The sequence below is a fragment of the Mauremys reevesii genome, linkage group 2 (assembly GCF_016161935.1).
Source record: "Mauremys reevesii isolate NIE-2019 linkage group 2, ASM1616193v1, whole genome shotgun sequence".
Classification (NCBI taxonomy): Eukaryota; Metazoa; Chordata; order Testudines; family Geoemydidae; genus Mauremys; species Mauremys reevesii.
The window spans coordinates 146,436,389-146,979,806 of record NC_052624.1 but is presented as its reverse complement, the minus strand read 5'-3'; the positions used below and the strand labels follow the sequence as shown (position 1 = coordinate 146,979,806).

The following is a 543,418-nucleotide window of genomic DNA, read 5'->3' as shown; positions in this document are numbered from 1 at the left end:
CGTCCGTGTCTCCTCTACTCAGGTCAGGTTTTGGCGCGGCAATGTCTGAGCAGCGCCCCTGTAATGTTTGCTCCTCGGGAGGTCCCTTGATTTGTAAGAAGCAAGATGTAGGTTCTGTTCAGGTTTGCCAGACGTGAGCTGTGGGCCAGGAAAATGTTATTTGCGCTTGATGGTTTCTCGTTGTTTGGGGCAGTATTGGTTCTGGTTAGCCCAGATGACTCTGTAGCCTGAAAAAATAACTCTGAAGGCAGCTCAGGAAAAGGGAGCGTGGGGCATTCTTTTTCTCCCTGTCCTAAACAAGGGGTGTATAAACCTGAGTCGAATTAACTCACACGTTGAAGCAGACACAGCCTGAAGACTGCTGCAAGAACAGCTTCCCCCTTGGAGCTGATTTCTCTATGGGCAATCAAACCCATCGAGCAAAGTCATCTGCTGTCTTATCAATGCAAGAGCTGACCCAATTGGCTTTCAACCCCCCAGCACTGCAACTGGCTCCCCCATCCAGCAGCCCCTCCTATGACCCAGCAGGCCCTGCGCTGCGATATTATCCCAACCTCGGTTCCGGGGCTAATGCATTAAAGGCCAGCGAGGTCTCTGATCCCGCCAGCCCCAGTCGAGACTCCAGCTGCGAGCAAATGTGTTCCCGGCTCCACATCCAGTCCCCGCTCGTGTCCAGGCCTGGGGGAGGGTTTGGATGACGGATATTAACCATTAGCTAGAGGGCTCATTATCCCATGGTTATGCTAATGGGGAAGTCTGGCCCTGCAGTCAGGACTCAGGGTCAGATCCAGCGCTGAGGAGCCCCAGTTCAGACGTGGGGGGAGCAGAGCTGAATTCTGGGCTCTGGCTCCCAGCATGACATCAGAGCAGCCCCAGGGACCCCTCTAACATATGGGGGCCACCTAAGGGCCACGCCACGGCCCAGAAGAGCTGGGGTGCAGAGTGCTCCAGCCGCACCCCCTCCTATGCCAGCGCAGCCCCCCGGGGGGCTCTGTGCAGCACAGTGTCTACTGCAGCTCCCCACGCTGGGGGGTCCCCAGGGGCCAGCTCCAGTGAAGCGGAGCAGGATACAGGCCTGTCGTTTGCTCTCAGAGACTAGAGACGGCTCCACACTGGCCACGCAGGATTCCTGGCCAGCTTTTCCCTGGGGAGCTGCTGCTGCGGGGAAATTTATCCCTTGTGCACACGGGGCTGGGGATGTTCGGCCTGAGACCCTACCTGGGATTAGCCTCAACTCTCTCTGTCAAGCCTCACGGCATCTTCACTCCCCCCCTAGAACCTCAACTCTCTCTGTCAAGCCTCACGGCATCTTCACTCCCCCCCTAGAAAAGCCACCCAAGGCCGAGCTAACATCATGTCTGAAGTACATCCCCCCACCCGGTATCCACCACCCACCCTGACTCCCCTGGGCCAGAACCCCTTTGGGCACGCAGCTCTGAAGTGACCGAGCCACTGCTGGCTGGCGATACTACAGCTGGATGAAGAAAGGGGTCGTCCCCTCTCCTTACAACTGAGGAACCAGCATCTCCCTTCCCTGGCCCATGTGCTGAGTTGATGGGTCAGAACCAGGCACCGGCCCCTGGCTCAGTTGCACCGAACTCCAGTTTGGCTTCCGAGCCCTGCTGGTCAAAGGGGAATGCTCTAACTGACCATACCTGCACCGGGCAGCAGCAGGAGGGGCAAGAGGCCCTGGGGCAACTGGAAAGCAGCTGAGAAGGGCCGGTAGGGGAGTCGGCTGGGATTTTACCCACTTCCCCCATCCCAGCGCATGCAGGCAGTGGGGAGACAGGAGCCCTCCACATCTCATGCCAAGAGCTGAGCGACTAAGATCTACACAAAGGTCATCCCAGAAAGGCCCACAACCTCCCGGTCCCTGTCCGTGACATCCATCCCCAAGCACTGGGAAGCTGGAGGAGCGAGGTGGGCAGGATGCCTGGCCGCTTCTCCAAAGGGTTGAAAGCTTTCCCTGTTCAACTCCATTTCCCAAAGCTGCGGCTCCCAGATTCTGACAGACCCCTCGACCCTCCCCACTATCACTTTTTTCAGCCCACCGGAGACTTCTCCAAAGTTGGAGAAGTACTGAAACGTTGGCGAGTGGGAAACACCAAACAAAACACTCCACACTAAAATTCCAGTCATGACAGCTTTTTTTGGATGCAATTACAAGTTTGGTTGATAAAAGTACTAATGTTGAGGTAACATACTTAGACTACCACGGTAACGTATCTGACTGGGTACCGCACGACATTTTGATTACAAAACTAGAACAATGTAAAATTAACGTGGCACACATGACACGGATAAAAAGCCAGCTAACTGAGAGGTCTCGAAACATAATTGTAAATGGGGAATCAGCATCAAACGGGTGTGTTTCTAGTGGGATCGGTTCTTGGCCCTATGCTATTGAACATTTTTATTAATGGCCTGGAAGAAAACAAAATCATCGCTGACGAAGTTTTCAGCGGACACGAAAATTGGGAACATGGTAAATAACGAAGAGGACAAGTCACTGATACAGAGCGATCTGGATCACGTGGAAAGCTGGGCGCAAGCAAACAATATGCATTGTCATATGGCTAAAGGTAAATGTGTGCATCTAGGAACAAAGACCGTAGGCCATATTTACAGGATAGGTGACTGTATCCTGGGAAGCAGAGACCCTGAAAAAGATTTGGGGAGCATGGTGGATAATCAGCAGAACATGAGCGCCCCATGCGATGCTGTGGCCAAAAGAGCTAATACAATCCTGGGCTGCATAAACGGGAATCTCGGGTTGGAGCAGAGCAGTTATTTCAACTCTGTGTTTGGCACTGGTGCGACCACTGCTGGAATCCGGTGCCCAGTTCTGGTGCCCACAACTCAAAAAAGAGGTTGATAAATTGGAGAGGGGCCAGAAAAGAGCCACAAGAATGATTCAAGGATTAGAAAACCTGCCTTATAGCAAGAGACTCAAGGAGCTCCATCTATTTAGCTTAACAAAGGGACGGTGAAGGGGGGACTTGATCACAGTCTGTCAGTACCGACGTGGGGGACAAATATTTAATACTGGGCTCTTCAGTCTAGCAGAGGAAGGTCTAACACGATCCAAATGGCTAAAAGTCGAAGCTAGACAAATTCAGACTGGAAATAAGGTGTAAACTTTTGACACTGAGGGTAATTCACCACTGGAACAATTTACCAAGGGTTGCGGTAGATTCTCCGTAATTAAATTTTCAAACGAAGATGCTAGATTTCTAACAGATCTGCTCTAGGAATGACTGCGGGGCAGGTCTTTGGCCTGTGCTCTACAGGAGGTCAGATCAGAGGATCACAATGGTCCCTTCTGGCCTTCAACACTAAAAGGAACAACAGACATCTAGATGTCTGAAAACATCATGCTTTGTGAAAACCAAACGGCAAGAAAAATATCCTGATTCAGAGTCAGATTTCCTTGCAAACTTTTTCTGCCAACAATTCCAAAGGAAACATTGTTCGTTCGAAATTTTTTGCAGGAAAATTTGGAAATGAAAGCTGGATTCGAATCAGGATTTGGGGGCTTTTTTGACCCTCTCTAATGGGGAGGATAAAGGACGCTCCCGTTCCCCGATCCCAAAATATCATCCTCTTGTTGCTGCCAGGAACAACCAGGCTGCGTAGGAAATACTGATGGCCAGGCAGCTCTGACAGCTTGGGGATGTGACGCAGACAGTGCCAGCAGTACACTGACACAGGGGGAAAGCAAGGGGCTGGGACCTGTCAGGACAGTCCTCTCTAGGGCCAGGAGCTTCAGAAGAGCAAAAGCTCAGAGGGCAACTGCTGGCCTCTTCCAGACCTGGCTTGTGTCCTACAGCTGGCTCCTACATGACCAGTTCTGGCATTAGGAAGCATAGCTCCATGCATATTACCTACCACAGACGGCACTTCCAATACGATGCCCCTCGGAGCCCCGCAGAGGGGTAGATCGTGCTATTCACAAAGGCTGTCTGGACGCTACATGCATCTTCTCTGTTCTTACATTGTGTTTTGATTGAGTGAGGGGGACTTTAGCTCAAGGATACGTGCCCCCCCTCCACACCTCCATGTCTGATGTGGGCAGGGTGCCATCATTAGGGGTGGGTGGGGAATTATTTTAACATCAAATACAGGCTAAAGTCTAATATGCTGTTAGGGTGAATTTCATCGCTACTAAACAGTCACGCCCAGAGCATCAGAATGATTTTATTCTTATGTACAGAAAAAAAAAATGAGTGGAAGCCCTGTATGTCCAGCTGAGGCGTCCTGCAGATGGATTGGGTATACAAGGACGGTACATGCACCCGTGTGGGGTGGGGGATCAGAGATGCGTGAGTCTGTATGGCCTGGCGCGCACATGCATGATGCTTATCTGACGAGGCGCAGTGCGACGCACGTCCCGTGGGACGGTGAGTGGGTGAAAGCATGCACCCGGTGGGCTTTGTGCACAGGGGTGTGCACGCTGCACGGGCACACACAGGCTGTATGTGTGGGGGAGTGGGAATGGCAATGTATCTGGCTCACGAACAGCAGCACTGGTCCCGCTCAGGAGAGGTACAGCCTAATCAACATTAGCCTGAGAGGGCGGGAGGGGTACCTGAAGATTTCAAACGCTTGGCAACAAAGAGACGTACACCGGACCTCAGACCAACACAGACTGTGCAGCCATGGCTGGCTGCTGTGTGTGTGTGTGGGGGGGAGGGGTTCCAGCAGAAAGCCCTCCAGCCTTCCCCTAGCCTCCCCCCAAGAGGAAGTCTGGGCCATGTGGTACAGGGATCACAGATGGCCAACTCACAGCAGGCCATTTGGTCACATATGACTGAGAGAAGGTATCTGCCCCCCATCTGTATCTACTCCCGACAGAAAGGTTCCCCAGAGAGAGCAGTTCTTGCGCTGGGGTTTGCCCTGGTTTCCTGAATTTCTGTTGCCTCTGTGAAACCAGCCTGAGGCCAGCCAAGCAGCACAGGGCAGGATTTACTCCGCGGCAGCCTCCTCCTTGTGAGCAGGAGGTGCACCCCGGGGAGGCCAAGGATTAGGTGTGCTTGGGAGGAGGACGGCAAGCCCCGGAGCTGGACTTCCAGATGGAAAGGGGTGGGCTGGGGAGCGTTCCCGGTTGGGGGCTCTGTCCCAGAGCATCAGGGGCAGGGATACCAGGAGGTCAGTCCGCCGCAAGGAACATCTCTTCATTGGTGTTCGTACCACAGCTGGTGCTATGGGGCCGCCGGCCTTTGGGCACAACCAGAAGAGAGAGGATCTATTGCTATTCCTAAAGGAACCCGGGCTGCACCACGGAGGGGCCGGCCAGAGACGGGGGAAGACCAGAGGCAAAGCTTTTGGCTATGTTCGGCAGCTAGATCTGGAGGGACAGGAAAGGGCGGGAGGGGAAGTGAAACCCCCCCAAGCTGCTCTCCTGCCTGAGATTCCCGCCAGCTCCATCCCAGCCTGGCCTCAGCAGGCCCAGCCACACCAGGGCCGCCGGTTAGCGGAGAGGCCAGTCTCTATCCTGCCTCCGCCTCCTGCCTGGGCTGTAGTCCTATCACCTGCCCTCCCCACAAGCACACGCCAGCCTGCCACCGGTCGCGGGCTCCTGACACGCCCCAGCATCCACACACCTGATTGGCTGAGAGAAACGCAACCCTCGACCGCCGTTTGTGCGGATTGGAAGCCGTTTTGATGTGCCCGTCTCGTTTTAATTCCTGAGCCAATCAGAAGAGAAGGGTCAGAGGACTCCCATTCCACTCCCCCCACCCCAAACCAATCCTAAGAGACCTCCTCGGGAACCTATTTATTGCGTGGGCGAAGAGCCCGGCCTGGCAGCAGCAAAGAGGGCTGAGGAACAGCAAGGGGACACAGTGCAGCTGGCATGGCTAGCGCAGTGGCTAGGACAGGTTGGAGGCAGGTTGGCGGGGTCAGAGACAGCCCCACCCCTTCAATTGTTGTTTCCGCTCCTGGGCGCACGCGCTCTAAAGAACTCTGCATGGAGCCACATCCCAGCCGCGGCTGCTCCTTCCGTGGTCCTTTGGCCAGTGGCCCCGCTCACCGGCCAATCAGGCGGGCCATTTTGCACGCTACCGCCGAGATCAGGGCGGCCCCCCTGCCGCTGCCCTCCTCTGACTGGAGGAAGGTGATGTCGCAGCCGGGTGTCAGCTGTCTGACGGTCACATGGAACTGGTCTTTGAAGCTGGGGAGAGAGGAGGCGGCAGCGGTTAGGCTGAACAGCTCCCACATCTCCCTGCTCTGCCCAACTTCCTGTGGGAGCACCCTCAAGTTACTGAGCCTCCCTGTGCCTCAGTGCGTCCATCTGTACAATGGGCATACACTGCCCAGGAGGGAAGTGAGCAAAAATATGGTGATGGGGGTCATTTAAACAATAGATTCAGGCTCTGATGGTGCCCACAGGGGTGAGGTGCCATTGTGTGGGGTGCTGCCCCATGGAGCGTTCGATCTAAGGCGGTTTAGACCTCCGGGCTGTATCCTGGCGCAGCTCTGCAGTTAGCTACCTAGCCCCCAGAGAAGTGCTGGCTGTGATCGCTTTTCAATTCTAATAACGAGCTCGGAAAGTGCAATGGGAAGTCTTAGTGCAGGTCAGGCCTGAGGGCCAAATTTCTCCCAGAAAGGCAACGAAGAAAAGACAGCTGGTTCTCAGGCTGACCCCTGCCCGGCCTGACCCACTGGCTTGCTGAGGAGTGTCTGACAGCTGATGGAACCCCCCGGCCATGCCCTTTCCAGTCTGTTCCTTTTTCAGATGCTGCTCTTTTAAGATTCTCAGTTTTCCTCCCTTCTCCCCCCCACCCCCCAGGCATCTAGAGGTCCGAGATCTCGTTGGCCCCTCTATTGCCCAGGAAGCTGAGGTACAACCCCACCCCCCACTTGGAGCCCACCAGCACCTGTAAAGCTGGCCAGAGAGCGCCTCATCAGCACGTGATCACTGCCGGGCTGGAAGCCATGGCAGCCCCAGGGCCAGCCCTCAGCACTGCCTCTCACAGCCGTTCATTGCTAAGGCACTAACTAGGCTGCCATTGCCCAGGATAAGGGTGAGCGCTCTCTAGTGGCCCTGCAGAGACAGGCCACCCACATGCTCCTGTCTCATGCAGCTTTCCGTGGAGGTGTGACGGGGCTGGAATAAGGCTGAGAGGCAGCGCTGGGGCTGGGGAGGCAGCTGCTAGTGCCATTTCACCTCCCTGGTCACTTTCAATCGGAACGCTCGCCCCTGCATGCGACCTCACCTGGGGTGGAGCTTGTAGACCGAGCCATCGATGCCCACGGTGATCTTCAGCCTCTCCTCGCCCCTGCTTTCCCGCATGCGGTTGATCACGCCGGCCAGCCCCGCCGAGCACATCTGTGCTGCCCGCGTGGAGACGCTCTCGCACGCCATCCGCACGATGTCACAGTCTGTGAGTGAGGGCAGCAGCTCGAAGGATGTCAGGATGTTGTAGGTCTGTTTCTGGTCATTGGCGTCGCTGGGACAGAGAGCGAAAGCATGTCAGGCTCCATACGCTAGGGAGTGCCGAACACGGGGGGCAGGCCCGGCGCTGCTGGGGCAGCTGGACAGGAGGCTGCTGGGTCAAGCCAGCGGAAGGGTTCAGGCAGCTAGCAGGCTCCTAAGGCCTGGTCGGTAGCTGTATGGAAGTTGGCTTTGGCGACTCAGGAGAGGACACCCGTTTACCCCTCCGGAAAGCATTCTGCTGGTTTGCAGTGCAGTTCCTCACCAGAAGTGGCTGCATTTCAGACTGCTCATACTCCTGGGAAGAGAGCAGCAGGACAGCTCCTTGTAACAGCAACACGTGCAGTTACGTGAGATAGGGTGGAACAAAGAAATGGGATCAGGGCTTGGGCTACACCAGAATTGCCCTTTGGGGGGTTTCTTGTTCCACCCAGCCCCTGAAGCAGATGGTGCTGGCCAACGCCAGGTACAGGAGACTGGGCGAGAGGGCCCTTAGGCTGAGCCAGCCTGGCAGTGCCTATGTTCTTACATGTCTAAAACCTCACTCAGTTCTACTGAGCCTCCTGTAAACCCACTTTACCAATGCCCATGAAACTCCAGCCTCCTTCCCAATCTCCTCCAGGTGCATCCAGCCCTTCCCACCAGATGATGTCTGGTGTGGAAGGTCTGTGAGCAGGAGTCTCTCCCCACCCCTACAAACACAGCCCATGCTTCCGGGAGCCCGCATGGCTCCATGTTGGTAAGACCCACAGGAATTATTTGAGGTCTGGAAAACCTGCCTCACAGTGCGAGACTTATGACGCTTCCGCTGTTAGGTTTAGCCCAGAGAAGGCTAAGAGGTGACTTGGTCACCACCTGCTAGAAGATCTCTGATTGTAGATGGCTCTTTAATCTTGCTGTAAACAGCAGAAGGAGATCCAACGGTGGGAAGCGGAAGCTAGGCAAATTCAGATTAAAACTAAGGTGCATTTGTTTAGGGTAATTAACCACTGGAAGAATTTACCGCGGGGCGTGGTGGGTTCTCCATTGCTTGGAGTCTTTCAATCTTTCTCAGAGACCCGCTGTAGCTCAGCCAGGAGTTCTGGGATAGATTCAGGAATCTCTGGTTGAGGTTCTCTGGCCTGGGTTACGCCGGAGATCAGACTAGATGATCAGAAATCCCTTGGGCCGTAGACTACCAGGCCTAACTTGGTGCATTTTAGAGGCTTAGCCTTAAAGTTGCTCTAAGTCCCGTGATCTTAGAGCTGCAAAGGGAGGATAGTTGGGTCAGGCCCGAGAAGCTGGGCTCAAGAAGCCAGGTGCAGAGCAAACCAGCCACTAATAGTGTGCAATGAAAAGTGAGCTAGGCCCTGTTTGAAGTGACACTGCCACAGCTGTGTGGGGGTTGTGGGCACCCTTATTAAAGAGCATTCACTGACTGGAGCCCTTCCTCTGGCTCCTGCAATATGGGGTGGATTCCTCATTCCAAGTACTAACAATCCCCAGCAAGATTTTCAGCCAAAGAAGGGCAGTGTCGTTATAGATGGTGAAACTGAGGCACAGAGCAGGCAAGTGACTTGCCCAAAGGCGCCCAGCAGAGCCGGGGATAGAACTCAAGTCTCCTGAGCCCCAGTGTAATGCTCTAGCCAGTGCACTGCAAGGGTGCCTGCCGTGGGTGTGTGTGAGTCCCTGTCGGGGGAGGCTGATGTACACCCCTTCCACATGAGCTCGGAGCCCAGTGGGAAACGGTTGTTGTTCTCTCTAGTTATACATATTGCAGATCGGTGGCCGCTGGGGATCCCGGAGTCCAGCTGTGCTCTGGGGCTGTAGGATGGGATTACAGCCGGCAGGAGAGCTCCCTCGTAGGGTTGTATTGGGAGCCCCTGAGTTGCAGTGGGTGGGGCTGGCTGCGCATTGGGGAGGCCACAACGTACCTTTCGATCTGCGAGATGAAGCGGGTTTCGAAGCTGCCTCTGGTTTTCAGTTTCTCGGACGCTTCCCCGTGGAAGAGCAGATTTTCATTGACCAGTTTTAGCAGCACCAGCCGTACGATCTCTCCCATGTACTTGCCTCCGATCATCTTCTCGTAGCTGGGCGAGGACAGAAGAGCACCACCGGTCAGGGCCGCGAGGACACAGACCCTCTGCCCGCTCGCGGTCGGACCCTGCTCTCCTGCAACGAGGGGCATCCAAGGCCTAGAGACCTGTCTCGACACAACCCCGGCTGAGTAACGCTGGCGCTGGCTTGCCCCTTCCTCCTGAGACAGCTGCAGGCTCAGGGACGCTACCACAGTGCCAGCCCAAGGGGGGCAGAGGTCCTGCCCGGCTTCTCCTCCCCTTGCGTTCTGCCAAAGGGACGTCTCCCTACTCCCAGCCTCCATGGGGACAGGCCTTGTGCAGACGTTCAGGCAGGAGGGGAACGCCTTGGCTTGCAGTGAGCAGAGCCAAAGCCACGTAGCCTTCAAAAATACCCCTAGGCTCCAATGCAAGACTGCAGAGTTCCTGGCGTGGCCGATTGGCTCAGGGAACCCTGCCAGAGCCAGTGCAGGAGGGCGATTCAAACCTGGAGGCCAGGGGCTTGCTCCCCTAACTGCTGCCCCGCAGGCAGGGCCGTCCCAGGCGTGTGCAGCCGGCCTCGGCAGGATGCAGCTCTCGCTCCGGCAGTGCAGACATGAGCAATTCCTGCTGCCTGCAGCACCCAGCGAATGCAACGGCCGGTTCTGGGGCCTGCAGGAGGGGGCAGTTATGGGCAGACCGTGCAGAGGGAACTGGAACCAGATGTCAACCACCTGGGCCCAGCGGAGAACCTGGGCCAGGGTTTCCATCACCCCACTCAGTAGTGCGATAGGTGAAGGAGAACAGGACAGTTACGTACCAAATACACTGACTGGCCCAAATCCTCCGCTGGGCTAGAGCCTCACCCAATGCCCTGGAGCAGGGAGAAGATGGCTTTGCGCCCCCATGATCCGTGGCTCTGCTGGGGGCCCAGCTCACCCCCCATCTCAACTCAGAGCCACCTCGGGACTGCTCTAAATTGTGCCAGCTTGTAACGGGCCCTGAGACACCATTACACCGCAGGGGAGCCCTGGAGTGTAGCATCCTCCAGTCACACCCTCCTCCCTCCATCGCACTGCTACAGACTAGGGACCGAATGGCTAGGCAGCAGTTCTGCAGAAAAGGACCTAGAGGTTACAGTGAAGCTGGATATGAGTCGACAGTGTGCCCTTGTTGCCAAGAAGGCTAACGGCATTTTGGGCTGTATAAGTAGGAGCACTGCCAGCAGATCGAGGGACGTGATCGTTCCCCTCTATTTGACATCGGTGAGGCCTTATCTGGAGTACTGTGTCCAGTTTTGGGCCCCACACTACAAGAAGGATGTGGAGAAATTGGAAAGAGTCCAGCGGAGGGCAACAAAAATGATTAGGGGACTGGAGCACATGACTTACAAGGAGAGGCTGAGGGAAGTGGGATTGTTTAGTCTGGAGAAGAGAAGAATGAGGGGGGATTTGATAGCTGCTTTCAGCTACCTGAAGGGGGGTTCCAAAGAGGATGGATCTAGACTGTTCTCAGTGGAGCCAGATGACAGAACAAGGAGCAATGGTCTCAAGTTGCAATGGGGAAGGTTTAGGTTGGATATTAGGAAAAACTTTTTCACTAGGAAGGTGGTGAAGCACTGGAATGTGTTCCCTAGGGAGGTGGTGGAATCTCCTTCCTTAGAGGTTTTTAAGGTCAGGCTTGACAAAGTCCTGGCTGGGATGGTTTTGTTGGGGATTAGTCCTGCTTTGAGCAGGAGTTTGGACTAGATACCTCCTGAGGTCCCTTCCAACCCTGATATTCCATGATTCTACGATTCTACCCGCTGAGCTCAGGGGACCAAACGAGGGGGCACAGAGCCAGCGATTCATCCTCCGCAAATGTTTTTATGACCCCTTTGCCTCATAGCATGGACCAGGATCGGGCCCACTCTGATCCTGCAGCTAAGGAGGTGCTTAACTCAAATGGCTATGCCATTGATCGCTTATTCGGATGGCCACGCCCCTCGGGCAACAGCTGTCGGCTACTTCCCCAGCCCTGGTTCTGCCCTGGTACTTTTATTTCAGGCCTTGGTAGGTTTTGTGTTCTTCATCCCTTAACGCCAAGTGGCGGATGCCCTCTCCCACCACAGGCAAGGCACTGTAGAGCCGAAGGGAGGGAAGAGAAAGGAAGAGCCCTTGGGGGTCTCCTCTGTCTGTTCAAGGTTAGTGGGACGCTGGGCTGGGGACAGCGTGAGAGAGCGAAGGGGAAAGGAAAGGAGAGAAGTGAGGAAAAGCACAAAGGAGAAACGTGTATTTGTCAGGGTGTCGGGGTGTGTGTCGATTGCTCTGTGTATTGGTGTGTGGATGCGGGAGTGTGTTTGTGGGCATCCAGGAGTGTGAGCGTAGATTGCTCTGGGTGTGTTTGTGTATTGGTGTGTGGATGCGGGAGTGTGTTTGTGGGCATCCGGGGGTGTGAGCGTAGATTGCTCTGGGTGTGTTTGTGTATTGGTGTGTGGCAGCACCCGTACTGGGACCTCTGAGAGAGAGCCATTCGGGGAGAGCCCCGCAGAGCCACTTCCCGGCCCCCAGGCTCACACTGTCGCGAAGGGCCGACTTGCCTGCCAGGGAATGTAAAGCTGCACTCTCAGAACCAGAGCTGCGCAAATCCCGTTGGAGATGAACTGCCCCCACCCTCAGCTGAATTAGGAGCCGCGGCCGGCAGAGTCCGGCTCTGCGGCCTGGGCGACAGCAGGGAGGAAGTGAGGCCCAGGGAAAGCAATTGTTTTATCTGTCGTGTCCCTTACAGCTGGTGCCCGGGGTTAAGTGAGGTCTCGTCCACCACCCGATCGTACTCCAGGAGGAACTCGTCCAGCTCCCCCGAGGCCCCGAAGGCTCCCCACTCGGTGTTCACGCACATCCGGCCCTCGTCCCCCTCCACCAGCTCCACGTTCTCCATCTCCTCCATGTAGCAGGCGTTGCAGCCGGTACCTGGCAGGGGACACCAAGCTGGGGATGAGTCTTGACGGCGAGTCCCAGGCAAAGTGCCCTGTGACAGCTGGGGACGTGGGCCCTGCGCTTGACCCACTGCACGAGCAGCCAGCTGACTTTGAGTCTGCGCGGGCATCTAGTTTACAAGGAGCAGACGCACGGGCTTAACCCAGGCAGTAGCCTACGTGTGCCCACGATACAACCTCATGCCCCGTCCTCATAGCCTGTTTCCTAGCGTTTAAAGCCAGAAGGGACCATTAGTCTGAGCTCTTGCATGGCACAGGATTTCACCCAATACCCATAGCTGAGCCCGATGACGCCAGTTAGGCTAAAGGGTTTCAGGAGGCCAAAGTATTGCAGCCACAGGCGGAGAGCAGGAGAGACCGAGGCCCCACCGATGGCCGGGGCAGGGAATGGATTAGGGGGGACATGCCCAGATGATGCCAGCAGCCCAGCCACGCCCCACGCTGCGGAAGAAGGTGAAAGCCCTCCAAGGTCCATACTCCTCCTTTTACCCATTGTCAGCGACCCAGCTCTGCAAAAGTCTGACCGATGCAGAGCTCTCGAAGGCCTGGGTCAGATACACAGCCGGGGGCGATCAGTCGATCTCTGCCAGCTGAGGATCTGCACCACTGGTCAGTTAGCTATTGCTCCTTGAGGGATCACGTTGCCACCTTTTTCTCCTGGAGCAACCGGGATCTGGGGCGTCTCTGGTATTATTACTCGTGTGACCATAGCGCCTACGAGCCCCCGGCAAGGACCAGGCTTCCCTGGTGCGAGGTGCTGTGCACAAACACAACAGAAGACTGTCCCTGCCCTGAGAGAGAACAACTGGGTACAGGCAGACGGGGGAGCACAAGGAGACAACGGGACAGAATTGAACAGCAGGGTTCTCAGCACAGCCACTGCCTGGCCGGTACGTTTTTTGCAGGTGTCCCGGCAAAGGAGAGTTTTAAGGAGCGGTTTGAAGGGGGATCATGAGGTAGCTTTGGAGATGTTTATGGGAGGAGGGGAGCGTGAGGGACAGCAGGGGAGGAAACACGCAGAGGCTTGTTTGCAAATTTAACAAGCGGGTGAGAGAGGCTGGGACCATGGAAGTCAATAGCTCAGTGGTGACCCAGAGAAGCAGGGTGGGAAGGGCCTTGAAAGTGAATGTCAAGGGATCATGGTGATTTTCTTTTCCTCTGTCTCTGCTCTCTGTAATGGTGGCCCTGCAGGGCTGAGCGGTTATTGGTGTGTCCCCTGGAAGCCAGGCCCTCGAGCTGAGCAGTCTGTTCGTCCTTGTGCACTTCTTCTGGTTGCATTGGTAAGTGATGAACATGGAGCTGCCCTGTCATAATTTAATATTCCCTGTAGCTGTTGCCACCCTCATCTCAAAACTTAGGAGCCAGGCCTAAAAAAATCATGAGATTGGCTTAGAAATCACGAGATCTTTAAAAATAGTATGTTTGGGTTCATTTTCTTTGTCTTCTTGTTTATGAGCCTTTAGAGTTCACTTGTGTCGCGCTTTTATGCTTTTCTCTGCAACCATGAAAGCTAAAAACGTACTTAAAAAAAAAACAAAAAAAGCACAGATTCTCATACTAATCACGTGACTCCAAGAGCTGGGGCCTTAAGAAAAAAACATCAAGGACCACAAGACATGCGATACAATAACGAGAGCTGGCCACTCTGCTCCTTGGGATAATGATTTCTGTCAGAATATTTTGGATTTAAGTGCTTCTTAATTAAATTAGGGATCTGTCAGGCAGAAGAAAGAAGACGCCTCAAGTTGGTCACCTGTCAGTTGACTTAAGAGTTATTAAGGGACAGTGACAGAATTCTGAGCTGCTGAGTCAACCAAACTGGTTTGACCAACAATCGAAAAAGCCTACCAGTGCTTGAGAGAGACAAGGTGGGTGAGACAGTATCTTTCATTGGACCAACTTCTGTTGGTCCTGACCTTTTCACCTTGCAGGGAGACTTGTTTGAAAGGGGACATTATTACAGGCTTCTTGCCCTTCTTCTCCATGTCTCATGTGGGGCAGGGGGGGCAGTGGCTACCGCAGGCTCCTGCAGCCCCAGCCCCCCTGGGGCATCCTCAGGGTCAGCCAGGCGCCCCAGGCCTGCAGTGGGAGGGCTCCCCGCACTGAGCTGCTATGGCTGGGCAATGCCCCCGCCAGCTGTACTCCCTCCAACGGGCACCGCAGCAGATTCAAGCCTCCTGCAGTACAAAGAACGCTGGCAGCAGGGAACCCGCCAGTCTCACACAGGCACTGGGTGGGTCTGGAGGATGGCAGATGAGCTAGCCACGCATATAGATTTTTTTCTCTGCGGCTTTCTTCCCTTAGCCAACAAACAGCCTTTGCTTTGAGGAGGCTGTTGGTCCTGGTATCACAGGTCACAGGCTCCTGTAGGGAAGAAATGCAGATGTCCAGTTGGACCTGCAGGGTCAATCAGGATGCAATTATTTGCAGGTCTAATCTGATTAGTTAACATTGTCATCCCTACACTACCCACTGGGGTCTTCCCGAAGCACAGGCCCCCTAGCGCTAAGGGAGAATCTCTTCACTAGGACTCAGGGCAAGAGGTGGGCAAACGGCACACACAGAAAGCACATCTGGCTCGGGTTTATGATGGCACCTTTTTCACCCTTTAGTGTTCACATCCCACAAACTTTCAAGTAACTGAGTTTCGTTGGCACAAATGTTTGAGCTCAGCGTGGCCCTGGCCTCTCCGTGCTCAGCTCCTCGTCTGCACGATGGGGATTACAGTACCTCCTAGTGGCAGGGGGCTGCCGTGAGGAGATATACATTAAAGATTGCGAGGTGCTCACATACCACAGGCCAGATGCATAGCTGCGGGCCAGATAAGCACGTTAGACAGAAAGCTGCTCGCATGAATATTCTTGGAAACCAAGTGTTAAACTCAAGCACACAAATCATCATCTTCAAAGTGCCTGCGCCCTCCTCTAACCAAGGAGTGGAAACCATCCTGCGTACGTTACCTGATCTATCACAACTAAGCAACACCGCTTGAATTTAAATATCTCGGATGAGGGTGAACTCATTGACTAAATGATCACAAAAAGATCCGTACCCAACACATTCTGCTGGCAAATGAACTCGGAAAGCTGCAGTCAGTTGGCAAGATCTCCAGCAGAAAGAGGCGACGTTTGTCAAATAAGTTCTTGGGTACAGATGATTCACTCGGTTCTACTTGTGAGACATATTTGAGCTAGTCTGACAAGCCAGCCACTAGAGGGCGTAGCTACCACTTACCGCTACTCCAGATTACCATACCAGTGCTGACCACTGAGGAAAAGAAACGATAGAAACCGAATCCTTGTCCACATGAGAAAATACTGCCTACAGGTCTATAAGCAAGTCCCCCACTAGTCACAGGTAAGAATGCAGGAAATCCCACCTGGAGGCAATGACCTGGCAGCACCGGCCAATCCATATTGATCCCTGTATCTGGCACTGGTGCGACCGCTACTGGAATACAGTGTACAATTTTGGTGCACACAATTCAAGGAGGATGTTGCTAAATTGGAGAGGGGTCAAAGAAGAATCAAGAGAATGATTAAAGGATTGGAAAACCTGCCTTCCAGTGAGAGATGCAAAAAGCTCCATCTATTTAGCTTAACAAAGAGAGGGTCAAGGGGTGACTTGATCCCAGTCCGTCAGTGCCTACACGGGGAACAAGTATTTAATACTGGGCTCTTCAATCTAGCAGAGGAAGGTCTAACACCACCCAATGGCTGAGAGTGGAAGCTAATCAAATTCAGACTGGAAATAAGGTTCAAATCAGCGAGGGTCGTTAACCGTCAGAACAGTTTCCCAAGGGTTGTGGTGGATTCTCCATTGCTTGGATGTTTCTGTAAAAGATCCGTCCTAGTTCAAACAGGAATTATTCTGGGAAGTCCCATGGCCTGTGGTCTACAGGAGGTCAGACTAGCTGATCACAGGGGTCCATTCTGGCTTTGGAATCTATAAATCCACGGCCCACTCTGGTGAAGCCAGCAGTGATAATACCCTGTTGGGGGAGCCCTCGGCCCTCACCTACTGGGGAGATCTGCGACTGTTTGGAAGGAGCACTGTGTGTTAAATTCACCCGGCTGGCAGCTCCCACTCAGAGATGAGCTCATCGCTATTCTTAGCGTGATTAAAAAACAGGCCAGTGCCGAGTGAGTGTTGTTTACCCAGGGTGAGCGGAAGAGCCAGCCATGCGAAAGGCCCAGATGGAGCTGTTGCTGACCACACTGAGCGGCTCCTGCGCCCCATGGGGGAGGCGGCCTTGCTTCTCCACCTGCCCCAGCTGAGGGTGCCATGTCAGAGCTCCCTCCCCAGCAGCTGCAGGAGGGGCCCCGGGCTGCTACCATTCCAGGAGGCTGCAGCCTGCCCATGCACAGGGTATCCCAGCGTTTCTAACAGCGTCCTGCTGTCACTGTGCTCGGCTCAGCTTCGGCGTCTCTCTGACGCCAGGCGCGCTGCGGCGTCCCCGGGCGGGCAGGTGGCCCGGTGTCACTGCCTGCTCTCCAGGAGTAGGAATCAGCCCTGCTGTGCTGCCAGCTGGGTCCGCTCAGCGAGGATCTCATGGTGAACGCAATGGGCCTGACTCTCTAATCGCTTGCACCAATGGTGCTCCATGGGACCACTCCTGATGAACGTGGGGTGAGCGAGAGCTGAATCGGGCTCCTGGGTCCCTCAAGGTGTCAGCCAGCTGCCTGCTGGGGTCAGGACAGGATTCCCCCCCAGTGCATTACAGGATGGCCATGGCTGGAGATGGGACACGAATAGTCTCTCCCCTGGTGTCGCTGGCTGGTTGTTGTTCCCATGCCCAGGGGCTCTGGGGTTGGGAAGGAATTTTCCCCCTGGTCAGATTGGCAGTATTCTCGGGGTGTGGGAGGGGGTTGCCTTCCTCCGCAGCATGGGGTGCGGGTCCCTCGCCAGAATCATCTGGGGGCATCTCTCAGCCATTTCCATTGCAGGGCACGGGTGCACCCTGGTAACTCCTAATCTCAGCCTGTGGCACACCACAGTCTAGTGTCCTCTGGGCTGTGACACCTGGGTTGTTGGGTTAGTGTGCAGGTGCTGGCTGGCTTGGGTGGCCTGTGATATACAGCCGGTCGGACTGGTGGTCCCTTCTGGCCTAAAACTCTATAACAGCGAGTCCACCCATATGCTTTGGGCCCCGCCCAGAACTTTGGGCCCACCTCCAAGCCTTTCTCCTGTCAGATCCCTTATGTCCTCTCATTCCTGAGTCCTTCCAAGGGAGCTCTGCCTCCTGCTTCATCTGGCGGCTCTCCACTCATAGAGCCCACCTCGCACAGAGGGCCTGGGCTGTGAGTGACTCCCTCAGCTCTGCTCTGTCCTCCTCATGGGAACCAGCAGCCGGCGGTGACTCTCAAGGGGATGCTAACTGCTCTTGGTAGGTCAGGTTATCAGCTCACGGGAGATGGAAGAGGTTATGTCCACACACGGTATCGAGTCTCAGTGTCCCAGACGTGCCCCTAGATAACTGATTACTAAATGAACAGCGATCTCAAATCGAACAGGCACAGTCAGTAGAACGGTCGTTCCCCATCCTAGATCACAATTTGCAACCCCTTGGGCTCCCATCACTGATTCCAGATGCGGAAGTGCAGGAGCTCACTGCGATCTCCCTGTTTGAGCACAGCGCTTTCTTGCCACGGTATCCCCAGAGCAGTGGGGCGGCGAGGAGCAAAGACTGTCTCCAAGGAAGCTAAGCATGATGACGGAGATCTTTATTTAGCCAGTCCTCTAGGGACTTTGCTGTCGCTATCGATTTTACGGGAAAGATATTATGGTGATGGGTGGAAGTATTCAACCCTAAGATAGATAAATAGATCTAAACCTACTGGAGAATAGACAAGTGCCAGTAGGGGAGCAGCTTCCGCAGAACACATGAGCAGGGACTTTATTTCCCACACGATCTCCGTTACACAAACCTACGTCAATTCCAGGCTTAGCAATTCAGCTGGAAGAAATGCAAATGGAGCAGTAACGTGACTCTGGTTGATGCACAAACCCACGGTTCAGCCCAACAATCAGTAACAACTGGAAGTCAGCAAGAGCGCTCACTCCTCCCCCTGACAGAGCCACCATCACAGAGAGCGGAAACAGACGGTCAGAGAAATCAGCAGGGTTACTTGAAATACCAGAGACACCCCAGGTACCAGCTGATCCCGGAGAAAAAGACAACTGGATCCCGCGAGGAACAAATCACGGGAGGAGGGAACGTGCATCGGCATCAGCAGAATCATTGCGGACCCCAGGGTTACTGAGACCACCATAGAACCGTTACATCACCCCAGCTGCAGCATCTAGAGGGAGCCTGACGCCTGACTGACATGGTAACACCGTTAGCCTCCAGGGAGGCTCAACAGTAGTTGTGTCCAGAGAAATCCAGCTGGAGAGCCATGCCTTTGAGGATGCCCCCTGCCACACAGATGACATCAGAGCAGCTCAGTGGTGGGGCTCTCCTCCAACCCACCTGCCTCCTGAGTGTTGCTAAAGATGACACACGGCACGGCCTAACCCCAAATCAACTGAATAGGTCTGGGGCCTCCCGCCCACTCCCACAGTATGAGCTGGACCGAGGACTACTCTGCTTCCTCGTGCTGCCAACAGGACTGGAATGAGCCCTGAGAACGGACCGGCAGGAATTCCACCGGGACAATCCATGTCAGCGAGCCCGGGGTGTCTGTGGGCAGGTGGGGAATGCCCGTGTTGGCAGGAGCTGTGCCCAGCAGGGCCGGCTTTAAGCCGATTCCCCTGATTCCCCGGAATCGGGCCCCACGCCCGCGCTTAAGAAGGCCCCGCGTCTTATGAGTCTTTTTAATTATTTTTTTTTTACTCACCCGGCAGCAGGAGGGTTCGCTCCAGAGCTTCGGCGGCATTTCAGCGGCGGGGGCTCCTTTGGTGTCACAGAAGACCCGGAGTGGACACCCCGCTGCTGAAGTGCCGCCGAAGCCCCGGTCCGCCACCAGGTATTCAAATTGGGCCCCGCCCTTCATAAAGCCAGCTCTGGTGCTCAGTGCACTCTGGGATGAGGGGAAACACCCAGGTGGGCAGGTAACTTACCCACTATCATGCCAACCTCGCACCGGTGATCTTCATAGTAACAGGAAATCATTGTAGCCACCGTGTCATTGACCATGGCGACCACGTCCATCTCGAAATCCTGCGGAGGAGCATACAAAAGAGAGGTCACGATCCCCCAGGCGTCCCAGAGAAGAGCCCATGCAAACGGAAGCATGCACCTGGGTACAGAACATTTCCAGGGCAGGGCCCTGATGCTAGTAAGAGGCATGTGGCGTGCCCAGTCCACTAATCCGGACTGGGCAAGCCAAGAACGTTCCTGCAGAGCGAGGATCTCTCCAGCCCACCTTCCCGCTGAGGATGTCCTTGAGGCTGAAGGAGCCGGAGGATTGCAACGCGCCCCCAGTGGAGCTGGTGAGTCCGGAGAGGCCCCAGTCTTGCCCCACGAGGGCGCATCTGTGAGGAGACGCTGGGGAACTAGCCAGCGTGAACAGCACAAACCATGTTTTCAGCTCACCCCTCGGCGCTTGATAGCATCCCGCAAAAGCCCCACGATGTTGTTCCCTTCAGCGCCTGATGCTTTGAAACCCTTCGTCCAGTTCAGAAGGATCCCCTGCGGGACAAGGGGACAAAGGGCTTAGATCAAAGTGCTACAAAGAGAGAAAGCAGAGAGCTAAGCAATCAGTTCTCTGATCCCAATGGATGTGGGTGGTGCATTACTGCTAATGCATGTCCAGCTGGGCAGTCCCAGCTCCAGGGCTGGCTCCAGACCCCAGCGTGCCAAGCACGCGCTTGGGGTGGCGTCCTGCAGGAGGGTGGCAGACGGCTGCGGTGGACCTCCCGCAGGCATGCCTGTGGAGGGTCCGCTGGTCCCGCGGCTCCGGTGGAGAATCCGCAGGCGTGCCTGCGGGAGGTCCACCGCAGCCGCGGGACTGGCAACCACCAGAGCGACCCCTGCGGCGTGCCGCCCTCTTTGGGGCGGCGGAAATCCTAGAGCCGCCCCTGCCCAGCTCCCACAATCAGAGAATCCTAGGACTGGAAGGGACCTCGAGAGGTCGTCTAGTCCAGTCCCCTGCACTCATGGCAGGACTAAGTATTATCTAGACCATCCCTGACAGGTGTTTGTCTAACCTGCCCTTAAAAATCCCCAATGATGGAGATTCCACAACCTCCCTAGGCAATTTATTCCAGTGTTTAACCACCCTGACAGTTAGGAAGTTTTTCCTAATGTCCAACCTAAACCTCCCTTGCTGCAATTTAAGGCCATTGCTTCTTGTTCTGCCCTCAGAGATTAAAGAGAACAATTTTTCTCCCTTCTCTTTGTGACAACCTTTTATGTACTTGAAAACTGTTGTCATGTCCCCTCTCCGTCTTCTCTTCTCCAGACTAGACAAACTCAATTTTTTCAATCTTTCCCTTGGAGGTCACGTTTTCTAGACCTTTAATCATTTTTGTTGCTCTTCTCTGGACTTTCTCTAATTTGTCCACATCTTTCCTGAAATGTGGCGCCCAGAACTGGACACAGTACTCCAGCTGAGGCCTTATCAGCATGGACTGAGCTTTGGAGCCTGACGTGTGAGATCTAGTGTAAATGTGCAAGGGAGCACGCGGGTGTAGAGAGGAAGCAGCGAGCGTGAACGTGACGGGGGATCAGTCATTGCTCACCTTCAAATAAAGATGCCAGCCTTATGAAGAAAGGCCAAAGGTATTTAGGCACCTAACTCCCATTGAAATCAATGGGACTTAAATACCTTTGAGGATCTGGGCCTGAGCATTTAAGGGATCTGCTGTGTACAGATGGGGGCTCACGCTCATCCTGTGAACCCGGGGCCGCGGGATGCAGCGTATGAAGGGGCAGTGAAGATCAGGCATGGCTCCTCCACTTTGCTCACTGTCACGCTCCCTCACTATTTTTTGCAGCCTCTCTCACCCTTCACCTCTGATTTGCCTGTGGGAGTCACCCCGCCTTGGGCTCACCTTGTCAATATCCTCATGCCTCACGGGGAAGGAGAATGTGAAGCCCAGAGGCAGTTTTTTGTGTTTCATCTGGTGTTTATCCAGGAAGTCGGAGATGCATTCGGAGATGTAATCGAACAGCTGGAAAAGAGAGGCCCCAAGTCACTCCAAAATCACAACAACAGCATTGCTGGGCATTTCTCATCAGCCCTGCAACCACCAACCTCCTCCTGCCTCTGCCAGCTTCCTCTATGGGACGCCCGGCTCCACACTCCACACCACTCCATGCTGCCAGTTCTCTAGCCTCTACACAGGTCCATTCATTGACTTTCTATTGGATGTTGCCTCAGGAATAATGACTGTCAGTGATTATTACCCAGAAAACCACACGCACTGCATAACGATTTCTATGGCACACACGATAGACATGCAGATGTCTGCAGTTGAAGCATTGCCCACCAGATGGCACCCGACCCTCTGGTATAATGTAGCAGCCCATGCAGTGGCAGTTCCTAATTCCAGTTTTGGAGATCTGCAAAATCTGTGCTCACGGGTAGCTCTTGCCTGTCTCAGAGCTGCCAACAGCATGCGGGCTAGCACCGCCGGCCATGGCTTCCACCCACGCCTCTTCGGCTGAGTTGATGTGTGCAGCTGCCCAGTCCTAGCTGCAGGTACAGAGGAAATGAATATTGGTAGAGGTGGCTGGGACTGGGCAGACCCTGGTGTGCGTGGGGATGAATTTGTGTATGCGAGAGCAGATGACTTTATCTCTGCCCCAAATCTGGATGTCTGTACCCTACTGGCCTTCCTCTGACATGTTTGTTGAAGGAATTACTCTTGGATAGAGCTGGGCAAAATTTTCCTAGTCAAAACTTTTTTGGGGGGCGGGTGGGGGGGGGGGAATTCTGACATGACTTTGGTGTGTCAGTGCCAGGCAAGTGCTTAGATGACGTAGCTGCCATGTCGTGGGTGGAATATATTGCTACATAGAGAAGCTGAAGTCTTCGGGAACAATACCGAGATCTGTGACTGGTGAGTGCGGGAATTAGAGTAGAGGGATGGTATAATTCTGTGTTTTCATTTGAAGATTCTATTAGTTCAGTTCTCCCCTTCACACATGTAAGTATTTTGTGTCTCTAGTAATGGCTATTTTAACGCAGCCAGTAAAATTAATTATTCACACAATTATTGTGTCTCTCTGATCATGAAATATTAATTGGCCGGATGGGAGGGGGGAAGTAAAAGGGTTAAACTGGGCCTCCAAAATAAAAGATTCCTAATTTCCAGATGAGGCAGCAGCTTTTGCTCCTAAAGATCCACAGGTGAGAACTTGGCTTTAGTACTTCAGTTTTATTCTTATCACAAAGACGCTTTAGCAAAAATCGAAACAAAAAACAATCTGTTTTATGGCTTGGATGAAGCTAAAACTTATTTGATCCAGGTGTCTAGTCAAGCTGCCATTGAAGTTACACCTAAAAATGGGCTATCAAACACACTGGTACCCCAATCTGAGGACTTTAGAATGTATTGCCTGCCATATCTGCTATTTGAATAATTACATATTAATAGAGCTGCTCAGATAATGAGAAATTTCAAGTTTTTTGGCAAAAAATCTAAAGCCCAAATCCTTTCAATTTGGTAACGGCTGCCACAGTGCCTCATGGAAGTTGTAGTTCAGGTCCCTAATATTCCCATTCTCCTCCACAGGCCGGGCTCCCCAGTCATACTACATCTCTCATGATGCACCACAGCCTCCCTTCTTAGTGCAGGGAGGTGGTTCACTGTGGCAGTGGCATGCTCTTGGTGCATCATGGGAGATGAAGTCCTGCTATTGAAGAAAATGAGATAATTAGACATGCAAACTACAACTCCCATGAGGCATGCCAGCAGTATTTCACAACTGAAATGTTTCCATTTTTGAACATTCTTGTTTTGACCCCAAACTCCCCCCCACAAACCCACACACCAATATTTTATGTGGGAAGCAAGAAACTTTTATTTGTTTTGCCTAAAACCCAATTTCCCATCGAAAAACAGTTTCAGCAGAATTTTTTTGTCCAGCCCTACAAATTATACCAGAAAAAAGCAATATGAATCTGCTAGGCTATCCATGTTCTGTCTAGTCTTAAATCCTAAAGTCACTGAGGTCTTTTGATCTCTTCAAGATCCTACTTCATTTTTTGCATGTCTAATGTTAGCTAAACCTGGTCTGTCCTCAGAGTCTTGTCTCTTTAGTTTTCATGAAGGATAAACAATTAAAAATCAGCTAGGACAGGTTCGCTAAACTTTGTGGCACAAAGAGAACATGTGCTGAGGTGTGGGAGTATAAAGGTTTTATTGGCTTTCCTTTAGTGTGGGCTGTATAATGACTCATGGCTTCATACAGGCTCCCTAAAGGATTGCCAATTACCATGTACCTTGGACTTACCACTGCACCTGGGCAATATTTTCAGAGGAACAGTTGATTACCAAAAAATGCAGTTTTAGGTCAACTGAAACTATTCACAAATTCAGGTCAAATTTGGCAAAGAGTTTTGGCACGAAAATGAAAGAAAAATAACATTCAGTAAAGTCAAACCATTTTGTTTTGACATTTTGGAAATGAAACATTTCCACTTTTGCTTTCTAAACGAAGTTTCTTTAAAAACTTAAGTTAGATTTTTAAAAAGGGTCAGAAGGCTTGAAAATGAAATGACACAAAAAAATTAAATAATAAAAAAATGTGGTTTGGAGTGAATGAAATATTTTGCTGAATGTAAAATTAAATTTTTGGAGCTTTTCAGTGAGGAAAAACTGAAAAATTTCTGTTTCAGGTCAATTTCCCCCCCAGATTTTTCGGTTCGGCTACCGAACCAAAAAAATCAATCATTTGTTCAGCTTTATTTACCGCACTAAACAAGGAATATCAGAAGCCCTGCTACAGAGACTTCCCGCATGGTTCCTTTCTGGTAAAGTAAGGATATATCCATGTTTTACTCTGTAAATTCCTCCTAATATCCCATAGAAAGTGGACCCTCCCCCATCCCTTCTGCCTCTCTGAAGACCTTCCACGGCCTGTTGGAGTTGGATAGAGCTAGAAAATCAATCAGACAACTTATTTTATTCTTCAGCACCTTTAATATTGCTCCATTCCAGCTGCCTTTTCATTTCCCACCCCAGCTGTCACCCGCTCACCTTCAGGTTGGAGAGTTTGTCTAGGGGACACCTGCCGGCGCCTTGTTTTCACGGCCCTTTCGGCCAAGCACTCACTCACCATTTCGGCAGTTCCCGTCATGGCGTCCTCTGGGATGGAATACATCTGGTGCTTTGTCGTCACACTCCACTGCCGTTCTTCCCCTTCGCCCACTTTCACCAGCATCACGCGGAAGTTGGTGCCGCCGAGATCCAACGACAGGAAGTCCCCGACCTCTGCAATATCAGGATGAAGCTTAACTGTTCAAGAGTTACTTAGGTGTTGTCTTGTGTTAGTACTATGTCTAGTGCAATGGGCCCAGGCCCACGACTGGGCTCCTAGACGCTACGAAAATTAACAGTAGACTTCAGGGTTGAAAAATTCCCCCCAAACCTTTTTTTTTCTGATGGAAAATTGGGAGTTTGATTCAATGGACATTTTCATGGAAAATATCTGGTGGGAGGGCGGGGGTGGTGGTTATTTTTTCCATCAAAAGGACAGAAAATGTTCAGTCCAAACCCCAAACTGTTCCCTCCCCTTCCTGTGGAAAATTTCAACTTTTTGTCAAAAACTAAAACCTGAAAAACCATGGCCAAAAATCAAAAATATTTCTGTCAAAAACTGTTTGGTTTTTGACTGAAATTTTGGGGGATTTTGACCAAACATGTTCTGGGTTTTGGACACAACGGTTTGTTTTTTCAACAACAGGTCAATATTTTCCATGGAGAAAAACATCCCATTTTCTGCTCTATTCCTGACTTGTGACGTTCACTGCATGGACCCCTGCAGAGGAAGATTTTGTCAAGCTGGGCCTTAAAAGCCTCTAAGGAAGGAGATTCCACCACCTCCCTAGGTAACCCATTCCAGTGCTTCACCACCCTCCTAGTGAAATAGTGTTTCCTAATATCTAACCAAGATCTCCCCCACTGCAACTTGAGATCATTGCTTCTTGTTCTGTCATCTACCACCACTGATTGCTCCCTCCCCCAAGCTGCGAGTGGCACGCCCTTGGTGGAGAGGAGTGGAGGGATAGTGACCAAATTCTTACCCCAGGCTGGGTGGGTCCCTGTCTCTACGGGGGGCCTCTGTGTACCCATGGGACCACTGGAAGGTGTAGGGGTGGGAAATTCTTCGCTCTCATTTCCCCCTGGATGTTCACGCCCTGTAGGATAATGTGTTACCTGAGCCTTCGGGCGTGGAGCGTACATAAGTGGGCAGCATTTTCACAGAGGCTTCCTCGTGCGTCTCCAGCTTCAGCCCCCGATCCATTTCCTTCTGCATCCGATGCATCACCTTCTTCAGATCCTCCTCCTGCAGCTGGAACTCCGACAGGATCTGCTCCACCTACGGCAGCAGAGATGCAGGTAAGCGGGGAGGGACCCAGGCGAGTTTGTGCCCGGGAAGGAAAAGGAGCAGGGGATCTAACGCCCAAGACCAGAGGAGGATGCAGGTGAATGCACACCTGGAATGAGGAGCAGGTGCTCACCCCTTAGGTGTTTGCTTTGACACAAACTCCAAGAGACTGAACAACTTTTTTATTTCATTCACTTACACCGAACCTGCCCAGTCTTTTCCTGTGCAGAAAGGACAGGCTCGGTGGATCAGGGTCCTGTGTGCAGTGAGCTCGTCAGAGGCAGTGAAGAATTCAAGAGGTCTTCTGGCCGCACAGAAGAAAGGGAAAGCCTAGAACGCAGCATGGGCACCTGAAGTGGTCAGAGTGGAGATCAAGAAACTAACCAGAAAACTATGATAACAGCTCAACCCAGCCACTCCTGACAGGGTGAGATTTAGGTAGTGGAAAAGAGCAGCCGCGGGAGAAGGAGGTGGGTAGTTATGGGTTTCACACTGTCCAAGCTTTAGGTTTTGGTGTGTGTTGTATCCTTGGGGCAGCCGGTGTAGGAAGCAATCACTTGAGGCCAGAGAGCAGACAGCTAACCAAAACCTCCATTTTATTTACAGAGACAGAGAGCTCACTCAGCTGGTTGAAACCGGCTGAGCTATCCCTTAATAGTCTAACTCAGTTGCCATAGTAACAAAACCCATGACAACCAAATACACAACATATTCCTCCCCCCCAATAAGAACATCCCCTAAATAAAACACACACTAAACTAGAGAAGGAGGGTAGACTGCCTCCATTCCCGGCTAAACCCTGGGGATTATTTTGCCCCATAACCGTGGGTTCGCCCTAACTAAAGATCCAGCCGATGAGGAGGCCTTCTGTCTCTAGGTGGATTACGGCAAACTTCTGGTGTTGTTGCACCCGAAAGTACTAGGGGCTCAGGGTCCGCAGCACGAATAGGTGAGGAGGTGGTATCAGCTCGTGCTGGGCAAAGGGGTATCTCAGCTGCCGGCAGTAATGGAGGAGAACAGTCAGGAACAGGTGACTCATGATTCGGTGTCTCACCAGGAGGGGTGAAGTCAGACCCCTCAACTGCAGATGGGTCCTGAAGACTGGCATGACCTGGCAGCAGCTGATCTACATGTCGCCACCAGGTAAGATTCTCTGCAGTCCGGACTGTATAGGAAACAGGTCCTGTTTGAGTGATGACTGTGGCCGGGACCCATTTAGCTCTGGAAGTATAATTCCGAGCCAAAACTGGCTGCCCTGGGCTAAAGGTTCGGTCTTTTGCTCTGGGTGCCCATCTGATGACTTGATATTGCTGCTGATGTTGCACAGTTTGTCTGGGTTCAGAAGGTTTCAGCAGATCAAAGCAAGTGCGCAGCTGTCGTCCCATCATTAGAAAGGCTGGGGAAGCCTGGGTCGTAGCATGAGGTGTGTTTCTATAGGAAAGTAAAAAGGTATCCAGACGCTTTTGAATGGAGTGTTGTCCCTTTGCTGATTTCAAAGCGTTTTTCATTGTCTGCACAAATCTTTCAGCTAATCCGTTGGTGGACAGATGATATGGTGCTGACGTGATGTGGTGTATCCCATTTGCCTTCATAAAATTTTGAAACTCCTGAGAGATGAACTGCGGTCCGTTGTCGCTCACAAGTTGTTCTGGCAGACCAAAACGACTAAAGAGTCCTCGTAGTTTTTGGATAGTACTCTCTGCAGTAGTGGACTGCATTATAGAGACTTCTGGCCATTTAGAATGGGCATCTACTGCCACCAAGAACATGCTTCCTTCAAGGGGGCCAGCAAAGTCAACGTGAATACGTTGCCACGTTTTCAGGCCAGTCCCATGGGTGTAGGGGTGCCCACTGGGGTGCATTTCTTACACCCTGACATGACATACAAGCTTTTGCCTTCTCTTCAATAGCACTGTCCAATCTAGGCCACCAAAAATAGCTTCGTGCAATTTCCTTCATGCGCACTATTCCACAGTGACCGGAATGTAGCTGTTCTAACATCTGTGATCTCAGGGGTGGTGGAATAATGACACGCCTCCCCCACAACAAACAACCAGATTGGACTGATAACTCCGTCCGCCTGGACATGTAGGGAACAAGGTCGGGTGAGACCGGAGAGGTTTGTCGAGATTTTCCATGCATCACCAGGTCCATAACTTGGGATAATACTGGGTCAACGCGGGTTGCCTTCTTTATCTGAGCAGCAGTGATGGGTGTATTCTCTACCTGTTCAAAGTAGAAGATTTCCTTTTGGGCACTATCTTGATGTTTGACCGGTAAAGGCAACCTTGAGAGGCCATCTGCATTGCCGTGCAGAGTGGATTTCCGATATTTGATTTCATATGTGTGTGCAGAAAGTATCAATGCCCAACGTTGCATACGACTAGCAGCTAATGGGGGAATGCCTGTGTAGGGTCCAAAAATTGATGTCAGAGGTCGATGGTCTGTAAGAAGAGTAAACTTTCGCCCAGTTACTGATGAAACTTCCTAATTCCAAAAACAATTCCTAATGCCTCACGTTCGATTTGGGCGTAGTTAGTTTCTGCTTTGCTTAGAGTGCGTGAAGCAAAAGCAATAGGTCTTTCTTCTCCCAAAGGCATAATGTGTGACACGACCGCTCCCACTCCATAAGGGGAAGCATCGCAGGCCAATTGCAGGGGTAAGGATGGATCAAAGTGCGTTAGAACTTCAGAATTTAACAATGCATCCTTAGCTTTGTTAAATGCAACATCACAGGCTTCAGTCCACTTCCAGGCCTTGTTCTGCCCAAGGAGCTCATGAAGTGGTTTTAGCAGTGTGGCTAACTGTGAGATGAACTTTCCATAATAGTTCAGTAGTCCTAGAAATGAGCGTAGCTGGCTTACATTTCGAGGTGGGGGAGCCTCCACAATAGCTTTAACTTTTGCAGGGGCCTTATGAAGACCTGCAGAATCGATGATGTGTCCCAAATATTCAACAGAGGGCTTGAAGAATTCACACTTGTCTTTGCGAACTCGTAGGCCATACTCTTCCAGTCTTTGTAGGGTAGCCTCTAAATTCTTTAAGTGATCCTCTTCATTTCTTCCAGTGACCAGGATATCATCCAGATAGCACTGAACTCCTGACAAGCCACACAAGATCTGGTCCATAGCCCTCTGGAACAGGGCGGAGCCGATGTGATTCGAAGGGTAGGCGACAGTATCGATAAAGCCCCTTATGAGTCACAATAGTCAACAGCTCTTGGGACTTTTCATCGACGTGCATCTGTAAATATGCTTGACTCAGATCAATCTTACTGAACTTTTGTCCCCCAGCCAGGCCTGCGAAGAGGTCATCGATGCGGTGAAGCGAGTATTGCTCTGCACACAACACTGGGTTGACAGTGACTTTAAAATCACCGCAAATCCGGAGAGAGCCATCTTTCTTCACTATTGGAACGATAGGAGTGGCCCATGAGCTATGGGTAACTGGTATTAGGACTCCATTGGTGACCAGGCGCTCCAGGTCTGCTTCAACTTTTGGCCTGATGGCATATGGCACAGTTCGGGCTTTCAGATATTTTGGTGGACTGCCAGGTTTAATGTTCAATGTCACAGTGATTCCCTTCATACTTCCCAAATCATCTCCAAAAACAGCAGCATGTTTCCTTAGTATAGGGGTTAGACTGGTTTCTTCTTTAGTCATCCGGTGCACTTCTGCCCAGTTCAGCTGAATCTTCCCAAGCCAAGACTTACCCATTAAGGCTGGGTAGTCACCTCTCACCACAAACAGTGGCAATTTAGCTGCCTGTCCATTGAGCTCCACCTTAACATCAATAGTGCCCAACATGGGCACAGCTTCACCTGTATACGTCTTCAGAACAGTTTTTGTTGCCTTAAGCGGAAGATGCTGTAGCTTTTCCTTATACACAGTCTCCGGAACCAGCGAGACAGCTGCACCGGTGTCTAGTTCCATGCGTATAGGTTTGCCCTCCAATAAGGGGGTTACCCAGTATTCATGTGAGCCCGCTGCCAAAGACAAAACATGCAGTGGCACTTCCTCTTGTGAGGAGGTGTCACCTTGATCATCCTGGGTCTGCTCTAGGGTATGCAAGGTTCCTCTTTTTGTCGGCCAGACCACAGGCCTCTTTTTCTTTTGTTTACAGGCATACTCAATGTGTCCCTTTTTGCCACAGTGTCGACACACCAGGTCCTTACACCAGCATTCTGATGCCTGGTGACCCAGCTACCACAGCGGTAACATTCTTGACTCTGCACCGTTTTGTGCGTCAGTTCTTGTGACACTTTTTGCACCCTAGGCACCGATGTATTGTGCCTCCCTTGTAGCCAGTTCCATGGAGACAGCAATATCAACAGCCTTCTGTAATGTAAGCTGAGCCTCTGTCAGTAGGCGCTTCTGTATAGCTTCACTGCAGAGGCCACACACTAACCTGTCACGCAGGGCATCATTTAACATCTCTTTAAATTCACAGTGTTCTGCCTAGCTTTTTTAAAATGGCTACAAATTGTACAACTGTTTCATCTTCCTTTTGGTCTCTTTTGTGGAACCTATATCTTTCAGCAATTACCAGTGGTTTTGGGGAGAAATGAGACCCCAGGATTTCCACAATGTCACTGTAAGATTTAGTCTCAGGCTTAACAGGGTGTAGTAAGCTGCGTAGCAGAGAGTAGGTTTTAGCCCCTACAACAGTTAAGAATATTGGCACCTTCTTCGCTTCTGTAATGTCATTTGCAATACCAAAAAGCTCAAAACGCTCAGTATACACATGCCACTGCTCTGTATTCTCATCAAAAGGCTCCAGGGGCCTGGTCAGAGTAGCCGTGATTTTTAGTTTCACTTTCACAGTCAGTGCAACAAGCAGCTTTTTTTCTTTGTTTGGTCTTTACCTTGACTTCTACTTCTTTCTGTTACTGGAGCAGCACCAGGATCCCATCCTCATCGCCAGTGTTGTATCCTTGGGGCAGCCAGTGTAGGAAGCAATCACTTGAGGCCAGAGAGCAGACAGCTAACCAAAACCTCCATTTTATTTACAGAGACAGAGAGCTCACTCAGCCGGTTGAAACCGGCTGAGCTATCCCTTAATAGTCTAACTCAGTTGCCATAGTAACAAAACCCATGACAACCAAATACATAACAGTGTGCTGTGAACTGGAGTAATATAATAAGGTTTCCAGGGCCTCAGTTAAATGATCTGTTAATGTTTAATTAAAATCCTCTTAACTAAGGTTCTTTTGACCTCACAGCTTTTTTATTAGAGAAAATCAGCTCAATGTGGTTTTTTGGCTTTTATTTAAGAGTCTAAATGACTATAAGGCTAATTGGTTAATTATACTTCCCTAAAGTGCTAAACAATATGAGAATCAGACTGAGGTTAGAACGTAAATCAGAGTAATCAATCAAGGAGTTAACAATAGTACAAATTAAAATGGGTTAACTAACAATATAAACGAGTGGAGATCAACAATAGATTCAAATCATTGCAGGAGCAAAATTAATCATTACATTACAAAACTATATAATCCCAGTAATTGAATGGGTGACTTTTTCAATCTGTGGCCTTTCCCTTGTGGAAAGAATGGGCTAAAGCTGGAATTTTTACAAACCCAGGATGGTCTTCAGTGATCTGTGGTAAGAGTTGCATTAACCTAGGTTAATTTCGTACTGTGGGCTCACACACACACACAGAGGACACACACACAAGCCAGCTCTCTCCTCGCAGGCGTTCCTGCACAGGTATCAGGTATTCTATGAAGGAAACAAAAAGAGGAAAAGTCACTGGGGAAAAGAAAAAGGATCTGTGCTTTGTCTTGCTTGATCTGTTGAGCTTCAGAGAGTCAAAGAGGAAATGCGGTGTAGGGAAGCAGGCAATGTCTTCTGGCTCAGGTACCATCATGTTAGCGGGTATCATCCTCTGGTCAACTGGCTGGTCTGTGGTGTCTTGGGCTCCACTTTCCATGGGACCAACCCAGGGAAAGCAGGAGTGTCAGCTGTTTGGTTGTCGTTATGGGGACCTGGAGAGGGGCGCACTTCTTCCTCGCTTACCTGGTCTTTTAAGGTTGAGATTCAAGCTGGTCACATCCGATAGGACCTCCCTGGAGATCTTCTGGGCAAATCAGGTGCTCACAGGTTTTGCACCTCAACTGCATTGTCCAGTCCTGATCAAGCGATGTCAGGCTGACGTTTCATCCATTCTTGGGGGCCCTCCTTCCTAGGGGACTGCTTCTGTGTCCCGTCCACAAGTCCACGTGTTTATCCCAAGCAAACGATAAGGAAATAACAGGAACTGACGCCTCCACCAAAACTGTTTCAAGCCCCCTTGGGTCAACAATCTGGGCTCTTCAACGGCTTCTTGACCATTAGGGTCTGGCCACTTTCCTGGTCATAAATCATGATCCATTATTCTTCACTTGGTCACACATCTCATGCTTATGCTTTGTCAAGGTCCGGGAGACTTCACGACCACAATAAACAATTACTAAACTGTCACCTGTCTGGACAACTGCTTCAAAGGTTATTTCCCTCTATCGAAGCCAAGCTGCTTCAAAAGTGACTTTTAAACCCCATTACCGTAAACTTATTACAAATACATCCCATTAAAGTTTATGCTTAATGTCCGCTTCGCTATAGCCCGCCAGGCTGGGCGTTGTAATTCCACAGCCTCAGAACACCCTGACTGTTTACTTCCCAGCATGTGATGTCGCACATGTTAACGTCCACCCTTGCCAACAGCTCAGAACTGTGGCCACCAGTCTGACCTGTCTTTTGTAATGTTGGAATTGGCACCAGTCTCCCCTGCTGAAATGTATTTCCCGGAGGTCCTGTCCAAAAGTAAGATAACAGTGACCTTCTACAAAGAGGACCCCACATCTTCTGGCTTGTCCTCAGAGCAGGGTCACTGAGCTGTAGGGACCATCACTGCTGACCTTGCCTCGCTGTTTGCACAGAAAACAATGATGTGTCAGAGTTCAGCCAGCAATCTGCTGCCAGTCACTCCACACAGGCTTCAACCAACTGTGTATCTGTTCCATGCACCCACGCCTTGGTCAGCTGTGGGGCAGCAGCCAGAGCAGAGGTCACCTCTCCAGGAAGTCATGCCCCCACTCAGAGCATGGCTCTCTGCTGCTCAATCTCTCTTTCCCTTTCAGAGTGCCCTATTCTCCTTGGGAATAAAATCCCCCAAGTGATGGAATGAGTCCCTCTCCTCCCCGAGTGACAGCTTCATGGGTTCTGCAAGGAGACTCATGATGCGGTGGAGGTTTTAAGATGACCTAGACAGACAGTGCAGGGGAGGCATGACCTACAGGAAGGAGAGGGAGGATCCAGCGTAGGGCAGGGGGTGAGGGATGTAGTAAGATGAGGCATCTTACTACAAGGGATGTCAGAGCTCCCAGTCAACAACTGCTACAGACCATCAGTATTTTGTGTGGGACAATCTGGTAAGTGTAGCATCACTGTTAAAAATTCAGGGCCTGATTTTGAACTCACAACAGCTTTATGCCAGGGTCACTCCGCTGCTTTCAGTGAAGTTACTCCTGATTTGCACCCGCTAGTGAGAGACAAATCAGGTCCATTTGATGTTGTAGAGTCATCTCATGATTTGGAGTAGGGATGGGAGGGGATTTTAAACTCATCTGCAGTTTCCTTAACCCTACATGTCCCACTTTCTCTTCGTTTGATGTCACTTTGAATTTCCTGGTGTCTGGGTTATTAAATAACAAATTCCTCTTAATGGTTTCCTTTCCGTCTGCAATGATGGCTACGTATTTCCAATCTCAATTCCATCGCAACCATTTTGTTTGTCCCTGGACACACGTACAAACAATGGCACATCCTGCTATATTTTCCATAGACCCAATATGCTTCGGTGTGAAATGAAAATGGACCGTAAAGCAAATCAATCAGACTGATCAATCACTCAGTCCAGTGGGTTTTGAGGCTATTTTAAGGGGTAGAACACAGCCATAAAGACTACGAAGGAACCACATACGCCCAGTGAGGGCCAGATAGCCGTATTCACCGAAGATACACACCGTGGAATAAAGAACACCAGGCACACCCTTCTAGAGCTCAGAGGACAGTTCCTGGGTGCGCTGCACTATGAAAACGTCACCACAGCAGGACGAACACCATCGCTCCTCAAAGGGAAACGGCTGGAGCAAAACACTTGGGGCATTTAAACCAAGACTGGAGATAACATTACACAAGTCCACTAGGGGAGGACTTTGCCTGGTCCCCCAGGGAGGGACTGGATGGGACCTTGGGCGCTCTTCCACATCTAATCTAAATGGAGCAGTTCTTTTGTAACTTGAGGGACTGCCAGCGGTCTGCGGGGAGGCCAGCGACCCATATTTCATGCTATATTTAGGACAGGCTCATGCCAGCTCCTAAATATAGAAGCCTTGCATCACCCTGGTGTTTGCAATGCCCTGCCGTTTGGTAGCCTCCCTACCTTGCACGCTCCCAAGAGTTCATGCAAAGAGCCCCTCCTCCCCGCTTTCTACTGTGCATAGCGAATGGCTCGCCAACTCCTGGGCCTTGCGTTTGCACTGAGCGGGCCCCACCAAGGACACTCCAGAACCTCAAGAGGGGTGAGAACTGGGGAACATAATCCCAGTGGCCAGGCAGGGCCCTCACCCCTCGCTGCACCCTCTGCAGGAAGGAGAAGACACAGGATGAGATTAGGATCCCATTTCAGGAAGGAGCGTGCCGCAGCATCCCAGTGCTGTGATTTGTCAGCCAGAACCCCACAATTATCCCCCAGATCCCTCATTACACACTACCCCCAACCCTCTGTCTGTGGCAGGCCCTGGGGTAATTCCCATTTCCCTGAGCCAGCGGCTCCCCCGTGGGTTTATCTGTGTTTATAGGGCATGACCCCCTCTTTTCTCCCTCTCCCCAACTTTCTCCTCTTAGGTGGGTCCATGACACCATCCTCTTCTCCCCGTCCCACCTGCCCCTTCCCCTTTGGGCCTCGACCACCAGCCACTCTCCCCACTCCTCCCTATTCTAGTGTTTCACTGCTTCTTTCAAGTCACTTCGATCTAACCTGGCTTTTCAGCTCAAGCTGTAGAGATCATCACGCTCTGAGCTCTGGAGGCTCCCGGTGTTGGCCGACATGGTGGTCTGCAAACTATGTCTGGCTCAGACTAATAATCACCAGGACCCCAAACTGCTGCTGAAGACCACCTTCGGCTCCAAGTGCCAGGCGGACTCCTCCCCGCTGCCCTCTCTGACAGAGTTGGGGATGAGGGCAGGAGGAGAAGCTGGATAGGACAGAAGAGGTTTGGCATTTATTTCCCCTGTGGGTTAATTTTGGCTTTTTAATTTCATATATCTATTATGATGATAGATCGGCGCCCCAGTCACAGACCAGGTCCCCGGTGTGCCAGGCGCTGTACAAACGCAGAGCAAAAAGATGGTCCCCGCCCCAGAGAACACACAATCTAAGGGTAAGACAAGAGACAACAGATAGATGCAGACAGACCAATGGGGGAGTACAGGAAAAAATGAGACGCTGGCCAGCCTGACAGGAGTGGTCTCAGCACCCCAGCGGCCAAATCGTTGCCAAGTCTTTGCAGGCATCGTGACAAAGGAGAATGTTAAGGAGAGATTTGGAGGGTGTTTACAGGCAGCTCCTCCCAAACACAAGGGGCAGCATGAGAGAGAGCATGAACATGCTTGCTTTGCCATCATTGCTCCGAGCCTCAGTTTCCCCATCACTAGATGACAAGTTACAGTGAGCGCATGTGAGCTCACTGCAACTTACAAGCCTTTAAACCTTTCCAAAATACCAAGCCGGTTCTCTTCAGGACCTCTTTGAGGACTATAATGTGGAGCAGATTTGAAGCTCCAAGCTCCAGTCACTTGAGAATTGAGTACAAAACCTCAACTGGAACACGGGGGAAACGGTCTTTTTTTCCCCCCACCCCCTGTTCACATCACTCAAAAGTGTCTGATCTGATTTTGCTCAAACTTTCCAAGAGCCTTCCTTCCTCTTTGGACTGAGTCTGGGAGGTATTATCTCCAAAGCAAATTGTTGGGGTGAATTAGGAGCCACTGAAAACGGGAGTGCAGGACAGACATCACAGCTTCACTTGAGCAACCACGATTTATATGTCAAGCAGTTTATGTGTGAGAGAAACTTCCTGCTGTATTGCCTGCGAAGGCCAACATTCAATTCATGGCAATAGCTGTTGTATCTGGGCTGATTTGGGGAGAAAAAAAAGCTTTTCTTGATAAACTAATATTATATCTTTCCCTACCTGGGAAACAGATGGAAGCAGAGCAAGACAGCGGCTATCCAGGAAAGATGCATTCAATGAGTTTTCTTGTTGATGATCAAAAAAATTAGCCCGAAATATTTTTCCCATTATTCAGCCAGCTGTGACCAGCTGTGTCCCTGCTCTGCCATAGACTTCCCGTGTGACCTTGGGCAAGTCACTTAGTCACTCTGCCTCTCAGTTCCCATCTGTGAAATGGGGATTACAGCCTCGCCCTACCTCTCAGGGATGGGTGACAATAAACGTGCTAAAGACTGTGTGCTGCTGAAATGCTCCAGTGATGGGGCCCAGGTAAGTCTCTTCCTAATGAGCCTTGCTCCGAGTTGGGGAGGTGCACAACCATTTAGGCTTTCATTTATTTCTAGGCTTTCCTCTGGCCCTGTAATATTGTATTGGTACACCACCTGCATTAACAAATTTATCCTTGCAACCCCCTCCACAGGGTAGGGAAGGGTTAACGATCTGCATTCTAGAGATGGGGAAACTGAGGCACAGAGCACTGAAGGTCAAATTGACGTCTCCGGGAGCTGGAAGTGCTTAGCAACAACCAGACCCCTGTAAATGACAGAGCCGCCGGTCTGAGAGGGCAGGAAAAGCACCTGCATCTCCTGGGCTCCAGACTAATGCCTTTGCTAAAACGCCGTCCGTGCTCTTGCTGCTGTGGTGTGGAATTGACATGCATGTTGCCTCGTTATTTAATGAGATACATAAAACAGCAATAAGCTGTATCCGATGCCCTGGGCTCATTTCCATAATGTCCGTCTCACAGTATCATAAGATACACAAGACACAAGGGGGCGCCCTACAGTTACAAGGGTATTTCCAACATAGGACTGACATCACTGACCCCCACCCCCAACCCTGACCTGCTCCTCCCCTCAACCCCCAACACTGACCAATCCCCATACCCCGACCAACCCAAAAGAGGTGCCAGAGGCGCCACGGGACTTCACTACTGCCACTGATTTCATGTGGAGAGTGCCCAGGTACCACGGTGACCGGCAGAAGGAGAAAGCCATCAAATAAAATAATCTTTCCTTTCCATCTGAAAATACCTACCCCAGCAGATCATTGTAAAATCCCATCCACACAGGGCATCTCACTTCCACCTCAGCTCAATCCCCTGCAAATGCCCAGGGAAGAGACGGGCTTGGCCTTCTCGGGCCACACTTGGATTCCCATTTTACATGCAGCATTGCAACTGGCTGTGAGCCCAAATGGCCCAGCGTTCAGCATGACCCGCCCCAGGCAGACGCACTGGTTGCCGGATTAGAGGCCCGTTTGAAAACGTGGCACTCGAGAGCAGAAGAATCGAGTTTCTGGTGTGTGTTCAGAGCTAGAGGCCACATCCTGGCTGTGACCTCCAGGACTGCGAAACGGGACTGATTTAAAGGGTGAGAAAAGCCCTCAAACAAGAGCAAAGGGGGCGCAAATCCTGCCCTTCTGGTTGGGTTTTACCCCCGCTTTGCACCAGGGTGAGCTAATCCGAGCCCCTTGCCCTGTCTATGTTCCCATCCTCGTGCTGCCCCAGGTGGAATTCTCTGGCCTGGGATGATCTATAGGAGCTACCGATCCCTTCTGCCCTTAAATTCTGTGCCTCTGTGACTCTATGAACGTCCCCATCCTTTGGACCCCTCGCAAACAACCTAGGGCTGGTGCAATGCTGCCTGAGGAGTTCTCTCGGGTACTCACAACTCATTGGTGTTGAGTGCAAGGATACAAAACTCGGACATGTTTTTTTTCTCCTGTCACGCCAAAGGTATTGCCGGCAAGACCTTTTCCTGTGAGCACAGGATAATAGATCGGTGCAGCCTGCAGCGGGAGAGTGGTGCAAGACCAACAACCAGGGGAGCTAATGGACAGGCTGCTTTCTGTTTTGCTGTTGGTGCAGACAAGCAAGCCCATTCCCAGTGTCTAGACAGAGCTCTGCAGTAACCACAGCGACAGGCTGTTTGGCTGTGTCTTTCCCATTCAGTTAGGAGCGCATGCGCTTTTGGCATGTTGTGAACGACATGAAAGTGTGCTGCCAAGCTGGGACGCGGAGACCCCAAGCCCCTGAGCGGCGGTAGCTAGAATGTGGAGCCATGGATGGAGAATCCGCCACCACCCTGGGTAATTGTTCCAATGCTGATACTTACAAATGGGGAAACTGAGGCACAGAGTGAGCAATGACTTGCCCAGTGTCACGCAGAAGCAGAGGGGGGATTTGAACCTAGGGCTCCTATGTCCCAGTCTGGTACCCCAGCCACCAAGCCATGCTGGGCTGTTCCCTGGCAAAGCTGGCCAGGCACATGGACGGGCACAGGAAAACCCCCACCCACATTGCGTGCACTCTGAGTTTGAGGGGGGTCAGCCCAGCCCCTCAGGCGGAGAAGCACACAGGCCCCAGAAAGCAGCACATTGCCCCTCAGGGATTCTCCATCTCCCCTGCCCACCTTGGGCCTTCTGCACAGCTGACCCCACTGCTAGGGAGGCAGCTGTCCATTTCAGACCCTGCCAACCATGGGCAGGGCTGAGCCTGCCCTCGGCTGATGCCAGTCTTGAACTCTCAGCCGCCCTTGGCTGCAGTGCACACGGCAAGCACTTGCCCCACAGAACTCATGCCTGCTCATCTCAAGCACTGAGCCCAGGTCTTCAACAACCACCATCCAAGCTATCCCTGCCCACCACAGGGACTACGCCAGGCCCCCAGGGTCCTCCACCTCGGGGCCTAACCCAGGCACCACCCCTCAGCACTGCCGGCTCGAGCGCACTGGTCTCCCTTCGGCTCAGTGCGAGGCCAGCTGGGCTCTTTGGCTCCTGAGGCGTTCCCAAGAGCACCCTGCACTGCTCTGCTGCAGACAGCATGTTGGGGAAGGTGGGAGAATGATGATCTCCAGTGCTCACAGCACAGTCCCTGAGACCCTTTCCCAGAGCTTGCTGGGATTCCCCAGGGCTCAGAGGGGCACTGAAAGGGACCAAGCAGGGCTGTGTGCCGGAGATGAGGGGAGCGAGGAGGGGTCTTTCATCAGAGGACCACCGAGGCCTTTCCAGACATCACTCAGCACAGCAGCCCTGTAACTGAGGGAGGATTAATACACCCCCATTTAACAGCGGAGGGGTAACTAAAGCACAGACAAGTTAAACTCACTTGCCCAGGGCCAGCAGCAAAGTCAGGAGGAGAGGCTGGGAGTCCTGAGTCCCAGGCTGGTGGTAGGACCCACTCCCTGGCTCTGCTGCTGCCTGTTTGGGCATGTCCCGCCCCTCTCCATGCCTCAGTTTCCCCATCTGTAAAATGGGGGTGATGCGCCCAACCTCCTCTGTAAAGCGCTTTGCGATCTGCTGCTGCAAAGCAGCGTGACCGGAGCTAGGCGTGACTCCCACCCAGCACTGTCTGACAGGCAGGGAACAGCCCACCACTACCTCGAACAGAAAATCACGCTGAGTAAGGGAGATGGTGGAGGTTCCTGTGGGCCGATACAGAGCTTACCAGGTGCAAGGTGTCACGCTGGCTTGGTTTCATGTTTGACACCGCTCCGGTCCTTCTGCTCTGAAAAGATCGGCTGGGTCTGCTTTGCTCTGAGGACAGACAGGAATCCTCTTGCTCTCCGCAAGCACCAAAGGTGTCTTTTGGATGCCTGCTTTGAAGCTGAACAGACTGGCTGAGCCTGTGTCTCTTGGCGCTGCGCCACTGCTGAAGTTCAAGGCTGAGGGCTGCAGATAGCGCTGGCAGCTTCTTCCAATACAAAGAGACTAAAGATTCAGGAACTGTTGAAATACACTCAGCTCAGTGCCCTGTCACCCGATCGCTGACATCCATTCTGCTGCCAGGACTCTTGGCAGCATTTCTGTAGCGCTGAGGCTCTTGCAGGCCCTGTCTCTGACTCTGGCACTGTCAGGATACAAATCAGGCTGTGGAGACCTGGCCAAGTGCCACTCCAAAGTAAACCGATTTAAGGAAAGTCTGGGATGAAGCACCCCAAATGTGGGCTTGTGGGGCGATTTGGGAAGCAATGATGCCTAGTGGGCAGAGCAATGGACTGGGACCCAGGAGACCTGGTTCTAGTCCCAGCTCTGCTACTGGCCTGCTGGGTGACCTTAACCAAGTCACAGCACCCCTCTCTGTGCCTCGGTTTCCCCATCTGTAAAGCGGGGATGATGACCTTGACCTGCTTTGTAAAGGGCTTTGACATCTACTGATGTAAAGTGATTGATAAGAGCGAGGTGGGATAGTCATTGGCAGCTGGTCAGCCTGCTCCCCGGACTGCCACCTCTCCTAGCATCGCCCACTTTGCTGAGTACGTGAAACTCAGAAAGGGAAAATTTACTGGAGGGCACAGCCCCGCCCTGTTCCCCCAGGGCAGTAGCTTTTCCGTCTCCACTTGCTGTGATGGAACATGTGTTCAGCTCAGCAGCGAGCCAAGCCCTGGGACACTGGCTCGCCTGAGCTAACGGATACGCCATCCTGTCCTGATTTCTGAGCACTCACCCCTGTAACTTCAGCTCTCCTTTAATGGAGCTTTCCAGATGGAACCTCCTGGAGGAAAGCGTAAGGAACTGGGATGGAGACAGTCTGGCTTAGCAGTCACAGCCAGGCTGGTGGTGTCCACACATTGAGGGTAGCCTCAGGACTGTACTACATGGGCTAGAGTCAGAGGACTCGCTAGGCCAGGTTCAATAAGCAAGAGTCAGGGTCAGAGGCCAGAAGAGACAGTGTGCTTGGGAGTCACAGCTGGCCGGACATCAGTGGAGCTGACTAGACAACTTCAGGCACTAGGCACTACAGACCCAGGTTCCAGCCCCATGGATCCTGAAGAGAGGGGGTCCAAAGGAAAAGGACAAAACGAGGATGCTCCACCATGGCCAAGCAGTTGCTAGACAGCTGCCAGCTGATCTCTCTGCTGCATCATTGTAAGGTCCCTCATCTCCTTCCACATGTAGCTTGGAAGGCTTTAGGGTACCAATAAAGCTCTGAGGCACAGAAAGGCATCACGGAGTTTAAGGCCAGATGGGAGCACTAGGTCATCTGGTCTGACCTCCTGGATATTACAGGCCACCACCAGCAGAAAGGAGATAGACTATTCCGTGCCATGGGCAGAGAATGGGTGAGACTGAGGTGCACCAGTGCTCGAGGCCCCCGCAGTAGCAGGGAAGTGATTAAATGAGATACACCTTGGCAAGTGACCCGCACCCAAATGCTACAGAGGCAGGCACAAAACCCACAAGCTCACCCGAGGGCGGATTCCTTCTTGACCCCACACATGGCAATCAGGGAGACCCTGGGTATGTGAACGAGAGCCAGGCAGCCGAGAGAGAAGGCTGGGTACCACCTCTGAGCCCTGGCCCACCCTGTCTGGTGTCCCATCTCCAGCTGGGGCCATCCCTGAGTTCAGTCTCAGCTGTCGCTGGCAGCCCTGTAATTCTCCTTCAGGCATGTATCACGCTCCCTTTTAACACATGGTAGCTCCCAATGCGCTGCTTTTCTTTTTTTTTTCATTGTTGCCTAGAGTTTAAGGCCAGAAAGGACCATGAGATGATGTAGGCTGCCTCCCTGCCTAGCATAGGCATTACTGGTCACCCAAATACCCCTGTGCTGGGCTCAATTCCTTTGCTTCGACCAAAGCATTTCAGTCCTCAGGAGATCAAACTGGTGTGTGCTACAGGCAGGGAACAGGAGAGACCAAGGTGCCACCAATCTATGCCCCGGCCAGCAGGGGACACTGCACGAGTGGCATGAACCACTCGTTTCTCAGCCAGCCGGGGGCGCTGTAGGGGATGGAAATTTGGGAGAGCCCAGCTCCCTGCACGGGCCAGCACACACGGTGAATGCAGACTATGAGCCATGCCGCGAATCCCCCTGTCTTTGGGCCCTGTGTAGCTGGGATCTCTCTGCGCTAGGCACCTGCTGCCGCAGAGTTAATATTTCACAGCTCACATGACGGGCGATTGCTGGGGCTCCATGGGCCCTGCCCACTCCACGCACTGCCATTGGCTCCCCGGACCGCAGGGAGCTGGGATGTTGCAATCCCTGAGATGGGCAGACTGCTTCCCTAAACAACATCGCAGCTTGGGGGCGAGGGGACACCCCTTCCTTCCTGCTCCCCCATCCAGGGAGATCCCAGCGCACACTGACTGCTCCCTCTGGCTCACTCCCTTGCTGAGATCGACTGTGATCTCTGAGCACACAACGGGGATGCACATGGTGTGTGCGGGGGGGTGTAGTTATTTGCTCTAGTTCTCAGGCTCTAACTAGGTCACATGGTGGCAGGACGCTGCATATGGTCCCTCAGCAGATGTCAATGGCATGAGGTCAGTGGGCCAAGGACGCCATGAGCCCCATGAGACACTTCTCCTTCCTGCTGTCAGAGAGGTTAGACTCTATGGCAGCCCCGGATTGGGTTGGAAATCCAAGCTGCTGGGGTACGACACTGAGAAACATCCCCGCAAATTGCGGACAGGCTGGTTATAACGGGCCCCAGAGGGCAGGCAGGGTGGGAGACAAGCCATCACTGGGGCTTGGAACAAGGCTGGATGGTAGACAGCCAAGCCGAAAAGCAAACAGCCCAATCGGCGATCCGAACCATAAGCCTTCCCGACAGAGCTGTGCATCACTTCCCTGGGAGTAAACATCCTGGGCACAGAACCCCCCACCTGCAGAACCCCCAAGTCCACTCTTACATAGGACACACCTTGGAGGAGCTGTGATCTTGACAGATCTTGTAGATTAAAAGGATCCGGGATTGTTTGCACAAGACCTGAGCCTACAGTGGCTGTGGTGCGGGTGGACCCGTAGGGGGTGCTCTCTCTTCTGAGCTCCAATCAGGTGCTAGGGGGCACTGTAATACTGGGTGCAGCGTGGGGAGGTTCAGTAGGGAGCGCTCTCCCTCTGAGTCAGCATTACTCCCAAGGTGCCAGTGCAGTGCTAGGGGGCGCTGTGCTGCAGGTTGGGGGGGGTAATAGGGGGCACCCTCCCCTCTGTGTCAGTGCTGGCCCCAATACAGTGCCATCCTTTGGATAATGAGGTACAACTGAGATGTGGGTTATTAACCCCTAAATCCCAGTACACCACTTCAGTCACACACCAACAATCCAGCTGCTGGAGCCCTTCTCCTGTCCCCAAATGTCTAGACCCCTCCCTCTGCCTATCCTCTCCACGTACTTTCTCTTCCCCCAGCACGAAATAACCATTTCGGCAGCGTTAGCAAATCCACATTCTGAGACGAGCCTAGAACACAGTTCCCCCACATTGCCTACCATTTGCCACACGCGTCCCCCTTCTGCGCTCTTGGCACGGGGATGGCACCGAATGCTCCAGCAGAACGCTGACGGCCAAGCTACACAACCCTGGGTACAATCTCATCACAACATAGCAGCACGCGCAGCTAAGACCCGCCGTCTCTCCGGACACCCCACAAAGAGTTGCTTCACTAGCGAACCTGGAAATTAAAGCCCAAACGTTCAAAGGCGCCTTCTGAGTTTGGATGCCTCAGATTTTTGGTGTCCAGAATTGACCTGGGCACTAACTGGGTCTCCAGAAATTGAGACATCCTTGAAAAATTGGGTGTCAACTTCCATGTCAGCAGGATCTGGAGTCTAGTGGAACAAGGGGTGATGGATGGGCACTAAATGAAGCTGGGGGTTCCCAGAAAGGTCTGCCTTTTGCAGAGGTGCACTGAAGGAGTCCACCACTGGCTTAGGATGGGGCCTATTGATTAATCCGCTATCCACCCAGGCAGCACCTTCATTGCCCCACAAAGCTAAGGGAGAGCCAGAACTAGAAACATTACCTTCTCCTTCTTGGAGCTGTCCATCCTGGTTCTGCGATCCAGCATTGGGGCAGCTGTCCGCAAGGGGCAGGCTGCTGGCAAATCTGTCACGCACCGAGTCAAAACACACACCACCACTTGTTTCCTTGCCCCGGAAATATTCCACCTCTTGCTCCCGAAGCAGCTGGTCCTGGGCTGAGAAGACAGCTCCGCCTGCTGCGCTTTGAATCCTCCGCTTTCCCCGCTGGTTTATTTCAGTCGTAGGCTGGTTGGTTGGTTTCCTCTTTTCTAGCATGCAAAATCAAAACCAAAGCAAGTCTGCTCCTGCTTCTCCTTCTTTCCCTGGACGTTGCCTTGCCCCAGCCCCCGGGATCTCAGCCTCCTTCTGGTCTGGGGGTTCACTTGGTGGGATGGGGTGAAGGGATGTCCATCACGTTGGGATCCATTTAGTCACCCTGCATCTTGTCGGAAGAGAAGCAACGAGTCCCTTCCTGGTGACTGAAGGTCTCCTCCTCTCCTCAGGGTAATGGAGCATGGGTGCTCAGCTTCACTCACCCACCTGCCTGCTTCCTCCAGTCACTTTTCCCAACTTACCAGTAAGTTTATTTACTTTTTTTGCTGGTGACACCTTCCCATTTTTGCCCTCGATGGGGTCACAAGTAGCATCCTGGGATCTTGAGATTAACTTTGTATTACTGTGGTAACCAGGGAAATCCTGTTGCTGTCCTGCTTCACCGGGCCCCCTCCCCACCTGGCCATTAGTGCTCTCATGCAGAAGGCCACTGCCATGGTGATCAGTCTTCCTTCAAATTGTCATAACAACCACTTTATCTCCTTGTTACTGCGGTAACCACTCCACTGCAAGACTTAGCAACCTGTTCTGCTCCCATGGTGACCGTGTTGGGTCAGAGAAACCCACTTCCAAGTGACAAAGGTTAACAAAGAGCAGGAAGGTGCTTAGATGAGATGTCTGAGCAAAGGTGAGAGTAAACGGGAAGCATCTGCCGTGGTGGGAATGAAACCAAGGTCCAGCTCTGGATTGCTCCGCTTTCAGAGACCTTATAACCCAACGAGATATGGAATAGGCAAGGAGCAGCTTGGCCCAGCAATGCTGCCAAGGCACAGTCCTGGGATCACAAATGAAGCGCAGACGGTTATTTCTTTCTTGAAGCGAGCACAGCCAGTGCGACGAGGAAGACAAGGCGGTTGCCCCCAGAAGCTTCCAGTTTAATTCAGACAGAGCCACTGATGTAGCACACCAGGTTACAGAGCACACCTGTAGGGCAGCAGATCTCTTAGGAGGCTTTGCAGAAGATGTGGTGGCTCCTCCATCACTTGAAGTCTTTAAATTAAGATCAGATGTTGATATAATGTAGCTCTTATAGAAGCTCGGGGCTTGGTGGAGAAATATTTGGGTGAGGTTCTCTGTTCTGTGGAGGAGGGTAAACAGCAAAGAAGCCTCACCCTTGAGTATGGTGGTGCTATCACTCGGCTGTAATATTGACTTGAAACCAAGATGGTTAGATCTGTATCGCTCCATGTGGATGCACTTATCCCAACACATCTGTGCTTACCCTGGTATCAAGGTGATGACCCTGGTATAAAGGGCCTTACTCACATATAGTGGGGCTCATACTGGAAAAGGGTGTCTACCCTAGTATAGTGGGGCCCAATCCAAGTATATTGGGGCTCACTTCAGTATAGTGAGGCCTACTCCGATATATTGAGGCAGACTCTGGTATATCAGTGCTCACCCAGTATTAGGGTCGCCAGGTATCCGGGACCCTGGCAGCTCCGGTCAGCACAGCTGACTAGGCCGCTAAAAGTCCAGTTTGCTGCAGCAGCCGGCTCTGCGTGGCTCATGCAAGTGGCCAGCATGTTCTACCAGTTCCTAGGCACAGCGGCGGCCAGGGGTCTCCATGCGCTGCCCCCATGTGCAGGCACTGCCCCCACAGCTCAGGGAAGTGCCTGTGCTGCAGGCAGGGGTAGTGCGCAGAGCCCCCTTGGCCACCCCTGTGCCTAGGAGCCGGCAGGACATGCTGGCCACTTCCGCGAGCTGCCTGGGGTAAGCGCCGCCCAGAACTGCACCCACTCCCACACCCCAATCCCATGCCCCAGCCCTGACTCCCCTCCCACACCTAAACTCCCTCGCAGAGCCTGCACCCCTCCCGCACTCCAACCCCCTACACCAGCCCTGAGCTCTCCTGCACCCAAACTCCCTCCCAGAGCCCGCACTCCTCCTGCACCCCAAACCCCCACACCAATGCCTGGAGCCCCCTCCCACACTCCAAACCCCTTGGCCCCACCCCCCAGCCCGGAGCCCCCTCCTGCACCCCAAACCCCTCATCCCTGGCCTCACCCCAGAGCCTGCATCCCCAGCCAGAGCCCTCACCCCCTCCTGCATCCCAACACTCTGCCCCAGACCAGTGAAAATTAGTGAATGAGCGAGGGTGGAGGAGAGCGAGCAACAGAGGGAGGGGAGAATGGAGTGAGCAGGGGCGGGGCGTCAGGGAAGAGGCAGGGCCTCGGGGCAAGGGTGTTCCGCTTTCTGCAATCAGAAAGTCGGCAGCCCTACCCAGTATGTTGAGGTTGATCCCTGTCTGGTGCACTCACCCCAGTATATTAGAGCTGACCCCGATATGTTGGGGCCAATCCTTGCATAGCATTAGTGCTCACCATAGGCGCCGACTCCATGGGTGCTCTGGGGCTGGAGCACCCATGGGGAAAAATTGGTGGGTGTTCAGCACCAAGGGCCGGCTCCGGGCACCAGCAAAGGAAGCAGGTGTTTGGGGCGGCCAACGGTAAGGGGCGACACGTCCGGGTCTTTGGCGGCGGGTCCCTCAGTCCCTCGTGGAAGGAAGGACCCGCCGCTGAATTGCCACTGAAGAATGAAGGGGCGCGGTAGAGCTGCCGCCGAAGTGCTGCCAATTGCAGCTTTATCTTTTTTTTTTTGGCTTCACCGCTTGGGGCGGCAAAAAAGCTGGACCCAGCCCTGCCAGCACCCACCGACAGACAAGCTCCCCACCCCCACCCCCACCCCGCTCCCCGCCTCACCTCACCTCCTCCTCCACCTCCTCCCCTGAGCTCGCCGCATGCCCGCTTTTCCCCTAGCTCCCAGTGCTTGGGCTGCAAAACGGCGGTTTAGCGTGGGAGGGAGGGAGGGGGAACATGGTGTGCTCAGGGAAGAGGTGGGGCTGGGGCAGGGATTTGGGGAAGGGGTCCAATAGGGGCAGGGAGGAGGTGGAATTGGGGCAAGGACTTTGGGGAAGAGGTTGGAATGGGGGGTGGGGCAGGGCTGGGGAAAGGGTGGAGTTGGGGTGGGGCTGGGGACATGGGGGCATGAGCACCCACCGGCGCCGGGGAAAGTTGGCACCTATGGTGCTCGCCCCTGTCTAGTGAGGCTCACCCTGATATATTAATGCTGATCCCAGTATAGCAGGGCCCATTCTGATCTATTGGTCCTGATCCTGGTATAGTGGGGCCCATAGGATCCTAGGACTGGAAGGGACCTTGAGAGGTAATCTATTCCAGTCCCCTACACTCACGGCAGGACTAGGTATGATCTAAACCATTCCTGACAGGTGTTTATCCAACCTGCTCTTAAAAATCCCCAATGATGGAGATTCCACAACCTCCCTAGGCAATTTATTCCAGTGCTTAACCACCCTGACAGTTAGGAAGTTTTTCCTAATGTCTAGGGTGACTGGATAGCAACTGTGAAAAAATGTGACGGGGGTGGGGGGTAATAGGCACCTATATAAGAAAAGTCCCCCAAAACGGGACCGTCCCTATAAAAACAGGACATCTGGTCACCCTACTAATGTCCAATCTAAACCCACCTCCTTGCTGCAATTTAAGCCCATTGCTTCTTGTCCTGTTCTCAGAGGTTAACGAGAACAATTTTTCTCCCTTCTCCTTGTAACAACCTTTTTATGTACTTGAAAACCGTTATCATGTCCCCTCTCAGTCTTGTCTTCTCCAGGGTAAACAAACCCATTTTTTCAGTCTTCCTTCATAGGTCATATTTTCTAGACCTTTAATAATTTTTGTTGCTCTTCTCTGGACTTTCTCCAATTTGTCCACATCTTTCCTGGAATGTGGCACCCAGAACTGGACACAATACTCCAGCTGAGGCCTAATTAGGATAGAGTACAGAGGAAGAAGTACTTCTTGTGCCTTGCTTGCAACACTCCTGCTAATACATCCCAGAATGATGTTTGCTTTTTTTGCAACAGTGTTACACTGTTGACTCATATTTAGCTTGTGATCCACTGTACTCCCCAGATCCCTTTCCGCAGGACTCCTTCCTAGGCAGTCATTTCCCATTTTGCATGTGTGCAACTGATTGTTCCTTCCTAAGTGGAGTACTTTGCATTTCTCCTTATTGAATGTCATCCTGTTTACTTCAGACCATTTCTCCAACTTGTCCAGATCATTTTGAATATTAATCCTATCCTCTAAAGCACTTGAACCCCTCCCATATAAGTGTACTCTCTATGCCAGCATTTCCAAAACTGGGGGCGCGGACCCTTGGGGGTCTGTGAGAGTACTCCAGGGGGGTCCGCCGGCTCCGCTGATAAACACCTGCCCCTCCCTCCCTCAACTCCTCCCCATTCCTCTCCATGCTGCCTGCACGTGGCAGAACAGCTGTTCAGCGGCGTGCAGGAGGCACTGGTAGGGAGGGGGAGAAGTGGGGACGTGACGCGCTCTGGGGAGGCGATGGAAAGAGGCAGGGGAGAGAAGGGGCAGAGAGTGAAGCGGGGGTGGGAAGAGGTGGGGCAGTGTGAGGCCGTGGGGGAAGAGGTGGAGTGGGAGCAAAGCCTGGGGCTGAGCGAGGGGCTTGGGGGTGCTCGGGTTGCTAAAGTTTGAGGACTGCTGCTCTATGCGGCAGTGGGGACTCCGGGAGGGGGCGGGGAAGGGGCAGGGCCTCTGGGAAGGCGCAGGGCTGGGGTGTTCAGTTCTGTACAATTGGAAAGTTGGCAAAACTAGTTCGTGGAGGGGCGCTGGTTTGGGCTGCTGTGGCTGGGTCTAGGCCAGGCTGTTCAGGCTGGGCCACGCTGGCCGGGTTCAGGCTGGGGTGGGGTGCCCTGGCTGTGGTAGGTCCGGGCCGTGGCATAGTTGGGGCTGGGGGAAGGTTGGGACAGAGCCGCCCAGAGGAGGGGGCAATTTGCCCCATGCCCCGCAGGGTCCCCCACGGGAGTTTTCAGGGCCCCTGGAGCGGGGTCCTTCACTTGCTCCAGGGGCCCTGGAAAACTGTTGCGGGGCCCGGGCTCCCGGAGCTTCTTCCGCTCCGGGTCTTCGGCGGCGGGGGGTCCTTCCGCCCCACTGCCGAATTACCGCCGAAGCGGGACCCGCCGACGAAGTGCCTGGTCTTCGGCGGTAATTCAGTGTCGGTGGTCCCCTGCTGCGGGTCTTCGGGGCACTTCGGCAGCGGGTCCTGGAGCGGAAGGACCCCCCGCCGCTGAATTACCACTGAAGCCGGGGCCCCCCACTGCCGAAGACCCCAGGCCCCCTGAATCCAATGGGCGGCCCTGGGTTGGGGGCGGGGATAGATTGGGGCTGGGGGAGGGGTGCCCCTCCCCAGGCCAGTCCTCGGGCAGGTTCCCTGAATGCCTGCGAGGCACTAAACAGGGTGCTGCACGGCCACGCAGCTTACAGGGAACTTAGCCCGTAATAATGTCTCTGAAAAACCACCCACTCTCTTGAACTGTTTTTCCCCTTAGACTTGCTGCCCAGGGGACCCCGGTATATTGGGAGCTGCATTGCCCCGCCCCCTTGGAACTTGCCCCGCCCCCTTGGGAGCGTCCCCACCCCCTTGGGCCCTGCCTCTGCCCCGCCCCCTTGGGAGCTGCCCGTCCCGCCCCACACCCCGGAGGAGGGGTGTGTGTGTGTGTGTGTGTATATATGTTTCACTAGCCCCGCCCTCTCTGGGGGGGACTTATGTCAGGGCGATGCTGATTGGCTGTCCAGTATGAGCCCGCCTGGGGGCGAAAGTCTCTCTCAGGCGGATATTCATTGGCTGATTCCCTCAGCGGCCGAGCGCATGCGCAATACGAGAGCGCTCCGTGGCACTGACTCACCGCCGGCACTTCCGGCAGCACCATTTTGTTTCCGGGTCAGCGGGGCGCGGCGGCTCCTTCCTCCGCCCACTGCCCAGTCAGTCGCAGCAACCGCCGGAGCCGCAGGAGGGAGGCGGGACCTGCCCGGTACCGACCCCCGGGTCCGAGCGAGCCCCTGAGTTCGGGGCGGTGGGGAGCCGGGCGGGCCCCGCCCCGCCGTTGGGGAAGGCGGGGGGCAGTGAGGGGGCCGCGCGGGGGGGCCTGTCTCCGGTGGGGGGGGGCAGTGAGGGGTCAGAGTGTGTCGGGAGCGGGGGGTCCTCGGGCACCCGGCACGGGCTGGCGGGGGGGGGGTCGGGGCTTGTCTCCTGGGCCTCTCCCCTCCCCCAGCCCTGACTCCTTCCTTCTCGCTCAGGCGGCTGCTGGGGAGGCGCCAGGATGAAGCTTTACAGCCTAAGTGTCCTTTACAAAGGCGACCCCAAAGTGCACTTGCTGAAAGCCGCCTACGACTTGTCCTCGTTCAGCTTCTTCCAGAAAACCAGGTGGGTCCCCGAGGCGCCGGCCCTGGCTGGGGAAGTCTCTCCCCTGTGCTGGGTGGCCACCTCCCCGGCTGGACCAAATAGCTCCATAAGGGCGATCAGTGGTTGGTGCGCAGGCTTGTGAGACTGGCTTTCCAGCCCCTGCTCTGCCACAGACTCCCTGTGTGACCCTGGGCAAGTCACGTAGGTCGATCCACAAAGGTAGGGAGGTGCATAAATCTCAGTTTTGGTTTCACAGACTGGGAACAAACACTTACGATGAGTGCAGGAGCCAGTCCAGTAAGCAAACTCAGAAGCTGCCTACTGGATTAGGTCCCATTCAAAATCTGGCCAAAAAAGGGGGTGGTCTTCATACCACCCTCCTTATAACATTTAGCCCAGTGGGTAGAGCACTCACCTGGGATCTGGGAGGCCTCAGTTCAATTCCTCCTCTGCCCGATGGGGAGAAGGGATTGGAACAGAGGTGTCTCATCTCTTTGGGAGGTGCTCTAACCCCTGAGCTATGGGGTATTCTACTGTGAGGCTTCCGCAGTTTTCCAGTTGAAGCTATTTTTCTGTAGATAAAGAGTGACACACTGGTTGGAGCAAGGGGTCTGCCTGCCAGGTGTCTTGCCTCCCAAGTGGGTGCTCTACGCCTCAGGCTGTGGAGTCATTCTCTCTTTCACACCCAGTGGCTAGTTAAGTATTTATCCCCAGTGGAACAGTCTGTCCCTCTGGGGCATAGTGAGGGTTACTGCATTAAAGGTTGTGTGTCGTTCAAATATACAGTAATGGGGCCCATAGAAGTACCTCAGATGGGCAGAATGAACATCCAATATGAGTGAGCTTTTAAACCGGTGAATAAGATGGGTTTTTGATTATCACAGCAAAAGGCCTGTGAATAGATCAGTGCCTAAGCTGGTGTGTGTTTGCAGGTTTTACAAGGCTGATGCAGTGGGGTATACAAAATAAGAGAGCACGTATTGATGTGAATTGTAATCCATATCATCGATAATGTGTCAAAAGATCTGTTAAGTCTCACAAGCGTCTCAGCTCATGAAGAGACTTGAAAAACAAATGGGAGATAACTTGTGGGTTTCGCTTTATCAATTCAACTGGGCTTCTGTGACAGCTGGAGCGATTAGTGTATTTGTATTTAGCAATTGTTAGTATCTTCCCACTTGTGATAACATACCATATAGGCCTGGCATGTCCCCTTTGCTTAAGGTGTTTAGTTGTGCAGAGAATACTGCTGATGGCTCAGGTCAGAGTGCTCAAAGCTAAATGCTAATCCCAGCTCCTTGTCATTCTGGTGATTCACAGTGCTCTCAGCTTTAGGGTGTAATCTGTATTTGCAGAAGAGTTTACCAGTATTGCCCTTACATCAATTAACCTGCACTAGAAGTACAGCCCACAACCATTAAGATGGGGTAATACCCCTAAACCTTTTAGAAAGAAGTATTTGTATTAGCAAGTGCTTGACTGCAAAACAACTTCCCTTCTAACTTCCTGGTTTCAGATGCTCATAATTTTAAGAAACATTTGCCTTCTGCACTGAAATTTTCCGTGCTTGGTGTGTATCCAAAGGTGACGTTTCAAGCATACGCAAACTCTCTCTTCTATGGTTCTGATGGGGGGGAGGGCAGAGTGAGTTTGGAGGAGAAATACCATTGTTAGAATTTTTTTTATAAATTTTTACTTCCTTTGCCAAGGTTACAACAAAAATAGCTGTGATTTGGAGCTTGGACGTTGCTTGACACTTAGGCCTGATGGGGCTTTTGCTTCATGGTGGATTACGTTAGGGGGATTTTGTTAAAAGATAAGCATTAAACAAGTGCACTTCTGTGCTCCTGCTGCGCTTGTTACCTGTGCCTAAGGAAGCTGTACCCCTCTGACATAATTACATATTTTCCCTGTTTGTCATGACCACAGGTGCAGGAGAAAGTCACAGATCCTACAATTTGTCTGTCCAGAATCATTGCTGCATTCTACAACAGGCTGCTGATCGGAATTTAGGATTTTTTTAAAAAGAAAATCAGTTTTTTTTAATTTTCAAAATATACAGTCACTTCAATGTAAATCGATCAACACTAGTAGAATCCCAGGCAGGAAGTCATGCCAGTATCTTCCCTAACTCAAGCCCACTCAGATGCAAAGATGTCACAAACTACAGGCAGTTTTCTCTTACTCATTTAAAAAAACCTTAATTGTGGGGGAAAATTTCCCCGCCTCACTAATTTGATTGCTTTGCATATGCATAATCTTATACTAGCAAGAACCCCAATCCTGCAAACTGACACATGTGTCAAGTAGCCCCTTATGTGCACAAGTAGCCCCTTTGAATTCAGTGTGTAAATACTTGCAAGCAGTATTAAGGATTAACAAATTTGGCCTAAAATTTGAATTTTGTCTTAAGTTTTTAGTGTCTCCTGATCCTGGAAAGGTACTGGGATTTTAAATGTTGAATGTTTTAAATGCTTTTTTTATTTCATGGCAATCTGGTCCAATGATGTCGTTCATGAGACTTACTAAAATGTCATAATTAAACATGGAGGGGCGGTAGGTGAGGGAGAGAGAAACTGTGATCAGGTACCTCACAGAGCATCTGATTTAACGCCCCACATGCGCCTTTTTATCAGAATTATCACCAGGAATTAGGTTTGTTTTGTGTTGTATTATAATCAGACCTTGGATTTATTCCTTAAAAAAAAAAACCCCACACCTGGAATTTCAAATTCATACATGAGCTGGCAGCCTGTATTACAAAACCTGAGATCAATAGGAATGATTCTACAATCTTTCTTCATTTCAAGTGCTGATGGAACACGTTCTTGAACAAATCTTCCCCTGCAGGTTTTGGAAGCTTTATGTTGCAGTACTGAAAATCTGAAAGTGAAACTGACTTTTTAGTCCCCAACCGGGGAGAGGGATAGCTCACTGATTTGAGCATTAGCCTGCTAAACCCAGGGTTGTGAGTTCAGTCCTTGAGGGGGCCATTTAGGGAACTGGGGTAAAAATCTGGGGATTGGTCCTGCTTTGAGCAGGGGGTTGGACTAGATACCTCCTGAGGTCCCTTCCAACCCTAATAGTCTGATTCTATGATTGTCCCAGACTGGGAGTCATGCAAAACATAAATAGCAACAAATGAATTGACTACTTAAAACTTTCACTTTCAATAACTGAAGATGGGTAAAACAAACTGGCTTACAACACATTAATATTGTCGCTTTATATCAGTATTAATACAATACTATAATATGCATTAATCCATATATTTCATCTGGTTGTATCCCGTAGAGGTGGGAGTGTAGAAACTGTCTGAGTGTGGAATGCATTGCAGCAGCTTGGATTTAAACAAAACTTGTGGTCTGAACCGCCCAGAATGGTTTGTTATAAAGGCAGCTTTCTGGGTACTGGAGCTTGAAAGAGGGGAGGAGAGCTATAGTGAGATGGGGGAAGATGGGTGAATAAGACAGCAGTATGGGGGGGGGTGGTGTAAATTATCCTTTCCAGAAGCTCTTGTTGACTTGACTTACTCAAAAAGGCCAGGTAGCATACCTGAAAATACAGTATGGCACTCAGGGCTTCTGGTGAGAAGAGAGCATTGCATAAATGCCACACTTGCTATCTTTGATCAATTAGTCTGTTCTAATCTGTGTCTTACTCCTGGAGAATAGTCCCACTAAAACCAGTTGTGGGGCTTGAAGTTGCCAGATTCTTAGCTAGACTGTAGCCTTGCTAGTGGGATTCGGGACTGTGCTCTGACTAGAACCTGCTGATCCTTGCACCTGAAACCCCTAGGAAGAGGGAGGTAGCTGGGATTTTGGCCTGGTGGACTCTGCTTAGAAGCACCATCTTTCATATGTCTGACTAGTGGGTGTCTGCTAAATGTGAAGGTCCACATCCTGCCCCTTCCCCCATGCAAACCAGTAGCTGAAAGGGAGGAGAATTTCTCTCTTCTCAGCCCTCCAAAGCTGCCTGACAACTGGTTGGAGTGTAGGCTTCTGCTAACTGAAGCATGGTGCTTCCTTGTGACTAACTCCAGTGCCTGCCTGTGCTCCTAGTCTTCCCCAGGAACAGTGTGAAATTGACAGAAGCATTTGCAGTTTCACAGCTGCTTGCAGGGTTCTAAATGGAGGGGTGGGTTTACACCTCTGACTGCAATTGTTTCAGACTGCAGACTCAAGACAGGGCTATTGGTTTATTCCTGGTTCATGTTTTCAAGGCTATTTTTATAACTGAGAGGTCTAGAAATAATGTACTTATTAAATGAAAGCCTAGATTTTTGCAGAGTCAGAATATACTGTGCAGGCCCCCAAAATGCATAAGAATGGCCCTATTGGACAGACCAAAGGTCCATCTAGCCCAGTATCCTGTCTTCTGACAGTGGCCAGTGCCAGGTGCCCCAGAGGGAATGAACAGAACAGGGAATCATCAAATGATCCATCTCCTGTCGCTCATTCCCAGCTTCTGGCAAACAGAGGCTGGGAACACCATCCCTGACCATCCTGGCTAATAGCCATTGATGGACCTGTCCTCCATGAACTTATCTAGTTCTTTTTTGAAGCCTGTTATTGGTTGGCCTTCACAACATCCTCTGGCAAAGAGTTCCACAGGTTGACTATGTCTTGTATGAAGAAATACTTCCTTTGTTTGTTTTAAACCTGTGCCTATTAATTTCATTTGGTGACCCCTAGTTCTTGTGTTATGAGAAGGAGTAAATAACACGTCCTTATTGACTGTCTCTACACCAGTCATGATTTTATAGACCTCAATCATATCTCCCCTTAGCTGTCTCTTTTCCAAGCTGAAAAGTCCCAGGCTTGTTAATCTCTTCTCATATGGAAGCCGTTCCATACCCCTAATCATTTTTGTTGCCCTTTTGAACCATTTCCAATTCCAATATCTTTTTTTGAGATGGGGCGACCACATCTGCACACAGTATTCAAGATGTGGGCGTACAATTGGTTTATATAGAGGCAACATATTTTCTGTCCTATTATCAATCCCTTTTTAATTATTCCCAGCATTCTGTTAGCTTTTTTAACTGCTGCTGCACATTGAGTGGATGTATCCACAATGACTCCCAAGTTCTTTCTTGAGTGGTGACAGCTAATTTAGACCCCATACTTGTATATGTATTGTTGGGATTATGCTTTCCAGTGTGCATTACTTTGCATTTATCAAATTAAATTTCATCTGCCATTTTGTCATCCAGTTTGGAGAGAGCCTTTTGTAGCTCTTCCCAGTCTGCTTGGGTCTTGACTATCTTTCTTTATTTTGTATCATCAACCTCAACCAGGGTGAATGTGTGACATGCCTATTTTAGTGCTACTTCATGCTGTATTAGCGAGACTGCTCTGGCAGTGCACTTTTAAAGCCAGAACAAGAGGAAATACAATTTGGAGACAGCTTTGTGGAAAATAATTTGAGACTAAGGGAAAGATTAAAGGCACTTGTACGTTTTTAAACTGAAATGGTGGTGAACTTTCACATTTTTTCCTTCCCCCTCCCTTTAAAGGCAAGTAAGTATTTTCCTTCCCTCCTTTTACTTGGGGTAAAAACCAGGAGACATAGCTTTTGAAGCTCTTCCATGTTCATAATGAAGACTTCTGCAGCAGGTGTTCAATTACCACTAAAATTGCTCTTCTGCACTCCACCCCTGCAAAGTTGCTCTGAGATGGGCATTAAGTCGGTGTCTTTCTCATGCATCATCCCCAGTAATAAAGATTCTGCAGGCCAGACAGGCTCTCTGCTACCTTTACAGCACCTTACGCTTCTGGAAAGCCAAGGAAGGTCAAGTGATTAGACCTTGGTAAATTCCAGTGATGCACAAGAAGGGATTGAATTCCATTCACTCTCCCTGAGATATCTTGGCACTTTAGGGCTCTCAGGAGTAAAGACAAGCAATTAATTTTTAGTCACTAAAATCAGCAGGTCTCTTTAGATATGCATGGGGGCAGATCTTAAATTTGATGGTGTCAATTTACTTAGTTCCTAAATTAATGAAGGACAGATTCAACTTGGATATTAGAAAATGCTGATAAAGCTGTGAGATGGGAATGGTCTAATGAGATTTGCATGCCAAAGTCAGGTGTCATGGTAAGACACTTGTGGACAGGATATTTTAGAGTCCTTCCTGCTGGACTGGTTGGCCAAATGGGCCTCTCCCTGCCACTTCACCTGTAGTTCGCCTACTCTAAAGTAATCCTGATTACCGCCCATGTTCCCAATATCTGAGCCACTACACAAGCGTAGGAGTTAATAGAGAACCATTGTAAGTACTGGGACTTGATGGAAAAATAAACTTGTGTAAGGTAGATAAGAAAGCACAATGCCTAGCGCTGCGTGAAAAAGCCCCTTTTCATGGAGACCACCAGTTGTGTCCCACATGCTGCTCAGTGGCATGCCTAAGAGAGTAGGCTAGGATGAGCACTGAGGCGTCATGCACACCTTTTAATGCTAGGCAGTGAAGGTGCATTACCTTCAGTGTAGCCCTGTCTATGGGAAACGCTGCAGGCAGAGCCCCTGCCCTTCAGTTCCCTATAGTACACATACTAGAGTGAGTATGGTAGGGCTGGGTGGTAACAATGACCTGTGAGTTAATATGTGTTAATCAGCAAAGCTGACACTGGCGTTCTGGGTCTGTAGTTAGCTCCTGCTAGTTGGCCCGGTTCTCAAAGTGGTCAAGGCAGTATCTTAAGTGCTACCTTGAATGCAAGATTTAAAGGAAACCTTTTTATTGGTTGCATCACTATTTTTCCACAAGCACATGCTCTGTAGTGAGTTAATACAGCAACTGCTGGCAAAATTACTTTGTTCTTGGCATCATTGTGGCAATAGGTCTGTTTGGGGGTGGGGGAGATGCTATTGTAAGAGAATTTTAAGTAATGAAATGCTGTGTGTTTGCAGTGTTCAGGAATTCATGACCTTCACGAGCCAGCTGATTGTAGAGCGGTCGGTGCTGGGCAGCCGAGCGTCAGTGAAGGAACAAGGTAAGCGGACACAAGGGCCTTGATCACGCAGGGTTACGGTGGATAATGTACCGGAACGTAGATTTTCTGCATCTTGTGAGATACAGAGCAGCTGTATGCCTTGGAGAGTTTAATTCTTTTCCCTGGGCGTCTGCTTTTCCAGAGAATCTGTTGCTGGCTACTGTCTCCCTCCCTTTCATTGCGATTGGCAGGAGCTGTTTCTCTGGCTATGCTAGTCATTCAGGATTAGTCAAACATCTGGCCTAAATTGCTTGATTAAATTGCAAAGCACCTAATGCCCAATGAAAAATGGATGTCTGGAGCCCTGGCTGGATGAGGCACGGCCGGCTCTTAACATCCACCCTGAGGTGTGGCATGACTTGTAGTAATTTCCCCAGTGACAGCCACACATACTACTACTGTAGTACTGAGCATTCCTGGTTGCTGATGTCATGTCCTCTCCTCTGCCCACGTAGCTCTAACATCCCCTAATGGCATTGTGGCACATGCATGAGAAATCTGCACCAAAGGGTTAACCATGCCTGTCTTTTGTGTGTGTATCTGGGAACTTCCTCCATTTATAGACTAAACTCAGGGTTCCCTGAGTAACCATATTGGTCTCTGATTGGCAGTATTGATTCCATCAGGCCAGGAGATGCGCAAAAGATTGTGAGGTGGGAGGGAGTCTTGATTTCAATCCATACTGGATTGCAGCCAAGTCACATGCTGACTGGCGCTTCTGCTGTCCCAGCTGGAAAATCAAGTAAGCTCAGGAACCTGCCTGACAACCAGATGCTGCTTTTGAGCTTCATGCCTCACCTTACCCTAACTCCATGCAAGCCCTGCCGCTGGACTGAGCCTCACATGTGCACTGACTGAACTCCCCTCTCCAGCCCACAGAGCTGCTCAGATCTTCCTGCCATTACTTTCACCCCACCCCAATGGAATCCCTCTGCTGGCTTCTCCTGCATAGAGTTCAAACTCCAGGTCTCTGTGCTCCAGGCTGTGGACTGCAATGCTCCACCTGATACAGCCCTTGCCTTCCTGTCCCATCATTTGTACACTTTTCTCTGCCATCACCTCTGTCTGCCCAAACTCCTGACTCCCAGCCTTGTTCCATACACCTCCATAGTCCTGGAACACCCTGTATGTCACATCTTCTTGCTCAAAAGGTTCTTAAATCTGTCTTCTCATGCCCCCTTACCTACACTAATAGTATGTAATAGTGAGTCATTAAATATTAATCCCCGAGAACCAATAGAATGTGTAACCCAAACAACTTGAATGTCCTAGTTGTATGTTACCTCCCTTCCTCACCTTTGTTTAACTTAGATTGTACACTCTCTGCCTTGGTTACATTTGTCTGCACCATGTGTGCCAAGGGGGAACAGAAATGATCTAACTCACTCAGCACTCTTGTGTGCTGCCTCTGGTCTTCCCTGGGGAGAAATACATTGCATCCCCTTCTGCTGCCTTCCTAGTGAAACCCCCATGCTGCCTCTGTGCTAAGTGTTGCCAAAATGTGAACCCCGGATCTTCGTCTGGACAGCGGAGTGCTAGTCCATGACAGTTGGCTGATTTTTACATGTGGGTTGCTCTGAATGCTGCTTGATGACCCCATGTTGTGAAACCTTTGCACTTGGTCTTTGGTTCAGAATACCTCTGCCATGTGTACGTGCGAAATGACAGACTGGCTGGAGTGGTGATCGCAGACAACGAGTATCCACCGCGTGTGTGTTTCACCTTGCTGGAGAAGGTAAACTCCGTTTAGGGTTCTCTTTATTTCTGGACATGAGCCGTGTGGCTGGGACGATGCACGGCAGGAGGAGACTTTGACTGTCTCTTCAGAGTCCTGAATTTGCTTCCCTTTTAGCTGAAAAGCGACTTGCTGCTTGGGCATTTGAGACTCTACAAATATTTTCTCGTCTGCTGACATTACTGTCACAAATTAGCTACAGGGTGATGGTAGGATCTGTTCAGGCCTAAGACTTCTTCATGGGCTGGGTGATGCAGTGGGTTAATGCATTTTACCTTGGCCGACCTGAGATCAGTCCTGGTTAGACCCCCCAGAAAGAAGGGTCTGATGCTCTTAGCTTGATATTTAGTATTTGTCCTCACAGAAACATTCTGCAGTCTGGCCCAGGCATTTGAGTGGTCAGAACTGGTGCCTGGGTGTTACAAGTCGGACAGAGCTGTATCACAACTTGCATGGCCTCTGTCCGCGTTCTCCACTATGGTCGCTGCTGTTAGTCATGCGTCTGGACGCCAGGGTGTCCTGCAGGTCAGCAAAGACCATGGAGTTCTTGGGAGAGGGGAAGTCCTTGGTATGTTATCTGAATTCCAGTGACTGTCTCCTCATGGGCCACTTAATGTACTCCCAGCTTGCATTCCTCTGTAGGTTGCGAGACAGGAGTTGGGTCCCCACCCTCTTCCCTATGTTGACAGAGTAGGATGCCAAGGAATGACTCGTTAACGATTCTGAGATCTCAAGCCCCGTTGTGGGTGTCTGAGTGGGGAAGACAGCTGGGTGCTCAGCCTTGGGTTTGCTTTGCATTGCAGGTGCTGGATGAGTTCTCCACGCAGGTCAGTCGGACAGACTGGCCCTCAGGATCTCCAGCTACGATTAACTATGCAGCCTTGGATGGTTACCTTAGTAAATATCAGGTATGACCTGTATTTACTGACTGGATGTCAGAAGCCAGAGAAGCAGTAGGAAAAAGGTGGTCTTAGTGGGTAGGCTGCTGGCCTAGAACTTGTGAGTGCTGGATTCAGCTCCCTGCCTCTCCAGGCTTCCAGCGTGAGCTTGAGCAAATCGCTTAGTGTGCTGGGCTTCAGTTTCCCATTTGTAAAATGGGGCGTGTAGCTCTGTCCTGCCTCTCGGGGTGCAGAGGATCAGTACGCCAGCTGTAGCGAGGGGCTGGCTGAGTGCCTGCAGTGAATGAATAGGTCTGTTTCCTCTCACTGTTCAGACCAGCTCTGCAGTCTGCTCCTGTCCTCTAGGCCTTACTAGGAGTGTGACGAAGGCCTTTAGCTGGGAACCCCCAGCAATCCCTCTGACAAACGTCAGCTCCATTTGCAGTCTCCACGGAGGCATGTATCTTTGGCAGCGTAAAAGACGGTCTCCCTGTCCCCACGCAGCGCTTGGAGTGCTTTGAGGGGGAAGTCCAGCTTCCGGCTTGGATATGTCTGGGCTCACGGGCCTGCAGACGCTGAGCTCCCTGTCCTTGGAATAGTGTGTCCTACGTAACGTGCTGTGTTCTTGCTCTCCAAGAATCCCCGGGAGGCGGACGCTATGACGAAAGTGCAGGCAGAGCTGGACGAGACCAAAATCATTCTGGTAAGGGCTACGTGCGCAGCAAGAGGAAGCGAGGAGAGCTTCCTGGGAGCAGCAAAGGGCCAGGGCATCCCCTGTCTCCAGTCATGAAGTCAGCTGAACCCAACTCCAGACTGGCCTGAACTCCTGGGGTGCCTTCACTGTCATGAGTTGTGTGGGTTCCCAGCCATTACTTGGAAATAAGCAAATGTGTTAGTCTGAAGTTAGCTTGATATCAGTCCATAGACTGCATAGGGCAGGCTGGGTCACGTAGTACCAGCCTGGGGGGCTGCATTTGAGTCCCAGGTATCGGGCTGCCAGGGCACCAAGGGAAAAGAGCCAAAGGCATTGGATCCCCTGTTCTCTAACGGGGACAGACTGGGAAGTCAGGATCCCCTGGAAACCATTGGCTTGAAGGACCCAAGAAGTCACAAGCCCATGCGAGGCCTCTTTGTGCTCTTTATCGTGACATCCCCACCTCCCAGGGCGGGCGAGGTGACATCACCATTCACACATGCAATGCGGTGTCCTGAGTGGAAGCTAACTGCGTGGTGATTGGACAGTGCCTGCTTCTCACTCTCCCCTCGCACACAGACTGGCGAGAGCTGCCCTGAGGGCTCTGGGGATGGAGGGCCAATAGCCAAGCTGGGGACAAACTGAAAATATTCGGCTCTGGTGCTGTAACTGCAGCTGGGTGAGGCGTGGGTTTTCAGCACTGGTGTCACTTCTTGCCCTCTGCAGCACAACACCATGGAGTCTCTGCTGGAACGCGGGGAGAAGCTGGATGACCTGGTGGCCAAGTCGGAGGTGCTTGGGCTACATTCCAAACACTTCTACAAAACTGTAAGTGCCTCGGCTCGGTGGCCCCGCTGCCTGACAAGCGTGAGGCGGCTGGGAGGGGTAGCGAGGGCAGAGGGCAGCTGTGTGCTGGGCTGGGCCAGCACTTACTCACCCAGGGCAAAACCTGCAGATGTGTAAATCCTGTTAAGTAGGCACTCAGATGTTACCCCAGTGTCTGATACGGGGCTGTCTGGCTAGGGCTGAATCTAGCTTAGATCTGAGTGGATGCTTAAGTGTGGAGGAAATGGCGGAGGAGAGGTCTGAACCGTGACGAGAGATGGTGACGTCCTTAGGGCTGCTCTCTGGTTCCAGGTGCCAGGAGCGCACTTCTCCTTGGCGAGAAGGTGGCAGCTTTGCTCTGGGCTGTAGGGGTTTCCACTTCTGTCACTGCAGTGAGCTCCTAAACCACTCAGAGTGCAGCGTCCCCTTGTGCCAGGGCTCTGTGAACTACCTAGGCTTCCAGACGTTTTATTGTTTGCATGCAGCAGTGCCTGGGAGACCTCCTCATGGAGCCGGCGGCCCCCATTGTGCCGGGTGCTGGGCAAAGCTGGTCCCTGCTCCGAAGAGCACAGTGACTTCTAGGTGGAGTTAACATGCTCAGTTTGTGTGCAAGCTCCCTTAGTGAGTCTGTGGATGACACTCGAGGTGGGTGTTGGTGGGAGGGGCAGAGGTGGAGGGTTCTCAGGAATACCCTTCCCTCTGCCTCGCTCCAACAAGCCTGGAGCTGGTGACACGGCACAGGTTACCCCGCTGGGGTTTGGAAGCATCTAACTGAGCTGCTGACTCAGGAGCTGACAGGGCAGTGGTGTCCCAAGGCAGGTGGGCCAGGAATTACAGAAGTGCTGTGGGAGGGGGTTTTCCCAATAGAAGAGAGGATAATGTGTGTGGGAGGAGGGTGGAACATGGAGTGGAGGGCACTGAACTAGCTAATGCCAGTGGCCCCCTGTAAAGCCATGGCCTTGCAGCTGGGCTCACTTCTGCTAGTGAGCCTCAAACCCCTTGGATGGGTCACAAGCCCCGGATGGGTCACTCCCTCCCAGATCCAAACCCCGCCTGTCCCACCGCTGCTTTGACTCGCTGGCTCTGTAGCACAGGGGCAGTGGGCAGGGTTAGGCATCGTTGTATCTTGCTGACTCTCCGGCACATGAACTGCAGGGTGCTCGCCTGGGAGGAGCCGGCTGTGAGCCCAGTACCAGGGCTCTCAGCCTGTCCCCAGAGGGGAACTCCGACGAGACGCCTCTCAGCTCTTCTTTGCTTTTCAGGCCCGAAAGCAGAACTCGTGCTGTGAGATCATGTGACCCAGCCAGCTGAGACCGCTGCTCCCGACCGCCTGGCCTTCACTCACTTTCAGACCTTTAAAGTACGTGGGACGAAAACAGACGGCCCATGGGTGGGGATCCCCGGTTCCAGGCTGCACCTCTGCGGGCAGTGGAGCTGGGACAGGGCTTTCTTGGCACCCCGGGGCCGTCTAGTTAAACAGCTCTTCCTCGGAAAGGCCGGCAAGGTCAGCCCTGAAGAGACAGTGTGACCATTCTCCTGCCAGCCCTTTCTGGCCTGAAGGGCTTGTTGCTTTGACATCTGGCTTGTAATTGCAGTGCTGGATTGGCCAGCGGCTTTCACTCCTCATCTCCAGAGATCAGACGCAGACTGTATTCTGGTCACGTTGTTGTTTACAGTCGTAACACTAGAGAGGGACTCCAGTAACTGAGACCAGCCAGCACCACTGCCCAACGTTGAGGGCTCATCAGCTCAGCCTCCGACTCCTTCCCACCCAGCGACTGACTCCTTGGGCGCGGGGCCCGGTTGATGTGGGCCTCTGAGGAGCGTTGGGAACAGGTGTCAGTGTTGTGGGATGTAGCCTTGCTGCTCCCAGGGCAGCAGGGGTGCTCCGACTGGAGTCTCGGCCAGCCCGAGGGAGCCAGGCCTGGAATCTCCAGTTGTTCCCCTGGTTCAGCTGGGGAGTCGGCACTCATGGCGGCACTTTCCCACTAGGTGCCACCAAGCCAAGGTCATCGAGCTTTGCTGCAGGGACTCTGCCTCCCCACCCCGGCAGTGAGCAGAGAGAGCCCCTGGGGGACGCCGTTCGGTGCGGAGCGGGGGAGAGGCTGGCATTTTGCCTTGCTTTCACTCTGTTCCTCGCCAAGGGGCTGGTAGGTCTCTCCCCTCCATGGGTGTCTGGGCTGTGTCAGTTACTGTCCGTCCTCACCAGGCCGCTTGTCAGCCAGCATCCCCATCGCTTCGTCCTAACCTGCGGCTCTGGCCCCCGGGGCTGTGCCGTCTCCCACTCTGCGCTGGGAGCTGTGCCAAGTGTGCGCTGTGCCACGTGTGTGATGTAACGTGAGCTGTGGCGGGGGAGGGTCTCGCTGATCCGCCAGGCCCTGAGCTCCCTGCTGGAAAGACTAGAACATGATGTTCACGTCCCTTCTCCGTATGGAGATGGAGGCTGAGCGGAGTCCATCCTGTCCGTGGAGCTGCACTTTCCTCCCCCTTGGACCTGACTCTTGCTTATCCTTGCCTGTGCCCAGCACTGATGTACCGGGATCAGGTGGAGGGGAACCAGCGTCCTTGGGTGGGGCCCTGAATAGGGAGCAATCACCTGGGGAGGGGCACCAGAGAGAGGAGGCAGCTGCCAGGAACAGGGCATTCCAGGCACCAGCTCACTGGGCAGAGGATGTGCCAGTGCTACCTCTAGTGGGCAGGTTGAGCACCTGGCTTGCTCTGCACATGGGAGAACAGCAGCGAGTGCCCATCCTCTGAGCAGTTCTTGCTGTGCAGTGAGAGGTGACGTGAGTGTTCGTGACATGGGACACTGCTAGCAGGGTGTGATGCCATCCCTCACTCCCCTCTGCAGACCTGGCTTAAAATCTCTGCTGCGGTTACCTCTGGTCTGTCCCCTGGGGGGCCCTCACTGCACAATGGGCTGGCTCTGTGGGGATTGGGGGAGTGGGCAGAGGGGCATCAGCAGAGCTGTGTGTGTGGCTGCTTGCCCACCTGATGCCACAAGAAGCACATCCAGCCTGGGCTTCAAGGCCACTAGAGCGGGTGCTAAAGCCATGGCTTGGTAATGCTCTGGGGGTGGGTGCTGCTGGGAGTAGACCCTGCCTGGCAGAATCCTCAGCTGCACCCTGCTCCTGGCGCTGCCCTCTGTGCAGCCAGGCAGTGAGCCAGCCGCAGGGATAGCAGAGCCACCTTCCATGAGGATGAGGTTCTACCTGGCTTCCTCTCCCCACTGGAACCGTGGAGCTGGGCCGTACCTCCTGGCTGTCAGAGCTCCCTTCTGCCCCTCGCGTTCCCAGGCCCGTGGCATTGGCCTCTTACCCTTTGAGCCCAGCAACCAGGCATGCGAGGGGTGAGATTGGAAGGTGGGCGTGGGCATGAGCCTGGGCTGGAGTGAGCCTAGCCCTGTGGGAAGGAAGAAGCCGCAGCTCCCAGCCCTGCCCCTGGACGCTGTGAGGTTTGGTGGCCACATTGGCTCTGTGCTCCATCCTCCCACTCGTACCGTTTCCAATGGAAAAGCTTCATCTAGCGGATGTGAAGACTGTGTTTTAGTAACCGTTGCCTGACTTCTCTGTACGTGCTGTTGGCTGGCCTGTACCGGTCTGGATAAAGTTGTCTTCTCACCGTTCTCAGCTGGCTTGGGCTCTCATTAGTATGCCGGTTCTCTGGCGGGCTGACCCAGGCCTGTGGCCTGCCAGATCTCCCAATCTGCGGTAGTAGCCTTGGCCGGTGCTACATGGGCGGGAGCTCCATTTGCAGGGCTGGGGGAGTGTGCTCCCCTCCTGGCTTGGTGCTGGCTGTGAAGCCACGTGCCCTGGCCACTTGTGTGTGTGGCGGGGGACTGTGCCACCAGGCTTACTGCTCTCTGAGCCCATAAGTCCCCTTGTGCCCTACAGTTTGGGTGGCATTAGCCCAGGTCCTGTTTAGCTCAGCTCCCGCCCAAGGGTGGGAGCATCCATCTAACCTCCCAGTTCTCTGTTCTGCGGGGGGTGGGCAGGCAGCAGACTCCTGTGGTGACCCTATAGCAATTTCTTTGGCAGCAGCCCCCCCCCAGGCAGGGCTGAGCCGTTGGTGGGCAGAGTGAAGAGGGGGTGGCGGGATGCTTCTCACAGCTGGGGCCCCTTTCAGTCCCATTAAGCCTCGGAGCTGGAGGCTGCTGCCTCACCCTCCATGGGGCCAGAGTCCCAGGTGAGGGGCAAGCTCTGGCCCAGCTGCCCCTTGGCCTTCACCATTCTGAGTGCTGAACCAGCTGTGCAGCAGGGCTCTTTGGTGCTGGAGTCCAGCCTGCTGCCAGGGCTTGGCTCACTCCCGGGCCCTGGCCGAGTGCTGGCTGCTGCGCCCTGTTCAGCGAGGCCCATCCTCGGGGGTACCAGCGGCTGCCCTTGTTCTGTGTCAGGATCTCAGGCAGGGGGGTTGAATGTGGACCAGCAGTGGGTTTTCATTCTTCCCTCTCCACCCCCGTCTCTTGTTCTAGCTGCATTCCCTCAGAGCTGCCGCCTTGGCCTGGGCCTTCAGGGAGCTCACCCAGCCACAGACACGAAACCTCCTGCTTACTCTTCATACAGACACCTGCCTGCTCCCGTGAGCATGCACCAGGCCTGCTCCCGCTGCTGCCTCAAGGGCTCCAGGCCCAGGGGCTACCTGCCCCAAGCAGGCTTTGGCCCCCAACGTCCCAAGGCTCAGCTTCTACCATTGACAGTTTAATGGGATGTGCTGCAGGGAGGGGCTGGGTTTGCTGGGAGTGGTGCTTGGCCCTGGGGTAATTGCCCTGGCTGGTGAGCTGGGAGGGGGTGGGGCTCTTATAGCTGAGTCAATGGTGCCCAATCACAACATGCTAAAGGGGGGGACGGGAGGGCTGGGCCCTGACAGCCCTATGTAGGTCCTCTCTGGGTTACGCCCTTGAGCCGGTTTGTAACTGATTCCCTCGGTGCTGACTGCTCACAGGCAGCTACCAGAGCCTCCAGAAAGGTCACTCCTGCCTCTGCTCGTGAGTTATGTGGCAGAGATCAGAGGCTGCGGTGAGGGGCTGAAGCATCAAACCGGCAGGCAGGCAGCCGAGGTAACTAACCAGCATCGTCCAGATGGACTGGGGGGACTCTGGTCTGCCCCAGCTAATGTCAGCATGGGCTGTTTCCAGGGGCAGAGAGCACAGGGACTGGGCTCCCCTTCCCCAAGGCCAGCACAGCCCAGGGGCGTGAGGGTACGGCTGGCCCAGTGCAACCATTTAGGTGACCTAGGCGGTCGCCTAGGGCGCTAGGATTTGAGGGGCGCCATTTTCTTCGGCAGTGACCGCGGCGGCTGGATCTTTGGCCGCCCCAGTCACCGCCAGCATTTAGGTGGAGGGAGCTGGGGCAGGGGAGGGTCGCCACAGCAAGTAAGGCAAGAGGGTGGCACACAGGGGAACTCCCCGCCCCAGCTCACCCCTGCTCCGCCTCTTTCCCCAAGCACACCGTGGCTGCTTCACTTCTCCCACCTCCCAGGCTTGCGGCACCTAAGGTGATTGGCCTAGGGCGCGAAACATCCTTGCACCGGCCCTGGGGCACGGGGATCTCGCTCACAAAAGGAGTCGCAGTCATTTCACTTCCCTTTTTTTTTTGTTTTTTAAATTTATTTGCAGTTTCCCAAGACAAACCCTCCCCTCCCCCCAAAAAATCGGACTCACCGTTTACACTTACAAGGCAAAGAAAGAAAAGACAGAGAGAAGCCCAGACAAAATGAAAGAGAAAGTAAGAGGGAAATTCAGCAAGGATCCACTGGCATTCAGGGGATCGGCCTACAGCTGTGTAGTGAGAGGCTCGCTCTTGAAAGGGCATGCAGAAGAGAGATCCTCTCAGTCCCTGGCTGTGCACAGAGCTCCAGCTAAATGCAACAGAGGGTAGCAAGGGCACAAATGAAACACCTTCCCCGTGCAGCTGCGGAGGGCGCCCCCCCCTGTGGGTTTGGTGCACAAGCAGCTGAAGGAAACACCCAGCCTCAGAATTCCCCCCTCCCCGTGTTCTAGTCCCCTGCACTGGCCCCTGCCTTGCATGGGGAATGACCCGCTGGGATGTACCCCTTGAGCCTTGGCTAGACCAGAGGACAGCCTGTCCGGACAGTGCCCCACTGCTCTTTTTCAATGTGGTGTCCATGCTGGCTGGATGCCCGCCCCTGCCTTGGTCCAATACCCCTGGTGTTTCACTGCAGCCCCGGAGAGCCCTTCCCCTCCCATGGACCCAGCTTGGTGCCAGGGGCCATCAGATGTGCCCTTCCCTCCTCCCACCCCCCGCAAGAGCCCGACTCACTCACTGCACATCCCAGGAAAATGCCCATCTCTCTGCTCCCAGCACCCTGCAAACCTGTCCCTCACAGGAACTGCTCCCTGCAGTTTGGGCGGGGTGGGGGGGCTGGCACCAGCTGGGAGAGCAAAGGGGGCCAGGGAGGCCGTGCTGTGGGGCAGAATGCGGAGGCCTGCCCTCCCCCTGAGCCATGCTGCCGGCCGCAGTGACTCCCCGCCCAGCACAGGGCCCTGGGCTATAACCCCACCACCACGGTGCAGGCACCAAGCCAAGTTGGCCACAGGCTGGCTCCCAGCAGCCTTCTATGCAGCCCCGTTTGTCCCTGGCATGGGCGCCAGCCGGGTAGCCTTCCTTGCTCCTAGCCGGGCCAGGATTGTGTAAACAGCCCTGACCCAAACCTAACAGAGCCTGCGGGGGCTGGACTCAGGGCGGCCCCCTGCAACCACCACCCTGTGCGGGCCGAGGTGCGGCTGCCGTCCCACATGCAGATGGCTGGCTCCTCTCCGAGCTGGGGCAGGGTGGCCCTACAGAGCTGTGACACTGGTCCCTGCTCGCTCTCACCCCCTGCTCTGGCACTGCACCCACAACTCCCTGCCAGCCACCTGCCTGCTCTGCAATTCCACCCGCTGTCTTGGGGGGCAGCCAGCACACACAGCCCATCGCACACCACCCGCTGTGACCAAGGAGCCTCAGCCCATGCCCAGCTCAATGCCCACCGTGAGTATAATGCCCAGTTTCTTAGCGCTGGCTGCGGGGAGAGGGTGGGAGATCAGCTCCTGCTCTGCATTTCACCCTCCCCCAGCGCGATCGTGCAGGGCCACCCCAGGCTGAGTCTCACCCGTGCGAGCCCCTTGGGTGGCATCTCGGGGGTGGGAAGACGTGAGTATCATGGGGCAACGGGGCACGTGAACGCAGCGGGGGAGGGAGGGCAGCATGGAGCCGTGTGAAAAACACCAGGGATCCAGTTACTGCAATTCCTCATGCTCCTCTCACTTGCGCCTGCTGCTCCCGCCCTGCCACCTCCTGCCCGCCTGTGCCCTGCCACCATCCGCCCAGCCACCAGCTCAGCTGCTGTTGTCATGGCCCCCCCTCCCCCACACTGTTCCCCCTGCCATGGGCTGGGGTCCTGTCCTGGCAGCATTTAGCACTGGGCCCCTCCACTGGGGTGTGTGTGCACCAGACAGGGGGAGCAGGCTGCTTGCTGAAACCCTCGCCCCTGTGTCTGACCCTAGGGCACAGGCTGGCAGTTGGTGCCCGGAGCGTACAGACCAGGCATCGGCGAGCTGCCTAGCGGAGGGATGCACAAAGGAGTCCCAGGAACGGGCAGGTCTGGCCTTCCCATGAGGCAAACTGAGGCATGGGGAGGAGGAGGGATAGCTCAGTGGTTTGAGCATTGGCCTGCTTAACCCAGGGTTGTGAGTTCAATCCTTGAGGGGGCCACTTAGGGATCTGGGGCAAAATCAGTACTTGGTCCTGGCAGGGAGCTGGACTGTGATGACCTTTCAGGGTTCCTTCCAGCTCTATGAGATAGGTGTATGTCCATATATTAGCCTCCTCAGGTGCCAGACTTGGGGTGGCACCACTAGGCCCCAGAGTGTAGAAAATTGTGTCTGCTGCTGGTGCATATGTATTCTCTCTGCTCTAGATGCACAGATGGTGGAGTGCTGTGCTGGAGGAAGGAGGGCACAAGAGATGTAACAGGCAGGTAGGAGAAAAGGTGAGCAGGAGCTGCAGGGAGAGAGAGGAGCCTCTTATGTGCCTTTCTAGCACCCCCAGGAGCCTGCACTGATTAACACCAGCTTCTCAGGGAGTTTCCTGCTGCTTCCCTGAACCCACTTGAGGAGAACAGGCAGTCAACTAAAGTAGTAGGAGCCAGTTAGGCCCTTAAGATGCTGATATCTTCCCTCAGTCAGGCCCTGCTACCAGCCTGCTTATTTGTCCCTTTCAACTGAGTGTTGAGAGCCACTATAGCTGTCACAGAACAGCAGTCATGAGTGGAAGAAGAAAACGCTCCTCTGGGGCAGCATTCAGAAAAAGAAAGAAAGCAAAGGAAGCTTTTCTATCTAAGCAGGAAGGAGCTCTCCTGAGATACACAGACACAAATGTTCACGGTGAGCCTTCCAGCCCCAGTGAGGATGTGAGTGGTGAGGAAATGCCTGATCTTCCAGTTAGTCAGAGTGCAGGTGACCTGGCAGCTACTGCAGCATCCATATCTCTATCTCAAATGGATGTAACCATGCACATTCCTGAAGAAAAGTGTAGATCAGAGAAGAGTGTCATGGAGGCACAAGAAACAGCTGCTGCTGAGTTCAGTTCCTTAAGTCTAGATGACCCAGGACTGTGGACCCACTTGAGCAGTAGCCTGAGGGACTTCCTTCTACTGCATGGGCCACAGCAAGTGAAAAACTTCCTGTTCCCCAAAGACAATGAAAATAGAAGTTTCCATCCAACACATTACTGGCGTGAAATCCGCAATAGTGACAAAGTGGAGATGCCGTGGCTTACATACTCAAAAACCCAGAATGCTGCATACTGTTTTTGTTGCAAACTCTTCCAGTCTAATGTTCCGGCCACATTGGGTTCTACAGGAACAAAGGACTGGAAAAATCTGGCTAGAAATCTGGCATGTCATGAGAAGGCAGCAAATCACCAGAGAGCATTCCACAGGTGGAAAGAGCTTGAGATGAGACTAAGGTTAAAGGCCACCATAGATGATCAGCATCAAGAGAAGATTGCATCAGAGTCTCTTTACTGGCAAAATGTTCTGAAAAGGCTCATTGCCATTGTGAGAATGCTTGCTACCCAAAATCTAGCACTGCATGACACTTCAGACCAGCTATATGCGCCAAACAATGGAAACTTCCTTAAAATTGTGGAGCTGATGGCTGAGTTTGATGCTGTACTCCTTGAGCATCTAAGAAGGGTCACCGCTCAAGAAATGTACACACACCACTACCTTGGAAAAACAATACAAAATGAGATCATACAGTTACTGGCAACAAAAGTCAAACAGAAGATTGTGGCAAATCTGAAGTCAGCAAGATATTACTCTGTTATTCTGGACTGCACGCCTGACATCAGCCATACAGAACAAATCACTTTAATGGTGTGTTTTGTAACAACAGCAGAACCTAGTGAAAATGTCCCTGCAATGGTGACTGTCAGAGAGCATTTTCTAGAATTTATTGACATTGATGATACTACAGGAGCTGGTATGACAAATGTACTTCTTAAAAAGCTGGCAGATACGGGAATTGCGATAGCTGACATGAGAGGTCAGGGCTACGATAATGGTGCCAACATGAGAGGAAAGAACAGAGGAGTGCAGACACTGATCCGAGAGTTAAACCCTCGAGCTTTTTTTGTCCCATGCAGTTCTCATTCATTGAACTTGGTGGTCAGTGATGCAGCATCAGCTTCTAGTGAGGCTGCTGAATTTTAAATGTAATTTAAAGCATCTATGTATTTTTCTCTGCATCAACTCATTGATGGCAAATTTTGAAGCAACATCTGGGAACATCCTCTCTGACACTGAAACCGCTGAGGTGCCACACAATGGGAAAGTCGAGTGGAGGTGATAAAGCCTATCAAACACCACATTGGGAAGATAGATGATGCCAGAGTTGCCATTATGGAGGATAATGCTATGACAGGAACTGTTCGCGGGAGAACAGTGGCTTAGTGTTGTGGCATGACCTACTGTTTGAAATAAATGTTGTAGGCAAAAGACTCCAAAGTGTTTAGCTTGTTATATCTGGAGCAATGGAACAACTGGACTGGACTGGTCAGATGAGGGATTTCAAAATGTTCTGAAGAGTGCACAGAAGTTGGCAGAGGAACTTCACGCTGAAGCTATTTTCCCATCCATTCAAGAATACAAGAGTCACCGAAGAAGAAGACATTTTGATTATGAGGCACGGAATAATCCCATAAGAGATCCCAAACAACAATTCCAAGTTGAATTCTTTAACCAAGTGCTAGATTGTGCAATACAGTCAGCTGAAGAACGTTTCATGCAGCTCAAGGAACACAGCAGTATATTTGGGATGTTGTGTGATATTCCAAAACTCCTCACTATACCTGAAGAAGACCTACGCCAGCAATGCAGGGCACTAGAGACAGTGTTGACACATGATGACGTGCGCAATATTGATGCGAGTGATTTAGGTGATGAACTGTTCTGGAATATATGTGCACAAATAAGATGACCACCCTCTTTCCAAATGCTTTTGTTGCTCTGCACATACTTCTAACACTTCCTGTAACAGTTGCCAGTGGAGAATGCAGCTTCTCCCAGCTGAAGTTAATAAAAACACATCTATGCTCCACAATGACACAGGAGAGGCTGGTCGGCCTTGCAACCATCTCAGTAGAGCAGCAGCTGGCCCAGACTGTGGACCTTCAGGAAGCAGTTCAAATCTTGGCAGCCAAGAAGGCATGGAAAGCACCACGTTGATTATTCAAACAGCTAAACATACCAGTGTTTACTATGCAGACAAGAAAAGTTACATTTGCTGTTCAGGCGTTTGAAAGTTAAGTGTTACTTAAAATTTTTGAACAAGGCATTTTACGTTGTTCTCCTTTATTGGGGTAGGTAGCAGAGCAGTACCATGAGAGGGGTAGAACAGGAAGAAGGCAGAATTGAGACCTTCCAAAGTTTTGGCTCAAGTGTGAAGGGGCATGGAGGGGGGGGGGGGCGTCATTTGAGCTTCCCGCCTCAGGTGCCAAAATGTTGTGGGCCGGCCCTGGGAACAAGTTTCAAATGTAGGAATTTTTTTTTTTTTTTTGCGCAAAACCTGGGCCAGGCCCAAGCTCTGGGTTTTGTGTCGCGCACCATGTTACCATAATACTCCTAATAATGGGCAGCACCTGGCACCATGGCATTCTGGACCATGCTGGAGAGGCCTTCCTAGCACTACCATAATACACCTAATAATGGACCATTCATAAAACCATGGGTCCTGGGCCATGCCAGGGGCTCCTAGGCACTGCTGTAATGCACCTAATAACAGTGCCTAGAACCATGATATCATAATGCACCTAATAATGGACAGTACCTGGTACCATGATACCATTATACACCTAATAATAGTCCATACACAACACCATGGGGTCCTGGGTCATGCCAGAGGGGCCCCACACCCCTTCCTACCACTACCGTAATACACCTAATAATGGACCATACATAATACTATAGGGTCCTGGACCATGCCAGGGGCTCCTAATCACAACCGTAATACATTTAATAATGTACAGCACCTGGCACCATGCAGTCCTGGGCCATGCCAGGGGTCCCTAGGGACTACTATAAAACACCTAATAATGTACAGCGCACAACACCATGGGGTTCTGGGCTGTGCCAGGAGCTCTTAGGCACTACCATAATGCACCTACTAATGGACAGTGCCTGGTACCATGATATCGTAATACACCTAATAATGGACCATGCATAACACCATGGGGTCCTGGGCCATGCCAGAGGGGCCTCTCTCCCCTTCCTACCACTACCATAATATATCTAATAGTGGAGCGTGCATAACACCATGAGGTCCTGGGCCACACCAGGGGCTCCTAGGCATTACCGTAATACACACAATAATGAACAGCACCTGGCACCAGGCAGTCCTGGGCCATGCCAGGGGGCCCTAGGTAGTACCATAAAACACCTAATAATGTACAGTGCACAACACCACGGGGGGCTGGTTCCAGGAGCGGTGCCAGAGTTTCTGGCGCCCTAGGCAGAATTCGGGGGCCGGCATTTTGTGCGCTCCCCACGGGGCATGTGGGAGCTTCCAGTTCCACTCCTATTGTGCCGCCGAAGAAGGACCCTCCGCCGAAATGCCGCAGGCGACAGCAGCAGTCATTGAGCTGCTCAATTGCCTGCCACTGTTTTCCGCGGCACGTCGGCGGAAGGTCCTTCTTTGGTGGCACGATGGGAGCAGAACCGGAAGCTCCTGCGCGCCCCGTGGGGCGCGCACAAAATGCCGCCCCCCGAATCCTGGCGCCTTAGGCAACCACCTAGGGTCGCCTAATGGAAGCGCTGGCCTGGCTGGTTCATATCCCCCACTCTATGCCCGTTCCATGGAGAGCTGAGGCTGTGTCTGAGGCAGCTTCCACTTTTGGTGCCAGCACGCAGACCCCTGCTGTGTCAGCCAAGCTGGCAGCAGGTTCACCCACCCAGCATCTTCCACAGCCTGAAAACCCAACCTTGTGGGGATGGCTTTCCAGGCTGCTGAGCCGCTGTGGCATCAGCCGGCCCTGCAGCCGGAGCTGCCCGGGGCCAGCGGTGAGGTTAGCCCTGTGGGCCTGACCAGTCCTCAGGGTCGGTCCTTCCATAGCCGTGGGCTCGGCCAGTGATGAGGGGGCCTGTCCAGTGAGTGCAGCTGGGACCCCAGGAGAATCTTTGCTCCTGCCTGTGGAGCCCAGCACAGTGCCAGAGCTGGGACTTGAGGGGGCGGCTCCACCCAGGGCTGTTGCTTATGGATGGAGCCAGGCAGGCCCATGACCCAAACCCCATGGTCCTCACGAGGGGCTCATGCTGCATTCGAGTCCCTCCCCAAGCAGGTGACGGCTCAGTCACTGGCAGGGCTCACTGCTATGTGGCTCCTGCCTTCCTCCAGTGGCCTCACACCAGTGGCTGGCCCTTCAGCTTGGCGGGGAGAGGAGACGTCACGCCCGGAGGTCCAGCTGACAGCTCCGCTCTAGCCCAATGGAATCACGGGCACCATGCAGTTCTCTGCTCTGTGCCGTGCAGGCCGGCCGACTGGTGGAGCAGACTGGCCCCGTCTGCCCATCCTAAGAGGGGAAGAGAAGGTGCTGCCTGACGAGCTCCTCACCGGGACAGGTGTACAACACGCCCGGGAGCCCATAGAGAGTCTCTGAGCAGCTGGTGCCTCCTGTCACGCCTGCTCAGCGCCAGCGACCAACAGCCTGGGGAATATCTACTCGCCTTTGTCCTTTGCCAGTCAGACCCCAGAACCTGGCTGACGTCCAGCAGGTACCGGCTCCTCCTCACATTGGCAGTGTGCGGTGTGGGGAAAGGACAAGCGGAGCGGCCAGGGAGGTTGCTGTGAAACTCAGCCATTCCTCTAGGGACGAGTTTAGGGGAAGGGACTTCTCTTCATGGCGTTGGGCGGGTCAGCCAGGCGCAGACCCAGTTCGCTCACCCCGCCAGCCACTGGGACGGCATCGAACCAGGCGACCGTCTTGGAGTGGGTCAAACGGTGGCCAGGTACGTGCTGCTCGTCGAAGGCACAGGGCCCAACGTGGGGCAAGTTTCCCCACTGATGGGAAGGGTCGAACCAGCCCCTTCAGGATCTACATGTGGTCGGGTTGTCCAGAAGGTGGGTTCTCGGCCGGCGGCCCTGTGCCTTGTGGGTTCTCGCCCAGACAAGGGGCAGTCTTGGTGCTTGGAGATGCTGTTCTTAAACCCAGGCCTGGACAGTCTTTGTCGGTGGGGAGAGACCGCCCCAGGCAAGGAGAACCCAGGTCATGGTAATGAAACTGAGACTAACAACTCTGCTCACACCGAAACATGACAAACTGCAGCATGGAGGTCACCGGGGGTCCAGAGCACGTGACCCCAGCTGCGCGGCAGTGAGACGGGAGTGACTCCCCACCAGACCCTTTCTTCAGCACAGGAGAGCAACTGTGCCAGCCCCTCCCACTGGCCCCTGCTCGCACGAGAGCAATCGCCAAGCTTGGATGCAGGGTGCACCGCGCAGGGCCCAGCCCGCGAAGAGGAAAGGGCAGCTGTGGCCGCTGGCTGGGGGGGGGCGATGGAAAGAGAGGTTTGGGGGGGGGTTAGTTGGGGATGTGGGGCAGTTAGTTTCTCTAGCTGTTTCTCAGCCACCAGAACCCCCTCCCAATAACAAAGGGAGGCCGAGCGTTACCGTTCTTGGTCAGCGCGGGCCCTCCCGGCCAGCCCCACACCCGCCCCACATTAACACAGCGCCCGGCCCATCCCCCATGCTTTGCCCCCCCAATATAAATGAGAACGCCCGGATTGGATTGCCACAATACGCAGACCATCCCCATGGGTCATGTGCCATCTTATACTCCACCCCTGGGAGGCCCACGCCCCAGCCCCACAGGGCAGATCCCCATCCTGTGCCGCATTCTCCCACCTGCTTCTTGCCTGGTTACTTTCACGCCAAGTGGGCTTTGCCCCTTCCCAGGGCAGTTCTCCTCTGCACTCTGCACGTCATGGCCAGTCACCCGGCCCCACTGTGCCCCTCACCTTCCACCGGGCAGAATCCCACATGCTGGTGTCCAGCCAGGGCCACGCCTGGGGCCCTTGGCTAGAGAGAGACGGCCATGGGCAAAGCCGGCGGTGCTGGCACCATGGAGCTGGGGTGTCGTCACTCCCATTTGCTCCTCTAGCGCCTCCAGCTGCCTTGTGAACAAACCAGCCAAGTCTCCTGCCTCTGACTGCCCATCACCCCCCCCCCACCTGCCCTGTGCCCCCTACGGCCTCCTGCCCCACCATCAGTCGCACCCCATCTGCCATGGCCCCTGCCTCACCTGCACCTACTCCTGCCCGACCTGCTCACCCCATTGGACCCCCCCACTGCCTCCTGCCCCACCCTTACTGCCCCCACCTTGCCCCCCACCTACCCCAGCCCCGCCCCCCACAACCCCTTCACCTCCACAAGCCCCGCCCACATGCCCGGACCCATCTCTGTGCTCAAACACTCTGCCCCCTGCCATGCCATGGGACACGGGGATCCCTGAGCCAGCCCATGTGCGCCAAGCCTCCCACCCCACACCTGGGCTTGCCTTGGGGCTCCCAGCCCCCCCCCCCCCCAATGTGCTGCGGGGGCTGGGAAGCCTGGCTGACACCAGGCCAGATAGCTCTGAGGACACCACTGAGCGAGCCCGGCTGAGTGCCCTGCCAGGGCACACGCCCAGCCCCGTCCCACACAGCCAGCGGCCCAGCTGGGAGCAAGGCTGCAGGGCTCCAGGAACGAGCTCCCTGCCCAAGACCTCGGCAGTGCCAGGGTCTTCCCCAACCGCCACTGTAACTGGGGTCTGTGGAGCGCGCCCCACACGGGTACACCCCACAGGCACAGTCGGCCATGGCAGCAAATGGGACAAGGCCGGGCTCACCAACACGCCAAGGGGCTGTAAGCCCGGCTGGCTCCACAGAGCAGAGCTCAGGCGCTGACAAGGGGGCGAGCCCACCACTGGCCCCTTGAATACCCCAGCCCAAGCCTGCCCTCTTCCCCTCTACATGTGACGCAGCCTGGACTGTCCAGCCAACCCCTCTCTGGGAAGGGGGGCCAGTCGAACACCCTGGGGGCCAGCAGTGGCAAGGTGCTGAGCTGGGATGGAGGGCACCTGCTCATTGAACATGGATGGGGCAAGGAGGAGGAGGGGACCCTACCCAGCCAGAAGCCCACACCCCTGGCAGATGCAGCAGGCACTTGGAAGGGCGGCTTGGCCCCTCGCTCTTGAGGGAATCCAGCCCTGCGGTGGTACTGCCATCCCTCAGAGCCCGGTGGCTGCAGCTCTGCTCACACCTTCGAGCTGGAGACAGGAGCAGAGACACCCTGGTTCGCTTTCCTCGCCCCTACAGGGAATCCGACGGAGTGCTGGGCGGTGTCAGTGGGCTTAGCTGGAGACCACACTCCTCTGGGACTGGGACGCTGGAGATCCCCTGGGGCCGCTGGGGGAGCGAGATTGACCCTACCACACTCAGCTCTCCACTTCGAGCTTCCCTGCCCGTCCCTGCCCATCCCTCTAGAAATTCAGTGTCTGGCACTAGCCAAGAGAGAGGCCCTGGTGTGTCACCCCATGCCAGGCCTCCAAGCGCCGCCACCCGGGGACCGTCCTGAGCAGATCCAGGCACAGCCGCACCACCACCAGCAGCCCTTAGGGGTCTGGGGTGTGGGTGCATCTCACAAGCTCTAGGCCTTGGCAAGAATTCGGCACATCTCCACTTCACGACACTCCCTTCTCCCCCAACCCCCCTCCCCGGGTCGGCGGTGTGTGGGGAAAGCCAGCCGTTGGCTAGCGGGGGACGGGGTGAGGATCCAGGCCCAGCAAAGCCACGGCTCCAGCGACCAAACCCACCAAAGAAGAAACGAACGAGGCGTCCGAAGAATAGTAATGTCATCGTCATCAGAACAATCCACAAGCACAACTAGAAGGGGAAGATCCGGGGAAGCCCGAGCGCTCGGGAGCAGAGTCCGCTGTCGAGGAACGGTTCGAAAAACAGGTCACAGATGTCCAAGCGCAAACACGACCACGGGACACGACCACGGGGAAGGTCCATGCTTCGACAGAGAATGCAAGTCGTCTCGGCGGAGCGCCGCTCAGTGCAGGGGCGGGCAGCGCGGGGGGCGGGCGGCGCGGGGCTTTGGAAGGAAGGTTTGTATCAGAGTCGGAACAGTTTCATCGCAACACCTGCTCACCTGGCTGGACGGACACGGGGGGCAGGGACGGGGGTGGCTGGGTCTGGAGAAGTCACGGCTGGGCTGGGCTTGGGGTGGGGTCGGGTTGGTTTTTTTTTGTTGTTGTTTTGTTTTTTTTTGTTGGTATTTTTCTGCAAACACAGGCACTGGAAACGGGCAGGGGAAGGGGGACACGTGCATGCGGGCGCGTGCTTGGCACCGCTGCTCCCGGCTAGCGGCTCAGCTCAAATCACCATCTCCTTCGGGATGAAACCAAAACAGCCAGCGGTAGCTCTGCAAGACACAAACACACACATGCCGTGGGCCAGGCCTGCGCCAGGACAGCCACCGGTGGAGACGCGGCGAGAGGCCACAGGAGTTCAGCCACACCGGCTCTTCTGGCTGCAGAGCTGCGTCTACACCAGGGTTTTGCTGGCATAGCAGGAGGGGCGTTTTGTCACTGTCCTAGCCAGGAGAGCTTCTTAGTGTAGACTGGGCCTGTGACCGGCTGCTCCTGCTGGGGGCTTCCACCAGAACCAGACCTGCTGACCCACCCCGTCGAGAGTCCCTCCTCGTGGGCACAGCCCTGTACGCAGAGGGATCCCTGCCAGCCCAAAGCAGGGCTAGGTCAGCAGGGGCTGGTTCCGGTCTCACTTTCCCTGGCAGCACTGTCAGTGGGGTGTGTGTGGTAGGTTGGGGGGGCTCTGGTTCTGATCCCACCTTCTCCAGAGCAGCACCGTGGAGAGGGGAGACCAGGGAGGTTCTGGTTCTGGTCTCACCAGCACCGGAGGGGGTGGGAGTGGGGGTGGGGGCCACTCAGGCTCTGCTCTCACCTTCACTGCAGCGGTGCCACGGGCGCCCCCGAGCAGTGGAAGTGGACGTTCTGCCACTTGCCGTCACGGCGGTGCCAGACGCGGGTCTCCTCGGACTGGCTGGTGCGGGGGCGGCCCTGCCCGTCGATGTACTGCGTCAGGCGGATGTAGGCGATGCAGGCGGCGTCCTCCCCGATCACGTGCACGTGGGGGTTCAGGATGGTCGTGTGGATGGGCTTGTTGTTTTTGGATAACACTGGGGAGGCAGAGAGCCGCTGTGAGCCGGGGGTGGCCTGCAGCCCAGAGCCAGCGGGATGGGCCCAAGGGACCAGCGGTGAGTCCGGGGCACGCGGCGACAGCCTGGGAGATGGTCTTGCGGGGTGGGGGGGCAGGTCATGGGGGGCCCTAGGGTGGAGGCAGCATTTGGAGGATCATGGGGATGGGGCAGGTCTTGGGGGCAGGGCTGTGGTGAGGCCCATTGGGTCAGAGCCAGGGGGTGAGGGGGTCTTGGCTATATCTTGCTCTGAGCATCAAATCCAGGGCCAGGGCCCAGCTAGAAGGACCCTGAGTGCTGAGCTGGGCTGGGCCGACAGGACCCCTGGGTGCCAAGCCAGGCCAGCCAGCAGGACCTCCGAGCGCCAAGCTGGGCCAGATGGCAGGCCCCCAAGTCCTGTGCTGTGCTGGCCAATACAACCATTGGGCTGGCTGCCAGGAACCCCAGGCACTGAGCCACGTTCGGCCAGCAGGATCGCCAGCCTCCCAGCCGGGTTGGCCAGCAGGACCTCGGAGCCCTGCGCTGGGCTGGCCAATGCGACCCCCGGGCACCGAGCAGGGTCAGTGGGAGCCTGGAGGCCGAGCTGGGCCGGCTGGCAGGACCCCTGGGTGCCAAGCCCCGCCCTGGCAGTAGGAGCCCTCACTCACAGTTTTCGAAGTAGAATCTGTGGAAGTCCATCCCCTCGACCAGGTTGCCCAGGGCTTCGGGTTCGAATGACGTCAGGCCTGGGTCGCAGATCTTCCTAGAAGGGAAGAGCGGGGCAATGAGTGACAGGGCAGGGCACCTGGCAGCACCCCAGCCCCACCCAGAGAGAACCCACTGCCCTATGGCCTGCACCGCCAGCCGCCTCCGCCGAGACCCCCATGCCGGCCTGGCAGGAGGCTGCCTCGGTGCCCGTCTTCCCACCCAGCGCGCAGGGCCCCTCCGCCCCCACCTGGGCTTGGGTTCCCCAAGGGCCTGCCTTGGCTCACAGCATGGCACGGGGGGAGGACCCAAGCCCAGGCCGCCCGCAGAGCCCCGCGCCCAGCACCGCTCTGCCCCGGGGACTCACGCGTAGGCCTCGAAGTCCCCGTTGTTCACGGCCTCAATCAGCTGCTCGGTGATCTTGATGATTTCCTGCTTGCGGGCTGCAGGACGGAGAGCGGGGGGTGTCAGCAGGGGGTGGGCACTGGGGGGAGCCCCTGGCCCCCTGGGCCAGACCTGGCAGTTACCCATGGGTGGCCAGGCTCACCACGACCCACAGGCTGCTGGTTCAGGGCCACGCCCAGCCCACGAGCAGCCCCCTTCTGCCCCGGCTGAGGCACTGTGTGTGTGGGCACATACGGGGGGAGCCCGTTCTGGCACTGCCTAGTGGGCACCCCCAGGGCTTCTGCCTCCAGGGCCGACAACCACGCACCGCCTACCAGAGCAGCAAGCCCTGAAAAACCAGTCAGCTCTAGCCCCTTCCTCACACCCTCCAGGCCCAGCCCCCTAACTCTACCCTGCCCCATGCCCACAGCCCCCCTGTGCCCCAGTTCCAGCCCAGGTCCAGAAACCTCCCATGCCCCATTCCCAGCCCGGTAACCCTCTGGTGCCCCTTGCCCAGCCACGCCCCATAACCCTCCTGCAGCCTGTGCTCCAGGCCTCCCCCCGTTGCTGTGAAGCAGGCCTGGGGGGGAGGAAAGGGGCCTGGGAGATGCCCAGGTGACCCATTTAGCTCAGTGCCCATGCATTATGCAGTGGAGCCGTGGCTCAGTATCCTGCCACGGCTGGCTCCTCGGAGCAGCGCTCGGAAACTTCTGGCCTGCCCTGTGGCATCCATTTCCTGCCCCCTGCCCCCGCTGGGATCCCCCCTCCTTCCCCACGGGCCAGCCAGCCCCGCCCTGCCGTGCTGGCGCAGAGCGGAGCTGAGCCTCTCCCGGGGGCACGGGTTGGGGTCAGGGCATCACAGTGGGGTGAGCGAGGGGCGATGCAGGCCCCGAGACACTTCAATCCAGTGCGGCGGGGGGGTGGGGTGTCTAACCCCTCTCTAGCTGGCACCCCCAGCCTCGAAGCTGCTGGGGGCCTGGAGCCTGCCCCAGAGGGGCTCTTCTCGCCAGGCACCCCAGCTCCCCTTTCTCTCGCTGTCTGGCCACGGTCCCTGCTCGCCCACAGAACAGCCCCTGCAAAGAGGGCCACGCGGGGACCCCCGTCCCTGCCCAGCACAGCGGGGGGAAGGGCTCCAAGGGAGGCACCAATGCCGATGGGAGCAAGCGCTCACTCAGTGCCAAGGCAGAGAGTGCCCCACCTGCAGCGCGCAAGGCCTGGGGGCCAGCCGGCCTGCACGGAGGGGTTACAGGGTCATGGCCCGTCTCGTCCGGGCTCCTGACTGCATCAGTGGCCAGCATCAGACGGTTCAGCAGAAGCCAACAGGGGCAGATGGGGGCTAATCCGCCTCCCACATAAATCTCCCTCCTGAGGCTGGTTTTAGCTCCGAAGCACGAGGTTTGCTATCCCTTCCCAAATCTGCTGCCATTAACTGTGCCAGCTTTGGAGGTTCTTGTTATCCACACAACCGGCCAATCCCTTTGGCCTCAACTGCTTCCAGTGGCAGGGGGTTCCACCGGCTAACTGTGTGGACAAGCATCTCCCTTTATTGGTTTTTAATGTCTGTGTTCCTGAATGGCGCCTTGTTCTTGTGTTTGGAGACGGGAGACCAGATGCTTCCCCTGCTCTACCACAGCCATTGTTTTCTATGCTTTTATCCTGGCCTCTCTTATTTGTCGCCTCACGAAGGGAAACAAGTCCAGTCTTTTCAATCGCTCGTCCCAGGAGCATTAGGCCAGGCCTTGTTCCTTCCCATTGTGCACTGAGACAGGGGGGGCCTGGTCCTGCCCACCGGAGCCAGATGGGGCCGCCCCACTGATTTCTAGTCTTTTTCGGCAGAGTTTAAGAAAGCCCCTAGACGCCATATGGCCCGGTGGAGCCAGGCTGCGTGTGAATAGCATCCAGGGGCTGGGTGGCTGCCCAGCGTCTCTGGGCGGGGCTGCGTGGGGCACTGACGGCTCGGTTATTAGTTACTAGTCATGTTACTGGAGCCCCAGCCCAGGTACCCAGCTCAGGCTGATAACACCGCTGTGGTTAGAGCAGGAGAGCTCCCCACAGGGGGACACTGACCCCAGGGCTGGACCCTCAGGACAGCCGATGGCTGTGGGCTTCTCCTGGCTCCCTTGGCCGGAGGAATGGGGATGCTGGCTCCACTGGAGAGGGACAGGATGAACGAGGCCTGGCCCAGCCCGACAGGAACATCCAGCAGGGACTTTTACACACACACACACACACACACACACACACACACACACACACACACACACACACACACACACACACACACACCCCAGAGGGACCTTCCCGGGGGCAAGCCCCTCCCCCGTCCTTTGCCCAACAGACTCCCAACCCCAGAGCCTGCACCTTGCACCCATCCTTCTCGCCTGGGTTGGTCGGGCCCCTCCATGCGACTGCCCCACTGCTGAAATCCCCAGCCTATGGGGCTTCCCCCACAGGCCCCGGACTCTGGGGCTCACTCTCTCCCCCAGACCCAGGTGCTACACGCTGTGCTCTCCTGGCCAGCCCCCAGACCCGCTCACTCTCCATCCCTGCCCCTGCTCTGGCACCGACCCCCTCCACAGCGTGGGCACAAGAGCCTTCTCCCCTGCAGCCTCCCTGCATCGCTGCCCTCATTTCCAACGGCACCTTTGTTCCTCCCGCACCCAGCCCCTCCCGCTCAGCACCACGCGGCTCATGCCACCTCTGGGCCCGACTGGACACCAGGGTCCCAGCCCAGGGCCTTGATGCTTCCGAGGGGTTGAGCCCCTGCGGTGTTCACACCACGCAGACGGGAGCCAAACTAGGCCCCCCCGAACGGCGCCAGGCTGTGGCCATATCAGAACATCAGCCCTGCCCTGCGGGAGGGACCTTGCGCCCTGGGCCCCAGGGTGAACAGCTCACACCCTCTTGGGCTCAGCCAGCCAGCACTAGTCCTCCTGGCCCCCCTCTGTGCCCCGCTCTCCTGCCCCGGGTCTGCCCCCCACCCTGAGTTAGTTCAAATTCCTGCCCCTCCGCAATAGCTCCGGCTAATTGTCCTCGGCACCCAGCACAGCCTTCAGGAGAAGGGTCTGTCCCCACCCCAGCCAGCTCCAGAGACTCCCCAAATCCTTCCCCGGCCCCAGCCCTTACCTGTGAGCCTGCCGGTCATGGCTGTGCCACGCAGCTCTCCTCCCTGCTCAGCTCCCCACCCCTGGCTTGGCAGCTCCCATTCCCCGTGCCTGCCCCTGGCTGCGAGCTGTCAGCCAGCCCTGTAAATGATCCACGCCGGGACTCCCAGCGCCCGAGACACCTGACTCTCCGGTGGCTGGGCAGGAGCCTGGAGCCCAGCGCTCACGGGACGCTGGAGACAACCATGAACTGTCGGCACCCGAACAGCAAAATGCCCCTCCCGCCAGCATACGTCTGTGCCAACACCCCTCAGTCCTGACTTGCAGCCCCCTGCTAGCCCAGCCCTGGGCTCCCCGTCTCAGCTCTGCCGATGCCCCTCACTCCTGACCCAGCAGCCCTATCTGATAGCCTCGCTCTGCCCCCCGCAAGTCTGCCAATGGCCCTCCATGCTGCTGTGCCAACCCGCTGGTTCCCACATGGGCATTGCGGACGGGTTTGGGCTCCGTGCCAGGAGAGCACATGCGGAGACCCAGCCCCGAGGTGGCTGCCAGGGCAGATTTCAGGGCTGGAGGCAGATCCCCCTCCCCGAGCCCTGTTACTTACGCAGGGGAGGCAGAGGGTTCATGATGGCTGGAGATGGGCAGGGCTGGCTGACGGCAGTGTCCGGGGGCCCGGAGCCCCTCCTCACTGTGTTCAAAAGGTCAGAGAACCTGGTGGCTGGGCCGGGACGGCCAAGAGACGGGTGAGACGATACATGGAATGGAAAAGTGACACGGGGAGGTGCACAGGGAAGGGTGGGATTCAACTGGCCTGGGACACATGCCTTCCCCGCTGGACCCGAGGCCAGGCAGAGCCCCTCGGGCGGAGGTGTCTCCCCAGCACCTTCCTGCCGAGCAGAGGAGCCGAAAAGGAGAGAGCGCTGGTTGTTTTTACATTCAAAATCCAGCTCTACGGAGCCTGGGAGCGAGGTGCCAGGGAAAGGTTCGGGAAGCGGGGGGCTGGTGAAATCCCCCCCGCTGTTGTTTATTGCCCTAGTAATGCACTGGGGAGCGCATGTTCCTGGCCCCCCCTCGGTGCCCGACCCGCCGGGATGAGTTTGTTCCAGCCCCAGCTCGTGTTTTAGCTCTGGAGGGCCCCTGTGCTGGACACAAATGGCCCTTCCTTGGTGGGAGATGCAGACCCGAGAGCCCCACGTCCCCCTGCAAAGAGATCCCCACTGAGTCAGGGACCAGCCTGCTTCTAAAGGCAAAAACCAGCGGGAGAAACCTTGACAAGCAAAACCCACCTGCCCTACTTGCTGTTGGCACCATGCGGGAAAGGAGCGAGGGGCACCAGCCGTGCCCCCCTCTGGGGAGCGCAGCAGCCTGCATGCAGCTGTGCTCCATGTGCAGGGCTCATGGCGCAGCATTGCCAGGCGGGCGCCGTGGAGCTCAGCTCTGCAGTGGGCATGGGGTGGGCCCAGTGTTCCCTTTTATCCGAGCGAAGGGTGGCCGGAGTCCAGCTCTTGGTCTGGGCACCATTGGGCAGCAGTGAAATGGGGGTGGCAGATGCCTACGTTGGGCCCTATCCAGCCCTACCTTGGCGAGGGGCTGCGGTGGGCATAACTGCCCTGAAAGGGGCCGCTCAAGCCAAAGGAGACAGAGCATGTCTAGAGGCCTCTGCTTTGGCCAGGAAGAGGGCCAGTGATTGGGTCCCATTGGTAGCCCAATCCTGGTGGGCAGGCATGACTAGAACCTGGGGCCGTTGGATGAGGGGGGGGTGCCCAGGCTGAGAGCGGTGGCAAGGCCTGGGGGGGGGCAGGCCCCTGCTGGCTGCCCTGGAACAGCAGGCTCAAGGCTGAGGCGAAGGGGGTCTGTACAAGGAGGGGAGACCCCACAAGCCGTGTCCAGCTCGGCCTCCACACACAGAGCACAGAGCAAATGCCCAGCCCTCAGACTAGGAGCCCCGAGGGAAACTAGCGAAGGGGCAGGTGAGCCGTAGCCCCCACCGAACGCAGCCAGGAGGCACCCGATGCACGACTGCCCCGGTCTGCCCAGAGCCTCCAGTGCCAAGCCACAGGCCCCACCCCGCCCCGAGCCCTGCTACTTACACTGGGGAACAAGAGGGGTCGCCACGGCTGGGCAGGGCTGGCTCCCGGCAGGCCGTGGCCCCTCAGCGTCTGGGGGCCCGGAGCCCTTCCTCACCGTGCTCAAAATGTCAGAGAACTTGGTGGCTGGTATGGGACAGACGAGAGAAGGATGAGGAGAGAGGTGGAATGGAAGCGTGACGGAGAGGAGGAGTGCAGGGAAGAGCCAAGAACGCCTGGCTTCGAACCCCAGCCCTGCAACTGACTCGCTGCGTGGCTTGGGCAGCCCCTTGCCATTCTGGGGATGGTCATGATTAGCCGACCTGCTCCTTTGATCTGTGTCTGTACAGCACCTGGCACGGTGGGGTCCTGGGCCATGCCTGGCGCATGTAGACGTGCCAGTAATATAAATAGTAATAGTGACCTCTCGTGCACACTGGAACGCTCTGTGTAAGTCTGGAGACTGGTATTGGGCCGATCAATAGGAGGGAGCGATCCTGGCAAATCCAGCTTATAACACTGCTGTTTGGAGGGGCGCAAGGCCCTGGAGGGAGGTGGCAGCTCTGCTCCCCTGGGGTTTAGGGGAGAGTTCACGCAGCATCCCAGGGAAAATGCCGGTTGAGTTCAGTCAAGTGCTGCAGGAATGGACCAAGGGCAGAGACGACAGGGAAGAGGGCACGCTGGGGAATTGGGGAAGCATGGCCAGGGCTTTAGCGCGAGTCTCGCGATGGTTGCTCTCTCTCTTGAAGCCCCAGCTCCTGGAGGCAGGTGATTACCAAGCAGAGGCTCAGCTTTTCTGCCACAAGCAGCACCTTCCTCGCAGTGGTGGTTGCGGAGAAAAGCTTGGCAAGTAACCCAAGCCAGGTAACCTAAAGGCTCAGAAACTAGGCAGCAAAGAAATGGAACCCAACCTTCACTGGTCCTTTTTAAAAAAAAATCTCAGTCAGATGTGACGAGGCCGAGCTCCGGATTCTGAGGGCCTGGTTCATTCTGTTTGATTGTCTCACGCCGGCATCACTGTAACGTGAGCGTCTCCGGGAGCCGGGCCTTCCAGGAAAACTGCATCCATTGCAAGGCTGGCTCTCAAACTGTGAGAGGTGGCAGATCCTTCTCTCTAGCTTGGCTCCTGGACACTAGGACCTCCTGCCCAGGGCCCAAGGGACAGGCATCTGCATGGCTGATTATTCTGCCACAGAGGCACCAGTCACACCCGCTACTTACGCTGGGGAGGCGGAGGGTTTGTGACAGCTGGAGATGGGCAGGGCTGGCTGGTGGCAGGTTGCAGCCCTTCGGCGTCCAGGGGCCCCGAGCCCCTCCTCACTGTGAATAAAATGTCAGAGAACCTGGCAGCTGGGATAGGACAGACAAAAGAATGGAGAGAAGGATGAGAAAACAAATAGAATGGAAAAGCAGCAAGACAGGAGGAAAGCAGGGGAGAAGCAGGTGTGGGAGGAGCAGGTGTGGGAGGAGGTCTGTATTGATTTCCAATAGCAGGGCTTCCATGGAGCTGTCAGGGGCAGGGAGCGAGGCCATGGACTTCGCGGTGCTAATTTCACTCTAAGGGCCCTTGTTATTAATAACACAACCAACGTGCCGTGGCAAAGCCCCTCGGTGCCACAAGGGGGTGACAGGCTCTGTGGTGCTAGCCCAGGTCGTCTCCTTGTGGCAGGAGGCAGAAGATGGATTCGTCCTCCAGAACTCACCCCTGCATCCCAGTGTGGGTTAGGGGTCGGGGGCAGGTGATGGTCGGAAAGGAAAGGAACGCTGAACACGCTAAATGCAGACCATGCTCCAGTGCTGCCCAGCTGAGCTGGCACAAAGGGAAACCCTGCCCTGGTGCAGGCAGCCCCCATGACCAGGCATAGGGCTCGGTACCAGCTGCGGGCAGAGTGGAGACCGGAAGGGACGTGGCAGGAGCAGACGAACGGTGCAGCGATTTTGCACCATTTGCAAAGGCCCAGAGGCCAGGGTGGGATTTAGGGCAGCCGTAGCTTGCTCCAGGGTGAAGTGGAGGGGACGTATCTGCCCCTGCAGCTGCTGAACAGAGGGGAGATGTGGGGCAGAGAGGCTGGGTTACTCCCTGCCCTCTAAGTGCCATGTCCTCGGCACGGCTAGCCATTATAATCCCCTCCCTAACCTGGATCCCGAGCGAGGCCTGCCCTGTGTCCGCCCACATGACAGCGCTCCTGCCTGAGCCTTGGCAATATTCTGCTTCCCAGCTGCGTCCCTAGGGGGCACTGGATGTGGGCACCTGCCGGATGCCCTACACAAGATGGTAAAGCCCCACAAGTTCCCCCCGGGGCCAAGGCAGGGTGGTTCCCCACAGGACATTTTCTAGCGCTCCAGTCACGAGAACACATGGGATGGGAGAGTGGCTGGATGGGCTCTGTGGGACCTGGCCCTGCACGGCGACACACCCTGGACGAGCAGCCCAGGTAGCTTCCACAGGGCTCTTGGCTGGGGGGGGTGGGGTGGGTGAGGGAGCGGATACAGCAGGAGAGGATGAGCTCCCAGGGAAAGGAGGAACACTGGCTTTAAAACCGAAGGCTGGGGAGAGATGACATAGTGGAGCTCCGAGGGGGCGTGAATACAGAGAGAGACCGGATGGCACATGGAGGCCCCAGGCGGGAGCCAGGACTCCTGGGTTCTATGCCCGGCTCTGAGCCTGACCCCCTAGGTGCCCCGTGGCACCGCCCGTAACAACTGATGGTGGTAACGCCCGCTCTCTGATGTGGGGCTGGTGCCCGGAGCCCTGCCAGAGGCTGCAGGGACGCTGGCCAGGACCCCGCAGCCCAGGTACCAAGGGCGCAGGTGCTGTGGAATGGCAGAGAAAATCAGGTTGAAAACCAAGTCCCAAAACCCTGCAGGAAAAGGGGATGTCGGCCTGGATACCTGGGGAAAGTCTCAGCTTGGACCAGCTCATCGCTGGCCAGGCACAGGAGAAGAGCCCAACTGCACCCACACCGGCCTGCAGCGAGAGCTAGCCCAGGGCATGCAGAGGGACTCTGGCCCGGCCCGCCCCCGGGCCACACAAATAGCACACCCTGTCCTACCTCCTACCCCTGGCACACGCACAGCAAGCCCCATCCCAGACCTCCGCCCCGGCACACGCAGAGCGACCCTGTCCCAGACTCACCCCCACAGCATACGCAGAGCGACCCCGTCCCAGGACCGCCCCCCTGGCACACACAGAGCGACCCTGTCCCAGAACTGCCCCCCGGCACACGCAGCGTGACCCTGTCCCAGACCCCCCTGCGGCACACACAGAGTGAGCCCCCTCCCAGAACTCCCCCCCCGGCACACACAGAGTGACCCTTCCCAGACACCCCCCCCCAGCACATGCAGAACGAGCCCCGTCCCAGAACCGCGCCCCCAGCATAAGCAGAGCGAGCCCCGTCTCAGACTCCCCACAGGTTCCACAGACTGACTGTGCGTTGTGCGGAGAAATACTTCATTTTGTGTGTTTTAAACCTGCAGCCTCTTAATTTCATTGGGTGACCCCTAGTTCTTGTGTTATGAGATGGAGTAAATAACACGTCCTTATCTACTTTCTCCACACCAGTCATGATTTTATAGACCCCCCTTAGTTGTCTCTTTTCCAAGATGAAAAGTCCCAGTCTTCTTAATCTCTCCTCATACAGAAGCTGTTCCATGCCCCTAATCATTTTATTGCCCTTTTCTGAACCTTTTCCAAGTGCAATATATCTTTTTTGATCAGGGTGACCACATCTGCACACAGTATTCAAGGTGTGGGTGTACCATGGATTTATACAGAGGCAGTATGATATTTTCTGTCTTATTATCTATCCCTTTCTTAATGATGCCCAACATTCTGGTCGCTTTTTTGACTGCCACTGCACATGGAGTGGATGTTTTCAGAGAACTATCCACAGTGACTCCAAGATCTTTCCTGAGTGGTAACAGCTCATTGAGACCCCATCATTGTATAGATATAGTTGGGACTCACCCATGGAATTCAACTCCTGGTCCTCTCCACTGACTCCTGCCAGTTCCGAGCAGCGGCACTGCCCAGGCTGGGGGAACCCCTCCAAGCTGGCCCTAGATCCCACTGAATTGAAGTGTCTCTGGTTCAATGTCCCCTCTCCTGTCCCAGTCCCATCTTCCCCAGCCCCCCATTCTGCCCCCTCACTGGGCAGCTCCCAGCCGACCCCACAGCCGCCCTTCTGGCTGATCACTCAAGGCTGCTAACGCAGAGACGCCAGCTGCCAGGCACTGCCCACCACACCTTGATGCCCGGCAGGGCTGTTACCTTTCGTGTCCTCGTCCTCTATGGTGGTGTTGGTGCTGTCAGACGATTCCTGGGAAGACAGGTGGGAGGGAGAGAGACCAGAGACAGCGTTAGCCAGGGCTGGGCCAGGGTGACCCGGCGTCCGGGCCAGAGCCCCAGCACAACCCATGAGCCTCGTCCTGCGTCTGCCCCACACGTGGCCCCTCTGGAGTGGCCTATCAGGGCCCCACTCCTGTCCAAGGCTCTGGAGCTGGGAGTGACGCTCAGCAGCACTGTGACGTGGCAAAGGCAGGACAGCTTTGCAAGGCAACCCCCTCCAGTACTCTCCCCCCCAGGCCTCCAATCCACGTCTGGGGACTTTAGGAAGATATATCTGCCCCCTTCCCCCAGGAATGGCCTGGAACAGCTGTGCCCACGATGGCAGCCAGGCACAATCTAGTCGGCTGAAGATCTGGCCGCATGCCCCTCACTGTGGTATTGGGGAGGGGAGCTCTGCTTGCCCTGAAGCTCCCAAGCGAGGCTAGCCCGGGGGGACTCAGGCATGGCTCACGGTAGCCAGGTCTCTCTTGAGGCTCCCACTCATGCCTCCTGCCTGCAGCCCTGCCCCTCCAGCGCTGGTGCAGCAGGAAAGGACGGGGAACGGTGCCAGGGACCCCTCGCAGCGCCAGGCAGGACTACTGGGGGAAATGCTGCCCTTTGACTCTGGGCCAACAGCCCTCCCCACGTATCACACCAGCCCTGAACAGAGACAGCGACCGGCCCGTCTCGCTGCCATCACGGGGTTGGGGGAAACCAGGTTTCCGGGGCACCTCCGGAGCAGCATGTGCCGTCAGCGCCGGGCTCTGAGCCGTGCCAACGAAAACGGGCAGGAAGCGCCCAGGCGGGGCCAAGGCTTTGGCTTCGTGTCTAAAGGAAAGGGTCATCCAGGGGTGGGTCATCTGGCCACCAACGTACATCACCAAGCAGCGAAGGAGCCTGAACTCAAGCCAGTGCCCAAGGCTCCACCGCCATTACCAACGCTGAGAGCTAGCCAGTCCCTTCAGCAAACCCGTGCGCCAGCCCCATGCCCTGGCCTTCAGGAGGTGGTCAAGACCCATTAGATCGCCCGGTCTCCCCCGGGAGCCTTTGTAACCATGCTGCACACTATCGCTCCGCGGCCTTGCTATTCATACCACGTCTTTCACGCTCGATTGTTAGGCAATCGCCAGCCCTCGGGCCACAAGGTGGTGTGGGACACTGGAGAACCAGACCCAAGTCCCGTCTATGCCCTGACACCAGTTGCCTTCCCTTAGCGTGACTGAGATGTAGCTAATTATGGAGCATGGTGGGAACAAAGCCTTTTTCCCACCCGTTAGAGTAAAATTTTAAAATCCTCAAGCCACAGCCTGGCCAGGGAAAAGGCCCTTAAACCTCCCATCCTCTTCAACTGGAATAGAGACGCCGCCTTCCCTCTGAGCGAGACCAGTTGCCAAGTTTTCTATCCAGGGAAGAACCACCTGCATGGCAAGGCCTTCTGGTGCCACCTGGACAATTAGACAAAAAGGTCTCTGGAGAAAATAGGGCAGGTCCTGCTTGTTCCACCTTCCCTTGTTCGTCCACTTATGCGGTGAGTAAAGCGGCTAAGAGGTTGCCTGCCTGCTCATTTTTCTCAGAATAATTTCTGCAATGCACAAAGGGGAACAAAACCGAGTGTGTGCTCCCTGTTGTTTCCATGTGATGTAGAAAGCAAGCCCGTCTGCCCTGGAGTCTCTGCGGCGCCTGGCGCCCTGGCCGGATTGCGACAGCACAAATCAGAGCAGAGTGACGCTCAGTGAACTAAGGGGGGTTTCGCGCTGTTCAGCCTCTTTACGTCAGGTTTGTTAGTGTCTGTTTAACTCAAGCCATCCAGAAGCACCTGAGAGAAAGCAGGACTCTGTTGCAAATTCAAACAGATCCTACAGTTCCATCCTGCATCGGCTCATAAAAGACGGTTACTCACCTGTAGTAACTGGTGTTCTTCGAGATGTGTTGCTCCTATCCATTCCATGTAGGTAGGGCGCGCGTGGTGCTCTCAGGAACATTTTACTCCTTTTTCCTCTAGGGCAGCGCTGCGCCTGGTAAGCGCGCGGCGCGCGCGATATATACCCCACCCCGGCCCCCTCCTCCCCCCTCTTCTTCTCCGCTCAGCCGACAGTGGGAGAGAGGAAGGGAAGGAGGAGTGAGAGCAACATCTCAGGCACAACAGCACACACTACCACAGAGTAACCTTTTTGAGTTTCTTGCTCTGATTGCTCCTATCCATTCCTTCAAGCCATTCCATGTAGGTGATTCCCGAATGTTGGCGAATGGCGGAGGTAATAGTAAAGAGCGTGTGTAGTGCTCGTCTGCTCTGCACTGCTGCACTCTAGACTGCTGCACCAGCGTAGTGGGAGGGCGAAGTATGTGGCGAAGACATGGACTGGATGACAGATGTCCTGGGATGGGAGCGTGGGCGCGGCCGCTGGCTGGCGGGCGGGCGGCATGAGTCGGTGTGCGGCAAGGACGCGCACGCTCGCGCCAGCAGCAATGCAGTAGGGAAGAAATCTCGTGAAGAAATCCGAAGAGAAGAAACAATGCGCTCCATAATGCGCTCAAAAAAAGAGGGAGCGCGGAAGGACTTAGGAAGGACTTAGTAAGGCGAATGTAAAGGACGACGAGGGTGTGGAGTTGCTGGTGTGGGAGCTGCGCGTGAGGAAAGCGTCTGAGAAGAGGGAGAGAAGAGGCGAAGAGAGAGATGAAAACCTTGAAGCCAGGCCAGATGTGGAAGAGCCGAGGCTGCCGCTGCACGAAGGCCGGATGGGGACGGGAAGACGGTGTGGTGGGTTGCGCGGGCGTCGCGCGGATTGGGGCCGAGGGGGTCCACGCGAGGAGGGAGGCAGGAGATGGAGGCGAGGCGGAGAGGCCAGAGCAGCAGGGCGGGCGGGGGGCTGGGGTGAGAGGGACGGAGGGCGTGGCGCCGCGGGCGCAAAGGGCCGGGAGCCAGAGCAGAGGAAAGCGAGACAGTGCGGGGCCGAGGCGACCATGAGGCAGATGGAGGAGGCAAGCGCGCCGGCCAGGCCCAGGCGCGGAGGGCGAGACGCGCCATCGAGATTCCCTCCTTACGAGTACAGACCTTGGTCTGGATCGGAGGGAGGGACCAGAGACGACCGGGAGACGGGGGGGAGAAGGAGAAGGGTTTTGCAGATAGAGAGAGCAGGGTGGCAAGGGCTGCTTTCTTCAGGAGAACTTAGGCGTGGACGGTTTGTTTCCTTCCAGCGTTCAGGAAACTTGCTGCTGGAAGGGGAAACCTCCCAGGGACTGCAGGTCACCAGGCTGACCGCAGGCTGCTGCCTGGGCTGCAGCTGGGGGATGGTGCGAGAGCCGGGTCGGGGAGATGGGATCCGGATGGTATACGAGTGGGAATGGGACAGGGATCTCGGGGGGAATGGAGCAGGGTATACCCTGCCGTCTCCGGCCAGGCAACCAGGGCGGCCTGCGCCGGAGCTGTCCTCGGGAAGTAGGGGAGGAGTGGCAGACTGGCAGGGAAGGCGGGAAGGGAGAGAGGGAGTCGCGAGACCGGAACAGAACCGAGGAACGATGACAGAGATCGGAGAGAGAGCACTGTCCTGATGGAAACAGGAATCCTGAAAGTTGGTCCTGGGCAAAAACAGGTCTATTTGGAGAAATCCCACCTTGGAAGATGGTGTGGGGCCAGCGGGGTCTGGGACCACTGCAGAAGCGGGAAGCCGCGCTGACGCCGGGTACGCGTTCTGCACGAGGGCCTGCAGACACACTGAAGCGGGCGACGAGGCCAGCCCACACAGCAGAGAGAGAATATCGAGCCTCCACGTCGACAGGACAGGGCGGGCTCGGTCCCGCCCCTGTTTGTTCAGATAGAACATGGCTGCCGGCAGTACACCAGTTCCCGAACGTTGATGTGCGGGGGCGGCAAGCAAGACAGGCGAGAGTCTGTGTGGGAGGCTGCCTGCTGGTCGCGGGAGGATGTGCAGGAGCCGAGCATGCTGACTGTGCATCCAGCGCGGTCTCCCATGTGCCCCCCAGAAGGCGGCAGCCATGTGGTCAGCGCAGGTGGTCAGGGCGGAGGGGACAGGTGGCGACCGCAGATCCACCCTGCGCGGTGCACCCAGGGATGCGGGGTGGAGTGGGGTCTGGCGTGAAGTGACCAGCCACTCAGCGTCGCGGGGGGCCGTACCTCGCGGGTCAGCCACCCAGCAGGACGCGCAGGACCGGGGCGGAGCCTCAGCGGTCACAACAAGGGTCAGGCAGGTGTGGAGCAGCCGGCGAAGGGCGCAGAGGCCGGCCGTCGAGAAAGGAGGCAGGGTGGCTTGCGACGGGCCAGAGCCGCGAGGCGTCGGTGTCGCGGAGGCGCATGCGCCAGGAGGAGCGAGTCGAGGACGGTCGAGACCCTGGGCATGCGTGCTGGAGTGTGTGCAGTCGGGACTTCTGCATTGAGACAGCTGAGCTGGAGACCGCAGGGTGGAGGAGGTAGTTCTGACACCCTGTCCTGAGAGCGTGAGGCGGAGCGCCAGCGGAGCTCGAGACACCGCCGAGAGGAGGGCGACGATGATGGCGCGGCCACGGAGAGCATGCGGGCACCGCAGCACACTTGGTGAACAGGCCGGAGGGTAGGTGGGGGCGGTAGTCCATAAAACTGGCTGGTGTCTCGGGGGCCGTGGAAAGGCAGGGATAATGTGGGGTAAAATCATCATGAAGAGTAAGAAACTTTCATCTATTAAGCGGCAAAACAATCTCTTGTCGGGAAGGAGAAGGGGATCCTCCCTGTTGAGGGCAGGATCACTTGAGCTTCGGATATCTGTTGTTCAGCTGAGGAGGCCCCTCCTTTCACGCCACGCTTTTATCTTCTCGAGAGGGGATGACCCTGCTGATAGAGCACCTCCCCTGAGGCAGGGAGGGAGGCACTCCACGGGGCAAAGATGAGAAACGGAGGCCGCCTAGGAGGGCTGGGAGGACCCAGGGGGAGGAGGGGGTGCTGATGAGAGGCGGAGGTAGGGGTGGGGAAAAGGCGAGGGAAAAACTTGTCGGGATGAAAGATGGAGGACGGAGAAGTGCTGGGATCCTGATTGGGAACGAAAAAGCGGGGGGAGGGGCGAAGCGAAGAGGGGGCGAGCCCCGGGGAGAGGTGGCAGCGCCGAAAGGAGCCGGCGGGCGCAGCCGCGAGACTGACGCAAAGTGGGCGCGGCTGGCCTGCTGCCCGGGGGGTCCGCGCTGCGTGTTGCCGGCCCGGGCTTGTGGCACGGGCGGGCGGTAGGCGGCTGTTGGGCGCGCCTTTGCGGCCGGCCTCTGGTAATGGCGGCATCGCGGCGGCTCTCAACCCATCCTGGCCATTGGGGCCTCTCCCCTGAGAGCCCTTCGGGAGGTCCCCTGGCCTGGTGCAAGAGGAGGTCCTGGAGGGTGCCCTGGACTGTAGGGTGCCCTCAGGTGGTGCCGGGTTCAAGATTGTAGCCACGCAATGCGAGGGCTGCGCCCCGCGGCATCTCACCTCGGAGCTGGAGGCCCCTGAGCCTTTCTGCTCGCTCTGATTGATCTTCTGCAGGACGCTGGATAACTCCAAGTTGTATGAGCTACTGATTCCTGGCACCCCTGATGGTTAGCAGCCCAAGAGGATAAGGCCAAGCCCCCTAAAAGCGAGGGCCTCCTGGGATGCGTACAGACTCGGCCTGCCTGCCGAATAGGGCCACCGCCTGGCGCCCCGCCTCAGCGCGCCTGCCCGGGCCGCGCCGCCCGCGCAAGTGACCGTGTCGGTATCCGCCTCGCACCGGTGGGGGGACCAGTCTGATTGTGGGGTGGCGGGGGGGGGCGGGGTGGGCGGACGCCTTCGCGGGGCACGGGGCTTCCGCCGCGCCCGGGGCGTGGGGGCAACGGAGGAAGGATGCGACGAGACTGAGAGATACCGGTCTCGGTAGTGAGACGTTCTCCCTGGCGGGGCCGGAGGGGCGCCGGCGCTGCCCCTGTTCCTGGAGGGCACTCTGATTCGCCCTGTGGGCTCCTGACTTCTTGCACCTCGGCCCTGGGTGAGGCGATACTGAGGGTGATGCCTGGAGCCCACCTCCTCCTGCCCTGATGGCAGGCGGCCTGGCAGCGATCGGGGCCTCCTGGGGGCCCTGCAGGGCGGGCGGGGCTGGCTCAGCGCGGCGCTCACGCCACCTGGCACCCCTGGCGGGCGGCCGGGCAGCGGGGCTGAAGGGGCGGGGGCCCCGCCCGCGGGCCCACGGGGGGGAGGCAGCTCGACTGGCCTGTGCGGGGCGTGCCGTGAGCGGCTGGTGCCCGGGCCTGGCGCCCGGGGCACCCAATCCTGCCCCAGTCCACCCGGTGAGGCCGGGGGGGGTCCTGGCGGGTCCACAGGCCGGCGTGGAAATCCACTACGCCGCCTTGGGGTGAGGGCCGGGGTCGGGAGTCCAGGGTTCCAAGGGGGGCGGGCGGTGCGGGCGGTGCGCCGGGGTGAGGCGGTCGGCGCCGGCGTGGCGGGGTGGCTCGACCGCGCCGGCTGCGGGAGCGGTGCTGGCGGGAGTGCGGGCGGGAGGTGCGGGGGGCGGGAGCGGGTGCGGGGATCCGGGCGGGCGCGCCGAGGCGCCTCGAGGGAGGCGGGGCGAGCCGCGGGACGAGGCGGGGGCGCGGGCGGCTGGAGGGGGCGGCGGCGCCTGACTCGAGGGTGCGCTGCGCGGGGGAACGGGCGGCGCGTCGCGGGTCGCTGGACCGGCCCGCCTGCGGTGGCGGGCAGCGCTGCTGCGCGGCGAGCGGGAGGCGCGGCCGGGACGCGACGGTGCCCGGCCGCCCGCGGCTGCGACGGCGTCGATGGCTGGCGGGATGGGGCGAGATGGGGAGCGGAGGGGTGCGGAGCGCGCGCGCACGGCCGGCCGCCGACCGGGCACGGCGCGCGGTGTGCCCACGGTCGCCCGTCGCCGCACCGCGAGCCCGCAGGTCGCGGCGCCTCGCGCGGCACCGCGGCTGATCACGGGGATCGGTGCGAATCCCTGGGCACCGGCAGGGCGCTCTCCGCCGGCACCGGGGCCGCGCGCTGTCAGCTCTCGAGGCGAACGGTACAGCCATCCCACCGCGCGCACTGCCACGGGAGGCGCGCTCAGCTCTCGGCTCGCGCGTGCTGGCCGGGCTCGACGCTTCCTCCGGGCGGCGCCGGAGTCAGCGGTGCGGTGCGGCGCGGGCAGGAGCCCGGCCTCAGCCTGGCGCGCTCGCGCCGGCGGCTTCGGTGGTACGGAGCGCGTTTCTGGCCGGGTGTGCTTTGCGCGCTCGCGGTCGGGGTGAGCGAGAGAGGTTCCGGGCTGGGGCTTTCGGGGCCGCTCAGCGCGCCGGAGGCGCCTGGAGTCGCGCTCGCTCTCGCAAAGGCGCGCGGCGCATCGGGCTCGTCGCTGCGGAGGTCCATCGCCTGCTGGGCGCTTTGAAGCCCTAAGCCGGCAGAGTCTCTCTTGCAGGCTTTGCGGGCAAAGAGGCTATACGCGCAGAGCAAGGTGCGAGCGGCGCAGCGCCAAAGCAGACACAAAGGAACTAAGGTAACTAAACTCTAATCACACTAAAATACATGGCAACTGTAGGGGTGCTCGGGCAAGCCTAACACTATTAACACTAACTTGCAAAAGATGAAACCAGAAACAAAAGGAAGAAGCAAGCACTAAAGCTAACACACCGCCATGTGCCCACTAGAGGGACTACTAAACTGAGAGGACCTACTTACTAAAAGAACTGGCACACAACGGGGAAGACACTACTGGCTGCCCGCCGGAGCTGACGGGGTAAAAAGAATCCCCCTGGCTAGGACCTCCAGTGCGGCTTCCGCCAACCCCAGCACAGCTTAGTTCTAAGATGGAAAAAAGCAGCTTTTGGGACACAAGAATCCTGCCCCCGCCCTCCTCCCCCCGCAGCCTTTTTTATCCATCCCAGAGAACCAAACTGAGGGCACAGACCCAGCCATTGCAGGGCCCCTTTAAGAGACAAGCTCCTTAAAACCCAACTCCTTTCGGCCGCTGGGTGACTGGTGTGTGTGTGTGTAGCCCGGACGCTGGGGCCAGGCCCTGCTCTTTTTGTATTCCCCAGGTGGGGCAAAGGGAGCAGAGGTCCAGCAGGTACTGCTCGGGATGTACCAGTCCCTGGTGGGCACACAGCTGCCAGGGCCTTGATATACCGCCTGCCCTGGGGACACGCCAGCAGCTATGGCAGCATCCTGCTCTCCCGGTGTCGACACTGATTAGGAGTCGCTTCCCCGAAGTCAATGGGGCTGCGGTGGGGGCAGGACGATGGCGGAGGAAGCAGGCTATGGTCCACGGGGGTTCCCTGGAGCAGGCTACACAGCGCTCTCGGCTTGGGATCAGTCACTGGCCCTACAGACCGGGGTAAGGGACCCATCAGGCTATTTACAGAAGCTGCACAGGCAGGTGGAAAGTCCAGTCAAGGGGACACTGAGGCGGATACAGCGCAGGGGCAATGGCTTAGCTCCTAAGGGCCCGATCCTGCACACCCTCCGCCACAAATGCACTCCTCAGCGAGGCAGGAGGCTGCGGTGCCAGACAGCTGGGCCAAGCGGGCAGGAGGGGCCAGAGGGCAGGGAATTGCAAACTGTGAATCTGGCCCTACTGCAGCCGAACCTATTCCCCGCCCAGCTCTGCCTGTGCCCCCCGCCCCGGGGAGTGGGGATGGCCAGATGCACCGAGGGAATGAGTTGGAAGTCGGGGATGGAAAGGGACGATCAATCCCTGCAGCGGAGAATGGGTGAGGACGAGATGCAGGCTGGGGAGGAGGTGGGGGCTGTGTGAGACCAATGGATGAACGTGGCATGGAGAGAGTTTGTCAGTCCTCAGCCAGTCTCAGCTCTGGGGCTGTCTGCTCACTTGCCTCTCTGTGGCTGCGTTTGGAGCTAGCTCAGGATCTCTGCTCTTGGACTGGCTCCTCTGGGGTCAGAGCAGAGGCTCCCCACACCCCGCCCAACCCCAAGCAAGTGCCCCACTTCCAGCTGGCTGCCCATTGGGCCAGCGAACCCCCCACCCCCGGATGGCCAGGGTGAGGAGCACGCGGAGCGGCATGCACAGCATATGCCCTCTGAGAGGCAGCCAGTGCATGCTCCAAGCACGGAGCCCACTGCCCCCAGGGGGTTCTGAACCCCAAGCCACTAAGGCTGGAGCAGAATGGGTGGCAGAGCCCCCGGCTGGCATCTTCCCACCGACTTCAGGGGCGTTTGCGCCTGATTGGTAACAGTGCGGATGAGGAGGGGCGGCCCCTGCGGGGGAGGGGTGATCACTCGCTGTTAGCAGCAATTCCACAGGAGACGTGGTGGGAGCGAACAGCACAACTCCCACAAACTGCACTGGTGGCAAGGTTCCCCCCGCCCCAAGAGTCCCAGTGTATATCCAGGGTCTACCCTCCAGCCTGCTCGCCCACTGACCGCGCTCCGTCCCCGTGAGCTCTGCAAGGAGGCCGATGCCCAGCAGAAGCGTCTGATGGGCCAATCTGTTCCCCTGGACAGCTCCCTAAGGGGCACCCAGCTCCTGTGCTCTTACGCTCCAGAGAGACCGGAGCGCACTAAGGAGGAAAAGCCTGTGCCCGGGCTCTGTCCCCAGAGGTGAGAGCGCACAGCTGTGTCAGAACGTATCCAAGATCGCAACTGGGCCAAGGGCGAAGGAAAGACAGGCAGCAGTACCTTAATGCCGTCCACGGGGTTATGGATAACGGTGGTTTGAGGCTCCTACGGAAGAGAGACAGAGGAAGGAGAAGAGAGACAGAAAGGAAGGAAAAAAACAACACAGTAGTCGTTGGAAGAGAGGGAAAGACGGATCAGAAAACGGTGACAAGAACATGAAGGGGAGGGGGAAGACGGAGGGGGGACGGACCCAGAAGAGAGCAGGGAGGGGGGAGGATGGAGGGAGAAAAGCAAAAAGTAATTAGTTCAGCCAAAGGCAAATGATTAAAAAAAACAGAGAGTGGCAGAGTAAACCAGGAAGAGAGAAACGGGGTTGGGGGCTGGATCTCCATGAATGAAACTGAATCACAGCCCAAGCCATGGCGAGGGCGGCATGAGCATCTAGGCGAAGGTGGGGGTGGGAATGGAGAGTGTGAAGCTGAAATTGGATCAGAGCCTTCTGAGGCGGGGGGCGGGGGGAACGGCAGGAAGGAGGCAGGGCTGCTCCGGACCTGTGCTGCCAGCACCCCGATACAGGCTGCACCAGGGAGCCCTGCAAGTCCCCATGAGCCCAAGAGCAGCCTCGAGGGCAAGGCCAGCGCCATTCACAGGGAAGGGGCACCCTGCTCCAGATGCCAGCGGGAAGGCAGCTAGTTGCCCAAGCATGGAAGGAACGGCCCTTTAAATGCGCCTGTCTCTGGGGAGCGCTCTCAGCGATCATCAGCCAGCCCAGGTCTCAGCCCTGAAGGAGCCTGGTTCCAGACAGAGGGGAAGGGCCCTGCCGGCCCTCCAGCTGGGGGATCGTCTTTACTGCAACTTTGTGTTCGGGATGTGCGGCCCCCACCTCTCTCGCCACCCAAGGGCTTGCAGGTTGGCGGCACAGAGCTCTTACCTTTGCCGGAACATGGCGGGGTCGCAAGATGGGCTTGTGTCCGGGAACTTTACCATGCGCTTACCTGGGAGTAAAGGGAGGCTGGCAAAGCCCCCGTGTCTCATCAGACACACAGCTGGACTCTGGCACCATGTGGGTTCATATTGATGTAACAGGTATTGGAATGACCAGAAAACGTCTGGACCATTGAATGCTGATGAGCTGCTGCCTGGCTTAATGTTACTCATCATATGCCTGGTCCCCCCTGTGATGTAACACTTGAGCGGCTGGATCGTGAGCCTCGGTGAGTGTGCGAATCACCATGCAGGAGAGGGGCACGACAGAGTGCGAAGAGCTGGTCTTCCACAGAAATTGTCACGCTCCTCTGGAAAGCGGAGCCCCATGGACACCAGACTCTGTGTGTGTGTGTGTGTGGGGGGGGTACAACTGGGAACTCCCCATTTCCAGATCATTAGCAAAAGGACTCAAGGCTCTTTTCTGCTCATCCCTGAAGATGAGTCTTGCAAGCAGACTCCTCCCACCGGCTGAGTTTGCAGCTCAGAGCACATGGCGGGAAGGGGATAAGACCTAGTTCCTTTTGTTTGGGGTTAGCTCTATGCTACATGGACTCGGGGCAGGGGGCAAGGTGTTTCTAGACAGACGGCAAGAGGTCCCCAGGCTGGGTTTCGCCCTAAAGGTCAAATCATGCTTGCTGATTACAGAAGCCTTGTGATGGGGTGTCCACCCCCACAGGGCAGAGCAGGCTGTCAGGCAGCACCCAGGGGACATCCGGAAAAGCTAACTGATGAGGAGGGGCAGGCTGAGCTGGTATAAAGCCAGCCAGCTGAGAGCAGAAGAGGGCTGGCCGGGTAGGCTGAGAGCCAGGGCTTGGGCCGGCTGAACGGAGCTGGAAATCCAGGCTGAGAGGGAGAAGCAGCGAAGGATGACAAATAGCTTCAGATTGGGAAGAACAGAAAGATCTGTCTCTGAAGGGGAGGGAGCAGACGGGGATGGAAACACGAGTAAGGAAAAGGATCGACATCTTAGGCTGACACGGGGAGATGTTAATCCCTTGACAACAGCAGAACGGATTATGCGCAGTATCAGAGATCGAGGAGGAGCTCAAAGCAGGCAGGGTGGCGATTTAGTAGGAGAACGTACACACAAGGAACAGGCTGAGAAACTTCTTAAAACTAGAATCTTACGTGCAATAAAAGCAATTTGCCAGCTACCTAAGTTTGTGACAGAAGCAAGAGGGGTAACGTACAGGGTTCCACCAGGCATGGCTGAGGATGTAATTAAAAAGGGGATGGAGAGAATCCAGTGCTGATTAGCAGGAGAGGGGGAGACCATAAGCCGTCCACAGCTGTCTGAGTAACATTTAAAGCTGCAGCGATACCTGATAGGAACTCAACTCTGCTGGTTTAAACCATATACCCCAGCCCCTTTGCTGCCTGTCAGGGGAAAATGAGGGGCGGTAAATGTGGAGAAGTGCGGGGGAAGAACACAATTACAATGCGGCAGTTATAAAGCCAGCGCAGCACACGAAGGGTGTGTGGCCGCGGAACAAGCTAGAGAGAGACAGAAAATTAAAACCATCCATAAAACATCCTACACAGACGCTAACACAAAATATTCACATCGGAATTTGGAGGAGGAGGAAAATGAGCTGCTGGTACAACACCACGCAGTTCAGGGCAGGGAAGATGATATAAGGGGAATAGATGAAGACGCACTGCTTGCAGGCAAAGAGAAATTGATAGGGTTTATGACCAACGTGACTGATTGCAGTTTACAGAACAGGGAAGAAGATGACTGAAAGATTAAAAATGATAACCAAAGTGACAGAAAAGTATTCGTATATCGGCAATCTCTCGATAGACCATGTGCATGCAATTTTAAATGAAGGTAATAATGTAGTTTAAACAACACGGTTCTAATGTTTTTTTTGTGGGAACGCACATAGTTTAATAACACATGGCTGGGAATGAGAGAAAGCTGGGTTTGAAACGGAACACCAACTTGATGAGATAGGTGTCCAGGAAACACGGTTAGTGAGAAAACTCATGTTTAAGCTTTCAGAATATGATGTAATCAGACGTGACAGAGAAATGACAAGAGGAGGAAGGTCTAAGTTATGTTGGTATCGATGTGCAGAACTTATGTTTTGAGTACAATACTGTTGAGATCCCTCTGCAGAATTATAACACCTTCACACAAATCTAAAATGTTTATAACCCAGATATAAAAACACTAGACAATCTAGAATTGGAAGAAAGTATCAGGGGGTAGCCGTGTTAGTCTGTATCCACAAAAACAACAAGGAGTCCGGTGGCACCTTCGGTGGATGGGACCTTTTCATGTTTCGATCTGGGAATTGCAAGAAGCAATATGGCAAAGTAATGCAGCTGGGAAACTATAAAGAAGGTGGAATGGGAAGTGATCACTTGCCTATGCTAATTACATAGCAAGGCCAAGGTAATGCTGAAAACTCTGAAGGAATTCCTACCTGGAGGCTTAGAAAACCAAACTGGGAACGCTTTAAGAGTAGGTGTGCTGAGTATCTAAGTACCAATTGGGTACATGATAATCTAGAGGAATTTCATGACAATATAATAAAAGGAGCTGTAGCAGCAACCAATCTAGCTATATGTAAGATATCAAACTGCCACAAACTCCGAAATTCAGTTCCCTGGTGGAACAAAGGTTGTCAAGCAGCAGCTAAAGAAAGAAATTTGGCATACGAACAAGCCAAAGGTACAATGAACTATAAAAGACGTAAAGCAGTGGCACAAAGAACTCTTAAAAAGGCAAAGAGAGATTTGGAGAAAGTATTATGGGAAAATGAACAAAGATTCAGAGAGAGAGAAACCAGTTAAACGAATGAATGGGATACAGAACAAAAACAGATTAGACCTGGACTTACAGTAAATGATGAAGTCGAACGCTCTAACTCAGGAAAAAGTGGACATTTTAGCCAAAGTGTTGCAAAAAGCTAGTAGTGATACAAAGCAAAGCAAAGAGTTTTGTGAACCAAAAAGAATGTTTGCCAATGAAAACTGTAATATAATGATGACACAGTGAATGAAAACTGGAACTCAAAAAAGCTAATAGACAAGAGTAAAACTACAGCCCTATATGAAGATACCATATGTAATGCAATGCTTAAGCACCTACTGGAAGGCAGCATAAGGGTTTCTTTTAAATGATATAATAATATCTGGGAAGAGGAATACTACCAGTGGTTATACTGATAGGAAAACCTGCCAAAACACGCATGAGACCTGATGCGTGTCGAGCTATTCCGCAAAATTACGGAAAGAATGAAAATGAGAGCTTAGCAGCATGCTTGGGGAAAAAACGAAATTACGCACTATGTCCAGAGCGGTCTCAGGAAAGGAAGATGCATAGCTGATCATACTGTAAAATTAAAAAGAGAAATACAAAACCCCAGGAGGAACAGAGCGTTCCTGACAGCTGTCTTCTGGGACACCGAGAAAGCATGACATGCTGTGGCAGGAAGGCTTGCAGTAGAAACTAGCCACGATTGGAGTAAGAGGAAGAAGGTTCCAGCGGGTAAGAGACTACTTAAGTGATAGAACTAGAGTGACCAGGTGTCCCGATTCTATAGGGACAGACCCGATTTTTGGGGCTTTTTCTTATATAGGCTCCTATTACCCCCCACCCCCGTCCCGATTTTTCACATTTGCTGTCTGGGCGCCCTAGATAGAACCATACAAGTAAAGATGGGGGCAGCTTTGTCAAATCTTTATAAATGAACAAACGGCTCTCCCCTGGGGGTATTATCAGCTCAACCCTGTTTAACTTTATGATTAATGATCCCCTGGGGAGTATACAGGCAGGAATAGTTATTATCTGATTTGGGGATGACTGTGCTATATAGGCCCAACATAGAAGGCTTCCGATAGCTGTGGAGAGAACCAATGAGATGCTCAGGGGGGATGTGATTTCAGAATGGGGAGATATGCAGGGATTTAAGTTCTTGCTCGCTAAAGCTAAGATCGTCCCAAAGAGGAAGACTGGGGAGGAACAGAATGTCTCTCTCTAGATAGGGCCTGTTGTTTTCAGTTTTTATTTTATTTAATTTCCCTCTGGAATTTGCAGTGTTTATTACAACAACAAAAACAGGCGAAAATCAGTGCAAAAAACTACTAATAATTTTTCTGGGTAAATATCGGGGTTTGTCTTGGTGGATGGAAAGACGAGGAGGGGGAAGTATTCAGCAGATGAATGCTTTGAATTCCGTTCATCAATGTGGTTTGCTGCAGAACTAAAACAGAACTCAAACCACAATGGCACCTCCGAGGTTAAGAAAACAATAGATCTCATGCAATGTATTGTAGTTTCCTAATAAAACAAGTTATTTTTTATATATCTGAATGATACAAAAGTAGGGTGAACCTCAGAAAAAAACAGAATAATATTTTTTGTAAAACCCAGGATTTTTTTGGTAAAAATTGGTTTAAACTGAAAACAAAGGGGCTTATCTGTATAGAAAAAATACAGGTATCTCAACATTTGACATAGAACCATGGAATATTAGGGTTGGAAGGGACCTCAGGAGGTATCTAGTCTAACCCCCTGCTCAAAGCAGGGCCAATCCCAAAACAGCTTTTTACCCCAGTTCCCTAAATGGCCCCCTCAAGGATTGAACTCACAACCCTGGGTTTAGCAGGCTAAGGCTCAAACCACTGAGCTATCCCTTCCCATGTCTCAGAAGTTATGTCCAACAACAAGCTCACTTGGAAGGATCACCTAGGTAATAAGATTAAATGTAAAGCTAGGATGAATCTGCTTCAAAGAATTGCTGGGAATGCTTGGGGTATGCCGAGCCTTTAATTCCACTTCTAACTCAACACTCGAACAATCAGAGCTGAGCTGAGCCCAAGCTCTGTGAATCACAGGTGGTGTGAGTATCACAATTCCATTGTGCGGGCTGCAGGTCACAACCGGAGAAATGCCTATAAATGGAAGGATGAAATTGTTAGATTTCACCTTTTGGGCGAAGGTTAATGGAAACAGAGAAGATCAAAGTACTAAATGAATATACGAGAACTGCTGGGAATTAAGTAGAGAAGAAGTAACTGGATGCCACAAACTCCCAGGGTCAAAAGGTGGGTAAAAGACTTGGGTGAAAAGGAAGGTCTGGATGAAATTAAAATCTTTAGTCCTGGGAAATCCACCTACAGCTGGAGGGTTGGCTGTCCACTTGTGGAGCTGGAATTATAAGAACATAAGGAAGAGCAGGACTATCAAATATGACGACTAAGATTTCTGAGTTTATACATAGCAAATGGGGTTAGCTTTGCTAAAGCTCTACTGACGGTTCCAGAGACAACAGCATGGGCAGAGTGGGAATGGCCTTTGTATCCCCGAATTTGGAATTAAGAGATCTAGGAGCCTAACCAATTTTGCAGCCATTTGATGGCCAAATTGATGGGTGTACTGTTGGCACAGCGGTATGCCCAGCTATGGTTGTTATCCTACCTGACTCTTTACCGGGTGTAACGGCAATTAGAAAGGAAGCCTTGGAAAGCAGGAATGACTCATTCAATGAAATATTGTTCTTAACTACGGAGATAGCACAACTGGGTGTATACAGATAGTAACAGTGTGGATTCCGGGGCGTGTCGGGACACTGGGCAATGAAATGGCAGATAAAGCTGCAAAAACTGCCTTACAAAGTGAGGAGGTTGAGAAAACAGGACCTCAAAAGTTTGGTGAAGAGAGAACTTGCACAGGAACGGGAAGAACTATGGTCCCAAGAGGAAAAAGGACAACGGTTCCATGAACTATGTCCCCAGCCTGAGGATACTGGTTTATTAATAGCTACGACAGCTCTGACTCTAGGTACTTCTGTTCTTCGAACAGCTCGCTGTGACCTGAATGGTAATTTATATTTACGAAACAAGCACAAAGACGTGCTCTGTGACGTGTGCAAAAGTCTAGGACCCAGCTGAGCAGCTGTCGTGGTAACGCAGGGAGGATTCCACAAAAAGATTCTTTCCCAAGAACCAAGAGGCCGCGAGGTGAAAGACTATCGTCGGAAAGGACCGGTGAGCGCGCCGGGAAAGTGGGGCAGCTGTAAAAGAGAATCACTTCCCTTTTCGAAGGATACTGGGCTGGGGTGGGGGGAGGATATATGATTTTGATGATGCAAGAACGGCTGCTGCAGCATAAAATGAGAGGAGAAGAAAAAGACAGACCAGAAGAGGGCTGCAGGGAACGTAATCTGGAGTTTGGGCAGGCAAGGCCAGAGGAGGGGGCTGGAAGATGGAGAAGGGGAGCAGATAAGGGAAATAGCAACAGGATCTGGGATCAAGTAGATGGCAGTTGCTAGACTTAGGGTAGGTCCATACTTACCCGCCGGGTCGACACGGAGAGTTCGACTTCTCGGAGTTCGAACTATCACGTCTAATCTAGATGCGATAGTTCGAACTCCGAACGCGCTCCCGTCGACTCCGGAACTCCACCACCGCAAACGGCGGTGGCGGAGTCGACGGGGGAGCCGCAGAGTTCGATCCCGCGACTTCTGGACAGGTAGGAAATTCGAACTAAGGTAGTTCGACTTCAGCTACGCTATTCGCGTAGCTGAAGTCGCGTACCTTAGTTTGACCCCTCCCCCCCCCCCGTAGTGTAGACCAGGCCTTAGAGTCCCTGGTCTGGAAGCCGGAGGAGTGGGAGGGGGGCCCGGGTTCCCCTACCAGCCGCTGGGGAAGCAGCAGAGGGCCTGGCCCTGGAGCAGGCACACGGACAGCTGACCCGGTGGGACTCTGAGACCTGCCAGGGTAGGGCTGTTAATGACCTGGCCAGAGGGCTGAGTCACATGGCGAGTCCAGGAGAACAAGGGAGGGTGCGGTCAGAAGGGGGTCATGACCTGAAAAGTACTAATCCCCAGACGTGGCCACCAGGAGGCGCCCCAGCGGTGACTAACTCCGTCACAAGCCGATGTGACCTTCTGAACCCTGCGACTGTAACCCATGCGTGGGTCTACATTCGCTCGCTTTGCCCTTGTACGTAACTCTCTCGTTTCCTTTTCCTACCTAATCAGTCTTCGGGATTGGCTACAAGCGTCTGTGGTGGGAGATCTAAGGTGCACTGATCTGGGGCAAGTGACTGGGACTGGGGGAAACCTGAATACTGCGGTGATTCTCGGTGGAAGGAAGAGTCCGTCGATCACAGAGATACACTCACCTGGGTGGGGGGACAGAGCGGCGTACCCCAGGGGTACTCTTATAGCACCCAAGGAGCTTGCACTGGTTGGTGAAATCTAAGCATAGAATTCACCACCCATTCGGGGTTGGTGCTCTGGTGTTTAACAGTCTGCCCTGCGTTTGGTATCACGCTCTTGCATCACCGCTGGGAGCGTTACACTAGCATGACTGTAAACTCGGGTGTAGACGTGCCACGAAGGGTTAGCCCTTAAGCGTGACTGGGAAGAGATGGGTGTGTCCTGTCTGCACTAGAATTTCAAGGCATGTTTGTGGACATGCGTTAGAACGTGATCCGTGCTAGGGGTACCAATGAAAACGATTCCAGGGCTGGACAGAGCAGGGGCACAGACGATCCTCTGGCAACAGGGTGTCCTGGAGAAACAGGCCACTCCAGGGGATGCAAACGCAAAGGCCTGCACATTGCACTCACTGATAAGGGACTTTGCTCCTCCCCTCGCTGCAGCCCTGTTCAGTCTCTGAGGCCCTGTCCCCAGGATTCTGGCCCGGGGCGTTGTACCATACAGCAGGCCACTGCCTCTCCCTGCTTCATTTACAGCTTCGCGGGGCCCAGAGTGACCTCCTGCTCCGGCCTGTCCGTGACTCCCAGCCCCAGAGGGAGCAGCTGGCTGCAGATCAGGACTCCGGGCAGCCCTACGGAGCCAGCACAGCGCGCAGGCTGCTGGACGCTGCGTCGGCCTTGCCTTCCCGGCTCGGTCTCGCCTCAAGCGATTGCCAACGGTGGCATCTCCCCCGCCCCTCCTATTCAGCCCCCTTGGCACTAGCCCCGGGGTGGCAGCCGGGGCCCCGCACTGAGCGTGGAAGTGTCTGGACCAGGGTAGACGTGAACGCAGCTCACCCTGCCGCTCCTCCCCTGGGCCACGGGATGCTCCGGGAGGCCTAGAGCAGCTCCTGGGACGCTCGCTGTCCCGGGCCGAGGCCTGGGTCAGGAACAGCTTGCTCCCCAGGCGAGGCCCGGCATCCTTCTCCCCAGGCCTGTCCTACCATCCCTGGGGCTGGGCACGGTACTGGGCTCCACACACTTACCAAGGCCAGGCACTCTGGACCAGCTCTTCTCGACTGTGACTCTGGTCCTCCGCGGGGTCTGCTCTGGGGCTGGCACTCGCAGCACAGGGATGGGGGCCGAAGGCAGGGAGCACGTCAGGTGCCCAGCTGGGTGGGGCAAGCCCTGGCACCTGCCATTGGCCGGGCTAGTGACGCAGAGGGGCGGGAAGCCCCCTCTCTTGTTTGAGCAGGAACATGCAGCCCTCCCCTCTGGCCGGATTGCCACAGGAACGCAGGAGGCTTTAGGAGGCACATGAGCAGGGAGCACCACTCAATCCCCCCGAGCCAGGCGGCTCGCAGGCAGCTGGGAAAGCGGAGGGGCAGAAGAACAGATAGAGAGCCATACCAGTGCAGCTGGAGGGAGGGTTCCTTTCGGGCTGGTGACCCCGGCGCTGCCTTTGCTGCTGTTCGTCTGCGGCTGCAAAGGAGAAACGCACCCTGAAAGGCAGGCCTGAACTTCCAAAGCCCGCGCTCCATGCTGGTGGCCCATGCTCCCCTCCACACCCCCAGACCTTTCCAACCCTACGGGGCAAGCAGGGATCCCCTGCATTACGTGGTCAGGCCGAGGCGGACGTGAGCAGGAAAGCCAAGTGCCTAGTGTGCATCCAGGACTCCAGAGAAGGCCCAGATGTGGGTGAGACACAGTGGAACTGGGGAACTGTCTATGGGCAGCTTTGCAAAGCCCTCCTGGACTGGGAGAGACTCCAGAGATTCGAGTCGTGGCTCCAGGCCAGTCAGAAGCTGTGAGCGGCAGGCCCCAGCTCACCACGGCACTGGCCTGACAGGAGCCTGCACCGCCGGAATCATATCCCACCGGCCTCGGAATCTAAAACCGATCTCCCCGCAGCCCCAGCACGCTGCTCACCTTGCCAACGTCGACCTTCTTGTTCAGTAAGCTCTTAGCTGCTGCATGGGGAGGGAAAGGACAGGGTTAGTGGCAGTCCCCCCCTCGCCAGCACCCGCCGTGCTGCCGCCTGCCCTTGAGGGGCGGAGAGAGGCCCCTTCAAACCCAAACCCTGATGGGTTATGTCTGAACACAGAAGGGGAGTGCCACCCCTTCCCCCAGGCGGGCAGCCTCCTGCACCCGGGGAGCCCCCACCTTCGCCGGCTCGAGTGGAATACGAGATGGGGACCCAGAAAAGGTCACAGCGGCTGTGGCAGCCGGCCCAGTTGGAGGCTGTTCCCTTCATGTGAGGGCAGCGTGCCCTCGGTTTCCCAGCTCAGCAGAGCTGCCCCAGGCAGGCCCAAGTTTGGCCAGAGCACACGCAAGCAGAACCGGAGGCAGGCTTTCCAGGGACAGCGCTCGGCTCTGTCAATGATGTCGCCTCAGAGAAACCCTCCAAACCTTCCTAAGTGGGGCAGCCCTGGGGTCTCTGCTCTCTTCCCCCGGAACCTGCTTTGAGTGCCAGCCAGCAGGCTCCGCTAGAAACCCACTGACTCAGAACATCTCCGCCCAGCTGGACCTTTCACTAGCCCCTTCCCCGGTTCCTAAAGGCAGGCTCTGGGCAGAGGGCGCCAACTGCCTCCGCGTGATCTCACGCTGTTCACCCTCTGCACCAGTGTGATCTACCCTCACCCCCATCCCCAGGGCCCTTCTCCCCTGCCCTCACACCAGCCAGGCTCAGCGCTTCGCCGCCTCACAGCCAGTGAGCTGATAGCTGAGCAATCCTTCCTCTGCCCCGACCCTTCCCACGCAGGATCACGCCTCCGAGAGCCAGCCCCAAGCCACCTACTGCCCCTCCGGCCAGGAGCTGCCCAGCCACACACCACCGGGCGGTGTGGCACCGAGGCACAATCCCATTTCACTCCTTGAGAGCACTTATCCCCACCAATCTCACCATGCGCCCACCAAGCAGGTCGGGGGGAGGGAGGGTTCAGCCTGCGCTCCTAGAGGGGCACGTGGAGACACAGGGGTTAAGGTAATTCCCCAAACCTGCACTGGGACTAGAACTCAGGGATGATGCCCAACCTCTGCTCTAACCGCTACTCCGCACTGCCTGGGCTCCCAGCCCCCTGAGTGTCACAGCCTTGGCATCCATGGCCCTCCCCAGCTGGGGTCCAAGCTGCAGAAGCTTCACTCACCAGGGATCAACCCCTGGAACCCGCAGCCCCCGCTGTGCTCTGGGTCCCGTCTTCACTGCCCTGCCCAGCCCTCCTGCCCTGGGGTCTCCAGCATGCTAGGCTGTGCTGCCTGCTTCCCCGCTGTCCCCTCTGGGCCTGGCCACCTGCTCTTTCGCGCACACCCCCTTTTGCTTTCTGTGTTTTCCTTACTCCTTGGGTCCGAAGCTGCATTCAGAATAGCCAACAACTGTCCCATGTCAGCAATGCTGCAGCTCTGGCTGAGAGAGCAGAGGAGCTGCAGGCCTGGAATGACGCATTGGCAGAGATGTGGGAACCCAAGGCTGGATATGCCGGGGGTTGAGAGTCAGGATCGAGGGGCACCACCAGGGCTGTGGGGGCAGCCCAGTGCTGGGATAGCAGGGGGATGGAGTCAGGATTGAAGACACCGGCAGAGCCAGGGATGGGGGGCAGGATTAGGATAAAAGGAGGTTGTGAGTCAGGAGTGAGGGGCACTGACAGAGCCGGGGTTGGGGGCAGGACTGGGTAGCAGGGGCTGTGGGTCGGGAGTGAGGGTCACCGGCAGAGCTGTTGGGGGGCCCAAGGCTGGGGTAGCAGGAGCTGTGGGTTGGGATTGAGAGGCACCGGCAGAGCCAGGGGTGGGGGCAGGACTGGGCTAGCAGGGGCTGTGGGTCGGAGTGAGGGGCACTGGCAGAGCTGCGGGGAGCCCAGGACTGGGCTAGCTGGAGCTGTGGGTCAGGATTGAGGGGCACTGGCAGAGCCAGGGGTGGGGGGCAGGACTGGGGTAGCAGGGGCTGTGGGTCGGGAGTGAGGGGCACCGGCAGAGCCAGGCGTGGGGAGCAGGACTGGGGTAGCAGGGGCTGTGGGTTGGGATTGAGGGGCACCGGCAGAGCTGCTTGTGGTGAGCCCAGGACTGAAACAGGGGGGCTGCTGGTCAAAACTGAAGTGCACTGGCAGAGCGGTGTGTGGGGACAGATTGCATACCGCCTGCTTCTATTTGCCGGCTTTTAACTGGTGCCGTTTGTCGCTCATTCACAGACAGAAACCCTCTCTGAATGCTACCCGAGCATCGGCGCTCGCCCTACGGCCCAGGGACTAGGTGGAACGTAGGGAGCGCCGCCACCCGGCCCACTGCCCCACGGCCACCTCTGCCTCCCGTCCCCCAGCCAGCTCTGAGGAGAGAACCCGGGGAAAGGTTTGCTTACCTGACAGAAATGTACAGAAGAGGAAAGCGAGAGAGACAGGCAGGTGAGAGGAGAAGGAGGGAGTGGAGGGCAGAGGAGAGAAGAGAACAAAAAGAGGTGTTGATTCCAGCAGAGTGCAACGTTTCCGGGGAAGTTACCACTCACAGCTGGCCTGAGCACAATCACACTGATGGTGGTGCGGGGGGTGGGGGTGGGGGCGCAGGGGGTGGGAGTCGGGGCAGACAGTAGCCTTTTAAAATGCCACAGCAGTCAGAAAAGCGACAAGGCAGAACGAGGCAGCTCTCCGCTCCCCGGATTGTGTCTCTCAGTGTCACCGAAGCCAAATTCTTTGTCATTCAAGCACATTGGCCATATTCCCCCCACAGTGCCCCCTAACATTGCTGGTCCCCCCATCTGGGGATTGAAGTGATCCTTGTTAGCGTCTAGTGTTCAATTTGACTTTGCCTCATGCAGCCGATTTCAAACCAGCGGGCACATGCCCCCAACAGATCTAGCCTGCCGTGGCTTCCTGTCACTCTGCTGAGCCCAGGGTGCGTGGGAGGGGGCTGCTGACTGATCCATGGGAAAGCGTTACTGGTAAGCGCGGCCATAACTACTCCAGCTGTTCCTGCCGCTGGCGCATTCGTAACAATGTGGGTTACTGGGGGGCTTTCCAAGGAACGGGGCTGACGCTCCAACGCTTAGAGTCTTTAGGGACGGGACAACCCCCTGTGAAAGATCCGCCATGGTGCAGCCAGGAGGTACCGGGATAAACGCAAGGTGACATTCGCTGGCCTGTGCCATGCAGATCAGCCTGGATAATCGTCATGGTCCTTTCTGGCCTTAACCACGTGGAGCTCCTTCGGCCCTGGCAATAGAGGCTGTGATCAAAAGGTAGCTGGTAGCTTTCCTGGGAAACAGAATGGCTTCCTTGGCTCTGCAGCACGGATCCGGTGGCCAACAGCGTCTGTCACTGGGCTGCACACAGCCACGGAGGGCACCAGCGAATGCGGCCAGCTGTGACTCAGACGGGAGCTGTTTGGGTGCCTTTGACAAAATGCACCACGCGAGTACCTACACTGTGCTGAAAAGGCTACAGGCTTGGCCCGTAGTCGTGCTCTATGCGATGGTCTAGCTGGAGTCACCCCAAGACTGGAGGATGAGTTACTCCAGGATTAGAAAGTGTCTTGTGGACTTGAGACATCTGTGCATGGCCTGTGGGGGCAGAGGTCCCAGCTCCGGCTTTGGCAGAGCATTCCCCTCATCTGGAGAGTGAAATGGTCAGTTCTACTGCAAGCCAGCCCCGTCGGCTGGGCCTGACAACACAGCGAGCTTCGCACTTTCCAGCTGTGCTATTAAGGAGGGTCAATATCCCTCATTGAGGGAGGAAGAGGGGCGGAGACACAACTCGCCCAAGCTCACCCAGCAAGTCAACGCCAGAGCTGGGAACAGAACCCAGGAGTCCTGGCCCCCAGTCAAGCGGCCCATCCCCTAGGTCACCCTTCCTCCCTAGAGCAAAACCACCAAGAACGTAAACCGTGTGTGACGTTATTGATATAAATTGGGACCATATAGAACATGGGTTGCAACCAAGGTCCTGTAGTGGCACCAAATCTTAAGTAAAGGGGGTCATATAAGGTGTCTAAGACCAGGTTCTGGGTTGCTGGTTATGATTATGCTGTCTGTATGTCTGTGTATCATTTTGTAGTTGAAGTTATAAGTATTGGCTCTGTACTGTCTGTATTTTGTATTATGCTCTGCTTCTGGGAAATAACCCAGACAAGCTGGTGTTAGCCCTGCCTAGCTGGCTTGATGGCCCATTAAGGGCCATCAGCTACACAATTGACTCATGGAGAGAAGGCAGACACGCCTTGTGACTCAGCAAAGTATGCAGAGACTTGTCCATGTGACTGCAAACTCCATTTTGCTGTAATTTTCCACAGTATGGACAAAGAGATTCTTACACCTGGAAAAGTCTATATAAGGCTGATGCATCGTCTCCATCTGGTCTTCAATCCTGCTTCTGACCTCTGGAGGGACTTTGCTACAAACTGAAGCTTTACACAAGGGACTGAACGACCCATCCCAGTGGGGGATGTATTCCAGAGACTCAATTTGAACCTGCAGTTTATGCCATCGCTGCTGCAAGCCTGAACTAAGAACTTTGCCATTACTGTATGTAATTGATTCCATTTAACCAATTCTACCTCTCATCTCTACCTTTTTCCCTTTGTAAATAAACCTTTAGATTTTAGATTCTAAAGGATTGGCAACAGCGTGATTTGTGGGTAAGATCTGATGTGTATATTAACCTGGGTCTGGGGCTTGGTCCTTTGGGATCGAGAGAACCTTTTTCTTTTACTGGGGTGTTGGTTTTCATAACCATTCATCCCCAGGACGAGTGGCACTGGTGGTGATACTGGGAGACTGGAGTGTCTAAGGAAATTGCTTGTGTAACTTGTGGTTAGCCAGTGGGGTGAGACCAAAGTCCTCTTTGTCTGGCTGGTTTGGTTTGCCTTAGAGGTGGAAAAACCCCAGCCTAGGGCTGTGACTGCCCTGTTTGAGCAATTGGTCCTGATTTGGCACTCTCAGTTGGGTCCCGCCAGAATCGCTCCGTCACACCGTGCCTGCCTCTAAACCGTCACTCTTCCATAAGAGCAGCTCTTCCAGGGCTGGCCTGTCCCCAGGGAGCTTCACCACACAGAACCTTGCAAATCGGGAAGGGGAGCTGCCTTCATCCCTTTCAGCAGAGCCCCCTGTGGGGAGCACCCAGACAGGTGGTACCAGTGACGTCTGGCAATCCTGGTGTCCTCCTGCAGGGGACAGCCGCCTGGCTGGGAAATGAGAGCATGGTGTGCGCTGGGAGGGAACCCAACCTCAGAGACCATCTACGTGCCACTGGCAGTGGGCTCCCAGCCCCACGGAGGAGGAAGCTGGCCATGCAAAGGGGTCACGCTCGGACCCTCAAAGCTCTTCCGACTGGTAACCCAGCCGGAAAGCAGGGGACGAGGTCTCCAAAGCCCAGCCTGACTCTGGGCTTTCCAAACCTAACTCCCAAGGTCACGCTTTGGCCAGCGGGCTGCTGCCAGCAGAAATGCCCGTCCACAAGGTTCAAGCTGCTGGACATCCTGCGCAGCATGTGTAGGGTGAGGGACCTGGTCTCATCACGTGAACTCACATTGCCTGGCACAGCATGACCAACCTACAAAGCTGGCCCAGATGCCACAGTGACCATCTGGGGGGCTCATCCCCAGTAGCCATGGCGAGGGGAGGGGAGATGGATGCCAGCAGACTGAGATATCTCATGGCCCCCTGGGCGTGTCACTTTGTTATGGCTGGCTCCTGGACCGGCAGGGAGCCCAAGTGAGTGTAAAGTGAGGGACTGCAGCTTGGTTTCCTGAGGCTCTGGACTGGCAGAGGATACAGTTCTGGGGAGGTGATGCATTCGTTCCCCAAAGGAGGAGGGTGCAGAACCAGAGAGGAGAACCCAACACTCTGGGCTTATTCATTATTAGAGACAATGGGAAGACTCTGGAGGGCTATAACCCTGGCGTGACGGGATTGGGTGCAGGAAGTGGCAAGACAAAGCCAGGCCCTTTGTCTATGGCCGAGGAGGCTGCCAGCAAGGCGGGTGTTCCGGCAGAGATCTCTCGCCCAGAGGGCAGGGGAGATCTGAACATCAATGACAAGAAGCCTTGTGCACCGTGGGCGAGGCTTGTCTGGAGACAGAGAGGATGGAAGGGGACAAAGCAGGGAGTGGGGTAGAGATGATTTAGTTGGGGATTGGTCCTCCTTGAAGACTAGATACCTCCTGAGGTCCCTTCCAACCCTGATATTCTATGATGCTATGAACCTCACGGGTGGAGGGGCCAGAAGCCACTTGCAGCCGCTCTCCATGTCCTGGAGGATGGTGTGTAAGATAAGGAGCAAAGGGACCCTTTGGGCCAACCCTTTGCCTAAGCCATCGGAGCAACTGCCAGACACACCTACGACGAGCTGATGCGCCACAGCCAGAGCTTCTTCTGGGGGAGTGGCACCAGACGGGACAGCAATGGAGGGGCCACAGGCTGTGGATCCCCCTGGAGAAGAGGGGAGCAGTGCATTTGGCACCAATTGCTTCCTATCAAGGCCCGATCTAGGATCCTGGAGCTGGTAGTGTCCTCAAACTCGCTTCAGGGCTGGAGCTGTCCGTTCAGCACCACTGGTCATGGGTGGCTCCGGGTCATCTTTTGGTGATCAGTCCAATACTGTCCAGTGGCCAGAAAAGGCAGCCCAGAAGGTTCTCCACAGGGGCTCTCTGCTGTGGCTGGCTCAGGGCCTGTTTGTATCTCTTTCAATTGCTCTGCTGGGTGGGCGTCGCTCTTGCTTGTAGTTCACTTGTCATCCTTGGCCAGTGACTCTATAGCCAATATCCACCATCTGACTGGCCCGTGTTCTTGTGAAGACTAGTGATCTATTATTCTGCCACGCCAAGCTAAGCAGCACCAGCCCCACTCCAGGCCGAGGCCAGAAACCCCACCGCTCCCTTCTTGGTGTGGCAGCTCCATTTCTGCTGAAGCTACCGTTCCTTTCCAAACTCCTCTCCACTGCGCAACACTGATTGTTTCCCCCCGTGGAGAAACTTGTGTGACTGACTCACTTGTCCTCCGTGCTGCTGGATGAAAAGCCCTGACATGCTCTGCTCTGCTCTAGCCACCTGCTGCCGACTCCACAAGGGGCTGGAACGTGACTTTAACATAACGTCTTGCAGACAGAGGGGAAGCGGATCCAGAGAGGGCTCAGCCAGGGCAGGAGAGTTTGGAAGCTGCTCCAGTGTCAGCCATTGAACCATCGGGGCATTTCTCTTTTCAAACGCAGGTTGTCAGAGCTGGCGGGGCAGTTCCCGGGGTCAGGAGAGTGACAGCAACTTTCCACATCAAGCAAAATCTGTTTACGGGCAAGTGACAGCAATCTAGGTGCATCTTCATTCAGGGGGTCTCACGGGTGTAACCGGATCAATTTTAAATCGATTTCATTACAGCCCCCTAATATATACCCCTGGGTGTCACCCTAAATTACCCCCTCCCACCAGCCTCTGCTTTTCAGATAGTCACAGGCTGTTCCCACGTGCCCCTCTGAGCCCTGCCATAGCCACCCGAGGCAGTGTCTCTCTCCTTGCAAGCTTCCAGCCCCAAGTACACTGTGAATGCCTATAGACTGAAGTTTGCATAGAGATTCAGGTGCCTCCTCTTAAAGCAGATGCAGGAAATGCCGGCACCAGTCTGCTCTGAGGGGATGGGCTTATAACCGGTGCCAGACACAGTGCGACATGTGGGTCAGTCACTGCTCCCTCCACTGGATGTGTTGGTTGGATCCCGGACGGAGTTTTGCACAGACATTAATACAAGCTCGGGTGGATGTGTTTCTGTCACTGCCATGCAGATCAGTCTCCTGCATGCAGGGCTGGCACCAGCGGACACAAAGCAAAGAGCCCCACCTCCAGGTTGGGTGGACAGATAAAACCGGACAAGGCTCTGGACCATGCACTTGGGTCACACAACCTCATGCATCATTCACCAAGTTCAACCTCCAGGCCAGGCCAGAGGGAGGAGCGGGCGGGAGGCCGTGGCAAGCAGAGAGCCAGCATTCACAAGGAAGACCCTTTGGGATGGAGGTGGCACGGGAGGGGGAGAGCCTGTCTGAATGCCCACAGACCCTCCATATGGGTAAGCTCTCCCTTATCCCTAGCTATCTCCTTTCACTAGACTAGCCAGTCAGCCCAGCCACTTCCGGACAGCCCCCGGCACGCTCAGGCGTGTTTCCCCAACACTTCCTTTAACTCGGGCTCTGTTTTTCCTTCCGCAGCACTGCTGAGCCCCAAGGCACCTGTGACTGACAGACGCCTCCTGCCAGGCTTCCGGTTCCAGTGACCCTTGTGCTCCCAGACCGTGGAAGACCACGATGGGAAAGGCAGAAAAAGCCACCTCTCCATCACGCACCAAAGCTGGGGACTGGCCCCCAGCTGTTTGTTGAGCCTCTCCCCGGTCATCTGCCAGTGCATTGCAGAGATCAGTGCAACAGCAGCGCCCGGGGCAGTAACCGAGTCCCTTTCACCTTCGTCCGGAGACAGCCTGGGGGTCCTCATACAGGGGCGCACCCAACGGGCGGCCCGTATCAGACACTGCTGCCAAAGCCGCCTCTTCCCCCGGCTGCCAGGTGCATTCCTGCTCCGTGAGGGAGCTGTCAATATCCACCCGCCCTGCGCTCAGCCGGCCAGTGACTTCACCGCACCAGGAAGAGGAGGCGGGCGCTGGAGAGGGAAAGGTCTCTGCACTGACATGCCGGATCAGCGGGGGGAGGGGAGATAGAGATGCCAGAAGAGCAGAGTTAACCAAGCTCTGGGGGCAATACGGGAACGCCTGCCTGCATGGCTAGGGGACTGCAGACGATGGCCGTGCCAATCGGCGGCTGCTCTGTGCCCAAAGCTCCGGGAATCTTGCCAACGCAGCGTGACGGCCACACCTAGGTTGGACATTCACATCGTGCTCCGGACACAGGCAAGCTTCAGGCAGAAAGGCAAATGGGCCCAGGTCAGAGCCCGTCTCCAGGCCCCGTGTGCACCAAGCCCCTTGCAAACCACATTTGGAAATGGATAGAGGGGAAATTTTCAAATGCCTCCAAATGACCAATGAGCCAAAACCCCAGTGACCGGCAGTGACATGGACTCCCAGGCACCTGCGGGGCTTTTGAAAATGAGAGATAGGCTCTTAAATCACTTGGGTGCTTTGGTCAATTTCATCTGAGCCCATTTTCAGAAGTGCCGAGTCCCATAGAAAGTCAGTGGGCTTCAGGCTTCCGCGGCCCAGAACCTCAAAGCCTAACACCCACTGCAATCAGTGGGAGACAGGCACCTATATACCTTGGAGGATCTGGGCCCTAAGTGACTTAGGAGCCTTTGTAGAGGTTACCCAGAGGCTCTGCTTAGCCATAACTGGGGGGTGGTGCGGTGCATCAGATTTGCACAGCCACACTGGAGACATTCCCTGTGCCATAGGCCCTCTGGGAACTTACCCCCCGACTGCCAGGCAGGGGGTGCCCCCAGGCCCTGGCACAAGGGAGATCTCCTTGGAAAGGAACTTTCTTCAGCTCCAGTCTTTACATTTTAATACAGCGCCACAAAGCAAATGGGTGCTCTCTGCTCTCTCCCCTCACTCCCTGAAACGCCACCCCAGCGACTCTCGCCCTGTGCGAGGGCCACTGTGGGTCTCTGCCCTGCTGACGTCTTCCAAATATCAGGGGTGCTTCTGGCGGGTGCCTCGGGCTGCCCCTCTGCACAGGGTGAATGTCAGTCCTTAAGCACACCCAGCACCTCTCTGCTGTCCGCTCTCTGGAACCACGCAATTGTACACCAAAGTGAGATGGGCAACTCTGTCGCTGTGCCTGGGGGGCGGTGCTCACGCCTTATACAGTGGGCGATCTGCCTGCCTGCTCCCCGGGCTTTGGGTCATTTCCTTGCTTCCCGTTTCGGCCCCTGACTGTGGAAATCCCTTGCTGGGGGAGGAATCCCAATGCGGCAGCCGCAGCAAACCGACCAACAAAGCTTGAGGACGGGAACTCCAATCCCAAGTCAGGAACAGAATCTCTGGATATGCTGGGAAAGCCGGCTGGGCCTTCACTGCCCTGAAAAGCCACCGGTGCAGGGTACCAGGCCAACAGCCTGGATGATGCAAGAGGGGCCGCAACTAGGCATGACCCCCTGCCTGACACTGGTTGCAGCTGGCATGCATGGCCCTTGCCTCCTCCTGCTCTAGGGACCGATCCCAAGCGCCGAAAGGGGCTGGGGATGTCCCCACTGCGGTCAGGAGGTGGACAGCAGCATGGGTAAGCATCCCCAAGCTGGCTTTAATGGAGCTAAAAACAGCCAGTGTAGCCACCCCAGTACAGTCATGCCCAGGGCTCTGTGTGTGGCAGGAAAACAGCCGAGGGATTGGCTTGTTTCAAAGGGGAGCGGCACAGCACATCCAATGCCGATTATGCTCCCAAACCAATCAGCCAGGACTACCAAGGGTGGCATTTAAAATACAGAGTCTGCAGCCCATCTCCACCTCCCGTCCCCTGCCCAGCCCTGAGTTCAGGTTTTTACGCCCCCCGACGAGTTCACCAGCAGCTGCTCCCTGCCCTGTGTGAGAGAGGGACGGGCTTCAACTCCTGCTAAAGGGAACACAGAGTCCTGCGCTGAGCGCGGCTTGACAGAGAAATGGAGGAGGGCGTCACCACCACATTGCTGGCTTTAATGAATAGGAGCTGGCTCTTGGACTACAGTCAGGAACCCACATGCCAGAGGGCGGGGAGTGTCTGGGTGCTCATTTTACTAATAGGGAAACTGAGGCACAGAGAGAGGGTTGCCTAATGTCACGAGAAGCGACGGATAAATTTTTCAAAAGGGCCAGATTGTGAAAGGGACTTAGGCACCTCTCTGCATTTCTAGGGGCCTAAGAACCTTTGCAAATCTGGCCCTGAGTCACTTAGGAGCCTAAGCCCCATTGGATTTCAATGAAAGGTAGCCTTCCCTCAGTGCCTAAGTCACGTCTGCGATATGGCTCCTAAATCACTTAGGCCCAGTTGAAGATTTTACTCAGATGCTGCTAAGTGAACTAGGCACTTTTGAAGTGGAGTCGTGCCACTCCTGACGTACAGTGCCCGACTCTGACCACCAGGTGTCCTGCCTTGTACATACACATTTCAGGGCTTTCGTCAAGGCAGCAGGTTCAAAACTGGCATTTCCCCCCTGAGCCCTGGGGGCGATGAACGAGCCGTGTGCCCTGACAACCCACACATACAAGGGGGCGGGCACCACACTGGAGGCTGGCTTTTAAAGTGTGGCCAGGCCGCCAGGCTTCTCCCCCGTCAATCCTGGTTGCCATCCGAGATTATGACCCAGGTTCTGAGTTCCCAGGGACGAGAGGCCCAATTTCAGTAACATGGAATTTAAATAAGAACGAGAGAACAGCCATACTGGGTCGGACCAAAGGTCCATCTAGCCCAGTGTCCTGTCTGCCAACAGCGGCCAGTGCCAGGTGCCCCAGAGGGAATAAACAGAACAGGGAAATTTACCAAGTGATCTAACCCCTGTCTTCCAGGCCCAGCTTCTGGCAGTCAGAGATTTAGGGACACCCAGAGCAAGGGGTCGTGTCCCAGCCCATCGTGGCTAACAGCCATTGATGGACCTGTCCTCCAGGAACTTCTCTAATTCTTTTTTGAACCCAGTTACACTTTTGGCCTTCACAGCCTCCCCTGGCAATGAGTTCCCCAGGTTGACTGTGCGCTGTGAGATGAAGTACTTCCTTCGGTTTGTTTTAAACCTGCTGCCTATTAATGTCATCGGGTGACCTCTGGTTCTGGTGGTATGGGAAGGAGTAAATAACACGTCATTCACTTTCTCCAACATTCAGGATTGTATAGACCTCGATCACAGCCCCCTGCAGGCATCTCCTTCCTAAGCTGAGCAGTCCCAGTTTTTTAACTCTCTCCTCGTACAGAAGCCATTCCAGACCCCTAAGCATTTTCCAATTCTACTTTTTAATCCTCTTTTTCCCCCAGGACCTTTTAAAATCTCTGCTGGAATAAACTGGAACTTCCTCCAGTGCCCGGTGCCCTTCCTCAGAGCAGACCCGGCTGCATTTGCTCCTGGTTCTGGGCGCTGGTTGGGGATGAGATGTTAATGATGGATGAAGTTGCATGCACTCAGATTTCCAGGGGTGGGGGGAGGGAAGAGAGGGGAAACAGGGAGGGTCCCTTCAGGACACGTCTACCTTGTTCCACCAACCCCATGGTGGCACCGGAGGCGGCTGCAGACATTGTGGCGGGAGCGGTGGTCTGTCTGCCGACTGTCAGCACCAGGGTAGGAAACGGAGGGACAAGGAGAGCGGTCGGGGGGGAAGAGAGACAGAGAAAGACAGAGAGAGGGAGCGAGACAGACGGAGGGTGGGAGAGAGAAACGAGACAAAGGAAGCAGAAAAAAAGATTTGAGTTAAAGTTTAGATGGAGAGGCAAGATTGCTGGTAGCTGAGCTCCTGTTCCACAAGCCCCACGGGGCGACCGGCCTAGAGCCAGAGCTGGGGGCACGTCCACACTGCAATGCCGGGGGTGGGGGCTGCGTGGAGACACTCGAGCTAACTTTCAACCTCCCCCCTTGCCAGATTTCCGAGCCCGAACGGCTACACTGCAATGTTATTGCCCGCAAGCCCAGCAGCTGACACGGGCCAGCTGCGGGCGTTTAACTGCAGCAGAGACATACCCTCTGTGCCCAGCGGGGAAGCTACTCCTGGAGGTGGTATAGAGGGTCCTCCACACAGCGGCAGCCCTCCACCCCGCCAGGCCCCGCTAGCGTCGCTGAGACATCAGGGGATGTCCCAGCCAAGGAGCCGCGACTCCGTGCTGTGTGGAATGGACGGGAGAAGGGATTCTCGCCCAAGACGCCAACTCTGAGATCCTGAGGGATGCACGGGGCAGGGCACCAGAGCCCCATGCCCATAGGTTGTCCCCTAGCCAGTGGGGGCTTTGAATCCATGTGACACAATCAATGGCTGCTTATCTCTTAGTCTTTCTTGCACCACTTGCTAAGTGACCATGACCCTGGAAAGCTGAATTCCAGGCCTGGGTGCTAAGCCCTGCTTGAGGGATCTACCCAGCTGCCCCCTGCCTTGTTCCCTTAGATGTTTCTCCTCACTCCTCTAGACAGGGGCAGTAGCAGGGGCCCGAGGCGGTCAGTTTCAGCTGACACTGGGTGCCAGCCGAGGAGGGGAAGACCAGGAAAGAAGGGTATGCTTTAGAGCAGCATTCCCAGGGACATCCAGCCGGCAGGGGCATGCCTCTTCCCCGCCAGCCCCCTCCCCTGGAGCGCTCTGCTAGCAGGATATTTGGGAGGTGAGACTCAGCCATGCCGTGAAATTGGCAAAAACGGGATTGCAATGGCTAAAAGATCCATCAGCCTCTCCCCTGAAACATACCCGGGCACGTCTGCATTTCTACAGGCGCCCGGAGGCATCACAATCAGACCCCTCCAGCGCTTGGTGTGCAAGGCAGCTCCTTGCAAATGTTAACAGTGGGATTTAGAGAGACTTCTTTAGAGCAGAGCTGTCTGGGCCACACCGGGTTTCTGCACTAGGTGTCTGTGCACTGAGGCTGGCCAGGCACAGGTGAGATGAGCACTGTAGTTCTCAGCTCAATACCCAATTCCCCACATCACCAAGCCAGCACAACTCAGGATAAGAGGTTGCCCTCTAAGGCAGAGGAACGGCAGCGGCCTGGCCTGTGTCTGGCTCTAAGCAGCGCTGAGAACTCCTTAGGACAGGTCGACACTACAGATTTCACAGCTCTGTCGGCCAGGGTGTGAAGAGCAGAGATTCCGTGATCAACGGAGCCGGGCTGGCAAAGCCCCTGGTGCAGATGCAGCGGCATCGGCAAAGCTGAGCTTTTACCAGCATCGCTTGTTTCACTGGGGCGCGCAGCAACCCCATGCAGTATCTTCGGGGATCACACTATAGCGAGTTTATGTAGCACTGTGGGAGAGGGATTGTAGGCAACTCCAGGGAGGGAGGTTACCATGGCTCCTCCAGGAACCAAAAACAGTGTGTGATTAAGGACAACCAGGTTGTAAACATCTCCAGAGAGGTGCCACCGCTGGGGAGGCTGGCACAGGCTGGGTTTTCCAGAGACCAACCAAGAAAGGGCTTTGGGAATAAAAAGGCTGCCTTTAAACTAACACAAGGCCGCCTTTCTGATGCAGCAAACGGACTGGACCTTCTGTGCAAGGGAGGCCCCAATCCTTGCAGGAAAGTGGGAAAGATGTGCCCGCCCCGCCCGACTGGGGGCGTGTGGTGTGTGGTTGAATCTGCGTATTGTTCTCATAGGTTCTCTTGGTGACACTTTTGCCTTAAGAACAAAGGAGTCTGCTTAGAAAGAATGGGGCGGTCTCTTGTAATGGCTGGCCACACCCTGTCCATAGCCCTCGGAGAGAACAGGGCCGGCTGGTAGACAGACTGCTTTGGTCGGACATCACAGTGGAAGGCAGGGGGCCGGGGGAGCCTTAAAACCCCCGCTCACCAGGGTCCCGGCTCAGAGGCAGGTGATGTCCGAGACCTACCAGGGCCCTCGCAGAGGGAGGGACACAGGGGAGACTGTGAGAGAGTGGTTCACTGAACCAGTCCTGCGGCTCTGCCGCTCTAGCTGCGTCCACACGAGCAGCGCTTTTCGGGTGTGGAATCCCGGTGGAGCGCGCCTCCCGCGAAGGTGGCCTCGGTCCCCAGGGGCAAGCACTGGGATGCGCGTCTCTTTGCAACGCGAAGCCGAGCCGAGCGCTTACCTGAAAAGTTCCTCGTGGCCAGCATGGTGGTGAGAATCGCCCCCTGGAAGAGAAGAGCCGGGGTTGGTACAGCACAGTGCTGGAGACCGTGGCGCGACAGGCCGCTGCCCCCTGGACACACGAGGAGGGTGTAGCCAAGTGGGGAAGACGTACCTAGCGCATGGGGATGCTGGGTTTGTTGGCCGGCTCCATTGTGGCCTTCCATGGGCAAGTCCCGTGAGGTCCTTGAGCCCCAGCTTCCCACCCGTGACGCGGGGCTGATGCCCCAATCTCCCACCCCCTGCATCGGGGCAGGAAGGGCAGAGCCTGGGATGGTGGGAACCCGTGCCGGACCCAAGGGGTGAGCCGAGGCTGGGGGTAACTCCCTGCCAGTGCACTGCCCCAAAGGGAGCTACGGACGCCGACCAGAATCTGCTGCACATCCGCCCATGGGACTCCACTGGCTGCAGCATGGGCCCCCCTCCACCGAGAGCACAGCCGGACCTGGTGACTTGCTCCCCTCGGATCCTCCCCGACTCTTCCCTCTCTCCTCTGTGGGCTGACGCTCCAGAACCCCTGAGGTTCTGATGGGTGGCACAGGCCTCTAAGGGACAGGGCGGAGTCTGGAGACCCTGGTGAAATCCTGGCCCTCTGGCCCCATGGGGATTTTCTCACTTAGCAGCAGGCGCTGGGGGGGGGCGTGGGACACAGGAGGGGCAGAGGCGCAGTTCCCACAGGTCCTGCCGCACGACGATCATCAGGCCTTTTCCCAGCCCCTTCCTCCCACTTGGCTACTTCATAGAACGGCCCATGTTCCTGGGACTCTCTTGTGTATCCTTCTGCTTGCAAAGCCAGGCCACCGGTCCCCCTGGGCGTTATACCCCCTAGAGAAACAGCCCTCGCCAGCTACCACCCTGCCCCCTCTGGCCGCCTGCAAGGGGGCACCAAACCGGGCACCTCTGCACCTTAAAGCATGAGCCAGTCCAGCCTGAGCAAAACAGTCCCACCTCTGTTAAGCAGGCTCATCCACCTGCTACACGAACAGTGGGAGCTGAACCCCCCTGCCAGATACTGGACTCTACGGGGGCAATGGACTTACCCTGCCATTGCAGAGGCACCCAGTGGTCAACACGCTGTGGCTCCTGTGTGCTCAACGGACAACGTACAAGGCAGGCGGGGCCATTCTGCTCCCCTGGCAGGGGCAGGCACATGCCACCCCCCGGGGAAGGGCTAGGAGCTGGGGGATCAATTCTCCAGCTCCAGTCTCAGCTGCTAGCGCCTGGAGAGGACCTGCAGGGCTCTGAGCTTCGTGGTGCGGCCAAGAGAACCCATTGGCCCTGGATGTGCCATGCTAACAAGGCAAGAAGCCTCTGCTCCTTTCTGGGGCTGTTGGCTGAGCAGCAGAGATCGGGGTCCCCGGGGCAGGGGGGACCTCAGCCCCACACCGATCCCGCTGTGTCTGTTTGCCGTGGCTCTCGGGAAGCAAACAGGGAGGCAGGGGCATTTACCTTGAGGGGGCTCTCGGGAGGCAGGGGCATTTACCTTGAGCTTCCTCCTGGCGTTGAACTTTTTCAGACACTCTACGGTCTCCTGCCTGTGCATCATGGAGGCCACGGTGGAACGTTGCTGGAGGAGAGAAGGCGGGGGAGAGAAATCAGTTGCTTCTGCCTCGGCACCAGAAAACGAGTGTGGTCAGGGGAGGGAATGGGATGGGGGCGCTAGAGAAACGGCTCAGCCAGCAGAGTCCTGCCCCACCCAGATAAGCCCCTAGTGCCCCCAGAGGCATGATCCTGGCTTGGGACCACAGGTGACATAACAGTGCAGATATGGCAGGCCACCAGCACTGGGCACCCCTGGATCCTGTCCCACCAGATCAGCAACAAAGCTCCAACCGTCTGTCTACACGGCACACTAAGCCCGAGTGGGACTCAGGTTTGAGCCGAACCCCGCCTTTCGTCCACCCACAAATCAGCCTGACTTGGGCCAGCAAGCACTCAGGGCCGGGATCCTAGGACCAAGTCCTACTCCCTGTCGTTTGGCAGTGTGGACGCAGCTCAAGCCACGGCCCCGAGTCAGAAGGGCGGCGTAGTGCAGCACGGCTGCCTTAGCACGACTGTGAGACCCGAGCCCAGCAACTGTGAGCCCAGCTTTACATTGCAGGGCGGCCGCTCCGGCACAGGCTGGAAACACAAGCCCGGGTTTCACAGACCCAGGTTTACAATGCAGCACAGACAGACAGACCCTCGGGGGACGTCTACGTAGCGATAAAACCCCACGGCAACGAGTCTCAGAGCCCGGGTCAGCCGCCTCAGGCTCACAGGGCACGGGCTGCCAGGCTATAAAATCGCAGTGTGGACATTCTGGGCCCCGCCCTGTGACGTTGCACTCCATGTTTTATGAACATATGTTTATAAATGTGAATATGATGTAACTGGAATATGCTTTATGCAAAAGGTCTCTTGTAAGGTATCATTACAAAGTTTATAATCTCCTGAGTGTGGTCATTCCATTTGTTTGCATGTATTATTCCTATGCCTGGAGTTAGGAGAATAAGATATAAACTTGTATTACAGGTGTAAACATATTAAGTGGAAGCCATTAAGGGTGCTTCAGAATCAATCACCTGTAAATGGCTCTGTTTACTTGTAGGCCTTCCTGGGTAGGTGCGGGCCAGCCCCTGGGTAAGGAAGTCTTACAGGGACATGTGAACATGTCACATGATACTGGAATCCATCTTTAACCTGGTGCTTTTCCATTTAGAAGGAGGGGGTGGGAACCCAGATTCCCCCTTGTGCCAAAGGTATAAAAGGGGGTTGAACAGAACAAAAGGGGCTCCGAGTCATGAGAAATCCCCGAGTTACCACCTGAGCCGGAACTAACAAGGACTGTACCAGGGGAAAGGGTTGGGCCCAGACTAGGAAGACGTTTAGTCTGTGAAAGAAACTTATTGGACCATCTCTGAGGGTGAGATTTTACTTGTAAACAGGTTCTTAATGTATTAAGCTTAGACTTGCGCGTTTTGTTTTATTTTGCTTGGCCACTTACTTTGTTCTGTCTGTTATTACTTGGAACCACTTAAATCCTACTCTTTATACTTAATAAACTCAGGTTTGTTTATTAAACCCAGAGTAAGTGACTAATACCTGGAGGAGCAAACAGCTGTGCATCTCTCTCTATCAGTGTTATAGAGGGCGGACAATTTATGAGTTCATCCTGTATAAGCTTTATACAGAGTAAAACGGATTTATTTGGGGCCTGAATCCCACTGGGAGCTGGGTCTCTGGGTGCTGGAGACAGGTGACTTGCTGAGCTGTTTTCAGTTAAGTTTGCAGCTTTGGGGATGTGGTTCAGACCCTGGGTCTCTGTTGTAGCAGGCTAGCGTGTCTGGCTCAACAAGGCAGGGTTCTGGAGGCCCAAGCTGGCAGAGAAAACAGGCTCAGAGGTAGTCCCAGCACAACAGGTGTCAGCCCAAGGGGGTCTCTGTGACCGAACCCGTCACACTCCCATTGCGGGATCTGCCCGAGCCCAAATGTCTACACTGCAATGTTATAGCCCTGCAGCCCGAGCCCCACGTCCCCAGTCTGCTGAGCCGGGCCAGCAGTGACCAGGCCAGGGTCTTCCATCGCAGCAGAGACATACCCTTAATGAGCAAGCTGGCCCCAGAGCTCAGCACGCTGCCCGGGGAACAGCTGCTCACTCGGTGATGGGGAAACAACGGGCTGGGCATTCCTGTGGGTGGCTGAGATGAACTGGCCCAGGTTCTGATCAGCCCGTTGACAGCTACTGTTCCCTGGGGACGATGCTGGTCCCAAAGCCCCTGCGTTATGGGCTAACCCGAGTTGGCGCCATCAGCGTGGCCTGGCCAGCCCCTCTCGCCACCCCCACAACCCCGAGCTTGAGCGGCGTGGCTCCAGAGAAGAGGCAAAGTGAGGGAGAACCCAGCAGCCCCATTCCCTGGCTGCGTCCGGGGCAGCGGCGACACTTACGCAGACCCATGGGTGTTTCAGGGCTTCGTGGGCTGTGATTCTTTTGGCCGGGTTGATGGTTAACATCTGGTTGATGAGGTTTTTGGCTTCGGGGGTGACCGTGTCCCACTCGGGAGAAGGGAACTGCAGACAAGAAACAAGGGCCAGCAAGGTTAAATGCAGGGGATTGCGGCTATCGGGGGCGGGGAGCTGGCTGCTCGTAGCCAAGGCAGCAGTGACTCCCCAGGAATCCAAGGGCAGCCCAAAGCCAGCGCCGATGCTGCCCGCAGCCTTATCACATCCGCTCCAAGGTGAGTGGTACCTGCGTTCTGCCCTGGCACAGCAGCGGGCGGGAAACTCTGTGGCCAATCCAGGGCTACTGCAAAACCAGATTTGATCTCCTGACTTGAATCTGTTGTTCCCATCCTCATGCTGCCCCTTTGCCTCGACAGCTAATTCCGGTTAAATGCCTCGTTCCCTGTGTTTTCATCGTCTGACAGATGCTGGTGCTGGCCACATGTGACTGGTCTGCAGGCTTTGTGGGTGTGGGGAAGCTGGAGGTGCTGGATGATGGAGAGGGGGCAGCAGGGGCTTCTGCCCCTGGGGAGTGTGGGGGATTGTGGGATAAGCACATTGCCTGGATGTTGCCACTGGCAGGCGGCCAGTGAACTGTATGGACGTGTGTCATTAGGTTTCAGAGTTAACAGACAGACTAAGCGCAATGGGGGCTGTTCACGCCTCTTGTTACAGGTTGTCTCTGCACCGTTCCACTCAGGCTGCACTCTGGAGGGTTCACCCGCAAGCCCCAGGCTTCGGAAGGGAAATCGGTTTAAAGCCGGGGTTTGGGAGTGAGAGGGGGAGCCTGCAGCTGGTTCAGACACTGCACAATCTGGAGGACCTCGCTCGTATTCCGTACAAGCAAGAGGGGAGAGGAAGCGCCCTGGGAGCGGGGAGAAAAACGAGCAGAGACCGTTCCCCAGGGCCCCGGCCGTTCCGTCCCCGCCAGCAGACCCCAAGTGCGTGCAGAAGAGGCCAAGCATACGGGGTGAGGAAAGCGCCAGCACAGGGGGGAAGAGAGAGAGCAGAGAGGCTGCCAAATTCCACCGAGCTATTGGGAGCGGAGAGATACCCACTGGACCTGCGCTCTGGGCAGTCGCAGGAGCGCGGCTTGCATGGGGCGTCCGGATGCTCCCGGGTCCCTCCGTGCTGCCACGTGCGTGGAGAAAGAGTCGTGCCAAGGCAGGAATCTTGGCCAGGTCCCTGTGCCGCTGCCCTGCCCAGTGTCTGCAAGGGAGCCAGGGGGGCAGGTTACCACACTTGTCAGCACGCCCCATGGCAGGTGCTGGGCCTGCCACGGGGATTGTGCAGACAGCCGGGCTTCTGCTGGGCTGCGACTGGCTCCCTGAGCCTGGGACCAAGGGCAGGATGGCCTTGGGGTGGGGACAGGATGGAGCTCTACGAACGAGATGTGGGTGTGTGGGGCAGTGATTCCTGTGGCCCCTGCGTGGCAGCATCCGGGCTCAAGGAACCGCAGGATCCACACCACATGCAACCCTGCAGCGTGGCTGGTGGGCCACAGCCCCTCCCAGGCAAAGAACGGAGCCTCCCCACTCTGCTTGGTCTCTGGGTGTAATGGAAAGCAGCTTCCCCCAGCCTCCCAGGCCCGACAGTAACGGAACGGCCACGGAGTCTGATCCCGACTTGCTAACACGATCCTAAACCCACCTGGCCCCGTCTACACTGGGAACAAGCCCTGCTGGAGTCCTGCTAGCCAACATGGTTTTAAAGACATCCCATCCCCGCAGGCTGGGCAGGTCCAGTGAGTGTTAACCTGCGTTAGCACCGTATCCACGTCCAGAGCTCTCTGGGATGCTGTCTACATGGCGGGGGAGTGGCTCTATATGCACTGTGGACGGGGCCCAGGCAACTGCACCGTGACAGGGGCAAGCCATGGGGGGGTTGCATGGACTGTGGGTGGAGGCTGGCCAGACACAGCCCTGTCGGCTCCCCAAGGAGGAGGAGGGACGTGTCCTACCCTGGAAGGGCTGGGCACAGGCCTATGGCTGGGGAGACACCAGCAATTCCAGGTCTTAGAGCAGGTGCGGCAAATGAGAAGCCGGAGGGGCAGGCTGGAGACGAAGCCGGTGGCGTACGGGACTTCTGGCCCATGGCAGCAAGTCCCCGTCGCGGTGCTCTGGGACCGGGGGGGCAGGGAGGTACTCACGTCGTAGGCACCAGCCTTGATCTGTTGGTACAATTTGTGCTGGTCCTCGTCCCAGAAGGGAGGGTAACCGACTAGCAGGATGTAAAGGATCACACCTGGGGAGAGGGGTAGGAGAGCAAAGAGTCAGCGCCCGCCGGCTCCTGGGGGACCAGGCCTGGACTGATGCAGGGATATGGGGGTTTCTGCTCAGCCTGCTGCCAGCAGGCATCTCCTGGGGAACCCCGTCTCTGCCAGGTCCCGCTCGCTTTCTCCTGCCTTAATGCAACTTGGCTTTACATTTCCAGCACTGACCTGCTGCTGGTTAACCGCCCCCCATCCACACCTCGCAGCCGGCAGGGAAGGAGCAATGAGCAGGTGCCCGGATGCCCAGGGGCCACCACGGGATGGAAGCGAGAGCCTGCAGCAAGGGGTTTAGACCTGACAGTGCCCAACTGCTATCTATGCCTCTAGCACCCCCTGCTGACATCTGTCTATGCCTGTAGGCCTCCTCTCCCTGTAGGATGGGGAGGGGTCTCTGAGACTAGCAAAGGCTCCAGGGAGGGGATGAGCCATGGGGCAGTGGGCTTTTAGTGTCCGTTATCAGGTATGGATAGGGACTAGGATCCAAACTGCCCACAGGGGGTTTTGGGGCTGGCTGGCTTCATGCAGCATCTTGGACACAGAGTTCAATAAACAGCAACGCTCTGGGCTCCATGCAGGTGGGAATGGAATGCCAATGGGAGTTAGGCACTTAATCTGTTTAGGCACTGCTGTAAAACCGACTGTGACGTTATTAATATGAACTGGGACCGTATAGATCATTGGTGCAACCAAGGTCCTGTAGTGACACCAAATCTTGTATAAAGGGGGTCAAATAGGGTGTCTATGAGGAGGTTCTGGTTTGCTGGTTATGATTATGCTGTCTGTTTCAGAGTAGCAGCCATGTTAGTCTGTATCCGCAAAAAGAACAGGAGTACTTGTGGCACCTTAGAGACTAACAAATTTATTTCAGCATGAGCTTTCGTGAGCTACAGCTCACTTCTTCGGATGCACAGAATGGAACACACAGACAGGAGATATTTATCTCCTGTCTGTGTGTTCCATTCTATGCATCCGAAGAAGTGAGCTGTAGCTCACGAAAGCTCATGCTGAAATAAATTTGTTAGTCTATAAGATGCCACAAGTACTCCTGTTCTTTATGCTGTCTGTGTGCATGTATCATTTTGGTATTTAAAGTTATAAGTATTGGCGCTATCCAGTCTGTAGTTCAAACTTGCACGGTGCTTCTGGGTGACACCCCAGACAATGTGGCGTCAGCACTGCCTGGCCTGCTTGATGGCCCATTAAGGACCATCAGCTACAACTGACCCACTGAGAGAAGGCAGATATACTTTGTGCCTCAGCAAGGTATTCAGGGACCTGCCTATGGACAGAATTCTAAGGTTTTTCCATGCCACCTGCTGGATAGCTTGTCTTTGGGACAAAGAAAGCAGAGACCACATGGCAAGAGACTATAAAAGGCTGCTGCAGCTCCTCCATCCTGTCTTCAATCCTGCTTCTGACCCCTGGAGGGACTTTGCTACAAACTGAAGCTCTGAACAAAGGACTGATTGACCCATCCCAGCTGGGGATGTTCCAGAGACTTGGTTTGAACCTGCAGTTTATTCTATCACTGCTACAAGCCTGAATCAAGAACTTGGCCATTACTGTATGGGATTGATTCCATTTCACCAATTCTAGCTCTCATCTGTATCTTTTTCCTTTTATGAATAAATCTTTAGATTTTAGATTCTAATGGATTGGCAACAGCGTGATTTGTGAGTAAAATCTGAGTTGTATATTGACCTGGGTCTGGGGCTTGGTTCTTTGGAATGAGGAGAACCCTTTTTCTTTTACTGGGGTATTGGTTTTCATAACCAGTCATCCCCATAACGAGTGGCACTGGTGGTGATAGTGGGAAACTGGAGTGTCTGAGGGAATTGCTTGTGTGACTTGTGGTCAGCCAGTGGGGTGAGACCGAAGTCCTCTCTGGCTGGCTGGTTGGGTGCCTTGGTGCCCAAAGGACCCCAGCCTGGGGCTGCCCTGCTCTAAGCAATCTGTCCTGAATTGATACTCTCAGTAGTGTCCCACCAAAGGCAGCATCATTACACCCACTAGGTGCCTTTTCTGCATCTTTGGGTGCCTAAACCCCTTGGGCAATCTGGCCTTAAGTGATTTGCCCAGAGAGACACTGGCAGTGGTGAGACTTGAATCCATGTCTCCCAAGCCAGCCCCCTAACCACTAGGCCAGATCACCACCAGTCCATGAGCACCGACCATCACAAAGAACTGAAGGCACAGGTGGGTGGCTCAGCCCAGAGGCAGGGAGAAGGATACTTGGCAGATCCCTGACACTGAGCCATTGATTAGCTGGAGAGGGGGCAGAGAATCGCCATGAGAATGATTAACTGATTAAAAAACCTGCCTTCCAGTGAGAGACTCATGGTGCTCAATCTATTTAGCTTAATACAGAGAAGGTGAAGGGGGGACGTGATCCCAGTCTGCCAGTGCCTACATGAAAGCAGAGGAAGGTCTAACACAACCCAATGGCTGGAAGGTGAAGCTAGAAATAAGGTGTCAATGTTTAACACGGAAGGTAATTAACCAGGGGACAATGTCCCAAGGCTCGTGGTGGATTCTCCATCACTGACCATTTTGAAATCAAGACTGGATGTTTTTCTAGCAGATCTGGCCTAGCTCAAACTGGGATTCCTGCAAGCCAGCTCTATACAGGACACCAGGCTAGATGGTCACAGTGGTTCCCACTGGCCTTCCCGTCTATGAATTTAGGACTCGCGGCGCTGGCCTTACCACACGCCCAGATATCCACGGGTTTGCCGTACGCTTCTTTGCGCAGCACTTCGGGCGAGAGGTAACCGGGGGTGCCGGCGAAGCCTGGGGAGAAAACACAGAGCACAGACCGGGTTGCCAGGACTGTCCTGGGCAGCAGGGCGGGATGGGGGCGGGGAGGGGGCTCTGCCACTCACCAAACCAAGCCTGCTGATCCCCCTGCACCTCGATGGCCAAGCCAAAATCCGCCAGCTTCACCGCCGCGCCTTTGCACTTGCTGGCCAGGAGCAGGTTCTCCGGCTGTCGTGCCGAGCCGTTGGGCACAGGGCGCCGTGGGACCAGACACACGGTCGGAGAGGGGCAGAGAAGGGGAGGGGGGAGAAAACAAAACAAAAGAACAACAACAGACGGTTTGCAGAAGCAGGTGAGAGACGTGAAAGGCTGACGAGTGGAGAGAACCAAGTGAAGGCCTGGGGGTCACACCCCGGGCGGGATGGGGCTATCGGCGCATCCACACAGCCCAACCGGCTTGGCTGGCATCTTCCAGCCCCCGTGCTCTCTCGGCCAATGTGCTAGGATCCAGACTGACGCCCCTCCCTCCTATCTCCCCCCCCTGCACCCACTGCCATTAGAGGGGGGCAGAAACCCAGCTCCATCTTTGGGATTATTCCAGCCAGCACAGCCTCCAGCTTCCTGACCCATGGGCAAGTCCTGGCCTGTGTTGCTGTGACCATCTGGCACGGCCTCTGGGCATATTCCAGCCGCCCAAAGCCCCACGCTGCTCTGGGCTTGGGGGGGGACAACAAGCAGAGACCCTGCCTGCCCATTTTCCCTGGTGGCGCTCTGCCACCAGGCTGGGAGGCCATTTTCCCCTCTCTGGGGAATGTCACGTCCCAAAGTCTTCAGTATGGCCTGCCAAGGCAGCTGGCCTAACAAGAGAAGTAGGTGGCATGACACAGGCTCTGAGAGCCAGGAAAACACCACCACTTTTGGCTGCAATTTGGGGGACCGAAGCAGCACCTCCTCCAATGGTTTCCCAGCCCCCCCTTCCCAGGGCTTCCCAGCCCCCAGTAAGTCCATTCGCACAATATAACACCCAACGCTTCTCTCTACCAAACATACACAGAAAGGGCCTCCTCTCTCCGCCACCTCCCGGGCATTCATGCTCCGGCAGCAGGTGCCCCCTCGCCCAGGTTGGCTGGCCTGGCTTCTCCGCTGGTGCTCCTAACGCCCCACATCGATCTGTCGGAGCTCAGCAGAGCCAGAGAAATCAGAACGTCCCCTAGGAAGCTCTGGAAATGTTACGCAAAGAGCCAGAAGCGCTGGCTCTGAGACAGAGGGAAACAGCTGGATTGTACACATCTGTCCACAGCTCCACCTCCCCTGACAAAGAGCGCTAGCCAGGGGGGCGACCGCACATGACTGTGCCAATGAGCCCCGCCCATGCCTTGCCGGGACCAGCTGCCTGACGGGGCAGGGACGGGACGGGAGGCTCAAAACTTCCCATTGTCCAGATGCCGTGGCCTGAGAACAGTTCACACAGCAGCCAGCAGACAGAAATGAGCTCCAGCCACACAGAGATGAGAGTCTCAGGCCCCCAGACCTCAGTCCCGCACCAGCCAGACACCCCGCCCTGGGGCTGGATCGGAGCCGATGCCCCCTAGAGGTGAAAGGCCTCATACCCCATTCCTGCACCTGCCAGGCCCCTCAACCCAGAGGTGACCTGAGCCAGTGCCCCCAGGAGGGGAAAGACCCTGCTGTCCATTCCCTGCCCCCCATGCCAGCCGGCCCCCTGCCCTTGGGCCAGACTACAAGGGACACCCGTAGAGGCCAACAGCCACTCCTCATGGAACCAGACACTTGAGGGCTGATTGGGCTCCTCGTTCTATGAAGGAGGCTGGTGCCATTCCCCTTCTCCTTCTCAGCCCAGCCCCTGCATACGATGACACTGGCTGCACCCCAGGGCTGAGTGACCACTGGCACCATGCCACCGTGTACAACACAGCCCCCTGCCTCGCCAGTGCACCATGACACAAAGGGCAAGAAACCAGCTCCCCCGGGTGCCACTCCAGCATGTGTCAGTGCCTGCTCCACCAGCCTCGGGCGCCGCTCCAGCACATGCCAATGCCCGCTCTCCTGACCCCATGTGCCATGCCAGCACATGCAAATGCCTGCTCCCCCACCCTAAGTGCTGCTCCAGCACATGCCAGCACCCGCTACCCTGGCCCCGAGCACCACTCCAGCAAAGGCCAGTGCCCGCTCCCACGACCCCGAGTGATACTTGTGACGTTATTAACATGAACTGAGACCGTATAGTTCATTGGTGCAACCCAAAGTCCTGTAGTGACACCAAATCTTGTATAAAGGGGGTCAAATAGGGTGTCTATGAGGAGGTTCTGGTTGCTGGTTATGATTATGCTGTCTGTGTGCATGTATCATTTTGGTATTTAAAGTTATAAGTATTGGCTCTAACCTGTCTGTATGCTCTATGCTTCTGGGTGACACCCCAGACAATGTGGTGTCAGCACTGCCTAGCCTGCTTGATGGCCCATTAAGGACCATCAGCTACACAACTGACCCACCCAGAGAAGGCAGATACACCTTGTGACTCGGCAAGGTATGCAGGGACCTTCCTATGGACAGAACTCTAAGGTTTTTCCATGCCACCTGCTGGATAGCTTGTCTTTGGGACAAAGAAAGCAGAGACCACATGGCAAGAGACTATAAAAGGCTGCTGCAGCTCCTCCATCCTGTCTTCAATCCTGCTTCTGACCCCTGGAGGGACTTTGCTACAAACTGAAGCTTTGAACAAAGGACTGATTGACCCATCCCAGCTGGGGATGTTCCAGAGACTTGGTTTGAACCTGCAGTTTATTCTATCACTGCTACAAGCCTGAATCAAGAACTTGGCCATCACTGTATGGGATTGATTCCATTTAAACAATTCTAGCTCTCATCTGTATCTTTTTTCCTTTTATGAATAAACCTTTAGGTTTTAGATTCTAAAGGATTGGCAACAGCGTGCTTTGTGGGTAAGATCTGATTTGTATATTGACCTGGGTCTGGGGCTTGGTCCTTTGGGAGTGAGAGAACCTTTTTTCTTTTACTGGGGTGTTGGTTTTCATAACCATTTGTCCCCATAACAAGTGGCATTGGTGGTGATACTGGGACACTGGAGTGTCTAAGGGAATTGCTTGTTAGCGAGTGGGGTAAAACCGAAGTCTTCTCTGTCTGGCTGGTTTGGTTTGCCTTGGTGTGAAAAGGACCCCAGCCTTGGGCTGTAACTGCCCTGTTTTAAGCAATTTGTCCTGAATTGGTACTCTCGGTTGGGTCCCACCAAAGCCAGCATCGTTACACCACTCCAGAACATGCCAGTGCCTGCTCCCCCAGCCTCAGGCGCCACTCCAGCACGTGCGCAGCGCCCGCTACCGCGGCCCCGGGCGCCACCCCAACTCCCAGAACACAATTCCGTTTGCTCGAGCCCAGCTCCACCACCTTGCTGTGGCCCGACTCCGCTGCATCACCCCGCTTCATGATGATCCCACGCCCCAGGTTCCAGCTCTCCAGCACACAGCCCAGCACCATGCAGTGTGCTCCATTGTCCCACTGCAGCCCAGCTCCATGCACAAGAGCCAAGCTTCGTCACCCTGTGACAGCAGGATGGCACGAGCCACAGCCCAGCTCCATCACCTATGACAGCAGGACTCGAGGCGCCAGCTCCAGCTCCATCACCCTGTTTCAGCAGGACTCCAGGTGAAAGCGCCTAGCTGCACAATCCCATTAGGGCAGGACGCCACATGCAACAGCCCGTCCCCATCAGGCTGTTAGAGCCATTCTATGCGCCAGAGACCAGCTCCATCATCCCACTGTGGCATGGCTCAAGGTACCAGCATCCAGCTGCATCAGTTTGCTATGGTTTGACTCCATGTTTGAGAGCCCCATTCTAGCTACCTGTGGCATGGACTCCATGTGCCAGAATCAAGCCCCATCATCCTGACGCAGCACAATTTAATGCCCAAGAGCCCAGCTCCATCACCTCATGACAACATGACTCCGCCTTTGAGAGCCCGGCTCCATCGCCCCGTTAGAGCCCAATACCTCATGTGACTGCCCAGCTCCATCACCCTGTTATGGCATGTCTCCAGGAGCCAGAACTGAGCTCCATCACCCCAGTACGGCACAACTCCACAGGCAAGAGCCCAGCTCCATCACCCCAGTACGGCACAACCCCACAGGCGAGAGCCCAGCTCCATCACCTTATTACAGAATAACCCTACAAGTGAAGGCCCAACTACATAACCCCGTTCTAGCATGACTCCAGGCACCAGACCCTGGCTCAACTACCACCTTGTGGCACAACCAGAACCCGGCTCCATCATCCCATTACAGCATGACCCTATGCACCACAGCGCAGCCATGGAAATGTCCTGCCCTGTCCCACTCCCCAGGCAGGACACAGACAGCCACAAGCTCCTGGGGAACGGCATCTTTGCCCTGTACCATTTCCCGGGTTTGCAGGGGACGTTCTGGAGGGATGCCCCAGAGTGGTTCTGTGGCCTCCCCCAGCTCACAGGGGGCAGGAGCCCCCTGGAAAAGCTTGGTGTGTCACTGAAGGGGCAAGGAACTGCTGAACAGTTCCTGTCTCCAAAGCCTGTAAGGGAAAGGTGGGCAGCAGCAGAGGAGGGGGAAGCCCGGGGTCTACACCAGGCCTGGCGTAGGAACCCCCTTGTTAATTTCACAGCGCTGTTTCTGGGTCTCGCAGAGACACACACACACACCCCTTTATCCCAGCCCCACTCGGCCACACGAGACCATGTCCCTGCTCCTCACGCTTGGAGGCCCAGCGCGATTTGCGACGCCCAGGGGGCTATATGGGGGGCAAACAAAAGACAAGCAACCCACGGTGGGCGTCACAGAGAACAGGCAACACAGTTCAACCAGACACAGGGCATGCAGACAGCTGGTGAGAGCCTTCCTCGGCAGGAGTCCCGCCCGCCCGCAGGTGCCGCCTGGGGGCGGGGAGAGATGTTGGACGAAGCAAAGGGGAGGGCAAAAAGAGAGGAAAAGGCCACTGGGGAACTGATCTCATCATCCATTAGCTTCCTGGACCCCCAGCCCCAGGCATACGCTGATGCTAGGCAGCGGCCACAGGAATCAGCTCAGATTAGCCAGGCCTTGCTGCGCAGAACCAATCCTTCCTAGTAACAGGGGCTGGGTGCCTGTCCGATACCAAGGGGCAGCGCGAGCCGTGGGGGCACCCAGCGGGTGAGCCACTGCACTGATCTAAGCAGGGGTTGGGTGCCGGGAGAGGGGTAAAGAGCCTGATCTTGGCCTGCTGCCCGCTGCAGCTCCAGGAGGTGGCTGAGAGGCCAGCTGTATCCCGCCGTTAAAGGGCCGGCCCCCTTGCCGCGCCATCCCCTCAGCATAGTATCTTCTCTCCCAGGAATTCTCCACTTGTCCTACGTGGGCGGCAGCTAGAAAGGAGCAGCTCCCGCTTTCGCCTCTGGGTGGTGACAAACCCCAACCCCTGCCCAGCCTCCCCAATTGCCTGGAGGTGCCAACAGGGTGCTCTGTCCCCCGCTACTGGGCAGGGTCTGTCCGGCGCGTCCCCATGGCTGAGCCGAGCCGATCTCTGATTGGGCCCCCTGTGCCGGCCTCTTTCCCACAGGCCCCTGCAGCGGCATGGGGCTTGAACCACTCTAGTTCTCGCTCAGAAACATGCACAAGGTACAAAGACGGACGGACGGACAGACGGACAGAGCAGCGGGGTAGAAAACTCACCTTGAGGTCTCTGTGGACGACCCCCATTTGGTGGCAATGGAGAACAGCCTCCAGGATCTGCTGGATGCAATGACTGCATGCAAACACCAGGGGGCGTGTTAGTTCATGGTGAGTGGTAACAACCACGCAGGCTGGTGTGGGGCAGGAGGTGAGAGGGGGGATGATGGGGGAGGGGGGACGGGAGGAGAAGAGGAAGAGGAGGAGGAAGAGGAGAATGGAGATAATGGAGTCGGACTCCCTCTCAATCTCAGTCTCTAATTGCAAAGGAGCTGCCCCAAATTACGGACCCGGAGGCGGGGGTGGGGAGGGGAAAGAAATGCCCAGTGATGGAGGAGCAGCCCTGGGCCAGGGAAAGGGGCCCAGGAGGGAAAACACAAAGGGCACCGGAGCATTAGGGTCAGGCGGTGATGGAGGGGGTCCACCATCCGCCTGCCTCCGGCATTGCCCTTCCCCCTGCTCTGGGCTCGCAGGGAGGACCTGCAGGCAGGGGATGTGAGGTGTCATCCCGGGAATGTCATCCCACCTGCCCCCCAAAATCCTGCTATCTCAGTCCCTTCAGCCCCATTCCATCAGGGAGGAAGCAGTACCAGGCGTGGCACAGGGCCACTCACTGGAGACCCAAACCACCGTGCCCGGACAGCAGCAGGGATACAGCTGGCACCTCTGTGCCCTGGCCTGGCTGTCTATACCTCCTGCCCCCGCTGCCTGGCCCAGACACACCTTGGTAGCTACAGCAGAACCAAGACCTTGGGCCTGTTGGATTTCTGCCCACCCACTTCCCCTGCTCCTCTCCTACCCCAGCTGGGCTGAGCCCGCCAGCCACCAGGCCTGTCCAAACCACCCAACGCACAGAGGGTCACTGATCTGATCGGCCTGGATCACGACTGGGGCTCTGCAAGGGACCAGCCCAAGCCAAATAACCAGCGATCATCACCTGCTGCCCCCCGCCCAGCCTCAGCTCCCAAGTCTCCTCCTGATTCCGGCGTGGATCCACTCCCTGCCCAGCGCAGAGATGGGAGCGTTCAGCTCCGGGCCGAGCATTGCCCTGACGTGTAGTATTCCCATGAGCGACTGAGGAGAGCTCAGGCCATAGCCCTCACGCTGGCAGACACTGGGGCAAGGAGATTTTAATACACGGCCTGTGCCTCGCAGTCCCTTAGGAGCTGGGGCTCAGCTCACGGCTACGGGGACAGCAGGAAGGGAGCGTAGAAGCACATTTTGTATAGGCCCTACAGAAATGCCGGGAATGACTTGTCTTCAGCCCCAGGGAGCCACGTTTTCATAGGACCTCCCTCTGTCCCACCCAGGAGAGCATCCTGCATTGGAACCATTTGGTCCTTAACCTTCTCAGAAGGTGCCCCCTTCCAGCCAGGTACCATCCCCTGAGCACCTCACACCTAGGGGTGATTCAGACACTCACACACTCTTGTGCTGCAGAGCAGGGCTGTCCCTATTGTGCTGAGGGGAAACCGAGGCACGGGGTGACTTTGCCCAAGCTCAAAGAGGAAGGGCGTGAAGGAGACAGGAATTGAACCTGGGTCTCCTGCGAGCCAGTCCAGCAGCCAAGCCGCCTTCATCCCCAGGAGGCTGAGGCTAGAGCGACCTTGAGGCCTTTCCTCATGCTAGAGCACCTTTGTGGGGAGCTCTCAGAGCCCCCAGGAAATCTGCACAGGGCCCTGCAAACCTCCCCCCCAACACCGTCTCTGATCTGTGGCCCCCTAGCCTGCCCCATGAGAACCACCTCACCCTGGGTGAGGGCCCCACTCGCCAACCCTTTTCGTAACAGCCACGCCAAGCCTCGCCCTTCAGCATCCGATCCCACCGTCCGGGTGCACCGCAGGAGCCAACAGTGATGTTGCCACCACGCTACCCCAGAGCAGACACTGTCCTTTCGAGCTTGAGATTTTGGGGCACTGGTATCTTTTTGCATTCGCCTTCCAGCCCAGAGCGGGCACTCATGTCTGGCCCATAAGCTATCCTAGAGCTCTGCTGACCGCCTTGGTTTCCAGTTCTCTTCCAGGACCGATTTCCAATGATCTTTGAAGTGCTGGTTACCATGGGTTCCTGTTCTTGGAGAAAAGGCTCTTCTCCCATGGCATTGGAAAGAGGAGTCCCTCCCTGGGAACATCTGGGTGCAGGAGAATCTCATCCAGGGGTCCTCGTCTCTGTGCTTTGCCAACTGGAGCCCATTGGACTTCTGACCGCAGAGCAGACCTGTTCTGTCTTCTCAGGCGTCTGCTTGCAGGGGAGTGTGGATGGTGGGAAATAGGTTGAGGGCTAGAGGGGATTGAACAATCACCCTGCCCTCACACAGCCTCCTCTTCCAAGCCAAGAGTGTCCTTCTGCAAGGGGAAAGACGCAGAGTATACTGAGTGCAAACATTGAACATTGATGGAATGGACCCATCATCCACAGGGCTCAGTCAGGGCCTTGAACTGAGTCACAAACTCAAAGGCCCCCAGACCTGAGGCGACTGACTTGGAGGGAAAGAATGAAAAATGTCCTGACTGGTTAAGAGATGACCCAGGGGATGGGGTGCCATTTACAACCACAAAAGGATGCACATAGCAAGGAGGGGGAGGAACTGTCCAGGGATAGCCAGGGGCTTGAATTAGGTGTATGGGGATGAGCTTTGGCTGAAAATCAGGAAATGCTTCCTGGAATGGAAGGCCTTCCCTGAGAAGGGTTGGGAGTCCCCTCACTTGGGACATCTTAAGACCAGGCTGGACAAAGCCTAGGAGAATCAATTGTAGGAACACATATTTTATATATATTATATATATATATAAACAAATGGAAAAAAGGGGAAGTTGACAGTAATAAATATTAATTAGAAGTTAGGAATTGTAGAAAATTGATAAGGGAAGCCAAGGGACACAAGGAGAAATCTATGACCAGCAGAGTTAAGGACAATAAGAAGGAGGTTTTTAAAAATATATTAGGAACAAAAAGAATCCTGACAATGGAATTGGTCCATTGCTTGATGGAAATGATAGAATTATCACTAACAATGCAGAAAAGCAGAAGTGTTCAATAAATATTTATGTTCTGTATTTGGAGGAAAAAATAGATGATGTAGTCTCATCATATAGTGATGATAATAACAACAGGCTTTCCATTCCACTGGTATCTCAGGAAGACATTAAACAGCAGCTACTGAAGTTGGACATTTTTAAATCAGCAAATTCAGAAAACGTGCATCCAAGAGTTTTAAAAGAGCTGGCTGAGGAGCTTGCTGGCCCATTAATGTTCATTTTCAATAGGTTTTGGAACACTGGGAAAATTCCAGAAGACTAGAAAAAAAGCTTAATGTTGTGCCAATTTTTAACAATGGTGAATGGGACAAACTAGGCAATTATAGGCCTGTCAGCCTGACATTGATCCTGGGCAAGGTAATGGAGTGACTGATACAGGACTCAATTCATAAAGAATTAAAGGAGTATAATGTAATTAATGCAAATCGACACAGGTTTATGGAAAAATATCTTGTCAAACTAACTTGGTATCTTTTTTTGATGAGGGTAATAACATTGATGTACTATACTTGGATACTGTAAGGCGACTGACCTGGTACTGCATGACATTTTGATTACAAAACTAGAAGTCTAAAATTAACATGGTACACATGAAATGGATTCAAAACTGGCCATCTGATAAGTCACAAAATGTAATTGTAAGCGGACAATTGTCATCAAGCGGGTGTGTTTCTAGCGCAGTCCTTCAGGGACTATTTTACATTTTTTACTCAATGATGTAGAAAAAACCAAAACCATCACTGATAAAGTTTGCAGATGATATAAAATTTGGAGGAGTGGTAAATAATGAAGAGGACAAGTCACCGACACAGAGGGATCAGGATTGCTTGGTAAACTGGGTGCAAGGAAACAGTGTGAGTAAATGTACACAGGTAGGAACAAAGAATACTGTATAGGCCATACGGGATGGGGGACTCTATCCTGGGAAGCAGCGACTCTGAAAAAGATTTGGGGGCGCGGTGGATAATCAGCAGAACGTTAGCGCCCCATGTGATGCTGTGGCCAAAACAGCTAATGTGATCCTGGGAAGCATAAACAAGGGGAATCTCAAGTAGGAGCAGAGACAAGGGGCGACTATTTCATCTCTGTGTTCGGCGCTGGTGCGACCGCTGCTGGGATCCGGTGCCCAGTTCTGGTGCTCACAATTCAAGGAGGATGTGGATAAATTGGAAAGGGAGCAGAGAAGAGCCATGAGAATGATTAAAGGATTAGAAAACCTGCCTGATAGTGAGAGACACAAGGAGCTCCATCTGTTTTGCTCAACAGAGAGACAGTTAAGAGGTGACTTGATTACAGTCTGTTAGTACCTACGTGGGGAACCAATATTTGATAACAGGCTCTTCAGTCTAGCAGAGGAAGGTCTAACATGATCCAATGGCTGGAAGTTGAAGCTCGACAAATTCAGACTGGAAATAAGGCACACATTTTTAACAGTCAGAGTAATTAACTGTTGGGCCAACTTCCCATGAGTTGTGGTGGATTCTCCATCACTGACAATTTTAAAACCAAGGCTGGCTGTTTCTTTAAAAGATCTGCTCTAGGAATTATTATGGGGGAAGTTCCAGGGACCGTGTCGTACAGCAGCTCAGACCAGATGATCATAGAAGATTAGGGTTGGAAGAGCCCTCAGGAGGTATCTAGTCCAACCCCCTGCTCAAAGCAGGACCAACACCAACTAAATCATCCCAGCCAGGGCTTTGTCAAGCCTGACCTTAAAAACCTCTAAGGATGGAGATTCCACCACCTCCCTAGGGAACACATTCCAGTGCTTCACCACCCTCCTAGTGAAATAGCTTTTCCTAATATCCAACCTACATCTCCCCCACTGCAACTTGAGACCATTACTCCTTGTTCGGTCATCTGCCACCACTGAGAACAGCCAAGCTCCATCCTCTTTGGAACCCCCCTTCAGGTAGTTGAAGGCTGCTATCAAATCCCCCCTCACTCTTCTCTTCTGCAGACTAAATAAGCCCAGTTCCCTCAGCCTCTCCTCGTAAGTCATGTGCCCCAGCCTCCTGATCATTTTCGTTGCTCTCCGCTGGACTCTCTCCAATTTGTCCACATCTCTTCTGTAGTGAGGGGCCCAAAAATGGACGCAATACTCCAGATGTGGCCTCACCAATGCCGAATAGAGGGGAATAATCACTTCCCTCGATCTGTTGGCAATGCTCCTACTAATGCAGCCCAATATGCCGTTAGCCTTCTTGGCAACAAGGGCACACTGCTCGCTCATATCCAGCTTCTCATCCACTGTAATCCCCAAGTCCTTTTCTGCAGAACTGGATGCCTAGCCATTCGGTCCCTAGTCTGTAGCAGTGCATGGGATTCTTCCGTCCAAAGTGCAAGACTCTGCACTTGTCCTTGTTGAACCCCATCAGATTTATTTAGGCCCAATCCTGCAATCTGTCTAGTTACTCTGGACCCTATCCCTACCCTCCAGCGTATCTACCTCTCCCCACAGCGTAGCATCATCCGCAATGTTCACAGGGTGATGAACTAGGAACGTTGTTAATGTTTTCTCTGAATACTGTGTTGGTGCCTCAGTGTCCCCTATGCAGTTCTTAAGTATCTAGGTGGTGGAATAAGGGTGTGTGATTGCTGCAAAGGGCCAGTGCATATAAATGCCTGATACTGTCTCCTAGCAACTGATGGCCTGGGCCCCTTCTCTGCAAAGGTGCCAACTAAAGGTGTTGGAGACAAAGAGGTCAGGTGACCTCCTGGCCCGGGAAAGGAACTGAGCAGAGGAGGAGGAGTTTTCAGTCTGAAGTTGGCTGGAGACAAGGAGTGAGGGCAGACGTGGGGGTCTGCCTTGCTGGGCCCCAGAATGGACCCAGCTGAGGGGTCCCGTTCTCTGTACCTACAAGCTCTGTTTTAGACCGCGTTCCTGTCATCGAATAAACCTGTGTGTTACTGGCTGGCTGAGAGTCACGTCTGACTGCGAAGTGGGGGTGCAGGACCCTGTGGCTTCCCCAGGACCCCGCTGGGGCGGGCTCGCTGTGGGAAGCGCACGGAGGGGCAGAGGATGCTGAATGCTCCAAGGAGAGACCCAGGAGGTGAAGCCGTGTGAGCTTCTTGCCCTGAAAAAGTCTGCTCCAAGGGAGAGGAGGCTCCCCAAAGTCCTGACTGGCTTTGTGGGGAGCAGTTCCAGAGCATCGCCCAGGGACTCCGTGACACACAGTGGTTCCTTGTGGCCTTGGAATCTATGTATCTGCATGAAACCAGCTCCGCCCTGGACAAGGGGCGACTAGATAAGCTTGCATCCTCGCTCAACTGTTCTGCTTCTAGGAGGGCATTTCCTCAAAGCAGCATGTGGGGGAAATCTGACACGCTGGCAGAGATACCCTTCACCTCCTCCCTTGGAGACGGCATCAGAGACACAGGGCCCAGTTTGCGACGTGTCAGCCCCCGTGCTTAGAATGGATGAAGGGTCCCAGCTGTGTGACCCCTCTGCATTCAAAATGAGTGGGGGAGAGTGGGTTTCCTCCTAGGCTGCCCTCAGCTTTCAGCTGTATGGTGGAATGGTGGAAAACACACAGTGAGTTCAGGGAGATCTGCCATGCCCGGCTCTGGGAATTCAGGGGTCCAGAGGGAGCTGCAACCATCGCTCCGCTAGCCCCGGCTCCTTCCCATGTGCCTGGTCGGAGAGTGGAGCTTAGAGCAGTCTCACATTGCAGCTGGTGACACTTGCTGGTGTTTACTGGGTGCTCCCTTCCACAGGGAGGGCCCCACTCTCTGGAGGGCAAATTGAGCGTCTCTGGCACTGTCCTTGCCCTTCTGGGGGTCACGGTTTGCCCATCGGCCCCGTTGCATGCTGGGCTGAGTGCATGGCCGGGCTCTGCCCGGCTTCTGTCGCTGCATGGCCGGTCGGCTTTCCCGGGGCAGGCAATCACACTGCTGCAGAGGGCTCTGGCCCAGCTCATTAGTATTTTGAAGGTTTCCTGGTGCAGCTGCTCCGGTTGCCAGGCTCTCCACTTGGTTGCTAAGTTATTCTAGCTGCTCGGAGCGGATTGGCTAGCTGGACAGGTGCCTGCTCTGGGACTAGATTTCCTCCCCTTGATTTTTCCTTTTGGAGAGCGAATTTGCTGTGGAAGGAAGGGGCAAGGGAAGATGCAGGGGGTCAGGCACTTGGGTCTCAGCAGGGAAGGGGCAGGACCCCGGGCACTTGGAGCTCAGGAAAGGGGCAGAACCCCATAGCCTCAGCATGGAGCGGGCATGTGCCCCAGGGAGGAGAAGGCAGGTCCTGTGCTTGCTGGTTCTGCAGGAAAGTAGCGTTAAATGGTCCGATCTTGCGTGCTTGCCTGTTTACATGGACAGGCTGTCCTTCTCCCCTGGAGGGGGGCGGGAGTTCGGAGGGGCAGACACTGCAGGGCCCTGGGTCTTCCCTCTGCTAGGATTCAGATCACTGAGCTGGTAAGTGAGTTGGTGCAGAAGACAAGAAGACAGCAGACACTATGAGTCCCACGCACTGGCTCGGTGCTTTGTGCTGCCCTCCTTATGCTCACTGTGGACTGCAACAGGCCATTCACACGGCTGAGCTCCCCGTGCCTCCCACCCGGGCCCACTCGCATGGCCGGGATCCCCGCGCCTCCCACCCGGGCCCACTCGCTCGGCAGGGATCCCCGCGCCTCCCACCCGGGCCCCTGCACCTCCCACCCAGGCCCACTCGCACAGCCGGGATCCCTGCGCCCTGCACCCGGGCCCACTCGCATGGCCAGGATCCCCGCGCCCCCTGCCCGGGCCCATTCGCACGGCGGTTTTCGACCGAAACGCCCGGTTGAAAAGGGACCCTACTGGCAAGTCCAGTCGGCAGCACAGTGAGGCTAAGGCAGGCTCCCTGCTTGCCTTGGATCTGCGCAGCTCCCTGGAAGCGACCGGCATGTCCAGCCCCTAGTTACAGGGGCGATCAGGGAAGCTCTGGATGCTACCCCAGCCCTCAGCACCGGCTCTGCAGCTCCTATTGGCCAGGAACCGTGGCCAATGGGAGCTGCAGGGGCAGTACCTGCGGGCGTGGGCAGCGTGCGGAGCCATCTGGCCCCTCCCCCTAGAGGCCAAACATCCATCCGCTTCTGGGAGCAGCACAGAAGAGCCAGGGCAGGCCTTAGCCACGCTGCGCCACCAACTGGGAGCCACCTAAGGTAAGCGCTGCCCAGCCAGAGCCTGCACCCCGAACTCCCTGCCCCAGGTCGGAACCCCCTCGCGCACCCTAACTCCCTCACAGAGCCCACAACCCCAACCCCCTACCCCAGCCCTGAGCCGCCTCCCAGAGCCCGCACCCCTCGGCCCCAGCACGGAGCCCCTTCCTGCACCCTAAACCCCTCATCCCAGAGCCCACACCCCCAGCCGGAGCCTGCACCCCCTCCCACACCTCAACCCCCTGCCCTAGCCCTAGTCCTGAGCCCGCTCCCGCACTCCAAACTCCTTGGCTCCAGCCCAGAGCCCCCTCTTGCACCCCAAACCCTTCATCCCCAGCCCCACCTCAGAGCGCAGACCCTCGGCAGGAGCCCTCCCCACCTCCTGCACCCCACCCCCTGCCCCAGCCCAGTGAAAGTGAGTGTGGGGGAGAGCGAGCAACCGAGGGAGGGGGCCTGGAGTGAGTGTAGGGTGGGGCCTCAGAGAAGGGGCGGGGCAAGGGTGTTCGCTTTTGTGCAATTAGAAAATTTGCAACCCTACCTGGGCCCATTTGCACAGCCGGGATCTCTGCGCCTTCCACCCGGGCCCACTCGCATGGCTGGGATCCCTCAGCCCGTCTCTCCCATGGGCAGCACAGCTGCTGCCGTGGGGTTTTTACCCCAGGGAGAGGTTGGGACTTTACTGCCAGAAATGTCTGCATTGGAGGGGACACCCAGCTGTCTCCCCTGGAATGTTAGAGCCACATGATCAGGATTGAGCCAATGGGTGCCTGTCCCTGAGGATAGGGTCTCTAATGGCCCCGGGCTGCCCACCTGCCCCATGCACAGAGTCCCAGCGTGGGAACCTCCGCCAATCCTTCTCCAGCAAGCAAGCCGTCAAGGTACGGCCCGGCATGGGCCACCCTTCCCTATGCAGGGAGAGGGCACCGCTGCCTGGGGCTGCCCCCTCTGGAGCCCCACGGGGGATCCCCTGGCGCTGTGTTGACATAACCCACTGGTCCAGGGGCGCTATAGAGATCCTGCCCCTGGGCCTGCTCTGGAACTGCCCCAGTAAGGGCGCCCTGGGTCTTCGGCCCACACAGTAGCAGCTCCTGCACGCAGCACTGGAGGTCGGTAGTTCAAGCCCTGCTGCGTCAGGCCAGTGGGCAGCCAGTATATGAGCAGGCATCTGCGTCCTGGCAGCAAAAGGCCTCGCTCAGGCCTCCTTGTTCCCCAGCTCAGAAGGGGACAGCCTAGCCCGGCACTAGGGGGCTCTTCCAAACCGCAGCACAGGGACCAAGGAGGCCACCCAGGACAGAAGGGAAGAGGGGCTGGAGCCTGGGGCTGAGCAATGAGAGATGAGATCACTGCCCAGCTCAGAGAGGAAGGGGCCAGCTCTCGGCCCATGGGCCGGGGAAGGTGCCTGTAAAATCCCCTGCAGCCTGGGGACTTTGGAGAGGGCACTTTGGCATAAGCCAGCAACGTGGGCAGATCCAGGCAGAGCATCTTGGTGGGTGAGGAGTGGCCTTAGGCCCAGCTTGTGCACCCAACAACACCAACAAGCCACAGGTTCAAGCTCTCCTCTGGTCACTCGGGGAGTCCCTGGCCTGGGGAGGCCACGGTGAGCAGGAGCCTGGAGGGAAGAATGTGTCCCCTTGGCCACGACGGGGTGTGGCGAGCTCTGGCCTGGGAGACAAGCCGCTAGGTGCTCGGGTCCGGGAGACAGAACTGGCAGCCATGCGGGGGCGGGGTGAGGGGTGGCAAACAAGACAAGAGACGCGAAAGAGGCGGGGGGGGTGGGGGGAGGAGAGAGAGAGAAAAAGAGAGGGAGGGGGCAGGGGAGGGGGAGGGATGAGACAGTGAAATGCGAATTGAACCAAGCCGCCCGGTTGAGATTTCAAATTATTGTCAGGGGTGGGGAGGGGGGATGGTGTCTGGTCCCACGTGTGCTGGAGTCGGGGCAGGACGTCTGCATCCGGGCGCTGCCTCCTGTCCAGGGCCTCAGACCTGCCTGCCCTGCCCAGCCGCAGCGCGGTGCCCAGGAAGGACTCGGCCGGGCATGCTGAGAATCGAACTAAAAAAACGCCCCCAGCCCTGGATATCGTCTCCCTCCCCACCCCCCAAAAATCAAAAGCAGCTAGCGGGGAGGGGATGGGGAGGGCGTGTGAGCGCTGGGCGGTGCCAGCACCCCAAGCCCGACGCCAGGAGAGGGCGAAAGGCATATACTGACCTTCAAGTCCCTGTGCACAATGGCATAGTGGTGCATGTAAGTTACGCTTTCTAATAGCTGATGGATACAGTGACTGCAAAACAAAACGGGGAGGAAGGGAGAGAGAAAGTGGGTCAGGGAGGGGCGGGAGAGGGGGACGGGGAGAGCGGCGAAGGGGGCAGACATGGGAGACGGGCAGGGCAGGGTCCCGATGAGGAGAGGGGGGGGATAGGAAGGGTGTGAGAGAGACGATCAAATGTACAGAAGGAAACCAAAATAATGCATGAAAGGGAACGAATTCCAGAGGCAGGATAAGCAGGTAGAGGGAAGGGGCGGGGGTCCAGAGGGACAGATGGACAGACAAAGAGGGAGGGTGGGACAGGGTGGAGATGGGGGACGAGAGAAGGAGAGAGAGAAACAATGTTGTGAAAGCTCTGAGACCACAGGGGGTTATCACAAGGTGGGCAGCGATGGCTGTTAATGGCACCAGGAACTGCAGGCTGCCAGGGCCGGAGGGAGGGGGCAGTTGGGACCCAAGGTGCGGAGGGCAGAGCGGGTGAGCAGAGCCCCCGGCGGCAGGGCCGAGTCTGGCTCAGCAGCCGCAGAACGAGCGCGGAGCAGGGAAAGGGCTGCAGGAGCTGTGGGAGGAGGGTCACCGTCTTGGGGCTCTGGGAACTGATGACCTGGCAGGGTGACCCCACTATCTAGTCAGGGCTCAGGTGGGCTGGGGCTGTGCACCCTCCCCCGCAAATAGCAGCTCTCCATGCCCCTCAAGCCTGACCTACAGCCTGGTCTGCTAGAATGGCCCTGAGCACCCCCAACATCTCTACCAATGCCTTTTGATCCTGACCCACCGCGGCCCCGCTGTCCCAGCCCCAGCTCCCCATCACAGCTCTGCTGGAGCCCCTCACTCCAACCCGCAGCCCCTGCTAGCCCAGCCCTCGGCTCCCCCCAGCTCCGCCGGTGCCCCTCACTCTGACCCACAGCCCCTGCTAGCCCAGCCCTCGGCTCCCCCAGCTCTGCCGGTGCCCCTCACTCTGACCCACAGCCCCTGCTAGCCCAGCCCTCGGCTCCCCACAGCTCTGCCGGTGCCCCTCAGTCCCAACCCGCAGCACCTGCTATCCCAGCCCTCGGCTCCCCCCAGTTCTGCCGGTGCTAAGTAAGGGGAAAGGAATCCCAGCTCCACAAGTCCTGCGTGGGGCCCTAGCACTTAGGCCCAGCTCCTGCCCCCACCCCCAACCAACAACAACGAGCCTCAGGTTCAAGCTCTCCTCACTGACCCACAGCCCTGTGCTCCCCACCTCCACCAGCGCCCCTCAACCCCCACCCACAGCCCCGACTGCTATTCCTAACTGGTACCACACCACTCTGCTCATGCACCTCAGTCTGGCCCAGTGGCTCTCCCGACTATTCCAGTCTGGGCAGCCTGGCTTCAGCTCGGCCCGTGCCACTCCATTCCAGTCCTGGGCCTCTGAGGAGCGGACACTGCCCATAGCGCCCCATCGGGCTGGTTTGATACGGACCAAGAGCATCCCGGTCTGTTCCACGGGGCTGCGCCCATGGTCAGGGCAGAGGAGGGGAGCCCTCTGCATGTGTGGGGGTGGAATCTGGGGGTGCTCTCTGGATCGCAGCCACGGGAAGCCACCGCTCCACAGAGCCATGCCACGGAAAGGGGAAGGCCCCAGCTGTGGACCCACCGGGAGAGAGAGTCCCATGGCTCCATCCCAGCCTGGCCTCACCGCACCTCAGGGGAGCACCAGGAGTGGGTGGAGGCCACTGGGACGTCCTGCCTGGATTCTGCCTCCCTTTGCCGCAGCCTGATGCTCGGAGCAGGCCCCCACCCACAGGGGTTTGGGTGGGTGCCCAGAGGGCCAGAATACAGTCTGAGAGGCCGCCCCCCCCCGAGGCAGGGGGAGGCCACAGGAGCGCAGGGCAAGGCCTCACACGGGGTTGGAAGCTCTCTAGTGAAGAGGGGGCGATGGGCGGGGGAGTGAATCTGCAGAAATGGCCTCTCGGGGGGAGCTCCCCCCTGCCCTGCCGGGTCACAAATCAACCCCGAGCCTCCTCCCCTGCCACCTGCCAAGCAAGCTGGGCTACAAGGCTAGGGCAGGCCCCTGGGACGCTGGAGCAACGAGGAGCCTTAATAGAGGCAGCATGGACTAATGGGTAGAACTTGGGAGCTGGAAACCCCTGGGGTTCTCCCCATCCCAGCCCCCGGCTGTCAGCAAACCCAGCAGGGACAGGCCTGAGTAGCTGAATGCAATGGGAGAGATCTAACCCATGGGGCTGCTCCACATGGGCTCCCCTGGCAGGGGGCTCCCACCACAGACAGCCCAGGGATGGGGGAGGTGGGATCTGCATGGAGAGGGAAACTGATTAGCACCTGCCACCAGCCCCCAGCCCATTAGTCCAGCCCTGGGCTCTCCCCACACAGAGTTCTGCCGCGGTCCCTCAATCCTGACCCACAGCCCCTGCTATCCCAGCCCTGGGCTCCCCACACATATAGCTCTGTCACAGCCCCTCAATCCTGATCTGATTCCCGCCCACTATCCTAGGCCACATCCCGCTCCTGGGGAAAGCATCAGACGCCCGGGACGGCAATGAAGCTGCATGAGGAGGGGCCATGAGCCCAGGTCTCCCCAGAAGTGCCTAGATGGGGCAGCGTGTGAGGTCATTACCTAGAGCCCAGCTTGGCCAGGTCCCTACGGCTGGGAACCGTCTGAGCCTGAGAAGCGTGACGGACATCTGACCTCCTCTGGCTCGGAACCAGTGCCTGCCTGGCCCAGGGCCCCCCGGCCTGTTCACAAGGGGGCTGGGGAGATGACAAGCAGCGAACAGTGAGATTCTGGGGACCAGCACGTGGTGGGAGGGGGCCAGCGCGCTCCAGTCGGACGGGACCAGGAACGGGCACGTCACCAGACGAGCCCACGCGTGACCCGTCACCAGGACGCCTGTGCCTTTGGCCCTGCAGGGAACCCACCGCTCAGGCCCCTGTCAGCAATTCCCCCCAAACCCTGTGGCTGCCTTCAGACATGCCCTGTCCCTGCAGTTTGTTCCCAGTCCCCCGTGCTCTCTACCAGGTTGCTGCTCTGTGCCCGCTGCTCCCCGATGGCTGAGACAAGCCCCACTGACTCCAGCTGCTCGTGGGAGGGTCAGTGGCTTCCCAGTTGCCGGGATGCGGACCCAACAGCCAGGCTGGGGCCAGAGGGAGAGATGCTGCACCCTTCCCACTCTGGGACAGACCCCCTACTCTGGTACTGCAGCTCAGTGCTCCCCTGTCCACTCTGAGTGCCCCTACATCCCGGCTGGCCCTGCCCCACAGCTCTGCCAGAGCCTCTCGAACCTCACCAGTAGTTCGGCCGGTCCTGAGCCCTCTTCCCCAGCCAAACCCCTTGGTTCTGATCCAGAACGCCCCCTCCCTCTGCTGCTGTGCCAACGCACCTCCGTCCCGCCCTACAGCAGCCCTGGCCCCCACTGCCTGGCTGGCAACCGTGCCCAGCTGTGTGGTGGCTTCGTGAGTGCTCCCTAAGGGACTAGGCTAAGACCAGACTCATCCCACTGATGACCCGAACCCCCCATGAACAGCTCCCCAGAGGGGAAAGCATGAATGCCCCAGGTCCCACCACCCCTCTGCCTCTCTGGCTGCGCCCCAGAAGCCAGTGGGCCCCAGAGGGAGAGTTGTCGCAACTCTCCTCCTCATCCTCGGGGAGCATGCGGTAGGCACCTGTTTTCATGCCCAGGCCGGCTGAAGGGCCCTGTGAACTGAACCACAACAGGGGGACCCAGCGCTGGATGTGACAGCAGGACACATGGCACAGTGGTGCCAAAGGCATAGGCACTTGGCTATCACCTGGCAATACCTCTGGGGTCCCCCCCGCTCTGCCCAGGTCATGAATGGGTTAATGTTGGCGGGTACAGCTGGCACGGGATCAGGGAACAGAAAGAAGCAGGGGAGGGAAGGGGAGAAGGGCGGAAGGGAAAGGGGGGGTGGGGAGTTGCCACTCACCTGGCATCGGCTTCGCTGTAATATTCCCGGGCCACGATGTCTTCAAAGAGCTCCCCACCAGTGACGCTGAAACACAGAGAGGCAGAGTTCACCCTTCCAGTGCCCAAGCCCCAGTGCCCGGCTCCCACCCAAACCCCTCGCGGGGCACCTGCCAAGCTCGGGCCAGCCCGGCACTGGAGAACCAGAGCAGGCCCCAGCTCCATCCCCAGCTAACAGCCAGGCCCTGGTGTCCATCCCACAGGCATGGGGGAGCTGAACCCCTGGTTCACCTGCATGACCAAGGCAAAGAGCGTAGGCTGCATGGCACATGCGCCAGAGCCCCGGCATCCAGACAGCAGCGATTTGGCGGCTGCCATGTTCCCCCCCCCCCACCCTCCGACACCGACTGGGAAGCCCCTCGGTATGGGTGAGCTGAAGCCCAATGCCTATCCGGGGACACGAGGGGTATCGGGTGCCAAGTGGGGGGCACTTCCTGCCCCTCTGTGCCCCGCACCCTGGCAACGGGCAGGGGAGAGCAGGCAGGGCCTGGGCCTCCTCCCTCGTCCGTCCCACGCAGAAAGCCAGCTGCCAGCCTGTGCTCAGCCCAGCCAGTCAATGACAGTGGACCGAGGTCAGCCCTGCTCCTTCCCTGAGGGACACGGCCATAGGATGTCAGGCAGCAAGGGAATCCTGGGTCACCGAGTCCAGTCCCATTGGCCTGTAGCTCCAGTGACTCTCCCCCTTCCCGGGGGTTTGCCCCCCGAGAGGTGTTTATAGAGAGAATAACCAGCCTGGCCCAGGGGCATGCCAGGTTTGGGGGGCACAGGGTAGGGGCTGGGCAATGGGGTTGGAGACTGATCAAAGCAAACTCCTTGCTGATAAGAGGAGTCAAGTCCCCTCTGGTGATGCCCATGGAGCCCCATGCCACCCCAGTCTCTGCCACGGCTCACGTCCCTCTGGCTGGCTGAGGTCCCGGTGCCAGGACGCCCTCACTTCAAGGGACGCTGGACTCCCCCCATCCCTCTTTGCTCCTCTCTGATCACCAAGCCCTGCTTTTCCTGGCACTCTGATGCTGCCTGGCCATGCCTAGCTGTCTCCACTCTGCCCACGCGGCAGTCGGCAGCCCGCCTCCCCCAGCTCATCGCCAGCCCCAGCATGAGGGAGCTCGACTCCCATGTGGCAGGAAGGGAGACGTCTCCATGTTTCTCCGCCTTCTATCCCCATGTCTCTGCACCACAGAACCGCAGGCATTCATCTGCACCCCACCATCCCCCAGATGAGTCTCCCGCTCCCTCTTGTGGTGTGACTTTCCACTGGCCTCATGCGGACAGGAGCAGGGGCAGGGCAGCTTGCAGGCTGGGTTCCCGGGGAGGCCAGGCACCTGCCAGCCGATGGCGACGCCAGCTGGGCTTGTGGGCACTTTGGTCTGTCTGATAATCAAACTCCCGGGGAAGCCAACGCAAATTCAGCCCACAGCCATGGCAGGCAAGGAGGGGCTGAAAGAACCGATGGTCCTGAATTGAATGGATGGCAAAAATCAACACACGAGTGCGAGCAGAGGGACAGTTCTGGCCTCTCCCAGCAGGGGGCGCTGTGGGGGCAGGGCAGGGTGCTGTCTGTGGGGGGGCTCCCGGCTACTCCAGCTCTGGTCTCTCCCAGGAGGGGGCGCTGTGGGAGGCGGGGCAGGGTGCTGGCTGTGGGGGGAGCTCCCGGCTACTCCAGCCCCAGCCTCTCCCAGCAGGGGGCGCTGTGGGGGGTGGGGCAGGGTGCTGGCTGTGGGGGGAGCTTTCGGTTACTCCAGTTCTGGTCTCTCCCAGGAGGGGGCGCTGTGAGAGGCAGGGCAGGGTGCTGGCTATGGGGGGAGCTCCCGGCTACTCCAGCCCCAGCCTCTCCCAGCAGGGGGCGCTGTGGGGGCAGGGCAGGGTGCTGGCTGTGGGGGGAGCTTCCAGCTACTCCAGTTCTGGCCTCTCCCAGCAGGGGGTGCTGTGGGGGGCGGGGCAGGGTGCTGTCTGTGGGGGGAGTGCCCGGCTACACCAGTTCTGGCCTCTTCCAGCAGGGGGTGCTGTGGGGGAGCAGGGGGTGCTGTGGGGGGCGGGGCAGGGCACTGGCTAGGGGGGTGCTCCTGGCTACCCCAGGCCTGGCCGAGGCTGGAAGGAGGCGCGAACTCTGTTCCTGCTGAGCTGTGACACGGTGCTGATTGGGGACACAGTAACGGTGTGTGGGGTGGTGGGGGAGTGCCAGTCCCCCTCCTCCTCAGCTTAGGGCAAGCCCTCCCATTTCACTGTCCTTCAACCCCTGGCTGGCCGTGGAAGCGAAGAGCTCATGTCCCGGTCCTATGGCATGGGGGGAGCAGGTGAGCGGGGGGAGCTCAGCGCCCGGGGCAAACCCGTGTTTCTTGATTCCCCTCCCGCTGCAGGCTGGGGACACGCCAAGGTCTGTGCAACTCCAGCACAGGGAACCTGGAGCTGCCGTGACTCAGAGGAGAGCTAAATATAACCGAGCTGTCAGAGGCACCGAGCGATGAGCTCACCAGCTGCTATATCTGGAATGAGGCAAGAGGCAGCTGAGCACAGCACACCGGGTCTCCGCCACCCCCCAGATGCACCGTGCCGGCCCGGCACAAAGCACCGGGTCTCCGGGCTCTCCGGAGCCAAGGCACCAGGCCTAATGCCCTCATGCTGGTCGCCTGCCCTGGCCCCACCCCCGGCCTCCTCAGAGAAACCAGGGGCCAGGGCTGCTTTCGATAGCGACTGCTGGGTCCGATCCTGACTGGCACCCGTAGGCACTACTGCAATACAAATAAGCGTGGTCATCGAGCTAGGCTCCACTAGCCCTTCCTGCCTTGGGCACAGAGTGCTGGGGGCCAGTCCTAGGAGCCTTTTCTCACGTGCATCAGACAAGCTACTCAAGGTCCTGCCCGGCCTATCCCCACCCTGCCCACCCTGTGTCATTTATCGGTCCTGCCTCTGGTCTATCAGCACCACCCCCTTGTACATTTCACACACGCATTTCTCTCCAGCTGGGAGACACTCCCCTGAAACAGCCCCAGAGCCACCTCCTTAGCCACCTGCCGATCCTTCCTTAAAACTCATTCGCCGGGAGCTCTACCGAAATCGTGTCACCAGTGTGGGAGACCCCGCCTGCCCGGCTGACCAATACTGTCTCATCGCTAAGGCAAAGGTTCTGTCATGGATATTTTTAGTAAAAGTCACGGGCAGGTCAGGAAAAATTCATGGAAGCCTGCGACCTGTCCCTGATTTTTACTAAAAATATCCATGATAAAATGGGAAGGGACTGGCAGCTGCGGGATGGCTGGGAGATCTGGGGCCCCGACCACCGGTGGGGACTCAGAGCTCCAGGGTCCCCTGCCTCCAGCGGCAAAGGGGAGCTGCAGGGTCCCCCTGTCCCCTCCCCAGCGGTGGGGAGCTGTGGGAATCCCCCTACCACCACCGCAATGGGGAGCTGCGGGGATTCCCCTGCTGCCCGTGGCAGCCTGGGGAGATCCCCCTGCCCTCTCCCCTCCTGCAGCATCGGGAGCTGCCCGGGTCCCCCTGTCCCATGGCTGTGGCCCGGAAGCTACCAGGGTCCCCCGTCCCACAGCGGTGACCCGGAAGCTGCCGGGGTCCCCCACAGAGGCCGGAAGCTGTGGTGTACCTCCCTGCCTGAGATAGCTGGGAGCTGTGGGGTACCCCTGCTGCCCATGGCGGCTGGGATCTTGGGGGCCCACTGCCTCAAGCAACAAGGGTACCTCACAGCTCCCTGCCGCTGCAGAAGGCAGCGGGACCCTGGAGCTCCCAGCTGCCGGGGCTGAAGTCACAAAGGTCTTTGGAAGTCACGGATTCCGTGACTTCCATGACCTCCAAGACAAAATCGTAGCCTTCCTTATCGCTTTCATGTATTCCCCCATCTGCCTGTATCCACCAGCTGTCCCTGGTCTTAGACTTCGATTGGAAGCTCCTAGGGGCAAGGACTGGCTCTCTGCTCTGCATCTAGCACAACACAGAGAGTCAAGCATCTTGCTCCGGACAGACAGCAGTGGGAAGAATGGGGCCCCTGGGCATAGCAGATTCTAAGACCAAGCCTAGCCCGACGGGGTCCTGGTCCAGGAGCAGGAGCTCCAGCAATGTAAATCGGAATGGTAACCTCCCTCCCCAGCCCAGGAGGAGAAGCAGAGAGAAAGACAAATCTCCAAGGGGGGAGAGACGGGATTCTCCTTCCCGCCAAGAGGGGGAAAAGCTCCGAAGCCCCGTCCAGCCTATGCCATAGCCCCCCGCCCCATCTCACCCTCACACCAGTCCCCTCCCTGACAGCTGCTTCAGGGCAGCCGGGCTAGAACTGAATTCAAACTCTTGGAAAAGCACAGCCAGACACGGCTGTCCTGAATTCCCTGTTACAGCAAATGAACTCCGCTATGGCTGGTTCTGAGGGCGAATTAAGAGCCGCGTGCCCCAGAACCCCCCACCCCCCGCCCCCCAGGGCGGCTCTTTAGCTACTTACAGATCAAAGATGAGGTAGTGGAAGCCCTCCTCGGATATGCTGTCGTGGAGACGAACTGCAAAGGAGCACAAGCGTCAGCTGTTGCCTTGCTCTAGGAACAGGTGCCTGGATGGAGCCCTGAGGACTGGCCTCTCACTCGTTTGCAGGACGATGCCTCCCACAAGACGTGTTTCCAGAGGCTCGCAGAGCTGCCAGGACTCCCCTCCGGAATTGGGCACTAGCAGCTGGGCCCAGGAACCCGTGGTGATGCTTGGGCGGTCTGGGCACCAGCACTTGCACTTAAGCCTGCCTGGAAATCTTAGTTCTGGGGCACGGGGTTGGAGGGACAGTCCCAAGCCTGGAGCTCAGCTCAGAGAGTGCTGCCCCCTGCCAGATCCAGGAGTTACCAAGACCCGGGGCCCCAAGGCTGGTCATTCAGTATCAATGGCAGATCTCAGCGCTAGGGCATGTGGTGTGTTATGGTACGTAGAGGACAAAGGATCTATCTGCTAGGGGCAGGCGGCCTAGGTGGATCACCACCCTCGGTAGCAGCTCCAGCCACCCAGCCCAAGAGAAGATGAGCGCTGCCATGGGCCCGAAAGCTTAGCAAATCCAGGCTCTGGTGGAGTGAGGTCCTTCCCCAGCCTCCAGCACCACCACTGATCTTACTTACAGTGGCACTCCAGAGACATTCCCCAGGCAGACGCCCCACCAGAGACCCCGTCTGCTCCCCCCAGAAGTTAAGCAGCAGCCAGTGTCCATCTCAGAGCACAGGGGTCTTCTACACTCTCTGCCCGCGACCCACTCAAGAAGCAAAGCAGCCACCATATTGCACTAGCTGCAGCTTCCTTATGGTTCCACCACACAGCCTTGCCGAGCTCATCTCCGTGGGCAGGGCTGCAGGATGGAGGGGGTGCAGGCAGCCACACTTCCAAAAGATGGGGTGCAGGCTAGTGCCCCATTGCTGGGGTGCTTTGGAGAGGTGGATGCCCATCCCCTTAGGAACTGGACTGAGAACCACAACTAACTACACACAGGAGCAGGGCAAGCTCAGGAAGAGAGGCTGAGTGAGGGATTGGTGCAGCGATGGCAAAAAGGGGGCCAGGGAAAAGGAACAGAACAGACGCAGCTGGCCCCAGAGTACAGACGCCCAGGGAGAGGCTCATTCTAGACAATCCATTTCCATTGGCAACTTGTCGGCTGCTTTGCAAACCACTTTTCCTGACGTTGGAGCCCCAGGCCCTGGATCTGTGCGATTCGGATCCCAGTTAGATTCAGCGTCTAAAAGTCTACGCCCAGAATCAGACTCTCGATGAGACCCGGGGGAGACGGGACCACGAGAAACCAGGGAAAAGAACAAATGGGGGAAGTGTCTGGTTAGAAACACAAGCAGCGCGTGCTAAAGCCAGCACATGCGTCTCAAAGCTAATGCGCTGACACGGTGGACTTGGCAGTGGTGAGAGCCCATAACTGGCACTGCAGGGGCTCCCCAGAACTGGCTGAAGGGGAGCTCAGATACTTGGCGGGGGCAGCTCTGGCTGATCCTCCCTGCAGAGACTGGCGCTTTCCCCGAAATCAGCTTTCCTGATCAGTGACTTCAACGGGGCCACTTTCCCCAGCCCCTTCATGATGCCATCAGACCAGAAGGGGTTCGACAAAGAGCTCGGGACTGTTCCACTGCCAAACAAAAGCAATCCAACTCCTCTGGAAGGAAGGGAAGCGACTCCGGCTTGAGGGAAGATGTTTTGGCTACTTGGAGCCCTTTCTTGTATTTTCAGCTTGTCCAGCCTCAGGGCTAGTTCATGTTAGAATGTGGTTAATTTAAGCTCGGGTGGAGTGGGAATGTTTTTTGCAATAATTACAACACGGCAAAGGTTCTGCTGATGAGTAGAAAGGGTCTCTAGTGAGAAAGGCAGATGTGGGGATGTGACGAAGCGGGAATGTTCTTGCTGTGTTATGTGAATGCTGAGGGGGGGGGGGGTAATTGACCTGGGAAGGTTGCAGGGGAGTTGTGCTGGGACGGCCTGCCTTGGGGACGGGAGAATACCTGAGCATGTAACCTGAGATCCCAGGAAGGGGGTTGGAGGCCAGGTAACACCTCTGCCCGGGAAAGTGGACAAAGGCTGGGGGAGGAGCCGGGGGGAGGCTGAGTGAAAGGCTGGAGGGTTGGGCTTCCCAATGGGGCTGTGGCCTCCTTGGGGGCCCCAGATGGACCTAACTAAAGGGGGTCCTGTTGTGTGTACCGACAAGACCTGTTTTAGACCGTGTTCCTGTCATCTAAATAAACCTCTGTTTTACTGGCTGGCTAAGAGTCACGTCTGACTGCGAAGTGGGGGTGCAGGACCCTCTGGCTTCCCCAGGACCTTGCCTGGGCGGACTCGCTGTGGGAAGTGCATGGAGGGGCATATGCTGAATGCTCCAAGGAGAGACCCAGGAGGTGAAGCCGTGGGAGCTTCTTGCCCTGAAGACAGTCTGCTCCAAGGGAGAGGTGGCTCCCCAAAGTCCTGACTGGCTTTGTGGGGAGCAGTTCCAGAGCATCGCCCGGGGACTCCGTGACAGGGGATGCCCTAAGTTCCTAGGCCCTCACATGGCTATTAGTGCGAAAGGGAGTGTAAGACACCAGCAGCCCTGAATGGGTATACTGTACACTCACGGCGGCCTGGTGTTGAGGGCTTCATAAGGAGCCAGGGACCCTATTATTGCGTCTCTTTGCCCTGAGGTGCTTGTCCACACTGACGTTTTTAACTGACTTGAGATAGAAAGCTAACTCTGGGCGATTGACACCAAGGCTGGAGACGGGACACTGGCTGGGGCGGGCTCTGAGTTATTACAGAGAATTCTTCCTCAGGTGTCTGGCTGGTGGGTCTTGCCCACATGCTCAGGGTCGAACTGATCACCAGATTTGGGGTCGGGAAGGAATTTCCCCCCAACTCAGACTGGCAGAGAGACCGTGGGGGGGAAATCACCTTTCTCTGCAGCATGGGGCACGGGTCACTTGCAGGTTAAAACTAGTGGAAATGGTGGATTCTCTGTAACTTGAAATCTGGAGTTGAGAACATCAGTGACTCAGCTAGAGGTTCGGGGTCTGTTAAAGGGGTGAGCGGGTGAGGTTTTGTGGCCTGCGATGTGCAGGTGGTCAGACTGGAGAATCACGATGGTCCCTTCTGACCTTAAAGTCTATGTGTGAAGGCCAGTCCAGACACTCCCCAAACACTTGTTCCAGGACACAAACATTTGTGGTTTGCCCTGCGCATGCGTGTGCACACATGCGCGCGCACACACACACACGCACACACACAGTGCCCACCATTCACCTTCCCACATCTCCCAGTATCAGTTTCAGCCCATTATATAAACTGACTTTCTCCTGCACTTGTGGCCATCTTCACCTAGGAAGGTGGCCGTGACGACACAGTTTCCATAGCAACTGATGTACTGGGGGGGGGGGGGGAAGCAGAGGAAAACTAAGAACAAAAAAACAAAAAAAAAAGAACAAGAACTGACACAAATAAGTGGCATAACCAGAGCGCGTTGGTGCTGGGGGGGCCGTGAAGTTTTAATTGGCCACTAGCTTGAGAGGAAAGACCTGCCCAATGCTCTGCTGATTAAAACCTTCTGTTTTAATCACCCCCTTGCCAGCAGCAGCTGAGGACAGGCGTGGGTTTGTGGCCTTCTTCCATAGGGCTGTTAACTTGGCATTAGCAATGCAGCACTGCGCTGGGACCTGGATCTGCACCCCCATGCTGCAATGGTTCCCTGGGGGGCAGATATCATGCCCCGTGCAAGGCGGAGCCTGGGCATGGGGACGCTGTGCTGCAGGAGGCAGCCTGGCTGGTCAGGATCAGCCCGGGTTGCCAGCATTTATCCCCGTCAGCAGTTTCCCCGCATTTGAGCCGATGTCTTTAAAAACGAGCAAGAGACTGGCATGCAACAAGCACTGGTGCGGCCTGCAAGTTCTTTCTCCTCGTGCAGGACGGTTCCCGCATTCTTCCTCCGATCTCAATGAGCTCCACCAGACCAGCTACCTGCACGCATGGGTAGCAGCCGCCTGCAGCAGGGGACCGAGGACATAGCCAGAGACGCCCTTGCTGAGGTGTGAAATCTGCCGGCAGCATGTGCCGCCTCCTCCATCTCTGCTGAAGCTCTAAAATCCAGGCTTCCCAAGGACATGTCTGCACTGACGGCTACTTCTATCCCATCTGGCTAGAGCTGGGTGACGTTTTTGGGGTGAACCATGCATTTTGGGGGAGTGCCAATACTATGAGCAAATTTGGGTCAAATTCAGATCGTTTTGGGTCAACCAAAATCCCGGGGAGAGGCATCCTTCCTCCATCCCCTCCTCCGGCCCTCCTGGGGGGGTTGTCACCCTCCCCCGCCCGGCAGCAAGCACTCACCGATGTTGGAATGCTTCAGGAGACGGCAAATCCGGGCTTCGCGCTCCAACTTCTGATGATCTGGAGACGGAAGAGAGAACAAGCCCCGTTAATGGTATCACCTGATGCAGCAATGCCACATGCTCAGCAAGCCCTGGCGGGCTGGGGGCAAAGAGGGGCACTCATCACCTATCCCGCTTATCAAGGACTGGCACTAGCGTGAAGCGCCACCAAGCACCCCCACCAGTGCCCAAGTCTCCTGTCCTGAGAGCGGGACTGGGCCAAAGGGCATGGGCTTTAATACAGCAGACAGACTGGGGTTGGAGGAGAGGGTATCAGAAGCCAAGCTACATCAGCAATGCAGGCTGCAGAAGCCCCCTCTTCTCCTCCTTCCAGGAGCAGACGCTTGGCTCTCCAACGCACACAGGGCTGGGGACTGAAGGCTCAAGGCCACCAGGGATCTCACGTGGGAGAGGGCTCTCAGACAGGCCCAGGATTGTAGATGGATGGATTTCAAGGCCAGAGGGCCTATCATGACCATCAAGTCTGCCCTCCTGCATCACACAAGCCAGAGAACCTCCGCCAGCGAGTCCTGCGGTACTGGGATTTCTTCTCCTCTGCCGGGGGCATCTTGCGAGCACGTGGTGTTTAGAAAGACATCCGCTCTCGCTGCAAAGAGCCTGCAGGGTGGAGAGTCCACCCCATCCCGCCCTTGGAGAATCGGTTGCGGTAGCTACTCGTCTCCCCACTTCAGAAGTTGTGTCTGTTTCCAGTTTGAATTTTCCTAACATCAGCATACAGCCATTGGAGCGTGTCTGTTCAGCTAACATGTCCCAAACATTGGAAAGCTCCCTACAGACAGTGATCAAGTCACCTCTTCTCTTTGATTCCCTTACACCTGCTCTGTCAGGCCTCTGCCACTCAGCCGGGCCCCCTACACCACCAAGACGTGGGGGGGGGGGGCACATCACCCCAGACTCACCCATAGACACCCCCAACATTCTCAGTCAGTTCAAGCCTTCCTGCATCTCCCCAGTATCCTGGAAAAGCCTCTCCCAACCTGATACCCCCAGGGAGGTTTCCTCCAGCCTGGCCAGCAGGCCTTCACTCTGCCCTCACAGGATCACTCTGTTGGGAGGGAGGGAGGGTGGCTTCACGTGCAGGAAGCAAATTGCCCAACGCAGCGTTGGCCTTGTTAATTGCATCCGGGCAGCCGGAAACAAGGCGGTACCATGATCTCTGTAAACCAGCAGCAGCTGCTCCCTGTATTAGTGCTGACACACGGCAAGGGTCCTGTGGAGCTGTCTGACTAGGAGTCCGGCTGCGAAATTGTGGTGGACCCAGAGAAAATGGCACCATTTCTAAATGAAAGGCTAGGTACTGTGATGTTCTTATTGCCATCTCTATGGGCTAGCATTAGGATTTTGTTGTCATCTTGTGTGCGAACTAGCACCTTAACGGTTAATGCCGCCTGTGATGGGTTGGATCACAGAACCCCCCTTGGGATCTGCCACTCGATGTGCAAGACTACCTGTGCTCCTGCTTTCCCTGCCAGCTCGGGACCCCAGCACCCTGTGTTGCTGAGCCAGACACACACGTCTGCTCCAACAAAGACCCAGGGTCTGAATTACTTGCCCCAAAGCTGCAGGTTTACCTGAAAGCAGCTAACAGAAGTGTTCCTGTCTTTAACACTCAGATGCCCAACTTCCAATGGGGTCTAAACCCAAATAAATCCATTTTACCCTGTATAAAGCTTAAGTAGGGTAAACTCATAAATTGTTCGCCCTCTATAGAGAGAGATGCATGGCTGTTTGCCCACCCAGGTATTAACACATACTCTGGGTTAATTAATAAGTAAAAAGTGATTTTATTAAATACAGAAAGTAGGATTTAAGTGGTTCCAAGTAGTAACAGACAGAGCAAAGTAAGTCACCAAGGAAAATAAAATAAAACACGCAAATCTATGTCTAATCAAACTGAATACAGATAATCTCACCCTCAGAGATGCTTCAGTAAGTTTTTTCCTCAGACTGGACACCTTCCAGGCCTAGGCACAATTCTTTCCCCTGGTACAGCTCTTGTTCCAGCTCAGGTGGCAGCTAGGGGATTCTTCATGATGGCTCCTCCCTTTTATTTTGTTCCATCCCTTTATATATCTGTTGCATAAGGTGGGAATCCTTTGTCCCTCTCTGGGTTCCCACCCCCTTCTTCTCAATGGAAAAGCACCAGGTTAAAGATGGATTCCAGTTGAGGTGACATGATCACATGTCACTGCAAGACTTCATTGCCCACTTGCCAGCACATAGGTATACAGGAAGACTTACAGGCAAAACACACCCATCTGCAGACAATTGTCCTGGTTAATGGGAGTCATCAAGATTCTAAACCACCATTAATGGACCACACTTTGCATAATTACAATAGGCCCTCAGAGTTGTATTTCATATTTCTAGTTTCAGATACAAGAGTGATACATTTATACAAATAGGATGACCACACCCAGTAGATTATAAGATTTGTAACATGAAGCATATTCCAGTTACATTATATTCACTCATTAGCATATTTTTATAAAACCATATAGACTGCAACGTCACACCCTCCTTGCCCCAAGCTCTGCATGACATTCTGATTTAAAAAACATACACTATCAATTCAACATGTTAGACTACAAACTGGCTAACTGACAGATCTCCCAAAAAGCCTGTTAACAGGGGGTCACCACCCCACAGGGGTGTTTCTAGAGGGGCCCAACACTATTCAATATCTTTACCAGTGATCTGGAAGAAAATTTAGCCTCATTGCTGGTCAATTTAACAGGTGACACAAAAACTGGGGGGAGGGGTGGTAAATAATCATAGAATCATAGGGTTGGAAGAGCCCTCAGGAGGTCACTTAGTCCAACCCGCTGCTCAAAGCAGGACCAACACCAACTAAATCATCCCAGCCAGGGCTTTGTCAAGCTGGGCCTTAAAAACCTCTAAGGAAAGAGATTCCACCACCTCCCTAGGTAACCCATTCCAGTGCTTCACCACCCTCCTAGTGAAATAGTTTTTCCTAATATCCAACCTAGAGCCCCCCACTGCAACTTGAGACCATTACTCCTTGTTCGGTCAACTGCCACCACTGAGAACAGCTGAGCTCCATCCTCTTTGGAACCCCACTTCAGATAGTTGAAAGCTGCTATCAAATCCACACCTCCCCCCCACTCTTCTCTTCTGCAGACTAAATAACCCCAGTTCCCTCAGCCTCTCCTCGTAAATCATGTGCCCCAGCCCCCTAATTATTTTTGTTGCCCTCTGCTGGACTCTCTCCAGTTTGTCCACATCCCTTCTGCAGTGGGGGACCAAAACTGGACACAATACTCCAGATGTGGCCTCACCAGTGCCGAATAGAGGGGAATAATCATTTTCCTCGATCTGCTGGCAATGCTCCTTTAAATACAGCCCAATATGCCGTTAGCCTTCTTGGCAACAAGGGCACATTGCTGACTCATATCCATCTTCTCACCCACTGTAACCCCCAGGTCCTTTTCTGCAGAACTGCTGCTTAGCCAGTCAGTCCCTAGTCTGTAGCAGTGCATGGGATTCTTCCGTCCTAAGTGCAAGACTCTGCACTTGTCCTTGTTGAACCTCATCAGATTTCTTTTGGCCCGATCCTCCAATTTGTCTAGGTCACTCTGTATCCTATCCCTACCCTCCAGCGTATCTACCTCTCCCCTCAGTTTAGTGTCATCTGCGAACTTGCTGAGGGTGCAATCCATCCCATCATCCAGATCATTAATGAAGATGTTGAACAAAACTGGCCCCAGGACTGATCCCTGGGGCACTCCGCTTGATACCGGCAATCAGTTCCACGGAGCTTAGAAAGCCTGACTGAACAAAAGTCCATTGTAATGCAGGGCCATCCACCTAGGAACAAAGAATGCAGGTCATGCATGCTGGATCGGGGGCTGTGTCCTAGAAAGCTGCGTCTCTGACAAGGTCTTGGGGGTCAGGGTAGACAAACAACTAAACGCGAGCTCCCAGGGCAGTGCTGTTGCTAAGAGCTTCATGCGATCGTCAGCTGTAGAAACAGGGGACTAACGCGTAGGAGTTGAACTACCACTGTGCATCGCATCGGTAAGACTATTGCTGGAACGCGGTCTCCAGCTCCAGGCTCCACGCTTCCAAATGGATTCTGAGAAACTGGAAAGGGTCCAATGCAGAAGCGCAAGAACAAAGCGTGGGCTGGAAAAGCTGCCTCGGGGTGAGGGACCAACAAGGGGGTGGGAAAGGGGCTTGCAATGGGAAACACCAGGATCCCCTGACCCATGGTATCCATGGAAACTCAGATGGATGGAGGTTTGTGCAGCATGTGGCTGACAAACAGAGACAGAGAGGGAAGCGTGTTGGGGGAATCCCGTCCCCCATGTGATGCGGGGACGCAGGGCTCCCTGAACCACTTGAGTTCAGTGCAGAATCAAAGCAATACGGGCTGCAGTGTTTATCTCAGCAGACACTGCCCCTGAAGGTGCACCAGGCTGTGTCTGGGCAAGGAGGGTTAGAAATTCACAGGGCGGCCTCCCGTGTGCAGGATGGGACATCCCATCTCAGAAAGGGTTTGCTGAACTAAAACAGGCTTCAGAGAAGGGTAATAAGAATGCTCAAAGGCTGGAAAAACTCTCCTCTGAAGCAGGGCCGGCTCTACATATTCGGCCGCCCCAAGCAGTCATGCGCGGGAGACGCCCCGGGAGCAGCGGACCTCCCTCTGGCTTGACTGGTGAGGGTCCGCTAGTCGCGCGGCTCGGCTGGACCTCCCGCAGCTGCGGACGGTTGGCTGGTCCGGCGGCTGTGGTTGAGCTGCCGCAGTCATGCCTGTGGGAGGTCCAGCCGAGCCGCGCGACCAGCGAACCGTCCGCAGTCATGCCTGCGGCAGGTCCGGTCGTCCCGGGGCTCCAGTGGACCTCCTGCAGGCATGACTGCGGCAGGTCCGCTGGCCCAATCTGCCGCCCCTGACAACAACTGCCGTCCCACGCGCGTGCTTATCGCGCTGGGGTCTGGAGCCGGCCCTGCTCTGAAGACAGGTTGGAAAGCTAGAGGAGGCGAATAAGAGGGGCGAGAATAGAAGCATATAAAGTAATGGCTGGTCTAGAGAAGGGAGATCGGGGCATCTGTTCTCCCTGTCTCAGAATGCAAGGACAAAGGGACAGTCAACGACATTAATAGGTGGCAAACTCAAAACTGTTGCAAGGAAATGCTTTTTTGCACAATGCATAGGCAGACTGTGGAACTCTCTGCCACAAGATATCACTGGGGCAAAGATTCAAAGAGGGATAGGGTAACAATATCTAGAGCTAGAATCATTACTGGTAACAAAAAGGCTTTAGAAAGGATATTAACACTCATGCTTTAGGGCTTAACCTAGTCTCTAACTCTTAGGGGTCAGGAGGAAACCTAATGTGGGGGTGGGGAGGAGAGAGAGATTACCCCACATCTGCTATTGTGAGTTTTTGCATCTTCCTTTGCAGCATCTGGTACTGCCACACTCAGAGACAGGACACTGGGCTAGATGGACTTTGGGTCTGCTCCAGTTTGGGGGGTGGGGAGATTGGAGGCCTACACCTGATGGTCCAGAAGGTGGTGAAAGCCCCTCATAATTCCCCTGTGCTGCACAGGGGAGGGTGGGATCCTTCCAGACTAATGGAGCCACCAACATGACGGGGCCACCTGCTGCACACCCTCCCGCCAGAGGCTGGCGGGAATGAGATCCGTCTCAGCAGGTGCCCCCGTCACCCGACGCAGGGCTGGGCTCTTTCAGGGAAGAAGCCGTGGCTTGGGCCAGGACCTTGGATCAGCCTGGGGCCAGGGCTCACAGCCCTGGGGGTGGAGAGGAGCCAGCCATCCAGCCAGGGCACCAGCTGTCAGGGCACTGGGAAGAGGCATCTCCTGCCATGCCTACGTCAGGCTGCAGTTAGAGGGTGCCCTGCTGCTCTCTGCCCCCAGGGGAGACAGCCCACCCCTAGAGCGTAGGAACTCATGCTAGAGCAGAGGAAGGGGCATGGACCCACGCTGGAGAGCTGCAGAGCACAGGGAGGGCCTCCCGCAGCCCAAGCGGTGGTGGATGGAGCCATTACAGAGCACGTTCATCACCCCCTATTGTGCACTGGGCACAAGCCAAACTATGCCGGACCGTGCAGCGCAGCAGGGCCGAGTCAGACCTGAGGGGGAGCCCACCAGGGAACTCCCAGGCCCTGCCGGAAGCAGTGCCAGCAACACGGGGCTTGGGAACCGGCCCGCTGCACTGCCTCTCCCAGACACAATGCACACCCGAGGGCCTGACCACTGCTTCTCCCGACACCTTTTGCAAGAAGTGGGGTGTGAAGCACAGTGCCCCGTCCCCAGCTCATGGAACTCAATTCTGCTTCCTTAAATGCCCCTGCTGCTTTAGCTGGAGATGAGACTTTGCACAGACTCCGCTCACCGGCAGCGTGGTGTTAACCAGTTGTTGCACTCCACTCCAGAGGTGGCTGCATCTCACGGCTCTCATTGCTACGGCAATGCAGGATCAGCAGGAGGGCTTGCTTCAGACTGCAGCCCCTTCCCAGAGCCCTTCCACCCAACTCCAAGTGCCAAGCAGAATTCAGCTGCAAAGGGGCTCTGTGAATGGCAGGTCGGAGACCACTAGAGCATCCCCGACCCCGCACGGCAAGGGAGAGCTCTCTGAGGAGGGGCCCTGCCCACCACATGCTGCTCCACCAGCGGGACTGTTAGAAGCCTTGCGTTCTCATCAGAGCCGTTTCTAAACGGCCCAGATCTGACCCGAATGGTTCAGACTCAGGGCTTGGAAGCAGAGACCTCACTGCCCCGTGCCCTGGGCTGCCAGGAAATCTTGTCCTTCCCAGGGAGGGCTGCGCCAGCTGGGAGCACCCCAGGGCCCAGGTTCCTGGCTGTTTCCCTGCTAGGAGAGGCTGGAACTGGAGTAGCCGGGTGCTCTGCACAAAGCGGACAGAGGAATGGAGCCATGTGGTCAATCGCCAAGGGGCAAAGCAGGGCTGGTCTCTCCGGGCAACCGTCCGGGGTTCTTAGCACCAAGCCCCTGTTCAGCGTCTGTCCTGCTCTCCTGCCTTCGTCCCCGAGGATCCTGAGCAGCAAAGGAGGGAGAGAACACCACCACTCCAGGGCACAGAGCTGCTGCCTCTTCCCCAGTCAGATAGCCGCTGGTGCAGTGACTCCAATAACAAGCATGACAGAGGTGTGTTGCCAGTCCCCATGCAGCCCTGTCCCCTATCTGCTTCCACACACACCTGGGCCATCCTGAGTGTCTTTTTATACCACACCGCTGGCCAGATTCTCCAGCCTTAGTATGATTTCATCCCCCAACTGCCCCTGTTAGGTGTCCCACGTCCCAGCATGCACTGCAAACCCCGCCACCGATGCTCACGGAGAGTAAGATCCATTTCTCTGTTCCCTGACCCAGAAATTCAGAGAGAGGGAAAGAGAGAAAGACTGGCGGAGCCCTACGGCTCAGTGCCCAGTGAAATTATAACCCAGGGAACCAGAGTGGAGCTCCGGGTGCAGGGCAGAGCGGGTTCATGCATTTGATCTTTACCCCTCGTGGGCTCGATCGAAACCCTCTCCAGGACTGGCACTGAGGAGCATCAGGAGGGGGGTGGGTAGGGGCGGAGTCCAGGATAGCAGGGATGAAGGGGGCACCAGTGGAGCTGTGGGGCAGGACCAAGGCATGGTCCCTCTCCAGTGGTGAGCTGGAGCCAGTTCCCACCGGTTTGCAGAAACCGGTTGTTAAATTTATAAGCCCTTTTCGAACCGGTTCAACCGGTTCGAAAAGGGCTTTTAAATTTAACAAAAGCCCCGGCAGCTGCCTGCCCTTCCCCCGGCCCCAGCTCACCTCACTCCGCCTCTGCCTCCTCCCCTGAACGCTCCCAACACTTCTCCTCCCCTCCCCAGCTTCCCGCGAATCAGCTGTTCGCGCGGGAAGCCTGGGAGAGCTGAGAAGGAAGCAGCGGCTTCCTGCAGGTGAGCTGGGGCAGGGGGGCGGGGGTGCGAGGAGGGCTCCAGGCGCCGCACGGCTCCGGCCTGGCCCCCGACCCCATCCCTGGGCAGTGTGGCTCCGGCCCGGTCCCGACCGCGGCCAGCCGGGTGGCGCAGCTCCGGCCCGGCCGGCCATGTGGCGCAGCTCCGGCCCGGCGCCGGCCAGGTGGACGCCCCAACTCCAGCCCCGGCCGAGCGCCCCGGCTCCGGTCCCAGCCCCGGCACGGCACGGCCCCCATCTCCAGGCAGCGCGGTAAGGGGGCAGGGAGCATGGAGGGGGTATTGGCTAGAGGGCAGGGGAGTTGGGGGGGGGTGGATTAGTGTCAGGGCGGTCAGAGGGCAGGGAACAGGTGGATTAAATGGGGGCAAGGGTCCCGGGGGGGCAGTCAGGAAGGAGCAGGGGTTGGATGGGTCGGCAGGGGCAGTCAGGGGACGGGGACGGGGGGTGGGTGGGGCCGGGGTCGGGGGGCTGTCAAGGAATGTGGGGGGTTGGATGGGGCAGGAGTCCCGGGGGGGCATGACCCCCTCATGGGGTGAGGAGGAGGGAACCGGTTGTTAATATTTTGGCAGCTCATCACTGTCCCTCTCTATTGCTGACCCACAGCACTGTTGATAGTCTGAGCCCCATAGAGATTTGCCAATTACATACCATGGCACATATGGCAAAGACAAGAGGGTTTTTTCACCTCTGCCAGGGCTGCCCCCTGACCTCCTGCTCACTGCCCAGCAAGCAACAGCTCACTTCCCCAGCCCCCCCGCCCCATCATGGAGCGCGGCTGCAGCCCCTTCAATGGGCTCTGCTACAGCTGCATGCACCCAAGGCACTTCCCCTCTGTCCCCGGGGTCGGCTGGAAAACCTGGTGCCGGGATTGCATGGCCAGACGGATCCCGCTGCTATCACTCTCCTCCTCCTGCACCAGCTGCTCTGCCACCCCAGCAGCAGCCACAAGGGCAGATGGCAGCTGTGCCACGTCCCCCTCTAGGAGAGTGAGGAGGGGTGGGCGGGAGAGATCAGAGAGACGGAATAGGAGAGAGCGGCTCAGCACTTGGGCACCTGCACTGATACACTCAGACCCAGCAGCCTCCCTCCTTCACGCACTGTCATGCCTCCACGTCTTTCAGCCATGGCCCACTCCCCTTGCCTAGCTGCACCACACTGAGCAGGGGGTCTGGAGGAGATATGGCTCTCTCTCTCTGGAAGCCCCTGGGGTAAAGACACCGGGTCCCCCTTGTGAACCCTGCTGGCTCCAAAAAGAGAAGGAGCAGGACCCTCACCATCTTCAGTCACTCCTGGGGGCCTGGCCACTTGTGATGCCCTAAAGCAGTGGTTCTCAAACTTTTTTTTCTCATGGACCACTTGAAAATTGCTGAGGGTCTCGGTGGACCACTTAATGATCTTTCCAAATGTTAAAAAAACAGAAGCAGGCACCCAAAAAAGACTAACAAATTTAGTCTTAGGTGCCACAGTTTTTTCTTTTTTTTTATGATACAGACTAACTACTGCTACTGCTAAACCTTTCCAAATGTTGTTTGTACCGTTAGCTAACTATTGTAAAGCACTTTGGAGAAAAGCCCTATATTAAAAAAAACTCAATAATTAACATTTTTTGCTCTACAGATAAAAGCACATAACTCATATTTTAATATCAATAGTCTTACTTTTCTAATGTGATGGACGTGCTCTCTCTCCCCCGCCACAGCAGCCCCCGAGCTGAGGCTGGGAAGGAGGCAGGTCTCTCCCCGGCAGCTGCAGCCCTGGAGCTGGGGAAGTCGCCTCTTTCTCTGGCTGCCACAGCCCTGCACGTCCCAAATTCCCCCCACCCCCTCTTCTCACCCCACTGCCCCCACTCCCACCAATTCCCTATCACTCCCAAGGCCACTACCTCACCTTACATGTGCATCTTCTCGAGGGTCCAGGCACCTAATTAGTGGAGCCGCGCCTGTGCGACTCCACTAATTAGGTGGGTGGCCCTTCATTCTCTTGTGTGCAGCTGCCCAGGCACGTACCTTAGAGGGAACTATCCACAGACCACCTGACTGGAGCTCGCAGACCACTGGTGGCCTGTGGACCACAGTTTGAGAACCTCTGCCCTAAAGGTCACAGCAGGCTGCAAACAGTAAGGCTGCGTCATGGGCTGGGTCATGCAGCGGATGGGTTTATAAACACTCCTATCACACTTCCAAGGAGCCCAAAGCACTTCGCCCAGCTGAGATGGAACCACCTCTGGGGTGGAACACAGCGGCTCGCAGCAACGCTGCGCAGAGGGGACGCAGCGGAATTAAAAATCCGACTTCAGAGCACTGCGAGGGTCCTGCAGTTGGTGCTTCTGGCTTCCCTCCATGGCCTCAGGGAGGGCTTCTGGCTTCTGCTGCGGCAGCATGGCTGACAGGGCACCAGGCCCAGAGCGCTCACCAGTTTATGTTCTAATGTGTCACGCTGGGCAGTCCTCTCCCCTCCACTGCCTGGCAGGGGCATGGTGTGCACCCAGGAAGGCTCTGCCATCCAACTGGGCGCGTGTCCATCAGAGAGGCCATGGAATCACTGCAGAAGCCTTCCTGCCAATGCAGAGCCCCAGCTGCCGCCTGCCCTCCCTGCCCCAGCTGCTGCGGCTTGTCATTAGCGACACTTGCAGGGAAATTGGATCTCTGCTGCTCAGGGATCCCCCTCCTGCCCCCCTCCACCAGTTACTCAGGGGGAGAGCGCTCCCTGAGGCAAGAGGAGACACCTGCCCATGTGCAGCACCCTGAACAACGGCCCCTTTCTAGTCTCGGGGACACGGAGGGGATCCCCTGATTGGCACATGCTCTAAGGCAGCTGCAGGCAGGATTACGGGAGACCCACAGGGACAGGAAATCTCTAACAGCTCCAAAGCAACCCAGCTTCACTGCCAAATACGCTCGAGTGGTTGGGCAGGACACAGGGAGAGCTCTACCACATCATCCAGCCCCCAAGCCCTGCCAGTGGCGGCTCCAGGCACCAGCGCTCCAAGCACATGCCTGGGGCGGCAAGCCGTGGGCGGCATCCTGCTGGTCCCTGCGAGGGCAGCAGTGAGGCAGCCTTTCGCGGCTTGCCTGCGGGAGGTCTGCCGATCCCGCGGATTAGGCAGCAATTCGGCAGTGGGTACGCCGAAGCCACGGGACCAGCGGACCTCCCACAGGCAAGCCGCCGAAGGCAGCCTGCCTGCCGTGCTTGGGGCGGCAAAAAAGCTAGAGCTGCCCCTGGCCCTGCGCCCCCCAGTGTGTGTCCCTCACCCCCTCAGCCCCAGCTGTAACGGCCCTGCCCCCCAGAACGTGTCCCTCACCCCCTGAGCCCCAGCTGTAAGGGCCCCACAGGAAGGAAAGCTGCTGTGTGCAGACATAAATGGAACTGACAGAATTTTGCTCTCCCCATTCAGAGAAATAAAGTGAAATTCTTATCTCTTAGGGTAATCCACTATCGGAACAATATACCCAGGTCGTGGGAGATTCTCCATCCCTGGCCATTTATAACTCACGTCCAGCTCTTTTTCTAACAGATCTGTGCTAGGAATTGTTGTGGGCCGTTCTCTGGCCTGTGCTATCCAGGGGGTCAGATTAGATTGCAATGGTCCCTTTTGGCCTTGGAATCTAGCATCTCCTGACATTATTATTGATTGTTGGCATTGCAGGCTCAGAAATCCACCCCTCTCCTTAGGCCTCACAGCTCAAGCCACAACTCCAAAAGGCCGTCTACACACGGTTTTTTAGGGTGCTAACGTGGGCCCCATTAACCCATGTTTACCAACCTGGGCTAGGAGTCTCGCTCCCATGGGCGTGTGGACAAACCCTACCATACTGTCTTATTGGGGAGTATATAAGTGTGACAGACAGCCAAACAGTCTGTCCATCCAGGGAGATGCAGGGACTGACTTATGAGACGTCATTCAAGGAGTTCTATAAACAGAACCTGCAGAAACAGCCCCGTAGAACGGAACATCGTCTATAGGGTTTCAGACCATTTTATAGGATTCAATAGAAAATGACATTCCTGAATACAAATGCCCTATAGAAAGGGCCTTGCTCACTGTCACTTTGGGCAGCTTTTACGAGCAGCTTCCTTAGGTTTCATCCCTAGTCAGGTCTACTGGGCAGTTCCACCAGGGGACACGACATGCGGAGGGTGTTAGCAGACATGGGGCAGCTGGGCAGCACCAAAGTGTATAATGTGGAGCAATGGGGTGACATTAGAAACGGCTGAAGGGCTGGGACAGTCCTGTGTGGGGCTGTGGGATTGAGTCCTGGAGGGAAAAGCTGGGGAACGTGAACTCAGCTGGACAAAACAGAACATGAGCTGGAGGGATTCCTGCCCTGACCCTGGGGAAAGCCACAGTTATCTCCTCACTGTATTTCTCTGTATTCTCACTGTATTTCTCTCTGCCCGCCCCCTGCAGCTAGCGACGTCGGATCGAAGCACGGGGGTCACATCTGGAGCCATCTGAGCGATGACCGGCACATTCAGGCTGCCCTGAGCAGGGCAACCGTGCACTTCTGCTCATCCAAACACCCAGCCACTTGCTGGGCCCTTTAATATCCAAACCCATTTTAAAGGTGTTTAAAAACTTGGTACAAGGAACAAGAAGCTAAACCCTGCCAGGGGCAGAGGAGGGAGCTGCATTTCTATAGTCTAAAGAGAGGAGGCACGGGGGACACAGTCTCTGTCTGTAAATACCTCCAAGGTAGGCATGGAAATGAAAGGAGGGAATTACGCCGACTCAGATGATGGCAGAAGGAGCAGCAATGGCCCGGAGCAGGAAAAGGAAGAGCTTAAACCAAATATTAGCAATCAGAGCAACTGGGGCACCGTGACTGCACATCTCCCTGGACAGGAGAGAAACCTGACTTGTGTGGCTCCTCTCCGGGCCAGCCTAGCCCCTTTGTGATTCCTCCAGTCCCATCGGCAGGCGTGGTCACAGCCCATGGCAAGCCCAGTGTTAGTTCCAGCCCATTTCAATGCCATTCCTGGCTGACAGCCCCACATGAAACAGGACAGCTGGCTCCAAGCCAGAGGCAGGAAGCTGTAGGGTTCCACAGCAAACATCCAAGGCACAGCGGGAGCTTAACCAGCCCCAGTCTAGGATGGGATCGCATCAGAATGATCCCTGGCTCTTATCTAGCACTTTTCATCCACAGATCTCAAGGTGCTTGGGTGACAAAGTGGGACTGTTCTTAATGTTTCCTCGGATTACTGTGTGGGTGCCTCAGTTTCCCCTATGCATTTCTTAAGTCTCCAGTGTGCATTAATGGCCAACACTCTGTATCCTGGCAACAAATGGCCGGGGCCCTTCCCCCTGCAAGGGAATAGCTAAAGGTGAACAAAGAGATCAGGTGACCTCCTGGCCTGGGAAAGAGACAAAGGCCAGAAAGGAGAGGCTGGAGGGGGTTTCACTTTGGAACTAGCTGGGGATGAGGAGTGAGTGCAGACGTGGGTGTCTGGCTCGCTGGCTCCACAGGATGGACCCGACTGAGGGGTCCTGTTCTCTGTACCTAGAACAGGGGCGGCTCTAGGAATTTGGCCGCCCCAAGCACGGCGGCATGCCGCAGGGGGCGCGCTGCCCGTCGCCGGTTCCGTGGCTCTGGAGGACCTCTTGCAGACGTGACTGCGGAGGGTGCGCTGGTCCCCCGGCTCTGGTGGAGCAGCCGCAGGCACGCCTGCGGGAGGTCCACCTGAGCCGCAGGACCAGCGGACCCTCCGCAGTCATGCCCTGCAGGAGGTCCGCTGGTCCCGCGGCTCCGGTGGACCTCCCACTGGCATGACTGCGGAAGGTCCGCCGGAACCGCCTGCTGCCCTGCCAGCAAAATGCTGCCCCAAGCACGCGCTTGGCGCGCTGGGGTCTGGAGCCGGCCCTGACCTAGAAGCTCTGGTTTAGACCGTGTTCCTGTCATCTAATAAATCTTTGTTTTACTGGCTGGCTAAGAGTCACGTCTGACTGTGAAGTGGGGGTGCAGGACCCTGTGGCTTCCCTAGGACCCCGCCAGGGCAGACTCGCTGTGAGAAGTGCACAGAGGGGCAGAGGATGCTGAATGCTCCAAGGTCAGACCCAGGAAGGTGAAGCTGTGTGAGCTGCTTACTTCACCAGAGTCCTGACTGGCTTCATAGGGAGCAATTCCAGAGCATCGCCTGGGGACACCGTGACAGCTTGGCAAAGGTAATCCGATGGGGAAACTGAGGCACACAGCCGTGAAGTCACTTGCCCAAAGTCACCCACCCAGCAGGCCAATGGCGGGAACAGGATCCAGGTATCCCAAGTCCCAGTCCAGAGCTCTAGCTACTAGGCTGCACTGTCCTCAGGAAGAACCCTCCAAGTCCACACTGCTCATTTAAAAGTAGAACAGGGGCATCAGTGGCACAATAAAGGCAGGGCTGTGGCGATCCCTGCAGGGGAGAGCTCTAGCATCCCACTTTCCAGGGGCAGAAGTGCCATCAAAACCTTTCGAGCAGCCGGCAGAATTCTGGAGCAGAGGCTCGGAGACTGATTCTCATGCCATCATCACTGACACAGGCAAAGTGGGTCAACCCAGAAGAGGAAAGTTTTACAAGCTACCTGGCAGGGGGGAATCAGGGCCCTATAACTTTCTAGGGCAATTTCTGCACAGCCTTACTGGTTTTGTCCCCGTTACGTTCCACAGGACTTTTCCCTCGGCGTTCCCAGCACCCAATGATACGGGACCGGAGAGTGTTCTGCTCACTGACTACAGGGCACCTTCGCCAGGCTGGAAAACGAGGCCTGTCCAGATTTGGGAAGTGAGGTTCAAACCCAGCCGGGCCATTAAGAAGGAAAAAACTCTTTTCCGAGGGTGGCCCTAGGACAGGGGTGGGCAAACTACGGCCCGTGGGCCACATCCGGCCCACGGGACCCTTCTACCCAGCCCCGGGGAGGCTCACCCCCGGCTGCTCCCCTTCCCCCACAGCCTCAGTGCGCTGTGCCGTCAGCACAATGCTCTTGGCGGCAGGGCAGTGCAACTGCAGAGCCGGGCCTGTCCTGGTGCTCTGGGCGGCGCAGCTGTAGTGCCGCCGGCCACCGGCACTCCAGGCAGCGTGGTAAGAAGGCAGGGAGCAGAGGGAGGAGGTTGGATAGAGGGCAGGGGAGTTCAGGGTGAATGGGTGTGGATAGGGGTCAGGGCAATCAGAGGGCAAGGAACAGGGCGGGTTGAATGGGGGCAGGGGTCCCGGGGGCAGTCAGGAAGGAGTGGGGGTGGGAGGGGGTGAGGGGGGGCAGTCAGGGACAGGGGTCCGGCAGCGGTCAGGGGACAGGAGGTGGTGGATGGGGCCGGAGTCCTGCGGGGGCTGTCAGGGGACAGGGAACAGTGGGGGTTGGATGGCGTAGAAGTCCCAGGGGGGCCGTCAGGGGGTGAGAAGCGGGGGCGGGGGTCGGATTGGGAGGGGTGGCGGGCCATGCCTGGCTGTTTGAGGAGGCACAGCCACCCCTAACCGGCCCGCCATACAATTTTGGAAACCCGATGTGGCTCTCAGGCCAAAAAGTTTGCCTGGCCCGGGACAGGGGGTGGAGGGTAATAGGAGCCTATATAAGAAAAAGACCCCAAAATCGGGACTGTCCCTATAAAATCAGGACTCTGGTCACCCTAGCCTTGGCCTACCCCTGGGCTGCCCTCTGCAATCCCCAGTACCTATTTGCCTTCTGTTAGGCCGCAGCCTGGGGCTTTCCAGGCTGGAGCTCCCCAGCTCCTCAGCCTTTCCCCAGCCCTGCTTCACTCAGGTACCCTGTCTCTAGCCCCCTGCAGCCAGGCCCATCTCCTTCTACAGGCTGAGGGAGACTGTTTGGGCTCCTGGCTCACAGCCTTTTTATACAGGCCAGCTGTGGCCTGATTGGGGAAGTAGCCGCAGCTGGGCCACACCTCAATCAGCCTAGCAGCTTTTTCCCCTGCCACAGCCCTCTCCCAGGGCTGTCTTTAAACCCCGCAGGGCAGGAGCGGGTGACCACCCCACTACACAGCCACACAGGGTACCAGAAAGCCCCCCCCCACACACACACAAGGTCTCAGAGCAGGGGTAGGCAACCTATGGCACACGTGCCGAAGGCAGCACGTGAGCTGATTTTCAGTGGCACTCACACTGCCCGGGTCCTGGCCACCGGTCCGAGGGGCTCTGCGTTTTAATTTAAAATATTTAAGAAGCTTCATTTAAAATTAAAAACCTTATTTACTTTACATACAACAATAGTTTAGCTATATATTATAGACTTATAGAAAGAGACCTTCTAAAAATGTTAAAATGTATTACTGGCATGCGCAACCTTAAATTAGAGTGATTAAATGAAGACTCGGCACAGCACTTCTGAAAGGTTGCCGACCCCGTCTCAGAGCCTGGGTTCCAGCCCAGACGTCTACACAATTTTTCGCCCCACTGCCCGAGCCCAAGTCTATTGACCTGGGCTTTGGGACTCCGTGCCATGGGTTCCAGCTCCTGGACAGAGCCATAGAGGAGGGGAGAATGTGGGAGCTGATGGCTGAGCCCAAGAGCCCAGCCTTAGAACCTAGCCCAGCCACCACAGGCACGGAGCCTGGTGAGAGGCCTCCAGCCTATCTTATGGCCTCCATTCATGTTCACGCTGGGTTTATTTTATTTCACACCGGCAACGTGTCATCTGGGCTCCCGGCACAGGACAGAAACAAATGACACCATTAAAATCAGCCCAGCTGCAGGCCCCACACACCCAGTGAGGAGTAATCACGCTGTTGGTGTCATTAGGCATGATTCTAGGTAACTCAGGAGGGTGGAAAACCACAGTGTCAATGAAGCCCTTCTGTAGTAGGCCTGAATGAACTAAAGTCACTCCATGTCTGACCGAAGCGCTTCCATGTTTATGTTTGAACTTTAATCGACCTAACAGGCCAGCAACAGAGAATGGTTATCAGTTGCAACACCTGTACCAGAAGGCAATAATGAGGCCTGCTATAATGAGGCCTGCTTGCTCCTGGCTAAGGGGCAAAATAACAGATCAAAAGAAATAAAACAAGATAACTGTTCACAGAAGAGTTACTAACGAGATGAAGTGGTTGTTGCCAAGTATGACTTAACTGCTTAATGTAATTGCTACTTGCATGATGTATCTGCTATAGAAAAATAGACGGGAGGGGGAAGAAGGGGGGGTAGTGGGGGTAATAGGAATGCTTAGCTGAAGTTATGTATAAAGAGGGAAAAACTGCTTGTAGGTGTGTGCTTGATCTGAGACGTGTCTGTGTCTCGGAGCATCACGCTTTGAGATCTCAAATAAACTTTGTCTGATTCTCCACCTTGGTGTGTTTATTGGAGCGAAGCACACCGGGCAACGAACCGCTGTTGCTGCCTCGGGCATTCTGTGCCGGCAACAACGCCACGTCATTAGAGAGCGTATCATAACGCACACACACACGGTGGATGAACCTTCACTCTGGCCTTTCCTAACTTTTGAGCTGACTTCGCAACCTTATAGATTCCTAGATTCCCAGGCCAGAAGGGACCATTGTGATCATCTAGTCTGGCCCCCTGTGTAACATCGGCCAGAGACCTTCCTAGAGCAGAGCTTTTAGAAAAACATCCAGCCTTGGTTTAAAAATTGTCAGTGATGGAGAATCCACCACGACCCTTGGTAAATTGTTCCAATGGTTAATTACTCCTCCAGTTAAGTATTTACACCTTATTTCCAGCCTGAATTTGTCTAACTCCAACTTCCACCGGTTGGGTTGTGTTAGACCTTCCTCTGCTAACCTGAAGAGCCCATGATTAAATATTTGTTCCCCGTGTAGGTACATAAAGACTGATCAAGTCATCCCTTAACCTTCTCTTTGTTAAGCTAAATCTATCACTACAAGGCAGGTTTTCCAGTTCTATAATCATTCCCATGGCTCTTCTCTGACCCCTCTCCAATTTATCAATATCCTCCTTGCCCTGTGGGCACCAGAACTGGGCACAGGATTCCAGCAGCGGTCGCACCAGTGTTCTTTTAAAGAGGTAGTTTGTGTGCACACAGGTAATTTCCTAGGTTTTTAAAAAAGCAAACTGAAAAAAACTCCAGACATTTCATCGTGTGGCATCATATTGACGCTCACATGATTCATCAGCAGGGTTGGCACCTGGAGATCTACCTCGCAACCTCTGTTGCTTGACCTAACTGCGTAACTGATAGCAGTAGTAGGTTGTCATCCTCTATGTGGACAACACAAGAGAGGGAATGAGACGTGCATCCTAATATCCCGGATGCCAGGGTGAGCCCCCACTGCCAAATTTTAAGTCCCTGTTCCAAAGCAAGAGGGCGCTAGAGATTCTGTACTAAACGGCTTTACGATTATTTTTAAAACATGGGCAAAAGAAAAAAAAATCTCATTCTCAGAAACTGTAGTACCGTTTTTGCTAAACTTTCCCCAACAATTCAGCTTGAATCAGACTCCCAGCATGGACAATTTCAGCCCGAACGGTTACAGTTTGCCAGTGCTATAAGCAACTGAAAACAGGGTCTTGGAATGGGAAGTGTCAGGCAGCCCCAGCTGGAGCTGCCACTATCAGTGCCATCTGTAATTAGGGTCTAGTAAGCTGAGCATCGGTCTGGGAGCCAGGACTCCTGGGTTCTGTTCCCAGCCCTGACACTGAATTGGTGTGGCCTTGTCTACATCACTCCACCTCTCTGAGCCTGTTTACCCACGCAGGCTGGGTGTGTTTTCCAGTCAGGCTACCTCCGCACAATATATTGCCTGGGCTATAACGAGGCCCCGGCCCAGCGCTGCCACGCACGTGGGGGGACAGTGAATGTGCCAGGGACTAGGTCAAGAAGTGCTAATACCATCAGTGGAGCCAATCAGCCCCTGCTGTGGATTAACTGTTTACACCAAATCAATTAAAGCACTGTTAAATGGTAGAGGGCTGGACAGGGGGCCCAGGGGAGGGAACGGGGCACATCCTGCTAGTGGGAGACAACAGTACGGGGTGGCCAACCTGGGGCTCCGGAGCAACATGCGGCTCCATGTCTAGGCACTGACTCCTGGGCTGGAGCTACAGGCGCCAACTTTCCAATGTTCCAGGGGGTGCTCACTGCTCAACCCCTGGCTCTGCCATGGGCCCAGCCCCCACTCCCCCCTTCCCACCCACTCCCCTGAGTCTGCCGTGCCCTCACTCCTCCCCCCCAGAGCCTCCTGCACACCACAAAACAGCTGATCGGGAGGTGTGGGGAGGGAGGGGGAGGCGCTGATCAGCAGGGCTGCCTGTGGGCAGGAGGCACTGGGAGTGGGGGGGGTGGGAGCTGATGGGCGGCTGCTGACGTATTACTGTGGCTCTTTGGCAATGTACATTGGTAAATTCTGGCTCCTTCTCAGGCTCAGGTTGGCCACCCCTGCCTGAGTACATACAAAAAAGGACAGTCTCCCTCCCCCCCCAGTAGGAGAGCACCCCTAGGATCCTGCTGGGGCCCTGAGGTCAGCACAGACCAGAGGGGAGAGCGCCCCCTAGGGAGTCACCAACATGACAATAAGAAACTTTTCCTGGCCCAGGATAAAAGCCACGGTAGCTTTGACCAGCTGTGAGCCAGTCGGGCCATTCCAGGGCTGCTGCTGGTTGCGAGGTATACGTCCAGCTGCTCTCCCGAGGCAGCACCGGGCACATCACGCCTGCACCAACGACATTTTGAGGCGGGTGATTCTCCTTTCCGTTTGCTTTTGGGGAGCCCCGGCAGTGGCCCTGTAGCACTGGGGAGAAGCGCAGGTAGCCTGGACAGCCCGGACACACCCCGTGGACAGCGCAGCTCCAGCAGTCCATACTCCCCCCTGCACACGGACACCCACCCAGCCGGCTGTCGCAGGGAAGAGGGTATCCGTAAGCCCCTCAGGCTGGGCCCATGAACATCTGGGATCCGGCAGCTCTGCACCAGAGGGAGGGGCTGCAGGGCTTGCACAGAGCTGAGAGAATCTGTACAGACCTTTCGCTCTCATTTAAACAGCCTCAGGACTGTCCTCCCTGCTCCACCAGCCACGGCAGAGCAAATCCGGGCAGCACAGAGCCTGGAGGGGGCCGACCCAGGAGCCCTGCACCCATCTCACTGGGCAGAGTGACTCTGACCCCCAGTGGCTCATGCATGAAGGGGCCAGCCAGGAGCCAGCCTGGCAGGCACAGCCCACAGCCTCATGCCTGCTAAAGTCAGACCAGACCCGAGCAATCCTCCCAGGGCTCGGGGGCTGTCAATCAGAGGAGCAGGAGCTGGGCTGGCGCTGTGTGACTGAGCATGCTCCGTTCTACCTGCAATGCAGTGGCTCAGTTGTCCTCTATTAACCCAGCTGTATGCTAATCTCATCATGCCATCCAGGACCCTTATTAGCACAGCAGCAGAGCCGAAGGGGGGAGCGTTCGCCTGGAATGGGGGGCGGAGGGGGAAGTGACAGGAAAGCAACTATTTCTAACTCCGCCAGGCCAGGCCCTGGTCGAGGGGCTAACGGAGCCCCACAAGCAGATCTGATATGCAGGAGAGATACTGGGGGAGCATAACGCAGCGGGGCACCCCATTCCGGGGGGAGGGGCAGAGGTAAGAGGGGCTCCACACACGTCTCACGCGTGCACAGGGAGAGCAGAGGCAGCTGTTAGCCCCAGACCCAGAGGAGGTGGATGAACAGAAATCCCTGGGGAGAGAATCACCAGGCTGTGCAGCTGAAAGGGGGCAGAGCAAGGGGTTGGGGCTAGGGACGAGAAGAGACGGGGGGAGCCAGTCTCCACCGCCCACTTTTATTAGCTTTATGGGCTCCTGCGAAATCGCTCGAGAGCAAGTTCCTCCCGCACACACGCATTCCCCCTCCTGCTTGCGCCTGCCACATCTGACCCCTCCCCCCCCCCCGCCAGGGTCTGCACGCACCTGCCCTCCCACACAGCCGGCATGCACGCACCACCCCCAAACGACACCGCCCCAACACCACGCACAGCGCCTGCACTCTGCACAGGCGCACAGGGCAGGAGGCAAACGCTGCCGAGATGTTTCACTGTGCGCACAAGGGCATCAAAGGGAATGGCAGAGGCGCCCCGCAGAAGCCGAGCAGTCGCAGGGCTCCGGGTTAACTCCCCTAAGTTGCAGTGGGGGAGGTCCAGGTTGGATATCAGGAAACACTATTTCACTAGGAGGGTGGTGAAGCACTGGGATGGGTTCCCTAGGGAGGTGGTGGAATCTCCTTCCTTAGAGATTATTAAGGCCTGGCTTGGCAAAGCCCTGGCTGGGATGATTTAGTTGGTGTTGGTCTTGCTTTGAGCAGGGGGTTGGACTAGATACCTCCTGAGGTCCCTTCCAACCCTGATATTCTATGATTTACGGCTACCCACGGCACCTTCTGTTGGAGCAAGGTGAGTCCCAGGCCTGGAGGGTTCCTTATTGTCCCTCTTATAGCATGGAGCAGGGTATGGGGGCAAGGCTCTCTGTGGGTCAGAGAAGGGTGAAGGGGCAGCAGGAGGGAGGCCGCAGTGCTCTCGTCCCGGACATGGGCAGCAGTGGGTAACACACCTGTCACTACACTGCAATCAGAGGGGTGGCTGCCGCATGCCTAGATGGACCCGAGCTAACTTTGGTCTAGCTAGCCCAGGTATTGGCAGCAGCGACGCTGCAGCAGCATGGGCTGTGCCGTGCCAGGTGAGCTATGTACCTGGGCGGCTGGACTGCGCTGAAGCCAGCCTTGCATGGTTTGCTGCTCTGGTACCCACGCTAGCCAGCCGAATGCTCACCACAGTCACACGTCCAATGCAGCGGAGACGTACGCTTGGTCCCCAGGGATTAAAACCTCAGCCCCCATTGTTCCTGGAGTGGGCGGAAACGAGGCAAATCGGTCGTCTGAACCCAGCCAAAACCCGCAGGCAGGGACAGCGCCTACCCTGGCCCTGCCATGTTCCCTCCCAAGACAATCTGGAGCCTGGCAAACGTTTCTAACCCCACACGCTGGATTTCGTAGCTCGCGCCAGGGGAGCTGATCCCCACCAACTCTCAGCTAGATAGAGCGACACCAGCCCACTCACAATGAGCCCTACAGTCCTTGTTCCCATTCCAACTGTGCCGCGCTAGTGGCGTTGGTTGTTTCCGGAGAGCCTGCACACACTCTGGTCACGAGATCTGCTCGGGAGAGGGATTATCGGATATTGGAGTTTCCGGGCATAATATTCTGCTACGACGGAGGAGGTCTCTGCTAACTCCCCCAGAACCACTGACGTAGACAGTGGTTGGGTCTCCAATCAGATCTTTCTTTTGTTCCTCCCAAGCTGGTTATGATACCGCCAGCACAATTACACACAGCATAAGTGCCCGTTTGGCTGATTACCTGGAGAGACAAGCTCCGAAAGCGGAGTTAAGCTGAAGACGCCAGCTGCCTGGTGTCACAGAGTCCCCGGGCGATGCTCTGGAACTGCTCCCCACAAAGCCAGTCAGGACTTTGGGGAGCCACCTCTCTCTTGGAGCAGACTGTCTTTAGGGCAGGAAGCTCACACGTAGCATTCAGCATGTGTCCCTCCGTGTGCTTCCCACAGCGAGTCCGCCCAGTCGGGGTCCTGGGGAAGCCAGAGGGTCCTGCACCCCCACTTCGCAGTCAGACGTGACTCTCAGCCAGCCAGTAAAACAGAGGTTTATTTAGATGACAGGAACATGGTCCAAAACAGGTCTTGCCAGTACAGACAACAGGACCCCCCTCAGTTAGGTCCATCTGGGGCCCCAGGGAGACCACAGCCCCGCTGGGAGGCCCGAGGCTCCTCGGGGCTCCCCTCCATCTTCCAGCCAGCTTCCAAAAACTACCAAACCCCCTCCAGCTCCTCCTCTCTGGGCTTTGTCTCTTTCCCCGGGCCAGGAGGTCACCTGATCTCTTTGTTCTCCCACACCTTTAGCATCCCCTGGCAGGGGTGAAGGGCCTGGGCCATTAGTTGCTAGGCGACAGAGAGTTGGCGAGAGCTGAGGCCCCCCCACAGTATTCAGAGGAAACATTAAAACCAGTCTCACTTCAGTCACACCTGGGTCTTCAGCAGAACTCAGCAATGCCCCAAGTTTTGGTTTGGCCTCGTCCCGGGTGATAATCGGTGACCTAGCCCATTACGGGACATGCGCCTCAGGTAGCCAAGGTAAAGATATTCCATGGTAAATGCGCACCCTGCTCACTCCAATACGTTTCAAGTACTAGAAGGCTCCAGATTTTTCTCTTTGGGTGAGTCTTTACTTAGGTTATGTCTACACACTGCTGTAAGGTCTCTCCTGTAGCCACTCTATGCCAGGGGGGAGAGAGCTCTCCTGTCAACATAATTAAATCACCCCTAACGAGCCAGCACTGCGCTGTGCACACTACCACTTATGCTGGTGACATTTATGTCGCTCAGGGGGGTGTTTATTTCACACACACCCCAAGCGACAAAAGTTTTGCCGACATAAGTGGCAGTGTAGACATGGCTTAAGTGCGTTCTTAACTCGAGTTAGTGCACACCCGTGGTAATCCCTAGTGAAGCCACGGCAGCGGGTAGTTTTCACACAAGTTAAAGACAATGGGGCAATCTAGGGCAGAGGCACCCTAAAAGTGTGGGGGGGGCATAGGCACGCAAACCATGACTCCACCCCCATGCTGTCCCCCCGAACACCTGCCATCACGCCACTCCTTTTCCCCGAGCTCCCACTCCCTGTGCCACTCCTTCCCCCCAAGGCCCTGCTCCCACACTGCCTCTCCCCCCAATAGCCCTGCCCCCACTCACTCCTCTCTGCCCCCTACCCCGTCACTCACCCTCTGCATAACCCTCCCCCTTTTAAAAGTGTGGTGGGGGTATGGCCCCCTGGCCCCGCCTGTTCCAGCGCCCCTGGTCTAGGGTCTACCTTGACCTGCAACTCATCTGAAAGCTACAGAGGGCCTTGTCTTCACTAGGGTTTTATCTTGTGCCAGGGTATGCCGCAGTGCGATTAGACACCCCAGCTGGCCCGTGCCAGCTGACTTGGGCTTGCAGGACACAAGCTGTGGGGCTTGTTTAATTGGGGCCAGGGGTGAAAGTAACTTAAAGGACTCACCAGTGCGCCGGTGTCTTGAGCAGGGGGCGGGGCTCCATCAGAAGGGGGCGTGGCCTCAACCAGAAGAGGCAGGACCTTTAAATCCCCAGGCCCTTTAAATCACTGCTGGAGCTACCAGCTGCAGAGGCGGCTGGGAGCCCCGGGGCTCCAGGGTGATTTAAGGGGCCTGAGGCTCCGGCTGCCGCTACTGCAGCGGAGCCTCCGGCCCTTTAAATCGCTGATGGAGCCCCAGGGACTCCAGGCTGCTACCACTACCTCAGGGCTCAGGGCTCTGGCAGAGATTTAAAGGGCTCTGCTGCAGTAGCAGTGCCTGGAGCCCCTAGCCCTTTAAATTACTGCTGGAGCCACGTCACCGCTTCCCCAGGGCTCCGGCAGTGAGGCTCGGGCGGTGATTGAAAGGGCCCGGGGCTCCTGGCCGCCTCCACCGCAAGGGAGCCCCGGTCCCTTTAAATCGCCGCCTGAGCCCCAGGGCTCCCAGCCACCTCCGCTACCCGGGGGCTCCGGCAGCAGGACTCGGGCAGTGATTTAAAGGGCCTGGGGCTCTGGCCGCTGCCAGGCACCCCAGGCCCTTTAAATTGCTGGCCTGGGGAAGCCGGCCTGGTACGCCGGACTGGACTGGACCAGCTTACTTTCACCTCTAATTGGGGGCTCAGGCTGCAGCCCGAGGTCTGGGACCCTCCCGCCTCGCACAGGCCAGCAGCAGGTTTTTAATGGCAGTGTGGACATCATGAACACGTGGTAACTGAGGGGAACCTGAGCTAAGAATACACCAAGTGACGACTTTGGGGCTAACCCCTTGGGAGGATAAAACAGGCACCTCCCGCAAGTCACACGTTCTAGCATGCAGAGCTGCCAGCAAATCAGCTCACCAAACCCCGGCACCCCTGCCCAGCCAGCTCAGTGTACATCTGGGACAGAGGGCTTGTTTACACAGAAAGTTACACCAGTATAATTACACTGGGACAGTTAAACCGCTATTGTCAGCCCAGTGTAACTCCCCATGTGAACACTCCTACTCCAGAGATCATAAGGCTGAAATGGACCATTCTGGTAATCCGGCCTGGCCTCCTGTGTAACACAGGCCTCAGGACTTCCCGGAGTTAAGAGATGCTTTTGCTGCTTGAGCTTACTTGGCTTTGGAAGCAGCAGCTTACGCTAAACCAGAAAAAGCCACTCAAACTGGAACAAGCACATCCACATGGGAGTTATACTGGTGTCACTCTAGCAGTGTACATCCACACCTTATAGCAGCATCACTTCCCATGTCGACCCGCCCTAAAGAGGATTCAGAAATACCCCAAACGTCCCACGGACAGTGTCGAGCACCCTGCTTTCACTAAAGAGATTCCAAATTCCCCACTTAGCCTCTGGTCAATGACCTCTGGGACAAAGAGTGCTTGAGGTATCTGCATTACCCCTATAACTGTACAGAGTGATTTAACAGAGTGACCCTGAAAAAGATTTGGAGGTTGTGGAGAATAATCAGGTGAACAGGAGCTCCCAGTGAGACACTGTGGCCAAAAGGGCTAATGTGATCCTTGAATGCAAAACCAGGGGAATCTCGGATAGGAGCAGAGAGGTTATTTCGCCTCTAGGTTTGGCACTGGGGAGTGGATAGGCCTGGGGTCCCCTGCCTACCCCAGCCAGGGCCTATTAGGGAAGAAGCCCCTAAACCCTGGAGAACTAGCGTGAAGTAGCCCCAGTTGGAGCCGTTATCCTAAAGGGGTCCAGAGACTATTGAGACTATTGTCCTCAGCCCGTGCAGAGCTGGCTGTGCCAGCATTGGGGGGAATGGAGCCAGGTCAGGGTAGCTCCCCATCCTGCCACGAGGGGGCGCTAACAGATAAAGACCCCCCCACCCCCATGTTACAGAGACCCTCAGGCGGTGCTAGGGAAAGGTGGGAGGAGGAGATTATTCTAACAAACGCTGAGAGCTGCCGGCCCGGCCAACAGTTCTCCGGAAAAGACGGGACGATCCGGGCCGTGCGGTAAGAAGGCAGCCAGAGGGTCCGTCCATGCTGCGATGAAAAACCTGTGGCACCGAATCTCAGAGCCCAGATCCCGGGCTCTAGAATTGCAGGGTAGATGCTCCCACTCTGGCTGGACCTGACCCCGCGATCAGGACTAGGCAGAACCTCCTGCCTGCAGCTCCCCTGCCCTCTCGCAGCATTCGCAGCGTATCGGACGACACCAAAGCTAACCCATCGGACTGCCCCCAGACACAGGTACCAGCCCGCCCTGAGGATGGCACAGAAGCAGAAACAGGAGGGCTCTTTTCCAAAGGTGCCAACCGCTGCCACATCCTGGGGATGCTGTGACACACAGGCCCCTCGGCAAAGGGTCCCCTGTTCCTTGCAAACAACTCTCATCTCAGACCTGACCAACTCACTACATCAAATGCATTGCTTTCAAGATGTGTGTCCACAAAGGGCAACCTGGGAGGTCTCTACTGAAAGCTGGCAACCTATCGACGTTCATAATGACGGCGCGGTGTGTGCACAGGTGATATTGAAGGAATAACGCAACGGCACCGAAGTTTGTGCCCTGATGGCCTTAAGGTTAAAAGGAGACATGAGGGGTAATGTTCCTTGGTGACGACCTAGTCCTGCCGGAGGGAGATGCTACCCCTCCCGGGTTAGCCAGTGATGTAATGCCAGGCTCAGCTGTTCACTCTTGCCCCATCCCAGAACAGTCCATGGAAAACCATCACAGACAGCTACAAACAATCCAAGCCACTGGGAGGGTAAAAAAGGACCATTAATACGGACAGGGAGTCACCCCGCCTGTGAAGAGAGACAAAAGACTTTCAGCAGAATGTCAGGTGGGGAAGAGGCATCCGTTCGCTGAGTAAACCTCTGGCTGAGCAGGGGTGTTTCGTGAACGTTTGGATCCTGGTTCCTAGGAACCCAGCGAGCTCTGCAACAGCCTGGACTTGGGGTGGGGAAGGGGGAGAGAACCCCCTTTATTAGCTAGGAAAGGGAACGGTTCATAAGTACCAGCCCTAGGTTGTGGTTTCTGATTTGGTTCCGTTTTGTAACCATTTGTCTCCATCTCTCTGTCTCTCGTTTCTAGTGGAATCTCTGCTCTTTCTTAAATCAACCTTCTTTTGTTTGATTTCAAGTGCTGCGTGGGATACGGGCTCAGAGATTTCAGGTTAACTGGGGTCTCGTTGCTCCTTTGCCGGCAGAGGAGCCGGGATTTCTGTGACCAGCCAGCGTCAGAGGCTGGCACTGGGGCACACTGCTTGTTAACCTGCAAGGTAAAGCTGCGGCTGGCCGAGCCCAGAGGAGAGTGCTTGAGTAGCTAACAGGCCGCCAGCCAGCTGCCACCAGCAAGGCTCCCTCGCGTGACAGGCAGGGGGCACCAGGTGACTGACAATCCTGGATACCCCGAGAACCGTCACAGACGCCCCATGACTCCATTGCTGGGGAGAGAACCCAGGACAGCTGGACCTGCCCAACACCAAGGCCCCCCGCCAGGCGAGGAAGGTGGGTCAGACTCTTCTCTGTCCTGCTCACCTCACAGCCAGGCTCCCGAGCAAGTCCTGCCACTTCCACCTCCCATGTCCTGCCTCAGTTACTGTACCCCTCCCATTCCCGCTTCCCTCCCTGTCTCCCCCTGAGTCTGTCTCAGACACTGCTCTAGCTTATCACTATGCAGCCCATCGGAGCAACGGGAGCCGTATTTAGCAGAGCTGCATGGAAACCTCCAGCAAACCGTGGACTTCCAGTGGTCTGACTACGCTGAGGACTGGTTAGCACAGAGGGGTGCTGCTTTGAACTGACATGAGAGAGAGCCAGCCTGGAAGAGGGGCTGAGGCTCAGCAGAGTTAATATGAACGATAGGATTTTGTCCTTCTCTAGTCCATTTCACTGGCAGAGCTCCAGGTTTTTCATACAGCCCGCCAGCCCCATCTGTCAGAGAAGGTCATATTATTGCTGGGCTGCAGACAGGTAAACTGAGGCACGGAATGGCATGCTCAAGGTCATGGCAAGTCAGTGGCAGAGCCAGGAAGAAAGCCCAGGCGTCCGTATGGACGGGATCTTTGAAGCTGATAGAAGAGCCATTGCTCCTTTATCTGAAGCACGTACCACGCCCCCCTCAGCTGGCAGCTCTGGCTGGTAGCTTTCAGTAGTGATCACAGGGGAGTAATTTCCAACTACAAATCTCACTGCGGGTGAATGGGCCGACTCCTGGCCCAGGCAAAACACCCAGTGAAGTCACTCCTGGAGCGCATGCAAAGTAACTGGATTTACAAGAGCAGTAAGGGTGCCAAGCCAAGCACTCAAAAGTTAGATTAAAGCCAGAACTAAGGTGGTCTCTGCCTCCTTAATTCTGTCCCCTTGTGCTGGTGCATTATGGTGCAGTCTTTCATTACAGGATCACCTACTATTTTTTCCCCACAGGACCCCTGCCCAGGATGGACGGTGCTCACTTAATGAGCAGCTCCCCAATATCTCATTTTGTCTCCATTATTCAGGCCTTATTTATGGCACACGGGTCAAACAAAAGCGTCCACTAACTTTGGGTGCCCGGTTTGCGGCGTCTATGGCATCAGAGTATTTAGCAATACTGAGCATGTCACACGTGCCAAGCACAGTCCCCAGTGACTTCAGTTGCAGCTGCGAGTGCACTGATCAAGCCCCAGCTGGAGTATTGTGTCCAGTTCTGGGTGCAACACTTCGGGAAAGATGTGGACAAATTGGAGAAAGTCCAGAGGACAGCAACAAAAATGATGAAAGGTCTAGAAAACATGACCTCTGAGGGAAAGATTGAAAAAACCTGGGTTTGTTTAGTCTGGAGAAAAGAAGCTCAAGGGTGGACATGATAATGGTCTTCAAGTACATAAAAGGTTTTTACAAGGAGGAGGGAGAAAAATTGTTGTTCTTAACTTCTGAGGACAGGACAAGAAGCAATGGGCTTAAACTGCAGCAAGGGAGGTTTAGATTGGACATTAGGGAAAACTTCCTAACTGTCGGGGTGGTTAAACCCTGGAATAAATTGCCTAGGGAGGTTGTGGATTCTCCATCATTGGAGATTTTTAAGGGCAGGTTAGACAAACACCTGTCAGGGACGGTTTAGCACAGGGGACTGGACTCAGGGCCGCCCAGGGCGGGGGCCAAGTGGGGCAATTTGCCCCAGGCCCCGGGCTTCACAGGGACCCCCACTAGAATGGCTGAGGCTCCCTCCCCGGCCCCAGCCCAACACGACCCCGTCTCCGTCCCTCTCCCGGAGCCTCAGCACATCCAGCAGCGTTCCTGGACAGCGCTGCACCGTGGCTCCGGCGGGGCTCCTGAGCTCCGCCCTGCTCAGAGCCGCGTGGTAAGGGGGCGGGGCTGCGAGCTCCAGCGGGGCCTGAGCTCCCTCCACTCAGCCTGGAGCTCGCAGCCCCGCCCCCTTACCATGCGGCTCTGAGTGGGGCGGAGCTCAGGAGCCCGCGGGAGCCACGCTGCCGCTGTCGAGCAAAGCTCCTGGATGCGCTGAGGCTCCGGGTGAGGGGGCAGCTGGGGGGGTTGGCTAAGGGGCAGGAAGTCCCAGGGACAGTCAGGGCACAGGGAGGGGGCAGAGGGTGGGGGCGGTCAGGGGCAGAGGTTGGGGGTTGGATTGTGGGCGTTCCGGGGTCTGTCAGGACTCAGCGGGGAGGGTGGATAGGGGTCAGGGCAGTCAGGGGACAGGGATCAGGGGTGGGGTCTCGGGGTGGTGGTTGGGGGTCTCTGGGGATGGTTAGGGACAAGGAGCAGGATTCTGAGCGGGGGGCAGTCGGGGGGAGGAAGTGGGTGAGGGTCAGATGGGAGCAGGGCCAGGCTGTTTGGGAGGCACAGCCTTCCCTACCCTGAAGCTCATTCAGCAGTTTGAGGCTTGCAGAAGAGCCAAGCTGTTAGCTTTTCCATTAGGGCTACCAGCCCTTTCACTTCTCAAATGCCAAATTATAGTCTCTATTTAATTTCAGTGCCATAGGGAGATTCATGTCAGGGGAGGGTAGTAGCTTAATTTAAAATTAGCCACTGGGGGAGGGATCACATGAGAAGAGCAATATCCTTCCCAACCCTACCAAGGGAGACCCCCCTCCCCTGCATTCCCTGAGGCTCCAGAGGGGTTAATTCAGTGGTTCTCAAACTTTTATACTGGTGACCCCTTTCACATAGCAAACCTCTGAGTGTGACCCACCCCCTTATAAATATATAAAAAAGTGTTTTTAATTTAACACTATTATAAATGCTGGAGGCAAAGCGGGGTTTGAGGTGGAGGCTGACAGCTTGCGACCCCCAGTAATAACCTCATGACCCCCTGAGGGGTCCTGACCCCCAGTTTGAGAACCCCTGGGTTAATTAAATTTTAGCACCCTGTGTCCATTCACATGCATGTGCTATTTCGAGCATTTCAGTTTTCACAACATAGACTCATCCCAGATTCTGGAACAAGCTCAAATGCTCAGTTCGTGGAGTATGTACATAAGCTATACTAAAGACAAACCCACAGTAACCATCTCCAGTTTGTGAGGGACCCCATGGAGCCAGTCTCTAGGAAACAGATAAATGCATGGAGGTTAAATCCATTAATGGCTGTTAGACAGGATGGGTAAGGAATCGTGTCCCTAGCCTCTGTTTGTCAGAGGGTGGAGATGGATGGCAGGAGAGAGATCACTTGACCATTACCTGTTAGGTTCACTCCCTCTGGGGCACTTGGCATTGGCCACTGTCAGTAGACAGGATACTGGGCTGGATGGACCTTTGGTTTGACCCAGTATGGCTGTTCTTATGTTCTAACCTAAATGAACCCAAAGTTATGGAGACAGATATGAGTCAAGGAAGCCAGCAGAGTATCAGAAACCTGGAAAAATCTCTGACTGGATGGGCTCAGGCATTTGGTCACAAGCTGAGGTGGTTCAAAAGTTTTGGATTTTTTTTAAGCAGAATTTTTTTAATTGTTTCTTTAAACAATCAAACACAGCAAGCAGCAAATATTTGGCCACACACTTCTGAAACCCCAAACCATATTCAGGTTTTGGCAGACTAATTTCAGCTTTTCAATTAAAATTTTTTGAAGGAAAGCAGACATTGTCCGTGATTTTTTTCTGCTTTTAAAAAACCCCTAGTTTTCAATCCAGAAAAAGTTTTGATGGAAAATATTTGTCCAACCCTTTTAATGAGTTTTAGTGCCTTTTAGCACTAGCTGATGCTGAGAACCAGTGATACCTTGTAAAGAAGTTTTCTCAAAACTGGGTTTGTGCCGAGATGCAGAAGGTTTATTTTTCCCAGGGCCACCCGTGGGTGCGAAGCAAGTGGGGCCCCCATGAGAATATAGTATTGTATAGTATTGCAATATTTTTTATGGAAGGGGCCCCCAAAATTGCTTTGCCCCAGGCCCCCTGAATCCTCTGGGCGGCCCTGACTGGACTAGCTGACTGACCTATCGAGGTCCCTTCCAGTCCTACATTTCTCTGTTTCTATGAAATCAGCCCCCAGAGGTTACATGTTGGGCACCCAGGAAATGAGGCACACTCAGTGGCCACCTGTGACAAGTTGGGGTTTAAGTGACTTGCCCAGCATCGCCTGTGAACTCTGGCAGAGGCCGGGCTGTGAGACACACATTGATCACATGGAGGCAGCAAGAGCTAAGGGAGGGGAGCCCCAGGGCTCCTACCCCAGATCAGGGTCTGGTGTAGGAAGCAGGGGATCGGCATGCCCACCTGCAGAGGTGTGAACAGCCCCATTCATCTCATTGGGTGTTCTCCTCCCCGCTGGTCATAGCACTGTGTGCCCATTGCTGCAACGAGCACGCCCAGTCCCAGCTCAAATCAGGTCCATCATGCCTAGAGCTGCCTGGCAGGAATTTGGGAAGTCTCTCCTGGCACAGATTTGTCCTGCCTGGAACTCTTGCACTGGTCTTTCTGGTGTTATTTTCAATTCTCTCCCATACCCGGCATCACATTCTGGGCACAGCACTGCCCAAGAACCCAGGGCAGGACTCAGACAGGAACCCCTTGCCCAAACGACCTCAAATGTGCTCTTACCCCAACCCCTGTCGTGGGCCAGTTTTCAAGACAATCCCTCGGAGCACACTGAGTGTACAGCACTTGGAACAAAAATCAGCTCTGCTCAGCCTCCTTCATGGAAATCACACTACTTAGTGCACCTCCATAACACTGCCTGCCTCCTGGGCCAACCTTCCTAACGGAGCATCTTTGCAGCCCAGGTAGGGAGCAGGCCGAGAATAGTAATACACGCACCAGACAGTCTCACAAATCTGACAGTGATGGGACATGAACTCATAGCTCTTGAGTTAGGCTCAGGGTCTATTGCCAGAAACTGACCACTAATCCATAGGTAAGATAAGGTATAGAGCAGTGGTCCCCAACGCGGTGCCCGTGGGTGCCATGGTGCCCACCGGGGCATCTATGTGCGCCCGTGTACTGTCCGGCGGACGAGCATCCACCGAAATGCCACCGAGAAGCAGCCTCATCCAGAGACGTCATCGCCAAAATGCAGCTGTTTTTCGGCGGCATTTCGGCGGCGACACCTATTGATGTTGCCGCTTCTCGGCAGCATTTCGGTGGATGCTCATCTGCTGGCCACGGTCCTTCGTGGCTCGTCGTCCGGTGCCCGCCAGACGAAAAAGGTTGGGGACCACTGGTATAGAGGGTACAGTGGGAGTGTAATATATGAGCATACACATGAAGCACGGTACTGCCTCAGCTCCTCTCCCAAGATAAGGTCAAGCAACCAGTAGGAAGGGTCGAGCAGGAAGGTATAAAAAACACTAAAAGCCAAAGAAATGCCTGACCTTGGCCAGTACACAACCTCACTCCCTACCCGTCCCATGGGGTACAAAAGAGGTGGCACCAAACCCCAAGACTCATGAACCTCCAAAACAGAATATGACCATAAATTGTAAGGGGTGGGACCAGGGCCGTGGACTGCAGGTATATTTGGGCCTGCTAAGAGGGAGGAGGTGGGAATGGGGACACAGAAAAAAGAGTCTGCGGCATCAGAGCTATGAATATGGTTACTTGAACTGACCCCAATAAACATCACATTGCCTGCCCTTCAGACTTCTGGTCTTCTGCTTTCTGTCTGCGTGACAAGAACCAGGGGAAGCGGGGAAGGGAAAGCCCCTAACAGAATGGAAAGATTTGACCGAGCGGTCCTTTCCCTGCCCCCTGCCCCAAGTGCTGTATCTCAGGAACCCTTTGACCCCAGGCCTCAATGAGGCCTAGCAATTTTTAAGACAATCCAAGTATGCTCGTAGGCTTTAGAGCACTTTTTTTTGGGGGGGGGGGGGCGGGGGGGAATAATCAGCTGTCCAGTGGAAAGCTTGTCTCAGTCAGTACTCTGGAGCTGCTAGCACTCATCCAGAACACACCCAAAAATCGTGTTAAAAGAACATGGAGGTTGAAGTCAAGCACTCAGAAGTTAGGAGAGGCCAGAATCCAGGTTGCCCGTGCAATCTCCATTCAGCCCTCGTGTGTGCGAATTGGGATAATCTTGCCCTATCTCACACGGGCAGACCGTGGCAGAGACAGGAATAGAACAAAGCCCTCCTGGATCTTTAAACACAAGAGAACAGCGATCCTTTCCTTGCCACCTTCAGTCGCCGCCGCTGTCCAAGCCTGTGCGCTGACCTGGGCCAGGGTTCCTACAGACAGGGGCGGCTCTAGGCACCAGCAAAACAAGCTGGTGCCTAGGGCGGCAAAATGTAGGGGGCGGGAGTCTGGGCCGGCGGACCTGCCGCCGTCATGGCTGCGGCAGGTCGACCGGAGCCCGGGACGAGTGGACCTGCCGCAGGCATGACTGCGGAGGGGGCGATCGTCCCGCGGCTCGGCTGGACCTCCCGCAGGCATGACTGCGGCAGGTCAACCGGAGCCACGGGACCACGGCACCCGCCGCAGTCATGCCTGCGGCGGGTCCACTCGTCCCGGGCTCCGGTCGACCTGCCGCAGCGGGAGCTCAACCGGAGCCGCGGGAAGAAGGGACCCGCCGCAGGACCGGGGAAGGGCGGCGCAGCGCACCGCGCTGCTTGGGGCAGCGTCATTTCTAGAGCCGCCCCTGCCTACAGAACAAGTCGTGTGCCAGCGCACCACTATAGAGTGTGTCGTAATGCACATCCAGATGAAGGCTGCACGGGCAAACAATTTCCATAGGATCAAATCTGAGTTTCTAAACTTGGCAGGTTTACTGAAGGGTTTTTTAAATTCAATTTCTTAGTTGTTTTTTTTTAAGCAAAAAACCGACAACCTCGAAACTGCATAGTTGCCTAGAGACCAAGGCCCGAAGGGGCCAGCAGATCACCCAGGCAGATGTCCTGTCTACCACAAAGCCATTCATTTTAACCCAGATTCCTCTATCAAACCCAAAGACTTTAGCTAGATTAAAGAATTTCAGTCTTTAGTAGATTAAACTATGTGCCATAGGGAGAGAACAGGGTGCCACCTCCCAGCACGTGGACCCATGCTGGCACCCACCCTGCCCAGACCTCACCCAAAGAGATGCCAGCAACTTCTGCATCATCCACCCATCTGAGCTCAAGTTCTCTGACTCTGTGAGCATTCTCAGAGAATCTAAGGTGAGAAGGGACCAGCATGATGATCTAGTCTGACCTGCATATCACAGGCCACAGAAGTTGACCCACCCACTCCTGTAACAGACCCTGAATCTCTGGCTGAGTGGCTGATGTCCTCAACCCATGGTTTAAAGACCCCAAGTTACAGAGAATCCACCATTTACCCTACTGTAAACCTGCAAGTGGCCTGTGTCCCATACTGCAGTGGAAGGTGATTCCCCCGAAGGGTCTCTCTGCCAGTCTGAGCTGGGGGAAAATTCCTTCCTGACCCCAAATCTGGCAATCAGTTTGACCCTGAGCATGCGGGCAGGACCCACCAGCCAGACACCTGGGAAAGAATTCTCTGTAGTATCTCAGAGCCCGCTCCAGCCAGTGTCCCATCTCTGGCCATTGGGGGTATTTGCTACTAGCAGTTGCAGATCAGCTCCCTGCCATTGTAGGCAGCCCCATCATCCCATCCCCACCATAAACTTATCAAGCTCAGTCTTGAAGCCAGGTAGGTTTTTTGCTCCCACTGCTCCCCTGGGAGGCTGTCCCAGTCCTTCACTCCTCAGATGGTTAGAAGATGCTCTGGAGTTCTATGGGGCTGGAGTATGCTCCGTGCAAACAGGACGGGGCCGATTTTAGCTGCAAGCCTGTAACAAGCCCTACTGAGCATACAGATGGCAATTGGCCAAAGTTTTATAACTCAGCCAAAACTGAGTGGATGTTCATAAGAACTGCAAAAGCCACTTCCCTGACCCACGGACCATCCCTCTGCCAAATTTCAAGCTCCTGCTCCAAACCCTGGAGGGAACTAACCGTGGGAAAACCTACCTATTTTATCCTGTCCTTATTCTTGGGAACAGTTGAACTATTTTTTGCCAAAAATTCAGCCTGAGGCCGACACTCAGCATGGAGAAATTTCAGCCTGAACGGTAAAGAGCTAAGCATCCGAAAACAGGGTTTAAATAAGATTACGTGTCAACCTTGCCTACGGGCATCACAACCAGCTCTGCCTAGAATGGTGTGCTCCCTGAGTTTATAAACCGCCAAAGACCGAGGTTCACCAGTGACAAGACATTTGATGCCCCTCATTGCACCAGGACATCCATAGGCACCAACTCGGTGGGTGCTCCGGGGCTGGAGCATCCATGGGGAAAAATTAGTGGGTGCTCCACACCCACTGGCAGCCAAGCTCCCTCCGCCCCCGCCCCAACTCCCCCCCCAGTGCGCTGCATCCCTGCCCCCCCCCCCACCTAAAAGCTGTTTGATGGTGCTTAGGACTTTCTGGGAGGGAGGGGGAGAAGCGGAGACACGGTGCGTTCAAGGGAGGAGGTGGAGAACAGACAGGGCAGGGGCGGGGACCCGGGGACAGGGGGTGGAATGGGGGCAGGAAGGGGGCAGGGCTGGATGGGAAAAGGCACGATGGGGCGGGGACTTTGGGGAAGGGGTGGGGTGGAGGGGTCGACCACTCTCCAGACAGAGGGGAAGTTGGCACCTATGAGGACATCACTGGAATGGTCAGAATGGCCTGCACAGGGTGGACCCAAGCCGGGACCAGGAAGAGAATATTCCAGTTCGGGGTCTAAGGGCATTATCAAAGCCACATGAACGCGTGTGAAAGGCTGAAAGGCAACGCAGGCGTCCTGGCGGTGAGACGTGGCTCCCCAGGGGAAGGAGGGAGAGCCCCGTCCCTTGAGACAACGGAAATCTAGAGCTCGTCCCCTAGGGAATAATCCCAGCCTGGGCCCAGGGAAACCAGGGATGGAACGAGCCAGCCAACCAACTTTAGCTTAAAGGCATTAATGCTACTTGACTCCACCACCTTGTCTGGAAGCGGATAGTACTCGCTTTAACGCCCTCCTCAAACGCTTCTTATGAGCACTGTGTCTGGATTACTATAACCCACCCACCGCCCCCCCCCCCAGCCCCTAGCCCAGGGCAGCACAACCTCCCATGGGTCGCCAGGTTTAGCTTCATAACGACTGTGAGCTTGTTCAAACACGTCAATCGTGTCACCTCGTAATCATCCTCTCCCAGGCCTCCATAAGCTCAGTCTCATCAATCTCTCCTTAGACCTAAACCCCTCTAATCCAGTTAGCGACTTAGTCACCCCCCAGCCCCCGGAACTTCCCTCCAATGAAACTGTATCTTCCTTCGAACAGGGCAGCTGGAATGAGACATTGGCCTTCCACTGGGTTTTCTCTCTGCCACTGCCACCTGGGCAGAGAATTTTAAATGCTGGACACTACAATGCACCTGGACTCTTCCCTCCTCAGTGCCATTTAAACTCCCCTTAATGAGCAAAGTGCATCACTTTAAACAGACGCGCTCCATTCTGGTTTACCTCTGAGCCCAGGCACCTAATCAAAATCATCATGTGAACAGCCGCATCCATCAGAGTCTTGGCCACGCCCCACACCCAGCCCCTTTCCCTTTGGGTATTGTCTACAAACTTTATGACCATGCATGAGGGACCAGCCACCATGAAGAACACACTCACTGACTCAAACCCAGCCCCCAGTCACGCCTGTATCAGCCCTCTGAACGCCGCCAAACGACTCCATATTCACTGCAGAGGGACACGGAGCCCGACTTGGGTCAGTTAAGTCCACATGTTCCGTTCTCTTTACTGATTGTTATCACATGAAATAATGCAATGGCTAATAAACCTGGTGGCTGGCCAGGCTTGCCCGTCTCAGACTGGGCTGCCTCGCCCAAGGGCGACTCCAGGCCGCAGCGCGCCAAGTGTGTGCTTGGGGCGGCATGCCGCGGGGCGCGCTCTGCCGGTCGCCGGGAGGGCGGCAGGCAGCTCCGGTGGACCTCCCGCAGGCGAGCCCACAGAAGGTCCGCTGGTCCCGTGGCTTCAGTGGAGCAGCCGCAGGCATGTCTGCGGGAGGTCCACCGGAGCCGCAGAACCAGCGGACCCTCCGCAGGCACGTCTGCAGGAGGTCCACCGGAGCCGCGGGACCGGCGACTGGCAGAGCGCCCCCCACGGCGTGCCGCCGTGCTTGGGGCGGTGAAATTGCTAGAGCCGCCCCTGGCCTCGCCCCTCTGACTGGGGCCGCTGAAAGAATACAGCCTAGAACATCCACAAATCTCCCCTCAAAGAGTTTCTGAGTACAGACATCAGAGCTCCAGATCTGCCATCTTCAGCCGCTGTTTAGACATAGGGTCCGACTGGGGTGGTTACGTCTACGAGCAATAAAAGGCCGGTAGCGCTATCTCAGAGCCTGGGTCAATTGACTTGGGCTTGCAGGGCTCAGGCTGCAGGGCTAAAAATAGCCGGGTAGACATTCCCACTCAGGCTGGAGCCTGGGCTGTGAGAGTGCTGCCCCCCCTCCCCCTTTGGGTTTCAGAGCTGGGGCTTGTCTCCACGGCTATCGACCCAGGCTCTGAGACTTGGTGCCATGAGTGTAGATGCACCAGTGTTCCCACCTTCTTCTGTCCCAGCTGCTCGCAGGGTCCTGGGCCACTCTGGCTTCTCAAAGCCAAAAGCCTTTAGAGCAGCAGCTGCCGCTGGACCCATCATCCTCTCCCGCCCTGCTCCCAGCATCTGACAGTGCTTTTTCTGGCATCCGCCTCTGCAAACTCCCCCTGAGATTCCCCTGGGCTCTTCTCGGCTCATAGACCAGCCCCAGTCATAAAGGATCTGCTGGCCAACCTTGGGCCTCAGACCTGGCCGGGCAACCTTGTGGCATGAGTGGGGTCCTGCAATTAGCTAACAACTCTGGGGAAGATTTAGGGCTCAGATTACAGTTCAGAGACTCATAGATGTGGAGGCCAGATGGGACCACGATCTCCTGTCTAACCCAGGCCAGAGAACCTCCCCCAGCGATTCCTGCATCTAGCCCAGAACTCAGTCAAAAAAGTGAACAGAATGTTGGGCATCATTAAGAAAGGGATAGATAATAAGACAGAAAGTATCATATTGCCTCTATATAAATCCATGGTACACCCACATCTGGAATACTGCGTGCAGATGTGGTCACCCCATCTCAGAAATGATATATTGGAATTGGAAAAGGTTCAAAAAAGGGCAACAACAATTATTAGGGGTATGGAACAGCTTCTGTATTGGGAGAGATTAATAAGACTGGGACTTTTCAGTTTGAAAAAGAGACAACTAAGTGGGGATATGAGAGAGGTCTATAAAATCATGACTGGTGTGGAGAAAGTAAACAAGGAAGTGTAATTTACTCCTTCTCATAACACAAGAACTAAGAGTCACGAAATGAAAGGAATAGGCAGCAGGTTTAAAACAAACAAAAGGAAGTATTTTTTCACACAACACACAGTCAACCTGTGGAACTCTTTGCCAGAGGACGTTGTGAAGGCCAAGACTATAACAGGGTTCAAAAAAGAACTAGATAAGTGCATGGAGGATAGGTCCATCAACGGCTATTAGCCAGAATGGGCAGGGATGGTGTCACTGGCCTCTGTTTGCCAGAAGCTGGAATGGGCGACAGGGGATGGATCACTTGATGATGACCTGTTCTGTTCATTCCCTCTGGGGCACCTGGCACTGGCCACTGTCGGAAGAGTGTCTGGGCTAGATGGACTTTTGGTCTGACCCAGTATGGCTGTTCTTATGTTCCCCTGGCTGAGCTAGAGCCTACATTTTAGAAAGAGACACCGACTTGTAACTGACAGACTCCAAGGATGGAGAATCCACCATATCCCTCGGTAAGTCAGTTACCCTCCCTGTTAAAAGTTTGCACATTATTTCTACTCTGAAGATTTCAGCTTCCAGCCACTGGATCGTGCTCTGGCTTGGTCTGCTAGACTGAAGAGCCAACTAGTATCACCCCCACGTAGGTACTTCTAAAGTGTGATTAAGTCACTTCTCCGTCTTCTCTTGGATCATCTAGACTGAGCTGCTTTCATCTCTCGCTGTAAGGTCTCCTCAGTGCAGTACACAAAGGTAAGAACCTCATCCTTACTCCTGCTCAATATTCCCCCCTTAAACAGCCCAGGGCTGCATTACCTCTCCTAGCTACAGCCTCAGATAGGCAGCTCACATTCAACTGGTTATCCGCCAGGCCCCCCATGTCCTCCTCGGAGTCGCTGCTTTCCAGGAGCCAGCCCAGAATCTTGTAAATGTGACCCACATTCTTCATTCCTAGATGCACGGCCTTGCATTTGGCTGAATTCAGATGCCAGTTGTCCAAGTGAGCTCAGCTTTCTGTGCGAGCCAGATCACTCCATTGAGCCGACCTGCCATCATCTTTTACCACTCCGCCAATTTTTGTGTCATGCTTTTATAGTTCCTGCCAGATCAGCGTGTGACAAAGGGGGAATTTTCTTTGATATTTTTATTAAGCCGATGTATGCCTCAGTTTTCCCTGTATTGTGCATGGCTAGCCAACGGCCCCAAAAAGGGCTGTTTGGTCTCCGGGCAGGCTAAGAGACCTAAGTATGAATGTCACCTAGCTGTCTGACCCTGAATGAGTCATTAAAAACAGGACTAGCCACGGAAGGCATAGGCACCAACTCCGCGGTGGGAAAAAAAGAGTGGGTGCTCAGCACCCACCAGCTACCCCATGGATCAGCTCCTTCCTCTCCCCCCCAGTGCCTCCTGCGTGCCGTGATTCAGTAGGGTTGCCAACTTTCTAATGGCACAAAACCAAACACCTCTGCCCTGCCCCTTCTCCAAGGCCCCGGCCCCCGCTCAGTCCATCTCCCTCCCTCTGTCACTCGCTCTCCCCCTCCCTCACTCACTTTCACCAGGCTGGGTGCAGCGGGGGGGGGCATGAGGGCTCCGGCTGGGGGTGCAGGCTCTGGGGTGGGACTGGGGATGAGGGGATTTGGGGTGCAGGAGAGGGCTCCGAGCTGGGGTAGGGGGTTGGAGTGCAGGGCGGGTATCTGCTCTGGGCTGGGGGTGTGGGCTCTGAGTGGAGCCAGAAATGAGGAGTTCATGGTGCAGGAGAGGGCTCCGAGCTGGGGGTTGGGGTGTGTGGGGTGCAGGCTCTGGAGGGCGTTTGGGTGTGGGAAGGGACTTTGGGCTGGGGCAGGGGAGGGTTTGGGGTGCGGAGGGAGCTACCACGGACCCGGAGGGAGGTGGATTTCCCCACCTCTCCGCAAGGAAGCTGAGTGACATCTGCCCACTCAGAACAAAGGACTGAGAGGTGTGGGCCATAAGCGTTGGCTGTTGGAAGGAGTCAGGGCTTTCCTGTGGGAACTGACCAAGGAGGTCAGAGATGCAGTTTGAACAAGGAGGTTCACCACAGCTGGGCTGGGCTCTGGGCTGACCAGAATGGTCTCTGCTCTAAGTAACTTTCAATTCTCTGTGCTAATGTACGGACTTCCTGCGCTGCGTTCCAGGTGATTAATAAACCCGCCTGCTTAGGCAAGGCAGTTTGAGTGTCACTGCAAATGCTGGGTGAGGCACATCATTCCCTGAAAAGCGTACAAGTCTCCACCAGGAGTACCTCAGTTGGACTCGCTGAACAGAGCTCACGGTGTGACGCAGGAGTGCTGGAGCCCTGGAGTTTCAAACGCAAGAGGCCACGTGACCTATCCCGTGCAGGAAGTGTGAGACCCGTTGGGGGCCTGGCACGCTGAAGGGGCTCCTCCTAGAGACTGTTCCAAAGCTGGGGCATAGCACTGACCCTGTGGATCCGTGACCCAGGCACTGACTAACCCTGTGCTGGGAACAAGCAAGACCCCACCACAACCTCCCTGCGAGCCCCTCTAGAAATGTCCCCAGTGGATGACTCCCCGTTTACAACTAGATTTTCAGATCTATCAGTTGGTCAGTTTTTAATCCATTTAATATGTGCTGCACTGACTGTGTGCCATGCTGATAGACCTAGCTACACACAAGGAGCACCGGGAGCTTGCTAACGCTAAAGGAGAACAATGCCCCAATGTTCATCAACCCCTGTTGGCCTTACCAAGCTACTGCCTGTGTGTTAAATTACAAGACGTGCCCATTGTGTGTGGCGTTCTGTCCTTCTCTGGTGATGAGCCTGCGACAGCCTTGTTTAAGAGACTGAAATCTTTCAGCTCAGGCAATAGATGTATGTATGAAGATCCCTGGCTCTCAGGTTCGGTCCTCACTGCTGCCAACCCACCCAGAGGTATTGGTGGAAACACGACTGGGGGGGGGTTCCCCCATTTCTTCCTTCTAAAAGAACAGGAAATCGGCTGCAACGATGCTTGAATGCATTCAACAGTTCACTGTTCAAAAGACAGGAGATGCATCATCCTAAAAATGCCCCCTATTATTCTTACTTATTATGTGGCTTGCAGTGGTGACTAGGAGTCCCAGTCCTGGGCCCTATTGTGCCAGGCGCTGTATAGCCACAAAGCAAAAGCCCACTGCCTTTGAATAGGTGATTCTATTCTCTTACACGTGGAATTTCAGGATGAGATCACATCGTTCCAGGTTGGCTACTAAGGGACAAAGGAGGCAGATTTAAGCTGCAATCTTCACTTGTACTTTCCTTGACTTGAGCGTTAACTATGCAACTTTACCATCACATTCCCCTAGTGTTTATTCATTGCCTGCAGAATAGCTCTCTTTGGGGAGCTGGTTAACCGACAGAGCCCTGGAATGATTTCGATCTACAGCGAGGTGGCCAGGTTTTCCTTGGAGCTGGGCATTATCCCAACAACTGGTAGTTTGGGTTTTTTTAAAGAAGCCCCCTTTTTAAACCAAGATTTGTGGAAAGAGAGACAGTTTACATAGGACCTACACAAAACACTTGTTCACGGTTGTGCCCAGCGGGGGGCACATAACTGTTGATAGCGGGGGCGGGGGGGTACGTATTTTGAACCCACTCCCCGCAAGAAAAAAAGGAAATAAAAATACAAATATAAACCCTGGCAGAAATCTGGGAGCGGCACATGACCGCACAGGCCCCCCTCCACATGTTGCCTCTGGTTGCGCCTCTGGGACTGGGTCTAACCATCCGACCCCACTGCTGGAGCTGGGCCAGTAGCCTGGGGACAAGACCATCATCAAAAGCATTAAAGCCACGTGAATTTCAGGCTCCTAAAATAAGAGAAAGGCTAACCCAGTGGGTAGGATGGGGGCCTAGCAGTTGGAAGACCAGGGGTGGATTCCCTGCCCTGCCACAGACTTCCTGAGTGACTTTAGGCAAGACACTTAGTCTCTGCGTGCCTCTAGTCCCCATTTGTAAAACAGGGATAATAGCACAGGCGGGCGTTAAGATAAATGAGGTGCTGAGAGATGCGGGGGGAGGGCAGAGAGCTGGGAAGAGGCGAGCGATGCTTACCCAGACGCTGTGCCCACGAGAGAGGCTGTGATTTCTCCAGCTTCCACGCAGGCGTTGCACACACCGGAGCGTGCAGAGCCCTAGGACAGCTGTTTTCTAAGAGCCCGTGAACTCCAACAGCTTCACAACACAGCGCCAGCGGGGCCTGTCCCTAAAGGCAGATGGATGGGCCTGATCCTGAGCAGCACGGCCCTGGCTCCCTTCAATTCCCATTCGCTTCCTGGAGAGGCCCGGCACTGCTCAGGATCGGGCCCCCAGCAGCAAGCGTGGTACAAAAGGGAGCATAGCTGGGCCAGTACTTTTCCAGGCCCCCTTTGCTGTTATTAGGGATATTTATCACTCAGCACGGCCCCTTCTCTCCTACCAGCTCTATCCTCCAGCTGCCGGAGTCGGCCCTGGGGTCACACGCTATGGTTGTTATCTCACCGCCGGTAGCCACGGAGATGACTGTGAGGTCGCAAACACGGTAGGGATGCGTCTCCCTCCGGAGGAGAGGGAAGATGGTTGAGAATTAACAGGCTCAGCGAGCAGAGGCAGGCAAGCCAAGCCAGAGGGGAACAGGCTCGTGGCCAGTAAGGGATCGTGGGTACTTTTCCTGCGCCCATCACCGTGGTATCTGGGCACCTCACAGTCTTCAATGCATTTATCTTCAGACACCCCTGGAAAGTTACCTCCATTGTACAAATGGGTAGCAAGGAACAGAGAGTCTAAGTCACCCAGAATCTGTGCCCCACCCCACCTCCGCCCCCCGCCTCGTGACACCTTTGAGGAATTAGTGCAATTTCTGTTAAGAACATAAGAATGGCCATACTGGGTCAGACCAAGGGTCCATCCAGCCCAGTATCCCGTCTACTGACAGTGGCCAATGCCAGGTGCCCCAGAGGGAGTGAACCTAACAGGTAATGATCAAGTGATCTCTCTCCTGCCATCCATCTCCATCCTCTGACAAACAGAGGCTAGGGACACCATTCCTTACCCATCCTGGCTAATAGCCATTAATGGACTTAACCTCCATGAATGTATCCAGTTCTCTTTTAAACCCTGTTATAGTCCTAGCCTTCACAACCTCCTCAGGCAAGGAGTTCCACAGGTTGACTGTGTGCTGTGTGAAGAAGAACTTCCTTTTATTTGTTTTAAACCTGCTGCCGATCAATTTCATTTGGTGGCCCCTAGTTCTTATATTATGGGAACAAGTAAATAACTTTTTCTTATTCACTTTCTCCACACCACTCATGATTTTATATACCTCTATCATATTCCCCTTTAGTCTCCTCTTTTCCAAGCTGAAAAGAACTAGCCTCTTTAATCTCTCCTCATGTGGGACCTGTTCCAAACCCCTAATCATTTTAGTTGCCCTTCTCTGAACCATTTCTAATGCCAGTATATCTTTTTTGAGATGAGGAGACCACATCTGTATGCAGTATTCAAGATGTGGGCGTACCATGGATTTATAGAAGGGCAACAAGATATTCTCTGTCTTATTCTCTATTCCTTTTTAAATGATTCCTAACATCCTATTTGCTTTTTTGACTGCTGCTGCACACTGCATGGACGTCTTCAGAGAACTACCCATGATGACTCCAAGATCTTTCCTGATTAGTTGTAGCTAAATTAGCCCCCATCATATTGTATGTATAGTTGGGGTTATTTTTTCCCCAATGTGCATTACTTTACATTTATCCACATTAAATTTCATTTGCCATTTTGTTGCCCAAGCACTTAGTTTTGTGAGATCTTTTTGAAGTTCTTCACAATCTGCTTTGGTCTTAACTATCTTAAGCAGTTTAGGATCATCTGCAAACTGTGCCACCTCACTGTTTACCCCTTTCTCCAGATTACTTCTGAATAAGTTGAATAGGATTGGTCCTAGGACTGACCCTTGGGGAACACCACTAGTTACCCCTCTCCATTCTGAGAATTTACCATTAATTCCTACCCTTTGTTCCCTGTCTTTTAACCAGTTCTCAATCCATGAAAGGACCTTCCCTTTTATCCCATGACAACTTAATTTATGTAAGAGCCTTAGGTGAGGGACCTTGTCAAAGGCTTTCTGGAAATCTAAGTACACTATGTCCATTGGATCCCCCTTGTCCACATGTTTGTTGACCTCTTCAAAGAGCTCTAATAGATTAGTAAGACACTACTTCCCTTTTGAGAAACCATGTTGACTTTTGCCCAACAATTTGTTCTTCTATGTGTCTGACAATTTTATTCTTTACTATTGTTTCAACTAATTTGCCCGGTACTGACGTTAGACTTACTGGTCTGTAATTGCCAGGATCACCTCTAGAGCCCTTTTTACATATTGGCGTTACATTAGCTATCTTCCAGGTATTGGGTACAGAAGCCGATTTAAAGGACAGGTTACAAGCCATAGTTAATAGTTCTGCAACTTCACATTAAAAGACTGTCGTGAAACTTCATACGTCACCCTAGCAAAGCAAAACAGGCCTGCGAAATTCATATCCTCCCTTCTCCTACAACTCAGCCATAGACCTGTGGGCACATGCCGAACGGGGCAGGTCCATCATGAGACAGCAAGCGCGGAGACGGTGGTCAGTCAGGAAAGTCCACAGGTACCACATACCGACTGGAGTTATTTCATGTCTATTACAGGTGATTTTCAATTTACCGCTAGGTAACTGTTTTGGCAAATGCTGACTCTTTAAAGGCAACCACTGAAATGGCTCGATCCGGCTCCCAATGAAATCGGTGGGCGTGATAGTGTCACCCGCATAGGAGAATAGACACACACACACACAACCCTGGGGCCGGGGCAAATGCAGGAAGTCAGACAAAATGATCATCATGTCACCTGCCCTTAAAGCCCACACCCCCAGCAGCACGGCCGCAAATGGCTGGCGAAGGATCCTCCCCTCCCCTCTGCGGCCACGGAGGTGAGAAGGGGAGGCCAGCAGATTTCCCAGTTGGCACAGCCACGGAAGGGAAACAAGCCGAGCGCTGAGCCTACCTCTTGCAGAGAGCTTCTTGGTGTTGATAATCTTGGCTGCGTACTCATGGCCGGTGCAGAGTTTGACGCAGCGTCGCACGACCGAGAAAGCCCCCCTACAGAGAGGAAAAGAGAGAGAGAAAAAAAACTAACTTCCCAAACTCCGCACCAGGATTGCTCAGCAGCAGCCCGCCGGGCCAGTTTGGAGAGGCCCTTAGGCTGCTGATTATCGCATTGGCTTAATATTTCAGTGTAACCAGCACAAGACATGGGGACACCTGGCACCAGCTCTGACTCGGCACCTGCCGGAGGATCTAAGGCTGCAGTGGGGCCAGGAACCAGGGAAGAAAGGCCTACAGGCTTCACAGGGCACATTTGGGGGGTATTCCCACTATATGGGGGTGACCCAGGGACCGCTTGTTGTTCAGCGCCAAGGGCTCCCTCCAGAGGGGCGGAGCCTCTCCCAATGAGAGGGAGGAGCTAGTCCACAATGCATTGCAAAAAAATGAATATTAGCATATCACCCCCATCAATCCTGGTCCCAAGCCAAGGCCATCAGTGCCCCATAATGCAGCTGGGCAGGACTCACCCCCCACACACTTACTCCCAAACACCCCAGCAGCCCCACCGCCTTTCGGGACAACCAGCAATTAGCTGCTGCTGTGCTCGGTGCTGTACAACACACCGGATACCAGCGGGGCCTGCCCCAAAGAGCAGACAGGCGTGGGGACAGAAGGGCAGCAGGCACCGAGCAGCCCTCAGACAGGAAGGCAGGAGCTCGGAGCTCTGGGTTTTGGCATCTGGTGTAAAAATTTTCTAAAGCAACCTCAGTGACTAAGACACCCTTCACCCTGTTTTCAAAAGTGACTTGGGACCAGACTGTCCAAGATACTTAGGTGCCTGAAGACGCAGGAGCGCGCCTAGTAGGACGGTCAGACGCATCTGAGCAGGTCAGGCACCCTGTCTCCCATGGGATATAGGCATCTAACCTGCTTAGGCACTTTTGTATCTCACTAGGTGCCTTTCTGCGTCTTTGACGATCAGGCCCCCTAGGACTCAGCTGCCTCTGCCTCCTGGACAGCCAACGGGAACGGGGCTCATAAGGGTAGGTCCACACTGCAATGAAAAACCCAGGCCAGCTGACTCAAGGGGCTGTTTAATTGTAGGGTAGATGTTTAGGGACCCTTCCCCCTTGTAGGGTCCTACAGCCCACGCTGCAGTGAGACAGCCCCTTAGCCCGAGGCAGCTGGCCCAGGCCAGCCGTGGGTTTTTAACTACAGCAGAGACGTACCCTAAATGTCTACATCATTTCTGAAAATAAGAGTTAGGCTCCCGGGTCACTTCTTTGCTTTGAAAATTTTACCCTTTGACTCTTGAAAATTTTATCCATGGTGTGTATTTTTCACCAAAAAACCTGTATCCATCTTAGGCCCTGCCAGACTCACTCCTGCCGGACGCTTCCGTTCCTAGGGCAGTTCCATTTTTCTTTAGCTACACTTCCAAAATGCTTTTAAACCACATTTCCCTCCCCTGTTACAATTCCCCAGTCAGGAAACAGAATTCCCTGAACACAGGGAAAACCAGGTGTGAGGAGACCTCTCTGACCCCACCCTTCTCCCGCTGCCTGCCTGGGATTTTGTCAGCTCGCTCCCCAGCAGCTCATCTGGAGACCGTGCCCCCCTCAATAGGATAAAGGACAAAAGACGCTGAAATTCCAAACGTGCTAATGCGGGGATTTTCCAGGATTGTTCTGGATCAGGAAAAGCGGCTTCCACGGATGGAGGTGGTGTTTACTTGTTAAAGCCTAGTTAGCAGCATCCAAAGGTGGGCAGGGCAGGCCAGGTCCAGCCAAATCGGGGCTAGAAAGTGCTATCAGCAAGTGGCAGCAGGTGGATTTGCTCCTGGGACTGCAGGCAGATAGCCAGAGTTGCTATGCAGACTGCAGCCTGTCTGAGGCTCTCTAAAAGCCAATGCTGATCACCACAGCGCTAAGCATTCCCCAGGTGCCCAAGCCAGCGCTCGAAGGGGAAAGCGTTGGCGTCCCTAGCTCCTGGATTTCTCGCTCTGCACTGTGATCAGCTAGGAGGTCGCCTTAAGAAAAGCCAGTGGCTCTGGGTGGGCATTAAAGACCTTAGAGCCCCAGATGAATTCTCCCTTTCGCCACAGTCATTGCTGTGCAACCGGCTGCTGTCCTCCACCCCAGAGGTGGCTGCATTGCCAGGAGGTAACTTGCATGAGGGAAGCACCACGAATAAATCAAATCACGGCTCCAAACAGCACATGCTGTTGGCCTCATGTTGCCACAGCCTGGCGAGGGAAGACTAGCCAGCCCTGATCTTGCCATGGAAAAGGGCGGCTGCTTCCCCCGCTGCCCAGGAGATCCTCACCAACAGTCTTGGACACCTCAATTATCAACACCCCCTAGGAGTCTTTTTTATTTATGCTTCCACCCCCAAGCCACTAGCATAATTCCTGTGCAGAGCCTCTACCTACAGCATCCTTCAAAGCACAGCCCTTTCGCCCAGGAGTGCTCTTACCCTTCTGCAATCCCTTTTCCCTCTGCTCTGCTCTGCTCTGCCCTGCCCTGCTCTGCTAGCCTTCTCCTTCTGCCACTCCTTCCTGTGCTTTTTAACCACCCCTCCCAGCTGATGGGACAGCCACCTCCTCAGCCAGCCAGCCTACACTCTGATTAGGTAATTAAGTACTCTCCATTCCTCCCTCAAGTCTTCTCTAGGGGAAACTAATCAGAGCTTAAGTGACCGGAGTGCTGGGACAGCTGTTAGCTCTCAGCACTCTGTCACACTCCACATCATCTTGCCCAACCCAGCTGCTCCCCAGAGACCGCTGCTTCTTCAAGAGCTGCAGCTCCCCAGAATGAGGAGCTTCATCATCAGAGATTCATGAGTGCCTGTCTGGGGGAACAGAGGCTGGGGAAAGGTCACAGTTCGCACCTAGCAGGGCTGAGCTCTGCCCGAAGAGGGCAGAACACAGACTCGGGAGGTGTCTGCGGCTTTGAGCACACTCACTCCAGCCCACCCAGGAGCAGGGCAACCGATGGCTTTTCTGGTTTGCTGGAAGTTCAGAGAAAAAAATCAGTTTTGGTCAACCCGAAAACAGGATTTGCCAGAATTTCCAGTGACAAGCAAAAAAAATAATAATAATAATTTCAGGGTGAACGGAACATTGTGTTTTAATTTCGAGGTCTCTTTGGCCCATTTTTTGAAAACTAAAATGAAGGGCCATTTCCCAGCAAAAAGTTATTTCCAATGGAACCACTCACCCCGTCCTCCACCAGGGATCTTGGCCCAGTTTAGATCAGCCCTAGGCAGAAACCTGTAGGGAGGGCGGGGTGACGATTTTCAATGGAAACTTCTGCAGCTGCTGCCTGGGCAGGAAAGCAAAGGGCACCCAGGGTTCCTGGGGCACAGGGAATGGAGACAGACACCCCCCCCCCATGCTCCTTGCTGCCCCAATACGCATCTGGCTATTCTGGCTGGGGGATGAAATGACTAGCTGGGGGCTCAGAGCCACAGAGTGAAGCCAGGCGCCCCGTTCTCCCTGCATGCCCCCATTACACACCCTCCCTTTCCTCCCTTATTTATTGTCTGGATCGCGGCAGTGCCAAGAGCACCCGGCATGGGCCAGGACCCCTTTGCGCTAGGTGGTGCATGAACAGCGACTGCAGAGAGAACTCCCAGAAGAAACCCATCTCAGCAAACCTGGGCACCGTCTGCATGGGGGAGCATGAGAGTTGGAGTCATCCCCGCCCCCCCCCCCCGCCTCTCCCTGCCAAGTCTCTTCTGGGCCCACATCTCAGTTACTTCCCCCTGTGTCTTCCCTACAGGGAGCGACGTCTCACGGAACAGGGGCCCCAGTTGCCAAGCAGAGGCACAGACCCAGCCCCTCCCACACACACAGCCGAGGGGAGGAGCCTCTCCCAGCATAGGGGGCGGAGCCTCTCCCAATGAGAGGGAGGAGCTAGTCCACAATGCATTGCAAAAAATGAATATTAGCATATCACCCCCAAACACCCATCAATCCTGGTCCCAAGCCAAGGCCATCAGCGCCCCATAATGCAGCTGGGCAGGACTCACCCCACACACACTCCCACACACTCCAGCAGCCCCACCCCCTTTCGGGACAGCCAGCAATTAGCTGCTGCTGTGCTCGGTGCTGTACAACACACCAGATACCAGCAGGGCCTGCCCCAAAGAGCAGACAGGTCTGGGGACAGGAGGGCAGCAGGCACCAAGCAGCCCTCAGACAGGAAGGCAGGAGCCATTCCTGCCACACACGGCACGGGATCCCACACACACACACACACACAGCCGAGAGGAAGCCAGGCCGTGCTGCATGAGGCCCCGTGGAGTGATTCCCACCAGGCACGGCACGGGATCACTGCACGAGGCTTTCAGCTTGGGAGCGTTTCTAATGATCTTCTGCCCCCGGCTCCTCCTTTCTTTGCAGCGCTGAGCGGAAAGGCTCTGGCCAGACCCGGCAGTGGCACATTCCGCTCGCAGAGCCGGCAGGTGCTGATGGGCAAATGAGGCCATCCTGCTCCACTCAAACGCCTTCAAAAGAGGGAGGCAGAAAGCAGCGCCTTCAAAGAGCAGCCAACAGAAAGGCAATCTGCAGAGAGCGGCTCCAGGCCTTCCCCCGCGACCAGCAGGGGGCAGGCAAAGCAGACCAGATCACCTAACGGAGGTGGGTCCGGGGGCATTCCCAGACGGGGATGTGGAATCTGGCCCGATGCCAGCGCAGGTCCGGACACCCCAGGATATCAACAGCTATGCCCGGCCAGGGGCTGCAGGGAGCGGCTTGCTCCCCCGGCCCTGTATTTCCCCACTGGGGCTTCGTTCCCCAAGCCGTGTGCAGGGTGGGTGATTTTTTGACCCTGATCAGCGAGATTTTCTGCTCCAAACCTCTGGACTTAGGAGCCACCAAGGGGTTGGCTGGAAGAGAAGAACAGCCTGAGAAAGGCCATTGGCTGATTTCCTGAGGCCCTGACCTCGGGGAGATCACATGGGCAAAGCAACCCTCCGGGCCATGGGACAAGCAGGCTTTGGACTGTGGGAGCCCTTGGGAGTTCAGCTGCCCTCTTCGGGCAGGGACTAGGTCTTTGCTCTGTGTTCATAGAGCACCTGCCACACCTGGTCCTGGTCCCACCCGTCTGGCTCTGAGGTGCTACAAATACATAATGAGCAGCGCGATCTATCTGAGCCCCTTGCAAGGGATTTGTCCCCTGGAGCCCGGCATCATACATCTCCATTGTACAGGTGGAGAACTGATGGCCAGAGACACCCACCCAATGTCACACAGGAAGTCTGTAGCAGAGCAGGGATAGGATCATGCTCTAATCACTGAGCCGTCCTTCCTCAAGGGCTTCCTCGTATCTGTGCTGGGCACATGGCTCCTTGGGGTCAGAGAGAGGAGAGGGGACTTAAGAACGGCCATACAGGGTCAGACCAAAGGTCCATCCTGCCCAGTATCCTGTCTTCTGACAGTGGCCAGTGCTAGGTGCCCCAGAGGGAATGAACAGAACAGGGAATCATCAAGTGATCCAGCCCCTGTTGCCCATTTCCAGCTTCTGGCAGACAGAGGCTAGGGACACCATCCCTGCCCAGCCTGGCTAATAGCCATTGATGGACCTATCCTCCATGAGTTTATCTAGTGCTTTTTTGAACCCTGTTATAATCTTGGCCTTCACAACATCCTCTTGCAAGGATTTCCACTGGTTGACTGTGCGCTGTGTGAAGAAATACTTCCTTATGTTTGTTTTAAACCAGCTGCCCATTAATTTCATTGGGTGACCCCTAGTTCTTGTGTTATGAAAAGGAGTAAATAACACTTCCTTATCTACTTTCTCCACACCGGTCATGATTTTATAGACCTCTGTCATATCCCCCCTTAGTCGTCTCTTTTTCAAGCTGAAAAGTCCCAGTCTTATTAATCTCTCCTCATACGGAAGCCGTTCCATACCCCTAATCATTTTTGTTGCCCTTTTCTGGACCTTTTCCAATTCCAGTATATTTCTTTTTGAGATGGGGCGACCTCATCTGCACACAGTATTCAAGGTGTGGGCGTACCATGGATTTACACAGAGGCAATATGATATTTTCTGTCTTATTATCTATCCCTTTCTTAATTATTCCCAACATTCTGTTAAGGAAGATATCTGCTAGGTGGCCGGTCCCTTCCCCAGGGGCTCAGGCCAGGCCAGAACGAACCTCTAAAGAAGCAACCCGCTTCAGTACCATGGAGAGAAAACGCTCGGGTTCCATCTGTACGGGTCAGAACAAGCTGCCCTGGTATCATGGCATGATCCCAAAGGGTGCCAGCAGCTGTGTCCCTAGGTATCTGAACTGTTGGGAGTTAACAGGGGGATTATGGCAGAGTCTCGATGCACCGGTATCAAGACTCGGGGCCCCTCTATGCCAGGTGCTCCACATGCCCCCCTGGTATCACCTTCAGTAACTCCTCTTCTTCCTCCCGCGCTGGCAGACGTCTGCAGACTCCCCTTAGCCATCGCTTCGCCGAGCCTTCCCGGGAAGCTCCCCCCTCCAGCCTCTCTGTGTCTCGATGATAAGCAGGCACCAAGGACCAGATGTTGTGTCTCAGAGACAGCCGCATCAGAGCTCCATCGGATTGCCTCCTCCCTGCTCTGTGACCTGATCCTTCCTGGTACAGAGCCCCACACTGTGCTGGCCAGCTGTGCTGCCAGGTTTGCTGTGCCCTCCGGAGGCCTTGTCTGCAGCACACACTGGGCCCCCAAGCTGCCCCAGGCCACAGCTCCACTGGCAGAAGCTGTAGTGTAGACAAGGCTGGCTCTAAGACAACACAGAGGTGAAACGCCGGAGTCCTGTCTACACTACAGTAGGCACCAGGGCAGCTGCGCCCATTGGCAAATTCCTGGTCCTGATATTGCCAGGGCAGTTGTAGCCTACGTGTCCCCGGTCTTACTGCCTCTTCCATGGTGGAAAGGTCCAGTTTAAGTGTCGAATCAGCGTTTGCAGCGCCCAGATCTGTGGCCTGAGAACCAACGAGAGGCACGGCCCCCACTCGGCAGATGGCATCGGTGACTTTCCTGAATCCAGTTAGACATGCAGACCCCAGCTCCTATTTCATCCACCTCACAGACCTTCCGACCAGGTTCTCCCTACCAGGGGAATAACCTGTCCCCCACCCCGCCTCTGATCTGTATGCCCCGCTCAGCGTTCAAACCAGCCCACCTCCTTCTCTACTGCTCTGATCCCAGCCCCAGTCCCGTCCTGTGCCCCGGGCAGTGGTCCGATCCCAGCGTGTGAGGAAAGGGTGGGGGTGGATGGACGGGGACTGACCAGAGCCCGTCTCCGGCTGCTCCGGGTGAAATCCCCGGACAGGGCCCTGACTAGCAATCAACTACAGGAACAGCTGAAGTTCCATGGAGTATTTAACCCCCAGAGCAGGGCTCCATCCGCCCCAAAGCCTGGTCAGCACCCAGCATTTCAGGTGCAGAAGGATCTATCCCAGGAGCTCTCACTTCTGGCCTGTCAGCAAGAAACAGCAGCCTGCATGGACTGAACAGAGAGATTGTCCCTTAGAGAGCAAAGGCGAGGCCCCCTCGCCTCCCCCATATTAAAGCATAGAAACCGCCACTCACCCAGCAACAGGGTTTTTATCAGAGCCCCTTCTGTCTCTCAGGCTGCTCCTCCAGCCCCATCCTGGCAATACACTGCAAGATATGGATCATCCCACGCCCCCAGGCAGCGGGGCAGGCCTGCTAATCCCACTGGAGTCAGGGGAGACCCGAGGCCCAGAGACAAAGGCCTAGGTTTATAAAGGTTTCCAGGCACCATTACGCTCAGCGTTGCAACACCTAATGGGTTTAGGAGCTGACACCTCATCCCCAAAGGGATTTAGGCACCTGACTGCCATCAAATCTCTGTGCCTCGGTGATTAGCCCACAGCCCCCCAGGGAGTCAGCCTGGGGCCAAGCTAGGGCCTTAGCCACTGGGCCACCCTTCCTCTCTGCCCTCACCACCCCCCAGCACCAATGCCCAGAAGCAGAGCCCAATTCTGCAGCCCCCGCTCCACGGAAGGTGTCATGGAGTGTGGGGGAGACAAGGCCCTGCCCCCCCGGCTTCCTGCGATTCACCGTGACTCTCAGCCAGCCAGTAACACAGAAGGTTTATTTAGACGACAGGAACACAGTCCAAGACAGGTCTTGCAGGTACAGACAACAGAACTCCCTCAGTCAGGTCCCTCTTGGGTGGGGGCTAGTGAGGCCAGAGCCCTGTCTGGACACCCCTCCATTTTCCCAGCCAGCCCCAAACTGAAAAAACTCCAACCGCTCCTCTCGCCTTTGTCTCTTTCCTGGGCCAGGGGGTCACCTGATCTCTTTGTTCTTCAACACCTTCAGTTGGCACCTTTGCAGGGGAGGGGCCCAGGCCATCAGTTGCCAGGAGACAGGGCATCAGCCATTCTCTGTGCAGACACCATCACACTGGCCCTCTAGGGCTCTGCAACAATCACACACCCCTAGACACTCGAGAAATGCATAGGGGAAACCGAGGCACCCACACAGCAGTCAGAGAAAACATTAAGAACATTCCCACTTCGTCACAGAAGGAATCCCCACCAAAAGCTGGTAAACCCCACCACCACCATAACTAGAAGCAACAATGCTGAGAACAGTGATCCCTCAGAGCACATTACTGCCTTGTGAATTACAGGAGCACCTACCCCGGCCAGTCACAGCAGGGCCCACATCGTGCTAGGGGCTGTACAAACTCAGAACAGAGGGACGCTCCCTGCCCCGGAGAGCCGATAAGCAAGACAAGAGACAACAGGTGTATACAGAGGGGAGAGCACAGTACAGGCTAGCGTGATGGCTGCCAGCCCGGTGCCCGAGATCCGGTGTCGGGGAGTGGGGAGATCTGGCATCCCCATCCCTTCAACCAGAGTTCAAAGCGGAGGCTCGGCTGGGGGTAAGGTGCCAAAGCGATGGGGCTCTGGCTCTGCGCAAGTCCCCCTGCCCCTGAGGTCCATGCAGGGCAATCCCTCTGAGCACCCTCCGCAGGCAAGGTGGGCTCAGGGTGTCCCCCACCAGTTCTCCAGCATCAGCACATCTGCACCCCCAAATCCAAAAGCCCACACTAGCTCGGAAAGGCCCCCTGAACAGGACACAGTCCGGGCCTGCCCGGTGACCCGCTCCCCTCTTCTGCTGTTCTAACAGCCCTTCCCCGCTGGCACCCGGGCCCCACCCGCTGCAAAGATGGCACCAGCTGTCCCAGAGAACCCAGCCCCGGGAGACGCTCAGACCAGGCTCTCGGTGGGCTGGGATGGTGCCTGGGGAGGGCTCAGAACCAACCCAGCCAGCAAGGCTCCCATCGGGACAAAGAGCAGCAAAATGGGGCAGGCAGCAAGCAGTGGGTCAGAGACCCCAGCACGGACACCCTGGCGAGAACAGGAGGAAGAGGGAACCACCCCAGCGTCCCGGATCCCTCTGACCTGGGCAAGCGGGAGCTAAAGCAGAGTTGGGAGCCAGGACTCCTGGGTTCTTCCCCAGCTCTGCCACCGGGTAGGTCTGACCTCGCCTGAGCTGTGCCCCTGCTCTGCCTCCCTGTAAAGGGGGGTAATGAAACCCACCTCGCTGCAGGCGCCGAGAGACTGACGGCGCTGCGCTAACACTAAGGCAGGCACAGCCTGTGGATGGAAAGTGCTGGGGAAGGATTATGGCTGACAAGCCTGGCAATGAACAGGGGCAGGGGGGCACTGCCTCCTCCTGGAGAGAGTCAGCTACTTCAGGAGCCTCCCTGTGTGTCATAGTCTCTGTATTGCTAAGAGCTAGGGGAGATTCTCAGGCGGCCAGGGGATCTGGGGCCCCGACCCTGCAGCGACATGTGTGGTGCCCTGGGCCAGCTGCATTAGAAAACCTGGCAAGCGAGGGCAGGAACAGTGCGGAGCAGCAGCAGCTGCCTCAGCACACGGTGCCGTCATGAGCCTGTATTTGCCAGCGCAGTCTGTTGCCATGGAAACACCGGGTGCCCCGGATTGAGGACTGCTGCAGGGGGCGAGGAAACAAGCGTGGGCGGGAAGACGGGAGGCGGGGGGGTGGGGGGGAAGCACTGGGCAGGGGGCGCAGGATGGCAGGAGCGAGGAGTTCCTCTGGGTGGAATGAGGGGGGCCCTGACCAGCCTCCAGAGCCAGTTGCAATCTAGGAATGGCCTCAGCAGCATTGCTCACGGGCACGGAGGGGCAGGGCACCGCAGCTGGGCCAGGGCTGTCTCTGCAGCCACAGCAAGTGACAGCCCTCCCCCTCCATCCAGAAACAAACCTATTCCCCGGGGAGGCGGTGATGGCAAGGAACAGGCTCACATCCTGCCCTGGCACTGGTTTGCCTCTGCACCAAGCCCTGGCTCGCCAGCCAGCTTTCCCGTTTCCACACCTGGCAGCTGGCATGTCGGGGGCAGGGGACCCGCACACTCTGCTCCATTGCAGAGCAAGTTGCCCCATCCCGGGCACACAGCCAGCGACGCTGGTGCAAGGAGCGGGCTGGCCGAGCCAGCAGAGAGGGCCGGCAGGGGTCCCCCGGGGTCCGGTTTGTTCTGCCCCACGTGCTGCCCGCAGATGCTCTGCTGGGGAAGGGGCTGGGGGCCTCCAACTCGCAGGCCCCACCCTGCTCCTGGCCCTGCAGAATGGCGAGCGCTGGAGGGTTTTCCCGGTGTCTAATTCCTGCCCTCTGCAGCCCCGAGAACCTCTCCAAACCTCACCCGAGGCCGGGCTCCCCCTTCAATCCCTGCTCATTGCCGCCTTCATCCCCCACCGCTGTGCTGCCCATCGCCTTTGCTCCCCAGCGTGGCATAACCCAACCAGGCAGCGCCACTCCACTGCCGGCTGGGCCATGTCGTCCACGCGCCGCCCTTGCTCCAAGCCCGTTGGGGCTCGGCGCACATGATGGCCCGGCTGTAATCCCCTCGATGGCACTAACGCCGCCCTGCGTTTGCTGGGATTCCCCAGCTCCCCGCAGCCTGGCAGGCAGAACCACTACCAACTCCCCCGGGGCCGACAGAGCCTGGGGGTCCTCTGGCTCCATGGCCCCGTTAGCTGCATGGGCGCAGACACCCACACCCTGATCCAGGCCCCCCCCACTGACACACTGGCCCGGCGTGGCCTATAACCACAGCTTCCCAGCACTGCAGGCCAGATGAGCCCCCCAAGGGCCAGTTTCTCCCCCCACAGAACAGCAGACCGCCCCCTCCCCCCCATGAGAGTGCTGTCATCCCCCGGAGGCACTGCCCAGCCAGGCACTGAGTACATTTCTGCTCACACCCCCGCTGCTGCTGTTGCTTCTGGGCTGGCTGCCTTGTTGTTTCCGATCCACACGGCTAACAAGCCTTCAGCTGAACGGGGAAGAGGGCAAAGGAAGGACGGGGCCTTGCCACCGTCTCAGGGCAACGCAACCAAGGCCGAGTGTTAAACCCCTTCCCAAAGCCCACAGCCGAGCGCCCGCCTGTGGCTAGCAGGGGCCCAGAGCCGCTGCAGTTCAGTGAGATGCCAGGTGTCCCGGCAGGGAGCTGTCACAGAGAGAGGACAGGCAGTGGCAAAGGGAGGGTGATTGGAGCAGCCATCTGCTCCGGAGCTGGCAGAGCCCTGCATGAGAGGGAGGATGGCACCTCCCAGCTGGTCTGACTGGCACCACAGCCCAGGGATAGGATAAAAATGGCAGGGTGAGCTGGGGCGGGGAGGGGAAGGGAAGTCTGAGGCTGGGAGAGGCTGCGAGCTTCTAAACAGGTGCCGGGGCCTAACCAGGGTTGCTAGGCTCTGAGCTTGCGTCAGTGCCCAGGGCTGGCACTTTGATCAACCAGAGGGTTTGGGGCTAGTCACGGTAGCCCCAGGCTGCCCACTGGTCTCACCCCAGTGGCACTCCCAGGCCAGATCAGACATGGGGCCCCACTCCTGACTCAGACACTGGCACCCTGTAGCCACCAGTTCTGGAAAAACCTGCCCATAAGGACCTTCCTCCTAGAGACTGGGTCCCACGCTGAGGCCAGGCTGGGGTGTTAGATGAGACCCCCTTCTTTTATACCTAACTGCTAACGCCTGTAACTGAGAACTGTCTATTTCACTGTCCAGCTAACTGTCCAATCCTCTCGTGAACCTCACTGAGCTCCGGACCTCGGTCAGATCCTGCGGCGGTGAGTTCCACCGGCTAATTACCCGATGTGCAATAATTTTCTTTCTTGGTTTCAGCCAGCTGCCTTTTGGTCCCGCTCCCCGGCCCCTTGTCCTTGTATTATGATGAAGGTAAATATTGGCGCACGTGCTCTATCTTAGACCCCTGTGTCTTGCGCCTACGTCATTCATTGGTCTTCGCCCCGAAGGTAGCAGATAGAGCACTGGAATGGGCCTTGACAGTGGCACTCAGCTCGCTGCAGTATGTCTGCCATCATCCCCTCCCAATGCTCAGTTTGATTCCCTGTGCACCGCCCGGGCATTGACGGACGAGCTCCCAGAGCTGGCGAAGGAGACCCTTTCACGCCTCAGGAGTTGGGGTGAGGAGTCAGACATCGCCACAAGGCCCTGCAGCTGGCGGCAGCCCTCACAGACCTCTCTACTCTAGGACAGGCAGCATGGCCTAGTGCCTAGAGCAACTCAACTGGTACTCTGGAAATCTGGGTTCAGGTTCTGCCACCGGCCTGCTGGGTGACCCTGGGTAAGTCACTTCCATGCTCTGGGCCTCAGTCTCCCCATCTATGAAGCACTTTGAAACCCACTGGTGGAGAGGGAGACGTCAGAGCCAGGCATTTGTTGCTTCATACTCTTAGAGATGCTGGTCCCATAAACGCCCCTCGCTGGCCCAGTTGCTGCTTTTCACTCCCTTGGCCATGTTCCTTTCCGAGCCCGAGGCTCCTCGTTGACTTCTAGGCCCCCGAGCAAGCGTCAGGGCGTCAGACAGGTCTGCACCCCAGGAGCCAGGTGACCGCCCTGGCCAGCAGCCCCAGCTCACGCATCCAGCCTCTCCCTAATGGTTCCTGGAAGTCACCCGCTGTTTATTCTACAGGGCTCCGCACAGCAGCTCGGGGAGGACCCGCATTCGCACACCCTGTAGCCCAGCTTGGCTATTGTTTATTGGCCGAGCTGCCTTGGGGCAGGTAGCTACGTGCTGCCCAATAGCCCCGCCCCCACCTGCTAGCCCCTCCACGCCAAAGGGCTTTCGTGCAAAAGTGACCCTCCTGGTCCCCCAAGGGACCAAAGCCCGGTGTACCCAAAGGACAGGATAGCAGGGGGCATGCTTCAGCGGAGACACCCCCGGGATGGGTAAATAGGAGCCTCACCAAGAAAGTCCTGGGGATCAAGAGCAGGCCACACATAAGCAGGGGCAGGGTGGGCCCAGCTCACAAAGAGACCCCCCATTGTACTGGCCTGGCAGCCGCTGCTGATCTGCTCAGTGATTTCGAACACACCCATCACCCTGGTATCTGAGCTACACCACAGTCCACCAGCGGCCCCACTTCAGCACCCGTGGGGAAGCTGCTGTGTCCCTGCAGGGGGGCTTAGTCCTTAGGCCTGGACACGCCAAGCGTGCCAAAGTGAGAATTTTTATGAGCCTGGTGTGCCTCAGTTTCCCCATACATTGGATGGCTACCTGGTGGGGAGTGGGAGGAAGAAGGATTACATTTGCTCTCAGGGAAGACTAAGGGACATAAATGCAGGTGGAATGAACAGGGGAAGCGCTGGCTGACCTGGGAACCAAGGGAGAGAGAGACGCACACGCCAGGGATGAAGTTCACTACAGATCTGCTCTGGGCCGACCCGGATGGGCTACACTTTAACCTCCCTTTCTCTAGGCCAACCTCAGGACTTCCTGCGCTGCAGTCCAGGTGACTAACAAACCTGCCTGCAGCAAAGGCCAGGCGAGGTGCGTTCTCCCTGCAGAGCATTCCCGTCTCCCCCGGGAGCCTGGCTCCGTGCGACTGGCAGGTGGAGCTTGTGGCATGAAGCAGGAGTGCGGGAGCCTCTGGGGCTCAGACTCCGGCGGCTGCGAGGCCACGTGGCCTACCCTGAAGGCACAGCGAGCCCCCCTTGGGATCTGACACATCGAAGGGGTTCCTCCAGGAGGCTCTTCCAAAGCTGGGGGCGTAGCCAGGCGCCTCCCCGGCAGCTCGCCGACAAGCACACCAGCCAGTTCCGGAGCAGCCCTGCAGTGCCCGGCTCTCCTCGGACAGCGCTCCCCGGCTCCTCTGGGGGCGGGCACCTGACCTTCATTTCCAAGGCCCTGGAAGTCGGTCCCACTGCTGCCCTTCTGCAGGTCCCGTTCTGTTTTACGGTGCCCACGCCACCTCCTCACTCTGCCGAATTCACGCCTGTCAAAGAGCCTCCAGAGAAAGGTGGAAACCCAGCGGTCGGGGCTGCAGACGCTGTGTTCTGCAGCAGGAAGGGAGGGTCCCTCGCTATACAGCTCTGGCAAAGACCCCCCCACACCCACACACATACCCCCAGCATGTGCCCTCAGTTCCGTCCCTCCCAGACGCATCATGTTCTGCAACCTTCCAGGGCACATTCAACATCTGGGACTGCTGTGACTGTCTCTGAGCACCCCACAATCTTCAGCCTGTTTCTCCTCCTTGCTCCACCTCTGGAGGGAAGGGCAGAGCTGTTATCCCCAATGAACACATGGGAACGGAGGCCCACAGGGACGGGGTGACTCGCCTTGGGTTACAGAGCATCACTCCACAGATGCCAATTCCAGTCCCCACTATGACCCAGCCACCGGCCCCTCCCTCTGTAGCAAGGAGGGGACAATCTCTCTCTACACCTCTGGGCAGAGCCCACCTGGCATCTCGTGTTCGTTTCTGGGTGCCCGACTACTACGAGCATTCTCAGAGCGCCTAGGCGCTCCAGTCCTGGCGCGACCCTGTTGTGCCAGGCACTGGACAGACGCGGAACCAAAAGAGTCCCCACCCCAAAGCACCGGCCGTCCAAGTAGCAGATGTAGAAAAATTGTCAGGAGTTCCCTGCCAAGCAACGCAGGCGGCTGGGAGCTGGGTTATAAGGAAAGACGGTGAGAACTAAATCCATACATCTCAGCCAAGTGGCGAGGGAGGGGGCAGCAGGAGAATTATTGTAGGATGTTTAAACTTTCCAGGCACGCTGCAAAGTCCCTGTCTGTTTGCAGGCCTTTGGGAAGGGATGCATGCAGGGGGGCGTTGAGACAGGTCGTATTGGGGTGGCCAGGCTTGCATTAAAGGTGGAGCAATTTGCAAGGAATGGAATATTTTCAGGGGTTGCGAAACAGCAGAGCCAAGATTATCCCAGTTGGGGGGATATTCACCCCAAATTCACTGCTCAGCTTGAGACACCCCAAGAGGTCCTGAGTCTGAGCTAGCGCCAAGCACCACCTCTCTGAAACCCAGGCCGCTTTAAGGGGTCTCAGCCTGGAGATGCCCCAAAAGAGCAGTGACTTCCGACAGCCAGGGAGCATGGGTGTGAAATGTACGCCACTGACATGCAGAGGGAGATGCTCCCCACCAGCCAGACCTCTTGGGGGGCAGCTGGGGTGGGGAAAGCCCCCTCAGTAGGCAGCACTGAGCGCCGGCCCCCTGGCACGAGGCCAGGTCCCAGCGTGGGCATGCAGATGGCAGGGTGCCCACATCGTGCACTCTCCCAGACCCCAGCAGGGAACACATGGCAGCCCCAGCCTCTACTCACTGGAGGGGCAGCTGTGCCAGCCTCCAGCCGGGCACTAGTGACCTGTAGGCACAGGGGAGGGGGGGAGGAGATGCTGAACCAATCTGCCAGGACAGCTCCTCCCCCTGCCCAGCACCCACGGGCTGCCCGCTCTGTGGCACTGCTACTCTGGAGCCCTGGGCGCACTGATCTTCCCGGGAGCGGGGACCCCGCTCCCAGCTCCCCTCCTCCAGCGACAGCGCATGGCCCTGAATGCAAAGAGGGGTGATTGCTGCCAGCCTGGGGCAGGGTGCCAGGGCGGGTGGAGCCTTCCCCAGCCCTGGGGCATCACCAAGAGCGCCCCCCAGCCAAAAATCAGCGGTGGTGTTGGGGGGGGGGGCGCTTCTAAATGCAACTAATGACCGAGGAGCAGGAGCAGGCTGGGGAGGGCCGGTCCCCGGGGCTGCGCCGGGCCAGGCAGACAAACCACTGCAGTGGGGGCGAGGGGGCTGGGTGAGCCCCGCAGAACCGGCTGCCTAAAAATACCGGCGCGGCTGCAGAAGCCTATAAATACGCGGCGAGCCCGAGCCGGAGGGGGGTGGGGAAGACCCAGCGCCGCAGGGGAGCGGGGGGGTCTAGGGTTTCTGGCACAAGGGACCCGCTGAAGGGCCAGTGCCATTCTCCAGATGGTTCCCATTCCTCCTGCAACATGCGTCATGGCTGCGAGCTCCGGCCGGCAAGCGAGCCCCCAGCCCCCGCTGCCACCAGCCCCGGCATATGGCAAGTAGTAGGACGCCCCCCCGGGGGGAGGGGGCAGCTGGCAACCAGAGCAGCCTGGGCCAGGCTCTCCCCCCCCCCCAACACACACACTAGGGAACCCCCAGCACGGTGGCACCCCAGAGCCAGCAGCCACCTTCCAGCCACCCCCGCGGGGCTTCCCCCCCGGCCCGTGCGCCCAGGGCGCAATGGAGAGCGCACCCCCTGCCCCGCAGCATCCGTGCCGGGCGGGGGGGGCAGCACCCCCGGCTCCTCCCATCAGGCCCTGTAACGGGGGAGGGGAATGACCCCCAGCTCCCCCCAGCCCCGAGGGGCGCAGCCCTCCCCCTCGTGCGCCCCTGCCCCGGGCGCGCCGCTGGCTCCAGACGCGGCTCCTTACTTGCCAATTTCCTCGTACAGCTGGTACTCGTCGGTGAAGCGGGTGCAGGTCACGGTGGTTGCCATCGCGGCTGCCGCTTCGCTCCGCAATGAGCTGGGCTCCGGCTCCGCCTGGCAGCGGGGGAGGGAGGGGCTGGCAGGGGCGGGGGCAGGAGCCACCCAGCCCGCTGCGCTCCGAGGCTCCCTGCGAGCGGCGAGTCCCCCCTCCCCGGCGGAGGAGCAAGTGCCAGCCCCTCGGAGACCCCCGCAGCTCTGGGAGGGGTACGGCCAGCCCAGCGACACCCCGCACCCAGGGTATGGGGTGATGTCAGCCCCCCCAGGGGCCCTCGGGGCACCCCACAATACCCCCAGTGGAGGGGGCAGTGCCAGCCCCACATCATTAGGAGCCCCCCCAACCAGAAGCCAAGGAGCCTCCCCATACACAGAGAGCCCCCCCTTAGAACCAGCCCCCCCAGAGTACACCCCCCAAGAGCCCCAGGGTCCCCAGACCCCCCAGTTTCTAGCCCCAGAGCCCCTCCCCACTCCCACCCCAGGGAGCCAGAGCCCCCTCCCAGAGATGGAGAGGGACACAGACCCCTTGGTATTTGGGACCTGGGCTCCACTGGGAGGGGAGCTTGGGGGGAGATGGTGAATGTGGTCTGGTTTTTGCTTGACCTGGCTCTGTTTCTTATTGTGGCCAGCCAGGCAAAAATACAGGCCAGGGTCTGCCCAGGGCCAGGACCTCTGCTAAGGAGGGGGCACCTTGGTTCTGCCCTGGGACAGGGCCCCTCCCTTCCACATCAGCCCCTCGTCCCCGGATCCAGAGGTCATGGGCTGGGCGATAAAGGGCCATTAAAGCACAATATAGCACCGCTGCCCTGAGAAAGGTGGGCACACAGGGCCCATCACCCTGCACCCCCACATGCTATCCCATTGCACCTAGAGCCGGTGAGCAATGGAGCCGGGGGCCGCACGGCTGTAAGGATATTTCAGGATCACCATCCAGATTCTCATAGGCCCTTACGGGGGGGTTCACCTGGTCACGGTGGAGCTCCGGGCAATGGACCCTCTACACAGCAAGGTCAGTGCCCGCGACAGGGCTGCCCCGGGGCCTGGTCCCTGCCTGTGTGGTGAACTCCCCCTCCACCAACCCAAGCAGTGCTGCCAGACCCACCCAGAGCCCCCCACTCCTCTACATCCACCCCAGAGCCCCCCCCCATGCCCAGAGGCCCCCACTTCTCCTCCAAGTGCCAGGTGCATTCCCTTGACCTTGCCTCCTCCAACAGAAATACACAGCAAGATGCACATTTAAATGAAACAAACAATCCAACCTAAACAAGCCACTCCCCCTGCCACGTCCCTCTCCCGCCTGGGGAGAGGCTGAAGCAAACACCCCCACAGATGTGTCCTCTAGCATGACTGGGAGGTGCTCAGATCCTACCGTAATGAGCGTGGAGAAGAACCCCTTCGCCGGCACCAGCGCCAGCTGAGTTATCCCCCGAGATCAGTTTGGGAATCATTCACTCTTCAGGCACAGGTGTGATCACACTTCTGCCCATATGCGCTAGTTAGCCCTGCGTGACCAGGCCCCGTTGTTCCCAGGCTCTGGCCAGGGGTTTGCACCATCCTAGTTGCGAAAGGGGCAGAGGCATCCTCACGGCCGCCACAGTGAACCGGGTTAGAGCCAACGATCTGCCCTGGGTGGAGACCACAGTCGTCGGGCTGCGCCCTGACCCATAGACAACCATCACTTTGGTTGCTAGAAATCTGAACAAATCCCATGTCACTCTTATCAGTAGATCTTGGTAAAGTGCTTGGAGAAGGTCAGGATCCTTATTCTCATTTTATAGATGGGGAAACTGAGGCACGGAGAGGGCAGGGGAGGGGAGTGACTTGCCCAAGGTCATCGACAGGGGAGTGGCAGGGCTGGGAGGAGAATCCAGGTCTCCTAAATTCTGGTTCAGTGCTCTGTCCAGCATCCGCCCCCATTCAGCATGGACATCATTGCTAATCAGTGACAGCGGGGTGTGTATGGTGATAGTGGGGGTGGGGAGGAGTGTTCACACTCCATAGGATGTGAAGGCAGATTCCTGTTATAGCTTCTGTGACAGGGCTCAAGGGAACACTGCTGGCTTTAGACCTAGGAGATTTCCGTGTCCACGATCAAGGGAAGGAGAAAAAGCTCCTGGGCTGATCACAATACTGCGCAGCACCTCAGCGGCCTCTCCTGACTTGGCACGTCCTGACTTGGCCAAGCTGGCTGTCCCGGTCAGGGAGAACCCCCCGTGCGGCAAGTTGGTTTCCAAGGCCAGGCCAGCATAGCTAGAGAGCAGCGGTGTCTACAGCGAACCCAGTGCAGGGGTCCCTCCTGTGAGTGTGATGCAGCGTAAGGGGCATCCTGCCAGCATCATCTGGAGCAGGAGATGGAGCCGGAGCAGAACGTGCAACCAGAAATGAAGGATGCAGAATTAGCCGAGCAGGAAACTCCAGGGGGAAATTGTGCCTGTTGAGATGGAGCCCAAGTCTGATGAACCATGTAGCCCTGGGGAGAGGGGGGTCACCCACCAGCTGGTGCACCCCTTCATGAGCAGGGTGTAGCAGCTTCTTCATCTCCAGCACCCCTGTCCACGGTCATGCCAATCCAGGCTTAAAACCAGGAGTCAGCCCTCCCCAGAACCACAAGATCAGCTTAAAAACCAGAAGATTTTAAATGACGACATTAGAGCGTCTTTCGAATGGGTTCTTGGGCACGGAGCCTGGAGGGGTCACCTTTGCAAGCTCTTCTCCACAACTAGGAGAGAGACACTTGCCTTTTTTAAAAATTAAAGTGGAGAGTCTCACACAGTCACCTGACTCCGGGAGCTGGGTCTTTAAGAAACACAGCAGAGATCACAACAGAATCCAAAGAAACTGAGATGAGAGGCATGGCCCAAAGCAAGGGAGCCTTACTGGCTCTGCGTGGAGGGATGCCCTGAACGCTCCCGGGATGTGTTCCCCGTCATTTGCTACACAGCAGCCTCGTCACTCAGCGCACAGGAGCCTGCATCCTCAGGGGTATTTCCAGGGGAGCCAGGCTCCTAAGCACCTTTGAGGATGGGGGCCGGGCTGCCTTCTTTCCAGGAGCCTGTGTGCCTTCACTTGGCGCCAGACATGGGAGATGCTGTTTGCACCTGGAGTTTTTCGGCCAAACGATTCCCATCGATGCGGCTTGGACATCTCACCCTTCAAGCCGGCCACTGTGTGACAGAAGCCACTGAACAAGCATGTTCATCTACCCTGCACCTGTCTTGCCTCGTGGATTAATAAAAAATGTCTATTTCTTTTATAGCCCTTTCCATCATTAGATCCATTACTCCTCCCAGCGCCCCTGGGAAGTAGGGAAGCGTTAGTATCTGTAAAATGGGAAACTGAGGTACGGGGAGGCTAAATGACTTTTTGAATGAGGTTTTTAAGGCCTGGCTTGACAAAGCCCTGGCTGGGATGATTTAGTTGGGGATTGGTCCTGCTTTGAGCAGGGGGTTGGACTAGATACCTCCTGAGGTCCCTTCCAACCCTGATATTCTATGACTTGCTCAAGGGCACAGGAAGTCTGTGACAGAGCAGGACATGACCACTGGTCTCCCATGGGTTCTACCCACTGAGCCATTCTTCCTCCTTGGAAGTGTGGGGGACAGGGACTGTCTGTGAAGGCGCCTGGCACAATGGAATCCTGATCGCAGCTGGTTCCTGGGCACTCCAGTAATAAACATGATTATTAATAATAAGCAACTGACACGTAGGACACCTGTGTTTTGTTGCGTGTGACACTGTCACTGACAGGTTCCAGTTGTTTTTAACTCCCAAACCTGGTGCTAAAGATCGTTTCTCATTGTGTCAATTAACTACCAAGCTGCTTAAAAGCCAACTCCCCGGGTAAAATAGAAACGCTAGCCTGTGCAGCCAGGAATCAGCAGCCGGTCTGTCCGGAGCCTGGTTGATCCCTAGCACAACTTCTCCCACTGGAGCTAAAGGAAGCCTTGAGTACATTCAAACGCTGTCCTAGTTTCACTAAAAATAGGATTGAAACCCAATTTCCTTAAACCGGCACCAAAGGCCATGTGGACTCTAAATGTGGCTGGATCCAGGTGTATTTCAGTTCAGCTAAGTCACTTGGGAATTGATTTAAATGAACTCAAAGCCAGTCACTTCAGTAAACAGGTGCAAGTTAAAACCTTGCAACCCTGTCGGACAGACAGGGCTTCCTAAATTGTCCTCTGTAGGGACCAGCCACTAGAGGGCGTGATGCAGCTGTTTGCTAGACAGCAGGAGCAAGGTGGGAAGCAGGATTCCTGGGTTCTATTCTGGCCCTCGGAGGGGAGTGATATCTAGTGGTTAGCCCAGCAGTGACTCGTACATAGATCTGGCATATTCACTCTAAGCAGTAGTGTGGCTGAAACTCAGGCTCGTCGTATGAGCGACCTGGATTCTAATCCCAGTTCTACCAGGAATGCCCTTGTGCGTCCTCTCAGCACGTTTACTGAGGAAAAGGGTCGTTTCCTGGAGCACAAGGCCTTGCTCAGGAGCTGGGAATGTGGCGGGCACAGAAACAAACAGGAGCATGTGGAGGGGAGCTTAGAACTCACGGTCTCTGCCGGCTGCTGCGTCATCGGACCCTATTCAGAGCGAGCCCAGAGAACAGAACGCTTGGCAGCCGCAGTCGGCTCAGGGCTCCCCCGATCGCTCGTGCCCTTCAGTACGCCGGCTAGCGGTCTCTCCCCTGCACGTGTCCCTTGCATCTGCTCCTACCACCACTGGGCTGCATCTTCAGAAACCTGCCTAGGCTGCAATTAGCCAGAGGGGCCACCCTATATAGCGATCAGGCCTTATAAACTCCCAGTGCAACTTCCTCAGGGGCGGCTCTAGACATTTCGCCACCCCAAGCACGGCAGCATGCCACGGGGGGCGCTCTGCTGGTTGCCGGTCCCGCGGCTCCAGTGGACCTTCCGCAGGCGTGCCACCGAAGGCTGCCTGCCTGCCGCCCTCCCGGCGACCGGCAGAGCGCCCCCCACGGCATGCCGCCCCAAGCACGCGCTTGGCATGCTGGGGCCTGGAGCCGCCCCTGAACTTCCTACTTAGACTGTCAGCGGCGTGGGGCAGGGACAGCGCCTGGCACAACAGGGCGCGGCTACCCCAGCACACCTAGTAATCTTTCATTTCATTTGCATCAATCTTTGCCAGCACATGCACTCTAGTGGGGGATGGTGCGGGGGTGCAGCTTGTGCTGTTCCCACGACCACCTGTGCTGAAGGGCTGGGCAGCCTGTTGTGGGTTGGCCCACGGCTGTGCTACACTGAAGAGGGTTGTAAGTTGCCGCTAAGATCCTTTATGGAGCCCTGCGGCTGAAATAATAGGGCCTGGCTCCTCACCAATCTAAATACCTTTGAGCATCGGAGCCTCCGAGCAAACTCAGGCACGTGTCAGTGCCCAAAAGAAAGGCACAGGTGGGCGGAGGGGCAGTGCTTAATACAGAATGAAAGAGGGGTCGGGGCTCGAGCAAGTTTTGGACGTTCATAACTGATGCGGCAAGCCGGGGTGCTGGGCCTAAGATCTGCCAGGCCCAGAGGTGTGGGAGCTCAGCACTGATGAGGGGGTTCCCTGGCTCTGACTTGGTGAGGGTTTCTGGGTCTGGGAAAGAGAGTCAGAAAAAGACCAGTAAGTAAGCACCAGCCACGGCAGCTCTGGCAGCATGGCCTGTGCAGAGGTCAAAACTCCATGGCCAGGTTCTGGAGCTAATGGATGGCCTCTGTATCTAGGGAGCCCAGGCCTTGTACACCATCCTCCAGATGCCAAGCTGGGCACTCTAAACCACAGGAGCCATTGTCTGCACCGCTGCCCCCCAAGCCAGAGAGTAGCCAGGGGAGCCTGTTCCAGGAGCTACAATCAAGAGGACAAGGAGGCAGATGCAGGGACGGGTGCCTGGATTTAGTTCATGTGTTGGACTCACTTTCTCACCCAGGCTTCCACTCTGTAAGGACATCATTGTCGTCTCCCTAGTGGTGCTGATCACCCGGGCGTGGTAACGGGCAGGAGCCCACTTGCCCATGAGCTGCCATAGCGCAGGGGTGTCAAGATATCTGCTGTGGGGTGTGGCTCTGAGAAAGAGAGAGCTTTTGGGCAGAGTGCAGGCTAAAAAGGGGCTCAGAGAACAGAAATGGCCTCCTGTTTGGCTGTTGCTTTGTTCAGGGAAACAGGACTTTGTAAATAAACAATGGTACCAAGGATACCCGTCTTCAGCATGAGCAGCTCCTTCTAATGGAGGCAACTCACAGGTACACGTATTTTGGCTAACTGCTCATGTCAAAAAGGGGTGTGATGGTGGCAGGGGCCTTGGCATGAGTTGGCACCTGGTCTAGGTCACCATTGAACTCTGAAAAATAGATAGCTGGCACCAGAGTGGCTTGCCTGTGTTGGTATCGTTAAAATAGGTGGTAGAATTAGAAGAATGTTAAAACTTTATGAAATGCTTGTAAATTGCTGCATGCGTTAATTTCACTCATGAATATTACCTTGTAACACAGGATACAGCTTTTAAGTGTTTGCTCAGCAATTGTCAATCACCAGAGAGGAGACATGCATGAACAAGTGTGAAATACTCTTTTCCAACCAGAGGGTTATCTCCTGCCTGAGAAAGGAGGCCCATCAACACCAGACAAACCCTTGTGGAAGGAACATCAGGGGACAAAGGACTTTGTCGATTGCTTTTCCCACCCCAGCCCCCTGCACGAAGAGGAGATGTGTCACCGAATTCCTCCCACCAGCTGAATTTGCAACTCAAAGCAGAAGGAATTAAAAAGCCCCATCAAGGAGGGACTGTCTCTTTAATGCTGCTTGGACTCTGCAGGGCAAGGATTACTAGGCATAAGCAAGAGATCCCCAGTGCTTGGCCTGGGTTAGCACTAAAGGACACAGAGAGCTTGCTTCTTAGAGAAGCTTCTATTACTTTTGAAACTTAAGATTGTAAACTCATCTGCGTGTATGTACGTTTACCTGCTTTAACCACGTAAATAACTCTGGGATTTCCTTTTCCTAGTTAATAAATCTTTAGATAGTTTGTTATAGGATCAGCTGCAAGTGTTGTCTTTGGTGGGAGACCTAAGGTGCAATTGAGCAGGGGTAAGTGACTGCTCCTTTGGGATTGGGAAAAAAACCTGACTATTGCTGTGACTTCTGATGTAAGGGACCATCGATCACAAAGGCAGAGTGCCCACGAGGGCATCTGTGACTGCCTGGGACAGATGTTACAGGGGCTGAGGGGTTTACACGTGATTGGTGAAATTGTAGTGTAGAACTCCCAGCCAATGTGGGGTTTGTGCCCCCGTTCCTGACAGTCTGCCTGGGGCTGGCACTGACGCTCTTGAGCTGCTGTAAGACAGCTCGACAAGGGTACCAAGCCCAATGCGCCAGGACCCTCCCTGGAGGGATAAGGAAAACCCCACAGAGGACATTGCAGGGTCCCCTGATTTCCCTTGTGCTGCAGGTTCTCTCGGCCCATGTGCTGCTTCTGCCTCCATCCCAACAAGAGAGTTTTGTTCCAACCTCAGAGTCATGCAGGGACCCCCAGTAACGGGTGCATGAACAGCTGGGCAAACTCCCCTCCCCTCCCTCGAAAGCGACTGAGAAGGGACACGAGAGCGACCAGCAGGTGGAAAATCACAACTGGATTCTAGGTCCCCTAGTGCCTGTGCCCACTGCATGGCACCCCTGGCCTGGCTGGCCAATGGACACACATCACTGGCCCTGCACCCCAGAACTGTGTCCCTGGGTACATGCCCAGCACATATCGCTGCCCCCTGGCTCACCCTGCACACGCCATGCTGCTTGTACCAGGGTTGCTGCCTCCTCAGTACCCCCTCATGGCCAGGGGTGGCTCTGCAGCAGCCCTGCCTCAGTTTCCCTCCACGGTTCCCAGAAATAATCTCCCAAGACTTTCTCACAGTTACTCCTCGCCCCCTGCCTGGGGCAGGTCGAATGGTATGAACAGTTCAGAACATTGCTCAGAGTTCCAAAATAAAGTCCCTCCCCATTCCCCCGGCCCAAACGTTCGTACTCGGTTCCGGCATTTCTGCCAGTCTTGGGACTCTTCCCCAGTGGCCATGGCCCAGCCCCGGCTAGCAGGAATCCTCATTCCCCCAAAGGCCAGGATCTAAAACTCTCCCTCACGCTCAGACTGACCAGTGGGCAGATGCCCTCTGCTACTTGCCTTACAACTCAGGATCCGCACACAGCCGGCTCCAGGCTTGGGCTGATCTTTCTCTCCCTCGTTTATCCCAGGCCGGATTGACTCATGGGGCCCTGCTTCATTTCCCCACGTGGGGAAGGGAGTGAACAGTGTCCCAGGCGAGGCTGCACTCCATTTCCCGGTAAAGGGCCAGCCATCCCACGACAACGCCTTCCGGATGAACGGTGCCAGCTCTGCGCACTTTGGTTCGCCTGTCTCGAACCGCTGCCCCGCACCCCCACTCAGAGCCAGGGCGCCTGCTTTGTTCCCACCCGCTGCCCCAATGGGCATCACGTCCGCTTGGGTGTCGGGCCGCAGGAAAAAAGTAGGTGATTTGTCCTCAAGTGGGACCAGTCTGTGCTGGGATTCAAACCTGCTGCTAACAGGAGTGGGGGCTGGGGGTTAGGGTGGTATGTGAGGTCATCCGTCTTTCCCTGTTTAAAAACCGGGTTGATTTAAGTCCCACCCTGAGAAATGAATCCCTTACCACTAGTGCTATCGCTTAAAACCAGAGCGCCCTGCCAGCTGTGGGGCAGCAGAACCCAGGGCTGCCAGCTGCTGATTGCTGGCATCGCCCACACGCCGGTTTGAAGGGGGCTGCTGGCCAGGCAACGCTGTCAGAGCTGAAGTTTATGGTCGCATGCAAATCACTGGCACCTATGCTAATTAGCTTGTTGAACATTTGCATGAAGTGTGACACCTGGAGCTGCACAAAAGGTGGCATCTCTGGAGAGGGCAGCAGAATCCCCCACCCCAGCTGTCTCCCTGGGGAAAGGCCAGGACACGCTCCCAGAGGAACAGGCGCAGCCCCCAAATGCCCCCCATCCCAGCTGGGCAGCGCCTCCTGTAGTGCCTGCCTGGGCACAGCTCTGCATTGCCTGCCCATTGGCGCTTTGAGGGAGGGCAGAGGTGGACAAGGCCTCTGCCTGAGGCCAGCAGGAGCTACAGTGTCCACCCGCGTGTCCATCTCCACCTGCCCAACCCACGCAGCACAAGCCAGCCCCTAAACGAGAGCGGGCTGAGCTGAGATTCCCTGAGCAGGGCAGGGGAAGGGGCTGGCAGAGAGGATACCAGGCCCTGGTTGGTGGGCAGGGCCGGCTTTAGGAAGTGCGGGGCCCAATTCGAACAGTTTCGATGAGGTCCCGGCAGGGATCACTTCGGCGGCGGGTCCTTCACTCGCTCCAGGTCTTCGGTGGCACTGAAGGACCCGCCGCTGAAGACCCAGAGCAAGCGAAGGACCCACCGCTGAAGTGCCGCCTAAGACCCGAAGCGCCGCCAGGTGAGTAAAAATTAAAAAGGCGCCTCTAGCCAGGGAAGGGAATCTCATTGCGTGCGGGGCCCTCTTAGGCGCGGGGCCTGATTCAGGGGAATTGGTGGAATAGGCCTAAAGCCGGCCCTGTTGGTGGAGGCAGAGCTGGGATGACCAGGCACCTTCTCCCACTGCAGCTGGACAGCAGGGAGCAAACCCACTACTGCCCTCCCCAGACGTGGGCTGGTGGGGCCCTGCATGGCCATGGGCCTGCGCTGGGCAGCTGGAGGTGTAACCAGCAGAGCCCTTCACTGTTTGGTCCTGGTCTCCCGGGCGGCACGTCTGGCCCCGATGCCGGTGCGAACAGTGGAGAGGCTGCTCTGGCCCAGCCCCCATGCACCAGAGCTACTGTTTTCTGGAGCGCTGCGGGGCATGGGGCAGGCTGAGGGATTTGGGGGGGGCTCCGAGGCTGAGAGAGAGATTATTTTGCTGGGCAGGGGCTCACTTTTCCAGGCAGCCTGGGTGAGGCTGGGTCTCGTCTCTCTAACTTGCATTTAGAAGCCAGGTGGGAGCAGCGTTGGGGTGACACTGGCTCCCTCGTTCCGGCAGAGCTCCTGGTTCAGTGCCAGAGGAAGGGGCAGCATCAGGGCATTTAAACCCAGGCTGCATTAGTGAGCCAGTGCGGGGATGGGCAGTGCAGGGTTCGCTCACGGGCTGGGGCAGAGGGTCATGCTCCCCGGGCTGGTGGGGACCCCCTGCAGCCAGAGTGCACAGGGAGCCCTGCCAGGCGGGCAGGCAGCTGGCACTGCTGCTGCCATGGGCACTGGGGGCGGCTGTGGGGGCTGCACAGAGCCCTGGTACATTTGCGCTTTCGTTCGCCAGAGAGAAATTGTCACTCGGCTCCTAGGAGACACAGGCAGCTGCAGCCCGAGCTCAGTGTCACCCCAGCGATGGGGGTGGCGAGGACACCCCTGGGGTGGGCACCACAGACCCTGCCTGGGTGGGGCTCAGAGGAGTCACCCAGGGGGTGAGAAACCAAGTCAGTGTGAACTACTGGTGCTGGGGGGCCCTTTCCCTGCTCGGTGCCAGAGCCCTCAGTCCCTCCGCAGGCACCGCCCAGCTCCACCTGGCCTCCCCTTGACTCCTGTTGCCCCTTTATCTCCGCTCTCTGCAGTGTTGGCACTCGCTCTCCTCCGAGGGCACTTTCCCTCCCTAGCCTGTGGCCGCCTCTCCTCCCAGCTCCCCTGCCCCCAGCGCCTGCCCCAACCACGTTGCCAACTCCAGCTGCCCCCACAGCCCCACTGGGGTTGCATTGAGACCACTGCTGACCCCCTGCTCCCCATATGCTACGGGGATGTAGGGCTGCAGCACCCCAATCTCCCCACCCCCGCAGCCACCATGGAAATGCTGTCAGTTCCAGCCTCCCCATGCCATCTGGGTGACCTGGAAAAGCCCCCCACAGCCTGACACCCCCCAGGCCGGGGGCTGCATCCCCAGCCCGGCAGGAAAACTCACGGTAGGAAGCTGCAACGTTGACCTCGTTAATTGCGACATGGCAGCTGGAAACAAGGTGGTAGTAGCTCAGTGAACCTGCAGCAATCGGTGCCCACGCTGGTGCTGCCACATGCAGAGGGGCACCAGGGGACGCCAGTGCTGGAGACACAGCAAAGTGATGGCAGGAATGAATCCCTTGGCACCACTCCTCTTTGAGGGTGCTCCATGTTGGGAACCCCCTTCTATCCACATGCGCCACCCCAGGCCCTGGCCCCGCCCCTCAGGTTGCAGGCCAAGCCAACTGTGTGACGGTGGGTTTGTCGAAGCGATGCACAAGCCGAGATGCAGAGGTAGCACTGGCCGGTGGCTCAGGCTCAGGAGTTCCTCCCATGTGAGTCTTGCTGCATTTCGTGCATGTTTCTCCCCTAGCCCCCGGGAAGTTCTTAGAGCCTTCAGCCAAGGACCCATCAGCCCCGATACCTCACCACTGCCGCCACCCAGGCCCATTCCCTGTATCCCCTGGCACAGAAAGGGAGAGAGTGTGGTGCTGTCTTCTGTACCCTGTGTCCTCTTTCTGCCCTGCACCATGGTACCCGCCGGCCTGGTGTCCCCACCCTTCAGGCTGCACCCCACTCTTCTCCGTAGCCCCAAATGCCAAGTGGGCGGGCTTAAGTTTTGCTTCCTAGTTATGAGTGCGAGTTCTGGTGATTAGCCAGCTGCTTGCCTGCGCCATCGCTGCCAGCTGGAAAGTGCCAGGGAGGAACAGCTTCAAGGTGGGGGTGAGCCCAGCTCTCTCCCACTCCCAAAGAGCCCAGCTCCCCACCCACCATGCCTTTGGCTGGTCGAAGGACATTCGCCTTTCCAGAGCGGCTGACGTGGCTCGGGCAAGTCGGCCTCTCGCTCCTGTTTGCGGCATGTCTCTTCCCCTAGCACGGGAACATTGGCGTGAAAACAGGCTCTCTCTTCCTGGAGCGCGCTGCTGCTCGCAGGCCACGTCAGCGTGAGTCAGGCTTCGGAGGAGGCCAAGGGCTGGTTGGTGGCTCCCAGCTAAGAGCAGCCACGGCCCCTGGGAAGAGGGGTACTAGGAGGCTGGCTTCTGCTTATCGAAAGATCAAGAAGTGACGTGAGCACAGCGTCTCAGTACCTTCATGGGGAGAAAGTCCCGGTGCTAAAGGGCTCTTCAGTCTTGGGGAGAAAGGCAGACCAAAACCCACTGGCTGGAGCTGAAACCAGACCAGTTCCGATCAGAAATGAGGCAGCCTCTTAGCAGCAGGGGTGACTGACCCCTGGAACGATCTCCCACAGGATATGGGGCAGTCCCTGTCTGCAAGACGTGGCAGTCCAACCCAGGCTGTTGGGCTCACTCCAGGAGTAACCGGGTGACATTTCAGGGCCTGTGTTCTACAGGAGGTCGCCCTAGAGCAGCACAATGGTCCCCCCTGGCCTTAAACTCCAAATCGATGAACCCCTGGGAGAGGCGGGAAGCAAAGAGAACAGAGAGCAAGTCACGCTGGTTCCTGGCCGCTCCTGGTGCATTCCATGCTCTGTGCATGGTGCCGGCACTCACCAGCCTGGCTCCTCGTGGGCTCAGGGACATTCCCCTGGGCTCCGTCAGCCCTGACCCTTCCCCTCTCTGCAGAGCTGCACGTGGGTCCCCTCGGACCAGGCCACCGGGCGTGCGAGGGAAACGAGTGACTGGGGAGGAAGAGCCACCTCTGTAGCCAACTCCCGCTCACTCCCCAGCCAGACAGGGCCACTCCCCACAGGCTGAAATGCCCCCTCTGTTCCTCTACAACCTCCCGTCGGGGAGGGCTTCTCCCCCCCACACTGCCATGCCATCCAACCCTCCCCTCCCCATGCCCAGGCGGCTGGACTCTCAGCTGCCTTCGTGGCTCGGCTCTAAGCGCCGCCCGTGCCGGGGTGAATCCAGGGAGCAACCCCAAGGCAGGTGGAGCCTTGACTCTTTCCCAGTGACCTTGTCCCAGAAAAGCAGCAGGAGGCCGGATCCAGCCCAACGCATGTCCCCCAGACGGGGGGTTCCTCACACTGAGTCACATACGTGTGCACACAGTTGCTCGGATATAAACGTGTTTATTGCAAAGCAAGGGGGAGGCAGACAAATCCCAGCGCAGCTGCCTGTGGTGGCCATGGGGTGCCGGGCACTGACTTCCGGGTGCTGCCTGCTTCCCTGCCAGCCTCTGAGCCGCACTGCGAGAATGAAGCAGGCTGCGCCCACCGCAGCTCGGGCAGCTGGAGACGCTTGGCCTATGGGCCACCCCGGCCTGGAAGAGACCCGCAGAAGAGGAGACAAGAACAAAGCGAGAATAACCACTAGGTAGCCTCCAGGCTGAGGGAGAGAAGCTACAGGCACTGACCCAACCAGGCCTAAAGGAGAGGGGAGCTGGTCAGCACAACACACGGGCTGGGCTCCTTTACACAGGCAGAGGAACTGAGTTACCCCAGGAGCAGGAGACCCAGCTGTGATGGAGACGGGGCAGAGAGTCTAGGCCAAGAGGCTATTCTAGGCGGTGTCTCCCAGGCAGTGATGGAAAGGGGGTGTTGATCCCAGCCTGAGAAGCACTGCTCTGAGGTCCTGTGGGGCACACGCACCCAGGCTGGCTGGGCTGCTCCGCTCCTGCTGGGGCAGGGGCAGGGGCAGGGATAAGCCAGCAGGATCTAGGGAACAGGCTGCGGGCCAGGGCAGGCTGAGCTGGGCTCGCCCAGGGTGCAAGCCCAGCAGCACGAGGAGCAGAGCGGCAGTTGCCCATGGCTAGTGACCAGCCCATAGCCATGTATTTGGATAGCGGAGAGCTGCAAGCCCCCACCCGCCACAATCGGGCCCTGCAGGGGGGGTCCATGTAGACCACAGCATCTGTGTTTTCATGTCCCCCTTAAAGCCACACTAATTTCCCCCCCCCATCACAGCTCACACATGCTCAGTAGAGACTTCTAAGAGCGTAGCAGCTAAAGTCCCCCCAAGCTGAGCAGCGCGGCAAGGGCAGCTCAGAGCCGTGTCAGGTCCATCACCTGAGCTGAGAGCAGAGAGACTCTCACCTGTGCTCTCAGGCTACGTCTACACCACAGCTGGACACCAGCTGCCCTCGCGGGACTCAAACCAGTGTGGCCATGGTGCCTGGGGCTCTCAGGCCCAACCCTGCTGGAGCTGCCGTGCCCACCTAGCTCGTTTTAGCGCAACACATCTGTGCTTGAGCCACTCGACATGTCTACCTGGCTTGGGAGGCTTGGTCCCAGCTGCACTGTAGCCACACCTGTCATGACCCCGAGGGCTGGGCCCCCGCAGCATGGAGGAGGAAGCTGCCCAATGGATATGCAAAGGGAACAAATGCCGGACCAGCAGGGGGCAACAGACTGGCATAAGGAGCCAAAGGTGGGTGCTGTCGGGGAGGGAAAGTGGGCTGGGGATTTGAGTAGACGAGGGGCCTGGAAGTCAGTAGGTTGAGCAGGGGAAGATTGCAAAGGGACATGGAGCTGGGGGTGCAGGGGACTGGCTGGGCAAGAAACCTGGGACTGAGCCAGTGGGACGGGGAAGGAGAGAGATCTGACAGGGATGCAGCGGGAGAACTGGTATCAGCTGGGCAGAGACTAGGACAAGAAGCCTGCAAGGGGAGGAGGGGGGAGGTACAGCTTGGGACTGGGCGCCAGTGGGGAGGGGCAACTGGAGATCATGGAGGGGGAAGAGGGAACAGATAAGGAGCCAGGAGGAAGGGCAACTGGGACTGGCTGGGCAAGGAGCTGAGGGGCAAAGAGCCGGGAATAGACTGGAAGTTGGAGGCAGACGAGAACTCGCTGGGCACAGAGCCTGGGGCTGTAATAAGAAGTCTGAGGAGTGAAGATTGGATTGGCCGGGTGAGGAGAGTGGGACCATGGGCAGGGAAGAGCCAGGCTGGAACAAGGCCAGTTTGGAAGGGACAGAGCAGGAGTCAGGCTTGGGAGGCAAAATAAGTTATGCCCACAATATTCCTCTCCTGCACCTGGAACCCAGGAGTCCTGAGTCTCACCATTCCTCCACTGTCAGCAAATAGCTGTAAAACCCACTGGCTGAGAATCCCATCCCCCTCTCGTGCTGGTCCACAGCGAGGATGACAACCTACGGCTGCTATCAGTCAGTCCGTTAGCTCAAGCAGCAGAGATCTGGGGGCAGGATCTACAGGTTTCAACCCTGCTGATGATCCACGGGGTGCTAATGGGATTCCTCATGCTGGAATTCCTGTTGGGCTTGTTTCCAGCTTGTTCTTTTAAGACCCTAGGAAGTTTTACACACACACACACACACACACACACACACACACACACACACACACAGAGCAAGGAACATGATTAAGGTCGCAAATCAAAAGCTAGGAAATGCCCAAATGAAGGTTGCCTAGACAACCTTAATTCACTCCGTGTGTGCGCATTAGGATACAGCCTTTAAGGACATGGTCACATGCTATTATGTCTGAGTCCCCCATGGGGCTTGCTGCTACAGTGGACACCGGCAGCCTGAGGGTGGCCAGTTTTCCAGGCCCTGACCCGCTTGGGAGAAGGGCGGGGCATCAGTGTGGTTTCTTGGCAATGGAGAGGACACAGGATGCAGCACAGAGGGTGACCTGGATGGGTCTGAGCGCTTGGCTTTATCGTCTTCAGAGGGGAGCATCTGCAGACCAGCCCCACCATATCTGGCTTGAACAGTGCTGGCCAATACGCTGGCTAGATGGACACCCGCCACGGTGCCCCTTTTAGCGCGAGACCTTGAGCAGAGCGAGGGCGCGGCTCCCAGGCTGGGAGGCTCGCTCCGAGCTGTAGCATGGACATCTCCTCAGTAGCTGGGGACACAATGCTCAATAAAGCGGCCGCTAGTTTTGGGTGCCCAATGAGATGCCGCTAGGGCTCAGTTTTCAGACTCCCAAGCCAAGCAAAGAGAGCGGGAGCTGTAGGTGCTTTAGGCACCCAAAGCTGGGCTGACTTCACAATGTGAGCCCTAGGGGGTTGTGTATATAAGCTTATCTTTGCAAAGGCAGGCACAGGGCAGGCCTGGCCCCTCAATCTCTGCCAGAGGCAAACCCTTGTTAATGTAACCAGCAACTCTCAGCACCCCAGCTGCCACGGCCGACGGAGAACTGGACGCCTGTGGGTAGATCCGTGGGCGCAGAGGGCAGAGTGCCACACTTGGGCCCATGCCCAGACACTTTGCAGGTGTATAGCGCTTGGAGCATAGCATGGTCTGTGCCATCTCCGCCACTAGGTGTCCGAGGCTGCAGCTTTTCCCTCCCGCTGCCAGTGCGCTGGGGGTCTGAACACAGTTAGATACGGCCACCACAGACCGGCAACTTTTCAATGGAGGCAGCACTGCCATCTCGGGGGCTCAGGCACAGGGGGCTGGGGCAGGCTCCCCACAAGCAAGAAAGACAAACTTCAAAGTCACCTCAACAAGCATAATCTATTCCTGAAAAACAACAGCCGCCCATGCCCCCCCCCCCCCACAGCAACCGGGGCCATCGCCAGCGAGAGAAAGGGAAATGCTATCTCAGCAGCTGGTTGCCGTGGTGACAGAGGACGTAGTTCTGCATTTGCTAGGCCTGCCCCACATGCATCTCAAACGCGCCAAGCTGGCACGCCCCCCACCCCCCAAACCACACCCCCGCCCCAGCCGGGTGGCGGCTGGCTGTTTGCAAACAGCCCCCGGTGGCAGCGCCGGGATAAAGGGGCAGCTGGACGTCACTCATGGGAGCAGGCAGAGGGGGAAGCCCAGGCTTTGCCCCCGCACTAGCTGGTTACACACAGTGGCGCCGGCCTTGGCCTCCGATCCCACGCGTGGATGTGATTTTCCCTTCCTCGCTGAGCGTCGTCAAAACTGCACGGCCCCAGGGGAGATGTTGAACATGGCGGGGTCGAACTTCTGGCCCCGGAACGGGGAGCCTTCCACGTCCCAGCCCTTCTTCAGCATCTCGTGCACCTTCTGAAAATGCAACGCACTCAAGTCAAGTGTACTGAGGAAACACACAGCTGACGGAGACACGGTCCTGCCACCCCAGCCTGGTCTCAATGCCCCACTGGTCTCTGCCGTTCCCCAGCTGGGGGTCACCACCCCTTCTCCTCAATCGAGTGCCTCAAAACCCTCAGGCTTTTACAGCTGTCTCCAAGAAATGAGTTTAAGGAACCCCCCAAGCCAGCTCCGCACCCGGCCTTCCCAGCAGCCTGCAGATTCAGGGAGTGGCTAAGCTCAGGGTCTGCGCCAAAGAACAGAGAACGAAGAGGCACCAGCTCATTTCCCAGAGAGCTCTGCACTTCAATATCAAGCTGAAAGGTGCCTCCTGCTTTAGTCTCTCCGCCTCAGAGCCACTGAGCTAGGCTCCATGACAGACCTGCACCCAAGCCCTGCCCTGGGGCAGTGAGATGGCACTCAGACAGCTCCCCCTCTGCTCCTGATAAAAGTCACCCTGCTGGGCCACTGCTACTATGGGAGAGTGAGTGGGAGCCGACTCTGCACCAGTGGCTGCTTGCTACCAACAGACCCTGGGTCACTGGGATGATGGGAGACGCCAGCTTCACTTTGTGGTGATGCAAGGCCATTCGCAGCCTGTGGAGTCTAGGCTCCCTGGGTATCGGGGGAAGGCAGCAGAAGTGATGTGTCCCTTTTTACCTCCAGATGGCAGGACACAGACCGTTCCTGGCCACCCTCAGCAATCTTGGCCGTTTCACCTGCAGGCTCGTGCTCCAGGCAGGGCTGCGGCTCACAGACGACAGAGGCCAGGCTAGCCGTTACCTGCTTGCTTTTGGGTGCAGCTCAGCAGGTTAGGACCTGCATACCTGGGCGATTGCCTCTCCCCCATGCCCGGCTGTGATGGACGAGACCCCCTCTTGCTGCCAGTCCTTGCCTAGCTCTCTCCAGAACGGCCGGCAGGGCTCTCAGAGGACTGCGGACTATGGAACGCATGGCGGGTGGGCCGCGAGGACTGGGAGGGTATGGAGTGAGGCTCGCCTGCACAGAGGGTGCGGGAGAGGCGTGTGGGGATTCTGATGCTTGCTGAGCGCCAACGGGGGAGTGGGTGGGGTAGGGGTGTGTGTGTGTGAGATGGAGGAGTCAGCATTGCCACACAGGATGCAAGGCCCAGGCAGCGAATGGCTCTCCTGGGTGCACATCAGAGTATGCAGCTGTTTACGCTAACAGAACTTCAATGGCAGGCAAGATGGTGGCGCTCAGCTCCCCGGAGATGGCCATGGAGTGGGATCCATTCGAGTCAGAGCAGCTGGGGCCCCTCAGGAAGCCAGGGTAGGTCTACGGCTCCCAGCAGTCACAGCGGGCAAGAGGAGGGATGGCGTTTGCTGCTAAGCCCCTTCTCAGTCCAGCCAGGTGCAGCCATCCCTTAGCGCCTGGGGCGCGGAGTCAGAACAAAGTGATCAGCAAGGATCTGCCCAGCCAGCCGACCTCCCGCTTCCCCGCAAGCGGCGAAGGACCTACCAGCTCATGGCTCTGGGGCTTGCCCTGCAGCTTCTGGTGGTAGTCGAAGGTCAGCCTGTCCAGCACGGCGTGCTCCTCTTCGTCCACTGTGGCCATGGAACGCTCCTTGTTGATCTTATCCACGTCGATCGGCTCCTCCCCCTCCAGGATGGCGCTCCACCAGTACTCCCCCACCTTGTTCAGGCTGATCTGGGGACACAAAAGCACCGTCAGCCCAGCAAGCAAGAGACAAGGTGCAGCCAGTCAGCCAGGCCTGGGCCCGGAGGGGAGCCCAGTCCAGGAGTCACCGCTCTAGGCAAGGCAAGAAATGAGGTCTCCTGACGGAGCGTCAGTGCCTGTAGGAAGCAGGGGCACCGGAGCTTGCCCAGAAGCAGCAGCTGTAAAAGCTCCTCAACAGCGTTTCACTGGCTATGCTCTAACCCCAAAGAATCAACCGGCTGGCAGCTCCCAGTCAAGGGGGCCAAATAAATACAGAGCAACAGAAGTTCTGCTGCAACCAGAGCGGCTCGATACTCACAAGGAAATCAACTTCAACGATTGTTCCAAACAGCTCCCTGCTCCCAGAAATCTTTGGGCTAAACTACATTTATCACCCACCACTGACCCCCCTCACCTGCACCCTGCCCACTAACCCGCTACCGTGGGGCTACTGCTGGCATCAGTGGCTACATCCGTGTGCCTGATTTCCTCCTTTCCCTCCCAAACACGGACCGGCCCAAGGCTCAGGAGAGGGAATACTGGGCATTTGACAATGGCCCCCGAGGGTTCGAAATGGGTGCTATATACAGCTAGAAAGGGGAGAGTCTAGCCTTCCGGTGGGGTCACAGGACACTGGATTCACACCCCGGCCAGAAACACCACACTTCTGTGCTGAAAAGCCGCTTACTTCATTTTGAGATGGTGCCCATTTTCTTTGCTGTCGAGTTGCCCTGAGGGAACTCTGGGCGTTGGCCTAACGCGGCACAGTGTGGGGAGGATGAAGGCTTTATGGGCACTCATTTGGGGGGGGCGGGGGGGGGAGAGGATGACTGTTGTCGTGAGTTATGCGCCCATCCCAAGTCTTTATACCCTCCCACACCAACAACTATTCACTGTGCGGCTTCTGCTCAACCGTTGCTGCACCAGCTGGAGCTCTGCCCACTGAAGGGGTCGTTCCTCATGCTAGCAAGAAGCAGTGCCCTGGAGGACGTTTTACCATGCCAGCAAAGACTGCTACCCAGTGGGAACATACACGGCTGCCAGGGTGTGCCCCCTCACTATGTACTGCCACAGAGGAAACAGAATTTACCATGCTACGCACTGCCACATAGCCCAGGAGAGCTGGGTCAGGGGAGACCTCTGTCTCATTCGCTCTTCCTTCAGACGCTGCTTAATCCAGGATTCTGGTTCTCTGCACTGGATCTACCCAGAGTTCCCCTCTCTTTCCTTCGCCACCCTTAATACTAGTATTTCCATTTTACGAAGAGAACTAAGGCACAGAGGGGGGACCAGACTTACCTGATGTCACGCGGAGTCAGTGATTGCGATGGGAGTGGAACGCTAGAGTCCTGGTTCTAGCCATTAGGTAACGCTCCCCTACCCACGTGGGCCTCTGGCATCTGTGGGCTGGGGAGTTCGCTCTAACCATTCCAGATTCTCTCTGCATCCCAGCCCACAAGTAGGAAAGCGAACGGAGGGGCTGGCTTGCATATGCCCTTTAGCAGGGAGTGGTGTCTCCCTTCACACCCAATGCCAGTCTGTTCTAATGACTAGACAAGTTGGTGGGTTGCTTGACTCCACATGGTGAGTTTTTTAACCTGTCCTTCCATAGCAATTCTTAACGATCAACCCCACCAGAGGGCCAGCCGGTTTTGCAGCCAAGCTGTGCAGGACATCCAGGAGTCTCCTTCAAAGAGACATGGGGCCCGCAGTCTCCACCCTCACCCCACTCTCAGCAAGGCAGGTGTCCCTCTGGAGAGCCAGCTCAGCATGCCCCCCAAGTCCAGTCCAACAGCAGACACTCAAATCTTGAATTAAGAAACGGCTCAAGAACTCGAGGGCACAACTGCAGCTTCCTGATTGGCTGGCAGTGATGTCATCCCCAGGTCTGTGAGGCCAATAATTCGCAGGCCCTGACTTTTATTTGAATGGATAGATTCCATTTCATAACAGCTGTGACGAGAGGCCGTGCGTTTCATAGCCACTGCTGAACTGGGAATGGCTCCTGGCTTCAATGCCTGCCATCGCGGTGCAGCCCCAGTGGGCCAGAACCACCTGGCAATGGGGTTACGGCTTATTCTTTAAACCCAATGCCAGGCAAAGGCTGGAGAGCTGATAAAAGACAACTGTGTGCTTAAGGTGATGCAGAACGAGCAGGACTCGCCCCTAACCGCCCACAGGCTCAGAGCGGAGGGACCTGTCAGACGCACCACTTGATTAAGAAATTCAGACCCTCTCAGAGCCGGCTAACGACTCCGCTCGTGTGCAGCCCAGAGAGGAGCCCTTGGCGCAGAGATTTCACATTTCACTAACCCAGAACAGAGTCCTGCCTCAGCTCCCATCAGTCTCATCTCCCATGCACGAGCGTGGGCGGGAAGGAGGCTGAAATGTCACACGCTTTTAGCTGCCGCCCCTGCTTGGTGGAAACGCCTGCCCCGGCGTGTGTGATGCAGAACCTGCTCTGTGACAGGAGACGGGGCCAGGAACGGCTAGCAGGAGGGGAAAACAGCACTTTGGAGGCTGCCTGGGAGTCTCACTGCCATGTGAAGACAGTCAAGAACGTCAGAGACAGCCCCAGCAGCTCTGCCTATGGCCAGCAGAACAGGGGTGGGCAGAAGATTTTCCTTCATAACTAGGGTGACCAGACAGCAAGTGTGAAAAATCAGGACAGGGGTGGGGGGTAATAGGAGCCTATATAAGAAACAGACCCAAAAATCGAGACTGTCCCTATAAAATCGGGACATTTGGTCACCCTATTTATAACGCTTTCAACAGGCCGGGCCAGAGCCCAATGTCCTGGGCTGCAGTCATGGCTGGTGGGGGGGGGCAGGGGGGAGATGACACAGCAGAGCCAGGTGAGGGAGAAATATACGTGTGTAAACATCACATTGAGACAAACAAGGAAGCAGAAGCAGGGAATCCGATACAGATAGGAGCTCCTAGCAATCAGTATTTCTCTTGCCCACGGTGCTGGGGCCAGCCGAGATGTTTTTTGGGTTTTTTTTTCCAGTGTGTTTTTTATTTTAACAATAATCTCAGCAGTGAAGAAGATATATGGCATGCGTTGGCACCTCTGCAAGATCATCAATAAAGTCAGACAATGCAATTTAGTCAATGCTCTCAACAGCTCCGGAGGGGAAACATGGGCAGAAGTGCACAGCTATTAAAGTTATGAAGCAAGGAGATTTTCTCCCGAGCAAAGGAAAGAAGCCGGTTAACAGAGGCGAGGAGGGCAGGGGCACTTTGGGATCAAGCCCTCTGGGCAAGAGGAGCCAGGAAAATATTCCAACACAGATAGCGCCAGGGATTCCAGCCAAACTGGTGCATTCCTTCCCCTGGTCATTGCACAGTTTGGCTTTAGAGACAGAGGAATGACTGCTGAACTGTGAGCACAGGCTTCCAACCTGCAGGTGACTAAGCTGGGTCCAGCTGGACTCTCCCTTCCATTAGGGATCTCTGCATTAGGAGCAGCAATCGGGGCCTGGCGTAGGCCATGGCATCTACTGCAGAACCATCTAAGCTCCAAAATCAAACCCTGCTCTGAAGGCAGAATTATTCATTCCCTCCTGGACTTTTCTATGGCGCTCCTCACTCCAGGAGCTGAATGCTTCACAAACACCATGTGTGCGCGCATGGGGCATTATCCCCATTTTACAGAGGTGGAACTGAGGCACACAGAGATTAAGGACGAGAGTGTCCATTCATTATGGGTGCCCAATTTGAGGTGTCTACGGCACGAAAGTAGTAAGCATTATAGAGCCCGTCATGCATGCCAAGCGCAGCTCCCAGCGACTTCAGTTGCAGCTGTGAGCGCCCAACATGCCTGTGAATCAGACCCCAGTGTCTCAAGTTGGGCACCTGGAAGATGAGGAACACAGGGAGTGACCAGCTGGGAGTAAGTGACTTGCCCAGCATCACATAGGAACTCTGTGGCAGAGGCAGGGATTAATCCATCTCTACAAAGCAGCGTTCAACTGCCTAAACCACAGGGCCAGGCTATATTCCTGCAGTCGCCTGCTTGATTCACTACACACCTTCCAATTTCTGCAACAAGCAAGGCAGGGGTCCTACAGACCAAGAGTTCTCAACCTTTTTCTTTCTGAGCCCCCCCCCCCATGCTATTAAAAACTCCATGGCCCAGCGGGGGCAGGGAGGGCCTCGGGGCAGGGGCCTTGGGCATAGGCATAGTTTGACTTCTATTTTACGGGGGCAGGGGCCAGCGGGGCTCGAGCCAGCTCTGCACAGCAGGGTCCAGAGAGGGAGTGCCATCTCCACCCCCTGACTCACCTAAGCAGGCCACCCAGCCTCCAGGTTGCGGGGTGGGCAACCAAAAATTATAACTCAAAAGGTGGGGAGCTTAGCTCAAAAAGTTTGAAAACAGCTTATGGTGCAAGCAAGAGGGTAGCTAGGGGCTGTGTGCAGACAGGGGGTAGCTCACGGTGCAGGGACGGGGGCTGTGTGTTGGCAGAGAGCTCCCCTGCGGTCCCTGTTCCTGGAGGGGTCTGCCAGCCACGGAGCTGGGTCTCCCCACCCAGGGGGCTCTTACTGGCTGCCTCTGTGGAAGCAACAGGGCTGGGAGCTGAGGAGCAGCTTCAACCTAGGACATCAGCAGCAGTGGCGGCTCTAGCGATTTCGCCGCCCCAAGCACGGCGGCACACCGCGGGGGGCGCTCTGCCGGTCGCCGGTCCCGCGGCTCCGGTGGACCTCCCGCAGACGTGCCTGCGGAGGGTCCGCTGGTCCCGCGGCTCTGGTGGACCTCCCGCAGGCACGCCTGCAGATGCTCCACCCCAGCCGCGGGACCAGCGGACCCGCCACAGGCACGCCTGCGCGAGGTCCACCGCTCGGAGCCGCCTGCCGCCCTCCCGGCGACCAGCAGAGCGCCCCCAGCGGCATGCCGACCCAAGCACTCGCTTGGCGTGCTGGGGCCTGGAGCCGCCCCTGATTCAGCAGGAGACAAGGGAATGCTGCGGCTACCTGCTCCATGGCACCAGCTTCCCGCCTCCGACCTGGCCAGAGGGTGGGGAGAGGAGATGTGGGGAGGGGAGGTGGAGCTGCTCCTGGGACTGCTGGGCTCTTCCACTGCAGTTTGGGGTGGGGGGGGGAAGCAATGCCATCCATGTTCCCAATTCTGCCCGACAGGGAGCACTAGGGCTCGGGGGTCCGAGCCTGTGAGCTTCAGCCCCACGCCTCCCAGCTTCAGCCCCACGGGGTGTGCCAGGAATCAGGGCTTCAGTCCCATGGAGGGCACCGGGGATCGGGGCTTCAGCCCCAGCTCCTGACTTCAGCCCTGCGGGTGGCGCTGGAGCTCTGGGTTTCAGCCACAGGGCCCTGCGGACCCCCGATTGAGAACCACTGCCACAGACAACAGCTTCATTAAGGGTTGATCCTGTCTCACTATAAAAAAAAAAAAAGGAGGGAGTTTTGCCATTGGGTTCAAAGGGAGGAGTGTCCCCTTCCTACACAATCCTAAATCATTCCCTGAGCACTGTCCCATCCTGTCAACTGAATGAAGCGGGGTCCTGTGGTAAAATTGCACATGCTCATGTATTGAAGACTATCATAATGCAGACACTCGAGGGGCCTGAGTTAAGATGGGGCTGAGCAGTCAGACAGCAGCCGACCTAGCAAACCCTAAAGAACAGAAGTACCCTGTAGTCTCCACCGCCCCGCAAACCGCAACACAGATGGCCCAAACGATGGGTTTTGCACATCCACAGCAAACCTGTTGGGGCAGCATGAAGAGAACCGAATCGCACTGCAAAGAGAAATACTGACTTGACCCGCACTATTCATTTCCTTATTGAATTCAATACAAATCAAAACTTTGTGCACTGATGTCACGGAGTGTGGGGGAGTCAGGCCCTGCACCCCCGGGCTCCCTGCGATTTACCAGGACTCTCAGCCAGCCAGTAAAGCAGAAGGTTTACTTAGACAACAGGAACACAGTCCAACACAAGTCTTGCAGGCACAGATACCAGGATCCCCCCTGTTAGGTCCATCTTGGGGCCCCAGGAGCCCCACAGCCCCCAGTGGGGATCACAGCCCTCTCTCCCTGCTTCCCTTCTTTCCCCAGCCAGCTTCAGTCTGCCCAGCACCTCCTCCCGGGCCAGGCGGTCACCTGACCCCTTTGTCTCCAACACCTGCACCTTTGCAGAAGAGGCCCAGGCCATCAGTTGCTAGGAGACAGAGTGTCAGGCATTTGGGTATACCGGCCCTTTGCTCTGCAGCAATCACATACCCTGATCCACCACCTAGATATTGAGAACTGCACCGGGGCACTGAGGCACCAACACAGCAGCCACAGGCCCCTACCAACACAGCACCCACAGGCCCCAGTAAGAACAGTCCCACTTTGTCACAACTGATTCTTAGACCCTGAGGCCAGAAGGGACCATTGTCACCACCTAAGTCTGACTCCTGTAGAACACAGACCATGGGACTTCCCTGAAGCTGCTCCAGGACAGGGAGGGATAGCTCAGTGGTTTGAGCATTGGCCTGCTAAACCCAGGGTTGTGAGTTCAATCCTTGAGGGGGCCATTTAGGGATTTGGGGATTGGTCCTGCTTTGAGCAGGGGTTTGGACTAGATGATCTCCTGAGGTCCCTTCCAACTCTAATAATCTATGATTCTATGACTTCCAGCTGATGGCTGAATTCAGGGCCCCAGAAACCATGGGTCATTCTGCAGGACAGAGGTCCAGATTGCTGCTGAGCGCACAGGGCCTTGACCAGCCAGCATTTGACGCGTCTAGAATGACTGGCCAGCACTTGACACGTCTAGAATGCCTTTCAACCAGAGGAGCCCCTTACAGGCTTTTTAGAAGGGTCATTCACCTCTGGTTGAAATGGAGGGAGAACGCAGCAGCTGGACTGGTTTATAAGAGGGAACCAGCAGGGCACTTTCTAGAACTGAAGCTTCATTTTGCCGCCCCAGAGGCCCCCTAAAGTTACCAGAGCCGATATTGTGCAGGCTGCAGGAGTTATCCCCTCCTGGTGTGGAATGTATTCTTGCTACAGCACGGTGTGCTCTGAGCTGTACAAAGCAATGAGGCAGCCAGGGGAAGTAATAGACACAGGGGCCCAGATCCTCAAAGGCATTGAGGTGCCTAACTTCCATGGGTGTCCAGGGGAGTTAGGCACCTCATCTTTGAGGATCTGCGGGACCAGTGTCACCAGGGATTCAGGGAAGACTCTTGCTGAGAGGACCGAGGTGTAAGTTGAACAGATGGAGCCGAGGGGGAAGCCTGGTCAGTCTGGGTGAGGGAAGAGGTTCCAAGGATGATGGGATGGGACTGGAGATGAGATGAGAGATAGGAATGAGGCCTTGGATAGAGGAGTAAGAAACTGATTGAAGGTAGATAGGGGCTAAGCACCGAGGAGGGCAAAACATGAGGCCGAGAAGCCTGATGCTGATGTGGATTCTGCTTGTCTCAGTCGAAAGACAGCACCGGCACAGCGCACCAGCCCGCTACCCCGTGAAGGGACACAACTCAGGAGGGCAGAGCACCACCTCCTTGCACCCAGTCCCTGCAGCAGAGCACCTCTCCTGGGGGCACTGGGGTCAGCACCCACTGTCCCAAGAGCCAGAGGGTTTTCCATAGGTGGGAGGTCTGCCATCAAGCACAGACTGGGTCCCACCCTGGTTAGCTTGTCGCAGTGGTCCAGATCCTGCAAGACCTGCTGTGTTGGGATGTGAACGGGAGGGAGGAAGCAAAAGACTTTAAAAATAACATCCCAGGGGAGGGAGAGAACAAGGTAGGAAGGGGAACAAATTACAGGGCTGAAGTACTAAATGCCAACTTTACTTCAGCTCCAGCTAGAGAAGAATGTCAGTAATGAGCAATCAGGTAGCAGAGAAGGAGGTGAACAGCCAAACGAGAGAAGCAGCAGAATTGTTCAAGAGCAAGTGAGGGAATATTGGGAGGGTGGGGAGCCTGCTTAAAAATCAGCAGGCTCCAATGGAACCTACTCAAGGACGTTAAAGGAATTAACTTGGAGCCGTCGCCAACTGCTCATGGAAGGCAGGAGAGGTCACTGGTGTCGGGGCGATTTTCGACACAGGAACAGAAGAGATCTAGAGAAGTAGAGACCAATTATTAACATCGCCCCAGTAGCTCCCTGGGTGCTATGCAGACAAGTTCTTTCAGAGCTGTTCTAGGCAGGACTTTGTAACAAATTCAAACAGCCTGTCTAGCAAACGTGGGGTTGGGTGGGGGGATGTGTTGTGCACAACACCGAGCACAGGTTTCTAAAAACAGCTCATGCAAATCTATTTTAATCTCACTCTTTGACAAGCTAACTGGTGTAATGGAGAAGGGGAACGCAGAGGAGATTATACACAGGACCAGGAGTTTGCAAAGGCACCTCACACAGTGTCACATGACAGTCACCGAGAAACTAGAAAGATGCAGGCTAGCTAGGACAGTGAAGCCAGAGAGACAATAAAAACTGAGCTTAGGTGTTTGGAGAGCACAGGTCCAGCTAGCATCCAAGCACTAAAAGGCATCAAGAAACGGTAAGAGGTAGAGAATTAGGTTGGGAAATTACAGCCATTGGATTTCTTCCTTTGCTGGACTAAGGCTCTAACGTGTTTCACAAACATGCTGGAGGAGAGGATGGAAAATACATTGATCTTTAGTCTGGTCACCTGCAAATTGGACGTAATTAAGCAAGACACTTCAGTGGTGCTCCTTTTAGGCAGAGACTAAGGGAGCATTGAGGAGGATAAATGCAGAGGAAACCAGCATAAGAAACTGGAGGACAAATTGGTTAAACAGGTAGACTGTGGCATGTGGGGACAAAAACTATAGGACAGTGAAACAGAGAGGAGTACAGGAAAGCCGCTAGGATGGGGTGGATGGATTACAAGGAAAATTAACCCGATTAGCCCTGTTTGTATTTAATAATAATAAGAAATAATAATAATAATCAGGAGAAAATAAACGTTGACTAAGATGAGCAGAGGAAGGAGGAGATGTGGTGCAGGATGGGGTGAGGAAGCTGGAAGTGAGATGAGGAACAGATGAGAGACAAGCAGCAGGGAGCTGGAAGGCGCAGAAAAGGGAGCTGGACAGGCAGACAAATAGACACCCTTGTGTAATCAAAGGGCATGGGGAGCACTGCAACCCTCTGCTTACACACTTACCTGGCGTGCCATTAGAGGGGCATGGCAGGGTCCATGGGCTAAGGGAAAGGACATACCTACAGCCTGGAAAACTGAGATGGGATTGTGGAAGACGGAGAGAGCCTGGACAGGAGAGATATGAAATCTCTCAAACTAAGATAAAAAATGCTGGATTTCAACTCAAGAAATCAGTCTGAACAGCAGACTGACCCCCTCAGTAAAGCCAGACTGCTGGGAGCAGAGCAGACATCACCACCCTGAATAGGCAGATGGCCCTAGCCTCAATTATGGTCTGGCTAGAAGCCACCTGAGAGACAGGGTGGGTGAGGTCAGATCTTTTACTGGGGAGAGACATGAACTTTTGAGCTTACCCACCTTGTCTCTCTAATAGCCTGAGACCAACCTTGCTACAACAATGCTGCCTCCATCTAGAAGCCACCTTTCATACCAATCTTGTCCCTGCTCCCAATGTCTGCAAGATGGACAGCTTGACAACAGGTACATGTCTGCTGTGAGCCTGCGTGTGCACAGAAGCAGCTCTGTGCGTGGGGCTCCGCTGATGTGTGCTCAGCTCAAATAGCATGCTGTGCACCTGTTTGTTTTCTGTGCAGCAGGCAATCGCTCGTTGCTGATCTCAGTAACTCCTAACCCTTTCTCCACAATGATCCCACAGAGCAGCGCTCAGGAGAAGGTTGGACTATTGCTGCCAATGCCCCAGCTGCGGGGAACGCTGCAAAGATCCCCCATGAAGAGTCACTCGACGTGTTACGAGTTTGCTTTGGCTGCTCTCGCTTCCTGTGAGCGCGGTGGTGACCGTAAGTTTGGCCAGCACACACAGCTGTGGGAAATAAAACTTCAGAGTGCAACGCCGTGAAGTCATCACCACTGGATTTTAAATGGGCAAGTGCTGCAGAAGGACAAGCTTGTGTTGCTTAACCAATCGCAAACCAGAAACAAGACCAGGCGGTTTACCTAACCCGTACAGCTCACACACCAAATGCTTGCAGGGAGCTGTGCGCAAGCAAGAGTTACAACAATTCATTAACAAACGGTCGAATTGCAAACAATGAATGAAGCCGAGGAACCAGCAAACCACTCGTGTCTATTCTGTGAGCAGCAAAGGAGACAGTCCTGCTTGAGAATTACTCACTATTCTCCAATTACCTTCAAGTGTAATTTCATCTACCGCCTCATTGCCCTGCACCCCACACTCCCACCATCAATATGTTAGAAGCCAGCTGGAGATTCTCACAATCCTCCATCGTTTTCACTCACTGATGGCCTGATCCAGCTTGCTCAAGGCAATGAAAGACTCTCGTCGACTCCAACGGGAGCTGGAGAAGGCCCTTGATCTTACTTCACCATCTCGCTGTCCCCTTCCTCCTCCAAATCAGTTATTTAACAAACACAAGTCCTCTTACTGACCTGGGAGCTCCCATGACTAACCTTTGCACAATCTGCAAAGCTCCTACAGAATGTCTTTGTTTCTTGTTTGTTTTCCTTATTCATCTAGTAGGGACCTTATTAAAACCTTTTCTGGAAAATCGAAGTAAATTACATCACTATTATCTGCTACTTTAACCTTCTCCAAAGGAGGTGACAGGTTAGAAGACATGGTTCTCTCTCTCAGAAGCCATCCAAGAGTTACACAATTCTTTGGTTAGATTTCCAGTTTTCTTAGCACGACCTATCATAGGGTTTTATACAGCTGCCCATCACCGTAGTCTTCCATGTACTACCATCCGCAACAGTGCTGTCCCTAGTGGACGTCATGGTACTGAGGTGTCTCCTCTGCCCTCCAGCTGGCTGCTTACCATTTTCCATTACCTCCTTGGGGAGCGGGGGGGAATCCCTCTAGTGACCCAAAGCCTGGTGGTGCAATGGAGCACCAATAATCCTCTCCTCCAGATTGCAGGAAGCTATGTGGAGACTCAGGAAAGGGGCACTTGGTCCATTTGTGCAACATCTGCTATTCCTGGTGCCAGAGCCGGCCACACTCTGTACATTTCCTCCCAGAGAGCAGCACAACCAGGCCCCAAAGGAAGGTCACTTGTTCTCCTGGCAGAGAGATTTAACAATTGCCACTTGCTACCACTTGAGCAACAAACTAACTACAACGACATGGTCCCGTTGTACAGATTTCTTCTAACTCTGGGGCACTCCTTTCCTGCGCAGCCCCCTCTATGCCAGAGTCTGAGCCTAGGGGTGGCCACATCTTATTCCTACACCTTGAATGCCACCTGGCCTGCTCTTCCCTAGAAGCCTAGGGTCTAAAGACTCACTGGATGCAAGGACATCAAGGGCATGGAGTGGCCAGTTCCTTCATTTATCCTTGTGATGGCTCAGCATGTGCGCGAGGATAGACCACACTGAGGTCACTTGACAGCAGTGGGATGCCTACATTGGAACACCACCACGACTGGCATCGGGGCTTTTTTGGACTAATTTCCACTACATAGCGGGGGGGACTTAGGAGGACCAGCTGGCCAGATGTGGCTGCAACACTTGTTGGTTCCCATCCACGATGAGGAGAAGCCATGGGAGACCTCCCTCAGTCAGCTGGCCCTGAGCTAATGATTACACCTCACGTTCCGCAGCCAATCAGTATCAGAGACAGCTGGTGCATGCAGAAGTAGGGCACTGATACTAGCCGCTCCAAGTGTCCCCATCCAGGCTTTGCCGAGCAGCTTTTTCACCTTGGGCAGATAGGGCCAGTAACATCCCACCCACACCACAACTTCTGCTGGATCAAGATCAGCGGTGGGAAAGCAATTTTTTTACATGGGCATTTACACCCACTCCAGCCTAGGCTCTCCCCAGGCTAACAATGGTTTTCAATGGCCACTGAAAAGGAAAGCTCCTGTCATTCCACACAGGCCAGCACTGCCAGCAAAGTCACCAGCTCCAGGACAGTCTACAAGAACCAGTCCTACAAACTATATCAGGGACAGTAAGGAGGACACTAAACACTGGCCCCCCTACTCTTATGCCCCCTACCCCAACCCCCATCTCCTGCCCCTAAGCCCCCTGCCCCCAACCCCCTCCTGCCCCCAGCCTCCCATCCCCACCCCTCCCTCCTCTCCTATGCCCCAACCAATCAAAAAATAAGTTAATAAAATGTAAACAAACAAATGCAAACCCCTCCTCCAAGTAGAGTTTTGATCCCAGAAAGGAGACATGCCAGAGACTCCATGAAACCCACTACGCACTTGGTTACTGCTATGGATTTTATGTGGAAGATGCCCACGTATTACACTGACGGGCAGCGAGATAAAAGACTAAGCAAGAAAGTGCTGACAAAACTGCCATGTGGGTAGGGCCCTGGGGATCCTCTTCTGGACGAGGCTGTCGCAGGCTGGGAAGCAAGACCACCGCAGTGACGTTTGGGCACTGACTGCTAGTACGCATTGGAAATGTGATAACAATGTGAAGTTCTCCCTTTCATCAGCTGCCAGGTGGTTAAGTCTGCAGAATTGCCCAGTTACGGCTCTCGAAATGAACGGGCAGAGCTCAGAGCACCCGGATTAGCAGGGACCACAGCTCCCACCCCTTGTGCCAACTAATGCTCACCTCTAGTAAGTATTAGTATAACGCCACAACTGTGCACATCACGTCACAGTCCCTGCCTCAAAGAACTTCTAGTCTAAATAAGATGACACAGGACAGGACAGGACAGGGGAGAGACAGAGGGAGGGGAGGGTTGGAAGGAATCACGTGATTCGCATTACAGAGTGGTGGATCACAGAGACATGTTTAAGTGGTGATTGAGGTCGGGCAAGACAGGAGCAGACAGCAGAGGGAAGAGCCAGCAGGATTCAAGGAGGGAGCTGAAGGAGAAGAACGAGGAGGGCTGGGGTTCCAGGCACAGGAAAGGAGAGCAATGAGGTGAGTAGAGCAAGCAGAGCTCAGGGGCAAGAGAGGAGAGACAGCAGAAGCCAGGGCAGAGGGGTGGGGAGTTCGAACTTGCTGTCGATACAGCCATGCAGCCAGTGAAGAGATGTGGTGGGGAGTGGAAGTGTGAGTCATTTGCAGAGGGAGGGAAGAGAGAGATTTAGCATTTGGTTGGTAGAGCCAAGTCAGGCCCCTTGATTTGGCAAAGGCTGCTACCACCCTGGCTTTGCAGATGGCTGCTTCTTGGGCAAGGGGCAAGGAGACACAAAGCCAACGGGCGTGTCCCTCCCGCTGGGTGACTGCGAGAAGCGGGTGCCCAAAAGAGGCCGCTCTTACCAAGATGCATTTCCCTGGTTCCAGACTCCATAGGGAACTCTCCGTGTTGATCTTGTGGGTGAGTCTCCCTTCCATGAGGACACGCTGGCTGCTCCCCTCCAGCACGGCCACGCAAATCGAGCTGCTGCTGAGATCCACCGACACCTGGAAGCACAGAGACAAGGAAATCAAAACTGACATTCCCTCCTGCTTTCTCCCCTGTGTTTGCTGGGGGCAGGAGGGGGGGTCGAGTGCACTCATTGGGGATGAGAGAAAGGAAAGCAATCAGCTCTTTATAGAGCACGGAGGCTGGGAATCCTGCCACAGCTTCAGGGAGATGGAAAACCATGTACGTGCAGTCATTTACTCTACTGGGGACTTCTTCATGTGCCCTTTGTTGTTGCTGCAGTTTGAGTGCGTGCCTCAACAACTTTGAGAACAGGGGGAATGAGGAGGGGATTTCTGTTCTGCAAAGGATTCCACAGGGTTGAAGTCTCTCTCTCCCTGAATTCTTCACTCTCGTGCTAAAGACAAAGCGTATTTGCTGGTTTTTTTGTTTTTTTTTTTGGGGGGGGGGGGGGGAAGAGAGACAGCTTGGCATGTGCTTTAACATCGACACCTGCAACTGATGGAGATTCCAGAATTAACCCGAAAAACAGCATGAAAATTGTGATCTTGGGTTGGTCCTATGCCTCCTGCTGCATCCGTGGTAGGGCTTGGAGAGCATGTGGGTCACGGGGGTGGGGCGGAACATGGCACAGATTAGGACAGGGCAGGAAATGGAAGCAAAGAGACAGCGCTGATGGCAAAGTCAAGGAAGGTTTTATTCCTGGCATGCCCTCTACAGGAATGAGGCCAGGTCCCTCACACAGCGGCAATGCTGCCATATGGGAGTCCCTGGTCAGACCTGCTGTGGAGGGGACATGCTTCTTCCCAAAGGAGGTGGAGGCAACTGCTGGCTTGGTTCATGAAGTGGTGTTACTTTCAGTCTCAGAAGAGACCATCTGTTCTTTCTTCCCCAGCCTCAAGCTGCAGTCACTGAAGAACGGGATCTGGGGGGAGCCCGGTTCTCCCTCTATAAAAACATATTCAGGAAAGGGAACTGCCCCATCTTTCAAACACTGCCTTAGCGCTGAGGCGAGGGGGTTACCGCTAGATTTGCCTGCACACTCTCCCAGAGTTCCCCCAGATTTCGCTCTGCAGTTCTCATCTGAAATGTTCTTATATTATCCATTACCTAGGTGATTTCTAGTGACTCAGTGCGGGCAGGAGATAGACTGAAGCTGCTCCAGCCAGGGACTGCACCACAATTGCATTTGACAGATGCTACAGCGGTAAAACCAAAAAAAATGAGCCACTTCTGACAGGTCCCTGTGAAGCTTTGGAGAGGACCTGAGAACACCCAGTGCACACAATGGAGGGGAAAACAGGGAAAGCAAGAGCCACTAAGCTTAAATACTGCTCAACCCAGACTGTGCAAGACGGATATATCTAAAATACCCACGTGTAAGCTGAGTGGAGTCTCTAAATCAAACAAAAGGCCCGTTGAGAGGAGCCCAAAGGGAAATTCAGGAACAAAGGAACTGGGAGAACTGGCTGGCTCAAGGGACTGGTAACAGCAATAAGTCTCCTGTTTCGATCCAGCCCAGGACAGACATGACTGGAAGCAAATTTCTATCTGACAGATGTTTGTGGGCCTTTGTGAACTGAGCTGAGGGAATCCACGTCAGACATAGCCTCTCAGAGAGGCCACGTCACAGAGCCAGCTTCCTATCTCACCCTTGGAGACCGAGCCCCTCCAAGGCAGAGGGTTGTGAAGAGAGCCTGGCTGCTGCTCCGTGGACAGAGGGCTTCAGCCTCAAGGACTCTCAGCCTGGCCCCGTTCATTCGGAACTCCCAGCGCTGAGGGAAGACAGGAGCTGTCAGAGATTTAACCACAGGCAGTTTCTAAGCAGAATTAGTGTTGCAGGGTACTGCTCCCACAGCATGGAACAGAATAAGCCGGCAGCCTCCAAAGGGGAGGTCAGTGATTTAGCCACAGTTCAGCAAACAAATGAATCCTTAAACAAGCCTGCAATCTCTTTAGTCTGAGGTGGCTAAAAGAGAAGCCACTTGAGGCTGGATGTACTTCTCCAAGTGACCTCTTTGGAACAACCAGACACCGGGCAGTAACAAGGCCAAGATAAGTGTGCCCAGGACCTGAGAAGTTTACAGCAATGTTTCAAAGAAGATCAGACTCAGGAAGATGCCAGGACAGCAGTATTATTTTTAATAAAGTCAATGGAGTATGGCTTCTCGTATTTGAAATGACACCTATTAGAGACTATAGGGCAGGGGGTACAGCTGAGGGGAGCGTTTGCTGAGATTGTGGACAGACCCAGAGCGGATGGAGAGGCATTCCAAGCTGATCTGTAAAGTGATACGGCACCAGGATTCCCCAGACGGACGTGACTTGCTGTTTCATTGGGGGAGCTCTGGATCTATAAGCACGCATGGGCTAAAGACAGGAGAGACCCTGATACAACACAATTAGGCTCCCACAATAGGAACATTTATTGAAAATTTCCTCTCTCTGAGTTACAAGGACACAGACCCATTAACCCAATGGGCTCTCAGCTTGAATATACATAGTCAAAACCAGACCTGTCAGTTCCTGATATGGGAGGGCTTCACCAGCCACACCAAAGAATGCACAAGTTGAGACTGTTTTCACAGCACAGGATAATACCCCCTGTGGACTGAAATTTCCAAACAAGCTTATGCCCACTAGCAATGAACTGAGTTCCAACAGCAGAGCACACCGTCATGAACTAATCAATGAGCCAACAGGCCAAAGAAATACTCTAAACAAGGGAGGGTCGGCGCTGTAGACCTTGGAACTCAGAGAAAGGAAAATTTCAGTACATCAGAATAAGTTTTCCTGTTCCACTAATTGCACAGATCCTTTAAGGAATGGGATTTTTATAGCAGGCCACCTTCAGGGAGGGTTCAGAGCAAACAGAAGTACAGGGTTTTAAATTCCTTCTCTACTCCTGGGATGGCGCAATGTGGCACGCCCTCCTACCAACGGCAGCACCTGCTGCGGCTTAATGTGGTGCATCAGAGGCTGCTACCGCTCTCAGAGAGTAGGTCTGGATGCTGGTTGCTGGACACAGACACACTGACTTGTAGGCCTCATGGATGCACCATTTTAACCATCTTGAAATAGCAGATTTTGAAACTCTCTTTCCTTGTAGATGCCAGATGGTAAAGAATAAATAGAGCTTTGAACTTGGGACTCCTATGTGCAGTGGATGTAGCTCTTGAGGGCTCCAGACCAGCTGGTCTCTTGGGCAAGATGGCTTTGGACAAAGCAGGGAGCACAATTTTCTAGGCTCAACGAGTTAATTTTTGGGATACAGCCCAACTCTGTTCAAAGAACGACCCCATCACTGCCAAATGTGCAGTAGCGTTCCTCAGTAGATCAGACCCTACAGTCTGACGCCTTCTGGGCAGAGGTGATGGCTACCAGGGAGGCCACCTTGACGGAAAAGAAATACATGATTACATTCCTGAAGGGCCTGCAGCCCCACCTCCCAGCTATTTCAGTGCTTAGCCAAAACCAGCCCCTGGATTCAGAGCAGCTGCTAAACTGCAGCCAGGCAAGACTGAAGCGATGTTGGTGGGAAGACGTGGTTTTAAGATTTCCCCCACTGTTGAGTGCATCAGCCCTTCAGATTGTTAAACTGGCCTGGAGTCTTGCGGCCCTTTTTAGCTCCTCTGGGCTAATGGATGTCCAAGTAGCTGCAGAAATGCCGCACCTGCGATGGGCCAGATGATCGTGCCCCATCCAAACACGCACACTCTTGGCCACAGTGACTCATGCATTTGGAGACTTCTAGGCTTGATGACTGCAATTCATATCCAGAATGAAGCCACATGGCCTGAGGAAGCTCCAACGAACACAGCAACCAGTCTGCTTCGCAATTCAGGTCACCGTGATCTCATCACCTCCCGGCTCCACTCTCTGCAGTTGCGCCCCATTAAATATAGAGAGCGATTCAAGGTCTCTGTCCCTGATGCTCAAAGTCCCCCATTGGATTGCCCTAGCTGCCTCTCCCCCCATCACCACAACTTCCCATGACAACTCCATTCCACTGGACTCACGGAAGTTGGGACCCAAGGGTGCAGGAGACAGAACTTTCACCGGAGCTGCACCTAGACTATGAAACCAACTCCCACAAGAGAGCAGAATGACTGTGGGCCTTGCTGAGTTCAGAACTCAGCTCTTCCGTGTCGCTTTCAGCCCCAATAATTTCTTCACACAGAAATACACCCACACACATCCACACCAAGCAAGCAAGCAAGCAAAAAACCTATGAACTAATCCAGCTATTTCTCCTACAGGCTGGGAAGGAAGAAAGATTGTTGTCGTTATTTCAATGTTCAAGTTCTGGGGAGGCACTCATACTAATGTGATGGGGGGGGGGGGGGGGTTACACGCAATCAGAGTTCACTGTGAGAGAGAGGAACCTCTACCTTCCCAATCTCCTGCTGCTGCTCCTCTAGGGACAGTCCAGGGACAGCTAAATTTAAGCTTGCCTGAGCCAAAATGCCATAGCAACCGTCCTAAATCAAAAGTTAATCATGTTTAAAATGAGATTTTAAATCATCTTTGGTGCTGGGCACTAGTTCACAGCCAAGAAAGCCCAGTGAAGTGCATTTTAATCTCACTTTACTTTGTTTTTTTTGCTACCAAGTAGGAAAAGAGTAAGCTTATTTATAGAACATGGGCGAACCCTTCCAGTTTGCAAGATGCCGCCATTCACAAATCCTATGTCCATTTACTTTCAAATTTGGTAGAAAAATTCTACTTTGACCCCTGACCTAGCCTATCAATTTTGACAGAGATATGGAAGGTTTTGTGGCTTTTAGAGCAGGTCAAGATCTGGTTTAAATGAAAACTCAGCTGCAACCTTAGCTATGTAGTTGCTTCCATGACACTGGATAGATGGAAAAGAGGGTGACATTACCACGCGCGTGAACCCCTTCGCTACAGTGTTCGCCTGACAAGGGAAGTGCATGCTAGAAACCCACGACTGATGATTCAGATGTTACTGTCTCCTCTCAACAGCCGGGGTCAGCCACAGCTTAGCTCACAGCCACACAGCTCGCAGAGTGGTGGCCTCACTCCAATGCTCCCAGGGCCTTTGCCCACAGCAGGGAATGTGGCGATGCTGCAGGTTAGAAAGATCTGCAGTTTCTGCGCCAGGGGGTAGGGGTGGAGGGGCAAGACTGGATGAAAAGACACGAATGGCATCACTTCCTGTTTCTCTTCCCCAGCCAATCCCTTCTTAATCCTGCCTATCCCCAGGACACCCTTTCCTGCAGCAGAGGGCCATACTTGTGGTCACACACATGCCGCCTTGCCAATGCTATTGGCGAGGAGAAATGTGAAATCGTAGGGCTGTGCAGCAGGCCAGCCAGGCATATTCTCCCGTGCAGAAGTAAGAACTCCTTCCTCCCATCTAAACCTCGGCACAGTGCTGTGGGAAAGCTTGTAGAACAGCTACCCACATGAGTACAACTCCATCCAGGCCCGAGTGCCGTAAACTATAGCCTCTTCCGAAAGCGACAGAACACTTGGAAACGTTCATTCAGATTCAGTCCCTCCATGGGGTAGATGAGGGCGAAAACAGAGATTACTTGACTCACCACTGAAATGCAGCCACTTCTGCGGTGGGCCAGGCCAGCTGTTTAACAGCATGTGGCATCACTACACAATAGTGTAGGACAATAAATGAAGGGAGCTCAAATCCAGTTGAAACTGCAGGGGTGTTTGGAGAGGAAAAAGAGGAGGTGGAATCTGGATAGGACGCTTACACCTTGACCCTTGCAATAAGTGCCTTGGGAACGCTAAGGAACAGCAGTCATCGGGAGCTCAATTTTACACCTCATTTAAAAGACAGCTCCTTCAGCCACACAGCACCTCCTGCATTGTGGTGGGGAATTGACTCAAACAACTCACAGGGAAGACCACCCCTAACAAGTCACCAACACCACTCTTACAGACCCTAGGTGGTCTCCCATCCACCTCGATCCTGCTTAGTTTATGAGATCTGAAGAGAACATGGCACAAGACGGGAGCATCTGTGAGCAGGTCGCGTTGGGCTTTCCTAATCACAATCTAGCCAACCAGCTCTGGGAGAGACAGACCATCTTTAAGCCAGTTCAGTTTCCTGATTACCAAGATTAGTCTCTGCAGTGGAATCGGGCTGACATCTGGCAAATGTATTTGCATGCAGGGAAAGGAGAAGTAATGTAAACGGAGCTAAAAAATAACATGAAGTGACTACATCAGCCATCAAACTCTGCTGCCAGGGACAGCAGGGTCACCCCCAAGGTCATGCTGGGATGCTCATTAAAAGGAAAGGAGGGAAAAAGACAAAGAAAAGAATGACAAGCCAGAGGTTTATTTCTGCCCCTCTTTCTTCTAAGCAGAGTGAACACTGACCCTTTCCTCTCTCGCTCTCCTGCCCTTCTCTAGCTGCCAGCGGCCTTCGGCTCATGATGCAAAAGGGGGTTGGAGGATCCAGCACCACCAGAATGAAGGGTGGTTCTGCAGTGCACCCATGCAGTACCAGAGTGCAGGACCTCCCACGCGAGGATCCTGCTCCTTCGAGCTGGCACTGTATGCAGACAGCACTGTGCTTTCAAGTCAGGCCCAGAACTTCACCGGCCTGAAGGCTGTTCCCGAAGAGGAAAAGCCCCTCACTGCAAAACAAGGCAGAAGCAGGTTTTGTTTTCTCAGACCTAGCAAGAAATGGTTCTGTTTTCATTTTATAGACCCTATAGAAAAAGGGTGTCTTGGGCGCCCCCTGCTGGCCCTGCAGCAGCAGTTAACTACATGCTCCCTAAGTCTGTGCTGCCACTGTCAATTATGTTGATGCACAAACAAAGCTATTTCGGATACAGAGCTATGTAGGTTGAAGTTGGTGAACAAAACCGACTGTGCTCATTTCAGCTGCCCTGAAAACAGAGGGGAAGCGGGAAAAAAACGTATTTCCCAAATGGAAAAATACAAAGTCCGTGTGGGCCTCTTTAAAGGCTTCCAGGACAACAGAAAGTAAAAATAAACCTTTGGCTCTAACAGCCAATCTGTCTGCATACCCCTCCCTGAACCCACCCCCACCAATAAGATAACAGAGTGGGAACAAACCAAAGAGGGGTGTAATTTACATTAGCTACCCCAAACCCATGGTCCAGTCCAGCAATGAGATGTGCACAAGGCAGGAAACGTGGAGGAGGAAGGGCAGCTCCAGCTACCTGTAGATTTTCCTGCAGGTCACTTGCCAATGGGTCTCTGCCAGGAAAAAAAAAAAAAACAACCCTCCACCCACCCACCTGACAATATTGTCAGATCAACTCACATTCAAAAAGGCAGGGCTTCCCCACACGTGTGGGGAGAGCAGGGGAGGGGAATCGGATGGTCAAAGGGATCTGCCTCATTCACTAAAACCAGCTCCCATTCCCTTGTGAGTCCAAGGAAAGCAGTCTGGGGTGAAATGAAACAGGCCACTCTGCTGCATGCCTCAGCTGTAGTCACACGAGCTGCACTTCTTTGAATCCACCTTGCAGGCAGCTCTCTTCCAGCAGCACAAAATAAAGCTACAGAGCAGCGAGCCCCGGGGCAGTCTGAGAGAAACAGGACCTCGTGCGAGATGACCTGGCCTTTGATTACACCAGTTTGGAGTGAGTGAGTGAGAGAGAGATGTAGCCACTCAGAGGCAGCATCTGGGTTTCAAGCAAGGGGGAGTGGAGAAGAAAGGAAATGTGTCATTGTATTCCTCCCGGGAAGCTGAGGCAGCGTCTGGGGTCTGCAGGGGTAGGGTGAGCTGATCCCGTCAGGGAATCAGCGTCTCCACAGGCCTGCATGAAAGGAGGCAGCTGCATTCTGCTGCACTGCAAGGGAATCAGGCATGGCCTCCAGTGGGCAAGTTCGGGGCACCCCCTAGCATGCGCACGCCTGCTCCATCACAGTTCAGCATCGCTTTGCAGGCAATTAGAGCTGCTAAGAAGCAACACACTGGCAGGCTGGGGCGATGGGGAGCTCGTCACCCGTCACAGGCTGACAGCACGGGCGCTCATTACCTGCCTGCCTTTCACGATGTGCTTGGGCACCGGCACTTTAATCTCCAGGTCGCTGTAGTCCTGGGACCAGGCGTAGTTCTCTCGCACGGCTCCATTGTAACTGTCAGGGTTGGTCTGGAACTGCTCCTGCTTCCTGAGGGGAAAGAGCAAGATGCCAGGTGTCAAGTGGCTCGGCACGCGGAGAGCGGGAAACACCAGGACACGCTGGGCGAGGCAGATGGAGAGTGCCGTGCCTGTAATCAGCTACCTGGAGGCAGAGCAAGGTGCACCGAGGAGCGACTTGACAGGCACTCTGCTGCCCACTCTTCGCTGGGGACACCTGCTAAGGGAACAGGTTTTAAACTGCTCCAGGCTTCCCCAGGTCTTCCCCCAGCCCCAGCACCCCTTGTGCGGAGAGAGGGGTGTCACCTGCCTTGCCAGTTTGCTGCTTATTAACGGCCCAGGTAGACTCAATGGCTCCAACACCAGTGCCTTCCCCACTTGTGTTTGCAGCAGAAACTCCCATGGCCAACCTAGGAAGGAATGACTGTATATGTGCAAAGGGATCAGCACGCAGTGCATCTAGGTACGCCGAGCCCCTCGGTCTCCAACCTCCGTGTGGCCTCCAGACAAAGACTATTACCAGCCAAGGCATGTCTAGCCTGACCCAGTGACCTCAGCACACGTGGAAACATGACAACCCAGTGAGGAGAGAGGAACTGGTGAACGGAGGCAAACTGGGATTTTTCTAAGGAATATTCAGATTTCCTTTGGCTACTTACAAGGTGCTGAACTGGACGAATCCAGCGCCAAGGGAGACACCACAATGGTGGACACAGGCTGCTGTCCTTTAGCATAGCCTTCCTGACCTGCCGCCACTCTACGGAGTGGTACAGAAGCAGCCACCATGTCCACACAGCCTACCGGCCTGCCCTGGCCAGACTAGAGAGAGGTGCTCACAGAGGTAGCTGGCGAGAAGGAAGTAGACTGGGCAGTATGAGAACAGCTGGAAAGAGAAGGTGGGGTATAGCCAATGCGTGGCTGATGGGGTCTACAGCTAGACCCCCTCCCTCAAAACATGACTACAGTCTCGCCCCTTTAAACATTTCTCCTCTGTGTTACTCAAAGGGGAACTGCAAAATAAAAGGGAAGAATGAGGGAAGCCCACCCAGAATCTAGTGCAGAGACCCCATGCACCAACTTTGACTAACTTTTTAACATTGGTTGCTGGTTTTCCTGGGCTAAGTGAAGATATCCCAGAATGCTTCACTCTGACATAATTAATGCCATAGATTGTAAAAAAGGCACCTGGTATTTGCGCTCTTGCGTTCCGAGATCATTTTGCTGAGCCAGGAAGTACCAGGAGGAGAATTCCACAGAGAGAGAAAGAGGATTTTTAAGATTAATGGAATCTGGGTTACCCGATTCCCCCCAGCCCACCCCCAAGCCTGGTTAGACAGACAGGAGCTTCGGCATCAGAACCTGGACTACATTCAGGTCTTATTTTTCTTTTGCATTCACCTTAACAAGAACAACCAACCCTAAAGCTAACTGCCATATGAGGAAATTAGTGTTCAGGAAACAAATGTTAAGTGCCTTGACTCTGATGTGTTTCTAATATAGAGACAACAGCAAGATTTGCCTAGTAAGACGCTTGAAGAGTTGTCACAGTCTGACCTAACAGTTTTGTTGTGTGGTGGTTTTTTAAAGAACTGGTGCAGTAAAGGAGCATTTTGGGACCTGTAGCTCAGGATTACCTGTCTAAATGGACACCGGTACATTTAAAAAATTCCTACTGACAATTTAAACAATTCAAGATTCTAATGAGACCCTTTTAAACAATGCGGAAACAATTATTTACCTAAATTCCTTTATAAAATGTTGATTTGCAAAAGGTGTTTTCTGCTCCCCTGTGATATCTGCAAGGGTCTATCGAGCAGGGAAGAGTGGCAGCACCAAATATGCTTGAACGCACCTTGCCTCTCCTTCCTCTCTGGGCACAGGCCTGTTTGCCGACTTCTCCATTTCAGTTTTGTAGCTGTTATTACTGGTGAACATCCTTTTGCAAGGCCCTCTACCCCAGTCAAAAGCAGAGCAGGCACGGGAGGGACTGGTCACACAGCGGTGAGATCAGCTAGAGCATAAGACAGGACGTGTAATTGACCAACAAAACAGTGAAAATAACTCCAGCAAAACAGTTGCCAGTGCATAAGGGGAACACACTAAAGAAAAAAAACCAATGATTGTTTTCATAGCCATAGGAATCTTATGGAGGTATTTATAACAGTAATCCATAGAATTTCCAGCTGGAAATGTGATTCCTAACTTGTAAACGTCCCTTTAAATCACTGTCAGACTAAAATCGCTTTCATTTTAATCTCACTGGAAGGGTTGTTTTTTTAAAAATCGTTTCTAAACATAGCTGCAGCGCTAACAAAAGTCTGAGTTATTTTAAAATGTTTTGACACGTACCTAGTCTTCAATCTTGATTAATATAAACAAGGGCTGCAGTGAGTTATGTAACAGGTAATGTAACAGGCCCACAAGACGGCCCACCCAAGGGACCTATCTCCCATGCAAGCACCCACGCACTGCTAGGCCTTCTACCAACCAAGTGTGGGTGGTTTCCAGCAGAACTGCATGCTGAAGATTATATAAGAGACACAGATTTTAATTAAATTAGGTTTTTAAAAAAAAAAAAGAAAAAAAGAATTCAAGAGGTAAAAATAAGATTTTACCAGTCTTATTAAACCCTCTTTTTTGTAGGTGGTTTTGAAACTGCTTGCTGAAATTAACAAACGAGAGCACCAGGTCCAAGAGGTGCACACAAGGCAGCAGCTGAGGGGTCTGAGCTCTGCAAGCTCAGCTGCTAGTTGCTATGTCCTGTCCCTGTGGAAATGGACCAGAGCAGAGATTTAAGGAGGGTATTGAAACACTTTGACAAAGTTTGATTTGCCTGGTGTTCGCCCATTGGGCCTCCATTTCCATGGAGACGGAGTTGGCATGGCAGCAGAGAACCAGCATTCTTGCTGGTTGGTTCCAGCTGCCAGCTTCCAAAACCACCTACAGATTTCAGGAACCGAAAGCACTGGGGGACAAATAGAAAATGAAAGCGCAGGGGAAGATTTCAGACGCCCCCTCAACACCCTCGCCCACGACCGGCAGAGTCATCTCGGGAGAGCAAACTGGTTAATGATTTCCAAGCCACGTGATCACTTCAGATACCTGCACAGCGTGAATAAAACAAAAATCAATTCCAACTCAGGGTCCTGGTGTCAGCAGCAGCTACTGCTACAGATGCGACTCTGAACTGTCATGTTGCCATGCAAGCAGAATGCCTCAACAGAACTGTCTGAAAAAGCACTTTATGGTTACCCCATACACCCACATGCTTCAGGGGGAGAGGAAGGATGGTCAAGAGGTCAGGATGCTAGCTTGGGCTGTTGGAGAGCCAGGTTCAATTCCTCTGCTCTGCCACACACTTCCCACAAGACCTTGGGCAAGTCACTTAGCCTGTCTGGGCCTCAGGTCTCCATCTGCATTAACGAGCACGAGGGGCTCAAGATACTATGTCAACGGGTGGTTATAGAAGTACCTGAGGTATATAGAGACACTCATGTTTCTCATCCACTCATGAGGGAAGAGACCTAGTGCACTGCTTAAGGGTTACTGAAAACAGCAGTGGTTATTCATCAAATCAATCCCTTTTGTAATAAGTCACCAATCTGCAGGGTGATCCCCCATATCCAGAGTCAGGCTCTGCATTACCCAAATCAATTCCTCCAGTCTCAATGCTTTTTTATAAAGGGCAGGAATTGCATTGGAAGTAATACTGAAGTATAAAGTATAAAGGCAGCCGGGGGGGGTGGGGGTGGCGAGGCAGTTTAAAAAAAAAAAAAGTAGGGGTCCTGCTTGCTTGTTTCCAGCAGAAATAATCAGGTCTCAATTTATCTGGCTTTGCTGAAGGGTGAGGGCTGGAGAGCTGGTGGAATGAGGACATTACAAGAGCTATTGAGAAAGGGTCAGGCAATTTCAAATTAGGAGAGGGTCTTTTTGGTTAGTGCCTATTTAACTCAAACCCTTAAATAGTGGGCAGAAAAAGTTCTCTGTGAAACATGCAAACACCTCCACTCCAACTAAGGGCTGAGAAAGCCGCTGCTCCAGTGCTCTGGTCCTCCACAGAGTCATCCCATAAAAACAGGAAAGAGACAATTTGATGGGCCTGATATTCCTAAAATAAAAGCAGAAAGGCAAACAAACATTCCAGGTTTCCGTTATCCATCAGAAAAAAGCCAAAGACGGCACACCCTTTTCACCCGAATTCCATATGGCCGTGTAAGTAATGGGACCACAGTCCTGTTTCATTCTAATCAGCTTTCCCCCTTCAACCTCTCAGGGTATCTACTTGGGGACTCAGGTAGCTCACAAAATACAATTGTATTATTGTCATTTAAATAACATACACCAAACCAAAGAGGGCAACATCAGAAAGATGGGCCATCAGGAGAATTACTGCATCAACGTCTGGGGCTTCCTACCAGCTAGCAAAAGGCAGGCTGGGATTTTTATTTCACAAACTGAAGCTGGAGGAATAGCTATTCATGACTGTATTGTAGGAGAGTTTACTGGGTCAGTTAAAGCTCACATCACATTTTAATCTACAAGCAGGGGCTTCAGAATGACTTCCCTGTATAACTGGTGCTGTCAGGAAACCTCCAGCCGCTCCATTTCTCTTTCCACTTAGCACATTCTGTTTCTGCACCCCAACCTGCATGACAAGGCGGTTTGCTTTTTAAAGGGCCGCTCTGCATTTCTAATTGCAGCAGCCACTTTGCAAGGCAGATGAGAAGGAGAGTGCTCAGAGGTCACCCTCCCGCAGCAAAGGTCAGTCTTAACAAGGGCTTGCGAGGCCTGGAAAGAACAGGCTGTCGGTCTCTGCTGGGAAAACTGTGCAAACACGCTGCAGCTCATCAAAACATTGGGGGGAGGGATAGCTCAGTGGTTTGAGCATTGCCCTGCTAAACCCAGGGTTGTGAGTTCAATCCTTGAGGGGGCCAGTTAGGGATCTGGGGCAAAATCAGTACTTGGTCCTGCTAGTGAAGGTAGGGGGCTGGACTCGATGACCCTTCAGGGTCCCTTCCAGCTCTATGAGATGGGTATATCTCAATTTATTAAAACACAGCTACTGTGCTGGAGCCAAACCGCCCCGAGGAAGGAAGTCATCTTGACACGTAGTGCTCACCTAGGGCTGGCTGGAGCACACTTTCGCAGCCCAGCCATGAGTTGGGCCTCACAACAGCCCTAGGAAGTAAACCAGTATTACCCACTATTTACAGATGGGGAAACTGAGGCAGGGTGACATGCCCAAAGCCCCTCCTATTCATGCCACCAAGCCATGCTGCCTCCTAGAGAGACTCACATAACAAGGATGCTACAGATTGAGGTAATGCAAAGAATGACCCTTTCCTTCCTCTGCTCCCATCTAACAGGGCAAGTGGAAGTTAGCAGCAATCCTGTCCAAAGCCACTTTCCAGTCCTCTCCCCAGATGTCTAAAGCCCTCTCAGCAAGGCTGCAACACAGGTAGCGGTAGGAAGAACAGAGTTCCATCATCAGTGTCTAATTACTTCTCCAAACTAGGTAATGTTTTGTCTTTCCACAGAATCTTTCAGCCTCAAAATGCAGGTAAGAGATCTGTGAACCCACTTCTGGGTGGAGTAGGGTGGCTGTCTTTCAAGGCATAGCAACAGTGCACAGAATTTGGGCCAGGACATTAAAAAATGGGTGATTTAGAGAGGCAGGATGGAACTACACAAGTGGAAACTTACCAAGGCAGTAGGGTTAACACCCTAACCTTGTGCAGGGGTAACAGAGGCTCTTTAATGAAAGAAGTGGTCAGGACCTCAATTTTGAACACAGCTCCTGCTAACACCACAGGAGGGCACTGGGTTCAGTACTGACCCAGAAGAAACGGCACCATTCACTGACTCACCAACACCATTTCCTGCAGCAACCTGGGTTTCCCACAGAGGCCTCCCATCCAAACACCGCCCTCGTCTGGCCCTGCTTGGTTTATATGATCCTTTGTGTTAGCAGCATAAGGTAACTGGCTAGAGCATCTTAACTGGAGTGGGAAGATAGGCTAGAAAACAGCTGATCCCCTCTCCTCAGAAATACTGGGACGGCTGCATCATTTCAAAGTGACCAGGGCAGAGAGGACTCTTAAGGCAGCTTCTTCCATTATTGCCTCCTGCCATGCTGAGACTTGGACGTGCTCATGGGAAAACAGTCTTGCTTCAACAGGGCCACCAAGTAGCACCAGCCCCACCTCCAGAGAGAGCCTTTCCTGCCATCACACAGCAAAAACAACAGTCCCTCCCACTGATTATCTCCCAGGGGACAGGGTATTCTTGGAGCCAGCTCAGGAACATCTGCAGTTGGTCTCCAGGCAGAAAACTGTCAATGACTAGCACCCCCTGCTGTGCTGGTCAGTGCACTAGGGCACAGGAACACTAGCAGTGGCTGGCAGCAGATGGCAGTGGGGTTGAGTAGAGGGAGGGTGAAAAAGCATCAGCTTTAAAATAAAGGGTTTGGTATTGATTGCACTTGGCTGCCTGGTGGTGGGGATGGTGTGGGTGGGTCTGTGTGTTCTGTCTTGCTCTATTTTTGCTCGCAATGTGTCATTTTGGGGGAGGTGAAACCTTTAACAATGCACTGCCAAGAAGCAGCAAATCTGTTTTCCGTTCCTATGGACTGCAACACACGTCTATGCGGTCATTAATACCGATGCCTAGATCCACTCCCACCTAGACCTGGAGGTCAACTGACCATCCAACTCCAAGTGCTGGCCACTCAAGGGAAAAAGGGAGGAGACTTACTTACCTGTAACTGTTGTTCTTTAGACTAGTGGCTCTCAATCTTTCCAGATGACTGTCCCCCTTTCAGGAGCCTGATTTGTCTTGTGTACTTCCAAGTGTCACCTCACTTAAGAACGACTTGCTTATAGAATCAGCCATAAAAATACAAAAGTGTCCCAGCCACACTATTACTGACAAACTGTTTAATTTTATAATTATATGGTAGCAATGAGAAAGTAATCAATTGGAATATAAATACTGTACTGCTATTTCAGTGTATGATATATAGAACAGTATAAACAAGTCACTGTTTGTATGAAATTTGAGTTTGTAGTGACTTCGCGAGTGCTTTTTCTGTAGCCTGTTGTAAAATAGGCTACATACAAATATCTAGATGAGTTGATGTACCCCCTGGAACATCTCGTACGTGCAGAGGTGAGCTGCAGCCGGTTCGCACCGGTTCCCGAGAACCGGTTGTTAAATTTAGAAGCCCGTTTAGAACCGGTTGTTCCTGGAGGGACAACTAGTTCCAAAAGGGCTTTTAAATTTAACAAAAGCTCTAGCAGCTCTCTACCCTTTCCCCGGGCCCAGCTCACCTTACTCCGCCTCTGCCTCCTCTTCTGAAGCTCCTCCTGCTTCTCCTCCCCCTCCCCAGCTTCCCGCGAATCAGCTGTTCGCGCGGGAAGCCTGGGAGGGCTGAGAAGGCTTCCACCAGATGAGCTGGGGCCAGGAGGTGGGGGCGCCAGTGGGAGGAGGGCTCCAGGCGCTGCGCCGCCCGGCCAGGTCGCAGCCGGACCCTGGGGCCGGGCGGCGCGGCTCCTGCCTCCCGGGTCCAGCTGCGACCTCGCCAGGCAGCGCAGCGCGGCCCCGCCCCCGGGTCGGTCCGGCCGGGCTGCTGCCCCGGCCCCGATGTCGGCCGGGTGGCTCCGGTCCCAGCCCCAGCCCAGCTGGGCCCCCACCTCCAGGCAGCGCGGTAAGGGGGCAGGGAGCAGGTGTTGGAAGAGGGCAGGGGAGCTGGGGGGTGGATTAGTGTCAGAGTGGTCAGAGGGCAGGGCACAGGGGGATTGAATGGGGGGCAAGGGTCCTGGGGGGGGCAGTCAGAAAGGAGCAGGGGTTGGATGGGCAGTGGGGGGCAGTTAGGGGTAGGGATTCCAGGGACAGTCAGGGGACAGAGAGAAGGGGTGGTTGGATGGGGTGTAGGGGTCCCGGGGTACCATCAGGAATGAGAGAAGGGGTTGGATGGGGTGGCAAGGGGCAGTCAGGGGACAGGGAAGGGGGGTGGATAGGGCACGGGTCCCGGGGTGGGGGGGCTGTCAAGGAACATGGAGGGGTTGGATGGGGCAGGAGTCCCCGGGGGGGGGCATGACCCCCTCATGGGGTGAGGAGGAGGGAACCGGTTGTTAATATTTTGGCAGCTCATCACTGGGTATGTGTGCCCCTGCTTGAGAACCACTGCTCTACAGATCTAGTCAAAACAGGGTCCCGACTCTGCCCAGGCCTTAGACAGGAATTCCAGCTTAAAGGGCAAGCTTCATGCCAGTCCCTGCTGTGGAATGCAAGCACAGCAGCTCCTCCCAGAGCAGACAGTGAAATTACTGCCACACAGAGAAAGTGATGGAATGAACTCTCAACTCTGTAGGAGTGGGAAGTCATCTCACAACAATCACAGAGAAGGAATTTTCTTCTCGATAGACTCCCACCTCAACAGATCCCCCACTCTTGGAAACTAAAGCTCCAGGAATGGCTCTATGAAATTATACAATCACAGAAAGGTCATCTGGTCCACCCCCTCACAACAAGACAGGATTAATTATACCTAGACTGTCCCTGACAGGTGTTCATCTAACCCAGTGGTCCCCAACGCGGTGCCTGCGGAGGCATCTTAATGCGCCCGCGTCCTGGCCCCCAGGAGAGCACCCACCGAAATGCCGCCAAATTTCAGCGGCATTTCGGCGGGAACACCTCTCGATGACGCTGCTTGTCGCCCACAAGTGACGTCATCGAGAGGCATCGCTCCCGAATTTCGGCGGGGATGCCCCTCGATGAGGTCACTTGTCGACGGCAAGCGGCGTCATCAAGAGGCGTTGCTGCCAAAATGCCGCCGAAATTTGGCAGCATTTCGGCAGGTGCTCCACCGCCGCAGTGGTCCTTCGGCCGGCGTCCGCCAGCCAAAAAGGTTGGGGACCACTGATCTAACCCGTGCTTAAAAACCTTCATTGACAAGGATTCCACAACCTTTCTTGTTAAGCGCTGGCACAGGGTTCTGGTTAATGGAGAGGCGTCAGATAGCTCAGTTTGGACCTCTCCTGGCAGATTTGGGACACCTGCTCACAAACACCAGACTTCTCACTCTCTATCCTCTCAGGAATCAGCCTGACAGGGACACCACGCTGGGATGGAGAAAGATGCTCTCATTCGGTGTGCTGAGACATGGACAGCCCTGATCAGGTCAGTTCCACTACCCTTTGGAGTGTCAAGAACCACACCTGTGCTGGCCAAGAGAAGGCCATCGGGATTGTGGCTCTTCTGCCTCTCCTGCAACGGGTGAGGAACTTTCCTAGCAGAGGTAATAGAGAAAAGGCTGAAAGAGCCTGAGCTTAGAGCAGATTGCTGGTTTGTCGTCAACATTAAGTGCATTTAGTCTTCATCAATCAAGTCTAGCTTACACTATGTTCGCTCACTTGGCTTTCTCCAATGGTTTCCTCTGCGGATGAAATTTCTGATTGTTCTTAGTCAAAAGGTGGGAAATGCTGAGAAAAATCTGTTGAGTCCTTTCAGGAACATGGAGGGGGCATTACAATTTTCACATCCTATGAACATTTTGCCATCGACAGTAAGTTTCATAACAGGCCCCCATCCTACTTTACAATCAATTACTTAAGCCTCACCATTATATGGGACTATCCCTATGGTACAGATAAGGAAACAGAGAGAGGTGAAGTGTACTGCTCCAGGTCACACAAGAAGCGTGTGGCGGAGGCAGGGGGATTGGGGGGGGGGATGCTAGTCCCGTGTCCTAAGCACTAGCCTGTGCCCTTTTTGACAAGTGAAGCTTTTCTCAAGCTCAAGAGCCTTGCTAAACACAAAACAATTTCATTAGACAACACTGAAGTAACAAGCTAGCAGGAAGATGATGTCTGATGCATCCATACCCCTTAATCACATAAGGATGCAGCAAGTGTGGCATTCCTCAGAGATGCACTATGCGCAAACAGACCAGCATTTATTTCAATGATTAGACAGTCAAATAAAGGCCGCTTCTCCCTGACAGTGGCCTAGAGCGAGAGGCGTCCATCAAAGTAATTAACTGTGAATTCACAAACACTGAATTGTGACAAGGGGATGAATCAGGGAGGAGGTGGCAGATTTTATAAGAGATGCTGCAGCTGGCACATGAGCATTTTGGCAGGCAGCAGGCCTGGAGTGCATCAAGTGCAGGATAATTGTACTTCCTGAGGTGCTGTGCAGCGCGCCAGGGTTAGAGAACCCGTGCAATGAGTGGACTTGCCGTTCTGTCATGTTTTCGGGCGAGGGCCTATGTTTTCATCTGATAACTGCCAGCCCTGCCTCAGCAGCCATTGCTCGTGCCAGCTAGCACTTGCCTCGACCAGCATTTGGAAACGCAGTCAGCTGCTCTCCTTGCACCAGCAGCTTTTCACCAGGGCTGATGCCTCCCCACAACAAAGCCCTAGCGCAGCAAAAGGATGCTCTGGCTAGCTACTCCCACTATTTCGAGTCACACCAGGGAAGGCGAGGGATTGAGGAAAGGCACCAGTCTAATCATTCTTGCGCATGAAGGTAGAGGGAGATGGGGCATCACCTCAGCCCAATGATTGTCCTTCTCAGATGCTAGCTGATGCCAGTGAGACCCTAGCGTCATTTAATAGCCATCATCACCTGGCTCAAGCAAGGCACTTGGCAGCCAAGCAAGTGGCAAAGGCAGCAAACCCAGACAATGGATTAGGGGGGCATTAAATAAAATCAGCTCGTTTAAAGCCTTTGCAAATAACATTGCTCTGCTCCCATTAGCTAGGGGCTGTCAGGGAATTGAGCTGTTACTAGAACTAAATGATGTTGCAGTTTTTAATGGCAGGAGAACAGCCCTGTTATTTATAAAGTTTCTGGATGATCCAATTTGATCCTCCCCAGCAGCCCTCTCCTGAATGCAAATGCTCCCTCCGCTCTGGCCCTGGCCTGACCTGCGGAGGTGGCAGCCAACTATTGGCCAGCAAGTCAGACACTTACCAGTGCTGATTCCAGATGCCAGCCAACCTGGGCATCCATCACAGAGCTGGCACGTCCAGCGGCCTCTCCGTAAATGTCAATGAGTCCGATTGTTTTCATTTCGGGCAGGCACTGGAGCTTGTTATGCTCAGCCACGCTCTGGCATTTCAGCACTTCTCCTTTGCAGCGTCTTTCCGAACAAGTGTTTGGACTGAGCAGTTTTTCTAAAGGCCCTGGACTACATCTGCTGAGCGACGCAGAAACACAAGCAGCCCCAGTCCCCCAAGTACTAATAAGGCTAGTGCAGGGGTAGGCAACCTATGGCACACGTGCTGAAGGCGGCACATGAGCTGATTTTCAGTGGCACTCACACTGCCCGGGTCCTGGCCACCGGTCCAGGGGGCTCTGCATTTTAATTTAATTTTAAATGAAGCTTCTTAAACATTTTAAAAGCCTTATTCACTTTACATACAACAACAGTCTAGTTAAAGCAGCAGAGTCCTGTGGCACCTTATAGACTAACAGACGTATTGGAGCATGAGCTTTTGTGGGTGACTACATGCATCCGACGAAGTGGGTATTCACCCATGAAAGCTCATGCTCCAATACGTCTGTTAGTCTATAAGGTGCCACAGGACTCTCTGCTGCTTTTACAGATCCAGACTAACACGCCTATCCCTCAGATACTTAACAGTTTAGTTATCTATTATAGACTTATAGAGAGAGACCTTCTAAAAACATTAAAATGCATTACTGGCGCGCAAAACCTTACATTAGAGTGAATAAATGAAGACTCGGCACAGCACTTCTGAAAGGTTGCCGACCCCTGAGCTAGACCATCTACTGAACACAAGTTACCTGACTGGAATTAGCTCAGGGAGAGGGAAGGTGACAGAACCCAGCAGAGCATAGGTGGATGCAGATGCAAGGAGTCCTTTGCATTCACAATCCAACTGCCACTTACGTGTCCACCTCTGAGTAGCAGCCAGGACGGCAGTGCAGCCTTTCCCTTGGACGCCATGGCACAGTTAAGTGCTCTGGCTTCTCGCATGCCCTCCACCAGGCCGAGACCAGCTCTGCAGCCTCACCTTCCCCAGGCTGCTAGGCCAGCTGAAATCTCCCCTCTAGCAAGCAAGTCGAAGTGCTGGGGGACAGGCTAAAGGCTTGGAAGAACAGCAGATGTAAGGGGGCAGCACGCACAGGAAGGATTCTGAGTCAGGCTTTGCTAGTCTCTGCCTCTTGCGATTCCTTCGCATGCCACTCACTGAGCTCAGGAAAGGTGGTGTTTTCAACAGGAAGTCTGATTTCTGTCCCAAAGGAAATACTTCTAAAAACTTGGCCAAACCACCTTTGGGACTTAACCCCAAAGCAACCCGTTACCTGAACTGACTGGCCAGCTCTGTGCTCCAGAGCAGGGGTTCCCAACCTTCTTACTAAGGCACTCTGGCTGTTTGGGGACCCACCATTACCTCTACTCCCCCCCTGCTCCCCACCCCAGCCCTCTAACAAGTTGCTCCCCTCCCCTGCTCCCTTCCGCAGCCCCAGCTAGGCCACAGCCAGGCTGCGATTGCCATCGGGCTGGTAACTGTCCACTAGCTCCTGGCTCCAAACACTTCCTCCATGCTGCTCCTGCTGCCCAGATCTGGCTCCCCACTCTTCTCAGTGGCAGATTAGCCACTGGGCCAATGGGGTCCATGGCCAACTGGGGTGCCCCTTCGCCCCACCCACCCAGCGCTCCCGCCAGGGAGCAGGGTCGGGGGCTTGCCCCGCTCCCCAGCAGGAACGCCAGGTGGGCAGAGCAGGGCAAGGCCACACACCCCGACCCCATTTCCCTGGCAGGAGCACCAGGGGGTGAGGGTGGAAGGAACTGCAGGTGAAAGGGCTAGGGAGGGCCTCCCACTTGCTCTGTCCCAGGCCCTATAAATCCCTAATCCACCTCCGACTCTGCTGCATGCTGCCCAAAGGGGGTGACAGCAGGATCCATGCTGCTGCCTGGAGGAAGCAGCCGGAGCTAGAGAGCAAACAGCCTGGTCACTCAATCACAGATCTCAAAGTCGCAATGCTCCAACAAAAACCTTCCAAACCAGACTCCAACGAGAAACTGCAGAACTGGAATTAATTTGCAAACTGGACACCATTAAATTAGGCTTGAATAAAGACTGGGAGTGGATGGGTCATTACACAAAGTAAAACATATTTCCCCATGCTAATTTTTCCCCTACTGTTACTCACACCTTCTTGTCAACTGTTGGAAATAGGCCATCCGGATTATCACTACAAAAGTTTTTTTTTCCTCCTGCTGATAATAGCCCACCTTAATTGATTAGTCTTGTTATAGTTGGTATGGTAACACCCATTTTTTCCATGTTCTCTGTGTATCTATCTATACATCTTCCTACTGTATTTTCCACTGCATGCATCCGATGAAGTAGGTTTTAACCCACGAAAGCTTATGCCCAAAGAAATTTGTTAGTCTCTAAGGTGCCACAAGTACTCCTCGTTCTTTTTGCTGATACAGACAAACACGGCTACCAGTCCGAAACCAGCCTGTCCCTGCCGTTGCCACCCAGACCCCACTCCCCACACTGCTGCCTGCCACCCAGGGGAAGTGAGAGCATGGGAGCACATGGGATCAACTGGTGGATTGGGAGTCAGAAGCCATCATTTGGGAAACGCGGTTCTAAAGGGGGCCTTGTACCAGAAGATCCCAGCACAGAGGTAGCTGATCTGCCACTGTTCAAGCCACTCAGATCACTTCCACATGCAAGTCACCTTCGCAACCCGAAATCCCCTTAACTCTCACCAAGAGGCTTTACTTTCTAGATACCAGCTTTGCTCTCTTCTACAGCAAGGATTTGTTCAGCTGCCATTCAAGCTACCTAAAGAGCCCCTTTAGGCAAATAATTGTTAACTAGGCAAACGGTTCTCCTGCCTCTCCAGGGAGAGAGTCTCGCCTTGGAAAGAGGAAGCCATCTGCAATGCTAGGAGTGCTAGAATACACATTTCAGGAGAGATGAAGAGCTACTTTTGGACCGTTTTCCCCACAGACCTTGCCTGCCCGTTGCTCAAGGGCAGATGGCTAAAGGTCAGCTAGGGCCCTTCCTAGAAACAAATACGGCACAGGAAGAGTTCCTGGACCTTGTGGATCCCCCCCCACAGGCTAGGGGAGGGTCCTTCAGCAGTGGGGGGCTTGCGCCCAGCCCATCCCCAGAACCCAATATGAGGCCTCTGCAAACTGAATTTCAGAACAGGGCTGTTGCAGTCCTGTGCTGTCCTGAGCCTACTGTCCACCAGGGGGAGCTAAAACAGTCAAACACAAAGACACACAAAGTTTAGCCTCCTGGAGAGATGTCTTACCTGTAAGCTGCAAAGGGGTTTTGAAAATATGGGGCTTGGGCCCTTTGTGCTTCTTGACAATGGAGAGAAGGCCTGGAAGGGATTTTCCCCCTTTTTTATAAAGCATCAAAATATCTGGAATGTAAAGTTTGATCTCCCCTAGTTTAGCTGGAGAACTACTGGGAGGCACAGGAGATGCTTATTCTGAGCTCTTAACACCTCCACTGAAGAGGTGTTGGGTGTTTAGCAAAGGCTTCCTTAATACAAAATGTCTAGAAATCACTGATGTACAAAGTGTTCAACAGTCCAAATATCAATCCCTTCCCCACATCACAGCTATCAACTCTCACTGGCTCTGATCATTTCACTAGCCCCCTGCATCAGAGCGTCTTCCAGCCTAAACAGGACCAAGGAAAACAAAACAAAAAAGTGTGTGTGTGTGAGGGGTGGGAAGGACACCAACTCAAACACCTGTTTTGAAAAATCCCTTCCAGGGCTTCTTTGTCCGTCATAAGCACAAACGCTACTTATCTGTGGTCCCAAGCTTGCCCCCTTTCCATAGTATCTGAGTGCATCACAGTCTGAAATGGGAGGCCGGGCAATGCCATCATCACCATTTTACAGATGGGGAAACTGAGGCACAGAGCTGCTAAATGACTTGGCCAAGGTCACAGAACAGAACTTAAAGCCAAGTCCTAGGCTAGGGCCCTAAGCAATGAGTCATTCTTCCTCTTTCTCCTCCTGTGCAAGTCATCTTTAAAAAGGTGAGCTCCCTTTTATTTTCTAGTATAACCTCTCCAATCACTTAGATAGCCAGTGTCACACCAACACGACTGGGAATCAGGAAGTGGTTGAGTTAAGTTGCTAAGGAGTTTATTACATTCCAGCATCATTTCATGCAACACCCTCATAGCACCAAACCAACATTTGCCCTGATTCAAGAATCTCCCCTAAAATGCCCATTCCTGTACGGACTCAGGGACTCTGCACACACTCCACAAACGAGACAGGCATACTTTGCAGAATGCTCCAGTGCCCAGATCTCTCGCCAACCAGTGACAAAAGGCCCCACGAACTAGCCAAAAAAGCTGTCAGTAAACCCCTCGGCTCCCCAAACAAAGGCACCAATGCTGTTACAGGGCCTGATCCAAAGCCCATCGCAGTCAGTGGAAAGATTCCCACTGACTTTAGTGGGCTTCGGATCAAGCCCTTAGTGGCCACCATGCTGATAGACCTTGTCTACACTAGCAAGCTTCGAAGCCATCTCTCATCACCACAGCAGGAGCCGTGATGGATGCTGCAATGTGAGCAGTACTTAGACATGTTTCCACTATGTATTACGTAAGTAAGGTTAAATGACCCTATGGTAAGTCACCAGTGTCCCCTCTATGCTACAACCAAGCCAGAAGCCTGGTCACACCAACAGTTGCTAGTGGAGTTGCACACCTGTGGGGAATTACAGCTACAATGTTTGCAGGTGCAGGCGCAGCCTTATGAAACCAGCAACTATCCTGGGCAATCAACCCTGCCCATAGTAGGTTTGTAACTACAGGCGCGCACACTGTGTCTGTCAGCTCTGGTCAATAGCCACTGGGCCCTCTGAAGAGCTAGAGACCACGATTCAGATTTTTCCTTGCAGGGTTCTTAGCTACTGCAAAGATTCAGGAGAGAGATTCCTCCATGTGCCAGGAGCTTTCCCTCTTCTCCCCCAACAAATTCTGTTGGTCAGATATTTGCTCTTTTGAAACACTCTTGCTCTCTTCAGGTGGTCTTCCACCCTTCTGCTTTGATTTCAAGTTATTTATGGAATGGCTCAGCAGAGAGTCAACTTTACTGACATTAAACTAGTTAAAATATCACCGCCAGCTTGCAGAAAAACTCCACCTGGTCGTCAGTGGGTTTCACTACTGCTGGGAAATTTAGGTCAAGGATAGCAGGACATGCTACTTTTAGGAAAAGTCCCCTGGGATCTTTATTGATCCCACAGAGCTCACACATGCTTGGGCTTTAAAGGTCTCCTTTGAGACACCCCCACATAGTGAACTGCACTGGATTCAGTTTTAGCTCCCTTGAAGGATGAAGGACCAAGTAATTCCTAACAGAGTTTAAACCTACAATTCCAAGGAAATGTGGCCTTTCAAACCTGTAGACCCTTAAGCCATGCACAAGGTGACCTAGTCTGAATTTCCCCACCACTTGAATATTGCATTAAAAAGTCTGAATTCTGCTTGGTGATTTTCCACACTGAATTTCTCTATTTTGATGAGCATCGATATTTTAAGAAGGAGACTTATGTTTTATTAAAATCAGGTACACCTCTTCCTTCTGCCTCCAGCCCAGGGATTTTTTGCTTGTTAAGAGAAACAACAGAAATTTCATAGGTTTGGGGGTGGAGGTTGGTTGTTTCAGGGCCTGATTTTTGAGGCCAGGCACCCAAATCCCTTAGTGACAGGCCATGGCAAGGGAATTGGAACTCCCGTGATGCTCTTAGCAACCAAGTGCGCAGTTTGGATGCCAGATTAAAGCATTTAGAAATTGGGCCCTGAGTGTGATTTCACAACAGCTGTGAAGGGCTCGTAACTGCAGAGCCAGCCTGAGCCATAGCTAGAGCTCCGGCACGCAGGTGACTTGAGGGCAGAGTGGAATCTCGTCTTAGACACAAGCGTTTATCCCCTTTGAAAAACACTCCAGAACTTCACCATCACAGGAGAGGGCCTCTTTCCACCCATTGCAGCATACCAGGTGCCTGGGGGAAGAGAGGATCCAGGCACCAGAGGCCACAGGAAAGGTGGAGGAGAGCTGGCATAGCGGGCTCCTGTACCACAGGGGGACACTGCTATGCCCAGCAGGGGGATTTGCTGCCTGAACAGGGCAAAGAGAGAACGCAACAGGACAAAGACTCCGCCCTGCAGTACTGACTGCAGCCCCTTGACCTTTTGGGGTCAGGCTGGAGCCACCGAAATATACCATTGATTGTAACTGTAATGGTCAGGTATTTGAGAGTCATCGGCGAATCCTAAATACCAAAGGGCCTTCAGGGGGGAAATTAATGAGTATTAGCTGAAACTAGTTTCTGAACTGTGCAATGCCAGACCGAGTAGAATGGGCCATTCAACACAGGAATCTGGGCAGCCCACAGCCAGTCCCCTTTACAACAAGTTAACAGTAAAGAGCTGCGGTCAACCCCACTCCTAAATGAGTCAATGCAAAACTTGCCTTCATTTCTCCCCCCTTCCCAGCAGCTCGGGACGGCCATTTGAACTTCACTACCCCATGCAAGAGTACCAAGTGAAGTAGAAGAGGGTGGGAAGCCAGACCCACCACTTGCACCCCCAACGCTTCTGTTAAGAGCACAGGGAGAAGTGGAGAAAGGTTCTTCTCCACATGGATCAATTTTCCCTTCTAGAGCGGCTGATGTTACAAGCGCTTGTGACAATCAGTTCAGCTTCAGGCAGGCCAGGCTGTTCCTGAGCTGAAGCACTCTAGACTCTCATAGAAACTCTATAGGACTGAAACCGTCATGCCCTGGAAACAGTTAATTTCACGCAGATGCCTCCAGGAATAGAAGCATTCGCTCTTGGGAGAGCTCACCACATTAACACGTTTCAGTTCAATTTTATTCCGCCTCTCGCTAGGGACAGGGAGTTGGAAAGCAACGAGCAGTTTTGTAGGTCACCGCCGTTCCTATCCACCTAGTTACTGGGAAGTTACAGCAGTGAACTTTACCTGCTCAGAGTGGCCTTGCCGAGTACATCACAAGCATCGCCAGGAGAGGGGCAAAGGTTAGGCTGCTGGGGCTGTGCCTAAGGAAGCTGGGATTTGACACAGCCCTGGCTGGCTGGACGACAGTAAGCACTACCTGGCCTTTCAGTGAAGAGTCTCCAAGCCTTCCTAACAGTCAATGATTAAGGCTCACCTGTGGGGCAACTCCATGATCCCTGGTTTACAGATGGTGACACAGAACAAAAGTTACGTGGCGTCCCCGACGTCACAGGGGATATGTCTGTCCTGCACAAACAAAGGTGGGTTCTTAGCCTGCATTAGCTAATGTGGATTAAAATAGCAGTGAAGACACAGCAACTCAGCTTTTAACTTCAGCTGCTCAGGTTCAAGCCCAAGCAATTGGCAGTGTAGCATATGCAAAGTGAGTTAGCGGGAGAGCTGGGACAGAACTTAGGAGTCCCCCGTTCTAACCATTCGACAATATTGACTCCTACTGGTCTAGCTCTTTTCTAAATCTCTACGATCCTTTCATTTGTTTCCCCTATAGCTCCGAGGGCTTTTCTAAAGCAAACAGATGTCTTGCTGCAGAACCCCCCGGGCCAGGGTTTTGGTTTGCGCTGGATCAGTGACCTGCGGGTGACATTCACGTGTCACTGCATTACGAGTTCTCGGGCTGCAGCTGGAAAACCTTTCCCAAGTAATAAGGCACCGTGACTGCTCCCTTGGCTTCTGCTAGGAGTCTCACCGGGAGTCTGTTTTGCTGCTCTGATTCTGGGGCTTGGAAAGTTTCCAGCCACGTGTGAGCTACGAAAAGGAAGCGAGTGAGAATTGGGTCACACAGATGCAGAGATTCGGTGGCTCCGAACTGACTGGTTTGCTCCATTCTTTGCCACGTGTCCCGCTAACGCAGGAAGAGCACTGAGAGCTGTGGCTTCTTGTACGCCCTGCTGTCCACAAGGGAGATAGCAGTTGGGTGGAGTCACCATGAGTTGAGCCAGTGCAGGAGCCCTGGTCACTAGTGGTTAGAGGCCCTGGTCATCACTGAGAGAGCCTGGTATTTCTCCCTGCGGAGCCCATGCAGGCTGCCACCACCCCAGTCCCTCTCCTCGCCAAGAGCACATACCTCTCAAGATGTAACACAGGATTTAACTCACTACCCCTAGACTCGTGTCAGAATGGGGCCAGAGCCATGGGCTGCCCAGGGTACAAAGGAGAGCTGTGCTGGGTTCTCTCAGTCTGCCAGGAGAAGGAAGGTGTGGACCCCACCTCCCAACACTTTCAAATTGCAGGGAGCAGGGGCTTGATTTCTGAGCTTCACTAGGCTCCAGATCCCACAAGCAACTGTGGCAGAAGCTGAAAGACCTTGACTGCCACCTGCCCCCTGAACTTCAATCACAGCCACCAACCAGCTTCTGCTTCTTCTATCTCCTCCTTTTAAGCCTCTCCTCTTTAAAGGAGTCTTTCCATCCCCCATAGATCCTGCAGGGGGGAGATCATCCGTTTGGCTGAGCCTGGTAGATACTGCTCCGTCCTTGCACCAGAGAGCAGTGGGATGGAGTGCAGCAGCCATGCTGCAAGCTTAGCCCTGAGTTCTGCCTGCTGGTAACCTCTCTCAGCTCCCCACTGTCTGTGTACCCATTCCTCCTGCACGTGTCTCACTTAAGCTCCCCCTCTGCTTCCTTTCCCACTAGCCTCCTCCCCCAGAATGGTGCTCCCAGTATTAAGCACAGCCCCCAGCATGGAACTGACACAAGGCTGCTGAGCCAGAGGTGCCGTGCTCTGTGCAAGAGCAGAAGTGGTGTGAGCCTCTGGTTCTACTGCTGCTCAGAGCAGGTGGGAGATTCGCTTGCTACTCCTTCTTCCACACTCACAAGATCCACCTGGTTTTGCTCAGGCACAGAGCAATTCCCTGTCTGAGCAAGAGCATTGTGAAACTGACCAGGACCCACTTGGATGCTGCCCCTCTGCAGGCACCAGTGAGGAAGTGCTGTGTGTGGGGAGAGAGTGGGAAGGGGAACTACGTGTTCCTAGCTTCTGTTTGCCAGAAGCTGGGAATGAGCGACAGGGGATGGATCACTTGATTTGTTCATTCACTCTGGGACACCTGGCATTGGCCACTGTCAGAAGACAGGACACTGGGCTAGATGGACCTTTGGTCCGACCCAGTCTGGCTGTTCTTGTATAACTATCCGGAGAGAGAATACATAAGAGGGAAGATGAGACACCCACCATCCTGAACCATATTTAGACTCCCAATGATATTCGCTTCACTCAGCCTCCGGCCATTGCTGGCTCTCTATAGCTTTCCAAACAGTTGTGTGGTTCTGGAAATTAACTAATTCCCAGAAAACACTGGGAAGCAGCTTCTTCTCAAGAGCGGCTAGCCCACCGCACAGCGATGAAGCACTAGGTCAGTATGAAAGTTCAGCCTCCTGGAGAGAAGCACTTGGAGAAGAACTGAGAGCCAGAGTCAAGAAGCATAAATAGAACTCAAAGGCCAGACTGCGCTGCGGCACACGTGGGAAGCCGGGCACTATTTTGAATGCTATGTGGCAAATGTATGCAGAGCCAAATCCAAGAAGGGGGCTGGGTGAGAAGGGAGATGCTCAAAATTAGGAGCTGAGCTCAAGCAGCATGAATGATGAAGAGAACGGCTTCTCGGAGCAGATGGGAATTGCTTGTGAAGAAGGGGGAGGGGGGAATTCACCACCCTGTGCAAGCCACGTGGCTGCAAACTAAGTGTTCTTTCCCCTGCTATGATCCTACAGGAGCTGGAGACATCTCATCATGGGTGGGGTAGTGTCCATATGCCTGACACAGCCTCCCAGGGATCAGCAGGCCCATGCTGGGGAGATGGACATGCCCTCTGTCACCTGCACTGACTAAGCCTAAGATGGTGCTGGTCCTGTCCCTTAAGGGTGCGGCCCTGCCCACTGCTGCATGGGAGCATGGTGAAGTGAGGACGTGGGGCACAAGGGAGTCTGATCCTGATTAATGAGAGGTGGCTGCAGCCAGGCTACCCCATCTCATTGCTGCAAGGAGTGCCAAGGGGGAGTGCAGAGCTAAGCGCTTTATTTGCGTGAGAGCGATCAAAGCCCACGTTCCCTCAGATGTGGTCATTCCACGCTCAACCGAAAGGGAGCAGGTGGGAGTACCAAATGGCTTGAGATTTAGGAGAGCGTAACTGACGGGAGATGTGCTCATGAGATACCCGTGGACTGGAATGGTGGGTAGACACAGGCAGAAGTGCCAGGGAAACTTCTGCCCTGCAATGGGGCTGGGAGTGGCCTGTATACGTGGGTGGGTAAGAGTTGCACTGAAGAGGCCTTCACCATAACAGAGTCTCTCAAGGTACTTTTCTGGCCCCCATTCCCACAGTATCTGAACCTCACCATCTTTAATGTACGTGCTCACACACACAAACACACCCCTGTGGGGACGGGCCCAGCTATTACCCCCGCTGGAACTGAGGCCCAGAGAGACGAAGTGACTTGCCCAAGCCTCTTGTTCACACAGTCCCTGGCAAGCGCCTATTCGGCACTATCCAGAGAGCAGAACCAAACCTGCTGCAGCCATGTAAAAGCCACGACCACACTGAGGCAGTTTATGAGAGGCACTGGGATGCAAGCCCAGGAACCCAAGGGCTCATCCAGCCGGGATGCTAAATGCCCTACATTTACACGGCACTAAAGTTTGGGGAACTAACACGTTTGGTTTTTTCTTTATTTTTCCCCCCTGAGAAGAGAGAAAAATATTTTTGTTTGATCTCATTTTTGCATTCAGCTAGCTGCTGGGGATGCGCATTATTCATAAGCTCCTACTAACCAGGCTGGTGGCGTTGAATTTTGTCGGGGAGGGGCTGTGCAGAAGGAACTCACTCTAAATTATTAATAGCCATTATCTGAGCCCCCAACATTCTTTCAGGTGACTGCAGCGCCACCCAGAGGCAGACAGCACTAGCTACAGTCAGCTCAGCAAAACAGCCCCATTCAGATTCTGCAGGCCAGGAATCTCTCAGTTCTGAGCAGCCCCTTTGAGCAGCGGGCACCCCTGCAGGACTTTGGGCCTGAGAGCCCTTATCCAGTGAATCTGCCGCTCCTCACCCAGTTCTACTGATCCCTGCAATGACACAGCCACGCACACATTTGAGAGGAGGTGGGGAAAGGGTTGTCACGCAGGGGGTTTCAATGGGTTCGGGGCTGGATACTGAAAGAGGAGGAGAACCAGTCTAGCTGGCAGAGGGGCTCAAGAGACACTACTCCTTACTGACTGCCCTGAAGTAGCCCTTCTCACTCAGCAATGTCAGCAGCAAAGTTGTTCAGCAGAGCCTGGCTTTCCAGAGTGAGAGCAGGCTGAAGAATGGCAGCCCAGCCTCTTGTACTCTTCCCTACAGACAGCTGAATATTCCTCTCCAAGTGTGGCCGATTGATGCCTATTACAGGGACCACACACAGGATGAGGTCCTCATGACAAGGCCGTCTTGTTCTTGGATCTCCCCGTCACACACCATAGGGGACTGGAAGATCCAGGCTGCTAAAAGAATTTCCAATGCAGCTACTGCAACGCCATGTCTGCCAACACTCCCCATCCCTGAAAGTGTGGCTTTTCCTGAAATTGCCCCCAGTGTCGCTCCTCTGACGGGGCAGTCTGTACTGAAAGAAGCCATCTCTCTTCCTGCTTTTTTCGCTTTGAGCCATTCTTTAACAAACAGGACAATACCCACCGCAGGTAGCCTTGGAAAATACAACGCTGGAGAAGCCCTACACAATCAGTTCCCTTCCAAGCTTAACCACACTCAGTCACTGTAGTAACACTAGCCACGCAGACCTCACACCAGCCAGGAGCTGTAGACAAGCTCTGCTGTAGAGTTCCCTGAAGATCCTGAAGGCTCAGCCCAGGTCATAGATTCATAGATTCTAGGACTGGAAGGGACCTTGAGAGGTCATCGAGTCCAGTCCCCTGCCCTCATGGCAGGACCAAATACTGTCTAGACCATCCCTGATAGACATTTATCTAATACTCTTAAATATCTCCAGAGATGGAGATTCCACAACCTCCTAGGCAGTTTATTCCAGTGTTTAACCATCCTGACAGGAACTTTTTCCTAATGCCCAACCTAAACCTCCCTTGCTGCAGTTTAAGCCCATTGCTTCTTGTTCTATCCTTAGAGGCTAAAGTTAACAAGTTTTCTCCCTCCTCCTCATGACACCCTTTTAGATGCCTGAAAACTGCTATCATGTCCCCTCTCAGTCTTCTCTTTTCCAAACTAAACAAACCCAATTCTTTCAGCCTTCCTTCGTAGCAGTGGCACTGAAACTACAGCACCCACTAGACAGCGCAGCCGTTTGCTGGATACTTAGTTCAACCGCTGTTTAAGCACCTGACTGTCCCATATGGGATGGAAGTTCCAGGGCCAGCCCTTGAACACAAATTTATCAGGCAGTCAAAAGGAGAGACCCAGCTGGTCTTCGACATCATGAGGTTGCACAGGGAGAGAGTTTCTCCCTGAGCTCCCACACCATCGGACTTGAGACATTCAAGCCAACAACTTCAACTGCTCTTGGAAACCAGTGCTGCTCACAGAACCCGGCTGTAGCATGCTCATTCCAAGCCTCTCAGCTAAGCAAGTGTGGGCCTGCTCTTTTTGTCTCTCCAACAGACACTGTACCCGTCAGCTCACACACATCCACAACAAGATGCATCCTACGCCCACTGCGTCAATCTCCTTCCCTTAGTATCGCTTCTAATTCGTCTTGTTTATTTTCCCCAGTCCAGACATTTGTTCATAGGACTTTTTTTTAATGGGGCCTTAAGCGCCCACCCTTAAATACTCATTACTCCCAGCAACTACTGTCCTTATAGCAAGAGGACAACTCAGAAAGTCAAACCTTAGTCCCACAGACTATTAACACAATCAATCTGAAATTAAACCTGAGTGCTAGTAGCTTGCATTTAGGTCTTTTTTGCACACAGAGATTTAATTTTTCAAATGTATTTTTAGAAAAAGTCGGTTTTAGCCATGTTAGCCAGAGCAGCGGCTGCATGGCAGGCTCAAGGGATCTGCCACTTCTAATAGGTTTTTTTTGTAAATTTCATGCTAGTGAAAGGTGCCAGACTGACAGCCTAGGAGAATGAAGGTTTTATGCACAGGACAACTATAACTCTGGTAGCAGAACATCATTCTTTTCTTCCGTTCTCTTTCTACTTTCCTGAAGCTCGTGTTCCTTTCTAATCTTCCCATCCTTACTGCATTTGGTCCCACATGGGAATAACCCAGCAGCCCCCAGAGTGCACTCCTGCTTCACATCCTCTGTCCTAGCAACCAGGAGGCAGAAGGCCACCTGGTTCTTTTATGTGGATCAAAGATGTCTTGAGTCAGACTCCTCACTAGAATCAAGTTGATCAGTCTCTCTCTTTCCAATGGCCTTTCCTCACTGGCCTCATTCATTACCAACATACATCATGTTTACCCAGGAAACCTAGAGGTGGAAGGCTCACTGCTGTCACCAAGCCGCTCAGTCACTTGGTTCCAGCTCCAAGGGATCACTCTGTCCCATCCTTCCACTTGCTGCTGCACAAACTCAGCATGCAAGCTACTTAGACTGTGCTGACAAAAAACACACTCTTCCAGCTGTCCTATTCTGAAGCACCAAAAGGCTCTGGAGACCCATCTGTAGCACTCCTAAGAGGAAAGCCACTCCAGACACTCATCAACACAACCAGCCCTTTCAGCTTGTTCCCTCGTTACACGCATGCCAGCCCTGCTGCAAAACCGTGGCACGCTGGAAGGGGATAAAAATCAACACAGCCCACTATGCTGGAGAAGCTTCCTCTCCACTGCAGCCAGCGCATGTACAGCAGCTTTTCAACCTGCAATAAGCAGGGGTGGGGGGAATAGGAGGGAGCTAGAGACTTTACGTCAATGCAAGGCCTTTTGCTTTTCATGCCTTTCCTCTACCAAAGAGATAGCGTTTGGAGACAATGATGCAAGGACTTCCCATAATCCTTTGCCTGCAATATTCTGATCTGCTTATGAGGGGATGGTCCTGCCAAACACACTGTTGCTTGGGTAGAAATAGGAAGAAAAAGCACAGCCAAGGGGGCGGGGAACCATCTTTCTCCATCTCTGGGAGTCCCGGCAGTGTCACACCACCCTTGGCCTGCCTTTGGGTGGTGGCTCTGCTCTTGAGGGATGCCAGGGGACTGAAAAAGAGCCCAGCCTGCTAAGCCCTGAACTCTTACCACCCCCAGACTCATAGGAACGAAATGGTCCGTGTGCTCTGGGTTGGGGACGCGGGGCACAAGGCCATGATATGAGGAGCTGGACATTAGCCTTCCACCCCCAACAACAACAATGTTTTAATAGACACAATATAAAGTAACTGGAGGAGCAGGGAAGGCTATATATTCCGGATCCATAACTCATACAGCAGCTCTCTCAAACCACAGGAAAGGTACATTAAGGATCACACACACACACACCCCACTATAAGAGCCAAAAACCACAGAGTTATGGTAATCCTTTTCTTCCATTCTTCTTTCTTCTGGCATTGTCTCCTCAGAGAGAAACATGGAACATCCCCATCCCTGAGGATTAGATGGAAGTATTCAGCCCAGAGAGACTCACGTGTGGCCTTTAATACTTCATTAGCCTGGTGTCTTATTAACGCTTCTTTGCTGTTTACCGTTAATTTAGTGCTGCTGAAAGCTACTGAATGGATACCGGAGACTGACAGCCCCTGTCACAGGGACAGCCCAGGCAAGAGAAGTGCAAACTGCCCCCATCTAACCAGCCTGACATCGCTGTGGCCCATTCAATCCTTGGCATCTCTTAGGAGGATGTCAGTAAAGGGGACCACACAGGCCCCGTTATGAAGTGGACACCTGTCCATTAATTATCAGACTGAATTTCATTTCACAAAGGCAGTTAAAGAGCCACTAGCTGGTAATGATTTTCACTCATTAATCTGCTCTAGATCTGAATGGCTGATCTAGAGGCAAAATGCTTTGTATGCCATCATTTGTCCCCTGTACCATCCAATCCCTCTCCACCATCCTCACATCCCCTGGTCTTTGTGGTTTGTATGGGATGGGCAGGGCAGGGCAGCCAGCTATCCAAAGAGCTTGCCCTGATATATTCCCAGCAGTAGCTGTGCTTCTAGATCACTCAACATTCTAGACCAGCTCCTCCAGAGTGACAAGTGGGTATTACTTGGAGCAGAGCCCAGTTGAAACAGACACAGCTCCTCCCCACATCACCACTCTAGGAAAGGGGAGACATTTTGACTTAGCCTTGCAAAGGGTCATTTGCCATTGTTTTAGGAGAGCCCAGGCCAGCAGAATGCTCCTCACTCACACAGGGGTAACAGACGTCTGCACAGAGGCTTTAAAACCTGGCCAGTTCAAAAACGAAGAGATTCCAGCTTTGCTCTGGAATGTACGTGCTGGCCTTGGCCTGAGCCAGGTCACTCTTCCACAGGGGAGTGAGAAACCCCAAGGAACAAAAGAAAACAACTTGACCTTCTGGTCCCATTGACACTGCAGCTCATACAAAGGAGTGAAACAATCAGCTTTATATATGGCTTGATTACTCAGCTGGTGTGCACCCAGGCCTGCAGCCTAGGCTGGGACAAGGTCATTTGTTTTGCTGTGCAGATGGACCCTAACTGCGCTGGTATAACTAGTTTGGCTGGTCCTCCCTGCTCCCAGTTCTCTGTGTGGTAACCTCCCAGAGTTCACTGCCCCAAGTGTGTCTGCTCTCAGTGCATGCCCAGAGTGCTCAAAGCGGACTGAGGGAGTTTGAAAGCGATGGGAGTTGGGTACCTAACTTCCCAAGGCATTATGGGACAGCTGCCCAGATTTTCCCTTTATGCACTGATCACAGTCAAGTAGAAGAGTCCGTGGAGATGCACAGGTAGCACCACATCCCATACTGGGAGAAAAGATGCTTTGTGGCCTTGTCTCGACTGTGTGTGACCTGACTGTGGGGGAGGAAGGCCTAGCGACCTGGCTGAGCAAACAATTGTACTGCAGTGTTGTGAAGAGGGAGGTGCTAACAGACCACCTCCTCTGCTTAGAGAGGAGAAGAGAGCAGCCAGACTGAAGTGCCCAGAAAGGAAACCGAATCTGAAGGCTTTGCCATGCTTCTATGAACCCATGTCACCTCCTCTGACTGATGGGCCTGACAAGGCTGGGGCTGCCCTGTGTCCACACAACACAATTATCTCTGTTGGGAAGAATCTAAACACCATCCTGGAGAAGTGCAGCCTTCCCACAACCCCATCACCTCGCGAGCTAGGACTGAGGACTAGACTCTATTCAGAATGAGCTGCTTAGGCTTGCAACAGACATAAGGGAAGTACCATAACAAGAAACCCTTACTTGGGCAAGGCTGATGGCTGGGACTCCACTGGGGCAGCTGCTCCTGGTGGCTCTGCGGCCGCAGAGCTCTCTGCCGCTTCAGCTGTCTCCTCTGCTGCAGTGGGCTCGTGAGGCCTGGCGGCAGCACCATCATCTGAGCCAGGGACTGGCTCTGGTGCCGAGTGGATCTCAACTTCCTGAGCTACAGCAGGCACTTTCGTCCTCTCCGCTGCCGCTTCCTCCTCCCTTTTCCTCATCTTCTCCACAAGCTCCCGCTGCTTCTTCTCATCATCCTGACGGGCCAGGTGTTCAAAGCTCCTGAATGCCTGAAAGAGAGAAAGCCAATCAAGCAAATAAGCAGGCAGCCAAGCCATCAATCCACAGCTAATATGCGTGTATCTCAGAAGTAGACGTGGTGCAGGGTTTGCACCTTGACACTAGAGGCACTGATATAGTTCAGTATAGCACTGCTTCTAATAGGAAACTGGTGACAGAAAGCAGGCCTGCCTGGAGCAAGCTGATAGATTCTTTAGGTAACATAGGAATAAGCAAATGTATTCTTCCATTTTCTGCGGACTGTGGGGTCATTACTCTGAGGCAGCTCACCGTGGCTGCAGTTATCCTGAGACACATACACCGTGCTCTCTCTCAAACAAACATTACATTGGTTCTCTCTCTTTTTTTAATCTAAAACAGAAATGGGTTGGGTTTGCTTTGTGTGTGTGGAAAACAGAATGGGAGGCCACTGGGGGGAGGGAGGGAGATCAGAAGAGAGGCCAAAGGAGGGGTGATTAGAGAAGCCAGCAGCTTCCAACCTGCGCCACGCCTGCCTTCGTTTTCAGGTGCAATCTCGCCACTCCCCAGCCCACTTGGTCTTGGCTACTTCGCCAATTGTACCACTTCACCCCTACTCCAACCCCACACTGTTCCTCCCCTCCGAACTCCCCAGTTCACGTGCTCACTGGGCTTTGTTCTTAAATCTACACCTGCTAGTACTGCTGCCCAGTCACGCTAGCAGAAAGCTGACGGAAGTAACACAGCAACATTTCTAGAGAAGTCAGCAGTTCTGGGAATAGACACTGGACGGAGGAGCCAGGCTACAGGCAGACTCAGTCTGAAGGGCAGAGCTCTCTCGAAAAGAGTGACATTGCCACCAGCAGCTCCTCCGGAGAAGCATTAGGGCAAAGAGCATGCTAGTGCAGCCACAGCCTGAAACCAGGCATTGCCACTCCAAAAAAATCCCAGCGAGTGACTCACATGTGCTATTCATAGAGACCCACCCGGCCAGCTGCATTTCTATCATGAAACACAAACCAGCCCAAGGCAGAGCATTCAGAGACGAGGCTCAGACCGTGCCCTTTAAATCAGGACAGGACCCAAAATCCTGAACTGAGAAGGGAGGGTGACCGCTGAACTGGTCTGCAGCACAGTACCACTGGGAGCAGTGTCTCGGCTCTGAATGCCCATGGCTAGTGGAAAGAAACAGCATGTCCTGGAAGTGACTGAAGCTGGAGCCCAGAATGGCCTCTCTCTGGGGAAATTAAGATTTAGGCTACTGTGCAGTGGTTTGTTCTCACACAGTCATTAGACCTGAGCTACTCCTCAGGGGGAAACATGACACAGTTTCTCATTTAGAAGATACACATTCTCTCCTCAACAGGCCGTAACACTTACTAGTCTGTCACCTCATCTGGCTGCTCCACGTGCACAGCAACTTACCTACCTAATTCCTAGTACAGGCTGCAGAGCTCTCCAGTGGAGTCTCCAGGCACCCTCACCTTTGGGGGCTCACAGGCTACAAGTCCAGGGACTAGATTCTGTACTTGCCTTGGGTCGCGCAGGACAAGCAGGGGGAGGGCAAAGGGGGCTTTGCACAAACAGGATTCTGGGCTGCCCCTGCAGACAGCACAGCCCCTAGCATGAGTTAGGACCGCCCCAGGGTCTGCTCTAACTTACAGAAGTTGGCTACAGTTGTTGATGGGCTTCTCTGAAGCTCTGAATTCTTGGAATGACTCCCCTTACCATCTCTGGCTACTCATCAGCAGTCTCTGATGGCAGGGGCTGCACATGGGGGTCGCAGAAGGCTGTCTATGCTAGCCCTGTACTGAAGATACTCCCCAGGGGGCTGTTTTCCCCCCTTTCTGCCATCAAAGCAGCGGGGACAGGATCTGAATCCCATAATGCAATGTTAAGCTGCAATGCATGTTAGGACCCAAGGTCTCTGCAGATCTCAGTGCTCTATCAAAAGCAACGGCAGCTGCACTCTGCTCCATTTTCTGGACAGCAGGGATGCTGCTCTCAAGCTGCTGTGGTGAGAGAGGCAGCGGCCTTAGCAGGACAGAGAGGGAGTTGCTCTGAGTGGCTACTGCAGCTGGGCAGGGAAGCACAGAACTACAGTGACACAGCTTCCTTGTGCGCTCCACCATCACCAACCTTAGTATAAGCCCACTGCCTACGTGGTCCCCTCATGCCCCTTGGCTCCTGCCCCTCAGTATGGCCCTGTTTATTGAAACATGATCTGCAAAGGAAACAATGGGCATGGGCTTTGTTTGCTTCTTTATGCTGCCTAAAGCCCTGAAAAGCCACCTGTTTACTCAAAGAGGGGGTTACCTGGGTTTTTTAACTGTCTTTTTGAACATTAGAAATATCAGACATTGCCTTCCCTGGTTTTCCTGGAGAACTGCTTGGAGAACAAATGAGATTACGACATCACAAGAGACCTGTAACCTGAGCAATTGAGAGGGAAAGGGATTGTTAGGCAGACTGTTTAAAACTCATTAGTTTGCCTCTATTTTTGTTCATACCAATTTAATGTAGACTCCTGCGAAACACTTGGAGTGAATGCTCTCCCTGAAAAATACATCCTGTCCATTCACTGGGGGATGAGAAAACTCCCACACCAGTTCTCTGGTCCTCCAGCAAAAGGCAAGGAAGGCAAGGCTTCCATGTTAAAAACAAGAAGGAACAAAATATCTTCCAGGTCTCCTTTGTCCGTCATGACTCAGTAATAAGAGAGAGATCCATTTTTGCTCCTCTCTGCAGGTCACTTCTATGCTGCTTTGCCTGCAGCTCTGGAGTACCAGCTCCAAGCAGAGAGAGCTTTCTCTAAAGCAAGGTGATTCAAACTTTCCACAGCATCACTGACTTGGCCACTTTGCAGGCTGGGTATTTTAGATTAGTGTCTGTGCATTTATGCCTTCACATAAACACCATATTAAATGGGGCTGTGTTTATTTCAAATGTGCACTTCCAGATAAGGCATGCTTGTCCTGCACTTCACTGGAACACTATACTCAGCATTCAATTGTTAATTGAAAATTAATGCACATGTGTAGCAGGCAATTTCCAGTTCCTTAAAACGTTATTATGATAAGAAACACTTAATATCTGACACTTTTCTAGGGGCTTTTATGAGTCTCAGAATCCTTTGCAAACATGCACTGAGCCATACAACACACCTGCAAGGTAGATAATTAAGATTCTATTTTAACCAGGGGAGGGAATCCACTTGCTCAAGGCCACAAAGCAAGTCAGTGACAGAGCCAAGAATACAGTTCCAAATCTCTTGAACCATAGCCCTCTGCTCCAACCACTAGGCAATAGTCCTTTCAATCTTACTTCAAGTGAAATAGCCTTGGGTGAGGGAACTTTTACAGACTATTGATTTCTAAGACATCAAGCACAGCTCTGTAATGCTGTATGAACAACAAACCTTTCAAACCAGCTGGTAAATATTGACTCCTGATTGATTATGTATGCCCCCAAATTGACATTTAAAATGTAAGCTACCAGGTTTTTTTGAGTATAAAACAAACTAGACTGTAAAAAACCAACCAGGTCTTCCCCTATCTCCCTTACTCGGATCACCCATTGAGCCATTTTTGTTTTAAGCATTCCAAAGAAAGCCTTCTCTCAACGTGCCCATCAGCGTAGGACTCCAGAGCCAAAAGGCTGAGGCTAAGCAGGGTGCGTTTCAACACAAAATGAGAAGGCTGAGAAGCTCCGTGTGAAAAGCAAGGCTTAGAAACAGAAAGCAAACACTGAAACCTATAGGAAAGGTCTTCGACCCCACCCTCTCAGCCAAGCTATGGTCAGATCCACACACTTTTCCCTCCAAAGGTGTCTCTCAAATTTCCCCCCTTCTCTGTCAATATCACTCTGACTTCTCCTCTTGCCTTGGCTACTGCAATCACTCCCTGCCAGGCATTTTTAACACCAACCGTATCCCCTCCAGTGTGTGCAAAATGTTGCTGTCAATATCCTCTCTCATGCCCTTTCCTCTGAGGAGTTCACCCACCATGCGTCATTCCAATGGCTCCCCACTGTACTGTGCATCACATTCAAACTTCTTATCCTCTTCCATCACGTTGCCCTTGCCCACATCTCTGAAGTGATCCTTCATGTGCCCTCCTCTCCAACAGCAGCACCAACCATGATCCTCCCTTTGTCTCGTCTCCCCAAACCTATTTGCCCGCACACCTTTCTCCCCTCATTCCAATTCCTCCCAAAACCTCATGATGTGGAACCTCTAAGACATGACAGGAGAGGAACGTAACCTGCAAATAACAAAGGAATTAAACAATCAGCTCTATACTGATCAACCTCACAATCATCCTTCCCTTTTCCCTTCACTCACCATCCCCTTTGGGTGTTTATAGGGCTCACTTGTGTCATGGCATACAGACTGTATGCTCCCCAGGGCAAGGCCCAGGTCTTTATTTGGTTGTGGAGCGGCAAACATTTCTAGAAGCTTGAGAAATAAATACAAATAGTAACTCCACTCTTTGCTAGGGAGTCACTGGCCATGTGCAAACTGCTCATGTAATACAGCTAGCCCCACTCAGACCCTGGTGTAAGAATGCCACTAACCCCCATCACATGCCACCACAATCACATGCATCCGACGAAGTGGGTATTCACCCACGAAAGCTCATGCTCCAATACATCTGTTAGGCTATAAGGTGACATGGGACACTTTGCTGCTTTTATTAACCACCACTATACATCATGAGAACAACTGATGAAGGGCTGGTCCAACCCTCAGGGTGCCAGTGTCATGAACAACAACTGTATTACTCTGTGAGGGAAACCAACAAGGATCTATGCTGGCCCACTCAGATTCTGGTGTGAGAGAGTCATTAATGCAATGCTGTCCCCATCCTTTCAGTTCTCTCGGCTCATCCTGGACTAACAGGGCAGAACTACACCAGTGAAGTCGCCATGGGGAAGCTGGAAGTTCTGGCAGCTGGGACAGAGATGGTCGGGGCTTGGGGCACTTGCAAAGGGGCGGGAGGCCCTTTAGGACTGTGGTACAAGCACTTTGGCTGGATCTTTGTGCCAAATTGATCAGCGAAATGGTTAACTTTAGCACCTAGAGCGTCATCTGTCGGTTTCAGCGTTCACCCCCCTATTGACAGACGTGGCCCACTTCACACCTGCCCGCGCCATTGTCTCAGGCTGCCTGCAGACTCAGGCAGACATCAGTGACCCCCTGGGCGAACAGCTCCTCTTACAGCCAGGAGGCTAGAAACTCCGCCTGGCTGCAGGGAAGCCGGGGTCACGGCTGCGCCTGGCGAGGCCCCGGGTTACCTTGAGGGCGATGCTCTGCGCCACCCCGGGCGGGAAGCCCAGCCGGTCGTCCGGCCGCAGCAGGAGGCGGTAGAAATCCGTCTTGCGGTACAGGAAGCCGAAGAGGACGCCGAGGAACTCCTGGACGTTGCCCACGTGCTGCAGGATGCCCAGCAGCGCCTGGTCGTACATGTCGGTCATGGCAGGAGCCAGGTCCATGGCGGGGCCCCGCAGGGCTCGGGAGCAGCGAGGGGACCGGGCCGGGGGCCCCGCGGGGGGAGGGGCTGGGACCCGGAAGCGCGAGGACGGGGTCGACCCCGCCGAGTCTCTGGGGCGCGGGGGAGGGGGAGGGGAGGCTCCTCAGGGCCAGACTCCTCCGCTACCAGGGCAACCCAGCTTCCTCCTGCCAGGCACTTCCGGTCCCTCAGACAGGTCCCGGCGGCGACTTCCGCTCGTCCCATTGCTAAACGCTCCGGCCGGTAACTGATGCCGTTGCCATAGAGACACGGCCGCAGATCATAGAGTTGAGACGACGAGCTAGAGCGTCGCAGCAGCGCGTGACCGATTTGGACGCCATCTTGGTAGTGGCAGAGCCGGGGCGGGGTTCCAGGGATTGTCTGCCCGGCGCTGCCCCGCTCTCTCCTGGGGGTGGGGGCGGGGCATTGTGAGAGGCTGGCCTGGGGGCCCGGCGTAATGGGAGGGGTGGCCTGGGGGGGTTGCAGGTGGGGCTAGCTCAGGGGTTCGCAAACTGGGGGTCAGGACCGCTCAGGGGGGGCATGAGGTTATTACATGGGGGGGTGGCAACCGGTCACCCCAAACCCTGCTTTGCTTCCAGCATTTATAATGGTGTTAAATATATAAAGTGTGTTTAATTTATAAGGGGGGCAGGGGTCGCGCTCAGAGGTTTGCCATGTGAAAGGGGTCACCAGGACAAAAGTTTGAGAACCATTGGGCTAGATGGATAGAGCTGGGGGCCACTGTCGGAATGCGGCTGGCCTAGGGGATTGGGGACGGGGCATAGGAAGGGGGCGGGATGGGGGGTTGAGGGGAAGGGCATTGGGTGGGGCTGGTTTGGGGGCATTAGGGGAGGATGTTGGGATGGGGCTGACCTGGGGGAGCAGAGCTGGCCCGGCCCCCCAATTCTCCCCAGCTGCACCTGCCTCCCAGCTTCACTCTCATTCTGTAGGTGTCATTTCTCATCCCATCCCAGACTAGTCTGCCACCAGGAACCCTCCCCAATCCGGGGCAGCCTGTGCCTGAGTCTGCAGAGAGCCCGAAACAGTAGCTCTGATGCACATCTCCTGCCACATCACTGTCCGTGGATGTGTTGACTGTGGAACGAAGTCTATAGAAATGAGAACACAGAACGGCTTTGTAGCTGGGAAATGCCTTTGAAACTTTGTTTCCCCCTTTCTGTTTATTTGCCCACAAATTTCTGCTTGGCTTGCTGCAGGGCAGGGACCCTGGGGGACACTACTGATGCTATACAAAGCCCTTCAGTCAAGAACCAGGACTGAGCTCTACTCCTATGCAGACAGCGAGGTAGACGATGAAAGGGAGCGCTGGAGTAGCAATGGCTTTTTTTTCACATAGCACGGCTCTTCCCAAGGCACAGAGGCAGGAACTTCCCCATTCATCTCAGTGTTAACTCTGAAACATAAAAATCCCCAACGATGGGGGATTCCACACTGTTCAGCGACAAGCCCTTCCCGTTTTCTGGATCCCACCTGCTGTGGCCCAGTATCCCCATCCATTGCTCCTTGTGCAGCCCCGCTGCCATCGGCCCAATCCACTGGCCTGTAGTTTGCTGTCACTTCTTGCCCTGGCACTCGTTTCCCAGGTGAAATAGCTTCTTGGTTGGAGCCTCATCCCATCAAGGGCAGAACAGCCTGGATTAGTTGCTGATCCCTTTTGACTGCTCAAGGCCCTTCCTGTTGGACCTGCTTCATGGTCACTCCTTTCCCCAGGTGGGACACTGCCGCTGTGCTGTAGCTTCATGACTGTGCTCTAGCCACTCTTCCTCCAAGCCACGTGAGTCTCCAACTGATGCCATCTCCCCACACTCTACATCTCCCTCCTGCAGCTTCACTAGGTGTACCCTTCCAACAGTTCCCACCCAGCCGCACCTCTCCTGGCCTTCCCTGTGGTTCTGCACAGCAGCCTGCTGGGACCCCACCCAGTTGGCTTTATCTAGCTTCCTGGGCTGCCCCCAGACTGCTAAAGGCAAGGAGGAGTTGGCTTAGCTATAATGTGGGCCACGCCGTGATCCCTCACCCTCATGCCCTTTAAAAGATCCAAGGAGGCATCAGCCCGGGTCAGGAACAGATTTACCATGAAACAAACCATGCGGTGGCAATGGGCCCCCCCACAACATGCAGGACAAATATCTGACAACCTGCCCCCGAGTCCCAGCTGGCAGTGCAGCAGGGCGCAGGCAGCCTGCATACTGTGGCCGGTGGCCCCACGCCGCTTCCAGAAGCGGCCGGCAGCTGGCACATCACTACATGATGGTAGGGGGAGAGGGGGAAGGAGGTGGCCCTTCTAGGTACAGCTCACCACCCTAGGGTTAAGGTTCCTGTGGGTCAGGCTCCTCACCCTAGGGTTAAAACAAACCTAAGTACATCCTCACATAATGCCCAGTTGTCACAGAGTCCCCAGGTGATGCTCTGGAACTGCTCCCCACAGAGCCAGTCAGGACTTTGGGGAGCCTCCTCTCCCTTAGAGCAGACTGTCTTCAGCAGGGGCGGCTCTAGGCATTTTGCCGCCCCAAGCACGGCAGGCAGGCTGCCTTCGACGGCGTGCCTGGGGGAGGGCCTCCGAAGCCGCGGGACCAGCGGACCCTCCGCAGGCACGCTGCCTGCCGCCCTCGCAGCACCGGCAGAGCGCCCCCCGTGGCTTGCCACCCCAAGCATGCGCTTGGCGTGCTGGGGCCTGGAGCCACCCCTGGTCTTCAGGGCAAGAAGCTCACATGGCTTCACCTTCCTGGGTTTGACCTTTGAGCATTCAGCATATGCCCCTCTGTGCGCTTCCTACAGAGAGTCCACCCAGGCGGGGTCCTGGGGAAGCCAGAGGGTCCTGCACGCACCCTCACTTTGCAGTCAGACATGACTCTCAGCCCGCCAGTAAAACAGAGGTTTATTAGATGACAGGAACACAGTCTAAAAGAGAGCTTGTAGGTACAGAGAATGGGACCCCTCAGCCAGGTCCATCCTGGTGGGCCAGCGAGGCAGACAACCCCATCTACACTCACTCCTCATCCCCAGCTAGCTCCAAACTGAACTCCCCTCCAGCCCCTCCTTTCTGGCCTTTGTCTCTTTCCCAGGCCAGGAGGTCACCTGATCTCTTTGTTCACCTTTAGCCATCCCCTTGCGGGGGGGAAGGGCCCCGGCCATTTGTTGCCAGGAGACAGAGTGTCAGCCATTTATGCATGCTGGAGACTTAAATGCATTGGGGAAACTGTGGCACCCACACAGTATTCAGAGTAAACATTAAAAACAGTCCCGCTTTGTCACAACTGTCAAACTGGAACTAGCTGCCAGGGGAAGTTGTGAAGGCCACAAATGTAACTGGGTTAAAAAAGAATTAGATACGTTCATGGAGGATAGGTCCATCAATGACTATTAGACAAGATGGTCAGGTATACAACCAGGGCCGGTGCAAGAATGTTGTGTGCCCTAGGCGAAAACTTCCACCTTGCGCCCTCCCCTGTCCCCGAGCCTCTGCCCTGAGGCGCCCCTGTGGCAATCAACTTAGGCACCGCAAGCCTGGGAGGCGGGAGTAGTGAAGCAGCAACCACGTGCTTAGGGAGGAGGCGGCGCAGGGGTGAGCGGAGGTGGGGAGTTCCCCTGCGTGCTGCCCCCCCCCCCCTTACTTGCTGCAGGCAGCCCTCCCTCTGCCTAAATACCAGCGGTGACCGGGGCGTCTGAAGATCCAGCCACTGTGGTCACTGCTGAAGAAAATGCTGCCCCCCAAATCCTAGTGCCCAAGGCGACCCCCTAGGTCACCTAATAAGTTGCACCGGCCCGGTATACAACACCATTCTCTGGTTGTCCCTAAACCTCTGCATGCCAGAAGCTGGGACTGGAAACAGAGGGTTGATTCTGTTCTGTTCATTCCCTCTGAAGCATCTGGCACTGGCCACTGTTGGAAGACAAGATACTGGGTTAGATGGACCCCTGCTCTGACCCAGCATGGCTGTTCTTAAGTAGTTAATGTTCGGCACCTTGGTTTGAACATTTTTGTCTTTGTGGACATAGGCACTGAAACAGGAGATCCAGAATGAAGCGGGCTAGAGGGCCATGGCCCCATCACTTTTAAAAGTGAAAGGGCTACACCCTCCCTCTTCACTGGCTGAAAGGGTAAGCGATGGGGAGGGAAAGGAGCAAGCAGGGGCAGGGCCAGGGCCATGATTTGGGCACCAGTGTGCCTTCCCCCACTTTTAGGGAACACCCACTGCTCCTGCATGGAAAAATCTAACCTTGTAAGGGAGCCAGCAATACCTGTGCCACTGTGAGATAAAGAAAATCTTGGCAGGTGCCAGAGAAAGTGGAGGGAACTACAAGCCCATCCCCCTTGGTGCAGGATGCATGTTACTGCACCTGGCAGAGTCCCATTAGAGTTTCCTCAATACTACTAGGGAAGAGGAAAATAAGCCAGATTCTCCCCTGACTTATCCTAGTGTAAAACTGGAATAAATCTGGATTGTGCTGCATTTATTCTAGATTTACACTGATGTACGCAAGATCAAAGTTGGTCAATAAGCATGTTTACAAGCATAGGCACCAACTTTCCCTCTTTCCTGTTGGTGCTTGACCTCCCTCTGCCCCTGGCCCCACTCCAATGCTTTCCTCAAAGTCCCCACCACAACTCCACCCCCTCCCTGCCCCTATTCCAACTCCTTCCCCAAATCCCCACCTCTTCTCCTAAGCGCCTCCTCCCAGAGTATGCTAAAGTTGGGTAGGAAGCACTGGGAGGTAGGTGGAGGAGCGAGGACATGGCACACTCAGGGGAGGAGGAGGGTGGGTGGGTGAGAGGAGCTTGGCTGCCAGTGGGTGCAGAGCACCCATTAATTTTTTCCCCTTGGGTGCTCCTGCCCCAGAGCGCCCAGAGTCAGCACCTATATTTACAAGTCAAACAAAATTCTGAGCTAAGCCAGTGGTTCTTACACTGGGTAAGTCTATACTGCACTTAAAAATGCATGGTTGACCAGTCAGCTGACTTAGGCTTATGGGCTGTTTAATTGGGGTGTAGGTGTGCAGGCTTGTGCTGGAGCCTGAGCCTTAGAACTCTCCCAGGCTCCTGGAGCCCAGGCTTCAGCACAAGGCCATGTCTACACTGCAGTAGACCAGGGATAGTAGAGAATGTGGGAGCTAAGGTGTTTAAGACCCTAGCATGGAGAGGGCTAATCAGATGCACTATTGCATTGGGTTGAGGTGAACCTGAAGCCATCAGTATGGGTTCACCTCCTGCCAGTGTGTGGAGATTCTAGCTTTGTGTCTACATGAAGGAGAGTTTAAAGCCAGGTAAGCACCCTTGTTTTATTCCATAAAGCCAGTCACTCTTTGCTAGTTCAGACATGTGGGCAGGGGTTAGTTAATACAAACTAGCAATGCTCAGCCTAAACTCCAACACTTTACCCCATCTAGACAAACCCTGCTAAGAAACAGGCCCTTACGGTTCAAAACATTGTAGCTATTCTGGTGCCAGTCCCTTGATTTAACTAACCTGTTTAGTGACTAGCTCCAGTTGGAGTGTAGGCAAGGCCAGGGCTATTGGATTTTGTCAGAGTATTGCTGTGTGCCAGCAGCTTTGAACAGTGGCAGAGGGATGTAAGCTAAGCCAAAACTCCCACCCCCTGCAGGCAATCTCACTGCTCTGAGCTGAGACAAGCCAAGCCTGCCTCAGACAGGTCCCACTCCAACAGGACTGGCCTGAAGCTAAGTTACCTACCCATGCTCTCTGAGATGGCTCTAGATCTGGGCAAGAGGCCAGTTCTTGTCTCTCCCCCACCAGAAGTTCCCTCAAAGTTTAGTTTGAGTAGAACCAAGGCACTCAGTAGGAGTGTGTTGATTTTCACCCACCCCTTTGAAAGCTGAACATTTAGGAAGAGGAATATTTCAAACACTACAGTGGGGGAGAAAGGCCCCTTTTCTGTAAAAAGAGTGAAATGGAAAAAGCTGAACCAGGTCTAATTGTTCTTATGCCAGCAGTGAGTCCAGCTTCCCCCCACCCTCCCCAGGGCTGAGGAGATGAGCCACTTGCTGAGTGGCCAAGCTCCACCTCCCCAGTCTAAGAGCCCAGCTGTCCTTCCTCCCAGGGCCACCCACTCAGCCATCAGGAACTCAAGCTTCAGTCAGCACACAGACCTCTCCAGGGTGCTGGCACATGGGACATCAGCCCAAGTTGGCCAAGGTTTGATCAGTCCAGCCCCATGACAGACTCTGAACACTTTTGCACTTTAAAAAGGTTTATTTAGTTGGTTGCTCATTTCACTTTTTGTATAAAGCAATCAGCTCGTCACAGCCTCCCTGGCACTCTGCCATACAGACAGACAGGTCATCAATGCCAACATCACTCCCGGTGTCTGGGCCAATGATGCCTTCCACCATCACCTGCAGGAGGAGAGAGATATCAGTGGATCATGGCTTTGAGTTGGGCTCCATGAGTGCCAACAGCAGGAAGTGTTGCTGTTTATGGCACATACCTAGTTCCCACAGCCTTCTCAGCTAGGGATCTGTAGGTGGCAGCGGAGTGGGCACAGCTTTTCCCCTTGAAGCTACCAAGCATCTTCCAAAAGATCCTCCTGACCACCACCATATGGCTTCCTCCCTCCCTACCCAGAGATAGCCGAGACTTAAGACCAACCCAGAGGGGCTCTCACCTGCAGCTTCTGTGACTCCGAGGCCTCCACGCCTACCTGATGCCAGTCTCTGCCCTGCTTCCCCTTGGCAGACCAGATTCTGTGCCACTCAGGGGCATCTGCCAACTTGATATAGATGTTTATTGTGCCTGGTGAGAGAATTCAAGCAAGCAACTAGTGCCAACAGGCTATGGACTCTGATAAAGGCCAGTAACAAACCAAATGTGGTCCCTGTCCCCTCCCTAAAGCCCCCCTGCAGATGAGAGTTATGGGCTACTCATAGGAATAGTCACTTCCACCATGTTGTAGCTCAGATATAAACGGCGAGTGTTTAGCTAGTATAGTGGCCACCACTAGACATACCACGCGCTTACACCAAAACAGCAAAAAGGCTGCATATGCATGGAATACATGATCACCTAGACCAAGGGTTCTCAAATGTCATTGCAATGTGACCCCCATCTGACAACTGAGATTACTACATGACCCCAGGAAGGGGACCAAAGCTTCAGCCCCAGGTTGGGGCCTATAACCTCAACCCCACGACCCAAAGGTGGAAGCCCTTGGGCTTCCCCCCAGGCAGTGGGGCTCAGGCTTCAGCCCTGGACCCCAGCAAGTCTAATGCCAGTGCTGGCAACCCCATTAAAAAGGGAGTTGCAACCAGGGGCGGCTCTAGACACCAGCGCGCCAAGCAGGCGCTTGGGGCGGCCGTTTCCCGGGGGGGCGGCATTTGGCTCCGGTGGAGCTCCCGCCGGCATGCCTGCGGCAGGTCCACCGGAGCCCGGGATGAGCGGACCTGCCGCAGGCATGGCTGCGGCGGGTCCCGTCTTCCCGCGGTTCCGGTTGAGCTCCTGCAGGCATGACTGCGGCAGGTCCGCTCGTCCCGGGCTCCGGTGGACCTGCCGCGGGAGCTCAACCGGAGCCGCGGGAAGACGGGACCCGCCGCGGGACCGGGGAAGGGCGGCGCAGCGCTCCGCGCTGCTTGGGGCAGCCGGATTTCTAGAGCCGCCCCTGGTTGCAACCCATTCTGGGGTCCTGACAGTTTGAAAGCCACTGATCTAGACACAGGCTTAGGCCTCTGGGGGAGCTTTTCCAAAGGCCTAATATGGGAAGCATCTGTTACAGCTCCAGACAAAGCCATGCAGTGCTGTGCCCAGAATTCAGGGGCCAGTCCTGCCCCACCTCCTTTCCTGGAGGAGGGCTCCCAGCTGGGGGATGTGGTAGAGCAGGTTCTTAAGACCAAGCTTGCTGCCAGTGTAAGACTGACTAAATCAATACATTCTCTCAAGCCTTGTCAGAGGCACAAGGCCAGGCTTACCCATAACAGAGCCCAGGGGGCTGTACCAGAAGCGGATGCATCCAATCCTATGCAGGATGGGGCTGATTAGAGAAGTCTTATGTCCTGCAGTCTGTCTGGCAGAAGGGGACTTCAGGGAGATGTAACCACCTGGTGGAAGATGACAAGTTGAATCAAAATGTAGTAATCCTCCCTGATTGCTTGCTACTGTGGCAGGAAGAAATTCCCTTAACAGGGGAGGGGCAGACAGGTCAGGTGTTCAATCTCATATACATGCACTGACAAGGCACATGGAAGAGCTGGTAATTCAGCCATGTATGCGGTTAAGGGTTTTGTAACCCAGAAGTGAGAATTTGCATCCTCCAAACGGCTTTAGGGTTAGGCTTTCCAGGAGTCTAGTTCCTGGCTTGTGGTGGGCTGAGTATATGGATACTGTAGAAGTCCCATTCCATTTGGAGAGGTGGACACCCATAGAGGGCATCTGTCCATGTTAGCACTGCTTGCTCCCCAGGGATACTAAGTTTTAGCTATTAAGTGAGCTGCAAAGGAAGTTAGGGGATTGCATTTCTTTAGGATGCATGAAAGCCTCAGAACTTAGACGTGGACCAACTCTGCTCGTCATGGATCTTCACTGGTTTTGCCTAGGGTGACCAGATAGCAAGTGTGAAAGATTGGGACTGGGGAGAGGGAGTAATAGGTGCCTATGTAAGAAAAAGCTCCAAAAAAATCAGGACTGTCCCTATAAAAATTGCGACATCTGGTCACCCTAGTTTTGCCAGGGGCCCTCTGGGAAAGTCTCAGAAGTTAGACTCCACACCCTGCTTTCTAATGTGTGGTCTTAAGACTTCTGTTCTCCAAGTGGAGTCAGAGAATAGTTGGGTTACTTGACTCTAGGGTTTTGTTAGAGTCCCTTCTCTTCCCATTGCTCAGCTTCCACTCTTGCCAAAAATCACTGCTAGGACTGAGGTCAGAGAGACTAGGACCGAGTTGTACCAGCTACTTTGGTCCTCCCAGGCCTATAACCAAGTGCAAGGCTGGGCACTTCCAGTCCTCATACAAGAGGGGCCTTTCCCTTGCAAGAGGAGGAGCTTTCCCTGTGATTAATCAGTCAAGCAGTGCTGGTCAGAGGGCAGCATGCTCAGTCTGGCATGGCTCCTTTCCTCCTGCGGAGCAGACTGCCAGTCACCAGAAGGGAAGGCTGCCATGGCAGCCGACACCAGTTTGTCCCAATGGAGACTCCCCTGGTGTTCGGCTCCATGGACTTGGCTGATAAGGTTGTGGTACTTGACCTGCTCTCCACAAGGGCTGGTTAAGCAGGTCACACCTGGATCTCATGGCACAGTTACTCCCACCCCACTGCTCAGAGACCTGCCAAGAGATAGCAGAACTTACCCCCGGAGGGAGAATGGGTTTCTTCAGAGAGGTTGCCACCAATTGCTGATCTAGCAGAAGGTCTCTCCCCAGCAAGTATCCAGTCAAAGTCATCAGTATCGCTCTGCTGCCAGCCACACAAGTCCTTTTCAAAGTCACAGACCTGCCAGGCAGGCTGCACTGTAGCCCTTTGAGCTGGTAGGATGTGATGGGCATGTTTACCAGAGCTAGACTGCCTCCTGGGAAGAGGTGCTGCAATAGGCTTGTCCCTGGCAGGAGCTGCTGTTGCCAGCACTGCTTCAGCAGAAAGCAGGAATGGAGTCAGGCTAGTTGTCTTTTTCCTGTCTGAGAAGAGACGCTCTTTAGGTCTGAAGAGCCCATGCTTATGGTCAGGAGGAGCAGCAGCAGCAGGGGTGGCACTGGTCTCAAGCCAAGGAACACTCTTGATCTCTTTGGCAGCTGGGTATAATCTGGTGATTGGGGACACTTTAAACTCTGGCAACAGGATGTGTTTCTTCCAGAATGCTTCTAGAACCTTTGCCCTTAGTTTTTCTAGAGAGTTTGAGAGCAGGGGACTCTGCATGTGTGTCCCCCCATGGGTCAGAGTAATCACTTTGAGATCTGGATTGCTGTCATGGGGCAGGGCTGGGCTTTCCCCTAGATCTGGCAAGGACCTCTTGCCAACAAGGTGTAGGAGCTCTGGGTCCACTGCAACCAGGTCACTGGGGTGCTTTCGAAAAGCCCGTTTCAAATGAGTCACTTTTATGCCATGTGCTTCTTTAGTGCCTGGGGTTGGCATCACTCCCACTGCAGAGTTGGTGGTAGTTCTTTCTCTGTGAGCCTGTGCTTGTGGGGTTGACCGTTCGCCATTGGCCAGTCTGGTGGTGTTGATAGCCCATTTCTCAGATGGACTCGAGTGCCGTTCTGGGGCAGAGATATTTCCCAGATCCCAGTGACTCACTGGTGTTACATGCTCTCTGCTGATGGAGGTGTATTTCCCTCCACTGCCCCCTGCCGGTGGGCTTGGGGTCTCAAGGGAAGATCCAATATATGTAGGTTCCACCCCTCCAGATGGAATTCCTCCAACAGGAGATGGCGTGCCAGACTCTATTTGAGTCTTCACAGGCTCTGTGGAAGCCAGTGCAGTTTGGTAGTAGGAAGGCCACAGGGAGGGACTGGCATGAGTTGTGTCACTTCCTGCAGAAGACATGCTTCCAATAGGAGAATGGGTATAGGCTTGTTCTCCATTTTTCTTTCTATAGCCACTTGTAGCTGTGTACCCCCTCCTCTCACTTGGGCTGCTAGGGGTCTCAGCAGCCTTCACTGTAGTGGAATAAGACTGTCTTGTGGCTTCAGTTCCTGCAGATGGAGTCTTTGCTGTTGGAATTGGTTCCCTGGTCTCTGTACTGTTGCTGGGAACTTTATTCACAGCTTCTGTTGCCTCAGCCCCTGGAAAGCTTGTTCTCGCTACAGGTGCGGGAGAGCCAAGCTGTTGTGCTAGTGAAACTTCTGTAATTCCCAGCTCAGTTTGGCTGGTGGTTTGACCTGCTAAAGCTTCTGTACCAAGTGCTATCTTGGTAGAAGACGCCAAGTAAGTCTCATTTTCGGCAGACAGTGTTGTTCCTATGGAGAGGAGAGAGGGTTTTCCTCTGCCTTTCTTTCTGTGGAAGACACTGACCTCTAGTCTTGATGTTGGGGTCTCAGGAGACTGTGTGGATACAGACTTTGTAAAAAGCCCTTGTAGTTCTAAAACCTCCGTTTTTGCAGGTTGCATCCCTTCTGTGGATGTTGGTGTTTGGCCATATTCTTCCTGGTGGAGGATCATTGCAGGTGTTTCTTGGCTGCTTAGAGTTTCAATTTGCAATTCAATTGGGCTGAAAGTTTGGTGTGGTGAAGCCTGCTGCAGTGAGGTTCCCTCTGCAAGATCAAACCAGTGTGTCTCAGCTTCTAGGGAAGGCACTCCACCCATTGATGTTAGACTGGTATATTCTCCACCTGTTTGGGTTGTGGGTTTGCCTGTCCCCTGTTCAGGGCGACTGGTGGGCCAGTTCTCAGGAAGCATCTGCTCATTTACTTGCATAGACTGCACTTGCTCAGTTTCAGTGCTTAGGGTATTTGAAGGCAAAGGATGGGTAGTAGACAGACCACCTTCCTCTCTGTAACTACTAGTTTCTTCCTTTGCCAGCTCTCTTAGACCAACAGTCTTATTTTCAGGAGCCTCCAGAAGCAGCATCACCCTGGTGGAATGCACAACTTCAGTAGCAATGGGCATTCCCTCTTCAGTGTTCAAGAGGTTTTGGGTTCTGGTCTGCGTAGGAGTGGTTTCTGTAGCTCCTCTCCCAGGTGGGCTGATGGATTGTGTCTCCTGAACAAGGATTTCCTTGGTAGGATGCCCTCTATGTTCTGACTCCCCTGTTACAGGCCATGTGCCAGCAGGAGTGGCAGTGTAGGGGTGTCCTCCCTTTCTTGGTCCATGGCTGCTTGTGGCTTCTTGTACATACATCTCAGTTGATATGCTCAGAACATGTGAGGTATCATGGAGACTAGCACCAATGCTTGTAGTATTTGCAGTGCCAGTGCTTGGATTTGTTACTGGGACCTTGGGTGTCTCTAGAGAGGGCATTACAGACATGGCTTTAGTTCCCTGTACAGGCATGGACACCCTACCCTGCTTTCTAGGGCTCTTCCTGACTTCTTGCAGCCCCAGCACAGCTTGGGTAGTGGTTTTGGTCAGAGCCTCCAGGAATTGGCCATATGCCACTTCAGTCACTGGCAAGTTAATTTCTTTTGTCGTCAAGCAAGCTTTCCTTTGGCTGACTGGGATTTTCATCCTTGCCATCTCAGTGGGGCTGATGGTTTGGGTCTCAAGGTGCCCTGGGGTGGATGTTACTTTTGAAGGTTCCAAGTTGCTCTCTGTTGCTGCTGCTGGCATTCCAGTGGGAGTCAGCCTAGAAATTCCTCCTCTGCCCCCTTTTCTGGAGCTATTTGGGGCTTCTTTTGTACCCACCACCTCAATTGCATTAGTGGGTGGAGTCCCAAGTGCCTCTGGAAAGGTATACACGCCTTCAGTGTCCACAGGTACCATTCCCTCTGTTGTAGGGGCAGCAGGCTGCCCTCTACCTTCTGTTCCTTGCATGCGTGTTTCTATCTCCATCCCTCGATCCTCTATTGCTTTTGTAACCAGCACCATTGTACAAAACAGTTCAGTTACTGCAGGTGCTCTCTCCCTGGCAGGAGAGAGCGCAGGCCTGAACTCATGACCTCTCTTTCTATAGCTCTCTGCCTCCTGTACTCCCATTTCAACTGGGTGGCTTGTCCTGCTCCCCCAGGGCTCTAGAGGATGGGGGATATGACTGGCAGTTCTTGCTGAGGGAGCTCTCTCTGGAGGGAAGATACTTGGTGCAGCCTCCTCTCCATGGAGGCTTGTGGCATGTGTTTCTCTGTAGCTCATAAGCTTATTTGACTCAGGGGAGGCAGGAGTCAGTTGTGGAGGGGGTAGAGAAGTCTCCTCCATAGCAGGATGAGCCCCTGTGGCCTGCTCTGTTCTTGGGGACAGCATATCAGGAACATTGGGGCCTGTCTGTGCTTGGTGCAGCTGCCAGGTCTCTGTGAGGAGCGGAGCTTCTTCTGTGGTCGTCACTGATTCAGTAGGCTTCATTCCCAGAAATGGTTGGGTTTGTTTTGAGGGGAACAGGCCTTTCCTGAGCCTACTTCCCTGAAGGAGCATGACTTTACTCTTTAGAGTCCCTAAAAGTGGAGCCATTTCTTTTCTTCCCACAGAAGGGAGTGTAGGGCTGGGTCTTCTTCCTTCCCTCCTGGGCTCACCTTTGAATTCTTGGGCTCCCATCCCAGTTCTGCTGCTGGATACTGACAATCTCTGCTGGTTTCCAGCATGAGTGCTCACCACTTCTGCAGTCTGATAGTCTGGGCTGATTGTTGGGTTGCCAGGTTCCTCAGAGACCATTACATATGTGGGTTCAGTTACGGCCTGCGAAAGTCTCTCTATGGAGAGAGCGGTGTGACTAGCCCATCTGCTTCTCTTTCTATGGGTGCTTATTGCTTCCTGAACACCCATTTCAGCTGAGTTGGTTGTGGAAGTCTCTGGAGAGAATGTTACTTCTGGGGCTCCACTCAGTGGATGGGAGGTTCTTTCTGCTGGAGAACCATGTTCTTTAGCTTCCATGCCAGTGCCAGTAGTTTCCACAAGCCTAGACTCAGCTGTGGCCTCCAAAGAGGCTATTTTGGTCAAATGCTCTGCATTCAATGGGCTTGTCTTTGGGAGCCAAGTCATTTGCTTTCTGTACCCTACTTGGGCTATGGGTTCCCAGGTGAGAATGGAGTGAGTGGTTGGTGTCTCAGAAGTGCCCAGCAGTGGAGTGTTCCCAGCTTCTAATGCGTTGGCCATAGGAAAGCTTGTTCCTTCTATGTGGGTAGAGTGAGGCAGTTGAGATAGTGACACTTCTGTAGTTTGTAGCTCAGTTGCATGGCTCTCTGAAATTTCCTTGACAGAAAGGTTCATGTAGGTTTCACTTTCATCAGGCAGTGTTGATCCCATGAGGAGAGGGAAGGTTTTTCCTTTAGCTTCCTCTGATCTCTGTGTAGGTGTCTCAGAAGCTTGAGTGGATAGAGTTTTTGTAGAATGGCACAGCTCACATGCAGAAGTGGAAGCTGTAGGGATCCCTTCCAGGGGTGTCAGGCTTTCCCCATAATGCACAGCTGCATGCATTTGTTGCTTACTTGAAGTTTTGAGACTTAGTTCAATTGAGCTGAATGTCTGTGGCGAAGTCTGCAGCGGCAAGGGTCCCTCTGTAGGATGTGCTGCTTTGGTGGGCTCAGTTTGTAAGGAAGTCATTTCACCCACTAAGGTTAGACTGGTATTTACACTAGTTTGGGCTTGGTTAGTTGTGGGTTCAGTATGGACAGGGGTCAGTTTCTCAGGAACTGTCAGCTCAAGCATTTCTATAGATGGCCCCAGTGCAGTCCTTGGCCTTGACTGTGGAGGGGTAAATGAGACTAGTCCAGCTCCCATTATCTCCACTTCAGGTAGGCTGGCAGACTGGATAATCTGAGGAGAATACATCTTCTCTGTAGCACTGCTCATTGGAAAGAGTGTTGCCTCCCTTGTTGCAAAAGAGCTAAATTGGTCTTTAGCTTCAGTCCAAGCAGGAGAGACTCCTGTAATTACCATCTCACTTGGTCTGCTGGATTGAACCACTGGAGTTTCCAGGCCTGACACTTCCCTTGTGGGACGTTCCATGAATTTAAGTTCAGTTGTTGTGGAGGATGGTAACACAGAAGCAGGTGTATAAGTTAGTCTTCTTCTGTTTGGAGGAGCGTTACTGGCTTCTTGTACCCCCATCTCAGGTGAGCTTTTAGTGGACAAGGTAGCTTGGTTTCTAGCTTCACTTCTTGTGGCTTCTGCAGGCCCTGCATTGGGTGGGTTTGTTATTGGGTTTTCAGAAGCCTCCAGAGAGGGTGTTGTGTATGTGGGTCCAATTGCTGTGGGTGACGTTCCTCCAACAGGAACTAGTGTATTAGTGTGCACCCTCTCTTTATTTCTGTAGTTGGTTTTAGTTGCTTGCATACCAATCTCAGCTGGTTCAGAGGCTTGGGAGCCCCAATCCACTGGAAGGGTCTCTGCTTCTGTAGCATACTCAGCATCTTTCACTTTGGTCATTGGAAAGTGAGTCCCCTCTGTTAGGCTAGGAGAGCCATGTTGGTAGCTGGCTTTGATTTTTGTGGCTTCTACAAATCCCAGCTCAGCTTGGGTCTCCATGGGAGAGGTAGCTTTTGTCGGAGGCGCTCTGTAGGAGGTTTCCATTTCTGATAAAGACAAGGCTGCACCTTTATGCCTAGTTGTGGCCCCGTGCACTATTATTTGCACTGGGTAAATTGTGTGGTTCTGAACCATCTCAAGGGAGGTAGTTAATGATGTAGGTTGCACCACTTCTGTGGGCTCAGTCTCTGTAATGCCACTGGTAGGAATGGCAATGGTGCTTTGCTCATGACTCCCTGGACTGTATGCCTGGCTGCTTGCAGACTGGTTTCCCTGCTTAGTTGGGCTGCTGGTCCAGTTCTGTACAGGGGGTAGCAGAGAAGTCTGCTCTGTAGCATACCTCACAGTGTGAGTCTCCATTTCTACAGAGGGAGTCTCCCAAGTTGGGGCAGACCTGGTCCTGGTGAGTGCCATGGTGGTTATGTATTTGTCACTCAGTCTGGCTAGGTGTGTGGTCCATTTCTCAGTGCTGGTTGGATGTGGGGTTTCTGTGGCATGTACTTGCTCAGGGGGTGTTGGTCCCAGAGATAGATGTGCTGTATAGGTCCCTAAACTCTCCTCTGAGGGGCTGGTGATCTCTGCTGTGGCCAACTCAGTTTGACTCTCCAGAGACTGTGTTTGGTCCGAAGACAAGGTCACCACTCCAACTTCAGTTGCTGGAGAGGGCCCCTTCTGTACCAGATAGGTAGAGTGATAGGCCAGCTCTGTTCCTTGGATGCTTGTAGTCTCTGCTGTTCCCACATCACTTGGCCTAGTGCCCCCCATCTCCACAGGGGCTACTCTTGCAGGAGATACTGGTTCTGGGAATGCAAGCCCTGCAAGAGCATCTGTAGGAATTTTAGTGCCTAGTCCCTCTGTTGCCTTCCTATGGGGACTTGTCTCTGAGAGAGAAGCAGGCGAGGCCATTACTGTAGTAAAGTCAGGCTCTTTAATGGATGCAGTTCCCAGGACTGAAGCTTCCCTTTTAGGAATCAGAGGTTTCCCCTCAGGGCCTACAGTCCCCATTTCCATGTGAAGTGGAGGGGGCTTCCCAGTAGCCTCCAGGTAAGTTACACCATGGGTAGACAGCCTTGTAGGTTCAAATGTCTCTGACTCCATTATGGGATGTTCAGCCAGTGAGACATTTAGGCCTTCACCATCCATTGCAGTTCTGCCCATGATCTCCTCTGTCCATGCTGTAGGTGCACTTGTCATTTGTCTAGAAGGCCTCCTTGCAGATTGGACTGTTTCAGGGGGGTTGGTTCTTGGAGAGGAGGCTCCTGCAGTGGGAGAGGGGGTGGATACTTTGATTTCCCCTTCTGTTGGGCAAGGTTCCAGCTCATTAGAGAGGAAGTCCATTATATTCTCTTGGGTAGTACTTTCAGTTGGGCTTTCTGGAAAGAAGTTGTTTAGCAGAGATCCACTCATGTACCTACATTGTCTCAACTGTCATGCTATGCAACATGCCAAGGATGGCTGCAGTACACTAATGCCAAGTGCATATTACTACTTCTATAAGACGGGCTCATGTAGCATCTGTTCTGTAGCTATTACCCACCCTAATCCAGAGTGCATCCATACCTCTATTCTGATGTGGGCCCTGATCCTGCACCACCCCTTCCCTCTCAGGCCCTACCACCTCCCCAAACCTAGCTGTTCCCACAGGAGAGAACCCACTCCCCAGGCACTTACAAAAGGTTTGTGCAAAAGTGCTTTGAAGCATTACTGCCCCCACAATGCACTATGGCCCTCCCCCAGGGGAGCCCTTTAGGCACAGAAGGCACCCAGCTCCTCCCTACCTGATTCTGTCAGAGTTGGAGAACATTTGTATAGTTTGTTGACTCTGGCAATGTCTGAACTGCTCAGATTCCACCTCTGTCCAAGAGACACATAAGGATTGGAGAGTGGTATGATGGTGGGCAAGCCGGTCATACTAAAGGCATACCTAGAATTAAGAAGAAGTGAGGAATAATTTGTCAGGATGCCAAGTAGTTCATGGAGAAGCAGCGATCTTCCAAGCAGTGTATTCTACATTCTACAGTGGTGAAAAGTAGCTTCAGAATACCAGGCAAGGTAACTGGAGAGGCTGTTAGAAGCTTCCCTATTCTGTCTGGTGGACAGAAGCATCTGTATAGACTCATTCTCCTTCTATTCTGACTCAGACTTTAAGATCAGAAGGGACCATTATGATCATCTAGTCTGACCTCCTGCACAACGCAGGCCACAGAATCTCACCCATCCACTCCAATAACTCAGACATAGGTTAGGGGTCTGTTACAGAAGTCCTCAAATTGTGGTTTAAAGACCTCAAGGTGCAGAGAATCCTCCACAAATGACTGGTGCCCCATGCTGCAGAGGAAGGCAAAAAACCTCCAGAGCCTCTGCCAGTCTGCCCTGGAGGAAATTTCTTTCCCTGACCCCAAATATGGCAATCAGGGTCATGAAGTACCTTGAAGGAAGTACTCTTCCTGGCTGATCAAGAGGTGGCTCCCTCCCAAGCACCACCCATTCGTGACACTAATGTGACATGCCACTCACAGCTAAGAGAACATGACTTATATGCTTTGATAGCAGTGAAATAGTCAGGGGTGGCTCCAGGCCCCAGCACGCCAAGCGCATCCTTGGGGTGGCATGCCATGTGGGGGGGGGCGCTCTGCCGGTTGCCATGAGGGTGGCGGCGGCCTGCCTGCGGAGGGTCTGCTGGTCCCGCGGCTCTGGTGGAGCTGTGAGACCAGTGGACCCTCCACAGGCATGCCTGTGGGAGGTCCACCAGAGCCATGGGACCAGTGACTGGCAGAGCGCCCCCCATGGCATGCTGCCATGCTTAGGGCAGTGAAATGTCTAGAGCTGCCCCTAGAAATAGTTAGCACTGCTATAGTCACTGGGAACCTGAGTCAACATCTCAGATGAATGGGGCAGTTTGCCCCTCAACTATTTTGGGCTCTCTGCAGACTCAGGCAGGCACCACTGTGTTGGTTTACACTCCTTCCACATTTAAGAGTGGTTTCTACTTACATCCTTAAGAGCAAACTGAAAGCTGAAGTTATGGAGAACAAGCTGGCAGCCTCAGGAGCACTGCCACTGGCCTGACTCCACCCGTGTGCTTGCATGGTGCTTACCTGCCATAGTGCATGACTGAGGAATAGTCATAGTTCACCAACATGTTGCTGTTCCAGGATTTCATGAAGTTAATTTCAAAGCCTGTAAGGCAAGAGGAGTGTAACAGATCTACTCTCACAGCCTAGTACCCTAACCTCATTGAGAATGGACTGGGACTTGTACAAGTGCTGCTGCTGCACAGAGGGTACTGCAAGGCAAAACTGATGCCCTTCCAATTGCAGCTCTTCTGGTCCCTCAAGACACAAGAGACTAGTGAGATGCAGTTAAATTGGCAGACACGAATGTTTTTTCACTGATTGCTTGGTATTGAGATAGTCCCTCCTGGTCTGTTAGATTGGGGCAATACTTATTCTAAGTGGCTTTGGTTCTTAATAAAAAGGCTCTGAAGTCCAGCATCTCCTATTCATGCGTTTCCAGGTTTTGGAATTTGTTCTGTACATGTACTCCCACCCAAATGAAACTGGAGTTTATTTCTACATGCAATATCACCATCCTACACTGGAGATCCCTGGTGTCCAGCAGTGGGAGCGTGGGCTGTTAGCAGTGGGGTTTAGAGGAGACTCCTTTAGCTTTTCCCCAAAGGAATGCGTTTGCTCAGCTATGGAGGTACAGAATGGAAACAAGCTACTTCCAACTTCTGCAATACCTTTCTCCAAAGCACTAGTGCTTTCAGGAGAGCTCATCTGGAATGGTGAGACTCAGGCAGCAGAGGGGAGGACTTACCAGTCAAGATTTCATTCCAGGAGATGCTAATGTACTTGTCCCGGTCAGCTCTGGAGTGCTCATGCCAGAAACCCACCACATGCATGAGTTCGTGCAGAGTCACCCCTTTCCCCCTTCTGAGGCAAGCAGGTGCTAGGGAGACCACCTGCATCCCACCAGTGCGTCCAACGCTGGAGAAGCACCTAGTGTGAACAAGAGACAGATGTTTGGGGAGGGGGCACCCTGCCAAGCAGTGCAGCCCCTGAAACATGACTAAGGCAGGAAAGCTGGAGGCTGCAGAACTTAGCCCATCCATGCAGCTTCCACACTCATCAGGAACTGCCCTGATTTGGTTATACCAGTGTAAATCCCACCAAGGGCAGGATCTGGACTTCAGACAGGTCCAGTTTGAGAGCTAGTAGCATCTCTACAAGCCAGAAGGGGCAGTGCCCAAGCTAGAGACTGTCCTGGCATTGGAGAAGTTGCCCCATCCAACAGCTTTGCGATTCAGCTCAGTAGGAGTTCTGCTGACCCAACTCAGGGAACAGAGCCACCTCCATCCCATCCATGGTACCTGCTGGAGTTGCCAGCCTTGCTCTGTCACATGGCTGGCAAACTCTTTGCCCAAGAGCTTGGGGGCTAGGAGGAGGGGCCATTTGAGGGCTCCTGTGCTGGGGAGAAGAGATTCAACTCAAGTTCCTAGGACTGCAGGGATCACCCCTGACACTGGAAGATCCACCTATGGAGGGGCTGTGGTACTGCTCAGGCACCTGTCACTTCAGCTGTGCTTTCAGTGCCAAGCCCCCCAGTTCAATCCCTGCTGAATTTGAATACTTCCAGCATGTTGGATGGGCTGCTCTCACCTAGGAGAAGAGGGATGTTACATTGGCTAGGAGCATCATTTCCCCCTCCAGTGTCTTGTCAAGAGGCTACAACTTCTACTACAGCTCAAGTAGGAGGAACCCATGTTTTGGTGCTAAAGGGCCCAGGTGAAGTTCTTGCTGCTGGCTAGCAGGGGGTTGTAGGACAGCACCAGTGAGTTTCTGCTAGCTCTCTCTCCAGCAGAGAGTTCTGTGCTGCTCCCCAGCTTCTTAGGAGTTGGGGCTTGCTTCAGGAATTTTACTGGAGGGGAAAATCAAACTTCAGATGAGGGGTTGATTGATACCAGCCAAAGAGGAGTTTGCTTAGGCAGCATGGGACAACCATAAGGTAAAGCCTGGATGCATGAGCAGGAAGCAAGTGAGAGGTTTTACTGCACTACCTCGGAGGCAGTTAATAAGTTACCTGCTCAGGCTCAATACTAACCCAGACATTGGCATGATGGAGATGAAATCTCTCTGGTACGAGTAGGGAACAAACTTGATGCATGTGAACCTTGCGAAGTCTGCAAATGCTTCCTTGATGATCTTCACACTAGGCTTGTCTGGGGAGAACAGAGGTGCTTCAGTGTCATGTCACCGAGAGGACTCACCTGCATCATTGCAGCCCATCTGAGCCCTGGAGCTCTAGACCTACCAGCTTTCCCTCTAGTAGCTGGAGCTACTCCAGTCAGGTGACAGGGGCAGCGGAATGCCATGTAAACAGACAAGTGGCTCAACACCAGGTAGCCATTTCCAGCATCCAGCAGGAACACTCAGGGTTCCTGGAGGGACAGGAGCACTCTTGAACTGGTGACAAGCCAGCTCCAAACTGGTGTAGGAAGTCTAATAAGTTAGTGATTAATCCCTAGTGAAACCCCTCCCAGAGAGGGCCAGGCAGCACCAAGTGTGTGTTCCTACAGCTGGATGGGAGAGAAACCCCAGCCAGATAGACAAGGTGGTTACTTTGTTCTGGGCTTTCAGCATTGTAGTGCTAAAGGCCAACTGCTATTGTTATAGGCACCTTTCTGCACCCCAGGGATTCTCCTGTTGGTCTCTAGCTAGATCTGGTCACCCCAGACCTGGAACCTGCCCTCCAGGAAAGGGCTTCTGAGCACTAGACACCACCTACCATATTTGTAGGAGATGATGTAGGGAATTTGGACAGTTCCTCTTCTCTTTGGCCATTTTGGGCTTGCAGATGAAAACACTCTGAAAGGGCTCTGGAGCAGGAGGAAGAGAAACAAGCTGGTTTGGTGGGCAGGTGTTCCTAGGATTGGACTCTCCAACCAGTAGTTCCACCAAGACTAGAGGAACCTGCCAAGTTTGAGTGTGCCCCTACTATGTTCCTCCCTGAACACCGATTACACCAGCCAGTCAAGATTAGTCACTGGCTGCCACTTCATACAATTTAACTGTACTAGCTGCTGCAAGCTGCACATACTGTACTGGGAACAGAGGGAAAGGACATGGAGTGAACCACAAGGAGAAGCAATCTCATGTCCTCTGCAGTGAGAGCCCCCTTTAATGCTGCTGTGCTTGCATTGTGAAGTGGTTGATGTGCACACACACACACCATAAAGCCATGACAATGCCGCTCACATGGCTGACACCTGAACCAGGTGCTGCTTTCATCAGGTCCTTGGAGCTGAACACTGCTTCAGCCAGAATCTCACAGGAGATGTTCTAGCAAGCCCTCTGCTCAGCTTGAGAAGTATTGGCAAGCCCTAAAGTCACAGAAGTGCAGGGTTGGAAGGGACCTCAATAGGTCATCCCAGTCCAGTCCCCTGCACTCACATATTATCTAGACCACCCGTGACAGGTGTTAGCTTAACCTGTTCTTAAAAACCTCCAATGACAGATTACCTAGGGAGATTGTGGAAACACTGGAACAAGCCAAGGTTAGACATTAGGGACAAACTTCTTAAGTCTCCCTTACTACAATTTAAGCCCCTTGTCCCATCCTCAGAGTTAAGGAGAACACTATCAGCCTCTCTTTATAAGAGCCTTTAAATACTTAAGGCCTATCTTCCTCAGTCTTCTCTAGAAGAAATAAACCCCATGTGTTCTAGATCTTTATTCATTTTTGTTGCTCTTCTGGGGACTCTCCCCAATTTGTCCACATCTTTACTGGAGTGTAGTGCCCAGAATACTGCAGCTGAGGCCTTATCAGTAGGACCATATCAAATTCATGGCTATGAAAAACATGTCATGGACTGTTAAGTCTGATCTCCCCCCATGGAGTCTGTTCGGTGTGCTTTTAACCTATGCTATTCAGATTTCATGGGTGAGACCAGTGTTTCTCAAATTGGGGTCCTGACCCAAAGGGGAGTTGTGGGGGGGGGGGTCACAGTATTGCCACCCTTACTTCTGCACTCACTTCAGAGCTGGGCAGCCAGAGTGTGGCAGCTACTGGCCAGGTGCCCAGCTCTGAAGGCAGTGTCCCATCAACAGCAGCACAGAAGTAAGGATGGCAATACCACACTGTGCCACCCTTACTTTGAGCTGCTGCTGGCAACAGCTCGGCCTTCAGAGCTGGGCTCCCAGCCAGCAGCACACTGCTCTCCAGCTCTAAGGCAGTGCTGCCACCAGCAGCAGCACAGAAGTAAGGGTAGCAGTACTGTAACACCCCTCCCCACCCCACCCCCAAATCTTGTGACCATCCCACAGCTCCTTTTTTGGACAGGATCCCTACAGTTACAATACTGAAATTTCAGATTTAAATGCAGAAATCATGACATTGCCTTTTAAAATCCTATGATTGAAATGGACCAAAATGAACCATGAATTTGTAGGGTCCTACTCATCAGTGCAGTGGAAAGTGGAAAGCTACTTATGTCTTGCTTACAGCAATCCTGCCAATACATCCCAGAATGATGTAATATTGCTAAGGTAATAATTGGAGATATACCTATCTCCTAGAACTGGAAGGGACCTCGAAAGGTCATTGAGTCCAGCCCCCTGCCTTCACTAGCAGGACCAATTTTTGCCCCAGATCCCTAAGTGGCCCCCTCAAGGATTGAACTCACAACCCTGGGTTTAGCAGGCCAATGCTCAAACCACACACCAAACATTGATGACTCATTAAGTTTGAGATCCAGTAACTCCCAGAGCCTTTTCTGCTGTAGTACTTCCTAGGCAGTCATTTCCCATTTTGTATTTGGGGCAACTCATTCCTTCTTTATAGTGTTTCATCCCATTTCTTTCAGGCTGTTTTGCAAGATCATTTTGAATTCTAATCCTGTCCTCCAAAGTGCTTGCAACCCCTCTCAGCGTGGTATCCACCACAAATTAAGTGTACTCTCCACAGCATCATTTATTAAAATGTTGATTAGAATTAAAGCCAGGACAGATCCCTTCAAAATTCCACTCAATATGCTCTTCCAGCTGGTCTCTGAACCATTGAGTACACTTGTCCAACCAGTGCTAATGGTAGGTTAGTCTAGGCTAAGTTGCTTTGGTTTACAGGAAGGCCACGTGAGACCATGTCAAAAGCCTTACTAAAGTCAAGATGTATCACATTACTGCTTCATCCCTATTCACAAGGCTTCTTATCCTGTCAAGGACACCTAAAATCCTTCTTTGACAGATTTGTTCCTGACAGATCCACGCTGACATCGCTTAACCAGTTTGCAAGCACCTAGAAGAAAATTTGCTCCATTATCTTTCTGCATACCAAAGTTAAGCTGACTGGTCTGCAATCCCCTGGGTTGTCATTCTTCTTTTGTAGATGGGCATGATATTTGCCCCCTTTTAAAATCCTCTGGGAATCTCTCCATTCTCCTTGAGTTCTCAGATAAGTGTTAATGACTCAAATCTCTTCAGCCAATTCTTTAAGTATTCTAGGATGCAAGACAGCCAGCTTGTTTTGGGGCTTGTCCAGGAGCACAGATGCAGCTGTGCCACTTTATTGAAGATGCTACTACACTGACAGGAGAGCTGCTCCCAGACACATCTGTCTCTAGGGGGGATTTCACACCCCTGGTTGCCATAGTTATACTAATAGAGGTCTGTAATGTAAACCTGGCCTAAGTAATTCCTAACTTGTCCCCCATGTTAGACTCAGATCCTACCCCTTTTACACTGATGTTTGGGGGGATAGCTCAATGGTTTTAGTATTGTGCTACTAAACCCAGGGTTGCAAGTTCAATCCTTGATGGGGCCATTTAGGGATCTGGGGCAAAAAAAATAGTTGGGATTGGTCCTGCTTTGCGCAGGGGATTGGACTAGATACCTCCTGAGGTCCCTTCCAATCCTGATATTCTATGTTCACCATGTTAGTAATCCAATTACTGCTAATTTTGTGTGAAAACACATTTAACACTTTAGAAGCAGCAAAGAATCCTGTGGCACCTTGTAGACTAACAGATGTTTTGCAGAAAGCTCATGCTGCAAAACATCTGTTAGTCTATAAGGTGCCACAGGATTCTTTGCTGCTTCTACAGAACCAGACTAACACGGCTACCCCTCTGATATTTAACACTTTGGCCATTGCAGCATTTTTGGTATTGTCCTCCTTGAGGCATCTGTCTACCACCTGGTCCTTGGTCTTCCTCTTGCTTCTAATGTATTTGTAAAGTGTTCTTGTTACCCTTATGCCCCTTGTTAGTTTAATCTTGTTTGTTGCTTTGGTCTTATTTCATCCTTACATGCTTGTGTTTATATTCCTCCTTCATAATTTGATATAATTTCATCAAAATTCATCTTCTATCAGGACCACTGCAGGGCTCAGAGGACCCTATTGGTCCCCATACCCAGACTTTTGGAAGCTAACCCCTCCCACCTCCCAAGCAGGAAAATGAACAGTCACTCCCCTGCACAGCAGACACATCCACCTCTCCAGGAGTCATTCTCCCCACACTTTGTAACACCAGCATTGCTTCTCTTACATGCTCTGAGCAGTGAAGATAGTGAATACTGATATCTAAGTCACACCACAATAGCTGATTTTGCACTCATTAAACAAGTGGGGCTGTTCAGGCCCTCTGCAAACAATAGGTAAGGGGGTGAAACATCTCTGCATCAGTGGAACTAGTTTTTCATGGAGTTTGTTCTTTGCCACCACCACAGCTGGTGAGGTTTTAAAAGGAAAGCCAAGACACTAAGCTAGTTGAGAGTGCTGTCTGTGCCCCTGCTGACTACTCCTCTGTGCTTCCCTTCTCCCCGGGGCAGGGCATGCATCTTGCTTGACCGCTGCTGTAGCAAATGCATGGACCTATAGTTGGTAACACCATTAGGGCTCCCAGTCCTTGACCCAGTTCTGCCAGCAGCACCCTGCTCAGGGTTAGAGATCTGCCAACAGATATGGCCTCAGTGACCGTGCCTTGTTAACCACCCCCGCCTCCAAATGGATTCACCCCTCAGCCCCTGGAGGGTCACTCACCACCTTGACGATGTCTCCCTCCAGCAGGAAGCTGCTCGCTGGTGCTTCTGGAGGAATGAGCTCTGGAAGTAGGAGAATCCCCATCATTTGAATCACCCCATGCCTCAGGGGGAAGGTACCTCACCTACTTACATCACCAGGTGAGCAGCCACCCAGAGTCAGAGTATTCCCTGCATCCTGATCAGGGGCAGCTCTAGGAATTTTGCCACCCCAAGCACGGCGGCATGCCATGGGGGTGCTCTGGTGGACCTCCTGCAGACGTGCCTGCAGAGGGTCTGCTGGTCCCATGGCTCCAGTGGAGCATCTGCAGGCATGCCTGCAGGAGGTCCACTGGAGCCATGGGACCCTCCACAGAGACGCCTGCGGGAGGTCCACTGGAGCTGCCCTCCCGGCAACAGGCAGAGCACCCCCCATGGCACACTGCCCCAAGCACATGCTTGGCACGCTGGGGTCTGGAGCCGGCCCTGATCCTGATGACAGGAAGCTCCACCCAGCCAGTTTGTTAGGAGTCGCATGGACCTGCTTCTTGGCAGCCAAACAGCTATTTGCAGCTGTCCACTGCCCATGCTTTGTTACTGCCACTCACTCTCCCCTCCTCCCTCACCCAACACACTCTTGCCCTTGCCCCTCAAGGGGATTGGGTCTGATGTTCTTTTAGCCACTGTTCTCATGGCTTGAGTTGTCACAGCATCCCATTGCCCACTCCTAAGTCTGGAGGGGAGTGGGACGGGTGTGGAAAGCACAGCAGCTCTTGCTGGTGCTTGACCTCAGAAGGTTTGTGCACCAACTGGGCCACTTAACCCCAGCCTGATATGGGCTGGGCGGGGCGGTTCTTGGGCTTCCCAGACTTGGGGGCACCATACCACACCAAGACACTGGAGACTTGCTGGGATAAGCCACCCTCAGCAGAGCCCCGGCTGAGGCAGGGAGCCTGCCCAAGCGTACAGGGCATACACTGGCTGGTGTGAAGCTGACACTCCTGGTCAGACAGACATGGACACCCCAGCAGAACAGGTCCCAGCAAGTGAGAGCTTCCAGCATATGGATTTCAGAGGGATCTGCAGACACAAATGCTTCAAAGCACAAGGGGATTTCCCACCTTGGTTAATGTTGAGGATCTCATCACTTGCAGGTGGATTCCCAGCCATACCAATAGCATGTTGCTGAGGATTTCTGAGCTGGAGGGAGTTGCCAAGGCCTCCTGTAGGGAGAGCGAGAAGGAGGGAGATTAAATAAGTGATTGGAGATTTCACTTCCACCCCACCCTGGGGGTAGGTCAGGGATGGTCCTGCTTCTTGGTTTCACATCCATTCCACATCCATTCGAAGCAGCATCTAACCCACTCACCACCACTCCAGCTGCAGTTTCAGGAGTGACTTGGGATCATGGGTGCCTGATCTGAGGTGGCAGCTATTCAGAGTGCTGATCACCCACCCACTCCAAGTCAGGCCTGGTTCAGAGCACTAGGCAGTCTCAAATTGGGTCCTTTGAGACGGGGGTACTACCAAGGGAAATCCTTGAGAATTGCAGGGCATTTTACACCAAGGAGTCAAAGCTCCTTCTTCCTTATGTTCAGTCACTTCCTAAAGCCCCTCTAGGATCTGCCATTGCCCCAAGCACTAGTCATTTTCAGCCTCATTAGGGAGGCTGAGACACAGCAAGGTTAAGCAGCATGACCAATGTCATCAGCAAGAGGCAAGTTGACAGCTAGTCAAGAGACAGATGTTTAGGCCCAGATCCACAAGGCTACTTGGGCATTTCAATGCCCAGCCTTAGGTGCTTCAGTCCCAAGTTTGGTACCGCTACAATCCCCAAAACTCCTGCCAAACCCTGTAAGTGCCTCAGCACCAATGTTTCTGCCTCAGGGCAAATCATGCACAGCTGCCTCCCGTCCCTCTAGGCACGCGGGCACTTAAACCTTCGAGCAATTCACAAGCCAGGGGAAGACAGGCAACACGTGCAGGGCATGCTCAGAGGCGGCTTACTGGATCCAGCCCCATTCAAATTCTAGCCAATGGAGGAGGAAAATGGAGGCCCTTGTTCAAATCTTACATGATCAGTGGGTGAACCCCCATTTCAGGGAGGCTAGCCCCCACCCTTCCACCTGAAGCCCAGCCCCACCAAGCATGCCCAGAGCCAGGCTCAGCTGCCTCCCCACCCCCAGGCCAAGCTGCCTACTTAGGAGACCCCAGGCCCAGTCTCCTGCTCCAGTCACTCATTTCCCAGAATGGAACCAATTCAACAGGAGAGACTGAGGGACATTCCACAGCTTAGTGGGGAGGGTGCTCTCCTGTCCCACCACCAAAGGGGGAACTGAACCTGGGTCGCCCACATGCCAGGAGAAGGCTCTAGCCCCTGAGCTAAGAGTTAGGGTAGATAGGGGCACACCACACCTCTCATGCTGTGTGGGGACCAAGCCCACCTGACTTCATGTTCATGGCTCACGCAGAACCATGCACCACTGTAATCAGCATCTCATTGGCTAGCTTAGGCAGCACCCTACCTAGTGGGGTGGGCTGGCCTTCATGGAGCCCCTTCTTAGCCACCTCTCCCACCAGAGATCGTCCAGGGAGCTTGGGCACCTCTCTTGGCTTTGTGGATCCGTATTGTTCCTTGGATTTCCTAAGTGGTCTTTAGCCCACAGGCCTAATAGGGAGCTGTCTCTGAGAGCTCTCGGGGGGGGGGAGATAGGAAGGAGTTGTGCCTTTGCCTAGCAACAATGAACTGGCCCCAATGAACTCGCCACATTCAGAAGTTTCCAGAATTGAGAGTGGTAGTTTTGGGTACGCCAGTAGGGTCGCTGTTGCTGGGGTCAGCTGCCATGAGGGCGAGCAGTCAGGCAGCTGCTTTGCCAACAGCCATGTGCCTAGCGTAGGCTGGGAGAAGCTGAGCCCAGCAGCAGGACATGGGCTGTCCTGAACTCTGAAGCACTTTGCAGTAGGCTATTGATATTGTTGCTCTTCCAAGGGAAGCCCTAGCAGTGTTCGTTTGAGCTTTCCCTCCCCCTTTCCCCTCATTTTAATTGTATACTGGAAGGATTGATTTTAGCCAAACTGCTTTAGTTAAATGGACTCAACAAGTACAATTCACCAGCTTGCCTCTTATTTAAATGAGACTGTGGGGAAAGGGTCATTTATTTTGCTATTAAATATTGCATGCAAGTTTTAATTTAAAATCTACATGATTAACCAGCCACCTAGTTAAATCAGTTAGCAGCTGACTAGCTCAATGAGTGATTTCAGAGGAGTCTGCATGGCTTCCAGCTGAAATTTCTACAAGCAAATGGAGGGAAGATGTTGCTTTTGACTCAGCAGAATCTATACATTTAGTGATCAAAGACTAACAGACTCAGGTGAACTCAACCTAAGCTTTTGGTAATAGAGTTTTTTACTGAGTTAGAAAACAAATTCAGTCTAAACAGAAGTTAAAGTATGTTGCTTATAAAATAGCCATGTTATTTATCATCTTTTGATAAGTTGGCACTTAATCAGGGGGGAGGGGGGAGGAGAGAAGAGTTGGGACTTGAATGTAGGAAGTTTGACCCTGTGCAATCCTTGCTGAAAGTCCTTAGAATGACTTCTGGGTCTCTAGGCGCTTTTCCATGGGAGTTGGGCTTTTAAGCAGAAGGACAATGAAGTAAACTCTAGGCTGCCCACAGGTTACACTCAGCACTGTAGTACCCAAGTCCCTCCATGGATCCCACCCTTATAAGTCTTTAAAAGACCAGAGCCCTGATGTTTAAAGTGGTACAGCTATTGCTCTCTGGCTAGTATTCCTCAGAGCTCCCATTTGGAGCAGGGCAGATGGACAGAGATATCACCTGTTGAGAGCTAGAAGAGCCATAGCTTTAGCTAGAAACATTTAACAGCTTCCTGGCTCAAGAACCTAGGTGATTTCTTTTAACCAAGCCCTAGCAAAAAAAAAAAACAATAGAGCCAAGCTTGCAAAAATAGGAGGGCGATGAGATCACTAATAAGACTAAAGCTTCCACTATAGTATTAATAGAAGATCAATACTATCAGCTACCCAATGGGATCCTTTGGGAAGGAAGCCACCCTGACATCTTACTCTTTCTGCAAAGCCAAGAGTGAAGTTAGAGACCATCCTTAATGAAAGCCACAAACCCAGACATGCAGCCCTAAACTGCACCGTAGAGCCCAGCAGCTTCTCTAATTAAGCTTCCCCATCAGCCTGCGTGGGCAGAAGGACAACTCTACTCCCATAGCAGTGAGCCCCTCCTGAGCCCATCTCCATTAGACTCAGAGCTTTTGGAGTAGCCCCAGCACCAACATGGGAGTTCTCAGCTGACATTTACACTGATCCACAGAAACACCAGCACATCGCCAAGCCATTCAGCAAACTCCAATGTGGAGGTGTGCTCCACCCCCACTCCTTGCTAATCCATTACTCATTTACAGAGGCAGAAAGCACTGAGGTCCCAAACATTACATTACATACAGAAGTTACAGGTTTACAGCTCAGGGGCTGCTTAAGCAGAGCCTTAAACACACTCTGGAGTTTCCCATGTCCCCTAGAGCTACCCTCAATGGCACAAGAGCAGAAGCTGTTAATGGTGACACAGGAAAAAGCCAACAGCTTTATGGAACAGGCAGAATTTTCTCTTACCTTCTGCTACCCAGATAAAGCCTATGAATATAGGCCAAATGCCAAAAGGCAAAGCCATGGCAAAGGAGGAAATCCAAAGGACCGGTAGCCACTGTAACACACCACACACTTAGACACCTGACTACTAGCATACAGCTATTCAGAGCACTACTCCCCTGTGAATCTTTATATAGGGGACAGGTGAGAGGCACACCTGGAACTGGCCCTCTGATTAAGGGATGATCCATTAACCTGTTGTACAGAGCCCATTTAACATCAATAAGAGACACACTGCAGGGATAGCCGCATATATCGTCCCTGTAGCTGCAAACTCACTGCCAATATATCCAGGGTCTATTTACCCTGCAATTAAACCCCCATGGCTGGCCAGTGCCAGCTGACTTGGCCTGGTGGGGTGGGGGTTGGGCTGCGTGGCTGTAAAATTGAGGTGGAGACATTGAGGTTTGGGCTGGAGCCCAGGCTCTGGGACCCTCCCCGTCATGGGGTCGCAGTGCAGAGATAACCATAGAGTTTAAGGCCAGAAAGGACAACCAGATCATCTAGTCTGGCCACCAGCGGGTCACAGGCTACCCAACAACCCAAATTAGCTTAAAGCATTACAGCCCACAAGAGACTAGACTATGCTGTGCCCCAGGCAGCGAATAGGAGGGACTGGCATGCCCCTGTGCCCCAGGTCCCTGCGATGGCAGGGAATTATTAAAGAAGATACACCCTGATAATCCTACCAAGTGACCCCACTCGCAGGCTGCCGAGGAAGGTGAACCGCCCCCCCAATCCTGGCCAATATGACCTGGGAGAAAATTCCTTCCCAGCCCCACATCTGACAATCAGTGAGACCCTGAGCATGTGAGCAAGAACCAGCCCAGCCAAGCACCGGAGAGAAAGAATGCTCCGTGCCTGACCCACCCAGTCCAGTGTCCCATCTCCAGCCATGGCCATCCCTGATGCTTCAGAGCAAAGAGATTAAAAAAACCCTTCCCTTCCTGACCTCTGCCAGTGGCCGGCTGAAACCCTGTAGCCTGAGCTTTCAGGAACATAAGACAAACCAGAAGTGAGCCCTGCCTCCCATCATCACAAGTACCCATCCTACCATCACACTCCTAAATTTGTCCAGCTCTGTCTCCAACAACTACTTTTGGGAGGCTGGTCCAGAACCTCACTCCCCCAGGTTTGTTCATGGACGGCTCACATGTTTGTTCAGCTGCACATATCCATCAGTATGCAAAAACACTGCAAAGTGACACTGATGCAAGCAAAGCCTCGTACGCTGCAGCTACATTCACAAACCCACTGCAGGGGAACAAATCAACACTGCTGAAGAGCTACAAACACACACCTGCACAATTATTGGAGGTACAATCACACACAAACAAAAAGCACGGCAGGAACACACAAAATCACTGATGATGCAATTTGCCCACTCCCACACTTACTTACACACACATATTGTATACGACAGATGCATACAAACACACACTTGGAAGCACTGCAGAGATACACAGACCCACACTGTAGACAAGCCAGTTGGGCTGTGGGGTTCATGTGATTTTTCTCTTCAGTTTGTATCATACCTGCTCTGCCTTTTGATTGTCTGTATAGACTGAACCTTGGATGTGGGTCATTTAAAGCTGCTCATATGAATGTTCCCAAACATGGAGGAAAAAGGGGAAAGAACAGACTAAACTGAAACCCAGTTTCTAATTCAGCAAATGTTTTGTGTGCAGATTTTTACACTCCTTAGCTAGCTTGGCTCACTCACCTATGTACCTGGAGAGGAAAGGTGGTCTTGCAGTGAAACCCCTACAATAGAATATCAGGGTTGGAAGGGACCTCAGGAGTTATCTAGTCCAACCCTCTGCTCAAAGCAGGACCAATCCCCAGACAGATTTTTGCCCCAGAACCCTAAATGGGGCCATCAAGGATTGAACTTGCTACCCTGGGGCTTGCAGGCCAATGCACAAACCACTGAACTATCCCTCCCTCATTGAGAGTCATTTTCTACCTCTGTTAGCAATGTCCTGTACAACCTTAACCAAGGTGCCTCAACCCACCATTTAGGTATCAATGAGATTCTCAAAATCCCCATTCAGCTGGGGGATGATCACCTCAGATTCACAAAGGGACTTAGGCCTTGCAGTGCTAACTTTTAGGTGCCTAGAAAATCCCTGGGATTCACAAAATCTGAGTTAGGCACTCAGCCACCCTGACCAATGAAGGGAAGTCGATGGGCACCTAAGAATGGAAATCACAAAAGCCACCACATGAAGGGTCTCCCCACCTAAGCTGGCTAATGGAAGATCCCGAGAAGTCTTGGTCCAGAGAGAGAGACAGGAAAGAGAGAATGACTCTGTAGCTGGGTGGTCAGTGCACACAGCTGGGATGGGGTGGATCCAGCCCCTTGATCTACTGACTCTTTCAATATTTATCCTCTGTACAACAGCTTCAATAGGCAAGACTGAGGGAGCCCCCTGCACACCCACCAAAATGTCCCCTAGCCTAGTGGTTAGAGCATGCACCCCTGTTTGAATCCTTTTGCCGTTGCAGGCAGAGGGAAGACTCGGGCCAGGGGCCTCTCACAGGAGCAGAACCAGAATGTCCCTAAGGACATAAGGAAAGGGCCTGGCAGCACATGTATGTCCCCGTGGAGCCCTCTCCTCTCCTCTCCTTCTGGAGTTGGCCTGGCTCTGAGAGGACCAGGGTACCAGTGCCCCTGCTCCTGGCTGTGCTGGTCACTGACAGCTTCAGTTTCCACTTCGTCCCCTCCCCAAGGAGCGGCTGGTCTCGCGCCCCCCCAGGGCTGAGCACTGGCGGGTTCAGCAGCAGCTGAGCAGGGAGTTGGGGATTTAGGTGCCAAAAGTGGCAGCTAGGCACTTAAGTCCCTTTGTGACGCTAGCCCTACATTTCTGCCAGTGCCGTGCCCAAGCTGCCTGAAGCCACATGCTGCTGCGCTTCCTGGGCCCTGGCTAATGCCTAGGCCCTGTAGGTTTCTCAGACTCAGTGATCCCCCGCCTGCCTTGTCTGCAAGGCCTGACGCAGCAGGTGTGCTCGGAGCCCGCCTCCCCAGGCTGGGCGATGAGACTGGGAATTCTGGAGCTGCCTGGTGGGCAGCCCAGGGGAGCAGTGTCTGGCGCACTCTTCCAGAATGGGGAGACACAGATTCCGAGTAGGAAGGTGAACCCAGATCTCCCCTCCCAGGGCAGATCTGTGACCACCAGCAGCCTGACTGTTCTGGGCTGTTCCACTCTGTATAAATAATTGAAAATCCCAGGGCAAGCGGAGAGATTGACTCAGTAGCCCAGTGGACAGGGCACTCGGGTGGGATACCCAGCTTCAAGCCCCTCCTCCAATGAAGATATAATTCTTTATACAAAGTGGGACAGCTTCACCAGGAGAGACTGAGAGACACTCCCACCCGCCCCCCAGCCCTATTCTATGATGTTCAGAATGTCCTGGAATTGCACTTTGATGCAAACGTCGGAATCCCCTTTCTGCCACCAAGGGGCAGTAGAATTCCACGCCAAAGAGGCTGAGAACGGCAGCCTGTGCAGCAAGGCAGGCAGTTGCAGGGGATCTCTTCCCTTAGCAGAGGTCCCCAAACTGTGGGGCGTGCCCTCTCTAGGGAGGCAGTTCCCAATCTGGAGCACCCCTCCCTAGGTGGGTGCAGAGGAAAGTTTTTGGGGGGATGCAGTGGGGGGAGACCCCGGGTACCCAGTCACCCAGGCCTGGGTTGGGATGGGCGGGGGCACAGACAGGGTAAGGGTGTATGTGACCCTGAAAGTTTAGGGACCACGGCCTTAGAGACAAGGTACCAACTCCTGGGCGCTGTGCTGTGCGAGGCAACGGAAGAAAAACATGAGCCAAGGAGCCCAACAGCATCACACCTCTGAGAACAAGAGCGGCTTCCCCCAGCATGCAACTCCTTGCACAGACCCAGCAGCGGCTGTTCGACCCACTGACTGTCACCTCCCCAGCATTGCCCCAACTGCCCCTCAAAGAGATTTTGTGTACCCGGTGACACCCAGCTACACCCTCCCTACCCCCAGAAACCCCGGGTACCCAGTGACACCAGGCTACACCCCGACTGCCCCCCAGAGACTCTGGGTACCCAGTGACATGCAGCTACACCCCGACTGCCCCCCAGAGACCTCGGGTACCCAGTGACACCCAGCTATACCCCGACTGCCCCCCAGAGACCCCAGGTACCCAGTGACACCCAGCTACACCCCAACTGCCCCCCAGAGACCCCAGGTATCCAGTGACACCCAGCTACACGCTGACTGCCCCCCAGAGACCCGGGGAACCAGTGACACCCAGCTACACCCCAACTGCCCCCCAGAGACCCTGGGTACCCAGTGATACCCAGCTACACCCCGACTGACCCCCAGAGACCCCAGGTACCCAGTGACACCCAGCTACACCCCAAATGCCCCCCAGAGACACCAGGTACCCAGTGACACCCAGCTACACCCCAACTGCCCCCCAGAGACCCTGGGTATGCAGTGACACCCAGCTACACCCTGACTGCCCCCCAGAGACCCTGGGTATGCAGTGACACCCAGCTACACCCCGACTGCCCCCCAGAGACCCTGGGTACCCAGTGATACCCAGCTACACCCCAACTGTCCCCCAGAGACCCCAGGTACCCAGTGACACCCAGCTACACCCCGACTGCCCCCTAGAGACCCCAGGTACCCAGTGACACCCAGCTACACCCCGACTGCCCCCCAGAGACCCCAGGTACCCAGTGACACCCAGCTATACCCTGACTGCCCCTCAGAAACCTCAGGTACCCAGTGACACCCAGCTACACCCCGACTGCCCCCCAGAGACCCCAGGTACCCAGTGACACCCAGCTACACCCCAACTGCCCCCCAGAGACCCCGGGTAACCAGTGACACCCAGCTACACCCCAACTGTTCCCCAGAGACCCCGGGTACCCAGGGACACCCAGCTACACCCCAACTGCCCCCCAGAGACCCCAGGTACCCAGTGACACCCAGCTACACCCCAACTGCCCCCCAGAGACCCCAGGTATCCAGTGACACCCAGCTACACTCCAACTGCCCCCCAGAGACCCCGGGTAACCAGTGACACCCAGCTACACCCTGACTGCCCCCCAGAGACCCTGGGTATGCAGTGACACCCAGCTACACCCTGACTGCCCCCCAGAGACCCTGGGTACCCAGTGACACCCAGCTACATCCTCCCTGTCCCCAGAGACCCTAGGTACCCAGTGACACCCAGCTACACCCCGACTGCCCCCCAGAGACCCCAGGTACCCAGTGACACCCAGCTACACCCCGACTGCCCCCCAGAGACCCCGGGTAACCAGTGACACCCAGCTACACCCCGACTGCCCCCCAGAGACCCTGGGTACCCAGTGATACCCAGCTATACCCCAGCTGCCCCCCGGAGACCCCAGGTACCCAGTGACACCCAGCTATACCCTGACTGCCCCTCAGAAACCCCAGGTACCCAGTGACACCCAGCTACACCCGCCCTGTCCCCAGAGACCCCAGGTACCCAGTGACACCCAGCTATACCCTGACTGCCTCTCAGAAACCCCAGGTACCCAGTGACACCCAGCTACACGCTGACTGCCCCCCAGAGACCCCAGGTACCCAGTGAAACCCAGCTACACCTGACTGCCCCCCAGAGACCCTGAGTATGCAGTGACACCCAGCTATACCCCGACTGTCCCCCAGAGACCCCGGGTACCCAGTGACACCCAGCTACACCCCAACTGCTCCCCAGAGACCCTGGGTATGCAGTGACACCCAGCTACACCCTGACTGCCCCCCAGAGACCCTGGGTACCCAGTGACACCCAGCTACATCCTCCCTGTCCCCAGAGACCCCAGGTACCCAGTGACACCCAGCTACACCCCGACTGCCCCCCAGAGACCCCGGGTAACCAGTGACACCCAGCTACACCCTGACTGCCCCCCAGAGACCCTGGATACCCAATGACACTCTTACCTGCTCAGTTTAAGGCAGCCCGCCCATACCCTACCAAGGGCTCAAGGCGTGACCCAATCAAGTTAGGCACCCCCACCCTTTCCCTTCCGAGGGATCAGGGTGTAAGGCTCCTTTCCTTACCCATGGGGCTCACTGGTCAATGTAAGTGCACGCCCTTTCCCTGGGGGCTCTATGGGTCTGCGGAACCTTTTCCCAGCAGCCTTACACAGGTCTAACCATCTATTTATTAGCAAAACACACAGAACACAAATACCAAGCTAATCTCTTATGCTCACCACTCCCAGTATACAGACAAATTTCACCCGCTGGCCAGTCAGGATTCATTCATCGGCGGGTTCCCGGTGATGCCTCTGCATGTCATGGCAGGGGTCAGAGTTCCAGCAGCGTGATGTTGAACTGCAGCTCGGAAACGGTTCCCGGTGAGCATTGTTTTTCATTTACATTAGGTAGGTAAAACTCGCTTCCTCCTTCAAATGTACTAACACTATCACATGATCCCCAACTCCTAAATAACAAACATGGCAACCAATTACGCACTGGCACCTACGTGTCCTCCTTCCTGCCCAAGCGCTTTACATTTTATCGTTCATGCCCCAATTGTAACTTAATTGTGACCTTCCCTGTCGGTGCAGATGGTCAGCATAAAACGCTGGTCAGAGCTTATCTTCCCATTTGTCGAGTCTCTTTCTGTATCCTCCCTAATTTCCCAGCATCATTACCACTGGGTGGGTATAACTCTCACAAGGGACACTCGTGAGCTGGGGGTGCTTTATCAGCAGCAGAACATGCCTTTTTTCAATTCTAGTGGTGAACTCCCTGAGTCTCACCCAAGGATGATTTAATATGGGGGGAGGGGTGGGATCGGTTGATGAGGTCTCAGGCCTACAACACCCAGCTATACCCTATCTGCCCCCTCAGAGATCCTGAGTACCCAGTGACACCCAGCTATACTCTGACTGTCCCCTGACACTCTTGGTAACCCAACTATACCCCAATTTCCCCCCCAGAGATCCTAGGTACCCACTGACATGCAGCTTTACCCCCAACTTAGCCTCAGAGACCCTGGGTACCCAGGATTACCCAGACTGCCCCCCAAGGATCTCTGGGTACCCAGCGACATCCAGAATTACTCCAACTGCACCCCTAGACACTCTGGATACTCAGTGACACCCAGCTATATCCTGACAGCCCTGCCCCAGAGACCCTGGGTACGCAGTGGCATCCAGCTATACCCCGACTGCTCCCACCCCCTATAAAGCTGGTGTGACACTCTGTACCCCAAAGCAACACCATGGCACCGCCATATTTACCACTGTCATATCATTATGATACATTTTGTACTTGTACATTTTGCCTTGTGAGGTATCATTTTAAAAGTCTGAATCTGTTGAACATTAATATCCTGTTGGAATGTATGCGCTGTCATTGTATGTGAAGTTATGAAGTTTTGCTGTGTGTATGTTACTGAAATATGTTGTAAAGTTGGAAACACCCACATCCAATCTTTCAGGTACAACAGTGGGGCAGCCGGAAACTGATAATGGTCCGTTAAGGGGAATATACACACTCATAAGTATTACCCCAGGAACCGCTCACAGAGAGCACCTACACAATGGAGGCTGTTTGACTCACCTCTTAGCAAAGGATCTTTCCAGCAAGTTGGAAGAAGCTATAACAGTGGGAAGTGACGTCATCCTTGGTCCTCACTCCCCACGCAGCTCAACACCTAGAAACACGACTAGAGAACAAAGACTGAACAACAGGGGAGGTGGTCCCAGGCTGAAGGGAATTTCCAGCCTGAGTTTGGAAGATCCTGTGACTTGCTTGTTGCAGTAGACAGAGAGAGCCTGAAGCATGAACCTGGTGCAAGCCCTGAGGCCTGAACAAATGTCAGCAAAAGTTATGCTACGACCAACAGTCAGGCCCTGTCAAAAGCAGATGCTTGCCTGGAAGTCAGTGACCAGTAAACAAACTCAGCACCAGTACTGTTGGCATTGCTACAACACACTTGTTAGAGGGCTTTCCCTTCACTCCCTCCCCTGGTTCTTGTCACGCGGCCAGAATGCAGAAAACCGGAAGTCCAAAGCACAGGCAATACGATGTTTATCGGGGTTAGTTTCCAGCAGGCATATGTATCCCATAACTCTGACACCGCAGACTCCCGGTTCCCACTGTTCCCTTCCCAGCTCTGACGCCACAGAGCATTTACACCATGTCCCTCTTCCCAGCTCTGACGCCGCAGAGCCTTTCCTATGGCCCTATTCCCCATTCTCACTTCCTTCTTCTTAGCAGGCCCAAATATACCTGCAATGCACACCCACAGTCCCACCCCTTGCCATTTATGGTCATGGTCTGTTTGGGGGGATCGTGGGTCTGGGGTCTTCATCCCACCCCTTTTGTGCCCCACGGGAAGGGGAAGGAGTGAGGTGGTGCTACAGTCAGGGACAGGCATTTCTTTGATCTTTTAGTGTTTTATACCTTCCCCCCATACCTCCCAACTGGTTGCTTGGCCTTGCCTTGGGAGAAAAGCCAGGCAGGTTCCAGTGGATACGCATATTTAAAAATGTTATTAAAGCTAATGTTAAAAAAATTATCGAATACAAAGGTTGGGAAAAGAGCTTCTGCACATCTGGGTAGAGTGCTTAGATTATCCACAAATACAAACTTTGTTTTTAAAGTCATAAGATACATATAGTGCATAATCAGCAATAACCCAAATGTAGGTGAATAGATTTAACAATACAGTTTAGATATTAGAATCCAAGTACTCGGGTGCATCACTCATGAAAAGTTGTACAGAGATTTGGTCATGGAAAGCAAAAAATATCAATGAGTGGAGATTGTCCTAACCCCATTGGCGAGGACTCAAACCTCGGCTAACTGCTCAGAAGGCAGCTAAGCTCACCACTATACCACCAATGCCTCTACCTGCCATCAGTCCCATATCTTTTCTCATTGTACTGAAAGCCCCCGTCTGGTTGTGAGAAATGCAACACACAGTGTCTTTGTTCATTGTTCTTCACACGTGTTAGTATAAGATATAAGAGTATCAAAAAATCAAACCCAAAATTCTACCCCAGGCTAACAAAGAAGCCTACATGCTAACACCACTGGATACATAAACACATTCCGGCAGGCCAGCACAAGAACACCCCAACCGAGCACGTGATAAAATGGTTTGACGAAAGTGGTGAATAGGGCTATTTTGTCTGAAATATCAGGAGTAAAAGTACAAGGGGAGGTAACAAATGTGTCCTAGAACACGTAAGGTAATACATACGTTGTTCATCCCAGATTGTTTGTCTCAGTCTATTAATGTTGGGATATCTTGCGTTAACCCTTTGCCTGGTCTAGGGGGCAGTGCAAAGTCCCGCCACTGACTGAGCTGGTTCATTGTCACGGGCATACATGTTGGTATACCTGTAACCTTTGTGCCAGGGCATTAACACCTTGCGTCGTCAGCAATAAACGTGACTGTTCTCAGTGGTGGCAGATGACAGAACAAGGAGCAATGGTCTCAAGTTGCAGTGGGGGAGGTCTAGGTTGGATATTAGGAAACACTATTTCACTAGGAGGGTGGTGAAGCACTGGAATGGGTTCCCTAGGGAGGTGGTGGAATCTCCTTCCTTAGAGGTTTTTAAGGTCAGGCTTGACAAAGCCCTGGCTGGGATGATTTAGTTGGGGTTGGTCCTGCCTTGAGCAGCGGGTTGGACTAGATACCTCCTGAGGTCTCTTCCAACCCTGATATTCTATGATTCTATGGTACAAGAACACACAGACCTCTTAAGTAAATACGTAAAGACATTCCAGAGCGGATGGTACAAGAATACATGGACCCCTCCTAAAGATAAGGATGGAATGACAGTATAATGGATGAAGATGTTTTGTTCGAACTATGAGGTACAAGGTAATAACATATTGACTCTGGCCATTGATTCACACAACCTTGAGAGAGAGAGAGACTGGCCATATTGACTTTTACCATTAGTCCACACAACCCCAAGACAAGGGGTGGTCGTAATGACACAACCACAGGGAAGTAATTACCCCACCCCAAGAAGGGACGAGGCACACTTCCCCCGCACACTGGGGTATTAGAATTCTTATCCCTTGAAGCTCTCGGTGACCTGATCTGGCGGTGGATGGGGTGTGATGCTGGCAGACCAGGTGCCAGCTCATGCCAATGTCACCATGTCTCAACGGAACACTGACAAATGCAGAGCTGGAATCAGTCCTGCTCACCTGTGTGATAGCATTGTTAAAATGGGTATTAGGATTATAAGACTGTGTTTAGTGTTTGGACTTTGGCTGCTTGTGAGTTGCTGCATGCATTAATCTCACTTATAACATCTGTAGTCCATATTGTAAAGTAATCTTTGAGCAATTGTATTGTGAGCTTCTGTGACTGTATAAATCACCAGACAGGAGAAAGACAAGAACTAGTGTAAAGTGCTGGTCTCCAACAGAAGGTGTTAACATCTTGCCCAACAGGGATGGTCCATCAACACCAGATGGACTATTGTCGAACACTAAAGAGGACAAAAGCTATTTGTTGTTTGCCCTTCCCTCACTGAAGATGTGTCATGCACGTGAATTCCTCCCATCAGCTATATTTGCAGCTGCGAGCACAAGTGAGGAAGGGGATAAAAACCCTTAATAAGGATGAACTGTATCTCTATACCGCTTGCATTCTGGGGGGCAAGGTGTCCTAGGCATAAGCAAGGAATACCCAGCTATTTAGCTTTTATTATCTTTCGAAACTTAAGATTGTAACTCATTTGTGTATCTATATTCACCCGCTTTAGCCTTGTAAATAAGTCTCATTTCCTTTTCCTATTAATAAATCTGTATATAGCTTATCATGGACTGGCTACAAGCATTGTCTCTGATGTGAGATCCAAGGTGCAATTGGCCTGGGGTAAGTGACTGGTCCTTTCGGACTGGGAGTAACCTGAATATTGCTGTGATTCTTGGTGTAAGGGACCATCTATCACAAAGGCAGGCTCACCCGGGTGGCAAGACAGAGCGGAGTACCCAAGGGGACTGTCTGTGACTCCATGTTACATGGAAGAGTTTACACTTGATAATTGGTTAGTGAAATCTAAGCATAGGACTCACAGCATATCCCAGATATAAAGAGTCCAAAGAGACCCTGCAAATGGGGAAAAACAAAGGTACTATTTACAACTATCAAGTATTTACCACTATATCTAACTCACGAGCTAGCTAACAACACTAACGTATTCAAGAGAACAGGGCACGCTACAGACTCCGTCTCAGGCCAAAGCGGAGACGGGAATGAGGGCCATTCAGCCACAGAGCCCTATATATCCTTGGATAGGGGAATGAAGATGAGTAGGGCCAGTGCCTAATTTGTAATGAAAGAGGTGCCAGGGCTGAAGCAATTGTTTTTACATTCACAACTGATATGGCAAACCCAGCGGTGCCGGGGCTATGAACTGCCAAGCCTAGAGGTGCTGGGGGGTCGGCCCTGGCAAGCCCGGGTCGGGGAATGAGGATGAGTGGGGCGTAGGTGTGGGCCAAGCCAGCATGGCTACCAAAAATCTCTGCTCAAAGGCACAGGGGTGCACGTGCACCGGAAGTGGAGCACACATCACTACTCAAAGAAAAAGCAGCTCTACCCAGATGGCCCTTGCGTGGATAGAGATGCTGGGTAACTAGTGACACCCAGCGCAGAGACTCAGCCGTGCCCAGGCTGCCCCTACTGCACAGCGACCCTGGGTACCCAGTGACACCCAGCCCTACCCAGAATGCCTCCCCGCAGAGACGCAGGTACCCAGTGAGAGCCCTGAGGCTGCTCTATCTTACACAGAGGCTCTTGCCTGGTCCTAGTGGCCTGAAAGGTGGCCTGAAACCCACTCCCCCAAGCGCTGGAACACAGGGAATGCACATCTGGCCTTGCTCCTTTAGGGCCCGCTCTTGGCAGGTGCTTGTTCTCACGCAGCATCGGGACCATGTCCCTGTAGTAAGTGCAGGCCCTGATAAAGGCCCAGTATGAGGCCTGAGGCCTGAACTAAAGTAATGGTCAAGACTTTGCTAACATAAAGCAAAGTTAAGCTGTGAGCCAGAGGTAGGCCCTGCTCACAGAAGCTGGCACGAAAAGGGCTGATGCTGCATAAACATATATTCACCTAGCATAAACACAGCACTAGAACACACTATACTGAAACATTCCATAGATAACAGGAGGACAGGCCGACCCATCCCAATGACAGGGGCAAAAGGGTAAAATGATGGATAGAGTTGTTTTGATCGAACCAACATGTACAAGGTGAGAGGCGGCACCTTAATACGTAGAGGGGTTGTACCGTGCTACGTAGAAAGGTTGCACCTCAATACGTCAGGTGTGATGTGTAACTTGTTTGTATCTGTGTATAAGAATGCATCCTTGGGGTGGTGTCTTTGTCCGGCCGAAGGGGGAGTGGAAAGTCCCGCCACTGAGCCGGGTCCATTGCCAAGAGGCACTCTCTCGCAGTACGCCCGGTAGACTAAGTAATCTACGGGGACCCTGCACGGGTGTCCGAGGTCGCAATAAACCTAGCCGACGTGGCTTTGCATCTTACTGGACTCTGTGGTAATTGGGGGTTCTCGTCGGGTCTGCTGTGTCAGCTATCTGCGCAGAGCTGGGGCAGCAAACAGAGGGAACACACGCACGCAGCCGAGTGATATCAACATTGGAGAGAGCAGAGCACCACACCGGTACAACTCTGACAACAGTCCCCTTGTTCAGTGAGACCCTCCATAGCCTCGGCAGAATGATGCTCAGAGACTCGGAGAACAATATAAAAACCAGCATTTAATTGAAACATCATTAAAACCAACTCGGTGGGTTATTATATAAATATAAAGTGCAACATTTCCAACAGCTCTATAAATTAATTTCAGTCGAGCAAGAGGTTTGCCTCCCGGTGCAAGTGCACGAAACTGTATTGCTCTGCACTGTCAGAGACAGCTCTGCTGAGGAAGTCAGCCCTCCAGGAGGGTTCTTTGGCTTGGCAAGTTTTATCCAGTCTCTCAGTGCATTCAAAAGAGGAGATCTCTGCTGGGAGGTGGGCACCCACCCTCTCCCCCCAACAGAGAGAAGGTGCTGTGCAAGGCTCACATTATCCAAGACGAAGGATTGGATCATTTGCAATCAAGTATCCTCAACCCATTTCCACAGCATATTTTAAAAATGAGCAGGGAGTGAATTACAGCAGGTTTTCAGGTGCAAAGAAGAATGGCTATTGGCTCTCAGAAGTGAGGCTGGGGCCTGGTGAACAATCACAATCCACCGTTCATATAATCTGGTCAGAATGATTCAGTATATTCGTCACTCTGGACCAGAGTAGATTTTTTGTGTCAATGAGGCTGACTTGATCAAGGAAAGATCCCTGGCCAAGAAAACGTTTAAACTCTTTTTTTTTTTTATCACTACAGCCCAAACTCTGCTTTTTTACATCAATCCAGTCCCACTGCATCAGCCATTAAACTCTGTGGCACGGTTCAGACAGGGTTCTAGATGGAGAGAAATCAAAGGAGAAACTGTGCAATTCATTTTTGCTGGTATGGTAGCAAAGGAACCAAATTCTCTGTGGGTTCTTGAGTGGCATTTTTCCCAGCAGAAAATTTGGACTGTCGTCTTTCCTTCTGTCCCCTGGAGCAGAAAGGGGGCAAAGTTGTGGATAAAAAGATCAGGCAACGTACTGAATTACCTGACATGAGCCCTGATCCTGCTTGATGGGAACAGGATTGGGCCCCATTGAAAAACAACAAAGCACTTGGCCCTAATTTACAGGGTAAATGGCCTCGTTCTGAAGCTCCCTGCCATGATTTCACACTGGAAAGCAAGAGGGACAAATCAATCATGTTCTTTTAAGACCGGGATTGGGGAGAGGCTGGGGGGGTTGGCAAAGTGGACATAACCTTCAAATGGCCCCAGTGTGAGGAACAAGGCCGCCTGGCTGCTCTCAGTGCGTCTGGAAAAGCAGAGTTTCACTCCTTTTTTTGCATCTTGCCCATCTTCACTTCTTTTTTTCGCATTCAAGGGTTCAACGCATTCATACGGGGATGGGGGCTTTAACCCGGGGAGGCTGAGGTGTCTGTACAGGTTGCAGAGGGGTGTCCTCTGACATCTTAGTGCAATATACATGAGGGATACTGTTTGGGTAGAGCACCCCCTTGGGGCTGTAAACAGAAACACACTGTGAGTCTATGTCCTTGGCCGCTCCGGAGGCGGAAGGTGCCTGCTAATGGCACAGCACCTCTGTCTCGAACTGCAGAAGCTGTCCCATGAAGCCAAAATTGGGCGAGATGACCCCGCGGCGCTGCTTGACGAAGTCGAAGGCTTCCTCCAGGCGCACCCGTTGGGTCTGGATCAGGTAGGCCAGGCAGATGGTGGCCGAGCGGGAGATGCCAGCCTGGCAGTGGACTAGCACTCGCCCACCGCTGCTCTTCACGGAATCTACGGGAGCAAGCAGAGAGGGTCATTGAGCGCTCCAGCAGGACCCCAGGGCTGAGAACATCCTGTCCTGAGGCACTGCACCCCCCTTGCCCTCAGAACCCTCCAATAAACCCTCGGGGCCTTGCCCTTTAAACCCAGACTCTCCCACTAATGTCTCTGGAGATCCCCCTTCCTCACAGCCAGGGGCCAAACGCTCCATGCAGCCTGCCCCACAGGGTGGCTCGTTGGAGATAGTTGGGCCAAGAGTCCCTAGATGTAAGTAGCTGAAGTCCAGGGCAGGACGGGCTCAGTGTAGGTCTCTTGGCCCCTAAACTCACTCTTCTCCTCCTTGCTGTGCACTGATCCCGCAGAGCTCGTGGGCCTGATTCTGCTCTCACTTACACCAGTGTAACCCCACTGTCACTGGGATTACTCCTGATTTGCTCCAGTGGCTGTGAGAGGGGAATCAGGCCCTGGCCTGTTTGGCTTCAAGGCATTGGCTAAGAGCCACTGCTTTCCCTGGGGCATTGGCCCTAGGGCAGGACATGAGGCCAGGAATGAGACTCTGCCAGGGCTGGAACCGTGCCACATGGCTGGACTGGATCCTGGCATACAAAAGTTCTCCCTCTGGAGCAAGGGCTGCGGGGTTTAATAGTGTGCCGTGCCCAGAGACTATAGGCCTATTCCAAACCCCACTGAAGTCAATGGAAAGGCTCCTGCTCCTTTCAATGAGCCTCGGCTAAGCCCTATGTGAAAGCCTCTATACTGGGGTGTCAGTAGGGCTGCAAGGGGGAATGGCTGTACTAATGACTAATCTCATGCTTACCAATAAAGCCAATGGCCTCCTGGAACCAGATGCTGATCTCGGCCATGTGGTTGTCCTCCACGGGGATGCTCTTGTAACGAAACTGCCCTTCAAAATGGTTGGGGCAGCTGGCGGAGACGTTGAGCACGGCCGTGATGCCCAAGGACTCCAGCACCTGCTTGTTGGAGGAGTGGTAGCAGCTGCCCAAGTAGAGGAATGGCAAGATTTCCACAGGGCCACCCTAGAAACAAGAAGAATAAAGACAACGTGAGACCTTCTTCCTCTGGGTTGATTTCACAGCTTTACACTCCCCTGGAGACATGCACCTAGTTCGCCCTGCAATCACGTGGAGCTGCATCTGTCTATGTACCCCTATGCCCCTCATCTCTGCTGGATTGGAGTGCTACTCCAGCAACGATATCAGGAGATTAGACAGATGGACAGATTAGATTAGTGCCTGGACCGATGACTTTTCTGGGAGTGAACTGACAATAGACCCTGCACTTGACCTTGGCCGAAAACCCAGATCAGTTAATGATTAATTTAATCTGCGAGCCCCACAAATCCTGCTGACAGATGTTCGGCCAGATATACGCTCAAGGACAGATCCTGATGCTGTTGGAGGCTTTGGCAAAACTGCCATTTTCTGAAATGGGATCAAGGACTGGCCCTCAAACAAAATGAATGACTAATCATTGAGGTACCCAATTCTGATCCCCTTACTCCAGCTGAGTAACACTTTCGCCCATGAATACTGACGTCAGCAGGCTCCTCAGCATTGAAGAGACCATTCAGGATGAGTAAGACTATCAGAATCGGGCCCTGTAATAGGCTCTGGGGTGTCTACATTTGGAATGGGGGGCAGGGTCAAGAGCAGCCTTCCAGCCCAAGTTTGTTGCATTGCTGATGAAGTCAGGAAAACTTACCTGATCGTAGAAAGGCGTGATGGACCTGGTGTTACTGTCGTCTTTGGAGTCTATCAGGGCTGGCAAGGAGGCCGGAGGAGGCGGTGGCTCAGAGCACAGTTCTGGAAAGCGGGTTTGGAAACCATCAAACCCCCCTGCAAAGAACATACCACGTTAATATCAGCAGCAGGTAGAGCATCACCGCTCAGCACATGCGCAGGGACAGGTGTGCCAGGGTTAGCTAACCAGGCACTGAAGCCGTTGGGAATAACAAGCAGAAAGGTCTTGGGCAGATGTGCCCATGGAGTGGGCCACCATTTGTGTGCTGAAAATGCATTTTAAAATGGGGTTTGCTACTGCAGCTTGTAATCTCAACCTGCCGGGAGAAGGGGGACCCGGGCCTCTCTCCAGGGCCTCCCAAGCTGGGGCAGGAGCCATGTACTAACCATGTACTAACCATATCTGCTTTAGCCCTTCTGTGTGTACTTTTCTAGCACTAAGGAGTAGTGTGAGCTGCTCAGTGTGTGTGACGGGCTGCAGGTGTGGTTCTGAATTTGTGTATTTGAACATGTGTGAGAGAGAGAGGCAGAGAAGATTTCTGGTTGTATGTGTGTGCATGAGTGGAAGTTGGTGCTGTGTGCCAGAGAGTTTGTGAGTGCCTGTAAGTTTGCAGGGTGCTAGTTAGTGTGTCATGATGTGCATGTGTGTGAGATTGTGTTTGTGTGACATTTCTTATGTGTGTGAAGTGGTGGTACTGATACTGTATAGGAGTGAGTTTGTGTGTGAGCCTGAGAGTGTGTGTGCTCTCCTGGTGCGGGGTGTTCTCCCAGGGTTAGTGGGGGTGCTCTCTTGGTGGGTGTGCGTGGGTGCATTCAGTGTTCTCTGAGGGGGGGGGTTGGTGAGGGTGCTCTCCTGGTGAGCGGTGTTCTTCCGGTGGGGGGAGGGATGCTGTCCTGGGGGGGGGTCGCCCCTGGGGGGATGCTGTCCTGAGGGAGGGACGCTCTCCTGGAGGGGTGCTGGGTGCCCACAGGCGAGTCCCTAGGGGAAGGTGCCTTTACCTCGGAGCAGGTAGATGAGGGTGGGTCTGGCTTTCGCCTCCAGCAGCAGGGAGTTGAGCAGCAGCCTGGCCAGGCTGTCGGCCCGCAGAGCCAGCACCGAGCCGCTGGCCTCGTCCAGCACCACCAGGCGGGACAGCTCGCCTCTGCGGAGCCGCCCCAGCAGCGCCCTGTCCGGGACGAGCCAGTCCAGGCTGACGCCGGCTCTGCCGCGGGATCTGCGGCGCAGCAGCCCGTTCCAGCGCACCGGGCGCGAGTCCAGCAGGTGAGCCTGGCAGAAGGCGAGGAAAGGCCGGCAGTCCAGCACCAGGGTGCGCCCGGCTTCCTCGGGCTCTCGGAGCAGCCTGGCGAGCTCCGCGCTCTCCAGCTGCTGCACTTCCTCCATCACCATGGCTGGGGCTAGGGCTGGGGGATGCGCCCACTAAAATCCCGGGGGGCAGCGCAGGGTCCGGAGCAGGGCGCACGGGGCACGGCCGGGCAGGGCGCGCAGCGCAGGGTCCGGAGCAGGGCGCACGGGGCACGGCCGGGCAGGGCGCGCAGCTCAGGGTCCGGAGCAGGGCGCACGAGTCTGGATGCGCGGGGCGATGGACTCTCCAGTGTCTCTGCCGCCTGCCCCGGCGCTGGCGTTTAAATACCCAGAGCAGGGGCCAGCACCGGGCAGCCATATAAGGGAGTGTGTGTCACTGAGGAACTCCTTTTTTGGGCAGCTTCCACTCACGTGCAGTGAGATCACAGGAGCTAAGGCCGTCCCACTGCGCGCGCGCGCGCGCGCGTGTGTGTGTGTGTGTGTGTTTGTGAGAGAGAGAGAGAGAGAGAGAGAGATTCTCTATCAGGGTGTGTATATTTGTGTGTGTGAGAGAGAGTGTGTGTATCTCTCAGGGTGTGTGTACGTATGTGTGTGTGCATGTCTATCTGTGTGAGTGTGAAACAGAGTGTGTATATTTGTGTGTGTGTATCAGGGTGTATGTATTTGTGTGTGTGTGTGTGTGTGTGTGTGTGTGTGTGTGTGTCTATCAGGGTGTGTGTGTGAATGTGTACCTATCAGGGTGTCAAATATCAGGGGGTAGCTGTGTTAGTCTGTATCCACAAAAACAACAAGGAGTCCGGTAGCACCTTAAAGACTAACAGATTTATTTGGGCATAAGCTTTCGTGGGTAAAAAACCCACTTCTTCAGATGCATCAGGGTATGTATATTTGTGAGTGTGTATCTCTCAGGGTATATGTATTTGTGTGTGTGCGGGTGGGTTTCTATCCATGCGTGTATATTTGTGTGTGTATGGATCTTGCGTGCATATGCCTGTGTGGGAGCGTGACAGTCTGTGTGTATCTCATTCTGTGTGTCTTTCTCTGCACACGCCTGTATCGCAATGTGAGTTGCGTTGTGTATTTTGCTTACAAGGATGGACATGAAGCTCCTGGCCCTATGTAAAGACAGCTCAGTAATCTCCCTGTCTGTGACTGGGGAAGCCAAGGAAAATCTCCCTCCCTTCCCGACGCTAACTAGTTCCCCCTCCAGACGATCATTTCTTGTATCTAAGCAGCCACCTCTTCCCGCAGCCTCTTCAACCCAGCACTTCCCTGGTTCTCAGTGGCTCTCCAAAGTCTCCCCAAATGCTCCCCTGGTTCTCAACAGCCCCCATGAATGCGCCGTCTCAGCCCCTTCCCAACCCAGACAACGTATTTCCCCTGGAACTCCTGCCCGCCCCCCACCTGGTTTCCTGTGGTTTCTATATATGGCGCTGCTCAACTGACTTTAGTCAGTGGCATGGGGACCTTGTGTGATTTCCTCCCACATGGGGCCCCCGGTCTCGGAATGTGAAATTGTGGGGGCAGAGTGACATGGGGGCGGGATATGAGGATCCTGTGATCTGGTCCCATTTTACAAAGGGGCTTTACCAGGTCTGCCATGGCTTTGACTCATCCTCTCCTCTCCCCCAGGCTGGCCTTTTCTGGCAGCAAGTCACGGGGCTGGGGGCAGGAGTCTCTGTGAAGAAAATCGGTATTGACACACCCCACCATGCCCAGGAAGCAGAGACAGCAGCAAGGCCTGGCTCTCTTCCAGCCCAGGGCTGTCCCTCCTGCTCACGGCCAGGGCTGAGGGGGATGAGCTGCGAGCAGAGGGCAGGAAGGAAACAGGAGTGTGGGTCACAGCCACACTGCAGCTCTGCGCTGAAGAGTGGAGCCTTCGCTGCCACTTCCTGGTGGGGGCGGTACAAACCGGTCTTCAGCTGTGGGGTCTGAGCTTGGGCAGGGCTTTGGTTCGGCCTTTAATCTAGCTCCGGCCCTGTGGAGCTAACAGTCAACCCTGCCACCTTAAAGTGCGGATGGATCCCCTTGTTTAGGCACTGGGCTGAGACTTGGTGTGAATTCCCCGCTCAGCCACAGACTTCTTTACTGACCCTGGGCACGTCTCTTTCCCACCTGTGCAGTGGGAGAAGGGATCCTTCCTTGGTCTGTGCAGCCCTTGGTGGCAGCTGGCAGGGACTGCCGTCTACTAGGCGTGGGTGCAGGACCCAGCCCAGTGGGGTCCTGATCTCCAGGGGCTACCAGAACACAAAGAATACTAGTGATCGGGCCAGGTAAAGACTGGGACTTCTACCTTGTTGCCTGCACACTTATCTGAAGCATCTTCCCCATTTCTCCACACTGCAAGCCCCATGGAGACTGGGGAGGCACCAGGCCATTTGGGATGAAGGGAACCAGCAGGATTGGGTCAGCCTTGCCTTCCACCAGCAGGGGTAGCTGCAGCCAACAATGAGCTCAGGGCTCCCGGGGTGGCTTCCAAGGAGCAGCAGCATGGGAAGTGGAGGGAGGAAGCACTGGTGGCCTTGGCTGCTCTCCAAGGCCGGCAGGTAAGGTGATGGCTACCTAGGAGAAGCCCCTGAGGAGCCCTGATCCACTGTAGATCCCGCCTCTGGTGTCTACTGCAGGAGATGCACCACCCACCTCCTCCCAAGTAAAGGGTTGAGAGGAGAAGTGACTCTAGCAGGGATGACTGGGGAGAAGGGGGGGCGGTAAGGAATTGCAGTGATGATGGAGACACACACACCCCCCAGCCAAGCAGGGCAGTCTCTCGCCAGCTGAGATGGATGCAACAAGTGTGGAGCAGAAAAGGAGGCCCGGCTCACCGCCACCATCACTTCCACTACAGGTCAGGGAAGTTCAGATGGGGATCTGGATCGGGGTGTTGTGGCCTACCCTGGTCTTCAGGTGGTGAGGATGACCAAGTAGCAGGAGTTTGCGACCTGCCCCCCCCCCAGGCCCTTCCCATTTTGGTAGATGGGAAGGGAGTCTTGGCTAGGTCACAGCTACCTGGGAGAGGGTTTAGCGAAGGCTGAGACCCCTGCTCTGGGCTGTCATGATACCCCTTGCATTGGGTGAGTGCCGAAGTCTGGCTGAGCCCGTGAACACGATCTCACATTTCCCACTGCACTGGGCATTCCACAATCTACAGGCCTGATTCGCCCACGGGGTCGGCTCTGCACTGACTGGCGTAGGAGCTGGCTCAGCCGCTGTGTGTGCAGCCCTGCTAAAGCCAGCATTGGAGGGAGCAGAGTTGGGCACCAGGGCCAAGAATACCAGGGCAAATGCCAATTTTCAGGGGAGAAATGCTCTGGCATCTTTGATATCCCCCCAGAGCAAGTGGGGCCTTGTTCTTTAAGGTCTCTGCTTCCAACCAGCACCCTGGGAGTCGTGGAAGGGAGCGCCCCTTTCCTGCCAGAGGAGGCAGAAGGGTGACCCTGGCCCTGCTGGCAGTTGAAGTGGAGTTTCGGGACTGCAAACCTGATGTGTATTCACTCATCCCCTCTGGAAGGACAGGAGCAGCCACAGGGCAGACTAGGATTAGGAGCTGAGCTCCCAGGCACCAGGACACGTGGCAGCAGGTTGGGTTTCTAAGGCCTGATTCAATGTCCATTGACTCCCATTGCCACCAAGGGTGGTGCACTCAGGTTAATCCAGGGGGCTGGACGACTATGGGGAGATCCGTCATTTCTCCAATCTCCAACTCACAGTCCCTGGGCACCAGTATGGGCTAAGCTGCCAGCTCCAGCCCCACGGCAGAAACTAGCTCCTTCTGTTCCCCACCCCAAGGCAAGACCTCCCCAGAGCTCTGACCCCTCATGTCCCAGCAGTGACTCTTCCTCCCCCCCACAGCCCACGAATTAACGTACCTCTCCCTGCACACACCAACCTCCTGTGTCCCCCTCATCTTCCTACCATCCCATCCCATCCCCAGAGCACTGCTCCATCCGCCACTGACTGCAGGATTGTAAAATGCAAATCACACCCCCCCACCCCCAATCTTTGCTGCCTATACACCCCAGTGTGATCCTCTGGCAGGTCTCCACCTCCTGGAGTTTCACTTCTTGGGGGAGGAAAGTCCCAGCCAGCCCGGGGGAAGGGGAACCCACAGAAGCTTCCCCCGCAGCAGTGACAGTCACTGGAACTACATGCCCTGTTTTCTGGTCATCTAGTGAGTGCTAATTATAGCAGGGAGCCATATATTTCTGGTGTCTTAACCGCTACAAAAGGGGAACGGCCAGGCTGATGGATCAGGATTTGTCTCTGTGTCCACCTGCTCTCAGCAACCCCTGTGTGAATCTGTGGTGTGTAGCGCCAAATCTGGCCCATAGTGGGGATCTGTGTCTGTCTGCTACCTTCAGAATCGCCGCACAGAGTCTAGGGGGCTAATGCCCTGAGTGGCTGCTGCCTGCCCCAGGCGCCTCTTGCTTCAATGTCCCAGTTACACTCTGGGTCCGGAGAGGCCAAGAGCCTCTTGCATTTAGCTACCATATGCGCCACAGGGGGCAGTGAAATCGGAGGCAGGTTCCTGACGCCTGGGACTCTGGTCTCCTGATTCCTTGATGGCTGGGGCAAGGGCCACAAGACTCACTAGTGAGCCGTACTGATGCTGGGGGCACAGCGTGGGTATCCACACGGCATGGACAAGGCTCCCAAGTGCTGTCCCACTCCGCGCAGGGGCGAAGACATCACCATGGTCTGCACCCACAGGCCCAGACACTGCTTAGGTGACACGGAGGGGCCAGATTCTGGCCATCTGTGGCCAGCACAGAATTCACTTGGTAGTAGAACTAACGCCCACACCAACAGCCTTCACCTTCCCAGCACAGAGGCCCTGCCGGGGAAGGAGGGAGGGAGCATGCCAAGGGCTGGACAGCAGTAGGGTGGAACTTGAGGACCTTAGCCCTGGGGTACCAGTTAGAGCAGCCCCTAGGCTGCTCTAACTCAAATCAGGGCAGAGCCACCACAGCATCAGAAAGTTGTAGCTAGTTTCCTAACAGACCCACTCCTCTGTACCAAGCAGACCTGAAATTTAGGAGTGAATAAAACCTCTCTCTTCCCATCTCCTCCAGCCCTTCTCTGTGCTTAGAAAGTGCATCATTCCTATGGGCGCTAGCTTGTGAAATGCGACATCTCCCCATAGTCCCTCCAGCTGCCCAGGTGGCCTGGGATGGAATTTGCTATCATATTAATTTCAGTCTCCTGAAACCAGTGGCTCAGCAGCCCAGGAGACTGAAGGGCTCTAGTTATCTCTCAGCGCGTGCAGGCCCCAGGACAGAGCAGAGGCAGCTTTCTCTGCATAATCACTCCCCATGGCCCGCGCAGTCACTGGCCGCTCTGCTGAGAGTGGCAGGCCGAGATGCATTGTCAGCAGTGCTGACCAGAGCCACCAGAGTCAAAAACTGGACACCCGGCAAGCCTAGTTAGCTGAGGTAGCTCTCAGGAGCTCCATCAGTGGGCTAGTGGAACAGCAGTGGGCCAGTGCTGCCCACTCACCGACAAACAGAGAGCCAGGCCCTGCCCCAAAGAGCTCATGCTCCAAGCAGAAGCCAAGAGACAGCAGCTGGGCACAGACGGACTGAGGAATGCAGGGAACTAGGAGCCAAGATAAGGCAGCCTGAGGAGCAGTGGGCTGAGCCCACCAGCTGCCTACCTGTTAATGTTGCTGGGCATCGTGCTGGCAAATACCAGGCACAGCCACCTTGCCACAGAATAACAGGGGCCACATTTCAGTAGCCAAATAGCCGACGTTTTAAGAGCGTAAAGATACTGGGCGTCGGCGGCTCCCACTGACTCCAGTGGCCTTTTGTCAGTAAGAAGGTCTCTGGCCTGCCCCAGGTTTCACACCTTCCTTTCCACAAGGGACACGGGTGACGTAGGCTGGCTTTGAGCACAGGGGCTAGCGGCTGACGCAGCTGTGGGCATTCGGATAAATATGGTGCCAGAAAGTGGAAGGAAGCAACCGATAGTAGGGAGTCAGGGAAAGCCCCTTTCTCTCAGCTGTGAGAATGAACTGTTCCCTCGCAGGGCGGGACTGGGTCAGTGGGGACCACAACCTAGGCTGGCCTGCCCACGGGAATCCATTCTGGTCTGCTGGGCATCGGGGCATGTGTGTGCTGCTGGAGGCACGGAGAGAGTCAGCAGAGAAATGACACTCACTTTTTATCCACCCTGAAGCCCCCTAGCCCCAGAGGAGGTGGCGCACAGGCAGGGATAGCTGCCCCGCATACGGTCTCCCTCCTCTATCCTGAGCGAGAGGGACCTCCCTAGGCATGAGGGGAGTTCAGACCCCATGGCCTACTCAGACCTTGAACATGTCTTTTCAACAGTGCCCATCAGCTTGGGCTGGATTCAAACCATCGTCAAGGGGAGAACAGCTCTGTGGCCTAGTCTCAATGTCCTAGGCCGGCTAGTCACCCAGGAAGACAGAGTTAGTGGAAGATCCATTCTGGAGCCACTCCATGCACCTGATAGAAACACAAACCCCAGGTGAAGTGTGCAGTTCCCAGAATGAACATGACTTGTGCAAGCGCAGGCTGGAAATGATAATGACAGTGTCCGTGAAAAATATCACCCTGAGATAATTGCTTTTCACATTAGCAAATAGTGCTGCAGTTAATTGCAGAAACTGGCATGAGCTAATAATGGAACGAGCTTGCTGGGGACTGCACCTTCTCTGGGTAATCACAGCTAGTATGCAGGGTTATCACCTTTGCTGAGCTGCTGCTGCTGCCCAGGCTTGGCCAATGCTGATGGAATGGCCATTCCACTGCATGAAATACAGACACAACATCGCTGGGAGGTGGACAAATGTGTTTGCTCAATGCACCTCACACTTCCTGGTGCAGAGAAGAAACCCATTCCTGGGATGCACCTGCTCTACCCAGATGCACTCGGGAGGGGTGTTTGCATGACACAGCCAGTACGCCTGGCTGTGGTACAGAAGCACTTTACCTGGCTGTCTCTGGGGAGGATGTTGATATCTGGTTGCTGCAGAAAAGCACCTGGCTATCCTGGTGCACCCAGGGGCAGTGTATGAGCATGTCATTAGCATTGTCTGAATTCCAATAGTGCCAAAGCAAGACTGTGGACCCATTATTTTTAGGATTAGTTCACGTTTATACAACGGTAACACCTACAGGCCAACCCTGCTGGGGCTCCATTGTGCCAGGTGCTGCACAGGCACAGAGTAAGAGATAGATCCTAGCCCAAAGAGACAAGGCAGACTGAGGTGGGAGAACAGAAATATTAGCCCCAATTTACAGCTGGGGAATGGCGGGTTGGAGAGAGAGGGGCCAGATGTTCAAAGAGCTCAGCTCCCTTGATGCCTGGCCAGGGCTGGCTTAACCTTTTGTGGGCCCGACCCCAAACATATGTGTGGGCCCCCCCCCCACTCCTGGGGAACGATTGTAAAAGACAGGAGATTGACACGGGAGTTGTCTTTGACAAAGCGCACAGCTGCACAGGTTTTACTGACAACATTTACAAGTTTAAGTTGCAGATGGAGGTGGCTGCACAAGGGTATCTGCAATGGCAGCCCTAAGGCAAAAAGATCCACCCACATGTACATCAAATACATTATAAAAGAATACCAAATAAAACACAGTTGTTAAAAACAGCTATGGAACGCCAGAGCGGCCAAAACACCAGCCATGTGCTGCTCCCACAAAAAGGGAACCGTCCCACCTTCACATTTCTGCTATGAATTACCAGGGCTTAAATTATATTGTTGTATGAAATTGGGATGGATTTAAAACACTTTAAAAATAAAAAAACATGAAACACTTTAATACATTTTATAAATAAACTTTAATACATTTATTTAATACATTTTATTTATTTAATTACATACTAATTCCATGTGCAAGGCCAGTTAGGCAGAACTGCAGGGTCTCAATGCGCGGACAAGACAATGGTGTAGAGAGGAGGGGTTTAGGTTTATTAGGAACTGGGGAAACTTTTGGGAAAGGGGGAGCCTATACAGGAATGATGGGCTCCACCTAAACCAAAATGGAACCAGATTGCTGGCACCTAAAATTAAAAAGGTTGTAGAGCAGTTTTTAAACTAAGGGCTGGGGGAAAGCTGACAGGTGCAGAGGAGCACATGGGGTTTGGACAGAGACATCCCTTAGGGGAGAATCTATTAATGGAGATTCTCTATGTCATAATAAGGAGGAGAGGAGGAAGTTGATGAAATACAAGTAGGATCTGATGAGAAACAGTCAAATGAAAAAGACTCTAATTCAATTACATCATGTAATAGCAGACAGCTAAAAAGTGACAATTTTTCTAAGTGCTTATATACAAATGCTAGAAGTCTAAATAAAAGATGGGTGAACTAGAGTCCCTCCTATTAAATGAGGATATTGATGTAATAGGCATCACAGAAACCTGGTGGAATGAGGATACTCAATGGGACACAGTTATACAAAGGCACAAAATATATCACAAGGACAGAACAGGTCCTGCTGGTGGGGGAGGGGCACTATATGTGAAAGAAAGTGTAGAATCAAATGAAGTAAAAATCTTAAATGAACCAAACGGTACCACAGAATCTCTATGGATAGTAATTCCATGCTCAAATAATAAGAATATAGCAATAGGGATATATTACTGACCACCTGACTAGGATGGTGATAGTGTCTTTGAAATGCTCAGGGAGATTAGAGAGGCTATAAAATAAAAAAACTCAATAATAGTGGGGGATTTCAACTATCCCCATGTTGACTGGGTACACGTCACCTCAGGACGGGATGCAGAGATAAAGTTTCTTGACACCGTAAATGCCTGCTTCTTGGAGAAGCTAGTCTTGGAACCCACAAGAGGAGAGGCAATTCTTGATTTAGTCCTAAGTGGAGCACAGGATCTGGTCCAAGAGGTGAATAGATCTGGACTGCTTGGTAACAGTGATTATAATATAATTAAATTTAACATCCCGGTGGCAGGGAAATCACCACAGCAGCCCCACACTGTAGCATTTAATTTCAGAAAGGAAGACTACACGAGAGTGACCATATGTCTCGTTTTGGCCAGGACAGTCCCATTTTTAAGCAGCAGGGACATGGAGTTTGGGGGTCGGGGGTCGTCCCCAGCTGCAAGTGGCAGGGTGCTCGGGGTCAGCCCCAGCCCTAGCCACAGGCAGCAGGGGGCAGGTGGCTCGGGAGGGATCAGCCTCAGCCATGGGTGGTGGGGGTGGTTCTGGCTAGCCTTGAAGGTGGGGTGGGGGCCCGGCAGTCCTGTTTTTACTTTAAGAAATTTGGTCACCCTAGACTACACTAAAATGAGAAAGTTAGTTAAAGAGAAATTAAAAGGTACAGTGCAAAAAGTGAAATCTCTGCAAGCTGCATGGAAACTTTTAAAAGACACCATAATAGACGCTCAACTTAAATGTATCCCCCAAATTAAAAAACATAGTAAGAGAACCAAAAAATGCCACCATGGCTAAACAACAAAGTAAAAGAAACAGTGATGGGAAAAAGGCTCCCTTTAAACAATGGAAGTTAAATCCTAGTGAGGAAAATAGAAAGGAGCATAAACTCTGTCAAATTAAGTGTAAAAATGTAATTGGAAGGCCAAAAAGAATTTGAAAAACAACTAGCCAAAGACTCAAAAAGAAATAGCAAAAAAATGTTTAAGTACATCAGAAGCAAGAAGCCTGCTAAACAATCAGTGGGCCACTGGACCATCAAGGTGCTAAAGGAGCACTCAAGGACAACAAGGCCATTGTGGAAAAACTAAATTAATTCTTTGCATCAGTCTTCACACCTGAGGATGTGAGGGAGATTCCCAAACCTGAGCCATTCTTTTTAGGTGACAAATCTGAGGAACTGTCCCAGACTGAGGTGTCATTAGAGGAGGTTTTTGAACAAACTGATAAATCAAACAATAATAAGTCACCAGGACCAGATGGTATTCACTCAAATGTGAAATTACAGAACTACTAACTGTGGTTTGTAACCTATCATTTAAATCAGCTTCTGTACCAAATGACTGATAGCTAATGTGATGCCAATTTTTAAAAATGGCTCCAGAGGTGATCCTGGCAATTACAGGCCGGGAAGCCTGACTTCAGTACTGGGCAGTACTGAAACTATAGTAAAGAACAAAATTGTCAGACACACAGGGGAACATAATTTGTTGGGGAAGTCAACCTGGTTTTTGTAAAGGGAAATCATCCCTCACCAATCTACTAGAATTCTTTGAAGGGGTCAACAAGCATGTGGACCAGGGGGATCCAGTGGATATAGTGTACTTAGATGTTCAGAAAGCCTTTGACAAGGTCCCTCACCAAAGGCTCTTACACAAAGTAAGCTGTAATGGGATAAGATGCAAGGTCCTCTCATGGATTGGTAACTGGTTAAAAGATAGGAAACAAAGGGTAGGAATAAATGGTCAGTTTTCAGAATGGAGAGAGGTAAATAGTGGTGTCCCCCAGGGGTCTGTACAGGGCCCAGTCCTATTCAATATATTCATAAATGATCTGGAAAAAGGGATAAACAGTGAGGTGGAAAAATTTGCAGATGATACAAAACTACTCAAGATAGTTAAGTCCAAAGCAGACTGCGAAGAGCTCCAAAGGGATCTCACAAAACTGGGTGACTGGGCAACAAAATGGCAGATGAAATTCAGTGTTGATAAATGCAAAGTGATGCACATCGGAAAACACAATCTCAACTATACATATAAAATGACGGGGTCTAAATTAGCTGTTACCACTCAAGAAAGATCTTGGAGTCATTGTGGACAGTTCTTTAAAAACATCCACTCCATGTGCAGCGGCAGTCAAAAAAGCGACCAGAATGTTGGGAATCATTAAGAAAGAGATAGATAGTAAGACAGAAACTATCATAGTGCCACTATATAAATCCATGGTGTGACATTACGCCCCACATTCTTTATAGAAATATGCTCATGATATGAATATGGCATGTGTATTTTATGCAAGATGGGTTATGTGAGATATCGTTGGAAAGGTTATGATTTACGGAATGTGATTATCCGAGTTGTATACATGTATCATTTCTGTATCTGAAGTTAGAAATACTGACTATGTAATGGTTACAACTGTGTTTTCACCTGGGGAAAGCCCACCAGACAGTATGCAAACAGCCTGGATGGGCCATTAGGAAGGACAATAGGACTTTGAAGATACTAATCTCCCTCCTTCCTGAAAAGTTTCCTAGGATGCTGCTTTGACACTGCAGGGTCATGTGATCATGTCACCTAGTAGAGGATACCATGGGAAACAAAGGATTCCTGCCATATGCAAATCCTATTAAAGGCTGGGGTGAGAGTTAATTTGGGCTCTTCTCCACCACCTCCCTGCCCAAGAAGGAAGACTGCTGAAAACACCTGAAGAAACAAAGAAACTAAACTGGGGGAGACAGGGGCTGAGCCCAGGTGAGAAAGGGCAGCCTGTGAAGGGCATACCTGGAGATTTAAGCTGCAAGCAGAGCAGTTTACCTTCAAGAAACACTGCAACCTGCACAAAACAACATTTAGGGTGAGAAATTACTATGTGTAGCCAATTTCTTGAACGTATAAGCCTAGTTTGTGGATTTTGTTTTATTTGGTTAGTAATCTGGTTGTTCCATTTGCAATCCCTTATAATCACTTAAAGTTTACCTTTTGTAGTTAATAAACTTGTTTTCTTGTTTATTCTAAAACCCAGTTTGTGCAATTCATAACTGGGGTGGCAAAAAGCTGAGCAGATCATTCTCCACATTGAATGAGGCGGCGAATTTCATGCACTTACGGTGTACAGATCTCTATACAACATCAGACAAAATAAATTTGGGTTTACACTCCAAAGGGTGTGTGCACCAGAATGCTGGGCAATCCACGAGCTGAGTCCTCCCACACAGAGCTGATCCCAGACTTTGTGTGATTCAACAGCTGGGTGTGTCCCTACTTGTGTTTGTGCTGGAAGGGGGCTTGAGAGTCTGTCACAGCAGCACAGAGTGAGGGGGACCCAGGCTGGTGAGATTCCACCTCTAAGGGTGGTGGAATCTCCACCCTCAGAGGTTTTTAAGGTCAGGCTTGACAAAGCCCTGGCTGGGATGCTTTAGTTGGGGATTGGTCCTGCTTTGAGCAGGGGGTTGGATTAGATACCTCCTGAGGTCCCATCCAACCCTGATATTCTATGAGTCTATGACAGGAAGGCTCAGTGGGACCCCAGCACATCAGGTGGTACCCCAGAAGGGGGTCCAACCCGTCACACATGGTCCACCCACCTCTGGAATACTGCGTGCAGATGTGGTCACCTCATCTCAAAAAAAAAAAAAAAAAAAAAGACACATTGGAATTGGAAAAAGGTTCAGAAAAAGGTGACAGATGATCAAGGATGTGGAACAGCTTCTGTATGAGGCCCTGAACCCTGGGTCCTCTCTGACCAGAACCATTTTTGTTTTTGTTTTTTAATTTTTCAGAACTGTCGGTGAGCCAAAAAGTCAGTTGTTTGTCCAGCTCTAGTGGCCCCCACCCTGAACTTCCCCCAAAGGAGGCAGGGCCCCGCGAGACGTGAGGGGAGGGCTGGTATCGGACAGATTGAAAACCACTAATCTCCTTTAGAAGATGCTCTTCACCTGGTATGCAGGCCCGGGGGCCAAGAGAGCTGCAGGCGCTCAACCTCTTTGCAGGTCTGCTGCTGGCCTAGCAGCCCTTCTCCATCACTAGAACCTCCGGGGGAATGATTCCTGTGGCCAATGATGAAGGCAGCGGTGCTCCCCGTCTCATGGCTCGCTCCTGTTTGCCCGTTCCCTGGTAGCAGCCAGCAAAGCCCTCCCTGCTGATGTGAGTCAGCAGCAGGAAGCCAGCGCTCTTAGCCCTAGCCCCGGCACCGAAGGGAGCAGGAACCATCGTACTGCTCGTGTGGGTGCATAATGCACACCCAGCACCTGGAACGGCAGAGTGCAGAGGCTGGATCTAAGCAGCTGCGGTCACAGCAGCTTCACACTCTGTGTTCCTGTCCCCGCCTCTGCGCAAGCTGCAGAGTTTCCACGTCTATGAGGGAGGAGAGAGGACAGACAGGTGACATGCCCCCGCTGCAAACAGGACATGAGCCCGTGTTGCTTTGCACATCCCCCCCTCCCTGCTCCCCAGGGGCTCTGCATTCTGAGCTATGGAGGTGAAGAGGCTGGGAAGCCCTCACCTGCCCCAGGGATGCAAACAAGACACAGGGAGACTCCGCCTGATGCAGCCAGGACACTTTTCACCCACCGGGAAGGGGTGGCTGAGGCTACTCACAGGGCACATGGAAGAGATGGGAACCCCACAGCATCCTCCCATGCTGGGTCCCTCCTACCAACAAGAAGAGCAAGAGCACTGAAGGGGGCACCAGGCCAGGGCAGCAGAGAAGCTTTGTCTGTCTGACAGGCGATGCCATCCCTGGTGTCTAGGGGGAAGAGCCAGTGCCCTAAGAACTGTAGCCTATGGAAGGGCCTATCTGTGGGCCTCCCCTGAGAGAGGGGAGCCTGGAATGGAGATGGTCCCCTGACATGCCAGATGGAGGGGATCTCATTCCCTTATGAAGGGGACCCCATTAGTGACTTCCTGATAGAAGAAACCCAAATATTGTAACTCCTCCCTGCCAAAATGGGGACCCTCTTACTGTGACTTCCCCGAGATCCAGACTCTTTTCTGAACCCTGTTTTCTGCCTGTGACTCTCAGCCAAGCCCAAGCTGGAGCAAGTTCACCCCCTCTCTAGAGGGGAGCTTTCACGGCAGCCCCGGGCACAGCACTTCGAATTAACCCTTTACTGCCCGGCCAGCCCTCTAATTGCAGAGAGAGGAGACCCAGGGTGATGCAAGGAGATGGGACTGCCGGGGAGAAGCCATGTGTGGGCACCTGTTCTCCCGTCCTAGGGACCAAGCAGCCAGGCCTCCACACAGGTGGAACTGGGATCGACATTAGCAGTCTTGTGCCCGAGCAAGACAGGAACCCACATGCAGGCAGGATGATGCCCAGCACTGAAATGCAGCCACCTCTGGGGAGGAAGGTGACAGACAGCGGAGGGAGGTGAGCTGGTTCCAGGGAAACTCTGACTCCTATGCCCTGTGGGATCTTTCATGCCTGTGCAGAGCAGATGGGTGCATGGATTTTAAGGCCTCACCCCCTTTCCCCTCCCCCAGCAGCTAACAACGGCCTGGTGCACGTTTTACAGCCGCTCTGCACTACTGGGGCAGACCCATGCCCTGCTCCGCTTCCTTTGAGTCAGACGGTTGGCTGCATCCCACTAGCAGGGGCAATCTGCCCCCTGCCCCCGCTCCGGGTGCCTCAGCTGCATCCAGTGTGAACTGACTCTCAGGAGGTGCAGAGCAGGGGTCAGTGCCCAAGCAGCTGGGAGGCCAAGGCAGCTTTATGCCTCTAAGGGTTTGGCTACACTTGCAGGTGTGCAGCGCTGGGAGTTAAAGTTGTCTTCGTACAGCTGTGTAGGGAAAGCGCTGCAGTCTGGCCACACTGACAGCTACCAGCGCTGCAGTGTGGCCACATTTGCAGCGCTGTTGGGAGCGGTGCATTATGGGCAGCTATCCCAGCATTCAAGTGGCTGCAACGTGCTTTTCAAAAGAGGGGGGTGGGGTGGAGTGTGACAGGGAGTGTGGGGGAGAGAGAGAGAGTGGATTTTTGGAGCCAACACTGTGTGTCAGCTCCCTGCCTTGCAAATTCTGACCCCTTCCCCCACACTCTTAAATGCAAATAGCCTTCAGACCAGATAAGCAGCTGCTCTGAGGGACTCCCTTCCCCCGCACCATGCTGTTTCTCTCCTCAAGCAAACACTAGCTGTGGACATTCATCCCCCTGCCTGCCTCGCTCACAGCAAACAGGAGCTGTGTTTGTTTTTTAGATAAGCAGCTCCGTGAGCCCCGAGTTCACAACAAAACAAAGAGATCTTTAGTTAAAAGCATTATGGGAAAATTCTGGAGGTCAGTTACAGGGTAGTAAGATTAATCACTGTTTACACTGGCACTCGAGCGCTGCAGCACCAGCGCTGCAGTCATTATTCCCCAGGCAGACGTGGAGTACAAGCAGCGCTGTAGCCAGGGAGATACAGCGCTGTATGTGCCTTGCAAGTGTGGACGGTGAGTGCGTTGCAGCGCTGTAAAGCCACCACCAGCGCTGTAACTCTCCAGTGTAGCCATTCTAGCAGGCCCCAGGGGCACGTAAGTTCCAGCAGCCCCAAAGGCAGCTCTAATTTACTGTAGCTTATGGGCTGCTGGCCATAGTTTTGCGAGGGAGCCTAGAGAGGAAGCGGGAGAGCCAAATCCACCTCACAAACATTCTCCAAACGTAGGCCCTGAGCCCCTTCGGAAAATGAAGCATAAACAAACGAAGCAATCCTCCAGGACTAAAAAAAAATGCAGGCAGAAGTCCGGCAGCAGAGTGGGGCTGTCCAGTGTATTGCACTGAATGCAGCAGGGATGATTACCTGCCTCGTTGGCAGGAGGGTTGCCAGGTGTCCTGATTTCGACCTGAACACCCAGTCGAAAAGGGACCTTGGCAGCTCCAGTCAGCACCACAGTGGGGCTGTCAGGCTCCCTGCCCAGCTCCGCATGGCTTCCGGGAAGCGGCCGGCATGTCCCTCTGGCTCTTAGGTGGAGGGGCGGCAACAGGGGCACTGTGTGCTGCTTCCACCCCGAGCGCTGGCTCCGCAGCTCCCATTGGCCAGGAAGTGCAGTCCCTGGTAGCTATGGGGGTGGTGCCTGTGGGTGGGGGCAGCACATGGAGCCCCCCGGCCCCCTCGCTACCTAATAGCTGGAGGGACATGCCGGCTGCTTCCCGGGAGCCGCCGGAGGTCAGCGCCGCCTGGAGCCCACACCAGAAACCCCCCCCACACACACACAGCCCAACCCCCTGCCCCATACCAGAGCCCTCTCCTGCACCCAAATTCCCTCCCGGAGCCCACATCCTGCACCCCAACCCCCTAGACATTTCTAGACACCATTAACGACTGCTTCTTGGAGCAGCTAGTTCGGGAACTCACAATGGGAGAGGCAATTCTTGATTTTAGTCCTAAGTGGCGCACAGGATAGGTCCAAGAGGTAAATTTAGCTGAATTGATCAGTAATAGCAATGAAAATGTCATTAAATTTAATATCTCTGTAGGGGGGAAAATGCCAAAGAAACCCACCACGGTAGCATTTAACTTCAACAACGGGAACACCACAAAAATGAAGAGGCTAGTGTGACAAGATGGCCGACATAGTATGGTGGGTCCTGGGCTTTTCTTGGTGGTGGGGCTAAGATGCCACCCCTTGCCCCTGCTCTTGGGTCACTGAGGGCCCTGCTAGTGGCCCAGGAAGGTGGTAAAGGAGGGAAGCGGGGGAGAGGCCTGGGTTTGCTCCTTACTCCGAGTCCCAGCCCCTGCAGGTTCTTACCCTCTTTCCCCTTGGGTGGGGTACCTTCAGTCCTTAAGTGCTGGGGGAGGAAGTCTCCCTCCCCTGCTGGGGCAGGGTCTCCCTTACTCCAGTTTTCTGATCTTTCAAGTCTCACAGCACAACTCCAGTCCTCTCCCCTTCCTCCTTCTCCCCTGACTGCCTGAAACAGGGGATTTGATTAGGTTGCTAACAGGGCCTTAATTGACTACAGGTGCTCAAATTAACCTGTAGCAACCCTCCCTAGTCTACAGGGAACCATGCCTTAATTAGCCTAGGGCTTATATACTTACCCTCTACCACTCTCCCACTGCTCCCTGGCCCCCCCGTATCACACTAGTTAAACAGTAATTAAAAGGACCACTCACAAGAGTGAAATGCCTGCAAGCTGCAAGGAAACTTTAAAAACTCCATAACAGAAGCTCAAACTCTATGTATGACCCAAATAAAGAAAAACAGTAAGAGGGCCAAAAACACCACCATAGATAAACATTCCAATTTTTAAACAATGTATTTTTGTCTCTAACTGATTATTTTGCTCTTTTGATTCTGCCAATTTTTAAACAATGCAGTCCAATCCTATTCAGGAAAATAGTAAGGAGCATAAACTCTGGCAAGTCAAGCGTAAAAGTATACTTAGGCAGACCAAAAAAGTATTTGAAGAGCAACTAGCAGAAGACACAAAAACTAACAGCAAAAAAAAACAACAACAACAACATTATAAGCACACCAGAAGCAGGAAGCCTGCCTGTCAGTGGCCACTGGATGACTGAGATGCTAAAGGAGCACTCAAGGAAGGCCGTGGTGGAGAAGCCAAATGAATCCTTTGCATCAGCCTTTACTGCTGAGGATGTGAGGGAGATTCCCACACCTGAGCCATTCTGTTTAGGTGACAAATCTGAGGAACTGTCCCAGATTGAGGTGTCAGTAGAGGAAGGTTTGGAACTGAAGACTCTGTCTCAATGAGTCTGCCCTGCCCTATGGGGGGGAGGGGAGGTGGCTCAGATAGATTCCAAGGCCAGAAGGAACCACTGTGATCCTTAGTCTGACCTCTTGTAGAACACAGGCTTCTCTGCCCCCTTTCCAGTTTATCAACATCCTTGAATTGTGGGCACCCAAATGGGACAAGGATACAAGCAATGGTCGCACCAGTGCCAAATACAGAGATAAAAATCACCCCTCTGCTCCTACTCGAGATTCCCATTTATGCATCCCAGGATCACATTAGCTCTTTTGGCTGGAACGGTTTTTATAGTGGGGAGGCTGAGAGCCACTGAACCAACTGTAAACACTGTGTATGATTGAAACCACTTCAAGCCAGGGGGTGCAGCAGCCCCCTAGTCCAGCAGCCCCCTAGTCCAGCACCTATGGGTCACAGCATTACATTGGGAGCTCATGTTCAGCTGATTATCTGGCACGACCCCCAACTATTTTTCTTGTCACTGCTTCCCAGGATAGAATCCCCCATCCAGTAAACATGGCCTACATTTCCCCCCACATGTATACATTTACATGTAGCTGTATTAAAACACACATTGTCCGCTTGCACCCACTTTACCAAGCAATCCAGATCTCTCTGAATCAGAGACCAGTCCTCTTCGTTATTTACCACTCCCCACCCCACCCCAATTTTTGTGTCATCTGTAGACTTTATCCATGATTATTTTATATTTGCTTCAGGTAATTGATAAAAATGTTAAATAGCGGAGGGCCACAAACCAGTCCCTGTGGGCCTCATTGGAAACACACCCGTTGGATGATGATTCCCCATTGATAGTTACAGTTTCAGACCGATCAGTTAGCCAGTTTTTAATCCATTTAATGTGTCATGTGAATTGTATATTGTGCTACTTTTTGATTAAAATGTCATGCTGTACCAAGTCCAACACTTTACAGGTCTAAGTATATTATGTCGACCCTAAACCTTTATCAACTAAACTTGTACTCGCCTCAAAAAATATCAGGTTAGTTTGACGGGATCTATTTCCATAAACCCATGTTGATTGGCATTAATTACATCCTCCTCCTTTAGTACTTTATTAGTCAAGTCCCGTATCAGCTGCTCCATTATCTTGCCTGGGATCGATGTCAGGCTGACAAGCCTATAATTACTGTCATCCCGTTGACGCTTTTAAAAAACTGGCACATTAGCTTTCTTCCAGTCTTCTGGAACTTTCCTAGTACTCCAAGACTCATTGAAAATCAGCATTAACAGTCCAGGAAGCTCTTTGGCCAGCTCTTTTAAAACTCTTGAGTGCAAGTTACCTTGACTTGCTCATTTAAAAATGTCCAACTTTAGCAGCTTAACATCCTCCAGAGATACTAGTGGAAAGGAAAGAGTGTTACCATCACCACAATGAGACAGCATCATCTTTCCACCCCCCCAAATACAGCACAGAAATATTTATTGAATACCTCTGCATTTTCTGAATTATTATTGATAATTCCATCATTTCCATCTACCTGCCTCTGGAAACTTCCACTACATGCATCTGACAAAGTGAGTATTCACCCACAAAAGCTTATGCTCCAATACGTCTGTTAGTCTATAAGGTGCCACAGGACTCTCTGTTGCTTTTTACAGATCCAGACTAACACGGCTACCCCTCTGATACATTTCCATCTAGTCATGGACCAATGGTTGAACGTTTCTAAAGTACTTTGAGATGCTGTGGTGTGTAGGGCCAGAGATGGGGTCCATCGGCTGCAGTGTTGGGATCACTTCAAAGTCTGAGGGTGTTTGGAGTCCCTCAGGAGCATTGATTCAGCCCAGAACAACCTGATACTTTACTGATAGATAGAGCGAGTGAGAGGGTGAATGGGGATAGATAGATAAGATAGATAGAGCGAGGGGATGGATGGGGACAGACAGACAGAGCTAATTGGTCTCTCCACATGCACCAAGAAGGCCCCTCTTCACCCGCCAGCCTGGGACATGGAACAGTCTCTGGGATGGAGCAGAGTGAAGGAGCAAGCTGAGGCATTTGCAGATGGGTGATCCCTGTGGCATGCACGTGTGCCCACAGCTTAAAGAATCATTAAATGAAATACAGCAAGTCCGCTGTGCCCAGAAGCCACCTGTTATGCCAGCGCTGCTAATACACTTCCCAGCTTTAGCAGCAGCTTGGGCCGTGACCCCACATTTGCTGTGTGTGAAGGGAATAATGCAACGTGGCTTTGGGATCAAAATTAATGAAACAGCAGTGAATCGAAACCACGTTCCAAGGGGATTACAGTACAATGGGCCATGCAGGCCCAGGGCTAAGCCTCAGGGTTTAGCTGGAGCTTTCATTAAAGCTGGGGCCATCAGCGCACTGGGTGGGATGGGGACACACAGGGAACCAGCAGACCGGCGGGGAGGCAGCTGCCAGAATGGACATCGCAAACCAGCCCTTTTCCAGGCAATATCAACACATCCACACCATACATGCACTGTACACACCCACCTACACCATATACACGACCATACACACCCCCATACACATGCACCATACACACCCACACACCCCATATACATGCACCATACACACCCACCCACACCATATACACAACCGTACACACCCACACCATATACATGCACCGTACACACATACTTGCACCACATCTGCACACACACACCATATACATGCACCGTACACACCCACCCACACCATATACACGACCGTACACACCCACACCATATACATGCACCGTACACACACACTTGCACCACATCTGCACACACACACACACACACACACACCATATACATGCACCGTACACACCCACCCACACCATACACACACACCGTACACACACACCATATACATGCACCGTACACACACACACACTTGCACCACATCTGCACACACACCATACACATGCACCGTACACACACACACACACCATACACACCATATACATGCACCACACATGCACACCCACATCATATACATGCACCATACACACCCACACACCATATACATGCACTGTGCACACCCACCCACAACCACACCATATACATGCACTATGCACACACACATACCATATAGATGCACCGTACACACACACAACACTGCATACATCCCCCAGGCACATACACCCATACCTATATCTATGCCTCCTGTGAGACAGCTCCTGAGTTGGTGTAAATTGCACAGTTCCTCTGGCTTCAGGGGAACTACCCTGATTGCCGTGAGTATCTGGCCCTGTTCACACACTCATGCCCACCTGTCTAACTCTACTCCAGCACTGGAGCAGAGGGGTGGTTTGCATCTCCCTAGACCAGTGCTCCCCAAACTTTTCAGGGTTGCGCCCCCCCTTACCCCCTCCACCCCTCCCCCTCCCGGAGAGAGGCCCAGGGCAGGGCCGCAGCTCCAGGGGAAAGGGGTGGTAAGGGGCTGAGGCTGTGGCTGCAGTCTGGGGCCGGGGGAGGGGCCAGGAGATGGGGCTGGGTGTGGGGCGGAGCTGGGAGCAGAGCATGGCTGGGTGGCGCTCCCTCCCTGCCCTCCCTTGGGGGCTGGCCTGGGCCCTGCTCCCGCCCGCCGAACGTTCCTCCGTGCCTGCCCCACAGTTTGGGGACCTTCGCCCTAGCCTGAGGTCCCGGTAGTTCAGTTCAGCCCCTGGTGCATTAGTGCATTCTTCAGGGCTGCCCTAACCTGGCCGCCGTTGGGTGAGGTGTAACAGGCAGTAGCTAGAGCGTGGGAACACGCTGCCAAGCCCCCTGCTGCTACCATCCTGCCCCCTGCACCAGGGCGGGCCACGGAGCCCAACACTAAATAATTCAGAGCTCATGTCCTGGCCCATGTGCACTTGGGTACCTTGCAACAGGATACAGCTGGAGTAACGCAAACACACCCATTGCAGACTGAGAAGGAAGCAATGTGTCTGCCTTTGCCAGCTGGCAGCTCGCTCACATAGAATCAGAGAATATCAGGATTGGAAGAGCCCTCAGGAGGTCATCTAGTCCAACCCCCTGCTCAAAGCAGGACCAATCCCCAACTAAATCATCCCAGCCAGGGCTTTGTCAAGCCTGACCTTAAAAACCTCCAAGGATGGAGATTCCACCACCTCCCTAGGGAGCCCATTCCAGTGCTTCACCACCCTCCTAGTGAAATAGTTTTTCCTAATATCCAACCTAAACCTCCCCCATTGCAACTTGAGACCATTGCTCATTGTTCTGTCATCTGCTACCAATGAGAACAGCTGAGCTCCATCCTCTTTGGACCCCGCCCCCTTTCAGGTAGTTGAAGGCTGCTATCAAATCCCCCCCTCACACTTCTCTTCTGCAGACTAAATAACCCCAGTTCCCTCAGCCTCTCCTCGTAAGTCATGTGCTCCAGCCCCCTAATCATTTTTGTTGCTCGCTGCTGGACTCTCTCCAGTTTGTCCACATCCCTTCTGTAGTGGGAGGGTGGGGGGAAAAATGGATGCAGTACTCCAGATGTGGCCTCACCGGTGCTGAATAGAGGGGAATAATCACTTCCCTCGATCTGCTGGCAATGCTCCTACTAATGCAGCCAAATATGCCGTTAGCCTTTTTGGCAACAAGGGCACACTCATATCCAGCTTCTCTTCCACTGTAATCCCCAGGTCCTTTTCTGCAGAACTGCTGCCCAGCCATTTGGTCCCTAGTCTGTAGCAGTGCATGGAAGTCTTCCGTCCTAAGTGCAGGACTCTGCACTTGTCCTTATTGAACCTCATCAGATTTCCTTTGGCCCAATCCTCCAATTTGTCTAGGTCACTCTAGACCTTATCCCTACCCTCCACCATATCTACCTCTCCTCCTAGCTTAGTGTCATCCACGAACTTGCTGAGGGTGCAATCCATCCCATCATCCAGATCATTAATGAAGATGTTGAACAAAACCAGCCCCAGGACCGAGCCCTGCGGTGCTCCGCTTGATACGGCTGTCAGCTGGACATGGAGCCATTGATCACTACCCGTTGAGCCCGATGATCTAGCCAGCTTTCTATCCACATTATAGTCCATTCATCCAGCCCATACTTCTTTAACTTGCTGGCAAGAATACTGTGGGAGACCGTATCAAAAGCTTTGCTAAAGTCAAGGAATAACACATCCGCTGCTTTCCCCTCATCCACAGAGCCAGTTATCTCATCATAGATCCCCAGCTGGGGTGACCTGGCCGCAGCTCCTTTGGAGTCAATGGGCCAGATCCCCAACTGGTGTTTATCACAGTAGATCTAGGCCAGTTTACAGCACCTGAGGATTTGACCTGTTGACACTGGCGAGGGGAAGTCTGAGGGTTCTGTTTTCTGCTGCCCGGCAGCTAGTGGTGTCATGTCCGCCAGTGCAAAGCGGCTGATCTGGTAGCCTGTTCTAACACCCTGTCGCGAGGTGATGACTCACCCACGCGGCTCCTCCCGCTGGTCATCCCGGGAATTAGCTCGCCAGCCTCTGGAGCGCCCTCTGCAGGTCGGTGTCTCGCATGCTGCTGGCCCCGTGTCCCTCCCGGTGCCCTTTACCCAGGGGTTCTGCCCACCGCAGCAACCCCCAATCTGGGTCTCCACACTCTGGGGAACCCCCAACCCCCTATATCCAACCTCCCCTCAGTGGCTATTGCCAGTCACCATCTAGCCCCCACTCCCTGGGGCAGACTGCAGTCTGTAAAGGCCACTCATCATTGGCAAGGGGGGTTGGACCTGCTGCCTCTGCCCAGGCTATACCCCTGCAGCCCCAGTACCTTTCATAGGCCTTTAGCTAGGCCCACAGCCTGGGGGTTTTCCAGGCTGGAGCTCCCCAGCTCCTCTAGCCTTCCCCCCAGCCCCGCTCCACTCTCGGTACCCTGAGCTCCCAGGCAGCCAGGCCCTTCTCTCTCTCTGGCTATGGCCAGAGAGAGAATCTCTGCTAGCTCCTGCCTAGCAGCCCCTTTATAGGGCCAGCTGTGGCCTGATTGGGGCGTGGCCCCAGCTGAGGCTGCTTCCCCCAATCAGCCTAGCAATTGGCTCCCCAGGGCAGCCTTTTTCCCAGGCTGCTTTAAGGCCTTTCAGGGCTGGAGTGGGTAACTACGACACTACACACCCACTTTGCACTGTTGGAAATGACCACATGAGCTTCAGTACAAGTGTGCGGGAGTCTAGTGGGTCTCCAAAGCCATCCTTTTGCAATGGCAGGATGGCCAAGTGGGTCCAGATTAGGGTTGCCAGGTGTCTGGTTTTCGACCGGAACACCTGGTCGAGAAGGGACCCTGGAGGGTCCAGTCAGCACTGCTGACCGGGCTGCTAAAAGTCTGGTTAGCACAGGGCTGGCAGGCTCCCTACCTGGCTCTGTGTGGCTCCCCAGAAGCAGCGGCCTCTAGGTGGAGGAACTGCCAGGGGGCTCTGCGTGCTGCCCCGCCCTAAGTGATGGCTCTGCAGCTCCCATTGGCTGGGAACTGCAGCCAATGGAAGCTCTGGGAGTGGTGCCTGCAGGCGGAGGCAGCGCGCAGAGCCACCTGACTGCGCCTCTGCCTAGGAGCCTAGGGACGTGCCAGCAGCTTCCCAGGAGCTGCTTGAGGTAGATGCCACCTGGAGCCTACACCCTGAAGCCTTCCTGCACCCCAACCCCCTGCACCCACGCTGATCCCCCTCCCGCACCCAAACTTCCCCCTGGAGCCTGCACCTCTCCTAACCCCCTGCCCCAGCCCGGATCCCCCTCCCACACCCTGAGCCCTTCATTTCTGGCCCCACCCCAGAGCCTAGAGCCCATACCCTCTCCCACACCCCAACCTCCTGCCTCAGCCCAGAACCTCCTTCCACATCTGAACCCCTTGACCACAGCCCAGAGCCCCCTCCTGTGCCCCAATCACTCATCCCTGATCCCACCCCAGAGCCTGCACCCCCATCCAAGAGCCCTCACCCCCTCCCACACCCCAACCCCCTGCACCAGCCTGGTACAAATGATCAAGTAAGAATATAAGAACGGCCGTACTGGGTCAGACCAAAGGTCCATCTAGCCCAGTATCTTGTCTACCGATAGTGGCCAATGCCAGGTGCCCCAGAGGGAGTGAACCTAACAGACAATGATCAAGTGATCTCTCTCCTGCCATCCATCTCCATCCTCTGACAAACAGAAGATAGGGACACCATTCTTACCCATCCTGGCTAATTGCCATTAATGGACTTAACCTCCATGAATTTATCTAGTTCTCTTTTAAACGCTGTTATAGTCCTAGCCTTCACAACCTCCTCAGGTAAGGAGTTCCACAGGTTGACTGTGCGCTGCGTGAAGAAGAACTTCCTTTTATTTGTTTTAAACCTGCTGCCTATTAATTTCATTTGGTGGCCCCTAGTTCTTGTATTATGGGAATAAGTAAATAACTTTTCCTTATCTACTTTCTCCACATCACTCATGATTTTATATATCTCTATCATATCCCCCCTTAGTCTCCTCTTTTCCAAGCTGAAAAGTCCTAGCCTCTTTAATCTCTCCTCATATGGGACCCATTCCAAACCCCTAATCATTTTAGTTGCCCTTCTCTGAACCTTTTCTAGTGTCAGTATATCTTTTTTGAGATGAGGCGACCACATTTGTACGCAGTATTCAAGATGTGGGCGTACCATCCATTTACATAAGGGCAATAATATATTCTCAGTCTTATTCTCTATCCCCTTTTTAATGATTCCTAACATCCTGTTTGCTTTTTTGACCTCCTCTGCACACTGTGTGGACATCTTCAGAGAACTATCCACAATGACTCCAAGATCTTTTTCCTGATTTGTTGTAGATAAATTACCCTCCATTATATTTGGGGGAGGGCTAGCTCAGTGGTTTGAGCATTGGCCTGCTAAACCCACAGTTGTGAGTTTAATCTTTAAGGGGGCCACTTAGGGATCTGGGGCAAAAATCAGTACTTGGTCCTGCTAATGAAGGCAGGGGGCTGGACTCAATGACCTTTCAAGGTCCCTTCCAGTTCTAGGAGATAGGTATATCTCCAATTATATATATGATTAGTAAGACACGATTTCCCTTTACAGAAACCATGTTGACTTTTGCCCAACAACTCATGTTCTTCTATATGTTTGACAATTTTATCCTTTACTATTGTTTCAACTAATTTGCCCGGTACCAATGTTAGACTTACTGGTCTGTAATTGCCGGGATCACCTCTAGAGCCCTTTTTAAATATTGGTGTTACATTAGCTATCTTCCAGTCATTGGGTACAGAAGCTGATTTAAAGGACAGGTTACAAACCATAGTTAATAGTTTCACAATTTCACATTTGAGTTCTTTCAGAACTCTTGGGTGAATGCCATCTGGTCCCGGACACTTGTTACTGTTAAGTTTATCAATTAATTCCAAAACCTCCTCTAGTGACACCTCAATCTGTGACAATTCCTCTGATTTGTCACCTACAAAAACCGGCTCAGGTTTGGGAATCTCGCTAACATCCTCAGCCGTGAAGACTGAAGCAAAGAATTTGTTTAGTTTCTCTGCAATTACTTTGTCGTCTTTAAGCGCTCCTTTTCTATCTTGATCATCGAGTGAGTGAGGGTGGGGGAGAGCAAGCGACAGAGGGAGGGGGGATGGAGGGAGTGGGGGCAGAGCCTCAAGGAAGGGGCGGGGCAGGGGGTGGGGCAAGGAGGTTTGGTTTTGTGAGATTAGAAAGTTGGCCACCCTCTTCCAAGCAGCTCCACTGAGGTACGTAGGGTTGACCCGTATAAGTGAGGTCAGTACTCGGCCTGCCGTCCTCTCTGATGGAAACCACACAGACTCCAAACGCTCCGCTCGATTCAGGGGCCAGGCAGAGGTGAGGGGCACAAAGCGCTGACTCCAGGCAGGTGCAGCACTGGCTGCAAGGACCCAGAGCAGCTGATCCTAGCACGAGACCACGGCATAGAGAGCCGGTCTCCCAACTACTGAGCAGGAGGCTGCTTTGGGAAAGTGATGTATGATTTCAGCTCAGTGATTCATGCACCAGCCCTGACTCCTTTGTCCGGCAGGAGGAAAGAAAGGAGCCCTGGAGGCCCAGCGGGCTGAAGGTTAGCAGAAGGGGAAGGGGTGGGAGTGGGAAAGGGAGCAGAAGGGAGAGGATTAGAGATAAATACACTGGCAAATCCCAGTAATCAGATAATATACTTCCTCTGAGCTAAATGGGGCTTTCCTGCTGAGTACAAGGCCTCAGTGAGTCACTAATACAGAGAGACACAACCCCCAGGTACACATACACACCAACACAACCACAGTAACACAGCCCCGGGTGTTTCACTAATACAGAGAGACACAACCCCAAGGGACTAGAGATGCCAGGTGTCCTGTTTTTGACTAGAATGCTGGGTCAAAAAGGGACACTGGCGGCTCCGGTCAGCAGCGATGGGCTGTTAAAACTCCGGTCGGCTGCTAAGGTAGTCTCTGCCTGCCCTGGCTCCACGCGGCTTCCGGAACTGGATGGCATGTCCGGCTCCTAGGTGCAGGGGCGGCCAGAGGAGTTCTGCGCACTGCCCCCACCCCAAGCTCCGGCTCCGCAGTTCCCATTGGTCAGGAGCCGCAGCCAGGAGCCAATGGGAGCTGCAGAGGCAGTGTGCCTCCAGGTCCCTTTGCCTAGGAGCGGGACATCCCAGCTGCTTCTGGGAGCCACTCGAGGTAAGTGCCGCCCAGCCAGAACCCACACCCCGAACCCCCTCCCATACTCCAACTCCCTGCTTCAGGTCAGAACCCCCTCCTGCACCCCAAACCCCTCATCCCTGGCCCCACCCCAAAGCCTGCACCCCCAACCAGAGCCCTCAACCCCTCCCATACCCCAACCTCCGCTACAGCCCAGAACCCCTTTCTGCACCCTGAACCCCACATTTATGGCCTCACTCCAGAGCCCAAATGCCCGGCCAGAGCCTGCACCCCAACCCCCTTCCGCAGCCCGGGGAAAGTCAGTGAGAGTGGGGAAGAGCAAGCAACGGAGGGAGGGGGGTATGGAGTGAGCAGGGGCAGGGCCTCAGAGAAGGGGCAGGGCAGGGGTGGGGCCAGAGTGTTTGGTTTTGTGCAATTAGAAAGCTGGCAACCCTACCACAGAACATACACACCAACACACCCACCATAACACGACCCTGGGTGAGTTACTAATACAGACATACACAACCTCTGGATACACATACATGCCAACACAACCACCGTACCACAGCATCGGGTGAGTCATTAATACAGAGAGCCACAACTCCCAAGGACACACACACCAACACAACTCGGCCCCGGGTGAGTTACTAATACAGACATACACAACCCCCAGGACACAGACACACCAACACAACCACCTTAACACGGCCCTGAGTGATTGTCAAATGACCTCAGCTCGTTGGTGAAGAGCTCGCTTGAGAATCTGACCATGACTGTCATAGTGGGAGCTGAGCACTGCTGAAGGCCAAGCCTTATCATGGGGTGCTGGATTCTTGAAGAAACAACCCTAAGTGACTTGCCCAAGGTCACACAGAATGTCTGTGGCAGAGCCACAAATCACAGGGGGCTCTCCTGAGCCCCAGTGGAGTGTCTGAACCACAAATCCATCCTGACCAGCACTTGTCTTAGTCAAGGAGCCACCAACCAAGAGCTCAGCCAAGCCAGTAGGAAATCAGTGACACAGCCAGGATCAAAGGCCATTACACCTTTGAGGACAGGACAAGAAGCAATGGGGTTAAATTGCAGCAAGGGAGGTTTAGGTTGGACATTAGGAAAAACTTCCTAACTGTCAGAGTGGTTAAACACTGGAATAAATTGCCTCGGGAGGTTGTGGAATCTCCATCATTGGGGATTTTTAGGAGCAAACACCTGTCAGGAATGGTCTAGATCAGTGGTCCCCAACCTTTTTCATCTGGCGGGCACCAGACGACGAGCCATGGAGGACCATGGTGGCAGACGAGCATCTGCCGAAATGCCACCGACAAGCGGCGTCATCCAGAGGCGTCACTGCCGAAATGCCGCCGAATTTCAGTGGCGAGGCCTCTGGATGATGCTATTTGTTGGCAGCAAGCATCATCATCCAGAGGCGTCGCTGCTGAAATGCCGTGGCATTTGGCAGCATTTCAGCGGATGCTCATCCGCTGGCCGGTACGCAGGCGCACTTAGATGCTGCAGCGGGCACCGTGGCACCCGCGGGCACCACGTTGGGGATCCCTGGTCAGGGGCGGCTCCAGGCCCACGCACGCCAAGTGCGTGCCTGGGGCGCCAAGCCACGGGGGGCGCTCTGCCGGTCGCCGTGAGGGCAGCAGGCAGGTTGCCTTCGGCGGCATGCCTGCGGAGGGTCTGCTAGTCCCGCAGCTTCAGCGGACCTCCCGCAGGCGGGCCGCCAAATCCACGGGACCAGGAACCTCAAGCAGACAAGCCGCCAAAGGCAGCCTGCCTGCCATGCTTGGGGCGGCAAAATACCTACAGCCGCCCCTGCCCCTGGTCTAGATAATGCTTATTCCTGCTTTGAGTGCAGGGGACTGGACTAGATGACCTCTCGAGGTCCCTTTCAGTCCTACGATTCTCTGATTCTACATAATCAAAGGCCAAGAGGAAGCCAGGATAGAATGGGAGGATGAACTCACAGCATTAAGAAAAGCTAAGCACACATATAAGGCTTGATTCAGGCTCCAAAGGACACAGAGCTGCCTGCATCGCTAACTCTACAAACACTGGAGAACTGGAATTAATTTGCAAACTGGACACCATCAGATTAGGCCTGAATAAAGACTGGGAGTGGTTGGGTCATTACAAAACCTAAACTTAATTTCCCCATTACTAATTTCTCCCTACTGTTACTCACACCTTCTTGTCACCTGTCTGTAATGGACCACTCTCTTACCACTTCAAAAGAGATTTTTCCTCCCTTGGTATCCTGCTGTTAATTGATTTATCTCGTTGGACTGACCTAACACTTGGTAAAGCAACACCCATCCTTTCATGTGTTTATACCTGCTCCTGTATTTTTCACTTCATGCATCTGGTGAGGTGGGTTTTAGCCCACGAAAACTTATGCCCAAATACATTTGTTAGTGTCTAAGGTGCCACAAGGACTCCTCATTGTTTCTCCAAACACTGTAACAGTAAATACTAATTATGGGAGTAATCTGCATCCATGCAGCCCTTTGATCCTGGAGGAGCCTGTGACACCCTGGCACCCTCATATTCACCACTGTCATGTAATTAGGGTATGTTCTGTACAAAGTGTGCCTTGTGAGGTATCGTTCTAAAAGTCTTGATCTGGTAGACAGTAATATCTCGTTGGATTGTATGTTACCGTTGTATGTGAAGTTATGAAGTTTGGCTAGGTATGGGCTACTGAAACATATTGTGAGGTTGAAAACACCCACATGCAGCCTTTCAGGTACAACAATAGAAAGGCCAAACAGTGTTAATGGCTTACTGAGGAAATGCACAAGCAGAAGGATTACCCCAGGAACTGGGTACAATAAAAACCTCTCAGAGAGAGCACTACACACTGGGAACTGTTCGACCCAGGTCACGGCAAAAGAGCTTTCCAGCAAGTGGGAAGAAGATATAAAAGGGGGAAATGACATCATGGGGGTACCTCACAACCACACCCCTGGAAACACCTGAGGAACAAAGACTGAACTGGGGGGAGGTGCTGGTCCCAGGTTAAAGGGAAAGGTGGTGGACTGCTTGTATCATCAGTTGGGGTGAGAGGTTACTGATTCAAATCCTACCTAGTATTGTAGGCTTAGTTTGCTTTATTTCTTATGGTAATCTACTGTGATCTGTTTGCTATCACTTCTAATCACTCAAAAGCTATCCTTCTGTAGTTAATAAATCCATTTTATATTTTACCGGTGTGTGGTTTGAAACACAAAGGGAATGAATCTCAGCTCATGAACAAGAGTTGGTGCACATCCACATTCCTTTGTAGAAGTGGCAGACTGGATAATAAATTCATACTGGTCGGGTTTTGACCAGGGCAGGACAGTACAGCTCTGGGGTCTTAGTGCTGGGGAACTGGGAGTATTTTGGGTGTAGCCTCTCTATTGTGGGTTTGTGAGTGGCTGGCCAGAGCATTCATGAACACAGCTGGGTGTGGTTCCTGCCTGTGGTTGTTGGTGTGAGTTCAAGCTTGGAGGGCTTTGCAGCTTGTCACACCGCAAGAGGAAACCCAGATTGGTGAGACAGAGGGTTCAGCTGTACCTCAGTTCCAGGGGGACCCGTCACAGAGCCCAAAGTGCTTTATAAAGCTGTAAAAGCATCACTCAGCCACTGAAGCGCAGCTGGTTCTGGACTGGGTTGCAGCACCCATTTTGTGCTAGTGACACTGCAAAACAATGATCTGATCCTGCCCCACACAGACGCTTTGTTGAGCCAACAGTGTAGGCCAGTGGAACATCTGCCCCTTTAAGATGAGCTTCCCCTGGGTTCTCGTCTGGACTCTGCTGCTAATTTACAGTGGAACCGTCTGAAAATCACTCCCCATTCTCGAATACTGGCCCAACATTAGCATTCTTCCAGAATGTCCCCAGTACTGCAAGATTTATTCAAAAGTAATATCAGCAGGCCATAGGTCTCCTCAGCCAGCTCTTGTGGGACTCATGGGTACAAGTTATCCAGATGTGATGGTTTGAAAACCTTTATCCCTAGTGGATGGTTAGCTGGGTTAGTCTTGTTTTCAATGTCTCAAGCGATGGGGCTGCCACTACTTCCCTTGGGAGACGATCCCACAGCCTGGGAGAGCTCATGGCTAGAAACACTTTCCTGATATTCAGCAGCAATTGCTCAGCTTTAATGTCTCTCCCTCACTCCTAATGCCACCTCCTTGGACCTCCACTTGGTATAGGGTTGCCAGCTGGCTACTCACACAAAATCAAACACCCTTGCCCTGCCCCGCCCCTCCACTGAGGTCCCACCCATGCCCCACCCCTTCTCTAAGGCCCCGCCCCTGCTCACTCCATTCCGCCCCCCGTCACTCGCTCTCCCCACCCTCACTCACTTGCTCATTTTCACTGGGCTGACTCACAGGGCAGGGGTGCAGGAGGGGGTGAGGGCTCCAACTGAGGGTGTGGGCTCCAGGGTGGGGCCAGAAATGAGGAGTTCAGAGTGTGGGAGAGGGCTCCAGGCTGAGGCAGTGGGTTGGGATTTGAGAGGGGTGAGGGCTCCGGCTGGGGTTCTGGGCTCTGGGGTGGACTAGTGATGAGAGGTTTGGGGTGCAGGAGGGGACTCCGGGCTGGGACTGAGGGGTTCACAGTGTGGAGGGGTGTGAGGACTCTGGGGTGGGGCTGGGGATGAGGGGTTTGGGGTGCAGAAGGTTGCTCCAGGCTGGGATCGAGGGGTTCAGAGGGTGGGAGGGGGATCAGGGCTGGGGCTGGGGCAGGGGGTTGGGGCCCAGGAGCAGGTCAGGGGTGCAGGTTCCAGCTGGTACTTACCTCAAGCAGCTCCCGGGAAGCAGCCGGCATGTCCCCCGTCCGGCTCCTACGCATAGGGGCAGCCAGGCGGCTCTGCACGCTGCCCCATCCGCAGGCACCGCCCCATCCGCAGGCACCACCCCATCCGCAGGCGCTGCCCCCGCAGCTCCCATTGGCTGCAGTTCCCAGCCAATGGGAGCTGCGGGGACAGCGCTTGGGTCAGGAGCAGCATGCGGAGCCACCTGGCTGCCCCTATGTGTAGGAGCCAGAGTGGGGACATGCCGGCTGCTTCCTGGGAGCTGTGTGGCGCGGAGGCTAGCAGCGCCCCTGCCAGCCCCATTGTCAACAGCCTGGTTGGTGGTGCTGACCGGAGCCGCCAGGATCCCTTTTCAACCGGGTGTTCTGGTCGAAAACCGGACACCTGCTCATCCTAACTTGGTGTTTGCTCCCTTCAGGCTCTGGCAGGCTGCTGTCGTGGCCCCCTCCAGCAGCTGCCACTTAGCCAAGCTGGATAGATATAGCAATTTGAATCTTCCCCAGAGGCTGACCCCTCCAGGCCCCTGTAGATTTTGTTGCTCTTCTCTGAACTCCTTCCAGTTTGTTCCTGTCGCTCTGCTATTGTGTTGCCCAGAACTTAATACAATGGGGACAGCTCCTCAGTGTAAATCTGCATCGCTCCTTTGAAGTCAATGTGCTGTGACAGTTTCCACTAGCTGAGCATCTGGACTTAGAGGGCTGATTCACTACCAAAATGTTCACTGTCACAGGGGTGGGGTCACCGCAGCTCAGTGGAGTTACTCTAGCACAAAACCGGAGTAGCGCAAAGGTAAATTGGGCTCAGTCTCCCAGCCGTGGTCGTGCCAGAGCTCTATAGAGACAGATAACCCCCTCCCGCCTCTAAGACGGGATATCGCCGCATACTGCAGCCTCAAAATCACATTGGCCTTTCAATATCACTTGGCAAACCCCGTCTCATCTGCATTCTGCTATCAGCCCTCAGTCTGAGCCAGTCCTGCTCCCCAGAGTACCTGTGGTTTGCAGGATCTTTCCCCAGAGGTATCAGTTAGTCTTATGCTGTCATTTATGGTCTATGGGCCTGATTCGCATTTACTCTAAAGCCCATTTGTACCACTCTGGCCAGGCAAATGGGCCTTACAGCAGGCATCAATTACATATAATGAGGCTATCTACAGGGCTCTTCATGTTATTTTTCTCCCTGACTGCCGTGAGCAGTTCCTGTCTTCTGTGAAGTTCATCAACATGTGATTTACTCCCACTTCCAAAGCATGAACCAAGGTGTGCGACTAAGGCCAAGCCTGGTACAACATTGTCCTCTGCAGCACCTACAAGATACCTCTCCAGTCCAGACTCCATACACTGCTACTTAGCTGTTGGTTTGTGGATCCTCAGGTCAGTTGCCAATCCATGTGAGACAGATCCTGGCCAAACCTAGCTGAGTTAATATGGTGAGTGGAATTTCACGAGACGCTTATCAGATGCTTGATTAAATCCAAATACAGTGCATCTACCACGTGCCCTTCATCCACACATTTCTATAATTCAGTCACAAAAAGCCATCACGTTAATCTGCCATTTACAAACCTCCGGCTGCTTTGTTGTTTGTCATTCCACTCTTTTCTAGAGTTGTAGGCCAGATTTCAGCGAAGTAAATGTTTAAGTGCTTTGCTGAATGGAGCCAACCATTTACACTATCAAACCAGCCAGGCGGTGGGAACTTTGTTACAGCAAATTTGTGTCCCAGTTCGACGTAGTTGGAAAATGGTAATTATATTTAATGGGAAATTTTGAATCAAAACAATTTTTTTTAAATTTCTCACTAAATTAAAAAAAAATTGTAATGAAAACCAAAAACTCCAAAGAATGTCACTTTTGGAACATTCTTTTTGGTTAAATACATTCAGCCTTCAGTTATATCTTTTCGTTTTCAAACTCCAAACCTGAATATTTTTACTGAAAACCAAAAAAAAAAAAAAAAATTCCTGACAAGTGAAAGTTTTACCCAAAATAAAATCAGGGTTTTTTTGTCATTGAAAAATTTGCTTGTGGTCAAAAAGCCAGCTTTCATCCAAATAAACATAAAAATGCTTTGATCAAAAGATTTCAACCAGCACTATGATACTGCTTATCCTCTTCTTGGGTAGACAATGAGCTGTCTAGATTTTGGTCATACTGTCTATTAAGGTTCTTAAGAACCTAAGAACGGCCATACTCGGTCAAGCCAATGGTCTCTCTAGCCCACTGTCCTGTCTTCCAACAGTGGCCGGTGCCAGAGGCTTCAGAGGGCACAGAATGAACAGAACAGGGCAATTATCAAGTGATCCATCCCCTGTCATCCAGTCCCCCAGCTTCTGGCAGCCAGAGGCTAGGGACACCTAGAGCCTCTCCCTGACCATCCTGGCTAATGGCCATTGATGGACCTATCCTCCATGAACTTATCTAGTTCTTTTTTGAATCCTGTTATCATCTTGGCCTTCACAACATCCCCTGGCAAGGAGTTCCTTAGGCTGACTGCGTGGTATGAAGTACTTGCTTTTGTTTGTTTTAAACCTGTTGCCTATTAATGTAATCAGGTGACCCCTAGTCCTTGTTTTACGCAAAGGGGTAAGTCACACTTCCTTATTCACTTTCTCCACACCAGTCATGATTTTATAGACCTCTATCATATCCGCCCTTAGCTGTCTCTTTTCCAAGCTGAACAGTCCCAGTCTTATTAATCGCTCCTCATGCGGAAGCTGTTCCATACCTCTAATCATTTTTGTTGCCCTTCTCTGTACCTTTTCCAGTTCTAATATATCTGTTTTGAGATGGGGCAACCAGAACTGCACGCACTATTCAAGATGTGGGCGTACCATGGCTTTATATAGAGGCAGTATGATATTTTCTGTCTTATTACTTATCCCTTTCCTATGGGTCCTAAAATTCTGTTAGCTTTTTTGACTGTTAGCACATTGAGTGGATGTTTTCAGAGAACTGTCCATTATGACTCCAAGACTCTCTTTCTTGAGTGGTAAGAGCTAATTTAGACCCCACAGATTCATAGATTCTACGACTGGAAGGGACCTCAAGAGGTCATCGAGTCCAGTCCCCTGCCCTCATGGCGGGACCAAATGCTGTCTAGACCATCTCTGATAGACATTTATCTAACCTACTTTTAAATATCTCCAGAGATGGAGATTCCACAACCTCCCTAGGCAATTTATTCCACTGTTTAACCACCCTGACAGTTAGGAACTTTTCCCTAATGTCCAACCTAACCCTCCCTTGCTGCAGTTTAAGCCCATTGCTTCTTGCTCTATCCTTAGAGGCTAAGGTGAACAAGTTTTCTCCCTCCTCATAACACCCTTTTAGATACCTGAAAACTGCTACCATGTCCCCTCTCAGTCTTCTCTTTTCCAAACTAAACAAACCCACTTCTTTCAGCCTTCCTTAGTAGGTCATGTTCTCTAGACCTTTAATCATTCTTGTTGCTCTTCTCTGGACCCTCTCCAATTTCTCCACATCTTTCTTGAAATGCGGTGCCCAGAATTGGACACAATACTCCAGTTGAGGCCTAACCAGTGCAGAGTAGAGCAGAAGAATGACTTCTCATGTCTTGCTCACAACACACCTGTTAATGCATCCCAGAATCACGTTTGCTTTTTTTGCAACAGCATCACACTGTTGACTCACGTTTAGCTTGTGGTCCACTATAACCCCTAGATCCCTTTCTGCCGTACTCCTCCCTAGACAGTCTCTTCCCATTCTGTATGTGTGAAACTGATTGTTCCATCCTAAGTGGAGCACTTTGTATTTGTCTTTGTTAAACTCCATCCTGTTTATCTCAGACCATTTCTCCAATTTGTCCAGATCATTTTGAATTATGACCCTATCCTCCAAAGCAGTTGCAATCCCTCCCAGATTGGTATCATCTGCAAACTTAATAAGTGTACTTTCTATGCCAATATCTAAGTAGTTGATAAAGATATTGAACAGATTATACATACATCATTTTGTATGTATAATTGGATTATGATTTCCAATGTGCATTACCTTGCATTTATCAACACTGAATTTTATCTGCCATTTCATTGCCCAGTCACCCAGTTTTGTGAGATCCCTTTGTAACTGTCTGGGGATTGCTCCTGCTTTGAGCAGGGGGTTGGACTAGATGACCTCCTTCCAACCCTGACATTCTATGATTCTATGAACTCTTCGCAGTCTGCTTTGGACTTAACTATCTTGAGTAGTTTTGTATTGTCTGCAGACTTTGCCACCTCACTGTTTACCCCTTTCTCCAGATCATTTATGCTCTGCTCTTGTGTCCTCTGCAGTGCTCTTCCTCCCCTACAATTAACCTGGTCCTACACACAGCTATTCCAACATGGTGTGTACCTTATCTAGTGCCCCAATAGCAACGATATGGGTGAAACCCGACAATTACAACGCTCTTCAATGAACTCACACAGAAAAATGTAGAAGGCAGTATCAATGGTTATAAGAAACGTATTGTGTTGTTGTACAATCCATAACAATTCACTAATCCTTTGTTCTATTGCTGCTATTATTCTACTAGCCGAGCACCTCACCCTCTGAAATGCATTTGTCCCTCCAAACCCCTGTGGTACAGAGCAGTGCTGGTCTCCACACTGAGCAGATGGGAACTGAGGTGTCACACAGGACATCTGTAGTGAAACAGGCAACTGAACCCAGGTCACCCAAACCCCAAGCTAGTTCCCAGACCACCAGGCCACCTGTCCTCACTGAGCCTTTTCTGAACTATTTACAAATAAATGGACTCTTAATATCAAATATGACCACGACTGTGATTGTACCAAAGCACTAGATGATTCAGAGAGAGACAGGTGGGTCCCGGCTACCTTACATTCAAACCATGTTTTAAGGAGGTTGTTTGTTGTGCAGATGAAGCTAAGCAGCACAGAGACAGTCCAGACCTATCCCCAGCCAATTCCACCCACACAACTCTCTAGCAAGGTTGTTAATTTGCAAGCTCTGACTGATCAAGACAAACTGGCATTGGCTGCTCGTTGAGCCCAAGGGCAGAGCACCACGGACCAGCACTTACAAACTAACACTTTCACCAGTGTCACGTGCCGCACAGCTCGCCCGCACCAGGCTCACTGCTCGGGCGGGGGAGAACATGTACCTGAGAAATTCTCCTCGGTGAGCAAGAGCAGGACCCAGGTCCCTGCCCCAGCCAGGACTCTGTGGACACTCAGGATTCAAGCAGTAGCGGCGGGGAAAGGACTCTGGTCTAGGAGGGAGCTTTGCCCAGTGTAGACATTCCTAATGGCTGGTCTGTGAAGCATCATCACTCCATGGGGCACTTGCTACTGGGATGCAGGGAGCTGACTGGTCATATTGTTCTGGCTCCTTCTCCTTTTTTCCAGCTGCTAAATCAAATTAGTAAAAGCTCCATCAACCACTCCCTGAACGTTACCCATCAATGTCAGCAGTATGTCATTGCCACAAAGGAGCCCTGGAACAGGAACTGGAAGGAAAATGGCCCACAGGATGGGGAGTGGAAGGGGAAGAACGTCCAGGAGAGGACAAAGAGGAGGGGAGGGAGGTGGTGGCAGGTGAGGGGGAACTGGAGGGAAGGCTGGGCCAGGCAAAGGGGAACGGGGGGGAGGCAGGGCCAGGAGAAAGGGAGTAAGAGGAGAGGTGGGGCTGGGTGAGGGGGGATAGAAAGGGAGGAGAGGATGGGCAATGGGGCAGCGGCAGATGAGGGGGAACAGGAGGGGAGGTGAGGCCAGGAGGGGAGGGAAGGTGGGGCCAGGCTAAGGTGAATGCGAGGGCCCTGAGACAATGTCTGTTTTTAGATGTGGTCCATGTTATGAAAGAGTTGCAGAAAGCCTGGTGTGGTGCTCAGATCTTTGGATTAAACAGTTTGGGTTCTAGTCCCATCTCTGCCTCTGACTCATGATGCGACCTTGGGAAATCACTTAGTCGCTCTGTGTCTCGCTTTTCCTCTGTACAGTGTGGGTAATGATACTGCCCTGCCTTTTCAGGAGTGCTGTGCAGCTCCATTAATTAACGCTTGCACTGGGCTGTGCGATCCTCACCTGAAAGGCACGAGGCAAGTGCCGTGCATTATTATTATCTCTGACACACATTCCAGAGCCACTGAATTCCTGGGGGGATTGGCGAGTGCAGAGGTGGATGTTACACCCTGAAAGGAACAATCCTTGGGCATGACAACAGCATTTGTATTGTGCAGATCCTCCATTGGCCTAAGTATTGATCATCTTTAGCGTTGCCAACGGTGGACAGGATTTTAGCCCACTCTGGTCATCTCCTGTGGCATATCGGTGAGCAGGCATATCGCTGGGAGACCTCCAGGGAAACACCGAACCAATGCGTTAGGACGGGGCTAGAGGACACTGTGGTACAAGAGGCCACGGTAGATCTAGATAGATGGCCTGCATGATCTACCGGGTCTCTGCCATATAAAGAGCGCATACCCCCAGGACAAGCTCATGATGTCTCTACTAATTCTATTGCAGCGGCCACCTCCAGCTAGCTGACATCTCCCATAATAGCGCTGATCTAGGCACTCATCTGGTCCTCCGTAGCATAATATCCGAGTTCCCCACAATAGCCCCATTGCCCAGAGAAACTGAAGGACATTACACAGGGCTCCTGAGTCCCTGAGCAACACATGAACTGTCAGATCAACCTTCCACTTCAGGGATGCACCCGGACTCCCGCCCCTGCTGCTCCTGGCTTGGTCTCAGTTCCATCCCCATCCAACCAAGGTCTGCCAATGGCTCCGCACCAAAGGCCTTCCCTGGCTGGTGTGACGAAGTGGGAATGTTCTTGATGGGTTGTGTGAATGCTGAGTGGGGAGTATTGACCTGGGAAGGTTGCAGGGGAGTTGTGCTGGGACGGCCTGCCTTGGGGACGGGAGAATACCTGAGCATGTAACCTGAGAACCCAGGAGAGGGGTTGGAGGCCAGGTGACACCTCTGCCCAGGAAACTGGACAAAGGCTGGAGGGGGAGCTGATGGGAGGCTGAGTAAGAGGCAGAAGGGAGTTTTCAGGTCTGGAGCTGGCTGGAAAGAATGAGGGGCGCCCCGAACAACAGGGTTGTGGCCTCCCTGGGGCCCCCAGATGGACCTAACTAAAGGGGGTCCTGTTGTCTGTACCGGCAAGACCTGTGTTGGACTGTGTTCCTGACATCTAAATAAACCTTCTGCTTTACTGGCTGGCTGAGAGTCACAGTGAATTGCAGGAAGCTGGGGGTGCAGGGCCTTGACTCCTCCACACTCTGTGACAGCTGGCTCCAGCCTCAGCCTCAGACCCAGCAGCCTTTGTGCTCATGCACATCCGCAGAGGGTGGGAGGGCAGCCATGGATAAATGGAGACTGGGGCCCAGCCGCAGCTGCAGAAGGAGCTAAATGGCTGACTTTGTCTAGGGCCCTGCTGTGACCCTAAGAGCCTCTCAGTGGCAAAGAGTTCACTGCCATGTAACAGCAACTCCTACCGAGACTGACAAACTCACGACACCTAACACATTGCTGTCATTAGGTTTATCAATCTTGGGAGATTTCATATGAAAGCTGGTGATGCATTGGTCGTTAATATCATTGTGAAAGGTCTGTAGTAACACTGTCTGAGTAATTGTGGATTCTCACTGACATTATGCTTTAATGTCTATAACCAAACAAAGGGAGAAGCAGGTTATCTTCCAGACAAGAGGTAGGCTAGCTCTCTCCCCGGCTCTAATGTAAAGTGAGCAGGGTGATGCCAGAGACAGTGGGCAGTTCATTTGCATTGGAGATAAACCGAAGAGACAAATTAACATAAGGATGTGAAATCAGCAAAGGAAAACACTGGAGTCTGAGCCGCTGGGGTCTGGTGACGAAGACAGTAGCTTTGGGGAATATAAAGAGAATCAAAAAGGCATATTGGTGATCCATCCCTAAGGGGATAAAGAGGCCAGTGCTCTCTGTATCTTTGAATGGTGGATCCCCTGCCATGTGGGTGGATGACGCTGAAGGCATCTTAGCCAAAGATTGTAATTTGGTAAGTTTTAGTCACTTAGAAGTGTGTTACACTTTTGTTGTATTTAGAACCATTTCTGTCTCTATTGTTCTTGCGTAGTATCAGCTAAATCTCTGTTCTTGAATAATATACTTCTCTTTGTTTTATCATAAGTATAGCTCAGTGGTCTTATATTAAGCAGAGTGTGCACACAGTCTCTATAGAGACAGCAGACTTGGTAATTTCTGTGTGTCTACTCATCAGGGGCCAGATACTGCAGGGAGATGCTTCTGGGGAGTTCGGGAACTGATGTGCACCAAAGATTAAACTGAGATGCAAAGTTAGGACTAGCAGAGTCCTGAGGAATCTGTGAGGCTGATAACAGCTAGCCTCGGAGTGACAGAGAGTTGTCACTCAGGGTAGCACCACAGATCCCTTTCATGCCGCGGCAGAGAGGTAACCAGGTGACTTATAGTTCTGGACACCCTGAAAAAACATCACATGAGAACATAAGACCGGCCAGACTGGGTCAGACCAAAGGTCCATATAGCCCAGTATCCTGTCTACCGACAGTGGCCAACAGCAGGTGCCCCAGAGGGAATGAACAGAACAGGGAATCATCAAGTGATCCATCCCATCGCTCATTCCCAGCTTCTGGCAACAGAGGCTAGGGACACCATCCCTGCCCAGCCTGGCTAATAGCCATTGATGGACCTGTCCTCCATGAACTTATCGAGTTCTTTTTTGAACCCTGTTATAGTCTTGGCCTTCACAACATCCTCTGGCAAAGAGTTCCACAGGTTGACTGTGTGTTGTGTGAAGAAATACTTCCTTTTGTTCGTTTTAAACCGTCTGCCTATTAATTTCATTGGGTGACCCTTAGTTCTTGTGTTATGAGAAGGAGCAAATAACACGTCCTTATTTACTTTCTCCACACCAGTCATGATTTTATACACCTCAATCATATCCCCTTTTAGTCGTCTCTTTTCCAAGCTGAAAAGTTCCAGTCTTATCAATCTCTCCTCACACGGAAGCCGTTCCATATCCCTAATCATTTTTGTTGCCCTTTTCTGAACCTTTTCTGATTCCAATGTATCTTTTTTTGAGATGGGGCGACCACATCTGCACGCAGTATTCAAGGTGTGGGCATACCATGGATTTATACAGAGGCAATATGATATTTTCTGTCTTATTATCTGTCCCTTTCCTAATGAGTTCCAGCATTCTGTTCCCTTTTTTGACTGCTGCTGCACATTGAGTGGATGTTCTCAGAGAGCTACCCACAATGACTCCGAGATCACAGTTGCAAAACCCAGCGTCAGCCCTGCCTGATTCATAGACTTTAAGACAAGACCAGCCCACTAGCAAATCCAGTCTGAGCTCCTGCATAGCCTAGGTGTTATTATGGTGCAGGTGCTGCACCTGGGATTGCCCTCTGTGAGCTCTTTCAAAGCGACAGGCCTCTCACTAAACTTCTCCCAGAGTTCAGTCCTGTGGCTCAGCCCACTTTAGACTGGATCACCAAGCTACCACTCCTCCCCGATTCACCAGCTGTACCTCAGCCAACCCCACTCGGTCTGGGTCTGGCTATAGAACCCCCTCTGGGAGCTTGCGACCTGTGTGAAATGCAGTGACTCAGGACAGTCTGTGCCAGGACAAGCATGATTTAATGGTTCATAGAAACTTACCAAGTAGAGAGACCAAGGGTTAAAACAATAAATGCCTATTGACATATTTCCTCTTACCTAACCCTGAATGTTTCCTAGGAAGTTTAAGAGGCACTGGCTTATTCCAGAGCCCAGAGTCCTTTTCCGAGGCTGAGGATCAGCAGCTACTCGGTGTCTCCCAGAAACCCTCTGTCTTTGCCAGGCCGCTTTTATCAGAACCAAGCCCTTTGTTTTCAGGTTTATTAAACCCCCAGGGCTGGCCCTCCTCAGCTGTGGAGTGTAGACATCTGGCTCAGGCTGGAATCCGGGCTCTGGATCCCCATAAGGAGGGAGAGTCCCTAGCCCGAATGTCTACACCGCACTTTTACAGCCCCGCAGCCCGAGCTCCTGGAGCCCAAGTCAGCTGACGTGGGCAGCAGCAGGTGTTTAATTCCAGTGCGGACATAGTGTCCTGCCAGGATTTCTCCCCATCCCCTGCACTGCCAGCCAGACCTGAGGGGAGGTCAGACAAAGGCAATGACAACTGCATAGTCTGGCTGTGTCCTGACAATAGGACTTATCTGAAACCTAAGTGCAGCCAGTCCTGGCAGAAAATAACTCTTTGGTCATCACATAGCAAGCAATGCAACAACCACCAAATATACATGGACATGGAATATTCCTAAAGGGAACACAGAAAGCTCCCTGTTGGTCACAACTGGCCAGAGAATTTCACCCAGTTAGCCTTTGTGTTTGACTAAAGCATCTTCCAGAAAGCCAGCCAGTCTGGATCTGAAGACTTCAAGAGATGGAGAATCCACCACTTCCCTGGTAGTTTGTTCCAGTGCTTAATCACCCTCCCTGTTAAAAATGGGTGAGTGCTTTTCATTTGACTTGATCTGACGGCCAGCCAGTGGTTCCTCTCCTGCCTTTCTCAGCAAGCTTAATGAGCCCTTTAGTGCCCAGTATCTTCTCCCCATTAAAGTACTTGTACACCATGACCAAGTCACCCCTCAATCTTTTTTCATAAACTAAACCCACTAAGCGCTTTAAGTCTCTCCCTCTAAGGCAATTTCTCCAGCCTTCAAACTGTTCTTGTGGCTTTTCTCTGCCCCCTCTCCGATTTGTCAGTGTCCTTTTTAAAATGTGGATACCAGAACAGGCTGCAGTTTCCCAGTCCCAGTCCCCGAGTGCTGTCCTCCTATGCCCCTGGTTTATATCCAAGGATTGCACCCAGGGCCGGCTTTATTAACTGCGGGGCCCGATTCAAATACCCGGTGGCGGTCTGGGGCTTCGGTGGCACTTTGGCAGCGGGGGATCTGCTCCGGATCTTCCGTGGCACTGAAGGACCCCCCGCCACCTAAATGCAGCTGAAGACCCCTGGAGTGGACCCCCCGCCACCGAAATGCCACCATAGACCCCCGGAGCGGACCGCCGCCGGGTGAGTAAAAATATATTAAAAAGGCGCCTAAGGCGCGGGGCCCTGGCACGGGGCCCTCTTAGGCACAGGGCCCAATTCCAGGGAATCGGACGAATTGGCCTAAAGCCGGCCCTGATTGCACTAGTCCTGTTTGCCACAACATCACCCTGGCAGGTCATATGATGAGTCGCTTCTCCTAACTCCTTTCCAATCCCTGCCTTCCAGGGTACAGCCCCAGTCTGTAGGCACGGCCTGCCTTCCATTACTTCATGTCTGACCTTGCATTAGGCTATATAAAAACACATTTTCTTTGAATGGTCCCAGTCCACCAGGTGATCCAGATCATCCCGTATGGCTGCCCTGTCCTCAGCACTATTTACCACACCACCAATCTTTGTGTCAGCTGCAAATTTTATCAGGCATATTTTCAGATCAGATAAAAATACTGACTCCCCTGGGCATAGAACCAAGCTATGCAATACCTCATTAAAAATATCCCCATTCAGTGACAATTCCCCACGGACAACCTTTGGTTGAGATCAGCCAGTTCTTAATCCAAGCAAGGTGTGCTCTATTGATACTGTGTAGTAACAGTATGTGAAGGACAATGTTGTGCCTCACTAAGTCAAACACCTTACCAAAGCGTAGGTACATTACATCTACACAATTACCATTATCAGCCAAACTCACGAGCTCATCAGAAATGAAATCCGGTTTGCTTCACAAGACCTATTTTCCATAAAACGATGTTGATTGGCATTAATTATATCCCCATCCTTTAATTCTTTTTTGAGTGAATCCCATATTAGCTTGTCTATTATTTTTCCCAGGATTGAGTTCTGGCTAGCTGGCTTATAAGTACATGGGTCATTCCACTCGCCCATCTTAAATACAGGCCCAACGCTAGCATTCTTTCAATCTTCTGGAATTTCCCAAGTTTTATTAAAAAGCAACAACAGCAGGCCAGAGATCTCCTCGGCCAACTCTTGCAGGACTCTTTAACTCTCTGATGGCCCCGGAAGTGTCCTCTCCACATCAGGGAGTTTGTGCTGCCACTGCCCATGCTGCACGTGACTGGGGGATAATTCAAGGATTTGACTCAAGTGCAGGATTGAGGGATATGGCTGCAGGTGTAGGAATATGGTGCTACTGCTGTGCATGCTGTACTGGAGATAAACAGTTCACTCTGCCAGGCGAGGCTGAGACACATTGGCAGGGGCAGTGTGGCATATGCATGGATCTAGGAATGTAGGCCTTTGACCTCTGGGGCTGCAGATCAGGCACCCATCCTGAGCACAAAACTCCCTTACAAACAAATCAGCACACAGGGCATGAGCCACCCAGCCAGCCTGGAGACATCCTGTGGGACCAGCCACGGCATTCAGATCGGAGACACCAGCCAAGTGTTCCAGCTGCTAATTATCAGCACCTCCCACCCATGTGGCTGAACCATGAGACTTACTGGGAGCCTCCTAATTCTGCCTCTGTGTGCCCTTTGCACTGAGAGCCAAAGACCTCTAATTGCTCTGATTTAAGGTGGGGAAACCACGGTGACCTGGCATGATACAGGCAAGAAGCAAAAATACCCTGCTGAGGACTGATTTTACAGGGGAGGTGATGCTGCCCAGCTCCTGCCCATTGCCACTGAAACATACATCTTGTACAGAGCTTGGCACTCGCTGGGAACCTTTGGTGGGTCTCAGCCAGTTCCTAGCAAACACAGGGGTTTACCAAGGACACCACCTCAGCTGGGGCATTCGCATCCAGGGGACTGGTTTAGTCAATCATACAAATAGGAGCCACAGTGAGATTTGCTCCCAGATCCAGGTCTGAACTAATCCAGAGCCCAGGTCAGGTTTTGTTTTCAACCCATATGGAACTTCTCCACCATTAAAACTTAAAAGTCCTCTGGCAGGCAGCTGTGGAGTGGCTTCTGTGCGATGAGTTTTCTGGGTCTCAGTCCAGTGCCTGGTGGACGTGTGTCCTCATCTCTAAAGCCACCACCACAATGAGCATTGATTTAACCCCACGATGTGTGCTCAGCTGAGAGGCCAAGCACTGAACTGCGTGCCCCTTTTGCAGGGGGGCTGGAACAATTTGTAGAGTGCGGGTGCTGAGAGCCATTAAACCAAACTGTAAACCCTGGATATGATGGAAACCACTTCCAGCCAGGGGGTGAGGCAGCCCCCCCCAGCCCTCCTGTAGTTAGGAGCAGGGCACAGGAATGGGACACTGCCCATACTCTGTGAGCAGACAGCCAAGCCAGACTGTTTCATCAGCCCGTCTATAGCACCTAACCCACAGAACAATCCCCAAAATGCCCCAAGCAAACAATCAACGTATTAATGTACGGCCCAAACCCCGCTGTCCCTGCCTGTAATTATCCCCACACTGCATGTGAGCAGCCACAGTGCCTGCATGAGTCTCCAGGGGTGCGATAGAAATCAACGGGCTCCTCCCAAGCTCAACACTTGGACCCAAAAGATCACCTCTCCCAAGCTGAGCCAGCCATTGTGACCATGGGCAAATCCCTTCCTCACCTGCAGGGGTGGAATTCTCCTGAACTCCATGGGTGAAAGGGGCTCTGTTGTATTAGTATTGGGGTGGTGTGACCCCTGAACCCCTCCATGCCAACTAGAGAAGGGGTTACAAGAATATCCTGATCGTGTATATATATTCTGGTTCACCAAAGAATGCTGTGTGCCGTCTTAAATGGAAACCAGGGCCACACTGATCATTACTAGCATTGTGAAATGTATATGCAGATACTGCGTAAGGAGTTACGTATGGGGACTGGAAATATGTTCTTAGCGTCTGCATCAAGCCAGACTCAACAAGCAGGTTTTCTGCCAGACAGAAGATGTTTGTTCTCCTATCCCTCTGGCGCATAAATGAAGCACTGTAAGTTAACACCATGGAGAGTCATTGGGATACAAAATCAACAGGGAGCCAGCGCTCCGGAGAATCAGACACGGTGGTGGGTCGGGGGGCGGGGGGGTTAGTCTGACTCTGGGAACACACAATGAACTTTGGGGCAATATAAGAAGGCAAGGACAACCCCTCTTTACCCTCCACCTAGAAAGTAAGCGGGCAGTGCAATTACATTCATGACAATGGGATTACAACCAGCCTTAGCTGAAATGCTGCAAAAGACATTTTGGATGAGATGAACATCTTTACACAGAAGATCGGCCTGTTAAGTCTCTAGACTATGTGTTATTATTTTGTTTTATATGTAGCCCTCTAGTTTCCATGATCCTCACTAGTTCTTGAATCTTTGGTAATAAACTTATTCTTGTTGTCACTATGAATATATCTCAGTGCTGTGATATTAAGCAAGGTGCTGAGTCTGAGCTGAATCAGACAGACTGCTGTGGACACTGGTCCTTCCCTGGTATTTCTGTGAGTTTTCAGGGGATAAAGGGCTGGCCAGAACAGAGAAATGCTTCAAAGAGGCTCAGGGATGGGTGCACCTACTGTTAATCTGCAAGGTAAAGCAGAGGCTGGCAGAGCCCAGAGGAGAGTGCGCCCGGGTGGCTAATGGGTTGGTGGAGTCAGGGAGCTGACACCCAGTTAAGCACAAGCAAGACTCCCTCTCGCTGGACACATGGGGATAACAAGGTAACTCACAGCCCTGGGCACCCAATGAGCCATCGGGCAGCAAATTTATATTGTGTGCACTAGGAGGTGGGCTGAGATCCACCAAACTCATCACCCATCACTGAAAAGTCTTTGGATGTAAACCGTTTTCAGTCCCTATTAATCGGTGTTAGACTCAAGATGGCAGCCAGGAAGCAAGATGCTCCCTAGCCTGTTACTAACCACCGAGGCCATCCACAGTCCCCACAGTGCTGGCTCTGCACACGCACAGTGGAGCTTCCACACATGCAAAAACCCAGGGGAGATGAAAAATTTCAGGTGTTTTTTAGCGGCTGGTTAGAGACACCCTAGAAAATGTGACTCTGGCTGGTCTGCTGGCAACACGAATGTAAATACTTCTCTACTGCCTAGAGAGATTATAATCCTCATGATCCTTCAGCCCCCACGTCCAGTGCCTTTAACATCACTTAGAACAACAGGCAGCATGTCCAGAAACTGTGAGAGGCCCCAAGAGCAGAGCAATGGGGAGACAGAACACAGGCCCTGTCACAGATCCCCAGGTCTGGTGCTGCCCCCACACTGCCCCTTCCTCCAAGGCCCCACTCCCAAGCTACCTCTTCCCCCCAGGACCCTGCTTGCTCCTCTCTGCCCCCACACCCTGTTGCTTGCTCTTACAGCTGGTAAAAAGTGGGGGAACCATTCTGGTGCCTCTGCTCTGAAATAGTCCCTGGGAGGACCCCTTCAGTGTGTCAGCCCCCTTAGGGTCAAACTCTCTGACTGGGGTAAGCCCTTTGGCTCCACCACCTCCTCGGAGCCTTCAGCACGCCACGTCATGCCATGAGCTCCCTGCAGCGAGGCCACCTAGCTCGGGCACCAGAGGGAGACTTGCACACCGAAAGGGAGCAATGCACCCCCCGTTTCCTTAATCGGGAGTGACTTTCGGCCAGTGTTGGAAGAGCAGTCAGGATTATTAGATGTTTGGAGCACAGCATAGAAAGTCGTTAGTTACCACAGCGAATAGCAGGGCACAGCATGGTCCATCTGGGTCAGTCCCCAATTCCAGAAACCTCCTTGCTTCCAGCAGCCCAACCGGCCTCCTCCTCAGTCCTTTGTTCTCCAGCTGCTCATACCCTGCTGGCTTCTTGCAGAAGCTGGGCCATTCATAGTCATCATTTGCTAGGTACCAAATGTCTTTTGGGACTTTCCATGGGAATGGGTGACCCAGGCCCAGGCAGCCAAGCATCAGGCACACTTGGATTTCTGGGTCTCTGCACATGCCCCCAACATCACTCTGCGCTAGCTCAGCCATGATTGGGCAGGGGGCTCACGGGCTGAAATCTAAGACCTGGGCTATGAGCAGGTCCAACTACGTGCTTAATGGTCCCCCGAGTACAACAAATAACTTCTACCCCCACTGCCATGGCGCACACTCCCAAAGGGACGCTGACCGGGCCACAGGCACCTCTCATGGAGACAGGAATTCCCTAGGCCAGAGCTTCCCAAACTGCTCTCCACATCGTTGGCATCTGACTGACTGTCCCAGCTCCCTTTGGTTCCTGGTGCTACCCAAACTCCGACCAGTGTGATCGCTCATGCACAGTGTGTGCAGGGTCATGCTCGGAGGAGGACACCGTTCTGAGAACAAAATAGCATCCTCCGTACAGCAAAAGTGCCAGAACATGACCCTGGCTCCAGGGACAGACCCCCACATAACCCACAACAAGGGGTATCATATTTTCCCAAAGGGGAAACAGGACATCCCCAGACAGGCCTGAGCAATCCCTCTCGACCGCCCCACATGGGGCTGGCCCAGCCCTCCCTGCCTCCCACCCACACAGGGCCGGCCTGAGGTCCCCCTCACAACTGGCACCTGGGGCTGGCCTGAGGGCACTTCCCCCCCGCCCCCGCGTGCCAGGCAGGCCTCCAAGCCCCCATGCTGCCCGTGAGCCCCCTCCCACCTCCATGGCCCCCTTTCTTTCCACTCGCGAGGCTGGTGGTCTGAGCCCTCCCACCACTTACCTAGAGGGCTGGTGGTCCAAGCCCACCTGCCACCCACCCACGGGGCCCTCCGAGGCTCCCTGCCTCCCTGCATGCGGGATGGGGCGGCTGGCCCAAGCGGCTCTCCCTAGCCCTCCATCCAGCACAGGGCTAGTATTGCCACTCACCACCCCACCTGTTCCTCTGTGCCCTGCTAGGGGTCCCACCCCACTTGTTTCACAAAACTGGGCCATTGTCCCGTTTGCTCTTGCCAACTGATGACAAGTTGGGGCGGCCGAGACAGGGTCTAATAAAGGGACTGGGATGTATCGTCACCCTACCCACAGCAGAGCCCCAGGAGTCTGGGGTCCCCGCTTGGGGAACCACTGCCCTAGACAATGTAAGGGCCCCATTCTGCAGGATTGACTAAGAGCATCAGGCTCAGGCTCCTAGTCAGCTGCCTAAAGGAGTGTGGGTGGGGGAATTGGCCGGCAACCCGGTGTGGGGGAAGAACACAGCCACACGCTGGCTAGGAGGGAGGAATCGGTTGTTATCCTGCATGTCCATGTGCACTGGCGCCCTCCCCCACAGGTGCTGCAGCAATGGGAACCATGGGCTTGTTCCACACCACGGCTCCAGGGAGCAGCCCCAGCAACACACTCCTGGGCTCCCAGCCAGCAGTTCAAGGCCCCCAGGGGTAGCAGCTGCTTTGGAGCTGGTAATTGCAGCATTTACCTTGGCATGATGATGATGAGTTTTTTAATTACAGGCCCAGGCCGTGGTTTTCACTTGCTAGGCCTGGTGGGAAAAGCAGGGGAGTCACCTTTACTGGGGCGGGTTTAAATCAAGCAAAGCAAAACAACCTGAGTCATTCCAAGCTCCACTTGCCGTACACCCCCAGGTGCCTCAGCCCCTGCCCCTCTCCGCCAGGCACCCTGCTGCCAATGTGGCCACTCCCATGCTGTGGCACATACACTGGAGGGAGAGAAGGAGGAGGCCATCAGAAGCTGACAAGGGGTGGGTAGGCAGGGCCAAGGTGGCTTCAAGAGGAACCCACCCAAGTCAGATGGCCCTGCAGCAGATATTGAAGACAACACGTTCTCTGATGACCAGCCTTAGGGAGGGAGTTTCACACAGGGGGTCGAACCCCTTCATGGCAGCCAGATGTAGGTAAAACCTGGAGAGACGGGGCAAAGTCACCATGGGGCTGCAGAGGGCTGAGAGGACACAACAGTTCCATGCCGCAGAGAGGAAAATTCCCGGTGCAGGGGGACCAGTTTCCACCTGAAAGTCATTTCTTTCAAAAGACTTGTCAGCAAAGACTCAAAAATGTCCTGATGATATTGTGTTATTTTGACAAATAAAATATGCAGAATTTTAAACAATTGTGCACAGACTTTTTAGGCACCGAATTCCCCTTGGAGTAAGAGACACTCAGGCCTGTTGCGTTCCACCCACCCCACCCCTTGCAGCGCTCCGGCAGGATGTTCAGTGAAAACACACAGCTAATGGCAAGGAGAGTTTGCATCATCAGTGCAAACTCTCATAGGCTGGGTGTACCCTGAGGGCATGACACAAATCTTAATGGCTTCCAAGGAGTTCTTTCACATACACCACAGATATATGGTCTCTTCACATGTACACTAACAAACAATCAGCTTAAAGAGCTACCATGGTGCTGGATGCCATAGATAGATTGCTAACGTTGCTTCCTACAGGCCTTATCTTCACTGCTACGAAAGGTGTGGTTTTTACTTTGTGTAACTAACACACATGAGCTGTCCCATGGTGCAAACACAATGGAGCCAAGGCTCACAAGATAAACTAGGAAAGGTTCACCCAGTATAAAGCAGGGTGGGGGACTGGCAGCTGGGACTCCTGGGGTCTGTTCCCAGCTCTGGGAGAAGACTGGGGGTCTAGTGGTTATGAGGGGATGGGGACTGGCAATCATGGCTGCTGGGTTCGGCCACTGACTTGCTGTGTGACTTTGGAGACTGTGCCTCGGTTTCCCCTTCTATAAAATGAGGATAATGACCCTGGCCCACCACGCTGTGGCACTGGGGGGTACCCCCGGTACAAGCTGCCCTTGCCCTCACCCATTTCTTTGTCTGCATTTCAGTTCAGAAATGATTGAAACTGACTAAATCCATTTTTTCTGTATCCCAACCAAATTGTTTACGTCTTCAGGGCAAGGGGGAGAGGCAGGGGCCCCCTGAATTGCCCTCTCAAGCTGCCATGAACCCAGTGAAGGAGCCATATGGACAGGTGGTGCGGGGGGAGCACCACCCAGCACGCTGCGGGCAGGCTGACTCAGTGCATGGGGGACAGAACCCCCCCGGCTCCTTTGCTTCCTTTCCTCTCTGTTTGCCTCCTCTGTGCCTCCTCTCCACTGCTGCCCCAGTTTGGGTGAATATAGGGCAGGCAGCTGGGCCCCAGCCAGAGGCGTCTGATGCTCCAGCCATGCCACCTCCCAGCCTCTTCCTGTCCCCAGGCACCAAGGCACAAGCCTCCCTCTGGCCTCACAGGCTGCAGCCCCGGCCTCACGCCAAGGGAGCAGGGTGGGGGTGTTGGTCCTGGCTGGAGACCCAGGGGATTCCTGGCCTCCGCAGGGTGAATGCTGGGGATTTGGATGCAGCTGAATTGGCTGTGATGGGCTGTGGGGGGAGGATCAGGAGGGCAGAGCCTGTGCCCAAGCCAGAGGGCAGGGTCAGCCCCCACACAGGCTAGATCTGCCGGCTGACATGGCCTTTCAGGAGGGTCCGTGAGGCGGGAGCAGGGAGGGGCACCTCGGGGCAGGGAGTCTGGGCTGCGTTGTGTGGTGTGGAGGCTAGGGTTGTAGGTGCTCCCACAAAGCAGCTAGGCCTGGGGGAAGAGGCAGCTCAGAGCCCCAGGTGTTCATTGCTCCTCCTCCTGCCACTGCCCCTGCTGACCTCCCCACCAGAACAGCCGCCCACCCAGAGTGTGGGGGGGGAGAGGGGCAGCCACCCGGCCCACTTCTCCCAGGATCGGCCCTTTTCTGACACACCTGTCCTGGAAAACCTGCCCAGCTGGCCAGTGTTATGGATGGTCGGGTGTTTTGTCCCACAGCTGCGGCTGCCCTAGGGCTGGGACAGCCAGGACAGTCCAGAAGTGTGGCTGCAGGTGGATGGACCCGGGAACAAAATGCTGCTGTGTGGGAGGCCGATCTGAAAGATCAGCCCCATTGTTCCTCCCCAGCACGCTGCCCACTGACACCTGCCCTCAGACTGTCCATGGGCAGCCCGGGAGCTGAGATGAGTGCAGGAGACATTGGCAAGGGGAGGCTGCCCAATGCGCCAGTTGGGGCGGGTAGAAACAGACTGTGACTCATGGCTACTCCCAGCTCTCACTGTGGGTCTGCAGCTCAGCTTGTCCCTGGGGAATGCACCACCGCACGCGACCATGAGGGCCCTGCCATGGCTACACCGCAGCAGCATAGCTCTGCTGGCATCACTCCATGGTGTAGACATAGCCTGCCATGACAGAAGGGGGGCTGTCCATCAGTGTAGGAACACCCACTCCCCGAGCGAGAGTAGCTAGGTCCAAGGAAGCATTCTTCCATCAACCTAACTGTGTCTACACTGGGGTTAGATCAACACAGCTCTGGCACTCAGGGTGGGTGGATTGTCTACACCAAGTTAGGGTGGCATAGCTACAGCATTTACAGGGGTGGATTGTCTATACCGGGATTAGGACGGCACTCTGAGGAGTGGATTGTCGACACTGGGGTTAAATTGGCCTATCTACAGCGCTGACAGGGTGGAGTGGCTACCCCAGGGTTAGGTCGGCATAGCAACAGTGCTGACGGGGGTGGATTGACTACACCGGGTTTAGGTCAGCATGGTAGTTATCAACGGTTTGCTGTCCAACTGGGAGGGCGTCTCTAGTGGCATCCCAAAGCGGTCAGTCCCGGGTCTGGTACTATCCAATATTTTTATTAATGACTTGGATAATGGAGTAATGAGTTTGCTTATAAAATTTGCAGATGAGACCAAGCTGGGAGGGGTTGCCAGCACAGGGCAGGTTTAACATTCAAAATCACCTTGACAACTTGGTGAATTGGTCTGAATTCAACAAGATGAAATTCAGTGCAGACAAAGGCAAAGTCCTTCACTTAGGGAGGAAGAATCAAATGCACAGCTATAAAATGGGGAGTAACTGGCGAGGTCGTCGTACTGCTGCAAAGGATCTGGGGGTTAGAGTAGATCACAAGCTGAAAACAAGTCAACAATGTGATGTAGCTGTGAAAAAAAGCTAATATCATTCTGGGGTGTATTAACAGGAGTGTTGTATGTAAGCCACAAGCGGCAATTGTCCTGCTCTATTCACCACTGATGAGGCCTCAGCTGGAGTCCTGTGTCCAGTCCTGGCCACCACAATCTAGGAAGGATGTGAACAAACTGGAGAGAGTCCAGAGGAGAGCAACAAAACAATCCAAGGTTTAGAAAACCTGCCCTGTGAGGAAAAGGTTAAAAAAAACTGGGTACGTTTAGTCCCGAGAAAAGCAGACTGAAGGGGGCCCTGAGAACAGTCTTCCAATACGTTAAGGGCTGTTATAAAGAAGACACGGATCAATTGTTCTCTATGTCCACTGGATGTAGGACTAGAAGCAATGGGCTTAATCTGCAGCAAGGGAGATTTTGGATAGATACTGGGAAAGCTTTCTAACTCTAAGGGGAGTTAAGCTCTGGAACAGGCTTCCAAGGGAGGTTGTAGAATTCCCTTGTCATTGGAAGCTTTTGAAAACAAGTTGGACAAACGTCTGTCAGGGCCGGTCTCGGTTGACTTGATGATTTCTTGAGGTCCCATCCAGCCTGACAATTCTATGATTCTGTAGCTATTGCGCTCAGGTAGATGGATTTTTTACACCCCAGAGCTCCATTGCTATGGTGACTTACATTTTAAGTGCAGACCAGGCCAAAGACCACTACTGTCAGACCCAGTTGGGAGTGAGGGCCAGGGGTATGCCATATCCCTCATCTAGATCCCACCGCATGGGGAATCCCTGAGCAGCTCAGACAGGGTACCTCCGCCCCAACCCCCCATCCTCTTGCCCCATAGGCCTGGCACCAAGCTGCAGCCATCTGGTGTGTGCCCATGAGGAAGATAGATGGGCAAAGCCCCCTGTTTGGACTGGAGTCAGCCCAGTGACTCCACAGCCAGGGACGCCTAGCCAAAAAGTCTGGGCAGTGAAAAGACATTTGAAATTGCTAGTGACCTGAAGGGGGCTGGCAGGATCCCAGAGGTGGGGAATGGGGTCTGGGGCCTTTCCCCTCTAGGAGGCACTGACTCTGATCCAGCCCCAGGAAGGGGGATTAGTTGGCTCATGGGATGGGGAATGGGATCAGGGCCTTGCCCCGCTGGGGCACTGGCTCTGCTCTGGCCCCAGGTGAAGGGACTGGCCTACTCTAGAAGGAGCAGGAGAATGGACTGCAGGGCCATTTTAAACGGCAGGAACAGACAACTTCCCGACAGCTGTCTGGTGGGCTGCATGAAATGAGTTTGAGGGGCTTCAGTATTAGTCGGTATTAGTTGGCTCTGCACGGGCACAGTTAGTAGGGAAGCTCAGGAATGAATGGGGCTTGAGCCCTAGAAATGGGGGTTCATGACACAGAGTGGAGGACAGGCATGTGCACCGTAACATCCGCCCCGGTGTTTACATGGTGCTCGGCACTGCAGTGTCTGGCAAACCCCAATCAAGCAAACCAGCCGATCTTACTGAGGGGAGGGGTCATCCTTGCCCCTTCATGGGCTTTCATTGGCTCTCCAGGCTGTGGGCTAATGTCTTTCCGGGTTAATCTCTGCAGCTCTCCACAGCTTGCTGGGCTGCCCACACCCACCCGAGCCCTCCTGATCATGGGCACCTGAGCAGTGCTGCTCCCTTTGGCTGGCTGGCTTGGCCACCCGACCCGGTAGCCCTTAGAGACACGAGGGCTTTGTTTTCCTCTCTACATCCAGCGCTGGCTCCTGATCTTTCACAGACCATTGGTGCCTGACCCACCCCTTCATGCTCCACCAAGTTGATATCACCCTTCAACCTACAGTCCAGCCTTCCCACCCCCACAAACCCTGGCCTGTCCCTTTGCCTCCTATCACCGCCAGTGCCCTCCTCCTAGCCTCTTGATTCCCAGCATCCTCGTGGCACAGATTTCCCACCAGTGTGGGACTGTGCAGAACCCCGAGTCTAGCAATATGGCCCTCCTGGGATGAGCGGGTCATGGAGCTCACCCCCTTACACAGCTAGAGGGCATGGCTGGAGGTGGGGCGTGCGGCTGTCCAGGCAGGACCTTTGCACCTGACTGGTAAGAAGTGGCTCCAGGCCCCCTGTGGAAATGCATTCAGCTCAGAGCAGGATCGTTACATGCTGACATCGTGACAGGGTAGTGGGCAACACTGGCCTGGCCCAGCTCTTCGGCCCATCACAAACCAGTGTGTGGGGAAGTGGGGGGCTGATTCTGACCTTGCCAGGCTGTCTGACATTCCTGCAGGCCAGATCTAGCCCAACACCATACACAGGGAGCTGAGGTGTGGCAATGCCCCCAGCACCCCATGTGCCAGCCAACCTAGAGCACAAGGAGCAGGAACCTGGGTGAGGACGTGGTGGCAGGGACGTGATGGCCGGGGCTCAGTACTGGGGCGAGGCTCCCCACTGGGCGAGGCAGCTCATGGCACTGCAGGTGACTGGGCGTCCCACTTTGGGGCAGAGAGTGGGAGAGGACTGCGGGACAGGGCGAGGCCAGCATGGGAACGGGGCACTGCCCCACTCAGTCAGAGGGAGAGGAAAACAAGCCAGCAACACCACGCCCCGCTCTGCACCCAGCCTGGCCTCGGGGGGCAAAGGGCCCTGCAGAGGGGCCCAGCTGGCCTAGCCCAGGAAACCTGCCCAGCCCGGGCAAGGGGGATCCCTACCTGCTCAGGCCCCCAACAGTGGGTCAGTCCCACGCTGAGCTGAGGCAGTACAATCTGCCCAGGAGGCACATGGGGGGCAGGAGGGGTGAGGCTGTCCCGTCCTTCCTCCTCTTGACCATGGGGGCAGGGGTGGTCATTGAGAGGAGCTCCTCCCCTCCCCCCTCGCATGATCCTGGGGGTGGGCCAGCGGGGGAGGGGGAGGGGGAGAGAAGAGCCAGCAAAGCGGGGCTGGCTCCAGCACCCCCCTGCCCTTGCTCTGCTGCAGCTCAGCAGGGCTCGTCTGCCCAGCCCGTTGGGGAAGGGGAGATACAGGCCTGGCCCCCAGCTCCCTGGGGTCAGTCCCTGTGCTCAGGCAGGAGCTGCCAGCGCCTCCCAGACCAGTTTGACGGCACCCAAGCACCTGCCGCAATCCCAGCCCTCGCCTCTGCCTGGGACACTCCCATGTGGTGCGAACCGTCAGGCAGGTTCCCAACTGCAGCAAACCGGCCGGCTCCCTCCCCAGCCCCGTGCCACTAGCAGGGACAAGCCTGAGCTCAGCCGGCCACGCAGGAACCTGAGACTAGCCCGGCATCGCCCAGCGAACTGGCTAGAGCTCATTAGTGCTCGGCAGGCCAGGTGCCCTAATGAGCTCTGCTGCCGGAGGAGGGGGGCCCCATGGAAGCCCAGAACAGGGGGCTCCAACAGGGGTTTGGAGTAACTATGAGCCTAGGAAATGAGCCGAAATCAGGACTCCTGGGTGCTATTCCTGCCTCTGCTACTGATGCAGTGTGACCGTGTACAAGTCCCGCCACCGTTTTGTGCCTCGGTTTCCCCAGCTGTACAGTGAGGATGGTGCAGACCTGCATCCTGGAATGGGAGCTTTAATGCCACCTATCCAGTCTGAATCTGGCGATCAGGAGCCGCTGCTGGCGAGACACTCCAGCACCAGCTGAGCTCTGCCCACCAAGATACGGGATTTCCTCATGCGAAAGCCCTGCTAACTCTGACCCTGTACCCCCCGCAGCTGGGAGGCCCTGGACCATTAGGGCCAGGCTAAACATTGCCGACTGGAGAGGTTCAATGCGCTGAGCTTCTGTGCTTGGGAGCCGGGGGTCAGTGTGGCCCAGGTGGCTTTGTGGGAGGGAGGCCTTGGGTGGTGCTTGGTTAATATGCAGCAAGCGCAGTTGAGAGCAAAGCCTTTCCTTCCTGCTTCTGCCTGCAAGCTCATGCTAAAGGCCAGCAGCATCTGTGAGCGGGGCCTATGGCTCCAGTACCTCCTCCCTCCAGCACTGGGTTAACCCCCCAGGGGGGAAAGCAGAGCAGAGCTCCAGCGGGACCTTTCAGCCGGATGCCCTGGACCTTATGGCCAATAACGTCTCCCCCGCCCATTGTGTAGGGCACTGGCCACCCAGCTGCTGCCGCCAGCCCCATGGGGCTCTGTTGCAGCGGGGCTGGGTGTATCTTGGGTTCAGTGAATGGCTCTGCTAGGGGAGGGGGGGTGTGTCCCCACACCCAGCAGGGGCCCAGGCCCTGGCTCCAGCACTCAGGCCATTGTTTTCTAAGGGAGTGGGGAAGGAGGAATTCTCTTCTCCTTTACTGGCAACCTGCAGCCATGGACCACAGGACTTGCTAGCCCTGTTAACCCTTGTGCTGCTGAGCACCAGTGGTGACCTTAAAGGGCCAGCGCCTCACATCCGCCAGAGGCGAGCAGTGGGGTGTTTGCACATCACAGAGGAGGTCCAGGACTGGAAGGGAAAGGCCTGGGGGGTGGGGTTGTTATAGATGGGCCAGGCTGTTGTTAGCTTCAGCCTGGACTGTAACCCCTCAGCCATGGTCCCACAGCACCTCCACAAGTGCAGGGCTGTGACATCAGGCAGTTGGAGGCGCAGAGCAAGCTGGGGGGTGCGGGGCATTGGACACAGGAGTCCTGACCCCCAGTCTCTCCTTCTAACCACTCCCTTCCTGAACCATGACTAGACCTCCGGAGCACAGACCTCCCGTCACCTGCCCTCCCCATGGACCACCCTCCTTAGCAGCCCTCCCTGGATTCTCACTCCCCTCCCACAGGCAGAAATAGCACCTAGGCAGGCCTTGCTCTAACCATAGACACCACTGCCATTGCCATAAGTACCTGGGAAACTTGGTCTCTCCCCCTCCCCAGGATTCCTGGTGGGGTGGAGGAGAGTTGGAGGAGCCAGGAGAGCCAGCTAGCAGCCTCACTGCTGAGTTCCTCCAGCAGGCGGGGGGTCCCTTCTCCCAACACGCCTGCAGGGAATGGAGCCCCGGCCCTGGCGCGGTACCACCCCTGCAGCTCACTGGCAGCATGGAGACAGTTGCCCCTGGCGGGGTTGGGGCACGTCTACAGCCATTGTTCTGGGCACAGACCCTGCCATTAGGTGTAGGGTGACCATATTTTCCCAAAGGGAAAATGGGACCCTGCGCAGGGCTGGCCTGAAGCCCCCTGCCACCCGCCTGTGTGGGAGCTGCTCTCCCGAGCCCTCCCTCCATTCCGCTCAGGGCTGGCGATGCCACTCTCCAACCTCCACCCGCATGTTCCTCTGCGCACTGCTAGGGGTCGCGCCCCACTTTTTTGGCAGAACTGGGCATTTGTCCTGTTTGCTTTTGCCAACGGATGATCAGTTTTGCCTAAAAAGTCAGGACGGCCGGGACAGTGCTTAAGAAAAGGGCTGTCCCGGCCAAAGCGGGACGTATGGTCACCCTAATTAAGTGATGCACCACCCCGCAGAGGCCGCTAACCCCCTTCTGCGCAGGCAGGAACCACTCCCCCTTCATGTCCTGGCAGGACATTCTCTCCCCTGTCACCTTTATAAGGGACAGCTGCATCCCGGGCCCTCCAAAGCCAAATGCACCTCCTGGCTGCAACCAGCCCCAGCCCCCGGGGGGGGGGGCAGTGAAAGGGGCCAGGCGGCTGGGAAAGGCTGGGTGTGAGCATCAGCAGGATGGACTGGCTGCTCCTTTGGGGAGGGGAGCAGGAGCCAATTTCAGCCGGTGTTACACTAGGACAACGAAAGACCCATTTCCAGTGCCATGAGCCAAGCAGCCCCCTCTCCAATTCAGGGGGAGCTGAGGTTACTGCCCTGCCCAGCGCTGTCCGACTCCTCCTCCACCAGATTCCCAGCCGGGCCAGATGGGCCCATTAGATCCTCCAACCTGGCCCTGCCTAGCAGGGCAGAGAACCACCCCCGTCCCCATCTCACGGTTCGTTTTGGAGCACTCGCCCCTGGGAACTTTCCACCACTTCCCCAAGGTGATGGGCAATTGTCACTTCTTACAGGGTTGGACATTTCTGGGTCCCAAAGCCCCGAGGCAGCAGAGCAGGTAAGCCTGTGCTTAGCGTCAGCATAGGCCTCTGAGGCAGGCCCCTGGATTTCAGCGGCCCACCCACTTTCCATGCGATGTGAGGGGGCAGGGGAGACAGCGCCCTAACCACTCCTCATATCCCCCCAGCTTGAGCCTCCGGGTTCAGAGAAAAAATGTCCCCTTTAGCTTAAGCACAGAATTCATTGCACAGAGATGCTCCTTAAAACAGGCACTAGGGCTCGGTCAGCAAAGACCAGCCATTTTCACCACCCAAATGAACGACAGAGGCCTTAGAAGGACTTTTAAAAGGCTTGTCCGTGGTGCCGTCTCTGGTGATTGTTACAGTTTTTCTCAAAGGCCCGGCTGCTTGTGACTTTCGGGAGCATGTTGTCTGCTCTTCCCTAGCTTGGGCACATGTGACACTCCCAAGGGGACCTCGGACAGACCTAGAACAGACCGGGGCAACCCCCCGCCCCAGGCCCCACGCTTTGGGACACAGGGTCCAGGGCAGCCTGGGGGACTGGTGGGGGCCTGGCACCGGCAGCAGTAGTGAGCGACCCAGCCCCAGCCCACCCCACTCCGCCTCGCCGGCTCCTGGCATCACTCGGGGGAGGGGGCGGAAGCTGGAAAAAGGTGGGATGGGAGCTTCGAGGAAGGGGTGAAATGCGGGTGGGGAGGGGGTGGAGCAGGAGCAGGAAGAGGCAGGGCAGAGGTTGGGGGAAGGGGTGGAGTGGGGGCAGGGCCTGGGCCAAAGGGGCGGGGTGTCCCAAGCCCTGCACCCCCCTAGGGACAGTCCTACTCACACCACCTGCCCTTAGCAGGAGCTCCCTGAACCCACCAGCCTCTGGCAGCACAAGTACAGGCCTGGTGCTGGCTGGTGAATGGCTCCCTGCCCCCGGCCCCTGGGCCTTCGCCAAGTGGTCCCTGCAGGGTCCAGACCTCTAGCCACTGGGCACTCTCAGAAACCCCAGGCTGGCTAGAAACACCCTCCCAGTTCACTCTCTTTGCTCCTTTGTGCTCCCCTCTGTGCTCCTTTCCTGCTGACTTCACACCTCTCCCTTGGCCTCCATGTGAACAGCCCACAATGCTTTGTTTCATTCCCGGCAGAGAGGTTTGATAGAAAACCTGCTTCCACCTCTGCTGGTGACTCAGCCCTTGATACAGCCTCTCTGAACACATCTTCGGTATCACACACCACACCCGCCACGGGATCCGTTCGTACATTTCGCGGCGCTGTTGATGGCGGCCAGTGTGACACAGCTCATGCACCGTTCCACAATGTGCCTGCTACAATCAGAGTGTGTCCGTCTGCCCCCTGCCGGGGATATGAGAGGTTCTGGGTCACAGGGCGTCAGACCCTAAAGCTCCAGCTTGGCAGTACTGTCCACACACAAACAGTTACAGTCCCTGCTTCCCATCTGAATGGCACAAGGGAAAGCTCCTCAAAATAGGCTATCCCTATGCAAAGCCACAAACACTGGAGCAAGATGCTGAGCCCCAGACGACACGCTCCTCTCCTGCGACCTGCCAAATGTTCTTAACAGCAGTCAGCAGATGGTGCAGGGACAGGGGCAGGGGGTGCAGCTTGGAGCAGAGAAGAAAGCCTTGGCTCTGGCCCTGCTTATACTGGGAAGTGTCTCTGGTTTAACTGTAAAATCACTCTAATCCACTGGGTGCAAAACCCTGGTGCAGACACATCAGCAGAGATTAAACTGGTTTAAGTGCATCTACATTAGGAGGTTTCACTAGTTGAACTAAATCAGGGTTTAAAGTGAATTTTACTGAAACCAGCATAGCTTTCCATTACAGACCAGGGGGAACATTTTCAGATGCAAGTAAGTCCTATTTTCAGACGTGATTTAGGTTCACGTTTGAAAATAGGACGTAGGCGCTTTTGAAAGTTTTACCTAATGTCCCGAGTTGAAGTTGGTCCCTCAATGCCATCCCACACGGGCACGACCAGCATCCTGCATTCTAACTTTCGCACTCAAGTCCTTTGTTAGAGCCGAGAAGACAGCTTAGTTCAGAAACCACAACAACACAGAAAGGAAATGTAACCCGCCCACATCCCCTCCCCACCATTGTTTGCCTTCCTGTTTCCATTGCTCAGCAGCTGTGCCCAGAGAAGCTAAGGCTCTCAACCTTGTCATATTACTCATTTGTGCCATGACCCATCAACCTTCAGACGTAGATCACAGCAAGGTAAAGGCCACCTCTGCACTGCAAACTCCTTTACTCTTCTGGGCCACCCCCAGAGGCTGCCTACAAGCATCTGCTGGGGGGAAAAGGGGAAGTACCTGTCTGTCAAGAGGGATGCCTGATGTTCTTGTAGTCCAGTGTGTACCACCAGGGTCTGTCCATGACGAAATGTTGAGCTGCAAGCCGTGGGAGTTGGGATCTCCCCACAGAATGGAAACAGCTGGAGTGCCCCCAAATTAGACCAAGAATTACTGGGGAGAGGACTCCCATCAGTTTAGTCCAGACACAGCCACATTCTGCTTTACCGCTCTCCTGTGAGCCATGACCTGTTCTTAGCCATCTGGCCCAGCAGAGCACCTCCCCTTTGCAATCGGGGGGGCTGGAACAGTTTGTAGAGTGGGGGTGCTGAGAGTCATGGAACCAAACTGTAAACTCGGTATGTGATGGAAACCACTTCAAGCCAGGGGGTGCGTCAGCGCCCCCTGCACCTCTAGTTCCGGCCCCTCTGCTTGCAATGACACACAGCAGCAACACTGCACAAGAGGAACAGTCAGCCCATGCCCTTGAACCATGGTTGGGAAGGCCCTTAGGGTGAGAAGGGGCTAGGCACACTCTGTACACCGCAGTACAGCTGGGCTTGGTTAATTTCAGCCGAGTCTCCCTTTCTTGCCAGCCTGGATTTGAGCCGACAGGTGAGTGAAAGGCAGAGCCCAGAGGTGGGGGGAAGGGGGCATTCGCCTGACTTGAGCGTGGCGCTGGGGGGAGCCAAGAAAGTAGATTTAAAAACAAAAATCCACTAGCCAGACCCCTTCCCAATCCCCCCCACTTCCAGGGTTTCATTTCTGAAAACAGCTGGGCAGCTAATCCCAGGCCAAGCCTGGGGAAGGAGTAAAGGGAGCTGAAATCAAACTAGCTCCACCTTTGATCCTGTAGTAACGGCTTCATCCCTGGGGGCCAGGTGCCCCCACCCCACCTTCCATCTGTGCGGCTCTCCTCGCTGGCTAACCTGCCTCCCCCACCCAGCCTGTTTCCTCAGACATCTTCCCCTGCATCACAGGCTGCGCTACCTACTACAGAGCGACAGGGAAGAACGTTTGGGTACAAACAAGCCCTGGCTAATGTGCTGCTCTCTCCAAAGTGCGCCTGGCTTTAGCCGAGCATTTAATTAGCCTTCCTCAACTTCTTTTCCTCGCCTGCAGATTATCATGGTCTCAGCCCGAAAGCCCTGGAACGCGATTCCTTCCAAGGACATGCTCAGTTGAGGGGTAATGACATTGCCTTGGTGTGCAAAAGCCTGAGGGCATGGAATGGATTTTATAACATGATTGAGCGGATTGTGAATGATTGTGTGATGATACTCACCTGGGCGCGCACACGTAGATATAATGCTCTGGAAATCTTGTTTAGTGGAATCAACTTTTCAGGGTTGGTCTGGTGACTTCCTGCTATGTAGAGTTGGCAACACTGGCCCTTGCGCTGACTAGAGGAGCTGGAAAAGTTCAAGCACCATTTGCCGTCCTGGAACCCCCTGCAGCAGCAAGGAAGTGTGAGCCGGTCCCCAAACACCTGCAGTGGCCTCTGCCACCTGCTGGAATTTCCGTGGAACAGCTGTGACAAATGTATCAAGTAACATTTTAGGCACAGGGGACGACACAGGGCGCTTTGGTTAAATGGGGGTTCCACGACCATCGCTCCCAAGAGAAGGAGGAGGGTGGTGGTGGTCGGGGACTCCATCCTCAGGGGCACTGAGTCATCTATCTGCCACCCCAAATAAGACTGCTGCTTGCCAGGAGCTAGGATTCATGATGTGATAGAGAGACTGCCGAGACGCATCAAGCCCTCAGATCACTACCCTTCCTGTTTCTCCACGTGGGTACCAATGATACCACCAAGAATGACCTTGAGCAGATCACTGCAGACTACATGGCTCTGGGAAGAAGGATAAAGGAGTCTGAGGTGCAAGTGGTGTTCTCCTCCATCCTCCCTGTGCAGGGAAAAGGCCTGGGTAGAAATCGTCGAATTGTGGAAGTCAATGAATGGCTATGCAGGTGGTGTCGGAGAGAAGGCTTTGGATTCTTCAACCATGGGATGGTGTTCCAAGAAGAAGGAGTGCTAGGCAGAGACGGGCTCCACCTAACAAAGAGAGGGAAGAGCATCTTCACAAGCAGGCTGGCTAACCTAGTGAGGAGGGCTTTAAACTAGGTTCACCGGGGGAAGGAGACCAAAGCCCTGAGGTAAGTGGGGAAGTGGTATACCAGGAGGAAGCACGAGCAGGAGAGCGCAAGAGGGGAAGACTCCTGTCTCAGACTGAGAAAGCGGGACAATCAGCGAGTTATCTTAAGTGCCTATACACAAATGCAAGAAGCCTGGGAAACAAGCAGGGAGAACTAGAAGTCCTGGCACAGTCAAGGAATTATGATGTGATTGGAATAACAGAGACTTGGTGGGATAACTCACATGACTGGAGCACTGTCATGGATGGATATAAACTGTTCAGGAAGGACAGGAAGGGCAGAAAAGGTGGGGGAGTTGCATTGTATGTAAGTGAGCAGTATGACTGCTCAGAGCTCCAGTATGAAACTGCAGAAACACCTGAGTGTCTCTGGATTAAGTTTAGAAGTGTGAGCAACAAGGGTGATGTCATGGTGGGAGTCTGCTATAGACCACCCGACCAGGGGGATGAGGTGGACGAGGCTTTCTTCCAGCAACTAGCAGAAGTTACTAGATTGAGGCCCTGGTTCTCATGGGAGACATTAATCACCCTGATATCTGCTGGGAGAGCAATACAGCGGTGCACAGACAATCCAGAAAGTTTTTGGAAAGCGTAGGAGACAATTTCCTGGTGCAAGTGCTGGAGGAACCAACTAGAGGCAGAGCTCTTCTTGACCTGCTGCTCACAAACCAGGAAGAATTAGTAGGGGAAGCAAAAGTGGATGGGAACCTGGGAGCAGGGGCGGCTCTAGACATTTCACTGCCCCAAGCAGGGCGGCATGCCGCAGGGGGCGCTCTGCCGGTCGCCGGGAGGGCGGCAGGCGGCTCCGGTGGACCTCCCGCAGGCGTGCCTGCTGAGGGTCCACTGGTCCCACGGCTTTGGTGGACCACCGGAGCCGCAGGACCAGCAGACCCTCCGCAGGCGTGCCTGCGAGAGGTCCACCGGAGCCGCCTGCCGCCCTCCTGGCGTTCGGCAGAGCGCCCCCTGCGGCATGCTGCCCCAAGCACGCGCTTGGCGTGCTGGGGCCTGGAGACGCCCCTGCCTGGGAGGCAGTGACCATGAGATGGTCGAGTTCAGGATCCTGACACAAGGAAGAAATTTGAGCAGCAGAATACAGACCCTGGACTTCAGAAAAGCAGACTTTGACTCCCTCAGGGAACTGATGGGCAGGATCCCTTGGGAGAATAACATGAGGGGGAAAGGAGTCCAGAAGAGCTGACTGTATTTTAAAGAATCCTTATTGAGGTTGCAGGAAAAAAACATCCCGATGTGTAGAAAGAATAGTAAATATGGCAGCCGACCAGCTTGGCTTAACAGTGAAATCCTTGCTGATCTTAAACGCAAAAAAGAAGCTTACAAGAAGTGGAAGATTGGACAAATGACCATGGCAAAGTATAAAAATATTGCCCAGGCATACAGGAGTGAAATCAGGAAGGCCAAATCACACTTGGAGTTGCAGCTAGCAAGAGATGTTAAGAGTAACAAGAAGGGTTTCTTCAGGTATGTTAGCAACAAGAAAGAAGTCAAGGAAAGTATGGGCCCCGTACTGAATGAGGGAGGCAACCTAGTGACAGAGGATGTGGAAAAAGCTAATGTACTCAATGATTTTTTTGCCTCTGTCTTCACAAACAAGGGCAGCTCCCAGACTGCTGCACTGGGCAGCACAGTATGGGGAGAAGGTGACCAGCCCTCTGTGGAGAAAGAAGTGGTTCGGGACTATTTAGAAAAGCTGGACGAGCACAAGTCCATGGGGCCGGATACGCTGCATCCGAGGGTGCCAAAGGAGTTGGTGAATGTGATTACAGAGCCATTGGCCATTATCTTTGAAAACTCATGGGGGAGGTCCCGGATGACTGGAAAAAGGTTACTGTAGTGCCCATCTTTAAAAAAGGGAAGGAGGAGGATCCGGGGAACTACAGGCCAGTCAGCCTCACCTCAGTCCCTGAAAAATCATGGAGCAGGTCCTCAAGGAATCAATTCTGAAGCACTTAGAGGAGAGGAAAGTGATCAGGAACAGTCAACATGGATTCACCAAGGGCAAGTCATGCCTGACTAACCTAATTGCCTTCTATGAGGAGATAACTGGCTCTGTGGATGTGTTATTCCTTGACTTTAGCAAAGCTTTTGATACGGTCTCCCACAGTATTCTTGCCAGCAAGTTAAAGAAGTACGGGCTGGATGAATGGACTGTAAAGTGGATAGAAATCTGGCTAGATTGTCGGGCTCAACGGGTAGTGATCAATGGTTCCATGTCTAATTGGCAGCCGGTTTCAAGCGGAGTGCCCCAAGGGTCAGTCCTGGCACTGGTTTTGTTCAATATCTTCATTAATGATCTGGAGAATGGCATGGACTGCACCCTCAGCAAGCTGGCAGATGACACTAAACTGGGAGGAGTGGTAGATATGCTGGAGGGCAGGGATAGGGTCCAGAGGGACCTAGACAAATTAGAGGATTGGGCCAAAAGAAACCTGATGAGGTTCAACAAGGATAAGTGCAGAGTCCTGCACTTAAGACAGAAGAATCCCGTTCACTCTTACAGACTAGGGACCAAATGGCTAGGCAGCAGTTCCACAGAAAAGGACCTAGGGGTTACAGTGGACGAGAAGCTGGATATGCGTCAACAGTGTGCCCTTGTTGCCAAGAAGGCTAACAGCATTTTGGGCTGTGTAAGTAGGGGCATTGCCAGCAGATAGAGGGACGTGATCATTCCCTCTATTCGACATTGGTGAGGCCTCATCTGGATTACTGTGTCCAGTTTTGGGCCCCACACTACAAGAAGGATGTGGAAAAATTGGAAAGAGTCCAGGGGAGGGCAACAAAAATGATTAGGGGGCTGGAGCACATGACTTACAAGGAGAGGCTGAGGGAACTGGGATTGTTTAGTCTGCAGAAGAGAAGAATGAGGGGGGATTTGATAGCTGCTTTCAACTACCTGAAAGGGGGGTTCCGAAGAGGATGGATCTAGACTGTTCTCAGTGGTACCTGATGACAGAACAAGGAGAAATGGTCTCAAGTTGCAATGGGGGAGGTTTAGGTTGGATATTAGGAAAAACTTTTTCACTAGGAGGCTGGTGAAGCACTGTAATGGGTTCCCTAGGGAGGTGGTGGAATCTCCTTCCTTAGAGGTTTTTAAGGTAAGGCTTGACAAAGCCCTGGCTGGGATGATTTAGTTGGGGATTGGTTCTGCTTTGATCAGGGGGTTGGACTAGATACCTCCTGAGGTCCCTTCCAAGCCTGATAGTCTATGAGTCAATGAAATAGCCAGAGATGTTCGCTACTCCATGGTGGGGACTTAGACACGGGCTGGGAGCTCTATCACCGCCTCCTTCTCCTACATCACTGGCCCCAGCACTAAAGAAGAATCTCCCCTAGCAGTATGGAGACTGTGACCCACTGAGCCATTTTGATTCTATTCAGCAGACGGCAGCATAACAAACAGAGCGATGGGAGCAAAGCCGGTTGTTTTTATGCCGTCCTGTCCTGGGCAGATATTCCATTATAGTCAACATCAGCAATTCTCACAGCCCTGGCCATGCCGCTAACAGAGGGTTGACTAGCCCAGCCCTGGACATGAAAGAGCCCCATGCGCCAAGGCCAGGCTGGGATTTGAAAGGGATAGAGAAGAGCCGGTGACAAAGCCCTTCACCCCAACCACATGCAGAGACCTACGTGGCAAGCGCCACCTGCGGGCACCCAGCAGCACTGCTGCTCTCCAGACATCATCTTCCTCGCTTTTGCCACCTGATGGTGACGTGTACATTGTAGTAGTGGGAGGAGCCTCGCACTTGTTAATCCCCTTATAAAAGTTTTATTAGAAATTAATTTGGAGTTAGCTTTGTGGGGAGCCCCTGAGCCATAGCCGAGATCTGCCTTATAAAGCCACCCACCCCGCGCGCACACTCCCACCATGCAGTGTACCCAGTCCTTTCCCTAGCCAGCTCCCATCCTTAGCAGCTCCGCTGAGGTGGCTCAGCTTTTCTGCTCAAAGGAATCCTGTGGAACAAGGCACTTTGTGTTTCAGGTTGGTAGCATCCCAGGTAGCCTGAAGGCAGCAGCATAGCCCTTAGGGCACAGATGTCTCTCAGAGAAGAGCTTTTGGCTTTTCAGAAAAGGACAAAATGGGGACTGCAGGCTCTGGGCTGGGGGTGGGGTAGGGCCAGGGATGAGGGGGTTGAGGTGCAGGAAGGGTTTTTAGGTTGGGGGGGCTCAGTGATTGGGGCACAGGGTTGGGGTGCAGACTTACCTCCGGTGCCTCAGTCAGCAGCACAGCCGGGGTGCAGAGGCAGGCTTCACGCCTGTCCTGGCATCGCGGCCTGCGCTGCGCCCCAGAAGCAGCCGGTCCCGCTCCTGGCTGCTTCCAGGACCCTGAACTGCATTACACTAGATTTGGTACATCTTTGCTCTAAGGGCACACTATAACCATATGCATGTATTTGAGCAATTATATAGCCTAATATTTTCCAGTTCTTAGTAACTGCACATTTCTAGTATGTTAGAGAATAGGGAATGAGCTATGGCTTGTTTACTCACTTACTTGGCTGGGCTGTGCTTTACCCTTCAGTTCTCAGTGCTACCCTAAGGACTGCCTAGCTGGGTTCCATTTGATTAATAAACCCAGTTCTGACAATGCCTTAACTTTTTGCTCATGGTTTGTGCCAAGCTGCCTGTAAAATTTATTTTTATTAAACAAAACCTTCAGTATGTTTCCATGAGCGGGAAAGTAAGTTTCCGTGGTGGGTGGAGTCATAAATATCCATAATTTGAGCCAATCTGAGCTGAAGTAGGAAGCAGCTCTAAAATAGGCATATGTGCTCAGTGAACCATCCTGAGGAGATACATGATGGTGTATCCTGGAGGCAGAGGCTAGGTCCCAATGCCTGTGATAACTTTGCCAGCCTCTTGTGCCCACTAGCACAGCCTCTGGGTCTGCCCCAGGATCCAGCCCTTAATACAGAATATGACCTATTGTGCCATAGTTATAAAGCTCGACCTTAAAAATTAGATGCTTTCCCTGATTCTTTCTTTATATAGAAAAGCAGCCTTTAACACGTTTTTGATAGAGACTCATGGAGTCAGCATATTTATTATTTGAATGTTTTACGAGATTATAATAAAATTTAGGCCTTAACATATTTTGTATTAAATTCAAAATTCATTTTGAACAGGTTTATTTTTAGAAATTTATAACAAATAATAAAAAACATCAACCATTTTAATTCATGCTGCCCAGTGGTTTGGGGGCAGCAAACCCCGTGGGTTCCAAAGAGAGAACTTCCCCAGGACAGCTGTTAAGCAACTCTGCAGAGTTTTGAAGGATGGGTGCTGGTTTGCTAGCAGAATGTTTATTATCTGAATGGCTGAAATGATAAAAGATCACAGCCAAAACACCATCCAGGAAATATATGTGGCCAGTAAGCCTATGGGTTCCCCTAGGATGCCTGTCAACCCACCAAGTTGCAGTCCCTTCCCTAGGGGAAGATGTGGCAGACATGGCAGTTCCCTCTGTGAGATATTACAGTAAGTTTATGTATCACTGGGGGCTGGGATTGTAATTCCTGTGGATTCCCTCCCCCAGAGCTCCAGGAACTAAGAAGGGGGTGGAGGGTATCTCAGTATGATCCACAGGGTCGGCGCTACACACCCAGCATTGGAACAGCCTCTAAACAGAACACTTGAATGTGCCAAACCCCCCAAGATGTCTCGCTCTTCCTCCAGGGTAAGCCATGAGGCTGCACTGCCTGCTTAAGCTAGACCTCCCAGCACTCCTGCTTCACAGCCTGAGCTCCAGTCAGTTGAGTCTGGCTGAGACAGACCCTGGCAGCGACTTGCCCACTCCTCAGGGACTAATGCACCTTGCCCAGCATTTGCAGACACACTCACATAGCGTTGTCAGAACTAGGTTTATTAATCAACTGGAACCCAGCCTAGGCAGCCCTTAGGATAGCCCCGAGAACTGAAGGGTCAAGCACAGCACAGTCTGGTCAGCCCACAGCCCAGCCAAGGAGTAGTGAACCACAATTTTCAAGCTCTGTGCATCTCAGTCTGAGCTCCTTGGTCAGACTCCAGCTGAGAGCCTGGATTCCTGCCAGCAGCCTGCTCTTATCCCCCAACTCCCATCTCATATAAGTAAGGGCATTGCCAGCAGATCAAGGGATGTGATCATTCCCTCTATTTGGCATTGGTGAGGCCTCATCTGGAGCACTGTGTCCAGTTTTGGGCCCCACACTACAAGAAAGATGTGGAAAAATTGGAGCAGAGGGCAACAAAAATGATTAGGAGGCTGGAGCACATGACTTATGAGGAGAGGCTGAGAGCACTGGGATTATTTAGTCTGCAGAGAAGAATGAGGGGGGATTTGATAGCAGCCTTCAACTACCTGAAAGGGGGTTCCAAAGAGGATGCATCTAGACTGTTCTCAGTGGTACCTGATGACAGAACAAGGAGCAATGGTCTCAAGTTGCAGTGGGGGAGGTTTAGGTTGGATATTAGGAAACACTATTTCACTAGGATGGTGGTGAAGCACTGGAATGGGTTCCCTTGGGAGGTGGTGAAATCTCCTTCCTTAGACGTTTTTGAGGTCAGGCTTGGGGGTTAGACTAGATACCTCCTAAGGTCCCTTCCAACCCTGACATTCTATGATCCTTTGTTCTCCAGCTGAGGAATGGGGCTCAGCCTCCCTCCTGAGAGGTGGTGAAAATCCCTCTGCCTCTGGCTCCTTGTTTGCTAGGCATCAGCATCCTGCTGATTCGCTTTGCCATTGTTGTCATCGATTTTCCACTAAGATGGGGTCTGGCTCAGCCAGTCTTTTTCCAATGACCCATTGAGGGCATGTCTACACCACAATCATAAATCGACCTGTTAGGTTGATTTACAGGCTCCTTTTGTCAGTGCTGCTTCCACCAACTTAAGAGGAACAGCGTGTGTGGGCGGCTGAAAGCCAGGTCTCTGCGCAGCTCCTCAGTGGGAGTCTAGCTGCACCCCCTCAATCTCCCCGCTCCCAGCCAGGAGCAGGTGGGCAGATGCCCAGGGCTTCTTGCAGCTGATGGAGAGCTGGGAGCAAAGTGCCTGGGGGCCGCCTGGAATCCCAGGGGGGAGCGTGGCACCATAACCCTAGGGGCAGCAGGGCTCCCAGCAGAGAGCCCAGGTGACAAGCCAAGCTGGGATACTAGGTGGCAGCCCTGCTTAGAGTAGAGACCAAGCAGCAGCATGAGCCAGGCTTTCAGCTAACGTAAGAAACGCCATCTACACAGCCACTGCCTTGCCCTAACTCCACCTCCATGACACGCATAGGGCTTATGTGGGTATAATAGGGCACTTACATTGGCGAGACAAGGCTGTAGTGTAGACAGTGATATAATTTGGTCAACATAAGCTGTTTTATGCCTCTGAGCTTGCGCTGAGAGCAGAGTCCTTGTCCATACATTGGGTAGCACTAGCACACACCAGCTTAATACAAATTACAAAAATGCCCACTGTGTCATGGGGTGGGAGTGCAAAATTTGTGATTAGGCCTATTCACACATGTTGTAACATCTCCAAAGAGGTACTACCTCATGGGGAGGGTTGTATGTACTGATTACACTAGTAAAAACTCAACCCTAGGATTTAAAAACTATACTCAGAAAAAAAACCAACCCTCTACACCTGCACAGGGAACAAAATCCTGCTAATACAACTTCATTTGCTGCTGCATTTGTCTAATATTAACAATTATAAACAGAGCAGTGCAACGAGTATTTGGAACGATCTTTACAGCATTCGAGGGTCAAGCACAAAAACTTCACTTCCGTTCACACTACTGGTTCTCTTCACTGAAGAGGAAGAAGCACAGGTACGTGAAGTCATTCTTGGGACTGAAGGTCTTGCGAATTTCTTCTGGAGTTTTCCTGAAGGAAGACTCAGGCTAGGGCAGGCCTGTTACTCAATGAGGGAGGGAAAAACAGCAGAAAATGTGGAAATGGCAGAGGTGCTTAATGACTTTGGTTCAGTTTTCACAAAGAAGGTTGGTGGTGATTGGACGTCTAACATAGTGAATGCCAGTGAAAATCAGGTAGGATCAGAAGAGGATAAAATAGAGAAAGAACATGTTACAAATTACTTGGACAAATTAGATGTCTTCAAGTCACCAGAGCCTGATGAAATGCATCCTAGAATACTCAAGGAGCTGACTGAGAAGATATCTGATCCATTAGCCATTTGAAAAGTCATGGAAGATGGGAGAGATTCCTGAAGACTGGCACTAGATTTGCCCTCTTCCAATCTATAAAAAGGGAAATAAGGACAATCCAGGGAATTACAGACCAATCAGATTAACTTCTGTACCCGGAAAGATAATGGAGCAAATAATTAAATCAATTTGCAAACACTTAGACAATAATAAGGTAGTAACAGCCAGCATGGATTTGTCAAAAACAAATTGTATCAAACCAACCTGATGGCTTTCTTTGACAGGGTAGCAAGCCTAGCGGATTTTTTTGGGGAGAAGAGAAAAAAAGCAGTAGATGAGGTACATCTTGACTAACTTTTGATATTGTCTTGCATGACCTTCTCATAAACATACTAGGGAAATGCAACCTAAATGGAGCTACTACAAGATGGGTGCAAAACTGGTTGGAAAACCGTTCCCAGAGAGCAGTTATCAGTGGTTCACAGTCATGCCGGAAGGGCATAACGAGTGGGGTCCCGCAGGGATCGGTTCTGGGTCCGATTCTGTTCGATTTCTTCATCAATGATTTAGATAATGGCATACAGTACATTTCTAAAGTCTGCAGATGATACCAAGCTGAGTGGGGTTGGAAGTGCTTTGGAGGATAGGATTAAAATTCAAAATGATCTGGACAAACTGGAGAAATGGCCATCTGGCTGTCTGTGGAATACAGTGTAGGCAGGGAACTGTGCTGGCTGGGAAAAGCCCACTCAGGAGAGAGGTAGGCAGGTCTCTGCCCAAGAAGGGACAGCTGGGGAGCTGGGACCCTAGAGTGGTTAACCCTTCCAGGTCATGGAGAGGGAATACAGGTGCAGTTGCCCTGAACTGACACCACTCACCTGGCATGCAAGAACATGTGGCATCCATGTATGAGGCTGTATCTAGATCTCCTAGCAAGCAGGGTGCTTTGCAGTGCACCAATTGCTGTTGTTCCTTGGAAGACACATTCCCCCTCCTCAGCTGGGCCCTGCATATCTTTAAGGAGCTGGCCAGAGCCAGAGGCAATTAACTCCTTCCAGCTGCCCCATTGCCAGCTCCACACTCTCCCTCTCAGCCTAAGGATGCTGCAACTCCATTCGGGTTTGTACCAGTATAAGTTTATTCACACATCCGTTTTCATAGAAATGCCAGGTTTGAGTGAAGCTGTAACAAATCCAGAATGACTATGTTAATGGACCTCAATAGCCACAAACAGGAACCGAGGAGCCACGAGGCCTCCAACACACAGCACCCCTCAATTGCACTTGGATGAGAGTCAAGCCCCCTCCCACTGTACCACACAGTAGCCAGGCCCTTGAAGGAAAGGGGAGGTGGGAAGAGTTGCTTTCTGGCACCACAGCAGGATCTGTTTGTGGGAGCCCACCTGGCTCATGCTGTCTGTCCTACATGGGACTTCAAACCGCATGCTATAAGGGAGTGGGGTGGGGGGTACCTGACCACTGAGGGCTATCAGCACAGAATTCTGTTTCCTCTGGGACCAGGTATATCCCGAATGGGAGGTGGCAGAAAGCTCTGACCCTAACCCCCCAACTCCCTGCACTGAGAGGGGAGCCCCACTATGCAAGTGCCATGAACAGCAGCTCCCTACAGCACAAGAGAATTCATGGAGTCTCTCTCTGTGATGGTGCAGTTAGGTCTGTTAAAGCATGAGGCTTCAGCCCCCTGGAAGAGCATTTAGACTGTGTGCGTCCCCCCCGCCCCACACACACAGGGTGGGGACTGGACATGGGGAGAAGCCCCTCTCCCAAACTCTGCTTATCACAAGGAGAAAAAGGCTGGAACACACTGGCTAGTACATTCTGGGTAACAGGAAATACACAGGACAGGGAGAGCTCTTGGTCTCTCCTCTAGATCCAAACCGGGACTACACTGCAGAACGGGAACCTCTGGGGTGAACACATGCAATTAGCCTGACCCAATATGCTGTTCAGTCATTGCTACAAGAGCTTATTCATTTATTAAGGTTTAACCACTTTCCTAGATTGCTCCAGACCCCTCCCTACCAAAGCAAGAGCTGCAAGCGACCCTCATCCTGGCTGCATCTAGACAGCTTCCCCTTATTGGTATGCCTGGGAGGTACCTCCTCTCCCAACACAAGGGAAGCTGGGTAGGAGCTATAATTGCAGGAGTGTCTTGATCCAACAAGAGAGGTGCAGCTAACTCAGCACAAGAGGCAGCTGCTGGCAGTTTTCTGTTCCCTTGTTAGTTATGGTGGTCAGGGCATTCACAGCAGCAGGAGCTGGGCCCTCCCAGGGAAAAAATCAAAATAAAAAGCCACGGAGGTAAGAAGGCAGCTGAACCAGGCCTCCTAATCCATGCTCCCTGCCCAAGCGATACCAAGTCCCTCTCCCACGCCAGGCCGCAGAGCTACAGGTAGTAATGCAGCCAAGTGTCCTTCATTCTTCCCACCAGGAAACCACAGGCAAAAATATGGTGACAGTTGCAATGGTGCTGGTTCCCAAGGAGGCATCATCCTGTTCCAGTGGGCAGCACTGAGCACGGCCACAACCCCTGCCAGACACAGCTCTCCACTTCCAGCTGAGGCCAGGGCAGCTCCAGGGGAAAGGCGCTTGGCCAGCAGAGGAACGCTCCCCTCACATGGCAGAGGAACACTGCAGTACACACACACACACACACAGTCACTGAACACAGATCCCATCCCCCTGCCCCCACCCGCGTTAACCCGTTTGGGGCTGGCTGCAGACGATCACACCAACGCTGCGGCTAAGGTTCTCTACACATGGCCCCCGACCCTGCAGAGCTGAACTGCCCTGGAGCTTCAGGAGCCAGTGGCATCTGTGCCCAACACTAGCTCAAAGGGGAGGAAGAAGGAGGGAGAGACATGTTGTCCATACAGGTGTTTTTCTAGGGCATCCCCTCACCAGAGACAAAACACCAGCACAAAGAGGATATTACACAATGTTGTGTTTCAATGGCCAGGCTTCACTCCGAACAAGGCTCAAACAGGGGAGAGACCTCTCTCCCCACATGCAGCAGAAGACAGAGGCGAGGAGGGGTTTGGAGTCAAAAGGAGAATGGCTGAACTAAGGTCCAGTGGCTACACTGACGTCACAGCTCCCCATCGGCCCTGCTCCGTGGATCCAGGAGCAGAGGCTAGGGTGCTGACGCAGGAGGCACAGCCAGCCCTTAGGCGTACTCAAGCTGCGCTGGGCTGTGGGTGTCTTCGTTCTTGTGCTCTGCACCGGGCATGCTCGCCTTCCCCTCGCTGCTGCTGCTGTTCTCAATGGGTTTGGCAGAGATGTAGTCCCGCACTTCGATCTCCATCCTCTTCGCTTTCAGAGCCGCTGTATGCAGCTTCTCCAGGAAGTCGGGCATGCCTAGCAGGAAAGGCAGTGACAGTGAGTACCAAGGAAGTGCAGGGAGGGGACATCTGGACTGCCCCAGAACAGGCTCATACCTCAACACAAACAGCCGCCAAAACAATCCATCCAGTGTGTAGCACACAAAGTGGAGCATCCATCCCCGCAAAACCTAGGCACCTCCATGCCCCCGGAGCTAGTGAGCCAGCTGACTAATTAAGAGGCAGGAATAAGTGTGGGAGCCAGGAACTCCTAACTCAATCACCGACACATTGATCGAGGAACAGAGGTGAGGTGACTTGCCGAGTTTCCTCCTCTAGAGCAGGGCCAATGGGGCAGTGAGGGAAAGCGCACACAAGAACACTCACAGGAAGCTGTACACTCTTGTTCACAGAGATGCCATCAAATCAAGGAGGACTTGATGGGGCAGCAAACTTCCTATTCTGTTCTATGCAAAGCTAGATTAAGGTTGCCCAACACTTTCCATTAAAAGACCCTCTTTTCAGTTGCGTATAAATCTGCCAAACATTAACACTTTGGGTTGAAATTTCTCATGACAGGTGTCTGCCTCCAGCTGAATTTGTCTGGGAAGTTTCAGCTAAACTGTTCAGTCATTTCTGAGGAGGAGGTTAGTTAAAACAAAGTCTTCCAAAAACACTTCACAGGAGGAGCTCTGACATCCCCATGCTTTGCAGCAGGGTCTTGAAATTTGGCTGAGGAGATAGTGTGGTGTTAGGGATGTGACTTGTGCCATCCCTGTGAAAAATTAATCCAAATTTGGCTAAATCGCAAGCATCTGAAGAAGTTTCAGTTTGCACTTTAGAGACTTGAAGTTCACTAAATCACCCTAGATTCCATCTGCACTGAACATGCTCCATCCCCTCACAACCCCCATGTGTCATCCCCAAGTGAATCTACTCCATCCTGGGGCTGATCTGGACTTGACCTGAAATTGCTCCTCCTGACTGTTGCTATGCCACTGGAACCTAGAGCAGGGAGCCTGCCTCTCCTTTGCTGAGTGCTCCCCCTTCTGGTACCCAGGAAATAAGGAGGTAGAAGGAAGAAGCACCTCTGTAGACGAGTGAGAAAACAAGGGTGGGGTTATGGGAACTAGAGGGTGGGGACAAGCAGGCTGGGGTACAGGAACAGAATCATCTATAGCCACTAGAGTATACTTCCCCAAAACCTGGTATCAAGCCATGGAGTTCTCAGGCTCCAGACTCCTCTGCTGTCAGTAAATTTCTGTGAAACCACTGGCAAAGTGCCACCCCCCTTTAGCACAGGTCCACATGGAGTTGGAGGTAGTAATTGTACTATTCCCCTTTGCCAGCTCAAGTGGGAGAGGGCTGAATCCTGCTGATGGCCCATGGGCAAGTCAGTCTGATTCTACAGTGAGAGAAGTTGTTTCTTCAGCTTTTTTCTTTTTTTTTTAAATTGGGAAGTTACTTCCCAAAAAAGCTACACTGAAAGAACATTAAAGATGCAAAGTCAAGCACTCAACAGTTAGGAAATGACAGAATTAAGGTTGCCAAGGAAACCTTATTCTATGACTATCAGGGTTGGAAGGGACCTCAGGTCATCTAGTCCAACCCCCTGCTCAAAGCAGGACCAATCCCCAACTAAATCATCCCAGCCAGGGCTTTGTCAAGCCTGACCTTAAAAACCTCTAAGGAAGGAGATTCCTCCACCTCCCTAGGTAACCCATTCCAGTGCTTCACCACCCTCCTAGTGAAATAGTGTTTTCTAATATCCAACCAAGACCTCCCCCACTGCAACTTGAGACCATTGCTCCTTGTTCTGTCATCTCTATGGATAGTAATTTCATGCTCTAATAAGAATATAACATTAGGGATCTATTATCGACCACCTGACCAGGACAGTGATAGTGACGATTACATGCTAAGGGAGATTAGAGAGGCTATCAAAATTAAGAACTCAGTAATAGTGGGTGATTTCAATTATCCCCATATTGACTGGGTACATGTCACCTCAGGATGAAATGCAGAGACAAAATTTCTCGATACTTTAAATGACTGCTTCTTGGAGCAGCTGGTACGGGAACCCACGTGGGAGAGGCAACTCTCGATTTAGTCCTGAGTGGAGCACAGGAGCTGGTCCAAGAGGTAACTATAACAGGACCACTTGGAAATAGTGACCATAATATAACAAGCTTTAACATCCCTGTGGTGGGAAGACCATCTCAACAGCCAACACTGTGGCATTTAATTTCAGAAAGGGGAACGATGCAAAAATGAGGGGGGTCAGTTAAACAGAAATTAAAAGATACAGTGACTAAAGTGAAATCCCTACAAGCTACATGGACGCTTTTCAAAGACAGCATAATAGAGGCCCAACTTAAAAAACCACAGTAAAAACTAAAAAAAGAGAGCCACTGTGGCTTAACCACCATGTAAAAGAAGCAGTGAGAGATAAAAAGGCATCTTTTAAAAAGTGGATGTCAAATCCTAGTGAGGTAAATAGAAAGGAACATAAACAATGCCTAATTAAGTGTAAAAATGTAATAAGAAAAGCCAAAGAGGAGTTTGAAGAATGGCTAGCCAAAAACTCAAAAGGTAATAAAATATTTTTTAAGTACATCAGAAGCAGGAAGCCTGCTAAACAATGATCGAGATACAAAAGGAGCGTTTAAAGACAATAAAAGTCATTGCGGAGAAACTAAATGGATTCTTTGCTTCAGTCTTCACCGCTGACGATGTTAGGGAGATTCCTAAACCTGAGGCAGCTTTTGTAGGTGATAAATTGGAGGAATTGTCACAGATTGAGGTGTCACTAGAGGAGATTTTGGAATTAATTGATAAACTCAACATTAACAAGTCACCAAGACCAGATGGCATTCACCTAAGAGAACTCAAATGTGAAGGTGCGGAACTATTAACTATGGTTTGTAACCTGTCCTTTAAATCGGCTTCTGTACTCAATGACTGGAAGATAGCTAATGTAACGCCAATATTTTAAAATGGCTCTAGAGGTGATCCTGGCAATTACAGACCAGTAAGTCTAACGTCCGTACTGGGCAAATTAGTTGAAACAATAGTAAAGAATAAAATTGTCAGACACACACAGAAGAACATAAATTGTTGGGCAAAAGTCAACATGGTTTCTGTAAAGAGAAATAGTGTCTTACTAATCTATTAGAGTTCTTTGAAGGGGTCAAACACGTGGACAAGGGGGATCCAGTGGACATATTTCAGAGTAGCAGCCGTGTTAGTCTGTATCTGCAAAAAGAACAGGAGTACTTGTGGCACCTTAGAGACTAACAAATTTATTTGAGCATTTATTTATTTGTTAGTCTCTAAGGTGCCACAAGTACTCCTGTTCTTTTTCCAGTGAACATAGTGTACTTAGATTTCCAGAAAGCCTTTGACAAGGTCTGTCACCAAAGGCTCTTGCATAAATTAAGTCATCATGGGATAAGAGGGAAGGTCCTTTCACGGATTAAGAACTGGTTAAAAGACAGGGAACAAAGGATAGGAATAAATGGTAAATCCTCAGAATGGAGAGGGGTAACTAGTAGTGTCTAGGTCCAATCCTATTCAACTTATTCAAAAGTTATCTGGAGAAAGGGGTAAAAAGTGAGGTGGCAAAGTTTGCAGATGATACTAAACTGCTCAAGATAGTTAAGACCAAAGCAGACTGTGAAGAACTTCAAAAAGCTCTCACAAAACTAAGTGACTGGGAAACAAAATGGCAAATGAAATATAATGTGGATAAATGTAAAGTAATGCACATTGGAAAAAATAACCCCAACAATACATACAATATGATGGGGGCTAATTTAGCTACAAAGAATCAGGAAAAAGATCTTGGAGTCATCGTGGATAGTTCTCTGAAGACGCCCACGCAGTCTGCAGCAGCGGTCAAAAAAGCAAACAGGATGTTAGGAATCATTAAAAAAGGGATAGAAAGGATGACTGAGTATCTTATTGTCCTTGTATAAATCCATTGTACACCCACATCTTGAATACTGCGTACAGATGTGGTCTCCTCATCTCAAAAAAGAGATACTGGCACTAGAAAACTTTCAGAGGAGGACAACTAAAATGATTAGGGGTTTGGAATGGGTCCCATATGAGGAGAGATTAAAGAGGCTAGGACTTTTCAGCTTGGAAAAGAGGAGACTAAGGGGGGGATATGATAGACATATATAAAATCATGAGTGATATGGAGAAAGTAAATAAGGAAAAGTATTTACTTGTTCCCATAATACATGAGCTAGGGGCCACCAAATGAAATTAATGGGCAGCAGGTTTAAAACAAATAAAAGGAAGTTCTTCTTCACACAGCGCACAGTCAACCTGTGGAACTCCTTGCCCGAGGAGGTTGTGAAGGCTAGGACTATAACAGCATTTAAAAGAGAACAGGATAAATTCATGGAGGTTAAGTCCATTAATGGCTATTAGCCAGGATGGGTAAGGAATGGTGTCCCTAGCCTCTGTTTGTCAGAGGGTGGAGATGGATGGCAGTAGAGAGATCACTTGATCATTACCTGTTAGGTTCACTCCCTCTGGGGCACCTGGCATTGACCGCTGTTGGTAGACAGGATACTGGGCTAGATGGACCTTTGCTCTGATCCAGAACGGCCATTCTTATGTACCACTGAGAACAGTCTAGATCCATCCTTTTTGGAACCCCCTTTCAGGTAGTTGAAAGCAGCTATCAAATCCCCCCTCATTCTTCTCTTCTGCAGACTAAACAATCCCAGTTCCCTCAGCCTCTCCTCGTAAGTCATGTGCTCCAGCCCCCTAATCATTTGTTGCCCTCCGCTGGACACTTTCCAATTTTTCCACATCCTTCTTGTAGCGTGGAGCCCCAAACTGGACAGTACTCTAGATGAGGCCTCACCAATGTTGAATAGAGGGGAATGATCACGTTCCTCGATCTGCTGGCAATGCCCCTAATTATACAGCCCAAAATGCCGTTAGCCTTCTTGGCAACAAGGGCACACTGTTGACTCATATCCAGCTTCTCGGCCACTGTAACCCCTAGGCCCTTTTCTGCAGAACTGCTGCCTAGCCGCTCAGTCCCTAGCCTGCAGCAGTGCATGGGATTCTTATTATATTATAATTGGAGATATACCAATCTCCTAGAACTGGAAGGGACCTTGAAAGGTCATCGAGTCCAGCCCCCTGCCTTCACTAGCAGGACCAAGTACTGATTTTGCCCCAGATCCCTAAGTGGCCCCCTCAAGGATTGAACTCACAACCCTGGGTTTAGCAGGCCAATGCTCAAACCACTGAGCTATCCCTCCCTGCCAGCTATCCCTCTTCAGTCCTAAGTGCAGGACTCTGCACTTGAACCTCATCAGGTTTCTTTTGGCCCAATCCTCTAATTTGTCTAGGTCCCTCTGTATCCTGTCCCTACTCTCCAGTTTATCTACCACTCCTCCCAGTTTAGTGTCATCTGCAAACTTGCTGAGGGTGCAGTCCATACCATCTGCCAGATCATTAATGAAGATATTGAACAAAACCGGCCCCAGGACTGACCCTTGGGGCATGCCACTTGATATTGGCTGCCAACTAGACATGAAGCCATTGATCACTACCCGTTGAGCCCGACGATCTAGCCAGCTTTCTATCCACCTTATAGTCCATTCATCCCGCCCACACTATAACTTGCCGGCAAGAATACTGTGGAAGACTATCAAAAGCTTTGCTAAAGTCAAGGAATAACACATCCACTGCTTTCCGCTCATTCACAGACCCAGTTATCTTATAGAAGGCAATTAGGTTAGTCAGGCATAACTTGCCCTTGGTGAATCCATGCTGACTGTTCCTGATGACTTTCCTCTCCTCTAAGTGCTTCAGAATTGATTCCTTGAGGACCTGCTCCATGATTTTTCCAGGGACTAAGGTGAGGCTGACTGGCCTGTAATTCCCCAGATCCTCCTTCCCTTTTTTTAAAAATGGGCACTACATTAGCCTTTTTCCAGTCATCCGGGACCTCCCCTGATCGCCATGAGTTTTCAAAGAAAATGGCCAATGGCTCTGCAATCACATCTGCCAACTCCTTTAGCACCCTCGGATGCAGCGCATCCGGCCCCATGGATTTGTGCTCATCCAGCTTTTCTAAATAGTTCTAAATAGCTTTTCTAAACCTTCATTTGCCCCCTTGTGTGTCTGTATTAGGATAGTTTTTGGTTACATGATCACATACTTTTTTTTCCCAGAGCACCCAGACCTTGTGCTCTGGGAATGGATCAGGGTTGTGTAGTGACAGAGGTTGTCTGTAGGACCTCTGCCTCATTTGTCGCAAAAGTCAGGTGGTGTGTGTTTATTCCTCCTTTTCCGGGTGCTAGGAGAGACATAGGTCCAGATGTGCAGAACTGCAATGGAAGTAGAGCAGAGCTGTTCTTTGATCAGACAGAGGACTAGAAAAATGCTAAGTATTTCAGGGCGGGGGGGAGAAGACATGACGATACCACCCAGATCTTAGGTATCACAAGCTGGGCACCCAAAGTTAGTGAACACTTGGCAATTTTGGTCTTATTCTGTGCCTCAGCTGCAAAAATAGGCATACCAGCATCACCTACTCTCACAAGGGGGTGGTGAAAGGACATTCATGAATGTTTGTGAAGCACTCAAATGCTACAGTAAGAGCACCATAGAAACAGCCAGGAGGAAATTCCAAGTTCTGGGTCCATCCAGTGCAGGTTTTGGATGGTGTGTGGTAAGCAAAGCCTGAGGGCATATATTGAATGAGGGGGATCAAGAGAAACATTGAACTGAAGGAGATGGGTACCATGGGGAAATAGTATTTAATTACATGATCTCATTTTATTATAGTGCAGATGTCCAGGAGCCCTTAATTTGGCTCCCTTGGGCAACCTTAATTCTGCATTTCCCTACTCGAGCACTTGACTTTGCAATCTTAATGGTTTAATGCATTTCTACACAGGTTCTTATCCCATCCTCATAACTGTAGTATCCTAGTGCTTTCAGTCACTCACATTGTAACGTGACTAACAAGCAACATGTGTGGCTCGTTCTCACCCGGAGAGCGGTGCCCCCACAATATAGGTCAGAGGAGTGCACCTGGTACTTGGAGGGGAAGGGGAGGAGGTTTAAGCAGGTGGAGATTTCATTCCACAGCTGCAGACCATCCCCTGAGAAAGCTCTGTCTCCTCTACAAAAGTGCTTCACCCCATGGAAGAGTTTTCCATCATGTCCAAGATGCAAAGATGCTGACCAGTGTCTTCCCTGCCAGGGCTTTAGCCTCAGTTAGATATGCTGGACCCAGACCACTGAGCAGCTTGAAAGCAAGAACTGAGAGCTTGATTTTGACTTGCTATTTGATGGGAAGCCACCACAGGGAATGGATGCCAGACCTGCTCTGCTTACTGTAGCCCATGCTACTGAGAAGATGCGCTGCCATGGTCTGCAGATAACATCAGTAATGGTTCTCAAACTAATAGACCCTGCTGCAAGCAGGACCCAGCTGGTGGCAAGGTGTTTTCAATTAAGGTCCTTGTCTCTAGCACTCCCTCATGTTGTTGGTCCGAAAGAGCCCAAACTTTGGAGCATTCATTTTACACAGGCTTTTGGGCCTATGTGAATAGAGTCTGGAGGTGGGAAACTAAAGTCCTTTAATTGGTAGTGGGTTGATTAAGCTACTGAATGGATGGACTGTGTCTCAGAGGTTCTGAGCAGAGCATTCGGGTATAAAAGTCACCTTGCTGCACAGCCCTTCCACTCCAATCCCAGGAGCAGGCAGCTTCTATGTTTTCACCCACTCTCGAGGGAGAGAGACACACCATGTGCATCTGCAGTGGCCAGTGAGCCAAGCCTACTTGAGTGCTCCGAGAGTCACCCTGGGAAGCTTTTCGGAGGGGGTGAGAGTTTGTTCAGCTTCTTCCTGATCTTACAAATAGTGATTTTTTTTGTAATAGCAAGTTCCAGCCTGCGGGTCTCAACCTTGGCAGTGTGCCTTCAACTGCCCCTGGGGTGGGCAGATCACCTGGTGCGAGGGGGAAGGAACGCCATTCCAGAGTGCACGGATTGGAGGTACAGAGGCCACAATGGGAAAGTAGGTAAATCCTCTCAAGTGTCAGACAGACAAGAAGTCATGGACAAGCTTCCCAAGTCTCATTTCCCCTTGATTGCTGGTCAAGGGAAATCAGTGCGAACCAGCACCGCTGGGCAGCTCTCCTATACAGTTATCTTTCTCAGGCTTTTCAAACTGAAGCCCCTGCATAGGGCACCTCCCCCTCCCCATAGGGATAGAGAAACCAACAGAAAAGTCTGAGGCCCTTCACCACCCATTCCCCAGGTCCCCCATGCCAGATCTCTAGTTTGTGTACTAAAGTCTGTCTGCAGTCCCCAAAAGAGGAGGTCCATCTGACCAACACAGGCAAGGTTCGCCACAAAACACCCTCCCACTGCTTTCATTCCAGGAGCAAGGAGGCCGGACGACTCATGCTGCTCAAAGGAGCCAGACTCCCAAACCAGTGTAGGGATGCAAGTACTGTTTAAAAAGCTAACTGGTTAACTGATTAAATGGAGAGTGGCCTGTGGGGCTGGGGCCACTCTGGCTGGCACAGCAGGCCCATGGCTGCACCGGCCCGCCAAGGGCTGGGGGTTAATGGTGAGGCTGGGTTAACTGGTGAGACTAATGCTTACTGGTTAACCGGTTATTATTTTACATCCCTAGACCACAGTGAAGGGTTAGAGCCAGCGACTCACCACTAGAGACCATCCAGCTGACACAGTAGCGCGGGAACACTGTCTGTGGATTGTCGCTGTACGTCAGCAGGTAATCAAAGCCGTTCTGCAAGAGGAATAAGTTTAGTGATACCTGACCTGTCACAGGAACATCTCAGCAACCAAGGCTGATCTTACAAAGCCACTACCTAAACAGGGCAGATAAAGCCCCCATCTCAGCCAGCCTCCAGTGCCAAATAACACAGGAAGGTGTTTTAGTTGCACAACACTATACCACACAGGGAACTTTCTTCCTGGCTACCACTTATAACCAGGAAGCATGAGGACTGAAAGCAAATACATCAGAATCCTGACTAGAGTCTCTGCAGATACTATAGGCATGATATGTTTTAAGTCTGAATCATTTTCCTCCTCCAGTTTCTCTTCAATTGGGGCAAGAGAAGGCTGACATGCTGAGCTTTGATAGAGATCCACAAAAACACGAAGACTGATGCGACATGGAGGAAGCAAGCACAGGGCTCAGAGTATGGAAATCAGATTTAACCCCATATTTAACTTGTCTTTAGCAAGTTGCTTCACCCATTTGCTCCATTTTCCCACATGAACCCATATGACGACAGCATATTTAGTCAGCTCCTTCCTGGGAGAGCTGAGGGTTAGTTTGTGAAGTGTTGAACGTGTCATTTACCCTGACCACACTACAAAACCTTGAGCAGGAGGATTGAGAGAAGCAGCAGATAAGAAGCCTTTTGAATACATAACAGCAATAAAATTAGAGATACTGGGTTCAGAAATAAGAGCATAATACACAAATGGGAGGGGATTACTCTCAAATCTTGGTTCCAATCAGCTAGCTGCTACACAGGTTGACCAGACAGAGTCCAAGGGGCAGATCTAGGTTGCTGTGTTTTCTGCTAAGACCACATAACAGCTCCTCCCAAGTGGTTGAAGCACAAGGGCCAAGATTTCCAAGAGTGACTAGTGATTTTGGGTGCTTGAGAGCCCTTAAAGGGGCCTGATTTTCAGAGGGTGTGTGCTCAGCACTTAGGAGGAGTCTCAATTTGGGCACCCAAAAATCAGTCACTCAATAGTAACAGAACACAACACTTTGAAAAAGTGCCCATGTTATGCAGGTCAGAGGACATGATCACAGTGGTTTCTTCTGGCCTTGGAATCTATGAAAATCTTGGCTAAACTGTCACCTTTGACTTTGGGTCAAAACCAAGGTGACACCAAGGAAGTCACAGCTTTGTGACTGTGAACCAGGAATCTCTTGGTGCCAACTGGCAAGGGGCATGGAGGTTACAATTGAGTCTGACTGTACATGGTAGCTCACCAAGAGAGCATCATACAATAAAAGCCTATGTCACAATGTAACTGTAAATGTGTGTATACATAACTCCTTGCATAGTATCCATATATACACTGAAAATATGTTCTCAAAGAATAGCTAGGCACTGGTCACCGACAAAAGGTGAAAAGTTTTCTGTCAGACAAGAGATGTTTACCTGTCTGCTTAAATTCAAATTAAGAATTACATGTTTCACAATGAGCCACCTATCACCAATCTGAACTGAATGCCAATGAAGGATTGTAAGAAGTGTCAAAGAGAAACTAACAGGAAGAGAACACCACCATATCACAGGTTTGTTCTTTGTGCCCCAAATACAGTAGAAGACACTTCCTAGGTGACAGATTCCAGCATAAGTGCACAACGAATTTGCTTCATGAAATTGGAATCTCAGCTAGTCTTGGCTGAAAAAGCTGGAGAGAAATTTGGGTGAAAAACTTCTTTAGACAAGACTGTAACTTGTCAAGTTTAGTCTTCAGAATCATATACTCTTTTATATGTAACCATTTCGCCAACATTTTTACTCAGTATCACTTGATTCTCTGTTCTTTATTCTTCTTTTCACTATAAATATAACTCAGTCCTGCGGTGCTAAGCTAAGAGGTGGCCCTGAGTTGACCCTGACAAGCTGGTGTGTCCTGTTCCTTTGGGAATTCTGAGTGTTCAGTGGATAAGGAGCTGGACATTTCAGGGAACACTTGGAGCTCTCAGGTTGGTGCGTGCCTATTGCTACCCGTACATACAGCACAAGGCTTGTGGGGTCTGGAAGGCTGTACTTGTGCTGCCAGAGGCTGGTGGTTTCAGGGAGCAGATCCACAGCAGGCCCAGACAAGACTTCCTTATGCTAAAAGCAGCCAATTGTGCAGGGCCTCACAATCCTGGGTCCCGTCAGAGTGGTTTCTTGTCATTAGGGCTAGGCGAATCCACACAGCTCTCCCCTTGATACTTAGAGCTGGTATCCCTGGTGCAGCAGCTGCAGACCGCGGAGCTTTAGTCAGCACATTCAGTTACCACCTTTCAAAAAGAGCTCCTGTACTGACTCGGGTTCCACTGGGGAGGCCTTAACGACAGGTGACTGTTCCCCTGGTTTTCCAGGCTGGCCAGGAACTCACCTCATCGAATGTCTTGTGTGGTCGGATAACCATCTGGGATTCATAGGTTCGGACCCGCACGAACTCGGGATCTTCTGGGATGCCTGGGTGCTCCACTGCTCTGGAATATATACAAGATGGGAAAGGGTATTTATAACCCTGGGTAACCCTTCCTGAGGTTAGCTTCAGACCTGGGTCTAAATGGACAGATGCTGACAGACTGTACTAGTCATCACATATGATAAAATCTAGACTCTCTCCGCAACGGTGAGAACCCAAGCTATTCTCAGAGAGCCTCTTGAAATTTTGCAGTCATTTAGAGAGGCTCCAACAGGCCATTTATAGTAATACCTAACTCACAGCGTTTTACAAAAGAGGGCAATATCATCCCTATTTTACTAATGGGGAAACTGAGGCAGGGACATGAAGTGACTTGCCCAAGTTCACACAGCCAGTCTGTGGAAGAACAGGAAACTGACCTGCCCTATTATCCACCCTGCCTCCCCTGCCATTGAGAAGGCATTTTAAAATAGTGTCTGTGTGTATATGAACCAGATATTGCTACGTATGTGACTAAAACACACACTAGATAGCCCTCTCCAGTATTCTCTCCTAACCCAGTGGTATCCAGATACTGGGCTCTTCCTCACCATGCTAGATATGACAGAAGGGCTTCTGACAAGGGACATGAGAAGCCCTGGCCTTTCCAATTTTGGAGCCACATCCCCCTGTGAAGCTCTCATTCTTTCCTCCACTACTGGATCAAGAACATCGCTCATCCTTCAGCCAGCAGAGCAGAGGCCATTCCATGGACCACAGGGCAGGAGGCTTGTGCAGCCATAGCAGAATCCGAGCACCATGCCTGGGCCTTGTGCTCAGTCAGTTCCAGCTTCCTTCATGCCCTCCTCCCACAAGCATCCCACTCGCTCTCTCCTAAACCTGGAAAGAACTTCTCACTCCTCTTCAAAAATCTCAAAGCCCACTTCCTCCAAACAACCTCCTCCACACCAACATAACAAAGAAGTGGAACACGATGCACACAGTGCAAAAAGAATAACTTCTTGATCTGTCACCATCTAAACTTCCCTCACTCCCATGCCCTTGTCTGCCATCAAACCTAGATTGGACGTGCCTCACGGCAGGGACAGCGTTTGATGGTCTATGCAGCAAACGTCAATAGTGCTGTATAAAGGCAGGATGGTACATATCCATGTAATTAGAGACTATATACTAGGGCATAGGCATAAGACTGAATTAAGGCTGCACTGAGGCTCTAGTGGAGACACTCTTTTGCCCTGCACCCAAGTTGGAACCTTTCTGCACTGTCCCCCTCCCAGGCCTGTCCTTACCCATGGCTCCTTGTCTCTGTCTATTCTCCTCACCCCCTCCAGACTCTATCCCCAGCCTCCTTGCCCAGCTATTCCAGTTCTCCCCAGGCCCATCTTCTCCCCCCTCAACGGCCTCCAGTCCTTCTCCCCCCTCCACCACCCACACACACTTCTCACTCCCACTGGCTCAGCCCCCTCCCTGCAGTCCCAGTCCCCACCCCTGTGCCAGCCTCCAGTCCCATACTGTTCCCCCACCTCCACTTCAAAGCTTCTTGTTCCAGCCTACTCCCCGTCACCCCCCAGGTCCAGCTCTTCCCCTCTCCCCACCACATTTGAGTCATGTGGCTTACTCCTTCACACTGGCTGGGTGCCAGCATGAGGGTCATTGAAATCTTGGGAGAAAGAAAGACTCCTTGCTCTCAGTTCTGGTGCCCAGCCCTACCCTGGCACAAAGCTGCCAATAACGGGGAGAGTCCAGCTTCACTCCCTCCAGCCCAGGGCTACCGGGTATTGCTTAGTTATACTGTGGAGATGGCACAAGCAGAGCCTGGTCAGCACTACGAGCTGAAGATGCTGGAGCATGCACAGTGCACATCAAATCTTCAGAGATTTTAGCTTACCAAAAAAAAAAAAAAAAAAAAAATCAAAGAAGTGTCTCTACTGAGTATGTGTGAACTAAGATTTTTCGAAGAGTTACAACTTGGCCAAATGAGGGCAGATTGTCACAGGCTCAGCAAAAGGCACATCCCTAATCTAAAGTCCACCCTTCCTGCCAAATTTCATGTCCCTCTTCCAAGATGCAGGAGCACAAGAGCTTTTCAAAGAACAGGTCATCAGAATTTAATATTACAAAACGTTTTTCCCCAAGCCTCATTCTCAGAAACAGCGGAACCAGCACCAGTCTCATTCCAGACACCCAGCACAGCAAATTTGAAAACAAGGTCTTATACTGGGAAGTGTCAGACAAATTTAATGATTTATAGGCATGGCTGGCAGCACCTATAACAACTCACTGACCCAAGCATGGCAAAGGCGCAAGGCCTACAAAAGAAACAATGCCAATGCTATCTTTGTCACAGTGACAGTGAGTCTAAGGACAACTACAAAGCTAGGTGTGACAGTGATCCATACCGTGACACCAGCACCATCAGATTGTTTTCCTGGTCCACGTTGTACCGCCGAACATACACGTAGTCCCGTGAATACATCGGGTACTAAAAGAACAAAGACATGCAAATCAGTCCCTTTTAACACCAGACAAGCCATAAGAAAGCAAGGGGGGTGAGAGAGGAAGGAAGGAACACTCACCGGGAAGTGAGTTACCCAGTGAATCACCTCCGAGCCAGTGGTCAGGTCTCTCTCAATCACATCCAGTTTGATGACCAGTGAATCCCATTTCTTCCTGTACTCAGTGTCCAGCTACAGAACAAGGGAAGAACATATGACAATTGTGTTATGGGGTGAAGCTGTAGCACATTTCTTGTATAGTCGAAGTTATGGCTGGAGGAGGTACCCGTCTTCCCCACCTTATAAAGGCAGAAGAATTAGCAGTTCCTTATACCTACCAAAAATAAAGACTGCTCTTGGGAGCCAGGGAGTATTACAGGAAGTTCCCCTAAGATACTCTTGCTGGGAAGAAACACACAGTGGCGGGGATGGCTACTGCAGCAGGGACACAGGACTTTATAGCTTTTCCCCTCTATAATGTTGCTTTGGGAAGCAGATGGTCTACTGAGGGGGACTGGGGATAGAAGGCCCTAGAGGTAGACTCTAGAGGCCTACGACAGACCATCACACGGAAAACAATGTAGGCCAATACTAGAATCTTCTTGGTGACGCACTCTCATTCCACTTACACAGAAAAATGGTAAAATAAAAAACACTGCATCACCTGTAGACAAACACTTTTCATAAAATGATCACTCCAGATCTGACCTCTCAGCCCTTGTCCTCAAAGAAAACCTGCACAACGCCTTCAAAATACGAGCTTGGGAGCTTAAATTCATAATTTTACTAGACATTAAAAAAAAAATCAGTCTGAAGACATACATTGGATTTATGGCTTATTACAACAAGCTGTAGTCCACTAACCCCCCCACCCCTTTTTTGTTCTATGACAGCAGAGGTGTTAACAGGCTACTTCACTTTGAATTGTTTCTTCCAATCTGTGTTAACTACTTATGCTAAACAATCTGTTCCACCCTGTATTTAGCTGTGATACTAACCCCTGGTCTCTGCTACAGTTAGGCTGATGTAAGGCAGCTTACATCAATCTAAGGCCTTGACAGTGTTGTTGACAAAACTTATGTCTATGATCAAAAAGTGCTATAAACAACATCACTATTGCACGTTCATACTACGTACCCTCTGTCAGCAGAGCAAGTCCACACTTGGTGCTTGCACCGACAGTGAGAGCAGTGCACTGTGGATAGCTATCGCACTGTGCTGCTCACCACCTTCTGCAGCTAGGACTTGTGGGAAGGTGGAGTGGATCGCAGCTCATCATGGGTGTGGGCTCAACATCCTATGATGCATTAATTTGTGTCCCAGTATTTCCATGGTCTTCTGACTGTATTTTGCGGTATTTTTCAACAGCTCCAGTTTACAGTGTGCCCATTTGTGTGCAAAGGGATGGATCCCACACTCCTCTCTACTGTTGTGGTCATGTGGTTATGAACACATCGCGGATGGACATACAGTATAGCACAAGCTCCCAATCTGAACAGGAATCAGAGTTGCCTGACCTGCTGCGTGCCATAGAAAGAGACCACCACCAGATTACTTTTGGCATTCACAGAGCAGCTGCACATAGTGGATTGTTGCTTTTGAGCTTGGAAAACAAGCACTGAGTGGTGGGACTGCATCCTTATGCAGGTCTGAATGATGAGCAGTGGCTGCAGAAAGCCATCTTCCTGGAATTGTGTGTGGCGCTTGCTCCAGCCCTGCAGTGCAAGGATACCGAGATGAGAGGAGCCTGCGGCGATGGCAGTATGGAAGCTGGCAACTCCATCCAGTTGGTTGCAAATCAGATTGGATTAGGAAAGTAGACCGCGGGGACTGCGTTAATGCAAGTGTGCAAGGCCATTAATTGCATCCTGCTATGAAGGACCATGAAATGTGCATGACATAGTGAATGGTTTTGCAGAAATGGGATCCCCTAACTGTGCCAGGGTGATAGATGGAATGCATATTCCCATTTTGGCCCTGGACAATCTTGCAACGGAGTACATCGTAGAAAGGGCTACTTCTCCAGGGTATTGCAGGCTCTTGTTGATCACTATGGGCATTTCACTGACATCAATGCGGGGTGGTCTGGGAAGGTGCATGACGCAAGCATCTTAAGGAACACTGACCTGTACAGAAAGCTGAAAGCAGGGACTCTCTTTCCAGACCAGAAGATTCCAGTGGGGACGATGAAATGCCCAGACTGACCCTGGGAGACCCAGCGTACCCCTCACTCCCACGGCTCATGAAATCTTACATGAGAAACTCGGACAGCAGCAAGGAGCGCGCCAACATAGACTGCATAGGTGCAGAAAGACCATGGAATGTACATCTGGCAGATTAAAAACATGCTGGTGATGCCTTTATGGCAGGTAAGATCTAAGTGAGGAAAACATTCCAATGGTCATGGCTGCCTGCTCCATAATCTTTGTGAGGCTAAGGGTGAAAGGTTTGCCTGGGGTGGAGTGCTGAGGCAGATCACCTGGCTGCTGGTTTTGAGCAGGCTGATACAAGGGCTATTAGAGGGGCACAACAGGGGGCAATTTGAATCAGGGAGGCTCTGAGGCAATGTTTTGATAACGAGAACCAGTAATGTGTATTTCTATATAGCAATCTGCCATACTTCATTAATCGGAGTTTTGTTTGTTTACCTAATTCTTGACATGATTCCTAAGCAGGATTTGCAATAAGCAAATGATTAAACTCATGCCTATGTTTTACTACCAGTTGCAATCAATAGGTGTAGGGCACAAAGACTGGTTATCTTTCAGAGTGTGTTTTTATTAAACACCAATTAACACACACAAAAGGCTTGGTGGGAAGGGAGATATCAGTGAAGGACAAGGTAAGCTCTCAGAGCTGGGCATAAGTCCAACTACCATTTTGGAAGCTGTCTGAAGAGGTGGAGTGAACAGGATACCGAGATGTTCTGAAAAGTTGAAAGAAATGTATGGGAGGAGTTTGGGGAGGGCATGGAAGACAGTTCTGTATTGGCTGCATGGGGGAGAGCATGCATCTGTTCTGACTGCAGTGTGATTAGGGACTTCAGCATCTCTGTTTGCTCTTCCATGACTTATCATCTGCTCATGGGCCTTTTGAACGTATGCCTCATTCTTTCTGCCTCAGAGGATTGGAGCACCTTTCGGAACAGGTCTTCCTTGCTATGCCTTGGTTGCTTCCTTATCTGCCAGAGGTGCTCCCCCTGAAGGCCACATCTGCAGAAGCACAAGGAAAAATACACAAAAGCAAGATTGTTAGTTCATACACAGCACTGAATCATTACAGTAAAATACTCCTCTTGTAACATACCAATCACTTTCTCACTGACCCTTAGCAAGCACGCACCTTGCCAAACACAATAAACGCAGTGAGTTTGGCTTGAGTGGATAGGAGGCATTCAAGCTGCAGCAAAGAGTGTAGGTGATGTTTTAAGGGGATCAGTGCAGGGGAGTAGGGACAATATTGTAGATTCTGCCACCATTTTCCTCAGGCAGGGGTCACTGAAGCAGATATCACTCCTGAGGGTAAGCAAGGACACTAGGGTGCATCTACTGCACATGTGCTCCTTCAGACTTGGTCCCTATGCTGCTCACCCGTGTGCCTCTTTGGTCCCTGAACAAGTGACTGCCAAGTGGCGTGGGAAAATTTTCCTACAATGGGGGACGGAACAAAGGAGCTCTGCCAAGGAACCTTCAGCAGAAGATTGGAGAGTACCTCCAAGGAAGTTTCCTAGAGATCTCTGGAAGATTCCTGTGAAATCTCAGTGTGCATCACACTGTTCCACCACGCTGCTTAGCTGCGCAGGGTAATTTGGAACACGCTCAAACTCAGCTAGTCTTGTACATTTCTATCCCTTCACCCACTTCTCCAGTATACAAAGCAAAGGGCAGCTGCACGTCATATAACCAAGCAGCATCAACTCAAAAAGATCACTTACCGGGGGCTCCTCTCCTTCTTACTCGCTGGAAAGGGACTGCTGGGACTGGCTAGACACTTCCGAAGTGGAGAAGAGTTCCTGACTTGCCGCGCCACCTGACAAACAGCTGTGGGCTCCACATTGTCCTACAACTCCACCTCCTCATCCATGACTTCGTCCTTGGGGTTAGGTCTACTGTCTGCTGCCTCCAGCCCTGCCAAGGTACCCAGGGGACTACTGGCGGTGGGGTTGTGGTCAAGGATGGTGTTCGGCTCCTTAGAGAAGCAGCAGGTCTTCGGCACAGCACCGGAGCGACAGTTTGCCTCCCTTGCCTTCTTGTATGCCTGCCTTAGCTCCTTTACCTTCCCTCTGCACTGCAGTGTCCTGATCGTAGCCCTTATCACACACACCACAAGAAATCTCCCCGTAGGTATCCAAGTTCCTACGGCTGGACTGCAGCTAGGACAGGACAGCTTCCTCTCCCTATATACACAGGGGATCCAACAGCTCTGCTATGGTCCAAGTGGGAGAGCGTTTGCTACTTGCAGCCGCCTTGGTCAGCTGGGAAGATGCGAAGTGAGCTCTCCACACTGAGCAAACAGGAAGTAGAATTTCAAAAATTCCTAGGCCTTAAAAGGGGGATGTTTGCGTACCTGGCTGCAGGGCAGTGGAGTTCGAATTACTGACCAGAGAAGTCAGGATAGGCATTGTGGGACACCTCCTGGAGGCCATTTACAGCAAACAAAACCAAAATGTGATGTCTACACTGACGCTGTCATTAAAACTTTGCCGCAAAAAGCTCTATGCCTCGTCAAGGTGGTTTTATTTTGTTGACAAAACAGGAGGGTTTTGTCAGCAAAAGTAGCATTGTAGTGTGTACACCTCCACTGTTTTGTCAACAAAAGCTACACAATTTTTGTTGGCAAAAGGCAGACAAGGCCTAAGGCAGCTTATCTCGACCTAACTATGTCCGTGTCTACACTACAGCCTTGCTCCCACTGAGGTAAGAGCCCTACTACACTGACATAACTGCACCTCCACGAGAGAGGCATGGGGCTTATGTCTATGTAGTTAGGGCGACAGTGTCTGTGTAGACACTGCATTCCTTACGTCGGCTGTTGGCTGGCTTGTCAATTTCACGGCTCCTCTGGACGCTCTCCCGCTGACATAGTTACCGCCATTCATTGAGCTGCTTTTATTATGTTGACAAGAGAGATCTCTCCCAATGGCATAATGCAGCTACGCGAGTGCCCTTACAGCTGTGCCGCTGAAAGCTTGTAAGTGTGGACATGGCCTCAGTCGATGCAGTGCCAGTGTAGACACCAAGTTGCTTGCATCGATTGTTTCTGCCTTTCAGAAGCTATTCCACAATGCCCCACACTGACAGTTCAATCGGTGCAAGCGCTCCTGGTGAAGATGTGCACCGCTGACACAAGGAGCGTAGTGTGGACATGCAAAAGTAGTTTAATTACTGTGGTGGCTGTAAGTCAATGTAACCTTGGGTCAATTTAACTTTGTAGTGTACACTTGCCCTCGGCACCTTTCCCAGACCTAAAGAGCAGCTCTGTGCAGATCAAAAACTTCTCTTTCACCAACAGAAGTTGGTCCAATAAAAAAAAAAAAGATATTACTTCCCTCAGCTTGTTTCTCTAATACTAGGTTGTGCCAGCAGTGAGGTGGGATATGAGAGCAGTGTGGGTTTAAAGGACAGGTTTGGCAGCATTAACAATTGCAACTCTGGATATTCTTGCTAGCCATATAAAATGTTCAATCCCTTTTTTGAATCTTGCTGAGTTTCTGGCCTCAACTTCCTATGGCAGCAGGTTTCACAGTCTAATTATGCATTATATGGAAAAGTATCTTTTATCCAGAATTCATGTCTCCTGAATCCAAATGCCATGCCCTATCTGCTGGACCAGGATAGCTACCATGGAGGAAAACAGAGTCAACTAGTTTAAGCAGCTCTATCTTGTCAACTATTTTTGATTCACCAGAGAAGACATACACCTCTACCTCGATATAATGCTGTCCTCAGGAGCCAAAAAATCTTACTGTGTTATAGGTGAAGCTGCATTATATCAAACTGGCTTTGATCCACCGGAGCACGCAGCCCCCCGCCCCCCCCGGAGCACTGCTTTACCGCGTTATATCCGAATTCGTGTTACATCAGGTTGCGTTATATCAAGGTAGAGGTGTACCAGGTAATAAATGTGGGGAGGGAGCATGAGGTTCATACGAGGGATTTACTTAACGACGGATCCTAAAGAGATTACCAGCCAGACAAGGCATAAAGCTAACAGGAGGTAAGCAGAAGCTGTATACATATGTAAAGCCAAATAGGTCCACTGCCAGGTGAACGACAGTTGGATTGTTAACACAGAGCAAATCATCCCCCTGCAGGCATCACAACAAAGCAAGCTCTGGGACCTGCATGCAGTGGCTGCCACTTCTCTGCCCCTTCTATGTGGATGTTCTGTTAAATGCTGTGGGTAGAGTTGTATTTTATTTCCACCACATCATGCATCCTGGAATTAGAGATATGGGCCCAGAAACACTCACCTGCACATTGAAGAACTGCCTGGGAGTCACATCTGTATATGTCCCAAAGACTGCAGTAAAGGGAAACAAAAAAGAGTCTTGAGACCACAGGTATAAGCCAGTTTGTATCTCAGTTCAATGGGATCACATGGGAAAGGTCTTTTCCAGAAGCTGCTATCAGGGCTGGAATCACACTACAGAGGGGAGGAGAGGCCGTGACTGGAGAGAGACAATATGGGGGAGGATAGAGATTCCAGTGAAAAGCTGGGAGAGGGAGCAGCGTGATGTCAGGAGAGGAAGAAGGAAGTAGGTTTTAGGACAGGCCACACTGAATTATTGCTCAGCATTTAAGAGCCAGGCACACCATGCAGCATCTGAACAGGCATCATACCATGACTGACAACACACATGGTTAGGCAAGGGGGAATGGAGGAATTACCTCTGTACTGATACAGGTGGGTCCCTTCTATTGGACGCCTCCACAACTTGAAGTGTTTCTTGTCCATCACCATCTCCCAGGGATGCTCCTCGCGAGTGGCTGTTATATCCACATGGGTTTTGGGACCCAGCTTCTGGTGCTCTCCCCCGCTGCCATGGAACAGCCTGGAGACTTCCTCCATGTGCTTCATCTCCTCTGCAGACCTGGGGTGGGAACAGAGAAAAGACTGTGCTAGTTAGTGCCAAAGCCCTGCTACAGAAGAGGCCAGGACCACCTAGTATTTTGCTACATACACAGCCTATGATGCCAGAAAAGCATTTTCTGGCTTCATTTATCCCAGCAGCAGCCATGTTACAATAGGATTCCCCAAAGGTGCCAGCAATGGGCCCCACACTCCCTGGCCAAGGAAACAAAACTCAGAAGCCAGGCCGGGAATGGAACAGCAGCTCCACTGTATACTCTTTCCCTCTCTCTGGTAAGGGCTCTTCATGCTGCCCGCTAGGCTTGGCAGGATTCCAAGTGAAAGCATTGATGGGGATTGCAAAGACCTTTTCTTGGGGAGAAGAGAAGGGAAAAAGGGTCACAGTGGGGCAGCCATTAATGGCAGTGCTGCTCCTTAGGAAGCCAAACTGCCTGTGGAGGGGGAGGCAACTACAAAGGAGTCTGGTCCTTGTACAGATGGACTGAAGCTTTCCATGAGATCAGAAATAAATACTTTCCCCTTGAGAAAGATAGACTCAGCAAGAAGTATTTCCTAGAATTCTCTATGCCAGGGGAAAATGATTTGGCCTGAGGGCTGCATCGAGTTTTAGAAATTGTATGGAGAGCCAGTTAGGGCAGCTGTGCCTCCTCAAACAGCCAGGTATGGCCCAACCCCAACCCCCATCCACCCCTCCCCCCCAGGACTCCTGCCCCATCCACACACACCCCAGGCATCACCAGCTGCCTTTCAAACGGCAAAGGCACATTCAACTATCATTCTCCACCTGCTGAGCCTGTAGCTGAATACCCCTTGCTGCTGTTGAGGTGGATGGTTTGATGAGCCACACGAGTAAGAGGTAGTCTGGGTCTCCCAGGATTACTATTGGCATTTCAACATCCCCAACGGTAATCTTCTTGTCTCAAAAGAAAGTCCCTGCTTGCAGCTTTCTGAACAGGCCTGTGTTCTTAAACCACGCATCATGCACCTTCCCCGACCAGCCCATGTTGATATTGGTAAAATGTCCCCAGTGATCCACTAAGCTTGCAATACCATAGAAAAGTAGCCCTTTCTGTTGGTGTACTCTGTGGCAAGGTGGTCTGGTGCCAAAATAGGGATATGCATTCCATCTATTGCCTCCCTTCCCCTCCCGCCCCGAGTTTGGGAACCCCATTGCTGTAATACTATCCACTATATCCTGCACACTGCCCAGAATCACAGTCCTTCATAGCAGGATGTGATTAATGGCCTTGCACACCTGCATCACAGCAACCCTCATGGTCTATTTCCCAATACCAAGTTGATTCTTGACCGATTGATAGCAATCGGTCATTGCAAGCTTCCACACAGCAATGTCACTTGCTTCTCCATTGTCAGTGCAGCTTTCATTTTGGAGTCACTACGCTGGAGGGCTGGGGCAAGCTCCACACACACTTCCAGGAGTGTGGCCTCGTGCATCCAGAAGTTCTGCAGCCACTGTTTGTCATCCCATATCTGCACAATGATGCAATCCCAGTCAGTCAGTGCTTGTTTCTCAGGCCCATAACTGACACTCCACCATCTGCGGCTGCTCCGTGAATGCTAACAATAACCTTGAATTGTATCTTATGTCCCACAGAAATCAGACTTCCAAGGCATCATCTTGTTCCCTGCGACGTCTCTGGCGGCTCTGCAAATACTGCAGGATCAGGCATACTGTGCTTGGAACACTCATCACAGCAGTGCAAAGCTGTATCAGATTCATGCTCCTCACAGATATGGCAAACATGGGGCTTTTGGAAAGAGGTGCAGAACATTATAGGATGCAGATAAAATTATGGGAGGGAGAAAACTGCCTCAAGGGACATTGGGAACATGGTTTCAATCAACCCTGCATGACTTGTTTGCCTCCATGAGGCATTGCAAAGCCTTCCCGAAACACCCTGCGCTAGATGGCAGCAAGTTGCACAGTGGGATAGCTACCCAAAATGCACTGCTCTTTGCATCGATGAAAGCGCTGCTAGTGAGGATGTGCACTGCCAACACAGAAAGCATAATGTAGACATGCAAGAGTGATTTTAATTACTACAGTGGCTGTATGTCAACGTACTTACGTTGACTTAATTCTGCACTGTAGACTTGCCCTAAGTCTCCTCATGTATTCGTTATGCAGAAAGCCCTTAGAAAGCTGCCCAGGCTGGCCCCTGCAAGATATCTTATTGGAGCCAGCAGTAGGGGGATGGTGCTTCCCTGATGGCAGCATCTTTGGTAGCCAAATATTACAGAAGTGTTAGTGCAACTCTAGCAGATAAGAGACAAAGTGTTTAATTCTGGTACATTCATACTACTGCAGTGGTACAGTAACACTTCCAAAGATCCACTGACTTTACTGTGCAGCCAACCTTGCCATTTCCTTCAAGTACACTAAGAGTCATTCCGGTTGCGGCTGCCATGCCAGTAGCTCACGGGCTCTCTGACTAATCCAGTCACTTCCTGCAAGTGAACCATTCTCACTCCTTAACTATGCTCAGAGTGGCTCTAAACCGGAGTTGACATGAGCCCTATCAATGCCAACACTTGCACTGCTGCTACTAGTGCTACTGCACCAGGGTGAAATGTTTGCAAAAAGCCCTAATGAAAACAAGGCCTAGGGTTCCTTGCACCTTCTTCTAAAGCAGTGGTCACCAACCCATTGATCACAAGCAATTGGTCGATCCTGGGGACTCCCCCAGTCGATTGTAACAGGGCTGCTGCTAAGGCAATTACCCTGCCTGCTGTGGTGCAGCCCCACACCACTCCTCACTCCAACATCAACTGGCAGCCAGCTCTGGGCTTTAACATCACATAGTGACATCAAACCTGTCCTGCACACTCTACACCCCCCCAATGATCTGACTATCCCACCTGGTTCAGGATCTTGGTCCTTATCTTCAAAGGCCATAATAGTTTAGGAATGGGATAGTCACAATCGGATCATGACCATGGTCATCCTCTCCCTCCCATGGCACAGTAGTCCTGCACATTACAAGGAGAGAGGTAGTCTCCTGCACAATCTCAAAGACCAGTGCAAGATTATGGAACTCATTGCCACTTGATTTAAAAACTATTGCAAGCCTCACTTCCTATTGCAAAAGCAAGGCACACACTGCCTGCTTTGACTAATAAAAGAATTGTGCAACACTCAATTTTCCCCTTGGGGAGAGGAGAGGAATGGAAAAGGCACCATGTGCAACAGAGGCCAGACACATGAATTTATGTACCTCTGGAAGATGCTCAGATTCCCCCAATGATTGGTGCGATACAAGTACCTAAGCAGAGCAGACACTACATAACAGTTTTGACAAAGGAGTCAACCCGCGATTAAAGCATTAAAGATAGGAAACAATTAAAGCCAATCAACATGAGATTATATAAAATAGATCACATCAAACTAACTTGATATCTTTTTTGATGAGATTGGCTGAAAAAAGTTAGTGTTGATGTACCTTCTGTAAGGCATTTGACTTGGTACTACATGACACTTTGAATAAAAAGCTTGAATGATATAAAATTAAATTGACACAAATTAAATGGATTAAAAACTGCCTAACTGATAAGTCTCAAAAATGTATCTAAATGGGGAACTGTCATCAAAAGGATATATTTCCAGTAGAGTCTTGCAGGGATCAGTTCCTGTATGGTTTAACTACGTTTTTATCAATTATCTGGAAGAAAACAGAACTATCAGTGATAAAATTGGCAGCTAATTTAGGGAAGAGGTAAGTAATGAAGATGACAGGTCACTGTTTCAGCATTGCTTGGTAAACTGGGTGCAAGCAAACCATATGCATTTTAATATGGCTAAATGTCAATGTATACATCTAGGAACAAAAAACATAGGCCACACTTACAGGATGCGGGACTACCCTGGGAAGCAATGACTAGCAAAATATTTGGGGGTCATGGTGGATAATCGGCTGAACGTGAGCTTCCAATCTTATGTGGTGGCCAGAAGAGCTAATGAAATCAATGAAGAGAGGACTCTTGAGTAGGAGTAGACAGGTTATTCCACTTCTACATTTGGCACTGGTATGACTGCTGTTGGAATACTGTGTCCAGTTCTGGTGCCCATAGTTCAAGGATGTTGACAAATTGGAGAGAAGAGCCACAAGAATGACTAAAGGATTAGAAAGCGTGCCTTACAAGTGATATACTGAGCTCTTAAAGTCTGTTTAGCTTAACAAAGAGAAGGTTAAGCAGTGATGTGATTAGTTTAAGTATCTAGATGAGGAATGAATATTTGATCATGGGCTCTTCAGTCTAACAGAGAAAGGTAGAACACAATACTCCAATGGCTGGAATTTGAAGCTAGACAAATTCAGACTAGAAATAAGGTGTGCATTTTAAATAGTGAAGGTAATTAACCAGTGGAACAATTCACCAAGAGTCTCAGTAGATTTTCAATCTGACAATTTTTAAATCGAGACAGGATGTTTTTCTGAGAGATCTGCTCTAGGAATTAACTCAGGGAAGCTCTCTGGCCTGTGTTATACAGGAGGTCAGACTAGATCAGGGGTAGACAACCTATGGCACGGGTACCGAAGGCGGCACACGAGCTGATTTTCAGTGGCACTCAGACTGGCCACCGGTCCGGGGGACTCCGCATTTTAATTTAAATTTTAAATGAAGCTTCTTAAACATTTTTAAAGCCTTATTTACTTTACATACAACAGTAGTTTAGTTATATATTATAGACTTATAGAAAGAGACCTTCTAAAAATGTTAACATGTATTACCGGCACGCGAAACCTTAAATTAGAGTGAATAAATGAAGATTCGGCACACCACTTCTGAAAGGTTGGCGATCCCTGGACTAGATGATCATAATGATCCCTTCTGGCTTGGAATCGATGAATCTTATTTAATTGAAGGGAGAGTTGTAGGTAGGCAGGATGTAGTTACCCAGAACAAAGTTTAGCCAGGACAGCAGGGAGACTAAATTGCCTTAAAAATTCCCTTTTCATTTTTTTTATTTTGGAGGGAGGGGAAAAGCCTGGCTGCAGTTTGTATTTCTATAATCATATAAGTCACTTCTGACCTTGGCACCAGACTTCAGCAGGCACCTGGAACAGATAAAGCGTTCACAAAAGCAACTTGGCAGAATCAGTTTAGAAGGTTCTCAAACCAGGCCTCTCCCTTCCTGGGTCACTGTTTGCCTTGTAGCAACCTGCAAAGGTCAATCAAAGTGCACAAATTACCAATGCGAGGCAGCAGCCTACATTTCCCTATACGGAACCTGTGCTAAAGTAATTTCTGGCTGGCAAATAAATGCTCTGGCTGCATTGCTAAGGTGCAAACTGGACGCAGAATGAGTAAGTCCCTGTTGCAGCATTTACAACCTAAAAATAAACCCACGAGTACAGCAGACGTGTAAATCTTAAGAGCTTCCAAACAAAATTCCAGGAGTTCTGCATTTCATGGTTGGGAATTTCTGGTTCCCTGGTGGCGGAGGGGGGGGGAGGGAAGGAGACGAACAAACTCCCTGGACAATTTTTGCAGACACTTTTCATCTATCACTCCATAGATAGAACCATTAGTGAAGCACTCATCTCCAGCATATAGTATTTCCTACAGCACATCCCACATGACCTGATGGGCAGCTAACTTGGGGATAGTCAGGTTTCAAGACTTGATGCTTCCAGTATCTGAAGGCTCAGCAGTGGAAGCTCCCAAATATAAGGAGTCCATGGACTTACGATGCCCAACTTACGTCAGACGCTTTTCAATTTTACTGCCCATTTTGCCCTTACGACACTTGATTTGGTGCTCGATTTGCACAGTTTGCTTGACATCACTTCCTGGTTGAGTTATACTAGTATTGAGATGGAAGGGGTCACTTCTGATTGGCTTCAAGGCAGCAGGGTAGCTTATTGATGCTTGTTTTTTATTGGCTCTGCGCCCTGGGCTCAGCCAATCAGAAAGCTTGAATAGTGATTGGCTGAGGCTCAGCATGTGCGCCGTTCTCCCTGGCTTTCTGAGCCTGTGTTGCTGGCATTCTGAGCAGCGTATGAGTTTACATGTTTATTTGAATGCTGTTTACAAACTACAGTGTACAGTAAATACACTGATGTTCCAATATTAGTCACCTATGATTTCATTTAGTACAAAGATCTGGGCTATTGCGGTGAAAATAGTGTATCAAGCCTTGGTTCAGCCCCTTCACACCATTGATTCCTATGGGAAAAGCGGTTTCGACTTACGACACAATTTGTTCCTCAGAATTGCGTTATAAGTCTGAGGACTCCCTGTATGTAACAGATGACGTCACTTGCACTCTGAATATATATCAGATCATCTGTACACCATGTTCAACTCTCTCCATTACATCATTACATCCTCAGCTGTGGCTAAGGTCTGCCACTATTCCCAAACAGTCCATTTAGAAAAAGCATGCAAGATGATAATCAGATGCTACTGTAGAAGGACAATATGGGGGGGGGGGGGGGAAGAGAAGAGAAGAAGAGAAACATGATTTCTAATGAATATTCAGTACAGATCTACTTGAGATGTTGTTTAATAAAAAAACACAACAACCTTAACTCAGGCTCTTTTCCAGCCAGTCATTTATTCTCTGTAAAAGGCCTCACATCAGCACTAAGTTAGTATTAAAGGCCTGAGTTCTAGAACCAAAGACACTCAGTTCTCTAGTGACTGTCCACAAAGCACCTGCTAGAGGCCCACAGAGGGGGGGGGGGTCTGCAGGCAGAAAGGGGGGGTCCCCACTTGCTCTGGACCAGGGCTCCACAAACCTCTAATCCGCCTATGCCTATAGAATAGGTAGTAATTTTGGATTGCTTGCTCATTATTTAAAAATAAGTTTATATATAGCTTAGTGCTGTACTGTACATAGGAAAAAACCTTATGTTCTTTACATTTCTTCCTAACATGATACTCACTGCATGCTGAGACCCTTAAATTGCCCCTTTTCAGAAGTTACCACAGGATAATGCTGTCTTAAAATGTAACTACAAATTCTTGTCCGAGATCTTTATTTAGATTTGATACTATAACATCAGACACCCATTTGAAGGGTTTAGATCAGTTACTAATGAATAGATCTTTATTTTTATTCAAGCTGCTCTATAACTTAGAATATCAGGGTTGGAAGGGACCTCAGGAGTTCATTTAGTCCAACCCCCTGCTCAAATTTTTGCCCCAGACCACTAAATGGTCCCCTCAAGGACTGAACTCACAACCCTGGGTTTAGCAGGCCAGTGCTCAAACCACTGAGAACTTCATGAGAAATGTGACAGTAAAACAGGATTAGGCAGAGGAGCACATTCACATAAGAGTATTCAACTGACAGACGCCTGAGTGTTAAAATTGTAGCATTTGGAAGGGTACATGTAGGACCAGCAAGTAAAAGTGCAATCTCAGCACAGAACTAGAAGAGGGCTGCTGGGAGCCAAATAAAAAGGGTTTTGTTTTTTAATTTAAATCAGATTTTTATTTAAATCCAATACATTTTTCTTTTTTATAATTTCAAATTAAATTTGATATTGGTTTATATTAAGGTCTGAATTTATTATAATTTAAATAAAAATATTCAAATAGCACGTTTGCTGCTGAAGTTTTAAAGAAAGTCAAACTACTGAGCTGGTGCAAGTCACTGGCTAAGCACTTGGAACCAGAGTTTGAAGTGCTAACCCAGCTTTTGACAGCAGTAGACTCTTCTGCGCATGCAGAGAGAATGTTTGCTTCATTTCAGTTTATTCAAGTACGCCTCTACATTGATATAACATGAATTCAGATATAACACGGTAATGCAGTGCTCCAGGGAGGGGGGCTGTGCACTCCGGCAGATCAAAGCAAGTTCGATATAACAGTTTCACCTACAACGCGGTAAGATTTTTTGGCTCCTGAAGACAGCGTTATATCGGGGTTGAGGTGCAGTTCAGGTCAATAAATAGGTTGAAATCAGTTTCTCAACTTTGAATAGAGTTGAAAAAGTAAGAAAGCTTGTTTTCCTCTTCCAGTGTATGAATAAAAATGTGACATGAGGATGAGATTTACAAGTTCTGAAATCTTGAAGGACATGGTGACCAGAAACAATTCCTTCATTTAGTTTACTACAGATAATATTCCTTGGTTTAATAAACCAGTTACTGAAGACTATATTATGTTGCAAAACAACACGTTTTAATAGTTACCAACCAATGAGAATCAATCTTTCTTTAGGAAAATAAACAAGATTTACAAATGCAAAAGAAGATTAAAACTGATTATTTCAATCCAGGTTTTCTTCTTGCTGAACCATGATTTTAATCACATTTGATTTAAATCAATGCACCCGGATTCTCAGGTTCCTCTCCTGATTTTGTCGGCCTTCCTATTTGACCTCAATCTGTAAAATGGGAATGACACATTCACACCATTGTCAAGTGCTTTGAGGTCTCAGATGAAAAAATCCCAGCTGTGTGTGTGCTGGTGGTTGAACAGCATTTCAGAAGTAGATACCATACAGTTAAATAAACTAGTTTTTTAATCTGCTTTTTAAAGCTCCTACAATTCCCAGTTAAAATTAAGTGAAACAAACACTGAGCAAGGAAGTCTGTATGCCACTGATTTTATTGAAGAATCACTCCCCTCACAAGAAAGGGCAGAGCCATTAGTAATTTTTACAGTACTAGAAACTGGCTTTAAAGGTGGCCTGCAAAAGGAACCCCAAAAAAGGGGTTTTGCCTCACCCATTACTCCGTTGTTTGGCACTTCTTTATGATGTGAAAAAAAACTTCCATTTCTTTCTACACTTAAAAATGCAGGTCTTGTCTACCTCATCTACAACAACTAGTAAAAACCTATGACATCACAGACCTCAAGCAACTGAACCATGATAGAGAAAGTCAGATTTATTTTAAACAAACGCAAATAGCTTTGAACAACATATTCAACTCAATCTATAGAGTTAAAAAGGAGATATGACTCCAAATTAATTTCTTTTTCCAAACACTCCCCATTTTAGTTCTAGGAAGCCTCTTGGGTCAATGGCAATCCATGATAAACCAATTCATTTGGGGAAATAAGAAACTCAAGGTTTAAGCAATCTACTTTACAAAGGGGGGCATGGTAAAAGGGAGGCTTGGCTTAACCAAACATTAAGCATTATTATACCAAGATAGTCACATTAAAAACTTGATGTACTGGATAACACAGTATCAAACTTGTGGAATCAAACTTCTCATGATCCCCTGGATTGTAAAAAACCTACAGACCAACAACAGCAGATTAAAGTTATTTTATTTAAAATAACTTTAAATGTTTTGATAAGAAGTTTATGTATCCAAAACATGTTTCACATCAACAAAAAATCATTTATTAAACAGAGAGATAAACTGTAGTTAGTGAATTAAACTGATTTTAGGTCAGCCTGGGAAATTTTTCAAATATGCCTAAGTGAAAGTCACTGGAGCCCAAGTCTTGAAAATGGAAGTCTCCTAAATTACTTAGGCTGACCTACTGTGCCACATTTATACAGCATGACCTCAAAAGTTAGAATCAGGGGGAAAACACATCTGTCTTTATATAGAAAAGCAGCCTTTAACTCAAAGTTTTTGATAGAGGCTCATGGACTCAGCATATTTATTTTTTATTTAATGTTAAGAAATCATAGCAAATTTAGGCCTTAACATATTTTGTATTAAATTCAGATATTTTCAACAGGTTTTTTTTTTAATAAACAATTTAAACAAAATAAAAACCGATTTAACAAAATAATGGATTTTTATCCACTCTGGTGGGAAATTTTGGTACTAGAAAAACTTACTCATCAAGTCAGTTCTACAGAGAAGGAAAAAACATTACTTAGAAATGTGGTGGAACTTTCTGAAGTTTACTGGAGCAGTTTATTCCCTGCTACCAAACCTGATAGCAGTTTAAAAAAACAAGCCACGCTTTTAAAACTAAGGAAGGGAAAAGCCTCTTCAACAATCATCAACATTAAACTAAATATTAAGATATTAAAATAAGGAAAATAGATATGAAATAAAAGTAGAAAAGCTCACTATCAGAGTTTTAATGAGCCAACAGATTATGCATCTAAATGTAAAAAAAGAGAGAACAGAATTCAACTGACAAGACAGAAGAGGAAGACAGAAGAAAAGCATCAACCATAATGTGTGATTAATACCACAAACCTGAAGAAAATGACTGGTAGCTGGTCTCACCAATACAGCTTTAGGGACTTCCATAAACTAATTTATAGTTGCATATTTTTAAAAATATATATATTACATACAAAGTTTCATGAGTTTTCTGATACAAAAGAATGAATCTTAATAACTACTGTACACAGTCCCATGAGTAGCCTTGATGGTAAGCCTGATCCAAAACCCATCTAAGTCAATGGAAAAATTCCTATTACTTCACTGGGCATTGGATCAGGACCCACCTGCCTACCTGTTTACAACATTGGGTCCTAAGAGAACTCATGAAACCCACTTGAGCCCCTCAAAAAGAAATAGGAAAAAAACAGATAACATTCTTGGTATTTCAAATATATACAAAGCCATGAAGAGTTTTGTTTAACCTTTAATAGACAAAGTAGCAAATATGGGTGCAAATGGAAGGGTTATTTCACTTCTAAGAGTTCGTGATTTAACAGAGTGCATCTTTTCTTACAGGTTAAACACATATTATGCAAACAAGTTTAAACATCTGGATAAGATGGCACCAAGACAGGAATGGCCTGCAATCTCTGTACCTCCCTCAAATCCTTCATTCTACAGGCAGTTTCAAGCTAAAGTATATGACATATCACCCCCCATCCATGTTTCTGAGGCCCAATCAATCACAAAACCGTTAATCAGATATTTAAAACATGAACTGCCCCTACTCTTGTTATTAAAGAATGGATACATTTTAGATCAGAGGCTAGAGATGGAAAGGCTGTAGCCAGTCATCTCATCCATCCATCCCAGAATTATGGCCTTGATTTTCTAGTACATAAAGGCAGTGGCTCTCAGCCTTTCCAGACAACTATCCCCCTTTCAGGAATCTGATTTGCCTTGTGTACCCCCAAGTTACACCTCATTTAAAACCTACTTGCTTACAAAATCAGACAAAAATACAAAAAAAAAAGTGTCACAGCACACTATCACTGACAAATGTAGTCTCATTTTTATCATAATTATAAAATAAACCAATTGGAATATAAATTGTAATTACATTTCAGTGTACAGCATATAGAGGAGTATGAACAAGTCATTGTCTGACATCTCAGTTTGTACGAACTTCGCTAGCACTTTTAATGTCAAAGGCAAATCTCTGAAAGGTCTCTGCATGGGGGGGGGGGGGGAACTGCCTTAACGAGGGGCTCCTAGTGATACTTATTTTAAGGAACATGAGATCACAGGTTCCTCTTCCTGATCACGGTAACCCACCCCCGGGACCAGGGGCTGCTAGTGCCCTGGGGGGGGGGGGACACCCCAGAAAGACCCACCTTCGCAACTCCTCCTCCTGGATCCGCTCCTCTTCCCACAGGAAGACCCCGGTGAGGGCGGCCATCAGCTTGCAGGCGCTGGCGTGCCGGGCCTGGAACCTGCGCCACAGGCCGCTGAAGAGGCTCCAGCGCGCCCGCTCCGAGTAGATGTTCCCGTAGAGCTGCCCGATCTGCTGGGCCCGCCGCACCCGCTGGCCGGTCACGTAGCTGCACTGACTGGCCAGGAGGGACAGGAGGCTCTTCGGGCCGGGGCATTTCCCGGGCTCCCTCTGGAACCAGCCCAGCAGCCACTGGTAGCGGCTCCACAGGGCGGGCGCGGGCCCCGGCCCCGGGCGGGCCTCCCAGCGGGCGCAGTAGGAGTAGATGCTGGCGGGCGGCCTCCGCTGCAGCGGGTGGAACATCCCGCCCGAGCCGAGCGGCCTCCTAGCGCGAGAGAGCAGAGCCCGTTACCGCGCGGCCTCCACGCGCCCTCCGCTACCAAAGCCACCCCCCCACCGCCACCGCCACCGCCACCGCCGCCGCCGCCGCCGAGCCCCGCCCGGGCAGGAATCCGCCCCCGCACTCACCGCCTCAGGCCCAACCCTGCCGCCTACCGAGAGGTTAACCGCTACCGCGCGCCGCCGACCTCTCCCACGTGGGCCTGCCCGCCCGCCCCATTGGCCTCCCGCCGGCCGGCCCCGGCCGCCCATTGGTGCGCGGCCCCGTCTGTCTGTGGCGCACGCGCCGCCCCCCGGCAGGTTAGAGGGCACCGCCCCGCCTTGTGAGCCAGCGCGGGCGCCTTGGAGACGCAGGGGTCCTGCGCGGCAGCTCGTGGGCTGGCCAGGGAGCTGCCTGCGGCGGGGAGCGAGCTGGGGGGGTGTCTCCACGGCCCCCGCCCTGCAGCATCACCGCTTGTGCGCGCGGCCCTGGCACCCTCGCTCCCCGCGCGCTAGGGGTCAGTGCCCGTGTGGGTTCCGGGCAGGCAGCACATGGCCAGGCCAGCAGGCCGCCATCCCCCCTGAAGAGCGTCTCCAAACACCACTGCCCCAGGTGGGCAGCAGCCAGTCCCCTTCCTGAGCAGCTGCGGGTTCTCCCTCCCCTCTCGCTGGCTCGCTTCCTCAAGCCCAGATGTCTCCATATGCAGCCTGTCACTGAAGTCCTCATGGTCCTGGGTGCTTTGCAGTTGAGCCATCCCCTCCTACAAGGCTCTAGTCCAGGGGTCGGCAACCTTTACTATCAAAAGAGCCATTTTGCCCCCTCTTCCACTAAAGAAAAATAGTCTGGAGCCGCAAAACGTAACACTGCTTATAAACTTTTAAAAGTTTTAATCTTTTTTTAATTTTACCTGTTACAACAACAGAATACAACAAACAGAAGTGCAGTGTGCATGTGTAAGCCTATTTTGAAATAAATTAAACACTGAACTATGCAGGCCTTTTTGAGTCCTTCCCGTATTTGTGTAAAATTAAAATAAAACGTAGCCCACTTTAATATAAAAAAATATAGTTGCAGCTTAGCAGTTTTAAAAAAGTAAACATAAAATTAGGAACGTTTTTTGACAAGTCCATTTCAGTGTGCTCTCATCCTCTTCGGGTTTCTTTCTCGGCCAGCAATCAACCGAAGCACCTGAACATACAATAAAAAACTACATCAGCTCTGGGTCTGAAATAAATGTTTTTTTCTGAATAATAATAGCCTATTAAATGCTAGTGTTCTCACCTGTTTAATGTGACTTCTGTTTCTGAAGCTCGATGCTGATCTTCCCTATGTCGGGGCTGTAAGATGTGACTTTGATCTTCACACAGGACTGTAGGCTCTCATTTGTGAGGCGGGAGCGATATTTGGACTTTATGAAGTTCATGCTCAAGAAAACTTGCTCGCATAAGTATGTTGAGCCAAAGATGGACAGGACTCCAAATGCATACTTTTTCATGTTCATATACGTGTCGGGAATGGCACTCCATGTTTCAAAAACAAGTTTGTCAGGTTTGGGGAGGTTTTCAATATCATTCCATTTGTGCTCTTTAGCGAGAGTGGCCTTCTGACGGGCGACTTCTTCGAGATCCGCTGTCAGGCTTTTGAACTTGGACACCCATAAGTCTTTATCCGCTATGTCGGCCAGTTCAATTTCAAGATCGGGCTGACTTATCCCTGTGAATGCGGATATGTTCCGCAGGGATGGGTCAATGTCCAGCGGTGTGACAGGGAAGGACAGAGTGTTTTTTTCCTTTCTGAACTCGCTGAATCTTTCTCCAAATGCAGCTTGCATTGCCATAATTGCACGGTGTAAATAATCACAATTTATGTGATTGTTCTCTTCTTTGAACTCTCTCAGGGAGGGGAAGTGAGAGAGCGTACCTCTCTGTACATCTCTGGCAAACACTGTCATCTTGCGCTCAAACGCCAGAACATCCTCCAGCAACTGCAGGCCCGTGCTTCCCCTTCCCTGGAGATTTTTATTCAGCGTGTTTAAGTGACTTGTCATATCCACCATGAAATAAAACTTTTCCAGCCAATCGAGGTCTCCCAGTTCGGGATAGCTGAGGCCTTTGCTTTCCAAGAAGGTTCTCACATGTTCCAGACAAGCAGCGAAGCGTTTCAGCACGTCTCCCCTTGACAGCCACCGAACTCTGTTGTGCAGCAGGAGATCCAAATATGCGCTCTCGATTTCATCTAACCATGAACAAAACTGTCGGTGGTTTAACCCATTTGCAATTATTTTGTTCACTATCTTAATAACGAGGTTCATCACTTCCACACATTCAGGGGGGAATGTTTGAGCGCACATTGCTTCTTGGTGCAAGATGCAGTGAAACGTCATCAGCTCTCGATCCAGCGACTTTTGAAGTAAATTCACAAAGCCCTTCTGTGCTCCTCTCATACTGGGTGCACCATCAGTAGACACTGACACTAGGTGAGTGGTGTTTATTCCTTTGGCTTTTAGACAACTCAAAACAACCTCACAAATGTCCTGTCCCCGTATTTGGCCCTTTAGCGGTATGAGTTCAATCAGTTCTTCCTGCGGCCCATCAGAGTTCACATATCTGCATAACAGTGCTGTCTGCTCAATATCGTTTACATCACTTGACTCATCACAGGCAATTGAATATGCTTGAGCTGAATTGATGTCATCAATTTGCTTACTGGTGATGTTTGTTGCCATTTTAATGGTCCTGTCCTTGATGGTCTTTGCAGAGAGAGGCATTTCTTTAATTTTCTGAATAATTTCCTGTTTGTTTTTGAATTCGGAGAATAGATGCTCTGATATTTTTATGAATGATTCTTTTATGTATTCTCTGTCTGTGAACGGCTTCCCCTCCTTACGATCTCATGAGCTGCCACAAAACTAGCAGCTGTAGTTGAGTTTGGAGAGTTGATCCACTTCTTGAAAGTATGTTTGCTCTGCTCAACTTTCCGTAGTAGTTCCGAAATCGCTCTCTTTCGCCCATCTTCAGTTGGGTACTTTTCAGAAAATGCTGAGTGCTTGTTTTGAAAATGTCTTTCAACGTTACTAATTTCTCGCCACATATCAAGCACACAGGTAAGCCAGCGTCGTTGGCAGTGAAGACAAAGAAATCTGTCCATGGAGAATTAAACTCTCTATTTTCTTCTGAGATTTTTCTTTTTTGGGATGTATTCATGGTTAGCTTACCGCGGGGGTCGCACACTCAAGAAGCCGCCTGCAGGTAAAGGCGAAGGCTATAGACGTGGATGTGATGCATATTTTAATTGACAAATTATAAAAACTTTTTAAAAATTCGATGTTAAAGTATCACCTCGAACTCCAAGATAACTGTGCAACAAAAATAAAATATATAAATAGAAATTAAATTAATAAATAACCGTTATTCTTTTTTTTTCCTTTTGTCAAGGCCGAAGGGAGCCACAACAAGGAGGCTGAAGAGCCGCATGCGGCTCCGGAGCCGCAGGTTGCAGACCCCTGCTCTAGTCTGTCCCCTGAGAGACTCCACCAGCAGACACCTGTCCGGCTAGATGGTTCCTCCTGCCTGGCTTCAGGGCCGGCTTTAGGGTGATTCCCTGAAATCAGGCCCCGTGCCCCTAAGAGGGCCCTGCAAAGTCCCAAAGGATCTGCCGCCAAAGTCCAGCTCCTTTGAATCAGGCCCCGTGGTGCCTAAAGCTGGCCCTGCCTGGCTTTCTTCAGCAGGGACATCCAGACTGCATTCCTAGCAAGTCAAGACCAGGATCGGTTAGGAGGCCTCCAGAGTCAGGATCCCTGTTTGGGCCTGACACCCACAGAGGCAGGTAGAAGAGCTAGTGGTAGGGTTACCAGATAGCAACTGTGAAAAAACAAGATGGGGTGTGGGGGAGCATAGGTGCCTATATAAGAAAAAGTCCCCAAAAACAGGACATCTGGTCACCCTAGCTAGTGGCAAAGATGGCAATATACCCTTTTCCTCACATTGTAGATTTTTTCCTGCTGTGGTACCTGTAAAAGTGCTAGAAAAATCACGCTTCTGCCTTTCTCTGCAGGCAAACTCAACAGACCAATTCCCTTTGCCTGCTAGCTGTCTTAGGGTATGGCTACACTTGCAGCTGTACAGCGCTGGGAGTTAAACCCGTCTTCGTACAGCAGAGATGGGAAAGCACTGTAGTCTGGCCACACTGACAGCTACCAGCGCACTGTCGTGGCCACATTTGCAGCATCTGCAGCGGCATTGAGAGCGGTGCATTATGGGCAGCTATCCCAGCGTTCAAGTGGCTGCAACATGCTTTTCAAAAGAGGGGGGTGGGGTGGAGTGTGACAGGGATCGTGGGGGAGAGAGAGAGTGGATTTTTGGAGCAGACACTGTCAGCAGCTGCCTTGCAAGTTCTGACCCCCTAAAGCAAATAGCCCTCTGTTTTTTTCCTCACAGACCAGATAAGCAGCCACGCTGCCCGCCAAGCTGCTTCTCTCCTCAACCTCCTTCCTTCCCCCTCTCTTCAAGCAAACACTAGCTGTGGGCGTTCCAAAGGGAGCTCATTCACAGCAAACAGGAGCTGTGTTTGTTTTTTTGATAAGCAGCTCCAGGAGCCCCGAGTTCACAACAAAACAAACAGAGGCATCACAACAAAACAGAGAGAGTTATCTTTACTTAAAAGCATTATGAGAAGCTTCCGGAGGTCAGTTACAGCGTAGTAAGATTATTCCCTGTTTACACTGGCACCCCAGTGCTGCAAAAGCAGCGCTATTCTCTTTATTCCTCTCGCCGACGTGGAGTACATGCAGCGCTGTAGCCAGGGAGATACAGCGCTGTATGTGCCTTGCCAGTGTGGACGGGGAGTGAGTTACAGCGCTGTAAAGCCACCACCAGCGCTGTAACTCTCAAGTGTAGCCAAGGCCTGAGTCACTGCAGTCATGTGCCTATAGTTTTGGTGCAGACTATTAGATAGCTGTCTTATGCCACCCCAGAAGTGGCTGCATAGCAATGGCAAGTGGAGCGATTCAGAGTGTGTATGTCAGCACTGAAAGGCAGTATGAAAATTAAGCCATTATGAAATGGGACAACTAATTGGGAGTCCAAAATCCCACCCCTCAAACCATCTCAGAATTTTATTATTTCCAAGTAAAAGTAAATGGAAGGTGAACTCCTTCTCCCAGGACAGGACAGTCCTCTGGGAAGGTTAAAGTACACCTGTGAGAGCACTGAACCAGATGACTGATTTTCCTTCTTTTTGCCACTCAGAGGGCCATGTGGGGCTGGCAGCTATCCATTAACCCACCTAAGACTGAAATCCTCTTGTGAAAAGGTAAATCACTCCCTTTAAAACTGGGGAAACCTTCAAGTGGAATAGAGGAGGAAATCCACTGCTGAAGACTAGCTCTCCTTCTGAACCTATGGTGTCTGGAGCAGCGGCAGCCTCCACTGTGGAAATCTTAGGCCTGAACAGACGTGGAGAGTAAATTCCCTTCCCACCAATCCGATGGTCTATTCATCTCCAAATCCAGATTCACTGGTGCAGGTAGTAAGAGGAAATGACTAATACTGTTCGTTCTGATCCAGTTACACACATTGGATATCGCTGGTACTAGCTGAAGCAGAGATGTGGTCGCCCCATCTCAAAAAAAGTTCAGAAAAGGGCAACAAAAATTATTAGGGGTATGGAATGGCTTCCGTATGAGAAACAATTAATAAGATTGGGACTTTTCAGCTTGGAAAAGAGACCACTAAGGGGGAATATGATAGAGGTCTATAAAATCATGACTGGTGTGGAGAAAGTAAATAAGGACGTGTTATTTATTCAGAACACAAGGACTAGGGGTTACCAATTAAATTAATAGGCAGCAGGTTTAAAACAAAAGGAAGTATTTTTTTCACACAATGCACAGTCAATCTGTGGAACTCCTTGCCAGAAGCAGGCCAAGACTATAACAGGGTTCAAAAAAGAACTAGATAAATTCATGGAGGATAGGTCTCTCAATGGCTGTTAGCCAGGATGGTCAGGGATGGTGTCCCTAGCCTCTGTTTGCCAGAAGCTGGGAATGGGCAACAGAGGATGGATCACTTGATGATTCCCTGCTCTGTTCATTCTCTCTGGGGCATCTGGCATTGGCCACGGTCAGAAGACAGGATACTGAGCTAAATGGACCTTTGGTCTGACCCAGTATGGCTGCTCTTATGTAGTTTACTGCCCTTCAGCTAAGGCCAAGCATTTAGGAAGTAGCAGTTTAGTGGAGAGGACCCTGAAAGATGCCATCCGCTGCCAGTATGTGGAAAACCTAAAATGGAAGCCGGACCAGGGCAAGGCATTAGAGATGACGTGCAAGTGGGACGCCAGCAACCATTTCCTCCCCGAGGGCAGCTTCACCCGATTTGCCAACTGGAGGCTCATCCACAGGGCCTGGCTCAACTGCATCCCGCTGAACGGAGCTGTCCATCACGGGAATCGGGACAAGTGATGTAGGAAGTGCAGCTATGCTAATGACATTACCCCACGTCCTGTGTAGCTGCAAGCCCCATTCCAGAGCCTGGCAGCTGCGACACACCATCCAAAATCACCTGGTCAGAGCCATCCTGCCACCCGTAGGGAAGGTTGCTGTGAACTCCACCATCCCCGGAACCAACAGCCAACTGCAACCGGACATAGTCATCACCAATGAGGACCAGAAGATCATCATCATGGTGGACATCACAGTGCCCTTTGAGAACAGAACTCCGGCCTTCCACGATGCCCAAGCTCAAAAGGTGGAGAAATACGCCTCTCTGCCCAAAACCTTGAGAGCTAGGAGTTACCGAGTTCAGACATGCACTGATCATCGGAGCCTTGGGCGCATTGGACCCCAGTAACGAGCGAGTGTTGAGAGAATGCAGAATTGGTCAATGCTACACTCGGCTGATGCAGCAACTCATGGTGTCGGATGCCATCAGATGATCGAGAGACATCTACATAGAACATAGCACCAGACATTGGCAATACCAGTGGGGATGAGCTGGAGTGCCAACGAGAAGCACAGTGGGGAAAGTAACTCAAATACTTTCCTCATGGATTATATTTTCAAAATGGACAACCTATCCTAATTCTCAATTACTGAGGGACAATCTTCACTCATGGATATATTTTGCTTTCCATAACCAAATCTCTGTACAACTTTTCATGATGCTAATATCTAAACTATTCTTAAATTTATTCAGCTAAATTTGGGTTATTGCTGATTATGCACTATGTGTATCATATGACTTTTAAAAACAAACTTTGTATTTGTGGATAATCTAAGTACTATATCCCGATGTACAGACATTCTTTTCTCAACCTGTGTATTATATAATTTTAACATTAGCTTTAATAAAATTTAAAATCTAATAGTTCCCACAGCTATGACTATTTTCTACTCAGCCCTAGGGATAGATTCAATCCATTATGTACAACGGCTCCCAGCAAACATAAGGCCCTGCACGCCTTAAGCATCTGATAGTCCCCTCACACTAAAGGTGCACCCTGAGAGCAGGATCAGACTCAAACAGCACTAGGGCTTTGGCTACACTTACACTTCAAAGCGCTGCCGCGGCAGCGCTTTGAAGCGCTAAGTGTAGTCAAAGCGCCAGCGCTGGGAGAAAACTCTCCCAGCGCTGTCCGTACTCCACCTCCCTGTGGGGAATAACGTACAGTGCTGGGAGCCGCGCTCCCAGCGCTGGGGCTTTGACCACACTGGCGCTTTGCAGCGCCGCAATTTGCAGCGCTGGAGAGGGTGTGTTTTCACACCCTGCTGCAGCGCTGCAAATTTGTAAGTGTAGCCAAGCCCTAGTATTCAATGTACAGATAGCCAGGATGAACAAACAGCTTCCTTCTCTTCTAGAGCAGCGGTTCTCAAACTGTGGGTCAGGACCCCAAAGTGTGTCACAACCCACTTTAATGGGGTCGCTAAGGCTGGCTTAGACTTGGTGGGTCTCAGGGCTGAAGCCCGAGCCCCTTCACCTGAGGCCAAAGCCTGAGGATTTCAGTCCTGCATGTTGGGACTCAGGTTACAGCCTGTCATAAACAGATAGTTAAGGGTTAAGGTCTCTTTTACCTGTAAGGGGTTAACATGCAGTATCTGATGACCATCTGACCAGAGGACCAATCAGAGACAAGATAATTTCAAATCTCTGTGGAGGGAAGCCTTTGTCTGTGTTCTTTGTTAGAGTGTGCTCTTTTTGGATCTAAGAGAGGCCAGTCATGTCTCCAAGTTCTCCTGGAGTAGTTCCTACTATTCAATAGTGAGTATTAATTAGAAAGGCGGATTAGTCTTATAATTTGATTTCTACATTTGCAATGGTGTGTTTGCTGAAGGAAATTCTTTATTCCTGTTTGCTGTTACTTTGCTTTTACTGAGAAAGAAAGGATGGGGGATTCTCTCCAGAGATTGATAAGTTTAGACCCTGTATATTGTTCCATTTTGGTTACAGAGACAGTGGCTTTCTTTTTATTCTTTAATAAATCTTGTCTATTAAGGACTTGGTTGACCTTTCCTTGGGTGGATTCTCAGGGAAAGGGGAGGGGGAGGTATCCCTCTGTAGTTAAGTCCCGGTATCTCTCCTAGGAAAAGGGAGGGGGGAGGAAGCAGGGGGGAATGGTTTATTTTTCCTGGGTGTAAGAACTCTATGGATTTGGGGCTCTTGGGATCCCCTAGGATTTTGGGGAAGGACTGTGTCCCAATCCACGTACCTGATTGGGTGGTGGCAGCTTTACCAGATCTAAACTAGGATTTTTAGTTTAGACGGAAACCAGTGCAGGTCCCCATATTGGAACCCAACAGCTCTAAGTGGGGGTGAGACCTATGACACAGCCCCCCCAGGTCAATGGGGCACAGGTTTCAGTCCCCCCATCCGGGGTCATGTAGTAATTTTTATTGTCAGAAGGGGGTCGCGGTGCAATAAAGTTTTGAGAACCCTTGTTCTAGAGCCACATTCATCCATAAAATGCCATAGCAAAACCTGTGACTGATCCATGTTGTCGAATCAAGGCTCCAGCAGTTGGCTCTCCTTGATGCTTCAGTCTACCGAAAGCCCCCAGGGTAAGGCTCTCAGCCAGTCATACAATACTGGATGTGGTGTGAAAAGCCCTTTCAGAGCCCTGGCAGGCGGACAGCCTGAAGCATGAGATTCAATCACCCTTATTTTAGCATGATTGGTCCCAGCAATGGAATGTAAAGCAACAACCGTTTGCAGATTATAGCCCAGGACTAGCAGCAAGGAATGGCCAAATGCTACCTCCAGCTCTGCATCTGTTATTTTGGGCAAGTCACCTAACTTCTCTTTCATCATTTCCCTTCTCTGAAATGGAGAGGTTTCTTGTGTCACAGAGAAGTCAGGAGGCTTGTTAAACTGATCTTACAAATGACAAGTGCCAACTACTATCAGAGTGACCCCTTCTTTCTCTTGTTCCTCAGCACGGTGACAATTAATCTTGTGTGAAATAAAGAGTGAGGACTCCCAGGGGATACTAGTTACATCCTTTTTATTTTCTCTAGAAAAAAATCAGAACATAGAGCTGAATTTACATAAGCCACCAGTGCCTTGTGGATGACATTAATGGTGTGAAAGATCTCATGAAGACTGAATACATGGATCATCTGTAAACCGGCTGTGGGGTCCCAGCGGCAGAAACCAGATGAGCAGAGGTGATCACCATTCCTAAAGTGGCTCAAAGTCCCTTTGGCACATGGATGTGTTGCCTGTTCTGCTTTCCCTCCCCAGGCCTTGAGAAGGAAAAGAAAGCTGCGTGGAGTGGCTAGGAATGAGGTTTTCCCCAGATTTCATTTAGATTTCCTCAAACTCCAAGGATCAATTATTAGTTGGGGATAATTAAAGTATTTTTACAGAAATACAATTTTTTATGCATAGGGTATTTTTAGTCCAACACACACTCTCCCTCTCTCACAGCCGTAGGGGGAAACCCAGAACATTTCCCACCCATACCAGACACAGAGGTCACTATGGAGTCTACATAAATGGGATGTAGTTCAATATCAGAGCAGGAACAGGGATGCCAAGTAACGGTAAGACCATATCAGCCATCAGGAGACAGTCTAGGGGCCTCACTAATACACTCTTTGCCTGCATGTATAACAACTGGCATTAAGCTGACCATTCCATTGAAGCGGAAGGGAAGAGCGAAACTGAGACATCTGGTTGCCTGCTGGAGAAGACCCCATTACCATTACCACTGGCAGCCTCTTTGCCATCCGAGTTCCTTCTAAACTCTAAAAGGCCTTTATCAGAAGCCTTATCTATTTGTTCCTCATTCTGCTCCAAGCCTTTCAGTGGAGAAGATTCCTTGGTAACTCTCCAGAATCAATTTATGAGCTATGGCTGCTTTCCCCTAAGCAGGGGGCGCCAGGGGTGGAATGTCTTACATTCTCCTAGGAGAAGACTCCAGGTTTGCAGCTGAGGTCTGGGTGTTGGATTACACTGGAGATTTCCTCTTTTGTGTTGCCAAGTGTTGCAAATATGGGAGGGAAAGAAAGGAGCTCAACAAAATTGCTGGTAACACTTCAATATCAGATATACATTCAAAAGAGAAAGAGAGGGGATCCATTAGGAACTGCATTCGAGTTACAAGCTGCAGTAGGCCTGTACTAAAGTGACTCAGACAAGCCACTGCGTCATCAGTTCCAAGCCAGCACTAGGGAGACATAACCTTCCTTCCTGAGCCTCATTATTCCATTTGAAAGACATGACCAAGTCCCACACAGAACTCAGCATTTCAGTGACATGCAGGCCACTTTCTAAAACCTCTTTAAAAACAATCCCCTCCATGGAGAAGTGAGTGGTTAACTGTTTCCCCCTTCAGTGTGATATGCTGTCCCTACAATTGTGATGGCTGGCACAGTGCAAGTATGTGGATGTGTTACTGGCTCCTCAGCAGGCCTGGTGCTAGCACACTGCACTACTACATGTGTAGGGAGAAGGGAGCCCAGTCCATGCTTATAGAAATAAAGCACCATGAGCAGCTCTACAGTGCTTCCTGGAGCTGTTCGATGAAGATGCTGATTGGTCACAGCTGTCCTCTTCAGCTGGGAGAATGGTCTTTGTAAAGGGAAAAAAGGAGAGAAAAATATCTAGATTAAAAGAAAAGGGGACAAAATGCTATAAAACCAGAGCAGGTTTGCGTGAAGACAGAATTTGCATACAATCTCTAGCCAATTGTGCATCTTGGTGGAGACCACGGAACAGGTTTTCAGTAGTTGTCACTGTACAGCAGATTGTTCTCTTTTTAACACCAAACAGACTAAAAGCTGTCATAGATCCACCTGCTGGTACTGTGCTGTGGTAGCCACGGGAGCTAGACCTGAACAGGTATTGACAGCTCCCTCTATACCACAACTGAAATTAGCACAGCTTTCTTTTTTTTTTTTTAAAAAAAAAAAGGGAGGCTCCATCTTTCACCCAGCTCTGGCCTAATATTTGCAAACTTATCTGAGGGCCGCTTAATGGTAGCGGTATACAGCAGCTAGTCCTAGAAAGTTCCACAGTTCCCCAGAAATCTGTGGGGGAAGAAAGGCTGTGAGCTCGGAGAATAAAGTGCAAAATGCTTGTGTCAATAGCATGAATCAGAGCGTGGAAGTGGAAAAAGCAGCGGTGGCAGATTTGCTAGACCCTTCACCTAGTATGCTATCGATATAAAGAAATTTCTCCTCTACAGACCAGTTCGTAGAGGTGGGAGTTTCACCTATATATAGGTGTCACGGTGCTCCTATGGAACACACCTCTCCAGGTGTGCTTATCACTAAGTTACACCTCTACAGAGGCTTGACTGAGCTTGCATGGATAACAGCAGAAGACTGTAGAATTCACCTCTAATGCAGGTGTGTGTACCTATGTGACTGTCACCGCTATGTAGGCATCCGGGCCAGTGTGAATGAGATCTTGAATATCACAATGTGAGATTATGGAACCCCCTCCCCCAACCACACACCCCTTCCCCCAAGTATGCACATGCATGTCAGAGACAGGTGTGATTTCCTGCACAACTGTACATTCCTGCACCATGCTGGTGAGTACGTGGGTGAGTGGGAGTATTGGGGCAGCACAGTACGAGTCTCTGAGATTACTCAGGAAGTTGAGAGCTGCTGAAATCATCTTGGTCAGGGAGTATTTCAGCACTGCCAGGTATGTACAGTGCATGGGAGTGGGAGATAAAAATCACAAAACAAAGTCCATAAAACAAGGAGGTTTTGGGGGGCTCTGTAAGAAGAAACCGCTGGTCATTTGACTCTCTAAAGCAAGTCCTCTCCCTTGTGGGTAGAAGAGCATAAGAGTGAGCAAGGTGCCTGGGAAGCGAGGCACTGTTGAGTGGCCTCCATGGGCAAGGGAGTGCATTCTCAAAAAGAGGTGGGCAGTTAGTTTTGGGGGGCTGGGAGAAAGCCTAGGTGCCACCCCCTATGGCTCGCTGGCAGCATTATGGCGTATAAGCAGGAGGTGGCTGGAACTGGTTGATCACTTCGTACTCCGCTGGGTAAGGTTCATTCTCCTCCATCTCCGACAGGAGCTCCAGTGCCTGCTCCTCCTCCTCGGTTGGGTAGTGGCGCAGCAGGTTGGCAGCAGTAGCGAGGATGGAGGCTCCACCAGCTCCCGCCACTAGGTAAAAGCTGACAGCAAAAGTGACGTAGACCTGAGATCCATGGTACTTTTTGTGCTGCTGCTGCTGCGCAAGAATCAGCTCCGAGGCCCAGTAACAGAATCCAATCACAGTGGCACATTGCAAAACTGAGACCAGCAGCCATGGAGGATATGCGAGAGAGAGAGAGAGAGAGAGAAGTAAGTGACCAAGGAGGAAGCAAATTACTCTATTTGTTAGGCACAAAACAAACAAACAAACAAAAAAATCAATGAGACTGCACAGGAACCCCCCTGGGAGATCACAAAGTAAACAGAAATGCCAGATTTTCAGGGCCAGCCCTACGGCTCTGCACAGTAATGCCCACAGGAACCTCAACCCGACTTCTATAACCTGCATAGCATGGTGGGAGGATTTGTCAACTAGAAGAGGGAGAATGGACGTGATAAAAGCCAAAATAGGTTGGGCGAATTCATGGGCACTGTGGGCTTTAAGGATGAGCTGAACAGGCCTGGGAGTCAGGGCCAGAGCATTCAGTCTCTAAACTCATCTTTCACAGACAGGGGCCAGCAGAGGGGAAGGGAAGTTGAAGGTTCATGCAAGTTACACACCTTTGGCACATGTCCAGGGCTGATTTATAACAACCCTGGTCACAGTGCAGATAGCACGGCTGGCACCTGTGCGACACACAGTAGGTGGAGTGTACAACCCTGCTGCCACTACGATCAATGGCAATTCTTCCCCTGACTTGGGGGGAAGGGGAGCCATAGTTATCTTGGTTCACTCTGTCTGTGCTAAGGGATCACTCTGGAAATGAAACGTACCAGCTCATCCTCATTAACAGACTAAATATAAACTTCATCCTAGGCCTCTATTTCTCATAGATTTAACCCCCACTTTTCAAGCTGCAGCTGCACAATGTGGCGCAAGAGTCCTGCAGCCAAGGGCACAGACTCTAGGACCCTACCAATGCTCTGTGCTGACAGCAGAGGGGAACATAAAGGCACATGAGCTCTGCAGCTGAGAATGTTGACCTGGCAGGGATCAGGGACACAAGGAAGGCAAGGAAAACCCCTTTGGATAGCAATACTATTTCCCATTTGCTACGCTCCGAGGTATAGTTGGCTGCGGGCGTACAAGGGCCCAAGGTAAGATATCAACTTAGCACCATCAACTGCAGCATGGGAAAGCTAACTGCTGCGCTCGTATGCCACCTCACATAACCAGCCTCACTGAGGTGCAAATGCCCTGGCAGTTACCTGTGAGAATGTGAGCAAAGGCATAGCGCCGAGTGATCTTCAGCGCAGGATGCTTGGGTCCAAAAACATCCAGCAGGAAAGCTGAAAGGCTGCATATTATTCCAAGGAAACAGAAAGCAGCGATGACCCGGAGCAACAAGACTGTCTGTGGATTCATGCAGTAGTCTGAGAAAGAGAGAATACAAAGTGTCAAACCTCAAAATCTCACTGTTTCACGATGAATTCTGAGCTGCTCAGCTCATTCAGACACTAAGATGGTCTTTTCAGAGCCGAGTCATTTAACCTTCCACATGCATCAGAATCCATGCAGGGGATTGCACAGGCATCAGCCTTCAACTATCAGGCCTTTATTTGGGGCATCTTCACTTGGGGCTCTGCAGAGCACATTTCTACTGAAAGTCACATTCTTTATCCAGACACCATATTTCTGTCCCTCGGCCAAAGCAAGGATCACTGATCAGTTATCAAACATGACAACATCAAACTCATTGACTTCAGTCCAAGGTGTGGGTGCTCAGTGCCTCTCAAGGTGCTTATCACCCCATAGTTTGTAATTGTGTACAATGGTTTTCCAAAGCTAGTGAAAGGCACTAACAAAACAGAAGAGATACAGGCGCAAACCAGGACATTGCCAGTTGCATTTACCTCAATATTCCAAAGTGCATACACTGCAACTGTCAGCCAGATCAGTCAAATATTTCACTAGACGTTATTATGCTGATGAAACTGACTCAGGGAACACAGACAAAAATCTAAGGCAGCTGAGCCAACAGGAAATAACAAAAGAGGCTGCAAATTAAACTGAGTTAGTAATAAAGCCTCCTGGTAACACACCTAACATTGTTTCTAGACGAATGAGTAGTGCTGTAGAAACGGAGGTCACCTTGCAACCCAGAAGTGGCCATTCCTTCACGGGTTAACTCTGGTCTGCTCTTATTCCAATAGTGATCTATGGTCACTCGTGTTGGCAAGCTTGCCTTCGTGTGAGTTTTACGATGCTGAAATGTGCTGATTTGGCAGCCCACAAGAATGAAATTCCTTTTTTGTCCACAGATTAGGTACAGCCAGGAAAGCACTGGGCAAGTTCCCCCAAGCCCACCCACCACCATACTCAACCTGGAGTGGTGATGGCATAGGGCAGTTCCATCTCCAGGGTGGTGCCAGTTCTCAGCCTCTGAGGCTGAAAAGGAGAAGGCCAATTAAGGTTTGGTGGGATGAGGGGTTAGTTCCTTTAGTCCAGCAGCAGCAGCATTAGTTGTAGCACAGAATGATCACTGTGGCTTCTTTTGTATTATGGCTAAGAGATGCTGATAAGCACAATACACAGAACAGCTTACATAAGAGGCTGGATGCAATTACTCCTGTTTGTTGATGACAATGAACCCTCTTTTTCTAGCATCCCCAGCAAAGTGAAAAGGTTTCAATCATTTAACACTGCATAAGCATCACCTGTTAACCACACGTTAGCAGTCTGAAAATTGACATTAATTTTTATCTATTGCCTGCAGCAATTGTGTTCAGCATGCTGCTAACAGAGCTGTGTGACACCTCTAAATGGACAATCTACCCTAAATTCTCAATTACTGAGGGACAATCTTCACTCATTGATATATATATAACTTTTCATGAGCAATGCACCTGAATACTTGGATGCTAATATCTAAACTGTACTGTTAAATTTATTCACCTACATTTGAGTTAATGTTGATTATGTATCTTATGAGCTTTTTAAACAAACTTTGTATTTGTGAATAGTCTAAGCACTATACCCAGATGTACAAACACTCTTTTCTCTACCTGTGTATTATATAATTTTAACATTAGCTTTAATAAAAAAAATTAAATCTAACAGGCAATTGGGTATGTGGAAAAGTCAGCTGGCTGAAAGAGTGCAACCTGATGAGGAAGGTTTTAATGATGCAGACAATGAAATGGCTGGGGTGGGTTTCTATGCACTGTGCACAAAAAACTGACCCAGTTACACAATCCATACATTTTTAAATCCTCCAGAGACTTGTTCCAAACTAACTCATGAATATCCTCTCTTTCTTTCTCTGTCCTCTCTTCTTTCATCGAGCACCAACTTCCTCTCCATCCATGATCTTCCCACTTAACATGAGCTGCAGGCTTGTGTAGCAGCAATCTGGATCTGCCCTCCTGGAGTTCTCCCATGCACTACTCTCCATCTCACTTCCAAATAACAACTGCAAGTTTTCACTCTTCTCCCTCCTTTGCCCATCTCACTCCGTTCCTCTCCCCCTCTGATGTTACTGGACTGCCACATTAGGTTGGCAAGCATGGCAGGGGTGTGTTAATGTGGCTTCTATGAAAGACTACACAGAATAAGGCCCAGATCATAGAATCATAGAATAGCAGGGTTGACAGAGACCTCAGGAGGTATCTAGTCCAACCCCCTGCTCAAAGCAGGACCAATCCCCAACTATTATATATATATAATTTTTTTTGCCCCAGATCCCTAAATGGCCCCCTCAAGGATTGAACTCACAACCCTGGGTTTAGCAGGACAATGCTCAAACCACTGAGCTATCCCTCCTCCCTCCAGATCATGGAACTGGATTCCCACATGCACCCCCCAGCAAACACCACCACCTCCATCAAACTAGGAGGAGAGTCACCTGCAGAGGGGAAGCGAACGCTTGAGGTGAAGTTAAACATCCCATTAGAAGACATCAGAAAAGCCTGACACTCACAGCTAACAAGGGCATGGTTACAGCAGCGGTTCAGAAGCTGAGACCAAATGATGCTCTTTGTGGATCTAAGGGGTCACTCATGTGGATCCAACTGTGATTTAATATGAAATTATCATTGTGGGATTTCTCATCTCCTTGCTACAGTGGTAGTGTCAAATTCAGATATTGGGTAACATCAACCTACACTGTACAAACAAACCTAGCTATATTGTGAAGACTTTATGTAGATTATTTTATCCTCCACTAAGTACAGGTCAGTTAGAACCAAGGTTCTCTTTCTTCAGGCACGGTTTGTATTTATTTTCCTTAGAAAGATCAGTGCACACATAGCAGCTGCTTTTCAACAGTCGTGTGTCTTACCCAGTATTATAGTTATTGAGGGCTGAGGGAGGCACAAGGGATGTGACTGAGTCACTGGCACAGCCTGTGTTAGAACGCAGGACCTCCAGGCCCCTGGCTCTAATCACGGCCTTGGTAACAGAAAGTCACAAGCGGCTTCTGATGCTTTTTGGCGGGCTGCTTGACTTCCCCTCAGCTGTTCATTTCTCTTAGCAGGGGAACTCCCATCCTAGGTTAGTGGTGCTGTTTACAGCACAGAGCCCCTATGTGAGGCTTTGTACATGAGTTATTTTAGTCTAGTCTCTTTCACATTGAAAATATCGTCAAGAACTTTCCAGCAGTGAGGTTAAAAGTGAAATTCAACAACAGAGACAGAAGCTGCATTTTCTACCTGTACTGTTCTTTTCTCTCGCCTTCTGTGGATTTGTCTTCTTAGGAAATGGGATCAGATCTTAACAGTAACAGCAGCTCCAGCTCATCTCAATTAACTTCTCCTTCCCCCCGCCCCAAGTGTACAGTGCTCACTTTATATTTATTTTTTATTACAAGTATTTGCACTGTAAAAAAACAAAATAAGTAGTATTTTTCAATTCACCTAATACAAGTACTTTAGTGCAATCTCTTCATCATGATAGTTGAACTTACAATTGTAGACTTATGTACAAAAAAAACTGCATTCAAAAATAAAACAAAGTCCACTCAGTCCTACTTATTGTTCAGCCAATCGCTCAGACAAACAAGTTTGTTTACCTTTGCGGGAGATGCTGCTGCTCAGTTCTTGTTTACAATGTCACTTGAAAGTGAGAACAGGCGTTCACATGGCATTGTTGTAGCTGGCATTGCAAGATATTTACCTGCCAGAGGTGCTAAAGATTCATATGTCCTTTCATGCTTAAACCACCATTCCAGGTGACATGCGTCTATGCTGATGACGGGTTCTGCTTGATAACAATCCAAAGCAGAGAGGACCAACACATGTTCATTTTCATTATCTGAGTCAGATGCCACCAACAGAAGGTTGATTTTCTTTTTTGGTAGTTTGGGTTCTGTAGTTTCTGCATTGGAGTGTTGTTCTTTTAAGACTTCTGAAAGCATGTTACACACCTCGTCCCTCTCAGATTTTGGAAGGCACTTCAGATTCTTAAACCATGGGTCGAGTGCTGTAGCTATCTTTAGAAATCTCACATTGGTACCTTTGCATTTTGTGAAACCTGCAGTGAAAGTGTTCTTAAAATGAACATCATCTGAAACTGCTGTAACATGAAATATATGGCAGAATGCGGGTAAAACAGAGCAGGGGACATGCAATTCCCCCTCCAAGGAGTTCAGTCACAACTTTCACACACGTTTTTAAATGAGAGTCATCAGCATGGACACATGTCACCTGGAATGCTGGTTGAAGCATGAAGGGACATATGAATCTTTAGCACCTCTGGCAGGTAAATATCTTGTGATAGCGGCTACAACAATACCATGAGAACGCCTGTTCTCACTTTCAAGTGACACTGTAAACAAGAAGCATTATCTCCTGCAAAGGTAAACAAACTTGTTTGTCTGAGCAACTGGCTGAACAAGAAGTAGGACTGAGTGGACTTTCAGGCTCTGAAGTTTTACATTGTTTTGTTTTTGAGTGCAGTTATGTAACAACAACAAAAATCTACATTTGTAAGTTGCACCTTCAACACTTGTAAGAGGTGAATTGAAAAATACCATTTCTTGTTTTTCATTTTTACAGTGCAAATATTTGTAATAAAAATATACACTTTGATTTCAATTACAACACAGAATATAATATATATGAAAATGTAGAAAAACATCCAACATATTTAATACATTTCAATTGGTATACTATTGTTTAACAGCACGATTAAAACTGTGATTAATTTTTTTAATCACAATTAAATTTTTTGAGTTAATCGCATGAGTTAACTGCAATTAATCAACAGCCCTAATAAAAACAAAGGACACAGGACACAGAGCTGCAGCTGCTAAAAATCAGAAACCCAATACTCTTCCTTTCCATGTTTGACCTAACTTTTCACTTCAGCTCATCATAAAGCAAATTTACACAACACTCTGTAGCTGGACACCACGGGGTTCATGTGCCTGTGATCCCAGGAATGAATGCACCATGAGCAAATTTCTTTGATGTTATCTCTGTGCTTCCACATCTCACCTGTGCACAGTCTTACAGTCATCTCCTAAGTCCCCCAATAGAGTGATATTGTAAAAGGTCTGCCAGGTTTTCATAGTGTAGCTTAGTAACTGTGAAGCACTTTCAGAACTCCTAGAACACCTCCTCCCTGCCGAGAAGCAGCCCAGGGCTTTATGAAGTGATGTCATCTAGGCCAGGGGAATTTTAAAGCCGTGATTTTAAAAACTGATCACTTGAATTAGCACAGCGGCCAAACAAACGGCAGCAGGTGCTGCGTTATCACATAGGAGTCAAAGCAACCTCAAAGCATTTGCCACTTGGGCCAGCTGGAGTTGTGAGACTTACAGAGGTGATGTCAGCCTTTGACAGAGTGAGGAAGTCTTTGCACTTTTGAATTCCCTAGCAGCTGGTCATGAAGCAAAACCTAGAGCTTAGAAGGTCAGCTGTCCTCCCAAACTACAGGCACGCTATCCGTATGGCTGCTATTGGAGCACGGAGAGTGAGTTTATACAAAGGAAAAGGTGGCTATTAAATAAGTCATAGATGAATGCTTTAAAGGTGAACCTCAACATTTAACCAAATAAGATTCCAAAAGGGAGGGGGAAGTCATTGTTAAGCAATGGAATCAGTGCTGTACTTGAATAAAATTCACCCCTTTAGAGGCTCAGAAATCTGAGTAGCACACTTTATGGTTCCTCTGCCCAAAAGAATGACACATACCAGGCAACAGCAGCTCTGATTTCTCTGCTATGAAGAAGGTCAATCCTAGCACTAATTACATGGTTTTACAACAGACATGTAGGTTCTCCCCCACTTTAGGCATTTCAAAAAGCAAGTTTTTCATTATTAGCAACACGTTTGGAGTTGTGGCCCGGCTAACATTGGATCACTACACTGAGAGGAGGGTCCACGAGGAAAGGACAAATCCATATTTGGAATTGTGCACTTGCTGGCCAGCTCGTCAGAATACCCTTCTCACGTTGGTGCTCCCGCTCAAGAGCTAATTGACAAGTGGTGAGTCCTAAGGGCTTATTTACACAGTGGGTTAGCACACACCAGTGGGGTGTGAATTCTAATTTGCACCAGTGTGTGTCACGCACTAGCTGGCCCATGTGAGTCCTGCTGACGTGAACTAAAAATTCCCTAGTGTGTGTTAATGTAGTTCTATTTCAAACAGTACCACGTTAATGTGCACTAGGGAACTGTCAGTGTGCGCCAGCAGGGTCCACACGAGCCAGTTAGTACATGACATGCTGGTGTGGACCAGAAGTCACACCCCACTGGTGCACACTAACACACCATGTAAACAAGCCCTCAGCAACAACATTAGGATCTGGATTTTGGGGTTGGCTGGATCAGCCTCAACTCCAAAATTAACCACCGACTGACACTCACACATGGGATGCTAGTCTTTAAAATGAGGAACAGGCAAAATACTGGAGTCAAAGACTCCAAGTGACTTAATATTCTGAGTTAAAAGGGTTGCTCTAACCTGTTGTCTGGAATTTAATCTCTTTGAAATAATCTGCAGAAACATGCAGCAAGACGTAACGGATATACCGGTATGATAGAGGAAAGAGATTTAGATCTAAACATGACACAATCACACATTCATATGAACAACAACTTCTCAACCACATCTGACAGCAACTTGATTAAAACAGGAAATTAAAGGAAAAACTAAACTACACCAAAGTTTCTGTATTTCTTGCCTTCTCAAGAACATCCCCTTCCACTTCCCCAGCCAGTGCCAAGAACAAAGCTGATCCTAAGGATATGATATGGATAAGGATATGAAATGGTACTTTTCAGACTGATTTTTATTTAAAAGGAATTTGTGCTAGTTGAAAGATGCTGAACTGACAGACCTGAAAATGAAGACTTCTATTTATCTCCAAAACAGATGCAGAACACAGAGAGACAAGGCAAACTTCCAACATCAAAGTGTTTAAATAGAGGGACTCCATGGACCATTCAGACCTTGGTCTCTCAGTTAAGACTGACAACAAGGGAGGCATTTGTGCTATAGACACTTGTCCAATCTAGTTAGAGAAGCATTGAGTAATTTCACACAGATGATTAAGTAGCTATGAGGTAGGCAGTAAACAATATTGAACTGACCCATTGGTGACTCTTTACCAACCCACTGGGGCATACACTTTGTAGAAATTCAGAACCCTCAGCAAAGGGTTCAAATAACATTAAAAAGTTTATAATGCGGATCCACATTTATGAAGCTGAATGTTTTAGAGTGTCAGAAATGTATGGCTGGAAGGGACCTCAGGAGGTCATCTAGCCCCACCTCCTGTGCTGGGACTATATTAAATACACCTAGACTGCCTCTGAAGGTGTTTGAGTAACCTGTTTTTTTAAATTCTCCAGTGACAGGAATTCACAGCCTCCTTGGGTAACCATGGAAAGGGGCGAAATGAAGGGAGAGACAGAAACCCAAAAAACAATTTTGTTGTAAATAAAATATACAAATGTTCATGAAAAAAATTCAATGTGAAAAAATTGTTCCTTTTAAAACATGGAATGAAAGTTACTTTTTTTAAAATTTTTAGTTTGAAGTTTTTGCCAATTTTTCTCCCCCAATTTTTCACCACCTCTACTTTTGCTAATAAAGAAACTGAACAAGCAACTGTTTTTTTTATAAAATTTAAGTCATATACTGTGTTGTCTTTAACCTAGTGCAAATTTCCAATGATGTTCTTTACATAGCTCTCAGAACACTGTAAAGAAATCTGCAAAGACCTGGGGTGAAATCCTGTGGAATGAACTCCCCCAGGAACTAAAGACCATTGCAAACCTCACCACCTTCCTCTCCAAGCATTTCCAATCTCCAATGCACCTTGATGCATTTCTTTTACTTCCCTTCTCTAGCATGAATACAGAGCAATGTGTAAATGTAAAAGCCTTACCAAAGCAAGAAACTGGGAACAGTATGTGACAGATGTCAGCCATGTTGCTTAATGCACTACTAGAAGGTGCTCAGATACTAGGATGATGATTGTGGCAGAAGAACATGAGAATGGCCATACTGAGTCGAGACCAACGGCCCAGTACCCTGTCTCTGACAGTGGCCGGTACCAGATGCTTCTGAGGAAGTGAACAGAACAGGGCAATTTTGAATGACCCATCCCCTGTCATCCAGTTCCAGCTTCTGGCAGTTTGAGATTTAGGGACACCTGGAGCATGGGTTGTGTCCCTGACCATGTTGGCTAATAGCCATTAACGGACCTATTTGCCATTAACTTATTTAATTCTTTTTTTTTTAATTTAGTTATATTTTTAACCTTTACAACCTCCTATGGCAAAAAGTTCCACAGGTTGACTGGGAGTTGTGTGAAGAAACATTTCCTTTTGTTTGTTTTAAAACTGCTGCCTATTAATTTTATTGGGTGACCCATAGTTCTTGTGGTTTGGGAGGAGTAAATAACACTTTCTTATTCACTGTCTCTACACCGGTCATGATTTTATAGACTTCTATCATATCCCTCCTTAGTCGTCTCTTTTCTAAATATCTGTATAGACTAAAATACAGAATCCTGACCGTATTACGTCAATGGCAAAATTCCTACTGACTTCCAAAGGGACTATGAATGAAATCCTGGCTCTGCTCCAAAGAGCTCAGTCTAATTTCTGATAGAACACATTGAATGAGAGCCACTAAAAACATGGGGTGAAGTAGCACATGTCTTATCAAAATAATAACATGTAGTTCCCAGTGACAGTGCATGCAAACATCTTGCTGCTCACTCAACAACTGGCTATAGGTAAACATAGAGCAAAATTCTCCCCAGCACAGAGTTTAAAACAACCTTTCCCTCTACATGCATGGAACTGCCATTGATGCCACAGGCAATTCTGCGGAGACCAGAATATCAGAGCTGGGACACCCGCCATATAGCTCAACGTGCAGAATTCTGCCTTAAGAGCAAAGTCTGAAAGCAAGGCTCAAGCTATTCAGTTCTTTGAGCAGAGCAAACAGGAAATGAAGTCAGTCATTATAAAGATGATGATTTGGGAAAGCCATGGCAGCCGTCACTGTACAAATATGTAATAGAGACAGTATGGGAACTGACAAGCCCTTTAAATGTACAGTATATGGCACTAATGCTTGCTTCTGCTTACTGGACCTGGGCCATTCCCAACCACATACTCCCCCACATCCGATCCCAGGAGGAACAGAAAATAACCCATTCTCACCTCTAAGCAATTCTGGATCAACGTAGCCAAGTACATCAGCTACACCCAGCTCCTGACGGGAACAGGTCCCCCCGTGAATCCGTAGCCAGGCAGGCTCCGCCAGCGCAGTGCACAGGGCTGTGATAGACAGGGCGCCGGGCAGCGCAGAGGCCAGGCTCCTCTCTGGCTGCTTTGGCAGGGCACCTCCACTCTGGCCTCTCCGCCTGCGCCCTCCAGGCAACCCAGAGCCACCTGGGGTGTACATGCCAGAATCCTCTCCCTGCGATGGATCCAGTACCAAGGGGCACAAACCAGCTCAGTGCAGCCTGCCGTGGACCGCGCTGCTCTAGGTCCTCAGCAGGGCGCGAATGCCAACCAGGACAACCCGTCTGCGTGTCACGCAGAGGCCAAGCTTGGTGAGGAAATCCCAGCAACTAAGAGGGATGCCAGAGGGGCACAGCACCCCAGGCCCCCTCTAGGCACTTAGGAAGAAGGGAACACGGCAAGCACCCTCTGGAAGCAGAGTGGGCACCCAGGGGCCCAAGTGAGCACCTGGTGGGTGCTGCAGGTGGGGGAAGCTCTCAGCAGCTGGCAGGCTCCCTATTGGGGAGGAAGGGGAGCAGCAGGATCTAAGCTGGTCCCTGGGAGGCCCTGTTGGGCAGGGGGGTACAGCGGGGTCCGAGCCAGGCGGGGGGGTCCCTGTGCGGTGTGGGAGGGGCCCAGTGGGGTCCGGGCGGGGAGGTCCCTGTGCGGAGGGGGAGGGGCGCGGCGGGGTCCGGGCGGGGGGGTCCCTGTGCGGCGGGGTCGGGGCGCGGCGGGGTCCGGGCGGGGGGGGTCCCTGTGCGGAGGGGGAGGGGCCCCCAGGGGTCGGTCTCGCCTCCCTCTCAAGTCCGGGAAGCCCAGGCTCTCGTCACAGTTCCCACTGCGGTCCGCTCTTCCGGAGCCCCTCGAGTAGCGACCGGCCCCTGCACCCGAGAGGGAGAAACCGAACCCGAGTCGCCGCCGCTGCCGAACGCCCTTCCGCTTCCGCCTCCCCGGCCGGCAGCGCCGCGCGTCACACGTCACGCGCCGTAGGACGTCACGCGCCCGCCAGGCGCCCTGGGAGTCAAGTGTGCGGAGCCCGTGAAGCGGGCGGCTCCCGTGGGGCAGCGCCGCGCGCCGCAGGCGGGTTGGCTCGAGCCGGGGCGCGGGCGGGGCCCTGTGCAGAGGGGGAGGGGCGCAGTGGAGAGAGCGAGGGGGGCGGAGCGGGGGGCCGCGGGCGGAGGGGGGTGCAGAGCGGGGGGCAGAGGGCGGAGGGGGGTGCGGAGCGGGGGGCCGCGGGCCGAGGGCGGTGCGGAGCGGGGGTCTAGCGGGGGGAGGGCTGGGCGCTCCGGGCTAACCTCGGCTCCTCCCCACAGGGAGGCTGTTCCAGACCTGCCCTCGGGATGAAGGACTCGCTGTCGCTGCTCGCCCGGATCCCAGCCCACCCTGACTCTCGTTGCTGGTTCCTGGCCTGGGACCCCTCGGGGACCCTGCTGGCCTCCTCCGGGGGAGATCGCAGCATCCGCATCTGGGGCAAGGAGGGTAGGGAGCCGCTGCCAGGTCGGGCCTGCGCTCTCAGCTGGTGGGGGGGACCCGGCTCTGTCCTAGGAAGGTGAAATCCCAGCTGCTCCTGGAGTCTCCTGCGTCCAGGGAGCCCATGGGCTGCTGCGTCTCTTAGTGCCGTGGTCATAGGCAAAGCTGTTTGTGAGCGCGGCTGAGAAGGGAGCTCTTGCTGCCAAGCCCCCACTCTTCACTCATCTCTGTCTCGTCCTCTGCCCTAGGGGATGGCTGGGTGTGCAAGTCAGTGCTGGGCGAGGGGCACCAGAGGACCATCCGGAAGGTAGCCTGGTCCCCGTGTGGGAGCTACCTGGCTTCAGCCAGCTTTGATGCCACCACCTGTATTTGGAAGAAGAGCCAGGATGAGTTTGAGGTACGACTGTCTCCACAGGGCTGAGTGTAGAGGATGTTTGTGGAGCCGGTGCTGGTGTCAGGTGCTGATTTGAGTGCCCTCCGGAAGGATCAACAGAGTCCGGAGAGCAGCAGAACACACATTCTTCCCCCCCACCTGCAGATGCAGTGGATGGCTCCGGATTGCTGTCTCTCTGCATTTTAGTGATCGTCCATCAGTGAAATGTCAGCTACAGCTGAGCACAATATTTATTCACTGAAAATGTAGTGTCACTTGACCCAAAATGATTCGTGAATTTGACACAAATTCACCAAATAATTCCATCCCCAAAACTTTCTGAGATGTAGGCGCCATTCACCAAACTGGAGGAGGTGCTGTGTCCCTTGTAAGCTTTAGGCAATGGCTAGGGCCCTCCCCTCCAATTCCACCATTGCAAGGGTGGTCTCCCCTAGATTCAATTTCCCCCCCCCCCCTCTGTTTGGTGTGAGTGCCCTAGTCACTGGACTGTGGATCTCTCTCTTTCTTGCCTGTTAAAGTTCTTCCGTTGTGGATAACTAGTCATTGGAGCAGGGTGGGTATCCTGCCACCCAGGTGGGTGCCCTGACCACCAGGGTCTTTCTCACTCTGGCCCAGTGACTGACTATTTTGTACAAAGTGGTACAGAACCACTGACAACCATACACACACCCCAGCCCACTTTGTAGCTCTTCATTTCTTTTCTAGGGCTGTTGAGGAATGATGAGAAATACATTAAAGATTGTGAAATGCTTTGAGCTGTACTGATGAAAAGCATATAAAGAGCTAGGTGGTGGTGTGATGTGAAAAAGTGCTGCAAATCAAAACAGTTTGTTTTGGGTTGAACAAAATGTCTAAACAGTTTCTGGTCACTTTTAATTCGCTGGAATCTTGCAAAATTTTCAGATTTCGTTTGGCCCAAACCATTCCCCCCCGCCCCGCCAATTTGTTAGAACTGCAGCAAACTGAAAAATCAGTTATTTGTCCGGCTCTAGCATCAAGCTCCTTTCCTAGGCGAGGTGCTGTCTGAAATCCAGTACTCTAGGGTGTCCTCAGGGTGCCCGGCTGGGGGTGCGGGCTCTGGGGTGGAGCTTTGGATGAGGGGTTGGGGGTGCAGGAGGGTGCTCTGGGCTGGGACGGAGGGGTTCACAGGGTGGGAGGGGGTCAGGGCTGGGGAAGGGGGTTGGGGCGCAGGAGGGGGTCAGGGGTGGAGGTTCCGGATGGTGTTTACCTCAAGCAGCTCCCAGTAGCAGCGGCATGTCCCCGCTCCGGCTCCTATGCACGCGCTGCCCCTGCAGCTCCCATGGCTGCCACTACGTGTAGGAGCCAGAGGGAGGACATGCTGCTACTTTTGGGAGTTGCGTGGAGCAGGACAAGTCCCCAACCCCACTGCCTGGCGAGAGCTCGAGGGCCAGATTAAAATGTCTGGAGGGCTGGATACGGCCCCCGGGCCATAGTTTGCCCATCCCTGTCCTAACCTCTTGTAATAACTGGCTAAGCCGTGAACCCCTTCCAAAATGCATGAGTATTAACTCTTCTAATGCTGGATAATCTCGTTCTTCATATAAATCTCCAATCTCTCGTAGAACTAAGCATTGCTCATGGCCTCAGTGGTATCCCATAGCAGGGAGTTCCATGGGCTAATCACTGCTTGTGTGAAACAACTTCTCCTTCAATCACTTTTGAACTTGTCCTCTTGCAGTTTCATTGAGTGTCCCTTGTTCTTGTGATCAAGAGCCTGCAGGGAGCTCTCTAGGGCGTGGCTTGAAATGGGAACACATATTCATAAAGACGCAGAGTTTCCAATTTAGTGCTAGATTCCCCACTCTTGGCGGATGGCTGGCCCAGTACCTCTGGGGGCAGCTTCCCTACAAGACGTGGAGTTGCAGTCGGGTGCATATGGGATGAGTGCAATGGGGTTACAGCAGAGGGGATGCGGCCTGGCACGTGGAGCTGTGTTGAGTGTTCCCATAGAGCCTGTTTGAATTCCTGGCTGCAGCTCTTCCTGGGAGGAAGGTTTCTCTCTGTCCCCAGCTGCCAGGGCTCTGAATCGCTTATGGTGGGTTGTCTGAGCCCTCCTTGTTCTGCTTTCAGTGAGTCACTTGTCTCTTCTCCTGCTCCCTCTGGGCTTCCCTGGACCAATGGGGGCACTGGGAGCATGTGGCAGAGCTAGGCTCCTCCCTCCCTGGGGCTGGCTTAAGCACAAGCTCCTTCTCTCCCTCTGACAGTGTGTGACCACCCTGGAGGGACATGAAAACGAGGTGAAGTCTGTATCCTGGGCCCCATCTGGCAGCCTCCTGGCCACCTGCAGCCGAGACAAGAGCGTCTGGGTCTGGGAAGGTGAGAGACAGGTCTGAGGGGTGTGGGGACCAGGAGCACCATGGGAGATATGTGGGGAACCAGGTTTGATGGTTCTCAGGACTGAGAGTCACTTTGTTACCCAGTACCTCCGGCTTGCCCGTGGTGCCTGGATGTTAGCTCCCGGACACCACCAGCCTTTCAGCCGCTCTCTCCCCTCTGGGCTAGGCTAACAATCTGCCTTGCAGGTTAACAAGAGGTGCACCCCAGTCTCCAAGTCCCTTTGGAGTATTCCTCTGATATCCAGCCCCTGACACTGGCTACTCACAGAAATCCTGTAACTTCTGCCCCCAAAGGAGCAGGGTACCCCAGTTTGACCTTAAAGCACCACTCCTGTACAACACACAGCCCTTGTGAACACTTCTAATAAAACAAAAGAAGGTTTATGTAAGAGTAAAGATTCCACCAGACGCAAAGCTGAGTGGTGGAAACAAATGGTTACAATAAAACCAAAATTATAAACCACGCACTAGGGCCTACATTTATTAACAGTTCCCTTTCCTAGCTAATAAGGGAAGTCGTGTCATCCTCCCCAAAAAGTTTAGTCTCTGGCAGAGCTGGCTGCTTTCCAGGAGCCAGGATCCACATGTTTATGATAACACCCCTGCTCTTCAAGACCAGTGTCTTTCCTGCTGAATCAGTCTTTGGTCTCTGTTCACAGCTGGGGTGCTCCCCTGTCTGCTGGGGTGTTACAAGGTTTTCTTTTTTCCCTCCACGTGGTTTTGATTGCAGTTGACTTTGATGCTTTTCCCTTGAGTGATCTGGGAGGGAGCAAGGGTAGACAATTGACTCTTGTATTAAATCACCAGCCAACCAGGCAGGGGTGACAGCATCCTGCTGGAAGGGGCTGTCACCGAGATGCACGATTCCCTGGTGGCTGACTTTTACTCCAAGACCATAAGTCACAATTTTCAATGTAGTTCTATTATTCCTTATCTGTTGCACATATGTATATCGTGCAATGAGTATTGATAAGTTACAAGCTTTCAGTAGAGACCTCGCATGCTACCATGATGTACCGTGGACCTGAGTTTGTCAGGTCTGAGACATGAGCTACTTGTCAAGAACAGTGAACCGTTGGCACCCATGAGCCTGTGTCACACCAGGTGTGTCAAGAAACATGAGGTGGGATCATGGGTGGGGGGCTGGGACCTGAGACCTGGAGGATCATGGGAAAGATGTGGGCAGACCAGCTGGGTCTGGGCAGGGGCGGCTGAAGGACTAAAGAGCAGCCCTGTTATCTGTGCTGACCTATTCAGGTTGGGTGCTGCAGAGTCAGGACTTTCCCTTTGCCCCTCCGTTGGGCAGTCACAGGGACGCAGAAGGGTGCTGGGCAGAATCACCCACAACCCCTTCTCTCTCACAGTGGACGAAGAGGATGAATACGAGTGTGTGAGTGTCCTGAACGCCCACACGCAGGATGTCAAGCACGTGGTCTGGCATCCCAACCAAGAGGTGAGGGCTCTCCTCAATGGCCTCCCTAGCCCCATCATGCGCTCCCACCCAGGTCTTCAGTTGCTCCAAACATCTGCTGTCCTGGTGCAGTGCCTGTCATTGCTGTGATCCTAGGCAGCTGCCAAAGGTGGTGGGAGTTGGTGGTGCAGCTAATGCTGGGAGAGGAATCCACTGGGTCTGATTCTGGGCAGAGCCCAGAGGCACAAAGGTGATCAGCTGACTGGCTTCCTTTCACCCAACTCCCTGAGCAAGAGGCATACAGATCCCCCCCAATCTTGCCAGTGGAGGGCAACCCTGCCCTAGAGGGAGCTCTGTTGTTCTGGGGAAAAGGGGTGCTTCAGGCTTGGCTCCCCAAGGCCATGTTCCCCTTAGCCTGTCTCTTTCCTTCCAGCAGGGGGGGAATCTAAAGGCCACATTTTCGGTGGGTGTGCAAGGCTCCGTGTGCTGCCTCTCCATCCTGGCTCTCCTGCTCCAGAGCTCATTTGTGTCCCTCCTCTTCCCCCATCAGCTGCTGGCATCAGCCAGCTATGATGACACGGTGAAGCTGTACCGCGAAGAGGAGGATGACTGGGTGTGCTGTGCCACGCTGGAGGGACATGAGTCCACGGTGTGGAGCCTTGCCTTCGACCAGAGTGGGGAGCGCCTGGCCTCCTGCAGCGATGACAAGACTGTGCGCATCTGGCAGCAGTACAAACCAGGCAATGAGCAAGGTGAGCAGGGCAAGTGGGGGGGCAGAGTCTCCTATCCCAGGAGCCATTCCTACCCCACTGCCATCCTGGGAGACTGGAGCACTAGAGAGAGAGCGGTGCGTTGGTACCACCCCTAGTATATACAGCTGCAGAAATGGGAGAGGATTTGCCCAAGGTCACACAAGGAGTTGGTGGCAGAGCTAAGAATAGAAAGCAGGACTCTGGACTCCTTGTCCCCGGCTCTAACCATTAGACTCACTCCCCTTTATATGTAGCATTGATCTGGGTGAAGCTGGTTGAGAGCGAGGGACAAATAGCCCTGGCTAGTCAGACAAACGACTCAGGAAAGTGCTGTGCCAGCTGCTCCCGACACCTCCGCCAGTGCACATACACCCTGGCAAAGGTAACCCAAACCCTCTGCATCTCTGAGTCAGGCCCAACTGGCACCTGTGCCTATAGGGATAGCAGATCAGCTTCCAAGGAAACCTACCTGTGCTTCGCTCATCTTGCCCTTCCTTCTGGAGCAGCCGAATCTGTGACTGTCACGGAGTCCCGGGGCGATGCTCTGGAACGACTCCCTACAAAGCCAGTCAGGACTCTGGGGGAGCCTCCTCTCTCTGAGCAGACTGTCGCCAGGGCAAGAAGCTCACACGGCTTCACTTTCCTGGGTCTGACCCCAGAGCATTCATCATCCTCTGCTCCTCCGTGCGCTTCCTGCAGCGAGTCCACCTGTGTGGGGTTCCTGGGGAAGCCAGAGGGCCTTGCAGCCCAACTCCACAGTCAGCAGAGACTTGTCTCAGTCAGTGTAAAACGGAAGGTTTTATTAGTCGAGAGGAACACAGCGTAGAACAGAGCTTGTTAGCACAGAAATCAGTGACTTTCAGCCAAGTCCATCTGGGGGGAATCCCTGGCCAGATGCCCTGGATTCCCCCTCCAGTTCCCCCAAGCAGACTGCCCAGCTTCCAGTCACCTGACCTCAGGCCCCCCCTTTGCTCCTCCTCCTGGTCTTGTCTTGCTTCCCAGGCAAAGTGTCACCTGGTTGTCACCTAGTGACATCCTCACCTGCCCCCGAGGAATACACCCCCTTATTCCCACCACCTAGGCATTGGTGGAGCATGCAGGGAAACTGAGGCGCGCACACAGCATTCATGCAAAACAGTAAAACTCACATAGGCTCAACAGTAAGACTCACAGGCTCACATACAAGATAAGAAGGGGAAAATCCCACTTTGTCACAGTGACACCTACTGCTTTATGTTCACTTAGTGCCACTGGGATGCTTGGTGCCAGAGCTACAGACCTCCCCTAGAGCCGGGTGCCCCGATGGTCCGGTGTTCATTGCCCTAGAGTCCAGGCAGACTTTCCCCATGTGCTGGAACAAAGACTGCACTGCCCCTACCCATCAGGCCCTGGGGCAGTGCTAGTGTGACCGAATGTCTTCCTTTCCTGGTCCAGAACTGGAACACGAGAGCAAGTGCTGCTTATGCCTCTGGGACTCTGCTGCACGCGCTGCAGGCAGAACTGCTCTGATTGCTCTCTGGTGTATTGCAGGGGTGGTCTGCAGCGGCGCTGACCCCAGCTGGAAATGCATCTGCACCCTGTCTGGCTTCCACACCAGGACCGTTTACGATGTGGCATGGTGAGCCTGGGCCTGGGAATGCTCAATCCAATCCACACGCCGTGGTGGGAGGGGTTTGTCCTGCGGGGACCCCTGAATACTCGTGTGAGAATCGCTCCCAGGGCGCTGGCACTGCAGGCCACGCAGTGACTGATGCAGCTGAGTCCCTGCCTGCCAGCAGCTGCTTCACGTCACTCCCGTCCCTGAAGCATGATGGGAATTTCAGGGTCTGGCCAACACCCGTGCAGTGGGGCCATGATCAACTTAGCACAGTGGGTAGTGCCCACAGCACCGCCAGCCAGCCAGGCCAGAAGGAGCTCCAGCTCTGGGGCCCCTCATGTAGCTGTAGGTCACCAAGCAAGAGCATATTGCCGCTGAACTGTTCTGAGTGCTGGAGGACATGACTCCAGTTGCTTCCAGCCCAGGACCCCTCCCATTTAGCGGTGGGAGAGCAGCAGGAACGGTCAGCCCCCCACTGTCAGATGTTTAAAATAGCTCTGACTCAGCACAGCGGAGAGACCTGAATTTACTCCTGGGGAATTCTGCACCACTGCCCAGTGCAGAATTTGCACAGATTTAATGTTCTGTGCAAAATTTCATTTTTTTCCTGCAGAACTGGAGCAGCTGGCTGCCTCTAGGGGCCTCTGGTTCCCCAGCTTGCACTGGGTGGGCGGGTTGTGGTTCCTGGGTTTGCCAGCCCCGCTCAGTCACAGGGTGCGGCTAGACCCCCTTCCTGCATGGGAAGCCAACAAACAGCGCCTCGTGGGGAGAGGCAGCTGGGAGCTGCAGGGAGGGGAGACTGAGGGTAAGGAGGGGGCTGCATGGGGTGTGTGTGAACCTTTACACTGTGCCCCCCTGCTATCAGCAGGTACAGGTTGTCTCTGCCCGGCGGGACATTAACGCACCTGCATGGAGTGGAGCCTGCGGCTGGGCTCTGGAGGGAGGGGCGGGCATGGGTGTCTGGGCCGGGGGGTACCCTGCGGCTGGGCTCTGGAGGGAGGCAGGCATGGGTGTCTGGGCTGGGGGGTACCCTGCGGCTAGGCTCTGGAGGGAGGGGCGGGCATGGGTGTCTGGGCCGGGGGGTACCCTGCGGCTGGGCTCTGGAGGGAGGGGAGCAGGAATAGGTGTCTGGGCTGGGGGGGTACCCTGCGGCTGGGCTCTGGAGGGAGGGGAGCAGGAATAGGTGTCTGGGCCAGGGGGTACCCTGCAGCTGGGCCTTGGGGGTGAAGAGGTAGAGGTGTCTGGGCCGGGGGGGCTCTACAGCCCCCTCCCAGTACACACACATCCCTCCAGCTCCCCCTCCACCGGGTAGTGTCCTCTGTGGGGAACTTGAAATATGGTAACCCTATGGGGCCAGGGTGAAAAAACCGAGAATTGATAGAGCAGAGGGGTAGAGTTTTCCCCCAAGCTGTGCCCATCTGGCATGTGTGACACACCCAGACTGAGGCACCCAACAAAAACATAACAGAGAAGCAGGAACTGGTTGTCATTGGGGTTTCTTTAACTCCCTACTCCTGGGGGAACCTCGTTTGTTGTCTGTATTGTTAGACGTACTTGCTGACAGGTATTTTGAAATATATACTGAAAAAAAATAACTGAAACTGGCATGATTATGTGCTGTTATTTTGACATAAAATATGCAGAATTTGGAGTTATTTGGTGCAGAATCCCCCCAGGAGTATGAGTTATCTGGGCCCCAGTGCAGGCTCAACCTGGCATCAACTGCGCTCACCCATCTCTCCCCCTTTCCAAGGGGCCACCGAGGCTTTTCGCTCCAATCGGTCTGTGCCCCTGGGGCTCTCAGAAGGAAACTGCCTCCACTAAGCCTGCCCTGGTTGAGGGTGGTAACCATGTGCAGTGCCTAATGCAGGGCTCATCCCATCGCCTCGGGGCAGGGACTTGCTTGGCTTCGCTATCTCCCCGTCATGCTGCAGCAACGTGCAGCGGGAGAACAATCTCTGCTCACTCACTGCCCTCCGTTTGCTGCAGGTGTCGCCTGACAGGGGCATTGGCTACAGCCTGCGGAGATGATGCTATCCGCATATTTGAGGAAGAGCCGCTCTCGAGTCCCCAGCAGCCTACCTTCGCACTGACCGCCCACATGCCCAGGGCTCACTCCCAGGACGTGAACTGTGTGGCCTGGAATCCCAAGGAGCCAGGGCTGCTGGCTTCATGCAGCGACGATGGAGAACTGGCATTTTGGAAGTACCAGCGGCCAGAGGTTTGCTGAGAAACCCAGCAGTGCAACGACCCCAGCTCACACCCACCTCCCTCCCCAGGCCAGGGACCAGCACAGCCACGGGCCCGGGGCTGTTGTGTGCAGCAGCAGCTGTTAAATGTTTTGCCAAGAGAATACGTGTCCTGCTGGAGGGAGGGGTAATGTTCCCCTGCATCCCCAACCTGCAAAGGGGGAAAAGAGCAGCCACTACCCCTGTCAAGACTGCTCCAGTACTTGGATCGCTGAGGTATCAGGGTGAGCCCTACCCAAGTTACTGCTAAACTAGTGTCTTAAAGGTAGATGAGGGTTGTTGGATGTTTTTTGGGGGGGTGTCTCAAACAGCTTCTCTGGGAAGAGGTTTGCCAAGGGCTCAGTGGATGGTAAGGGGGCGTGAGCAGCTTGCAAAGGGGCCCAGTATGAGTTCCTTCCTGGAGCTGATACTAGGCTGGCAGGATGCTTCAGCGCGTGGCTCTTTGCAATAGTGCAACTCCTTGAAAGGAGCCAGGGCCAGGACCAGTTCTGGAGCTGGTCCCTGTTCTGGCCATTACATGGGAAACGGGCATTTCCTAGCTGAGGGTTTCACTGGTGGGGGCCGTGTACAATCAGTTCCAGTTGAGGCTGTTCTCAACCCAGCGTGGTGTGGAGGGGGGGCTGCTTGCTGCCCTGTCAACCTGTGATTGAAGAGTTCTAATAAACCATGTGCTGTCCCCCCAAATCCTGGCTCTGTCTCATTCCCCTGGTGATGGGCTCTGCTGTGGTATCAACTGGCCTTAGAGCCTGAGGTCTCTAGCAGGCCCCTGGGCCAAGCAGCATCTTGGGGGAGTCTGGCTGGAAATGAGGTTGCTGAGGTGGCCTCTGGGAGCCTCCCAGTGCCAGTGCCTAGCGGAGCAGGGCTGTGGGACATAGGGCTCTGGTTCAGGATGGGTTGGGAGCAGGGGTGGTCGTGGTCCTGGTCCTGGTCCCAACAAGGCACAAGCTGATAAAACCGCTGCCCACTATTACATTGAGCAGTTCAGTATGGGCCCGGGTTTCATGGCAAATTGGTGCTAGTGACACCCCTGGAACTCTAACCTCTCATTAAAGGGACAGAAACAGTTAAAACTCTGAACTAACATAAGTCAGGCTTTCATTTTAACCAGTGCACCTTAACGTTCCCTTTCGCTTTAGAGGCAGGGTAGGGAGTACCTGCTAAAAATTAACTCTGCTTTTTGAGGCAGGGTGGGGAGTAACTGAAGAAAGCTTCAGGGGCTAGAGTCGGACCCTGGTTCCTTAAGGGGACAGAAAAGAGACAATGCAGCTTTACTTGCAACCTCACTGCTGGAGAACCATGGGCACAGCCCACCGTAGACCTGCTGAGACCTGGCAAACTCACGCCAGCATTTACCTGCCCCACTGCACATGGGCTCCCAGCATTATTGCAAAAGGCACAGTCAGGGCCTGCTCAGCCTGACTCTGCCATAGGCGGGAAGGATACAGGGGGAGCACAGGAACCTGCACCTCCCATTCCAGATCAGGAGTTAGCTGAAGCTGGTGGAGTGACATCACCTGGTTCATTTTGCCTGGCCTGGCCAGGACAAGAGTGTCAAGGTGGGACTCAGCTTGGGGGCAGCTAGGATCATAAAACTGCTTCCACTGAGCGACCACAGCCCCACTGGCAATCTCAGTGGACACTTCCTCCCCGTGGTACCTTTAACACACTGGCAGAGCTGGGGGCCTGGCTGGCTTGAACAGCTCATCTCAAAGTTTCAGGGTCTGGTGCCTGTAAACATGGGAGGGAAGGAGAGCTCCCCCCTTCCTGTGTGAGGCACAGGCACAACTGGCTGGAGGGCAAAGCCAGCTGCAGGCAGTGTTAACACCTTCCGGCCATGCTCCCATTAGCATTTCACCCACTGACCGACCCAGCTGGCAGAGAGGGGAAGGGGAGGGTGGCCCTGGGGAGCTGGTGGGGATGCAGAGCCCTGGGCTGTGCAATGCACCCAGGCTCAGAAGCTACAAAACATGCATGGCCCCAGTTGTATCATCCTGTGACTACCAGGAGCCCTGAGCACAGGCCTGTGAGCCCAGACAATCCAGCAGAGCCTCATCTGTCTTCACCGTATGCTGACTTTCAAACAATGTTATGAACAGGCTGAACTGGACTTTTGTTAGTTTGGACAAGTGGATGCCAGCCTCTGCCAGCGCTCCAGCTAGGAGCAGGGCTTGGACGCGCTGTCAGCCTTGAGTGCTAGAGGTTCTTGAAGGCAAGATGCTGCTAGGCTAAACTCAGCTCCTAGCAGGGCCAGCACTTCAGGCTGGCTGTGAGATGGCGGCGTTCCTTTGGGTTACGGGGCTTTGCAAAGGCAAGTTCTCCCTGTTTTACACGTGGGGCAGAGCAGGGGCACAGCTAGGAAGGGAGCCCAGGTGTCTCACTTGAGATACAGCCACCCCATCACTTCTGCCCCCAGCAGCCAGTACTGGCAGGGGAGCAGGGCTGGAGCTGCTGCCATAGGGCTAGGAAACGCAGGACAGCTCCGGTCCCCAGCTGGGAAGACAGTCAGGGATACAGGGCTGGAACCACCGAGGGAGGAAGGAAAGACACAGCCTCAGACATGAGGAAGTCCCCCCCAAGAGTGTGCTGAGAGGGGCCTCTGAGGAAGTGGGAGAGCTCTGGGGCGGGGACACCCTCTGTTCACTAGTCAGAATTCCTCCCAACAGCCAGTGCCTGGGCATGGAGGCTCCAGGCAACAGAGGAACAATCCAGGGTCTGTGTCTGTCTGACACCCCCCCCCCCCCCAAAAAAAAAAAGCTATTCCGCAGGACACCAGGACTGGAGGTTGTTTCTAAAGAGCTTTATTGAGGCCAAGGTCCTTGGCCCAGCCCCCTTCTAAAACCACTGTACAAAGCTTGGCTGCTTAGCCACAGGCATCAGCATCTAAAACACAGGCTCAGCGAGATGAGGAGTCTCCTGCGCACGCCACGTGCTGTCCTCGCCGGTGCTACCGGCCCCAGCAGCAGTGAGGAATGGGGCAGCTCAGAACTGCAGGGGAGGTTATGATTTAAACAGGCCAGGTCGCCCCACAGGCCCCACTACACTAGGGGAAGGGCCCAGTGCTGCCCCCACACTCACGCGGACACATTAAAAGAAATGCCAGAGCTGTACACGCTGTTCCCTTGGAACCACTGGGGATGCCTCAGCTGTGCCCAGATCTCCGCTACCGGGCAGGGAGGCCCAGGCCAGCTTTGGCTAAGGCCCGGCTCAGTCCGAGTCGCTGTCGCTCTCTGCCTCCTTCACATCCACGCTGAATTTATACTCCTGGTCACAGCCCATGTAGGCGTCGCTCATGAAGTAGAGGGTGTAGTTGTGGGCGCCTGTGGCTGGGGCCACAAAATCCAGTTTCACCTAAATAAACAAAGGTGTCTGTGAGCTGGTGGCTGGGCAGAGCGGCTAATGCTGGGCAGGGGAGGGGGCTTCCCAGGGGCTCAGATCTTGTGTCGCTAGTGTACAGGGCGACGTGCCCTGCCCCTGTGGGTCAGAATCCGCACTCCCTGTGAGCTAGGCATTAGCCCCAGGTGAACTGGGGAAACTGAGGCCGGGGGTTGCAACTTGCCCAAGGTCACACTGAGGTAGTGGCAGAACCAAGACACCCTCGTTCTCAGGTCGTGCCTCCCCGGCCATGGCTACACTGCTATTAATACGCATGCGAGGCTGCGTATACAAGTCGCAATTCCTGGCCCTCGCAGTGCTGCGTCGGGCGCTAAGCCAGGCGTCCTCCGAGCGTGCTACTGCTGGGGGCAGGACAGCCCTTCTCAGGGGCAATGAAATGACAGTGAATGTCACAGGCTGGTTTCATCTAGCACCCACCCACTGCCAGGGACCCTGCTGGCAGGCAGCCCGGAAGTGCCAATGCCCCCGCAGGAGGGCTGCACGAAGTCCCCCTCCCTCCACACCACAGCTCACCTTGGCCTTCTGCTGCAGGGTCAGCCTCTTGATGGAGATGAGGCTGTTGGATTTGGAGTCTCCGATCACCACCCACCAGCCCTCCTCGCGTTTCTGCAGAGGAAACAACCAGTGGTTAACAGTCCTTGCCTGCAAGGGAGGGAGGAGCTCCCCTAGCTACGTTCCACCTCCCCTCCCTGCAGTTACAACAAGGCTAGCCAGCGAGGAGCCTAGAGACAGTTATCCTGCTCGAGGGCCCAGTGCCCGGCGGCACTACGGCTCCCCCAGCACGCCAGCCAGCGGGGCCTTCCCGGGCTGGCTCAGGAACCCCGGCCAGACCCCTGTTCCAGGGGGTCTGTGGGGACCTCGGCTGCCCCAGGTCGGGTGGCTCAGCCGGTCACTGCCACGAAGGCAGCAGTTCCCTCTGCAAGCACGCCAACATACCTGGGGGAAGAGGGGAGCAATGACAGGTCCCGTGACCTCTTCCTCTCGCTCCAGCTGCACCAGCACCACCACCGGCCCTCCGCTGCAGACAGAAACAAGAGGTAAGCAAGGTCCCGCTGCCTCCCCAGCGCCTGGATTCTGCACCCAGGGATGCCAATGGCTCTGCCTATCCCTTCCCCGACACTCGCTGCAGGCAGCAACCAGCTCACCTGCGGATACTCTCCTTCTCCACCACCTCGTAGGAGAGCTCGATGTTAGGGTATCGGTTGCAGAAACGGGCCACGTCAGCGATCTGGGCGTCGGAGAGCTGCAGCAGGCCGTTGCGGTCCTCATCCTCCATCTCCATGATGTCAAACACGCTCTCTACCCCCTGCAACAAAGCGCACACAGTGCCGGCACTGAGCAAACCCTCGGGCTTTAGAACACCCCCTGTGCTGCCTGCAGTGCCAAGAACACAGCCTGCGCCAACTCCCTACACCGGGCAGAGAGCCAGCACCAGGCTTCAACTGCAGCCTTTGGCACCAGCACCAAGAGCCTGGTGCTCTCCACCCTAAAAGGCCAGGGCTAGAGCAACAGGGGACGGAGTTACCCACGTATCAGCTGAAAGGCAGCTGGTGCGGCAAAAACGTTTAACCCATTTCGCAAAATCAAGGGCAGGCGTCTGCATCTAGCCGGGCTCTGGGGCGCCCCCACCCAGAACTCCCCAGTCCCCCTCTCCCGCTCTCACCTTGTCCGTGCAGCGCTTGATGTGCTCCGAAGTGAAGTGAGGCAGCTGCTTCAGGTATGAGTCCTTCGACCACATGGCCTGGGTAACCATCTGGGCCAGCTCCATGGCCGCCAGGGCCGGGCTGAGCCAGCCGTTGCTGGACAGAACGTCCACGCAGGCCTGGATCAAGCGAATCGCCTGGACCGGGAGAGAGCCGTCATACCGGGGAATGGCGAGGAGTGCAGTACAGGGACACAGACATAAACTAGCTCAACCCCCGGCCCCCTCCGCACATGCCAGCCACACCCCCAGGAGAGGAAGCCCCTCCCCCTGCCCCCAGGAAGGCAGGTAGTTATGAGCCTGACCACTCAACTCAGTTCTCAGCTCTGAAAGAGCCCCACTGAGCACCCACCCCACCTCAAGCACTGTGGACACCGCCTCCTCCCCACACCTTGCTGAGGATCTCCTCCGTGTCAGACTGCAGCTCAGCGCTCAGCTGCATGCGGGACAGGTGAGCCTGCAGCAGCAGGTTGGTCTTGATGTGGGGGTCGTTGAACTTGGGGTTATTCAGTTTATGAGGGACTTTCTGCGCCAGCTGGGAAGAGAGAGAGAAGCCAAGTTGGCTCTTTGGCCATTTGAAGCAGAGAGCCTGGCATGGCCAACCAGAGCCTATGTATCCATCATCCATCCCGTGCTGTAACAACTAGATCCAGCTTCCCTCGGTGCCTTTGCTAGGCTGTATCCTACTGCCAAGCAGGCTACATAACCCACTGCACCTCACCCAGAGGAACAGGTCCCCAGAGACTCTCCTGACTACCCCAGTACCACAGCACCGCCAGATAACAGGGTCCTCATCAATGCGGACAGCTGCCCCTGCACGGTCTGGGACAACCCGTTCGTTCAAGCGTCTGAGTGAGCAGCTCGTCACTGATCTAGGTTAGACCTAGAATCGAGGCTGCTGGGCATGGAGCCCGGCACTCACCTGCCGCAGGAGGTTATCCTCGTGGTGCCTGATGGGGATGTTCTCGTACTCAGCAGCGTTGGAGATGATTTCAATCAGCCCTCGCACCTTGGTCTTGGCATTCAGAGACATGCTGAAGAGCTCTAGGGAAGCCGAGGCAGGGAGAGGGGTTAGGGGGAGCCCAGCAGCGGCAGGTGACCCCAGTGTCTGGGAACAGATCCATCTGCTGCTGGGTTGGCTTAGAGGCACAGAATCAAGTGTCCCAGGAACAGATCTTTCTATGCAGCATCAGCGAGAGCGCAGCCCCTCCACCTGTAACCCCCGCCCACCAGGATGGGCGCACTGCAGGGCTGACAGGCCAACACCCCCCCTCACCCCCACTGGAGGAGGTGAGAGCTCACTGCTCTCCCTTCCAGGCCAGGTGCAGCAATATGCGCTGCCTTGCTGCCCTCCGGTGGGGGGGGGGGGGGTGTCCCTTACCGATCGTGGTGTAGTTAATGTAGTAATAGGCTGCGATCATCCCTAGGTTGAGGGGCGCCACGTCCATCTCATCCTCAATGCTGATGCACTTGGACTGCTCCAGGTCACTGAGGGTCTGCTCCACCAGCTCGGACAGGTGGTCGGACAGGTGTCTGTGAGACACCCCTGCAAACACAAGAGGCAGATCAGACAAGGCAGCACAGCAGAGGGGCTTTGCAATGCTGCCCTGTCACCAGTGCTTAAGCCAGCCAGAGAGAACGGGTTAGTGCTAAAAATGCCAGCCCCATCCCAACACCATCAGCTTCCTCCGTCTCGCGCGGCTCACCTTGCAGGTTGTAGTAGTTGGGGTTCTGGGTCATCCTGCGGTACAGGAAGGTCCAGGTGAGGTAGTCCACAGCATCCTGCTTGTTCTCGATGGTCTTGGTGACAATCTCAGCATTGAAGTGGTCATGCATGCAGTGATCCAGGTGCGACTCCACCGGGAGGGGCTCGTACAGAAACTTCTTGAAGAAATCCTGCAGCGGGGAGAATGGAACCAGACAAAGGAGGCGTGAAACTCAGGAGAAAGTGACCCCTTCCACTTTGGATGGATTCACCCCTACCCAAGAGCATCCCTCTTCAGTGGCACACTGGAGCAGCACAGCCATCCAGGTCCTGGAGAGCTCCAGGAGCTCACGCGTGGAGTCGGAGGAGGCGCTGCAGACCCCAGCACACCAAGTGCGTGCTTGGGGCGGCATGCCGCGAGGGGCGCTCTGCCTGTCGCCGGGAGGGCGGCAGACGGCTCCGGTGGACCTCACGCAGGCGTGCCTCCCACAGACATGCCTGCGGAGGGTCCGCTGGTCCCGCGGCTCGGGTGGCCCTCCCACAGGCGTGCCTGCAGATGCTCCACCGGAGCCACGGGACCGGCGACTGCCAGCGCGCCACCCGCGGCGTGCCGCCGTGCTTGGGGCGGCAAAATTGCTAGAGCCGCCCCTGAGTCGGAGCTGCAGACCATGCACCAGCCCAGGAAACAAGTCCGAAGGGGTGGAGGTGTTCGGAATGCAGGGGTCAGTGCCCTCTGAGGAATGACTTTCCCTCTCCAGTGGCACCATGGTGCAGACAGTGCACCCGTCCTAAGCCAGGCTGCAGCGCTGTGCACTGCCCCTCGCCCCCAGAAATGACGGCAGAGGTCTGGTTTGTAAAGTGCCGGGGAGCAGAGGTGCTATAGCAGGGCATGGGGTTTTGCCCACTGCGGCATTTGAGCCAAGTTAGTTTGTTCCCAGGACAGAGGATTGGGCCAATCTGACCAGAGCTGGGATAGGGAATCTGTGCCCTAGCCGGGAGGTACAACACACACATGCCCCTTGCTTCACTCACCTTCTTGGATCCCTGGCACATAATAACACAGCGCCCCTCGTCATCCTGCAGGGGGCGATTGGCATGGCCCACCATCTGCAGCACATCATAGATGGGGTAATCCACATACCTGAGACAAAGGAGAGAGTGTCCCATCGCTGGCAGTGTCTGACACACCCCTGACGGCCAGAGAGGGGCGGGGCACCTCAGGACAATCCCCTCATTCACCAGCCACTCCCTCCTCCACCCGCCTACTGTAGGCTCAGGGATACTCACGCATGAATCTTGCCATTATAATACTGAGTGTCCATGATGATCACCAGGTGAGCGGCTACGTTCATGCCCCAGCACAGGCTCCGAGAGGCCACCACCACCTGGACAGCGCCTAAGGGTGAGCAAGGAGCAGTCAGCCAGAAAGCTGCTGGATGTTTCACAAGCAAACCTTGGGCAAGGGGAAGCAAGCTGACGCTGTGGCAGTGCATGAACACCCATTTGGGAACAGGGGTGGGGACCTGACATGGGCCCTTCGCTCTCAGGTCCAGGACCAACCTGTGCACTGAGCAGCAGCCCCTCACTGTCCCCTGCAAGCAGCGTGAGCGCCCCTGCGGCAGTGCTGGGGTTGGGGGTAAAGCCCTCACTGGCAAATGGGTCATGAAGAGGAGACAGAGGGATCCAGCGAGTGAGCACAGGGCTGGGAGTCCAGACTCCCAGGGGTCTCTCCATAGCTCTGCCACTGTGGCTTTTGCAGGCCACCGCCTCCAGGGTGGGGCCGACAGCACCGTGTGGCGGCTCGCGCCCCCACTCGCTCCCTTTACCAGAGCCGAACAGCTGCTCCACCACGCGCCGTTCCATGGCTGTCAGCCCCTCGTGCAGGTAGCCAACGCCGTTGAGCAGCGTCTCCTTGAGGGTGCCGTCGCTCAGCTTGTCCAGGTACGGCCCCAAGTCCTTCTCTGTGCAGTGCAGGAACCTGCGGGGAGGAGCTGTCAGGGCCCAGCCAAGAGCCCCGCCCGCCCCGAAGCAGCGCTCACACGCAGGCACCACGTCCTCACGCCCCTTCAGTGGGATTGACTGGCTAGAGCAGGCAGCAGGGCCATTCCCAGCTCTCGCAGCTGCAGCCTTTAGAGCAGGGGACCAGGAGCCCGACACCTGGGTTCAGGTGCTGGCTCAGCTGCTGACTACGGCCCCGCCTTACGTCATTTCACCTGTATGCCTTCATTTCCCTGTCGATATAGGGGGTTAACGTAACACGCCCGCCTCACAGGGTCTGTGCCTAGCTCCGCGCCGCCTGGGGGCGTTAGATGAGACCCACACAGGTCACTTAACCCAGACTGAAAGGCAGCCACCTCTGGGATGGAACGCAGCGGCTTTTTAACAGCACACAGGAGTCTGGCACAGAGAGGGAAGGTGAAGTTCTGTGGCTGAACATGCAGGTGGGGGCCAGGGAGACTGTGGCTCTAAGAGGAATCGTCAGGCCAGTGGGACTGATTACACACCCCTACAGGGTGGATCACAAGCATGTTCAGAGACCACAAGTGATCAAGACACGTTCCCCTCGCTCCCATGGGCCTCTCCACTGGGAAGAGTCAGAAGAAACAAGGGAGAAAACCCCAAATGCCCGCCCAGTCCTCCTCCCCCGACCTCCCCAGCCACAGTACCTCTGCCTCTGCACATCGGAGGCACAGGTGGTGAGGATGTCTATGGCCGTCAGGCGCGTCTGCTTGCGGGACGGGACAAAGACGATGACCGGCTTTTTGGGGGAGTGCTTCATGATGGCATGATAGACAGGCTTGGCCATGGACAGCAGGCGGGTCTGCGTGTGGCTGATGTTGAAGCCCTGAGTAGAAGAGAGGAGCCGGCAGTGAATGGTGAAGCCCCTGACCGAAGCCCTGGGGTGGAGGTCTCCTCCCGGGTCCCTACCTGAATGTGCAGCTCCAAGGGCACGGGGCGCACGTTGGGGTGGAAGTTGAAGGTCGACGTGGCGCTGCAGCCCAGCCAGTGAGCGACATCCTTAGCGTTGGACAGCGAGGAGCTGAGGGCCACGATGCGGATGGGCCGCTCGATCTGGGAGGAGATGTAGCGCATCCGGGAACAGATCACCTCCAGCACGGGCTGCGGATGGACACATGGGCAGGTTACAGCAGGGGGTGGGGGGCGCCTGTCAGCCTGAGCCCTCTCCCCAGCCCCTGCACCAAGCAGCCACTCAGCAATGACCATCAGTGCTGCAGAAGGGCTGTCCCGGGCTCCCATGGCCTCTGTGGAGATCCCCAGCTCCGAGCCAGCTGCAGGACTTACCCCTTCCTCCTCACCTCCACTGGCCTTTCAGACCCAATCTCGCCCCCCGCTTAACCCTGTAGCTGCTGGCCTTTAAGTGCCAGGGGTCCGCTCCAGGGGGCAGCCCTGGAACAGCTTTTTGTCCCGGTACATCATGCAGCAGGGATGAGATTAGCCACCCTGGTGGTCTAGCTCCCCCGACCCCTTTCTCTGGGCACCACTCCAGGCTGAGATACGGGGCAGCCCAGAGAAAGGAGCCGGTGGGCCTCCCCTGGCGCACCCAGGCAGCCCAGCCCCGTCCGCCTCCTACCCCATTCTCGCCCCCGATGAGGTGCACTTCGTCCACGATGAAGAGGTTGACGTTCTGGACGTTCTTGCGCTGCTTCCAGCGCCGGGACAGGATGTCCCACTTCTCGGGGGTGCTGATGATGATGTTACCCTTGCCCAGCAGCTTGAGATCCGTGCTGGTCTCCCCCGTCAGCAGGACCACTTTCTTACCGAGCCGCTCCTGGAACTTCTCATACCAGTCGAGGAAGACCTGCCAGGGCACAGCAGGCATGGCCGTTAGCCCGGGGCCAGAGCCCTTGGCTGGGATCGCCCCGGAGTTTCCTTGTACTCCCTTGGGGTCACAGGGACATGTGGAGGGAGGGAAGGGGCAGGAGAGCAGAGTACAAGCAGGGGAGCAGAGAGACAGAAGCCCCCACACCTTCTCCTGGGGAGCTGGGAGTTCCCAGCACATGGGCCGGGGAGGAATCGAACCCACGCCCAGGAGACAGGGCCGTGGGGACTCACCTGCTCAGCAAGGGCCTCCATGGGGGTGATATAGACACAGCGCCCCTCCGAGTTCTGCAGCAGCATCCTCAGGATGGCAAACTCGGCACAGATGGTCTTGCCGCTCCCCGTGGGGGCGCCCACGAACACATTGTCGTCGCTGTTATAGACGGTGTTAAACACTGGGGAGAGACAGAACCCTTGGTTACCCCAGGGAGCCCAACTGCCGCAGCACCACTGAGCCACGCTGCCCGGAGGCGGTTTGGGGATTTCAGCCCAGAGCAGCTAGGACAAGGTTCCCATTTCCCTGGCCTCCTTGCTGGCCGGCCAGAGCCCTCGCAGACAGACTGGCACCATCGCCCCAGAGGCGGCCCCGCCAGGCCAAGGCGCACTAGCAGGGCAGTACCATAGACACCTAACAGGAATTCCTCACAGGAGGAGCATTACAGCACAGACTCTTTCCAAGCTGACTTGGCAGGCACTGGGAAGCATTTTAACATCAGAACACAGGCTCTCTCCTAAACAGGCCAGCACTAGTTGCTTCAGAGGAAGGTGCAAAGATCTCCGCCACCAGGCTGATGTGGGGTAATCTGCCCCCATGGGTGTCTTATGGAATGAAGAAAGGTAACCAGTGGTGTCCCCCAGGGGTCTGTTCTGGGACCAGTCCTAGACAACATATTCATAAATGATCTGGACAAGGGGGGAAACAGTGAGGTGGCAAAATTTGCAGATGATACAAAACTGCTCAAGATAGTTAAGTCTCAAGCAGACTGTGAAGAGCTACAAAAGGACCTCTCAAAACTGGGTGACTGGGCAACAAAATGGCAGATGAAATTTAATGTGGATAAATGCAAAGTGATGCACATCGGAAAACATAATCCAAACTATACATATAAAACGATGGGGTCTACATTAGCTGTTACCACTCAGGAAAGATCTTGGAGTCACTGTGGATAGTTCTCTGAAAACATCCACTCAATGTGCAGCAGCAGTCAAAAAAGCAAACAGAATGCTGGGAATCATTAAGAAAGGGATAGATAATAGGACAGAAAATATCATATTGCCTCTATGTAAATCCAGGGTACACCCACACCTTGAATTCTGCATGCAGATGTGGTCGCCCCATCTCCAAAAAGATATATTGGAATTGGAAAAGGTTCAGAAAAGGGCAACAAAAATGATTAGGGGTATGGAACGGCTTCCGTATGAGGAGAGATTAACAAGACTGGGAATTTTCAGCTTGGAAAAGAGATGGCTAAGGGGGGATATGATAGAGGTCTATACAATCATGACTGGTGTAGAGAAAGTAGATAAGGACGTGTTGTTACTCCTTCTGATAACACAAGAACTAGGGGTCAGCAAATGAAATTAATAGACAGCAGATTTAAAACAAATAAAAGGAAGTTGTTCTTTACACAGCGCGCAGTTAACCTGTGGAACTCCTTGCCGGAGGATGTTGTGAAGGCCAAGACCATAACAGGGTTAAAAAAGAACTAGATAAGTTCATGGAGGATAGGTCCATCAATGGCTATTAGCAGGATACTGGGCTAGATGGACCTTTGGTCTCACTCAGTATGACCGTTCTCATGTTCTTAACCCCACCCCCAGTAGTTAGAGGCTGGTGAAGTCCTGAAACAATCCCTTCCACTCCTGCCAGGAGTATTAGCTACTTAGCTCCGGACACTCCTGTTACCCAAGTGCAGCGTTTGGGATGTGAAAATGTGGGTAGGGCAAAGTACATGGAGCTGGGCCACCTGCTTCTCAGCAGCCCCGAGCTCATGTCGGACTCCGCTGCAGGGAGCAGCTTTGGGTGGGAGCTGGGCTAGTACCCACCTTGGGTCTGGATGGGGTTGAAGAAGGGGAACTTGTCTTGGTAGAGACTCTCAAAGGCACTGTTACGCAGAGCGGACACAGGCAGCGGCTGCAGGTCCAAGAGTTCTGTGGGCGGGGGGTATTTCTCGGGGAGGATCAGGTGCCTGAAGGACACAGGCAGCTGCGTCTCACAGGCTGGAAACGAAAGAGAATCGGAACAGTTTGTGCAGCGAATCAGCCACAGCTGTGTCAGACATACCGGAGAGTCTGAGCACCCAGGGGTGTGGGGCCAGGGACTGCCTGGGATGATTGCAGCAATGAGAGATCCTCAGCAAGTGCCTTGCTAGCATGGGGAAATACCAGCTCCCAGCACTGAACTTCTCCCACAAAGCAAATACTTCCACTTCTGGGAGGGCTGATCACCAGCCCATTCTTCCCCTGTCCTCCCACGCCAAGCCATCCTTTGCTACCGACTGATCTCAGCTGCCACTCCCCACTAGCAATTCATCATCACTCCCAACCTGGGCCTGACACTCTCCTCCCACAATGCACAGCGGCAGGTCTCCCCAGCCAGTGACTGAGGCAGGTACCTGTGCTCTGTCCCAAGGGCACGAGTCAGCGCTGGTGTCCCACCCGTTCCACGTGCAGTTCAGCGGGCCTCGGGAAGGTTCAAATTCCCTTATAAAAAGATCCTTCCAGAGGCCACCTGCCCCCACTGCTTGGCTGGCAAAGCATTGCCCCCACTACAGCCCCTGCAATACAGCACAAAGACGTTGCAGCCCAGCGGGCAGGTGGAGACTCACAGAGCCAGCGGTCTGAGACCACCCGGATGAAGTACTGCGGAGGCAGCGGCTCGAACACGGGCACGAAGAAGGTGATGAGATGCTCGTCCTGGGCGTACTTGGCTTTCAGCAGGAAGTACTCGTGGTGCAGAATCACTTCACTGTCCACATCCTCCACCAGGATCCAGAAGGCTTCCGACGAGCCGTGCACCTGGGCGAGACAGCAGCGAGCTTAGCAGCACAGCACCCAGAGCTCTCCCGTTCTGATCCGCTCTGCACTGGGGCTGCCAGCCACAGACAAGCTTGGCCACACAAGCCCATGGCTAGAGCTCTTCCAGAGCAACACTGCTCCCCAGGTGCCATCCCACCGCACAGCTGGATTTTCACACATTCCCAGGCCAGAAGGGACCATTGTGCTCCACCAGTCTGAGCTCCTGGATTGCACAGGCCAGAGACCGGCCCCACAATTCCCAGAGCAGAGGCGTATTAAGTCTTCCTTCCCCATGTAGGGACTTATCGGCTTAAGTCACCCCTTAACCTTCTCTCAAGCTAAATGGATGGACAGACTCAAGCAGCTCACAATATGGCAGGTTTTCCAATCTGCCATCAAGCTGCCGCCCTCCCCCATGACCTGGTCAGCCAGGACTGCGTGTCTCCGGGGGCGCCTCTCACCTTCTCATCCCACTGGAAGTCAGGGGTGATGGTCAGCTCCACTTTCAGGGTGGACCTGGTGATGGGCTGGAGATGGACCGACAGCTCCAGCTTTGGGAACAGATGAACGTACTTGTGGATCGTCTTGCCCATCTTGGGCATCCGAATGAGCTCCCCTGTAACGCGAGACAGAAATGTTATGGGCGGCACTGGGGAGAGAGACTGGGCAAGCGGATGGACCCACACGCTCAGTGCTTCTCCAATTCAATGGCATTCTGAAGGAGAAGCGGCTGTTTCCTATCTGGAGCACTGTGATCTGAGGGCATCCGTTCCCACAGCACTGCTCTCAGGCCAAACCCATTCCCTGGACGTTATCTGTACTGTGGTAGCACCAACGGGCCCTCATCCAGCCCCTGCTGTGCCAGGCCCTGTACGAACAAAAGGCTGTTCGGTGCCCTGAGGTGCTTTACAGTCGATGAACAAGATCCAGCAATAGGTGCATCCATCTGGTCCCAGGGAAAAGCTAAAGCCTGGCAATGACCGAACAGAGACAGAACCTAGGGGTAGGTTATCGAAGAAAGAAGGCCTGAGACATAAGGCCTTGTATCAAAGGCCTAGGCTAAAGCAGGAGTCAAAGCTTTGCTGCTATAAAGCAAAGTTAAGTTGTGAGCAAGAGGCAGGCCCTGCTCACAGAATCTGGCAAGCACAAGGCTGATATTGCAGAAACACACATTCCCAAGTGGTGCTGGTACAGGAATATACACGCAAACACATTCCAAAAGGGGGGTAACCAGAACACCCCGATACTAGCACATTCCCTACAGATAATAGGAACATGCTGACCTATCTTAAAGATAAGGTCATGATGACAGCATGATAGCTCAGTGGTTTGAGCACTGGCCTGCTAAACCCAAGGTTGTGAGTTCAATCCTTGAGGGGGTCATTTAGGGATCTGGGGCAAAAATCTGTCTGGGGATTGGTCCTGCTTTGAGCAGGGGGTTGGACTAGATACCTCCTGAGGTCCCTTCCAACCCTGATATTCTATGATAGAGGTGATCTGATTAAAGGCACAAGGCAATGGGTAGCACTCAGGTACATCGGAGGGGCAATACGGAACTTGTTTGTATCGGCGTATAAAGAGGGGTCTCACAGGGAGGGGACAGTGGAAAGTCCCGCTGCTAACTGAGCTGCGTTCACTGTCACAGGCACTGTCACATGAACTGAGTATAAGGCACCAATACTGTGCTCCGTCGACAATAAACCCGACCAAGTTCCTTCGATACGGAGTCTCTGCTTATTGGGCAGTGTGATTGGAGCCTGCTGTCTGGCCAGAGTCAACGCAACACACAGAGAGAACACACATGCAGCCAATATTTGACTATACTGGTGACCCCCCCGGCCACTGACCGCTGATGTGAGAAGTAAGCGAGCTGCCCTCAGTCAAAATCCCCTGACATCCTTTGCTCTGGGAAGATATGGAGCTGACAAGCGAAAGAGCAGTGCCTCTACCCCCCTCCCGCTGCATTGCTGCAGCTAGTGCAGGGCTTCCGTGGGGGAAAGCAAAGGCAGACGAAAGCCGTGAGCGGCTCGAATGCAGGGACCACGAGTAGCCCCCCTTGGTACAGACGTCCCCCTTCCCATACCTATTTCATTGTGGTTCAGGTCATAGAGACGTTCAAATGGGAAGTTCTTCTTCTCGATTTTCTTCACCACCTCCTCGGGCAGTTTCCTGAACTGGCGCAGGGGGCACATGGACTGCCACCTATGGGGACGAGCGGGACGCAGGAGTTAGCAAGGGGATCTCCAGCGCCATCAGGATACCCGTAGGCATGTGCCTATGTCCCCACACCGAGAAAGAAGCCAGCCTTTTCAACTCTGCCACTACAAGCAACCATACCCACCACAGCTTGTTTCCCCCCTACACGGGTAAGAGTCATTCCCCTGAGCCCAGAGACTGTGCTCCCCCATTCCCTACAATCACAGCCCTCTGACAGCCCTTCCATTCATGGGACATGGATTTCAGACTCCAAGAGCCCTGGGATATGACACACTAGGCAGCACCTTCTCTGGCTGAGACAAGCTCTGCAGGTGCCTCCATGCCAACTCCATAGAGCACAGCCGGCCTCCAGGCTGTCCCAGGAGTTAAGGTTACTCTCTCGTCCGCCATCACTCAGCTGGCCTGTAGAGAACTCACTATGGTGCCATTCAATGTTTGTGCACTCACTATTGTCCCAGTCACCACCAGCCTCTCTGGCCAGAGCACCTGGAGGTGAGGGGTGCACCCAGGGCAGATCAGACACCTGGCTTGGTTATAGGCGGTAAGCCTGCGGCACATCAGAAATCCGAGCACCACGGAGCCATCACTTACATGCGCTTGTCAATCATCTTGCAGAGGTTCAGAGTCTTGTCAGTGAGCTGCGCCCAGCCACGGTTCAGGACAATCTCGAAGATCGCACGCATGAGCCGCCCAGCAGACTGGCAGGGACACAAGAGAGCTGTCAGAGCCCATGGAGGAAGCAGTGTGCTTTAACATCCACTGGGGGACCAGGCTATGGGGATTTCCAATTCACAACTAACTGCCCTGTTCCTACCCCAATCGAGGAAACGGCTCCACCTGCCCACCTACTCCACCATCCAGCCATGTGACCAGCAATCCTTGGGTCAACTACAGCCATCGACTTGGTGTGTGTCAAGGTGATTTAATCTGTCAATATTTCAGATTCAAGATCTGTTGCAGAGCTAAGACCCAGATGTTGTCTCTCTCCAAAATAAATTAGCTGTCACCGGCAGTAGTTTTCATGTATTCATATATTAATGAGCACCTCACAGGAATTAGCCCCCGTTACAAATTCACAGCCCTATTAGTCATCAAGGCAACCAACGAACATTAACCCTCCCAGCCCCCGAGGAGCAGGCATTGCAACCTGGGGCGCCGAGGCAGAGAGAGGGTCATTCCGAGACAGTGGCAGATTTTCTACCCACGTGAATTCCCACTCACCTGGGTGACGTACACCATGTCTGCCATCAGAGCAAACCCTTCCAGCTTCAGCTGGGAGATAAAGGCCTGCAGGAGCACATTGATCTAAAGACAGCAAGAACAGGAGTTAGATCAAAGCCTTGATGGGGTATCAGCTAAGAGCCTCCCATCTTTGGGGAAGAGGGGTGGGAGGGGAGGAAGACCTCCTAGCTGGTCAGGGCTGGCACAACAGTTCCTTCCGACCCCCCAGGGCAGGAAAGCAGTCCAGCCTGAAACGATAAGCCCAGTCATTCCTGAAGCATCAGGCTGTGCTTGGCTCAGAGTTTTCAAGCAACCCATGCTCTTGTCCAGGACACTGCACAAAGGAAATGGGGGGCGGGCAACAGGCCCAAGCATTCCCTAAAGCACTGAACAGAAGCAGGGAGGGGTTCAGGGCCGCAGGGCTCTCCTCTCACGCGGAGCCAAGCTTCCCAGGAGGGCGGGCGGAGGCGCGGCTCACCTTGGCACTGGGCTCCTCGATGCTCTCCTTCACTGGAATTGGGACCCGCTCCAGCAGCTTCTGGAGCTCCAGCTTCTCTTCCTACGGGGAGACAACGGGTGGGAGGTGAAGCCAGCTTGGGGGCACTGCATACAATCCCTCTGAACCAGGGAAACCAGCCTGGCAGCCCTCCAGGGGACAGGAGAGAAGATCCTGGGAGCACCTCCCCTGCCTGAGCAAGCCCCCTCCCCAACCCATCCCAGAGCCGTACCTCCCGCACAGTGATGTTCTTGAACTCGGAGGACAGGGAGAAGACCCGGAAGAGCTCGATTTCACTCAAGGTGGGCTTCAGGAGCTGGTTGTAGGTTTGCACGGTCTCATTGGTGATGTAGTAGTGGCTGGCAATGCGGCCCAGCTCAGTCACCTGGGGGAGGGAGGACGGAGTAACTCCAGTTGGCAGTGGTAGAGCACAGACCCCTCTGGCTGATCGGGGGGCTGAGCCAGGCAGAAAGGAGCCCACTGGAAAATGCAGAATGAAGCTGGCCAGCACAGAGGCTCCTGACATGCGGAGCAGAGTCACTGAGGAGCCAGGAATGGCCATGGGGAGAAGGTTCATCGTGTCAGGGACACAGTTCCCTCCCTCAGCCCCAGCTCCAAAGCAAAGGAGCCCCAGGCCACAATGGGAATTTGCTCAGCAAGGAGGCAGCAGCGTACCCAAGGATACCGACGTTTGGAGCTACTTCAACCCCCACTCTGACTCTTCAGACCAGTGACTCCCTTGAGCTCCAGGCTGGAAGACAACAGCCACTACGCTCCCCAAACACCCGCTGTGGCTGATCTGGAGCCACCTCTAGGAGGCAGCTTGCACCCTTCTCCCCAGCCACCTGGCTTCAGTGAGTCACGCCCCCGGTCCCCTGCCTCACCTGGAAGTTCCCCGTCTTCTTATCGTACTTCACAAGATTGTTCTTGTCTAGCATCAGGGCTGCAGTGTGAACCAAATCCAGCCGGCGCTGGTCCAGCAAGGGATCTCCCTTCAGGTCATCGTGAGAGAGCCCATAGAGCGACGGGGAGCGCAGCATTCGGATGTACAGGTAGGCGTAGCCCAGCCAGTTCACTGCATCCTGCGGACAGACCCCGAGAACCAGTGACCTTTCAGCTGAGTGGGCACACCGCGGCCCCGGAGCAGGGAGTTATGGAGACCATTGGTTCAAAGCCCAAAACCTACCACCATGTGACCCCGGCTAGATCAAGTAACTGGGGGCAGTTTTAAAGTCTGAGGCCTCATGAAACAACAGAACTAGAAATACTGAAAGCGGAGAAGAGGCAGCTCCTACCCCGGCAGACTGTCATAATTGACCTTAACCTGCACCCTCCTGAGTACTAGCTGCTTTCCTGCACTCCTCCTGTCCTAGCTTTAGGGGCCATTATCTGCAGAACCACTAAAGTGCAAAACAAACACTCTCTATCCTCAGAGCTTGGGAACCCCACATTCAAGTGCCAGAGAGTGCTCATCTCAGACATCCAGGCCAGCAAAACCATGCTGCAATGTAAAGAGATTCCAGCCAAGAAAACAGGGGAATATTGTGAAGACCAAGCGGAGATCCAGAAACTGACAGATCACAGATTAATGCAAATGCCTTCAGGGCTAATACATTTCTCTAAGCGCCTATCCTGGACCAGGGAGCAAAAATCATTTCACTCGCTGCCTGAGGACACTGTTCTCTTCCCAGCTCGGGCAACAACTGGAAGCCAAAGATCATGAAACAGCCAAAATGCTTTACTTACAGACTATTTCGATTTACACATAAACCCCAATGCTACGCTGGATTGAAAGTGTGCTCCATCGCTTTTACAATCTGCACGTCTGTATCAAGTATCCCTTCCTTTTCAGTGACAGGGCTGGGTTTTCTGCTACCCCGACAGGCAGGCAGCACTAGAAGGCACGTGGAGATGCAAGATATTGCCCAGGGTAAGCCAGTGTGCTCTGTGCCTTTACGAGCAGTCTGTCCAGCAAGCCACCAGGCATGGCCACGGAAGATAGGTACCTTTCTCTCCGCCAGACCCAGAGATCAGGTGTATTGTGAACATTTCTATACAAAGGTGCAATTGGGGGCTGGGAGGGACGACATACCCACATTCTCACCTTTGCATTCTGGACGTTCCCCAGCACAACCTCTGCATTCAGCATATCCGGCAGTTTCGACACCATCTGACTCTCGATAGGGAGCTGCTGGTTGAGGAGGGAGAGGTAATACTGCAGTTCTCCGTGCGATGTGATGAGGATCCCCTCGCCCTTTGTGTCGTACTGGGGTCTCCCAGCACGGCCAAGCATCTAGGAAAAATAAAGGGCTTAATCAGATGCAGAGAAGAACTTTTAGTCTAGCCAACAGCAGAACACTTCCCTAACCGCTGTGCCACAAGCCAGACAGTGCTCAGCTATCCGCTACAGAGCGGGAGGTGTTCATGGGGCTGTGGGTCATTCCTCTGTCCTTACTCCTACCAGCACACTTATTCTGTGGTCCAGCTCATCGGACAGTCAAGATAATCTAGCTGGGGGAGGCAGAGTGGGGTAGGCTATGGGGGAGGCTACGTTTTAGTCACAGGTATTTTTAGTAAAAGTCATGGACAGGTCACGGGCAATAAACAAAAATTCACAACCCGAGACCTGTCCATGACTTTTCCTACATAACCCTAAAACTTTTCTTTTCTTTTGGGGGAGGGGGGGGAGAAAGGGGGGCACCTTGGGAGGACAGCCCAGGGGGTCTCGCAGGTGTGGGGTGAGGCAGGCTCCCTACCCAGCTCCTGGGGAAGCCACGCTACCGCTCTGACCCAAGCTCCGGTTCTGCAGCTCCCATTGGCTGGGAACCACAGCCAATGAGAGCTGCGGGGGTGATGCCTGCGGGTGGAGGCAGCACATGGAGCTAGGAGCTGAGGGAAGCGAGTTGCTGTCACCCTTCTGAGGAGATGCCCCCACCCCAGGTAAGCACCGCCCCGCACCCCAATCCCTGGGCCCCCTCACACCCCAACTCCTGCTACTGGGAGGCGGAGGGCCCCAATACTGCCCCAGCAGCAGCCAGGGTGCCTGGCCCAGAGGCTGCCCGAGCTGCTCAGGTGACTCCCAGGCCAGGCACACCAGAAAGTCATGGAATCCGTGACCAACACAAAGCTCTCCCTACGGGAAGTGGTGGCAGCTGTGGTGTCAAAATGCATGAAGCTGATCACATGGAGGATTCATGAGGCAGATTCCAAGAGGAGAGGGACCTGCTAGGGATAGTCAGAGCAGCTTTACTGCCAGGACTTTACCTGCAGGATGTCCAGAGCACCCAGCTCCGTCCAGCGGCCTTTCTCCGGGCTGTACACCTGCGTCCCTTTGATGATGACCGTGTGAGCAGGAAGGTTCACACCCCAAGCCAGCGTCGCCGTGGAGACCAGAACCTGGAGCACGAACACAGTGAGGTTAGTTAGCTCATTCCTACAGGAAACTGCACCAGAGATACTGGTTCTTGCTCCACTAGGACAAGTATGCCTGAAAGTCTCCTTCCATGTACACAAAGCTCAGTGGAGGGCCCCAGACTGGGAGACTTGGGGCCTATTCCCAGATCTGCCACGGACTGCCTGACCTTGGGTGAGTCATGCCTGTCTCAGTTCTGAGCAACTGAACCTGTATCTCCACTCCAAGGTCCAGCCAAGGGCACCCCCGGAGGCTTCCAGCTCCCCAGCACCGCCTTTCTGCGTGGAGATCTGTGTCTCCCTTCATTCTGACCAGGGTATTTCCAGACTGCACAGCTCCCTGCCTCACTGTCCCAGCAGAGATACTATCCAAGGGCACCGGCTTATCTCTTCAGAGCTGGTTAACAGGTATCAGTGCCATCATCAGAAGGTACCACAGCACTTCCTTTGCACACCTGCTTTACTCTTCAAGTAAAAAGTACTACAAAAAAGATCAAAGAACCCACACACGGTACTAAGCTTACCAGGGTTCATCTCAACCCTCACATGAATTCTGGCAGGAGCAGTCCTTCAACGCCCACCCGAAGGATTCCTTGGGGTTACCAGTTCATCACAGCTTCAGCTCAGAACAAGCACACCCAGACAGGGTTAGTCCCCCACTTTATACCATTCAGGGGTCTGTGAGCTGGAGTTTCCAAGAGCAGGTCATTAGTAGACAATGGGGTTTCTTGAAGAATCTACGCTCCTGTCAGACTTAGCCATGCTGAGCTAACCCCCGGTGAAGACAGCACAAGGTCGATGGAACAATTCTTCTTTTGGCCTCGCTAGCCTTGAGGAGGTGGGTTAACTACCGCGATGGGAGAACCCCTCCCACAGGCGGAGGTATTGTCTACACTGAAGCGCTACAGCTGGGCCACTGGAGTGTTCCAAGTGTAGACAAGCCCTCAGTGAAATTAATTCAAGATATTGTAAGGCATGTGTTGTCAGTCTGTCGCAATGTTCCCTCTTGTTTATACTGCAGTAGCACCGAGGCGCCCTAGTCATGGGCCAGGACCCCACTGTGCTGGGCACTGCCCCAACCCTGAGCAAATACACCCCCTGCCCCTAAGAGAGTCACAAGTCTAAGGGCAATGACCCTTTCCAGCCCTTAGTTTCTCCAGCTGTAAAACAGGACCTGAGTCTCACTGTCCTCAAAGTGCTTTGCAAAGTGGGGATAGAGGGACAAGGTTATCCTGTGCTCAACAGAACTCTGCTCTTCCCACAGCAGAACATCTTCCCTACAAAGCCACTGCATCCTTGTGGGCAGCAGGCAGGGCTGACTACCACAGCTGCATTGCGCCACAGGCAGAAACGGAGTAACAGGGCGTGAATACGGTTCAGATCAAAGTCACAGACAGGTCGCAGGCAAGCAACAAAAATCTGCCAGCTCCAGCCCCCGCCACCGTGGCTGAAGCAGAAGTAGTCACAGAGGTTCGTTAAAGTCAGGAACTTTAATTCTAGATGATCCTCCATGACCGTAACCACAGTGGAAGCCCACAGGCTGCTGGTGAGAGAGCCAGCTAAAGGGATATCCAAGAGCAGCGATATCCATCTCTACTTAGAGGAAAGGCTTCCTTCCCCCATCCTAGCCATGTCCTGTTCATGGACCCATTCACTTCCTGGGTTGGAGCCTAGACCTATGACCAGAGAGAACCCAGTCTGTGTGCCTCCAGTGTCACAGTGAGCACTAGCTTCATGAAGACTTGACAATCAACAGCCTTGCACTTCTAGTCTCCAGATGGAGCATCCCAACACATGCTGAAGCAGCAATCACCTTAAAGCACTGCTCAAGTATCTCCCAGGGACGATCCCAGCCTGATCTGAATACACATGCTCCACTTGGAGCGAGGACTCACCTGAATGTGCTTGTCAGCAAACAGATCCTCCACCAGTGTTCGATCTACTCGGGTCATCCCAGCATGGTGAATAGCAAAGCCGTATGGCAACAGGTCCTTCAGCTCTAGATTCTGTAGCAAAGAGACAACTAATTACAGTCAGACTCTTCAGCGAGTGAATCCATAGGACACATTGCAGGTCAGAGGAACTCCTGGAGAGCAAACCAGGGCAGGGAGCGCCTGAGCTCCAGCACTCATTAACAAGTGCTGGTCTCACACGCTGCCATGAAACCAACACCCCCCAGGGAACAAGGATGCAGGTCCCACTGTTCCTACTGAGATGATTTTGGTTTAATGCTGCGAGTAGAGACAAGAGGGAGAGAAAGCTCGGATTCTAGGGAAACGTGGCAAGCTTATCACACGTGAGCCACAGTATTTGAACCCCCAAGTCTGTCATAACACACCAGCCAGACTACAGGCAAATACCCCAACTTTCTGCCTGCCAGTTACCTTGCACTGCTCAGCTTCTGTCCTCAGGACCTCTGTAGAGGCTGAGCCCTCGCGAAGGAAGAGGCCCAGCGTATCTTTCTCCAGACACATGTCCCTGATGGCTCGGGCCGTCTTCCCTGTCTCCTTCCTGGAGTGAACGAACACCAGCACCTGTCGAACGTACCACACAGCACTGTTATTGGGGGCACAGAGTTCTGCCCCAGCCCATTCCCTGTGCTCAGGAAAGCGAGGTGACTATGGTGCAAAAGGGTGGCCTAGAAGACACACTGGGGCATGGTGCTGATGCAGGTCTGGGCTGGAGCTGCTGGCCTGGTAATGGGAGCACCACAAGAGGAAACCGTTTAATGCTGGAAAAGGAGAGACGCTTGGCTCTGGGAGGGGCTGGAGGCTCAGTGAGCTGGCTCAGGAGGGAGCTCCAGCCAGCTCTAACCAGAGGGGTTGGGGTGAGGCACAGCCACGTGGGAAGAACCGAAGTGCTCACGCTGGATGGTCAGAAGGCAATAGTCAGCAGGCAGAGAAACAGCAGTCTGGGGTATATGTCCCTGCCTCAGCTGCTAGTAGCCGGCACAGATCTACACTTCTATCCACAGAGACTGCAGTAGTTCTGGAGCTGGGAGCAGAGTCCACAGGACAAACAAATAGAAAAAGCCTCTCACGAGTGCACCATAACCAAGAGGCTTACATGCACCAGCAACTAAAATACCAGCAGGACGTCAGGCCTACCTGGTTCTTCCCAGCATGCTCCATAATCTTCTCGTAGACAATCTCATTCATGATCTGGAAGCGCTTGATTGCTTTCTTCTCTGTGATTCCCACATAGGTCTGCTCCAGGGGCACTGGGCGAAAGCTGCAATGAGAAGCAGGTAGCATGAACTGGTGCATGAATGGCACCTCCACGTTATGGATTTCTGCCACAGATCAGATGGTTTCTATCCAAGAATCACTCTGCAGATCCCTTTGCAAGCTTTAATCCAGCCCCTCCGCAGAGACTCCATGCTAAATGCCCTCCTGTTCTAGCCTAACACACGAAGATTCAATGAGTCAAGTTTTGGCCAAGCACTGCCTCCTTGTTTTAGTTCTACGGCAGCAGTATTCGACTGTCACTTGATGCACATCTTCAGATATGGATGAAACTTTGCAAGCTGCCTCAGAGCCATGCAAAGCTTCCCCAGCAGATTGGGGTGGAGAATCCCTTTTCATACCCAGGTATGAATCTAAGGCTAAGATTATGTCACAGAGTCTGTGACTTCCAGAGACCTCCATGACATTTTCCACTTCAACCCTGGGGTGGTGGGGCTGGAGCTATCAGCTGGCTGGGGGACCCTGCAGCTCCCAACTGAGGGCCCTGGAACTCCAAGCCATTGCGGGCGCCTGAGAGACCCTAGAACTGCAGTGGGAGTACGTGCTTGACCCCTGACCACCCATTTTGTCAGTTATTTTTAGTAAAAGTCAGGGACAGGTCACAAGTTTCTGTGAATTTTTGTTTGTTGCCTGTGACCTGTCCCTTTCCTAAAAATAACTGTAACAATCTTAACCTTAAGTATAACTAATAGTTACACAACCTCAGGAAAATACCCTTACGGTGCATTTCAGGGGTGCAATCCTGGACCTACACATTCTAACGATCTCCCTAAGAGCCACAAGCTCGTCCCATGGCCAGTTAAACCAGGCTGGATGCCCAATGAAACCCTGGCACCATCAGCTTAATGACAATTACATTCTAAACCACCTCCCCGTAAAGATCTCACCAAAGACCTTGGCTGCTTCCCCAGCTGGATTGTAAAAGGCCCTTCCCAACCTTTCCCACACCTGTTATCAAAGTAGAATAAGCCTTTGACGGGGTCCACTCTCAGGAATGTAGCTACATCCTCGTAGTTTGGGAGAGTGGCACTCAGGCCAACAAGCCTCACATCCTCCTGGGTCATCTCAATGTTGCGGATGGCTCTAGCCACCAAGGACTCCAGGACAGGGCCCCGGTCATCATGCAGCAGGTGGATCTCATCCTAGAGGAGAAAAGGGGTGGGAAGAGGTTGACTTCAAAGGGGAAAGGCTCGACTGACTTCTTTGCTGCATGTCTGGTTCATTCGTACTCCCCGATGGAACTGCATGGCTGGGCTTGCATAGGTTTGAAACACCCACCTATCCACCATGCCCAGATGAAGTCTCACATCAATTATGGCCTTCTCAGAAACCACAAAGACCCTGATATAACCCCTCAGGCTGAGGTACCATGAAGCACTTCCCGAAGTGCAGTCACAGCCAGCGTCGTCATCTCCCAGTGGGCTTGGGGAAAACATTACTGCTACTCACCAGGATAATGAGGCGCACCAGCTGGGTATAGGTGCGCTCCCCGCCCTTGCGGGTGATGATGTCCCACTTCTCGGGGGTGCAGACGATGATCTGGGTAGCGTTGATTTCTTCCTTACACAACTGGTGGTCTCCAGTCAGCTCGGCCACATTGATGCCATAAGTTGCCAGGCGCTAGGAAAGACCAAGCACAGTGCATGTGAGGAGACCGGGAAATGAAAGATCCTGAGCAGCACCTTTGGGGAAATCGCATGCACCATTGCATACCTCTCCCAAGACTACAAATAGGGTTTTCTGCACCATGGCATTAAGCAAGACACGGATTCTTCCTCTTTGGTGCTGAATCACAAAGCCTGGAATGGAGGCATCAGGCCCAAGAGAACAGGGAATAAGAGGCACAACACCCTGTCCTCTCAAGGCTTGATACCCTTTAATGCTAGAGCTCAGCTGGGGCCCTTCTGAGTACAGACCTCACAGGAGCAAAGCTCCAAGTCCTTGCTCCACTCCCCCTCCCTCGCAGGTCTAGCAGGACCAGAGCAAAGTCGTTCCATTACCTTCCCAAAGCTGCCCACCATCTCCTGCACCAGAGACCGCATGGGTGCAATGTAGATGATTTTGAAGTCATCCACGTTGATGGTTCCATCCATGTTGATGTGCTTCCCGATCTCGCGTAGCATGCACATCAGAGCGACGTTGGTCTTCCCCGCACCCTGCGGCACAGAATACACCTCTGTAGTCACACCCTACACACCACTGTAATAATCTTTGCATAAAGCACGCCTTGTAAGGTATCAATTAAAAACTCATAATTTGCTGATCAGTATTGGCTTGGTAAAATGTGTGTGGCAACATGATACGTGAAGTTATAAGATTCCCCTGTATGGAGTTATTAATGCACATTCCAAACCCCACAACACTGCCCAAAAAGACATTGGCAAACAGGTCTGTCCTAAACAAAGGAGCATGTACTCTGCTTAATTTGAATTTAAGCAGGAAACAGTTATCAAGCAGGAAGGGAACACAAAGGAAGTTCAAACAGTGAAAAAAAAAACAGCAGGGAACTTCTCTCCACATAGACACTTTGGATCCTGGTTCTCAGATGGAAATGTTTTTCAAGAGGGACTGAAAGGATAAAAAGGAGGGGCAAAACAGCCCCAGACATCTCCCTTTATCACATTCAGTGTGCCTGAAGAGACAAGGGAAATAGGCGCTGGACTCTGGGGGGTTTGGCCAGTAATCTGCTGGAGCACATGGTGAGAAACTTTGCTTGAATCTAATCTAGTTTAAGTCAAGTCAGGTATTAGTAAATGTCTTGTTTCAATTTTTCTTGTAACCATTTCTGACTTCTATGCCTCATTACTTGTACTCACTTAAAATTTACCTCTTTGTATTAAATAAACTTGTTTTACTGTTTTAGCTAATCCAGTGTGTTTAAGTGAAAGTATCTGAATAACTTGGACAAAAGAAACTGGCATATTATTCCTCGGTGCTGGGCAGCAACAGGACACACATTTCTGGTGGACAATCTGGGACTGGGGATGTGTTGGGGTCACCCTGCGGTATAACCATGGCTGGTGAAAGTCAGGCTGTGGCTCGCATGCTGGAAGGCTGTTTATGAGCAGCCCGAGGAGCTACAGCAGAAAGGCATTGTAAGGCACCCAATGCAGGAGACGAGTTAACACAGCCCTCCACTGGTCTGGATTGCACCCTGGTATGTCACACCCTGGTATATACATTGAATCAGCCCCATCATATCCACAGTCTCCTGACAGCAGCCAAAGACAGATTCCCCATGAAGTATGAGCCAGCCCTCCCCCAGGTGACATAAAACTACTCAAGATAGTCAAGTCCAAAGCAGACTGTGAAGAGGTACAAAATGGATCTCTCAAAACTGGGTGACTGCGCAACAAAATGGCAGATGAAATTCAATGTTGATAAATGCAAAGTAATGCACATTGGAAAACATAATCCCAGCTATATATATCAAATGATGGGGTCTAAATTAGCTGACCACTCAAGAAAGAGATCTTAGAGTCACTGTGGGTAGGTCTCTGAAAACATCCACTCAATGTGCAGTGGCAGTCAAAAAACCAAACAGAATGTTGCAAATCATTAAGAAAGGGATAGATAATAAGACAGAAAATATCATGTTGCCTCTATATAAATCCATGGTACGCCCACATCTTGAATACTGTGTGCAGATGTGGTCACCCCATCTCAAAAAAGATTTAAAACAAACAAAAAGGAAGTATTTCTTCACACAAGGCACAGTCCATCTGTTGAACTCTTTGCCAGAGGATGTTGTGAAGGCCAAGACTATAACAGGGTTAAAAAAGAACTAGATAAATTCATGATCCATGAATGGCTATAAGCCAGGCTGGGCAGGGATGGTGTCACTGGCCTCTGTTTGCCAGAAGCTGGGAATGGGTGACAGGGGATGGATCACTTGATGATTCCCTGTTCTGTTCATACCCTCTGGGGCACCTGGCACTGGCCACAGTTGGAAGATACTGGGCTAGATGGACCTTTAGTCTGACCCAGTTTGGCCGTTCTTATGTTCTAAGACAGTTGGGCTACAACCCAAAGTCTGTGCTAAACAGGAGCAGCTGGAGGCACTGAGTATCTATGAGGTGGCCTCCTGGGGCAGGAGACAGCTTGGCCAGATCCTTACCGTGGGAGCACAGAGTAGCAGGTTCTCATCAGTCTCAAGCGCCGCACGGTAGAGTTTGCTCTGAATCCGGTTCAGGGTTTTAAACCCCTCGAACCCAGCCTGGGCATATTTGGGCAGTTTGTCCACAGAAACCAGTTGCTGAAAAGGGGAAACATCATTAACATCAAAGACCAGACCCTTTATTGTGCCGCAAGCAGGGCACTCTGTGGTCTAGAAGAGAGACCCCTTGGGAAATGGCAGGGAGCTTCTTGGTCTCTCTCAGTGTGGCTGGGACATAATGCTTTGTGCAGAGCAGTCACAGAACAGGCAGTAAGATCAGATGGGGCCCATTAGACCAAAGTATTTGGCCTGGGGGGGGTGTCCAACTGCTGATCTGCAAGATTCACACATCACTCTGGGCAGCGACCAGCACCACAGTCAACTAGCATAGAGGATTCTAACTCTTCAGGCCAACACTACCGATTCCCCAGACTGCACCCTCTCGTGTACCAGGCAGTTCCCACTGTGGGTCAGAGCTCACGGGGAAGCTTGGATTGCCAGTGTGGGGCAGCCCAACTGCAAAGCAGCGATTACAGCACATACCACAACCCGTAACACTGTACAAGCAGCAAGGACTCCTCATGCCATGGGTTTGTCTGTCTCCATTTTACAGCTTGGGAAACTGACAGAGTCCAAGTGACTTGTCCAAAGTCACATGGTGAATTAGTAGCACAGCCAGAACTGGAACCCAACCTTGAATATGGCCCATGCTCATTTGCTCGGTCCGGCAGAGCAGCTTGCACAAATGACTGGCAGAGGTGCAGCAACAGTGCCCCCAAGCCCTGCAGAGTAGCCCATCTTTAAGGTGTAAGGGGAGCCAGAGGCACCAATGCCAGGTGCACATCCCCGGCATTAGGAACCAATGGATCAGAAGCCATTTTTGGTCACATGAAATCTCAGGGAAGCAGAGCTTAATGCACAGGCTCCTTAAGGGTCACGTGTCGGAAGGGGCCCAAGTCCTGCTGGCCCCAGGGCGCGTCGTGGAGATGCTCCCTCAACTCCTGAGTCGCACACTGCGAGCGAGAAGTGCCACAAAGCCAGCAGGTTTCTGTGTGGGGTGGGGAAGAAGGGACACTAGGTAATCCAACCCTGCCCACTGCTGACCGGAAGGGAACAGTCACCTACCTCTTCGGAGCCGAAGGGCTTTGGCTTCAAGGCAGGCACATGCACCTCCTCGTAGCCTTTGCGCTGCCTGCGGAATGAGCCATCGGGCAGCTGGCAACGCTTGTTGGCCATGAAATGGCTGCCCTGGGCAAACACCAGATCTTCCAGATCCAACACCTGGCGTGGGGCCAGTGCCTGGAAAAACCAGAAGGGGGGGTCAGAGGAAGAATGGGAGGGGCCCGTATTTAAAGGGGCCGCATGGCATCCGCTCCCCCCAGCCTGCAAGTCTGCCTTCCCACACCTTCTCAGGCAGATCGGGGCGTAACCCTACACACCCCATCTGCAGGCCGTTAGATCAGGGTATTTAACAACAGCCCCCTTGCACTCATTCAGCCCCTCATCTAGCAGTTCCTTGAGCATCCTAAGAACAGGTGCCTTAAGGGACACACCTCTCCACCCTGATCCAGATCCATGGTTTCCAGGTTTGTGTCCATCCGGGACTGGCGCACACGTTCCCTGCGAGAGCGTTCCTCCTGGATGCAAAGGGAGAGGGCAGGTTAACACGGTGCAGACACCTCTCGGTGGGGAACAGCAGCTGCTGCCCCACTGCAATAGCACGGCTTCAGCTAACTGGTGAGGCAGCTCCTCAGGCTGGGAGTCCCTTTAAGCACAGCCATCCATTCAACCAGAGCCACCTGCTGATGGTCACTGGAAACCACCACCACCAGGGCCAGAAACATCACCTGTCCCCCAGGGGAACATACTGCAACGGACCCTGTGCAGAAGGGTGTAAGAACAGGCTGGGTCCAGGCACAGGAAACATTCATTAGACAACACAAAGACAGCATGGAGCTGACCCAGGGGCTAATGAGCCATGCTTAGCACTACAGTGAAGATGACTCAGGATCAGAGCCTGGTCAGGATATCTCAGCTCCCTCAGAGCATGGAGGATGTCATGCTCAAAGCCTCCATAACCCCTTCCAATTAATGAGTGGATCCAACGTGCTCCAAAGGGAGTTGCATCTCAGAGGACCCCGTAACAGACACAGAAGCTGCTGTCTGCTGCTGATTAGTAACAGCACAAATTGGCGCAATGCTCTGAACCCAAAGCTGGATCTGGCTAATATGAAGAGGGGAAGCATGGTCAGTCTACAACCATCATCGTCAGACCATACCTCTATGCTGTGATCCCAGTAGCACCCTCCCCTCCTTTCAATCCAGTTTATTCAGTGATTGCAGTGAAATGTGTGTGTGTGACATGCATACAAAGTGCTATTTCAATGGTGTCAGCTCAGATGCAACAAGGACCTTATGGGCTCTCTCTGCTCTTCTTACCCGAATCAGATCCTCCTTCTCCGTCTCATGCAGCTGATACAGAAATTTTGACAGCTCGGGATCAGATTCCATCTTCCCCATGATCCTCTCCTTCTCGGCTTCACTTTGTGCACTAGCCAGCAGCGTACAGTACAGGACTGGAGGGAGAAAGAGGGTGAGAGAAGGCAACTGCCCCAATACACAGGGTCAGAGAGAAAGGGGCAAGATGGAGAACAGTCACAGAGGATCAGGAGAAACCTGAAGTTTCACAAAGCATGGAGCAGAGGAAAGACTGCACAGAAGGCAGACGTATGGAGAGGTGAGAAAGTTGCAGCTATGAAAGCTGACTGAGGCCGGGTCTTAAAATTTAGGACAACGTACGTCAATCAAGGATGTGAAAAACCCATGCCCCAAGCGTAGCTACGTGGCCCTAAAAGCCCACACAGATGTAACGAGGTCGACAGAAGAATACTTCTGTCAGCCCAGCTACCATTGCTCAAGGATGCGGTGTTCCTACACTGATGGAAAAACCCCTTCCATCGCCATAGGCTGCGTCTACCCTCCGGGGTACGTAGCCTCCCCTGTGCTGGTGTAAATCCCCGTAGTGCAGACAACCTGAGGTGTGACTAGCAGCACGACCGGAGCAGCACACAGGCAAAGAACCAGGGTAACAGCACTGCAGGTTAACCAGGTGCCCACTACTCACTCATCATTCTGTGCTGCCTCAGCACCTTAATGAAGTCAAAGGTGTTAAAGCCCAGGAGCAGGACAAGCTGGTTTTCACACTCCCTGTCATCGCTGGCAGTCTGGGAAAAGAAGAGACAGAAAGAAGCTGGTTACATCTGCTGCCCTGCTTCGCCATGGGAGAGGGTGGGGGACCCAAACTCCCACTGCACAGCAGGTAGAACCTAACTGCATAGCAAATACAAGCTACCCGCCAGACTGACAACCCCAATCCTCCATGTAACAATCAAGACTCTGAGCAAGTTTGCCAGTGTTGCTGAGATGAGTCTAAACAAGTGCAGTCTGTCCCAGAACCTCTTCCCGCCCTCCTAAGAGGCCTCTAGGGGCAGGACAGCTGGGTCATCTGTGCTGGTGCAGTTTACAGGTGTTTGAGCCGCATAAATACCGTAGTTGAAGGGCTGGCACCTGAGAAGTGCTGGGCACCCTAATTCCAAGGGAAGTCAAAGGGAGTGAGGATCAGAGTCATGGTTAGCATGGGGAACACCACCCCAGAGTTGGCCTCCCAGAAGAAGCAGTAACTGCCACCCAAGAGAAGAAGGTCTGCCCATGCGTTAAACCTGGTCCTCACAGCAGAGGGGGGACACGGTGGGTGTATCCTCAGGGGAAGAGCGGCAAAGTAGCAAGTTGTTTGGTTGTATTAACAATTTTAATATGGAAAAATAGGTCCAAAGTGTAAAGAACTTGCCCAGGCAGCTTCCTGTCTTCCAGCCAGGCAGGCCTTGAGTCTGGAACCTTCTCCACCCGCAGAGGCAGGGTAATTGGCCACATACCTTTAAGATCTCTAGCACCTCGTCTGCTTTCTTCTGGGACACGATGGCATCGTCGTAGAAGCGACTCAGCTGCCGCTGAAGCCAAAAGGCATCGATGTCTCGGGGATGCAAGTCTCTCTTCTTGGAGCTCATCAGCTCACCTGACGCCACCAGCTGAAAGACAGGCAGTGTCTCCTTACGGCCGTCCTTCGCCCACACAGAACTGAGTCCCCAGGACAGGTACAAACAGCCTTTGGGTACTGCCCCACCCCCCTAGCCGTCATGTATGTGAGCAAAGCCCTGGCAGCAGCTGTCAGACCAGGGACAACAGAGCACTTAATTGTAAGGTCGGGCCTTTGACCCGACAATAGCAATGCTAAGGAAGTCTGCTGGACCTGGGAAAAGCTACTTCCTCCTACCCATCTGCAAGTTGGAGAGAAGTGGAGAAAAAGGAGCTACCAGCAGCATGACAAAGAGGACAGAACAGGGTTTAAAGAGACTCACAGGTGGAGACTGGGAGAGTCACACAGGCAGTTCTGGGCAACAGAGGGGTATGATGCTGGAAAACCCAGTGCCAGCTCATGCCAAGGTCCCAGGCCTCACTGAACACAAATGCATAGCTGGAAACAAGTCTGGCTCGCCTGTGAGTCAGTACTGTTAACGCAGATATTGGAGTTTTAAGAACGCGTTCGGTGCTTCTACCTTAGCTAGCACGGTGCTGTATGCATTAGCGCTTGTACACACTACCACTTACGTCGATATAACGTATGCCGCTCAGGGGTGCGAATAAACCCCCACCCCCACCGAGCGACACAAGTTACACCAACCTAAGCACCAGTGTGGACAGAGCTTCTCCCGCCCACATAGCTACCCCGCCTCTCGCATAAGTGGTTTTATTGTGCCGACAAGAGCTTCTTCATCAGAAGCACTACAGCAGCACAGCTGCACTGATATAGCATTTCCAATGTAGACTAGCCCTTAGCCTCGCCTATATGGGTTACCTAGGGAGGTGGTGGAATCTCCTTCCTTAGAGGTTTTTAAGGTCAGGCTTGACAAAGCCCTGGCTGGGATGATTTAATTGGTGTTGGTCCTGCTTTGAGCAGGGGGTTGGACTAGATACCTCCTGAGGTCCCTTTCAACCTTGATATTCTATGATTCTATGAATGGTGGAAAAACAGGCAATTGCCTTCTGTGTGAATAATTTTATTTTATTTTTACTTATTTAATTAACGAGGATGTTTAGGAAATAAGGGCCTATTGTTCCCTGAGGGACTCCAACCTGTCAAAGGCCTGAAATTGTATAAAAGATCCAGGGGTCCTCACTCTGTCATCTCAGATCTGCTTCATCAGGGGAAGTTTGAGTTGCAAGATGAGATCCCAGTTAAGCTGGTACACCCTGGATATGATATTGGACACTGGACTATAACCTATGGACTAAATTCCAAAAGAACTCTCTGCAACTACAAAGCTCACCATCTCTGTTATAAATCTGAACCTCAAGAATTGAACTCATGTTTGTATGTATATTGATCTTTTAACCATACTCTCTCTTTTCTTTTTTAATGAATTTTAGTTTAGTTAATAAGAACTGGCTGTAAGCATGTATTTGGGTAACCTGGGAGGTAATGTGTCTGATCCCTTGGGATTGGTAGAACCTTTTTATATGATGAAATAAGATTTTCATTAATCTTCATCATATCTGACTTGGGTAATTAGATGGAGGCTGAGACTGTTACTTTAAGGGAACTGTGTTTTGGACTTCTGAGTAACCAGTAAGGTATAGCACCTGTTTAGTGCTGACTTGGTAAATCTAAGTATTGAAACATCCACCAGCTTTGGGGTTGTCTGCCTCATTCTTTGAAGTTCACCCTTATTGAGTGACTTCAGCTGGCTCCTCCAGGAATCCGGTCACACTGTCACTCATTTGTCATGTATATTACCTGCTTTAACCTTGTAAATAACTCATTTCCTTTTCCTAGTTAATAAGTCTTTAGTTAGTTTGATATAGGATTGGCTACAAGCATTAACTTTGGTAAGTGACCTGGGGTACAACTAGGGTGACCAGATAGCAAGTGTGAAAAATCAGGACGGGGGGTGGGGGGTAATAGGAGCCTATATAAGAAAAAGACCCAAAAATCGGGACTGTCCCTATAAAATTGGGACATCTGGTCACCCTAGGTACAACTGACCTGGGGTAAGTGACTGGTCCTTTGGGACTGGGAATAACCTGAATATTATTGTGATTTTTGGTATAAGGTACCATTGATCATAGAGGCAGGCTTGCCTGGGTGGCAAGATAGACCAGAGTGCCCAAAGGGACAGTCTGACTCTAGGGAAAGGCTGTTAGAGGGTTTGAGGAGTTCACACTTGTTACTTGGTTGGTGAAATGTATTTAGAGAGCATAAGCTTGGGGCAGAAGGCTTCTGGTTCAGAACACAAGCCACACACTTCTGCAGAGGGACCCTGGACACAAAGAATGTTCTGGAACGGTGAGGAAATGGAGGTAGGGAAATGCATGCCGGATTTTTGTATAGATCTGTGTATTTCTCACTCTATTAAAGAAAGAACAATTGTGTTTTAGAATCCTGTGCAAAATGTCTGTGTTTCATGAATTACATCTACCATGTGCTCCATGAAGGAAACTATGGACCCAAACCACCACCCAGATGGTGTTCTGAGATAGGGTGTGTTTAACCGACAGGGTAAGCGTGAGGGTCAGCACCGGTTCTGGGGCGGGGCATGGGGTCACAGTTCTCAGGAGGGGGATACCACTTAGAAGTTCTGCTCCCCAAGAGCGTGCCCGGGGGTTCTAAGACAGCAGCAGTGCCTGGACTCTGTTCTGATCCTGGAGGCTTAAGACACCCAAATATTCAGCAGTTGGCTTCCCGTTCAGCAATCCAGCAGGGGGCCCTCAGCTAGATCTGATACACTAGTGTCTGCTATCACAGTTAGGAATGAAGTCCCCATAGCTTTAATACAGCCACCAACTTCAAGCCAACCCTCCAGTGATAGGAAAGTAGCCTTTCGCTTCCCGCTTGGTAACTCACATTGGCTGAGAGGGTGCAGCGGACAACAGCCTCGTCCCCCTCCATGTCATCATCAGACGCCTCATCCCGTACTTCACCGTACACGTCCTCATCACCTTCCTGTTGGAACACACAGCTCTTGTGAATGGCTCTCCCCCCAGAAAACCTCATGGAGAAGCTCTCCACACCTTGGACAGGAGTACTAGAAATGCCATCCCTACTGAGAGCCGAGCTAGTCCTTCCTCCAGCAGCAGAAAAATCATACTGTGGTTAAGGCAGAAGATCACAGGACTTTGGGCAAATCCCATCATCCCATGCCTCAGTCTCCCCATTTAGAAGATCTGATTGTATCAGGGATGGCGCTCCTTGTACTGCAAGCTCAGTAGAAGTGAGCATTATTATTGTAGTCTGGCATCTTGCTTTCAGTTGTGGCCAATATCAGATGCAGCCAAAGTCAGCAGAAAAAATAATGCACCAAGCCAATTGGGCACCGCTAAATTATGGGAGTGAGGGAAGATCTTTCATGCAGCAATCATCTATGGCCTAGAGCAGAAAGAGGGACAGTTCCTTACAGATGCCATCCTAGCCACGTGTCAGGTCCCTTGCTCAGGCTCACTGTTATTCTTCTCAGTACTCCCCTGGGGCAGCTAGTCCCTCAGGTTAGTTCCGTTTTAGATGGAGCACGTTTCCACCGAGCTCGCTGCAGACAACCCTCATCTGTCTTGTGATGTTAAAGTGCATTCAGAAATCGTTAGTGCATACAAGTCCTTTCAATCCTTTCCCATCCCAAGACCTTCAAAAATAAGTGCTACCAATGACTCGGAGGTTCCTGTACTGTTCTGCCTTAAGGAACCAGCCAAGGCAATTCTTTTCAGACCCTCACTCAGGTAAGTGTGACAGAAGAGCAATTATATGAAATAGTCCCAAGTGGCTCACATTTAGAAAAGGCATTGCAGGAAACAGGAAGTCAGAGAGAGAGAGAAAGTTTCAATCTGAAAGGGACTGCTGAGGAGGCCAGGAAGTCTGATAGCTGATCAAAACCAAGCAGCTGGCCTGTGGGCCAAGCCATAGAATTCATACATGTTTCTGTGAAAGATGGTACAGCTTAGTACAGTAATTTACCAAGCCTTCCAGTGCCAGGAAGCAGGGTCTAATCTTCAGGCCTGGCTCGGCCTTGCTAGCCAACAAGGCTGAGATAGAGCCAAACTCCAGCTCCCCGCGTCCCCAAGCCCTGTCCACAACCAGCAGCACAAAGATGAGCGACAGCTCAGCCACCATCTTAGAAGCATCTGATCACTTACCTCTTCATCAGACTCAAACTGCACGTTCACTCCGTACGTCTCATCAATGTTATCATCTGCAAAGGGGGACAGAGTTAGAAGGGTGCAACCGAAGCTCAACCCAGTTATCCTCATTTTGCACCACTATAACGCAAGAGCACCAGTACCCGCTAAAGGATGGGGAGCACACCCAGGGATATGTTCTCACTAGAGGCTAAGTGGAGAAAATATCACTCGTTTTACTTGTGACTGAATCAGGATTTCAGTAGAAAAACTAAACATTATCCATAGATGTCTCTGGGAGTTGTATGCACGGCTTAGGCTAGCGCAGGGGTGGACAAACTATGGCCCACAGGCCGGATCAGGCCCCTCAGGGCTTTGGATCCGGCCCTTCGGATTGCCCCCCGTGGTGCCGCGGGGGCCCTGCGCCACTCTCAGAAGCGGCCCCTGGGAGGTGGGGGGGGAGGCTTTGTGCATTGCCCATGCCTCCAGGCACCGCACCTGCAGCTCCCATTGGCTGGGAATGGTGAACCGTGGCCAATGGGAGCTTTGGGGGAGGTACCTGAAGGTGCGGCAAGGACAGCACAAGCAGAGCCCTCCATCCCACCTCTCCCAGGGGCCGCAGCACTTCCTGGAGTGGCACGGGGCTGGGGACAGGGCAGGCAGACAGGGAGCCTGCCCTGTTCCTGGTGCACGCCAATGCCACACCGGAGCCACTTTAGGTAAGCGGTGCCAGGCCCGAGTCCTAACCCCTCCTGCACCCCGCCCCCCAATCCCTGCCCTAAGCCCCCTGCCTGCACCCCGCACCCCAACCCCCTTCCCTGAGCCCCCTCATACACCCCTCCTCTTCCCCAATCCCTTGCACTGAGCCTCTTCCTGCACACCGCACCCCCCCCCTCAGACCTCACACTCCCTGCCCCGGCCCTGCATACAATTTCCCCACCCAGATGTGGCCCTTGGCCCAAAAAAGTTTGCCCACCCCTGGGCTAGCGTGTAGCCCTTAGTCTCCAAGTGCAATAACTATTTACCACCAAGCCCCAAAGAAACATTTTTAAGCCCCGTCTCAGTTTAAAACACTTTCTAGCCTCCCTGCACACAGGCACTGTGCCCCGTCTGTGCACCAGCTATTGAAATACGACATGCTGACATCCCATATACTGTGATCTGTGAGATAATACAAGGGAGCAGTCCAGGCGCAAGCTCGAGGGTGATCCCTACCCATGTTCTGGATCTCCTTGTCACCACCATAGTCTGTGATCTTCTTGCCCAAGTTCACCAGCACATGGTAGCGGGTGTCGTCCGTCTGTCCTAACAGCAAATCAATTTCCTTCCGCCTCTCTTTGTCACGCAGCTTCTCGTTCTTCAATACAGCCAAGACCTCATCTGCTGCTCCACAGAGAATGTCACGTGGCTGCAGAAGAAATGACAACAGTTGCAACACACCTAATTTGGGGAATGCTCCATGTACCGGACTGCGCATTTCCCACCTGGGATAAGCATTGCCACTGCTCAGCAGTGGAACTAGAAGACTGGCTCACATTTATGGACTAAATGCTTCCAGCTTTCTGTCTACAATAATTATCTCCATGGAAAAACGACCGATCTGGAAGCATTCCCCTCTAAAACACTGCAGCACTGTGCCAGCACATGAGGAACAGTAACAGCCACGACCCTGCTCAGAAGTCAAATCCCACCTTACAGTAAGGGCAGTCACTCAGGTAGCTCTGGGGATGTGTCTAGGGTCCTATGGAGACAGTATCTCAGGTGAAGAGCTTTAGCACCCACAAGTTGTTATACATCTCATTAGCTTGCAACCGAAGGATTAGCGATCAAGGATCCAAAGACCAGCTTATTGACTGATCTGAACTACAGCTCTGCCAGCTATTTGCCCCCCCACACACTTGGAGTTCTGACAACTCCACTCGGCTGATGTGTATACACATCACAAGCAGTTAGAGCAAAGATACCCTCACAGGTCCATGCACATCCTTACCTGGTCCCCAAGGGCTGCCTGAATGAAACTTAGCAGCACCTCATAGGTCTCCCGGGTCTCCTTGGTTTTGGGTTTGTAGATGATTCCCACCATCTCGTCAATGCCCTCAGAGAGCAGCGTATAACCCTTCATTTTGTTGATATCATGCCTGTCCTCATCACGCTTCCTCCTCCTAGAAAGCAGGGCAAGGAAAACATCACATAAGTCAATCAGAGCAAAATTAGAAAGTAAGCACTTGGCATAAATGGTGGCAAAGAGTTTTTTTAATAATTCAAGCTATCAGTATCTCAAAGACTTTTTTAAAACGTGGTATTTTTTAAAAGCCTGACAGTTTCCCTTCAAATGTATTTTCTATCCAGGGCACAAGAAGTTAATTTTTACTGAACTTGAAACAAATGAAAGTATCGCTGCCTGGCTAGTTCATGGGAAAAAAAACTCTCCTTCTCCACAGCAGCACACTGTCTGCAGTACTCAGATGCAAGAACATTAACTCAGCATTACGTCTGATGCAATTAAGATCTTAAAGTCATGGAATTTCGAGTTGAGGTTCCTCAATGCAACCTTCACTGCTCCTTTCCGCATTTGTGCGGTGTAACAGAATCATTCTCTATAGGGTTACACCATCTGCACTGTCCTCATGTGCATAGCTAAGGTGTACAGAATAAGTTGCAAGTAAAACAAATCAAGAGTACACAGCCAGACTTACACAAGAAGCAATACTGAGGAGGGCTGTGAATAGGTATCACTTTAAGAGCACATGCTTTAAGGGTTTTCCTATATAACTGCAAGATAATTAAGGTTAAGATTTTGTCATGGTTATTTTCAGTAAAAGCCACGGACAGGTCACAAGCAATAAACAAAAATTCATGGAAGCCCATGACTTTTACTGAAAATAACTGGGAGGGATGGGACTGATAGCTCCAGACCCTGCTGCAGGGGCTAAAGCCAAAGAAGTCATGGAGGATCATGACCTCCATGATTAAATTCTATCCTTAATTATAATCTCTGAAACCCAGGCAGTGTGAAAATACTTTAAATTCCTAGGGCTAGATCCAACACAAGCTTTTCAGCATTAGACTCCTGAATACCATGCTGCAGTCAGGATGCTCTCATTCAATGCTCTGTGTCCATTTAGTCTCTTAGAACCCCAAGCCCTGAAAGACAAATTCATGTGTAACCCGCTCACTTTGCTCGTCTCTCTTCTTGCATCTGGGGTTTGGTTCTTTGAGCCTTGTCACCCATTCGAGTGCCCTCCAGCTTCCCAACCAAGGAGAGCACCTCCCCCGTAGGCTCATCTCGGCGGGTCCTGTCGATCAAGGAGCGATCAGCTTGAAGTACGAGGTTAGAGTTCTGGAGGGATCACAGCACAAGAGAACAGATAAAAGGTGTGAAGAAACCAATGCAACAATCTCTACAACCCCAGCCAGGCCAGTAGTACGTTTCATTATTGCCCGTGGCCATCCCAAACAAACTCCCACACATTATCATCACCACTGTAGCGCCTAGGACTTCTAGTCATGAGTCCAGATCCAATGGTGCTAGGCGCTGCACAAACAGAACAAAAAAGACAAGCTCTGCTCTCAAAAGCTTACAACCCAAGTATAAAACCAGAGACAACAAATGGATACAGACAGCAGAGCATAAGGAAACAATGAGTGACCATCATCAGTGGTCTCAGCACACTAGCGGCTGTCAGGCTTTTTGTAGGCCTTACTGCAAACGGCAGTTTTGAGAAGAGAGCTGAAGGAAGATAATGAGGTACCCTTGCAAATATTTACAGGGAGTGTCACAAGGGGGAGGGGCAGTACAGGGAAAGCAGGAAAATGCTTGTTAAATTTTCAGACAAGCGGATGGTAGCAGCAGCCAATTGGAGGCAGGAGTCAACAGCTCAAGAGCGAATGAGAAATGATATGTAGGGTGGGAATTGATCGTGAAGAACTTTGAAAGTAAGTGAAGACAAGCAGCTTATGTTTGATACAATAAAGGGCACAGGCGCTGACTTTTCAATGTGCCGGGGGGGCACCCCTTCCCAAAGGCCCCACCCTCCACTGCCTGTTCCCACCCCTCCCCCCTAGAACCTCCGGCACACTGCAAAACAGTTTATAGCGCTGGGCGGAAGGCGCTGATCAGCAGGGCCCGCCAGCAGGCAGGAGGCGCTGGGAGGAGGTTCTGATAGGGGGGCTGCCAGTGGGTGCTTAGCACCCACCACTTTTTCCCCAGAGCACCCACAGAGTCTGCACCTGCCTATGATAAAGGGGGACCCAGTGAGGGATGCAAAGAAAGGGGTGACATGGTCAAAGTGACAGGTTAGGGAAATGATCTTTGCAGCAACAATCTGAATGGATATGAGTGGGGCAAGACTGCAGTGGTCCAGGCCAGAAAGAAGGTTGTTACAATAATCAGGATGTAGGATGAGAGCTTGAACAAGAGTTTTATCTGTGTGAATGGAGAAATAAGAAAGGCTGCATTTTAGGGATATTATGCAGGATCTAGGATGCAACTGAAGGAAAGGACCACACAGCAGTTAGACACAGAATTTCAGTGACCTCAGGGATAAAAGGGATAAGGGGCAGTAGCTGCAGAGGGAAGCAGGGTCAAGGGTAAAAGGGTAAGTTTGTTTTATAAATTTAGATAATGAAATGCAAGGCTAGTCCCTCATGGCTGTGAACATACAACCATCGGGTAATTTGAAGTAATGATTCCCACAGGCACCATGCTTCCCCACACTGCACGTATATAGCAGAGCCTAACGCATGCCAAGCATGAGCACCCTGCAGGCTACCAGAGTTACCCCACAACCCAGGGTTTCCAGGATCATGTTTTAAGGATGCAAGACTCTATCTCCCCAGTCGTATATGTTGAGATATTGATCACAACTTTACAGCAATACTACGGCCTGTATAAAGCTTCCCCAGGTCCGAGTTAGTGTTTCCTTCCTGCACGGAAAATGGGGGCCCAGGGTTCTGTGGTGATGGGAACAGAACTGCTCACTCACACACAGGGCCAGAAGAGGGCCACTCCCTCCCCCCGGGCACCTGCGCCCCCGGCCTCCTGCTCCCCTTCGCTTCCCTCCCCCCCCAGCTCCCCGGCCGCTCTCCTCCTCCCCCCACGCACCCGGGCGGCCGCTCCCACTCACCGCCTTGTACTCGTACTGCAGGCTCCGCGCAGTCACATCCGCCATGGCGCCGCCTCACCCGCCCGGACCCCGGGGCTGGACTCGGGCCGCTTCCCCCCTCCCCGCAGCGGCCAAAACTGAAACAAGTCGCCGCGCAGCACGCACGTCCGCCCAACAACTCCTTCCGGGGCACACCGGAAGTGCCCTGCCGCGTTACGTCCCCTCGCGCCCAGACTTCAGCCCCTCCCCCTGGACGCTGGGGCGCGCGGCGGCGCGATAGCACGTCATGGGCCACGGGCAGCTGGCCCTCGCGTGAGCGCGCAGCGGCGTTGCCTAGCGACGGGCCGGGGCGCTGTGGCCCATCGCGCGGTGGTGCTCGCGGGGCAGGGATCCCTGCGGGAGCGCCCGGCCACCGAGCCCAGAGCGGCCGCGTGTCTGGGGCGAGGGGGGGATGTGCCAATAATCTGCCCCGGGCCTTTCCCAGCTGGCTGGGTCCGAGGTCGCGGGGCTCCCTCCCATCCGGGGGGGCGGGGCTCCCAGCCAGTATAGCCCGGGTGGCGGGGCTCCCTCACATCCTGCAGGCCCGGGGAGCGGGGCTCCCAGCCAGTATAGCCCGGGGGGCGGGGCTCCCTCACATCCTGCAGGCCTGGGGGGGCGGGGCTCCCAACCAGTATAGCCGGGGCGGGCCTCACATCCTGCAGGCCGGCTCCCAGCCAGTATAGCCCCCTCACATCCTGCAGGCCCGGGGGGCGGGGCTCCCAGCCAGTATAGCCCGGGGGGCAGGGCTCCCTCCCATCCTGCAGGCCCGGGGGGCGGGGCTCCCAGCCAGTATAGCCCGGGGCGGGCTCCTCACATCCTGCAGGCCCGGGGGCTCCCAGCCAGTATAGCCCGGGGCGGGGTTCTCACATCCTGCAGGCCCGGGGGGCAGGGCTCCCAGCCGGTATAGCCCGGGGGGCCTCACATCCTGCAGGCCCGGGGGGCGGGGCTCCCAGCCAGTATAGCCCGGGGCGGGGCTCTCACATCCTGCAGGCCCGGGGGGCGGGGCTCCCAGCCAGTATAGCCCGGGGGGCAGGGCTCCCTCCCATCCTGCAGGCCCGGGGGGCGGGGCTCCCAGCCAGTATAGCCCGGGGGGCGGGGCTCCCTCACATCCTGCAGGCCCGGGGGGCGGGGCTCCCAGCCAGTATAGCCCGGGGGGCGGGGTTCCCTCACATCCTGCAGGCCCGGGGGGCAGGGCTCCCAGCCGGTATAGCCCGGGGGGCGGGGCTCCCTCACATCCTGCAGGCCCGGGGGGCGGGGCTCCCAGCCAGTATAGCCCGGGGGGCGGGGCTCCCTCACATCCTGCAGGCCCGGGGAGCGGGGCTCCCAGCCAGTATAGCCCGGGGGGCGGGGCTCCCAGCCAGCGTGACGTCGGGGTGTGAGGTCCCCTCCCATCCTCTGGGCCCCAGGCCCAGGGCTCCCAGCCGGCATGAGCCTGAGCCACGCTATTGTGTGAAGCATCAATGTTCCGTTTTGCTCCGATCTCTCTCCCAAGGGGTGGGGCACTTTCTCTGTTGCGGTCACTTCAGGCTTGGGGCATTGTCCAGCATTGTGAGTCGCCCTCAGTAGTGTAGAGCTAGGAGCTCTGGCTGTAAGGTCTGGCGCTTTGGCAGGAACTGGCGTAGGTGAACCCCACCTCTTCTGCTTCTTTGTGGATTGTTTTTCTTTTCAAACGCGAGGAGGTTGGTGAATGAAGCGCAACAGCGAAAGGAAAAGCCTTGTCATAGGCTGACGCCAGGGACAGTGCGGGTAGCAGTTCAGACTGAAGCAGGGATAACTTGCAATAGTGCTCAGGATTAGCTGGCACAGGACTAATGATGTCATACAGCCCAAGTCCTTTCACCTCCCCTCTCGGCCCCTCACATTCACAGCTCCAGGCAACAGCTGGGCCACTGATAGCCCAGGTTTGCTCCCTATCTTTATCCTGATGCTGCTTGATGAGGCCTAGGTACACGTTCTGTTTACCTCTGTTTATTCCTGCTGTGACGTTGCACTCTATATGATTTTATAAATATATGCTAATGAGTGAATATAATATAACTGGAATATGCTTCCTGCAAAAGGTCTCTTGTAAGGTATCATTACAAAGCTTATAATCTACTGAGTGTTCATCCTATTTGTATGAATGTATCACTCTTGTATCTGAAACTAGAACTATGAAATACAACTCTGAGGGCCTATTGTAATTATGCAAAGTGTGGGCCATTAATGGTGGTTTGGAGTCTTGATGGCTCCCATCAACCAGGACAATTGACCATGGATGGCTCTGTTTGCAGGCAAGCCTTCCTGTGAGTCAGGCTGGGAGAAATGAAGGCTTGAAGTCATCTTACAGTGACATGTGATCATGTCACCTGAACTAGAATCCATCTTTAACCTGGTGTCTTTCCATTGAGAAGGAGGGGGTGGGAACCCAGAGAGGGACAAAGGATTCCCACCTTATGCAACAGATATATAAAGGGGTGGAACAGAACAAAAGGGAGGAGCCATCATGAAGAATCCCCTAGCTGCCACCTGAGCTGGAACAAGAGCTGTACCAGGGGAAAGGATTGTGCCCAGGCCTGGAAGGTGTCCAGTCTGAGAAAAAAACTTACTGAAGCATCTCTAAGGGTGAGATGATTAGACATAGATTTGCGTGTTTTATTTTATTTTGCTTGGTGACTTACTTTGTTCTGTCTGTTACTACTTGGAACCACTTAAATCCTACTTTCTGTATTTAATAAAATCACTTTTTACTTATTAATTAACCCAGAGTATGTATTAATACTGGGGCGGGGGGAAAACAGCTGTGCATATTTCTCTATCAGTGTAATAGAGGGTGAACAATTTATGAGTTTACCCTGTGTAAGCTTTATACAGGGTAAAACGGATTTAGCTGGGCTTTAGACCCCATTGGGAGTTGGGCATCTGAGTGTTAAAGACAGGAACACTTCTGTTAGCTGCTTTCAGTTAAGTCCGCAGCTGTTTGCGGCAAGTAATTCAGACCCTGGGTCTTTGTTGGAGCAGATGGGCGTGTCTGACACAGCGAGACAGGGTGCTGTGTTCCCGAGTTGGTAGGGAAAGCAGGGGCAGAGGTAGTCTTGGCACATCAGTTGGCCGTTCCCAAGGGGGTTTCTGTGATCCAGCCCGTCACACCTGCCCAAGGCAATGGTCATCATCTAATTTTGTCTTTCTCTCCAGGCACTGATGATGCTTATGACCAGCAAAGAATATAATATCCTGGGCCACATGGGCTCTGCACTGGGGAGTTAAACCACTGTTTGAATCCTGGCCTGGGTGACCTACACAAGAAGCAGGCACCCAGGAGCTAGAAGGGTTGACTGGGCTGTGAGTTGCCTTTCTGCACCCCGCAGCCAGAGAGGAAGATTCAGCCAGCCTGCAAATGGCGACCTAGTAGAGCCTCACCAGCATTGTCTGTGCTTAAGCCCAGGCCTGATTACTGGACACAGTGGCCTTTATTGCACATCATGCTCATGAAGTCATTTTTCTGGGGGTACGTCTACACTACGGGACTATTCCGAATTTGCATAAACCGGTTTTGTAAAACAGATTTTATAAAATCGAGTGCGCGCGGCCACACTAAACACATTAAATCGGTGGTGTGCGTCCATGGTCCGTGTTGCACTGTGGGTAGCTATTCCTAGCTATCCCATAGTTCCTTGGAACTTCCGGGTTGAGATCCCAGTGCCTGATGGGGCAAAAATCATTGTCGCGGTGGTTCTGGGTAAATGTCGTCAGTCACTCCTTCGTCTGGGAAAGCAACGGCAGACAAGCATTTTTTCCCTGGATTGCCCTGGCAGATGCCATAGCATGGCAATCATGGAGCTTGTTTTGCCGTTTGTGACTCTCACCGTATGTGTACTAGATGACAGAAGCATGCTTTTGCTTTTGCATGACAGCAGAGATGGTTACTAGCCATATTGCACCATCCAAACCCTTCCATAAATTGGAACTGAGGATGATCATGGCTACCAGTCCTTTGTACCATTTGCTGCTAGTGCCCTGGCCAATCAGCCAAAGATTGGTTACTAGCCATATTGCACCTTCCATCATTTTGTACCATTAGCTGGATCAGCCAGGAATGACTCCTGAGTCAATCCCTCCTTTTTGGTATCTAAAAATAGAATCAGTGCTGCCTAATATAGGCAAGTGTGCTAGAGAACCACCGTATCATAGAACCAGAGAGCACAGCTGCTCTGTGTCAGAGCCTGCAGAAATTATCTGTATGCTATTCACAGGGGTGCTCCTGTAACAACCCCACCTGTTGATTCCGTTCTTCCCCAGCCTTTCTTGGCTACCGTAGCATTGTCCCCATTGTGTGATGAATTAATAAAGAATGCAGGAATAAGACACACTGACTTGTTAGTGAGAAATGAGTGGAAGGCAGCCTCCAGCTGCTATGATAGTCCAGACAGGACATTAAGCAGTGTGTAGGAGAGAAGCCCAGCATCCCACTGCTAGTCCAGGGGCAACTGAATCTTTTCTTTACACATGAAGGGTGGGGGCTGATGGAGCTCAGCCCCCTGTTGCTATGATGAGGATGGTTACCAGCCATATTGCACCATCCATCCACCAGAAAAAATTAGGGCCAATAGGCTGATGACGAGGACGGTTACCAGTCCTTTTGTCCCATCAGCTGAAGCTGATCATGAGGATGGATTTCCAGCTTTTTGCACGATCAGCCGCCCATGGCGGGGGGGGAGCAAGGATGCTGGTGTTGAGTGCTGCACTATCGCGTCTATCTGCAGCATTCAGTAAAGATAGGGTGACATGTAAAAGAGTCAGAGGATTGTTTTACCTTTCGCTTCTGGGGGTGGGTGGGGTGGGTGAGTAGATTGCCCTGACCCGCGGACAGTGTGTTTGACCCTAGAAGCATTTGGAGCTCAGCCAAGAATGCAAATAATTTTCGGAGGCTGCAGGAACTGTGGGATAGCTTCAGTCCTCCAGTCCATGAGCGTCCATTTGATTCTTTGGCTTTCCGTTCGCTGCAGTGCGCTGAGTCCCTGCTATGGCGTCTGTCTGGAGATTTTTAAAAAGGATTCTGAATTTCATCTTCTGTAACGGAGCTGATAGAACGGATTTGCCTGCCCTTACAGCGATCACATCCGCATGGTCCATGCGGAGCTCTTTAATTTGATTTCGACTGCATCGCCACCCGTGCTGATCGGAGCTCCACGCTGGGCAAACAGGAAATATTCAAAAGTTTTTCCTGTTTACCTGACCACTGCATCAGAGTTCAGATTGCGGTCCAGAGCGGTCACTGGTGCACTGTGGGATAGCTCCGGAGGCCAATAACGTCGATCAGCGCCCACACTAACCCTAATCCGATATGTTAATTTAAAGAGCCATTAAAATCGATATAAGGTGCCTGCCTAGTGTAGACCAGGCCTGGGTCTCCTTGCCCCACACAGAGAGATTCAGAGATCTCTGCTCTGGACACTGATGTGGAGGGTTAAACCCTCCTAGAGAAATGGAATGAGCTATGACACAGAAGGAAAGGCAGGGTCAGCCTAGGGGACTTTTGGTGTCCCAGGCATAATGTAAGAGTCCCCTTTTCATGGGTGGGAGCCCACAGCCTCATCCCACTTGGAAATTTTCCAGGATGGAGTCAGGTAACTCAAGTGTCTTGTCTTGATTTCAGAATCTAGTGTCAGGCTGATGTCCAACTGCTTAAGGAGCAAAGCTAACAGTAATGCCAGCTCATTTCCACGTGCAAATTGGATCTTCAATAGACTCTTAAATAAACACAAGAACACACCAGCTGTAGGTCAGCAATGAACTCTTCGTTATGTTGTTTTTCTACAGAGCATACATATGTAAGACAGTTGCCACCATCACCTATACAGTGGACGTTCATGTTGCATAAAGCTACACAGACAAGTCATGGCACTACCCAGATTGTCAGAAGCACTCAGCCTAAAATAAGTAGGAAATAATCTTTTCTCTGTCGTTGGGTCTTCCAATCTTTCGGGTAACTAGGTAAATTTGCTTGGGTGGGATATGTGTAGGTCACGTGTTCAGGAGCCATCCATTTCCAGATCCCATTTGATCTGATCTGATTCTTTGTTGACCTCAGTTACCTCCTGGTGATAGTGAATAGAGTCTGACAACATAGTGGGGCATCTTGATCCCTGGTATGACCATTTTGACTGAAGTAGCATTACACCAGGATGAATTCAACCCGTGGTTTGGGAATACTCACGCTGATTGGTGAGGATCCATCGGCTGAGCAGTGTGACAGGAAGATTGAATGAGCAGACAACAAATTCCCCTCTTACTTACCAAGGCAGGGCAGGATTTGGGTGCACTGGGAATGAGAGAAATGTGAGGAAAGTTGGAACGTAAGTATGGCCATGCTGAGTCAGAGCAATGATCCACCTAGCCCAGCGTCCTGTCTTCCAACAGTGGCCAGTGCAAGATGCTGCAGAGGGAATGAACAGAACAGGGCAATTTATCAAGCGATCCATCCCGTCATCTAGTCCCAGCTTCTGGCAGAGATTTAAGGACACACAGAACATGGGGTTGTGTCCCTGGCCATCCTGGCTAATAGCTATTGATGGACCTGTCCTCCATGAACTAATCTAATTCTTTTTTGAACTCAGTTACACTTTTGGCCTTTGCAACATCCCCTTCTACAGGTTGATTTCTGCCCTGTGTGGAGAAGTACTTCCATATGTTTGTTTTAAACTTGCTGCTTATTAATTTCATTGGGTGACCCCGGGTTCGGGTGTTATGCGAAGGGCTAAATAACACTTCCTTATTCACTTTCTCTGCACCAGTCATGATTTTATAAACCTCTATCATAGCCCCCTTTGTCATCTCTTTTCTAAGATGAACCGTACTAGTCTTTTTAATGTTTCCTCAGATGGAAGCTGTTCCATACTCCAAATAATTTTTGTTGCCCTTCTCTGTACTTTTTCCAACTCTAAAATATCGTTTTTGAGATGGGGCGACCAGAACTACACACAGTATTCAAGATGTGGGCCTATCATGGATTTGTACAGTGGCATTATATTTTCTGTTCTATTATCTATCCCTTTCCTAACGGTTCCCAACATTCTGTTCGCTTTTTTGACTGCTGCTGCACATGGAGTGGATGTTTTCAGAGAACTAGCCACGATGACTCCAAGATCTCTCTCTTGAGTGGCAACAGCTAATTTAGACCCCGTCATTTTATATGTATAGTTGGGATTATGTTTTCCAATGTGAGTTAATTTGCATTTATCAACACTGAATTTAATCTGCCATTTTCTTACCCGGTCACCTAGTTTTGTGAGATCCCTTTGTAACTCTTCGCAGTCTGCTTTGGACTTAACTATCTTGAGTCATTTTGTATCATCTGCAAACTTTGCCATCTCACTATTTACCCCTTTTTCCAGATTATTTATGAATGTGTTGAACAGCACTGCTCCCAGTGCAGACCATTGGGGGACACGCTATTTACCTCTCTCCACTGTGAAATTCTCATTCAATTGCAGCAAGGTCTGGCTAAACCTCTTCTAAGGACACATCTGCCTAGGGAAACTGGACCATTCCACAACACGTTTGAGGCACGTACATTTTATGTCCCAGTCTCCCAGTGCAGCTAGTCTGCCTGTGAAGAGAACCCAGAAGTCAACTCTGCCTCCCTGTTGCTACAGATCAGTGGCACTTGGCCTTGGAAGCTCATTCTGACAGGGCCTTCAGTTTTCCTGGATGTAGGGAGGATGGTCCTGGAGCAGAACCATACCTAGCAACTGCAAAAGCAGTTTGAAAGACAAATTCCAATGTCTGATTTCCCACCCCTCACTCCTCCTTGTAGAAATCTGCTTGTTCCAGTCAGGTTTTCAGAAGAAACCTGCAGGTGCAAATGAGCCCATAACCCAATGCCATGTTAATTAGCACACGGCCACCGCAAAGCCCCTCTCTGGGAATGGGAGAGCTGAAAGCAAGGTGAGGCATGATGCTCTCCTGGCTTGATCATTAGGCGATTTAAATGGAAGAAAAGAGGCCTGTATGTTTCTCATTTCCACCCCATCTTGTTTTCACAAGATGCAGCCTCCAGAACCTGAATGGACTCGAGTGAGGTCAATTTTGTGATCATTGGTTTTCACTTGCAGGTGTGCATCAGCAGGGAGCGAAGACCCTAGATTCCTGGCCAAAGCCTCCAAACTGACAGTGTTTTGTTGGAACCAAACCCAGATACTGAAGATCTGAAGTGCTCAGGCCCTAAAGTGATGGGAGAGGTATAGAAACCAAGAGAGAGTGGAACAGAAACCCTTTTCATGGGCACCATGAAGGGCAGAAACTGAGGCTGGAATCTAGGTCTCTTCTGACACTGAAATCCCTCTCACTCTCTGATCCTTGACACTCTGAAGGACTCTACCACATATAAACACCTGTGCTGTGTCTTCCCACAGAGCAGCTCTCCCAGCACCCTCTAGCCAACCCTTCCAAGGAGCTCACCTTGCGCTGTTAAGAATAGAGTGTCATGCTTGCTCCCTGCATCTCTTGGCTGAATTCCAGCTCGGTTGTGAAATCCCCGTGAAGCATCCTTGCAGAAGGATTGAAGCTGTCATTGATACAGGAACCTGTTCATAGCCTCAGTCCTTATTAGGTACAGAGGATTTATCCCGCGGATCAGATTTTCTACTCTGCCCTGTTGCGCCCAGTGGTTGGTACCCAGAATACACTTGTGCAATGCTGCAAATGGAGCAATACATTCCTTCTGACCCCTGCGAGGGTCAACTGAGATCATGTGGGGAGAGCTTTGATTCATTGTCTTAACCAGCATAGCCACAAATGAGATTAGCAGCTAGAAAATTATCCAGCCCTTTTGATTTAAACTCCACCGGTGGTATCTGACTCTCTGACCTCCTGCTGCCATGAATTGCACTGCCTGGCTTCAAGCTGCAAGAAGTAGTATTTCCTCTGAAGGACACTGAATGTACTGCCCTTTAATTATATGAGATGACCTAAGTTCTGCTACAGCAATACAAGAAGGAGCTAGTCACTTCTCATTAGGCCCTTTGTGACCCTAAATGCCAGTTTATCCCCTCCCCAGGAGAAATAATCCTCATTTTGGCAGTTGCTCATTTTAAGAGATCCATCAGCAGAGATGTGTGGGGAGCCCAGGACTGGATTAGCAGAGGGGCTGCAGGTTGGGCTTGGGGACATTGTCAGAGCTGGGGATCCCAACACTGGAATAGAAGTGGGTTAAGATTGTGGGGCATCAGCAGAGCTGTGTGCGGGGAGCTAAATTCCCTCTAAGCTGCATGGCTGTGCGGCCACGCAGCAGACTATTAAGCTCCGCACAGGCATTCAGGCTGTGGCGGGGGGAGATGCCTGCCACAGCCGGGGAAGATGTGCCTCTCCCCGCTGGCCCCAGCCCAGCCCTGGCCCAGACCTGCTGTGGCAAGAGGTCTGTGGGGAGTCCTTTCTCCCTGCCGTAGCCCCAGGGCAGCCTGCACCCCAAACCCCTCCTCCCCAACCCCACCCCAGAGCCCGCACCCCCAGCTGGAGCCCTCAACCCCTCACCCCAACCCGCTACCCCAACCCTAAGCCCCTCATCCCTGGCCCCAGCCGGAGCCCCCACACATCACCTCCGTATTGGTGCACATAACACAATTCATTCCGCACATGTGTGGGAACACTGGTGGGGAGCCCAGCAGTAGAAAAGCGGCTGGGGCTGAATGTCAGGCTGTGGCATCCTAGCAGAGCTATCAGTATCGCCCAGGTGGCACAGCCCTCCATCTCCGTCTTGCTCTCCTTTTCTCTCCCTGCCCTTTGACACTTTTTGCCCCTGTTCCTTTGATTAAATGAGTTGTCTCTGAACTCTACGATGATCCCAAATCCTCCTGTCCTTACCCATTTACGATCAGCCCGTTACCTCTCTGTTCAGAGGGCACTTCATTCCTAGCCAGTTAATTCCCACCTGTCTGCTGGCTCCAGTAGTGTCCTGGTATCACACAGACCAACAGGCTTGCTGCTGCTTCTGTGGCGGAGGGTGTGTGGATGGGAGAGTTACTGGGTACGTCTACACTACGGGACTATTCCGAATTTGCATAAACCGGTTTTGTAAAACAGATTTTATAAAATCGAGTGCGCGCGGCCACACTAAACACATTAAATCGGTGGTGTGCGTCCATGGTCCGAGGCTAGCGTCGATTTCTGGAGCGTTGCACTGTGGGTAGCTATCCCGTAGCTATCCCATAGTTCCCGCAGCCTCCCCCGCCCCTTGGCATTTCCGGGTTGAGATCCCAGTGCCTGATGGGGCAAAAATCATTGTCGCGGGTGGTTCTGGGTAAATGTCGTCAGTCACTCCTTCCTCTGGGAAAGCAACGGCAGACAAGCATTTCGCGCCTTTTTTCCCTGGATTGCCCTGGCAGATGCCATAGCATGGCAATCATGGAGCCTGTTTTGCCTTTTGTGACTGTCACCGTATGTGTACTAGATGCCGCTGACAGAGGCGATTCAGCAGCGCTACACAGCAGCATGCTTTTGCTTTTGCATGACAGCAGAGATGGTTATCAGCCATATTGTACCATCTACCAATCCATAAATTGGTAATAAGATGATCGTGGCTACCCGTCCTTTTGCACTGTTCCATTTGCTGCTGTCATAAGTGCCCCTGGCTGCTCTTAGCCAGGGGCGCAAAAGCCAAAATTGGGAATGACTCCCTGAGTCAATCCCTCCTTTTTGGTATCTAAAAATAGAATCAGTCCTGTGTAGAATATGGGCAAGTGTACTAGAGAACCACTGTATCAGAGAACCAGAGAGCACAGCTGCTCTGTGTCAGATCCTGCAGAAATTATGAGCTGTATTCTATTCACATTGGGTGCTCCTGCAACAACCCCACCTGTTGATTCCGTTCTTCCCTCAGCCTTCCTGGGCTACCGTAGCATTGTCCCCCCACTTGTGTGATGAAGTAATAAAGAAAGCAGGAATAAGACACAGTGACTTGTTAGTGAGATATGAGTGGAAGGCAGCCTCCAGCTGCTATGATAGTCCAGACAGGACAGTAAGGAGTGTGGAGAAGAGGAGCCCAGCATCCCTCTGCTAGTTCAGGGGCACTTGAATCTTTTCTTTACACATGAAGGGTGGGGGCTGATGGAGCTCAGCCCCCTGTTGCTATGACGACGATGGTTATCAGCCATACTGCACCATCTACCAGGAAAAATTAGGACCAGGCACCCTTGATTGACCTAACAGATGCTGGTCATCATGGTTACCAGTCCTTTTGCACTGCCCCATGTGCCAATAGGCTGATGACAAGGACAGATACCAGTCGTATTGTACCATCAGCCAGCCATAGCGTGGGGGGAGCAAGGATGTTGGTGTTGAGTGCTGCACCATCGCGTCTATCTGCAGCATTCAGTAAAGATAGGGTGACATGTAAAAGAGTCAAGAGAGGATTGTTTTCCCTTTCACTTCTGGGGGTGGGTGGGGGGGTGCGTAAATTGCCGAGCTATGCCCTGAACCACCGCAGACACTGTTTTTGACCCTAGAAGCATTTGGAGCTCAGCCAAGAATGCAAATGCTTTTCAGAGACTGCAGGAACTGTGGGATAGCTTGAGTCCTCCAGTCCATGAGCGTCCATTTGATTCTTTGGCTTTCCGTTACGCTTGTCACGCAGCAGTGCGCTGAGTCCCTGCTATGGCATCTGTCTGGAGATATTTAAAAAATGATTTTGAATTTCGTCTTCTGTAACGGAGCGCTGATAGAACAGATTTGCCTGCCCTTACAGCGATCACGTCCGCATCGTCCATGCGGGAGCTCTTTCTTTATTTTGATTTTTAACTGCATCACCACCCGTGCTGATCAGAGCTCCACGCTGGGCAAACAGGAAATATTCAAAAGTTCGCGGGGCTTTTCCTGTCTACCTGGCCACTGCATCCGAGTTCAGATTGCTGTCCAGAGCGGTCATTGGTGCACTGTGGGATACCGCCCGGAGGCCAATACCGTCGATCTGCGGCCACACTAACCCCAATCCGATATGGTAATACCGATATTAGCCCTACTCCTCTCGTTAGGGAGGAGTACAGAAACCGGTTTAAAGAACCCTTTATACCGATATAAAGGGCCTCTTAGTGTGGACGGTTGTGGCGTTAAATCGGTTTTACGCTCCTAAAACCGGTTTAAACGCGTAGTGTAGACCAGGCTTGAGTCTCCCCCACTGCTAGCAGGGAATGCATCTCTCTGAAGTCTTCACTCCCTGATATACAAAGGTTTATACTGCCATGACTTCCCCCCTGCTATAATCCAATTCCCAGACAGTGCCTGGAGCAAAGCACAACTGTGTTACAGGGGAATGGTGTTCCTGGTGGTGGTTCAGAATGGTTGAAGGGTGAAGTTTGTAGCAGGGCTTGCAAGAGAAATCACAAACAGGCTGTCCGTTCCAAAATACTGAGAGTTTTACGCTGACCACTGTCCAATAGACGTACCCCATATCTGAGAAACAGAGGTGTCAGAGCTTGTAATGTTTCTATGCTATACAGTATGGTACAGTGTCCCAATTAATGTTCTTCCAACACTTACTAATTGGTTTCATATTGTCACTGTAGCGATTATTCAGACATTTGTTCAAGTTAGAGAAAACTGTCACAGCTCCTAGATACACGTCTCAGATTTTGCCAGACAAATCTCTCATACATTGTCCATCAGGAATAAGACGCTGATCATTTTTGCCCAAGCGACTCAATGCAGCGTCTGGGAGATCACAACCTCGTAAGTCACCAGTGAGCTGCTGCCAAGCAGGTAATAAATAGTCGGCAATCCCCATGTCACGGTGTATTCCTTGCTCTCTCACAAACTCATGCAACCTCATGACCCAGGAATTGCCCAGAATCCACATGTTGGCAATTCTGGCAGTGCACATGTTCCTTTTCCTTCAGCCATCCAGGTACCTGCGCTGTCTGGTCTAAACCCCCATGCTGTGCGTCTTGGGAAACACCACATTCATCTGCCCTCAGATCAGGAAATAGCAACTTGCGTTCCCCCCTCCAGGGACTAGTAAAATACACATTTTCTCCAAGAACCAATCCAAGGTTTGACTACTATAGGCGCTGACTCTGTGGGTGCTCCAGCCCATGGATAAAAATTAGTGGGTGCTTAGCACCCACCAGCAGCAAATCTCCCTGCCCTCTCCCTCCCCCTCCAGCACTTCCCGCCTGCCAGCAGCCCCACTGATCAATTCCTTCTTCTTCCCAGTGCCTCCTGACCACCATGGATTAGCTGTTCCGTGGCATGCAGGAGGCACTGGGAGGGAGGGCAAGGAGCGGGGGAGGGGGTGGAACTGGGGTGGGAAGAGGTGGGGAAGAGGCAGAGCAGGTATGGGGACTTGGGGGGACGGGTGGGGTGGGGGCAGGGCCTGGGGTGGAGTGGGGACAGGAAGAGGCGGGGTGGAGGTGAGGGCTTGGGGGAAGGGGTGGAGTGGGGGGGGGTTGGAGGAAGGGGTGAATGGGGTGGGGCCGGGCATTGAGCACCCCCGGGGAAAGGAGGAAGCTGGTGCCTGTGGTGGGGGGAGCTGGCTACTGGTGGGTGCTAAGCACCTGCTCATTTTTTTCCGTGGTATGCTCACATCTTGAATACTGTGTGCAGATGAGGTCGCCCCATCTCAAAAAAGATATTGGAATTGGAAACAGTTCAGAAAAGGGCAACAAAAATTATTAGGAATATGGAACAGTTTCCATATGAGGTGAGATTAATAAGACTGGGACTTTTCAGCTTGGAAAAGAGATGACTAAAAGGGGATATGATTGAGGTGTATAAAATCATGACTTGTGTGGAGACGGTAAATAAGGAAGTGTTATTTACTCCTTCTCATAACACAAGAACTAGGGGACACCAAATGAAATTAAGAGGGAGCAGGTTTAAAACGAACATAAGAAAGTCTTCTTCACCCAATGCACAGTCAACCTGTGGAACTCCCTGCCAGAGGATGTTGTGAAGGCCAAGACTATAACAGGATTAAAAGACACCTCACTGTTTACCCCTTTTTCCAGATCATTTATGAATATGTTGAACAGCCCCATGGGGGACACCACTCTTTACCTCTCTCCATTCTGAAAACTGACCATTTATTCCTACCCTTTGTTTCCTGTCTTTTAGCCAGTTACTGATCCACAAGAGGACCTTCCCTCTTATCCCATTACAGCTTACTTTGCTTAAGAGTCTTGGGTGAGGGACCTTGTCAAAGGCTTTCTGAAAATCTAACCACACTATATCCACTGGATCCCCCTTGTCCACATGCTTGTTGACGCCCTCAAAGAATTATAGTAGATTGGTGAGGCATGATCTCCCTTTACAAAAAACATGTTGGCGCTTCCTCTTCAAATCATGTTCAGTTATGTGTCTGATAATTCTGTTCTTTACTATAGTTTCAACCAGTTTGCCCAGTAGTGAAGATAAGCTTACCAGCCTGTAATTGCCGGGATCGCCTCTGGAGCCTTTTTTAACACGAGCTGTGTAAACGTTCCCACTCAGGCTGGTGCTTGGGGTCTGACACCTCCCTCCGGCCAGGTTTCAGAGCCCAAACAGTAACCTCTACCCGCTATTTTCAGCCCTAAGTGTGAGTCCCAGTCTGTAGTCCCAGGCTCTGAGACTTGTTGCCTCTGGGTTTTTGCAGTGTAGCTGTACCCTCAATTCCCAGCCCTGGGTCTTAAACACTATCCCCCACCCCTTTCCAGAGAAATGAGGTGAAAGCTGGCTAGCCAGGGCCCCAGGCAGGGTGAGCGGGGTGTGTTCGAAGTTCCACCCCTGTTTCCTACAGCCATTGCTGGAGAGCACCCTGTCACTTGGCTGCTCACAAGGTAGGGCTCGTGGGCTCTGGAGGGGGCACTGCTGTGTATGTGGGCTTTTGAGGGAGGGGGAGATACAGGGGAACTATTTGAGCACGCCCTAAAATCCCATGGCAATAAGCCCTGAAATGAGAGGAATTCAGCTATGGTGAGCCATGCACCAAGGAGTCCTGGGGGGTCTCCTGGGAGTTGGAATTGGAAAAGCCAGACCAGTCTGTTCCGCCCTCAGGAGGATGGGACATGGATTGATATCATAATGGTGATGTGGCCGGATCCTGTACAAACTCTGGCTCAGATCTGAAAGCAGGCCTGCACCGACTTTACAAGGCCAAAGAATAGTTTGCACCTAAATTCAAAGATTTTAAGATGAGAAGGAACTGCTGTGAATATCTAGTGAGTCTGCTTGCCCTCCTGCATAACACAGGCCAGAGAACTTCCCTGCACCTGGTTTGCTTGCACCCAGCTTACCAAGCGATCCAGATCACTCTGTATCAGTGACTGCCCTCGGCGTGATTTACCCCTCCCCCAGTTCTGATGTCATCTGCACCGACATTATTACACCTTCCTCCCAAGGATCCCAAAGCATGTTACAAGCATGAATTAGTCCTCTGGTGAGGCCGGTCAGCACCGTTACCAACATTTTACAGGCAAGGAAACCAAGACACAGGACGGAGACGGGACTTGCCCACCATCACATGGTGAGGAAATGCTAGCGTTGGAAATAGAATCCAGGGCTCCTGGTCTATCCGCTGGAGTCCAGACACACCGTCC

At 53.1% G+C, this 543,418-nt stretch overlaps 10 protein-coding genes and 1 long non-coding RNA gene across 35 annotated transcripts; 2 read left to right on the top strand and 9 right to left on the bottom strand.

Moving 5' to 3' along the window:
• Positions 1-3,035: 3,035 nt before the first annotated feature.
• On the bottom strand, positions 3,036-44,703 carry GCK (glucokinase). 8 transcript variants are annotated; one of them, XM_039527274.1, is made up of 10 exons: positions 43,969-44,703; positions 25,772-25,934; positions 24,672-24,826; positions 21,440-21,559; positions 19,980-20,075; positions 19,505-19,604; positions 12,233-12,416; positions 9,349-9,504; positions 7,218-7,451; positions 3,036-6,172 (listed from the first exon to the last, which is right to left on the bottom strand). In XM_039527274.1, exons 1-10 carry the CDS (start codon positions 44,011-44,013, stop codon positions 6,028-6,030), a joined length of 1,398 nt encoding a protein of 465 aa, XP_039383208.1. In that variant the 5' UTR covers positions 44,014-44,703; the 3' UTR covers positions 3,036-6,027. The 8 variants fall into 8 exon arrangements, with proteins under 8 accessions (XP_039383208.1, XP_039383215.1, XP_039383212.1 ...); XM_039527281.1 differs by lacking the exon at positions 43,969-44,703 and adding an exon at positions 39,672-39,839; XM_039527278.1 differs by lacking the exon at positions 43,969-44,703 and adding an exon at positions 34,969-34,988.
• A 5,295-nt stretch (positions 44,704-49,998) lies between these two features.
• On the top strand, positions 49,999-65,274 carry YKT6 (YKT6 v-SNARE homolog). Of its 2 annotated transcripts, none has more exons than XM_039524605.1 (8): positions 49,999-50,153; positions 50,419-50,545; positions 57,434-57,516; positions 59,151-59,251; positions 60,055-60,159; positions 60,767-60,832; positions 61,550-61,651; positions 62,911-65,274. In XM_039524605.1, exons 2-8 carry the CDS (start codon positions 50,442-50,444, stop codon positions 62,944-62,946), a joined length of 597 nt encoding a protein of 198 aa, XP_039380539.1. In that variant the 5' UTR covers positions 49,999-50,153; positions 50,419-50,441; the 3' UTR covers positions 62,947-65,274. The 2 variants fall into 2 exon arrangements, with proteins under 2 accessions (XP_039380539.1, XP_039380540.1); XM_039524606.1 differs by having other exon boundaries at positions 50,047-50,167.
• A 12,600-nt stretch (positions 65,275-77,874) lies between these two features.
• Positions 77,875-224,937, bottom strand: CAMK2B (calcium/calmodulin dependent protein kinase II beta). Of its 15 annotated transcripts, none has more exons than XM_039522163.1 (24): positions 224,833-224,937; positions 208,050-208,144; positions 162,287-162,346; positions 157,914-157,968; positions 153,438-153,503; positions 149,453-149,525; positions 133,496-133,598; positions 133,320-133,403; positions 130,491-130,585; positions 128,288-128,410; positions 125,844-125,927; positions 124,323-124,365; positions 121,771-121,845; positions 109,582-109,619; positions 109,063-109,134; positions 99,570-99,614; positions 89,909-89,957; positions 86,860-86,988; positions 85,663-85,785; positions 84,177-84,290; positions 80,452-80,527; positions 80,048-80,142; positions 79,148-79,382; positions 77,875-78,608 (listed from the first exon to the last, which is right to left on the bottom strand). In XM_039522163.1, exons 1-23 carry the CDS (start codon positions 224,895-224,897, stop codon positions 79,150-79,152), a joined length of 1,995 nt encoding a protein of 664 aa, XP_039378097.1. In that variant the 5' UTR covers positions 224,898-224,937; the 3' UTR covers positions 77,875-78,608; positions 79,148-79,149. The 15 variants fall into 15 exon arrangements, with proteins under 15 accessions (XP_039378097.1, XP_039378095.1, XP_039378096.1 ...); XM_039522161.1 differs by lacking the exon at positions 149,453-149,525 and adding an exon at positions 139,080-139,152; XM_039522162.1 differs by lacking the exon at positions 149,453-149,525 and adding an exon at positions 139,080-139,152 and having other exon boundaries at positions 77,875-78,278.
• A 16,497-nt stretch (positions 224,938-241,434) lies between these two features.
• Positions 241,435-298,428, bottom strand: NUDCD3 (NudC domain containing 3). Its single transcript, XM_039524728.1, has 6 exons — positions 297,995-298,428; positions 292,427-292,731; positions 264,929-265,061; positions 256,820-256,963; positions 243,273-243,461; positions 241,435-241,769 (listed from the first exon to the last, which is right to left on the bottom strand). The coding sequence occupies exons 1-6, from the start codon at positions 298,190-298,192 to the stop codon at positions 241,659-241,661; spliced, it is 1,080 nt and encodes a 359-aa protein (XP_039380662.1). The 5' UTR covers positions 298,193-298,428; the 3' UTR covers positions 241,435-241,658.
• Positions 298,429-304,421: 5,993 nt separating this feature from the next.
• Positions 304,422-328,074, bottom strand: ASTL (astacin like metalloendopeptidase). Of its 3 annotated transcripts, none has more exons than XM_039528063.1 (12): positions 327,944-328,074; positions 324,417-324,518; positions 323,318-323,379; positions 319,067-319,157; positions 318,383-318,500; positions 317,099-317,280; positions 316,375-316,456; positions 315,055-315,200; positions 307,522-314,649; positions 306,151-306,279; positions 304,854-304,981; positions 304,422-304,584 (listed from the first exon to the last, which is right to left on the bottom strand). In XM_039528063.1, exons 1-12 carry the CDS (start codon positions 327,999-328,001, stop codon positions 304,462-304,464), a joined length of 8,349 nt encoding a protein of 2,782 aa, XP_039383997.1. In that variant the 5' UTR covers positions 328,002-328,074; the 3' UTR covers positions 304,422-304,461. The 3 variants fall into 3 exon arrangements, with proteins under 3 accessions (XP_039383997.1, XP_039383998.1, XP_039383999.1); XM_039528064.1 differs by having other exon boundaries at positions 307,522-314,535; XM_039528065.1 differs by lacking the exon at positions 307,522-314,649.
• A 12,644-nt stretch (positions 328,075-340,718) lies between these two features.
• Positions 340,719-345,713, bottom strand: DUSP2 (dual specificity phosphatase 2). Its single transcript, XM_039521545.1, has 4 exons — positions 345,133-345,713; positions 344,096-344,229; positions 343,191-343,410; positions 340,719-342,385 (listed from the first exon to the last, which is right to left on the bottom strand). The coding sequence occupies exons 1-4, from the start codon at positions 345,518-345,520 to the stop codon at positions 342,171-342,173; spliced, it is 957 nt and encodes a 318-aa protein (XP_039377479.1). The 5' UTR covers positions 345,521-345,713; the 3' UTR covers positions 340,719-342,170.
• Positions 345,714-417,664: 71,951 nt separating this feature from the next.
• On the bottom strand, positions 417,665-452,823 carry STARD7 (StAR related lipid transfer domain containing 7). The gene is made up of 9 exons (XM_039525155.1): positions 452,722-452,823; positions 452,129-452,551; positions 440,475-440,677; positions 440,057-440,106; positions 433,666-433,776; positions 433,489-433,571; positions 431,051-431,150; positions 428,609-428,693; positions 417,665-419,927 (listed from the first exon to the last, which is right to left on the bottom strand). The coding sequence occupies exons 2-9, from the start codon at positions 452,527-452,529 to the stop codon at positions 419,737-419,739; spliced, it is 1,224 nt and encodes a 407-aa protein (XP_039381089.1). The 5' UTR covers positions 452,530-452,551; positions 452,722-452,823; the 3' UTR covers positions 417,665-419,736.
• On the bottom strand, positions 436,342-440,044 carry LOC120398112. The gene is made up of 2 exons (XR_005594193.1): positions 437,519-440,044; positions 436,342-436,796 (listed from the first exon to the last, which is right to left on the bottom strand). It is a non-coding gene; the product is annotated as an uncharacterized LOC120398112 (long non-coding RNA).
• A 9,200-nt stretch (positions 452,824-462,023) lies between the features above and the next one.
• On the bottom strand, positions 462,024-476,644 carry TMEM127 (transmembrane protein 127). The gene is made up of 3 exons (XM_039524553.1): positions 475,816-476,644; positions 466,402-466,566; positions 462,024-465,291 (listed from the first exon to the last, which is right to left on the bottom strand). Exons 1-3 carry the CDS (start codon positions 476,057-476,059, stop codon positions 464,984-464,986), a joined length of 717 nt encoding a protein of 238 aa, XP_039380487.1. The 5' UTR covers positions 476,060-476,644; the 3' UTR covers positions 462,024-464,983.
• A 184-nt stretch (positions 476,645-476,828) lies between these two features.
• CIAO1 (cytosolic iron-sulfur assembly component 1) lies at positions 476,829-486,784 on the top strand. Its single transcript, XM_039524552.1, has 8 exons — positions 476,829-476,958; positions 477,192-477,357; positions 477,597-477,745; positions 479,968-480,079; positions 481,464-481,552; positions 482,061-482,262; positions 483,793-483,880; positions 485,849-486,784. Exons 2-8 carry the CDS (start codon positions 477,219-477,221, stop codon positions 486,087-486,089), a joined length of 1,020 nt encoding a protein of 339 aa, XP_039380486.1. The 5' UTR covers positions 476,829-476,958; positions 477,192-477,218; the 3' UTR covers positions 486,090-486,784.
• Positions 486,785-488,884: 2,100 nt separating this feature from the next.
• On the bottom strand, positions 488,885-527,903 carry SNRNP200 (small nuclear ribonucleoprotein U5 subunit 200). The gene is made up of 45 exons (XM_039525239.1): positions 527,859-527,903; positions 525,909-526,072; positions 524,723-524,894; positions 523,948-524,140; positions 522,751-522,806; positions 521,471-521,569; positions 518,445-518,597; positions 517,637-517,736; positions 516,952-517,088; positions 516,066-516,149; positions 515,638-515,811; positions 514,474-514,611; positions 512,357-512,512; positions 511,806-511,976; positions 511,305-511,498; positions 510,219-510,342; positions 509,496-509,645; positions 509,007-509,117; positions 506,965-507,096; positions 505,805-505,993; positions 504,585-504,782; positions 503,933-504,085; positions 503,683-503,763; positions 503,205-503,288; positions 502,575-502,681; positions 501,850-501,968; positions 500,228-500,382; positions 499,577-499,766; positions 498,795-498,968; positions 496,983-497,143; positions 496,501-496,728; positions 495,837-496,028; positions 495,575-495,753; positions 494,735-494,886; positions 494,196-494,304; positions 493,941-494,049; positions 492,910-493,099; positions 492,585-492,749; positions 492,126-492,247; positions 491,595-491,738; positions 491,165-491,341; positions 490,647-490,807; positions 490,438-490,519; positions 490,015-490,107; positions 488,885-489,456 (listed from the first exon to the last, which is right to left on the bottom strand). Exons 1-45 carry the CDS (start codon positions 527,901-527,903, stop codon positions 489,313-489,315), a joined length of 6,411 nt encoding a protein of 2,136 aa, XP_039381173.1. The 3' UTR covers positions 488,885-489,312.
• Between the last annotated feature and the right edge of the window lie 15,515 nt (positions 527,904-543,418).

Excerpts from the sequence above, each read along its gene's own strand:
- TMEM127 (XM_039524553.1), bottom strand. The coding sequence starts at position 476,059 with ATGTACACCCCAGGTGGCTCTGGGTTGCCTGGAGGGCGCAGGCGGAGA. Across the intron at positions 466,567-475,815 it reads TGATCCAGAATTGCTTAGAG|ACTACTGCATGAATCCACAG; the intron begins GTGAGAATGGGT and ends TCTCTTTCTCAG. Across the intron at positions 465,292-466,401 it reads CTTTGCTCACATTCTCACAG|TTTTGCAATGTGCCACTGTG; the intron begins GTAACTGCCAGG and ends TGCTGGTCTCAG.
- CIAO1 (XM_039524552.1), top strand. The coding sequence starts at position 477,219 with ATGAAGGACTCGCTGTCGCTGCTCGCCCGGATCCCAGCCCACCCTGAC. Across the intron at positions 477,358-477,596 it reads CCGCATCTGGGGCAAGGAGG|GGGATGGCTGGGTGTGCAAG; the intron begins GTAGGGAGCCGC and ends CCTCTGCCCTAG. Across the intron at positions 483,881-485,848 it reads ACCGTTTACGATGTGGCATG|GTGTCGCCTGACAGGGGCAT; the intron begins GTGAGCCTGGGC and ends CGTTTGCTGCAG.
- ASTL (XM_039528063.1), bottom strand. The coding sequence starts at position 328,001 with ATGGCTTTGCCTTTTGGCATTTGGCCTATATTCATAGGCTTTATCTGG. Across the intron at positions 318,501-319,066 it reads CATCATCTCCTACAAATATG|ACAAGCCTAGTGTGAAGATC; the intron begins GTAGGTGGTGTC and ends TGTTCTCCCCAG. Across the intron at positions 306,280-307,521 it reads AACCCATTCTCCCTCCGGGG|GTGGTTACATCTCCCTGAAG; the intron begins GTAAGTTCTGCT and ends ATCTTCCACCAG.
- STARD7 (XM_039525155.1), bottom strand. The coding sequence starts at position 452,529 with ATGTTCCACCCGCTGCAGCGGAGGCCGCCCGCCAGCATCTACTCCTAC. Across the intron at positions 440,107-440,474 it reads CCACCTGTATCAGTACAGAG|TCTTTGGGACATATACAGAT; the intron begins GTAATTCCTCCA and ends CCTTTACTGCAG. Across the intron at positions 433,777-440,056 it reads GGCAGTTCTTCAATGTGCAG|CTGGACACTGAGTACAGGAA; the intron begins GTGAGTGTTTCT and ends CTTGTTCTGTAG.
- CAMK2B (XM_039522163.1), bottom strand. The coding sequence starts at position 224,897 with ATGGCAACCACCGTGACCTGCACCCGCTTCACCGACGAGTACCAGCTG. Across the intron at positions 99,615-109,062 it reads CCCTCCCTCCAGCTGCACTG|GAGCCTCAAACCACCGTTAT; the intron begins GTATGGCTCTCT and ends TCTCTTCCGTAG. Across the intron at positions 79,383-80,047 it reads CAGATTCTACTTCGAAAACT|TGTTATCCAAAAACAACAAG; the intron begins GTGAGTGAGGGC and ends CTGCCTCCCCAG.
- NUDCD3 (XM_039524728.1), bottom strand. The coding sequence starts at position 298,192 with ATGGACCTGGCTCCTGCCATGACCGACATGTACGACCAGGCGCTGCTG. Across the intron at positions 256,964-264,928 it reads ACATCGTGAAAGGCAGGCAG|GTGTCGGTGGATCTCAGCAG; the intron begins GTAATGAGCGCC and ends CTGTGCTTCCAG. Across the intron at positions 241,770-243,272 it reads AGCCCCAGAGCCATGAGCTG|AAGGTGCACGAGATGCTGAA; the intron begins GTAGGTCCTTCG and ends TTGCATTTTCAG.
- DUSP2 (XM_039521545.1), bottom strand. The coding sequence starts at position 345,520 with ATGGTGATGGAGGAAGTGCAGCAGCTGGAGAGCGCGGAGCTCGCCAGG. Across the intron at positions 343,411-344,095 it reads TCACGCCTTTCTACGATCAG|GGTGGCCCTGTGGAAATCTT; the intron begins GTAAGTTTTCCT and ends TCTTGTTTCTAG. Across the intron at positions 342,386-343,190 it reads GGAGGCCATTGGCTTTATTG|ATTCCGTGAAGAGCAGCGGT; the intron begins GTAAGCATGAGA and ends TTGCTCCCGTAG.
- YKT6 (XM_039524605.1), top strand. The coding sequence starts at position 50,442 with ATGAAGCTTTACAGCCTAAGTGTCCTTTACAAAGGCGACCCCAAAGTG. Across the intron at positions 59,252-60,054 it reads GTTTCACCTTGCTGGAGAAG|GTGCTGGATGAGTTCTCCAC; the intron begins GTAAACTCCGTT and ends TTTGCATTGCAG. Across the intron at positions 61,652-62,910 it reads CCAAACACTTCTACAAAACT|GCCCGAAAGCAGAACTCGTG; the intron begins GTAAGTGCCTCG and ends TTTGCTTTTCAG.
- SNRNP200 (XM_039525239.1), bottom strand. The coding sequence starts at position 527,903 with ATGGCGGATGTGACTGCGCGGAGCCTGCAGTACGAGTACAAGGCG. Across the intron at positions 522,807-523,947 it reads CAAGGAGATCCAGAACATGG|ATGATAACATTGATGAGACG; the intron begins GTAGGGATCACC and ends CCCCCTTTGCAG. Across the intron at positions 515,812-516,065 it reads ATCTGGATCAGGGTGGAGAG|GCACTGGCCCCACGCCAGGT; the intron begins GTGTGTCCCTTA and ends TGGTTTTTCCAG.
- GCK (XM_039527274.1), bottom strand. The coding sequence starts at position 44,013 with ATGCTGGATCGCAGAACCAGGATGGACAGCTCCAAGAAGGAGAAG. Across the intron at positions 24,827-25,771 it reads CTCCACGCCCGAAGGCTCAG|AGGTCGGGGACTTCCTGTCG; the intron begins GTAACACATTAT and ends CTGATATTGCAG. Across the intron at positions 20,076-21,439 it reads GGCATGAGGATATTGACAAG|GGGATCCTTCTGAACTGGAC; the intron begins GTGAGCCCAAGG and ends CTTGTCCCGCAG.